This window comes from Falco cherrug, chromosome 5, assembly GCF_023634085.1.
Source record: "Falco cherrug isolate bFalChe1 chromosome 5, bFalChe1.pri, whole genome shotgun sequence".
NCBI lineage: Eukaryota > Metazoa > Chordata > Aves > Falconiformes > Falconidae > Falco > Falco cherrug.
Genome location: NC_073701.1, coordinates 45,600,588 through 46,177,303, shown reverse-complemented (window position 1 = coordinate 46,177,303; position 576,716 = coordinate 45,600,588). Strand labels below are relative to the sequence as shown.

The 576,716-nt window shown below is 38.2% G+C and overlaps 4 protein-coding genes and 1 long non-coding RNA gene across 13 annotated transcripts; 1 reads left to right on the top strand and 4 right to left on the bottom strand.

Moving 5' to 3' along the window:
- Positions 1 to 240,532: 240,532 nt before the first annotated feature.
- Positions 240,533 to 266,281, bottom strand: NEDD1 (NEDD1 gamma-tubulin ring complex targeting factor). 4 transcript variants are annotated; one of them, XM_055711835.1, is made up of 16 exons: positions 265,957 to 266,281; positions 264,712 to 264,855; positions 262,740 to 262,834; positions 261,184 to 261,300; positions 259,798 to 259,938; positions 252,209 to 252,438; positions 250,999 to 251,200; positions 249,863 to 250,049; positions 246,740 to 246,871; positions 246,486 to 246,533; positions 245,826 to 246,049; positions 244,940 to 245,096; positions 244,486 to 244,642; positions 242,823 to 242,913; positions 241,913 to 241,979; positions 240,533 to 241,212 (listed from the first exon to the last, which is right to left on the bottom strand). In XM_055711835.1, exons 1-16 carry the CDS (start codon positions 266,264 to 266,266, stop codon positions 241,208 to 241,210), a joined length of 2,307 nt encoding a protein of 768 aa, XP_055567810.1. In that variant the 5' UTR covers positions 266,267 to 266,281; the 3' UTR covers positions 240,533 to 241,207. The 4 variants fall into 4 exon arrangements, with proteins under 4 accessions (XP_055567810.1, XP_055567809.1, XP_055567811.1 ...); XM_055711834.1 differs by lacking the exon at positions 242,823 to 242,913 and having other exon boundaries at positions 265,957 to 266,279; XM_055711836.1 differs by lacking the exon at positions 242,823 to 242,913 and having other exon boundaries at positions 266,052 to 266,186.
- A 5,235-nt stretch (positions 266,282 to 271,516) lies between these two features.
- Positions 271,517 to 390,192, bottom strand: CFAP54 (cilia and flagella associated protein 54). The gene is made up of 69 exons (XM_027815404.2): positions 389,981 to 390,192; positions 384,494 to 384,599; positions 380,544 to 380,687; positions 378,247 to 378,418; positions 376,365 to 376,423; positions 374,908 to 375,051; positions 374,364 to 374,477; positions 374,167 to 374,268; positions 367,356 to 367,554; positions 366,185 to 366,280; positions 364,916 to 365,028; positions 364,630 to 364,798; positions 363,879 to 363,964; positions 361,738 to 361,872; positions 360,537 to 360,687; positions 358,666 to 358,724; positions 357,528 to 357,656; positions 356,705 to 356,852; positions 355,871 to 355,948; positions 355,668 to 355,789; positions 352,574 to 352,747; positions 349,364 to 349,456; positions 346,753 to 346,938; positions 345,587 to 345,729; positions 342,852 to 342,999; positions 341,716 to 341,871; positions 339,979 to 340,101; positions 337,045 to 337,188; positions 335,654 to 335,750; positions 332,602 to 332,691; positions 331,548 to 331,674; positions 330,543 to 330,654; positions 329,436 to 329,584; positions 327,609 to 327,839; positions 327,023 to 327,159; positions 325,144 to 325,322; positions 324,227 to 324,454; positions 323,801 to 324,024; positions 323,569 to 323,704; positions 322,745 to 322,859; positions 321,557 to 321,709; positions 320,851 to 321,048; positions 319,835 to 319,922; positions 319,209 to 319,415; positions 317,344 to 317,410; positions 314,983 to 315,165; positions 312,118 to 312,204; positions 310,968 to 311,090; positions 308,097 to 308,150; positions 306,486 to 306,702; positions 306,042 to 306,136; positions 304,246 to 304,415; positions 298,688 to 298,790; positions 297,114 to 297,252; positions 295,986 to 296,143; positions 295,612 to 295,788; positions 294,194 to 294,320; positions 292,673 to 292,828; positions 291,438 to 291,546; positions 288,803 to 288,890; positions 287,930 to 288,022; positions 287,273 to 287,414; positions 284,962 to 285,162; positions 283,509 to 283,717; positions 280,326 to 280,511; positions 278,942 to 279,048; positions 277,927 to 278,116; positions 276,515 to 276,592; positions 271,517 to 274,018 (listed from the first exon to the last, which is right to left on the bottom strand). Exons 1-69 carry the CDS (start codon positions 390,175 to 390,177, stop codon positions 273,899 to 273,901), a joined length of 9,540 nt encoding a protein of 3,179 aa, XP_027671205.2. The 5' UTR covers positions 390,178 to 390,192; the 3' UTR covers positions 271,517 to 273,898.
- Positions 390,193 to 391,238: 1,046 nt separating this feature from the next.
- LOC106631599 (uncharacterized) lies at positions 391,239 to 415,263 on the bottom strand. The gene is made up of 4 exons (XR_001335393.3): positions 415,043 to 415,263; positions 399,783 to 399,858; positions 398,586 to 398,733; positions 391,239 to 392,756 (listed from the first exon to the last, which is right to left on the bottom strand). It is a non-coding gene; the product is annotated as an uncharacterized LOC106631599 (long non-coding RNA).
- A 499-nt stretch (positions 415,264 to 415,762) lies between these two features.
- CDK17 (cyclin dependent kinase 17) lies at positions 415,763 to 512,538 on the top strand. Of its 4 annotated transcripts, none has more exons than XM_055712615.1 (18): positions 415,763 to 415,903; positions 454,139 to 454,287; positions 458,830 to 458,868; positions 468,503 to 468,667; positions 474,976 to 475,109; positions 491,556 to 491,681; positions 493,951 to 494,007; positions 496,461 to 496,575; positions 497,099 to 497,193; positions 497,997 to 498,059; positions 501,185 to 501,308; positions 502,315 to 502,435; positions 502,974 to 503,071; positions 503,397 to 503,502; positions 504,299 to 504,341; positions 505,553 to 505,643; positions 505,876 to 505,953; positions 506,394 to 508,181. In XM_055712615.1, exons 2-18 carry the CDS (start codon positions 454,170 to 454,172, stop codon positions 506,429 to 506,431), a joined length of 1,611 nt encoding a protein of 536 aa, XP_055568590.1. In that variant the 5' UTR covers positions 415,763 to 415,903; positions 454,139 to 454,169; the 3' UTR covers positions 506,432 to 508,181. The 4 variants fall into 4 exon arrangements, with proteins under 4 accessions (XP_055568590.1, XP_055568591.1, XP_014141367.1 ...); XM_014285892.3 differs by lacking the exon at positions 415,763 to 415,903 and adding an exon at positions 416,228 to 416,357 and having other exon boundaries at positions 506,394 to 512,538; XM_055712616.1 differs by lacking the exon at positions 458,830 to 458,868 and having other exon boundaries at positions 415,765 to 415,903.
- A 1,237-nt stretch (positions 512,539 to 513,775) lies between these two features.
- ELK3 (ETS transcription factor ELK3) lies at positions 513,776 to 553,442 on the bottom strand. Of its 3 annotated transcripts, XM_005446312.4 has the most exons (5): positions 553,018 to 553,191; positions 535,956 to 536,164; positions 525,018 to 525,812; positions 519,227 to 519,349; positions 513,776 to 515,401 (listed from the first exon to the last, which is right to left on the bottom strand). In XM_005446312.4, exons 2-5 carry the CDS (start codon positions 536,160 to 536,162, stop codon positions 515,303 to 515,305), a joined length of 1,224 nt encoding a protein of 407 aa, XP_005446369.1. In that variant the 5' UTR covers positions 536,163 to 536,164; positions 553,018 to 553,191; the 3' UTR covers positions 513,776 to 515,302. The 3 variants fall into 3 exon arrangements, with proteins under 3 accessions (XP_005446369.1, XP_055568593.1, XP_027671192.1); XM_055712618.1 differs by lacking the exon at positions 535,956 to 536,164 and having other exon boundaries at positions 553,018 to 553,442; XM_027815391.2 differs by lacking the exon at positions 525,018 to 525,812 and having other exon boundaries at positions 553,018 to 553,148.
- Positions 553,443 to 576,716: the final 23,274 nt, after the last annotated feature.

The following is a 576,716-nucleotide window of genomic DNA, read 5'->3' as shown; positions in this document are numbered from 1 at the left end:
TGATGCCACCTCAGTCTATCTTTGAAAGACCCTCACTTCTTCTGATTCCTTTCTTCTTGTCTCCTCAAGAGCAGCACGTGTTAACAGACAAGTAACATAAATCCTGATTCACCATACCAGATGTAGAAGGGAAGGATAGCAAGAGTGACAGCACTTCTCTGACACTATTAGTAGAATCCACTGCCTGGAGGGCCCAAGACACACCGGTAAGAACACATTGGCTTGGCTTGAGATTCAACAGTTCTAGTTCCCATGGCAAAAGGGATTCTGCCTTTTAATGGTTTTGTTCTCCCCTTGTCGATCATTTCTTCACAGTGGCATGGGCCATTTTACCTAGCTTCTTAGAAGTGATGCTGCATGACCTTGCATATTGTCCCCTCTCTCTAATCAGCCAGGATTCAAAGACCACTTAAGGAATGGAGAGACTGGCTTTAAGATGCTTAGTATAACATCCTTCTCACTCCGAGCCAACAAATATGTGGGGAAAACTGGGACTGTGACAAGACAACCAGCTTATGATGCTCTATCCAGCTCTATCATGATGCTGATTACCTAACCCTCACTTACTGGCATCAACACTCTCCTTTTTATAAGACTGCCTCCCATCTGTGGCTTTTATTTGCCATGCTGATGGTAAGATTAAACAAAATTCAAATTATTGTTAACTTGCACTGAAACAATAAGGTTAGTTAACCACTGAAGCAGATTGCTCAGAAAGGTGAGAAATTTTCAGTTACTCCTATTCAGGGTCTATTTTTAAACAATATTCTTGCAGTTCAACCACAAGTTGTTCAGTTAGGTGCAGAAATCGCACTTCTTTCCAGCTTTTACATCTATAGAACTGTGACCCAAGTGGAATGTCAGTTGGTGTAACAGGATTGCATCACAGCGGTGATCTGGTAGAGCTTCTTTCTTTTTGTCTTTCTATGTGTGACCAGAAGACTGCAGCTTTTATAAATATTAAATTTGAAAATAAAGACCTCACAGTCCTGTGTCCTAACAATGACAGAAATTGTAGCTGTCTTTGCCTTGTGAACATTGGATTACTGAAGCCTGTTCAGTACATTATTTTAACTGTAGCCAACGAAAAAATGGGAATCCACACAATAAATTCTGTTTTCTATTGGAACCACATACCCCTGTGAGCTACAAGACAGGTATTCCCTGTCCATCTTTCATTAGCTGACTTGAATGCCTCCTCCCCTTCATTTCAGAGGTGAAGCCCCTCCTCCCCACACATCTGATATCAAAGTGAAATGCCATTTTGTCTCCCTAACAAGCCAGACATCACAAGACTTGAGGGAGGACTGGATTCTCCTTTCTGTTTTACCAAGTCTAGAGGTTGCCCATGCACTCTTCAACTGTGTTCTGATCAGCAGAAATGCCCAAGCTGTACCCCTCTTCCTAAAAGAAAAATGAAAGAACAAAAAAAAATATACAAAAAACCCCACAACAAAATGTGAAAAAACAACAAAAAGCTGGCTACAGAGCATGTCCCAGACACAATCCTAGTTTAAAATGAGCTCCAGCGTCACTTCAACATGCAGCAGGCCATGTTGCTCACCAATATAGTGTACACAAAAGAATTAGGTAACTATTTTACAGATAAGGAAAAAAGGCTGGAAAGATGGATATGAGCGCCATTACTAAAATTAAATCCAATAAGCAAAGTTAGCTGGTAGCTACCAGTTTTATTACTTCCAAGTACTCCAACAGATCTTCTCCTTTCTAAATGGAAAAGGCTAAATCCTTTTTTTTTTTTTTTTTTTTTTTAAGCTCAATATAGAAACAGTCTCAAAGAAAGCACAGGAAACATTCCAGCTTCTTACATCATATTGGGGCAGCTAAGCCCGTTTTGTATTCTTCAGAATGTGTCTGAATAGACACAATCTTAAAGGTCTTTTCTGACATAAATGGTTCTATGCTTCTATGTCAGTTAAACATTTACTCCTCATCTGCTGTCTTAAAAGCCACTCTGTGACACGCATAATTTGAACCTGTCATTCTTGCTACACAGAAGAATTAATGCACTCTCAAATACTAACTCTCAAATTAATACCCTCATACAGCCAGTCCAGATGAAACAGAAGTTAGAAATGAAAAAGAAACAAAGTGACTTGCCTAAAAACTTCCTTTTATCCCTCCTCCACACATGCATGGACATACAGTCTTTTAGAAGAGATGAAAAAGAGCATACAGAGAAATATACTGTGCAAGTAAGGAATCAAAGCTTCTACTATAATGAGGAAATGGGGAAAGAATTAAGACTGTGTGTAACATTTTACAACACGCTGACATTGTTGAAGGCATATTCAAGTTGTGTAAGTTCAAAAGGAAAAGGACAATCATGGCAAAAACATTTTAAAGTTATACAATCTAACGGGGAAAAAAAGGCCAGGTAATGATAATAACAAGATTTTATTTTACACATCTGAGAGCTCATGTGCTTGGAAGAAAATATTTTGTTCCACTGGGAATTTGGCTGAGCCTTCTTCCTTCTTTCTGAAAGTACAATTTCCATTCTCATACCCAGAGAGAAAATTAACATAAAAACAGTCTCTGATTTAAACATGGTCTGATACTACTCTGGAGACTAATAAGCATATAGAAAATTCGCATCTAAGAGAAAAAGAACTTTTTTGTAGGATATTTGCAAAAGGACACTGGTAATTGTTGGAAAATGCTCCAAATTTTGGAAGAATGGTCAACCAAAGTGGCATTGGAAAGAGAAAGTACAGAAAGGTGGTGAGAGTTTTTATAAACTTCCTGTGTGATCTTCGCAGCCATTTGGATGGTCTATGCATTTCTACGTGCATACACATATGAGTATATCAAATACAGATAGAAAAAGACTTGCTATACTGTGCAAAAAACAATTTTTCAGGCAGGTCTTTCAACTAGTCTAAATGCAATTAAGCATATTTTTATCCGGTCATGCAATTTTCCTACTGAGAGTTTGTAGACTTGGGAAAGCCATTATTCAAAAATAATGTATTTTATAGTAGCTATTCCCAAATAAAATGTCCCATGATTATGACAACATAAAGATGCCATGCACAGATTGGTTAATAACCACCACAGAGGCACCACTCAGCACATATATACACGCTTTGGAAAGAATCAAACTAAATGCAAATATGTGTACTGCTTATCCTACTTCTCCAATTGTGCAGCTGATAATTGATGCCTGAAATAGGTCATTAATATACAATCTAACAAGAAAATTTACTGTCTTATGTTGAGGTTTTATTCATTTCATGACAGTTGTGTCTTAAATAGGAACTAACCCAAAGCATGTATATCATAGGTTTACACATGTGCACATACACACACAAACACACACACAATATTTACTAGAAGAGAGACTTGCAGCTGCTTTGATTTAATCATCAATGGCCAGTGTAGACGGAGGAAACAGAGTAATACATGAGGGAATTTTAGGAGAGATGTAGTGAGACTGGAGCTATGCAAGGACTAAAAGAAGACAAGAACTTTCGATTTAATATGATTGACAATGGAGCTAATAGAGTTAATTAAGAAAGGGATTTATTTACATAGCTTGAGTCTTCCTTTCTGGGCATTCCTCCTGCACAGACATGGACAACCACATGAAAAGCAGAGTATATCTAATCTCACAGAGAAGATGGTACTGACTTAGGCTATATTATGTAGGCTATATATGTAGGCTATATTATAGAACAGAGAAAAATTTAGGAAATTTAATTTAAAAATAGATGTAGTAAATACAAGTGATGAGAAAAAGAAGAATTTTTTGGTTATCAGTCTTGATTTGATGGAAGTTGGCAGATAACACACAGTTACTGCATTTGCCTTTTTGACATACATATTGGTGGCTTGTAATTTAGATGTGAAATAAACTAATGGATGAAAAGCCAGTAGGTTGAAGCTTAATCTGAGCAGAAGGGAGATAACAGTGCCTAGTAGAGACAAGCATGTGGAAAAGTTCACCTACAAAATGAGTGTGATTAAAAACATTACACAGAAATAGTTGATTAAGTAGACGTTTGCAAGTCTTTTTGAAATCGATACTGACACAAGACAGAAAAAAATATTCACTGTTGGTGATAGTACTTCTAGAGGTCAACAGTCGCCTACTAGATTAACGCTTTGGTTTTGCCTATTAAAGATAAAAGATCTTTTCTTCAGGTGCATAGCCTCACTCATATGCTATTAAAAAGAAACAGCAACTATAATAAAGCAAGACCAGCCAAAAACTCATGGCCAGCCCAAAGATCTTAAAGTAGAAAGAAAGAAAATATGATCAACAGGAGAAATCAAAATTACCCAAATTGTGTACCAAGCGTAAGGAGAAAGGGCCAGAGAGGAAAGATGATCAGGGTAAATGGTGAGGCAAGATATAGTCACAGTACAGAAAGAGAAGTTAGAGTGAAAGGAAAAATAGCAACTGGACTATAAGAGAAAAAGAGCCTGGAGAAGGGGGCACAGGGAGCCTGGAAGAGACTAGAGGAATCCACTTCTGATCAAGTCCTGATAGATGAGGTTTTAAACAGGGACCTTCCATATCAATGGATATTTGGAGCTGGAACATGACTATAAAGAAAAAGAACGTTACATCATTACATATGCTCCTTTTTTTTTTGGGGGGGTGTGTGCATTAATTGCATAATGTTATACAATTAACTTCAAAGATAGAAAATATTTAATTGATTTAAATTGTATAGATTCATTGGAGAATAAATATATTCACTTAGTTTAGCAACAAGAGACTGCGCAAGAGATATAGACCAAAACTTACTTTAAAAAAAGTTCAAGTAAGTAACTGAACTGTGCTTTCCTGTAAGCGAACTGTAAGGTGTTCCTGTAAACTTACAACAAAAGACTATTTTGGAACACAAGCAGACCAGATCTCAACAATTCAACATTTCAATTCAACAATTTCAATTCAACAATTCAAAAATTCAACATAGGATAGATATGAAAAATGTTAAAATTATTTATAAAAGCAGAAGATGCTTTTTGACTTGCAGTCCATAAACATATTTCCCAATACAGCAATAGCATGCTCCTTGCTTTGAGAAGTACCTACACACAACAAAGGGGTAGCCAACAGAGACGGTACTGGCACACTAATTGCTTTGAAGACCAGAAGCTTTGCACTCAGTTTGCAACAGCAGAAACTTTGAATCCAGTGGAAATATCAGAACAAAAATAATGAGTATGTACAGTCACTCAGTTCATTCACAGAGCAGTAACCACACAAAACAGTGCCTCATCTTTCCTTCCAAATCGACCCTGTATGACAAGAATTACAATACAGACTGCATGCTGCAATAGAAAAGACCATAAGCATTCTTCAAGTATATCAGTAGCAAGTACAAAGGCTTCTTCAAGTGCATCAGTAATGAAAGGAAGACTAAGGAAAATGTGGGCCTGCTGCTGAATGACGTGGGTGCCCTGGTGACAAAGGATACTGAGAAGACAGAGTTACTGAATGCCTTCTTTGCTTCAGTCTTTACTTCCAAGGCCAGCCCTCAGGTATCCCAGACCCTGGAGGCAAGAGAGGAAGTCTGGAGAAAGGAAGAACCTCCTCCTTGGTTGAGGAGGATCAGGTTAGAGATCATTTAACCAAACTTGGCACCCACAAATCCATGGGCCTCAATGGGATGCACCCCTAAGTGCTGAGGGAGCTGGCAGGTGTAATTGCTAAACCCCTCTCCATCATCTTTGAAAGGCCGTGGAGAACAGGAGAGGTGCCTGAGGACTGGAGGAAAGCCAGTGTCGCTCCAGCATTCAAAAGGGACAAGAAGGAGGACTTGGGAAACTACAGGCCAGTCAGCCTCACCTCCATCCCTGGCAAGGTGATGGAACAGCTCATCCTGGAGGTCATCTCTAAGCATGTGGAGGAAAAGAAGGTTATCAGGAATAGTCAGCATGGATTCACCAAGGGGAAATCATGCCTGACCAACCTAATAGCTTTCTATGATGGAATGACTGGCCGGGTCGATGAGGGGAAAGCAGCGGATGTTGTCTCCTTGATCTCAGCAAGGCTTTTGGCACTGTCTCCCATAACATCCTCACAGGTAAGCTCAGGCAGCGTGGGTTGGGTGAGTGGACAGTGAGGTGGGCTGAGATCTGGCTGAATGGCAGAGCTCAGAGGGTTGTGAACAGCAGCGCAGAGTCCAGCTGGAGGTTTGTAGTTAGCGGTGCTCCCCAGGGGTCAGTACCGGGTCTGGTCTTCTTCAACTTACTCATCAATGAACTGGATGAAGGGTCGGAATGAACCCTCCGCAAGTTTTCTGATGGTATAAACCAGGAGAAGTGGCTGATACACCAGAAGGCTGCACTGCCATTCAGCAAGGCCTGGACAGGTTGGAGAGTTGGGGGGAGAGAAACCTAATGACGTTCCAAAAAGGCAAGTGTAGGGTCCTGCACCAAGGGAGGAATAACCCCATACCCCAAGTACAGGCCAGGGCCTGACCTGCTGGGAGGCAGCTCTGGGGAGAAGGACCTGGGTGTTCTGGTGGACACCAAGCTGACCATGAGCCAGCAGTGTGCCCTGGTGGCCAAGAAGACCAATGGTATTCTGGGGTGCATTAGGAGGAGTGTAGCCAGCAGGTCAAGGGAGGTTATCTTCCCCCTCTGCTCTGTTCTGGTGAGTTTGTGTCTGGACTGTTGTGCCCACTTCTGGGCTCCCCAGTTCTAGAGAGACAGGGAACTACTGGAGAGGGCCCTGTGAAGGGCTACATGATGATCAGGGGACTGGAGCACCCCTCTTACAAAGAAAGTCTGAGAGCTGGGCCTGTTTAGCCTGGAGGAGACTGACAGGGGATCTCATCAATACATCAATGTATACCAGTATCTTATGGGTGGGTGTCTAGAGCATGGGGCCAGGCTCTTTTCAGTGGTGCCCAGTGACAGGACAAGGGGCAATGGGCACAAACTGAAACACAGCAAGTTTCTTCTGAATACGAGGAAAAACTCTTCACTTTGAGGGTGTTAGAGCACTGGAACAGGCTGCCCAGAAAGGCTGTGGAGATGCCCTCTCTGGAGACATTCAGAATCTGCCAGGATGCGATTCTGTGCAACCTGCTGTGGCAGGGGTTAGACTAGATGATCCCCTGAGGTCCCTTAGGGGGATAGGACTAGATTATGTCCTGAGGTCCCTTAGTGATATTGGACTAGATGATCTCCAGAGGTCCCTTCCGAACCTGACCATTCTGTGATTTAAGGAAGAGATGCAGAGAGACTTTCTGCATTTGCAACAGGTTGGTCTTTCTGCTGTAGAAGAAAAAAGTGAAATTCAACAGGAAAGGTTGAGTAAGGAGCAAGACACATGAGTTGAAACCAAGGATACATATAAGCAGTGCTAGAAACCATTTCTATTCTTTGATGGGCTTCCTGCTAACCAGAGCTGTAATGTCACTACATCATGTGGGGATGTAAGCCCTACGAAGGTGGTGCTGAATGAGGAGGAGCTAGAATCGCCTTTTCTTTTCTTCCTCCTTGATTCATATCTGCAGTTTGTGTGAGGTACATTTCATCCGAACCAAATCTCCTAAGATGGTTTTTAATATAATGTTTACATCCATAGCTTTCACGTCTTCTGCTTTAAAGCATTTCACTCCCAATAGACAAAAACCAATGTATTTTCCATAAGAATATAATGACCACTCACTTTTACTGCTGAAGATTTTTTTTGAGAAATAATAATGAAACAGGGAATTAGACATGACACTATTTTATTTTTTTCCTACATGATTTTTTGTCTGTCTTAGTTGAGCGTTGACTGCACACCTTGTAAGACACCGGCTAATTTTGGAATTAGAGGGCAAAGCCAAAATAAAGAGGTAATAGCATCTTACTAAACAGTATTGGATCTCTTTACTAAGCAATCTTGCGCATAAATTGTAGAATGCATAGTTTAAATATAGCAGGTGGCAGCTTTTGAGTGTCAGAAGATACTAAACACATCTTTAGTTTGCTGGATGGAAATAAGAATCCGCTATAATGCTAGGCCAACTTTTGCAGCTGCGTCATGTAGATGTCCTGAGTAGCAGCTGATCAACCAACTGAATTAAAGATTACAGAAAGGCAGAAATATCATTTCAGTTCTGTATGTTTTCAGAAACTGTTCATCTGCTATTGCTTCCACCAAAATTCTGGCCTGAACTCCTATTCTGAAGGCTAAAAGCAAATATTGCACACTCTCACTGATCTTGCTCTCAAACGATGGTTGAGTAAAGGTCAAAGTTTGGGGAAATTTTCTGCATCAAATGCTGCCTTTCTTAAGACCATTATGTGGAAGTTGCTACCTTATTCTATTTTAAAAAAAAGCTGTGGTAGATTATTTTAGACAATGGATTAATCTTTTCTTCCATTCATCTACCAGTCTACTTGAAGATCATTACCTTCCTAGAAGAGCTTACCTCTGAATCATTTATTCCAGTATTTTACCAGTGAAAGCAATCAATGGATGAAATTTTTTATTAGGTTTTCAGGCTCCATCTTAAAACTAGTTTGGATTTGTGTGTCTGCCTCTTTCCCTTTCTGTGCTCCAGAAGGTGATGCTTCTCTTTCTTGTTTACTCTTTCAGCTACACCTTGCATAACGAAGTCAAGCTTTCTTGAGATTGGTGGAGTACTTGTCAATAAATGGTCTAGTATAACACTTTATGACTCAGAATTCCTGATAAATATGATTTATTCAGGATAAAAGCTCTTTACTAGGGCAGAAATCTGGACTGAAGAGACAGTTCATTGTGGAGGATCACTCATATTTTACAGCAGTAATAGGAATGAAATGATTCTTTTATCATAGTGGTCCAAACCTGACTCACACCACTATTCTCCTCTTTTGCCTGAGTTAATTGCCAGCAGAACAATGCAGGTATCTGTGGCTGACTTATTTAGGAATATGTTCCATCTCTAAAGCCTAAACCGATGAAGTACAAGAGGGCATGACAAAAGGATTCAGGTTTAAAGCTTAGGAGCTTAGATAATTATTTGCAGAAAATATGATCAGTCAACTTACACAAAACCAAAACTATTGAACCTTTTGGAAAAGGAGCACTGTGCTCCTAAAACCAAGCAACCAGGCCAAATTCTATTTGTCATAACCACGGAATAAAAGTGTTGAAAGAGGTCTCCCATTGCAACACACAAGGAAATAGATTCCAACCAATTTAAGTTGAAAGATCTGACACCTGTAACTATAACCATAGCTACGTACACTGAATTGGGACCATTACAGATATCTTGACAACATTTATGCAAGAACTGTCCAAATATGAAAATCAGAACATTACAACTGTAACTATTATTTTGGTAAAAATAGTTAGGCATGGTACTTATAATCCTTGCTTTGCATTTTGACAAGACTTTTTGGGAAAAGTTTCTGATGGAATTACTGAGTTTCACATGGGAGCTGACCTCTGAATATTTAAGCTCTGAAGCAAAAGAATAAATGGACTGAAGACTGGGTATACACGGTACAGATGCTGATCTATATTAAGAACACATTAAGTCAATGTATATGCCCTAGATATTCTTTTACACTAACTTTAAACATAATTACAATTTTGCATCTAACGATTAAGAGGGATTAACTGCATTATCTGAATATTGAATCTGTACTGTTCTAAATAAAAATGTGAAATTATTTCTATTTCACAACATAGTTTAGTGTAATCAAGAGCCTTTCCTCAATAATTTGAAACACGAAGCCCAATACTCCTCTTATATAAAAAAATGGCATAATTTTGTTATTGTTGCAAAAGGAAAATCTGTTTTGCAAAAGATCTCTGTTACTGAGATCTGTTTAATCTTTCTGTTATTTGGTTTTGTTACACTTACTATCTAGCTTTATTAAATTTGCAAAATAGTTTGTTTATCTTCATTCTGGGAAAGTAGGTGGCTATAATTTGCAAATATGTTGGTCAAAAATAGACCAGTTAGATGTTCTTGGCTGGCACATTGTCAACACACACAATGAGTTCCTCCCTCCTCTCGCTCTCTCACACACTTCTTTCTCTCTCACATGTACACACTCAAAAATATCTCCAATAGAGTAAAATACCCACATTAATACTGGAAGCGATGGAGAAGAACCCCGGCTGACATCCCATCTGTTCCCATGAATTAAATTTAGAAATCATATGTAATATAGACATTTCTGTCTGAATATCATAAAGCCCTGACACATTCAGGCTTTCATTAAAAAGCTCTGAGATGTGACTTGAATAACAATCTGTCTTAGCTAATTAGTATTTTCAGTTTAGCATATTCACTTTCAGACGTATTGCTGTTTGCACATGGTAATTTAGGTAAACAGAGCCCATCCACAGCTGCATCAATTAACACTGCTAATCAAAACTGAATTCAGGTAATTAGGCACATTTATGCAAAAAGTGTGTAATTTGTGGGGAAAGCTAGATTCTTCAGTAATATTTCAATAAGTAGGAGTCTCTTTTTGCAAATAAGACAAAGAAATAATGGTAAATCAGCTCTAACATATATGTGATGCATACTCAGTGACAAATATCTAAATTAAATCTCACTAATTGGTCTGTATTTTCAAAAATTGGACTATATTTTTTCATATAAATGTTTTCCTCAGTGTTTCTACATGGAAGAGTGGATTCATTTCTGACTAAAGGTTTAGTGATTACTCAAACAGGACTTTAAAAGTTAATGTTTCCTCAAGCAGTTTTTGAACTGTTGAACATAATGGCCCAACTTGTTCTCATTTCCAGTCAGGCAATTTTTAATGAAAATTCCCTCACTTCATTTTCAATTTAATTTCTTTAAAGAGGGCATATTTTAGTTTACTTTAAAGAAAAGCTTCTAGAAATTTCTCCCACCACCCATTTACAAAATGTAAAGTAGTAAATACTTCAAAAACATTCTGCCTTGACCTACAAAGTTTTACCAGAAAAACTACAGCTTTCACAACCTTTCCCTCCCCTTCTCCTCACCCCAATACCAGCATTTGAAACCCTTCAAAACCTACAAAAAAACATTAAAGCAGCATAATAAACTGTATCTTCACAACAGAATTTTCATTTCTATTGAAATGGAAAGAAGAAATGTTCATTCTAACACTACACTCCAAAAGTTTGCATATGCAGCTATTCAAATTCAGCTCTGTTATGTGCTCTTTCAGAAAACAGCAGAAGTCTGATGGACAAAAAATGCAATTATCAGCTTGCAGCTAATCTTCCATGATAAAAAAAAAAATGCCTATGCAATTACTGATTTTTAACAGAAGCCTAAAATGAATCTATCTACTTTCACTTTCCCCAAAAAATAGATAAGACAAAATAATTTTACTTCCAAAGTATAATACATTTACTCAGACAAGTCAGCATGTATCTTCTGCCCTGATTTCAGGGTAACTTTGGAGGGGGCGCCAGGGGGGATATACACAATACATGTTCATTGTGTGTAGATTTTCAACATGGAATATGTAGCTTTTGCTAAAAACTTCAGTGTAATGAAAATAAAATTATTTAAAACTTTAAGGTCTAACGCTACATAGCTATTGAAATTGAAGTGTGTTTTTCAATCAGACACAGTACAGTGCATGTATAACTACTGAGAAAGTTTTCTCTATATGGAAAAATGCTTAACCCACACTGCAGTTAAAAGGGTATTGAACCTCCAATTTTCATTTAGCTATTGGCAGAGTAGAATACTGAGAGAATATTGACAGAGTTCAGTAGAAAAATAAAGCTTGTGGAAGTGATAACATTTTGAAGTATTTTCTATTCAAATAATCACACTGACTACTGTTAATGTTAGAATGGTGAACATGAGCATTTCTAAACAATTATCAGACCAGCTAAAAAAGTACATGCCATCCTTGCTGGGGGCAATGGGAAACAGTGTTACAACTTCACCTTTTTTCCATTTTTCTGTTGCATGACAGAAACACTCACCTATGTGTCACACCACACACTAAGCTGCTGTCTGATCTCTCACATGGCTTATTAGCATTGATAGACAGCAAATATCATCAAAGCAATCTTACGTGATCTGTCTGAAAAAACTCACCCTGCTTGGTAAGTGCTTCTTCAAAAGAGCAAAACAGAAGGTGTAATGACTAACAGTGTTTATTTTAGATGTTATGCTCTATAGGAAGTGAGTACAGTGACAACATCCTAGCCTCCCTCTCCCCCACCCACCTTCTTAGTAATGTTTTACCTAAAGTAGTCAGATATAGTAAGTATTCCAACAGACTTTCCAGAAATATTTTACTACGCTGCCCTGTCTCTCCTGCCTGACTACATCAGTAAGTATAAACAGACACATTTAGGAGCATCTCTTCAGTTAACACATGATGCATCACCTATTTGAAAGCTTCACATCATGCTAGAGTACTATTTCTTGCAATTTGTAAATTTTTTTTGGTGTTGAGGTTTAATAAATGTATGGCAGTATTAGCTGATAACAGACAAGTGCATAATGGATATGTCAAAAAAGAAAATATTATATGAAAGTCAGCTGGTACAATAGGAATTTCTCATATATGCATATGCAGCCCTACTCTCTTTCCTCTCCTGCATTGCTCTGCTGTAAAATATGCAAACAATGGGGACAGCTAACTACTAAAATTAAAAAAACAAACCAAAACAAAAAAAAGTTACGTGCTACACACCTACTATTGTTAACTAAAATATGTCAGATACATATGACTAAAAAGATCCAATAAAATTGGTTTCCTCAGTTTAAAGAAAAGTTTCATCCTACTCCAAGCACTCAAAAGCATTCCAGGAATATAAGCAAAACAATAGATATTCAAAGTTCATATTTATTTTGTCTATAGAGCATGCATTTCGTTATTCGTAACAAAAACTGTTGAAATGTTTAATGTCCCCAGTATTCATAGGGTTAAATAAGAACATGCAAAAATTTTAGTCTGAGAAAAGCAGTAGCAAAAGCCCAAAGCCAACAATTAGTACTCTACACCTTATAAGAGGAAAAAAAGCTCAATAATTTACAAATGTTGAAGGAAGTGCTAGTTCCGTAATTAAAAATCAGGCAGAGATCCTTTTGGCAAATGGATCTCTTTGTTAAACATCCTACCAATCCAAGCCTGAAGGTATAATTCAGTACCCTGGAGGATCCCCTCTATACTTCTGCCAGCTGTTCCATTTAGGTCATTCCACCACAAGTTTAGCTTTTATCTATTCCTCACTTTCTTTACTGGGCCCCAGAAGCAGCAGCGCATCTCTCTGAAGGCTGTTTAAAGTGTAAATGAAAAGACGAGGCAGAAGTGAGCTGCTACCTCAGGGTCCTTAATTTCTGAACTGCGATTCCTTGGACTTCCCTACCTTGACAGATGCAATATGAAGTCTTCCTTGATGAAAAGCGAGGAGGAAAACTGAATATGGAATGCAGATACTATATTCATTATAATTTTAATGCTTTGCAGCTGCGTGAAAAAACAGCAAATTTTACTAGGCAGAAAGTCCACTCAAGGCCAAATGATTGCAGTAGCCCTTCAGCCCAGTTCCTGGCATTACTGCTGCTGGCATGCAAGAACAGCCTTCAAAGAGCCATTTTATCTCTTTCAGGTGGTCAGAGAGAAGTGGACTCCAGGGGCCAGGGGGGGCCGGGGGGGCAGATGTTAGTTTGATCCAGCACGCTGTGTGCCAAGGACCATGATGAGCCCTGGGTGCAGACCTGACCCACTTGCCCCCCCTTCCTGGACCGGCAGGCAAAGGAAGGAGCCAGCGATGCTTCAAGGGCTTGTTTATGCAAACTGAACCGACCTCAAGTAACTAAACGGCTTCCAATGTGCCACTATTTTGGTGCAAGGCTTTTTAACGAATGCATTATTACTTTCCAAAAGCAACAAAGATATGAATTTAAAATGGATCCAACTATAATGGTTCTAGTCAGTGTAAAGTTAAGCCCTTAGGGAGTCACTGTAGTCCTCCAGAACTGCTTTTAGACAGTATGCTGTTTAATAACAACACACTGATCTCTTACTCAGCAAAAATTCAGTGTAATTCATTACAAAACAAACCACTGCCCTGACATCCATTTTTCTATTAAAAAGAAATAAAAGCAAGGCAGGTACTCTGTGAGGAATTTCTAAGTGTTCAACTTTTAATGAAAGTTTCATAAAACATGCAGCAAGCGTATCTCTGAGGCCTTTCCAATTTAATATTAATTAATAAAGTTTGCACACACAGATACCAACTCTAATGTGAAACAGAATTATAAAAACTATTGCAAATTAACTCTTCAGGTTTTCAAAGGCTGTTCAGTAGCATAGCCACGGTGACTCCGATGACCATCTGCATGACTAGATATGCAAATAACCAACCCCACAGGATTTAGTCAACTGCAAGGATCGTGTCCTGACCTAGCCATGCAGCATGACGTACCAGCTCCAACCTAAGGAGCCACCTGTGCACATCTAGTAGGAAGGACCGGAATCACAGCGTTTAAGCAGCGCAGCAATTCGCAGACCTGCACTTAGCCTGCTCTTGAGGAAGTGCTCTGTTAGTCAAAAAGTGCAGTTCTGCATGCTTGTAAATCTGACTTTGAAGAGTTACGGAGAAGGAAAAACAACACAAAGAACACCACACACGCAGCTTTACATCTAATTCTGCAATGGCTCGCACAGGTAAGCAACCCCGCTCTGTCGAGCTGCCTGGCAAGGCTGGGCAGGAGCCCTCACCTGTCTTACGCTGCCCGGTCATGTGCATGTCGGCCAGCTCAAGGTCTACGCTAGCAGATAAAGCATATCCACAGTGATTTTCACTGCTTACCTCGCTGACATGCTTCCATGCACTCCTGACAACATTCCTGCATGTGACGGTTCATTGCAGACAGCTGCTCCCAAGTTCAGCATTCCCGTGGCACGGCTGCTCCAGCAGTGACGAGCAGAGGGAAGGCAGGTTGCCACTGGCCAGTTCTACCAGCGCCCAGTCGTGCGCTGTCTGCAATCACATCTCACTGAGTGCAAAAGGAAAATTAAAATATTTTTTTTCTCGTACACGTGAATGACACAGCATACTGTTCTGTGTTTGCATTTAAATTGGACAGAATAATTTACCACTGGCTTTTAATTTCAGAAGGGTTAATCACCTCAGCAAAGGTCAATCAAACTTTAATCTCCAATAAAATTGCAGCAGCTTCAGTCACCTGCAGGACATTTATTATATTCTTATTTCCATGCAAAAGAATGCATCACTAATCTTCTAAGTCTTTACATTAGCACATTTGCCATTAACATTTTACTAAAATTATTAATTCCTCTGAAACTATTACAAGAGCTCATTTCTACACATCTCAGAAGATAATCCTGTTAAAAACCAGCCATATCTACTGTGACATTGCTTTAGTTGTCTGCTCTAATCCTCACAACTGTTTGATACTCCAACCAAGTTCTAACAATGCACAAAGTCTCAATTAGACAAAATATTACAGGGTTTAGTTTAGAACAACAATATACTGTTTTACTAACTTAATCTTCCCTATTGTCTGCAATCACAATACTAATCTATTTTGTCACTGTTCACAGCATTTTCTATTCAAAACAAAATATAGATTTTTAATTTTGCTTAGCAGCTCTTGAAAAGCAGTATATTTACAAGGGTAAGTTAAAACCTGGAATCCGTTACTTGCGACAGGAATAATCATGATTACAAGAATATTTTTCTGGCTGGAAAAAAAAGTATTTCCTCACAAAACAGAATTCTCTTTTGAGGCATAGCCCATTACCAAATAAAGAAAAAAAAAATTTAAGTTGGTACTTCCAATTTGGTCTACTGATAAAAAAATAATTTACCTGCTACTAAATTGACTGAGAACAGCAAAATATCTCTGAAAAATTCAAGTCAGGATTAGTTTTAAATTACCATTGCAATAATATCAGCTCAAAACTAGAATATGACTTATCTCTAAATAAAAAACTTTAAAATATAAAAAAGCGCATCCCCAAACATGTTTTTAAATAAACATCAGGTTTGTTAGCTATACAGCAATACATTCCTTGAAAAGTCTACTGTAACGATTTCAGCTGAATGCTCAGAACTAGTTTACATGCAAAGACACAGAAAAGAGCAACAGAAAACTCAAGGAGAGCTCATTACAGAACTGAAATACAATGCAAAGCATTTATTTCCCAGATTTTAGAAACTGGTAGCAAAAAGTCAAAATTACTTGGGCAGAAAAATACTAATACCACCAAAATAAAAGGGTCTCCCTTATCCTCCTACCATGGCCATATTAGCTGCTGTGAAAAAGAGAAGGAGCCATCATATGCCATCTCTCATGTCTATTTAAAATGGATTTTTTAGCCATAATAACATTTTGACATACCGTAATGTAAATAAACTGTTCTTTCCCATCCCAATATTTCCTTCTCTGTCTCTCTGTCTCTCTCTGTCTCTGTCTCTCTCCTCTTTTTGTTTTAATATATGGCACACAGACAGACACACGCCCCCGTCACTGTCAATATGCACACTCATTAGCAATATGTCAGGCTGGCATTTCCAACACATACTCCAGAGCATAACTGAACTACCACGCAGCACGCACACACACATGTAAAAATACAAATGCAGAGAAGAAGAGCTCAGTGGAATCATTTTTAACTTGGAAAACTAGGTAAATGTACAGAAGGAATAAGTGAGATTCGCAGGCAATATTTCACAAAGGTGCTGCAAAGTGGATCTCCAGCTAACGGCACCGATGCTGCTCTCATTTCACACACTCAAACACACACAAATACGTACATACAAAAGCGCATATTTTAGCAAGATATTTTAATCCTGAATTACAAACACAAGAATACAGGGTTTTCCCTGGGGTTTCTCTTGCCTTTTAGATTACATTCCAACTTGAAGCAATGAATGACAAGATACATTACAAAACATAAACCTGAGCTGAACTACGAGTTCAACTGTCAACAGCCTTTGTAGTTCCTCCAGCGGAGAAAATTAGCTGCGAAAACAACTGCATTAATATATTTTTTGCAAAAAGCATCTGGCAAGACAGCGAAGACCACTTAGAAAGGGTGAGTAGCACTGAACTACGGTTTTGATTATTTGCCTTTCGATGCACTGATGAAACGTATTCTAGATTGTTACAGCAACTGCTTTAAAATATGACAGAATAGCTTCACGTGGCACCTTGAAATGAAAGGTAGCATCAAAGGACCATCTACTTCATTTTTCAAAAGAACAAACAGGGAAGAAATGTACGGGGAAAGAAACATACCTTTAGTTATTCCAGCGAACGACTTCTCAGCATATCTATATAGTCCTGTGGCTCCACCAGTACAAAAGTCGACACTGCAGCGCTTGTGATCTCTGTGACAATGGCATCATACTGCCAGCAATTTTTTCGATTAAACTTCTCAGACATGGTAGCAACTTTGTTAATTATGATATTAGCCAGCTGGCGGGTACAATCAATCATCCACTGTAAGAAAGCCAGACAAAGAGACATCTAATCATTGCAACCAGAGCAGATAAATTTTGTTCCTTTCTTATACGTGTCACAGATTCTATCCCTCCTGACCCTCTACACAGCCATCGACTGTCAAATTTAGATTCAGCAAGCTCCCAGCTTTTCTTTATCCTTGCCTTAGATCTGAAACTCCTGGTTATCAGGAAGACAAGCGTCACCAGCTGTCTCAGAACAGGAAGGCAATCAGGTGAATAGTACTTATTATCTCTCATTGCCTTCTGAGGAGTGACAAGATTGATTTTGGACCAACACCACATCCAGATCTCAGGCACAGCTACTACGGTGTCAAGTCTAGAATGCGGTGCAAACGTAAAGCCGACCTCAACCTTTATTAATACTGCATACCAAAAGTTTGAGGGTTGCCCCTTTCTTTGTTGGTTTGGTTTAGGGTTGGGTTTTTTTTGTTTTGTTTGGCTTTGACTTTGTTTTTTTCTCACCAAGAGAACTCTTAAAGTGCACTTTTTTTATTTCACAGCTGCATTAGATACTCCCTTATACCAGGCCTCCTTCCTCCCACCTCAAAAAAAACAGGCAAGCCAACTGCACCATTACTCAGGGGACCGTGTTTCACAGTTGGATAGTCTTAATTGGGCCCACAGAAGCAGTTAGCTACCATTAAAGGCTTCTCTGTATACATCTTCCTCTCAACTAGTCTGATCGTGTATAAATCCCCACTAGTGAAGCCTACGCTTTGAGAAGGTTAAACATGCAAATACATTATAAGTCCAAAATATAAAAGCATCCTAACAAAATTTGAGCTGATAGTGAATTTCCGCATCACTCTGGGAAACAATAATATGTTTGGGCTTTTCATATACAGTAGCATTGGATAATCTTGTGCTCCTGCTGTAAGACCTTTTTTTACAACCAAATACATTGCAAAGTACTGGAAGATAGTTCATATAAAGTAGAAACAACAGTTACAATGGAATAAAAGCCACCACAATAATGCATTCTGGTACCAAAAAAATCCCAACTTGGTACATGTCAAAATGCCTGCTGACAATTCCATTTAACTAATTAGAGCAGAATACATTAGTCAATTAATACAAATATAGAAGGACATGCAAAAAATTTTATGACCACTTTTGGATTCATGGTACACTGGCTACCCTGGTACTTGGACCAAAGACTGCTTTTCCAAAACTGTATCTTTTCAGAAACGTGATCTTATGTTTACTTCACGTTAATTTAAGGCTAGTATCCAACAATACTGCGTCAGTCTTGAACAAGAAGATGCTCTGGACTTTGCAGCATGAAATTATCCCTGTTTTTAGTAAATCCATTCAAAACAATAATACTTTCTTCAAAATTTTACATACAATTCAGATAAAATTTTCACATTTTCTTAAAATCCAAAAAGAAAACGGCAGCTTGTGAGCCTAACAATCATACCCTGACCTCACTCCCTTGAAATTACAGTGTTGCCAGAACCTGCTTTGACTTTCAGAAGTCAAATTTTTCTTTTATGTAACTATCTCATCTGGAAAGTTTACAAGGCCAAATACAGGAATCGTTATTGCATTCATTAGTGGTCAAAACACAACTAATTGCTTTCTGATATTTGTTGGAAAGGATGACGGCAGGAAAATAAATCACATCCTCAAATGTAATGTCATAGCTGCAGTCATTTTGGATGACTGATGAAGTATTCACCTGGTTTCCCAGACAGATATTGAACATTGTGCCAGTTCTGTGCTGCGACTTATACCCAGTCTAAGTCTAGATCTAACTCAAGCACCTCCACACCACATTGTCACCAATGAAACAGCAGACATGCTGTTAGAAAGCTCAGTCCTAGCCCAACTAAAATGACTAATTCACTTTATTAAAATATCTACCACTGAGAGGATTTTACTCAGAAGTTAAGGAAGCCCTTCGTGCATTATTCCCTCTCTTTTCTGTTGCTGTACTCAAATCAGATCCTGCTTTCTTTAGACAGTCTCTAAATATGAAGAAGTAGTCTTGATTCTAGCAGAGCTTTAAGGCAAGAGGAAATAACTGAGTGTAGCAAATGAACAAGGGACTTGGGAAGGACACAAAAATCGGGGGCTGCCGTAACAACTGATTAGTTTTTCCAGAAAGTGAACCAAATGCATTAGATACATGACTACCCATAGCAGTATCTCCAGACAGCCACCAGCATATAAGCATATACCTGACCAGGTTTCTAAGCTGTCAGAACAGATCTGAGCTGGTGGAACTGGAAAACAGGCAGGATGGTCTCTGACAGGTCCAGACTGACAGTTAAGAGTAGCAAGAAAGAGAGACCCCACTTGGTACCCCCAGCAACACTTACATTTATTAATTTTCAATAAATACATTAGGATTTTTTCTCACTCACACTTTTTCATTACTTCAGAGTTCACTGTAGAAAAATACGGAATTAATCTCACCTACCCTCAGCTATTAGAAACAAGGCAAGCAGGCTGATCATCTATGCTCTCCTCTGTCACCACTAGGATGAACAAGAGCATGACAGGTTTCTGCCGAGCATAAATTATTAAACCAATTCCATACTTGGATACTGGTGGAACAACTCGTCCACTGGATGTACTGCTCTTTCTATTAGCTATCACGGAGACTACAAAACTGGTCTGAATTCAGTTTTAACCCTGCTTGGAGATGGAGTTTGGGCTAGTTGACCTGAGATCTATTCCAGCCTGAATTGTTCTATTACTCTATAAACTGGCTAACACAAAACCCAACATAGTATAAGTTGTCAGATGATCCAAATTACATGAATTACATGTGTAATTCTTTCAGGAGGGCAGGGCAGCTCCTCTGAGTATTTTGGTCCTCACCTTCCTCAAACCTTTTGAAAAAGCAGCCATTTTTCACTTTCTTTCCCCCTCTACTGAGACCAAAAAAAAGTTACCAAATCATCTATAACAACAAGTTCAGAGAAAAGGAAACATATCAAAAGGGATTATACAAAGAAAGTACACAAACACCTCCACGCAAGCAACTAAATGACATACCTGGTATAGGAGGAGAAAAGGAAAGTGAGTGGTAAAGGAAAGTAAACTCAGGGTCAGGTAAAAGAAAAGTTTCCTTAGCAAGGAGGGAGGTACAGCAAAGGATAGGCCATGGTTAACCTAAAGGACATTCAGTCTAAAAAAGCACGAGCCATGACCATAATAATGGTGGTCCAGGGTCAAAGGAGAGGTTTATTCTGGTAAAGACAAGAATACTCCAGGAATTCCATGATATTTGCTGCATTCTCATAACACAGAAAATTGCCACCAAAAACCCCCAACCAAAAACAACCTAGAAGGAAGTATAGGAAAGAGTAGGATCCATGACCTACAGTAAAAAAAGAAAAGAATATTATAAAACATTTTTATCAATAGTCACAACAGTATTTTACAACCCCAGACTGACATAAATCCATTTAGTTTTAGTTATGTATACCTATTCATAAGCTTGACCTTAAAAATGCCTGTCTAATAAACCTTCCATTTGTACTCTCTTATATCCTATAAATCTTCCATTCAGTAACTCATTACAAAAAATTAAGGGAAATTAAGGAATAATATATGTCAATTATACATTTAAAAATAATGGGCAATGTAATGAAAGGCATACTTTTCACATTGTAATCCAGTGGCTTTTAAATTAACTTTTTACGTTCAGTCGCCGCCAAGTAATAAGGAGCCTATACATTTGACTGTGCTAGAACACAGAAACTAGGGGAAGGAAAGGAACAACACAAGGGCATAAAGCCAAGGCAGGATGGTGCACAGATGCTGGTCAGCAGGTTTAGGGGAACACATGTGGCAGAGCCCGGGTCTGAGAAGCAACATCCCTCTGCGGTGAACATTTCCTAAAGGCAGGAGCTTCGAAGGCTCAGTGACACACTGACCCTCTTACTCACCGATTCACCCCTCACTCCAAGAAACCACATATGTAGCTACAGACAGAGAGCTTATGGTATAGTTTCTCATTCTGGCACACCATATGCATCAAAAATAGCCACAGATACTTATTTTTTTAAATTTTGTTTTTAGCAGTGCAAATCAAGTTACTCTGCATTCTAAACTGCACGTACATTCCACTGAAAAGACTGAAACCATAGAGTTCCAGAGTGCAGAACAATGCCTGCAAAGGTCATGCATAGCTTCTCACGTAGAAAGTGCCATGAAGCAGATGTGAAGAGGCCACAAGTTGTGTCAGTCCTTAGCACAAAATGAATAGAGGTGAAATATTAATGCCTTGCAAGAAAAACAATCTTGTTTACATTCTAGGAACTGACCAAGAAGGAAGAACAGGAAACAGACCATTTCTCCACGTGCATCACGATAATTGTGTCCTGTTTTATCTTGCTATAGTATTGTCAGTACACATGAACTAAAGGACTTTTGTTCTATTCTGCTCTGGCCAGCTGCAGGCAAGCCTGAAAACAGTGATTTTTTTTCCTTGCTAGTCCCTCTTTCTTGCACCAATGTACTGTTTTTCTGTTACCTACACTAGTAGTCAGACATACCTCTTTTTTAAACTGATCAGTAAGAATATATACTCTGGCTCAGATACCAGCATCCTGTCTTTGACGATGCCCGGTAGGAGGTGTCCAGGAAAACATGTAAGGGCAAGCACAAAGCAATTTTTTCTTGGCATACACTCTGAACTTCTTCCCACCTATGGCATGTAAGTTTACTTAGTATATGAAATGTCAGGATGGCTTAATGCAATACATTGGACAAGACTTCAATACAGTTCTCCTGTGTTGCAGAATGACAAAAATTAGCATCAACAGTTTACAGTTAAATAACTGAAAACATATCTGTAAAACAGGAAGGCTCACATGAATAAGAAACTAAGACTGAGCTGAAATCTACAAAAGTAATTGTATCTTATTTAAAAAAAAAATAAGGCATTCATTCATATGCAGACTACTAACAAATCTGGATTAGAGGGTTTTGTTTGCATCATTTTGTAAACATGAGACAATACAAAACTTGCATTGTCTGAATGGAAATACATTTTTCATAAATAAAGCACCTTCCCAGAGAGCCCCTCACTAGGTCATGTGAGACACCCGAGCACCACGGCTCCAGGAGCTGGCAAGAGCTCTTCCCTGAAGGCAGGGTATGCACCATTTCAGAAGAAACTCCTACAGAAATTAATTCCCAATTTTGTCGTTAAAAAGCCTTTTCTAAAGCCTGAAGCCTTCTACTATGCAGAAGTTCACACCTGCAGTAAATTGGAACTGGGACGGCAGACAGACACATAGAATGAAAGAACAACTGAATTAAGCTTATCCTGGAGACAAAGAACACAAAATATGTTGGGGAAAATATACTACCATGTTAAAGCAACACGATCTCTTTAGATTATATGGTACTGATTTCTAATGTGTCATTTTACATTTTTTCCCCAAAATAAAAGATGCACTTACAGCTGAAGTATCCTCCTAGAAGAATCCATCTTGTCTGAATAAAACTGAAAAATGTAAAACACTAATAACGTAGCAGAAACAAACTCTGGTACATGACCCATTAGAGAAGTCCTATCTGCAGTGATCCAAGCAAAGTGATGTAAGCTAAAATACCCAACTGACAGGAAATAAATAAAAAAAAACCCCAACAAAATCCAACAACCTAAACCACTAAAATCATCTGTTTATAATGCATTTTTAAATAAAAAGTGAAAGAGTTAATATAGTTACGTTTGGGTATGGATTCACCAAAGATAGGTCTCAAATTGTGAAACTGCCCAGGACGGCCATTCAGGATTTTAATAATTTTCTAGATGGACTTAATGAGCTTCTTTCAATACAATTAGTTAATTTCCTGACAGATAAGACTTCACACCTGATTAATTTCAGAGCAGTTAAAGGGCAATAGCTCTAAAGGCAAATTAGGAAAAAGAAAAAGAAAAAAACCTAGAAAGCCAAGTCAGTAATCATTTTTTTCCCCAGATTCTAAATTTCTTTCTTATATACTCTAAAACTGGACTCTGCATCAATGATCGTTATCTACTATTTTCAATATTGGAGGACAGCAAACTCTTACAGCTTATCTTATGTCAAGCAGTACCTAAAAGAAGATCTAACAGTAAGAGAAGCATAATTTTGGGGTTTGGGGGCATTTTGTTTGTTTTGGGGGGGAAGATATTTATTATACCATGCAAAAGTTATCAAATTATCTTTTTTGCAGCAGCCACAGATGTAATTGCATCATATCAGACTGAGGCCCTTTTATTTATTTTTCATTATTATTATTATTATTACTATTATTATTAATAATAATAATACATAATATAATATATAATGTTATATTAATAATATTAATAATAAAATGTTTATTTATATTAATAATATCTATTATATTTTTCATTACAGAAATTACTGTTAGGAACAGTGGTGTCTACCTATTCCAGTGAAATCAAGCCTAACACAAGTCATTTTGGGAGGCCAATTTCAAAAATGCACATTACAAAGTCTTGCAATAAGGAGTACATGACTGTGATATACATCACCAAAGTTTTTCAAAGCAGCCAAAAGGACATGGATACCGAAATCTTCCACGTGTTCAAGTCCATTCTGCATGGTGCTGTGTTTCTACTAAATAAAGCCTAACAAGTTAAAAAGGAAAAATGTTGCTGTTTCCCAAAAATGAGTGGTTTATGCTTTTTTTCACTTTCTAAACATAGTATTTGTACAAAGATATTAACAGATTCCCATGTATTGTAACTGAATGGGTCATATGTAGTTGACCAAAGAAGCATCACTGAGAGATCCGTCTCCAGTTAGATATGGAGGGTTCCCCATCATGTAAAATAAACCTCCCTGGGCTTCACCACACCAAGCAGGGAGAACGAACAACACAAAACCCACAAAAAGTTCAATGTGCACACATTTCTTATTCCCAAAGACAAAATATGACCAGTATATGGAGTAAAATAGGAAACAGGTCTGCGTATGCCACGTATGTAAGATGCTGGACTGCAGTGAAATATATCAAACCTCTTCTGAGCAGACTCCTCAAGATTTTAGCTGTTGCAAACCAAAAGCTCTTTGCTCACTTGAAAATGCTCTTGCCACTGTAGCACTAATGATCACTAGAAAAATTAAATTCCTACTCTCACTTAAAACTGAACTCTGATTTAAATATCTTTGAGACGGGAATTTAAACTCTATTGAATAAGTGCAGGAATCAAACATGCCATTATAAAAAGCTCTGTTGACAGTGCTAGTTTCAACTAAAAAGTATTATAAAAAAACTGATCCTTTGCTGGTTTCATTTGAAAAAGATTAATCCCTTGTGGGTTGTCATATTTAAATTGGGGGTGGATGTGGTGGGGTGGGTAGAAAACCCAAACCCTAACTTGCTCACCTTTAACTGAGCTAGAACATGGAATGTTCAAATGACCTTACATCAAAACTGCCTGGAGCAGAATAAACCCACCGCTAATGAGAAGTATCGCTGCTTAATGGTACCTAAGGAGCTGTCTAATTTTGAACAGGAATTTAAAAGGGATGAACTTAAATATGTGCTCCTGTGTTTGACTGTCGAGGTGCTACACCGCAAGAAAGTACTGCATTATAGCAGTTCTGCAGAATACTGCTCAATGCTGCTTCAGTTCAGGTGTCGATACTCCGCAGCAGACTACTACAAATGTATATACTGTCACATCCTATGATTCTTTGGTTTTTCCCCTATTTATCACAACCCGGTGTGGTAATCTGCAAGTTTGTAAAGAATCACATTAATTCCATTTAAGAATTCTGATTAAGGCTATAAAAAGCAAAGTGCCAATCCTAAACAAACATGGCACTCTGGGTTTTTGCCTGTGTTGTTAAATACCCATACCAACTTAATTATCATTATGTTAAAGTTGTGCAATCAAATTCATTGCATATAAAAAGGCATGCCAGAAAGAACAAAGTAAAATTGATGGATTTGAGTGAAAAAAAAAAAAAAAATAAAATGAAGCGCTAGCTAGGACTTAGGAAGATCATGCATTAAGATGAAAGATGAAACAGATGCAATACACAGCAAAGATCAAAGAGCTCCATCAATTCATTCTGAGAGTCAAAATCCAGCTGAGCATGGGAGCCCTGGCCGCATAATAAGAAAGGTTGACTAAAACATAAGGATTAAACAGATGAGCTGTCTCCAGTGAATGTATGGCATAGGAAGCCCTGCTGAGCCACTTGTAAAGACACTTTGGAATTGTACACCTGCTACTCCACAGTGAAACCTACAGGAAGCCAGGCTGGAAGGAGACAGAAATCCACTAATGGACTAAATAGCTATCTTTAAGAGAAAAAAAGCAAAGTGTCGATACACGAAAACGGCAGCTAACAGATTTGCTCTTTCCCCTCCATTTAGTTTATTTACCAAATATTTCCATCAAAAATGACTATAAAGGAATTGTTACTGCCATCCTCTTGTTCCCTTGAAATAAAAGAAAAAGCACATAGTTAAACTGTGAACACAACCATCCATATATAGCAAGGTCAGCCTAGGATTCTCAAATGAAAATATCTGCCTCAGTATTACTGGTTTGGAACCTCCTTTTGTACTCCAGCATTTACGTTAAATAGCCCAAGCTCTAATAACTTCTGTGCTGCAGGATCAAGTCTGACAGTCACTAAAATTTGTATTATTCCTAATATTGATGGCATTTTAAATAATGTTATATATAAATCTTCACTTTTCTTGACTACTCATTAGATAGAGATGGAGATATTTCAACAATCAAAAACTAAAGGTAGCAATTAATTTATTTTCTCTTATTATCATTGGTAATGAGAAACAAAACTAGGAAAAAGTTGTTAAGAACAGGTAAGAAACACTATTTAATTGAATGTATTAATTCAATTAACTCTTGTATTAAAGTAAAATACCTGTGGTGTGCATTTAGCCGTAAACACAACCCTTACACAAGGAGAAAAACATAGCACCAGCAGTCACTCCATTACTCAAAGGAGCTGAACTGCAGAGGTTTCTAAAACCTCCACAAAGGGTTCAGTGTTATACACTACACCTTGTTGCAAGGAACAGATAAAGCAAACCCTCACATCAGAAGATGGCAAACCATAACTTAAAACAATTGGGGAACAAAGCCAATTGAATGTATACACGCTCACCAGTTTCTTAAGGCGTTGCTTTCTGCTAGATGTTCAATTAATGTCAACTGCCTGCTACAGGTGGCTCTTTATTTATTTTTTAAATGAATGTTACTAACCTGCTTGTCCCAGAAATGTTATTTACAATCACATCTTTTATTCTTGTTTTAGTTGACAGGACAATCTCTTCAAGGATCTGGCCAGAGCTGATATATTTGATTTTCAGGTTATCTACTGCCTGCAGATACAAGCACTCTGATTGTTTACAATGCAGGAGTAATTGGTAACCATTAAATAACTCCAGAGACTGATTTAAGAGTCCTTCACCTACTGCATAAAAGTAGGGCTTCATCCCACAGTCCCTAATCTGGCTAAATACTTAAAGACTTCACTATGAAAACAGGATATTAAAAAATTAGCAAATGAAATGATAATGTAAGTCATCAATCACATGCAAGCATTATATTCCGTTTTAATGATTTAACATGGATTTATATTTCATACTGGAAATTAAAATAAGAAACAAGCGTTTTCAAATATCTCATTACATTTCCAAAGTTAGTTGTAAATATGAATTTGTATAGCATAGTTTTAAGCAGAATTTCTACAGTGTTTCTTTCAGCACACCAAGACAAAATGAGAACGGTAAAACAAAATTCAGCAAGTATTCCTATGAGGGATTTTATGTGTTGTTTCACTGGTAATACATTACTTCCTGATTGCATATATTCAAGCTGTGGATAATATTTAAAACAACTTTTCAAAACATCTGCCTAGCCTTGAGCAGTCAAATGGAATTACTTTGCTATAAACAAATCAGGCTAATTTTCTGTTTCAGCAAAAAGTCACAGAGCGCATCTTAACTTTTATTTTCTGACGCCATTTTAAGGCCACTGAACTTTACTGCTTCACAAAATGGTGTGGAAGCCCAACGGTGTTACGAACACTCTGACTGCTGATGGAACTCCTCTGAGCTTAGCACTTTGTACTGGAAAACAGCTAATGAAATACGTCACTAAAGGTAATTACGTACCAGACATCACCATCACGGATGCAGTCTAAATCAGGTGCTGAAGCATGCCGCGCAAGGCCACCCAGTTAGTACTGCAGGCAGCTCACCATGCCCACGTTCACCACAGAGCCCACATTCACCATGGTGTAAGGAGCAAGGTCGAGATATGCGGCAGGACACGGGGTACCCCGGTTCTTCTCTGCCACTGCAGCTCCTCTGGGGAACGCTGCACTAAGGCTTCTCCACCACTTCTACACAAAATTAATTTGGGTCTTACAGGGTTGAATGTCAGTGCCACCCCACCAGTGCAGTTCCACCTGTTCGTGGACAAAAGGGAACACTGGTGGCAAAGCATGCATGCTTGTGCAGGACTGTGGCTGCTTTGAGGACTCACAGGATACTTTCCAGCTCCGTGCAAGCCTAACCAGCCTCTCAATGCCGCTCGGACAGGGTTCTCTTTTCAAAAAGAAGAAAATTCACAGAAAACTAAGATTGCTCCTAAATCTTAACAATGCCAATCGCCTGACCTCTTGGGGCACAAACACGTTTGTTAGCGCACTGTGAATCGGTCAAGAGGAAGCCCAACATTTTACAGTTTACAGCCAACCAGTGAATGACACCAGGAGTCCTGCAAACCCCAGGTGCACGTCCTGCAAAAAATCACGTAAGATACTAAGTGGAGACTGAGACAACTGCTCTTCCAAGTAACGTGGTAGATATACTGTTACTAAACTTTACCACCCATGGGAAAATCACGATACCTTCAGACTGAATCACAACCGTTTTCACAGAGACGTTTCAAAGACATTTCTCTTGAGAGAGAGCTGCCACCTTGAAAAATTTCGACCTGTTTCCCCAGCTGTTTTGGTACTACAGCTGTCATTTAAAAGGTCATCGCCATTCTTTTTTGTAATGAAGGCATTATTCTACTTTCTCTTCCTTTAAATACCACTGGATACTTTTAGATACATTCTTGGACTAACTTTTGGACCGGAAGGATGCAGTAGGAAATTTTAGAGCAGTATGTGAACAGTTCAGAAGCTCATGACAAGTCAAATGCATAAATTGGCTCTTCTGTAATTTTAATCATTCAGCTCTATGCAAGTTCCACAGCGGGATGTGTGTACTTGTTTATTTGTTTCACTTTTTATTTGAATACTACACCCTTAGGTCCTACTATCAGTAGTTTTAAGGTTTTTTTCCAACATATATGCATATAGATTCAGCAGAAGGGAAACAATACATTACCTCATTCTTTCAAGTAAAAAAAACATAACAAATTCTTTTTAAGCTTTATAGTTCACCTGGGATTTTAAAAAATATCATCTGACCATGTAACTACGCTAAAGAAATGGAAGAAATGCTCTCGCACCTAATCCTGAAACATTCTTTGTGTTTGGACCCAAACCAGACCTGGTTTTGGCTCAACAGTAAATAAGAACTGTGATTACATACAACATTTTTTAGGGAGGCAGGACTAAAATTTTCCAAGTCATACTGACACATCACATGTGCAAGAGACACACAACTAATTAGTTTTGCATACTACTCTGGCTTGTCTCTGTAAACTTAGTTTGCTGGATTTCATTTCCTAGACTGAAAATATTCTTCATATTTCTTGGTGGAGAACGTCAGAGAATAAACTAAATGGAAAATATAGTGCCATTTTAGGGACTATAGCTACCAGTGTATTTTTTTTTCTTCACTGTTCTACCTTTCAGTTTGCTTGAAAGTCCTACAGCCACTGTACTTTAATCTTAGTTTTTCAACTATACATCAATCAGGAAAATACATTTTCCAAAATAAAAAAGTATTAAAATTGATACAAGTTTATTGAATGAGAGATTAATTTTACAGTCGTATCACACACACAAAATCCTGCCCTTATGAAAGTGTCCATAAAAAGGTTTGGTTTTGTTTAAAGAAAAGACAATGCACAAAAACACACACAAGTTGTAAATGCTATTATAGCCAGCATGAATTCTATTGTTATAATTTGCTTTAATACAATGTCAGGAATAATCTAACTGTGTCAAATTCAAATATTCAGTCTCATCTTGAAACCTCGCTGTCCATATGTCCAACTTCATTTAAAGAGTGGGTAAGGTGTGAGAACACGGGTAAAGGAGTTTGACCTACAGTTTGATTCTGCAGCAAAGGAGATAACAATATGAGATACAAATGCAAATGAACAAAAGAAAAAACCTAAAGAAATTAATTTCCTTTTCAGTTTAAAATAAATGCCCCTATACAAAACCGGACAATATTTCCTCAGTCTTTCAGGTTCAACTCCTACTGATAAAGACAGCACTGCAATATTCACTCGTACGTTACCATGCATACATAAATCCATAGAAAAAAATCTTAAAGCCTTAAAGAGTTCAGAGTCTGAGGTCTTTAAAATGGATCACTAGCATTTCTTCAAGTAATTTCAGACACCAGATGTTATAAATACATTTAAACTTGCCTCACTTCACCAATGATCATGCATTTACTGTAGTTTTCATTATATCAAAAATGCTTCAGCTTCTTCATCAACAGACGTATTCATTAATTTCTTTATTAATTTAAACGATTTTTTTCCAATTTTTTATAAGCTCCAAGGTTCTCTCAGCAATATTGGCTCCTTCTCTGTTCCATAAAATTGTAATCAATCTCTATTATTGTCATGAAAATGGTATTTGTCACTTTGCTGAGAAAAAAAATAATCAATACGTCTTTCAGGGCAGAACAGGCATTTAATACTGTGAATTGATGCCTGTTAGAGAAATTTAGCTTGCCAGCAGTTTGGGACAAGCTAATAGAAAACCAGAAAATTCACTGAAGGTTGACAGATGAATATACAGACATGCCACAAAAATTAATATTTGGGCATTTTGTATAGCCTGTCATTTCCTATGCTGGAGAGAAAATAGATTTAGACAAGCAAATCCCTAAGGAAATCCTTTCGGCTTTTAAAAGGCAAAAGCCAAAAGCATGTAAAAAAATAAATTCTTCACTGTATTATTTTTATGTTTATATATGCTTCTTGAAAAATAAGTATTCTGAAACAATCTTCCAGTTAAATAGCTTGCTTCAGACATGATACTGAATATGAAAGCACTGCTGAGTGATAAAATAGTGCAAAGTCTCTGAGGCAATACTGAACTCCTTGATTCTTCTAGAGAATACACATTACAAAAACAAATCAAAGCGTTGCTTCAAAAATTAGTACATAATCTGCACAATGGCATTGCTCAGTAAAACATTGTCATAACCTATATCTAGAAAGGAATCCAGTCATACTTTTAATGACAAATAAAATACTCTCAAAGGAGCTGCTAGAATTATTTGAACCTTATTAATAAAAAGTTACACTTTAGGAATGCAATCCTCCCTTCTGTCTACTGCCATCTGCAGAAGCTGTCAAAACACTCCTCCTTCCAATTACGCGCTTTCTGTCTTTCACTTGCTCTACGATAAGCCTGTAATCTGTTTAATTCCCTTGTTTGTCTCGTTTAATAAACAATGCCTTTAAGTTGCTTGACAAACCCAGCACCCACAACAAGCAAGCTGCAGTTTTGCATCCCTCCAGGAGAGCACCAGCACTGCTGACGACAGAGACATTACACCGTCCACAGCAGGAAGGAGCACAGGGCACCCGGTTTGGGATTTTTGATGCAAGGCTACCACTCCTTGAATTCCATTCTTCCTAAGAAATCCCCCTTATTCTGGATTGGATATAAATGGGACACCCTCTTCAGGGACCTGCAGCTCCCAGCAAGCTCTAACAGCATGAATTTTAAAACCTCAGGTATCCACCAGATCACAGAGCATCGAACGTGTCTCTAAATGCCTAAGAAGGCAACCAGGTGATTGCTCATGGTGAAGCAATCATGCTCTAGTTCCAGAGACAGAGCAAACAAGCCTAGCATGAGTGCTGTTTGTGGAAGAAGAACAGTTTTGTCATCATGTGCAAAACAGCATTCTTGGGCAAAAGGAAGGTGATGCTACAGATGCCAGTAATTTTACATAGCTTCTGAACAGTCAAACACCCGTGTTCAAACATAGGAGAACAGAAGCTACAAAATTTAACGCCTCCTTGCCTGTAAAACTCAAATAAGACCAGGCAACAGGAGCCTATAGTAAGGTGGACATTGTTGCAAACCTGTATCTACTATTGCCTTCACCATTCTGTCATGGATTTAAAAATACCTGTGTAAATTAGAAGCCCCCCCTGTCATGATGGCGCTCCTTTCTGACGGCAGTGGTGCTAACGCTGAACTACTTCGCAGCCATCAGAAATTAACTGTAGAAAGTGGAAGACTATTAATATTACTGAGGTTCTCCAAAAATAGGGAACTTAATCGAATTTTGTCCTCATTTGTAAAAGAATTTGACCTTCAGCCTGACAAAATTCAGGCTGAGTCTCTGCCACAGCAAAATTTAAGCTAAATGATAAAAGGAAAATAAATTTCTATTGAAACATTATCATCAACAATTTTTCAAGTCTAGTAGAAGGCAGACAGCAACACTATCTGCAAAAGTTTTGCATTCGTAAAAAGATGTCATACTTCATAGGAATTTGGCAATACTAACACAGGGGTCCCCAAAAGCCAACTGTATGATTTTTATATAATAACTGAGTTCCAGCTGCTACAGTACATTGTAGGATCATGCAGTAGGTGGGAATGACAAGAAGTCACTGTTGCATGACACCGTCAGCATTTATATTTATGCTTTGCATGAGTGCAAGCATTTGTAATTCACCCTTGGAAAGTTAAAGGGTTATTACAGATGATGACAGAGTGTTGGTAGAGCTAGTTCAAAGTGGGAGATGTTTTGATATACACTGTCAAGTCTGATGCCTCAGATTTGCATGTGGTGAGAAAATGAACACACGTGTTATGCCCTGGAAGTTACATATGTATTTTTGTCAGAAGTGCAAAGCACAGTTCAGTGTAAATGCAGGTTGCTACACATTTACCAACACTGGAAGCACTTGCAACATCACTGGCCCCATGTGAATGCATACACTGAATCTGTTTTCACCGTCAGTTGTGAAGATACAAGCACAGACTCAGTATTAAGCATGGATATTTTTCCACTGTGGTGGACCCTGAGGGAAATATTCCCATTGATTTTTCCTTGGGCTTTCTAAGATAATTTGTACAAGACTGATGGTGAATTTGAATAGGTTTGAAAGCACAATCCCACTGAGGAAAAGGGTAAAAGGTATTTCCCAATTAAACTCTTTCAGATTAGCTTACTGACAAAGGGACATAAATTTGAATCCACAGCACATAATAAAAATTAGATGAGCTTTTACTGAATATGGTAAATTTGCAGATTTTTTTTTTAATTTCACAGAGATTTTTCAGTCATTTCTGTATGACCAGCCAGAAGTTCTGCTGTATTCATAGAACAGACTACCAAGTAACAGCACTGGCAAAGAAACTCACCCTTTACTACTTTCCCCAGTCATCAAATGAGAATTAAACCACGAAAACACTTCTAGCACTTGTTATTAATGCAAATACCATCTGTAGGAATTATGATCTACTTTAAAGTTTTCTTCCTCATTCTCCAAATACAATCTTTATGTAATGTTTCCTCTGAAATACGAAGCCTTTTCAGGGTCTCTGTGAACATTTTTCCAATAAGACTCAATAAAATTATCATGTAAGGGCACAATCCTACATCCACTGAAATTAATAAAGAGTGTACACCAGCATTAACAGGACAGGAAGAAAGGCTAAAAAAATATTAAAATGCAGCCAAAACCAGGGACTTTCCATCTAACATCTGGCCTCATTTACCAGAAGTGCCAGTCACCACCATTAAATAAAGGACAACTTTAGAAAATGGCTCCAGCTTGATTCCCGTGCAACTACAGTGCCCATTAGCATCAGCGAATACTTCTGCTTCAGATGGAAAAGTGTTTTTCAAAAACAGCAAGTAGGTATCATCTTGATTTCACATTTTTCTATTAATCAATAAAAACTATTAATTGCTAACTACTGAATCACTACTACTTGAGTCTGGATTTTGATTTGTATTATGTAACAGAAGGCTTTACACCATACAGCTTTTCTTCTGAATCATCTCATTCCCCTCCCTTCATATCTGCAAATGAACCTAACTGATCATCAGACAAGGGTTCATACAGTATTGAACAAAAACCCGTGATGAAAATAAACAATCTTCAAATTCCTTCTCAAAAATCTTACCTTCATGTCCAAGAAAACTATGATAGGTAATTGCACAGCATGCCCTTTAAAAACTAAATGATTTAGTTTTGAGAAAAGTCTTTGAATGGATTTTTTCATACAGGATCTATTTCTGCTCTGGTTTTTGTGAAGGGCATTACCCTGCTTACACAGTAACAGCAAAGAAAAGGTGGCCACACTGACCCACAGCTATGAGCAATTAAAGGCAGCAGCGACAAGCTCTAGCAAAGACTAAGTTGTCCTGGTTCTGCTGTGCTTCCCCCTAAAAAGTGTGCTAGGACTTCTCATTCGGTGTTGTCTATTCAGTTAGGAGATTAGAAGTCAAAGAGTCCCTAAAGTTGTCTGTCTGCTGCACTTACAATGGCATACACCAGCATTTTACCTATTTTGATTTTTAAGTAAAATGCCTGCACTGACCAATTAGAAATGCAGACAGGCATCTGACAGCAGCAAAAATGGGCTATGCAACACTCCCGTCTCCTCCCTAAGCTTCTTTTCTTGTCTTCACTTAAAGCCTTCAAAAGACGTTTGCGGCCAAGTCCACGCCTGCCTTTTCCTCCTGTTCTGTCCTGCTCTGCTCCCTGCTAGCTGAAATGTAAGCCAAGGAAAGGGCCAGCCCCCACAGACACCAGCAGAAGGAGACAACCACCACCGCTGAGCAGAAGGGACAAGCTCCAGTGGGTTCACCCACTGCCTCTTTGCATCCACCAAGAGGGATCCATCAATACGACCTCAGCCCCTGCCAGAGCACAGAGGAGTGAAGGAGATGGCCACTGATGATAAGAGATACCACTGTGCACTTCCTAACCTCTCTCACTTTCCCAAGAAAGTGATTTCAAAACTTAACCCATTAAACACCAGGCTGCCAGATAAAACCACAACTTAGTAAGCTTCGACAACACTTCTCCTTTGCATATTACTGAGAAAATGTTGAAATCCTTTTTGGTGCTATGTGACAATATAAGCTGTTATAAGCCATTTTTAGTCTTCTGAATTGTATGAAAAAACACACAATATCCTTGAACTTCAGGTTTGTATTTATAAAAAAAATTAGTTTTATATGAGTATAATTAATAATTAAAAAGTGTTTAAATGCACAAGAATTTTAGCACCTGTATTTTTAATCCTGAGTGATCACAATTAAAATTCAATTGTTCAGACTTCCTGTATTTTTTAACCTAAATCTTCTGTGAATTTAAATTTGGGGGGGAAAGCAACCCACTGAAACCAAACCTGCAAATAAACCAAGTTATCAATGAATATTAATCTACATATGTTGGGTTTTTTGTTTTGTTTTGTTTTGTTTTTAATGTATATGTATACACCTACATACAAGCTATCTGGTCAGGTCAAAAAGAAGTAAATGAAACTTCTCTATTGGTGATTTCCATTGAAACAATTATACTGATTTTAACGACTGTGTAGGATAAGGGAGAATGGATCCAAGAGTCAAACATTAAAGCTGAAGGCCAATAATTTTGTTGGCTCTGCCATAGTACCTGGTGGTGTTTGACACATTGTGCAGCTGCATTGGTACATTGACTACCTACTGCGGACATCAAAGAAGCTGATGCACAAGGGAAACCCTTAATATCCAGAGACATTGGCACCGATTGCACCAAGGAAATCCTCCAACAGGTCAACTGGAAAATACTTCATAGCAGCTCAAGGCTAGTTTGTACCGTGCTTGGACAACTGTGCTGCTCGAACAGCAGCATTTCATCCTATTTAACAGTGGTGTTTTGGATGTTATCAGTGTCACCCTGATGTAAATTAAAGTTTAAGTTAACTAAGATGGAAAATTATAGTTCATGGAAGATTTAATGACAGTACATGTCTTCAGATCACCAAGAATATGCCAGAGCCATCTAATTCTAAGCCTATAAATGATTAAAATACCTTGCCATGGAATTAAGGCTAAGAATTCATACAAAAACAAAAATATACACGTAGCTTTTAAATAGACTAGTAGTTAGTCCAGAACCGTTGACATAAGTTCAGGGGAAAAAAGCAAGGCAAACAAACTGCTGTGAGCAGGTTAAACCAGGAAATACAGAAGTAAGATGACCAAAAATGCTTTAATTTTGGACCATTTATCTGTCTTAAGTAAAAGGAAAATATGTATAAAAACAGTCAACTTGCTATTAATTTCTTAACATCATGAATGCTGAAAGTTTTTAAACACAATCATATTATACTTACATGACATTTTGATTGAGCAGAATCAAGACACTTTAGATGCTGTAAATTCCTGTATTCTGCTCAGCACACTTTTTTAAAGTGGAACTTGAAATCTGAATGCATCAAGTGTTCTGTGCCTCTGCAACTGTTAAAAATTCCTAACTTGAATCCCACATTAAAAAGTTGACTGTTTTTGCTCTACAATGGCATCAATTCACAAAAAAAAAAAAAATAAAATTAAATAATGTCACGAAACACTATGAATAGAAAGCTTATCTATAATTTAAAAAATTAATTAAAATTCTACTAAAACAGGTAAATATAAGATTAAATCACAGCATTAATTTCCTTCCTCTTTCTGAACACCAATAATGCTATCCATTTCTGTATGAACTAATCAATTTGAAGAGCAGAAAGATGCTAAAAGGTATACATAGGTGTGAGAACGGAGTACTGTATTTATACAATACCTGCCTTGTGAGCCGGTTCTTACTACTATTACCCTACTAAATGTGAAAATATACTGTTTCTTTTTCTTTCTTTCTTTGTATCAAAAGTATCAAAAACTTACAATTAGATTCTTTGGTGTTCTTAAAAATTTTATCAATCTGTGTCTCAAACATCACTCAGTCGTTTCTCTCTTAGCTGCAATGTAGGCAAAAGATGTTTAATTCACAGTTTGACTCCTCACTACTTGCGAGAAGCCCACATGAGGACTTGTGCTTTTGTTTCATTAATAATAGCAAGAGACAAGGTGGTTGTCAGAAGCTCAAGGAGAGCGCTTTCCTGTGGGCTCTTCTCAGTGAGGCTCTGCTCGAACTGGGAAAGCGAGAGAAAGGAGATAAGGATCAAGAAAATGGCAGAGACCAATTAGTCAACGCAGCCTGTCAGAGCAACCCAGCACTGGGAATGAAGAAGTTGTCTCACCACACACCAAGCCACAGGACCAGCAGGTGAAAAAAATATATATTTGGGCAACATAAAGTAAAACATTTCTCACATAAAGAAAATAAAGGGAAGGAAACTACCTTTTGTATGAGGTTGTTGACAAAAACATATCAAAAGAGAAGCACTAACTAGCAAGTCAGGAACTGATTAAGACCTTGAAACTGTGATACTGGGATTATGTGGAATATGAAAAAGACAACCAAGAAAATGGGGTATTTGGAAAAATATCACTGCCAAGTACAGCATTGATCTATTTGTCCAGCCTTCCGACATAGTGATCTTATCACTTCGCTCTATCTGCCAAAATAAGCCGGAAAGGCAGTGAAAAGTGGCTGCAGCAAATTCCTGCACAGAATGCCTTCTCACAGAAAACTTGCTTAAAGAAAGGGAGAAAAACATTTTAAGACTGGAGAAATTATGGCAAGAGGTGGTGGTTGGGAAACAATGTTTAAAAAAAACCCAGAAACATAACTGTGTGTGTGTGTCTGTCTGTCTGTCTGTCTGTCTACCAAAGCAGCAGTTTTGAAAAGTAAGATGGAAAAACCCACCTCTGAACCAATGCTCCAGAGCTAAGATCCTCATAAAGCTAGGATGAAGACATACTCAGATATTTAAGAACTCTGCAAGATGAGACTTCACTTCTTGTGAAGTGTGTGTACCATTCATTAGGCAAATAACAAAATAAGGAAATATTCCCTTTTTTTTTTTTTTTTAATTTAACCATTGAGGGCAGAAAAGACAAAACTGCTTTGAGCCCACCAGTAGTAAATGCTTTCATTTAAAGAACTAACTTCTATGAAATAGTTCTTGTAAGAGACGTAATTAATTTCAAAGAGAAAAAATATACTTTGCAAAATTAAAAGACAAATAATTGGATGAGTAACTACTAGAACAATTGGCGATTCCTCTTTGCAATGATGTTTTGAAGAAACTCCCTGATTTTCCATGCCCAGTCAGATCAAAAGTCCTCTTTCTCTGAAAACTTATTAAAACTTACTGGACTTAAACCAGCCTTCCTTGATCTCTTTACAAAGCCAGTTTTAATCCTGCTTTAACTGCATGAAAGAACAGTTTCTGTTGTTACAGTGCACATAGAAATGGTACATGACTGAGAAGGCACAACACTGTTCTCCCTCTATTCGCCTGGTTCTGATCTGTAAAGTAACAAAGAGACACTGTGGCCAGAGGATAACACTGATACTAAGCTCATTTCTTAAGAAATTAAATGTAGAAGTGTATAAACGTAGAACACACAAACATCAATTATAAATAAAACCCATCTTAAAATGCTCCCTCTATGTATTCCCCTGCCTATATATATTCCCCACAGTGACATACTCTATTTCCAATTCTGCTCAATGGAAATAATTTGAACAGGGACTGACTTTGAGGTCTTCCAGATTTAGAGTAAGATTTTATTTGATTCAGTGGTTTTTAGCCTAAGTATTCTGACTCATTCAAGCATCAATAAGTTGCAGGTGATGGGGAGCAGAAATTATGTCAAAGCTGGGAAAAAAAATCAGTTTCAAAAGCCTGAAGATGTTGTTCAAATCATGATAAATACATTATGTGATAGTAACCATTTTCTATACAGTTTCAAAGGCTTGGCTTTATTTGGCACTTCAGTGATTAAAAAGTTAGCTTGTTAGGGCCCTAAACGGCTTGTACTATTTCAGAGAAGTATGGACTGAGGCAGTTAAAAAGAGAAAGAGCATCTTACATCCATGGCTGTCTCTAAAATTAATTTAAACATCAAATAGATGTAAAAAAACATACACATACATATTTAAACCACTCTTTCAAAATATCAGGACATCTGTCTTGTAGGAGTTATTGCTCTTGGTGAAAATACTCACAGCAGAACAGGGACTTCTGATAATTAGTTGAGTCAAAACAGGCCTACATATTACAAACAACAAAAAATACAATCCTTTCTTACTTCTGCCTTCTATATTTTGGGTTGTTTTTGTTCTCAAACAACAAGGCATTCCCATGGTGGTACCCTGCAAAGCTGGAATCTCTCCTGTGACTTTCAATCATAATATCACAAGCACATTAATAATGTTATTTCTGACTCAAAAATTTTACAAAAATGTAAAAGTGGTAGCTCTCATGATTAAAATAAAACTAAAAGACACAAGCAGGCTACAAGCATGCAGCAGAAGTGCTACCACCCATGATTAACCGAGTAGAAATTAGTATTCTCACATGGTGCTTCATTGTGCACTTGCAAGAAATAATACCAAATAATTCAATAAAGCAGTAATTAAAAACCTGCCTCAATTCTCCTGGTAGTGTGGCAATCATGCTCCCACAACCTCGCAGCTGAGCACGGAGAACTCAGCTGCCTGCACTGCACTGCAGAGAAACAATCCACCCACCACTGACTCCTGCTGTTTCATAGGGGATCCAATTACTGGTATCATTCTGACACTAGAGATTAGCTGATTGCCAGTTCAGTGTGCTTACAAAATCTTATGTGTCACAGGAGGCCCTTTACTTGTTTCTGTAAGACAAACAGTGTTTTTTCTAAATCTATTAAAAACCCACTAGTATATATTCTCTCTCATGTGTGGCACTTCAGCCCCATCCTGTTGGACTCAAAGCAAATTCCCCCTTTAAAATTGCTGTACAACTAATGCGTGTGGCAGTAGCAGCAAAAATACATGTTTAATTGTGCTTTTCAAAGAAGAGACTTAAAGAGAAGCAGCAGCCACATATGCCACTATTTTAGCACTCAGAGAGACCACGGATCTGTTTGAAGTCTGAGATCACGATTAAAATTTTTCCTAATGAAGAAATATTCATAGAACTTTGCACTGATCTTATTCCAAACCTAAGAGCACACTGCAACAAGCATTTGTGAAAAACAATGGCTTGATTTCTACCAGAAAGATTTCTGTTAGAAAGTTGTTTTTAATCTCCAATGATGTTAATAAAATTAATTAGGGCTGCACAATATCAGTCAGTTAAATTCTGTTATTACTCAATGACAATACATCAGTGGGGCTCCAATTCTCTTTTCCTGTTCCAGCTGTTGAACTGAAACAAAAAGACAAAATGGAAAAGCAAACTACAAGTAGGGCAAATTAGTATCTAAGCATGAAAGGTCAGATGCAAAGAAAAATAGAGAAGAAAGACAATGATGAGCAAGAAATATTTCTATTTTCTCACTGCCAACACTGGTATTCCTACAGGCAGACATTGTAATGACTCTGCTGATTATTCAAGTGTCTAGACTGTATCTACATATGAGATACCAAGAATACCCTCTTTAATGCTCTGATGAACTTTACCATCCATTCTAGAAAACAATGTCTTCATCAGCTGCGACCAGACACATTATATTACTTTGAATACCTTAGGATTTTACTGTAAATATCACCATCTCTAGAGAACAAAAGTTTAAATTGATGTGGGAAATGATGTAATGCCATGTAGACACAGAGTTAAGAGGGACTGTATTTGTTTAAGCTCCTATATAAAAAAAACAACCAGAAGGGCATTTTTCAATCTCCATTTTAATTAATTTCAACAAAACTTCCTCAGATAAAAATGGAACTTCAGCCATAAACTTCTGAGCTTCAATTTTGCCCAATGACAATACGCAAAATTTTGTTCCAGATTATTAGAAAAAGACTTCATTCATAACATATGAACAAAGAATACTGCCAAATAATACAAAGCCAGAGTTTAGATAGCATTAGATATGCTGCATTTTCACAAGTTGACTATTCTCTTAACACCCTTGGGAGAAGAAAGCTATGGAAAATTGCTGGTCAAAAGCATGTTAAAGCTTTATTTTATACCCTAACAAAAGTAAAAAAAAATATACAATCATAAAACAGTTTAGGGTAAAGAAGCTGCCTCATTTCAGAGTTTCTAACCTCATTGGGTCCCAAACACAGCATAAAAACAGAGCTGGGCTAGGCAGGGTGGGTAGGGATGTCAGAAGCCATCTCACCACCCCTCTGCCCCCAGCAAGGATCTCTAACCTGCCTCTGACAGATGTTTGCTCAACTCATTCCCAAAATTTGCAATAGAGGTGCTGCAGCATCTCAAATCAATCAGCTGCTGTCCTTCACTAACCTTACCTTTAGAAAGGTTTCCCTAATGCCTAATTTATATGTCCCTCACTACAATTTAAGTGCATTATTATTCTTGTCCTGTTCCCCATAGACAAATAGGGCAGTTTATTACTTTCCTCTTTGCCACAACCTTTCATGTATCTGAATCTAAATCTTCAATCTTTTCTTCAACAGACTAATTCTTCCAGACTGTGGGCTTTGTGAAAGTTTTCTAGAATGCTGATCCTCTTGGTTGATTTTCTTTGGACTTGTATGCAAGTCATGGACCAACGATATGCAATTTTAAACACACTAACTTCCACAGTGTTATCCTCTTTACTGCCAACATACACAAACGGCACTTGCTCACTGCACTTAACACTTGCTGAGTGCTGCTGTTTTTAAACTAAAACTGTCCCTCAGCAGTTTTTACTAACAAAACTGTCAAATGGGCAATAAAACCAAGTATCTGCCTAACTTAAAATCATTGACCAACAAAAAAAAAACAACAAAAAGCCCCCACAAACCTCATTAATTCAAATTTTGGGCTCTGTTCCGTGGTGCAACTTACCCTTGCATCATTATCCAATGCATACTGTGTCTAAAGTGTACTCTTTCATTAGCTACATTTCATTAGTAGGTTGACAGACATTTCACATGCACCCATTCCAAGTGGCTACTCAAATGCCAGGCAAAAAAATAAATATCATGTGCTCATGCACCTGAAAAAAAGTTACTTCCATTAAGCAAGAAATGTAAGTGCAATATATTATGAAGATGACTAGTTCCTTTTCAAAGAGGTGACAGTGAGCTGTAAGCAACAGGGATGTACTAAATCAGAGGGATCCCCTTGCTCCTCTTATCTCACACTGGTTAGGTGCCATCGCTCCTTTGGCTCTTGCTTTGTCAGCCAAACTTGCTAGCCAGTGTCCCCAAGGCAGAGCTGCTGGAGCATTCAATCTAAATCATCAGAATAACAGTGATGATATTACATGTTAAGCATAGGTAATTCTTTATTAACCATTAATTTTAAACGATGTTGTTGAATGATGGCACCCGTTGTTAATGAAACAATGAGCTTCTGACTAAATAACCTTCACCAATTCAAGTTCTATCACTAGCAATTAGCAAGTGATTTTTTTTTTTCACTGAAGCAATACTACTCTCTCCTGACACTTGCCCTAAGTATTTTACTATACCCTGTTGCCAGCGTGATGTGACATTAGCAGAGCGTGAGCATTCCTGCACGCTGTTCCCTACTAGTCAAAGCTATCCAGGAAAGCTGAGCATATGTACTGCAAAATAGAAATATATGTATGAGACAACACATTCGGAGTAGATTTGCCATTCTGTGGCACTAAACATTTCCAACCACTTATCAACTGTAGAGTTGCCATTTGCATTTTGTAGTCTATACTTGAAAGCATTACAGCTGCCTGTGGCAACAAAGGAAATGCAAAACTTGTTGGAAGAAAATAAATAAAATAAAACAGTTTCCTATGGGACAATTCAAAGTCTCACCTCATCATCCTGAGACATCAGGGATTCTGTGTTGCCTCTGTTTTTTATTAATAATGCAGCAACAGCCTTTCAACCGCTCTTTCTGAAGAGAAGCTTTTTCTTTGGAGGTGATATGAGTCATGTGATTACCTCACTCATCTAGAGTCAAAGGCTAAAAACAGATAGAGGTTCTCACTATCAACTAGTCTATAATTTGGCACCCAGCGAGGCAGTAATAAATGGGTGTTTATCTACTCAATGGGGAATTTCATTCTGCTCTCCACCCCCGAAGTCATTACCTGCACAATAGGAATGAGCAACAGAAATTCACAACATAATAAACTATTACAGGCTTACTGCTTAAACTGCATCTCAAAATAATTTTCTATACCGGAAGCTATAAGCAAACTGTAATCCACAACATGAGAACTTTGTTGATACGATGAAACAAGCGGCATTTGCACCTCCTAAGAGCAGAGAAATGTTTTATACTCCAGATAAACAGTTTCTGCTGTTCTTAGTATTGTCTTCCTTGGTGAAAAAACATTAAATACTCCTCATTTTCCTTTCTTAGAAGACATTTGAATAAACCAGTGTAATTGAATAAAAATTGGATAAGGGTCTTTCTGTCTAACAAAGTTGAAATACATTTTCTATCGTGTTGAGAAAAGCTTATCTGCTTGACAGGGTAAGTAATATAAAAATATTGTTCAATCAACTTGGTATAACATTTATACTTATGCTTGGAAAGCATATTGCCAGTAAGAAAAGGAATAATACTTTTAATGTAATATCCAGTTAAAAACATGCACAGTAACTTACTCTGAAAAACAAAAACTATTTTTCTAGACTTGGCAGATTAATAGGGAAAAAATGAAAATACTTGCGAATCAAAGAACACTGAAAATGGTACACAGTCAAAATTCATATTTCTAGTCCATTTTTTTTTGTGAAAAGTATTGTGGTACCATTTTAAAACTAAGGTATGAAAAGCTAGCACAGTTTCAAGTAATACTTCTCCATGGCCTTAATCTTAACAACCTAGTTTCTAACGAGTGTTATATTTCTTCGCGCATGAAAAGCATAACCTTTTTTTTCCTTTTTTTTTTTTTTTTTACATATTGTGGAGGTATTTCAGTATAGAAATCTAACATAATCTACTCCATTACTGATATCACTGAAGTAGCTGTGTAGTCATCCTGTGATCCTATGCAAGAAAGCACAGTAAGAAAAATAGGTAGTCATTAAGGGAGCAACAGAAGCCACTTGCATAAATTACTGTACAGTAATTCAAAACAATAGAAGGACAAGATATGTTTGAAGCTTATGCTTCTCTGTTCTTTAAGCCTGCCCAAAACTTGAGAAAGAGACCACAGGGTAGCTCCTGTTTAAGAGAACAAGTCAGCATTTCTATTTTCTAAAAATAATTCATTTATTTTAAGCAGCTAATTTGCTCTCTCTACTGTTTCTTACTACTTTTGGGTGACGGGACTAACTCCTTTAATGCTAAAACAGGCAATAGACCATCATAGCCCAACGTGCTTTTTTTTCTTTTAAGTCGCAGAGGAAACTGAAAGCGATAAGTATGCAATACTTTCTCCAACTGGAAGGAAAGGAGTTCCTTCTAAAAATGTGTTTTTACAAAAGCCTTATGTTTCCTTTCCTAAAACTTACCAACACGATAATTTACATATTTTAATTTATTTACTTATTTTTTGTCTATAGGAAATTAAAGACCACTGAAAGGAACAGACAGCTCCACAAAATTTACAGTTAAGATCAGGTTCTCATCCCAGAAGGTAACACCTACATGCTCAAGTTGCACAGCTCCTGCCAGTACAGATGATTTCGGTCACCATGAAATGGTTTCAGCTCACACCCTGGACTTCCAGTCCTGCCTTCAGGTTCAGAATAGTTACAATGAAATTATTTCACATTATTCAAATTATTTCTCAGGCAATAAGATGTGTTAATTAGATGTTTCTCTCCACATGCCAATGGATAGGGTTCTCCACAATTATGTTTACAGTTGTCATTCTCAGCAAAGGACTCAAACAAAATGAACACAACTTTTATCTGCAAATCTCAGTATTCCCATACCATCAACCTTTATATTCTGTCAGAGTAGAGTGCAGAAGCCTTTTTTCCCTTTTTTTGTGCACCTTTAACTAAAAGAATAGTGGATTTCAGTCTCTAGCCACAAAGCACGCACCTTTCATTGACAATACAATTGCAAAAGCTTTATCTTGCACCCGAGTGCAATCATAATAGCTTAGAAACCAAAATTCAGGGAAAATATTGGAATTGTAAAAAAAATTAAAATCTATATATTGTCAGATATGAGGCCTGACTCATGTTCTTTCAGAACTTGACTTTTTTATCATACCTTGACTTCTACCAGTCACTGACTCATGATTCATCAGAAATTAATCTATGTTCAAAATCAGCATTCTTTCTCTGTGCTCTCCAGTACTGGCTATCTGAAACTGGACCTTTACTAAGAAGCCGTCAGAAAGGCTGAGGGAGATATGGAAACGTGCAACAGAGAGTAGAAGAAAGCAGGATGAATTAAACCTAAGCATTTCTCCTTGTTGGTGACTCTGAACATTTATTCTTGCTCTAAGACTCCCAAGAAGAGCAACATGGAGCAGAAAAAATCCCTGACATTATTTTTTAATAATTATTTCAGGACATACTAATTAACTGTGCTCTGCCAGGAGAGAGGAGTAGATAACCTAAAATTTCAAGATCTTCAAATTAAGAATGTGTGTTAGAAGGCTGTGTGCACTATGGAGGGCAAGCGCTGACATTTATTTTGTATAATGGTGCATGTCTTGAGGATAATTGCCAGTGGAATATTATCCCCGCTCCACATGTCAAATATTAATGTAAAATCAATAAGGAGCCATGCTCCCAACATTTTTCACGCACCTGTGTTACCCTCTGGAGGGTGCTGCCATGCTCAGTGCCAGGCTCCCCCCGGATGCTGGCAGCGGCTCACTGCAGCCGCCCTCCCCAGCACCACCTCACTGCCGGCGGTCAGCAATGGCTCAGCAAGCCCCTGGCATCTGTAGAGCAAAAGCACAAGGTGAGATGACGATTTCTGGTAACTTTGCTGCTCTGTCAGCAAGTCTTGAGAAATAGAAAGTATAAAGGTTGTTTCCCACAATATAGGTGACATCCTCGTTTGAAATGACACAGTTGGAGTTGCTTTGTGACAAGCCTGGTGTTAAGACATGACAGAAATAAACCCACATGAACAGCCATCCTGCCAAATACACTTAGACTCACATAAAAGCTTCACTTGATAGCCCCCAAATAATTATTTTTTCCCCAAGAACATGGTTTCCTTTCAAGCTCGTTATAAATTAAGCTTTTCTTCACTTTACAGCTGAACCAGGTCTTTTATCAGGCTCTACACTTCAATTTACCTCATGGCAAGACACTGGGAAAAACTTCAGAGTTAATCAAAAGTGTCACAATTATGAGGGAAGAAAACCCCAATGCACTATTGTTCTCTGCAAACAAGCCGTAGCAGATCTCCCTCCTCGTTTCCACTCTCCTGTAACACCGCTCAGGCAGCTGTTCCTCAGCTCAACATTGCAAAACTGCTGGTCTCAAAGGAACTTCATTTTCTCAGAAAATGTGCATCCCTGTAAGTCACTGGCACCTTTCAAACCAAGATTTGAAAAGACTCATATATAAGTTAAAAGGTATTTGAGTGTGTAAGGGTGCAGTTCTAACATGTTTCTTCTAGATCAGGTATTTGTATACCAACCTACTATAATGTATACAGTTAGAAAATTACTACAGTCTATCACCCTCAATCTAAATTACACCAGCTAAGGCCATTTCCTACTCCTGGTTGTTGATGTACCGAATCATTGCTCCTAAAAATGGTGATTGTAGTGCTCAGAAATACAAGTGAATTCCCATCTGGATCTTGTTCCTGGATATGTTGCTTTATGGAATGGAGCTCAGTTATTTCTCTCCTTTTTCTCCACCTCAAGCTTCCAGAGCTCAAGGCCAACATTTTACTGAGGCACGTGGGAGAAAAAGGCAGCTAATTTCCATGGCACAGATGGAGAAAAGATCATAACCACAGCTCCTCACCTTCACTGACTGCAAAAGATGCCATGCTCAGTTATCACTGCCAGGATATTAGGTATTGTCTAATCAAACACCACCAGTGAGGGGACTATTCAGAGAAGCAGCTCCTGCCTGCCTAATTACTGAAGATGAGGAGGCAAACATTACCCCAATATTGTATGAAGCATATGTGGCAATTTCTACTGCTTCCTCAAGCAATCCACTCCACTCTCCCACTAAAACTCAAAGCCAAGAAACTTATTATCCTGGACTAACATATTTGTGTATTTTTTTTAAAAAAAAAAGATTTTCAGAAGAAAAGAGATCACTGTGGAGAGATGACAGCATGTTCAGTCTCATCTGTGGATGCATACTGGCAGCAGATCCTGTATGGGGATGCCAAATGAACTCACAAATTTGCAGGAGTCCATGTAGTTTGTTGCCTTTGCTTGCATAAAACAACAGCTTTTACAACAAAGGCCCTTACAGACTGGAACTAAGCAGGCCTAAGGTGAATTTTGAACCTACTGAATTTGTGTTGTTGGGTGATGCATAGCACGTGATGTGAAAGTCATCTAAAATACGATGGCACACACCCATTTCCTTACCATAAGAGATCTTTTCTGTTTTAATCAATGCTCACGTTTCTGAAAACAGACTGCAACTTTTCAAAGATTTGAGAGTATTTTATAAATCACTGCACAGACAAGTCATTCAACGAACCACTGAAATGCAACTTTGTTTTGGATGGATGGCAGAAGAGGGTGGGTATAAATTATTGGCCTATGACTATACAGGAATTTGGCCAAAAGTAAGAGCTTACCATTACAAAAAGAGCAATTATGTGCTTTTGTAGTTGAGAGAATCCTCGATTATAGATGCGTAGGAGAACAACCTCCACAGAAAAAAGATCTCAACAGAGCTCATACTATAGGCTTTACAGCAGTGAAGAACCAATCAATCCCTTCTTGGAATCAAACCCATGGTTGCAGACAATGTAAGTATTTCAAAAATCAATGCTTAGATATAGTTCTCCCTCAAAGGTCAATTGGTGAATGCAGGACATCCTGCTGAAACACTGGCTTACCCACATCGCTTTTGAAGAAACAGTCAGAGAATGGAATATCTCAAGCAAAAATTACTGTATAATGAAAATAGGGCATTTTTTAATACATGCAACATTTAATCAAGCTAAAACAATTACCATATATTTATATTAACCAATAGTTTCAAAGTGCTAACTCAAAACTGCCCACCTGAACCCCACATGATCATGAGCAGAGATGTTAGCCCCTTCCTATCCCTAACTATGAGGCATGGGAATTCCTCTGTGGTCAATTGCAAGTATCATTTGTCTGTGTACTGGTACCTACCTAAGTAAAAAAGAGCTATCGAAAGAAGCAATTCTGCTAGTGTTAACTGGCTATAACGTTAAACATTTTTGACATACACAAACAAAAAATTATTCCTATATCCAAATACAGCAGAAACACAAACTGCAGGAAACAACTCCTCCAGTCCTCATAGAATATGCATTAAAACGTTCAACAAAAGATATTATCTCAGCTAGTACATTTACTATTAAATTATTGATGAGCTACTTCTATTGTCATTTATACTTGAGTTACTAGAAATTAAAGCAAATACTAAATTCCTCAATACAGCATGTCTGGAAAAAACATATGTTCATAGGCTCCAGGATTCCCCATAGTCCCAAAGGGGTTTTCATAACCTCACAGGTATCTTCAAGTCCTAGAATTTGCATTCTGCTTCCCAGCTCAGCTTGCAGATGTTTAAAAATACATGCAACAAGACAATTTGCTTTTGGCTACGCACCTAAAGAGGTTCAAACATCTGAATTATTCTGTCTGAGGTCAACTACAATATATGTGCCCAATTAGGTTGAAATCCATCTGGGAAGAGTTATGAAATACCGAGATCTTTGGTGCTTGGGAACTTGTACCTCTTTCTGACCAATGCACATCCCCTCAGATCCTCTTCCAGGAAAAGGACATATTTACAGGAACCACATCTGAAATACAAGCTTACGCTTTATGAATTTGTAGACTTGTCTTTTAAATTTTGCCATGCAAACGGATACAAAAAGCGGATTATAATAGCAAAATTTTGTAACAGTCTTCATTGGTTTCTGGAATACTAGAAGACAAAGGATGTACATGCCGTCATAGGCACTTGTGTGCCAACAAGATTTGCAATGAAGATAAAACACAGGCTTCTCTGGGCTTTAACAATCTGTATATCTACACTGTTTAATACAACCAGAAAATATTTTCCAGGAGTTCAGGATCAAGGCATATATTCTGCTAAAGAGGTATACACCAAGGATAATTCCACCAAAATGTTGTTCTACTGTAAAGATATAGTACTCATTATATATTTTTTCAATTTAATTCAGCTAGTTATCAAGAGAATTAATGTTTATCACAAAATGTATGGAAATATTTTTTGCACAATTTTTTGCACAATTCAAAACTGTTTGACTAGTAACTCAAGTGACTCTTACAATTTATACTCTAAAATAATTTCACATAAATTTTTGCACAATTCAAAACTGTTTGACTAGTAACTCAAGTAACTCTTACAATTTATACTCTAAAATAATTTCACATAAATTTCTAAGTGATGGGAGATATTTTAATATCATAATTATCTCCTGAAACATTTCAACACAATTAAGGTAGAGCTAAACAGAACTCAAGTGGTTCTGCTCTTCAGGGATTCACGTTTAAGTAAATTCCCAACCCCCAATCTGAAAGCAATCTTTGCTTTCTTTTCTCCTGAAATAGATAGCACCAGTATTAAAACTACTCTTGGGAAAGGACAACTCACAACAGAATTATCGATAAATGAAAATGGTAATAAAATCAGCGTATTTTTTCTTCACTAAAAATACCAGATTACAAAACCCAAGTAGGAATTTTAAACAACTACAGTTAAATAGTTATCTGCCTTCAATACTGTTAATCTCTCTCCCACTCACCCCAGCCAATCCCTACCAGCTCCCCGGTCTTATCTTACTTCTCCTTCCAGGAACAGAACACAGAAAAATCAAAGAACAGTGGAGAATGGACTGAGATGCACTTGTAAATATTTGTTTCAATCCTGAAGAACACAACAGTATAATTCACTATGTGCCAGCCACGTTTTTTTTCAGAAATAATCAGCATAGTATCATAAACCTGGAACGTAAGCCTCAAATATGCTTTACTGGACTGATTCCAAAATGCTCGAGACTGCTATCTATCAAGAAGGTATGGAAAAAAAGAATTTGTGTTAAGTAATTTCTGGTATTTGTTTATTCCCTAACTACCTGAAATCAAAATCTAAATAGATTGTGTTCAACCAAAATCCTCTATCTGTAGCAGTATGAAATTAACAAGAAAAAAAAATCACATCATCCTTATCAGAGAGAGAGGTAGAGTCAGAATCTATTAAATCTATCTTGTCTGACACAGAATTACATATGTGATGTAAAAATCTATCTTGTCTGACACAAAATGAAGCTGGTCATGACATAAATTTAAAGGACACAAACCGTCACAAAAGTAGTAAGGAACACTGTGGCATGTGGTTTCTAGAAATATGAAATTGAAACATCAGTTGGATTCATTCTGTAAGCCGAGCGTGCAACGATAAATACATAATTCCTACCTCAGACTTGCAGAGCTGCCCAAAAAACAGAAGACTATTAAAAGATACAATGTTCCTGATCTCTATTGGTTCCTAACAAACATCTGCACATTACCTCCTTACCCAAGTCAGACTGGAGCCTGAATAATATAATCTGACAATCTACAGTGCATCCTTTAAAAAATAACAGAAATATACACTGAAACCTCCTGTTTCTGGAGAAGAAAATCTAAGGCCCCTAACCTGCAAGAAGTCATGCCAGTACCCTGAATGCTGTCCTTGACCATGGCTCAGAGCAGGCAGTTAAGGAAGAGTATATAAACTAGGACATAATCCTCCTGCTTTCTGTTAAATTGGAGATTTAAAGTGAACTTGAATGAGCAGCCTACATCTGGGCAGTTATGTTTTATAGCCACCATGGAAACTCCCCTTCATGAACCTCCCTAATTCCATTTTAACTCATTTATACCTTTGTCCTCCTTAATTTCCTCTGGCACCGAGTTCCACTACCCAGGTTCACCGTGCCAGGAAGGGTTTTAAAACTTGCTTTTCATGAGCAGTCTGAAGAAACCTTAACTAGCTCCTCTCTGGTCGTCTTCTCCTCACATATCCTGGTGGAGGGAGAGCCAACTCTGAACTAATTGTACCATGAGATAGACTTCTGTTTCATTTTTTTTTTTCCTCCCCAAATTCTTCTTTCAACCTGTTCGGCTTGTTGTGAACAGTTTTGTGTTTTGGTTTTTTTTACAGCAGTAAATCTCTTCTTCAAAGAAACTCCCTCTCTTCTCCCAACATGCTCCTGCCATAAGACTCACGACTGTTCTCACAGTCAACTCTGACACGCCATTTTGGTCTCTGGAGTCTTTCAGTACCTCTCTCCCCAAGCTGACACTTATACCTAGACGTAGCTGTATCTAAATTAGCCATAATATAAAACAACCATTCAGGAAAGCCCTCTGATCGGCTAGGTGACTCCTTTATGTTAGCATTGCCTTTAACCTGGTCAAAACTGCCACTTTATATATAGTCCCCAAGAAAGCTGGAGGGCTCAGGGACTTGCTCAGAAGTGGTAAAAAATTCCTCTGAGGTGAAGTGCATGAGCACTAGCAAAAAGAATACCATGGAGGAAAAGGAACTTGATGGAGGATGATAAAAATAAGACACAATTTCTTTAAATTGGAGAGAACTGATGCTAACTGAGCTCCTTTGCCTGAACCAATGGCCAAGGGAACACATTTGCCTGTATTTCAGCAGATTCAGAAAATCACAGTGTGACATGGAAGATATGATAGTTTTAATGAGATGACATTAAGAAGGGAAAAAAATAAAACTGAATAGTAGAAAACACCATCAGTTAGTGAGATTTGTTAAGCTAAGAAACAGTCCTTTCTGTCACTGCAAGTTGCATTTCTAAGAATGTTTAAAGATGGAAAACACATTTAAAGAGATAATTCCACATAGGGAGGAAAAAGAAGAAAAACAAAACCCCACCAACAACTGAACAGGTTGGGTTGTTTCCACTTGTACTATTAGTGATTCTTTAAGAAAAGCTCTACAAATTCCTCAGCCTGAAACAATCTCTACAGAGTTGCAAATGCTGATAGATGGCTATCATATACTCACAGGGCAGACAGCCCCTGCAGAACAGGGATAATTTGTAGGATGAATGGTATTAGGTCAAGTTACTTAAAAGCCCCCTTCTCCCTCTGTTTCTCTCCATGGGCACTATCTTGCATGAAGGCGATATTCCAGAAGAACAATGAAATTTGTAAAGCAATAGAGGGAAACCTCATAAGGATGGATTTAAAAAAACTACACAGAAGCAGAACCAAGGCTTTAAAAAATTGCTTCCTAACTCTTTCTTCCAAAAGAAACATTTGGAGAAAATTCTAATATTTGCTCCCCACACACCCCCCCACACACTCCACACTGCAACAGTAGTACTATCATAAGTTAACACTGTTAACATGTGATAGGACCTATTGCACTAGTATCTAAGAAAATTATATCAAAACTGTTATCTTTTTTTCCCTTAGTGTGACTCATGCCAGCTGGACTAGTCTAAATATTATTAAACATCATTAAATATACTACAGTTGAGCTTAAGTCATGCCAGAAGCGCTAGTTAAGAAGAAAAGAAAAAATAATGTTTTAATAAATTATGTTCAGAGGCTGTGGTGGCAGGTGCTACCCTAAGAATACCAAGACTTACATACAGTCTCAGTTATTCTCCTCAAACGGATAGGTACATCTACCAACAATGCTGGCAGCATTTCTATACTGCTGTCACTTGGTAGAAGATTTAGAAGGCAATCCAGGAAAGCCTATGATTTGCTATAAAATTAAGAAGTGCTTTGATCACTTTCCAATGGGAACTTCCACACTTACAAGACTAAATTTCATTTAGACTGTCCCTGGAAAGTGACCTGCTTTCTGTACTGCCAGCAGTATAACCCTGCTTTTCCTGGCATCTCTAAGAGATACTCAAAATAACGAGTCCTTGTCAGCACAGCGCTGAGGAAGACAGCTATTATGAATAGAGTGATTACTTTCCAGTAGCAAAAATCTACTGAAAAGTGCTTTAATATATTATGGTATCTACAACTTTGCAACACTCAATATTTTTATGAATATTCTACACTTGTACCTGTGTATATGTACAAACACTCCAAGCTATAGCAATTGATGTGGTTTGGGTTTTTTTTATGAACTAATGATGTTTACAGACTTAGAAGCTTTTCAACAGTGACAAATGCAGTATTTTAACAATTGCATGTCAAATCTACCATGCCTCTGGGAGGACAAATCAGCATGTGTTACGTCTACAAGTCTGCAAGCATAACTGTTAAGTATATTATAATCAACAGGAGGAATGCAAATTACATCAAAGGGAAAAATAAAACTCATAGTAGATAGTAACCACGGCCTTATTTTCCAGAAAAAAAATACTAAGATGCTGAAAATTGCTCATACTTAAATCACTATTAATTAAAATAAGACTTAACTACTTATTCCACTATTCCCTACTCCCTTTCCTCTCCCTGCTCCCACAAAAGACAGAAAAATCAACACGTCTGTGTAATGGAAACTTATACAACTTTCTGCAATTGACATACAGAGGTGAATTAAAATTTCTTTGGTTTACACTAAAGTGGAGCTTCAGTTTTGGTAACATTTTTTTTTTCATTTTTCTAAAGGTAACTGAATTTTCCATATGAAATTTTAGAAAAAAATGTTTACGAAATGCACAGAGAAAATAGTTCAAGTGCCTCCCTTGTGCATATGACTTTTTCCAGTAAAGTAACTTTTCTCCTTCTACCTAAGCAGCCACTTTGCTCTTTGCCCTCATTCATCCCCACAAGCAGATTTTTTTCTTTAAAATTTTGGAAGTGCCTCTTAACTGAGGCATGAAGGGCAGGAATTTATTCCTTGCCACAGAGCTGAACTTCAGCTAGATCACCCAACAGAGCTCCCAGTTAACCACTGTCTTCTGATCTTTGCCACCACTTTCTTTCTCTAGAGAGCTTTGTCAGCAGCATCACCCAACCACATGGTCACAGACATGGCCATTGGATACACCAGCGGCCTTGGGGAGCAAACCAGACCCTGAGTACAATATGGAGAGTGGGAATATTCCTGCACCCATGTGACAGGACAGAGAAGGCAGCATCCCACTGCCTCCACTCTAGGCTTCCCAGGATCCCTGAAGGCATAAGCCAGAGGGACAGGACAGGACGGCTGAGTTTGAGGAGAGGCACGCAGGTGCACAAAGACATCAGCAAGTTGGTTTCCTTGTTCTACTTTAGCATCTGCATGGACGGGAACTGCAATACAACAGTAAGTTGTGGAGTTCCCACCTCTGTTGAATGTTTTTTTTTTTTTTCCTTAATTCTCAACAGATTTTAAAAAAATTACTAGGAAGCTGAGTCATAATATTCTAAAGGTTAATACAAGCATCCAAGAGTCACATTAACATAACAACAGCAAAAATCAATCCACAATGAGATTGAATACACTAAATTCAGCCTTAATGCCAGCTACAGCCTGTTGTATCAATTCTCAATTTTATATAAAAAAATGATACAATTATAATTTCCCACCTCCTAAATCCTTCGAGGGAAAAAAATAATCTCAGCAATTTAAATAAAACAGAGGACTGACAAATAATTCCCTTTTTCACTAATACATAATAACCTTCTTCTAAGATCCTTCTTGGAAAAAAACTTCACAAATTTTTTCTGGAAGCATTATGGGTCTACAAAACTAGAACTTGCCAGTGTAGGGACAACACTGGGAAGAATGAAAAGAAACGGAAGAGATCAAAAGGAGTAACAGACTTAGATCCTGCTTGCAATATGGGTACAACATACCAAACAGTATTTTGCAGGCAGAATTCTGCCAGAGTTAATATCTAGTGTAAGTTCATGGTTTAGAAAGCCCCTTTGTGCCATCCTTGAAGTCATTGCATTCAAAAGGATAAAAACAGGAGTGGAGGAACACCTTTAAAATGCATTTCATGTTTTCTTCTAGTCCAAAATTACAATTACTACACACTTTATAAGCCTGCAGCCAGCTTTAGTAAACTGCTACTTACAGCTCATGCATGACAGCTAGCAGATGAAAGTGGTGAGTGAGAGCTCTCATTCATTGCTGCTAGCAACCCACTGCCTTTCTGATCCCTTTCTTCAGAAAGATTAGGTGGGGGGAAATAAGGTAAAGGGTTATTTTTAAAAAGTCCGTATTTTAAAATCACCATCCAGGAGCTGGTTGAGTTGAGCTCTTATTAGTTGCCTCTCATCTCCCACTTCTGTTTCCATAGAAACCTCAGCAGCATCGCCTGCCTCACTATCCTGAAGTCTTTAGATTCAGTCAGTGCCAAACCTGGCTGGTCAAGCCAGCAGAGGATAATGGCAGCACCGTCTCAGTGCCGAGGTCCACATTGCTGGCCTCCCATCACGTGAGGACCATATTATATAAAACAGAGAAGTCACCTCTAGCATACTGCACAGACTGGGGCAGAAGACTGATGCAAATCCCAGCTGCTTCCCTCTTCTCCATCACCCCTGGACATATGCATACATGGACTGGAATGAAGGATACATCTCAGACCTCATAAACTAAAGCCCACAAAGGCTGGAAAATCAGTGGAGTCGAGGGATATTGATCTACATAATCAGCACAGCAAAAGGCAGCCAGCTGCTAAGCAGGGGACTTCAATTCTTGTTCCCTTTTCCTCGTTTCTAAAGAAGTGTAGTGGACAGTGCCAGGAAATGGACTGAGAAAAAAATTATCTGACTCAGTATTCAGGGGCACATCGTAACAACACCTGTACTGTGGAAAAACATATTTGGAAAGCCTTTTGTCCATGGTATTTGTCTACTTTAATTAATTCATCTAGGAAGAAGAACACTCCTAGTGTCAGTCATTTGTTTTCTAGAGAGAAGGTACTAGCAATTAATTTGTATTTATTTATTTACTTAAATAGTCTGCAAATGAATCTTCACCAACATTTTTTTTTTTTTTTACCTGCTGCAACTTCTCCATCACCTTTATCCCAATTGGAATATACCCAAAAAAGTGACATTGTGAGATGACAGCTATGAGTCACCAGGTGACCAAAACTGACTAGTCAAATGCAAAAGAAGGTACTGCTCACTACAGACTGCCCAAGGGGGCTACTAAAAACCCCAGGATGGTGAATTCCTCTGACCAAAAGGAGCAAACATGTTCAGCAAGACAGTCCCTCAGTATGGCTTCCCCTGCCAACCCCAGTTCATCTCATTTCAGTTTGAGTAAATTGTTCTTAAAATAAATCTCACCTTCTCTCAGGCACACTCTCTTAGGGAGAAGTGGGTTATGGAAACAAAACCACAATAAAGACTGCCACCAACATGCTAACAAGGGAGCCTACAGAAACACTCAATACTGAGTAAGAGGTGGCAAAATCTGTCCTATGGAAACCCAAAGAAAGGAGGGGACTATCCTTACATTTCTGAGAACTACTGCAATAATATCTGAACAAGAATCCTCCTCTTTGTACCTATTAGGCCCTGCAGACAGTTTCTGTTCAAGAGATGTTCCCACGATGTGCCAGACGTTCTGACAATCCAGAAGCAACAGAATTGATTTTTTTTCCAATGTATTAGAGCTTCAACCTCTATATGAAACATGTACTTACTGAAAAATCAAACCATACAACAGATTTGGAGTTTTGGTGGATGTGGGTAGGCCTAGAGGTTACACAATAAACTTGATTAGCATGTGACTATATATGAATATACACCCACAATGTGTAAGTTATAGATACTCCTTATCTATTGTTCTAAATGACAAGCTAAAGCAAACTAACAAACCAAATGTGTACCATGATACAAGAATTCATTTGCATAATTAGATTTTATTATATCTAGAGATGTGAAGCATTTCTAAATATAAAGAACATATAAGGGCAAATACTAGTTTTTAAGCTAATTTCATGGATACGGAATGTGATAGACTGAATGGAAAAATGTTAGTTTTGTGCAATAACAGTTTTGAACCAATATGCTGAACACAGCAGCAATCACAAGTTATTTCTCAGGAACACCGTTACTTTCTATGGTATCAGTAGACATTCATCTACATTGGCAAAATTTTGTGTCCAAGCCACTTGAGTTTCTTCATCCAGAAAGCAATTTTCTAAAATTGTGCATGTCAACCTAACAGTAAATAATTTGTTTTCCAATAACACTTTTCAAAAGTATAGTTTGTGGGGCAATAATACTCAGTATTATGGATTATTTTTTAAATGTCTGTTGCATCTCACTGAATGTTAAGTGTGAATTTGGTTTCTTACAGAAAGAAGGTCGTGGCTTGCTCAAATCAGCTTTCCTGGTGTGGGACATTACAGTTCTCATGTGGGTTGATGCAACAACCCTACCAAGACATGCCAAGCTGATCATTTCATTTGACAGACAAACTGACAGTGCCCCAGTCACACTCACTCCCTTTCAATTTGCCATATTTCACCAGTGACAGAAACCAAGGTTAGGTCTATGGTTAAATGGAAAAATGAAGGCTGGTTCAGTGTCCAACAATTAATTCCTTTTTCAAATCTACAGTTTCCAGCTGATGGCCAAGTAAGTCTGAGAGGCCTCAGTTCTCCATTCCCAGATGCAAAGGCCCCATCACAATAACAGGAATTAAGATTTTTTAAGAAGATAAGAAGATAGTAAACAGTAACAAAAACAAGATTGCTACAAAAGTTATTTGTAGAGATCACATTGCTGCCTATACAGTATAGCTGATGTAGTAAAATTTAAAAATTCAATGCAAAAAGCTGAGAATAACACTACAAAAATGGATTCTTTCAGATCCACGTCAATGCCATCAGCAATGAATACACTGCCACCATTTTCTGATGCCACAGACTCAGAGGAAGATGACAGCTGCTATTGAAGATAAAAATGATTTTGCAGAAGTGCTTGAGGAATTACTAGCAAGAAATGAAAGAGCAAACTTCTCCTACCTCTTTAAAGGAGAGGGTTGGAACCCATGTAATCAATAACAGCAGACTGAATAAAAGCAAAAGAAGCTAAAGGAAATACTTTGATGGGCTAGAGAAAAACCCACAGAGCTAAGAGACACCTCTGGAAAATGAAACCTATCAATTTTAGTAGTGCACTTGTGATTTAATCACAGATGGCACACTGAAAGAATTGAGAATTGAATCTGGAATTTAAAAGGGTCTCCATTCTTATTCAGGTGTAAGCAAATAAAATCTTTAAGAGACCGACCTATAGACTGATCCAAATGTTTTTTTGGAAGCAATAGCATCACCAGTCTGGAGCAAGAACCACTGTATCAGATCCCTTTCAAGATGCAAGCGCAGAGAAGAAAAGCATCCTGATCAGAACGCTTTTTGACACTCAAAATCACCAAGGCAGGTGTCTTTTGCTCCAGAAAGCACAGGAGCAAGAGAGACAGCACGGTGTGCCAGAGCTGCTTTTCCACAAACACAGGTTTTTAGCTCCCGCTGAAGCTCCAGTACTGCCTGGGCCAAAAGGGCTGAGCTGCCCTCTCCAGCCTCGTGCCGCCTCACAGCTGCCTCTGGTACTGACGCCAGGGCGTGAGCAGCCATGCAGTCAGCTGGAGCAGGTGATTGATCTGTCTGAAAACTAAGCCTACCAGGAAAAGAAAAGAAAGATTAGTTTTCAGTTGATCAGCAAAGCTTTAGAAGTCATTTCTACAACAAAGAGAAGGCAGGACGGGGTCAGCTAAGCTGCTTCAAAGGCTCTTGCCCGCTCCTTCGTGCGCACACAACCACCACACAGCTGAACAGGTGACCCTGCACCAGGTGACTCACCACAGCCGCCTGCGCACGCAGCCTTCAGAGAGGTGTGCAGGGTAGGGAGGGCAGCCTACCCTGCTGTTCAAGCACAGTCATATTACTGAGCAGCTGCCCCAAAAGATCTCCAGCCAAAGAGATGATAACCACTTCTTCCTTGCATTTTGCAGAGAGAACACTATGCCAGCCCCTATTTGGGGCCTGAAAATATTTGATATAATTGGTCAACAGTATCATCAGTATGCCTGAAGGTGATGAAACTGATAGAAAGAGACAAAGCAAACTGTTCTTGCTTGGCCAGACTCTGGCAGAACCTATTGATTTATGGCAAACAATATTCAGACAACTTTGAGGGTTTATTCTGGCTGCCACTTTATTTCAGCAAAATTGATGCTATTAAAATCTGTAATTCTCAAAAACTGGAAACTGACCACTCTCTCCTCTCTCTCTCTCTGTACATACATACATATAAACACACAGAAATTAATCTTAAAGATTATGATAGAGGGTACAAAATTGTCAAACAGCAGGAGAGGTACTAAAATTAAGGTTGATGATGAATTCAGAATTAGACTTCATGATGCTGTGTTTAATTACACTACTTTTCTTCTCTTTTTGAAAGGACGCCTATCTCATTAAGTGTGCAGGAAGACTTTACTGAGTAATGCATTATTTAATCTGAATTACTCTGTTCTCAAGCATCTTCAGCCTGCAAAGTGATGTACAGGTAATAGCCAGGATAGAAAAGATGTCCAGTGGAGAGGAGGGCTGGCATACTGATGATACCTGGCTCAACCATCAGATGTTAAAAGGGTTTGCTCAGCATCAAACTTAAAAGTCCTCCTCTGCAGGTAGAATTAAAACCACATGAGACACCCAGATCTTGCTTCCACCCTCCATGAGACTTTAGTCAAGAAGATATCTCAAGAAAGAGACAAAAACGTGAAGTCTGGTAGCCAGTCAAGACACTGAGGTGTGGCAAATTATGTGGGGAAATTAAGAACAGGAATACATTAGTAGTCCTAGACCAATTAGTTACATATAAATGCATGTCTGATGATAAAAAGTGACAGTGATAGAGACAAACGCATGGTGTTTGCTTGTGTGAGAGACAGAGGACTGCCCCTAGCCTGTGCTCAGGTGGGTGACACAGTTGTTCCAGGTGAAGGGAACAGAAACCAAGGGCTTTTTCCCCGATAAACCACTGATATCTCACTTGCCACTTGTGGTCAGGGGCACGAGCAGCCTGGGTAAGCCAGACTTCATCTAGGAGCTACCTCCTTTGGTGTCCCCAACATGTGATCTGTGCCAAAGCTGCCAGCAAGTTCAAAGTAAAAAACAAAGAAACAAACAAAATATTTAGTTTATAATGCCTTTACACTGTTTTACTGGTGTGTGATCTACTGTAACCTGGTATGGTGTAAAAACAAAAGAAAACTTAGTCAAAAGTAAGCATACCTTCCAGAAATTTATTTACACACAGTTTTGGCTTCATTCAAAATTCTGAAAGTCATGGAAATCTGTTTTACATGTCATAGCTTGCTCACTGTGGGTATATGTGAGAGAACATGCATACATCTTACAAAAAAACACAAGGAAGAGGAAAAAATACCCACAAGATTTATGCACTGAGTTACAGATTATATTATGACCTATTCTTCTGCTTCTCTTCCAAAAGTGACTATTAGTTAACATTGTTAAAGGAGTCTACAGTGAATATATCCAAAATAGGTACACGCTATCAGCAAGATTACATGAAAAATCGTGCATTTTAAAGAGGAAAAAATACAGGTTTCTCCACTGCTACATCTTTATTTCAAAACCTGGACTATAAATTAGCCAATAAGGCAGCTGTTGACAAGAAAGAATGATTAACTTTATTCACAGGTGACCACTGATTAAAATAAGCTTATAAATATTTCCTATTTTCCTGCAGGAATTTGTAGTTTGATGGATTTTACTTATATTAAGTTTCATAAATAGAAAGTCTCCTACAAAAATTAAACCTGCAATACCAGTAAAGGAAACTTGTTTTATAAGGTGAAGGGACTCCCAAAAAATGCAGTGATTTTTTTTTTTTCCTCTCACTTTTGTACTCCACTGAGGTAGTGGTGATGTTTTTGCCAGTTAATCACTATTTTATATTGCACTACTGAAATGTGAAGATACAATATCTGTATTCTCTTCTTTTAATTAGAATTCTGGAGCTCTGAAGTGAGCATTTCAATTATTATACTTGCATTTAGAAGAACAAAATGTAACAAGAACAAGAATAAGGACATACTGTGTGTCGATCCTACAAACCCTTATTCCAAAAGCAATTTCTGCCTCTGTATGCAAAACCCAGTTAACTTAAATACAGGTGTGAAAAAGACCAAAGATATACACCCTTCAACAAAACTTTCATTGTTGTGCTATCAAATTTAAATTTTTCATAAGATAAAAGGACCATTTTTTCCTTACATTTGTAGAAGCAAATAGTAAACACTGAAATACAGTCCACTAGTCACAATAAATTACTTCTGATCAGTATTTTAAAATGTATTTCTAAGACATTTCTCTTTCAATATTTAAACATTTAAATAACCAAGGTCATTTCCCTTGGTAGTCCTTAAATAAAATGGTAATTAAAAAAATAATCAAAAAGTCTACTTCCAGGTGTGCAGGACTGGTTTTACAGTTTCTTATTGTATAAACCAGCCAGTATATAAACATTGGACTGTTACAAAGCACCTTTACAAGAAGAACATCCAGGTTAGTTCTGTAACTAGCATTTCAGACCATTTTTAGCAATAGCTACTAATAACTGTTACTCTTAAAAGCCCTGAAGCAGTAGCACTATTGTGAACTAACCCCAAGGAACTGCCTCTGCAAATTCTGCTATCAATCTGACGCTGAAAAGCAGCTCGGTAGTTCAAGAAACCTTTGTAAATTCCATCTCTCTGAGAATTTATTCCGGTAGCAGTTATCATCTACACAGTACACTGGGAAAATCTGTCACCACTGTAGATTCAAATTTTAAAAATTCACCTCAGGAAGACTAAAAATTGGCTCAATGGGCTCAATTAAAATACTAAACTCACTGCAGCCTATTACTGAAAATAAGCTATGAAAAAAATCAGGCTTCAGGAAATACTACTTTTACTTCCAATACACTAGCTTAAAAATGCATACAGCTGAAGAATTATTTTTGTTGCACATGTGCTTAGCTATACTGAACTCAATTACAGCAACCTATTCCTTCCATTTTTAAAGAGCAAGAGTTTGGATTTTTAACCAATATATTTATAATACTGTCAGGAACTAAAATCAACAATTGATCTGACTTTTCCCTCAATGGACTAGTATATCTATGGTAGCCAATTTAGTAGAAGCCATATTAACATCCAGCTCCATACAGTTTTATTTATTTATTACTCTAAAAAAAACCAAAACAAAAAAAAAGAAAACCAACCAAAAAACCCACAAAGAAATCAGCAGAAGATTCTGCTTCTGCTATTGGGCATTCGGTATCACATTTGCTTTAGTGTATGTACAACCTGAATGACTACCAGCAATTTTCAACGCAACAAAATGATTACTGCTCATATTATATCCCCCACTCTATATTCTCAATTACCGTTTAGAACAGCTCCTACTGAAAGAAATTCTAAATATACATGAAAGACTAAGCACCATTAAGAACCACACAAGTAGTACAAGTCTGGTAGTAACAAATAGCTGATATTCCTTGAATACAGAAAACTTGCCTAAGAAACTAGGAATTTCCTACAGCCAAGCCTGTAGTAATATACAGTTTATTAGACTGCAAATACTTTTACAGTAGTAATAACGAAGTGGCAGGCAAGCAGAAAAAATTGTATTCCTGACTTTTTAATATCTGGACAGAATAAATATATTCATAATTGATCAATTATATATTCAAGCAGGGGAACACAATGCTGGCCTTTCATTGTCAGTTGACATACAGTCTCATCACCAGACAGCACAAATGAAATGCTAATGGCAGAGAAGATGAATGCCAATTTCCTTCACTTTGCTCTAAGTTTCAGTGGCTCTCTACAATAAAAGATAGCTGTTTGTGGAGACTGGCTTGTTCCATACCATTAACTCAGAACAAAACATATTTTTAGTGGGACAGCAGTGTTTACTTGTAAGAACTGATGAATTGTACACCACCATTTATCACTTGTAGACAAAGACATTCAGGCACAATTTTGGACATAAATCAAGGTACATGCTCCTAAATAAAAAAGGGATTGCTTAAGTCCCTAAAACTGCATAGATTGAGGTCAGATTGGCCATAGCAACCAAGAATGGTACTTAGGCCTCCAGTAAGACTTAGCAACCAATAAATGAGCTCAGATCTCTTTTCATCTCCACTGGTGTGAAAGCCAAAATTAAAAAGATTAGATCACGCTGCACCCATCACAATAGACTTCACAGTGAAAAAGTCATTTCTAGCCTTTGATTCACATCCAATAAATAACATTCATCCCTTCCATAATGAACAACTTTCAAAGTAAATTGAATCTCCATAGTGCTGCTTTCCCTTGCTGCACCGTATTTACATAACAATATATCACAGGAAGCTCAGAGCGGGTCTTGCAAATGGAAGACGCGTCTTTAGGGTTGATTACACTATATTCAGCTTTAAAATGCTTACCACTTAAACATAATGCCCTGTAGATTATAATAAATAATAAACAACGCTTTACATCTTGTGATATGAAACTCTGTCATGATTTCAATATGGAAATTTCATAGTAAACAGCTCCCTCCCCCTTCCCTTTCCAGTCCTTCCATTTGAGGATATTCAGCAAATTCTACTTTCCACGAGCACTGATGATACTATCTGTCTAGCATTTCCAGGAAAAGGGATAGTACGTTATTTCATTTTTACTGCCTCTTTTCACACTGTTGTTATTCTCTTTTAGATATATATTTCCAAGTACTCCATCAATTCTTTTTAATGCTCCAAACACATTGGTAACCTATTACTCCAATGTCACACAAAGCATTAGGTATTGCTGTATTTCCTCTCCCTAGAGCAGTAGTTATTTGTAGATAGGTGAAGCTGATCACAGTTGCAGGAATCTAACACAGATCTAACACATGAAATCAGAAAACATATCCAGCAAATGTTTGCGCTGTATTGTCACAGTATGCCCTGTATTTCCCGCACTCAATTTGTTATTATTAAAAATGGCTCGTCATTCCTCTCTTACTCCAGGTTGCATAAAGTGACATTTAAAGCAAAGTGTTTGAAAGCTATATATGGAAACAAAAATTCTACACCTAATTAAAAATATGCAGAAATAATTTCAGACCTCTGCAGCAACAACTCATGTAGATTATACTATTTGAACTCAGCAGGGAACCTCATTAATTTTTAAAAGTCTCTGACCCCGGTGCAGTTAAGGGTGTAAAAATAATTACAAATTAGGGTTGAGGGAGCACTGTTTTAATATTGCATGTGTGCTATCAGCCACACAACGATTTATTGGATATGGATATTTATTATAGCTAAGCATAATTTGAACATAGCCAAAATGAAGTTTCATGGTTAATTTTAAAAACGCAAACGTTAGAAATGTTGTATTTTTAAGAACGTAACTATAGTAGCCCCCGCTTCCAAAGGAAAACCCTGCCTGCTTCCTGCAAACATTCTCGTAACACAAAGCATGGCAATTACCCATTTAAAAGCTAGTAACAGCCTGGATACGGCAGTAAACTGAAATATTTCTATAACAAGGCACATTTGCAACCTAACAATTTCTAACTTATTTAGCAGGCTATAAAATACTTGGCTGAGGGTATAAATATTCTCTCTTACCTAAAACTTGTCAGAAGAAAGGTCCTTCTCCATTGTTGTCACCTCCAGTGCCCCCTCTTGCCACCATGGAGATTGGTTCTGCTATGTTTATTGCTCTGTGCCTCAGTTACAGCCGTGACACTAATCTGCCTGCACAGACCTGCAAAGGGGTGCGTGTGAGTGTGCTTGTGTGTGCCTGCGTGCGCGTGTGAGAAAGGAGAGCCTGCTGACTTCAGGACTGGGAGCCTAAACCTCAGGCCAAGTCAAGGCTGAATGAAAATGATCAAAGCTCTGTCCCTCATCAACAGAGTAGACAAAATTTCTCGCCCCCACCCCCACCCCAATGAGAAATCGGGCTGTCATTAGGGATTCCCACTAAAAAGCCTCTAACAGAGGCAGACCTTCTCCAGATTGCTAGTGCCTGCCCAGCAGTCCATGCAGAATACAGGTAGCTATTGTTCCTGAGACAGATATGTAGCCAGCCACTCAGACTCTGACAGATCTCAACAAACCAGTGAGCCTGCCTTCAGTTTAACTCTTTATTTACTAGCGCTTTACTTTTTACAAAGATCTCCTCTTGCCCCGGAGAGGGAGGGGCAGGGAAGGGGGAAAAAAATAAATCAGTAAATTGTTCTGGTTTTGTTAAGAACATTGTTTACAATTTTCAGATACATAGGCAGTAAACCTATGCAAATTTAGGACCGCTGATTTTAATTTTGAATGCTCATCTAGTCTGGTGTTGGACAACACAGCAACAGCACACTTCAGCAGTACAACAGGATTCCAGTTCTGTAAGGTCAATAGCTCTTGCTCTGCCTTCCTCGGAATTCTCAAATTCAGGGGGAAATAAAGCAGTTACAATAGATAACATGCATCTTTGCTCAAATATTCTAGGAGAAATTTAGTGCAAATGCTTCAGCGGTTTTTCCGCCAGAAATCAGTTTTCAGCATTGACTGGAAATGAAGTTAACATCTCCGAGAGAAAACTGCTAGAGCAAGTAGGTAGTGAGCCAATTATTTGGCATCAGAAGCAGCAGATACTCATTTCATTCTTGCAGCAGTTTTGTATTTTGATAAGGAGATTTTACTTGCACAAAGAGGGGTTTTATTTATTTTATATGACATGGAGGTTAAGAATTTATTCACAAAGATATTGTCAATGAAGCTGTTAGAGAAAAATCCTGACATTTACACTCTGTATTTGACTTTAAAGGAAGTAAAGTGTTATTATATGAAAAGCTAATGATTCTGCATTCTGTATAAATATTGTATAAGTTCAGCCCAGGTGCAGACTTCAGCTTTAAAACACTTTTTTTCCCTTCCTCTCTTTAAGCCAGTTTTAACTTCATTTCAAGCAGGTTACAGTAGAACGCATATGTGTATGGGTATACTTGCCTTAGGATGGGTGGGTTGGATTGTTTTAAAGCAATTTTAAGGTGTGAAGGTAGAAGATTACCAGAGAACTTTTCACATGGCAACAAAATCAGATTTATACAATGCAAGTATGTTTGGGTTTTTTAATATTTCAGATTGCTAACCAAGTGCAAATTAGAGATATGATGTCAAAACCACTATTTTAACCTGGCAGAACCTATAAACTCAGAGAACCCTCCCTACCCATTACATAAATAATCATTTTACCAGCAACTTCAAAACAACATGCTAAAAAAACTGCATGTGTTTATTTTGAAAGTTGACATTGGTCATTTCATAGTGTTTCAAAGCAATCTTTTCCACATGTTTGAGAATTTAATTACACTCCTACAAAAATGCCAAGTGCCCAGTGCCTTTCAAAATTCTTCCAGTGCAGTGAGGAAGCAAGCAGACAAACAGGAAAGCAAATGAATGTTATTCAGCGTAAAACACCCTGTGTGGCAGAATACCTCTAGACTGCCAGATGTGCTTTAATGAACCAGGACCCCGCATTCACAAACTCTGTTTAATTCCAGAGTATCTCATTCACATCAATTGGAATATCAGTCCTTAAGGACAGAGATATCCATTGGACTGCACCTTTTATCATCGGCTTATCTAAATGCCTGGCATTATGTAGAAAAAAGAAGCTTTACGTTATAAATATTTTGATAAATTAATAGTGTTCTTAGCTAAAAAGATTAATTTATTACAAATTCTGAAGCATTCTGCACCAGTTTCTGTTTTGAGCAAACTGGTAACAAACTGTTGTCACTAAATTGAATTCAAAATTGCTGGGGAAATATATGCCAGGCAGATCCTCTGCTGCTCATGTAGAGCGTGGAGGAGAGAAGCTGTGCGAGCCCCTCACAGGTGAGGATGTGGTGGTGAAGCCATAACACCAAAGGGCTGCGGAGTACACATTACTGCCTGGACATGTCTACCCTACACAGCACACATATACCACTGCAAAATGGAGATCACCCATACTGCACCATGGAAAGAGAGGTCTGAAGCCCCGTTGAGGACCACATGACAAGCTCCTGAGCATGGTCCTATTCGATTCAACCTCTGGTTAGGCCTCGCTCAGTGTAAAACCCTGGGACATTTCACCCTGAACCAAGCCTCCCACATGTCTTCCAGTGCCAAATTATCCTGGTACATCCTCATCAGCTGCTGGCTTGGTATCTATATGAATGCACACGCCATTCAAAAACAACACAGCATTAAAAAACACAAGTTTATGGGAGAGTGATAAAGAAAACTTTCTGCAGTGAGCTCATGACAGAGTTGGGCACCTCGCAGGAAGACGGAAAAGTCGGCGCTTGCTATGAAGGTGTGACCTCCTCCTCTGAAACCCTCCCTGTTTTTACTGGAGCAATCCCCAGGCTGTGTCCATGATGGAAACAACTGTGTTCAGGTTTTGACACAAGAGTGGAGAGAAGTGTTCTGCCCCAGGACTTTCTGCACGTTCTGGAAGTTGCCTTTGAGTGGGAAGATGGCCACTCTTCCCAGCGAAGTCTACCCCAAGTCACCAGTAACAGGTGCCTTGCTATAAAGTAAAAATTATGAGATTTATGTAAAGGGTGATGTTTGTTTACACTGATCGGTGCTAATTTCTTTTTGGTTTTTGTTTTTAGCCACAAAAACCACACAAGCACACAGAGGGGCAAGGAAAAGGGGGCTGCTTAAGGGGTAGGAAAAGCAAGGCTTTTTTTCCTTTTTTTTTTTTTTTACTGGTACAGCTCATCTAATAAAAGCAAGCACATTGGATAATTAGTCTCATGTACTGTAGGATATTTGAACAGTTTGAATTAATTTGAACAGTTTGATTTGAACTGACCATAAAGAAAGCCAGGTATGTCCTGTATAACAATCCTGTGTCTGAGAAATTTGCTTGAGAACAGACTGCTGAAGTCATTTCATGCAGCTAACCCACACGGCCCCACTTTGGTGAACAAAGCCACATACTGGTATCAGATTTCCATTTTCCTTTGGAGATTGCATTTTAATGATTCTTTAGTATATATCTTCCTATGTAGAAATTATTCATACCAGATATAAAAAAAGCACAGTGTTTTAGTAATTAACTGTGTTATAGAGGTGAGATGCACATAATGTATTCAAAGTACACAACCTCAATTAACCTTTTGCCTCAGTTTGTGAAGAAATCTATCTATAAAAGTGAGCTCTCCCCATGATTGAAAATCAGTTTTACAACTTCACATTGTCTGTGGCTAGTTCCCCATGTAAAAGCACACAACACAAGGAGATCTTCATGAGCTGAAATTCAAATTTAACTCACTGTTATTCTTGATCTTAATTTCCTTAATATAAAAGCTACTGTAAAACATCATATGAGAAAGAGCTGGTATTTTTTTAAAGCAGAATATATTTATTTAAAATGTGGTAACTAGACTTTATTTATCTCATAAAATACTGAAAAACATGAGATAGCAAACATAAAGATATAAAAATATTTAGACTGGAGCCAGTGCCTGTTTTGCTAGGATGTGGGCAAGTACAGCATGTAGATTAGAAAAGCATTTACAATTAACATAAGCTCAGATAGGTTTGTACACTGTAGTATAAAATAACCAGGAATTACAGTTGATAAAGTATCCTCATCCTTCCTAAAATTTGAGAATATATACGTACGTTTTATATATATATATATATGTTTATATTATTAATAAAATAGCTTTTCTTTAAAAGGCTGTGCTAAAAAGCACAACTTTTTTCCCACCTCAGCTCTTTCACAGAAACATAATTAGGGTATTGCATTCTCCACTAGATGCTTTGTGAAAGCAAATGTCAGGGATTACGACTCAGCAAGATAATTACTAACATTCTACATAATAACATAGGAAACCAGCATCAGAGGTACATTTCATCAGTTCATGTTCCTCTTACAGATTACACTTTTGATACGTGATCTGTTGGGAAAAATGAGTAAAGTTGAAAATACCCTTTTTTTTGCTCCCCCAGTTACTTTAGAGCTAACACCAGCAGACCAAACCACTGTTCAAATAAATGCTTTCCCAAATACATACTTTGCAAAACCTCCCACCATTCAGCACTGTGCCCAAACACTTACTTAGCTAACTGGTAGCACACCAATTACAGCAACAGGGCATATTCACACATTTTTGAGTAATTAAACCACCTCTTTCAATGAAGTTTACTTTTTAAAATCAATCTTATACCCAGTTTCATATCAGGATAAGAGATAAATAGAATAAATACAAGATATTTCCTTATAAAAACAAACAACCAAAAATCCCACAAAACCCACCCCAAACCCCCAAAACACCACCACACACACCCCCCGCCCCCCCCGCCCCTGTGTGATGAACATGAACAGAATCTTTTCTCTTGGTTCCTTAAGTTTAAGTAGCCAGACTACGTTACAGATATTCCAGTTTGACAAGTCACTTGTTAGCAGGAACTTATATTTATCAATTGTTTTAAGCAGCTTAGATGGATTTGAACCTACCATTTTAAGCACTGATCCACAGGAATTGCTGGTTTCAAAGGGCCATAAGTAAAGTAGCTGGATGGAGAAAAACTAGTCAGGACTGCCCCTGTAGCTTCAACCTGCCGTGGATAGTTTTCTTCCTTGGAATCTTTTGATAAAAGTCAGAACACAACATGATTTACTAATGTAGCAAAGTCATTACACTTCAGAGCTAAAAATGTTATTGGACTTCCCTCCAGCTAGTGCTGTTTAGGGAAGCCTTTAAAAAGCAATTTAATTCCATTCCACAAAGTCAAATTTTCTCCACAGATAATTGGTTTCCATTATATGTATAAAAAGGTGCAATGAAGCCAATATGTCAAACCGTATCTTTTTTTAGGATTTATGTTTATTACTGAAAGTGACCTGCTTTTGCAAGAACTATATTGTCTCTGTTTTTCTACTGTTAACCTGAAATCTTTACTGTTAATAACATAAGCACACACTATAGTAGGATTCACCAATATACTATGAAATCTGAATATAATCAAGAATTCTTCTGGCCTCTCATATTTATAGCCCAATAATTTCATGCTGTCATCTGTCATAGATCAAATCTTCATATATAAACTTGTTAAACAAAAGTTAAAACATTCCCACTGTTTTGAGAGCTTGAAACACTTGGTTGGAAAGTACTTGCCTGGCTTGGGTCATTATCAGTATATTTTAAAACTGCCATACTAAAATAAATACTAAAGTCTGTTAATGTGTAAATATATACAATATACAATAACATGTATTACTACTGGGCATGTTTATATTCAAAGAGCCTAGGAAAAACAGTGCTCTTTAGAGCACTTGAAACATCAAACTTGCAAAGCTTATACACTAATTACAGCACAGCAACAAAACAAAGAAATCCAAAAGCTATCAAAGTTGGAAACAGAAAATCTGGCATTAAATCTTTCCATAATCAAAAACCTTCACAAAAAACACACTCGTTCAAACCCTCATCCTGTTTATAGCAGATACGTATGACTAAAAACAAGTTAAAGCAACCGAATTCAATAAAAATACTTACCAGGTACCTCATCTTGCTTAGAATTCATGTCTTTTTCTCCCTCTTTTTTTTTTTTTTTTTTTTTTTTTTTTTTTTAAATAAGACAAGGAGATTTAAATTTGCAAGCTGAATTAGTTACTGTCCTCCTGTTCCTGCAGCTCTTCAGTTGTAGGTACGGAGGAGCCTGGCTGTATTGTTTAGAGATAAAGAGAGTGGCCTGTGTGAGCCAAGATATTCTGTACTGTCTGAGGATCTCTGCAGTGGTCTTAAACTCCTCCACCGAGACAGGTATTTTTTGCTGTCTGTTGTCCAAACAGGTTCATCAGAGCTCATACAGTCACCTTCATTTTTCAGTCGTGGAGGCCCTATGTGCTGAGAGGAGAGAGGTTTCTTTCTCTCAGTATTTATTTGCTTTTGGATTGGAGGAAGAGGCTCTGAGATTTTCAATTTGAGATCAGACAGGCGCATGCAATGGGACGAAACATAGTTTTCTCAATTGTGCTCAGAATAGTAGTCCCTGAGTTCCCACAGTCAGCGTTCCCAGCTCCTTAAGCTTCACGGGGAAAAAAAGATGGACAGTTATATATATATACACACACATAGGCACACACAGACACACACACACGGACACACACATTTTAAATATATTAGTTTTCCCCCTTGCAGCACTGCAGTCTCTCTATTGTTGAATAATAACTGTATCTGAAAAGAAAGCACTTAATAAGGCTAAGGTCAGACTGCTTAGACTTGGCATTTGCTGCGATAACAAATCAGAAATGATAGCATCGTACAGATTTATGAATTTTTTGCCCCCACAGTCACAAACATCAGACGTTTACTTTATAAAGAAAGCTTTTAGATTCTTCCTGCAGTTTCCATAGTGATTTCATTTTTTCCCTTTTATCACAGATTGGCTGAAGTACTGCTACCCTTTGTGCTTTAAAAGGCTTGTGCTACCAACTGTCGATATAAAGGCACTGTAGCTAAAGCACACATGCAACACACACTGTCAAAAATAATTGAAATAGATAAATGTCGGCTAAAAAAGGTTTTGGTATTTTCTCTGCTTGTCCTGAAGAGTACAGTAGAACAGTATTTCATCTGAATAAATGTAATTAACTTGAGCCAACCATACTACTGTTCCATTTCCAATAACCTATGATACTTCTGTTAGAGCACTCATCACACAAAAAATAATCTCTTCACAAAAAGCTTGCATCATGCAAAATGCCTACACTCGTTAGATATAAACAAAAGCACTTCCATTCGGGTTTTGAATCTTTTAAAGACAATGCTTATGCCAATGATATTCTTCCTCTTTCTAAAAAGTTTATTCTTTTAGAGAACATGATGGTTTAAGGAACAATTACACTGTTTCTGGCAAAGTAAACAATGCTCTCTCCTGCTGGAAAGAAAACCACCTTTCAAAGTAAGCCTGAAGGATTAGTTTCTATTTAACCCCTTGCTAAGCAAATGAGACCGTCGTCTCCTCAACAAAACAGAACTCAGATAAGTAAACACTTCTATTCAGTTATCATGAATTTAAAAATCTAGTCTTTAGACTACAGAATGCAAGCACAGTATTTCCCTACTCCTCTTTCAATCAGCTTAATAGAAAGTAAGCGTGTGGTTAACCCTAGCCAGTTGCTCCAGTCTCATGAGAGTTTCTATTCTTTTAAGTCAGAAATGGTCTAACATTAAAAATAGTGAATTCATATCATGTGGCGATAAGTATATTACAAAAACTTTTAGAGCTGGAAATTTTCCGGAAGACTATAAAAATAATGAGATTCCTTAATTTCATACAAAATTGGCAAAGTAAATGCAAAATTCACAGGGACGAATACTTTAAAACCTTCAGTATACAGTACAGTTAAACACAATTTAATTTAGAAAAAAAGGGGGAAATCGGGCAACTTTCTTTTGGATGTATTTATGACAATGAAGTATTTCCAAACAGATTATCTACAGAAAACTACCAAACTCCCTATTTTATTGTTATCTGTTCATAAGGGGAATTATACAACTGACTTTTGCTGTTGGGATATTAAAATAAATTGTTAGGCATTCACATCCACTAAACAGGCACTAACTGTGGGCCTAAAATATGTTAATACTTACTGTCAATAAAGTTTATTGGAAGAAAGAGTTTGCAGCACAATGTAAGTGAAGGACTACATGTAAATCAATTACCAATAGTGATTTAAAATAAAAAGCAGACAGTTAATATGTTGATTACTGACATACTCCACAAGTGGTCCTGGCCAAAACAGATACAGAGAGATGCAGCAGTTTTGGAAAAGATGTAGGTGCAGCTGATGCTGCCTCGGGACAAGAGGGTGGGCTAGCCAAGCTCCCCAAGGTCCTGTTACCCCTCAGTAAGCAGCCACCAAACTGTCACTTGTAGCAAACCCAACAGAATGTGGACCTACTCTTCAATCTATTTTCCACCACAACTATCTCAAGGGTTATTTACTAAGCCAGTTAAGCACTGCATTCAAGTAATCAACATCATCTGACTTAGGATGATAAATACTGTCTTTGTGCAGATTTTTCATGCACTGATTAAAAAAAAATAGCCCATGCTAAACATTAGTGATTAGAATTCTGACTTTCTGATAGGGTTATCACTTCTCACACTCCCTTTTTTAAACTGTAGTTATTTTAAAAACCTGCATGCACACATACCTTAACACATACCTGAATCATTCTAGGAAATTCTCTATGCAATAACAGAAAAACACTGTTGTTGTTTAAAAATAACTCATCAATAAAAATAAAAAAATAAATAAAAGCAACATGAAAAGGTTTTGCCCTAGAAAAGTAAGGATGAGAAATCCATCTTTTACAATACAAAAATCATCAAAGCCAGTTTCATGCTACCTAGAAACACTAAAATCATGTTCTCACAGGACTTTCTTTCTAAATTTTACATACATAAGATGTTCAAACGGCTCCTGCAAGATTCACAGGCAGCTGACTTTCTGAGGATTGTATAAAACTGGTGAGTTTATCCACTGTCTTTCTCTAAGCCAGAACACCCTCAGGAAATTATTTTTATAAAATGAAAACACAAACTAAGTATTTTTATTTTTTTTAAACACTGGGGACTAAACAGGGCATTTGAAATGAAGAGTTGACTAACAGTCTAAGTTAAAAAAGAATTTCATGCTCCTTTACACACGGCTCTGTATCTTCTCCTTGGAGAAAACTCTTAAATACAGCAGGAATGTGCTAACTAAAGGAAGCAAATATTTGTTGCTATGCACTTTTAGTCAAATCTCTTTTAGTATAAACTATTCTTTAGGCATGCACCTGACAGGCATCCAGGACATTCACTCATTCTCTTCATCAAATAAGAAAAATAGGTCAAGCTCAGAGTGTGACAGTCCTCCCCCCCTCCGCCACACACTCTGCAGGTAGACCTCACGCAGACACTGTTTGTCTTTTAGCTTAGGCAGAAGAGGCTAATACTTTTAGATCTCACAGTTATTCATTCAAATACATAGTAAAAAAAAAATAAATCTAAGTGAATTCTCCTTCCTGAGCAGTTCTTCAGCAATGAGACTCTTCTCATCCTCCAGACTAGGGAAGAAGGGATAAGGGGAACAGACCACATAGCCAAAGAAACGGACTATATAATTACTGGTCTCCCCATATCACCCTTCAAACTGCCCCACAAAAGAAATGAAAAATACTTTTCCAGTGTCATTCCTGGACACATAGTGAGGGACCACATTTGCCTTTAAAAAAGAGAAGAAAAGTCCTTTGTTTCACTCGCCTAGTGTTTTCTTAATTTTTCTTCTGGGGAAAAGAATTATTACTTTCTCAGATTTTCCAGGATCCTCCTCCACACCAAGTGTGTTTATTCAAAGACTAAAAGAAAATCTGCAACCTACCATGAGACATAAACTACAAAATGTTTTAAAATTTACAGTCCCAGTTCAATCAGCCAAAATCTCTGCAGTCTTAAATCAGAGTATTTTAAGTTGGAAGGGACCCTTAAGGATCATCGAGCCCAACTCTCTGTGCCTCACAGAACTACCTATAACTAAATCATATGACTGAGTGTCATCCAGATGCTCCTTGAACTCGATCACGCTTAGTGCTGTGACCAGTTCCCTGTAGAGCCTGTTCTAGTTATCAACCACCCTCTCATTGAAGAACCTTTTCCTAACAACCAATCTGAACTTCCCCTGATGCATCTTCATTCCATTTCCTTGTGTCCAAATGAATCAACTCCTGACTTGCTTATCCACCAGCTCTAAAAGTCAGTAGTCTATTTTCTACCAGCCAGTGTCAAAAGCCAGTGACTTACGTAGTGTCAGGAATTCCCTATCTAAGGTATCAGTCCAGTCATTTCCCGAGACAGAATAACCAAAGCTCTCCACTATCCAGAATTTCAAATTTTTGGAAAAAAAGGGAAGCATTTTAGACTATCTTTAAGGTCATAAAGATGTTCCTCTTGTGCAATAAGTGCAATCTAAGAAGCCACTTGCTACATAACAAGAAAAGTAATTGTCAAAGTACAGGAGGTACAGCCTGAAGTGTCAGACTAGTCACTGGGAGCTAGTTCTAAGCTCCTAAAGGACAGTTAAACACTCGCTTTATTTGGGCCAGTGTTAGAGAATACATAAGTTCTTCACTGCTTTGTTTTCAGTGACATCTCAACTTGCTAAAATATGCAGATACAAAACTGTTTGCTGGAAATCTTCCTTAATGAATGAAAGCATCAGATGCATCTAGAAGAGTGCCAGCTCTGAATCAAGGACATAACAAATTGCCTATGCCAGTTCAGTAGAAAATTTGCACACAGATTTTTTCCCTTCAAATACAGGGAGAGACATAACTGTGCTACATAGAAAATGCTTAAATGTGTTTATCCATTCATCGTAAAAAGACTGTTTTCAGACATTGCAAATTTTTGCTGAAAGACAACTAACCTGAATTCCATTGCTGGAGTACCTCACAACTGCACCAGGGCACAAGTGCACCCTCTCATCACTGGAAGTCAACAACTAATCACCAAGAGATAAATCCTTTTTAAGCCATATCTACTTGCACATTACATAGGAGTGCTCATGCATGACTACTTCTGTACACGCATGCACCACAGCTGTGAATGCATCTATCTGCAGTTACTACAGTGTACGCATTAAAAACAACCGCCACCGATTTTGGCACATCAGCAAGATACACACATTAAACTCTTGTCTTAGTAACACCTGAGCATCTTCTAAAAGGGCATACAGCAATATGATTCATACCTATCATGCTATTTGGTCCTTTCCTTTTCTTCATGGCTGAGAAGAATGAAGAATTAAGATGAAGGGAGCTTTTTTTTAATGTAATTGTTTTCTACATATTGTGTATTTACACAGGCAAGGTCAAAAATGTTCCTACTGATAAAAGCAGAGATTAAAACAAGATTTACAGTGATTCTAAGCTCCTGGAAGAATCCCAGAGTCTTGACATGAGCCCCAAGAATATTGTCTCCTACAGAGATGATGATTAGCACTACCAAAGAAACTTACATTCCAGCAAAAGAATGACACTTTTAACCACATCTTCATCTTGGAGCTTTAGGCAACCTTTAGACTAGAAGAATCTATGCAAGGAACCTGCTCAGAATCTCTGACTAAAGTAAGGTTAATGTTAATTACATACCATAATAGCAAGAAGTGGCCTGAAGAAGTAGTAGAACGGTATTTAGAGAAAAAAGACAATCACACGCAACAAAAACGCACAGAGACATGGCTAACTTTGCAACAGACATAGATAAAGTATCTGTAGTTCCTGTGTCAAGAAGGCTCCTCCTAAAGTCCTCTAAACTTTGCAGAACATATACTATTCCTCATTTCTATGACGCACCTTTTAGTTGCATTGATGGAATTTTTCAACAATACCTCTGATGTAAAAAAAAATATCTTTGCAGCAGGTCTGAAACAAGAAGAGAAAACAAAGAACTGCAATGCTCATCTTCCAAGGAAAGGATCTTGGACCTACAGTCTTTCATGACTGATAGCAATCTGATTAAACATGAGAAGGTAAAAAGCCAGGCACCCTAAAACCCCAGCATTTTACTCTTTGTCCTCCCACTCCAGAAAATTAGAATCTGTTTTTACTGTGTAATTTGTTTTTACTTACGAAATGTTGAAAGAATGCCAAATGAGTGTGATTTTAAATTATGTTCTTCCTTTATACTAGAGCCCGAATAAAATAATTTAAGAAAATCTCTGAAGAAAAACATTTTATATATGTTAACACAATAACAAGCATATATTCTTCGGAAGGGGAAGACCTGTACAACATTTGCATTTCAAAGACTATCTCATTCAAGAAAACTGATAATGTGCAAAGCTCTACCAGTTTTATGCAAGTACAAGTTAGCTCTCTATTAAGATGAATCATAAATGTTTTCAATAGTTATTTTGTTAAATCCCTTATTAAGTTCAGGAGAGGCTTTGTGAAAATCTAAGGGAATCAATATTAACCTTACCCCATAAAGCTGTGAATTAAGATCCAAACTTGATCATTTTAGAATGCAATAGATCTTTTAAAATAATACTTAGCATTTATAAGCTACACTAATTAAGCTTCAACATGCCTGTGAGGCAGGCAAGTAAAACCTCATTTTACAGACAGACACATTTAGAGTAGACAGAAAGGTTATGTACATTGTCACTGATTAGAAAGAAAAATCTCTGACCCATAGTAGGAATTCTTTGAGCAAATTGTCAGCACACATCCACACTGTCAAGCTTCTCCTTAAACAACTTACATAGTTTGCATTAAATGTGAAACAAGAAAAAGTCAGACAAATACAGAAATGTGAACATATTCTCAAGCCAAAAAACACTCTGGACAAATAATACTAGAATGGCCAACAGCATGCCTTGGCTTACTTTCACTTCCTCAGAGTTCAAGGAAAGACAAAGGTGGAAGTCAAATGCGAAGACATAGATAAGTATTGATAATTATAAAAATGCTGAATTCTGTCCTGATCTATCCAAGGACTTAAGAACAATTTTCTTATTAGAGTTCTGTGATTACCTGTGAGTCAGGTATAGTAGGAAGTGTCCACAGAGGCAATCCTGGATTCCACTGAGCAGAAAATATCCCTCAGGGAACTAGTTTGCTCTTTTCTGAAGCAAAGCGGAAAGCACTTGGCGTTCTCTTGGATAGAAAGAGGGATCTATTTGTGGTGTTTGCTCCCATCTGGAAGAGTGACTTGATTACTAAGTCTTTCTAAACTCAGCTGCAGGAAGAGCTGCTCCTGTTAACTTCATCTGGATGTAGCCTGTCTAGTGCACACACTGCTGCAGAAGTGACAAGCAGGTGAATGTGCCACTTCCAATGACAGATTGGCCTCTGAGCTGAAGGATCTGAAATACACTCCATTGTGGCAATTTATGTAACACACCCACAGTGGCGCCGTGCTGGGAAAGAAAAGATTTAAATGTTAGTATGACAACTCCGCTTAAGTTCTTTTATACATAACCAGATCTCCACCTGCATGCAAAGCTAAACATAGTAAGATTAGCTAAATTCTCCAACATGTTTTGGAGGTATCATTCTGTAGAAATGCATGAACTGGTGTTTAAGAAAACATGAAAAATCATCTCTGGACTCTACCTTCAGCCACCCCCATCTCCCACCACTCAAAGTAGTCTTATGCTCAGCCTGGCAAACCAGGACTACTGGAATTGGAAACAAACAAACAAAAAAATCAATAAAAAAACCAACACACACCCCCCAAACAAAAAAACCACAAACAAACAAACAAACAAACCCACCAGGTATCTCAGGTCCAAGTTGCACAGTGTATATTCAAGTATCTCAAAACGGTGCCTTGAAAGTTGAGATTGCATTACCTGAGAAGTACAGAGACCAGACAATGTCTTGGGGTCTTCTTAAAATGAAAGAGACTTAACCTGCAAAGAATCTGTAGACATTCTATTGGTCTTCTTAGTTAAAGTAAAGTGGTATTTCTTTCAATTTATTCACACACACTTAGGATTTAGAATCAAGAAGGCATAGTCTGGGGTTTTGCTAAAGAAAATTGGATCTTTTAATAATCTACATTTTCTTCTGCTAAAGATATGGAAAGACTCATTTATTATGCCTTCTTCATTGAGTTGCTGCTGCATTTATTAAATATGTCAGGCAAAGTAGAGATGAAATGGCAAAGTTTTGCATGGGCTAATAAAGCTCAAAGCAGAAACATATGCATTTCCATACTGATTTTGATTAAACCAAATCACAGAAAGCAAGCATCATGCTAAAATTTATTTGCTGCCTCCTTAGGGCTGCTGTCACCCTTTCTTGCTTCCCTCTTACATTCGTCAGGAGAGCAAAATACCACAGATGAGGTTGTATAAAGGCCACATTGAACCAAGAGACTTGAAAGTTTACAATTCTAGCATGCTATAAGACAAATTAACATAATCTAAGACCAAGATAATTTTACTTTTCTGATATACTTTTTTTAATGACACCTGCTCTGTTTCCTCATTTGGTGGAAGGACAATCAAAGAAGGCAGAAAGGTACTGAAAACGTAATCAAAACCTTGAGGGAATTTGAAGCAACTGGCCTGCATAGGCAACATTCATAGAGTTTGTAAAATAAACACAGCGTAGTTTGTTGATACCAGAAAGTAGGGAGTTCTTCCATAGCTACACAGAGGATGCCACCTTATTTTGGTCAGAGTTAATGCAGAGTAACAGGGAGCTGGACTGCTGGAAGGAGTAAAGGAATAGCACAACAGATTCCAGCCCCTGTCTGGGTCATACTAGAACAGTATTCCCTTGATACAAGGAAGATTTGTTTTGGCTTAGACTTTGTGGTATTTCAAGGCTGGGATATGAAACATGGTTCAAGGGTAGGCTGAATCTGACAAAACCTAACTCTCAAACTGTTGCTCATGCCTCTAAACCCATAATGATTCAAAATCTTCTCTGAACATTATTCGAAGAAAGCCTAAATAAGTTTACTGCACTTCTGTGCTGGTACTTGTATATTCTGAAGAAGATTAACGCCTCAGCTTTATATTACATTTGCATTCTATGTACTCGTTCCATGGAAATAATGCATTAAATAGTTAGCATATAATTTGGGTGCATAACAGCAAAGCGTGCATCCTACTCTCAACATTGGCTTCCCACATTAAAATTGTTGCTAGACACTGAACAGATTAAATACATAAGTGAAATATACTCATTAGCCTTAAAACGATCATAACATATCTACATCGTATCTTCAAATTGCTTTTCAAAACCTGGTTTCTATTTTTATAATCAATTTCCTAACTACATTCATCATTATGAAAACAAATCATGTAAATCATACACACATTTTTGCCTCCTTGTGACAGACATTGATTGAGAAAGGAACAACTAGTTTCAACCTCCAGTAAACAGCTGGTATCCTTAGATAAGAAAATCTCTGCACATGGCCAAGCTTCCAATATTGTGAAAAAATTATGCAGTAAAAAGAAAAAGACAACAGAAGCCTCAAGTGCTTACAAGAGACAACATAATTTATAACCAATATTCATAACATAACTTAATTAGCAGGGGGTTTTTTTGGTATTCTGTCACTAAAGTGCAACCACAGCTTCCTTTGGCATCACTGGATTTGTTCCTGGGAAAATAAAACACATCACATCAGGAAATATCTGACTTTTGGTATGAGAAGATCAGAGGAGAACAGTTGAAGGATAAACTTACGCAATAATTAAGCTTTGATATATGACAGTTCAGCCTTCATGACTCATTCATAAGATCTGCATGTTCTGAAAAGTCAGAGCCAAGTTCAATCCCAATACCATTTTAGCAAGTATCTCAGGGTAGAAGTGGAGTGTCTGATTGTCATTTTAGCATAAATACTGTAAGAGCAATTCAAATATGTTTCTCTGCCTAGAAATCTTATCACTGTATTTAATAATTTTATTTAAAGACATGCCTTTCACGAAACAATGACTCATATAAAATTGGGCAAATACATTAAACAAGGGCAAATACAGACTAGAACTTGAATAGGGATAATTGTTGTTCAAAGTCACATTCTGGCTGATTCGTACGTATCATTTATAAAAGGCCAAGAAACTGGCTTGCAGTGACCATACATACATTTCTCTCTAGATAAATTCACAACAAAAATATCAATTAGTGATGAAAGAGTAAAAAGTAGGGATTTCTTTTTGAATGAAACCCTTTCCCCTTTTTGTAAAGAAAAGAAAAAAGAGATCTAGGAGATGTTAAATAACCTCCTTTAAAAAAACAAAACAAATATGTATGTATCTTTTGCCAATGTAAAAGGAAAGCTGAAGAACGTTCCACATATACTTAATCTAGACTAGGCCTTCACAATCCTTTCTAAATAAGGGACAGAGTACGATAATCTCCTTATTGGCTCGCCTCTTGCTCCAGGATGCCAGTTAAAAAGAAATCACCAAAGAAGCTGCTGTCCCTTCTATGCAGTACACCATATTCTTGGAAGGCTAGGCAGGAACAAAAAGGCATGCATGGTACTCCTTCAATTAAGCACTCAGGGCAGACAAAGTGGCCTTCGGCTCCCATAATTAAAGAAGAAAAAGGCAGTTGGCTCTCAGGCCATAAACTCTTGCTGAAAGAGCAGCTAAGATATGAAAGAAGCAGGAAGAACTAAGGATCCAGATAACAAAGCTTAGTAGAAAGAAAAAAATAAAAAGAACAAAAAAGAGGGACAAAGAAAAATAATGCATTTAAATAACTATCAAAGGGCATTTTCAACCTCCTCTTTTGTTTTTTCTTTAACTCCTTGCTCTTTTCCATCAAATTAAATTTATTTTGATTTTTAAGTAAGCATAATCCCTTTTCAGAGACTGTAGATTATTTCCTGTTTTAGAGCAACAATGTAAACTATTGAGCTTTACACATGAACAATAATAAATCACACCTCCAATATTTTTGGTCAACAACACCTGGCCATAATTCCAAACACATTTTTGTTTATACTGTATCTCATGTCATTCTGGAGGCACTCTGGGGTTTTGTGTATATTGAAGTCAGGTAGATGCTAGTTCATAATGGCTGGTTGCAAGATATGTTTTCCATACTCTTCAGGAAAAGAGCATTAGTCAGGGCCTGCTTGTGGGATAGGAACAGGGATATGGGACTTTATGAGCTTGACTATTGATAAACATCTTAGCACTAGAACTTTCCAGGAATACCCACACACATAAGGCAGCAGGAGGCAAAAATAGGTTACTACTACTATCACTGAAGAAATAAAACCCCAAACCACAATCTCCTTTTCTTTGGGTTACTTATGAAATAAGGTGATGTTTTCGCAAACTATAAATCCAAAAAGGAACAGGTGTTCTAGTGATTGCATGAAAAAATCACAAGAATTCTCTCAAAATTTTTTAAGGGGCCATGAGGAGGTGGAAAGAAGGAGGCGATTGAAGGCATATGGCATCATAATCGTTCTTTACCTATGCAATAAGCAGAGATCTTTAAACAGAAGCTTCCTTTACAGACTCCCTACAATGATACACTAGTAGACTCACTTGGTCCAACACCTCAGCTGGAAAACACCTAAAGCTTGCTGGTGCCGTTGTCCTGCACAGAGATCCAAAGGACGATACCAGACCGAAAAGCCAGCAGAGAAGAAACTTGTCCTTCATCTCCTGTGCTTTCCTACGAGAAGCATCTGCTCACACTGTCTGCCAGTCTGTTCTGCAGACCCAGTAAAAATGTACAGCTGAAGAGACAGACTTAATTTCAAATGCATTAAATCATAGCCAGACTGCTATTTGGCATAATGAGAAAGAGCTTGCCCACTCCTTTTCTGTTTATGTATAAAAATGCATTTGTATTGCCTGTCATTATTTGGACTGACTGACCTTGCGGGTTTGCATTTTTTGTTTTGTTTCTGTTCCTTTTTAATGTGCATGCTGGAGAAGAAAATACTGCACAGTGTGACACGGCGGAAGACTTGGATCGGGCGAGTTCTCTGGTTTGTTAAAATAGTATATCATCATTGTGTTGTCCACAATGGGCTGAACTGCTCTTTTACCTTGCTCCTTTCCAGCATATGTAAAAAGAACTGATTAACTGCTTTCAGCAAGTGACATTTATATGTCATTCCCATAATCATTTTAACACATGCTCCCCATGGTATTCCAGTCCTTGGAAGTATTGCATGATTGCTGTGGCACTGCAGCTGGAAGGCTGAGCAAAACTTCTTCCAGAACATTAGCTTTCTGAGGAACAGGAGCACATCACCTGTGAAGGCTACCTTCTGTCTGATATCTAACACTAGCCAATGCTACAGAGGTCCTTTTCCTGAGGTGAACACAACATATGCACAACATTGTTGAAACCAAAATGGTAATAAATACCTACAAGGACACTGGCCTCTGCATTCCTCAATGTTTAATGATCTTTACGATTGGCGATGGTTCCAGAAACCTCTCGTGTGGGAGAAAAGCTGTACCTCATGAATTAAGAAGGCCCCCACAGAGAAGGTCGTGTGTGTGCACACATGCATGCAGGCCATATCCAGGACTATATATATGTATCTATACTATACAGAGATATATACACACATACACCCTAGTGTTACACTTACAGCCAACAAAAGAGTCATGCAGCATCAGTTTGGGATGACTTGTCTATGTTTTCACTGAGACTTCCTCCTCTCAGATGGAAAAACCAAGAATTCTAAAGCACACCAGCCAAAGCAAAGGAAGGAAAGTTGTACCTAAAATGTTTACCATGAAACCAAGACAGTTATGAGTAACTCGGTGTGCAAGAAAGATGGAAACAAGCACCAGCTGCCAAAGACGTGCAAGCTGATGTAGGGTGAAAAAGAAGGATTAATGCAAGGGAATGTCAACACAAGGAGCTGTAACTTTCTGTGTGGAGTACTGAGGTTTCTTCTTTCCCCTTACTCAGCGTGCACGCAGTGGCAGATCAGGCAAGGCTGACTCTGAAAGGAGTTTCTAAATTATATTGTATTACCTGCAGAGTCTGTTGAGTAGAAAGTAGTCTGATTTGAGTTTATAATCCCTGGAGACACACATTTAAATTCAAGCCAAAGGTTATTCCCTTGGCTTTAAAGTTTTCTATTGCTACATCTGAAAGGAGAAAGTTTTGACAACTGAAATTTAGATCTTTGAGAAAAGAATAAAAAGACACTGAATAAATGTCTCTGAATATAACACTGCAGGGGTCCTCCTCACAGACTGAAAGATACCCAAATAACAGTTCTAGACCTGTCCTTTTTTAATATTTTGTCTGTTTTCTTGCTGAAAAAGGTAACCTCTTTAAAAAGGGAAATTCACCATCTTTAACTCAGTTTTAGGAAATAAAATGGATTACTTTAGTACTAATGAGCAGAACCAAAAGTAACCATCCATCTGATGAACTTGAAGGACAGAGTCCTGAGGGTACATTTTTTAAATGCTTGGCCTTCAATTAGCCAATCTTCTTTGGAATTACTTTGTTGAAATATATCCCCTTCCATGAGCAATATTAATAATGTTGCATCAGCCTGTTTGCTATGCTTTTCCCAACGGAAACAAAGGAGAAAACCATTTCTCTCTCCTTCCTTTCTTGCAACAAAACAAAAATCAACAAATGTAGGTCTCCTCCTTATTGATTAGCTACTGGTTGCCTTCACATCCATGAGGGAAGGAAGCAAGGTCTCTCAGTTATTCACTCTTCATATCTTAAACAACACAGCTTCCCAACTTCTACAGAAAACAGATGACACCAAGATTAGGTTGTTTATTGGAGTTTGTGAAGCTTAAGACAGGACAGGAAAATTTACTGTTGCAGGGAGCAGCAAAAGTTTCAAACGCTGGATGGGAGTTTCCCTCTGAAATCCAAGCAAGGTTTAGAGTTACAGTAAGTCTCGTGCAAGACTTGAGAATCTTAAGGCGTTTTCAGAAGCTGACTTTTCTCCAGCTCAGTTTTTCTTTCTCATCTAGTTTTCAGTGGCTCTGCTGATGATAGGAAGTCTCACTGTATGGGTTTCAACGGTGGCCGATACAGCTCTCTTTGGGAGAATTGCCCGCTTGTGCCCATTCCACGAGTCCTGTCCCATCCTCACACCATTTCTCGGCAGGGAAGGCACAGCCAGCCATTAAACTTTATTTTCATAGGTATGCTCTCTCTGTAGAGACAGACTACGTCAGAGCCCAGAGTGACAGGTTAAAGAGACACCCCGCAGTCTTTCCCCTGACCCGCCCTGGGCTTTAGCTGCTCTGCTCCAGTCTGGCTCAAAGAATGGTGTCACTGGGTGAGCCTGCATCAGCTGCTGGGAGAAGGGCTGTGAGAAACCTGCCGCTGCACCTCAGCTCAGGAGCTGGATTTAAGCTCCAGCCCTTGGCCCTCCCTGTGCTGTGCTGTGCGGTGCGGTGCGGTGCGGTGCGGTGCTGCGCGGTGCGGTGCGGTGCTGTGCGGTGGGTACACCTGCGCCTTGCTGGTCCTCACCCGCGGCTCCCGGCTCGCCCTCACCTCCACCAGCCCTGGTCTGGCAGGGGGGTCCTGGCCCGGGGGAGGGCCGGTCACCGCGGAGAGGAGACGCGGCAGCAGAGGGCAGCACACTCAATGCTGAGGGTCCCTCCTCAGCCCTCACCGGTGCAGAAAAATCCAGAGAAGGGCTTTAAAAAGCCTGCTACACGATCTCACTGCCCAGCTTGCACTACCCAGCGCAACTCACGAGCAGAAATACGCAGAGTATAGTTGAACTCTGTGCCAGTTTTAATTGATAAACTTCACCTCTATAATTTCTGTTACGTACATTGGCAAATAATAATTATGGGTGATTAAAAAAGACTGTTGCGTAGGGGGGTAAAGATAGGTGAGCCGTGTGTGATGGAAGGGAGGAAGGTAAGCCTGAGATGCCGAGCTGAGCGAAGCACGGGATATTGATTGACTCGGCTGCTTATTTCCTTGCTTTTTGTATTTTGCGTTGGAGGGATACGCAGACTAGCACATTTCACTTGCACTTGATGTCATTTTCAGATGCACTGTTTTATACTTTCATTTAAAAACATATACACAGTTAAAATTAAGGCTACATTAATATCATGGGCAATCAAGACTCAGGAAATGAAAACCTACTTCTACTAATTGAACTTAGCCAAGCTGTACATCCCATCTTTTAACCATTGCTATTAGTACTGCTGAGCTATTGACAGCATACAGAAGGCAATGTATAGCTTGCCAGAAAGGGAATTTCTTCCTTGCAGAGCAAAACAAATGGTAATACAATAGGCATTAGAAATTAAAAAAAAACAAAACAAAACAACCCACCAAATATTTGTGTAAAGCAGCTGAGCTAGTGCCACCATGGGAGCATTCACTTTTTCATTTCCTGACCTCAGAGTGTCAAAAAAACCTTTACCTTTATTAGAAAAACTAATCCAAAAGTTATCAGCTCTCCCAATTTTATTTGTTTCTCTTCCATGATGCAGAAAAGCATCAGCACAAATGAGACTGCTAGCCTCCAACTTCTGGCTCAAACAACACATAAACCCAGATATTTCACCAGTTTTTCTAAATAATTAAGATGGGGATTGCAAACAAAGAGAATACACCTGCCTCATCTTACCTTTATAAAATAAGAGAGTCAAATTCTTAAAGAGTTGTGTTCTTTCCAGAAGAATTTGAAGGAGAAAAGGAAGAAACTTCCGTTCTTGCTTGTTTCAGCCTCTACTATATCACTAGAAGAAAGAAATAAGTGATTTAAAAACAAGTTATAATATCAACTTCCAAGTTCCACCAGAATTTTTCTCCTTCATTACAAGAAATAGCCTATGAATCACTACACTACAGCCAATCTAGGGCAGTACAATGACTTAGTAATAGCAGTAAAAGTCAACCTACCTACCTATTTATATCACACTTATCATAATGGCATACATTTTCCTTGGAACTATAACTTACCGTGAGTGATTCCCACTTCCTATAACACATGACAAGGAAGTATTAGAGGTTACATTTAATTTTTATGTCTCTTTTAACGCGGTTTCCTAGCTGAACAGGTTTATGCAGTCAGTACTATCAGCTCTGTCAGCCTGCTTACCACCCTCATTAATCACTTTCTGAACTGTTAGTTTGGCTGAAATTTAACTTGGGGGTGGAGAGGTTAAATACACTGTTCCCATAGGTATTGTCAAAAGAGACTTCTGGTGAAAGGGAGAGACCTCCAATACACACCCCTAAAGAGGGACAGGCTGTGGTACAGATGTGTGCACCACGGAAGCCACCATGGGAAAGAGCTCAAGCACAAAACCTATGCAAAGTTTCAATCAGTGTTTGTATCTTTCCAAGGCTCTAAAGTAAAGAATCAAGATCAAATCAGTAGAGATTCCATTAGTACCAGTGCTCAAGGAACTAATTGCTGTTAGGGTGTACAAAGAAGAGAAATGGTCTTCTCACTTAAGAAACACTGTGTTTATCATATAGTGAAAAAAGGGAAGTAAATGGTAAAATGGCAGTATTGTAAACAACTTTGTATTTCTCTTGTATGTGCTGAAAGGAAGTAAATCATGCCATACTGTTGACATTGTAATGGTTTTTCATTAAACAGCAAGAAAGGATATTACCAGCCTATTCTGTCCTCCTTTCCAATTCCTGTTTGCCAAAAAAAAAAAAAAGGAGAATGAAAAAAGCAAGGGCACCATTCATACATATAAAACTTAATAATAGCCCTCTATGCATTGAATGTGGACTGCTGCTTGCATTAGCATAGACAGCTAAGGGGAGTCCATAGGTAAATGAAAATAAGTTTTTAAAAACAGTTGTCACAAAGTAAACAGATAAAACTACTTTAAAAGCATAAGAATCCCATGTTCATATAAGAAGAGAAACAGTTTCAGGTTTTATTATTTTAGTCCCTTACCTTTCTGAACAATTGCGTTAATTGTTAAAAGGAATGCTGTTGCCCCAGCACTCATGCGGTAGCAGGTGGATCTCACAGATTTTTAAGGTTACCACAGAGGTAATGAAACATTCAAAGAAGTTAACATCTAATTTTCGTGGACATTGAAAAATGGCAAATTCCAAGCAAGATTTCAGTGATTCAATCTAAAATAAAGCTTCTCACAATGTTTTTTTTCCCCCATCAGCATGGGTTCCCTCCAAAGCTGGGGGGCATGTGGGGTGTGAAGTATGCATAGGAATATCCCCACAATTTATAACTTCTTCACTTACATGCATTTGAAGGTAGGATTTTTCAAGCTTGCGTTATAACTATATATCAAGAGATCTCACATGAAGCAACTCAAACTTACAAACAAAGAACAACATTGCCTGTGAACAAAACCAGACTTGACAGAATTTAGAAGTCAGAACTTTGTAGAAAACATAGCATAGACCGAAACCAAAAAACAACCTTCTAAAAAAATTGTTAATCCCATTTGGTTAAACAGTTTTAAATGTTTCTTTGAAATACTATTCTCCTCTCTTGATGACTAATATTATTTCTATTTTAATTCGCTGAAAGAAATTTACTTAACATATGATCAACAGCATATACAGACTACACTGTTTTGCCCTCAGATAGCAAGTATTAAATGGAGCAGGCAGGCTGCAGAGCAGACACTATGCTTCCTTCACATTTATTGAAGTTCTACAGTGAAGAACAGCCCTGAAGCACACAGCAGAGTAATCTTACCCAGCATCATTTCTGAGGTGTGCTATTTCTTTGTAAAACTGCAACCATTCTCCAGGAAGCCTAATGTGGAACATTAGGCTGCTGCCACTGCTCACATCCAACTCCTGTTCATGGTTCACATCAGCAGTTCCTCAGTTAGGGTCCACATGCTGTAAGACAGGATGTACTTACAAATGAGATCACTAACCCATGGGATATTCCGACTGCTGCAGATGAATCACAACCCAGAAACATGTCACGAGCCCCTGAGAAGGAAACTTCAGGAACTGCTGTGTGGGTCATAAAAATGAGAGTAGTAGTTAGGAGGGATGTGGGCCCAATGCGCCAGCAGCAGGTGGTACACAGTTCCTTGGCTACACCAGGCAAAGAAGATGAAGAGGAAGAAAACCTGTAGAATATGGCTTATTTCCTCAGAAAGTTAACTTTTCTTAAACCATGTGTCTAAAAATTACAATACTTATGTTTGTTGCAATCCTTCCGTAACAGTCTGTAAAACAGGACATCTGTTTTTCTTCTGTCCACTTTCCCCTTCACTGGCTCAATTTAGGCAGACTGATCTGCCTTACATATATGGGACGACCGTGCTACAAACCTTGTCTTCCCTGGGAAGGAAAACCAAACCCATCAGCAGTGATACGGTTCAAAAGGCAATTCAACATATGGAGCAATAGCATCTCCAAACCACTGCCTTTTAAAATCTGACACCATCACTTTCATTACAAAAGAAACCAACATGGCATGTGTGTCATGGTGGTCTCCAGGTTGCTGCCTGATAGAACAAGGAGGCTGCAGGACCCGTCCCTCCCAGTGCCAGAGACAAACCATGTTATGAACAGCCGAGGATAGCCCTCCAGATGGCTGGGAACAGCCATAACTTGGCTTCAAAGGCTGCTGAGGTAACAGGGGCTGGGAGAAAGAAGTAAAGTCCTCCCAAAATCTACCTAGCTGGCTTTAGAAGCAAAACTGACAGTCTTCAGAGTGTTTTGAGACTGACTCACCCAAAACAGAAGGATGCAGTAGGAGTGCAATATGCTAATAGAGCATTGCTTTTATTTGTATGCAGATGCACAGAATTATAGGCATAAAGACATTGGAAAGCACCTGAGAAAATATACTTTCTCCCTATAAAATATTTACGACTGATCTAATCTTGCATTAAATGTTTCCTAATAATGGCAAACATTTGAGGCATTATAGTCAGTGAATTGCTAGGGAATGCCATGAAACTAAATACTTAAAATGTAGAAATTACCTTCAAGTCATCTCATTTGAATGAAATTATAAAAAATTAGGTTCTATTCATTAATTTATGTGGGTTTTATTATAATAAACAATGTGGTTTGGGTTTTGTAACAAAAGTATCCTAATTAGATCTTTCTTAAACAGATACAAGTTTATTAGTTAATGTATCTGGGGCAAACCATCCCAGATAATGCAGCTATTGCAGCTAATGCCATATTTTATATCTTGCCAGTTGCTAGAGGAATTATTTATATGCACAGCATGGAAGCTTATACTCATGCTTCTTTGACCGCACATGAAAATAATGGACATTCAAGCTAAGAGAGTAGAAGATTAACAATTCTAAATCTCAAACCACCCTATATTTTCAATAAGAGAAAAGACAAATAGATGGACATGGCATGATAAATAAAATATGTGCTTTGGCATTTCCTGGTTTTAGCAGACGATTTATACCTCTCAGGTGAGAAACTGCAAGGAATACTTCATTCTTGAAAACTGGCACCTAACTTAGAAAAAAAAAAATAATAATTTTGATAATTGTCTATTATTATTCTCATGCATGTTAAAACATTAGAAGCTCTTCCTTGCCTTTCCTCTCCCGAGTGTGACTTTCCTTATGACAAGAGATAAATTTGTCCGAACTCCCTTCCTTCCAAATGCCTTCTGTCAACACAGTTTAAGTTAAACAAAATCAGTGAGAGAAAGCGGGGAAGTGTTTTGTTTTAAAGTGTCATTGCCTATGTTACAAATTCACAGGTATCAAAATAAATGAAGACAACTGAGGAATTACAGATGATATCAGCCAGTAAGTGATCCCCTCTCCAACCTAAAGAAAAATCCTTAGTTCTGTGTAAAAACACTGATCTAAGTACTAAACATATTTCCACATTTCTTTATTACAAGCACTGTATCTTTTTGTCTCCTTTTAACATTGCTTTGGCCTGAATTCTGAAGAAATTAGGCTTAATGAAATCATGTTTTTTTCTAGGTACAGTGATTTTTTTTTTAACTTCTTAGCCAAATTCCACCAAATCTGGGAGCTGGACAGTGATCTCAAGTCTTAAAAGTATTAGAACTATTTTATGATTTCAGTAGCTTACTGTGGTAAGCACAGCAAGCACGCCTCGGAATACAAACCAACATCTCCACAAATGCACAGACCTGTTGAAATCCAACAGTAAGCACTGTCAAATAATCCCAAAGAGAAAGAGAATGTTTTGTGTTGAATTACTTTTATTTTTACCTTATTCTTCCTTTTAATGCAAAACAGCTTTATTGAAATTGTAACAATAAAGTAAGTTGTCAAATGGTAACTTTTCCATTGGAATTTCACCTGGGCATTCTGGAATCGCCAAGATTTCACATATTCTTATTATCACAGTTCATGATGTATTATATTAATCCCTTATTATATAACTATTATATACATAAAACTGTATTTTACATACATTAATATGTGTATATACACGTGATATATTGAATGCATATACTGAATACATGCATACATGTGAATATGTATATATACACACACACACAAATTTGTGCCAGTTGAAACCTTTCATCTTTTCTTAACAAAAATAATGTTCTGTTTGTATGTAACAGTTCAGCATTTCTAGAAACAATCAGATATTTGAAACCACTGTGAAAGGTAGCTTAGATGTAACAAAAAATAGAGCACTTTTTACAAGAAGTCACATGGAAAAGATGAGGGGTAATGGGTACAAGTTACTCCTGGGGAGATTCTGATTGGACACAAGAGGAAAATTTTTCACAATGAGAACAGTTAGCCACTGGAATAATCTCTCCAAGGGAAGTGGTGGATTCCCCAACATTGGACACTTCTAATATTCAGCTGGACAGGGTGCTGAGTCATCTGGTCTAGACCATGTTTTTCCCAGGAAAAGGATCCTTGAGGTCTCTTCAAACCTGCTATTCTATGATTGATTAGGAAAAAGTTCTTCACTGAGAGGGTGGTCAAGCAGTGGAACAAGATCCCCAGGGAAGCGGTCATGGCCCCAAGCCTGTCACTGTTCAAGAAGTATGTGGACAACACCCTTAGATATATGGTTAACTTTTAGGTTGCCCTGTGTGGTGCCAGGAGTTGGACTCAATGATCCTTGAGTCCCTTCCAACTCAGGAGATTCTATGATTCCATGATTTACTACCATGGGTTCCTGGAGAAATTGAAAACAAAAACCACATGCCAAAAGGATGTTTCTTGTGAAAATAAAACAGTAAAGTCTTTCTTAATTACAGTAAAATCTTATATTATTGAGTAATATAAAATGTAAATTTCTGTAGAATTAGGCAAACAACGTAACTAACTCCTTGGGTTCAGGGCCCATTTATGAGGAGATGTAGTTTGTGGTAAAATGGATAAAGAATAATAGTGAACATGCTAAAATAGAAGCATTTGCCTAGTGCTTAATCTCCTCTTCAGCTTACTCTGCCTTATAATTGCACAGTACAACACACTTAAATAATGATAGGAGGTATTACCACATGAATCATGAGTTACACATTTTAAACAGATTTCCAAGAGAAGCAACATTGGTAAGGAAAAAACTGTCACCATGAAAAATACGATCTTTCATTTGTCACTGAAAAAATAAAGTCAGAGAATTATAAAATTTATATTATTAAAGCAAAATGAACACATGGTATGAATACATTTACTCTTACTTGGACAATCCGTTCCTTCTTCTTTTTCTTTATATGGACAAGTTTAAAGCAATATTCCACCATGATCCCTCTGTCTCTTTTGATCACATTTTCCTAGACAGGAAAGTAGCAGAAGTAATGAACAACAAAAAAAAAAATTACAGATCTCAAATTAAAAAACATAGACATTTCAAATAAAAAAGTTATCTATTTATCACTACCAATTTGGCACTACTGTGCCAGTATGGGCTAGAATTTCAAACCTTATGGTCAATGAAGCATAAAATAGATTGTCAGAAATTCTCTCTGAAATATAAATCCACTGAAAAAAATGCTTAAAACACCTAAGATAACTTAAGAGAATCAAAATTGACTGAATATACCTCTAAAGAGTCTCTACCTCCACTTCTCAATTAATAAATGGCTTTCTCCTAGGTGACTGTTTCATAGAAGTAATAAAAACAAGCTTCCAATTTCTACATTTGAAACACTGTACATTTTTGTGGTAAGGCAAATCACTTCTTATCTCAAAATTATTTACTGTGTAATAGAAACTAACAGCAAAATAGTAAGCTTTCCTACACAGAAGTTATCTTCTCAGAAAATTCAGGAGGCCCACTGTCATGAAGCCCACGGTGTGCCAACCATAATGATGTATGAAGTAGAACATAACCACAGAAAACAAATTTTTGTCATGAAGAGGCACACTGAAATTTATTTTTTTTTCTGGCTGTAACTCAAAATGGAATTAAAAGAGGACTTTAAAAAAAATCATACTCCTTATACTCCCAGTGAAAATAATCATCCCTCTACACACATCTGAATTTTGGTCAACCTGAATTCTACTGTTCCACATTAAAGCTCATTTAAGGACAAAGCTGGCTACATCAAGTTGTGATCATTCTCTGACCAGCTTGGCTGACTGGACTAGATAACCTCCTTAGGCCTACTGTCAGGGTACCTGGACAAAAGCAAGTTAATGAAGCGCTGAGTACCCTTCTTAGCTGCTATTTTGGCTGAGATGGTTTTGGCCCCACTGACACTATTCCACAGGTGGGCTACTCTTGTTTGTGATTGTCCTTTCATCATGAAATGAGGATGCTACAGAACTAAAAAAATCCAACACTAAAATAAGAGCAAATATGTCAAGAAGAAAATGGGTAGTAATTATCCATCTAGTTCATGCTTTCCCTACTGCCAACAATGATTAAAAACATTCTTATCTTCTTATCCTGATAGTTTATTAAAAATTATCACAAGCTAATCTTTTGATATGTTAAGGGGGGGGGGATCTATATGTTTTGACTACATTTTCTCCTGTAAGAATAAATAAAATGGAATAGAATAAGAAAAAAAGATTGAAACGCCTGGAATTAATTTTTGGTAAGTCAAAATTCATAAGGAATGAAAGAGCAGCTGCATTCATGTTGAAAAATATCAGGGTCTAGGCTCAGAACACCCAACTGTGGCTTCTTTCAATACATTAACTGTTTCCAACACAGAATTCCTGAATTTTGTAAACAATCTCTCACCTTTGGTTCAGCCAGTAGAGAAGAGGGGCTGGTGCGGGAAGCACACAGACTGCAAAGAAATCACGGTGGAGTCACTGCCACAGAAAGACAGCAGTAATCCAGGGTTGAATCAACCCTGCTTCTTGGCACCAGCTCAGAGTGATGTATTATTTGCAGCTGAAAAAGGGGGATGTCTGACTGCTGTCAGAAAAAGAGCTGATGGCCAGGTAGAAGGAAGGAGAATGAAACAATTGCCCTTTCATCATGCAGCTACTAGAAGGCACTCCAACACTTCAAGCTTTTTTTGTCAAATTTTCTCCCCTTCTCCCCCACTGCATTCAGTCCCTGTAATCACATAATATTCAGAACACTTTGGTCCAAGCCATTTGGCAGATATGGAATCAGGAAAGGTTGGGTCTGGGGACTTGTTTCCTCACTGAGCCCTGCAGGCAATGATCTGGTAGCTTTTAGCATCATTTACAGTGATTCAGAGGTAGGGTTGTAGGAAGTAAGATTAGTGCTGATTTGGAAGTCTGAGAGGCAAGCTAGCAGTGAGTATCCCACGGCAGCTTTCAGCGCATATTCAGAGGCAAAGATGTCCAATAATTCTCAGCAGTAAGCCCCCGGACTGTAAATATAATAGCAATCTGAAATCTTCATGAGTTTCCATTTAGTATTCTTACATCATGAGTAGCAACACGGTATTTACCAGTGATTGATATCCAAGGAACATAATCTGTCTTACACCAGGTTATTTATACATGAAGAGTCCTGCAGCTCTGTCTGGAGATGGAGCGGATGCCCTGTGAAATGGAATGGATGCGTATGTATGCCCTGTACTCAGTGTCAAACTGTGACGTTTATTTAAAATTACTTAGGTGGTGCATCTTCATTCAATCTTATGGCCAAAGCGATAGCTTATTGACGTTAGTAAAAGAGTGTGGCCAAGAACTCCTGTCTCCTCCTCCTAGTTCAGATTCCTTCACAACTGGGATTCTTCTTGCACATAAAAACAACCACCAGTTTTTTAAACATACCTTCTTGCTTCTCACTACCATATCTGCAAACATATCAAACAGTGAACTCAGGAACACCACACACACATGGGCATGCTTAAAGTCAGCTCTTACTCTTTTGCTTGAACAAGACAAAAGCGTAGTTGCAGCTTAGTGCAATGTTCGTTATTTGTATTAAAGGAAAGTTAGGGAAGGTAATTTGTGGATTTCTGTGGCCAACAGCATTCCAAAATTACTAGCTGCATAGAGGGTAATGGGGTCCATTCTGAATATTCAAAGTTTGTTATTTAAAATGTTATGACTTTTAGATCAAGGGATGATTCCTCAGCAAATTCCTAAGTAAATTACACTAGGGGCAAGGATTAATCCTGAGTTTTCCATTCCTTTGATGAAAGCATCTAACACAGAATTCCCACACATCCCTTCTCAACATATAAAAGGGCAAGATCCACAGAGATGTTGTTGAGGGTTATGTTGTTAATGCTTATAAAAAATTCTTCAATGATGAAAATTACTCTCTAAAGTCATATTCACATATGCCATGTTATCCTTCCATTCAAAGTTCAGAAGGTTGCAGATCTAAAAGGCAGGCAAGACTTTTATTTCTGCATCACAGTTATTCCCGGGGGAATCACAGGAATAATTTAAATAAATAAATAAATAAAAGTTTTAATCTTGAAATACATCAGACTTCAGAAAAACTCCAGTCTACGTGAACTCACATTAATATATTTGGCACCTATGAAATTACCCTCAAGCTCCTTCAGGGCATGCCGCTGTATGGGATATCTTTATATGCACATCTCCAGGCAAGGACTTGATCTCACTGTGATTGATAGAGGCACCTACCACAACAGAATCATAATCAAGACCGAGCTCCTTTGGAGAAATAAAAGCAAATAATAATGACAGTAATGTTTTAATATCCTACTAAGCAATAATTACCTCTGCTTTCTGGTAACTTAACATTTTTTCCCTATCGTTTACATCCATTAAGTGTTGAGACTACCTGATAGCGCTATGACCACACTGGGCTTCTGCAGAATACCAGACATAATTGAACAGCAGCATGATGAAACAGTACACACATTCAACAAGTCCAGGTTGTTTTTTTTTTTATATAAATATTTTTGAAGTTAAAGAACTTGCCTACAAAGCAGAAAGGAGAAGCTTGAAAGAGCAAGGGACAATTTTATCATTCCAAGAAAGCAAGAAGCCCAGCATTTCAGACCACCACTGTATGCACTTCCTGAAAATGGATGCATTTGTGAATCCTGGGGGGACAACGGACTGTAAGAACCTGCGAAGATTTTTGGTTTGGAGGTATATGAAATGTGATGGTTTGGGCCAGTAGGGAATGGCAGATGAAAAGTTAGTGGAGAAAGGCTGGGTAAGGGGCTGAATTTAGAACAAGGGGTGAATTATGAGGCAGGGGGAGAAGCAGTTAAAACAGTGACATGAAAGGATTTGCACTTCTCTCAGACCTGTGCTCTTTCTGCAGTTTATGGACATGAGAGGCTGGGAGCAGGGGCAGGGGGAGCAGTATGAATGGACAGGGCAGACTTTACATGCGGTAGTAAACAGAGAGAATGCAAGAACAGTGCATCCAACCAAACATGTAAGATTATTTGTTATCCCACTCCTTCTCTGAGGTCCCTAAGACACCCACATTCCCTCTTAACCCCTGAAAAATGCAGGTAAGACACAATGTTTTATGAAGATAAACTCCAGATCTTTCAAAATAAAAACATATCAACTAAACAGATAAATATTATATGGCAAGGCATATACCTATGGTAAACAATTCCATCAATGCAATGCAATATGTAATCTCATCTGTTGATTTTAGAACAACATCTTTGTTTAGAATCTGCAATAAACAACCAAATCTTCTTTCATCAGAAAGTGCAAATTAACCAAGTTAGTTAAGAACTGTTCTAAGAACACTTAATAGCATCCAGATTCAGTGACTGATTTTCTATTTTAAGCAGGAAGAGAGGTACAGCACAAACAATCTGCAGGATAAAAGCCTGACAGCAAAAACTCCACACACACCAAAGAAAATAATGTGTCTATGACAGTTACAACAGCAGCAATTTTCATCTTCTTACGCTACTCATGCAACGCACTTTGCACTTTGCAGTCATCCTTCTTGCATAAATCTGTACGTTATAATTTTGCGTTCCAATGGATCCGTTTGTATGCTCCGTATCTGCAAATGAGCCAAATAATACAGAATGTGAGAAGTGATTTGTGCTATCAGTGACATCAGGAGTTTTGCAGCTGTAGTTATTAACAGATATATTTTCATCCAGCAGCATCAACTAAAATCAATCATTCTGATAACTAGGCATGGCTTGAGCTGTCCGCCCTGTCATTTCAAACTGATTAATCACACATACACAGACCTTTACCTTAAAGGAGCAATTGTTCACATTTAATCACAAAGATACATTCAAGCATACCATCACAGATTACTAAATTTAAGTGCAATTTATGTCTTATATTTCAGCAAATACATTTATGATAATATGTCTTCAGCATGTAGATTTATTGTTTCATTCATTTCACAAACATTAAAATCTAAGCTAATGTGTTGTACTTTGAATCATTTACCACATCGGATTTGCAGTTTCTGAAGCTTCCATTATAGACCTATCTTTATCTGCTGATTTATCCTAATAATCCAGATACAGATAAGTTATTAGTTGTTATGTCTTCTTCAGATTGTGCTTGCTAGATAGTAGCTATCATCTTCATCACAGATGAAACCTGACTTCACCTAAGCATCCTACACTCTGTTAACTGGCCCTCCTTTTGTTTCAATTTTCCTTTTTATCCTTGGAACAAAGCACAGCTCTTCCATTAAGAATTATGCAAGAGTTGTTCTTTCTCTTTCAGGTTTTGGGGTGTTTTTTGGTTTTTTTTTTTTAATTTGTAAGGTTTTCTTTTTAAAAGGAAAGGCATACACGAGACTCCTTACATAAGCATAAAACTCTACAAGTTAAAGCAGAGTGCTTCAGTGAAAACACACTGCTAAAAACAAGTTGAACTCGAGATCTGTCAAACTGGTAACATACTTGACTTTGCTAGAAACATCCTACACTCCAGATACACTTCTTGATAGGCCTAAGCAAACTAAACATTGAAGTGTCTTGGGATCCACAACTACTCAGCAAACCATATAGACAAATGTTTCACTTCTCAGTTCCGAAGCAAATGAAATAAGAATGTGCTGAAAATTGAGTGTAAGCTTAAGTGTTCTGCTGATACAAGTGGACAAAACCGTTATCTTTAGCTCTGCTGCTAAACTTGAAGTCAGACATAGCAAATTGTATTATTTGTTATGCATATTCATCAGATGACTCCTTAAGCTTTTAGATTCTTCAAAAATATAAATTCACCAACATTTCACAAATATATATATTTTTCTGAAGGCTCAGACCCATATACTAGGAATTCTTTTTATTTACTGTTTCTGTACTAGACAATACTTATGCTTTATGATATGTACTTTTCCCAAGTCTGTTGTACTTGACTCTATATATGAATCGCCTGATTAATTTTTTACATTTTACATTTAAGTAAGTACATTTTAAAATTATTTAATAAATATTTTATTCAAATCAGGCAAAAAATATTAGTTAAAATATAACAATTAATACAAACCAGATCTTTCATTCATTTGTAGCTCAGTGTGCAGGAGGCCCCCAAATGACAGGCTTCTGTTCCAACTGCTCCCAAACGGGGCTCTCAAAAATTGACAAGCTGGATAGGTTGACAAGCAACTAAACACTTGCAAGAGAACAGAAACCATTCTTCTGCCAAAGAATTTTGAAGAGAAAAGCCAAAGTGTCAGAGGCAACCAAAGAGTTGTTTATGTTTAAATAAATCGCAGAGACATACTTGCAACAGAGTGCAAGTAATTACTCCAAACTGCACAGTGCGTTTATTTCCTCAGACCTGAACTGGGATACAGAAGGATATTGCTTTCTACCACATGTCATGCACCAACAGTATATCCATTACAGCACTTCCAGAGGTTCAATCATCACTCAGTAAGGCAATCAACAGTAGCTATGCAGAATGTAATGAAAGTGTAACCACCACTAGAAACTTCAATGTAAGTGCTCTTTAAGATAAAGAAAGCTGACTTTTCGAAACGTTCCTCCTCATCACATCCTAAAGTATTTTTAAGAGCAAGAACAATTGTTAATATTATTGTACCCACCCAGTTTAGCAGCAAAACACTATCAACGTTGCAATGCACCTTTATCAGGCAGAAGACAGGTATCAGCAACCAGCACAGCAACCTGTATTTTATGCAGAGTATCTTATGGGGATGTGCTACAGCAAGGATATTTTTGATCTTTAGGCTCTGGAAAGAAGATTAAAGCAAGGATTTTTGTACATATAGCCATACACAAATTAGGAATCTAGAAAATGCAACCACAGGTCGGAACATTAGTCCACCTAGTAGGTAGCCCATCTCTATAGCTGCTACCGTCAAGAAACATGCAAAATACCTGTCATTAATAAATGAGGATAATATCTCCCAAGTCACAGGCTATGTCCACACCATTGCCTTTATAGCTACTCATTAGCCAGTTCTCTGTTGATTTTCCAGTCTCTTTTTAAATAAGTTTGTACTTTTGACCTTCTGAAATAGTAGAGATGCACCCCAGAGTTTATATTCTGTAGTTGAGGGGAAAAAAAATGCTGGCCTTTTTTTTTTCCTGTCTAAGCCTACCAGCTCGTAATTACACTGGATTCCCCTGGTTCTTATGGAAGATGATGACAGCTAGTCTCTACTTATCCCCTCTGCAGCAATCATCCTTGTATTCGCCTCTACTATAGCACTTCCCACATATGTACCTCTTCTATGCTTAAAAGTTCCAGCCTGTTCAGCCTGCCCTTCTGTAGAAAGTCATCTAGGTTCACTTTCTCGTTTTTTTTCTTAAGACCATTTGATAAAGAACTTGATAAAAAATAGTCTGAAATTCAAAGTAAATTAAAACTATGTTTCCCTCTTCAAAATTTGAAAAGCTGTTAACTGTTTCCCACTAAATCACATGTTATTCATTCGATCTATTTTCAGCACCACACCACAGCAGCTCTCTGGAAGAGTTCTTTCAAACATTTGAAATTTATCACCTTACTGTTTTACTGAATATTCTGTTGTTATAAAAAAAAAAAAAAAGGCTAACAAGAACTATCAAAAGCATCTTTTTGAAGACAAGAAATTTCAGTCTTTTTTGATTTCTTCTTTCAAAAATGTTTTCATGCTCAGGGTTTTCTGTGTTCTCTCCAACATTTTTGTGTTAAACTAGTTGATACAATATTGCACAAGGATTTCAAATGTAGTACCTTTCATTGATTTAGAAAGGCATACTAACAGGTTTTGACTTCTTTATTCCCATTCCCTATGTCTTACGCTGTATCCATGACTTTTCACCCTGTAATTGGAAAACTGACCTGCCCTGATTGATGGCAAGAAAAGCAAACAGTACAGGATATAGGATGTGACAACTTTCCCTCTCTCTACTTGAGACCTCACAGGTGGTCAGTAGCCTCTTCAGTTAGGGTTTCCTCATGTAAAAATAAGTGAGTAAGTAAATACATTTACACACACGTGAAGAGTAAAACAGAAGTGGCTAATTCTATTCATCACATACAAAAACAAGTTTTTTTTTTAATGTAATGATGCATTTTTAGCCTTTTGAAAAGAAACACTTGTTTTTATTATACAGATTTAAAGAGTTGAATGCCATAAGACACCATAGAAGCCAGGAACTTCAATGGGCCTTTTCTTTTTTCCCCAAATCATCAAAAATATCCTTCAAGAGAGAAGCCAAGCAGATATCCATTAACTGGGTAGGAAGAATTTCCTTCAACAGATTATATTACTGTCATCCAATAAAATATTTCTTATATTTTCCTATGAATAATAGTACAGGCAAAACAGGACACTAAAGAAAAAGCAGTGGCTTGATGGATTATAAATATGTCACTGACACAGCAAAAGCCCTTGACTTTCCAAGAAGGAATGAGGCAATTTGCCTGATTTTTTTGGCTGACTGATTGGATCATACTATGAGGGTTTGGGGGGTGGTTGGTTGTTTCTTAAATATGTTTTAACTGGCCATTGTATGCTCAAAATCAATTTCTGTTCCTTTATTTTTTAACTTTTAATAATAACAACAAAATCAAGATGCAAAACACTACATTACATCATCTCAGTTGGGCTGACACCTTTTGCAACTTCTAGCGTATGAATATACTTCATCTGTAAAAAACCCAAATTTTGTCTCCTCAGAAAAATTTACCAGCAATGCAGCAATATTTTGGTCAACTACAATCTTATAGGACTCAATTTGTCAAGAAAGGCTTAAATTTTAAAGGGATTTCTGTGTAGGAAAAATTTAAAGAAAAGGTTGTTCAGAAAACCTAATACATACTACTCCCCTAAATTTCTAACTTGAAAGTTCTCTCTAAGAAGCTATAAATGTGGTCAACATGATGTTCAACATAATCATGTAAATAAGGCCTGTGCAAAAGACTATAATATTATTTCAAGAACATACTTTTCTTAATGTGCCCAATGTCAGATTTTACCTCATCCGTAACTGTCATACTTATTTTTAATTCATTTCAGAAATGGAAGTACCTTTAGGAAACAAGAAAAGTTGAATTCATCAGAACCTAATCTGATCCATTAATACGGTGTAAGTAACTAACTGAGGAATATTAACTACAAACTATTGCTACTGTCCTACTCCAGTCCCATCTGGATCATGTAGACGTCATGCAATTCTTAGAGTTTAAACATGTTTTCTCCTATTTAGTGTATTTCAGGAAGTCAACATGGTAGGCATTTTCTAAAAAAAAAAAAAAAAAAAAATCCTATGGGGGGAGAAATCTAAAGTTGGGTTTTTTCTTTTTCAAATACACTGACTTTCTCTAGATTCTGTTAAAGACTTGTCACAAGAAAAGTAATAAAGAAAGAAGATGCTCTGAATTCTGTGCTCGTGTCCTCTTATGCTAACCAAGCCCCTAGACAGAAAGACATCTGAAAGGAAGGTTCTTGCTCATTTAATACAATGACTAGGTAGAGAAGAAACTAAAATAGAAGAGAAAACTTCTCAGTATCTCTAATCAACATTAATACGGGGGGGTGGGACACGACACGGACGACAACACCAGATCCAAAATGATATTTTAAAATAAGGTCACTAACATTTTGTGCATATTGTATCATTAACTGATACGAATATACACAAAAAAACCCACAACCCTACTAAGACTGTAGTATTAGAAAACTCTAAAAATCACATGGTATATTCTAAATGCTTTCAACCGTCACGTGAGACATGGATGGTGAGACAGGTCTGAAAACATATATAAACTTTTCATTTTTCTTTCTTGGTAATGTATTTGCAATTATGACATTACCTAAATTCACCTAAATTCAGCTTTGATAACGTAACAGATATCAAGACACTGTGCACACCGCAAATTGCTATATATAAGAAACAGGAGCTGAGCAGGCCTTTCCTTTTAGTTACATAGCAGTGATATGGTCTTAATTGACAGTTTTGTCACGTTGCTGAGTAAGTCCCAGTTTGTGCTGCATAAATGCACAGAAATTCAGCTGCATTTCACCACTCTCTTTCCCTACCTGCCATTTTCCTTTCTGCTCCCTTACTCTCTGTCTCTTCCTTCCAGTCTTTCACCACATGTGAGAGTTCAATGTTTTTTCTTCCGTTTGTTGACAGGAAAAAAGAGGCTATGTAGTGTCTGTGGACTACATGGTCCTGATCAAAAATCAGCAAAATGGCAACCAACATCCAGATAAGGTCCTCTAATTTCATTCTGAATATGAAGCATAATTTAAATCACAACACTGCTAATGCTGAAGTTAAAAACAAACAACACACACCACTAAAAGGTAAAAAAAAAAACCCACACAAAATAATTCAGAACATGTTATGAAATGACAGAATGAGATGTGATTTATGCTGTACATCTAGTTCTAATTTTTATAGAATAGATTTAAGATAGGACACATCAGCCATATTAATATTCAAGTCTATCCCTTTAAGTATCACACAGTCACTAATCAGAGCTGAAGGGGACTGAGCTTTTCTCACAGTATTCATTCTCATTTTAAAATGACTTAATTTTGAACTATTTCATATTCAAAACACTTTTCTTTATCTGGCATGTAACCCCTACAGTTTAAGTAGTTAAACAAACAGCAACTGATTTCATATTCTGTAAAATTGATTTCAATACAGCAGCTGATGAAAAACAGAAAGGTTCTAGTGTTTTATAGGTATTTCCAAAACTTGTCCCTCCAGAATTAAATCTTCATAGCAGCCACTTCATAAACAAGATTCATGTGTTACTTACAAACGCAGCAGAATAGATTTCACAATACACCTGGTTGTGCTATTAACATATAAGCACTTCTTAAAAAAGATTAAAATAACACTTATTGAAAAGTAAAGATTTCATCAGAGAATTAAGAGCAACTGCGGTACCCAAAACCAATTGGGGCTCCTGGCACCACAACACTCATACATGGGTTCTGTTAAGCAGCAATGTTTGCTTCACCGTTATCACCTCTCACCCACCTGAAACTCTCTTTTGCTTTTACAACAGGCTGTATCTACTGAATTTTCAAATCACCAGCATTTACCATTCCCTTGTATTTTAGCCTTTTTTTTCTTTCTTTCTGTTTTTTCTTTCTGATAATAAGATTCAGCTCATCTCGTCACACTTCAATTGCCCAAGATAATCCTTGCTTTCCCAGGCCAACACTGTTACAAAACAGAATTACTGGAATGCCAAGTGCGATTTTTTCCAAGTCCTGGACTAACAGGATTTTTCCTTTTGAGCATCGTGTAGAAATTTAAAGCATCTAAGAAGAGAGAAAAAACATTACGGCAACACAGAAAGATGCAATATGAACATCTTAGCTATTTTTAGCATCCTAAAAGCAATTGTTTAGTCTTTTGTGTCTATGGGGCCCAGCCTGAAGACACATCTTCCCATTAGCTTCAGGCAGCTTCGCACAGAGCCCACGGGACTGGTGCAAGGTCCTCCCTCTGCCTCAACTACAGCAGCACTCCGAAAGCGTGGTTGCACATATGTGCAAGAGAGAGCTCTTACCCATCAGCACTTCCTTTGTTCACACAAATGACTCAGCAATGCCATGCCGTATTCAAAACAGCGTGAGGGCACAGCATGAGAAAAGCCTGGGCTGATCCTACCAGAGAACAGAGCCTCTGAGGATGGAGATGGCCATGACAGCAGTTCACACCAAACCCCTCCCCACCCCAGCAGTGTCTAAGCAAAATCCTCCTACCCATCCCGTGCAGAAAAAGGTGAGGAAACACAGTGCTGAGCTAGGAGGGGACTGAGGGAAGTATGTTTACAGGCAATGAATGCATACAGCACTTTACTAAGAGCACTAATGGACCCTCAGAGCACCCACCAATGCACACAGTAGAAGAGCCAGCTTGTCTCTGAACTACCCTTTCAGATGCATTAAAATCTAATTGAATACATCAGCACCACCACTTTTCTCCATATTTCTGGTTCCACTTACACAAAAAGCCAAATTCTCATGGCATGAATCTCCCCCTCCCTACTTTGCCACATTACTTGTCAAATCACACACAGACTTCACTGTACCAGAAACAGGCAGTGAGATCCTTCCACATCTGGGCAAGAGACAAACAGACCCTTCTAGGACTTCCTAATTTTGCCATATGAACTATCATATTGCCATTTTGACATGAGACTCCAACTTACACATCTTCTCTCTCCAAGCCCACATATTTCACCCACCTTCCCTCCTTTTTGCTGCCCACTTGTCCAGAGATCGCAACACTCCATGAAGCCACTCACACTGTAGGACAGCAGCAACCACAGAACATACTGCAGAGGTTAAGTGAAACTTGAAGAAAATCAATATTTTCTCTCCGAGCTTTTAGAAGGAAGATTTCAGAAGGGGGGAAAACACTGATATGAATAACATCACTTATTCTTTTTGAGCATGTCTTCTACAACATTTCCACCTTAGAGTAATTTGGTCATCGCACTTCTATTTTTCACTGAAGCTACAAAAGCCTCACATTCCCATTCCCTGATCAAAGTTGCAGGCCTGCATGGATACAGTGGCTATACTCACTCTGTCCTATGAATTTGGACACAGGTAACTCTCCCTTCAAAAGCCTGCCATCAGTGCTAAGTAGAGCCTCTCTCACCCCAATGGGAATTTTCAGGGGGTATAAAGCATTTGGAGGAGAGACACACTTCCCTAACAGCTCACATGGCTGCCCGTATGAAGTACCCTCCTGTGATTCCACCCACAAAAACAATTGTGAGAGGCCAAGTTTTCCAGCAACATCTCATTTCTTCCATGCAGAAGCCCCTCTCCTGTTGAGGAAAGCCTGCTTTGTTGAGAAACAGCTTCCTCAACCTTCAGTCTCTCATGCCTTTCCTGTCTTGTCACAACTGAGAAATGTCTCCCTTTGAGTCACTTTTCCCATGCCATTTTGCTCACTTGTAGATTGTCTATTAAATTGCCAGCTCAGTCACAGAGGAGCAACTTTGTGAACAGTTGTAATAACAAAAATCACTCCAATGGCAGTGTTCCCTCCATATGCATACCAGTGGGGTTTATGTTATGCTCATAAAAAATTGTTGGAACTTTCTTGTATATTTTCCACAGAAACTGGGAAAAAGATACACATCACCTAATCCAATAATAAAGAAAAAAATATTCTCCACAAACTGTCCCTTAACCCATCTTACAGTTTGAAGGCTCTGTTACTTACGCTGCTTTATACTTATCAAGGTGGTCTAACCCTCTCTGTGCCATTGGCTGGTGCCAGATACCTCTACAAGCCACACACGGAGCCACATCACAGCAATCTCCCCTCAGCTGCATGCTGCACCAAGTAATGGGCATCAGTGCCCAAGCATGCATGAGTATCAAGAATCATTTGACAGCTGTTAGATTTCACAAAGTTTAGGTGACAGCGCTGCCTACCCACGTTCCTTACCTGTTTGAAGACCACAGCAGAGAAGCAAGGCTGGTTGGTTAACCACATTGACAGGATAAATGCACGCCCTTGAAAAAGCCACAGTAAAAAGCAAGGGATTGGGTCCCCTGTCAGACACAGAGAGCAGACATCTGCTTCAGTGCGAATGCAAAGAGGAATTCATTAAGTCAAGCATAGTCTTATTCCAAACCAAACACTATTAACATCTGAAGTGCTAAAAATTTTTAACAAATGTAAATTCTCTTCAGTCTCTTGATTTCCTGTGTTAAATAATGATAAATGTTCAAATCATGAATTTTATGATTTCTTATTATTTTATTAATTTTGTTGAAGCTCCTTGATACTTCCCGTGCGCTGCTCCCCCCTCCCGGTTCTATGCATTTCTCCCCCCTGCTGTGTGCATCTGCTGTGTCTCTCTCTCACTCGCTCTCTCCCTGCTGTGTACATCCACTATTTCTCCCCACCACTCCTATATGCATGTTTGCCATCTATCTCTCTCCCCCTCCTGCTGTGTGTATTCACTACCTCTCCCCCTCCCCCAGTACGTGCATCCATCGTGCATCTTCTTCCGTTTCTGCTGTGCACACGAGCCTTTTCTCAGCAACTCCTACAGGCATCCATGTACACCCTCCTCAGTCTGCCTGTCTTCCTTCATGTCCTCTGCTCTTTTTTTCAGCCTCCCTTTACACATCCTTTACCCCTGCTGATCTTTATCCTTTTCTTCCTTCCATCTTTTTGATATTCTGGTTCCTTCTCTCTCCTTATCTGCACCACCCTTCTCTCAGTCTCCCCTTTATACCATTTCTCTCCAGCTCTCTCTGATCTGTTCTCACAAATTGATCCTACAGAAAAAATGTTTTGCTTTCATTTGCAGGAGGTGTACAAGCCTGTGTTGCAACCCAGTCAGCACCGTGACAAATCTAATGGTAGCTGGCTTAATTTGCAGAAGAATCCTTGCTTCCTACCAAAAGGCATACAAGGTAAAGTCTCCCCAGACACTTCCCCTGTCCTTTTTAACTCATACTACTGCACTGTTGAGTTCATTTCCATGTAAAGCAAAGTAGTTAAGGTATCCCTGTGCGTGCCTGTCAGGTCTTACTGACAAAAGAAAAGGATCTGTTATGACACTGAACCTAACCTGTTGCAGTTTAGGTCATGACGAACTAAACACATGCATTAATTACTACAAAACAGCTGGATAGCTGTGAAATATTTTTGATGTTTATTACCCCTGTGAAGGACTGATCAGTAATGTGTAGAACAATACAAGACTATGGAAACTTGGTTGTCTCCCCTCTCCTTGCTGGGAGTAGAGCCGGTCATCCCAGGTCAGGAGGAACAGGGTATTACAGGCATCGGTTCTGGTCACGCAAGCTTAGTACCAGGCATCCCTAGAGACTCTGCACGCTCAGATGTCCCCAAGGTGGCCAGGCTGAGATAGATGAGTTTTACAAGACAGGGAGCATCTCCCAGGCTGGTTGACCTTTTCTGGTTGATGACTGCTTCAAGATGCTGCTCATGATTGGTGTAGCGAGTCACCAAACAAATATTATTACGGAAGTTTAATTCTACTATTTCTGCCAGTGACACAGCTTTCTCTGTAACAACTGTATAATTGTGCTTTATTTAACAGAATTACATCACTAACAACTACACAGCCACACACAAAAGGTCAACCTGTGGGCCTCCAACATCAGTCCAACTACTCTAGTTACGTCAGTTCAGGAGGCCAACACATTATCTCCAGCTGCAGAGATTTCCATTTTTCAGCTCAGTATAATCAGAGTCAACAAGGGAGGTGGTTATTATATGCACATGCCTTATTCACTGTTTAACAAACCACCTTTTCCAGATAATTACCAAATCAATTACCATAGTTATCCTGACCAAAAAAGGGATGAAAGTAGCCTTCCCTTTCTTTTTCTCCTTCCTTCCAAATAACCCCAACAGAAGAGGGATTCTGAAACTATCAGTTTTCTAGGAAGACAAGAGTTCAATTTATGCAACCATGTTCGTGCTTCCATCCTTCCTAAACTGGCTGATGAACCTTGGTAGCCCAGCATCTCTTGGGCTTTTACCTAGCCTAGTTCTCCGCTATTGTGTGTGATGTGTTGCATGATTTTTTTCATAAAGTTTTCTTCCAACACCATCTTCAAACTATTTCACTCTCTTCCACTGATCAGGAGGTAAAACTTCCCTTCTCTGTTTTTAGAAAGCTTCTAATCTCCAGGTTCATTCCAAATTTATCATATCGAGGTTACACCACCTTGTTCATGTGTTAGTCTCATCTTTTATGGTAAAAGAATCGTTCATTTCCCTGGAATGAAAAAATAATATTCTGTCTCAGAGTCTGCTAAACCAAACTTAAAAGTTTATTTCCTGACAAGTAAACAAAATTGTCAATTAGTACTTCTTAAAGACACTCCTCCATTGTGTTGAATAATGACAAATTCTTCTTTCTGTACAGAATCAAATTCTAATGCGTCCTATGATTTTTCATTTCCCTTTCCAAGTGATGTAAAATAATAGTGACTTAGCTGATCACTGAAGGACTAATCGACACAAGTCTTTCTCCCTCCTCATCAGCAAATTCACTTGAGGAAAAATTTGACTGATCACAAGACTCATCCTTCAGGAACTCCAATAGTGACACCTACACAACCCTGTACTTGCTCATTCAGCACTAACGAGTGCTGTCTCTCATTTAGCTAATCACATATTTTACTTATATGGATCCCCAGTTTCCCACTATTGACTAATACCCAGATATTAATTTCTGGATATCCCATACAGACGTTATCAACCACACCTCCTTGAAATTCCTTAATTTTAGCAAAGAAATACATCCTCTTCCCTTGGCATAATGCACCTTTAGTAAAACCCTGCAGCATTTATCCCACTTTGCATTATCTTCAAGGCTTATATATTTATATTTCCTGTAAAATATGTTCTATTGGCCTGCTGAGGCTTTGTTTAGCTTTCCCTTTTCAGAACATACATGATAGATTTGCTGTATGCCCACATCTACCTTTTTTATTGGTCCTACAATAACATGTACTAGTTCTTTTCCAGAGTCTAGGATGGAAATTATGCAATCTTTGGGGAAAAAAATAGTTAGTTTGCAATTCGGCTCTGTTGACTTCCACTTATATAAGCGGAAGTCTAGTCTACTCGCATCGCCTTTGTCACTTTTGTTTGTCATGGCCACCTCCACAGTTACGTATTTTGTTCGGGATTAAAGTCCTAGGCAGCTTGCTAATCACTCCTAGATCTCCTCGAATGCATCTTTCTCTTCAACTCCTCACAGGTGGTTACATCTGGGAGCCAGTGGCAACATGGCACAAGCAAGGGTACTGAACTCCTGAACGCCCTGCTCTTTCAACCCCCTGAAATATGACAGAATCATTTCACAAGCAAGGAACATGTTCTTGGTTATGTTATTCCCACATGTCTGCAGTATGTCAAACCTAGAAGCACTAACAAAACACTACCACAGCCTGGCATTTGAGAAGGCATATATTTATGTTACAGGCATGCATGTGTAGCCCCACACCTAAGTCTTGCTCAGGTTTTCTAGATCATCATCTACTTTAAAATAGACTGGAACTACCATGCATCCTTCCAATTCCACAGTGCCCTGTGACAAATCATGGACCACAATGACAATGATTTGCAAGGAACAGATAGTTCAGGATCATCAGGTGGTCTTGATGTTCATAGAAGAATCCCTATAAAGCTTATCTCAAAACAGACCAATAAAACCCAACCTGCACTTCAAACTCCAAGAACTATGAACAGGATGCCTTCAAAGACATGAGTTGGTGATGAAGAAGAATCTAATTATAAGAAACCTGTCAGTTCTGACCCTAAACTTGGCTAAATAGTTGGCAGTTCCTGCTCTGAAAATGCAGCCAGATCTATATTTTTTTGTCGGAGTCTTCTGTTACTGTGGTACTTTACCAGACAGATTGGAAGTACCTCCAGAGCTCCTGAGAAATTTTATTGAACCATATGTGAGTTGGTAAGACAGTCAGTAAAATATTCCCCGATACTAAATTCAATTTACTTTTCTTCCATCACAGAGAGCACTGCTAACCTTTTTCTAAATGAGGCGCAACTTTATAATAAAATGCATAATCACACCTGCTTTATATTTTGTATTAAATAAGCACATTCTGTTTTAAAAGTACATGATCAATGTCCTTGTAACAGGAGGAAATTTTGGCAGTTGCAAAGAAAAAAGGTATGACGGATTCAATGCTTATGAAATGACCTGGGATTAAGAAATAGGCTCAGCTGCTGAACACCTCTGTGAAAGTGATCAACACAAAAATGGATAACATTGCCACTGATATTTTTATCACACAGTTTGAGTGTTGACACTCCAAAGAGATAATAAAAATGGTCCAAAAGATCAAAGTTCCTGTTGCAGGCTTTCTGCACTTTCAAGGAGATGATAGTACATCAATTTATACCTGGTTCAATACTTGGAAATGTTCTTTTTCTTTATTCAAAGTACTTTAAGTCTCATCTACATGACTTTGTGCTAATGAATAGATTCTACAAAGAATCACAAAATAGGCAGGTCTAACCTATAAGTAAAAGCTTAAAAAGTGAACTAGGATATTTCTAATGAAAAGCACTTTATAAACATGAAAGAACAGTGGGAAAATATTAAGGGATATTCTTTTCCACATAAAAATGCCTGCAATATTTTTGTTACCTTCCTAAAGTTAAAAACTCCATTTGTCTTTTAAAGAATAAGTCACCCCCATATCCCAACTAGACAAAGTAATTTTATCTTGGTCATCTAGAAACAGGTCAAACCGGTTCTGAATTTCCTGCCTCTTTTGCCAAACAAACGTTCTTCATTTGAGAATAAATTTCCATGCCCTGATGGAATAAGCTGCTCACAGGAGAGTGATCTAACAAAAACGACTGAGGCTCAGGATATGAATGTAAAACTGATTGCTTGACCTGCTCTGTAACACAGCTCATATCATGCATATGCACCTGAGAAGCTATTATGATTTGCCCATCTTCTGTTTGAATGACTGCCATCCTACCTGTAATAACTTTACCAGTTAAATCACCATCTGTTTCACAGGCTTTCTAATGTTTATATCTCCCTTTTCTGTCCTAGAAAAAGAATAAAATTGTTTTCTGTATTGTATGAGAAGTATCCCTGCACTCAGCTGGAGAGGTAAGCCAATGTATCTTAACTATCTCTGTCAAACCAAGACACAGATTTTAGCATTCAGAGAAAAAGAAATTAAATCCATGATCCTGCTTCCACTATAGAAGGCAAGATAGATGAAGAAACATATTTTCCTTCCTCCTCCCATCCCATCTAGTAATGTTCCTTAAACACTAATGTAACAGGTGATAATGAATGTACAACAAACAGATCCCTGACATGTACCAATAGAAATTACACAGCATTTACAGGGATCCCATGTAGGTCCTACGTAAATACAACCGGGAAATTGGGATGCTCCCAAGTTATAAACTCCAGAAACTATAGGCACTGTCCTCCACAGAATCATCAATTGGAGGTAAGTATCTTCTATACTGCTGTTCAATTCTTTGTTATTAAAAAACAAACAAATGAACAAAAAACCCACTCCAAAATACAGCAAAACAAATTGCTCTCCTAAACCCAAACAAACACCAAACCAATCCCAAAACCTCCAAAAACTAACAAAACCACATTGACCTAGCCTTGTCTACAAAACTCAGGGAAACAAGACACATGCCCTCCATCATCACAGGAGTCCATAATCTCATCCCTTACACTTTTTACTACACAATTATAAATGCAGACAATGCCAGCATCTGCTATAGGTAGCTCAGAGACGATACTGTGCAGGTCAGAGACTTACAGAGGTCTGGTAGGAAGGGGCTCAAAGGGAATATTTGCAAAAGATGTCTCAATATGGATTTGCAGAAGTATTCTGACACAGCCAGAATTCCTATTCAGCTCCCAGGACCCTGGATTAAAAAGTCAGAGTAGAGATCATAGTGACTATATATAAACTCTTTCACACTGGACAAGATTACGATTAATCTGTTTGTCTCCCTTTATGCCTCTCCTGGACATAGTCAGAATCTTTTGGGTTTTGTTAATGCTGAAAAAAGCGTTACTCAATTAAAATGACAAATACGCATTAGAAACTGACCACTTACAAAGGAGCTTCTGCTATACTTCTGCATGCTGCTCTATTATTTAATTTTACTGACACAAAGAAAAATTACTTTCCACTAGTTGTTTGTCATAGTCTGCTCTCTTCCCTCCCCACGACAAGCAGTTCAGAGAGTTAGCGATATGGTGCCATCTATCAGGAAGCACAGAGGCAAAACAGTTGTGAAATCATTTTCCTAATGCTCATACACACTTAGTTCTCCCCTCTGTTTCTCTCTCACACACATACACATCTCTTTTGTTAGAGATATTTAAATTTGCTGAGAATTGCACCCATATCTGGGATGGATAAATTTGTCAAATACAACAACTGAGCAACAAGCCTTTCCTGTTCACACCTTGGTTCTGCCCTCTTTGATAAAGACCCTTCAGAGCATTTAGTTGATAACTTAAAGATGCAGGCTTAATGCTCATTACCGTAACACCTAACTATGCTGGCAGAAAAGTCAACAGCCCAGGAGACACTTGTCTGATCCCAAGCAGCGCGAGGCAAAACCCCAGAATGGTATTGCAACCACAAGGAGTCCTGGGAGCGCACTCCATCGTTCCCTTGCCCCAAGGCAGGGGTACCTACACCAGCCCTTTTCCCAGCCACAGGCCACCCTTACTGAAGTATCTCCAACAGCAACGTCTTCACAACCTCCCTTTGCACACACAACTATCTAGTAACAGTGACCTCTAGTTTGAGTCAACTGTAGCCATTGACCAAAAATGTTTCCGAGCAACCAAGCAAGAGTTAAAGCTTTCAAAATCGGTCTCATTGGCAGAAGTCGCAAAAGTTACTGGCGCAGAAGGGAAGGGAATAAGATGGATACTAGTTCAGAGCAAATTTTGACCAAAATGATTGAGAAAAGCAAATCTACTTAATAAATCAAAAAAAAAATCAGGGAAAAAGAAAATAGAAATTAGTATGGCTCTGAAGTTTCTCAGTCCATTGCTACAAGAAAATGGGAGTTGTTATGCTACTTAAAAAAGCTGCAGAGCATTCTCAATGGAGAGTTACCTAGGAATCTGAAACCAAAGCAAGGCTTCCACGCTGGTATTCCATGATGAAAAGCAGGGCCCTGCAAGCTTTGAGATGTTAACCTCTCTTTTTATTTTCTAATTCTTTTTTAATTGCAAGACTACTAGAAGGGAGAATATCTTGGCTTTTATCAGCTCCAAATAAAATAACTTCCAAATGTTCAAAGGGAAGCTGGAAGCTGGCACTGCTACACTGACTGCAAAAGGAAAGAATTCATGTACAAAGTCAGTGTCTTCTTGCTATTAAAGCAAGCAACAGCTGAAAAACCCTGCTGCATGAAGCATCTCTAGTCATCTTCCTTGTAGTCACCTTCAAAAGTCACCTAGGATTTTGAAGTACAGGGCACTGAAACAAATGTTCAGTGTCTTTTAAAGTGTCCAGAAATGAATGAGCTGCCAGACTCATCAATTTCTAGAAACCAAGGTGACAGAACTATCAAAGACCCTGAGAAGTAACCACTGCATTGTCTTGCCTGACCTTCTGTGATGATGTGCAGAGGAATGCAGGAGCCACAGGCCTTATTACAGGGAAAGAGAGCTTTGTTCTTGTAGCTTTCAAAACAAAGTAGAATGATCTTTCCCTATGCAGCTGAAGCAATTCTGTCACCAGTGTCATTTTTTCTGATGCCTGAGCTGCCTCCTTCAGAACCAGTTCTCTCCCTAAACACAAAGAGCCAGCGAAAAGACAGAACACAAGTAGCTGGTCTTTCATCCACAAATCCAGCAGTGATCCTTGTTAAAAGAAAGATGTACACTAAAAATAACAGTGATGGTCTGCATATGGTCATTACTGTTTATTTGCTGTCAGATACAAGTCCAGATAGGGAGGCAGCTAAACACATGGTCCAGGTTCCTTGCATGGATAAGAAGCCCGCTGCTTGGAAGGAGACAATGGAATGAACAGACATTTGGAAAAGCAGACACCCTGATAGCTGGATACCGCTTTTTCGGCACTCAAGTGCTCTGACTGATTATTCCACCTTATTTTCACAGTCTCATAGGACAGACTCTATCAGAAACCCACTCTGCCCTTTCCACTTTCCTTCCACCCGCTCCCTCACTTCAGTCTCAGCCTCCTTACTCCTCATTTGTTTGGCGGGGGTTCCCCCACCCCTCTTGTTCCTCAGACAAAAACAGACAAAGGAAGATGACCTGAGGAAAGGACCAGTCTAGACACTGAGAAAAAAAAAGAGGCCTGACATGGTCATCAGTAGATTACACAAACAAGATGACCTATAGTGACAAGTGCCCCGACTACCTGTCCTGCAACAAGACAGTTCATAAATTATTATTCTGAAAGAAAGAACTTAAAATATGACATCCAAGCACAAATATGTATGGAATAATTCAAGTACAGTTTATCTGATAATAGATTCAACAGTTTTACCTAGTTCCAAAAAAAAAAAAAAAAATCGAGCTCCTTAATAAACTCTCTACTTTATATGAAATTTTTAGAAAATGTTGTTCAGTTCTTATACCAGTCATGTCCAGCCACAACACCAAATTAATGTAATGTTTAATCGATGATCAGACTGTCTGGTGGTAGGCTTTTCCTTTAAGCCTGTGCTACAGAAAGCCTAATTTAAGCTAATTTACATTTCAAACAAGAAACAGGTAGTCAGGGAATTAGTATTGACATGTTTTGCTTCCTGAGATCAGTAAACTAAACATAATCTCCAGAAAGAACTTAAAAAAATATGTATTTTTAATGAAAAAATGGTTTGTAAAATAGACATGTAATACAAAAATAAGAATAGTTATGGTTGAAACTGCAACTTAAAAATCTGATATAGCAAGGAAAATTAGAGCTAAGATTTCAGCTGTCTTTTTAATTAAAGTATTTCACCTCTTAAAAGACATTTCAGTAGTACAAAAGAACTTGAATTGCATTCTGTTCTCAATTGTCTGACATAACCTGTCAATTTACAGTGAGATAAAATGAAATACTACAGAAATACAGTGAGATAAACACTGAAACACTAGACCATTTATTAATCAGTCTGCTTTTTGAGCTGAGTTTTTTATTGATATACTATGAAATCTAAATTTGTTTTACACAGAGAAGCATGTATAAAGTCAACAGCAAACACACTGTAATAGTAAAAACAGTTAGTGCTTTTATATACAGTATACTGCCATAGAAATTAAAGCAGCAGATGTACAGAGTAACAATAGCAAAACAGTGCAAGGTATTAAAAATTGTAAGAAAGAAAGAATCTTACAGATAGATGTACAAGATTCACAATGCTGAACTACAGTCTCGTCTCTTGTATGTACATGGTTACCTTAACCCTGTAACGAAAAATCACAGCCTCCTAAATAACATTACACATACACTATGTCTACTCCTCTTCACCTCCACCTAGATTTGTACAGATGCAGTGCTTTCTATATTGACAATTATAGCTCATATTCATTTGCTACTCTTTTTGAATACTTACATTAATATTATAGTTCATTCATTATAAGGATCATTCTACTTCATTGACAAAGGTTTTGCTATTAAAGCTTTAAGGCAGCATTGGAAGCGTGACTGCTGTTACGCTAAGATAGCGCCTCACTGTGCGTGTGCCCAGTTGAACGCTGTCCCCTACTCCTGTACTGACAACCATCTACTTCTCCCTTGGGTTTATTAGACTTGCTATGGAGGGACCCTTCCAGCTACTTCATGAGACAATCATGCTTCTGTGTTGATCACCCGGTAAAATGGGAGACAATGATCTGGTTTATGTGCTTACTTGCTTAGTTCCTTAAAGATTGCTCATTTTAAGGTTGCCGGGCTATTTTTTTGCTTTCCAAAAGAAGTTAAGCATGACAGCAGACAATGCTGAAGCCAAGGATCTCACCAAATTCTGAGTGAGCCAGTAGACCTTTACAAATCTCTTTCCCAAAATATCATGACTCCCAGGTCCTGGCTCCAAACGGACCCTACTGGCAAAACCTGCCCGTATACTACCTTTAATAGGAGTGCTGCAGGCTATTTCTCCCAGCCTGATGCACAGTGCTTGTGAGGTATCCAAGCAGCAACTTCAACTAAATTTAATTTCAGCAGGAAAGACTTCTCAAATGTAACAAAGAAGATATTACAATACCTAACCTACACTTAATCCTTTTTACCAGATTGCCCTACATTGCTTTGGGTCTGTGGCTCAGAGTAAGAAGTGACTGCATGCAATTTTCAAAGGGTTCAAAATGACTGACAACAGCATGTAACACCTTAAGTAAAAAGTGAAGGAGACGGTCCACCATCACATTATTGTGACAAACAGCAATACCCATTCCTTAAAAGGAAAGAAATCCCTTTGCTAAGCAATCCTCTTACTTTACAATGCCTCCACCCCAGTGAGGACCTTTATTCCCTGCTTTTCCTCTGGACTGCATTTCTCCTCAAAAGAAAACACCTCTTGCCACCACCTTCCCATCAGACATGGGGAGACAAGGTCGGTTTTGGCTGAGATGTGGCAGATGGCACCCTCAGAGCTGAGATGTCCCAGGATCCTCTCCCCATGGTTGCTATGGCTTGTTAAAGCAGGCAATAGCAATGTCAGTGCTCGAAGATTGCCTGTATCCATTTTTTTTTTCTGCAGCAGCAGCAGCAAAGGCATTTCAAAGGAACGGCCATTAATAGCAGATTTCCTGATTCACCCTGATTGGCTGTTAGGAGCCCAGAAGAATTGATACAACAGCCACGGAGACAGATCCAGAGAGCATCACATGTCCCCAGTCACTGACAGTCTCTGGCTTTTCCAGAAATGTCAATGCTTACAACACCCAAGAAGCAGGAAAGAAAATGCAGAAGCTCCCAAAGTATAAATAAAGGGAAGGAGCTTTTCTTTCCTCTTTTTACACCAGGTAAATACCTAGGCAAATAATACTGAGGTCATGTAGAAAATTACACTATTATACCATACGCTACAAACATTACTTGATGCTTCTTATAAAAAATAAAAATAAAAATTAGAACAGAATTAATGTATATATCTTCTTCAAAGTACAGAATTATTTATTCAGCTTTTAAATTGTATGCAAACATGTACAGGTACTTCAACTTACCAGAAGAAGAATTATAAACATACTTCTGTGGTTTAAAACTGTATTTATCACACACCTCTGACCTCTTTACTTACGATTAACATGCTAATATATATTGATCGATACTAGTTCTGTGATGACAAGCTTCACTGCTTCAAACATTTGGCTCTATGGGGAAAAAAGCCCCCCCCCCCCCCCAACAACAAAAACAAAACCTAAAAAATTCAGAAATAATTTTTATTTCTATTCTCAAATATATAAATAACCCTTCAAATTGTACTGCCTTTAGGCTTGGACGGTCAATACTGGTTTAAAGTTTTATATTCTTTCATTGTACCACAGAAAAAAACAGGACCTTTCATTCCTTCCTCTGTTCTTCCTGATACTAGATCTAACAGATCACAAAATCCCATAACTTAAACCCTTCAACACTGCATGCCTGTAGTTTTGCACTGCCTCTTAAGCAAGCCTTTGGTTATATGGCTCTCCCTACCCCTTGACTTCATCAAACAACAGTAAACCTAAATAATTCCACTGACTTCAGAGACAAATTTGGGGATTCAATGCATTTCTGGATGAGGGCTGGGGGGTGGGAGGGGAGACAGGGAAGGAGAGGGGCTACAAGGGGACCTGGGAACCATAGTACTCCATGCGGCAGTACTGCATTAGAAAGCACCGCAAACAGGAATTTAAAAGCTTTGGGGACTGTTTTTGCACACATAGAAGGAATGTGCTTTAAATAAAAGAAAAGCTGAATGCCAAAATGCCTAGAGGGTCAGACAGGCTCTTTGTGAACGGCCAGACAGAACCAAGACACTGGAAAAAGTCAAGTGCCACTGTGAATCTTGCTGTCAGTTATTAGGCAAAGAAATAATACGACCTGCACGGCAGAAAAGGCCCTGCATCAAAACGGATATAGTAGCTTAGAGTATATACAGGTATCTGTAGACGAACCATCTCTCAGCTTGTTAACGGAGGGTTATATGTCCTGGCAGGTCTCTGGAGACTGTATTGCACAGAACGAAAACATCTTTGCAGCAGTTTCAGCTAACAGGCCTTTCTGCTTCCTAATGGCTCCAAATATATCTTTTGTGATACAAGCCTCTGGCTTTTAACTAGCTGAAGTTTGGTGAGTTACTTATCTCAAAAACATCAGCACCGATTATTTGTATGTGCCCAGTTTGGGAAAGCAGTCAATACAGGCTTTCTTAATTCAGAATGGGTTTGGCAAGAAGTTACATCAAACCGCAGAAGTTCAAACTACAGAATAGAGAGCTGGATGCAGTAATCACCTGAACGGTCCAACTCCCAGCGGCAATTACCAAGGCTGTTTTAGCATACTTAGCATCCTTCATACCTCATCCGCAAATGACAAATGAAGTTAACATTATTCTAAGCAACACTATTTCACAGTCCCTCTGTAAGCAAAAGGATAATAGCTATAATAAAAAAATAAATTAAACTATAATTAAAAAAAAAACACAAAAAAAATCCCACAATAAAAAAAAACAACACAAACACACCAAACCAGCTTACTTATATATAGCTTTCTATGGGAAAGGATTTAAAAAAAACTCAAAATCAACACTTGCACTGTAACTAACTTGTTTTGTAAAAAATAATGGGAGTGTAGGTATGTCTCTGCTTGCAATCAAAAAGCCTCATGAAATTCTCTGCTGGCATTTTGGATAAAATTTTAGCAGAGTCTCCAGTCTGTCTAATTGCTATGATACTGTACGCAGTCTGCCTTAAAGCACAAAACATATGGCATCCTCAAAGGATTTGATATTGTTTTTTTTTTAAAAATGTGCAAGTCAGTTGGTCACTGCTACCCCTCTGCGGAATTACTCAAACAGCTGCTACCTTCCAACTAAGACGGAAGAAAATCTTTGTCCTTTTTGTTGCTGTTAATTTCACTGACACACTTCTGTCATATCATGAGAGTCAGTAAAATGCCTATAATGCATTGTAATGTTGCATATTTGATCCATGGTGTAAACAACACTGTGTTGAAGACTGATACCTACAAAAGGATGCTTTTCATGTTGCTTGCAAAGTAGTCTGAATCATGAAGCACATTTTTTTTAAACTGTAAGAAATTAATATTTAAACCTATTTGAATAATAATTCACTTTTGATGTTCACTTCTACAGAATCACAAATGTGACACTTGAACCCACTTACAATGCACAAAATGTATTGTCTTTAGAAATATTTTAAACTCTTTATCACCAAATAGATTATTTCTTTTAAAATTGTCCTTTATCTACCGAATAACGATTTGCTAAAATGTACTTTTAGTTTATGATTTGAAAGTAGATGTGTCTAACGATACCTTCTTCATTGTACATACAGCAGGGTTATGAATTTCATAGTTTTCTGAGTTCTTATCTTCCATGGTTCACAGATCCCATCTCTCCTTGATCATCATGGTATCTCCCCAAATTGAACCTTTTTTTTTCTTTCTGCTCTTTCAAACTGACAACTTTTTTATTCTCTATCAGAAGATTAATGAAATAATAACTAAAGTGAGAAAAAGAACACACCAGCAAAAGATACAATGATAAATGACTAAAAACCCGAATCTCACGAAGTAGAGAAAAAAAAAAAGAAATGAGAAAGGGAGACAATATAATCACAGAAACCATGTATGAACATCATATCCTCCTCCCATATGTGAGGGAAGGAAAAAAAAAAAGAGTTGCCCAAATTATTTATAAATAATTAAGTCATAGGCACATTCTTATAGGGACCATCCTTTATCTAGCAAGACAGTTGCCCAAGCTTTGTTTTCCTTATTTCTTTCCTTCTTTTGAATTTTAGTTGTAGCTCACATTTCTTAACACATATGACCTTCTCTTGTGGCAGAACACCACTAACGAAGTTTCCAGAACCAGCAGATGACAAGCATCATTTTTATAACCTAAAGACCACAATTTCATTACAGTTTACTAATAAATAATTTATACCATTATAGAAAAAGTGCATAGAGTCCCTCCTGATACTTACAAGGCTCATATTAAACCATATTTTCAAAATCTTTCTGAATTCCAACACACAGAACAACCTATTCTGAAAAAAAGACTACCATCTTACTATACGTTAAGTGCCAACAGTACGTTCTTGGCCCTGTAAGAGATGTAAGCAGGCAATAAATCACTGAAGAATACTTGCTATGTAAAAGATGCAACATGACACAATAAAGGAAGAATTCACAAAGCGTCTGATGCACAGTGTACAGCCAGTGGGAATCTTTCCATCAACTTCAAAGGCTTTTAGATAGCTCCTAACAGATACAGATCAGCAACAGTTTCAGTTTAACGTAACTACCTGCTCACCCCTCCAGCTTCAGATGTAATGGGAGAGGAAAAGAACATACAAGTTAAATGTGTAACATAATATAATCTCAGCAAACATAACTTTCAACAATTTCAGAACTAATGATTCAAACAATTTATTAGAATTTATAATAGTCCTTTCATGTTTAAGTCCTACCCAAAACTCAAAAATACAAAACACTTTAAAAATAAATAAATAAATAGATAGATAAGTAAGTATATAAATAAATAAATAAATAAAGTCATTGTGCTGTGATGCACCATTCTTCCTAGACTTTTATAGTTTCTCCAATTCCTATACTCTCATAGAAAGACATCCATCATCTTTTTTATCAAAAGTATCTTCTTTTTATCATGGCTCCCTCCCACAAAAATATTTCTATTAAGTTTTTCTTTTACTTTTATGAATGTAGGGAATTGTTAAGAATATCAGAATCTTTTCATTGGGATCTAAGTTACCTTGAGAACAGACATACATTCTTTTGCCAAAAGATGAAACAGACATTTCTCATTTCAAATTTCAGAAGTTAAAAGAGATAGCTGGATACGTGCACATGCAGATTTACATTACATGCATCGTATGGTAAGGATATATTCTTGTGTACAAAGCCCATCATCAGCTTGAAAATAAAATTACTAGTGAGGTGACACTATCATTCTCTTATGGCACAGTCAAAAAGTTACAGATAATTATTACCATTTTACAATTTTCACTGATGGAAGTCAAGAGTTTCTACGGTGCAGGGAAATTTTCTTGTCAAATCATTTGTAAGATCTATTTGAAAGAAGCGTTACTACATACCGTTCCAATCATTATTTGCACTTAAGCCTGGTAGTATAGGGAAACCAAAGACATTTAAACACTAATACTTGAGGTAGTCTGCCTGCTTGTTAAAACATGGGAGTTTAGTTAACTTTAAAAAAAAGTAACCACAGTGTATCTATGCAGCTCTTGGAATTAAAAGCTGTATAACAAACAACATTTACCAATCATTAACTTCAATGCCTTGGTAAGCTATGTGAGCTCTAAAGCAAAAAATGTCTTACACATAACACATGGTTACACCTCAAAGCCGGCACAAAAATCAAGGGGAAGAAATAAGCACACATACACACAAATGACAGTCCCATCCCCTAAGCGTTCACTTCTGCCCTGTGAAGACATTAAATTTTGGTCTGTCCTGTCAGAAGCCATGCTTTTCATTTTCCACCTGATTCTAAGCAGGGGAAGGAACCCTACTCAGAAAGTGTGCCTTCTATTTAAGACATAAAAGAAAAAAAGAAAAAAAAAAAAGTTTGAAGTATTTTGACAGCTAGTCAACCAAAAAGTCAAAACTAAAAAGCCCTGCACCCCTCCAGCAGTGGCATCAGGCTGGGATGGCGTGAGAAGAATTTCAAGACTTCAACAGACAGTTCAAAAGCTGAATCCCTGGCTCCCCCATGAGTGAGTGATAGCCCTTCCTTGCTGATGACACTGTAATGGCCCTTTCACACCTTTGTGAACTTTCTTCATTAAGTGCCAGCAACCTGCTAAGCAAATGGATGATCTACTTCAGTGACTCTCAGAGCAGAGGACAGGCACTTCTTTCAGCAAAGCCAGCTGAAGCAGTTTCACCCCCTCCACCATCCTTCTCCCCCTCCCACCCCCAAAACTCACCCCCTCTCCTGCATTGCCATCTCAGTTAAAGAAAAATGTCTTTCATTGCCATACCTCCATATATGATATTTCATAAGACAAAAGGGAACTCTGAGCGACATCTGTTTTGAATCATTACAGATTGATTTCTTAGCCCTGTCTGTATTAATAAGCGAACACCATGCAGTTAACAGAAGATTGTAGTTCGAAATACAGTTTAATGAACTTGTAAAAAAAACAACAGTAAAACCACCCTTGAATGTATGAATGATTTTAAAATGCAATATTCAGTAAGGAAGATGACAGTAGGATAGGAGTCTTAACTAGCCATCTATACGGCTGCGAGACTTGCAGCAGGGAACTTCAGCCCGCTCTGATCATGCATGGACTGCAGTCGGCAATCCTCACGTGCATGCATCGCATCACCCACAGCTTCCCAGGTTATGCACAGATAGAAGGGAAAAGCTAACACCTCCTGTTCTCACATATGGTGCTAGCATATGCTGGACAGACACCAGAATTGTAGAGCTGCAGACAAGGAAGCAAGAACCTCTGCTTCAGTCCATGGAGTGAACAGGGTCAATCCCAGCAGTTTAATACCAGCAGTATGTCAAAGTACAGTAACTGAGCTGCTGTGGTAAAATGAGGTAGATTTAAATGATCATCTGGTTGGCAGCCTGCAGATCACTGTTAGAGCAGTTACTGGTAGGATTACACAGAGCCGACAAAATAACTGGTATTTGGTCTCTTTATTAGAGCAGGCAGACAGAAGGAAAGCTGGTGTCAGTTTAGATAAAAACATATAAAACTCTTAAACCTAGATTATAATGCTGGAGTATTAGAAAATAAGGAAGTGCTTCAGATCTGTATTTCTGGGAGAGTACTAGACTACATCATGGCATTGGTACATAATATTAACAAGCAAACCACTTTCAACTTTTTTTTTTTTTTTGGTGGCTTAAAGGTTTTAACTGTTGGCTTCATTTTTTCCCCAGTAAAGCGAATGAGTTTTGGGGGTGGGAGAGGTTGAAGGACGGCAGGGAGGGAAGAAGTATTCCACTGTTCATTTACTGAAATGGCAAATTATACTTTACTGTCACATTACTGAACTCTGGATTTTTACCATGGGAGGTGAAAATCATGTAAAAAACTGCCTAATGCAGTTTAGACAACTGCCAGTTATTATTGGCTACTCTCAAAGACATGGCATGTTTGAACTCAAAGAATATACTCTCTCTATACAAGCACAGCACAGAGTTCTCTGCTCCAACCCACTGTGCGAGGAGATTTGTGCTCAAATCACAGCTGTATGCCTGGTTATCTGCAACTAGAGAAAGGCAGGGAGCAAAGTATTGTAAGTGCTGTGCCAAACCAAAGTACCTAATAAACATAGTTAGCATTGCCCTGGCCCATCTTGACATCAGCCATCTTAAGCATCTGCTGAAGAAGAGCAAGGTTTTACTATAATGATGATCAAATAGCTCACAGTCACCGACAGGGGTGGTCTGGTCCATCCTTCGTTGGTGCTCCTCAGCTCCCAGAAACACAGTGAGCACCTCTCCTTAGCCCAGTCCTCAAGTAAGGTGGTCCAGACTGTTAAAAGCAATGCATCCCCCCCGCCCCTGCACTCCCCCTCCCCACCCCCTTCTTTCCATAGGTTAGTTTTCTAACAGTGCAGTGAACTGAAGTGATTCAGCAACGATCAGATGAGCACCAGTACCAGCAATTCCTGGTAGGAGACCCAGGATGCATAGAAGCAATTCTAAGCGGCAGCAAGCCATTAGATCTCTCCAGTCACTTTGTGTAACCTCAGCCTATGTCCAAAGGATCAACGGTTACTTTGTTAACTGTGGCTGCAGAAGAGGGGAAATAGCAAGGAAGACAACTAATGGAAGTTTTTTATCCAGCCTTTCACAGCAATCAGTGAAGTATTAATCCTGTCCATCTTTTGCATAGGCAGGCACAAAAGTGCTTTTTTATAGCTACGGACTAACAGTTAAATTTAAAAGCACTACAGAGACACTTTAGTACAGAGCGCTAATTTGGCAACCTCAGAAGCAGCCAAGTAGGTTCAGATGTGAAGAAAGATTTGAGGCTGTATTACTAACTTGCTAGGAAGCTAAAAAAAAAATAAATAAAAAGGCAAGCAAAAGCAGTCTACAAGATGCCAGCAAAGCAACTGATCTAAGCTAAATTTGGAAGTCAGTTCTAGTTATAGAGAAAGCAAAGAACAATTTTATCCCAATCCACTAATAGCCTGTTCACCCAGGAGAAAGCAGAAAGGTTTGAAGCCCTGAGTCAGGGAAACCAGGGCTCCAAACACAGAACAGCTTAAAACCCAAAAGGATTAAACAGACTGGCTGTACACCTTGCTTCGAAACCCATAAGCTCTATGTTTCAGGCCTCACAAATATCATGGTCTTCACATTAGAAGCAGTGCAACTTATAGAAATCACCAGGCCACCTAGCTCAAAGCTGCAAGTAAAATAATAAATATCTTTTAAGAACAAGTAGAACAATCACAGACTTGAGAATCCTGCCAAAGATCAGCTTTCAGGGCTTTAACAACAGTTCAGGGAATACACATCGCTACAGATCTCTACAGGATGTGCAGCTTTGTGGTACCATGTCTTGAAGTGCACTTCCCATATGAATTCTAAAAAAAACGGCACCAAGTGCAGGATTCTGTGTTTACTGCCTCCTAAGGATCCATAATTTCTAAATGAAAATACAGTATTGGTAAAAATTAAGTATCAGATCCTTCAACTCATCTCAAGATCTTATGCAGAATGGCAATTCCTTTATTGCATCATTAATTAGCATTAGCAATAAAAGGAAACACATCACCAAAGATGATACTCCGGTGCAGCTGTCTAGTAATTTCATCATCTTCAAACTATCCTCTGTTTCACCAGCACAATCAAAGAGCCTCCAAAGATTTGCACAGGGATAACTTGCAGCTATGTATATAATGTCAATAAATTATATACCAAAAATTAACAAAATCCAGACTGCTTGCTTTCAGTTACCCCACACTCTTCTTAGCTTTGGACAGCCAAAGGTAGGACAAACTTTGTTGTTTGTCTTGGTAGGTCTTGCCTTTTTTCTCTTTCTTTTTTTTTTTTAATATACTAAAACATCCAGATACAATCACAATTTCATAAAATGAACACATTTGTGGGGAATAAAGTACTTCGTGGGATCTCATATCAGAGTAGAATTGCTTTTTAAAATCCAAGTTATGCCATGATCATTCATTACAAATATATATGACTTCTACTGCATAGAAGCATGGCTTCCTGGTAATGTAAAGCAGCTTGCCTTGCTGTACTCTGGTGATGCCAGATAACAAAGATTAAAAACCAAGAAAAAATTGCATAAAGGGAATACTGTGAACAGTCTGGTAGAAAAGGTAGAGACAACTGATGGGGATGGGGAGAAAAGGAAAATTTACTAACTTAATTTTCACCTTCAAACCAAAATCTACAGTAGCAGTAATAAAAACAGTCACAACTGGGTGTATTCAGATACCTTAAATAATAATAATATACTAAATAATAAAACAGTAAATCAAATTTATGTGTGATGTCAATATCATAAACTGAACAGGAATGGTGATAAAGTGGAACAGGGATAAATTCAGCATCAGCAGGCCACAGAAAAGTATGTATAAACACTGTGCATACACCTCTTCTTACTGTTTCCATCACTACACAAATACTCACCCTGTTATATGTAGCTACTCGTCCCAGCTGCTGCTGAAAAGCCACACATCATCAATCAAGCTCAACTGCTCGCACAGAATGTATTATTGGAAGGTCAATCTAATACTGGACAGCCAAGGTAATGTTGATGAGAGTAAGATTATAAAGTAAGTTTGACATTTTTACACTAAGTCAATTCTCAGTTGTGTACAGATATATTTTTTTTTACAAAATCCTCAATTTATTCTTTTTAATTCACAAAGTGATAAAATACCACTGCTTCAATCATTGCACAAAATAGCCTAGGCAGTTAAACTCACACTTTCCACAAAGTCTGTGTCCTTCTATAGGCTACACATAATCCATTCTGTGCAGAAAAGAACTTCCCATTCCCTACAGTTTGCAAGTGGAATAAATCAACTTCAAGTTTAAGCTGATAACTGTTACATAAATTAAGTATGGATCACCACAAAATTCAGCGAGTCATAACTACCATTCCTTAGCAAAAAAAAAAAAAAAAAAAAAAAGCAGTAATCTTACTACAAGACTTTTCAAATATAAAGCCACTAAAATCCACATACAAAAAGTATTATCTCTTTACTAGAGAAGCTAAACAAGCTCCAAACAACATGAAAATATCTCCGTAGGACTACCCAAACACATACTTTACCTAAGCCTTCTCCATGGCAAGCTGCTATTGCATCAGTCTTATGTTCACACTTGAACTGTTACTGTGTACCATGGGTCCATATCACCTCGCATCTCAGCTGGAAGGTCAACGAACAGTTGAGAAATGATGAAGAGCAGCTTTTTGAACCACCTCCCAGCACACGGACTAGCGTTTTTAGGCTGCTTCAGAACTTTGACAGATATCCTAACAGCCCAACTGCAGTTAAGGCTTGTTTCACTTTGCCCTGAGACAGACCACAAAAACTTCACAATCTGATGCTACATCTCAGCTGCGATGCCATAGCTAAGGAACAAGTACTGGACATTATGGCTACATGACACACAGCATATGTTCAGCGATGAGATCAGGTCCCTGGTCTGTTACATCCATCTCATAGTTCAGCTCCAGAGCAAGCATGTTCTGGGTGACTTCCAGGTCAATATAAGGCATGAGAAGGTTCGAGATCTCTATACAGGTATAGCCAAAGACTGTTCACATCCCTCCTTTCATACACAGTTTACTAGATCACTGTGTAGATGCACTAAATTAGAGAGAAGGAAAAAAATATTATGTTGAACAAACAATTATTTTTTTTTAATACTGCATACAGATTTACTCTGTTAAACTGCAGTCTGCCAAATGTGGTTGCAGTTATCTATTTACAATACTAAATAATCCCCCAATAAAACAACTTAGCTAGAGGAATATCACAGAAACCTAAAAATTACCTTCTGAGAGAAAAAAATATTTTGTTTAGAAAGAATATATATTGTACTAAGGCTAAGGCATGTCAATGTGAGCTAAAGGAAAGGAAGGACTCCTGTGATGACCCAAAAGCACTATAATTCACAGGATTAAGACAGTGGATTACTCAAATATACTCTAAAAGAAATTATCTTTATATCACATTCTCCAGTAAAGAGTACTAAAAACAAACAAATGAAGGAACATAAACAAACATAAAACATGCTTAAACCAGACAGATGCCTCAAGTAAAAGCACAAAACAGGATGATGAAAACAAAGTTTCTGTTACCAAAAGTCAAGTATTTTTAAAAGAATATCTTCTCTAGTCAGCTGAATACCAGAAACTTCTGATCGAAGAAAAAATTTATCCTGACTGCCAAGACAACCATACTGCTTTGACTCCTATGAATATAACTTGTCCTCCCTGATGGGAAAGGGGAAATGGCACCGAATTTTTGCAAGTCTCTTGGTAAAAATAGGATTCCCAGGGTTCTCAGTCTGCTTGCTGCATCACAGGGAGATGCAAAAGCTTCGGGAGACTGTTAATTAAGACCAAAGTGCTGATGTTCTTTGAAGTCCCTTCCAACCCAAACCATTGTATGATTCTATGACGTTCAGGCACTGAGAAAAGCCAAGGAAGACCATAGTCCTCATGTAGCCCACCATATACTGCAGAAAAGCATATGCTCTGGCAAAAGTTTGTTAAAATTGAAACATTTGCAGTTTTCTGAGCTAGCATCTTCCAATGAAAAATATTTTCTTCAGCTTTCAGTAGCATTTAAAAAAAATAAAAACAGCAGGACAATGATAAATTCAAAGTCATTTAACTATTCAGTGGAAGAATTAGAATAAAGCTCTGCAGTCCCTGCCATCCACAATTGTGGTCTGTTATCACAAAATCCTTACGATTTTGTGCTTCATCTGGTGTCTCATAATTTCTTAGCTTTCTGTGAGGACAGACAAAATTGGGGAGCTGGTCTTGTTTGGTGTAAGAAATGGTACAAGATGGGGAACACCTTGTTTCATGTCACTGGGTTGTTTTTCACCTGGATAAGTCACTTAATTCAGTCACTGCACTGACCACACCGGCACTTCTGCCAATACAGCTGAATGGTCGACAGTGGGAAAGCTCATCAGGGAGCAGCAACATCAATCTGATCCTGCCAGAACATTTTACAACATCAAACCACAGTGTTTTCATTAAATTAATTAATCTCGATTTAATTAACAAGTGAATTAAATAACTTGGCTTTCAGAGATGGAAATCCATGCTGTCAAAAAGATCCTAGACTCATGACAAGCTCAGATCCTAATGTGCTACATCTGCTTTTGAGAAGACACTGTAGGCAAACACTAGAAATATTTAACAAGGTCAGAATCTGTCAGTGTCATGAGGGCTTAGAAATGTTTTACATCTCTGCATCAGAAGCCCTCAGAATGCCTGATGTGAAGGAAAAACTCACATGCTACATCCTCCTGCTGTAGCCACGCTGCCTTTTAGGTCTGGGGCCAAGTGGTTATGGTTAGCTCAGGAGAGACCTGCATGTGTTCTCTTGTGCAGGGTCAACGTGCAGTCCCAAACAAGTGGAAACATGTTTTTGAAATTAAAGGTAACTATTAATATAATTTTTCTGAAAACAGAAAGAGTACAATTACTCAGTGTTACACTTAGTAGATTACCTCAGCTGAGAGGAAGTGTATATCTGTGTATCAAGTCTGTGGTTTATCTTTAATGTCTTTTATGTTTCTTTTACATTATGATTACCTTTTACTTCTTAGCAATGCTTTGCTTGGGGAACATTATAATACATCATCAAGTACCTTTCATGCTTGTGCAAGTACTCATATCCTCAGCCTTAACTTCATTAAGACAACTGTCAGCTGTTGTTTTGGGGGATGGAGTTTTTAAACCAGAATAAAATGCATCAAAATTATCTCACGTTTTAAAACTGCAAGAGTGGTGTAACTATGGTAATCACTTCTCCAGTATTCTGCATTCAATCCCACATAATATCAATAGTAAGAAATACCACTAGACAAAAGGATACAATGCTGATAGATTATGTGTTGATTTACATGAACACCAACATATTGGGAAGCATTACAAACCATTTAATCTACCATCAGAGTAGAGAACATTCAGGAATAAAAAAAGATCAATAGTGCTTCATACACAATTTGGCTTTAGAGACCAGATGTATTAGAGCTTCCATATGTCTCAGACTACTAAATGCATTTTTAATGGCAAGTTCTTGCAGAGCAAAATCTGTACCATAGCTTGGGTAGTCTGTCAAAAGGCAAGAATCATTTCATCCAGATTTGCCCTGAACTTTATTTCAATGATGCTTCTGCATATTCTGAGAGCCTCGCAGGGGTCACAGAAGGGACTGAATCATCAGAGTGCTCAATTTTCTAACAAACCATAACAAGCCTTTTTGGATATTCTACCCGTGTCAGGGGCATTAAACACAGATCATTGTTCTTATGACCCAGTATCTCAGGCCATACTGACTACGTATATTGATACTTTCTACAGATACTGATAGATCCTTAGTACTGGAGCACTACCAGACCAATTACCCATTTGTGTATCAGAACAAGCAAACACCCCTCAAACAACAGTGTTCAGGGCACTGAACTTCCTCAGGTCTTTCAAATTTAGAACACTTTTTCTTGTTCAGTACCAATTCCAAAGGCCCCAGAAAACCCCTGTGGAATCAAAACCAGCAGAGTCCTAAGTTTAATTGTACAAGCAGAAGCTCAAGATAAACAAGGCACAGAACATACACCCCTGGAAATTACTTCTGACAAGAGGAATGAAGGGCCAAGCAAGTGTTACCTGGTGCAACACAACTTGCCATTTGATACAGCCTGTTACTGGGATCTCTTCTCTGGGTTCCCCAACATGTATTGTTCTTTGAGCCAACATAATAAATCCCAAGTTTTGTAGGGTAATTAGCATGCCTTTAATAAATATTACAATGCTTCAATGATTTGAAGGCCAAACTTCTGTTTTTATAGAAATAATCTGGATGCATAGGATCTCAACTTTAATTGAAATCTGGTAGGACTCAAGAGTTAAGAAACTGCCGAGCAGCACTGAATGGGATATCACCAGCCACCTGAGCCACTATAAGCTTTTACATGCACTTAAGAGTGTTTAGTGCAAAGGCAATGCGCCTGGACAAATTACCTCAGATCTGCTGCATGCTAACAGTGCATGCACACTGTTCATTGCAGGGACCTTAAGCCACTGTAACTTCACTGCATACTTGATACCATAGAGTAATATTTCTACATGTCTAAAACCAGCAATAACTTACATCTTGAACCGATAAGTCATGTAAGAGCAATTTTAAATATGGAAGAATGTTGACAGAAGTTTCAGTGAACTTCTATTTTTGCTACCAGAAAAAAAAATTAAATTAGGATACATTAAGGGGTAATTCTGTTGTAACTTGTCAGAACAAAAAGATCCTTAAACTCATATGTTTGTAGCTCCTTATATGGTTAACTGCATGGACAAGTTTCTGGACTTCCAAGGCAACCTGGAGATTCTCAAAGTGAGAGCTGTAAAGGCAGTTGCAAGGAGGGAACAGATTTTCACCTGAATGGCCATGGCTTATCAAATAGATCAAATTCAATTGCAAGGCAAAGAAAAATCTCTCTACTTTTTAAATGCAAAACACGAGTTTTTCCCTACCTACCATCTGCAACAAAACTCCATCTAAAGTACCTTAAAAAACATTCAGCCTTTAATCATTGTTTTCCTGCTCTTAGAATCCTGTAGGGAGCAATCATTGTGTTACTGTCAATGATGGTAAATTATCAAACAAATACCCTCTAAAAAATTCCATATGCATATTTTATGCTCAGAAAAAACAAGCTTCTTCAAACTCATGAGGAAAATTTTTAAACCAACTAATAGATTTACAAGATGCTTCACACAGACTTACACTACCTACAAGATTTATTGCAAGTGATTTAACGGTATCAAGATACCTCTTTATTCTGTAATTTGCTCTATGCTGGAGAAACTTCCACCATTTTGGACCTACAAAGTTCTCCGTTCAGGCAAGGATGTGCTTGCATAGATCAGATTGAGTGATGGAGATGTCAGTTAGCCAACAATAAGTAAAAAAAATAAATTAATAATACTAATTATACTTTAGTATACTTGCCAGTTAGTTATTCTGAAATCAAAGTTCAACATCCAATCACTCTTAATCCAAACAGCATAAGGAAGAGAGATCATTTTGAGGGGTTTGGTTGTTGTTTGGTTTTTTTTTGCTTGTTTGCTGCAACTTAGGTATGATCCTCTTTTTGTACTGGCTTAAGAAAATAAAAAGTTGTTAAATATATATTACATACTGGAGAAAAAGCATAGGAAAAAATCCCAGCACACCTTCTTCAGAGCTAATTGGTGGAGGCCATTTCTAAACTGAATATTGCAAGTAAAAAATTTCATGTTAAAATCTCATTACTCTTCACTTCTCCTGACTTTAACCCTGAATTTCTGTTTTCTCTGATGAGTATGTTTATTGGAAATGAGAAAAAGTAAAATCTTGATGAACCACAGACTTTGCACCTGGCACACTCTCCCAAAGCATCACATCTGTCAGACACAGGTTACTTATTGCAGTGTTACATCAAATGTCTTACCCCAGTAACTAATTACTGCCTTTCTCCCCATTCTGTCAACCCTAGCAGATTAGTTAATTTATTATTAAAACCTTCACCCACACCGGGTCTTAAACATTTAAATACGTCAAAAGACCACTCTTCAAAATACCTTTTGTTTCCTAAGGAAACTATAAACAATGAAATAATTTTGCAGTAGCTTAGACTTGCTACAAGCACTGAAACAGATCAGAGTTGCTCTAGCATAATTAAAAAGCAAATAGTATGTAACAGTAAATTTAAAATTGGATATAAGAGATTATTTTCATTTAAGTAGCATGACAGCCACAGCACCTCAGTTGATAAAGGCCAAGGCCATATGCCGATACATGGCGTACGTATTATACTTATTTTTGCTGACTCTGACCCCAAGTATAGGGGTCTGCACCAGCTACAGAACTCCTTATAAAATTAGATACAGCTTCTAGGTAAGTAATTAATCAATTTGCAATCACCAACATTTCCTTAGAGTCTTTAGAGCTTCTTTAGGAAGCTTTCTGTGTAGTCACAAAACTCACTAGCTAAAACCAGCTCCCTGGCAATTCAGCATTACATATTTCAATTCATATCAAATCAGCTCAAGTCAGTCACCTTAGGACTGAATAAGACAGAAGTCAAAACACAAAAGAAAGGCAAAGACAATAGAAGTCTTCTGCCCTTAAGCGGGTTTACAGAACACGCTCTGCACCGAGTCCCACACTGCTAAAATCAGCAGTCAGTGGTTCCATGCTTCCTGACCATGGGCAAGCAAGTAGAGAGGCGCGCAAAGCTGAAAGGACTACAGAGCTCAGGGTTTGGGAAGACTTGAGACTTTCAAGCTCCCTCTTCTGCAGCTCCTACTTAGGAAAGCTTCAGGAATTTGGTGTTTCTTCACCCCGGCAGTGAAAGCACAGTTCAAATATGGTAAGCCATGAACTAGCCAGATCCTGGAAATTGCATTTGCACTGTATTGTAACAGCATTCCTCTACCCCTTTTGGAAGAACTTCAACTTCCCCAGACTTTGAGGTCTGAGTAGCACAATTTCACAGGTTATGTTTTGAGGTTTTTCTCTTCCTGTATTTTTCAAAAGTTTAAAAAAAAACCCAAAACATATTCAGTTCTTCTTTATAAGCCAGCAACCGGAAACTGTTTAAAACTACAGAAAAACATACCTTTATTTCAACTAGCTTGTAAGCTATATTCTCATATGAAAAAGGCACACTGAGTATCTTATATCCTACCCAAACTATATTGTTTGTTCATATTTGGAAAATGTGGCTTTTTCTTTAATAAGATTTTTGCTAATTAGCTGTTGTTATTATGTCAGAAAAAAAAAAAACAAAAACAAAAACCAAAACTAATTTCTGCCTCCGAGAGGGATGAAATGATTAAGGCACAATTAGTTATTGATGGCACACAATACTCTGACATATGGTCAATTACAAAACAGAGGTATATCACATCATTTAGTGGCCATTTGATGAAGTATGAGTAATGTTTGTATTTCATCAGTTAAACTCTGTATTGTTTATTAGGAAAAGATACACCTTGCAGAATACACATCCTGTTAGAGCACCAATAGTCATGACATAATAGGCAATGGCACACTGACTTTTATCTCATCTTGATACCTCTCCAAAGTATTACCCAAGATTCTTAGGGACCAAATTAGATCTCCTTCATACTAAAACCCCTACCCATTTAGGATTTGTAGTAGATATCTAAGTCCCCTACTCCATCCCAAAAGGCCTAAATGAGATTCACCACCTACCCTACCTTCCCTTTCCAGTCACATTTGTGTTTTCTGTATCAAACGTAAAACAGCAGAAAACATCTTGGGATGGTTTTTTGGAGGTCATTGTAAAATAATCACTTTTTTATACTCAATCAATCATCTATTATAGTGAAAAAATATTTTTCTATATTCAAAATGAGACTGTTTATGTCTACACCCATTAAAAGATTCAAATTCACTCGAAGATTAAATGAGGAGTTATACATAACAGAGATTCATTCTTTCCCCTCTACTGTCTTCCAATAACAAAAGAGCACTGGAGGTAAAAACATAAGTTATACAGGATGGAAGGAGAGCAAATAAGCTATTTACAACTTCAGGTAGAGTGCTCAGTATGTAACAACAAAATACTAGGAATTTTCATGTTAGGTTACATACCAATTGGAAGCAAAGCAGAATACCTTTTGTAAAGACAAATCATGTCGTTCCTACACTTTGTGGTTCCTGGAAAGCTCACCAAAAAAACAGACAAAGTAGAATGGATTGATATTAACTTGCATTTCCAAACAGCCTTTGACAAAGTTTCCCCTAGAAGACTTAAGGAAATTGAATAACCACTATGTGTAAAAACAAAATCACAGGCCATCATAGAACAGAAAATAGCCAAGGAACTGAAACCTATAAGCTGTTAATTTTCTTGTTCATTCATTCGTTATTTGTTTTAAACTATCATCTAAATCTACCACCTGAAATAAAACTTATAAAACATAAACACTGACAGGTGACATATGCATGAAAATTGCTTTAAAGCATTTTGCTTAAAGAGCTTTATGAAATAAAGACTTCAAAACACTTTGATATTACAAACTGAGCAAAAATGTTAGTCATAGAAAGACTTTTGCCTTCAATAAAGTATGATTATCAGAAAGCAGACAAAACAAGCATATACTATAAAGTATAAATAGCAATACCACACAAAAAAAAAAAAAAAATTAAAAAAATGGTGTGTTCCTAACTGTCAAAGACATTCACTGCAAAATGGCAGCTTTCCATGTCTGGACAGCTGAGGGCACCATCTGTACAAGCCAACTGTTAAATTTTCAAGCAGATACTTTCACATTCTATGTTGTGATACCCTCACAGGTGTGAGGACTTCCTCAAAAATATCTACAGAGCCAGTTAAAACCCCATCATGCCTGGCCTCCTGTGGTAGAACCTTGCAGCCCAATGAAAGAACCCAAGATACCCATGCACCAACACCACAAATCCTGGTGCTACAGGATCACTCAATAATATAAATTTGATCCAGATTAAATATCAGCACATAATCTAGTTTTTCCCACATTAGCAAGATCACACAATATCAAGTTTCTGTTGGCTTTGTATTAGCTCTGGTAGAAGAGATGAAACCTGATCTGGTACAAGACTTGAAAATGTACAGCTAACCTGCGACAGCTTTATTTTTTAAAACATATTTAAAACAAATGGTTTCATCACCACTGCCTATGACCCTCAATGTTATCACTTCACTGCCTCCGTACCTTCTTCTACTGTATGAAATGGTTGCCTCCTGTCTTTCAGCCCTTCAAGAGGAAGGTCTTTCTTTTTCTTCTGACATTGTAAAAGGCTAGCAAACCATCTTAGTCTATAAGTATAGTAATTCTAGTAAACAATGTAGCAATAGAAAACACAGTAATAAAAGAATCCCAAGACAATACAACACATTAAAACATAAAATTATTTTCTCTTTAAAAAGAAAACAATTATAATCTGAAAAATACATTGTCCTTCTTTGAGTAATACTAGGCAAAGTATTAAATACTCTAATCACATTAATCATCTTTGTACCATGTATCAGAGATCTGAAAATTGATCACGAAAACCAACCAGGAAACCATCCCACGGGCCTAAGCACACAGCCTCCAGGAAAAAAACTTGTTGACCCTCACTTCCTCTACAAAAACCATGGTTAAATGTCAAGACGACAGTATGCTTTGCTTATCTTCCACTGCCATAATGTATGGTAAGTTTTAACTGCAACAAAATCACTTCTGATAATCAGGCAGATGTCATTTTTCCTCACTGCCTTGAAAGGAGATAAATTTTCCTACTGAACTTATGAAGTATATGGCATTCCTTCATACTGGAGCAAAACACTTAGAGTCTGGTATACAGATTATTATTAACTTTGTACAACAACTTGGTTTCCCCCCCCTCCTACTTACATCAAGATAAGGGAGGAAACTTCAAAACAAACAGGGGCAATGTACTGGAGTTTAGGGGCAAGTAGTAACCACACAGCAAAATCTCTTGATAGTTACCTAGATTGGTAAAAGTAGAAGAGGTACTGAAAAGCTCAAGAAGTCATTAAAAAAAAATAAATAAAAAGCTACTTGACAACAGCTGCAGAAAAGAACATTTTAATCATTGCTGCATGATGTTGATGGGCTCTTAAATAAACTATAAAAATATTAAAGGAAAAAAGAAGTTAGAATTAATAAGGAATGGGTTTGACAACAATAGTCAATAAAAATACTGCCCACTTTCATTATGATTATGATACAGAATTATAGTTGTGATGATATTCACACCACAGTGCATATACTTTAAGGGCCCTCATTTCCACTTCTGAGAACTAACATCTAAGTGGTTGGAAATATAAATGTCCAAATAAAAGCAAACATCAATTACTCTGCCGTTTGAGGACAGTTTAAAAGGAAAAAAAAAAAAAAAAAAAGGAAAAGATTTTTCAGGTTATAAATGGAAAATCAACATGATATGAACAAGTGAATAAAAATGAGAATATCCAGTATCCTTAAGCTGTACAGACCTTTACACAGGACACAGCCCCCAGGACACTGCAACAGAAGGGAACAGAAAGATACCATTGCTCATTTTTCCATTATGGGAGTTCGATACCTTCCTCTGAGGGTAAACTTTAACAGAGAATGAGGACTACTGGTCTAACTCATTCAAGCAATTCCTGTTTCAGTTAATGTTTCACAAAATTTACCAATATACACCTTAAAACATTTATCACATAAATAAAACACAACACCTTACAAATGCAACATGGCCAATTTAGTGTGCTGAAAAAAGAGAGACTGACAAGTGAATTGATGACAGGGAAGAATCCAGTCACAAATTCAGTAGATATTATATAGATAATAAAAAGATACTACATAGATAGTATTTGTAACCATGCTGTGAACAGTTAAGATACAAATGTATCCATAACCCTATATGTATCCAAAAGCCTACCAAGTTTTCATAATGCAACATTTCTTTGGTATCAAACCAAATGTGAAGAAAAAATAGCTTACGAAAGCTGACACAAACTCCAGTAAATTGTGAAAGAAGAATTAAAACAACTGCTCGATAAACCGGTCTTCTAGTGAAGCATCATCCAAAACAGAAGAGTATGTCAGGCTTTGTTCTGGAGCAGGCTCTTCTATTTTATCAAAGAATGTGCAACCAACCTCGTTTAGAATAAAGACTTGTATGGGTCAGACTGAATCTATGTATGTCCTCTTATTCAAGAGGCTCTGAGAATTTAAGAGACTGACAGCAGTTAGCCTGAGTGTTTTGAAAACCTACACATTCCACTCCATCTACTTCAGTCTGGATAGGAGACATAAGACTTAGTGACACGGCTTCCAGGACCTTTCTCTGATTTAAGATGATATACATGGTATTATTTTCAGAAGTCTAGATTCCTATGCACTTCCATATTAAAAACAGGAGTCGTTTGTTTAGTTTTTTTAAATCAGTGATAAGATTTGCCTGTTTATTCAAAAGGTTATGTTCCCTGTGAACAAATTAACTGGAGTGGAGAAAAATTGCTTTCCTGTTGACTTACACAGAGAACTCTTAAAAATTTTATTGAACATATTATGTTTTCTATTTATATAAATACTGCCATTAAATTACTTTACAATTTATTTTATAGAAAAGCTTGCACATTTTGCTTATATAAACTGCAAGTGAACTAGTCTTGCCCTCAGTGTTTACCCTTCAAACTGTTGCAGCCAATTTTGAAAGGAAATGTGGTGCAGGGAGAAGAAACACAAGTGCTCTTTTCATGCAAGGAAATCCTACTTTCTTCTCTCATTTAAAAAATAATGTCTCTAAAGATAAGTTCTTCAAAGTACACATGCAAAATAGGGACATTCAACAGATTTTCCCTAATAAACTGATAGCATGTCTGTCATTAAAGCAGTCAAATGGATTTACAGAACTTAGGCAAATGCTTAAACAAGGGGAATTAATTACTACTAAAGTAACTCGCCAGCCATTAAATTTTATCAAATGCAATTTCTTCAATCAGACAGCTCTTGACAGCTGACAAAATGTTAAGCTTTAAAAATATCACCAAGCCTAGAACTATCTCCAAAGGATTTTGATTTTCTTACTAATGCCCCTGTAAAGATGGCACTAACAGCTCCATACTGATAATTTCCTTATTTTCAACACATTATTAGGGAATAAACACATAGGATATAATGCAATAATAAAAGAAAATGTGAATTAGCGTTTCAGAGTTAACAAAATGATCTGGCAAGCATTAAAATGCAGTTTATCAGATTATCACAACTCTGGCACAGTCCCCACAGTTTGTTCCTGCTGAGTAATGACAACTGTCTGAAAGGTAACAGGAGTACAACAGCTTGATAATATTACAGCACAATCGCTGTGACAATGCTCCTCCGATTGCATTTTGCTTAGCTATTCAGTCATTCAGGTAGGGTGCTTAAGTAGACTGCTGACATGTAAAAACACTGCTTCTTTGAACATTTTAAGTGAAGCATTCATCCTGCAAATGTCATTGTTATTTTGATCATAGTGTTCATAAAATGGTGAAGGGCTAATGGAAGCTCCAAGTGAACACTGTATAATCCAAAACAAACAAAAATAAAGACTCTGAAATACTATCAGCCTTCTCCTGCATTACATTAGAGCTGCAGCACAGCAGAATATCCTGTGACTTACGCAAAGCATCATGCTAAAATAACAAATTACACTAACTTTCCTCCAGCTTTACTCAGCACACAATATACTTCTCCTAAAATACGGAACACTACCTCCTCACAGAAATTTTTAGCAAGTGTCTGTCCCCATTCAAATGGGAAATTAATTTTAAAGCACCTTCCTCAAGGCAGAAGTTTTGGAAGAAAATTTTCTATTAAAAGCTTTACAAACTGTTACATCTAAGACATGAAAGTTTTCTTCTGTATAACAGTATTTTTCATCGATGCATATACACATTGATGAACCACATAGATCTAAAATTAATTGTCCTGTATCTGTAACCGCCTTATTCATAACTGCCTTACTCATAACTTTGTCTTCATTTTTTTTGAGGGTTTACAGGGAAGTTTCTCCTAGCTTAAACCCTGCCAGAGACAGCTTGACTTGTATTCCCTCATCTTTACAAAATCCCTTTGGCCCAAGACGCAGAACAAGTAATAGCCAGATTTAATATACCAAAGATCACTCCACAACAGAAAGAGAAGCTACATATCACTGAAAAGCACAAACATCTGTCACTGAGAAGGTAGGAATTAAGGCCCATTGATGAACTTGCTGACTAGTAAAAAGAATATTCGAAAACTATGTTCTCTGACTATGAAGAAATACAGGAATATTTTGTTTGTTTACAATGAGAACTATGAATGCCTATCTAGAGCCTAACAGTAAAATCAGTACATCAAGCTGAAAGAGAGATAACTTTTAGAAAAACACTCCTCAGGAACTGGGCAAAAATTCAGAATTGTTCAGCTAAAAACTAAGTTACTGCCACCGTCATTTGCAAGAGCTGTAATAGAGTTGTCTTGTGATCTCGCTCTGGGGTCCTAAGCAGGATCCAGTGTCCCCAGCCAAGGTACTGTGCAGACCTTGCGTTGCCATTGCCCCCACACCCCCAGCCCTGTGGGCACAGGCTGGGTCAGAGTCCCAGCCCCAGAGGAGTGGGAAGTCCGCAGGCGCTGCCTTCCCCAACAGCTCCTTCCACAACCAGCCCCTCAGCCCTCATCTTACCTGTTTGGAGACAGCAAAACCACCCACAGGAAGAGTTGAAAACAACGGATTATCAACCAGCATTGCTCACATTTAATCCAACAAGCTGTCAGTGAGGGGGGTTTCATTGATGACTGACTGTCAGTTGAAATAAAATGTTCTAACTTTAGTTTGGTGAACAAAATAAGCATTACAGGCCTTTTTGCTTCCTTTGTCTGAAAGATTTCCACTGACGCCCCGGATGAGGATATTTTTTCAGCCAATGCCTGGGTATACACACCTCTACTGCCTTGCAGCTGCCACCTGAGAGATGGAGGTAAACATTGCTATAAATGCCCATTGGTGTACTGAAGTTGCATTAGAAGGGTCAAACTTGTGCACAACAAAATCTGAATCAACTTTCAATTTCTTTAAAAGTGCAATAGAAAGCACTCATTTTAATACAATATTTGGAGTCTGGCTTCCCTTAGGGTACTACACTCTGATTTTGCAAGATCCACAACCAACCAAACAACATAAGTGATTACCACCTCTCTGATTTAAGTACACTGGAAGCATTGACTGGATGCTTTCCACCAGAAGCCCTCCACAAAATACTTGCTTTCCTCTGGAAAAATAAGACTTCTCCCTGTCTTACATTAAATAAAGCACTAAAGCATTTTGTTGTTGTTGTTTGTGTTAGAATGCACTGCCAACACAAAACTGTTTTTTTGTCAGTCAAGAAATCCATTGCAGTACTGAACAAAAAAAAAAAAATAAAAAAAAAAACACGAAAGCCCAGTACACTTAAGCCAGAGATTCAAGAAGAATGAAACTACCAGTTATGAATTCTGGTTGTAAAACAGAGGAGTGTTTATGTTGGTAAAAGAGGGGTGGTGGAGACTAGAATTCAGATTAAGACATGACTAGATGCATGTGAAAGTAAGCAGCTGAGAATTAAAAGTAGACCACATAGAAAAAATCAATGTAGAAACAGATCATAAAAAGTCAGTTAGTATCCCAAAGACAAGCAAGCCAGGTTAAGTATGGGAACAGATTGGTAATTACAAACTGCAAAAGAGAACATTACAATAGCAAGATGATAATGCTGCATAGATGGGAAAGTGTTAAAAAACAGTAAGTCAACAACAAAAGACAGAGAAAAACAAGATAAGCTAAAAAGAAAACATCTGCAATATGTGACAAAAACTTGTCTCCAGTTGATTTAGCATTTCTTCCTTTCTTCACTTCCAGTTTAACATTCTCTCAACCTCACAGTATCACATACATATAATCCAGTAAACAAGAAAGATAACGATCACACCTCATACAATAATCCTTACAGTTGAATTTTGGTCTTTATACTAAGTAACCAGTGGTGTTGATCACATACCTAACAACTCCCTTCACTGACAAAAAGGTACGTATGCAAGCAGTTTGACCATTCAGCCAAGCTAGTCTAATAACCCCAGGCTGCCATTGCTAACTGTGCATTCAGCACTGGCATGGCAAATTAAGCAGCTTAAAAAAAATAATAATCCCAAAGCCTAGTATCACCACCGCCATCCCTCACAAGTTTAGCTCCCTCAAACAGAAAACTCTATCAGAGAAGTAAAAAAATCTCATCTAGAATGTGAGACCAGACAACAGCATAGGAACAGGGCTAGCACCCTGCCTCAGTGCCAGGCAATTAAGTTGGATTAACTTTGCTGAGTCATGAAAGCACATTTGAAAATCCTGAGCATTTTCCTTGCCAGCTGAAGATCTATCAATAAAACAGTAATAAACAGGAAAACAATTAGAAGTTGAGTAGCTTTCTGTAAGATCTTTGTCAAAATGCACCCCTCTGGCAGACTGAAACACATTATCCATTATATGTACTAATTTGAAAGCCATTGGACTAAGCACTACATGTATTCCTGGCGAGTTTGTCACAAATGAAGTTAAACTGGGCTGTCTGCATCTCATCTCTGGCTTCATTTTCAGTACCACCAGCCTTCCCACACTAAACCATCACCTGCTACATTCTAGAGCAAGCCCGAGGTCACTAACACTCACCTGGAGCTCCTGGCAGCTGGCAACTCTGGAAACACTGGACCCTTAAAGGAGCTGTACCTCTGTTTTTTAACAGTCTTCCAAGAACTTAGTATCAGTATTCAGTAGGTCACACTTGAAATCTGGCCAACCTTGCAGCCTCCGCAGGAAGATGATGAAGTAATTCTTTATTTAAAGTGGCCAACAGACTTCCCCTTGGCTGTTTTCTCCCCTGGCCCGGAGCAGCTAACAACAAAATCTCTTCCAAGTTTCAAAAGCAATTTTATACTCAGGTTGCTGTAACATTATCACATACAGAGTCATTGGGGCATCGGGTACTTGACAGACTCTTGCAACAGGCAGTCATCATTTGCTTGTTTTATAGCTTCCTTTAGAGCTTTGGGCTCTAAGTATTCCCTAAGAACTTGGATAATGCCACAAGCGCTGTCTGCAGTGGGCTACGGGTATCCACCCAGGTGACAAACGGGATGTGACAAAAATTTCTATTCTCTTGCATAGTAGCCCACCTAATGCCAAAACTCTCATGCACTTCCTATCTGTGTTGGGCTGGGCAGGCACTGAAAAATCCAGGGTCCTAAAGAGGCTTTTGACAGACAGTGAATTTCTGGCAAATGAACACCTGAAGAACAGTACAAACGTTTTGATACTGCCCCAAAATAACTCAAAGTCCGTCTTCAGAAGTTATCAATAATGAAGAGCAAAAGCCTCCAGAACATAAAAGCTGCTAACAAAATCATCAGTGCTGGCTGTGCAGTGTTTGACAAGTACAGAAGCCAACCGGGAGCTCAGAGGAAAGAAAATGTATTCCACTACCCAACTTGCAGTCACCCAGAGCTCACCCTTTAACCTGTAAGTAAGCCTGATCCTCATCCTCCAGCCCTGCCCATGCACAGACAGTGAAAACCAGTAGGCACATTACAGAGACAAAATTGTCCTCATCACTAGAGTTGGATATAAAACCTTTATAAAAGATTCAGCATTCACTGACTAGATGGGAAAACAAAAGCCTAGTATCCTTTAAAGACAGCACATTTTATTCTTGAATTTGAGCCTGGAAGACACGTGGAAAGGAATACTATAGCAGAAGTAGCACACTTCTTTGAAACTCATTCCCGGTTTGAATACACATTCATTTCAGTAACATAAAGGAAAAGTATTTTTCATCTTCCTAGTCAATGAGAAAAAAGAGGACTGACTAATTGAAACCTTACTTGCTTTACAACTGTTAAAAAAAATACTTTTTCCCCCCTTGTTAATAAGCAAATAGTGCCAAGTCGTTCTTTGTAGTACGGTCATTCTTCTCTTTCTGTTTTTTCATTGCAGAAGTGGAAAGAAATTGGAGTGGAAAAAAAATATGGGAAAAACAAAAGTGAAATGGTAATTTTCTCCTATTATCATAAAATGATAAAGAACAGTTTGAAGAAAATCTCTGCTGTTAAAGACCACTAGGAAATGAAAAATTGCAACCAATTGTATAATGATATCAACTAATCTCTTAAGATTCATAAAGTCAGTACGTTCATCCTCTCAGTATAAATCTATTCTGCTGCTTCTTAATAACTACTATAATAAACATAATACATTTAAGTAAATTTCAGCTACAAAGCATGCTCTACTATATGTTCATTTTATGTTTTCAGGTTTCTAGAATATTCAAACTACTTCTTACCATTCCTAAATAAAGCATTTATTTCACTTAAAAATTTGGCAAAAGCAGAGATTTAGGGGGAAAAAAACTTTCACATTCTTCTTTCAGAATTAAAGCTATCAGTCATTTGCTGCTTTGTTTTTATCTTCTGCCCCCACACCCCCATCCCCTTCCCCAGCCCCAAGGCCTACTAGAGATAAAGCTCCTATTGCTCTGTATGGAAATGGAATATATTGAAAAGCAAATTGAAAATCATTTCTGTGCTACAGGAAGTGAGTTATTTCTAGATTCTAATATTTTAGCCCTAGTGTTTCATTAATATAGGGGTTTGTCTGCTTGCATTTCTAAAGGTAGGTTTTATTTCAGCTTGTCATTAAAATGAAGCACAGATCGTGTTTCTGATGCCTAAATACCATACAGTTGAGTTACAAAATGAGCTCCTGTCTGACCTGCAAGTTGCAAGCAGCTTTGGGTATCTAACATTCACCTCTTTGGGGGGAGGAGAGAAGGGGGAAGATAAGAGGTTACTTTTGTTTTTCATCATTCCTATGACAGACCTACTCTGTCAAATAATTTCAGTTTTGTGTGTGCCTCCAATATTAATTTGCAGTATTGTAGTTTACAACTTTGTTGTGTTCATTGTCATACTAAAAGACCGAAAGCAGCTGTTTCTGTATAGGAAACTAACAGAAATACAACCTTTCTAAAAACAAACCCTTTGATTTATCAATGTTCAGTAATACTGAAATACAAAGGGATACATAGACTTTACCCCAATGTTAATAACATCGACTCTATTTAAAAAAAAATAATAATCTTGACCAAGAACTAAAATTTAAGCCAAGTCTCTTCCCACAATTCTGAACAACTGAGAAGAAAGCACCATGTGAAAAACTTGCCCCAAACCTTGGAACATGTATTAACATCTTTAATTTACAGGTAAAGAAATTATGCACAGATGTTATACTCAGAAAGGAGCATGTACTTAAGTGAAAACAAACATCCAGAATTAGCATGCTCACCTATGAATAGACACACTGCAGAGCTGCACACAACCCACATCTGTGTAATTGCATCACACAGGTATCTTGGGTAACGCGGTTGTTGCTAGGATTCCTAGGGATCTCTCTTTTAATTAGCTCCTCACCAATTCAACGCAACGATTTGACTTACGATGCCTTCAGAAAGAACTCGCTTGGCCTATTTGAGTGGAGGTGGTTTTAGCTCACAGACATATTCAGAGTGGACAATTTTGCCTAGGTAGTTGCCTTATTTCTCTTTGTTTCTGCTGGATCCATGTTACAAGTCCAGAGAATGCATGCCTCCTATTTGTTACTGCAGCTGATGGAAAGATGATGATGGAGGGCAGCAGCAATGTTTTACAGCGTTTAATCAAGGCAGATTATGATTCTCCAGCACTGGCAATAGCCACATTACAATCACTGACAAGGCAAAGCAAAACACCTACTGCATGACTCAGCCTCTCAGGCTCTTGGTTTTCAAAAACTTGCAAGCCTGGTGCAAGAACATGGCTAGTTGGCTGGAATGACATCCTTGTTCAGAAACAGCAACAGCATCATGTGAGGAAGATTCCCATTCTTGGAACTGTGTGAGAAACTTGTCATGACCCGTCTTAGCAAAGACATATAACACAGGCCCAGGTCTACCTGTTACTAAGTGAGGAGATCTGTAGTTTATTCTACAGCTATCCCAAAGATACTGCTTATGCAAATGCAATTATATTGATGGCCAAATGGCCTCCTGCACCTTTCTGAAGCCATCAACTCTACATGAATGCCTACTGTTTGCCAAAACCAAAAAATAATAACACTCAAATGTTATGCATGCATTGGCAGATCAGAAACGAAAGGACACAAACATCAACAGGAGTCATGCAAAGGTGGCAGGACCAGTTTACAGAAGAAACCTAGTATGTACCTGCTTTGATACTTTTGTTGGACATGGTGCTTAGGCAGCGTGCTTGCCCAAACATTAAATGGGACCCTGCCTTGAGATATAAACATGCACATCAACATCCAAGCACAATTGCTCTTTTCCCTGTCTTTTCTGCATTGAGTACAGCATCTGCCATTCTGCACAGCGCTGGAGGTCTATGAATGATACTATGCAAACTAAATCCCTGTTTATTACTCTTCCAATAATTCCAACAGGATAAAAGATATTTCTCTCTTTACACACCTTACTTCTTGTTGCATGTCAGTTCTTTCAGATTACAGCTCATCCAACATTTTAAGATTTAAGCAAGGATTTTCATGATCTCTACATTCTCACCCTCCACAATATTAAACAAAATCTGCTGGCTTAGATACAGTATTCTTGCTACATTAGTAATATTCAGAGACATCCAGGTGTCATGTTAACTATAATTTATCGTATATCTCAAAATAGAGTTAACTTCATTATTATTTGTCAAAAGTACGCAGTCATACATACTCAGAAATGCTCCAGTTTACTATTATTTTATTACAAATTAGTCTTAATCTTATGTTTATGGGGAAGATTTTTAAATGTAGGAAAAATTTATTAGTCTAGGTTTCTACCTTGCCCTGGATTAACAAGAGACTTTCCCAACTCTTCCATTTTCCCTTTTTCTTCTGTCATTTTCTTTCTGTCTGACATTATCATTCCTTCTTTTCCAGGCTGCAACTTTAGAAAATTTCTAGTTTAGTATGTTTTTTACTTGCAGTAAGTATCAGTCCACCATTTCTGATCATTACTTTTCCCCTTCTGATCTCTGTCATTTCCTAATCTGTCATGCTAACAGTATTTTAGGAGTGCAAGTCCCTTTTTCCTTCATTAGCTAGGTACTGCTAAATTCTATTAATCTCCCAATGGTGTACATAATAAGTACACAGCAGTTGTTTTATCAGTTTAAAATCCAAACTGCATGTGGAAACTACATGAGAAGACAACAGTAAGGACAGTACATAATAACTTTTTCCCCTTAGCACCATATTCTTTCTGCTATCTGGAAACTAATTAGCTCAACATAATCGCATATTTCCCATCTAGTAAACACAGAAGTTTCATAGGAAAAAATAATTTGTATCATGAATCATTAGCCACTGCTTAATCATAGCTTTTATGTAATGAAGTGCTTTATGTTAACCTCTGATTTGCTACTCCTTTCTGAAGCAGTAAAATCACAAAAGTTATATAAAAACTTGAGGCAATTTAAAGTACTCATGTAGGTCATCGTAAGTATGTGGTGCATTTCTGTAGATATTTTTTCAAATGTAACATTGGTAAATGATCATTTCAAAGAACTTTTTTCTCATACAAAGACATACATAAGAAAAGAATGCAGTAATAAAAATAAACTCTCGGGTATCATCTAACTAACACATTAAAAATTCAATGCCCAACATGAACTTAATACTTTAGCAAAAGGTGCTTTTCTTCAAGCAAGTCAACACACCTCGTTTTTCATGCTGACATTTTGCATATGTATTTATGAAAACATTGTGTTTACAAGGAACATTAATTCAGATAGGCCACGAAATATGGTATTCTGACTCCAAAACTAGTTTTTAAAGAGAGGCTAATTAATTGGTTATCACTGAATGTTGAGACTGTGCCAAAAACCACTGCAAAAGTTGACAACACAGCTTACAGCAAAGTAGCCTGGGAATAAAAACTGGTATTTCTTTTCATGGTTCCCTGCTAATAAAAGCATTAACTTTAGAGCACATATGAAAGGAAGTGAGGACCTCCTGCTGCCTCTCCGATACAGTACTGGTGGCAAATGGGCAATTTCCATATATGTGGCAATTTACTAGTGTTACAACCCATACCCAAATGCCTTGAGGCACTGAAATGCCAGTCAGGAGAGCAGAATCAGCATTAACATACGATTATGAAAGAAACAGGAAAAGGGAGAAGGAAAAAAGAAAAAAAAAACCCAAAACCAACAAACTGAATAAATGCTTCAGTGAAAGTTGCTTTGTAGAAGTGTTTTTAGAGGCATGATCTGAAATTTCATGTTCTCAGAGGCACAATGCAATTCACTCCTTTATGAAATATTAAGCCAAGGCAGTAACCCTCCATTTCCCTATGACCATTCCTCTGAGTTCACAAATAGCTAGATTCATGTGGAATTAAGTGAGCTGTGACAAAATTAAATAATTTTGTTATGCAAGAAGATGCATGTTGTAACAGAAACCAAAAAAGTTTGCAAGACAGGGGGCTGGGCTCAGTCACTACCATGTAAGAGTTCATGAATGATTCAAAATACCCTGTGCTTGCCTTACTGAAGAAAATACCACAGGAAAGAGAGATCAGATGTCCCATCTGTTCATTATTTATCATACTGTAATACCTGGGAACTGTTTACCTTTCTCTTTAAATGCACAACACCAACTTATATGAATAAGACACCAAATCATCTGTCCCATTTAATACACACTCTTGAATTTCAAGAAATACTGTCAAGTTCAAGATCCCTTTGTTTAGGAGGCCAGATTTTTTTTATATTGCCAACTAGCAGTGTTAAAAGCGGCATCCGATATTACTATAGGTAAGACTAGGAACACTATTAAGGCTTTTAAGATGATTATCTAGACTTTTCAGTTTGTTCCCTTCATAGAGATGGTAACTTGACTACAAATAAGTGGATTCTTTTTATTAAAAACACCTAATCGAGTTCCAAACCTGTTCCCCAACTCAGAATGTAACTGAGGGGAAAAGAACCCACAGAAGAAATAGAATAAACAATAAAAGGGGCAGTAAAATCAATAGATGCAGTAATAACAACGACTTTGAAGTAATTATTTTTTTAAAGTTTATATATTTCAAGTTCATGAAACATTTCTTCTGTTCAGGAGCTAAGCAGATTAAAAGCTGCCTGAAGAAAATTTTTTGTCCCCTAAATTACATACATTAATTTTATTCTGTGGCAAAAGAAGAAATTAAAAAAAAAAAAAAGAACTGGCACATAGATCCCTTTGCATATGCATAGAGTTTTTTAGTTCACTGGTCTTTAATGATCAATTACTTTCTCATCTAAAATTATTCGGTCTAGGCCTCATACCTCTCAAACACACTTTTTCTTCATGGGACACATATCTGGAGTGGTGCTGCACAACAGCTCAAATACTCCTTGTCACTTTCTGAATAGCTAATACGTTTTACTGGTTAACAACTCTCCATCACATTTTCCTAGAACAGATACATCCACATACCCCAACGGCTGATGTACGATTCAAAAAAGAACAAACGTCTTCTGCACTTTCTAAAGCAAATGTCAGGTGGCTTCTGCTTTGAAGCCTTCTTCTTCAGTACACAAATCCAGCTTGCACATCTCTTCCAATATTCCTATTCCTTCTTAAATACTGAGCCTTTTGGATGAATCTGTGCTAAACAGAGCTGTAAGAAACATGGGCACAGGTAGACCCCATGATGAACACTAATTATAGGCACACATTCACTCAAGTCCTGGTTCATTTGCAAGGGAGACACGCTTTATGTTCAACATATGCAGTATCCAGCTCTTGAATGTTCCCAAAACTTCCACATACATTTTTCATATGCAAGAGGAGTATCTAAAACGTCTTGGCTCCCTGCCACCCCCCTACTTCCCACAGTGCATTTTTTGAGGAATCAGTTCTTACCCATTAAGTATTAGGACACAGAAAAAGCAAAAATTTGTGCTCTGAGGAATCTGGCAAATGAGCAGTAAATATTTACCAGCTGCTAAGATCAGCTGGCTGTTTTGAATTTAATCTAAGTATAATTAAATAATCAAACAAAGATATCAGGATTGCATTTAATAGTTCAACCAACATTTAACCATTCAAACATTCTTTTATTTTAAAGTTATACCAGCATTAATGACCATCAATGAAAATTCTTTATTTCACTGCTAGACAAGTATTAGTTTTTGGCTAACAACTAACATCACAACAGCTTCATAAATCATTGCCAGATATTTGTAAGAATGACATCTGAGAAGCATTTCATTTTTTAAGAAGTTCACTGTCGTAACATAAAAATGGTTTGCCAAAGCAAACTTGTCTCCAAAGAAATCATGGTTTCATTTAAATGAATATCAATTTTTCATCTAGCAAACACTTCCTTAAAAAGAACTATAGATTTTTGGCTTGCTTTCTTAACTTGGACTTTTGCCCAAAGAGTTTTCTTTATTTCTTTAGGAAAAATCATTAAAGTTTTTCTTCTTCTTTTTATTTTTTCTAAAGCGTTTGAAATCTCAATTTCAAATCTCAATTTTCAGGCTTTCAGACTGCAAGTCATGCATTACTGGTAGGAGCAGGTGGGTTTGAGCTTTTAACAAAGCACAATAATTTTCAAATTCATTCAGGCACTGGAGTTTAATAGATGCTAATAAAAGCAAAGCAATATAAGGTGCCCTAACACTTCTAACTATCAATTTATAGGCTTCTGGTGTCTTGTCGTGTCACCATTCCCTATCTTTCTTGGAGGAAGAAGATTAAAAAAAAAAAAAAAAAAGTATAGCATTCCAGATTTCCTCTGGACACAAACAGCTGGTAAAAAATAATAATAATAACAATAAAAAATTCTCACCTACCTTAGGTTAGCTTTATAAGAGATATAATCATCATTTTTACAGAAAACTGAGTCTTCTGAAATTATAAAGATTAAAATAACTTCTCACAGCTGTGGAAGATCTGAACTTAACTAGCACATTTTTAAGTAGAAATGGTACATATATTATGTCTAGGATTACAAATGTGGAATACTTCAGTATATGACAAGAAACTGAATTGCATGGAATCTAAATTCCCAGCCCTATACCCCATCACCTCTACAGTCTCACAGCACAGAATATCAATGTTTCTCCTCCACAAAGTTCAGGAAAACAGATTTTCAACACAGAAAATTTTGAACCATCCATATTTTCTACCATCTAGCATGCACTCTGTTTCTAGTTTGTTTCTTTAGGACTTCTGGTGACTCATTGACTTTCGTTTATTTACAGATTTCCTGATTAAAAGTCAAAAGATAGAAAGAAAACCCAAGTATATTTAAAATCTTCCTCCCAAAAATGTATGCACATTCACTTTCTCCTTCTAATTCCTGTTATTATTAAGTCCACTAATTCCATAGGTAAGATTGGGTGAAGCCTGGAACGGAAGAGAACAAAGCAGCATGCTCAAGTTGATATCTAGAGCCATGCTTAGTGGCTTTGTTTTGGTGTCTAATTTTTGTCACTTACTGGATATTCATTTTCTTAAGTCTTCAAGAAAATGATAATTCAATGATGGAAGTAGACTAAACATCAAGTTTGACAGTGTAAAGACAAGACCTATTCTATTAAATTAAGAAGGTAAATTTAACATGCCTTCTATCACTCTACTCAAAGAAAGCATATGGGTTACAAGACTGATGTGTGGAATGTAAGAGGGACTGTAAGCAGAAATAAAACTCAGCATGATGAACAGACTGCACATGGTCAGAAAACACGTGATGCAGATCAAACAGGATCTGTTCTAACAGACAAGTATTCAAATCCTGCTTTTCAGTTTCTAAAAAGCAAAACCAAAAAAACCAGAAATGTGCAGCTGAATGTGTGGTAAGCTATTAATAGTCTCCTAAGAATTAAGAAGCTGCTTATTGAACACACAAGTTTAGTGTCATACTAGAAAGTTGACTTTTGATATTTTTCTTGATCACATGGGTTTCTAAGCTCAGCTAAGAAAAAATGAGATGTGCCGATAGCCCAACATTGCACATAAAAGCTTACATTAGTGGTCACTAACAGAGGATGGGAAGTTGAAGTCACTCATTACCTGTTTGAACCCCAGTGCTAAGAGAGACAGGAAACTAAAAAAAGAATTAGGCTGAGAGAGAGAGAAAATTCAATGTTGTCTACTGCACATCTTGCTCAGCATTCCCAGCTGTGGTTAGGGGAGGCTGGGGACTATTGGCCTATACAGAATACAAAAAAACCCACATGGATCTTACAAGCAGTCTGGTAGCTGGGAGCGGGCTAATTAGCTCTTGGACGCCAATGATTCAGGATCCAACTCAGCTTTTAATTGCATTGTATATCCATTCCTGGAGACACTCCAAAGCCATATGGACATGGTCCTGGGCAGCCTGCTCTAGGTGGCCCTGCTTGAGCAGCAGGGTTAGACCAGGTGACCTCCAGAGGTCTCTTCCAACCTCAGCCCTTCTGTGATCCCATGACCAGGCAGTTACACTTAGGATTTAAACATGTGCCACTGTCAGAGCCCAGACCACATCCTCCTCGTGGGCTTTAAGCTAGCTAAATCCAGTTTAGCTGGCTAAGTCCGAGTTCAACTCTGTTGCTCACAAAAGTCATTGTGAAGAAAGCTAGAAGGGAGGTCCTGCCCCACCGTTCTCTTGGGAGCTGCTTTTTGGCTGGGGCTGAACCGCTGGCTCCCCTCCGTGCCTCACCGTAGCTGGGCTGTGGCTGTGTCTGCACCTGCTCGCCCACTACTCTGGTTTTAAGCCTGGCCCAGACCTGCTGGCTCAGCTTCAGACATGCCCCAACTCACTGTGGACTTGCTGGGCAATCACTGGACCATTTCTGGCCCTGACTGCTGTCTGCAGACCTAATCCTGACCCCGACTTGCACTCAGCACCCTGGCTCCTTTTTGGGGAGGTCACTGCTCCCCACCTGCCTTGTCACCACGCTCTTTTCCCAGCCCACTCCTCCTAGTGAGCAGCCGGACTTCACTGCTTCCCAATGGCCCCAGCATAAAGACAAATTATTTTAATTGGTAGGAAAAAATGAAGACAATTCAGTGGTATATTGGTACTAAATATCAAAAGGCCAGGAATCAAGAGGAAAAACAAGTCATTATTTCTATTATTTATGCTAAAACAGTTTGAGATGGGTACAAGGCAACAATATCTGGAAATGCAGTACAAATTCCTGGTGTATGGTAATACGTAATAAGGATAATACAACTTTAACTTACAATATAATAATATCTAAACACAAAAAGGACAAAAGAATGGTAGCTTTATCTGGTAATGCTACAAGGAATGCAAGATAATAGTGAATGCTACATTTAAATAAACATTTTATTTGGAGCCTGAAGGAGTCAGACTATACTCCAAAGACTACAAACACATTGCAACAAAAGTATAAAATGGTCATTTCCTAGCTAGGGGTATGGCTAGGTGCAGTCAGCTGACGTCACAGTAAGTAGCAGGGGAAGAGAAAAAAATCTGGTTAAAAATATCAGGACAACATCGTATTTTTAAAAAAGGCTCCCTTTGATCTTTAGTGCTTATAAACAAAAAAGCAAGTATATTTTTCAGTAGAGAAAGAAAAAGGGGGGAAAACATGTTCTTAAGTTCTTCCAGAGTAAACTCCATAGGTCTCTGTGAATTGAACTCCTTGGGAAAATACATGAAGTTCACTCTGCTGAAACTGATGGAGAGAAGTGGAAAATGAGATATTCCCACAAGCTTCAAAACCAAAGTATTTATTTTTACCTGCACTGTACTGAGACATGCTCAAAGTGAAGCAACCATGAGGAAAACAATAGTACTAAGATTCAGACCAGTCTTTTTTTAATGTACTATAAATTAAACAGAAAAGCCAATTAGGAAGAATGTTGGCCTCTTACTTTTATTAGAGGTGGCTTTTGTTCCATTTTCTAAGAGCCTAGAAAATTTGGTGGTTCACAAATTTCTAAGACATCACATCTTATGTGAGTTTTCCGCCCTTGTAATCTCTTGCAGACACACACTCTTTATGCCTTCTAGAATTAACACCTAAGACAGGATTACTGTGGTCCTGTCCCAGACGTCATTCATGCCATGAATTTCATTTCAAATGTCATATTTTAAATGTAGATGTTTAAAATCAGCTGTTTCAATACATAGCCAAGCATTTGAGCAACAGAGAAGCAGTTTTCAGAGTTGCTTCTCAATGCCAGTGCCCATGAAGAGCCAAGCTGGAGAGGGGAGGGCTCTGTTTGGAAGAACATTTCAGTTGAGAACAAGGTGACACATAAAAGGTGACTTTCTCTTGGCCCATCCCTGTAACCATGAATTTGCATGATGGCCTAGGCTCTGGGCTGACCCTGCTACCACCCCCAGCCTGCCCATAAGTAGCTGCCTTCAAATTCTTTTCACATCAGGGGCGTATTTCAATAAAGGAGGAAACATTAATTTTTTGGGGCTTCATGCGCCATTTCTGGGTTTTAGCAGAATATCTCTGAACTCAAAGCTCCAAAACAGATTTCTGTCAGTCAAGAAAAACAGTAAGAATGAGACAAAACTGCTTCTTCCCCCCTGTAGCTGCTCCAAGTATTCTTCAACAGACCTTTAGTGAAAGATCTCCATCATACGTTCTCAGTGGTGCATCACCTCCTGACAGTTCACTAGATGCACTGTGAAATCCTTCTCTTGTGAAGGAAGGAGGAACGTATGATGAGGAATGCAGGACAAATTAGGATGCCAAGGTACAGAAAACAGAAGCATTTAAAAAAGACATCTAAATAACTTCAAATTTGAAAGATATCATTGTAATTCAAACACTTTAAAACCTGAAATACCCTATGGTTGGTATGCAGGAGACGTATGTAATGCATACACAATATATTCAACACCTTTATTTTTACTAAATAAACAGACTTGTTCCTCTCTGTGGGGGAGCCTCCTTTCTAACTCAATTCAAGTAAGATTGAATTGGGGAAAACAAAACAGCAGTGCTTCACGTAGTCCCACTCGCAACCTAAATACAACCCGCCTTAGATGACAAAGTAAGAAGCTCCTCACAAGAGTTGAGGTTCTCGTGCTTGAGCCACCTCAATTAGTATCTCCATCAAGAATTAAACCATTACAAATAAACAAACAAACATCATCAGTAGCAGACAGTTATAATCCCCCTCTCAGTCTGAATACCAGCTGGGCTTATGCCAGAGCTAAGGAAGTCTGGAAATGGAAACTGCTGCCACCAGACACGTTTCTTTCTCCCCACCTGCAGACCGCCTTGTAGGCAAAGAAACAGCAAACACCATAGCCACAGAGGAAATGGGATGGTGTAGATGGCCACTTCGGAGTCGAAAGAGCTTAGCTGGATTATGGGTTTGGGAGGAGTTTTCACAGAATCACAGAAGGGTCAGGGTTGGAAGGGACCTCTGGAGATCATCCAGTCCAACCCCCTGCTAAAAGCAGGGTCACCTACAGCAGGTTGCACAGAATTACATCCAGGTGAGTTTTGAATGTCTCCAGAGGAGGAAACCCCACAACCTTTCTGGGCAGCCTGTTCCAGTGCTCTGTCACCCTCGAAGTATTCAGATGGAACTTCTGTCTTGCAGTTCATGCCTGTTGCGCCTTGTCCTGTCACTGGGCACCACAGAAAAGAGCCTGGCCCCATCCTCTTCACACTTGCCCTTAAGATATCTGTAGCCATTGATAAGATCCCCTCTCAGTCTTCTCCAGACTAAACAGGCCCAGCTCTCAGCCTTTCCTGATAATCTTATAAATAATCTGCTAATCATCTTCATAGCCCTCTGCTGGACTCTCTCCAGTAGTTCCCTGTCTCTCTCCCCATTTTGTTTTTTAGGGGTTTTTTGTTTGATTGCTTTTTTTTCGTTTGTTTTTGTTTGGGTTGTTGGTTTTTTTTTAATCACTGAGCATCTCTTACATTGTATGTGCTGCTCAAAGTTACTGATTCAGTCTTCTTAAGAAATCAGGCAGGTATCCCTATCCCACTCACAGATCCAAATTCATAGATTATTCTGAACTACAAACATTCTAGACACAAGGAGCCTCACTGAAAAAAAAACCAACCAACCCACAGGTCCAGTACAGTCTAGAACTGACAGCGTGCAACAGTACTGCAATCGGAAAGTTTTGCTAATCTCAGCTTTTCTAAACACACATGTCCCAGCCACCACATGCTCTTGTGTCTTCTGATCTCTGCCTGCAAAGGGCATCTTTATATCACTGAAAAAGAGAGACTTCCATTTCCCATCTGAATGGACCTGAAGACGTGTAAAGTTTCTGGATAAAACACAGGTAATTTTTTAAAGGCCAAACTATTGTACTTCTTATGAGCCATTTCAGTTTACTACTAAAGTAACTAACACACAAGTAAAATCCCAGTACAACACTTGGGATAACACAGATCATTCCCACACAGTTCTAAGCAACGTAACTCCCCCAAACTTGTGATAATAGAAGACTTCTAAATATGCATATTCCATATAATACACATTATATGAAATTCACTCATTTCAGGTCTGATCCCACTGCTATCAATGAAGGCTAAATATGGTCTTTAGCTTTGTAAATAATTACGGCCAGTAACTGTATTAAAGCAGAAAACCTGAGTGGAAAGGTTCTGCAAAGACACCTGCCTGAAAGAGTTATCACAGAAGTACAGAGTAAGCACTGCTGAACAATGCAAAACCTCAAATACACCTAAGTATTATCTCTAAACACAAATCACACATAAGGGATTAAGAATAATACCAACAGACTGGTTAAAGTTTTACTCTGAACTAATCCGAAATATTTTCTTCTGTTACTTGTATGGACACAGTCCTGTAAATTTATATCCATTAAAGAAAACTTCAGAGGGCTTATTCCAAATAGGCATATCAAGCTAGAAACAAGTTAGCACCTGGCTCGAATATGAAGGCTGAACAAGTAGTAAACAAATTACTCCATGTGCATCTATAATATAGTACAGCAGTGGGATGCACATACATTAATACTGTACATACATACTCTACAGTTGAAAACAGGGCTATCCACCACTTTTCGCTGACATCTGTGAATTCTAGCTTATGAAAATAAGTACTGCTGTTGATTCTCTCCACCACAGTTTCTCTTCTCCATCTCACCCATGGCAAAGAAAACAAAAAAGAGCAATGTACCCAAGAGAAACTAGCTTTTCTGCAAGAAATATTTTTACTACAAACTACTCTCTGGAGAGAGAGAAATTGAGAGGTCACTATAAAGTGACTTCTCAAAATGTAACCTATTCAAGAGATGCTTTTCTTGCACCTCCCTCAATTAGGCTCATAAAGAAAAATTACCTCCTATAGACTTTCTATTACAATTTACACAGTCATCTCAGATTCTCCAAGGTGATGCTGCAAAAAAAAATCTGTGCTGAATTAAAAGTTTTGGCTGATGGAACTTCTCAGGCTTTTTGGTAAAATCATACTACAGACCACAGGGTTTAATAAAAAGGAATGGCCCTTCCGATAGCTCATTAACATCTAGCTATGATTTATAAATTAGATGTAGCACATGCACTACCTCTAAATAAAACTTAAAACGCTTGCATTTACATTTACTGTGAAATGGTTAATGAAGAAAACTGGTTTCATCTTCAGCTTAGTAACTGTATGATATTTTCCAATTCTCACATTCTAGTAGAAAGCATTTATGCAATCCTAAGCAGTGCTAATAAACAATATTTGCTGCCATTTTCTAACAACAAGTGCTACCAGCTGTCACCTGGATAATGTAAATACATGCATGCAACTTAAGAGATACAGGGACCGAAAAGGAAAGAAATATGATTTTTAATTAATATTGTTGGTTTTTTAATATTTCTTTTTAAATAAAAAAAAAAAAAACAGAATAACTGTTCTTTGCCTTCCACTTCACATTGTTAAATATTCTCTGGGCTAGTCTTCAATTTTTAAACACTATAGCCCTAGTTCTCTGGGCTACTCTTCAATTTTTAAACACTGACAAAAACCTAAGAATTTTGACAAAAAATGCTCAGTTGAGAACGACTTTTCACTGCCACCTCCTTTGCTCACAGAACTTCCTGTCTGGAAACTTTTCCCCCACCCATAATTTTACAAAATCCACTTAATTACAAATTTTTTTATGGGATAATTAGACTTTAAAAACCTAAACCAGACAGATATATCTTCTATACTTCATTATTTCATATATACAAAGACATCAGCAGTGACCTCTGGGGTTGAATGCATGCATAATTTGCAGCTTCTAAAGTACACTACAAATACAGTAGTACTTGTATCTCAGGCATGCATAACTCATGCATAGATTGATCACTACTAGAAGGAAAATCTACCCTTAAGGTTCAGTAGCGAAAAATTTGAAAGCATCTTATATTTTCTAATTCTCTAGCACACAAGTTGTTGGTAGAGCATGTTAACGAGTGCCCACCAGATAAACAGAGCAATGAACCACCAAATGCTTTTATATCAAAGCTAGTTCATTATTTTGTTAACAGTCAGAACTAAAAAGAGAGAAATCTTACATGATCGCTTAATATTCCTACAGATTTATATCAACTTTCCTAGCCCCTGATTGTAACAAAACACACACCTGCATGACATTAAAAAAAGAATGTGAAAACATTTGATTTTCCCATAGTATCATCCAGTGCTTAAGTAAGTCTTCCTCCAGTATTTCCCGTGCCTATTGAAGTTGCTTGTTACAAAGTATCATCATTTCCAAAGCCTCCCTCAGATTCTGCCATCACTTTCTTTACCTGAAGTTCCTTAGGCATAAAATAAAATTCACTTAATCTACATTTTTAAAACAGAATTTATAGAATACAAGTATCACATTCTTTCTATAATTATGTGATAAAATATTCAGAATATTTTTACCACTGTTAACAAAAGCCATGTAAAAACACTAAAATAAAGTAGTTAATAATTAAATTGAATATTAACTCTGCTGCTGAGGTGTAGTTTACAAATAATTACTGATTTTTTTTAAGAGCGTGAGCTATAGCAGCATTATAAACTCCATTTGAAAATATAAATTTATGCATGTTACTATATTAATAATGATTATAATATAAAAATAAAGACAACATACGAAAGGCCTCTTGCCTAGAGACTGACCTTTTCAAGCTTATTCCAGTACTTTAGTTGCTCCTAATTACTGTTCAATATTCCATTCCCAAAAGCACACTGATAATAATAAAAGGAGGCTAACAGCTATGATGGCTGATTTAGAGGTTCAAATTCTTTACAATAGCAATGAGATGGTTTTTAAAAAGACAAAATGCCAGTCATGAGATTCTACCAGACTATTGGTAAACTACTGACAGCAGCACTACAGCAAATCAATCAACAATGCAAAAAGCTGACAAAGAAAGAAGAAAATAAAGGCTTGCACAACTTTGCAGTTTACAGGCTTTTGTTGGTAAATTGTGCTGCCTAACGACATTTTATCTTGTATTACAGGAGATTTCCAGATTTTGGTGCTGGGACAGGTCAACAAAATCCAAATAAATTTCAAATTTAGCAATACATACAAAAAATAAAATACTCTCTTCAGACACAAAAGAAGAAGGCATAAAGACAACCACATTTCAAAATAGAAATAACCGTTAAAAATGGCTTTCAAAACCAAATAACTCTGGTAGCATTTCTTCTGCCATTTTTCCAGGTTGCCATTTTTAACTACATTATTTGCATTAAACTTGCAATCTAGTTGGGAGTTAGAAATCTCTGTTAGGGCTAATTGACTTTGCTTCACATGCATAAAAACTCACTAGATTAAATTACAAGCAATCAGTGGTATTTTTCATTTGAAACAGCCCTTGGTGAGCCTCATTTATAAACAAATAAGACACAGCATTATTAATTTATTAATGGACTCAGCGTAGTATATAATGGCATCATTAATACCAAAGTCACTTCTGTTCATGTAACTAATCAGAGTTCTGGGAGGGGAAAACTTAATGTGACAAACATTTGGGAGAAAATATGGAAACAGTAAGTATGCAAAACAATTTTTTTAAAAGCCTATTGAGACCGCTGGCTGACAAACTTCCGATGAGAACAGGCTGTGCACAGTGGTCAAAAGGGAAAGGAGGAATCGGCTTGTCCACCTGAAGTACCTTGATACCACACCAGAATAAACTGACTGTCTAAACCACCAATAAGATTTAGAAAACATCGGTATTACATATTGTTGCTTATTTTTTGTTTGTTTTGTCTGGACCCTGACAAAACAGATAGGTCTTGCTGTCCCAGCCCAGCCTCATCCTACCCTGCCCATGGCCCTAGACCCCATTTCAGGTCAGTCTGGGGCTGTCAGTCCCTGCCCCAGCAACACCACAGCCGGACCAGTCCCCAGCCCTGCCTCCATCGCTACCTCCTGGATGGATCCTGGACCTGGGTCATCGCTCCCCTGGCTGATGGAGCCTGTCACCAGCACCCAGCTCTGAGTGCAGACCCCTGGAGACTGTGCCCCATGGGTGAGAGTCACTGTCAGCTCCCTGTCTCTCAGCCAGTTTTTGCTGCTCCCTGACAATTTTAACTGAAACTGAAGCAGACAAGTACATTAAAGTGGAAGACAGATGGTGGTGTACTGAAACAAAGGTTTTATGTTCACGAATAAACAGAACATCCAGTTAAGTCTGCCTATGCACACATTTAAATAGTTTAGCTTAGGATGCAGTTTTCTAAACTATATTGCTAGATTTTGTTGATTACTTGCAATCATTTTATAAGATTCTACAGAAACTTTACAGACCTTTTAAGTCTACAGTAAACACTGGCTTTCAGCACCTCCATTTTAATTCATGCAGTAGGTTTTTTTCATAGTTATGCTGACTATGTTAAAGTTATAACTAATTCCATTACATGCTGCCTCTTTTTTTTTTTTCTCCCAAACTGCGTGCTTGGGGAAGGGAACATCCTCCTGTTCTGCTATCCCTGCCAAACCTACTAGCTCCCCAACTCTCAGCCTTTAGAGGTAGCAGGAGACACCATAGCGATGCACCTCCTGCATCTCCTGCAGGTGCCTTGCACTCTCCATGTGGATTCTTAATGAATCTCAAAATTACCCAAATACCGCCTGAGCAGCCACTTGTTTGGGACCAGCTATCCTGCAGGAGCCTCACTTGAGAGCCTGGCTGATGGTAATGTATGCACCCAGAAAATATGCTATGGTTGGTAATCAGCCCTGTGTAGCAGGTGTGGAAAATAGCCTCCCCCAGACCTCTTTGATGTGCTACTTCTGATTCACCACCAGTGTTAGGAGAGCACTTGGCAGCCCGAGCCATGCTTCTTTTGGGCAGACATAAAACAGAAACACGGAGTCTGTTTTAAGACCTTGCAGCCCTTTTCTGTGGCAAAAAAAAAAAAAAAAAAAAAAAAAAAGAACAAATGAAAGAAACAGAGGTGTGCAATTTAAAGCAATAATTTATAAAATAAAAACTTTGTCCACCCAACAGCTTTCCAGGTCACGTCTTGTCTCCTGGATTGATGTGGCCCATGTCACAGGCACCGTGTCAGAGACAACCAACAGAGGGATGCAGGGCAGGGAGAGAGTGGGCAATGAAGGATTTAGAAGAGATTACAAATTAGACCATGAGAGAAAACGTAAGAGACACGATGAGGAGAAGCCAAGCACTGAAGGGCTAACAGCACAGGCAAATGGAAGAAGCTGTCAATACTGCAATGCCTTGATAAATTAGGCATTTTCAGCAGTTAAAAGTCAATTGACAGCTCTGCCACATCCTCCATCTCTGGCAAGTTTAGAAAGGAAAATGCTCCCTCCCCCTCCTTCCCACTTTTACAGGCAATTTCAGACTCCAGAAACTGTTAAATCTTTCTTCCTTGTTACAGAAGGTACAGCCCCACCAGCCCTGCTGACAGAGCTCTGCCCACCTGCCCGCACCTCACCCTCACACCTCTCCTTCAGCTTTCTCAACACCCCTGGCCCTGTTTGAATGTCTACTGGGGTTTGTGCCATCATCAAGGCCAAGGCAGCAGAGGTAAAGGCTTGTGAGCCCACTGGTCAGTTTTACTGAAAATGCTTGCAGAATGGAGACTTCAAACTCTTCCAAAACAAATTCGTCATTTTATAGCCAATATTTCAAACTCCTGGTGATTCTATGCAAAGGTATGGATAAGGCAGAAAAAGAAAAGTGCATAAAGACCGCAAATGTTTAATGCCACATTTCAGATTCTTAATTTTTCCAAGAACTGTGAAAAGTACTGTGTGCATTTATCTGCATTACTGAGGGCATGCGTTAGGTCTTTCTCAATAAGCAGCAATTGCTTCCCTCCATTAAACCAATTCTGAAAACTGAATCAGCCCACAGACGTGCTCAGCCATTGCTGTCAGCTTTCCCAGAGGAAAGAGAGAGGGGGGCAGAGAGAGGGAGGGAGGGAAAGAGAGAATAAGGAAAATTAATCAAGACAGCTGGGAATATTTTTTTTTTCCCCTGAAAGGAAAGGAGTGGAGGAAGAAGAAATACCACTTCAAGAACTTTGTTTACTTTTAAAAAGTCATTCTAAATTGATTTAGCCTAGAAAGTTCAAACCTACTTTGATATGTTGGATGATAGTAAGGGCTTGTCTCTCTGATTAGCATTGTGATACTAAAAGAATTGATTAACATTTATTCCTGTATAAATTACGACAGCAATTGATTCTTTATTCCCATCTGCAACTGATGTGAAAGCACATGCGATACACCCAGTCCAGAGAAGTAGGATAAAGCAGTGTCCCTACCAAGAAAGGGAAAGTCTGAACTAAGCTAGAAGATACCTATCAAGCAATCAACCAATAAATGTTTTCTGTGCATATCCATATATCCTTCTCTTGTCATATTTTGGAAGACGACATGTAAAGAAATGCCAAAAGCAAGAGCATAAGCTATACTTGATGCGTGAGAAGGGTTTCCTATAGTGAAAAACAGGCTGAATTCACTCCTACGCCACTGCAAATTGAAAACCACTTGGCATAAAATAATCTATCATTAAATTTCATAGAAATTATTTAAATTTACCTACCTAGGATAAATATTGTGTGAAAATTCTATACATTTCATAATGGAGAAAAAACATTTAATCACAACCAAAATGTTCTGCTTGTTGCGAGAACATACAGCCCATCTGTTGATACCACAGAAGCCACTGACAGGGAAGAGCTTGACGTGTATTCAGGACATGTGACACGCTGTCTGGGATAGCAAGATGTATGGTGGGTAATTCCAGAAGAACCATCTGTGCTTTGGTAGCCTAGGTGACTGATAGAATCGCAGAATAATTTAGGCCAGGAGGTAGCCTCCAGAAGTCATTTGGCCCCACAAACTTGTCGCTGAATCTAACTTCGAAGTTAAATCAAGTTGTTAGGGATAAGCAATATCCAGTTAAGCTTTGACCATTTCCACTGATGGATATGCCCTCTCTGGGCACTTTTTCTAGTGCTTAGTCTTTATCATATATGAAAAATTATTTCCTTCTAATATCTAATCAGTTTCATCTTGTAACCTGTACCCGTTGCTTCTCGCTCTTTGACTGCACAACCCTAAAAGAGATCTCTATAATTTTTCATTATATATCTGAAGGTAGCACTAAGATCACCCACTAAGCTTCTCTTCTCCAGACTGAAAAAATCCAGACACTTTAGTCCCTCCTAATGTACCATTTCTCCAGTGCTCACCTTGGTGACGCCACACTGGAATCTTTACAGACAACATCTTTCTTGTGCTGTGGGCCTGAAGCTGGACATGGTACGCCAGCTGCAGACTAACAAACGGCAACAGAAGATGAAAAACAAAATTATTTCCCTCACCCTGCTGCCTACATTCTTCCTATTACAACCCAACTGCAGCTGGTTTTCATGACACACGTGCACTGCTGACTTGTGTTCAGCTTGCCTGCCACAATGCTCAGGCCTTTTTCTGCAGAACTCTCTTCCATGCTGCCCTTACACAGCCTGTATTGTTGCGGAATGGCAAAATCACCACAACCCTACCACCTGCTTCACCTATGCCAAAGCCCTGAAAAAGAAAGCAGTCTGCTGCAGGGTAAGCTGGCATATGAAGGTTGAGAGCTCTGTCACAGAAAGATGAATGGATGCTCTGCCCCTGCAGTTGAAGTCTTTTCTTCCACATGTCTATCCATCTTCCTAATGAAACAAGCTAAATCCAGAATCTAGCCTGAAGTGTATCTAATCTGCTTGCTATAATGCTGCAGGAAGTTGTTCCATTTCAATGCAAAACTGAACTGCCAACAGAAGAGGATTTATTGGCTTTTGTCATGAGACAATATTTGAGAGAAATGCTCAAAAGATACTCAGCATTTCAAATTTTAAAACTTTATAAGGACTGAACACAAAATTTTATCTAACATACAGAGTAAGGAAGCATAAAAGGCTAAAGCAAAATATTTGTAATAATTGTCTGCCACAGAACAGGGTATCTGGATGGGAATTTGAGGATGAAAACCCAGCCATACCATTTTCCTCCTGTAAAAATGAAATAGATGTGTTAATCATGCTAAGGGCAGGAACTTCACAGGCCTTATCCAAACCTCCCTCCAAACTGCCTCTCCCTTTTCTATGTGTATTGCAACAGGAATACAAAGCAGAAGGTATATATATTCAGCAAATTGCATTTACCTCCCTCAAACGTCTGATAACACACTTGTTACTTCAGTTGTGATTCGCTGAGGTATTTTACCTAGCAACTTACTATCATTTCAAAGCCCTCCCAAATTCTTGAGGCTTCACTATGATCATAATACATTCCCCTTCAAACATTTCCCGATCATATAGTATTGCCCAGAGGAATACACTGACCCTTTACAATAGACGCTAATGGATACTACCATTTAAGCAGCACTTTCTTTTTGCACAATATTCACCATCAGTTGCATTAGTTTGGTACTACTAATAATAATACTCTCCTTCCCCATGTCAAAAATTAGATAAACATTCAAATACATGAGGTGCCATCCTTTTTTGATAATGGATTAAACAGTGGAGTTGCACTTTCCTTAAGGATGGCTAGATGAGAGACTATCTGGGCTATCTGGGAAAGAGTGTAGACCGTCAACATGAACGTATTCTTCAGCTGAGCAAACAGAAGACTTTTTTTACAATTCTCTGGCTGGCTAGTAGATTGAAAACAATCCAGCTATCCTGGTTTCAGCTGGGATAGATCCTTAGTAGCTGGTGCAGTGCTGTGTTTTGGATTTGGTGTGAGAATAATGTTGATGGCACACTGATGGGTTTAGTTGCTGCTGGGTGACGTTTATACTAAGACAAGGACTTTTCAGTTTCTCAGGCCCTGTCAGCGAGAGGGCTGGAGGGGCACAAGAAATTGGGAGGGGACACAGCCAGGACAGCTGACCCGAACTAGCCAAAAGGATATTCCACACCACGGGACATCATGCTGAGTATATAAACTGGGGGAAGAAGGAGGAAGGGGGGGGACATCTGACATTATGATGTTTGTCTTCCCAAGTAACCATTACGCATGATGGAGCCCAGCTTTCTTGGGCATGGCTGAAGTACTGAATGAATTCCTTGTTTTCCTTTGCTTACATGTGCGGCTTTTGCTTTACTGATTAAATTGTTCTTATCTCAACTCCTGAGTTTTACATTCCTTTCTGATTTTCCTCTCCATCTCTCTGGGTGAGGGGGGAATGAGCAAGAGGCTGTGTGATACTTGGTTACCAGCTGGGGTTAAACCACAACACCAGCAAACCCTTAAAACAGAAAAAATATTATCTGTAAAAATGTTAATATGAAAGTTTAGCTATGCTTGTAGCATAACATATAAAATGGACAGCTGAATGGTTAGTTATGACTCCCAAGCTTCCAAAATTTATAGTTAAATCCCTATATGTATTTTGGTGCTATAATACATTTCTCAATAAATGGCAACATTTAACTACTCTATATGAAAGAAGCAGTGCTAACCCCATCACCAGTGCAACTTCTCAATATACAGAGAGATTTCCGTCAAGTCTGTCTGAAAAGACAATGTGAAAACATGGGAATCAGAAAGGAAATGCAGCCAATGTCTTTCAAAATAAAATGCAGAATCACACGCAGAGTAACTAGGTTGGAAGCGATGCATGCAGATCACCCTGCTCAAAGCAGGGCCAACTATAGCAGGTTGGCCAGGGACAGGTCCACTTGGTTTTAAATGTCTCCAAATATATTATTTTTAATTATTAATTAGTAAATTTGTGCCCATCGCCTTTTGTCCTGTCACTGGGCACCACTGAGAAGACCCTGGCTCAGTCTTCTTTACTCTTTCCCATCAGGCATTTATGCACATGTGGAGTTCAGAAATCATGGCTATTATTAATTATTAATTGTGACTTATCTGCTTTACACTTGTACAAAATCAGACAACAAGCAAATTCCTCCTTCCACATACTTGTGCTTAGATACCATTTCTGAATTAACATGAAACTGAACTATATATGCATCTATAAATACAGTCTATATTACATAAACTACAGAATATAAGAAGAAAGCAAACTCTCATGCTAAACACCCTTTCCGCAATTCATAAACCATAGTAACGTAACATTCTAAGAGGACTTTTCCCAGTTTAAATTCAAAAAGTAACAAGTTATGAGGCCACCTACGGTGGCAGTCTGGGGTCTTCTGACATATTACATATTCAATATTTACAAAGTACCACTTAAAGGACAATTGCAGGGGGAAGTAATAAAGAATTGGTATATGAGGAACAGGACACAACACCCTGAAAGAGGGAAAGTCAACCATTCCTAGAATAACATACATAGCTTTTCAAAGAGTATGATCTAGAAACACATAAAAAAGCACAGACTTCATAATAGTTTTTTTCAAGTTTCTTAATATACCTGAAATTTAATCTGGTATAGGAGATACAAGTAGTCCTTGCATTCTTCCCTACCAAAAAGGAGTGTCGCTGAGCTTCAATGAGTATAAAATTACGTGTGGGCTTCCTAGGTAAGGTAAAAGGTACCATGTGTATGACAGAACTGTGAAGTACTCATTTACAGAATTTCAGTCTTTTCAGTAACTAAAATGGATGTTTCAGTAATTAAAGAACACTTTCATTTAAACTAACTTTCATATGTTATTGAAAATCTCTTTTGATTTCACTCTAAAAACCATGTTGGCTCCCTTTTTATCCTTATTCTTGGTTTCTACCCAGTAACTTGTCATATTTACGTTTTCCAGTAAAAAAATAAATTCTCTTGAGTATACTTATTGCTGCACAACACACAGTTTTTCACCTATACAAATACTCCAGATATAATACTGAAATAAGCATTTTTTTTAGTGTTTCAGATTTAGTAGATTTTTGTTTTGTTTTGGAGGGGATTGCTTGTTTGGGGAGGTGAAGGAGGGGTCATTCTGTTTTTAAAAGAGAAACCCTATTCCTAACCTAGTCCTATTCCTATATCCTGTCACAGGAATCTGTATCAATAAAAACAGCTTGGCAAAGAAAATAGTGGCCCATCACACTCTGCATTAAGGTTTGATCTACTGTACACAATTTCCTGTATTTTAAAATACATTAGAATATCAGAGAAAAAAAGGGATTTATATAAAATAAGGAAAAAAACATTTTGGTTTTTTACAAGACAAGTACTCTACACTCCTGACAGATACATCTTTCCTTGTGCCATGACATTTGTTTACGAACCTGTAAAGACTGAGGACCCATGGGATTTTTTGGGTTAATACATAAGTCATAAGTACCACAAGTTAAGAAAGAGAACTGCATCCATGCACCAAAAAAGAGAACAGTGTGATTCATATTGCATTTAGAACAAAGGGAACCGTACTCCATACTCTCAAGCAACACTGCACAGAAACTTAAACCACACTCATTTCCTGAAGAAGTTCCTGAAGTTTTGCAGAAATGTGGTTAGCAATAAAATGAGTTGGCACTGTTTCATGAGAGATTTTTCTTTTTTCAGTTCAGCTGTTAGAAAAATAAAATTCCTGTAATAAAATCCTCCAGAGGCCAGCTTTGCTAGAAGTAAAACTATCAGGCTTCCCATCCTTGCTTAGTAACTGTGCACTTAGTAACTGTAACAAATATCCATTGCTGCAAGCTGTTCTTTTCAGTGAAGTAAAAGAAAATTTTCCAACTATCTGCAAGCTATAGATCATTAAAAATGATCCCATACACACAGCCACCAGTAGCATCTAGAGTTACAGTGTTTTCCTGATTCCTTTCTGCAAGCTTCAATTATTCCTTTTAACTTTAGAGTACAAAGACATTCCACAGATAAATTTTAGGTTACATTATAATGCTTTGGAAGACCCTGCACCCATTTCTTTGAAGTTCACTGATTCTTTAAAATGACACTGACACATTTTTAATCCCAAAAGTATCAAATATTTCTGTGTTCCTTTCCTTGTAAACTCTGACTTCACACATTACACTTTCCATAAAGTTCCCGCATCTTGTACAGGCTAAAGCATTTTCTAAAAAGGGGGAAAAAATAAATCTGTGAGGGCCACCCGATGTTTTAAAAGATATAGAGAATCATTAAAAAGTAACTGCCTGGCTTCACAGAGTTTTCAGATGGAAGAAAATGCAACCTGTACTTCATATTAAAATGTAACTACAAAGCTCTAACATACAACAAAAAGTAGAAATTATCTGTTTCCTTTCAGACAAACCCTATGTTCCTAAACTCTGTGGGCCTCAAATATCAGCCAGAGCCACATGACTTCCGTAAGAGCTGAAACAGGTAAAAAAGCCTAGCTTCAGATAGGGGCTACAAAATATTTTGGAGTTGAGCAATGTCATCATATCTTAAGGGAAGAGCTGCCAACAAGTCAGCTGAGGTTCTGGTTGGATAAAAATCTTATGGTCTTCCTGCCAAGTCTTTCAGGGAAAAAGAAGTACAAAAACTGAGCAGCTCAGCAGCAGTCTCTACCCACTGGCAATGCCACTTCTAGATCTCAGCAGCAGCATCTCTTTTTATACCAAAGAACAAGAGATTTCCAGATGCATGTTTTTAAGAAATGGCCAAAACTCATTTACTTCAACCATCTAAAAGGCTCAAAAGCCAATAAACTGTTTTTTCAGAAGTATTCTGGTTTTAAGTCTGCTATCTTCCCCCAGCCTTATTTCCCATGTTATGTCCTGCTCCTTGTTTAAAACAAAACTAGACGATGACACTTTACATGCCCAAGGATTTCTCTGTTTTTCTGTTCTCTGGAGGACACTCTCTCTCTCTTCTACCTGAAGACCACTCAGCAATATTCTTCCAGCTGCACATACCATTGCTTCTCGCTCACCATATTGAGGAGGGTCCCAAATCCCCACCCTCCACTTCCTTTTCCATCCAGTCCATACCATGACTCGGTCTCCCATGCCATCTGTCATGCCACAAGCCTGGCCTCCTTTTTCATTCCCTGTGAGGGCTTATATACACCTGAACCATCCCCTCACAGAGACAAATCATTCTTTTCCTGCAGACTGAGAAGCAAATCATTATGTGAGTTAAGGTTTTAAAACCGAAAAGGTGATGCTTTTAGGCTGGAAGGTAACCATTCAAGGTAATTACTGACTGGTTTAGGTTCTACATGTATAAATAGACAATGAAGTTGATGGTGCAACTATTCATCTACTCTTCCATTCATCACCAAAATGAATAAAATTCTACCCAGAGATGCCTGAAAGATGACTTAAAATTTTCAGATTGACCAATGCTTCCAGAGTTACCATACCAGCGACTTGCACAGAGATGCCATTCAGAGAAAACACCATTTCAATCAGCCAACAAAGGAAAAACCAATCAAATGTCAAAATATTTCCAGGTTTATAATGCTGTTAATTCAAGCCTAAATATAAAATTATTATAAAATGCAAAACTTCCCCTCTAAAAGTCATTGTTTGATAATTTCCTATAATTTTAAATCACAGGTTTAATAACTGTATGTGAGAATGGATACGATCATACAAAAGACATCAAATAAATGTGAGTTAAAATTACACAACTGAACAATCAGTAATATCATCTTATTTAAATTTAAATAGGCAGGTCTAAAAAAACTAGGAGAGAAAAATACCTAACAATTTAATGGCAAAATTAACTAATGAAACATACACGTTGGAAGTTTCTGCTCATATTTATTGTTATTAATACATTAATCAAACTACAACTGAAAAGGGAGATTAAAATATGGAAAAACTCGGCCACAAAGAACTGAGGAATCAAGCATCAGGGTAGCATTTGAGGAGGTTAAATATTAAATAAATTAATTAATTAATAAACACCCAACTGCTGTCTTCCTTCTTCTGGCAACACTATTATGAAGCTATCCACCTATCAAATTGCTGGAAGAAGGGAGGGTAAAGAAACGGAAAGCAGTGTTAAGTTTGTTCTGTTATTTTTTTCCATCTAAGCATCTGCTATTGGCCTCTCCTGGAGAAGGGATACAGCATAAACCTAACAGCTTTTTTTCTGATCACCCATTACAGACATTCTCATGTCATGCTAGGGCAGAACAACTTGCTTTCTCTGAGACAATTTCCATTTTGACTGAGAACAGGAAAGAAGAGAAAGAAACCTTATTTGTAGCTGCTCTTCCGCACAGATCACAGCCTTCACACTGCCCTCAGAAGTTTCCAAGCAGAAGCTGGAACCTGCGCTGCTGTCACGGTATTAACATTACTCTCATCATAAATCCAAAACACAGCACTATACCAGCTACTAGAAAGAAAATCAGATCTATGCCAGCCAAAACCAGGACAGCTGCCACAGCTGGCTTACTGTCTGCTCACACCCCGACTTACAGAAAGAAGGGTGGACACTGCCCCATGGAGCCTTGGGACCTTTGTCACCCTGTTGTCCTACGGCAACTTCAGCATCAGCAACACCCCTGAGGCTGGGCAGAGCTCCACACTGTGCTGACTATCCAAATGCAGAGGGTAGCACAGTGACAGGATTCCTATCCCTGACTGGTCCAGCTCCCTCCTCCTTTCCAAGACCCCAGTATTTATATCAATAATAAGCATTACCTTCACGAGCACGATGGGAGAAGCTAGGATGGTGAACATGTCTCCTCCTCAGAGCTTTCTGAAAACAAAGTGTGATCAGCTCTCCTGCAAATCTACGCAGTCAGTTAAGTAAAAATGAAACAAATGTTTCTCCTAATTTGTCCTTTTATTATATTAATGTCACTTGTGGCTTTCTGGTAAAAAATGGAAGGGGGTAGATTTTTCAAGGATTTTAGTTTTTAAAAAGTCCTGAGAAAGTCAAGAAAATACATGAGATTACAAATTTTTATCAGCATTTATGTGGAAGAAAAAAACCCCAATTCTCATAACAATGCCTTAATGTCGCCTATTTAATTGATGAGGCAAATCTATCGTTAAATTTTATATAAAAATCAAGCAGTGATTTATAGAATGCACCTACTTCTGTGTGCACCTATATATACGTAGCACAAATCTTTCACTTTTAAAACCTGGCAGACCAAAAGATACAAACCAGAAACCCATCACAAGCTCAGAACAAAATAATTTCCCAGATTTGACAACAGGTGGGAGTAGCTGTGTATTCATGCTTGTGTGGCTTTGCATGCACAATAGCACAATAAAATGCACAGACTAAGCAATATTCATCCCTGGTTGTTAAAAAAAGAAATATTAATATGACAAGTTAATTTTCATAAAGGAAATAAGATAATTGTTTGGGCTGTTTAGAAATATCTGTCTGAAGTGTTAAAGTCCGTGACAGATTAATGGGCAAAATACAGGCAGGACAGCTGGGAGTTTACAGTAAATGAAGAATATAACACATCTGACAATTTTTTCTATTGCATGTAGCACACACATCCATATATACTCATTTACAAAGCCCTAGTGGTAGAATTAAACCAAACCATTTTCTAACTCCTAAATTGGCCAATTGTAAGAAGCTAGGCTGTCTGATCTATTTTAAACAAAGACTCATTAAGCAGTAGCCTCCATTTCTTTCCTTGCAAGACACCGTGAGATGCAGTTAATGATTTCAGAAAGAATCTGTAGGCTACAACTAATGATCCATTTGGGTCAAAGCTTCTATTGAACTTGTTTCTTTCCATTTACAAGAGATTACAATGTCTTGTACAAAAGATGGTTACATCTCTTGGTCAATGTCCTTTCACTGATAGTCCAGTGGATCTGCTGAGACTCCATGTCAAATGAAACTTACATGTCTTATGAAATTTGTGTATTTTGGGGCGTCCTAATCAAAGACCAACACGGTAACATTGTTTTAATTTGTTAACATAGATTAAGGTGTAATGTAATACTTCCCTGTTTGGAAAGTACTTGTAAAGAACAGATTATTCTAAAGTTGCTTTGGCTTCTGCATACACACAGGATAACTGTGGGAAGTCTCTTAAGATACTGGTTTTGAATATGTTAACCACTTCAAGGCAGACTGACATTACTCTGGTTACATAAGAACCAATGAAGAGTCATGATAAGGAGAAAAGGGGCAATTAAGATGGCATAAGCAGCTCAACTATTAAATGCATAACCACAATAGAAACAATTTCCTACAACCTTAGGTAGAGAACAGACATTCAAGTGACAATGAACTTGCATGGGTACAGAGGGGAGGCTAAGGAGAGCTCTACCAGAGCAAAGAACTGGATGAAGGGGAAGGGTTGCAACTATTTGTACTAAATGGGATACAACAGGTAAATTTTCCCATTAATTTCCAAAGCTATATGTTCATGAACATGCTTGCTCTGAGGAAAGGCTTTTGTTTTAAGAAAACACTAATTTGCCACATTTAAATGTCATCACAATGCTCATTATATACAACACTTTTTCACCAGACTTCCTTAACTGGGAACCTAGCTGGCCAGTCATCATTTCTGTCCTTTCCAATTTTCATCAAAGCTACGTGATGAACCAACACCAGAATACCTTAAAACTCAAGTTTTTATTACTCCTTGATTGATGCTACTAGCATCAGATACCACATATATATATATACACACATACACACAAGTATACATCTATATCTGCTCATGATAAATCTCATACCAATTTGGATGTCAACGTTTCAACCCAAAAGAATTTTGCAGCAGCACTGCTAACTTTTTCTCCTTAATGGAAACCAAAACCAGTCAAGGCAACAACTGTAAAAACAACAGAGATGAGTCTAGAAGCCAACTCTGAAGAGCCATCATTTGTTTTGATAGGTAGACTTCCTACCAGATTGCTATAAGAAACTTCCTGCAAAGAGATTTTTTTCAGAGGACAAAGCTCTATTGTTTTCATCTGCTTGCTCCTGCCAAAATCTGTCCTTTCAAATTTTCAAAGCTTCCTTCACCTAGTAACTCCTCAACCCAAAACAGCAGTTTGTTTCCCTCTAGAAAAATATATTAGACAACTCTGTGAAGAGTAGTTATTTACAGTATCAGATGAAATGCGTATGTGCATACCAAGGAATCTGTTCCAAGTAGGTGGCTTTCTTTCCTGAGGATGAATTAACTGATGCAGAAGAAACAGTGGCACTGGTAAAACCTCTTGTTTACTGAGTAGACAGAGTTGAGTCAAAGGATGGCAAGCCTGTTAAACCACAATAGGTAGTCTTAACTAGGAGGGAAAATTAGATGGAGGTTAAATGTTTACTTTCCATTTTTCTTCATTTTGTTATATGCCAGCTGAAAAAGAAATTCTGGCTGTAACGCATTGCCTCATTACCAGTTAGAATTACTATCTTTTCTCCAGCTCTTTTTCTACATTATCGTCCTTTCAATTTCTGATAACTACCAAATATACAGTTCTTCTAGAAAATAGCCAGGTCAGACCACTCGCTATCTTTCAAGAAATTGCAGGATTACAGACTGAGCTCCTGACAAAATTGTTGATTGCCCTTCTATTAAGATTCTCACCCAATATAAGTGATCCTGAACTTTACATCTCCACCTTCATTAGATTTCAGCATACTTGCAGTCTGCTTCCTCTTGTGGGATGCTAGTAACTATCATTACAAATAACTTTTGAAAAGGAACAGAACATATCCTAATACTCTGGAGCACTGTATCTGCATGTTGCAGGTACCTCTATTCTAAATTATCCTCCCACTCCACTATTACCTCACCTCCCACTCTCTGCAATAAAAACAAGATTTGCTTGATTTATAAAGGAAGTAAACATACTGTTTCAGTAGTTTATAATAGCGTAAAATGGACTGAGTACGGTTCAAGGATACATCCACACAACTGCTTGATCTAAAATTTAACTAGATTGTATTATTTCAGCTTTACACTTTAATTGGCTTTGAAAGCAAGCTATAGAAACTGCATTTTTAATGCAGTTTATCCAAGGATATTTTCTAACACATAAAATGACATTTGAAATAGTGAACAAAAGTCAGTCTCAGAGGACACCAAATGACCGAAGACTGCCATTATTCAGGCTCAACAGGAATCTCATTCTCTTCTTTAGATTTATATGAATAAATAAAGATCTCCAAGACTACCGTTGCCTTGTGTTACTTGTTTTATTACACATACAGCAAAAAATCAAAATATTACAAATTTCCCAGATCATTTTGTTCTCAAGACACCCATGTCCTCACACGTTTTTGCAGTTCAGACAAGTTTTGTCTCAGAAGTTCAAGAAAACCCCAATCTAACTAAAACTCAGCCTGTTAAAAATACATTTTTTCAACTAGATCAGTCCCCTGATCTGTTCACAATGAAGCCACACAATGGTTGGTGCATTAACTAGGTAGGGATATGGGATGTCTGCAGAGAAATCAGAAGAGCAGGAGAAAGTAAGGGGGGCGGGGGCGGGGGGGGAAGATGTGTTGAGAGGGAGAGAAAAAGGAATAGCACACTGCTGTGCTTTTAGTGGCAGTGCCAGCTCAGGACCATGAGGAATTCACAGAATCCATTTCAAGTCACTACTCATTTGTGGGCCTGCTACTCCAGCTGTTTAAAACAAGTTTTGGTGAAGAATTATGCTTCCAGTAAAACTAGACACTGAAACTGGATGTCCAGCATCTGCCCGTCCTTCCGTACTAAGACTTTGAATCGTAGTGTAATTTGGATTGGAAGACCCTTGTGGAGGTCACCTTGACCAAGTTCTCACTCAAAGCCAGGACAACTTTTATGCTGTTTCAGGTCACTTAGGGCCATGTTCAGTCAAGTTTTGAGTATCTCCAAAGAACAACCAAAGAGAGATTGAGACTGTGTATCTGTAATTTAAGAGAATACCTGGTGCATGCCAACTACTGCCTAACCATCTGCACCAATCCTCTGTTTTAATATTTTTATTTATGCTTACTTATTTAAAGAGTCAGTGGAAGCACCAGCTTCTACTCCATATCACATTGCTGAAGAGCCAAAAACAGAGAGGAAAATTATGAAATCACTACCTCAGCTCTCAATCACATAAGGACTTGGGGTTTCAGGAGAAAAAAAAAAACACCTTTGAAGAACAGAAATGCAGTCATTTTAAGGGAAACAGACATTTTTACAGCCTTTTGCATCACTTCACCTTAGTTATACAAACAAACAAAAAAAGATAGCACACATTCTAGCTATGGAATATGCCATAGCTTCACTGGAAAAGCAAGTTACAGGAGAAACAAATTATTATGGCCACTAAACACCACCCACTTTTGAAGCAAGCTAGACAGATACTTCTCTGAAAAATGACTCACTAGTTAAGCTCGCTGCAGACATCTCTCACCAGTCTACATAAATCTTAAGACAGAGAACTTGAGGAAGCTGACAGGGTAGCTCCAGTGACAGTAGGGGAAAGATGAAGAGTAGTGGAATGAGGTTCCTTCTGTCTCATTCGCTTCTATTTCCTTCCAGCTCCTGCCTACAAAGACAAGAAAAAAATGGAGCAGTAGCAACAGTGCCAGTACCAGCAGCAAGAAAGAATTTGGCACCTGAGACCACAAAGGCCTCAGGTGTCCCACTGATACTGATTACTTTTCTCCTACTGCTGCCCCTAAGAGACATAAGAAAAGATTTGGTTTATTTATAATGCTGTGTATGTTGAAAACACTGTTGTTGACTTGAGCTCAACATATTTATAGCTTATTAAGTAAACGGGATCATTCTAACAAAGAACAAGCCACTGGGACATATTCCAAGACAGAAAAATACATAAAAACAAATGTTTACAATCAATTTAGTTTGTTTTCAGAACTATATAGCAACTGCACAGTTATGGCAGCCTTCTTTTATTGATTTATTTCACCTTTAAGAAACTTTCAGGGAGACTAAAGCATGTCACATGTAGTTAATGGGATAAACAGCCTTTTCACCTGTACTTCAAGGCATGCAATCCCTAGCCTGCACTGCTAGGGACTGAAAGACATTATCATCTGACAGTCCCTCACTGACTTATGTAGTGGAGTACCACAGAGTGTCTTTAGTAAAATTATATTGATAACTCTTCCAGATACCTCTCCATCCCAAAGGCTACATTTCATTACCACACCCTGAGTTGGAAAAAGTGAAAAACACAAATAGTTTGAGAGGCTGACTTGGGAAAGAAATTGGTAAAAAAAAAAATATGGAGCCTCTCCGCTAGTCACACATGTAAACCTGCATTACTTCCAAACTGGATACCTAATTAAGACTATTTAATTAAGATACATCTATCACAATTTTCGTGAAAGCTCATAGTACTTGGATCAAAATGGGCTCAGACAATATGGCATAGATCACACGTGTAATAGCTTTCCTATTAGCCTCCCTCCACACCTCCCTGCTGGCATGTTTGGCAATATTACTCAATATTGGTATGTGCCTGCTGGCACATAAATACGTTGAGCATGCCTGCATACTCATGATACATGCATGCATCCTCCTCTCCGCTAACTACTCTGCCCACACTTTCCAGTCAAGTTAAAATTCCTGTTCATACACTTATTCTACTCAAAAGCCCACAATGACTCCTCTCCTGAAAACGTTATATACTGTGACCACTCCGCCTCACAACTCCTGCCCCACCTCTGCTCATTGTATGTAAGATATATCCTAATTTGTGAAATGCTGTAATAAAGCAATCTTAGGTAGAATACTGGATCCCATGATATGGGCTTTGTCAGGACTTTCTGTTGATCACGTCCAACACTACTACTGCTTTAATGAAGATAAAGCATTAATAAGAATATCATAACCATAGATTTAGCTCTCTTCTTTCCATTGGAAAGACTCAAAAACAAAAAGGGTAGTCAAAAATTATGAAAAATTAAGAACCCAGCTTGTCACCTACCAGTGGTCCTTCCAGGCTCCCTACTTTATGACAAACCAAATTGTTTATATAATATAGTAGCAAATTTGCACTACTTCCTATTTTGGTTATTCATTTTTCAGCATTGTTAGCCAATACCTTTGGCTGTGGACTGACAAAATGCACTCTGTGGCCTCTCTCCTTTCTCAACAGTAAACACCTCTATACAATATAAATGTATGTCAGCATCTCGATTTCACTTTTTTCCTATAACACATTATGGGAAAGTAGTTGTCCTCTTCCCTTTTTCACATTTTAGAGAAGCATATACAGTCTCTCCAGGTACATACAGATGACGTATCTGTAACTAATTTAAAATCCTTGGTAGTATTTTCCTGCATAACTTTGAAACAAGATCCTTACCATTTAGTGCAGTCCTACAAAGGCACCACTCTATTTCTTGTCATTTGTACTGAACCATGAAAGACTTGAAGATTCATATGAGAACAACCTAATTTTAGACCACCACCAACAAAAAAATTACTCAAATATCCGGAAGAAAACTGTAGACTTGACTGTCCCTTTTACATGAGTATCAACACAGCAAATACTGATCAATGCTCAAATGTTCAGTGAAGCAAAACGATCTGTAATGGAGTCCAGAAATTTGTTCATTTTAATAAAAAAGAACCAGTATATTAAAACAGAACATTCCTTTATGGAACAGTTTCTGCAAATAGTTTTTCAGACAACTTTTTACTGAGACAAAGAAGAAGAAAAAGCCTGCACACTAGGACAGCTGATATACTTGTGGAATTTATTAAGTTCAGCATAAATGCTAAGACTAAATGAGCTTCTTTAATTTCCATAATGAAATTGTTTTTGTAAAGTTAAAAATACTGTAATGAGGCCAAAACGGTGTGCTTTCAGAGACTCCCATGGTGAAACAAATGAGATTTTAGATTCTCTAATTGGGCATACTGCAAGCTGGGCTTGATGCTGTCCTCAGCACAGGATGTTTGTTATCCCTAACAAAAAGAGGTCTACAGCTGTCAGCATAATACCATATAGCTTTTCTGAAGCCAAGCCATCAGGAGGAAGGCTGCTGCTCTCTGACTGGGACCACCCAAAGGGAGAGATCAAGTAGAGAACAGCTCCACTCTTCCCTGATTAAGAAGTTATTCGTAAGGTAATTTGTTTACAGCTATCACAGAGAAGCTTTTGAAGCAAGGACTGAGTATTCCCAGAATCCTCCAAGAGAATTTTATTTGATTAAATAATGAATATGGATATTCCCTTATTCTTTCATTTCCACCCATCCCTTTTCCCCTTGCTTATTAGATCTCATTACCTGTCAAGGCAGACTTTCAGAGCCTGCCTGTTCCAGCAGCAAAAATAAAAATGTTAGAGGCATTGTGTTACACCTGTATTGCCAAAATCTGCTGGTTTGCTGCCATGCGCAACACCACAATGCTGACCTCCAAGCCTTTAAGAACTTAAGAGTCATTTTGAGTAAATATTATTTTCATTTTTCCCCTACACTTGTTTTCAGGTGTGAGCAATAGTGGAAAAACAAACAACAAAAAAACCCACCACCACCTAACTTAATGTTACAGCAGTAAAAACCATCCAGTTAGTCCTTTCACAACTAAACCACAATTTCATATTTGAAGCAAGAACATTAATTCTATAAAGGAAGAGAGCTGAGTACTGTTCAGGGCTGAAACAGAGGGAATGTGACTATACATACTTTAAGAAGCTAAACACAAGGATATGTAATTCTAGTTAGTTACGCAAAGAAGAAAGACTTCCCTATAAATGCACACTGATGGAAATTAGTATTCCTTTTCTCTAGACCTAAGCCATCATTGTAAAATCACACTGTTTAACCCAAGACAGAATGTTTTACAGGACTAAGAATGTCAAGCCATAATTTTAAAGTGACTGACTTACTATTTTAATTTTGCTATAACTATTTCATTCATTGTTTCATTGTCACATTCAGAATGTTTACATATTTTGATATCTAGTCTTTAATTTCTTTCCTGATTTTCTGCTCTGCTTTCACTCCTCAAGCATTTGATTGTCAGCCTGCTAAAAACAATGGGGTTTTTTTACAGAAAGGTTTTTGTAAGCTTGATAGTTACCACGTGATCCAGAATTCACCCTCTGCTGACTCATAAAAATATAGGCAGAACAGCTTTTATAATAAGAGAGCAAAACATTATGACAAACAATAAAGAAAAGTGCATTAGAAGTTCAATAGAGGTTAACAAAAGTAATACAAAAAGTAAAAAAAAAAAGGAAGGCACAGAAAAAATAGTATTACAATCAAATTTTTAAACCATCATAATCAATGATTTTTTTGCATATGGATTTTGCCTTTTTGCTTAGGTTTTGAAGATTGCAAAAGATTGTAGCAAAACTGCACAGAAAGAATGAGAAATAAAGTTCTCCATCAGCAGTCAGAATGTTGCTAGAATTGTATAAGGCATTCATTTAAAAATATATCTTAGCAGGTAAATATTTAGAAACTCTTGTGAAATTATGCTCTTCAACTTATTTCCGAGACCTCTGTGTACTGCATTAATATTTTGTAAGGCAATGTAGGGAAACGTTAGCAGAAGATAAGTGAATCATTAAGTTTTTTCATTTTAATTCAAACTTTATTCATTAAAGCCTCCCAAACAACCTCTACAGCAGATGAATCAGATTTAAATAATTATACGTTTTAATTAATTTGAACTTGGAACTTCATTTTGGATCACACAAACCTTAGAGGATACTCAGAAGATCAGCATGGGGTAAAAGCAAAATAACACATTACCAGAAGTTCAAAGAAACTATGTCTTGAGAGTCTCCTACAAAGACAAGGATGATTCCAAGGAAAAATAAAGAAATTTATGACAGTCTTTTGTACAACTGGTTTTAAGAGTATCCAAGAGTACCTATCTTTGTGTCTACTATAACACAGTAGGCTAGACAAAAATTATATACTTATTGCATATAGTTTATTAGTATGTGTAGTGAATTATTCAAAGTATAGCCTTTTAGGTTTTGAAAGAGCATAGTAAGTCTGAGCAAATCTACCTTGTATACCTACATAACATTGTAAAAGATGTTATGCTTTGTATCTACATTAGCTGAAACGACGGTTTAGATTATACAGCCTAAGGGACAAACGTCAATGTTACAAAACTGCCTCCTGAAACAGGGATAGAACAGATTGTAACTGGCAACTGGCTGTCAGTTTTCAGAAACAACAATATCAAAAGATGATATTGGAAAAAATTTAAAACATTAACATATAGGAATTTGCATCACCTCAGTTTCAACATTCTAAAACTGCTTTTTACTAGACCATTTATGTCTTAATGTTTAATTCAGATCTAACAAATCTACTAATTTATTTCAGTCAGCCCTTAATCTAAAAATCTTTCTCTTATGATTGCATTATAACAGGGAAAAATGTTTAAGTGCAAAATATCTTTGTCGCGCTGTTTTCCTTTTTACGTATTTATACTATGATGAACAAATTACACTGTCCCATCGAGGGGCACATCTGAACAAGATCTATTCTGACACAAAGCAAATAATAAGTCTCTACCCGTAATGAGTTCTGCTTTCTAATAAATTCACCCATTATTTTATTCTAGAACATTAAATGTTATAAAACCTATAATACAAAGCACACACAAAATGTACATACATATATACAAACAAACCTTGGTGTTAGACCACATTTTGGTATTTGCATTATTACACTAATAACATCACCTTTATTTAAGCTGATCAGACCAGCATTTCTTTTCTGTCAACTGAAGCAGTTAATTTACTTTCATTGACCATCCAGCAGTATAATGTACCACCTGCTTATTGTGATTCTTGCTGGCTAGACATAAAAAAAAAAAAAAAAAAAAAAAAAAAAATCCTTTTTCTCCCCCATTCTGTAATTTAACTTTGTACAAATGTAATCTTAAATTCTTCAATTCTCTGAGGCATTCTGTGAGTGAAAATGCTAGGATTTTTACAGCACCACATCTGTGCATGCACATTGTGATTAATATAAGACAAATCCTTCAGGCATATTGCAACTGATGCAGCAAAGCTGAACTTATTTGAAGCACTGCAAAATTATCTGGTTTTTCAACTGCCAATTTATTTGTTTGTAGCCAGAGAGGTATAGAAGATTAAGCACCTTTTTTCATTGCTGTATGAAAGTAGAAGCAGCACATATGGTGGTAAAAAGGCAGAAAACAGTGTTGTAATAGATTCTAATATTTTGGAAATAATTTGCTTTCCAGTTCAGTTCAATATTTTGAACAACTTAATATCCTTTAGAAAGTCTAAGTCATAACGTGATGAGGAATCCTATCTAGTCAAATTTACTTTGCTATTTTTCCCCATCTAAGACTATTTCTATTGTTCTGTAAACATTCACAACCCCACCAAATGCTAGTTCATACTTACTGCTAAAAATCAGAAAAAGGAGCCAGAAACACGTTATGTTCAGTCTGATACTTCATTTTGGGTTAAGAGACTTCAGTTTTGACAGTAGGGCCATCTGCTGTTAACTTTCCTTCTCATCATAATATCAGTCCAGTCAAAAGCAATTAAGTGTGTTTTGCCATTATAATATGTAGATAATTATGATAAATTACAGTTTTTAAAATCAGCCTCAAATTATGCATATGGTAGGTATTTTCCTTGCAGTTACTGATATAAAAAATATTCCCACATTTGCAAAATATTTCAGCTATTGATGATGCTAGTTCTGTAATGAGATATCTACAAGGAAATTTCTTAGGCACAGAGCCTGACAGTCATTAGAAATCTATTTATAGCTCAGCAAGACATTCTGCCAAGTAGATAGAGTCATAACTTTTGGCACTGCCATTATACAAAGTACTCAGAAAATAGTCTATTTTATTGTCTCACAACAATAAAAAAACATATGCAAACACACAAATAAGTAGCCAGAAGAATACTTTAGTTTTTGTTACAATGTGGAATTACAGGCTAAAAAACCTGATAAAAATATCACTTTAAGAACTACACACTAACGCTGTTTTCTGTCAAGCTCCCTTTGACATTACTCAATTGAACCCCAGGATGAGCCAGGCAAAATTAAGCAACAATTCACAGTGGAGTCAGTAAAAATTCTTCCTCAACTGTAACACTGGATTTATCTTGAGGGTACTTTTTCAAGGCAGGGGCCACACTGTCATACTTTCTCTGAAGTTTAACTGAAAAATCACCACTGTTAATATTTTAAATTTTTTATATGTTTCCTCAGCATTTCCTTGCTAGTGAATGGACTTCTTGAGAAATAATCAATCCCTACAATGCAACACCACACTTTTCATGTCCACACCAGCAACAAGTGATAATCCAGGGCTGTTTGTACATCTAATTCTCGCCAGGAATGTGCTACCCACACTGAAAGCTGGCTCATAAATCCAGAGCGCTAACTGCAACCTGCAGCCCCTGAGTCATGGCAGGCCACAGAAGAACAAGGAGGAACAGAGGAAGGCAAAACCGTATGACATGATAGCGCCAACAGCAGCAGACTAAAACCTCAGCTCTGTTAAACACATGGAGATGGTGTCTGTCTGTCAATGGCCTTACCACCATCTCCTCATTATGGTCACGCAGTGTACAAATACAAGTCAGAGACATAAAAGTCAGCAAGAGATAACTATCAGTTCAATTGACTTCAAAAACTTGGGTGTCAAAGACATGAATGGTATAAAGAGTACTTAAACCTTCCTCAGACAACGCAGCAGAGCTGTATTTCCGTGAAGCGGCAATACAGAAGGAAAACCAGTGGTCAGTATCTGCTCTGCTTAAATGTCAGCTAGCTTGCTCTTCAGCTGTGCTTGCAATAACCACGTAGGTTCAGAAACAGCAGATAACAACAAAACAATAACAGAATATCTCTATCTGTGCCTTCTGATTCTGAGCACTTCAAGACAGGAAAGGATAAGATCTCTAACTAAAAGGAATGGAGCCTTTATATAATTCTGCTCATAGAATAGATGTGTTTTCTCTCCATATCCCTCTGGTAGCTGAGTCACTGCCGTTAACAGCTGCCAGTGCGTTACCATACTTTTTTCTCCTTGGCAGGACAGGCAAATTGCTCCCTACAGAGCAGATGCCAGTCAACGTGGCAAAAGGAACTGTGCTGAGCATAATCTGTCTTCCCATAACACTAAGTTGTTTTCAGAATGTTTGGTTTCCATCAAACCGCTGCTTGGGGTGAGCTGTTGCTTCTAGATTTGTTTTCTTTCGAGCATAACATTAAGTTGTACTGAATTTCCATAATCAATTAAGAAAATGCAGTGGATATTTTTATTTCAGAACTGCTACAAAATTTAACGAACCATTCAACTGAAAAAGGTCTTGTTAAAGAAGCTATTGAAAACGTAATGTTTAGCTCATTTATGTTTACAAGATTACTTTTGCAAGGTATCACAAACTCTAAATTTTACTGCTCAATATAGTTCTGTACCAAGGATTTCAGAAGAGGATATTTGGATTGCAAGGCTTCATGTCTAACACAAGACATGGCAGGTTTGAGAGGGGAGAGCTGCTTGTAGCCTATAAATTGCAGTATATAAATACACACACATGGAAAGTCTATCCATACCTTGGCTGCTGCCTCAAAAGAAAATGTTTTGCCTTTTGTAAAAAAATCACATTTTCTGAATAAAAACAAGAACTGCATTCTCTAATTGATGAATTACCTTGAATTCATGCATGAGCCAGCCTACCCTCAGTCACTAATTCATGTGTCTGTTCACAAGCATGCAGAATGACAAAAACACTCACTGAAGCGTTTGGGAAGCAACAACGCTGATTTCTACCTCCTTAAAAATGTTATGTCGAGATCCAAAACAGCTAAACAGAAATGCAAGTAAAATTCAGCAAGAAAAGTCTCCCTTTTAAGCAGAGAAGTTCTCAGCACATTTATACCACAAATCTGCTCTCAAAAACCAAATCTTACAACAGAATATAATGAGCATCATAGCTAGAACTAATAATAAGTTAAGGGGAAACTGACTTAATATAACAAACTAAACAGACCTGGGGAGGCCATCTCAGTGGGGATGTTTCCATTTGATATAGTATCGTATGTTCATTTTTAGTGTTGCATGAATAATAATTGGCATGACTGTATTCCAACTGAGAAACACCAACCCCAAACTGAAGTTCATACAGCTGGTACCTCCAGTTTACAGACAAAATTTTCCTCTTATAGCATTCTGTATGCCAGTTGTGGGCCAAAAGGATGTCAAGGTAGGAGGCCCATCCGCAAAGCATTTCATTGTTGTCCTGTAAAATACTTACATTTGAGAAGTGAGAATGTTTCTTATTAAACCAGGTAAGATACATAGGACAACATCTGCAAAACATTATCCGCCACTGATGCCTAAGCAACCAGTTTTGGCACCTAAGGCAGAGTGAAGGTGTGCTCCTCTGAAAGTGATGCCTTGGTGCTCTATGTCAGCAGAACAAGCGCCTGGATCTTTGCGAATGCATCAAGCTATACCTGGTCTTCAGCAACCAATTCAGGAAGCGATTTTTCTGGTAAGATGGAAAGTAGATAGGATGTTTGCATGAAGTCCTGTTTGGCACTAATCTCTCCTTAAACCTAAACGGTGAGATGCAGATGAAGCAGAAAACTTGAATTATCTGGGACTAAACTTAAAAGACACCAGTCTTCACCACCTTCACTTGCATCAACTGTATTTTCAAATTTTGTCTGACTTCCATGGCACTACAACAATTTTCCACAAAGCTCTACTGCAAGCTGTAGTGTTTAATAATGCCTGGAAAACACTGATATTTTTTTGTTTAAAAAAAAATAGTTCCCCAATTTTATTCAACACTGATGTCTTCTGTATCAAATAAGGTGTGGTGCAACTCTCTACAAGCACTCAAAAGGAACTGTTAGCATTTAATAACCATTCTTATCTCTCTTTCGTAACTGCTCCCTCTCTTTTGGTCCACTGTCCCTCAAAAGTGGTTTCATCTCCCTGAAAGCACCCTTCTGCTACAGGCCTGGAAGCCAAAACCCCTGCAGCACTGTGAGGGAAGTACAAAGCAGGCTGGATAAACCTCTGGCACAACCTTTCAAAAAGATACTACATCAATCTTCCCAGAACTGTCAAAGACACCAACTAACATGGGAAAGCAATGCCCACGCACACGGAACAAGGGGGGGGCAGGGAGGGGGAAATGCAAAATTCACCTGTTTGGTGTACATAAAGAAGAGATAAACTCGACATCATTTAAATGCCACTGGACTTGTATTGTTATCATCTGTTCTCACTCTCCACTGAACCAGTTATCTGTGTTCCCAGACAGGCCCAGACAGGCACAAAGACCTTGAAGCCCTCAGTAAGATTAACAGCGCAGTAAGCACCTCGCAGGCAGCCTGACTCCCCCCCGCCCCCTCCCCCCTTTACAGATGGGCATCTGCAATCACCAGAGTTAAAACACACAAAGCATGCCCACCAAGGTGTGCGCTTTGGCACAAGACCTGTTATTTTTGCCCTCGGAGCACTGTGTATGCCTGAAATGCTTTGAGATAGAGCAGGAATCACTGCATCCCCAGGAAAACCACTGTGACTCTGTTATTGTCCCAGATCTATCAACTAACAGGATTTACAAAAAAAATCTGCCTAAAAGCACAACTTGTTCAGTATATCTTGGCTTAAGCAACAGTGAAAGTCTCTACCTTATTCTATTTTCAAACCTTCCCAAGTAACAGATGAAGGAACAAGATAATCACACACAAACAATTCTGAGGACTACAGAATTATTTTTTAATACTACAAATATGCAGAATAAAAGAGTAGAAGTAAAAGATAAGTGGTTTTCTATCCAGGTCCTCACTTGCAGTGTATGCTTATTTAATGATTGTCTTTGGACATACAGGCATACAATACAGAATCTCTAATACCTTCAAAATGCAGACTCTGTCTGCAAACCCTTCTGAAGCAGAATGTCTTCTGGAAGAGGGTATTGTCGCTACTTTTGGATGCCTGCTATCCAGTGTCAGAAAATCATAAGTCTTTAAGCAATGCAGGAATGAGCAATAAATCGGCTGACAATGCTGTCCTTTAACTCAGATTCAACACTAGCCCTCGCTGTGCCCACTTCCAGTACAAGGTAATATGCTAGCACAAGAGAAATGGAAATCCTCCGTGCTCTTTTTACAATTTTTATAACATTGATTCAGATGCTTGGCAAAAGAAGCAGAAGCAGTAAAAGTAGAAATATTCACCCAGAGTATCTGAACAGTAAAGATAAATTTCAAAACGCCTTACTCATGGTTTAAAATAAAAATCTGCTGACATCTGGTATGGATCAGCTGCCTGAATTGCTTTGATTACTCATCCACAGCCAAGTTCTTTTTTATTTATTCATTTACTCATTTATTTCATGGTTATAAAAATGTGTTTCATAATAAATATGGAGAGTGACAACACAATGCTGATTAACAAATATGATGTTCTCAATTTCTTTAACAGATTTCAGTTTTTAAAAGGAATTGTGTGTCTGCAAAAATGTCAGTCCTAAATTTTATCCATGCCTTTGCTGTCACAACTTGTTTTTGCCTTTCTTTGGATATGCTAAATTTATAGGTGTTGACAAAGTATTAAAAACTACAAGAAGAAAGTGTCTGAGTAGAGCACTTCTATGAAATTGTATTATAAAGACTCGTTCTCCTCTAGCACACAACAACCCTGAGCTGCAAATCACAGAAGGCTAAGAGACCGTCCCAGGGAAATACAAATACAGGCATATGTATATTCACTCTGCTCTAAGCACCTACTATAGGTCACCAGACTGAGCTTATCACATCTCTGGTCTGACCTAATGCAGTATATCTGCATGAACTAATTTCCCAAAAGAAGCAGGAAGGACCAAAAAGACCCAAACCCAAACCCCAAATAAATAGTTCTTAGATGGAGAAGGAGAAGACTCAGTCAATGAACTGAAAAATATTAGAAACATTAATTTGGCTTGAAAAGGATTTCAGGAAGGTACAAAACTCCTCACTCCAAAAAGAGCCAACTGGCGACAGATCAGCATGTTGAGGGTCTTACTGAGTTTTTAACATCTTCAGAGTGGAGGTACCATAACCTAACAGCCTTTTCCAATGTTGGCGACCATTTTGGGGAGGGGGATGTTCCTAATCAAACTTCCCTTGCTGCAGCTTTTGGTTGTTTTCTCGTCTTAATAAGCACCTCCAAGAAGAGTCTTGCTCCAATTCCCTTTAGACAGCTGAAGACAGCAACTAGAGCTGCCCCTCAGACTTCCCCTTCAGCCCTCGGTTCTCTACACTGAGTCAATCCACCTCTCAGCTTTTTATGTTTCAGCTCCCTTTTTATCTTGGTGTTCTGCAAAAGTGCCTTCTAGCCAGGCAGTTCTCAGTGCATAATGTTGCATGGGGTTGTTGCACCCTAACTGCATGAATTTCCATTTGCCTTTGCTGAAGGCAAGGTTCCTCTGAGCCCATTTCTCTTCAGCCTGTTGAGAGCACTCTGAATAGCAGCCCTGTGCTCCAGCAAATCAACCACTTCCCTCCAGAAGAGCAACATAGAGCAAACTTACTGAGAATGCATGTCATAGAATCATACAGATTATTAGAAAGATGTTAAGTAGCACTGGCTCCAACACTAAGCCCTACAGAACTACAAGGTCACTGCTAATGGGTGACCAGAACTTCAGACCACTGACCCTAAGCCTCTGAGCCCAGCTGTCAAGCCAGTTTTCCACCTATCTTATAATCTGCCTGATCAGTATAATTGCTATTCACCATCCTCACTTCCCTCATGATCTTAAACTCCATCACCTTATAGCTGTGTAGCTGGGGCTACCGCAGACCTTCACATTCTTTACCAAGTCCTCTTTATTATGAGCCCCAGATCCAGCAGACCATCTTCTTTGATTGATGGGGCCAGCATTTGCATTGAAAAACATCCTCGACACATTCCAGAGATCTCCTTGACTGCTTGTGCCACACCACGTTACTCCTCCCACAGGTCAGTCACTCTCAAGAAATAGTGTTTTTCAATGAAGCTCCCTCCATTCCCTAAAGAAGGCTTCATACAATTCCTTTCCTTGATCAGGCAGTGTGCAGTAGATGCTCACTGAGACGCACTCCTGTTGGACTGTCCTTTGATCTTGACTAGCACGTTATTCCTTCCAAAGCAAATGTGGCTCTGCAAATTCAAGCCATTATCTGGTGTGGAGGACAAGCCTTTCTCCCATATTACCAGCCAGTGCTTCCAAAAGAGTCTGTATTCATCCACTGCAGCACGCCATTTGTGTGAGCCATCCCACACCACATTTCTGTGACCCTAAAAAGGTACAGTGATGGTTCACAGACTTCTTGTTCCTCCTTTTTGCTTCTTACACACTGTGTGTTTCTGTACAGTTACTTGAGATGGGCCACCAGGGAAAGTGTGAAACGCTCACTTATACTTCTGCCATTTAAGTACCTCTCTGGCCCTCATTCCTCCACATCTCTATGAGCTTCAGTCTCCATTTCCTGGTAAACGGAGGTTAAATCCCTTCTCCCTACATTAGCACAAGCAGGTGCAAGTGCTAGAGAGCAACAACCTTACTACCTTCAAGCCAGGCTGCTCACTTCCCCTCACTCTTACAGTCATGAAGGGTACCTTGGACAAGATGAATCTGGCACACATTGATGCAATGCTTACTTGAATCTGCAAATGACCTGAAAGGACAGTTCTAGAAGATACTAGCAGCCATGCAGCTTAATCAAAGCTTTCCAAACAGCTGTTCAATATTAAGATCAGATGTGAAGCATTCTTCCCTGAGGATGATCCTCACATTAGAAAGACATTAATTTATGTTCATATTGTTGAAGAACAGATCAACAAAAAACACAGAACTACAATGTGTACAAGCTGCATGGCTGCTCTTATGATGAATTACTGAAATTACAGGAACACCACAACTGTAGGTGGTTTGGTTATGCAATGAGATAAGGATGTACATTAGCCTTTCACCACATGTTCCAACAATGTTTCTTTTTCTACTTCATATATGCGTGAAGCAGAATTTTCTGGAAAAGCAGTTGTTAAAAACAAGTACAGTAACCTGCTGAGTACTGAGAATGAGCTACTTTTATGTCTGAAACTTCCCACTGCTCCTAAACAGATTTGTGACTCCAAGCAGACTCATCTAATCTCATTAACAAGAAGTACTATTAGAGGAAAGACGGAAACCTTTGAATTTAATTAAAATTCAAGTACATTTTGTCTGAGTGTACATTTTTGTGTATGTTGTTACTAAAGGAAGAGTATTATAACGTTCTATCTACCCACTTGTTCACAGAAAAAGAAAAATCAGCTAATATTTTGAGAGAGTGCCATGAAAACATTCAAGGGGCCGGGGGGGGGGAATGTATCACCTACGAAAGTTTGGCAGCTCCTGCTTATAGCTTATCTTTGCATTCCATGGCCTACTCCAAAAGTTACCCAGTGGAGAAAGATGCATCTTGATACCACAACATCAAAGTGATCTTCAAATGTGTTAGGCTGGAAAATAAGAACAGCTGAGGTGCAGAGGAGCACAGAAATCCACTGATCAATCCTGGCTCCTGTTTCCATCATCATTTGTGACTAGGAGGCTGCACCAATTTAAAATTTTTAATCATACAAACATATTTTTCAGTAAACTTTTAATCTCTTAGAGGAATACTTGACAGTTGCTTTAGCTAACTACTGATCTGTGTAGACTGCCTGCATAACGTGAAACACAAAGCGTAGCCACTATAGGTTTTTTAATTATGTGCTCAGTCAATATCACCAAACCTGTGGTCCCATTTCAAAAGAAAAACTAACAAAAACATGTATTACCAAGAAAATACACAGAGGAAGAGAGGAGGCTCATGAAGGTGTTGGGGAGAGGAGCAGGGGAAAAGCTTAAAGATTATTTTTGCTACAGAAGACAAAGCAGAAAATCAGCTCTAGAAGAAATAAGCACAGAACTAAGCCAGAATGAGTTTTGACTTGTCTAAATTTTGAAATATTTCTACTGACATCACTGAAAGCACACTTATCTTTTCTATCCCACAAAGCCAGGAAGGAGAGGCATTATCCAGGGAGGTTCTCTTGACTTAAGACAGTTAATGAAAAATTCTGCCCTCATGCTCAGTATTGTACATTCTGATTTGCACAGTAACTGACAAAGACAAGACTCAAATAAATATCCACTTAGCTACAGATCCTGTACCTCTACAAAAAAACAAGCTGATGGCCAGTAAAAAAAGCAATCAGACCAGACCCAGCCATAACAATTTCAGTGTCCATAGAAGACCCCCTACTTTAGAAGCCAAATTCATCTGAAGAAGCCCGTGCAAGTGGTGGGTCTCTCCTACAGTCTGGGTATCTCATCCTATGTTTGAAGACAGGAGTTTTGAACCAATGTCCTGCAGTAAAGTCCCACTGACTTTTAGGCTCCTTTGGTGAAACAGTATCAAAGGGGAGACATTTGTCTTGCTCCTGTTTTGAATTTAATTTCATCAGCCACTTTCTGTGCTACCCTCTGGTCACTCCTGCACACCTGGTGTGGAGCAATTGCAAATTCCAAGAGGCACAGCTACCATGTATGCCCTAAGGCAGCTTCTGGAAGCGCAGCTGCCCCAGTCTGAGCACAGCCACCAGTCTCCAACAAAGGCAACCCTACTTGAGGCTGGGAGAACATGTCTCTCTGACTCACAGCTTTATCCTTAGCAAGCAGAGTGGTAACACTAACTTCATTTGAGCAGGCTGCTACTGTGGCAGAACGGGAAAGAAAGACAGGGTGTTATGAACAGCCCCGTATTTAACAACAGTGCTACTGGACCGAATAAAGAAGCACACATCCCTGAAGCCTCGTAGCGGACCCACCTGGCCCATCTCTGGAAGCATGCACTGCCCAGTCTACAGCACTCCATCAGTTTACCTACCCAATACATGTGAGGTGACTTCAGTGCCAACAACAAGCTCCTGCACTGCAGTCACACTGTACCTCGTAAGTGGTGAGATCCTGAAGTCAGGCCAACAAGGTCCCAGTGGTAGGACAGGCCTGAGTGTTACAGGAATCAGTATCCAGCCCAGAGACCATACTCCTAGAGGCCAAAATGACAAAGGCTGGAAGCCCAGCCTCATGACCATTATAGCCTGACCAGGAAAAGCAGCAGCAATGATCCATCCCTGTGATCTGTCAGAGCCCCACGCCCTTGAGATCCAGCACTCCAGATCACGTCCCAGTCAAGACCACCGACCCAGCACAGGTGATGAACCTCCCAAACATAATTCAGGCAACAATCTTTTCTGGGTCAGATCAAGAGGCCACCTAAACCAGCAGAAAACTGCTCATGCTCAGAAAAAGAAGTATATAAGAAATAAGGGTAAATATGGAATGGTCAAGTCTTGTCTTCTGGCTTCCAGTGAAGACCACTGTTTTCTTTTCACTGCAGGCACTCTTCCCATGAAATCCTACCCCAACAGAGTGTACTGGAAGCTGATAAATATCAGAACAAATGCACAATCTTCTTCTATCAGTTCCATAGTTACAAGCACCTTTATAGGAGTAACAATCTTCTAGTTCCTGAGATACAATATTGAGCCTCCCTTGTGCTGCCAACACTCACTCAGTATCACACTTGCACAAGTCACTGATTTGACAGCTTAGTGGCATTCACATATTAGACAGAGGTCTAATATGGCATTAACCTGCAGTTCCTAGTATTCCAGACAGGACACCTTGTTTCTGGGAAGTCACCAGTCATTTTTCTAATTAAGACAACTGGCATGAAAGTTTCTCACACAAACAAAGGCTGTATGCCAAGGAACAACCTCTCCATTTTCAGAAGCAGTAGGACCCTGAAAAAAAAAATACCACAAAAAAAACAAACAGTATACTGAACACAAATTTAAAACCCAACAACAACAAAAACCAGAAAAAAACAAACAAACAAACAAAGAAAAACACCCACACACAAAACCCAGGCTGTTTGTACTGTTCATGCATATGGGAACCAGAAGGAAAAAAATTCAAAAAGGACCAAACTTCATGGAGGCTTGGTCCCTCAAGTCAGGCTCCCAGAAACTTACCCAACTTTTGCTTGCGAACTTCAGACTTCAGAAACCGTGGGAGTTTTCCACTGCAGTGAAAGGCAGAGCTTTAAAAAACTACAATACTTTAATTAGACATTATGATAGCCTTTTCCCAGCTCCATCCCCTAGGATGTGTTCAAAGGGAGCTGCATTTCACACACTGAAAACATGAACAATTTTCAGCACTTGTAAACAGCAGTCTGGGTAAAGAGAAGAAAAGAGCATTAACTTTCAAGACTTTGCTTCTACAATCTGACAGAATCAGGCAAGCTGGAAAACTCTACCAACCTATCTCTGAAATACACCACAAAATTTTAATTAAAACAGTTTTGTGCTTGTATCTTTGATCTAGGATCAAAGTGATTGCCCCATATAAAGCTGAACCAAGTATTCAGGTATTTCAAATGCTGAATGACAGGCCAACTGAGGATTAAAGGTCAGGCCAATAGCCTGAAATCTGGTAAAAACAGACACTGCTAAAGAACACTCAGATATTGACAAAACACAAATAGCCTTCAGGCTTGCTGTAAGTTTACTCAAAGTGAGACAGCATGATCTATTGAAGTAGCACTCCAGGCTGGATGCCTAAAGACAGGATTGTACTCATGACTATGATATCAATTTCCTACATGATCTATTCTTTTGGATCCACCTATATTTCCCTACTGACAGGGCAGATTTATTCTGCAGTTTTACATGACTATCATGGGTCCGGTTCCCTACGGTATGTACATCATTTTATGTTGGGCTTCTTGTTATCTGTCCAAAATGCTTTTGCCTGCTAGTTTTTCATATGGCTGGAAATGAAGCTGAGGTCTCCTCAACGATCATGGTTCCTCAGAGACTATATATGAAATTGTTATTGCTCACATAATAAATTCCCTGAGTATAGCATATTGATGAAGCCAAGAATGCTCTTTCCAATGATTTATTCAGTTGTTGACTTTGTTTCCCTTCCATATAAGAGCTTTTTGATTTTTTTAATCAGAGATAAGAAAATCTCTGAAAAGTTCTTCTAGTTTAATATTAGGTTATCAGATAATTAAAGTATTAACCATAATTTATTAAGGACCACTCTGGTCTTAATTACCAGGTTTTGATTGAGATTGCCACAACCACCACAGCCTTTATCACAGGTCTGTCCGAGCAACTAACCTGAGCAAGTGAACTTCATTCAGCTACATGCGGTAACAAGCTTTTCTCAGTATGGTATCATAGGAAGTAACAGTACTTCTACTCCTTGCATCAAGCTGATACTATAGTACTACTGTAAAGACACTGCACGGATACTACTTCAAAATATGAGGGTATTAACAACAAACGTACACACATCCCAAAGGAGAAAAAAGCGGGGTGGGGCAAAAATGTGATTTGTTAAACAATCCCATCTTGAAAAACTTAAACATTTTTGTCTGGTTTCCAGAGAGGGTGGATATTCGTGCCACTGAAGCGCAGATGCTTACATAGGCAGGTAACTTCCTGTTGGCTCCTCAATACTCAAAACAGAAAGGCAGGCTTCTCCAGGAACAAATTCAGAGCAGAAACTCAGTATAAGCACTTTGTAGAAACAATTCTTTCTAGAAGTGCTGAAAACATAAAAGGAGCACAGGAGAAACTAGCTGACTGAGGCTAGGTGGTTCACACTGGAGCACAGAGAAATAGAAAATAATTTTCATTGTATCATACTATTTCTTCAAGCTGGTAGAGTTCAATGAATTAAACTTTTGAGATGACTGGACTACTGCCTTCTCATATCCTTGAGGAGTATTGCTCTCTGCAGTTCTGAATAATGGCCACAGGAAATAGATCTCATGGATATATTGATAAGAAGGTAAACAGAGGTCATATCCTCCCAGCATAGAAATTATAATGTTTATCTAGTCTTTGGCTTTTTTGCTATACAATTTAATTAAGCTTATGGCAATATCAGCATGATCTGTGGTAAAATAAAAGATGAGGCCTCATTTGCCTCACTAATTTCACTTTTGCTGTGAAGTTTCAAAGCATTAATTGGGAAAATTGAACACAGAGAGTCCTATTATATTCTATGAGAATCCTGAACGATACAAAAAATTACTATGAATTACCTTCAATATGTAAACTACTGATTAACTATATTATTTGTTATTGTGCCAGTGTAAGTAGTATCTTTTAATGTTACCAACATACACAGCTGCATTATGAAAAGGTGATAATATGAGCTTATGTCACCCAGGACTGAGGGATTCATGGGTGCTCATCATCTTATTCATGGTCCTGGATTTTTTTAGAAAGCAGATATCTTTAAGATAGAGGACTTGGGTCCTTGATTTCATTCGATGTAAATCATGAGATCATAAGCATGAATTTTGCAGGACAGATGCTTTTATGACATTTTGCTCTGTGAAAAGCAATGATATCACAATTCACCCTGAGAAGACCTGAAAGTTAGGCACAGCGTATGGTGAGAAATTCACACCAAGTGGTGGACAGAATGGAGATCTTCCCATGGAATGGAGATCAGATCTCCAGTCCCATAGATCTTCAGAACTTTCTCAAACAAAAGACTTTATGATTTCCTGGTATTATTCAGAGGGTTCAACACTGTTCAGCTGAGTTTCATTATTGAGGAAGTTGTTATGGTCGCATTCTGAGATGTTACTCTTGCTAGTTGTCTTTTGTTCTTAAAAAAAAGAAAAAAAAAAAGGAAAGAAAAAAAGAAGGAAGAAGGGAGGGAAGGAGGGAGGAAGGGAGAGAGGAAGAAAGGGAGGGAGGGAGGAAGGCAGGCAGGCAGGCAGGAAGGAAAAAAGCGTAATATTTAATTAGAGGAAAAAAACATAAACTTTGACATTGTTACATTTCTTCAGTTTCAGATTTAGTCAGTTGGTAAGCATTTGCTCAATTCTTGCCCAAAACACTTTTTCACACCAGTAAAAAATACACTTAAGATTCAGATGAGTTGTAAAACATGTAACAAACCATAATCCTGGCTATAGCAGTTGACATCTTCATATCTGTTCCTCCACCTGGTCAATGGGTACAACCATACTAATCTTGGAGAAAGATGAGGAAACCATTATGATGAAGTTCCATTAAGTCATATATGAAATAAAGAAGTTTACACGCTTCACATATCGATGCATAAAACATCTTAAGTACTCTTTCAAATGTGGATCACTTGTTACTACTTTTAACATCTGTCAGATGATACTTAATACACAGAAAGGAAACAGTATGAAAATACTGGACATATATCTCAGATCTCCTCTTTGACTCAAGACCTTTTCCCTCCTCCAAGTAATTTTTGTTTTTATAATAGTTATTTTCACTCAGAATGTTCTTAGGAATATAAATTGCTGTAATACAAGGTTGCTAACCAGTGAGATCAGATCTGCCTAATACCATATAGATAATAACATGTTATGCCTTATTTCTACTTTTAATTTTCTCTGTGGATTTGTAAGGCTGGATTCTTCTATGAGTGATATGATAGCAAACATATGCCTTAACTTAGTTTTTTTCCCCCAGGTGTTCTTCAATGCTTGTTGCGGAACAGTGAGGGATTATTAACATTTCTTAAAGGAAGGGCTAGAAGAAATGGGAAATGCAACCACAGAAGTGCCATAGTGGCCTGGAATAATTTCAGAAGGGAAACAGAATGCAGGGCACAAAATTATTGATACTATATTATGCAAGTCTCTTCAGTACAAACAAAGCATAATCAGAAGCTCATAAATACCACCACTGCCTTTTTGGATTTGCAATGTCTGGTTATTTGCAATGGAATTTTAATCAATAGAAGGAACAATTTCAGGAACAGAAGAACAAGTAAAGGACCTTAAACTTAGTATACTTTGAGCAGCTAAAATAATTAGCCTGGCATCTCGCATGTCCCTCACAATTCCATTTCCATTCGTAATCCCAACATCTACCATTGTAACAGCCCATATCTTCCTAACGTCCCCAGAGCCACGCTACTATATATCCAAGTTTATTCCTAGACTCTTCAACACAGTACTTTTATCTTGTTCCCTTTTCTCCCAAACAGCGAAGCTCCTTCTGACAATACATACTAAAAATAAAGGTGATAAGAGCAGAACTCTGCCTTCCTTCTTCACAATGGGGATATTACCATGGGTGTCTACTCCATATCAACACCAATTATCATACAACCTCTAAGAACTCAACAATTTTAAGGTCTTGCTTTAAATTGGCCAGAAGATCCATAAGCCATTAGAGCACAGAGAGAGATGGAGTAATGGCACATGCCTCATTTCCTTAAGCAGGCAGGCAACAAATTAAATAAAAGGATGCATTTTACAGAAAAAATGCTCATGTCACTGCTGTGTGCCACCTAACATTTTTAAATTTACAACATTTGTTCCCTGCTGCACATCCATTTGAAAAAGGCAAGGGAAGAATGTTAATATAAAAATACCCAGAAAGTTTTCTTAGACATAGTGATACACATCCCAACAGTATGAGACTAGTTAAATAAATAAAATCAGTAATATTTAGCTAAATAATAACAATAAAGTTACTAGTGATACGCTTTGCTGCCTTGAGAGTAACCAACATAAAAGATTTTCTTTAAAATGTTCCCTGTCATGTAAATGAGCTAAAATTCCGCTTCCTGAATAATAAAATATTTGGACCATGCTATGCTACAGCAAATCTCTATAAACAGAATATGTAGTTAACAGCAGAGATAATGGAAAACTGACACCTTATACACTTCGTTATTTTGCACTGCCTTCTGAAAGACTAGAGTAAAACACTGTTATGACACACTGCAGGAAAGACCAAGAAAAGGACTCAGCAATTAAATTTCCCAAATGAATGACATTTCTCTTCCCTTAAGAAACTTCATGACTTAGAGTGGGGTTTTTTTCTGGTTTTCCCTAGGAAAAAAACAATTGAGATAATGATAGTAATTGGTAAACAGATGAGTGTGAAATCCCAAAAGCAATCTCACATTAAAAGGCCACACTGGATATTACTGAGTAGTAACACTCTATAACATTTTTGGTTGAGTCATAGATTTTTATTTTGCTCTATTTTTTTTTTTAAAGAAAACTTCCCAGAAAACAAGAGGACACATTAAGATGATCTCAAAAGGTCATGTAATTCAGCCCCCGCCCCTGACAGGATCAATCACTTCTGCCACAGATATCCACGTAACTTCTCCAAGTCAGACTTCCAGCAGCAGAGACCCCACAGCCCTCCCCAGGCACTAGATGACGTTCCTTCCCTCACTTTCACAGATGTCCCTTGCTAACATGACCTGAGTCTCTCTCATTGCAATTTAGCTCACTGCTTCTCCTAGTTTCAACAGGCCTTGTAACCTTTTCTCTTCTATTATTAACTTCATGATTCTGCTGTTTATCCTATGTTTGTTGAAATTCAGTGCCCCAAACTTGATAACATCGGTTCAGCCAAGATCCCATTATACATAACAATGTAGTGCTGTTCAAAATTTTTTTAAATAGCAGAATAGTGTTGATTCACATTTAGTGTAGTATTCAATACAGTTATTACAACGTTTTCTTCAGTTTTGTCTAAGCAGTTGTTTCTCCACCTTATGTTTGTGCATTTAATTGTTCTGAAGTGTAGCACACTGCAACAGTCCTTACTAAATTTCACCCAACTTTTTATAGACTATTGCTCCAGTGTGTTTATCCTAATACTGTCTTACAAAGTTCTTGAGGCTTCTTCCTCATGATCACCTGAAAAGTAAGCAAGTATTCTAAGCAGACCAAATTAAACCCTCCAGAAACACCTCCAGCCCCCTATTCAATAGCAGATGCTTCACACAATTAGTATACAGTTTCCTAACTATTGGTTGATACATCTTGCAGCTGTTTCATCTAACATGTATTTCTTTTGCCTGCTTGTAAGTGCAGCATGCAAATTAAAAGTGGCCAGGTGTTTAAGGCAAGATGCATGTATCTACAGCTTCTCTGACACGTAAAAGACCTGCCACTTTTATAAAATTAAATTAGACTGGTTTGACCAGAGTTGCTCTCAATCAAGACACCCTGTTGTGTTTTATTTCAAAGTATTTGCCAAAGATTGTGAGCTCCAGCACTTTTATTGAATTTAAGTGAGGTAAATTGTCTGCAATTCTCTGATTCTCTTCTTTCACTTCCCTTCTCTTACCTTTTTCCATTTTTCTGAAAATTTACCCTCTCTCAATGTTTTCTTGAACTTGAATATTTCACCCATTTCCCTAAATGCTTAAGGATGACATTCATCGGGATCTGCCAAAACAACAGCAATCTCTCCTCCTTTCTACTCCCCTGTCATTTACAATAATAATGCTAGCTACAAAGAAAGATCACCAGTAAATCCCTTTTTCCCTTTTAATCATTACCCATAGACTTCCACACTCAGATTCAACTGCAGCCTGCACCTCAGAGCAAGCATGTACAACCTTGATAAACCAATGTCACTTCTATTAATAAGGCAATGTAAATATTCAAGCCTCTGAATCACATCACTGAATTTTTTATAGCATATAACTTTGACTACTAATAAGGATTTCAGTTCTTCCTCTTTATTTCTTGAAGGTCTTGCATGGCATTTAGAAATTTAAGATGGGCAGCAAACTGCTACTTTTTACTCTCTTCCATGAGCCCATTAATCATGTACTAAATATCAAGATATCCTGAGGTTACCAATGATAAATACTTTAACATCATTGTGCCATTTTTACAAGACTTCATTGACTCTCATATCAAGTTTTCCATAAGAGATAAAAGCCACATTCCCATCCGAACAACCACTAACTCAAAGTAATCCATAACAAGCACCATCCTTGCTCACCTACCAAACCAGATTTTAACAACAGCAACCCCAGGAACAAAAGGCCCAGCCGGACAAAGCAAGAGTGAATCTTGGCTATAAAAGCAGAGGTTATAGCATCTCCAAGAAAGGACACACACAAATCGTTATCTGTGATGCTTTCACCCTGCTTCACCCTCCCCTGACACACAACTCCACTTGTCTTTTAAGGCTCCCAGACAAACAAACTACATTCGATGTGCTCTCTCAAACGTAAGTGGACAGAAATCTTTTCCACTGAAAGTGGAACAGACTAGCAGTAGTAGTCATTTTGCAAGAGTACTGAGACCTCCAAAACTCAAAATATAATTCTAAAGTAAATCTTTCATAAGAATATAATCAATTGTGTTTCAAGTCCTACAAAAGTATGTTTGAAAAAATTAAACCATCTAGCTTCTGGTTTTGCTATTAGAAAAAGATAAAAGGAAAGAAAAGTAGAGCTTTGGTTTTTTGTTGAGGTCTTTTGACCTTGATACTTCCAAGGAGGTAGATACCAAGGAACCTTGCTCAAATTGCTTTAAATCCGACAAAAAAAAAGAGAGAGAGAGAAAAAAACGAAGTCACAGCCCTAAACTTTACTGTTACTATTGCCTTTTAGAAACACGTACAGCTTATTACAGCTGTACTTAATTATGACTTAGTGTTATTTCCCTACACTACTTCACAGTATTTTTACAGAATAAATTATAGTGAATTATTCTAAGAGATGAAACCAATGTAAATACAGACAGTGACAGGAACCTGTAAAGCAGTGAGATATGAAAGAAGTATCTTTTTAACAGGAAAAGCATATACATGTACATTTTACAAATATCCACAAAACCCACACTAACTAGAAAGATTGAGAGTATGCATATGGGCATGCACACGCATAGATCCCCATCTCATTTTCTTAGTCATGAATTAAGTTGCTGGGAATTCATAGCAATAGCCATTGTTCTCACCTGTAGGCTGTTGTGTATCTTTAGTATGTGTCCAAGTTCATCCTTTTGTAAACTTGTACTAGATCACTGTCCCCAGAGAAAATGTGTAAATATAAAATAAAACTGAAAAAAAAAAAAAAAAGGCTCCATCTTAGACTTTAGGAAAGAAGCCTCTGCACTGATTGCAGTCTCCAGTTGCATGGTATCATAAGCCCGTAACTCTGTACATGATCTAGGTTTAGCCATTCTCTTTATCTCAATTTCCAGAGGTGCTGTGAAATTCCAGAAACAACTGGATTCAGTGGAATTTGGGGTGGCCAGTGTAACAAGCACTGTTAAAACATGGATCTCCAGGAGACATATCAACTTTGAACATCCAGTACTGGCAGGGTTCAGAAGATTTGTAAGCTGACGGACACCATAAATTCAACAGAAAACTGAATTTCTTCTTGTCTTTCCCTACCTCTCCTCCTCCAATAGCAGATACTAAATTCAGTTCGCATATGAAGATACTGATTTTACCAGTTCTTTGGGAAGGGAGGAAGGGTTCCCCCTTTGTTTTCATTAGAACTTTAATATTGTAATTTAGAAAAAAAAAAAAAAAAAAAGGGCACAACAGCTCACATGATAGATGCTAAATAAGACAAAGGCAGTAACTTTTAGGAATTACTAATAGCCAGATCCTTCTCCCCTACAAAAGCAGGGCATATGCGAATTGCTTGTTTGAGGTAGTACCATCTCAGCCATACTCCTTCCTACAACTGCATCACCCAACAAGATGTACCTGTCATCTTAAACATGAGACCAGCTGAACCATAGCCCCATAGGTAGAAAGCAACCTGGACCAATTCATTAGAGTTCCCAGATGTGAAAAGCTATCAGATTGCCTCTACCCCACTGAACGGGGAAACAGAGAGAAGCGAGCTGCCTGCCTGTGGTAGTATTAACTATACAAGCATGCCCTATATAAACCTTCCAGGAAAATTCTAACACCCATCCCCAAAATTCTTTCTCAAATGCTGTTTTATGTTAACCCCCCAAAAGGCACAAAACTTAATCAGAACGTAAAATGGAAAATGCAATTGCCAGTAACACAACTTCGCTGTTAACATACTCTTCCTTTCTCTGAATCCCAAAGCCAGGTAAAAGATGAGCTTTTCGCAGATTTCTACCCTTTCAGCTTTTTCTTTTGTAACTGCCTTAGTATTGCCTCAACGCAACTACTGTATTTGGGGTTTTGTTTGGCTGTTTTTTTACAAAAGATGTTTGGCAAAGTCCAATATAATTCACAATATAAAAAAGCCATAAATATTTTAAAAAAACTAAATTATATGCAATATTCTATACTATCAGCAAGCCTCTTCCTTCTTGCTATGTAGCCTTTTATTAAAATCTAATACTAACACCAGATTAATGTGACAGCCATGAGCATACAAACCAAGTTACAAAGGAAATAAGCTTTTATTACTTTTGCAAAGATACAGCTAGCTTAAAAGTAACAGAGGGATGATGAAAATTGCTGAGGGGGGCGGGGGATAAAAGTGTTTCTGGAAAAAATATTCAAATTGTTAATCAGTTAATTGGATTGCCACGTTCACAGCTGATACAGCAATCCTCCTGACACAAAGTCTTTACTTCAGCTGTGTATTTCCCCACAAACAAACCAAGTTCAAGAGAACATAAGTAAAACTTTTCTTTAGCATTTGAGATGTTTCAGTTCCTACGATGGAGTTATACCCCAGCACACGGTACCAATACAGAAAATAACCAGGACCAATAACAAGAAATAGAACTGGATTAGTCAGATGCCAAAAATATGCATAACTGCCCCAAAATAGGTTCTGTCCTGCTGGAATTCTCCAGGAGTGTCACGACTTCAAATGCAACAGTTGCAGAGCTCCAGCTGGAAAAGTCCTTCTCAAAAAGGTGTTAGACATCAGAGTGAGTCATTCTTTAGTGAAGATTAATGATAAAAAGCTTCAGTGCCATTAGTGAAGTCAAACGTTAAACTTCTTCTAAACCATTAAACAGATGCTCCAGCCTTTATGCTAGCATGACTTTTTTCCTAATTGCCTCAATTATGCCCTACCAGGAGCCTCTTGTTCCTGCAGCTCTGCACAGGACTCGAACTTCAGCCACAACTTTTCTCATCTCCTTCCACCTCTGCAGTTCCTTCTGACGATTCCCTCACAGAGGGCAACAGCAGCTAACACCTAGGCTGCTAGTGAGGCAGGGTCCCACAAGGCTACAGAAGTGATGGCAGCAGAGGAAGGAGGAAAGTGTTTCACAGGTGGGTCTGAGCACCAGGAAAGCACAGTGGTGGGATGGGAGGTAGCGCATTGCAGAAACGGGCCAGGCACAACACCAACTATCCTGTTTGCATTTAGTCCACAACAGAAATAGCCCTGGGAAGGAACTACTTGTTGGCGTAGGTTAATGGCCTGTTAATCACAGTACAGGTCTTTAGAATGAAATGTAATTAAGCCTTTTCTCTCCTTTTCTCCCCCTTGCCCTTGAGGAGGTAACAGGCCCATGAGGCTAGGGATGAAAGCAGAGTTCTTTATTTTTAGAAGACAACTATGAATGGCTTCTAGCTGAAATGTTAGAAATCTTTGCAAGTAAAGTGACTTGATATGACTCATTTGCTAATGTCATAAGCCTGTGGCACAAAACATCTTAAAAGATAGTTTTGTCTAACTGCTTATTAAATAGAGTCAATTTTTATGTTACTATGTTTTTATTTTCCTTCTACATCTCAAATAATCTAATTTCTAAACAATTAAGCAGTTTGTTTTAATATACTCCTGCTGATTTAAACAGGAAACAATACAAGCAAAAGGGTATAATCTTTATTAGGTCAATGATCATTTCAGTAGGTTGCAGTAAATTAAAAATTTCATTACACGCAATTAAGCAACTTCATTAATATAATTACCATTTTCCTCACTCTTTTGGTTTACTATATTTAGTATATGCAAATAATTATATTGAGATATACATGCATACATGTACATACATATACTTTCCACCTACTATCCCCACATTACTTGCTGGTAGAAATTGGTAATGGGCTTCTGAAAGCCAGTTAAGAAACCTAAAAAACCAGCTTTCCGCCAATAAAAGCTGCTCATCATGGGCAACAGTGTAAGAACTACCCTCACAGCTGTGTAAGTGAAGCACACAGGAGCATATATGTAGCATACTGGCTCATTACTTACTCATTCTCTTAAATGTTTGTTTTCTAGTTACAAAGCCTGGACAAGGTTCATAACCTGGACTGAAATACCATGCCGCAGCACAATGTCAGTCCAGCAGTTGATAGAACATTCACTCGTCTGTTCTTGGAAACATGAAGTTTTACTTTGCAAAAGAGGCAGCTATGTTATGAAACTAGTTAAAAAAAAAAAAAAAAAAAAAAAAAAAACACGTCCAAAAATGTTATGATTGTCTGTCTTGCAGAAGGGAAGCAATTTCAGCCAAGTAATTGGTACATTTTCTTAGTGCATTATGTTTCTCAAAACATGTTACTGTAGGTGGAGATTAGCATCCCTTTTCTTCAAGAGGAAAATAACTTGTCTTCTACAGTGACTGGAACTGTCATTCCAAGAGCTGACAAATGTTAACAATCTCTGGATGTGTTCTTTACAAACATCTCAAAAATAAATAAATATATTGAGATCAAAGATCCAATGACCAAAGAAAGGTTTATAAATAGAAGGAAAATATCACAGTTTGAATATTCATATGCAGCCTATATATATCCATTCCAGCGTAAGGAAAACTATTTTAAAATAGTTTATTTATCACATTAACAACTACTACCAAACTTTGCCAGAGAGAGGACACAGAAATATTATTTATTAACAAAAGTTTGCTGTACCTTCCATTTTGCAGATAACATCAAAGAAGAAATGAAACTAGACAACAGTTCCTTCCCAGCCATCCATCTATTAATCTGTGTAGACATATTAGAAAAACCCTACATCTGCATTTAGAAAACTGTACAGATCTTTTTCTTACATTATATTTTTGTTGCTCTTCATCACAACCTCACTGCAATTTCTTGAAAGCTTTTCCAGTGCTTGCAACGACAAAACATGAAGCTGAACTGCATTATCCCACGTGCTGAAAGCAGGTCTACAAGGAAAGTCCAAACAAACCAATTTGCTCAAATTAATTTATTAAACCACAGTACTGTAATTTGTTTAAACTATAATGCCAACACCCCAAGACACTGCCTCTATGTATAACACAGTTAAACATTTAAAATTTTAACAATAAAACTCATCTTTCTTTAAAAAATTTATAGCAATACACTAATACACAGAACACACAAAGACATGCAAATACTTTGCATTTGCAAGAAATTGTCAGTCACAAAACAAGGTACTTTACTGAGATTTTGACTGAGAAACTGTCTTCCTCTTACCCTTTCCATAATACTTTGGAATAACAGCTATTAAAATCCAAGGGGTAAAGCTTCCCAATTTGAGATTTTTGCTAGGAGCCAACTACCAACATGTCAGAAAACATTAACTAAAATTATGACTATGCATGATGTAGGAACACCTTCAGAGAACTACAATCTGAACTATAATCAAAATAATAGAAAAAAATTAGCAGTCAATTTAGTCAAAAATAGTCTCATATTCGTATGAGTCAAAATCGAACTCACTAATATAAAATCCAAGGAAAGAAGGATCAGACTGGGAGATTCTTATTATGCTTTCAAGACTCCTTATTTCTCAATCTCCCAGTGTAAACCAAGGATATAATTTTAATATAAAACTAGCGCCCTATCAGATAAATATCAGAAATGTAAGTCAGCCTTGCAACTAGTTTAGCCCAGGACTATAACTAGCTCTTTCAAATGAACCAAGCAGCACACCACAGAATTCTCAAATGCATTTAAAATTAAATCTCCTTCTTGGCAGAGATGGACCTTCTTTGTCCTGTCCAGAGTTAGAACTGAGCATTACCTTTGAGCACATGATGATGACATGATGGGCTCTGCCCAACACACAATTCCACATAAATCCACAGACTAAACAGTGGGATTTAGCAACAGCTGATTGAAAAATAGACTGTGAGAAAAAGGGGATGGAGGACTTAAGATATAATGACTCTGGTTGTTCCTTAAAATCCCCTCATTCCACAGGTGGAAGGAACTTAAGGCAGCTAGCTCACTGTGAAGGAGCTACACCGGCCTTGCCAAAGAAGCATGTCTCGTGTATACTCCCACACTTAGCCAATCACCTAAATCCTGCAAAGTTTAAGAAACAGAATTACGCAGCAGAATCAGACTTCTAGCAGAAAGGTAAAGACATAAAAATTTTCTTCTGTTGATGAGATGAAAATGGGAGAACATCCTAGACCATTTAAGACTCTGAAAGGCTTAAATGAAAGACTAATTATCATTTACTTCAGCTTATTACATAAAAGTTCACAGAGTGGAAAAAGGAAGTAAGTTGTGATACCTTATCAATCAATGAAAGGTCATTATTTTTAAAGTAAAAGTAATTCATTAAAGGATGAATATGTATTGTAGAAAATACTTATGTAATAGAATATTCAGTATTATTCATAGAATACATCCTGTCATTATACAGGTTAAAAACATGAGAAAAATACTGTTTCTCCCGAAGACAGAATGTCACATCCATACAGCCAAAACTATTTGATAATTTTTACATCTTTCTTTAAGTAGGACTAGGATTATTCATTAGCTGACCGAAGCCTGCACTACATCACATGCACTGACTTGGTGCAGTGCCTGTTATTAGGGACTTTTTTGACCATACAGCTTCCTTGTTTGCAAATAGGAACCGTTTTTTGCATTAGTCATGGTGAGGTGCCAAATTAACTTATACTGGAACAAGGAAGATGTGGGAGTAAGCCAAAGTTAAAACTTTCTGATACTAAACAGCAGGTTGCCTGATGTCTTCAGCATTAGCATTTAAGTTCACTGCAGCTCAACCCATTTTGTATCAGAAGCGATTTATATCAAGCAGTGGGAAGGTATGTCGCCTTCTGGTTCTGTCTTACAGAATTACCATCAAGAACACAGGTTATAATAAGCAACAAATAAAAGCATAGTTAGGCAGATATTTCAAGTGCTATCAAAACTTGTAAAGGTTACCCTGGTGCTAGAAGTACTTTCTAAACATTTCACTCTTTGCAGTACTTTTTGAAATGAAACACTTTCTTTTCTCTTATGGTTGAAGCGTATAGTGTAGTGGAATTTTATATACATGCAAGCCAGTGTCAAGCTACATAATTTCCCTTGTCTTATGCCATTCTGAAGTGAAATTTACTGTTCATTCTTCCTTTTGTTCACACCTTAGGCTGAAGTCCCAAAAGGCTTAAGGCAGTGCCATCTGCAAATATTCACAAGGGTATTTGGATCATCTCCCGTTACAGCCGAAGCTTGATATGTACCACATCCTCACTTACATATTATCTTAGAATGGTTTGGCTTGGAAGGGATGTTTAAAGGTCATCTAGTCCAACTCCCCTGCCATTGGCAGGGACATCTTTGGTATTACACAGTAGGCACCATTTTTCCTTCACAATTCTTTCCCTTGAAAATAGGTACTTCTGCTTTACAAAAATTGAAATTTATGTTTGAAAGACCAAGCTTGCTTCTTTCTTTTATAAACAAGACAAATAACTATCTTACAACAAAATTTCACTACCGTTGGATGAACTTCAGTTGGATCAACAACAGTTCCAAGGATTTCCTACCAGACCTCTTCCATTTTGTCTTTGTTCTAGGGAGGCTGGAAAGTCTGTCAAATGCTAATTACAAGCAGTAAATTAAAGCTTATTTTACCATAGACAGTCTATACCTTTATCCAAGGAACTTGCACCTGATTTTAGGTAACATTAAATTTCTACCTCACGCACAGTCCTCGAAACTACTGCATTCCTACTTCCTATCACTGAATACAACTTGGAAGAAAGATGGCAAAAAACATGCTGCCATGTCCTTGCTAACCCGCTTAAGGTATAATTTATGTGAGACAATCTGAGCACTGAGCACAGACACAGTCTGCCATTTTAGACCAGACTTGGTTTCTTACTGCACCACACAAATAAAACCTTTTTTCTACGGTATATGAAAGTTTTTCAAAGACCATTCACTGGATAAGGACTTGGCTGCATGGTTGCACTCAAAGTGTTGCAGTCAATGGTTTGATGTCCAAATGTAGACCAGTGACGAGTGGCATTCCTCAGGGGCTGGTATTGTGACCAGTGCTGTTTAACATCTTTGTCTGCAACATGGACAGTGGGATTAAGTGCACCCTCAGGAGGTTTGCCAATGACACTAAGCTGTGTAGTGTGGTCCATGCGCTGGAGGGAAGGGATGCCATCCAGGGGGATCCTGACAGGCTTGAGAGGTGGGCCCATTAAGTAAAACAGGGCCAAGTGCAAGGTTTTGCACCTGGGACGGGGCAATCCCAAGCACAAATACAGGCTGGGCAGAGAATGGACTGAGAGCAGCCCTGAGGAGAAGGACTTGGGGGAGTTGGTGGACAAGAGCTCAACATGGCCCAGCAATGTGCACTTGCAGCCCAGAAAGCCAACCTGGGGTGCATCAAAAGAAGCATGGCCAGCAGGTTGAGGGAGGTGATTCTCCCTCTCCACTCCGCTCTTCTGAGACCCCACCCAGAGCACTGCATTCAGCTCTGAGGCCCCCAGCATAAGAAGGACATAGACCTGTTGAAGCGAGTCCAGAGTAGGGCCATGAAGATGATGGGAGGGCTGGAGCACCTCTCCTATTAGGACAGGCTGAGAGAGTTGGGGTTGTTCAGCCTGGAGAAGAGAAGGCTCTGGGGAGACCTTATAGCAGCCTGCCAGTATCTCAAGGGGGCCTACAAGAGAGCTGGAGAGGGACTTTTTGCAAGGGCCTGTAGAGGTAGGGCAAGCAGGAATGGCTCTACACTGAAAAAGGGTAGATTTAGATTAGATATGAGGAAGAAATTCTTTACTGTGAGGGTGGTGAGGCACTGGCACATGTTGCCGAGAGAAGCTGTGGATGCCCCATCCCTGGAAGCATTCAGGGCCAGGTTGGATGGGGCTTTGAGCAACCTGGTCTAGTGGTATGTGTCCCTGCTTATTGCAGAGGGTTAGAACTAGGTGACCTTTAATGTCTCTTCCAACCCAAGTCATTCTATGATTCTGTGATCTTAAGTATCTAGATCACAGAAGCATGAGATTAAAAATGACAACTCTCCAAACACCACCACCACCACATAATTTTTATTTAAACACAGCTTTTAAAAAATGTGTATCTCATCAGCATGACAGAAATAAGAATTTAATCTTTAAATAATGGCAATCTTACATGGAGTATCAATTTAAATAACAGTATATCAACACTTCAGCTCTGACAGTTTACATTAACTGAGCAACTCCGAAAATAATTAGGGTTTCTTCACTTAACCAATTAAAAAACAATGTAGGATCTAAAAACTACTGAATCCGGAGAGTGAGTTTGGAACAACTTACCTGTTGCATGTAAGACCTCCATAAACTTTCTTTAGAAACTACTATAAGTCCTAGTCCTGCTTTGCAATTTTTGCATTATGGTATTTACATCTTTTACCATTTTTTTCAAAAATTATTCCTGTTATAAACATTTTCTGGTTTTGAAAATGTTAGTGTTAGACTACTCAAATTGAGGAAAAAGCACCTTAAGAGTAAAGCCCAGCTAATTTAAATTCTGAAAATCACATTTTCTAACTGGGAAATAGCAACAACAAAAAAACCCCAAGTAAGTAAAGGTCCTTCCTCTCAGAATATTACTTGATTAATAGCAACTCTTATGAAACACTGATTCATACACAAAACTATTTCCAATAGCAATGAAATATTTGGCTATGTAACAGAAACATAAGGAAAAAAATTTCCACATTTTCTCTTTGTTCAAACATACAGCAGCAAACATCCTTTTTCAAACACAGCATGATCACTTAAAAGCAAGGGAATTTCACTGTGTTAAGACAGAACTTCTTTATTGGAAAATGTTTGACTACCAAGTCAAAAAAAGACCACATCCAAAAAATCCCTCCCTATTGTTCCACTGCATTCCATTCCTGTAACATCAACCCAATATTTGTGACAAATTAACTCTGCCCTGCAGGCCAGTGAATTTTTATTAACAACTTCTTATGGAGGAAAGTAAAAACAGCACAGTCAAGAGCTCTACCCATCAGACAAAGCAAGCTGTCATTCTGCTTAACTTCTACAATGAATGTCCTCAGACCCACAGAAGAGAAAAGAAACACCATTTGGCATTTAAACCTGAGGTGCCAAGATGCATTAAAGCAAAAAACAAGCCTGGATTGATTACTCCGATTTTAAAAGGTCAAGAATTGCTAAGGGTTTTTTGTTTGTTTTAATGCATATTTAGTTGATTTCAAGGCAATTGTTTTAAATTGTAAATTATAACCCAGTATAATGGGTACTGCCTTAATTAGATTTTAACTATATGCTAATCTGAAAGTGTGGGGATTTTGTTTTATGCTTTCTCAATGTCTGCTAGCAAAGACTGCATATCCCATAAAAATACCAAATCAGATCAATATAGCTAACACTTGCAATTGAGTGTATCTTTGTAACGTAAAGTGCAGGGCTTCCACAAACAATGACCATTTTAAAACATTTAAATTTCATTTGAAAATGACATTTTTGCTTCCCTCATATGACCCGTGATTTATACCAACCATTTTCCAAAAGGACATGGAGAGGGGAGCAGTGCAGAGAAGAACACAATTACAGTAAAATAAACAGACCGACTCATAAAGGCTGTGTGGTTTCAAGATGCATCACTAAAATTAAAGTCTAGCTTGGTCTTAAGATCAAACCAAAGATCTTCTAGAATTAGCATTACACAACTTATTCACCTTCAACATTTCACTCAGGCTTTGCTCATAGATTCAAACAAACCCATAACTGTCTTTTTTCTTTTACAGATTGTACTGATTGTTTCATTTTTAATCCTAACAAATTTACCACAGTGATGACCAAAGAAAAGATAGGAAGCTTATCAGTACAATCAGTGGTAAACTATCTGCAGTGCTATTTTCACTCATAATCTCATCTTTGAAAAACAAACTTTCTCAAAAGCATTTCTCCTTAAAGAAAATAAACATTCTTCAGGCAGCAATGTCAATTTAAGTCACCGGAGATATAGAAGGAATAAGGCCAGGACACCTGATGCATGTACACCGACAATCCATTAGACTAGGAGATTAGTAACATCCAAACCAGCCTCACCCTCGCTTGTGAGGTGGCAGGTCCCCAAACCAGAGGAGCATTCAGTCAGAAGGGAGCAGAGGACAGCTGCACAGCTAACAGGACACGTTGCTCCAGCACCCAGCCCCAGTGCAGGAATCAGCTGATATGCAGCCACCACCAAAAAAACTGCTTTAATTTAATTTCTCTAATGTCTTGGTAACAGGAAGAAGCAGAAATATGTGCTTAAATACGCTGTTGACATCACACAAAAGTTAAAGGCTGATCTCGCTTCCTTCAGAGCAATTACTCCAATGGAAAATAGGTACAGAGGCAGTTCTGTTCAACCTGACCTTCACAGCAGCATCGCTGTCTACCACCTCTAACCGAAACTACTACACACAGACCGTTCCTCCCCTTCCCACATCTCAATTTTCCATGCACAGCCACGAAGTTTCATCTTTAGAGTTTTAATTAATAGAAGTATTATCACATGGATTAAAATACATTTAAGGAAACTAGTTGAGACTTACTTAACTGTTCCAGGAATGTCAGAGCATGACCAACAACTTTACAGGTAAAGCTGTCACTACACAGCATATACAGCACTTATGAAAAATTACTAGTACCTCCTCACGCTTCTGAAATGACCACAGACCAAAAATCTAATAAGAAGAAAGAGTAATGCCCATACGCTTGTCCTCATTATACATCACTTCAGAAGTTCTCTTCTGGACCAAAATGCATCTGAATCTCCTTCTAGAAATTACATGCTCAGAAGTCCAGAAATTGATCCAGCAAAATGCTCAAATACTCACAATGTCCTCTAAAATCTGAGCAAAAATTCACAGGAAATCATACTCAGAAATGCAATGAGATGTGGGAAGCAAATTAATCTTGATTTGCTAAAACTGCCCACCTGGAGCCGGTAGCCACTTCTACATTTACACCGGTACTGTAAAGAGCACTGTAGTGAAAATACACGTTCCTCTTGAAGCTGCACACCTAACTTCCATCGTTAGCACAAAATGCTGCTTCTGTCCTAAGCAGCAATCTAGACGGTATATTTACAACTTTTTGTTATGACTTGGGTTATGTTTTGTTGTTTTGCATTTTTTCTTGGGGTTGTTTTGTTGTTTGTTTTTTTTAACTTGAAGGCAGTTTATTCTACTCTTACACAAGCAAATTGTTCCTTTCTATATCGCACTGACAACAATCCTGCATAATAAAACTGTGCTAACACTTCACAATGAGATTTTTCTGTTGATGCCCAGAAACACATCTGCAAGAAAGGGTTTATTCAGAACTAGGTTTGTACACTAAAATAATAAGGCTCGTTTGCCCCCTTCTTCACAGCTGCTGCTGATTACAGGCTCAAGATGAAACATATGAAGAAAGACTGGTTCTGAAAATACGGCCCTTAAATATTTCACTTTTATTTCACTGCTTACCTTTTGATCTGACACCTGACATCCGCAGTCTATAATTAACAAACATTTTTAAAAGCTTTCACATTTTAATTAAAGATACAGGCAGAAATAGCTCAGCAGAACATGGGGAAAAAAATCCCATCGTGGGGCTGGCTGTCTCCAAAACCCTGCCTGCCTCCTTCACCCAGCAGATAGACAACACTGCTGTTGGAAGGGAAATTATAATGTCCTCTGGTGATAACTAGAATTTCCCAAAGCCAAGGGAGTTAAACATATACCTGTGCCCAAAGGCGCCACACACAACGCTGCTGTGCTTTCTGCATGCTGTGGGTGCACTTGTGAAGGGACTCATTCCAGCATGCTGGAGAGTCTGGTTTCCTAAGCCCTTACCTAGCAATAAGGCAAGTAGGCACTCAGCTTTTAGGAATGAAAGGGCCTTGGGCTTTAAGCACATCACACAATGACGTTTTGGAAGCAGGTGTTGGTTTAATATACATGCTTGTCTTTAAACACAACCTTTGGATGGCAGTGCTACATTAGCAGCGACCACCATCAGTTCATTAGCATGAGATACACTGCTTAAGCTTCAACAGCATGAGAGAGTAAACAGACTGATACAAACAATTACCAATTTCTTTCTGACTAATTTAACAAAATCATTCATGTTGGAAGGGACCTCTAAAGATCACCTTGCCTAAACCTCCTGCTCAAAGCAGGGTCAACTACAGTTGGTTGCTGAGAGCTGTACCCAGTCAGATTTTTAGTATCTTCAAGGATGGAGATGCCACAGGCTCTCTCAGACTCTCCTTACATATCAGATACTCCAAAGCCCTTTGATCATCTTCATGTCCCTTTGCTGGACTCACTCCAGTAAGTCCGTATCTTGTGCTGAGAAAGATAGCATTAGATGTAGCCCTCCAGCTGTGTCTCACCAGGGCTGAGTAGAGGGGAGTAGGATGCATAAGGGTGTAATTTTAACTAGATCCACTGCTGCACAGATCCTCACATCCTTCCCACATGGCTGAGATGGAATAATCAACCTAAAAGCGAGAGCAATGCTTTCTCATACTTCTGAACTGGAGGGTTCAAATGTATACTTCTAAATGCTGTGAAAGTAAAACCACCTTCATCCTGCGTGGCAAATCTAACAGTTAAAACCTCTGGGCTTGTTACCACGTGACCCATAAAGTACAATACAATCAAAATTGCCCTTCCACTTGTCCAAGCCTATCATGCTAATGCCAAAAGCAGTACAACTGAACAAGTATACTTCTACAATATCAGAGAATTATAGAAGGAAAGAAAATCGTAATTTATATAAAACTGTTATGACCTCCAGCTTTTAGAAGTGCCAGTACAGTAACATTAGATCTACCCTTAGAGACTTATAGTAATAGCTAGCCTTCGCCATGTGAAATCTACAGGACTCCGTTTTTGTATTTGTGTATATATATAAATTACACACATACCCACACACACAATCCTAAAAAAAAAAAATCCAGTTCATTTTAGATCACAGATCTTGCAAAAACTTCTAAGCAAACATGGGAGTAAATATAGCTGAAGTTTGAAACACTTCCTCCGATGATTCATTTGATTTTGCCATGTGTCTTGTGCAATGGGTTCCATACATTAGGGCAATGAAACTGCCTTCCCCTGCGTGGGCAATACCTAGCGTGCTGTCAAGGCTACTGAAATACAAACAGGAACATTAAGACTAAAGCCAGCTTTACAATGCATAACGTTTACACATAATTTAGAAAATAAATTTCCTACCCCTTTTTTTGGAAGCTGAATTCCACCTTACCAGATTACACTCTTGGTAGCAGAAATTTATGTAAGACCCTGCATTACGAAACTAACTGACATAAAGGGCATTTTTAAAGGAGCAGCAGGGTAGTTACTAGACCAAGTCACCTGCACCTTAACATAAATACAGGTTTAGGCTACCTTTAAAAAAAAAGCTGGTCTCCTAACTCCATGTAACTTTTCACTTCCTTACGCCTAATATTTTATAACAGAATGAAAGAATTAACAAAGGCATGAACATATCTCATTTTTGTACTATGAGGAGAAATCCTTCAAAAGTAATATGGTCCCATGATCTAAAATCTTGCCGGGGCCTCCTCTATACCTTCAGAACTGTATGTAATACCATATGAATGGATGTCTAGAATATCCTCAACTTCGGAAATACTGGAGTGTCATGCATTATCATAGCCAGTAGACAATCTGTAACCTAAAAAAGCATCTGGTTAACTTCAAGTAGTTGCCCTTTTCAGCATTATAACTTTCTGTATGTCATCTGTGACTATACATATGTATGTGTGTATATATATATATTTATCAGCAAAGGCTTACAACTACAGCAGTCAGTAAGGGCAAGCTCACTCTGGCCATGCATTAGGAAGACATTTCTTAGTGGGGTACAACTGGCTTGCACACAGCATCATACATACCACAATCCCACAGATTCTCTGGCTTATTTCTAGCTGCTATTGTACACCAGGTGCCTCTGCACCAAAAGACTGTTTAGGTCCCTATTCTCACCTATTTAGGTACTTTACTCACCTTTTTGCCTTCTTTAGATTTTTCTAGATCTAGTTATAAAACACCAGTCTGTCAAAAATCCCATTTTTCTAGCAGTTATTCATGAAGTTGGGAGTTTAAAGAACAAAAAGCCCACAAAAGCCTCTATGCCTTCTTTACCACCTTCTAAAGTCCCAGTGTTATGTTCTTGGGATTCAGCACAATGTTGTATTTACACCAGGAGAAATTATTTCACGTTAAGGCAAAGATCTGCCAATGAAGTTCAGCCAAAGAAGATATTTTCATGGCCAGTTCTACCAGAATTTCCTATTCCCCTCCAACTTCTGTTTCTCGGGTCAGTACCTGTATAGAATTGACAATTTAGTTCAGGGACAAATAGGAACTGTTTTGAAAAGTGATTAATTCCTCATTAGTTATTAATTACTCCAAAACAGTCACTCAATAGACTGTCACTAGGATAACACAATCTTATTTTAATACACATACTGCTGATATTCTTCTCGTTATAGGATCTTTACGTACCAATCTGAATTTGACCTCTCCCTGCTTTGCAGAAAGGAGTAACACAAATGATGTCAAATCTTTTTGTTCAGGTATAAAACTTGCTGCTAGAGACTAAACACTGAAGTTAGAAGGCACAGCCTTATTAAATATTAATATTCTGCTAGATTTTTATATTCTGTTTCAATATATTTGTGGCCAATAACCATCCATTTTCCCTCACTTGCAGAAGCTGAGCAGGTGTGCAGGTAGCTGGTTACCAAGACAACATACTAGCAAGGGATTAGAGCAGACACTTGTATGTGTATAACGCTGAATAATGCAAACACTGTTAAGTGATACATTTTTCATTATCTGAACATCACATGATGTTTTACGCCATTTAATTTTTTTTTTGCCTGTTGAACATGCTCCTGTTAAGAACCCAATTCAAACCTCATAAGCAGATGTAATTATAGTTTCATTATAGTGAAAATACCACTTTACGCATTTCTTCCATGAGCTCAATAAGTAGTTATCCAAACATCTGTTCCATTTCCTACATCTCACATTTAGAAGAACTAAGCAGCAAGACACAGACATTTATAAAAACAAAAGGTGAAGAAATTTGTAACTTTATCAAACATATCCGCACTTCACCAAGAAGGCTGGGTACTTTGAAGAGATACATCTCTGCAGTAATTCTCACCTAGTTGCTCTAGAGACAGATACCAGTCCTTTAGCAATACCTTCAATTTTATTTTTTTAAACTGTGGAAATCACTGCAGAACATTTGACGGTGTTCTATCAATGAGCTATGAATTATAACGTTAAGCAACAACCTATCAATAAAAAAAATAAAATCATGCAAGTGGATAGAAGACCCATAAAAGCTTTTCTGTTCTTACGAGATAATTTGAAATGCACCTATTCAAAACAAAACCTTTACACAGAATAGAATATATACGACCACGTGCTAATTTTAATGGTTCATTTTTATTTTACACATGCTGCCATAGGACAGAAAACCTATGGCTTTCTCCATACTTCTCAGTAATAGCACACTTCACGTATACCAAAATATGTCACCTAGGAATGCACAAAATAATGAGAAATGGCCCTTTTTTGATCCACTATAAATCAGATCAACAAACTCATACAAGATCAAACAGCTGTGTTTTATAATTCAGCAAATCTCAATCTCCACTTTACTTATCACAATCATCCATAATATGAGAGAGAGAAATGCTGAAGTTTTCTCATGTGGATGGAAAACGTTAAGTGTTACTGTTTTTCTGTCCTCAGCAACATGAAGGAGAAAGAGGTTCAAGTACAAAGTCCTTCAAATAAGTATTTCTAGATTTGAAACTACAAGCAAAAGGTTTAAGTGTCGCTACTTTAATTTCATAGATTTCAAAATGAAGCAGATAAAACCTGATGTATTTTAATGGATACACCTACACTTTCCAAAGACAAAGAACAGAAAGGACAAGTTCATGTGCTTTTCACCCTTCTTCTATACTGCAACCACTTCCTGCTATAAGTAAACCACCTTCCCTTGCCCAAAACTAAAGCAACACTTCTGCCTCAACAAACATTTTCAGGGATGTTTCAAAAATTTTATCAACATCAAATCTGCACAAAATGCTGGAAGTTATGTGGGCTTAATCTCATACCAAAATTTTAACTGAGCTTAGTAGATGTAGAGGTACCTGGTGGATATTAAAAGCATTTTTAGTAACTGAAACTATCCCCCTTTCAAATACCTGGTTAGGTAACTCACCTGTCCCGGTGCTTCTGAAAGTCCTACTAGAAACAAAAATACTTCTGAAAAACCTGTACATTCGGCAATTAAGGGTAGAACCTCAACAGCTGAGTACTTAGAAGTGGGCTTAGACTGCTGAAATTTGTGGGGGTCAAGTAAGTGTCTACATATTTCTCAGTACTGTGGCTCTAGGGCCTTCAATATCACAGAAAGTCAACAGAAATTTGAATCCCTGAGCTTTGACATGCCTGAGCTTGAAAAACCTTACCCTAGATCTTTACAGATTCAAGATGCAAATCCTGGAAACATTTCAGCACATGTGACTGATCACTGGGAAAATCCCATTCAGTTCAATGAAGCAACCTGCATGGCCAAAATTATGCTTAAAATTAACTATTTCCAGGACTAGGGTTTTAAATTTTGCTGCAGACTGCTCAGAAAAGATGAGAGACTCAACCTGTCAACTGCTTCACTAGACAGAGCTGCAATTCTCTGACAAGCTTCCTCCAAACAGCCATCTGTCTCATGTTGCAAACATCCCTAATGTCTCATCCTACTTCATACTGAACTTAGGAGAAATACCCCTTAAAATCAAACTCCAAATCAGGCAAACAGATACTTGTAGAGTTAATGCCATCCATAAGATCACTGAAGTCACTGCAACTTTACAATAACTTTTTTTAAAAAAACTGCTCTAAGTATTTTGTCACAAACATCAACAAAGCTGAGCATTCTAATAGACAGGCTTTGTCAGAATCCCAAGGGTACCCCCAACCCAGACTGTCCCTGCCCAGCCCTCTGGAGCTCCCCTGCATCCCGCTTAGGTCCCAGGAGCCCCCTGGGGCCATCAGTCCCTGCCCCATCAATGCAACAGCAGAGCCAGTCTCCAGCTGCCTGCATCCCTGCCCTGCCAAACCACCCAGCTGAATGCTCAGCTACCCATGGTAACGAGGGATGAGAGGATTAATCAAAACACCAGATAAAATAAAATATATTGCAATTAAAAATGGTACAAGACTATGTCATACAGTCATTTTTAAAGAATTCAACTGGAGCTCTGCTGCTGTAGCTTTTCATAGAATTGTTCCTAACATGCAACAAGCGATGTAATATACAGCTGAAGTTTCTTATAAGAAGGAAGACCAGTATCTGCCTCTTTATCCAGAACTTTACACTTGTGGTGGGTTAACCCAGGCAAACAGCCTAATATCCACCTGCTTGTTCATCCTCAGTGGGATGGGGGAGAAAATAGGATGAGAAAGCTTGTGAGTGGAGATAAAGGCAGAGATGCTGCTTGTCAATTACCTTCACAGGCAAAACAGATTCAACATGGGGAAAATTTGTTCAATTTATTGCCAAGAGAAACACAGGCAAATGTTAAAGCAACTCCCTTCCCTCCCAGACTCAACTTCACTTCTCCGGATTCCACCACCCACCCCACCCCTGAGCAGTGCAGGGAGATTAGGGGGACAGGGGCATTGGTCAGTACACAGCAATTCCTCTCCACCACCCCTTCCCTCTCACACTTTTCCCCTGCCCTGGAAAGGGCTCTCCCCAAAGGCTGCTGTTCTCCAGGAAAAATTTTGTCTCCAGCCTGGGCTCCTCCTCAGGCTGCAGTATCTGCTCAGGCACCATGAAGCATCTCCTCCTCCCCCTCCCCCTTCTCCTTATTACTATTCTCTGACCTCTGTTTCCCTCTGCTGTTTGCCACGCTTTTTCCCTCCTCCTCTCTCTGTCTGGCATTTTTTGCCCCCTTTTTAAATAGGTTTTTGCAGAGGTGCAACGCACGTGGCTGATGGGCTCAGTTATGTCCTATGGTGGATCCACGGGAGCTGGCCATGTCCAGCATGGGGCACTGGCTTCTTCTCAGAGGCCACCCCTGCAGCTCCCCACCCTGAAAACCCTCCAGGGACACCCAGTGCAATATCAAACAGCATCCAGGTGCAACACCACAAGAGTTTTGAGAAAGAAACTGAGACTGAACAGTATATCCAGAGTCTTAAATTTCAGGCAGAAGTTAAACATCACAGCATCGCCCATGAGGAATTACAGGTTAGAGTGAGGCAAGAGCAGAAAACAACCCCTTGTTGCAGCAGCACAGAGCTCTGGAGATGCTAAGAGGCCGCAGAACAGAATCCACTCTCTTGAAATAGGACCAGAAAGAAAACTACTTCATTTTAGCTCTTAGGGATGGCGGGGGGACTTGGGCCACAGGGAGGGGGGGGAGTGGTTCACCATCACGATATAACCACAATTTCTCAAGTCCATTTACAGCACACTGCAAAGGGCTAAGCAATGCTGACCTCAGTGGTAGAACGGAAGAGTTTGTGCTGGAGCGATCATAGGCATCTGAATAATTATCCACTCCACTCCACACAACTCCTTTCCCTCCAACCACTTCAGAACTTTTGGTTGATGAAATCTTGTGATTCTTAACCTTTATGTTATTGTTCTCATGTCGTGACCAATTATACAGATTTTAGGTTGGTGCATTTGTCTAAGAAATTGTCATTGTACTTATCTTTATAGTTTGCTGTTGTCAAATTTTGGTCTCTTAAGCTTTCTTTGTTAAAAAACGTGTTTGTTTCAATGTACACTCAGTTCGCCTACAGCATTTCCCTCGCTGAAGGGGGCTCTCTTGCACACTTTCAAAGAGGGCCTTTCAAAGATGTAACATAAACATGCTCCTGTTCAATTTTAATTACAACAGAAAGCGATATTCCCTGTGGTCTCCGGCAGTCCAAACATTACAGAGGAGAGACTTCAACTAAAAGCTAATCAGATTTAAAAAAACTTGCAAAAAGAATTTTACTTCAAGCATCCATAATGTTCTAATATTTTATAAAATATTTTCTTGAGGTTATGTTTGTTATCTATTTAAGCAAGAATCTAATTCTACATTTTTAATAATGAACCTAAAGCATTTAAACTAATAGCTTTAAGAGATTCAATATACATATACCAATAATGGCCACCCTATTAGTCATTATCATGCACACACAGCTGCTTGTACAAACTGTGATGGCCTCCAGTAAACAAAACTGGAAGAGAAATGAAATTCTCACACAACTATAAATACAACTCAGCAGCTTCTCATTCATAAATGATACTATTTATATATTGAAGTGATATTTTCAGACAAAGGAAATTATAATCTCTTACAGTACCATTTTTCCATGTTTTGGGTGGGGGTTTTTGTTTTGTTTTTTAAATTGAAGTACTGCTGCAATCTGATCTTCTAATTTGTTACCATAGCCTGAAACTTCCAAATTGCAAAACATTAAGTTCTGCATCCTGCTGTTGATACTTCTTTAATGAAAGAGAGCAAACATTGCTGGTCATCCTCTCCAGCCTCTCAAATAGCTTTTACGTAATCAACTTCATAAGCCTATTGAATCCTGTAGAGCTAAATTGCAGGATTTCTGATAAGGTTTTTATCAAATCCAGTGCCACTCCAGAAACTGAGTATTAGTAGTGTTTACAGAACTACTCCACCATTTCCTCCCACCATTTGGGGGGGGGCATGACCAAACAACCAAAACAAAACCAAGTATGCAGGTTATAAAATCTAGTAGTTGTCTTCCATACTTTAAGTCTCTAAAGTCAGCAGGATTGCAGTCATTTCATACCTCTCTCTTCACAGCAAGAGACAGTTAAAGGCACCTGTAAAGGAAACATTTTCAGCTGAGAGCTCTTACAGGGAGAATTCTTCCTGGACTAGGATGTCATCCTGGACAAAGATGATGTGTGCTACAACAGCCTCAGTAGCAATTACTCATCACACTTTCTCTAACATGTCTGACCTAATCATCCAAAGGGACAGCTAATTTCTTTTATAGTTTTGGCTAAGCAGAGTGGCTAAAATTCAGCTCACGTGAAGCTTAGGCAATATGGCCAGAACAGAAGAAATCAAATGTAAAAAATTAGCAAGGACTTCAACTCATGTTTAAAAGGGTATGCCTCCAGTGTGTATTACATGCTGACACTGTGTTTTGATACTCAAACGGAAAACAAGTAACTTCATTCTTTCTGCATCCACAATCATCTATTCTTCATGCTCACATCTACCACAGATGTAAAACTTCCCAACAGAATACAACAATCTCCAGTTGTAGAGCAGAACAATGGAAGGCACAAATCTGGTGTGAAACAGAAAGAGTCAGAGATTAAGGGGACTGTCAATGAGCATGGAGGACCTGCAGTAATAGGGAGCTAGCTAGATTTGCTTTCTCAGGTGATCCTGAACATAGAAAGTAGATTGCACCTATAGTGAAAAAAAAAAAAAAAAAAAAAAGGAAAATCCCATCAAGTCCTGCTGGCTCCCAGCAAGCAAGCAGCAGAACGCTTGAAGCCTACCTAGCATTTCCATAATATGATCGTGGTACAGACACGCATAATCAAACATTTATTCCTTTCCCAAATACTAAGTAAACAGCTAAAAACATGTATCTTAAAGCTCTTGCTATAGGCTCACCTCTACCTGTCAGAAGACTTATTCCATTAATTGAATAGCATCCAAAAACCCCATCGTATACACACACACCAGTCTTGGTAAGACGAAACAGTCAGCTACTGCAGATGCAGCTCCAACAAATCCAACTTGCCTTTGTTTTACAGTGTGTGCAGTTTGCTCTGGGAACGCTGCTTACCCCAGCCAGTTAATTTTGGAACTGATATCCATTTCTTGAAAAAAAATTGAGGTTAGGGTACCTGAACCTTTAAGGAAAAAAAAAAGCTATGGCTTTCTGAGCAAAACTACAATCCACATGGAGTCAGCTCAAGTTCACAGGGACTCATCCCCTGCCCTGATTTGGCCCTAACAGACCTGCAAAGACACAGGTGGATCTGCACTGAATCCTTCAGCACTCCAATTCTGGGAAGACTGGCTAACTCGGCATTAGCATAGCATGAAAATCTGGACTCGTTTCAGGTCCAGTGCTCCAACCTGACAAACTTCCTAGAAACTCAAGCAGCATTTCATGGACCCAACCTGGCCCTACAACAGCTCACGAGGTCAGGCAATGTCCAGAAACAGCAGCACTACTGAGATGACTCAGGAACAGCATAGTTCAGTCTGAATCTCACAGTACTGGAGCTACCAACCCCTGCCAGAACAGAGCAGGTTCTTCACACGACCAGCTCTGCCATCATCTTTTGTAGTCTGATCAAACACTGACAGCTGGAACCTGATTGTATTCCTGTGCCAGGACACAAGATGTGGACAGCCTCCTGCCATTGCTCAGTGCTATCCCTGTATTCCTATTTTCTCAACCTTCTCTTACAGTGAACAGTAACTGCTCTGCATCTTCCTCTGTCCTACTCCAGATGAGAAGAAAGGCAATTGGTAGATGCTGCATGATGCTGAGAACACCAAACCAGGCTGGAGAGCTGACTTATGATCAGGCTAGTACAGTAAAGTCCTCCTCTTCCTCATGTCACAACTGCTTCAACTTCCAGAGTGCTGCAGTCAGGGGGATGGTTCACAGTGAACACATTTTACACATGGCAGCAGAGTAAGCTGTATTACCTTTGAGTAAAGCTACTAACTGCAGCATCCCAGTTGCAACATGTTTCTGTGCCCTTTTAAACAAGGTAGCCTTTCGTAATTTCTGTCCTTCCACAGAAACACCAGATGAAAACTAAAGCACCTTCCTGCTGCTTTGTGGTTTCAATTTGCTTGCAGAAGTTAACAAAGCATCTATTGATTGTCCACGCAGAATTAGACTGGTGCAGTTTAGATTAATTCAGAACTCACTATATAGCTAGGTCCTTGGCATGTAGCAATTACAGCTGGCTAAAATTTTTGAAAAAGCATGCTGCTTCTGCACCCACTCCAAGATCAGATCATCCTTTGTGTGTGAACTTTCTTCAGAAAGGAAAAGCTGACACTGAAAGTCTGCAAAGCCTCTAATTGCTAGAGTTCTAAAAAGAACCAGAAAGCTAGATCAATGCATTCAAATTCTTCCACAGAAACACTTTAAAATTCTGAGGTTTATTTTGTGATCTGCTCCACTGGCAATGGAGCTGCTCTGAAGTATTTTAGAAATATCGGGCCTCTTCCTGAGTAGGTCACAAAAGGCCCAATGCTAAAAGAAGTACCTAGCTTCAGATTAAAGAAAAAACATATCTATCTGCAGACCATAGTACTTTTTACAGAGGTGCACGCACTTGCTCTCATTGTCTTCTTTGTTATTTGCAAGACAACCCACATCATCCTTCTGCTCTTCCACAACCATTTTCTTTACTTCCACAAAGCAGAGACCCTCCATGATGTGTAAAGTGAATTTCTTGAAGTAAGCAGTGTCAGAGCTATTAAATCAGCCTCTGCCCCAAAGCAAGAAGGTCTTGTAAGAGAAGGGTCCAGCCCCAACTGAGTACTTACTTCAAGTGAAGGAGAAACATTAAAGAGAGATCTTTTATGTGGAAGAGGGTAACTGCTGAATTCCTTCTGCTGTCCTAAAACTCGCAAGCACCTATGTCCTTGGAGTCCATGAGCTACAGAGATGATGCCAGTATGAGACAGCCACATTTTAATTACAAAAAAAAAAAAAAAAAACCAAAAAAAACCCCAAACAAACCACCAAAAAAACCCCCACCACCCAGCACATGAAAGAAATGCGGAGTTCTTAACTGGAGTAGGGTAGATCTCATGTGAAATGTACACATAGCTCCCCAATCAAATTACTATCTCCACTCATTTTCAAAAAAACCAAACTGATGCTGAACAGTGGACCAGACACACAACACCTAATAAGAATGAATTCTCAGAGACAGAAATTACTGAGGTAGAAGCAAAATCCAAACAGCTTATTGCTGTCGAGTCTGGGTGGCAGAAAAATCTTAATCACAGAATACGAAAGAACTGGTACCCGAAATTGCTAGTCTGATTGCACAGATATTAGATAAATTCATCAAATGAGGGAGTACTACATGACTGAAGATAACCAAATATGGTGCTTAAACTTGAGAGGAAATACAAAGTGAAAAAAGTAATTTTGGCAGTACAGATACATCAGTCATCTACAGATAGCACACAAATCCTGAGGAAAGAATGGAAAACAAAAGGAGATCAAATGAATTACAGAAGACAGATCATGTCATACCAGTCCAAAATCTTTCTTTTTTATTTTATTCCCACAAAAATATTCTGAATGTAATCTGTCTGGATTTTAATAAATCATTTGCCAAAGCACTACACAAGCTAAACCGGAAAAAGTGGGAAAAGTCAGCAAAAGTGTAAGATGCATAAGTCAGATAAAGGATAAACAAGAGTAACTGTAAAGTACCAGGCAGAAAGCCCCTTAATAAGGAGCTTTCTTCAGAGTGGTCTTCAAGAACATGGAGTTGAGAATCAGAAGGGAAGAAAAGCATGACAACGAGCACAAGACAAGGTTTAACAGTGCAAGATGCAGCACGTATAAGAATTGCAGGTGCAAGTGCAGGATGATTCTAAACTGTCAGCATGGTGCCATCATAAGACCAGGGAAACGCAACCACAAAAACAGGCAAACGCAAATGATGATGCTTTCAGAACTATTTTGGAGAAGAGCCCTGAGGCTGGCCAGAGCTTTGAGGCAGATCACATTATACTGAACCTTCTAAAGAAGACCACAAGTTCTCTGCAGCAGACTTAGGTCTTCAATCTCAAGAAAGCTAGATTCTATCAGGGGAAAAAAAAAAAAACCCACAAAAAAAAAAACCCAACTAGAATACTCTAGTTGGGTAGGGAAGACAACAGAAGTAAGAAGGGGTTATACCCTGGGCTCCCCTTGCCCACTGAAGCCCTCCAAGGGCAGGTCTCTGCTTCCTGACTTGATCATTCAGGAGGGGCCTTCTGAATTGCAGCTCCTCTTGGAGGCTCTCACCCTCTGTGCTCCCTACAGCCTCCCTCTGCTTTAGCTACAGACTCCCTGCTTACAGGGAAGCTCCTCTGCCTAGGCATGACCACAGCTCCACACAAAGGAGCAGCCTCCCTCTCTCTTCTGCACATCGGGATCTTCAGCCAGGCTTCTTAAAGCCATTTAAGAAAAAATGCAAGCAGACAAACAGCAAACACTGCACGTCACAGGCAGCGACAGAATGCCATTGGCAACATCATCCAGGCATGAGGGGTGCTTTAATTATGGACAGCATTATGACCAGAAGGTCAGCCCACCACAGAAAAACCAACCCAGGCAAGTGCAGAGAACTCCTCGGATATTCACGCGAGCATCAGGGATATGTGGGAGGAAAAGCCTAAAGGAATATGGGTTCTTCAGCCTCCTCAAAATCCTGAGTGCAGCTGGCAGCACAGCCAGTACAGCACACAGCACAAACAGCAAAATCCACCCAAGAAACTTCTTGAGCATGAACCCGCTTACCCGGCACTGACCTTTACATCGTCATGATGGTGCTGCTAACAGCCCGTCAACCAGTGAGCTCCGAGGTATTCTATGTGTGTCTACAGGGGCCCACTTACAGCAACAACTCTACTGCAAAGCATGCTCAGGAGGTAAAAGCCTTGCTTCTTCATGTAAAAACACCATGATTTGTCTAAGCTAAATTGAGAAGGAACAGTCCTTCAAACCAGAGGACAAAGAGGAATACATGGGCTTTTGTTGATGTGGGCACAAAGACATTTCAACTCAAAATTACATGGGTTTGACTGCTGAAGAGTTTGGTTCTAGAGCAGCTTTTCAGTAAAAGGAACCAGGGGAAATTGTCTGACTGATGCTAGGCTGTTTCTGAGGAGAAGCTTCAACTGTAGAGGAATATATGGTGCACCTGACAGTGTTAGCAGAGCCTGAACCCAGTGATGGGGTGGTGCTGCCCACTAATTTCCAGGCCAAACCAAGCCACATCAGACCACGCCATCCCATTCTCACCTCTTCTTTTCCCTCTGCTTGTGTGTGTCATTTATGTGCTTTCTAAATTCAGATGGTAAACCCTCCAGGACCATGGCTGTGACCTGTTAGGTATACATATGGCTCCTGAAAGAAGCCCCAGCAAAGGCTCAAGGCTTTATCAAACATACGTCGAAATGATGCAACCATGGATAAAGCAGTGGAGCTTAGCAGGTCAGCAGGATCCGTGAGTGCAATTGGTGTCTGACACAGCAGTTCAGAAGGAATTTAGACCGGCTGAGCTGTTAGATCACACCGTTTGCATTTGCTGCCTCCTGTATGGAACTGGTAAAGCCCACATTACAAACTCAATCACATAAAACATTGAACAAAACTCTTTGAAAACATACAAAAAAAAAAAAAAATCCACAAGACAAGTCTTGTTTTGGATAACTTTCATCCTATTTAAATCATGTCTCAGATGCACAACTACTAATAACAGCATGTCTTCCCAAAACAACACAAGAATGGAGTAAAAGTAAAAACAGAGCTCAAGTAAAGTACACATGAACGTGTTACCAGACAAAAAGTATAAACACTCTCTCCATCTCAGTGCCAACAGACACTTATCTCTGCGTGAGAGAACTCAAAGTGCAAACGCAGTGGCAGCGCTCATGTTATGCAGGCAGGCAGGCAGAAATCAATGTGGAAAACCTGGTACCCAACCCCTGTGCCAAAGGCAGAATTTAGGGATCCCTGTGAGAGCCTTTCTCACGCTTATGTAGCTCCTTATAGAAACCAGAGAGGGATGGGATTGAGGACCTAAAGAGAGGTTCAGAGACACACCTCTGAGCAGCCACAGCATCTTCCAGTAGCAGCTCCTGTCTTTCAAGCCAACCTCCATCCCTCTCCCACCCTGGGCCACCAGGGCCCGTGTCCACATCCCTCCTGTCTCGTTCCTTCCCTCTTCCCATCTCCTGACACAGCCTGGTTTGTATTTCTTCCACATTTAAATAGCCTGCTGGAAACAGAAGATCCCTTTTCTATTTCAGGATGCAATTTAACCTCAGCCTGCAGCAACAGGGAACTGCTTAGGGAGGTCTGTGTGAGCTCCCAGTAACTCTGGGATGCTTACTCAGCGAGGATGGACTATCCACTGTTTAATTGCACAGAGATGACAGGTAAGGTTTCAGGATTTTATTACTGACACATATTTTTCAGAGACTTCTAATCTCGGCAAGAATTAAATAGAAGCAGCAAAAGAACAATTCATCTAAAAACACAGGCTTCTGCCAAACCTACCCTGCAAAGCCCATGACACTGTGGTTGAAGGACCTTTTGCAAATGCATTTTTTCACCAAATTCATTCTCAAAAAGAATCCTAAACATTTTGATAAGACAAAAAAAAAAAAAATACACCACAACACACACAAAAAACCTCAACAACCAAAAAACAGAAAAGGCAGCCTACATGAAAACTTTCAATCCCAATGCTTGAAGAGTTTACTATATCTTACCAGGAGGGAGCTTGCAGACCTCATGCAAAAAGACTATTCCCATCTTACAGTTCAATAAGCCAAATGTTCTTGATGCCTTGAGGCTCATACTAACTTCACTTCAGAAAGTTGACTACATGTAGAGCAAAAGACATTTACTCTAGCAGAAATATCAGAGACCATTCAGAATCAAGAAAACTTCACAGATAGGGCTTTCTTTTTAATTTCGGAAAAGACTAGATAAACTCAAGAAGGGTTATCTGGTACAGATGAAATTTTAGGCCAGAAAAAAAAAAATTATCAGCATCAAGAACTACTTTCAGCTTTACGGAAACCACAAACAGGAGGCTTACAGAACAGAAATACCAGCGCAACCAGCTCCAGTGGGCGCTGCAGTCAGCAAAAATGCTAACTCCATTGTATTACGGGCGGGGGGGGGGGGGGGGGGGGGGGGGGGGGGAAGGAAAAAAGAGGCACGTTGACTAAGATGTAAACATAAGCCTTAACATACCATTGTGTTCAGAAAACTGACTAACAGCATGCCAGCCTGGTACCCAACAGACTGGTTCTCTCTGTGTAGTTCAAATCACGGTAGCATGCTGAACACCACTGCCTTAACCGAACTGTGGCACTGCAAAGCCCATACATTTTAGAAACACCAAGGCAGGCAATACCAGATTATACTAAATTTCCATTTACAAAGGGACAAACGTCTCCCATTTGACCAGTTAGGAGAGTAACAGCAGAAGTAATGATAACGAGTTTCTGCAAGTGCTCCCATTTTTGATGGCATGGCTAGAGGTGAAACAGCACTAAAAGAAAGAGTTTAAGAAACCCTAACGATGACAGTGACACCTGCCCCTTACAGAAGAGGGAACCCACACAAGTCCTTATTACTGATGATGATTGTACAGTATGAAGAGCTTACCCACAATCTACCAAGTTAGCCAAAACTGGCCTCCCTTCTGGACTAATGTGTAAGATGGCTGAAAACATACCATACAGCCTGAGAGTGCTCCTCTGGTAAATTCTGAGCCTGACAGAGTTTCAACCATCTATGGCACAAGACTCAAAGCATACAACGGGGAAGAGCTGGAGTACCACTCACTGGTTTCAGGGATGTGTGGGGAGACTGCAAGTAATGTGGGGAACCAGAGGAAAATGTGAGGTACTGAGGGTAACTGGGGAGCCAGGGATGATGGGTATCAACGCGGGTGTATACGTCACGAGAGAATAACACTATAGAAAACCAGACTGTTGACTCAGATATTCACAAATTACTCTTTCTTTGTTTGTGGTGGGTATGTTCCATCCAACCCAAACTCGTCGTGGTGAGGATACAGAAAGAGGGAAGGAAGAGGCGTAACACCACACTCCTATATCCCACTCTGAAAGACTCTACATCCAGCCCCTGCTACTCACACATACAGCCAATCCCACCTTTATTCCCCTCCATGAAGCAGTTTTACATGAGTGTGAGAAAAACAAGGCTGCTGGAGGACTGAGTTGGGACTCTCACATCTAATAACTTCTCAAATATTACAGCAAATCCCTTGCTGTTCTCTCCAGACATCTTACTCCACTTACTATTTCATTTCCTGTTTGTTCCATTATAGGTTTCCTTTTATTTAATCTCATGCAACTTGGCAGAATAGCATCAAGCAATTAAAATGAGGCACAAACAGCACTCACAAAAACACTGCAGAACTCTCCAATGTTCTCTACATCATTTGAATTAATTCACGTTTCACAGATACAGGCCTATAATGCCTCTTTCAGTCTGTGCTTCACTCCCATTTGTGGATATTATAGTTAAAATATATAATTGAATCAATATTCATCAGTAAAACATCTAATTACCCATCAGGTTTATACCTTCAATGTCTCTCAATGTCAGCCCAGAGATTACATGAGTCCCAAAGCAGGAGAGTTTCAGGAGCAGGAATGCAACCATTGATCTTTGCACACAAACACACGCTAGGTTTTCGCTCACTGTAGAAATTACTAGAGAAATTGCTCCTTGAGTGTGGGACCTCACCAAAATGTAACTTTTAATTTGAAAACAAAACACATTCCCTGCTCTCACAGTTGTGAAATCACTGACATGAACCAAATGAAAACCAGTGCAGTATCATTTTCTTTACTCTAGAGAGACAGTCTGAGCAAATCTGAAAAGGTATGAACAGAGTCATTCATCTAATCAGGTTGTTTCAGAAATCTAAACCGGGGGGGGGTGGGGGGGGTGGGGGGGGGTGGCGGGCAGGACGGGAAGGGAGGAAGGTCTTAATCAATTTTGTGTCCCTGATAAGCTTCTCAGAAACATCCAGTTAAAATTGTTGATCTACATTCCAAACCGCTGAAGTGCTCACTGTCCTTTACTAAGCTGTAAAAAGTCCAAACAATCTCTCTGAACTCCCTGTTTTGAAATACGATGTATTTATTCACACAGTCCTTACAGAAGCACAGTTAAAACATGTATGAGAGGTTTAATTTCTGAAGCCACTCATCAATAAGATCATCTGTAACTCCAAATCACAAGGGGGCACCACATGCACCGCTCTAATTCAGCAGCAATTAGCACATTGTTTGGGAATGAGCTCTCAAAACAACCAGTGCATTGTATTATGAAAATAATAATTTCCCGATTTTTCTAATGAACACAGAACAGGAAACTTGAACAAATACTCTGCTGGTATAGATCCAGTACTTCAGTTGAGTTCTGTTACAAATAATTTCAGCTTTATTACTTAAAAAGCATACAAGTAAATAACAAACCATTTGAAATTAAAAATCTATAGCACTTTATGTGGATCACCACATGACTATTAAGATAACAAAATTAATCACTGGTTTTCTATCTCAGCCTTGGTGGTTTTCATGGTTTCCAGTGTTGTAGCAGTGAGACCATACTTCTCTCTGAAAACACTGCTTAGAAGTTAAAGAGTTTCCTGAGTATTTCCGTTATCACAGCCATTCCCAGACTATGAAACTCCAACGCTTTTTTACCAGCTGGTTATGTCTCTCCCCTAATTTCAGGATAACCAACTCTTCACATAATGCAGCTTTACAATCTCAAAGAGCAAAACCCAGCCATTTGTCTTCAGCCAAGCAATGAAGAAATACAGTGAACATAGTAATTTTCACTTTTAAAAAGCTATTGTTCTTCAAAATGGGGTAATATCCTAACTTGTTTCAAATGTATTGACAAGTTGTTTACCCATCTCATGCAGCTCAAGAAAACTACAGGTTCATTACTCTGCCCTGGCTCAGCCACATTTTAGGTGCTTTATTTTTCAAATAAACCACAGGTTCATCTCTGCTTGCTTTTGTAACACATTTCAAACCAAATAACCGTTAACCTTCACATATGGTCTCAAGCACACATTTGACTTTGTTTTTGTTTCCCTCTGCTTCAACACCTCCTCAGATTACTCAGCTTAATTCTCTCATACCAAACACCATTAGCATTCAGTCTTGTTTTATTTACTACCTCCGCCTGGGTTTCACCCACTTAAGATCTCCTTTATGGTTCTTCAAACCCGAAGCTGTATAGCACCAAGCACACAGTGCCTGTTTTTCCTGTACTACGAAATTCATGCTACAAGCATCACTGTGATTCAACTCCAAATGAGCATTAGAACGGTACCTGCATTAATTGTTTGTTATTTCTGACAGCCCTGGAGAGTCTTCACATTAAGAAATGGTCTCTTGAATCCATTTTAAGTTTGCTTCCCCACTGTGTGGCAACAAAAGGCTAAAATGAAAGGAAAGAAGTAAGAGGACACACACCAGACATACATTAAGAAAAGCTACAGAGAAGGCAAAGAAGATGCCACTCTGCTGCCACTCTGCTCTGTTTTAACAGAAAATGCACACAATAAAAATGCCATAAACTGAGAAGAACTTGTTCGAAGCCGGGGGGGGGCAGAGAAGTCACTGAACTCCACATCGATTGTCACAAAACACAGTGTTCGTATAGACCACTGTTAAGGGTAAAAACAGAAAGTCATTTACATTGAATGTGAAACACTGCCCATTATACTACTTCAAATTAGAAGATAAAGAAAAAAAAATATATGTATATATATATATATATATATATATATATATATGAAAAGCAAATCTTTGTCCAACAAACCCAAGGCGAGCCTTCCTTCTGGGCGGTTATTCAGTAATTACTCAGACCACCAGGTCTCACGCCTTCCTGAGGCATCAGATTCTAGCTAACATCAGAAATAGAGTATTAATCCAAACCACAGTGTTTAAGGACTTAACCCTAACAATTCAGAAACACAGAGTAAAGCAGCAGTACTTCTTTCCCATGCCGACAAACCTTGCTTTTATGAATATTTCTGACACTGTTCTTTATTGCTTTATTGCTGCCTATTAGCCAGAAATACACTGCTTTCCTCCAAGTAAACAGCACTCTACTAGATTTTCTACAAATAAAAGCAGAAGCTTAACATCAGTGCAGTGATAGAGGAAGGATAAATAAAAGCCATCATAAAGTAGCTAAGATGAGGAAAAACGTTTTAAAAATAAATATTCACAACAGCTGATAAAGAAATACGCACATACACTGCCTTAACCAACATTATTAAAATATATGAACCCTGAATCATTGCTTTTGCTTAATGTCATATGAAATGTGGGTGTTCTCTTGTTTCTGTTTTAAATGTCAATGGCCATCACTGTTAATAAACAAATGAAAGATAAAAACAGTCTGTAGGGAAGAATGGGGAAAAGGGAGAAAATGATCTTTCAATCATATGAAAATGACTCCTTCGTAACTTCACAGGCACCTTGCTCTTCCCGTGTCCCTCTAAGCATACTACTAAACAGCAATCTTCAGGACAGGTAGCAAACCTGAAAGGAGCCAAGACATGACTGCAAACCAGAGGAAGGAAGGATGTACACCTACTACACAATTTTGAGCTCTTGAATGATCTAACCAGAATTCCAGTCATAGCCTCAATGGAGGGAAACACTCCCCCAGGGACTTACGTTCCCCTTTGCCCCCACAGAAGCAATGTCTCTTCACTGGCTGGAGAAGGGGCCCAGCAAGGCTAGCAAGCCAAGTTCAGCATCCATCCACCTCTCCAAATGTCAGACACTTTCTTAAGCCAGCCACGCTAGGAAGGTAGCCAAACAAAGTCTCAAATGCTGCATTCAGTTGTCAGTGTCCCCCTCCAGCCACAGCATGTGAGAAAGCACGCAACACTGCATCTCTGACCAGTGAACCCTTCCGCACACAGATGGAGGACATACACCCACACATGTTACTCCTGACCTCTTCCATAGCATCTAGAAGCACCAACCACCAAACTTCTCATTTCACACCTATGATACTACCATGGACACAGTATCTCCAAACATCTCCTACCCAGAGTGCTGTTACAGGACAGCAACCCAAAGGGTCGCTGGTGAAGATCCTCTTTACCCAGTACGTTTCTCTCTGCTCTGCCTCTTGGCTCACCGCTGAACACAAAGCTTAGTTCGAAGTGTCTCTCGATAAAGGGGGACAAAGACCTCTGTAATACCTACACCACCTACTGAGGGGGTTTTTTTCACCCTAGGACCACAGCTGCAAGCTATTAAAACCAAGAGACTATCTCAGGAGAAGCCAGTCCCTGCTATGGCATCCACAAAGCCACACAACTCACTCCTGAGAAGGGTACGAATAACTACAGAATCCACCGTCTTCAGAAATGAACACAAATTTCCTCTCCCTTCCAGAGCTGCAGCTGTTTCACACATAAGCACAGCCTCAGAAGAAAAGTCTTGCCAAGTTGAAACAGCTACAAAACAAGAAAAAGGTGATTCAGCTCCGAGGACATGCTCTGCTGTGCTCTAATAAGCACAGAAGCCTAAAAAATGGAACTAGTGAGACAGAGGCTTTCAAACCTCACTGCTGCCTTTACTTCTATTTCCTCTCCTACTGACCAGAGGCCAATAGGACATTTTGTTATTGTTAAAAGATACAAACAAGACAGTCGAAATAGCTCAGAATCCAATCAATACCTTAAATGGTGGCCACAAATAACAATTCCGATCACAATTTCTCACCCTGTATAATTAGCTTTAAGGTCACCCGGCCTTATTCTGGATATCATCACCTCTGCAGATTTTTTTCTCTTACCACACTGACAACTCCTTTAACCCATAAAGAATAGCCTGAGCTGAATTTTCAACAAGTCAGAACAAGTATATGAATCTGTGGTAAAGCTCCAGGACTGTTAGGTACTTAAATGCACCTTTAAGCATCTAAGTCCAAAAGGTAAGCGCTAAAGTTCCCACCCAGCCCCCATAAGCACCCGATGGACCCCACACTCTCTGCTGTAAGGCACAGGAAGAACTGCTAAAATCCTGACAACACTGAGCAGCTGTCTGCCATAGTCTCCACCCAGGCTCTGGAAGGCACTAAGTAAGACTGTGCCGTGACTGGGCTCATTCACAGGACCAGAACCAACACGAAGAACAGACAGGTGGGGAGGTAGGTAGATATATGTAGATATCTGTATCTGCCACGCAGCAGCAGCCATTGAGAGAAATTAGATTCTGTGAGCAAGACTCCTCCTTTTGGAGTGGAGAGATGCTGTCCTCAAGTCCCTTCAAAATTCACATCAAAGGGAATGAGAAGATGAGACTGTACATTTCCACCCCTTTAAAAGGCAGAACTGAGCCATACAGAGCCCTAATCCCACCAGAGCACGCTGATGCAGCCCAGCCAACTCAGCATCACATCTAGCGCTTTCTCTTGGTTATCTCGCACAGATGTGGCATTAATAAGGACGGCTGTTCTCTGACAGCTGTCAGACCTCACGCTAAGCAGGGAACAGGTCTCCCATTCCTGTGACCATTTCAAGACTTGAGATAACTTTTCTGGCGAATGACAGCGAATTTGACAATTACCAAAACCTTACGACAGAGCAGACATGTGCTTAGGGTACTTGTCATGAATGAGGGGAATTTTACTTCTAGTCCCTGCTCTACCTGAATTGAAATACACAGAAATACCAACTCATGTTTCTGTTTGACCTGCCCGAGCTCCACGGCATAGCTGAAGCAGGGTACCCCACAGGGTCGAAAATCACCCGGACCTTTGACTGCAGGGTCATGTGCAGCCTCACTCTATTAAAGCTGCATAAAGCAGCAATACTGGGTTAGAGGAGGTCTGGTGCTCTGTCAGAGAGGTTAAAAATACTCACTAAAACAGTTCAAACTACTTTTTCCCTTCCTCCCTTGCTCTTAGGTGTAGGAAGTCTACTATTTTCACAGTGGAAGGAAATGAACCAAGGTAAAAGAGATCATCGGGTAGCATCCTATTTCTCCTTTCACTTCTTCCTTCCACCCTAGAAAATAACACACGTCCTGGTGAACACGTCACATATTAATAATCAAGAACAATTATCAATAATAAAATCACTAAAACTCTTTGAAATGCATTTAATACGATGATATGGCTTCACGTAGCTCTAAAATGAAATCTAAATCACTCTGCATCCTTCAGCGTAAAGTGCTGGCACGAACATTTATTTCAGAGGCTTCTTCCCACAGGGCACAGGCTGCTACGCAGCCCAGCGCCGTGACCCGCCGCCTCCCGCGGGGCACCCGCAGCGCCCCGCACCTCGGCGGGCGGCGGCTGCGCCTCACGCTCGAGTCACTTACCGGCAGCGGCGGCCACCGCTCCCCGCGCCGCGGCGCCGTCCCGCACACGCCCCCGCTCCGCGCGCGCTCGCCCGCAGCCGCGGCCAGGTGTGAGGCCGGACTCCGCGCACCGGCCCGGCCGGGGGGGCTGCGGCTGCGGCTGGGGGGGGCGGCAGGCGCCGCGCCGGATCCACCCGCGGGGCGGGAGCCGCCGCGCGGGGAGCTCGGACGCGCGTGGCGGGCGCGGGGCGGCGCGGGGCGGCCCTGCCCTCTGCGGGGCCCGGGCGGTACTGCGGGCACCGGGGCCGCGAGCGGGGCGGCGCGAGCGGCGGCGGGCGGGCTGCCGCGCCGCGGGCCTGGCGCGCGAAGGTCATCGTGCGCTGCGAGCGCGGCGCCAGGGGGTCCGCGGGCGTCCTTGGCACGGCCAGCCCCGAGGCGGCGAGGGCAGGCGGATACCGCACCCGCGGGGGCGGGACCGGGCGCGACACCAAGCGCGGCTCCGCGCCTGCCCCGCACGCGGCGGGACGGCGAGGCGCCAGCGGCGGCACGGGCGCCCCCGGCCCGGCGGGGAAGGGGCCCCGCGGGCGCGTCACGCTGGGGGACAAGCGCCGGCGCCGAGTCGTGCCCCCCGCCCCGCGCCGCAGCCGGGCTGCCTCGCGTCCCCGCGGCCGAGCGGAGGCCCCGCGCGTTGCCCCCAGCAGGTTTAACGCCGCCCCTCCCTCCGCCGCTTCCCTGTCAGCGCTCCGCTCCCCACCCCACAGGTGCCGATTTCTTTTTTTGTTTTTTCAAGCCCTCAGACGAGCCCTCAGAGGTTCGATCACTTAACATACCGCACCCCCAGGGAGGTTAATTTGGTCCCTCATGCTGAAATAGTACCAGGAGCAGGTGCCTGTACCCCTCTTGTCAGGGCTGTGCCACGGCACGATCAGGAAAACCCAGTAGGTGGCTGAGGTAAGTGTATGGACAGGAAAGTTTTGTTTATGCTTAGCCTTGGTGTGCGATGGAGTGGATGCTCATTGAAAGAAGCATTTCAAGGACCTGGAGGGCTCCTGTTATTGAATCCTCAGTGTGGTGACTCAGTGTGTGGCAAGGGCTGTAAATCCTCCGAGAGTTGTTTTCATTCCCAGGTGCTTTCAACACACGGCAACAGTGGCAAGAAATGTCTCCATTTTTTCCCTTTGCAGCTGGAGCTGGCTTCTATTAGCTGAGCCTTGTCATCCCCAGGTTAGCTTACTACTGAGCAATTTACTAGGAAGAGCAAAGACTAGAAAAGCTTCGGTGTAGAAAAATAGGAAACAGATGATCTGCTGTGTAAGGGAAACGAATAGAGGCAGTATTTTTTTAAGCATGTCAGTTGAGAGGAGCTGTTACACTAGTAGTTAGGGTCTTCTCTTCAATTGCAGATCAGCTTCAAGGTCCCCATCTTCAAAGGAGATCAGCAGGTGAACCAGGTTAATTGCTCAGTCATCAGTCTGTCTCTCCTCCCTCCTTCCTAAGGATGCTATCTGTGATCAACAAGTACAGTCAGGTTTCTCAAGGCCAGCATCGATTCCTGGGAAAGGAGGGCAAGATACACACAACACAGTAATCCGAAAGGTGGACTCTCCCCTGTAGTCATACTCTCCATCCAGAAAGGAAGCTGCTGAACTCATTGACAGCATCATAATCAACACCGAATCTCTCAGAAAGACAATTCTGTTCTGTACTGTTCCTAATAGCTCTGGTACTACGTACGCAGAGACTAAACTGATGCAAACACGCTATAGTCAGGAGCAGAGCAAATCATCTGTGAAATCCAAGGACTAGATGTGAAATATTTTCATTTCTTCACCTTGCACTGAGTAGACCTCTTGACAAAGATGATTGTAAGGGGGTGAAAAGACTTTTGTCATTTCTGCAAGTACAACAGCCTTGGTCATTGTTGGGATTGAAATACTGACAAGCTACCAATTCCTCGCTCAGTATGCAATAGCTATTCCCACGAAGTCTGCCACACAACTGCCACTTAAGTAAGGCAGAAACACAAGCCAGCTGCTTTAAACAGTGGAATAAATGCATACACTACATGTCTTGACTTGGTATTAAACACGAGGGGTCAGCATCAGTTAAGTACTTTAATTACATGACATTGGAGTGCTTTCAACTTTACAAAGAGGAAGATTTTTAAAAAGGTAGAGCAATGCTTAGCTTGTTCTGTCCAATGGTGCTCATATGTCATTGTTATAAATTCCTGTATTTCTAAAAAGCATTGCATAGCTGTCAAACCACTCGCATCACTGACCCCTCTTATATTGCACTTACAGATGGAGATACCCAACACACCAATGCCATTGTTTACCTAATAGCTGGTGTAGAAAGTAACCTCAAAAAGACCAAAATTAAACAAAATAAATAGCAACATCAGCTATGGGATGGCCAATAGCAGAAGTCATGGTATCATCATTCGAGAAGAATTGTCTGTCACAGTCAGGTTTTCTGTCACTTCAAAATAGCACAGGGCAACTCCGATACACATCGCTGAAGTGCAGTTACTTCCCTGCAACATCTCCTGTTGTTCCTGGCTTTTTCCTCTTCTCCATTCTGAAGCATCAAAGTTACTATGGAAACAAGCAAGAGCATTTACGTAGGTATTTGTGAGCCCCACCCATAAGTGCCATGTGAAGCAAGTCTCGATTAACAGTGTGACCTACATGCTGCAGGAAGCCCTGCAGCAGGTTATAGGGCCTGGCAGGATGAGGCTTTGCTGTGCACCACCCTGAAGAGGGGCTCTAGGAGTGGGGCCAAATAACCTCTGAGGGGAAGGAGACTTGGAATTGCTTTTGCGTTACTGAGAGGTGGGGAGTCAGTGGCCTTCCCACAGCCGGTGGAGCTGATAAGACATCAGACTCAGGGAAAAAATACTTTGGACACAGCAGTGACATCCCTTCCCATACCACGGGGAACACAGGAGTGGGAGCTCCAGCACCACATGCGACTCCTTTAAGGACATCACAGCATGGGAAGAATTTATGGCATAAGGACACGGGGTCCATTTAATTCAAATTAGCCTTAATTTCTAAAACTTGCTGACTTTTCTTGTCAAGAGGATAGACTTCAGTAATAAAATAACTACAGGAAAAATCTGCAGACACTTGTATAATGCTGGAAGTTTAAAACTTGAGTGGATGACAGTAAGTAGCAGACAAAAGTGCTCTATTAAAGCATTAGATAGATCTTGCACCATTTTGTTTATTCAGGTAGACTTGGATAACAAACTGCATCAGCATTTTGACTGGTAAGTTCAGTGAGGAGAGCTGGAACAGCATAAACCCAGAACTGCCTGACTTTAAAAGCTATGAAATTAAGGGGAAAGTTCCATCTATTTAGCCCAAAACTTTCAAAAAATGATGAACGGGATTTGTTTGCCCTAATTTTTGATTGGCTGCCCTAAGACCTTATGAAAATATGAAGAACTTGCTGTTAAGAAAATACAGCTCTCTCTGTAATTTGGTATTTATAAAAAATATCTCCAGCTGGACACCTCTGGGTATATTCAGCCATTCTGGTAACTAGTGCTATAGTAAAGCAACTGGGCACTAGTATATATTTATAGCACTAATTTTTTAAAATGAATTGTAAAACATTTCTTCCCTCTATTAGCTAGTAAGTGCTTTTATAAACTGTAATGACACTCGTTTGTAAAGAACATGTATAGGAAATTGTGTTCTTTTCTCATGTGTCTTTTTCTCTCTGTCACTTCTTTCCTTCTCCATTACTCGAAGGACAAGTAGGGATGAAAAGAATACATCAGAATTATTATTCTCCCAAAATAAGAGGCTGAAAAAGCATTCTCTCTCAGTAATTTCCATATAGACACCGAACTTTGTAGTGTAAGAAACTGGATGGGAACCATCACAACCTTCAATTACATGAGCCTCAGTATTTTTAGATAGAATGAAAGGACAAACAATGAATGCAAGAGAGATGCAGAGCCCAAAGCACAACCATTTTGTGCTGCAACTCGCACCTGTTAGAACTAAGGGAGAACAATGATCCGCTAGTAAGAACAACCTAAGTTTCTACAGCTAGAACAGATTTCATGTGATCCTCAGGGGTATAATGACAGTTTTAAACTCCCTCCAAAGACAGTTGCTTCAACAGCGAAGCCCGTGACTATGTGGGACAGCCAGTGATACAAAGCTGGGAAGTTGCTTCTGAGAACCACTAGTGCTAGTATGTGATGGAGACTAGATGGTTTAGGATGCTAATCGGCTGATTTTAGAGCCCCAAGATGACACTTAAAACATTCTGACATGGCAGAGCCCCAAAACGCCACTGGCATCACTGTTCATGCTGCATCAGCATTTGGATAACAGAACTGCTTCAGGATGGGCATAGTCAAAAAAAAACCAAAAAACCAAGAACAGCTGTTGCTCCACCAAACATCTCCAGATGAAAGAATGACACTTTCTAATTGAGTTTAGGTTTGAATGTTTTAAGTAGCAGTAAGGCTAAGGAGTAACTATCAGCAGTCCACACTTCCCTTTGCTTTAGTAACCACTTGTCCAAATCAAGGTGGAGAAAATAACCTGGAAGTTGCTGCAGATTTAGTGGAGGTTTCTAAGCTTGCTTCAACATCTGAGTGCCCTCTGGACCAAGAATAATTTTTATGTCACCACCCCCCTTCTCATAAGGACACTCTTGAAAATCCAGTTTTATTACGTGCACTGCTCCCCAAAAAAAAGCTTGTCAGTTTATTTTGACAATGTTAGGTATGCATTCTAACCACAGGCTAGCTTTCCACAGGAAGAAATGAAAACATCTCTCACATGAGACGCATACAAATATCTTAAGGATGGGTGTCAGGAGGATGGGGCCAGGCTCTTTGCAGTGGCACCCAGCAACAGGACAAGGGGCAATGGGCACAAACTCAAACACAGGAAGTTCCTTCTGAATACGAGGAAAAACTTCGAGGGTGACAGAGCACTGGAACAGGCTGCCCAGAGAGGTTGTGCAGTCTCCCTTTCTGGAAATACTCAAAACGTGCCTGGACGCAATCCTGCACGACCTGCTGTAGGTGAAGCTGCTTTAGTACGGGCATTGGACTACATGATCTCCAGAAGTCCTTCCAACCCTGACCCTTCTCAGAGCTAGTAACTTCAGTGAAAGTGACTATTTAGCAGAAAGCATTATTGGCAACCGATGCAGATGCAATACTAGATATGACAGATCATTGGCCATGCCTGAATACAGATTCCCCTGGCTCTTAGACCCAAACTATATCACTGGACTGCCAAAATCAGTTTTCAAACCCCACATACCTTGAAACTGCAAATAAACTTCCCCCCGCAGAAAGTTTGATATGTGCATAAGAGAGAAGGGATTAAAAAAAGAAGCATCCATAAATTCAGTGTTAGGAAGATGCAGGATCTCCCAACTCACCATGAACATAGGAGACAAGATTATTGCCCCCACCTAACACATCTACTTAAACATTATTTTTAGCTATGAACATGATCTCTCTGTCATGACTGTAACTGTTTCCAAGTTGGAAGGGGGAGCTGTACATCTGTTCTTTACTCCAAAAGCATGAGGTAGCATGAACATTTCTGTGAAAATGATTTGATGATCTACGTGAAGCCACAGAGGCAGAAGACAGATCACGGAAGAAGTTTGGGTAGATCACTACCTGTTCTTTGGATTAGGCTCTTCCCTGCTGAGGTAGAACAACTGCAGTATAGATTATTCTCTTTAATAAGTAGGTCACCAGAGCATTTTTTTTTTCTCAAAAAGGTTAAAACGAGCTTTATTTTAAACGCACAAATCAAATTGTGTACAAGGCAAAACATATTCCTATGGTGGTAGGCATACTGGGTCTCCACACAGCATGTGTATCCACTTGAGCTACAGTAATCCTGAGATATGGAAAAAAGCCCTAAGAATCTTTTTAAAAAAAAAAAAAAGAGGAAGAAATATCCCCTTTTAATCACTCTTCTTATAGTCTCCTCCATTTGGGAATTATGAAAAACATTATACAGTTCTTAGTCAAGAAAAAATATCTACAAGCCAAATACCCAAAACACTGGTCTAATTCTCTGCTGTCATCTGGGTATACTAGCAAGAGCACTTGGGGAACAAACCAAGAGATGCAAATATGCAAGGTTACTTCATTAACACTGCAAAGCATGCAGAAGAACAGTAAGATATTTTTGCTACTTCCAACAACTATTGTCTTCCCAAACTGTGTAGTCAATGTGTCAAGCTTACGCATCCTATGAACTTATGAAAAGTTCTCTATACTGTGTGTTAAGTTACTAAAAAAAAAAACCTAACTTGCTTTGCTTCCTTTCACTATGAAGTTAAATGTGATATAGAAATATTTTTAGGAGTTTATAAAAGCAGTACAACTGCAGACACTTAAAAGCCCTGTCCCTCATATTAAAGACTACTTGAACACCCTCATTTACTACAAGATTGTACTTGTCATTCACTGATGTGAAAAGAAAAAAGTTTTTTAAAAAAGTTAAAAGATAAGGAAAAGGTATAGATAGTTGAGTTTTTTTAGTTTTACAACATATAAAAATAAGTTACACTATATATTATGGCTTTCTCATTTAGTAGAAGAGTGCCATCGTGTATTTAAACACTCAAAGTTGTAACTAAACTCTCACCATGTTCTCAAACCTTCCTTGTTTGAGTTTGGTTGTGTGAAAAGAAACAACCAAGTATTAGTGGGAAAATTAAGAAACTCCCAGAACAATTTAAATAGCAAGAAGCACCTGAAGTCTTTCAGAGACATTTTTAATTTAAATTATTTTTTAAATTTAAAATTGAAGGTTTTAGTTAATTTAATCTCTTGGCACAAATAAAGGCCAAGCCAAACCTCCCATGAACTTCTGCAGATTCAGAACGTCATACTGAGCTTCATTTCAGACATGTTTACCCACAACTATGATACTATGATGCTACTGAAGTAATGATTTTTCTTTAATGTTTGTTATGTTAATCATACAACTAAGTCATAGTTAGATTTGGTATGCAGCTGTCTCAAAAAGGCTACAATAACACTAAACCAACAAAATTCAAAACTACAACACAACTGTTCAATATTAAGTGTGGTGGGGCAGGGCAGGGCGCAAAAACATGCTTGCGTCAAAGACTGGGAGACTGCATCTACACAATGCAATGTTATTAATGGCTGAGTATACTTACATTTTGAAGCCTAAAGCGGCATTCAGAGTGGACGAGCTATGACAATATTCAAATACATGTAAATAAAAAGAGTTCTAGTTTCGTAGCTGAAGTTGTAATAGATTCACTGTGCAGTTGCAGTAGCATTTGCAACAACAAAGTTTACAGCAAACAAGCACAAATGTCAGACTTACAAATACAGTAAGAAAGATCACGGCACTGAATTTGGGAGTATTTTCAAGCTCTAGTTTTACTTCGGATAGAAAAGTTGCCAACAGAATAAAGTTAACCAAATACTGTACTTTCCAGGTCCTTATAAACAGGATTCCATGTCATGCAGAAGATGAGCTCTGTCTCCCCTTTTTCTCTAAGAAAAAGTATCTGAAAGGCAAGCTACAGTAATTGTTTCTGACAGCAGTAAAATAGAGAAGCAGATAGAAAAGTAGGTATATCAAAAATTTCGTACAGAAAAGGCATCCAACCTGGTTTGGTTTTGTTTATAAAAAGGCACTTCACATGTTGCTAAAAGTGCGGATAATGTACTTATCCTCTTAGTTTTTCTGTTAGGAGGAAGTAGTTCAAGGTGGTTAGCATAAGCACACAAACTTTTTTATACAATGTTTATCTGTTACAAATTTTATAATTACATATAGTATCTTACACCCTTTATTTAAAAGAAAAGATTCATGTTCAAAATAATAGCAGATCTTCATACAATAATTCAGTGATGATGGATGATCTGTCATAAGCAACATACCACCTGTAGTGAGTTCATGCTAAATCTTTCAGAGTAGCAGCGTAAATCTTTCAGAAGTGAGTCCTCAGCCTTTTGTTTTCCTCTCGTAGTCTCTCAATTTCAGCTACTAAGCTTTCATTTACAGAGTATCTTTCAAGTAAAGCATGCATTTCATTCTAGAGAAAAGAAATAAGTCCCAATCAGTAGCTATGAAGTTAATTATTCCAGTTTTATCCTATGCATTTTCATATTGCTTTTGAAAATTAAATAACCATAGATAATACTGTTTTAAAAAAAATTTGATAAGAAAAGATTATTTTTATGCTGACATACAGTATTTTGATCATTAATACATTAGTGAATATTCTATCAAAGAATATTTTGCACTTCTCCAGGATAAGAATCTACTAATGCAGGTTCCATTCAAATGTTCAGTACCCAGAAAATGTCTTTTAACGCAGATCAAAAGAACAAAGATTCATAAAAAGGTGAAGTTAAAGAACACAGAACACAATTCAGTATGCATGCGATACCTGTAAGTAAAGCTTTCTATTTGAATTCCATCTACCTCCTCCTTACCCCAACCCTTGGTCCTTCCCAAAGGACAGCTGAATTTGTTTCCCTTTTGTCTTTTTATAACTCCTGAAATACGGAATTCATGATACCTACCCAATGCATATGTTCCCTTTATTTATCAAACATAAAACAGTTTCACAGATTCCAATTCATAGTTTCCCCCTCTTTCACATCCAGTCTTCCCTTTCTTTCTCTTAATAAGCAAAACTGATTTTCAGTTTTGAGAAAACAAGTTGGCATGCCTTGGTATTACTGAAAATGAAAACTGAACGTATTTCCCATCATGCTTTTTGTACCTACCAACTGCATATGGAATTGCTTGATCATCTCCACTTGCAAATTCACAATATCCCGATGGCATGCTTCTCTGGGGGAAGATTTGCAAAAGGACAATGCTTAGTATTATTTAGGAAACACTAATTCCCTCCAGTCCTCAGCACCCAGAACTCCACAATTCCTCACCTTAGTAATGTGGTGAAACTAAGAGTCTAAAAACCCTTAAGCCATTAAACATATTCATCTATGGCTTATTTTTCTGGAATCCTTTGTTACAACATTGACTTTCTTTTTGTACACTTAAAAAACGAGACTTAGGATCTTTTCTGTTTAGGTACAAATCTGTTTAAATATATACATGGTGATACCAAGACTGTGTTTTCACTTGCAAGCTGTGAACTTCCCTCGTTTTACCATTTTGATTACCACAGAGAAAGATATTTATCAGTAACTGAAGATACAGCTTTTCAGTACATCATTTTCAGCATTCTTTTGTGGGAGGGCCCAAAACATGAACAGTGATACATGACACATTACCCCCAAGCTCACAGAATGGTCCAGGTTACTCTACATAAGAGGTAATGGCAGTGTTGTCCATGAATTGGCAGGAGTTTGTCAATTCACGGGCAACTATTCCACACTACATGAACCAAGCTTGGAAATACCCTTGGAACGATACACTAACACAGGGGTCTTCAAACTACGGCCCACGGGCCGGATACGGCCCCCCAGGGTCCTCAATCCGGCCCCTGGTATTTACAGACCCCCCTGCCCCTCCCCCCCGCCCTGCCGGGGGTTGGGGGGGCAACCAAGCAGCCACAGGTGACTGCCTGCCTCTGCATCCACGCGCTGGCCCCCTGGTTAAAAAGTTTGAGGACCCCTGCGCTAACACAACAGTCCCAGATGCTGAGAAGGAACAAGGAGAACAACTCACAAAAAAGCGGGCAAGCTCATATGCTCTTCCTGAACAGCACATCACAGCGCAATCATCTGAGACCAAATACTGCGCTATGGGTACCACTGGCCTAAGAAAGTAAGGCACTTAAGTAGACACAGATCTTATTTCATTCTCCTTTCCTAAAACGTATAGCAAACCCAAAGGGAATATATTCTTCACTTTTATTTCAACAGGTTATTGTGCTTCAGAACTCCTATTGGAGGCAAACAGTCTTCAGGTATATGAAGCATAGAGGCCAGCTGGCAGCTTAGAAATGCAAAAATATAGGTTATCACCCAAAGACAGGAATTTCAAGAAACAAGCAGCTTTTTGGAACCAAATGAGTTATATATTCCTCCTGGTCCTTTTCTAAGGTACTTGGGTTTTCCCCATTACTTGAAGAGGAATGGATTTCGGACAAGAGCAATAAAAATTCCTTCCTCAGAGTCCAGAAGGTGAAAGGTATTTATGTCAATGAGAAGCTTGCAATGGCTCCCTTCCCTTTTACTGACCTCAGTACAATCTTTTACATTCAGTTTGAACGTATCCATGATTTACAACTCGGAAAAGGGCCAGCAGAGCCTTCCAGGCACTCCAGGAAGCATAGGTCAGAAAAACACAATCTCTGAGGCTCCAGATCTCAGATACTGGAAGCACAAGACTGACAAGCATACCTTCCAACATAGGGATGCCTGAACACAGACTTTAAAGAAAAAATATCTGCAATCCATAGACTGCATTGTAAGTCATGTGAAAGTTACAGTTTAAATCAGATGAGTGATTATTGCCTAAAAGTCCCAGGGGAGTTTTACTATACTATATTCTTATTTAAAGACATTTGATAACATTCAGTCTATTTTTATGTTGGCAGATACAGAACAGCCATAGCACATAGACCTACTATCCTAGTTTCGCATTGCTTTTTGTCATTGAGACAGCAATACTTCCCCTGCCTGGCAATCCTTTTCCCCTCCACCATCTCACTCAGTCTACTTCATCTTAAACATGAGTTGGGAAGTGATCTCCTAGATGTAAGTCTCTCAACTACTCTACCTCCTCCAAACTCCACTCTAAATCCACGGTAATTTGACTTACTTCTTTTATGACAAGTGAAATGTTAGTTGGGTGTCCACAAACAAAAAGTAACCTGACACCAACCATCACTTACAGCAGCAACGCTATTGTAATGTAAAGCTTCACCAGTAGAAATACACAGTGTTTTACCTTACACGGCCAAGCTAACAACAAATCAAAGTCAATAGAAGTCAGCTGTCGAGATCAAACTCTCCACATTGTCAAATTTAAGAGACATTTCTCCTGCTGGGAGAGGGGATGAATGGGGAAGGAAAGAAATGGGCACAAGGCTTCATGAAAGCAGTAAGGACCTCGTTATCCAGATAAATTTACCACCCAAGAAGTATTCAAACACTTATTCTGAAAACATGTTAGCAAGGCCATGCATTAACAGCTCTCAGAGACCTCAATCTATAATTCGTCATCAAATCTATAAAAAACAATTTCATACCTAGATTTCCAAAATTAGGGCTATTAATGGTGTCATGTTCTAATGCAAGCAGAAATTTTTTGAAGTAGAAGCTAAAACATCTTACCAAGAAAACAGGTCATTGAAAACAAAAATGTTCTGCATGAATACCAGTACCTGAAGTCATCCATTGTTTCTTGTATCATATTCTGAATGAAGTTTATTTGGATTGATGTCAGCGGTGCATTTGGTCTGCTACTCCCAATGGTTTCTACTATTCTTTCTGACAATGAACTTGCAACTCCAGCAGTGACAGGTGATACTATCTTTGGACCTTTACAATTGAAAATATAATTAAAGATACTAAAGAAACCACACAGCCTCTTGTACTCCATGACATTGATTTTTATTTGTCTTCAGGTTTGTCAATATTTTATCTCAAATATTATTTTAAAAAAATAGATTTAGAATGAGTCTTTTCAGAGGCAACCAGCGATGTTCTAGAAGACTAACTGGATTTACAGAAGATTCAGGATTGTACATCCTGTTTCAAGGCTAAGGCCATTTTATCAGGTTTCACATCGGTTCACAATCAACCATACCTAACACTGGGCCGAAGTGATCAACTTACTTGTTGAGGTAGTACCATTTACTGGTAGATCATATGCAGGATGGGCCTGAATATTCTTCACTAGTCTTTCATTTGTATCAGGAGCCTTTATAGCAGTGGACGGTGGTGGATGACTTGAAGTTACAGATTCTACACTTGATGAGCTTGATTTTGAAAGCTGACAATAAAAATCATAATAATGTCTAAAAAAATATGAACGCTACTTATTATCTAGTTGCATTTGAAGACTAAGTTTTCAGGAATGCACTTCCAAACATTTTTGGTTTTAGGAATCTACACAAATACATACTTTTAATTTTCTAGCAAGACATCTTAAAAATTGATCGCTAAATTATTCAAAATTGCCTCAAGTGCACACACACAGAAAGGAGCACAAAAAGTAGAGGCCTCTCATTTTCACATCAAACATTTTGTGGCAAAGTTATAAACACCATTCCTAGCAAACTCAGACTTCTCAAAAGCAATACAAAAGCAGCCAGGGTCTCCACAGAAGTATATCAAACATATCTCAATAAGGAATAAGAGGGAGATGGAGAACAGGGAAAGAAGAGGGTGGAATTGACCTAACAAACAATCATACTGGTGCAACCAGCTAACAATCATTCTTGATTTTCTAGAAAAATCAAATTACTCCTCAGGCTAGCCCAGGTTTTTTTCTTGTGAACTTTTGTAACCTAAGCTTATTTAAGAGAAGCATACATTTATCTTCCATTGCTGAAGGCCAATGCACTTAAAACTGCGCATTTTACAGATCTGTGTCAATAGCGCGACCAGAGCTGCAAAATAAGATTAGATGGGACACTACTAAGGATATTTTGCCTTCAAGTAGTAGTATTCTGTCAAGATTCTAAAAAGACCACTCATAACAAGAATTAGTATAGTATACCTGCTTTAAGCCTTCTTTAGTTTCTTGTTTTCCAAGATTCGTTTTCTTAGTGTCAGTCTCTGGATGTTCTTCCTCTTCTTTAACTGGAGATCCCACAAGTGCATGTAATGGGCTAGACCCTATCCCTTGTGCACTGCAGCCCACTGGGTTTCTTTTTACTGGAAGAGCAGTAGTGAGCTGTGGGAGAAAATCCAAACCCAAAACGTAGGACTGATAATCCAGACCTAAAATGGAAAGGGAAGGGTGAGACACACAAGTCAAACACTACCAACCCCAAACCCCACAATTAAGACACCTGCACACCCACATAAAAAAAATCCCCCAAAACTGTACCCCACAAAACCTAAATCCTTAAATCCAACTTATGCTGTCACTGTCCTTATGAAAATAATAAAACATGAAAAGCCTCTACATAGCACTGTAAATTGCATAATGGAAAATCAAAATCGCTTCAGGACCATACTCTTTGATTTCCTGTTACCACGTTGTATCTTAGCACCACAACATGTCAGACAATTTCCACAAAAGTTCATCTGTTTCAGTGTCTGCTTTCAAAGTTTGTTTATTTTCAGTGGTACAACAAAACGAGCACGGAAGAACCAGTGCAGGCCTCCAAAGGCCTACCACTGACAAAGAAAAACACACTGAAAGTATGTTTACCATCTCCTTTTCCTTCATGATCTTCATTCGCTTTATTTGCAATATCATCTACAAAATACCAGAACACAGACAAATTAAGTGTTTATTAAATGAAACCTACACCAATATTTGTATCATTGTGTCAAGTTCATGATCAAAGACAAATTAAGATACCAAGCAGGTACACCAGTCAGTAACACACAAATGTCACTATATCAATATCACACTACATGCAGATGAATGATGCTTTAAAATTTTCAGTATTAGCAACTTACCATCTCTGACTGGAGAAAACACATCTCCTATACTACTTCGACTCAAATCACCAAATTTATTCAAAACCGCACTTTTCCCATGATCTGTTTCTTTAGATGGAATCACATCCAAGCTGCAACTATGGGGGAAGCCTTAAAAGGACAATAACATTCAGTTATTAATTGACATTTTCCAGAAATAACATGTCATACAATCTTCATGGCAAGCATGATGCCTGCTAAGTCCAGCAAGAACTTTAGAACCTTCTACAGATTCCAGTTAGAGGGTCAACTTTAACTTCCTCATTTGGGCTGTCAACCAAGGTGAATAGAACTAAAAGCTAAGATACTTAGAAACAAAAATAAGATGTAGTTGGAATCCTTTCCTCTTTTTGAAAAGAACAGTTGCCGAACTAGAGAACGCACTCATTTTCAGATCAATCTACATAATGGATGCAGCAAATTTATGGTGTATCAGGTGAAATGAAAACTAGTGAATGCACCTTCCACTAAGAAGGTAACCACATTCAGATGATCAAATTTTAAATTTATCCTGCAAGAAGAGAATCTGCTTCACTGGGGCCATTAAACATTCTAAGGGATACTAGGAAACATCTATTTTTATAGCTGATGTTATGATATTTTCTGCTTATTTCTAATACTAGAAAATCAGAATGGGGTTACAGTTGCAGACAAAAGAAAGCTGTTCCTAGACCTTTCCCTACTACACCCTCAAGCCCCAGCCCTGACCCAATCAGAAATAAAAAGTTAACTTTTGTATGCATAGTAGCAGGGACAGTTGTCTGAAGATTGGAAGCAAATCTTAAGTAAAAAAAAAACCACAAAAAAACCTGAACAGTAATTATTCAAGCTACAGTTTTTAGATGGGGAATAAATTAATCGAACTGCTAAGATAACCACCTAAATAATTTTTACAGTTTAATATGTTTGAAAAACAGATCAGGACTATAAACAAGCTGCTAATTCTGCCCTTGCTGAACTGCTAACTCAAGAAGTGCCTAGATTTTGTATAGGTTAAGATCTAGGCAAAGAGCATTAGTGCCATGCAATAGGTAAATCACCTGTACATACAAAAGCTGTACTTTCTACCTACTTTAATTAAAAAAAAAAATAAGCCATTGTTCATAAAACCTGCAGCTACTACTCTGTGTGGGATTACTTGTTCAAGGGATCCAAAATATGCCTGTGTGGATGACTTCAATCAATCATGTCCATGTATTTACATAAACTGGAACTCGAGTCAGGTTTTCACTTTTAAATGGATTAATGTATCACATTTTCCACTCCTTCAGGTGTGTCAGCTGTGACACAAACAGGACTGCACTTGCTAGGTGAGCAAATAATTGGCATACCAAATGAAACTAGAGGTGCAGTATTAACCTGTGCCAGAACCTACAGAGAAGCTACATGGAAAAAGCGCAATACAAAAACCAGGGCAATACCTATTCCCAGTAATCTAAATGTAGTAAGTACCTAAACCAGAGGATGGCTGTCAAATAGAAGTTTATGGGAAGCCAGCTCAAAGTACATCCAAACTTCTCATCATATTCTGACATAATTTATATTTTCGTACTTTAAAATGCCTCTGACAAAAAGCTCCATTCAGTTTCTAAACTGTATGAACAGATGGGGGTTTTTTTTTGTTTTAAATATGCTATCAGATCACTTTACTGAATGCACCTTATTTCTCAAAAGTTAAACCCCATAATCAGTGTCTAGAAGAGTTTCCACAGAACAAATACAGGTTGAGCTCTCTCATCCATTCCAGTTTAGACACTATCTTCTGAAATCTACAGAGGTCTTACTTCTAAAGTGAACACTCAGTTTAATAAAAAATATTTGGTTTACTTTGTAAGCCTTTGTTTTCTTAAGACAATTATTTATTATGCATAGTCCTGTTTAAGGGGTAACAGCCGTTACATCTTTATTTGAAGAGAACAAATCATATATTTTACTGAAATAAAATTTTCCACACCATTCGGTAACTTTAATTAGCAACACTTCTTGCGTACATAGTAAGCATTCTACTTCACCTCATACTTTACTGCATACCCAAGGGAGGTCATTAATACACGTCTCTATGGACTACAGTGCCTTATTGCCTAATTACTGTTGCTAAATGTATTTCTCCTTATTTAAAAAGGGAGGGGAAGAGTGCTGTTGCATTAAAATGGCTTGAGGATATTTTTTTTTTTTTCAAGAATCAAACTAAGTGCTACTGATTTGACCATATTTTCAGAACTCTTGAATTAAATAAAATTTTAAGAGTACATTTCACAGAGTGGCAGAGTTTTAGAATTATGCTCAGAATTCTTATGAAGAACTCGTTAATTTCAGAAGCATAAATAGCAAGTACAGTTATACAACTAACCATACTTGCAACTATATTTAACATCTTTCCTACCATGTGATATTGGAATCGTGCCTCATATAAAAATACAGTTCAGTTCTCACTTGGATTTTTGGACTGGGTTTGTGGGTTTTTTTCTGTGTTTTGTTTGGTTGGGTTTTTTTTCAGAGGATGTCTGTTACTCCTGGTTATTAATAGAATTACAAACTATTAGCTCTGCATTCCATACAGACATTGCATCAGTAAATACATTATGGACATAAGGATAATCTACAGGAAGTCAGAACGCAAGAGATGGCCCCACAACATCACTGTAGAGTTTTTACATGCTTTTACTTCAAGTCCAGAATTTTAAACTTCACGTCTTAAGCTTGTAGTAGGAGCCAATTCACTTACCACGGTCTCATAATAAGGGAGGGAAATGGAGGGTGCAGATGTGCATGCACGTGCACATGGTTTTTCCAAATGAATGCCCTTCCCTCAGTGAAATTTTTTATACTGTAATGGTCAAACTATGAAATATTCCATCCATCTTCTACATCAGGGGTCCTCAAACTTTTTAACCAGGGGGCCGGCGCGCAGATGCAGTGGCAGGCAGTCATCTGCGGCTGCTTGGTTTCCCCCCCAACCCCCGGCAGGGCGGGGGCAGGAGGGGGGGGGCAGGGGGGTTCTGTAAATACCGGGGGCCGGATTGAGGACCCTGGGGGGCTGTAGTTTGAGGACCCCTGTTCTACATTATGTCAATTACAGTAAGAGTAGGAAGACACCACTACCTGTTTTCTCCTGAGGAATGTCTCCTCCCTTATTCTCATTTGGCAACATCAGATGAGACGAAACTGTGGCTGATGCTTGAGAGGCAACATTTTTGATGTCAGTATTTTGAATTCCTCCAAGATGGCTACCAGTTTTGACTTCTACTCTTTTGGATACAGGTTTATTTGAAGAACCCGTAAGGTTAGACTGAAGAAAAAAACCAGCACAAATTAAGAGAAGTTATTATCCCTTCAGCTAAAAGAAAGAAAGAATATTGGCTTATATTTTACTTCAAAATACTAATAAAATAAAAAAATCCAGTTGCAAAGGTTGCCTAGGAGATATATCTTTACAAATATAAAAAAAAAAAAGTATCTTAATGTAACTCCAAATAACATGGGAAACATCCGCATTATTACAGAATTACTGTGTAGGCCTGCAAAAGAATAGCAACAGAACTTAAGGTAACAATGGAGTGGACTGGCATAAGTGAGTTTTGATCCTAGGCTTAACTATAGGGAAAGTAAGAGATTACATTACTAGACACTCCAAATTGTAAAGGAATAGTCAACCACTAGCAGCAAGTGTGCTAGAAGACCAGGAAAGTCTCAGAGCAGTAAAGAATCCACTTCAAAAGTTTTTTCTCCACTGAATGGATGCGTGGGGTTTCTGGATACAGTAGAGCCTAATTAAGTCTTGGAAGAACCTCTTAAGACTACTCCGCTATCTAATCAACTTCTCTACTATTTATACATCCCTGCAAAAGACCATATATGAAGACCATGCAAAATACCTCAAGACGGGCAGCAGTGCATCCTCCTTGTAAGTGGAAGGGCAATTACAGACCTTTCTGCTATTGCCTACAAATCAATTTTAAGTGCCACGAAATTATCTGCATCAGCGGCATATTCGCACCTGGAAATTAAGACTAAAGTTCCACTCATTTCTACACTGAGGCTAGGTGCAGGGGGAATTCCACATCAAAACCCCCTGAAATTACACTTAAGACTGTGCAGTATCTAATTTCTATGTTGGTATAAACCACTTCTGTTGACATCTCTAATGCTTAGAAATGAAAATTTTTTTGACAACTTAATCTTATGCTTTGCTTTCATTAATTTGCGTATTGAGCAATAAAAAGGAAAGGTTTTTTTACCTTGGAAAAAGTGCTACTGCACTGAAGACGTATGCATTTTACACAGCCTTTGTGAGCAACAACTGTTTTCATCGGTGATGTCAGTAGTCTTAAGTCATACTGGTAGATTTTTCCCCGGGAACATCCTATCGCCAAAGTAGTACCATCAGGCATGAAGTCCATTGTTGTCAGAGGAAAATCAGCTACTATTGTTGTCAGTAACCTTCAAATAGGGAAAGGACAGGACAAAGAAGCTTTTAGAGGTCAAAAGCTACACTTTTCAAAACAGAGTAACAAAAAAAAAAAGCTTTCTTAATTCAGCCACAGGTCAGTAGTTCCACTTCTCCACTGTCAAGGAAATTCAGCAAAACATCTTACGGAACAGCGGATTAGGCTTATACTAAGTGGTCACTCTCAATAAATTAAAGACTGCATATGCCCCGGAAGACTTCAGCAGGACAGGATCAAATTGCCTTCGTAACAGCAGTTCTGACATCAACATGTATTTACTGGTATCATCACTTCCAGCAGCAATCATAGTACATACATCCTCTAGCTTCCCAAGCCTATTAACTCTAACCTTCCCACAACTCCAGGAAGAACTTCAGGTCCTGGTTTGCATCCTTCTACCACAGCCCTCCAAACCAGAGTCAGACTTGAACCTTTATTCAGCCTGCACAACCTGCACTAAGAACCAAAGTCTCATCATGAAACCACTTGCCATTCTACTCTCTTACTACACAGTCCCATCACCTATGCCCCATACTTCCTGCTTTTTCACCAGTCCTCTCCCATATATAACTCACTGTCTCAGCAGCTCTGTGGCACAGGTAGGTCTTGAATCTCTAAGTAGAAAAGGAGCCAAGCTAAGCTCAGGTGGCTGAAGGTCCTCACAGGCTGTACTGCCCCTGACAGAAGCGAACTGCTCTGTATCAAGAAGAAAAGCCCATACACAAGCACTTGGGAGTGGTCACCCACAGGAGCATCTCAATTAGCTCCCACATGCCTTGGGGTTTTTTTAATTGTTTGGGGGATTTTGTTTGTTTAATTTTTAAATAGAAGCGTGAAGTGGACTACAGGACAGGTTCTCCAGTAGCAATGTGCCAACCACTTCAACCACTCTGAATGTGGTCTGAATTAAGTATTTAATGTCATAGTCAGGCATGCTTTTTCAGTTTATAAAAACCAAGTGAGGATCCTTCAAAAATCAAAAGGTCTTTAATATACTCACTTTTTACTTGAAGTGTCATAGAGAATAATTCTTTTATCTAAACCTACAGTTGCAACCAGCAGCTTATTGACTGGAGAAAAGCAGATTTCTGAAGCTGGTGCTTTATGAGGGTTTTCAAAATTATGATATGGGTTCTGGCTATTTACATCCCACAAAGTTACATTTCCACTGTCAGAAACACTGCCCAGCAAGGATTTCTTAAAGGCTGAATATTTCAAGTGTCGAATAGGCTGTAAAACAGACATAAAAAAAAAAAAGAATTGTAATACCACTATTAAACACCATATTTAATTATTTTCTAAACACACAAACATATTAGGAAGGAATACAGATGTTGCATTAAAGTAGTTTACAAAGGCTAGCCACTCTGAAAAATCATAAGTTTAAAAAAAGTTCATTTTGCATTATAATGCAGTTTTTGTTGTTAGGGGGGCAGACTACATTTTTTTTTTTTATATCAGTATGGGGTACCATATGAGCTGATGAGCAAAATGATCAAAACAAGATCAGACCCAACACAAGAGACAAACAACTTCTGGAAAAGTTTCTCGACTTTTCCGCAAGTATCATGCTATCATACACGCTACAAAAAAACCCACACCACATCTAAATTAAAGGAGTGAAAAGCTACATTATTTCACCAATTGGTCTCTAGCCAGGAATGTTAAACTTAATTCCCCTCCGCTGATTTTACATACTTGGATGTAAGCCAATTTGAGAAGACACACAGACACCACAGTTACGCAATTATGTAGGTCCTGCAGAAGAACCAACTTCACGCCATGAGCTAGGACCACAGAAAAGGATAATATGCTTGGTTTACCACGTGCAGCCTTGCTATCACAGAACCATGTAACACGGAATTTCCCTTACCTTTCAGAAGCGTTTAAGTACTTTGTTGCCACCATACTGCTTCAGAGAATGTTTCAGACACTGCTCTAGTACTAACTTGCAGCACTCAACTTCCAGATAAGTTTTATTTATGACCCATTTTGTCACCACTGTGACAATAGTGCCCTTACATATAAATTGTCTCCCAACTCCCCAGTGCTGCTTTTCTGTTTTAATAAGCTGCCACCTCACCTTTTGGGCTTTATTTTGCTATAAACAATAAGCAAGATTCAGTCTCCCGAGACTGGGTTTTCAGTACCATCACAGTCTTTTTGCAACTCTCCCAGTTTAAACCTTTCTTGAATATGGACAAGCAAAATCTTGTATGGTCCTCAAACATTTTGCTACTGCCTTTGCAAAGGCAGTTAACACTTCCTCTGTTTTGTACCGTAAATACTCATCCTGATATAACCTAGATTACGGGGGGGGTTTTGTGATCCAGTCTGTTGTGGTTGCTCATTGCCATTTTATGACCAAGAAGCCCAAGTCCTTCTTTTACCTTAAGAATTTTCTAGGAAGAAAAGCCTCCACTGTGACCTAGGTGTGGTACTTTGATTTCTATACTGTCATAGTTGTTCCTGTGTCTATTACTTCAATCATTTATGGGTACTGACACAATCTTCTCTCTTAAGGACAAGACCTTCCAACTGTGTCTCATCATAGCTCTACTTCTCATATCCTAACCATTACTGAAAATATTAAACAAGATTAGCTACTAATAACCCAAATATTTTCTTTCAATATTATCTACTGTCTACTTTTTTATAGCCAATTTCTTATCTACCCTCAGTTCTTTTCCAACCTCCATCCTCTCTAATATTTTTTCACCAGACACTGAATCAAGTGCTTTACTCCAGTCAGGTGAGAGTCATTACATTTTATTTTTCTCAAAATGCTCTCAAAAGCTATTATATTATTCTAGTATAGACCACACTGCAATGCACTGTCCTGGATTTTATCCTATTTCACTCTTTAACTTCATTTTAACGGGCGTTATGTGTTGGTTTCATATGCCTCCAACATAATTGCTAGCACTTGTATTGCATGTCTTGCTGAAAGCCTAACTGCCCCATGAAGAATTGGCACCCTCAAATGCATATTCAGATAGGACACAAGATGACTGTTGATTACCACTATGGTTCTCTACTCATCATGGAGAATTTTTATCAACATTTTTCATTTATTTACATTAAAAAATGAAATACTGAGAGACTCAGAAGTAACAGCTTCAATTATGTACATGATCTATATGGGAAACATGTTGTCCCTTACAGTTCTCTCAATTCTTCATCTCCAAATACCTTCCTTACTGCCCTGGCATCTGTTCATGTTCCATTGTCCCTCTCCTCTGTCATCCTGCCCACCAAGACTACTCTCTCCTAGCTCCCCCCAAACCTCCTTTGCTATCCTACTAAGTCCTACATTTCCTTTTCTCATTTTTCCTTCTAATCTCAAAGGCCCAAGGCAAGTTCTCCATTTTCTTTTACACAGATACCTTCCCCCTATTACTGCTATTCCCCGCTACTCATTGAAGTTGTCGTGTTTCCTCTGAGCAGCCTAACAGTTCAATTCCAGGTTGCCAATGAAAGAGCTGTGAGGAAGCTCCTATTCACTCCTCACTTTCACTGAATTAGGTTAGCAATAAACTTCACTTGCAACAATGCAACTGCTCGATCAGACTCAAGGAACAGAGGTGCTTAAATTTGTGCACGCTTTTATGAGACAGTCAAATGTATCATATTGGCATCCCTGGCAGTATGCTACATGCCCAAGTTTCAAACTCCTGCCCAGACAGCTGGAGGCACAAAGAACCTCATTTCTGAAAGGCTGCTTGACAAGACAAAACTAAAGCATTTCTCCTCCCAGAAATGAGTCACTTAACTTGAAGTTTTTTTTAAAAAAAAGCTTTCTCTAAGAAGCACCTGTGTGAAAGAATACAGCTTTAAGCTTAGCACAGTATAGAAACAGCAGACAACCAAGCCTCATATGGGAAAGCATTAGGTATTAAGATGCAGATGGTCAAACTACATTACTTAGAGAAGTCTGAGCTAAACTTTCCTCATCTCTACATGACATCCATAATCAAAGAACAAATTAGAAACTGTTTTAGAATGAGAATAGGCTTAATGAAGTGGCATTCTGTCTTCATCTTTAAAATACTGACTCAAGTCTACATGCATTTTACAACAATAACAAAAAGCCAACATGCTATCCAGTGTTCACTGGAGTGACGTTAAAACACACATAAACTATGAAAGCTAGACAAGTTTACACAGAAAAGTATTTTCTTTTGTGACCCAGTGCAGCAAGGCAATGGGACTCCTTGTACAGGAACAGAGGAGCTATTACACTTGATTAGACATTTGAGCTATTTAGTCCTATGTTGTACACATAACTGTTCAGTACTGACATTACGAAAAAAGTAAAAGGGACCCCTCCCCACTCACCACAGGGGGCAGATCCAGGATAATCTAATGCTAGGCATAAGTGTCTTTCAGTTTTATCTCCTTTACAGTATTTCTTTTGTTGTAATTCTCAAGTTACTTTCCCAGCCTTCTCTCTTTGATTACATTTATTGCCAAAGAGGATGCTAAAATAAAGAATTTTCATGAAATCTTTCCTTTGCATGCACAGAGAAAATGTTCCTTTATGTCCCTGAATTTAACATTTTTAATACTTAACATAAAAGCATAGTTACTTCTCTTTTTCAGTCTTTCTGTTTTCAGTTCCTTTCTTTTCTCTTTACCAGATTTCTTTCCTACTTTTCATCCCTCTTTACCTCTGCCAATCCTAATTCCGTACAGATTTTTGAGCTGTCACACATACTATTCTAGATCAGATTCTATCACCTATTTTTAGTTTCAATACATGTTTATCTTAGTGACAAGAAATTAATATGTAGTAACAGTTTTTAGACCAGTCTTTAAAACAAAAAAAATGTTTATTTTCGGGTGACATGATGAAGTCACACAGAACTTGAGCACACTTGTCATCAAAAAATTTTCCTGAGGAAGCTGAACTTCACTTACTCTGTCCCCTTTTTCCTAAGTTACAGTTTAGAATCAAAAGTTTTGTTACTTGGATTTTGGACACCAGGGCCTCAAAGTCGGCCTAGCTGAAAACCACCCCAGTAGAGTTCCTTGGCCTCTGTAATGCCAGCAACAGGAATTGTAAGGCTAAAAAGGGCCCACAACTCATATGGTTTATATGGTTTAACTGCAAGATTTACTAGTTACAAGAAAAAAATTAGCTGAGGATGTGTGAGAAATTAAATGCTGGTACTTTTCTGAAAAGAAGCCAAAGAACATTTACAGATTACAATTTCATCCACAGAATCAAATGGCAAATGTGTGGGACAGGTTTCGGGGGGGGGGGGGGGGGGGGGAAAGGGGGGGGCGGGAATGTGTGTCAACTAGCAAGCCTAAGTATAGCAAGTCTAATATCTTTTAAGTGTCTTACCTGGATTGGATTTAGGGGGATATTTAAGATACTTGCTTTATTTTAAGTCAGCATAGCTGTTCACTGGCTGAAAATCAAATGTATGAACAGAAAACAGATGCCCCCTTCCCACTTCTAATGCTTTTAGTTATTAATACTAAAATAATTTCAAGATTATTAGAAATGACGCAGTTATTTGGAAAAAAGACATGTTTCGGAACTAACCTGTCAAGACAAAAAAACCCCACAAAACCACACAAGTATGAAGCAAGTTTCACTACATCTTAGCAAGTACAACTCCTGATGATTTCTGGAACTTCTGTGCACACAGAACTACCAGAAAAACATTTAGCACAACGTATTTCATCCACAAAAAGACAATTAAGTTGTCTCTGAAACATTTTACTGGTCAGCATAGCACAAAAAGCTATATGCATCTTTTTGTATTAGCTGTGATTGGAGTAGATTTTCTGTAGAAAATAAAAGTAGGAAGCTTCACAGTAAGGCAGCCAGACAAGGAACAGCGCACTTCAGAAAATGGTTGGTCCATTGCTGAGAAGGACTAGTTACACTTAGGATTGTTCACTGTTGGAAAACATGAAAAGCCCAAAACTAAACCAAATGTAGTCTAGCATCATTGATTACCTTATTTAAAGATAGTATAGTTTCTTAATGTCCTTTATACCTCAGTGAGCCTTTTAAGTGAGAAAGCAGATGTAAAGACAGTTGACAGTCTTCAGCTTTTAAAGCTGTTTCACTACACAAAGTGACCAGAACTTACCACACTCCTTTACAAATCAGCCAGCTGTTCAAACAACTAAACTAAATCCTGTTGCTAGGAGAACAGCACCAGGCAGTGAAGACTTGAACAAACATTATGTTTCAAAACAAACCTTAATTCATCCTCACAACAACAAGTGGATAAGAATCTGGTAGCCTAAATGAATACCAACAGCAAAGACAAATTATGGGATCTGCAAACAACTCTGTGCAAGAACTCAACTCTAATAAAGCACAAAGGTGTTTCTAAATCAAAATCAATTAATAGAATATAGGCCAATACTCATATGAAAGAAAATTGTTTAAGGTCACAGAAAGCACTGCAACCTTGGGCTATTCTACTACTTGCAGAGTCTACACAAAATCAGAAATTAACTGGCCAGGAAACTACATTCCACCATGCTGAATCAAACACAGACAAGCTAAACTTATAAGGTTAGTTTGACCTCACATTCCCCAATTGTAAAAAAAAATTACTAGGGAGTGGTGACCCTTACTAAACCAGACAGCTAGTGCCAGGATCAAACAGGACAATACACAGTGTATCTATTCAAGCTTACTCTTAGAAAACTGGGCCCCTCAACTATAAATCAAGTAAAGGGACTTTTTAAATTTAACAGAATTACAAAAGTCTTCAGATATTTGCTTCACTGCACAATTAAACCTGCAATTCCCTACAAGTACCAATTAAAACAAAACAAAAAAGTTATTTTCATACATAAAAGCAAAGATAATTTTCAGGATGTAAGATAGGCTGATAAACTGGGACATCTAAGTAGCCATCCCATTACACAATTACAGCTCAATTCCATTTTAAATGAAGACCACAATCAAATAACTGCCCCCTTTAGAAAATGCTACAGACCCTTCAGAAAGCGAACAGTAGCTCTGTGCTTTGCAATTACTTTTGATTTAACACTCTAAATCTCTTTGCCCATCTTAAAGGTCATTCAGCTTTGCAGTCGGCCTCTTGATTTCATCTGCCAAAACAGCTATTCACTGCATCAATTATTTCTAATCACTTTTTTGTAGAAAGAGTTGAATATATCAAACAGGTTGATGCAAATCATCCTCATAAGGATTTCTTCATTTCACAATTAACTAGCAGCATTGTCCCCACTCTGGACAGTCACCTAAGCTGTGTAATCCAGCCATGGATTTCCGTGTAGCTCCTGCCTCACATCCACATTTTTCATAAGATCGTAACAATCAAATCAGAAAAACGAACTGACTATATAGATAGATTTTTAAGATCAAACCAAGTATGAAGTACAATTTTGCTGCAATAGAAGTACGAGACTGGTGATAGATCAAAGATGCTGCAGCACCTAAGGGCAGAGATAGTTTGAATTTAGCAGAGATTTTTCAACAGAAACTACACCACAATTCCCGTGATGCTATAAAGTTGTAAGAGATTCTTCATCAAGTTATATTGCTCACGCTAGACAGGAGAAAAATTTAAACTTCATACACTATCTGCAGTCTAGGATTGAAAAAGCTGTTGCAGTAACACAGAATGAGCCAGTCACAACTTCACTGTTCCCTGTGACATTAAAGGTCAGATTTAGGACCAAAGCAACAGTTCTGTGTCCCCTGAGCAGCTACTACCTCTGTAAAAATGATTCTGAAAAATAAAAGAATGCCTAGAACACTAACACTTGTCTGTGCCCAAGACAACATTCACACTAAAAACACATACTGGAACTTCCAGTGGGACAACACAGCTCATTTACTGCTGCAGATGCCCTTATATCAAAGGAATTCCCCTAATGATACCCACTAATTCTCCACTATCTTTTGAGTCTGCAAAAAGGAGTTGCAGTGGAAAACCCTACCAAGGCCCTCAAGTAGTACACATGCTTTGTGTTTGTCTTTTGCACAGTTCTCCTTCACATTAGTTATCCAAAATCTTACCTAAACACCTAAGTAGGCAATATAAAATCTCACTGCTTTTCTCTTTGAGAGCTGTGCAATTTTAATCTCCAGATTAAATAAATTTATTATTTCCAAATGCTGGTTTATATTCACCCCTACTGTACAGATGTCTCTGTTCAGTTGTGAATCTGGTTACTTTGGGTAAGTCAGAACCCAAGCTGCACGGTCTTTGTTCTTTGCAACAATATACACTGAGTCATGCATTGAAATCCTGCTTTGGTTTGTAAGGCCAACTGTTTTTTGTTCTGTTCTAGGAGGCGCAGAAGTTTGTTCTTGAGGAACCAGAGTCTACAAATTAAGATTTGCTGTAATGTGTATGTAAAAGGTACTTAAGAAATTTGTATTTCAATGCTACCTATTATTTGAGACTAGAATACACCGCAATACACAGCAGTCTGGGTTTTTTTCCTTTCCTAAGTGTATCCTTAAAAATTTAAAGGAAACAGATTAACAAAAATTAAAAGCTCTTGACACGTACTTTCGATTTCTAAACACTGTGAATTAAAGCTTCATACCTGAAAAAAAACTTAGTAAAGATAGCATACCTGACGGCTGCCATAACCAAAGGGAGTACTTGATAAATTGGTGGTGATGCTGTGTAGGATAATTTCACCACTCAAAGATCCAGAAGCAATGTAGCAATCATTCCAATTATATGTAACACATGTGACTTCATCTTTATGATCCTGTGGGGGAGGAAGGTTATAAGGAGAGGGTTAAAGACATTCAGGATAACTGTGTTTCTTCCTGATCTGTGGTTTTGCAGAAAAACTTCAGCTTGATGTTTTTTTTCGGACCATCTGTAACATTTAAAAATATAATTTAAGAGTTATTATGGAATATTCAAAAATACAGGAGCAGAATATACTGAAAATCAGCCATAATATTTTAACCACTCCAACAGTTTTCAGAAAACTATTTCAATAAATTAGTAAAGATGATGCTAAAGATGATGCTGTGATTATATATAATATTTTAATAAGACAACCATAGAGAGATCTACCAAAGGTATCAGTAATGTTATTTTAAAAGTAAAGTCTTCCAGAAACCAGCAATATTTGAATATACTTTCTGTTGATCTGATATACTACAGCCAACTTCCCTTTCTGTTACTTCTAATATTAAAACATAAATTTGCGAAATACCTTTCCAGTATAGTCATTTGCAATAATGATATTGTGTTTACTGAATACGTAAGGAGAGATAATCAAGTACTTCTAGCCCAAAAGGCAGATAAAGATATTTAAAGCATTGTATTAGCTGTTCTGTAGTTTTGTTTCAAACTGTAACTTTAGAAGTCCAAGAAAAACAAGGAAAACCACCCAAATCAAAGCTAAAGTATTATAGCCTCTTTAACAGTGGTCCTAAATGAGGAAGAATCATCTACTCAAGGTGTCATAGAAACATACTAAACCATCCTAAGTCTTCTGCATCAGAAAAAGGTGTTAGAGAATTCATACCAGATCTGTTAAAAGACAATGACCACGTCCCAGTTTTGCATAACGTTAGTTCTACTACAGTATTCTACGAAAAAAAAAAAAAGTGTTTTCTTGTTTGATGTATCAAAAACAGCAATTATCTGAAATGCTACCCTTGGAAAAAATCCCCATCAGAGATTTATCAATTCCAATTCACAAAATAAGCCTATTCTGAAAATTTAAACATATATTTTATAAAATCATACTCTGAAGACTTTAAGTTAAGTATACTTGTTATATTAAATTTGCTATTTACAGCACAAAAAAACAGAAACTTGTGTATGTTTGTATGACACATATGTTTACTCCTATATGTGAACTTGATCCTACAAATAGGAACTCCAAGAAAGTTTTGGGGTTTGGGTGCTTATTTTGATTTTTTATTTTGTTTTTTTACAGTTGGCAGCAAAACCTGGAAGTCACAAAAGCTAGTTCTTCCTCAGGCAAACTTACCTTAAGGCTACGGTAAAGCCTTCTGGATTTCAGATCCCAGATATTAACAGTGTTATCAAGGCCTCCACTCACAATATATGAAGAACTAGAATTCAAGCTCACACATGTCTGTTTTGCCTGATGAAGAAGGGGAAAAAAGTATGTTAAAGGTAATTAAGGGATTTATTCAAATCTACTTAAAGCATATTGACGTGTGTTTTCATCTTCATTAACACACAGTCCCACTGAAGAGCAGAATTATTGGTACACTACAGTCATTTCCCATCCGAAGGCACTTAAAATCCAGTCCAGTTTGGGTATGTTAGTAATGCTTCAAGATCTAAACACTTTAATTAATAAGCTCTCAACTGCTCACACTTTTCCATTCCCATGTCAATTTTTTTTAGCACTTTTTCATTCAGTATGCATTTTCCCTTTAAATTATAGCTCCCTAAAGTGCAATCACAGACTTATATTCAGGTATTGAGTTTTAAAACGAAAATGCTAACTTTAGAAAAAAACCTCCTTAAAAGAAAATCAAAAAAGTTGTCTAAGTCACGTGTTTCACATTCCCTAAACATTACAAAGAATATTATAGCAGCAAACCTCATAATAAAGTGACTCTTTTTAAAATAATCACTGAAGTATCAGCTTTTGAAAAAAACGTCAATCTTAATAATAGACCTACATTGAAGACAAATTATTATTCAGTTCTATCACATTGAAAATTCACTTTTAAGTTCCTGAGATTTGAATGAAGAAAAAAAAAAAAAACACCAAGCCCATCTAATTTTTGACATAGTAAAATTGGAAATGATTGCACTAGTTGTAGATCAGATTTAGTGAAATCTGCAGGACAAACACTCCACCTCTGAAAGCGTTTTCTTCAGCAACCTAAAAGCCCGGTTTGAACACCTTTTCAGAAAATTTCCAGTCCAAATTAGCATTACAAAAGCTATCCAAGGACACACTAACAAGTAATTCAAGTAACCATGTCAAGAGACTCTTCTAAAATTAAGTCCATCTTTCTGAAGAGTTCATCATGCCACACTTCCATTTAACAGGAAGAAAAACCCCAACCACAACAGAAGTTCTCCTATTTCATGTATTTCCAGAAGGTAGCACACATACACTCCAAGAACAACCCTTACGTAGACTCTTAAGTTTTTCAATGTACAATTCACAGACATGCATGGCACTGACAATTCAAGCGGGGAAAAAGTTCCAACTTCAGCCCTGTTCTGTCACCTACGCATTAGATCAAACTTGAACCACCGACTGCCTTGGGCTATTACACTGCAACTCAAAAGGCAAATTCCTACAGCAGAAAGCTATCAGCATCAGATGCTAGCATAACCACATTTGTATTTTCTTACTGGTAGAACTTATTTTAAAAGCACTATTCCCCCTGACTCTATACGCATTTAACTACACACAAGGAAATGTTTTTATATATGCATTATAACTAAAATTAAGTTGATCCCAATACGCAGAACAGATGTGATACAAGCAGTACACAAGGCAGAGCAGGCAAAACAAACAAACAAACAAACAGGGAACAGCATACTCATACTTACTCCTTCAGCTATTTCAAAGAGTGGAACAGGCTTGCTTTTACAACTCCAAACAACTATTTTATCACCAGCAGCAGAAGCAGTGGCCAGGTATCTATCTTAGTCACAAGTTACGGACCATAGTTCCACTATACTGGTGATTAATAAAAGCAACTGTAAAGTTTTCCTAACTGAACAGAAGATAGATTGCCTAAACAGTCCAAAGTACTGTACCTTGAAGGGACCTAGAAATAGACACATAAGGTTATTTTCCAAGCTTTCATTAAGAAGGTCTCACATTAACTACAGCCCTTCCTTCCCAATACAAGGCACAGCAACTTTTTCAGAGAGCAGAAATACCTGGCAGATATTATTTAAGAGCTCTTTAACTGCTAAGGTAGCTTATCCGGTCTACAGTTTTGTTTCCCCACGATCCTCAAGTAAGTAAGAGCCCCATTTATCACTAGAGTTCAAAGGAATGTCTGTTGCTTTTAGCAGGCTAGGGATTTAAAGAATACTCTTGTTCACGGCAAATGTTAAATCTACCTCACCATACAGTTTCTAGAGTACAAAGAACATTTGCTAATTTGTCTCCTTCTGTACTGAGGGAAGAAAACCAAAAACCCCAAAAGAACCTTTTTATGACATCAGGTACCTCAAAGCAGTAAGAAAAGCTTTCAATATGGAACTACAGAGCAGGGAAACTGCCTCTGCACCCCCATGAACCATTTAGATCTGTGTCCTGTATTGCCAATGCCCACTGTGATTTTATATTTGTTGATTTAAGAATAGAGGTTAATTGGCTGGATTTAACACCAAAGAACTTGTAGACTGATTACTGCTTCCTATTTCTTTCATTAAAGGCACCATTTTTGCTTATAGAATTACACAGAACCAAAACTAATGCTTTATCCCTAACAAATTAACAAACATTCACAAGCATATACAGTAAGATACTTCATTGTTTCAGTATAGGGGATGAAGAGGAAACTACGTGGAAGAGAGCATAACCAGACAGTCTATAGTTAAAAGTTGACTAAATAACACGTAAGCGTATATCTATATAAGTATACAGATATAAGAACATTATATCTACGTTTCAATTTCTCTGCAAGCTCCATAGCTAATTTGTGCTCTGCTTATTATGCTCTTTTCTCATACATCCACTTATTTGCAGCCTTAGAGGACAGACATTCAGAACGTGCAGGACTTCACTGTTATATGCCAGCATCCTTTCCTTCTTTTACATCAAGATCAGACATTGCTGCCTTTTCCCATGACAGCCATACAAGCTGTTCACCTGACAGTGCACTCTTTTCATGAAATTTCTCATACATTCACCTCACACCTGGCACTTCATATCATTAGCTTATAATAGGCTTCCAAGACAGGTGGAAAGGTCTAAATGAGCCAGATCCATTTTCATACATGAATCACCACCGTCCTATGGATGTTTTCCCACACATCCAACACACTTGTGCTTCCTCTGTAAATGGTACAAACAGTGCAAAGAAAACGAGTGCCTACAGAGTACACTATCAAAGGCTACCAGAATCAATGAGATGTTGTTCCAGGAAAACAAAGTCTTTCAGTTTTCCTCTCTAGACTATGTATAGAATTTTACTACGCTACTACACTAGCAATTGCTTTATTCAACCTTGTAAGCAAACTAAGCACTGCCTTGGAAGTGAATATTATAATCAACTATTAAAGAAACAAATGAGTAAGTTTTACAGGTGGTAGGCAATTGAAGCATATCATAATCGCTAAAAAACTGTTAGCCTCCTAAAAGGGGAGAAAATTCTCCAGAAGCATTTGCTAGCATGAGTTTATTTTGTACATCACTTCATCAGAGAACCACAGATATATACAAATATTTTTATACAAGACTTCAAAACTGCATTAGGCTTGTGAGTTACAGACACTTTCATTTTCAAAAATGCACTGAAATTTTGCAGAACACCCACAAAACTGTGGCTGAAACTGTAAAGGATACTATTGCTGGCCCAACACAGCGAGCTGACTGGGTGTGGGGGTGTATGTGGGTTGAACTGCTCCACCACAGTTAGAGATATGGAATCCCATATTTTAACATCATCTCCTGCTGAAGCAAAACGTATGCTTTCTTGCATGGCTGCACCTGTTTTTGCAAAAATAAATAAATAAAAAATGAAAATGAATGTATACAAGAAGTAAAAATACACAACAGGCAACTTCACAAGTCAAAAATAAATTTCCTGGTTATCAAGAAAACAATGGTATAGATTAAATCATTTGAATTACACCATTAGCACTGTTCAGCTGAACAAATTACTGGAAGCAGCAGACACGCCACACTTTTGTTACTTGAACTCTTGCAGAAAATGTATACTTTCCTTTTCACAAAAGAAGCTATCCCCTCCATGGTATCAAGAAACTAAAACGATGCTCGGATCTCCTCCGTTTACGGCTGCCTAACAGGAAGCCGTGAGTATTTCACGGACTCACTTCCCACCAGCAGATGGAGATGCACAAGCTAGAATCAAACCGATTCTGAGAAGGCTGGGAGTTTGGGCCTGAAGGACTCACTTCACTATTCATCTCACCACCCTAAAAGGGGATACCCGAGAATCCTTGAAAATAGGGCTTTAACAGTAGAAAACAAGGGACAATGAGTCACATTTCAACGCAGCTTACATAACATTAAAAACAAAAGAGACCGCTACCGCCACCATTGTATTACTACTTGTTTTGACAGACATTCTTTTAAGAGTTAAAGCCAGGTTAACCGAATCCAGGTTTGTAAAGTTTATTCTCAGCTTTTTTACTCTGGGCAACTTTAAACAGGCGAAAAACAAGGCCTCTTAAAGGCAAACCTTTTCTTTCACCTGAAAGCATAATCACCCTTTAGCCAAAAGTTTCCGGGACGTTTCTACATAGCTTCAGGCCACTAATGCTCGCTGCCAAGAACGTTTAAGAGAGACGCGCAGCGCTGACAAAAGTCACTCAGGGAACTCAAGGTCCTCAACCCCCCTCGCTCGGCCGTTGCCCAAGGCATCGGCCCGCGGAGCCGCTCCCTCCGCCTCGCACGGGGCTTCTCCCCCCGCCCCACTCCGCTCCTCCAGCACCGGAGGCCGCGGGACGAGCCGCTCCACACACCCGCGCCCCACGGCACCGGCGTCGCCCCCGCCCAGACCTGGCCCCAGCCCCGGCCCCGCTCCCGCTCCCACCAAGGCGGGGCCCCGCTGCGGGCCGTTCCCACCTTCCGCGCTCTCCCCGCGGCGCGGCGTAGCGGGGCGGGATAGGACGGGACGGGATGTGACGGGTCGCCCGCCTCCCCCGCCGCCGCTGTCCCACCTGGAAGGGTGGGCACCGCACCGAGCCCGAGCCCCTCCGCCGCCCGGCCCGGCCCTGCGCCTCCTCAGGGATCGGACCCGCCACCAGGCGCCGGCCGCCCCGATTGGCTCGGGCCCTCCTGCTCCCGGTTCTCTACGGGGTCCGCACGCACTCCCGGCCAATGAGCGCCGCCCTCCCGCGCGCCCTCCCTCGCGTGCCGACTTTCCGCGCCGCATCCAACTTCCCAGCCCGTCCCAACAGCCCCCGCGCGCCTCCGTCCGCGCTACGGTGGCCCGGAGGGGGCGACGCGGCGGATGAGTGTGCGCGCCGTACGCGCCGCGCGGGCCGTTCCCCGCGGCCAGGGGCTTCGCCCGGCGCGGAGCGGACGGCCGGGGGCGCGCCCGCCGTGCGGCCGGGCAGAACGCCCCGCCTGAGGCCTGGCCCGAGCCCGGTGTGCGAGGGGCCGTGGCGGGGCTGGGGATCTGACCGATCACCGTGCGCGGGCGGAGGAGCCGCCCGGTGGGGTCTCTGGGGGGACGGGGCGGCCCCGGCGCGGTAGCGGGTCGCTGACCCGGCCCCAGCACCGAGCCCCTCCCTGGACGCTGCTGGAGGAGGCCGGCGCCGGGCGCGCGTGCCGCGGTGGATCCCGCTGCCTGCGCGAGGCGCGGTTGGCGCCGGGCGGGTGTCTGCCGCGGTTTGCGTGGGAGGCTCGGAGCAAGGGCTGGATTCTCAGTACCGAGTACAAAGCGTCCAGCACAGCCGGTTCTTACTCTGCACGGGGACATCTTGGTGACAGATCGTAATAAACAATGGTAATCAATACGTTCCGCACTGCGGAGTTCCCGCTCGGAGCCTGTCGGCTCAAGCCCGTTTTTAATTACGGCCTTCGTGTTTGCAACAAACCTACTCGCAACGCGCCGTTACACCCCTGGGGTTTGGTTCCAGTAACAGCAACAACCCAGAGTCGCTGCATCTGTAGCCGGAGCTGGAATACAGCTGTGACTCTGGTCGTGCCGAAGTTTACAGCAGGAGGTTTTCATTTGGTAAAATAAAAGCTACCACTTCCTCAAAGTAACATGTATTTTCGTTGCCTCTGTTTTCTAAACCTAAGTAGAAAATCATTTAGCAAGTGATTGCCGTTAAGGGTGATGTGAAAATGAGCAAAACTGTGTGACTGTAGGGATCTGGTTTCAAATGAGTCTTCATCTTGTGTACCCTCAGAACAGGTAGATCTGAAATGCCCCATTCACTTCCCTTTGCCCATGGAGTTTTGATTTTCCATATCCATTTCATTCCTAGTCTGTATAACTGAACTCAGAATCAGGAAAAAAAACCCCTTATTGTCACTGTTATACAATTGCCATTATGATTTCCCTACAGCGAGGATCATGTCTTTATTGCATCTGTTCATCCTCATTAACCCATCATTAGTCACATTTTATATCATCTAGCATCTGTCTCGACACTCCTACAAGTCTTCTACTCCCACTTCACTTTATTGTCCTAATTTGCTTGTAAACCAATTGTGTTTCACTTCTAAGGGCAATTCTCGTTATTCTCTATCTTCAATACATAGAATCAAAAGCTTTTTCTCCCCTGTAACAATAACCTCTGGTTTGGGGGTTTTTTTATGTCCTCACTGTGGAGCATAACCGTGTTTACAGACAGGTAGGTAAGTACCTGCTTTCCAAGCCCTGAAGCCTCAAAGTTGAAAAAATTAGAAATTTTTGGCTTTTTACGAAACCATGACCAGCATTTTTTGCTTCATTCTATGACACCCCTCAATTAAATCAGTTTTTCCTGCCACTAGGATCTTTGTTGGCTTTGTTTCTTATGCCAGTGACTGTGCTGTGTTTCTTCTTGGTATTTGTAAGAAACCGCTGGGACATCTTGGCATATCATGTTGGGGAAAGGACCGCAGCAAGAAGCCTGTTTCTCAAAGCAGAGCCGTGCTGCCACTGAAAAGGATGGAGGCCACCGGTGCAAAGCAGGGCATGCCAAGAAATTGTGCAGGGCTGTAAAAGAGACTTCGTGAGAAAGTCCCGTCATCTGAAACAGATAGATCTGGTTCAGAGGGAAACTGCCTTGCAGGTGGAAGGGAAATTCTCTCCACAAAGCTTTCCAAGTGAAGAGAATTGGCCCGTCTCGGGAAATCTCAGCCAAATATACAGCCTGTGACAAATGATTTTGTATACACCCCACCCCACCCCAGGAAATAAAGAACTTCCAAGTGCAGGATGAACTCCTTTCATCAAGTGTTTTGTTGTGTGCACATTCAGATTTTAAAACAGATGAAAACTTTCTTACCACTGTGAAGAAAAAAGGCTGGTACTTACATTGCAACTGACATAATGACGCAGTGTAGGGAAATCCTGTCTGGGCAGAGGCCTTGAGAAGTGGAGGCTGAGGATGCAGCAGAGGAGTACAGGCGTGGGATGAGAAGGGATGGAGCACATCCCTGGCACTGGAGACCCCACGGTTAGAAATGACTCACCGTCAGTTAATCATAGAATCACAGAACAGAATCATAGAGTCATTTAGGTTGGCAAAGACCTTTGAGATCATCAAGTCCAACCGTTATCCAGGACTGCCAAGTTCATCACTAAACCATGTACTGAAGCACCACGTCTATGCATTTTTAAAACACCTGCAGAGATGGTGATTTCACCACCTCCCCGGGCAGCCTGTTCCAATGGTTGACCTCCCTTTCAGTGAAGAAGCTAAAGACTTGCAGATCTCGTGCTGGACAAAAACAGTTTTCATGGGTAATGAAGTGAACTAAAACCAAGCACCTAACACATGTAGAACACCATATATATTGAATTTAGATATAACATGGAACTGCAAACCCATGAAGAAAAATCAATGCGTACAAGTGTGCTAAACATATAAAAATTACCCCAAAATGATCCTAGAGTGAGGGAGAAGAAAGCATCAAAATCATACTCTTCCTGGCCCACGACTCCAGATGTGATGACTTGCCCTAACAGCTCCTCACACACGCAGGCTGGCACAAAACCACTGACCTTCACACCCAGGGGAGCAGTGGAAGTGTGAGCATTACACAGATGAAGAGGGGTAAAAATAACCACAGTTTATTTAATAATTTTACCTGTATTATTACTTTTATTATTATTTAAACTTTTTCTGCATAGAAGCATTCATTCTTTTCCCATAATAATTAGACCTGGATTAATAATTATTCTTGAATCAGGCAAAGATTTCAATTACACTAACAAATTTTTGGCTTTAAACATACGTAGGTTTCCTTTTTGCTCATACGCAAGGTTTTCAATGTAGCAGCAGTGACACCGTGTTCTGAATGATGAGCCACAGAGTTCCTGGGGGATAAGGCCAGCTGGGACACCAGGGATAAAACAACCTGGATTTCTTCATGGCTACAATTGTTCTTTTAAAGCAGTTTTGAAATAGCTGGTATTTTTCTGCGTGGTAGTGGAATCATAAGAACATAACAGAGCTAATTAATATACTACACATTGTATGATAATAAAGTGTGTACATTAATTTTATAGGATAAATAGAACCTTGATTTTTACCTCTAGCTCTGCCATATTCTAGCTCTATGATGCCAGTATCCATGGGGAATGAAGCGAGGCACAAAGCGTGAGGCACAGACCTAGTTCTGCCCCCACGTTGCGGAGCAGCATGAGTGCTGCCAGGCACTTGCAGTTCTCACGCTCAGAAAACCCACAGCAGAGGCTCCTGTGCCGACCCCCGCAGGCCTCGCTGAGGAGAACACATGGCTGCCAAGAAGCAAGTAGCTTTGCCTAGGACAGAGGCATTTCTTGGTGGCTGCGGATATACTCTTTTAATTCTGGATGTCTGGCCAGGAGCTAAGGCAGCCCTGATGGTGCACTGGCTCTTTGCAGAACTTCACCCTCCACACAGCTGTCTGAGAACAGCCCAGACAGACTGTGGAGCTGGATCCATCACCTTGTGATGATTTCTTACTTAGCATATTCTGGTTTTCCACTGTGAGACACTGAGATTTTTGGTGTAATTTGCTTCAACACTTACTCTTTTTTCTTTGCGCATTAAGTAGAATCCTAAATCATGCTGACATGGAAGACAAATGAGAATAATTCTAATTATCTCTGGGGTTTCAAAGTGGAAAATTAAATTGCAGTGGTAAATATTTGACTTCAGCACTTGCCTCTGGACCCTTTCACCCACTCTATTTTAAAGATTAACCTATGCTTCATATTTTCACTTCTCTCATTTGATGATGTACTCAGTATCTTTAACTCAAAGAAAATCTTTGGCAAACATAAATGGATCTCTTTTGCTGGCTTAATTAGTTCAGCATATTAGCCTGTAATTCCAACAATTAATTCCAGTTCCATCATTATTCTTTTTTGAAATATTTCTTCTTGGATTTCACTAAAAATGGATTTGGAAACAAATTACTATCCCTTTTATGTTGTGTCTCAATTGAAAAATAACTTAAATTCCCTGCCTCTTTCATTCAAGGTTCTGAAAATATTTTCCAAATGTTGATGCAGAAAACTTCAAATCCCTCACTGATGAGGGGATTACTGTTATCTTCAGATAAAGAAACTGAGGCATAGTGAGGCTAATTATTAGGATTATTTTGTTAGATTGATGTCATCCAAAAACTGGATAAATACTTAGACTAACAAAAAAATGATCATGAATTGGAGCTGTAGTGGAATTTAAAAAACAGTCACATACAACTGAATAAATCTGTGTGAAATTATTAATTTCCACATCATAAAATTAATTCAACTGGAAATAATTTCAGGTTGCTGTGTATTTGTAGGCATGAGACAAATCCTGTGAATGCCTTGAATATACAACTCTCTGTCGAGGCAGCAATATAACTTAAAACTATATTGAAACAGTATTTGAAAAATGAAGTATTCTAAAACCCATTCAGACCTGTCAATGTTAAGCTCCCTATTCAATTTCAGTTTGAGCCCTAGCACATTTTTGATGATGCAGTTATTAATTACAGGACCAGAAGCTGGTTTTGTTCTCAGGACACTTAACGTCATTCAGTTCACAGAATGGACAATACCAAAGGCATTTTTAAAACCCACACCTCTTTTCACTGTTCTTTAGTTCCCTGTGGGATCCTTCTTGTTCCTTAACCAGGGGATGCACTAAAGGTAAAATGTCATTCATTTAGGAATCCTTTCAATTTGTCCCCACAGTGCTCTTTCTCTTTCCTTGCACTGGCCCACAACTTATCAGAGAGGGAAACACTACCCACTCCTTTCACAGATGTGGAATGGAGAATACTTCAGTTAAAATTTGAAAAGAATTGGTAAACATACCAGTGGTTCAAAACCATCAAGGTGGTAGGTAGCCCTTCGGTGGTGTCGTATGGGGCAGATCACAGGGCAGACCTTCATATTGCAGGAGGGCCCTTCCTTACACTTCAGACTGTGAAATCAAAGAAGGTGACTTTCCCTCTTCCTTTTTAATTTTGGAGACAGTGACACAGACAAGTATTCTATAGAAATTTAATTGAACATGGTGCTGACACAAATTTATTCTAGTCTCCCATATTGAAAGCTTTAGTCTGCATTCATTGGTAAGGAGAAACTCACCCAAACTACTATAATACATGAAACAAGATACTACAATACATAAACCAAGAAGCAATTTACTTTGCAATTAGCTTTATAAGTTTTTTTCTGTGCAATTACTGGAGACGTTTAGATATGAGCTTCCTTCCTTACAAACAGATTTTAACTAAAGAGTTTAATTATATGCTGGAAGAATAATGTTTTCTCCAATGTTTTCTTCTGAAACCTGCATTGAATATTTAATCTTGTGTTTATGAGTAAAATCTGCTGCTATGGATACAGTGAGGTCAGTGTTTCAATGTTATTATTTTACTGTGCTATGTTAAAGGAGATGGTAGGATAATATTTTTTTGTTTCAACAAAAATATCTTAGAAAGTTTAGCATACTTTAAATGCATATGTAAAGCATTTTATTTAATATTTCTCTTTCAAGTATAGGAATTATAACAAGGTCCAGACTGGCAGCACTGAAGAAACACCTGGTCTGTAATAGAACTTTACTTCCATTTTCACCTGATGTTATAAAGCGTTTTGAAAAGACTAATTAAGCTGCAAAAAATAGGACAAAAGTCCTATGATAATCCTCAAGGTGACTCCAAAAAGAAAAAAGTTTATACTATTTACAAAATACAAGGGAAGACTGAATAGCTTTTTCAAAAAAACCTGCAATTTTTTACATGTTCCTTGTAAAAGAAAAAATACTAATTTAAGTTTTTATTTTTCCTGCCTTTATAAGAACTGCAGAACAATAAATTATTTTAATTGAAAGAACAATGCTAAGGAATATTTCCTCCAAACTGGCTATTAGGCAGTTGAGTTAAATAACCATTCTAACTCATTTTTAAAATTGTCTTGCAAAAATACCTTACCTATCAATTACTCGGTTTTTACTTTCTTTTTATCATTGTATCATAATCCTTCTAATTTTCCTGCTACCTACAGCATTCCAGAAAAGGCTACACAAAATAAAAAATAACACAACTTTTAAAAAGCTATACATAACACAGATACATCCAGTCTTTTTTCTTTTATAGGAATAAAGAAAAACAGCAGAAACCCTCACCCCACTTCTTCATGTTGCTGATCACATTTAAGATACTCATTATGCTGCATCTTTTACCTCTCTCTGTCCCTCCCTCCAGAAAGGAAACGTCACTCAACCAGGTAACATTTCTCTAAAAAGGGCAAGCAAAGGTAAATCTGCAATTTCCAAATAGCTCAAAATATTTTATCTTTTTATCACTGGGCTACAGCACAGGAAGAGCCTGACTGAAGTGAAAGGGGCTGGTGTTCAACACAATTGTTTATTTTTCACAGAAACTGAACCCAGTGATAGGACAGGGCTCACAGGGCTCCTACCCAAACATCCTGGGTTTTTTGCTGTTTGTTGCAAACAGATTACTGTAACTAGTGAAGAAGTGCCTGGCCTTGTGATGTGAGCAAAACCAAAGGGCCATGACCACTCTCTTGTGTGGCCTTGTTCAACTAACTAATTTTTTTGTGTCAGATTCCCCATCTCTAACACTAGACAAGCACATTGACTCAGGTGGCTGTTGTTAGGACTCACTAGGGTTTCTTCAGCACTTTAAAATAATATTTGTGGTATTGACTGCATAGTAGAGGTTTTGTTTTTTAGAGTGATCTCCAAAAATGTTCTATGTAGTCTATAGAAATTTTATTTTTTTAAATGGCCTCCCCTCCCCTGAAAAATGCTGTGGAATTATGGAGACATCTGAGTGATCATTTTCATGCTGAACAGCCTGTGACGTGGTTTTAACGGAAGATAGAAAAGTCTGAAACGCTAGTTTCAAATAGCAGTGTAAGAGAACAAACTCAGTGAAGATTTTAGGCCAAAAAAAATTATCAGTCTTAGAAATAAACCCAACTTTTGATAAATGCAAAAGCAATTTAAAAATGCTGATGAGAATAAAACTTCAGGGGAAAAGCAGTTATCTATTAGCAGATGCTAGAAGGCTACAAGCCTATTCAGCTTTTCTAAATAAGAAATTATTGAAAAGCTAGAAAAACCCCAACAAAGTCACTTAATTATAGATGATTGAATATTTTTAATCCTCTTGTTAAGAAACTACTTTTAATACATTTAATTTCTAAAAATGTGTTTTAATTTTAAAACATATTAATTTTAAGTAATTAGAAATAAGCTCAAAATTAAAATTATAAAGCACGTTAGGAGCCAAGTCCTGGTGTGATTAATGAGGTTGTTTCATAAACACCAGAACTTAAGTCTAAATCTATAGCACTCAACAATTGATGAAGTTACTGCAAAAACAGAATTCAGTGAAACAGAGAAATGATCCAACTGAAGAGGCTTTCTTCAGTTATTATATATCCATTGGCAGGATCAAACATATCTTCCAAACTTGCTATTGATTGCAAAGTAACATCAAATGGGATCTGGGGAAAAAAAAAACCCACAAAACACACACACACACAAAAAAAAAAAAAAAAAAAAAAAAAAGAAAAAACAAGCAAAGGACTTTATTAAGTTTATAGGTGCCAGAAAGTACATATATACAAATAGCTCCATATTAAAGCCAGATTTCTGAGCTACAACCAATGAAGTTAGAAACACTCATTGCCTCAATATTAATTTGTGGTTAATGACATCTCTTGCAAGAAACTAGTAAAACAGGATTAAGGGGAGGACATTTGGGTGAACAGTCTTGCTCACAAAGTTTACCCTGATCATCTGTAGGTAAAATGAAAATATCAGACAAGAGCAGCAAGAATTATTAATAATTTGGAAAACTTTTCCTAAGATGAGAATCTGAAAGAATTGAGCTAATTGTAAAAGGTGAAATAGAGGGCAATGATAAACTGGTTTGTATGTCCATTGGACATAAGAGAATTGTCTAGCTGATTTATATATTAAGAAAAACTAACTAAAGGAGGATAAGCTTGCAACAGGCTATCTAGGGAGATTAATATTTAATGCAATTATTTTATTTATAAATTTACTTTTAACATTTAAGATTGGAACTTCCAAACACTACGCTTTATTATCTCCCTCAAGAACATAGCTATTGATTAAGTAGCTGTAAAAACAAGCTGGCTGATCAATTTTTGTTCTTAAAACATGAACAGTAAAATAATTTTAAATGAATAATTCAATAAAAATGCACTTTTTCCACTTGGAAATATAATTCAGTGCTGAATCAAAAGCACCGTAAGACACATAAACAGAAAAAAGAGGATCAAAGAAGAGACACTGGAAACATGATAGGAGTTAAAGTGTGACAGCTCAGAGAATGAGAAAACAAATACCACAAAGCAGAACTGACTTTATCCAATTAATTCAGAAGATGATGAGCAAAAAAAAAAAAAGTGTGCAGTGGGGGAAAATGATGTAAAACTACATATAAGCGATACATCTGCTGCCTTCTCCTGCATACTTGAAAACAGGAAATGTACTACCCTATAGTATACATAGTGCCACTCTGAGCTTTCCACCTCTAGCCAAGAAGACTGGGTAATGCACATATAGAACTTATTGGAAAGTTTGGAAGTACTGTTTAGAAATATGCTGTACATAATGAAGTGCTGGCTTCAGAGAAGAATGAAGATACTCAGCATCTTGAAAGATTAGGCTTCACTCGCTCAATCAATCTGCCAAATGTAATAGCACCTTAGTTTGAAATCTCTTATCTGAAACTTTGTCATGAAAAGCCCATAGTTTCACCTGTTGAAATATTTTAGCTTGATGTGGCATTTAGCCAGTATAAAACAGAGCAATTAACATCATATTCTTACTGGCAGGACACCACTAAATTTGCTCCCTCGCTTTCATGGTAGACCCACAAAGAGAAGCAGGCAAAGTCAAGAGGGATTCCCGAGAATTTAAAACAGGTCCAGGAGGTCCACACGATCGAAAGCTTGGCTTTACCTTCCCCTAGGTGTCTGTCAAATCTCTTTACCATGGAAGATATTCCAATGGGACTGAAAAGTATAACTTTGCAGACTGAATGTGTGTATATTTTGATGCACTGATAAAGCCAGATTGAGTGATACAAAAGCCTGGGAGTCATTTGAGAGAGGCTTTTTAAGATGGATCACTGGTGCAATATGTATAAAAGCAAAGTATGTACTCCCAGGTACCAGACTGCAGGATGCACAGGACAGCATTACAGATTCTCCCTTCTAAATAGGCTGCTAGCCAAACTGTTCCCAGGTGAGACTCAGGATTCCTTTCTGGTAGGAAGAGCTACCTGACTGGAAAAGAAGAGTACAGTGGATGCCTTATCTGTTACCATTCCGTTGTGAACAATTACGGGCAAGGTATCTGAGGTTGAGCCCTGGCCACCATGGTCCCTTCCCTAGGGATCCCCTAGGGTGGCTGAGAGCACTGAACAGCACCGCTGCCCTCTGCGGGCCAGTTCCCATAGCCTGCTCTGGGGCGCTGACTACAACTGGGTAACAAGATGAATACAGCATGGACCAAAAAAATGGCGTGCTGTCTCTCAGGATATGTCATGGGCATGACAGAAAAAGCTAAAGAAAATAGAAGGAAAGCCTGAATAATTGTAAAAACACCAGGATGGGAGGAAATTGCATTTGACAATTACATCATGGAAATTCACTGGTGTCTCTGTAAACAATGACCAGAAGATGGTGAATAACCTAGATGAACCCATTGTGAGTGAGATTCATTTTTAATACATTTCTGTATGTATAAAAAGGTGATTATAATGAACAGTGAAGATACTTATAGTTTGTAAGCATGCACACTTGAATTTTGTTTATAAAAATGAAAAAATAAAACCCAAACGGAAAGTCCAACAATGTATAAGAAAAATACGGGAAGATACTTAGTGGTATAATCCATGTTTCAGTTTAACTGAGCAATTGTTTTATTTTAGAAAACAGATTTTTACTATTAATGTGAACACATACCTCAGTTAATGGCAAGGACAGGGCTGGAACAACAGATAGCAGTGCTTTGACTTCAGATAAACACCTTTTAGCCATTTCCTAACAGTATAAAACAAGAAAAAAGCTAATGCTGTACTACCATTCTCCTCTGATAAGGTAACAGATGGCTTTGCTTTACAAAATTTTTCAGAACAATCAAATTTTAGGTTATTCTAATTGAATTCAGAACAAAATAAACCTTAGCTGATGAATATAAATTTTCTGCAACGCAAATAGTTGTGTTTGCTGTACAAACACAAGTGCCCAAACCTTGCGGTGTCTACTGAGGCAAAATTGCCCCTGGCTCAGGTATTAAATCCAGTGAGCGAGCATACTTCTGCTACGTGTTTACTGAAGACATTATAAACAAACAGTCTTGACAAGATGATATTTATACATGTATAATGCATGGCATGTTAATCTTATTAGTATTCTAAACATTGTTTTTCCAATTACTGACGTATATTAATGAAAGTTTGAGCAAAACCCTTCAGGTAATCAGAAACACCCACTAAAGGACAGCTCTGTCTACCCTCCCAAAACCACTGTGATTGGCCAAAGCATCATTTGTTCTTCAAGCTGGTCAAAATACAGCCTCAATGGCACAGTGCACAATTGTCACGGTTTCACAGCATCCATCAGACAAAATGACAGCCTCTACATCATTAATCATTTCGTATAATAGATATAAAGAGAATCCTGTCACATGATAAATGTCTCCCACTTCGAAAATAAACGTCTATTTTGCCTTGGCATTTATCAAGCAGCAGTTATGCTGTGGCAACATTCTATTCCAATGACATTATCTCAAACAGACCACATGGAAAATTCTGAAATTATCTCTTTTGTATGTTTATGTGGGGGGAGTTATTTGGTTGCAGACCATATTCAGCCTTGCTAATAAAAAAGAAAAGAGGAAGGTGGCGTAGTGAAGATGAAAACAAATTCACTGCCAGTTTTAGTCCTCTCTCAATAACATTAGAAGGTTCTTATTTCAAAATCACTGCCCATTTTGCATTGAAGATGTGTAACTGATTTTTAAAAAGCACTTCTGGGTTAATCGCCGTGCTAATTTAACACTCTGCCAAGGATTTTCAGATGTAGATTACTATAAATTAGGCATCAATTTTCAAATCTATATACCTGAAGATGTAGCCTTTATTTTCAAGTGGAAGGCTGAAGTTGCCTGCTATTTTTGTGAAGTGACAAGCAATATATGAGGAAAATAAAAAGTTAAATATAAAATGAAAAGTGAAAATATTTCAGCATTTCTTGAAAGGGCTGAGGGAAATTTAATCTTTTATGTCTGCCTTCCAAGTTACCTATAATTTATTTTCCCCAAAACAGACATCTTAAAGTCAGGCATATTTAAGAGCAGAACTGTTCTCACTTACTTCTGTTTTTTCATCAAGATGCACTTTTGCAACATTCATTTTGGGTTTTTTTGAAGGAATTATTTTCAGAGTTTCACTTCGTTCAAGAAAACTTGTAGGTTCTGAAGCTGAAGAAGAGCTTTTAGAACTTTGCATCAGCATTTCAACTTGCTGTTTCAGATTAGATAATTTCTTCCGTAAAGAAATAATTCTGAGAGAAGACAAGATTTTTCATTATTGCTGTTATAAAACAATAATATTTGCTGTTTCAAGGTTATAATTAAACTGACCTAGCTTTTATTACATATTGATTATATTCTACTTTTTCTTTCATTTCAAGACTGATCTCATAATTTTACAAAAAGAAGTTTTCCATTAGAGAAACTGGAAATATGGAATGCATTAGTTTTTTGTGTTAAAAATGGTAATAAGAGGTATTTTAAGAATACCTCTCTAAGAAAATATTTTTCTTATGCAACTAGCACAAAGTTGGCAGAGGCTGCAACTCTTCTTGGCCCGTTATTCCTTGCCCTCCACCTGCTCAGCGGTTCCAAAAATTCTTAGGCTAGATAAATGACAAGGAAGAAGTAATGAAAACCACCATAGGATGTAAAATGAAGGGCTGAGTCTGGGAATGCATCTGAGAAAAGTTCTTGCATGCTCAGAGTTGTAATATGTGATGGAGACAGTAGATGAACAAGTGAGAAAATAGGAGTAACTACTGGGACTGCTTCTTAGATGTGCTAGCGTTTATTTACATTGCCATACCAGTTTAATATAATTAGCATGTGTTACTCAGTTCTTTAAGAATCAAAACTAAAATGATAATGTACAAACAAGCATATGTTTGGATGGGTTTAACACAGTGCACAACATCTTATAGTTTTTACAGTGAAAAATCTCTGAAAAGCAAAGATGAATGCTTTTAAAGATTTACAGCTCTTTGATATTTTGTAATTTATTTTCTCTGATCCTAAATGGTTGACTGATCTTTAATACAGCATGAAATAACAGGATAAAGTCAGTGATTATTTACCTAGGCAATGGAATCCACAAATGGCCAGAAAACATAGACGTGGAACTGAAAGTCTTGATGTTGCTAATCTTGACAGGCTTTGTGTTATAAGCATAAAGCAGCAAAACCTGTAAAAGAGATGGAATGGATAAGCTATAATGCAGTATGGTAGAGTAGACCTGAGCTATTTCAGTGATACTAGATTATAACTATCAAGTACAGTGTACTGATGAAGACTTAGATAACTGAATTTCAAAAAAAGGGGGAGTGTGGTCTCATATGAATTTGTACTAAGTTTTTATAGGTTTTAAAGCAATTTAGTTATGGATATAATTTACATGGGTTTGAAAATTAATATACCCTATAGAGTCACCATCAAAATCTCAGTGTTGTCCTGTCCTGGTCAATCAATCCCATCAATCAATCAATGTCCGAAGTTCCAACTGCAGGAAGGCTGAACAGAGAGCTTTTACTGAATTTCCAAAGGCCCTATGTAATTAATTAGATTTGCTATATACCCTTGTGCGTGGCTGTCATCATACTAGGTTTAAATCCATGAAGTGCACATAACTCACAGTCTAATAAAGCTGTATCAATATAAGAGCATAAGAAAATGAAATAGAATGTTCTCATCTTTCATTGAAATAATTTCCTATTATGCTTAGTTGTTTTCAGGAGTTGCCTCTGGATCTTTAATTATCTGTAAGGTCATGCTAAAGTAAGCTGCAAAACTATATTGAAAAGTACATTATTTGCAGTAACTTCACAGGGCTTCTATCAGCTTACTAATAGAGATTAAAAGGATCTAGTGGAAATTTTTACACTGATCTGCTATGCCAAAAAGTTTGGAATCGTGGATTTCTATTGCATTAGCAGAAGTTTTACCTACATGCTGTTCCCTTGTTTAAAAATAAAATAAATTCCATGTCCTGGTCTCCTGCTTTCCTGCAACCCTCCAAGCTCTCTCATCTTTCATGTTTAGTCAGATTTCTTAAGGAAATGAGGTTTATAAAATCCTATTTTCCCTGTGTACACAAAACTTCGCTTTTCCAACAGCCTCCCACCAAACAATATTGTTTGAATATATTGGTCAGCTCTAACCAAACTTAACAGAGTGGAGGTCTTAAAGACACCAGGGACCTACAATAGGCATGAATACAACATGGCCTGGAAGCTCTATGTGATCAACAATTTCTTTGGTCCACCACCAAAAAACTGTCAGGGCATTGTTTGTCCTGCATAGCAGGTTTGTAGCACAGTAAATACATAGCTTCCTGCTGTCCAGCTTGTCAATCAGCATATGGATAATTCAATTAAAAAGCTGAGCAGTCATAACATAAATATTCATTGGAAATGAAACTTAATTTGTTCCAATACCTAAGGAACTGCTTTGGTGTAGTTATACCTTAGTCTCTGTATCATTTGAAGGCTTTGCCAGAGAAGGAAAGTACCACTGAATGTTAATTTCCTTATTTGAAGCATTTGCTGCCCTACTCTCCATCGGACTGTCTGCCTCTGTGATGACAGAAGCTGGAGAAGTTACTCTCACACGAGACATCTTTGATTTCATTCCAGTAATTTCAAGAGACATCTGAAACACAGAAGAAAATTTTAAATTGTATTTTTTCTAGTGTAACATGCAAAATCTGTTATAATCTACTGTCTAGTAGAATCAGCACGAATTTCACTCCTGCACAAATACCTGTTTTTTTAGATAAATGGGTAATTTTAAAAGGTGTCCATTTTACCAGGTTAAGGTTTTTCGAAGTACACATGATGAGACATTTCTAAAGTTAATACAAAGGACCACTGGGCTGACTTAAGAGACACCTAACAGGAACAAAGATTGTTATTTTTGACTTATCTTCCTTACAGTGTTATGTTTTTTGCTGAAAAATATTATCTGACATGCTGACCATACAAGATTTAGTGCTGAAAAAGTAATTTGTTGGCTATACATATTGATAATTAAAATAGCAACCTGAATATTAGACTAACACTGTATTTATGTTTACCTATTTTTTTCTCTTTAGCTTTGCAACTAAAAAAGCTTGATGCCTACTGAAAATTCAGTTACTTAATTTGTAAGGATTTGTCATATGTCATATTAACTAAAATATATATGAAGCATTAGTAGACTATTCATCAAAGAGTTTCTGTTTGGCTGTCATTTACCAGGGAAGTAATGGAAGAACACCGTCAACCAACATTCATTCATGAATAAAAACTTTTTTTAAAATTTTAAAACATTTGATTTAAAGGCTGAACAATGCCATAGCATTTTTACTTTTTAAAATATTACGCAGATCTGCAAAGAACAGAGAAGGCAAAACAGTGACATTTTGAGGTAATGCTGAAGCTGTTTGAAAAGGTTGTTAGTGTCTCCATCATTGGCAGTGAAAATAGCTGCCTGGGGAGTGGGTTGGGTTTTTTTTCATTTTGAATGTTCATTGCTGAGAAAAACTAGAGTATTATACTCACTCTATTTTCAGAAAATACAGCTCAAGAGGGAAGTAAATCCAGGTGAGATGGAAGATGGATGGAAGAAACATCCAGAAGATGGATGTTTCACAGTGACATAATTTACTTCATAAAGCCATTTACCATCCCACATCAAAATATAGTCAAAGTGAAGACAAAGGCAAAGCCATGCATGTTGAAGTCATGCATTCAAGCATATGGATATGCCTTCACATAGGCATAGGACAATTAACTGGGGATGATCCATGCCACATAGATTCTAAACACTAAGGCAGCAATAAAAGTGGCTATAATCCATGGTATGCCATGAGGTGTGCATAGATCATCCCCCTACTACAATAATCTTCTACATTCAGGATCTTTATTTTGGCAACGAATCACCCACTATCCTCTTAGCATGGAGCATGAACGGAATTATTTTCTTTTTCATGGAACTGCATCTTTTGTTATCTACATCATGTTGAATCTTTTGAGGAAGGACATTACAACTGCTGTTGTCAAACTGGAGGGTTGCTGAATTACATACATAAATATTTATCTATTCAACTTTCTCTGAAGCCTGAAAACAATAAACTGTTTTGGTTAAGTGTTTCCAGTCCTACATAACATCGTGAAGTGGAATAAAAAACAAGCATGCAAAATGTAACAGGGCACACAATTTTAATTATAGCCTTCTTAATGTAATTTGGATTCTTTGTTCAGCAGAGCTGAAAAAAACTTCGAGTCAAAAATAGAATTACAAAAACAAATGTAAGCAAAACAACCTTGTACATCAAAATTATTTCAAAAATTTTACCTATTTGTACTGTTAAAAATCCTAGTATCAAATTACAGTATTTTTTTTAAATAACTTATACAGCCTTCTGAATAGTTAAAGCTTCTAAAAATGTGATAAAAATCAATGAAACTTAGAATTAAAAAAAGTAAGAGCTTTATGCTTGTTAGCTGTCTACAACAGTGAAGCTAACACATGATTAATGCAGCTTGCACCTGTCACAAACATGACAGTGAGCTCTGACGCTTATTATTCTAGGACAGTGTAATACTAATTATGTCAAAAACAGAACAGACAGAGTAAAATAATGTTATATATACGATGGCTGTTATAAATGTCACATACCACATATTTACAATTTATTCAGTGTCACAGTCAGCTCTTTGTTGGGAAATGAGTAATGATACGCTGTATCATTACCGCAGAAAGTTCACCAACTCTAGATAAACTACTTTCATGAAAGTATTTTAATTCCTTTTTATAAGATAACAAGTTCTTACTCCTCAAGGCTCCCCTGACTCCATCTAATACTGAACATATTAGGTAAAAAATAAACCATAGAGAATAACCTGTCATTTTAATTTTTTAGTATTAAGTTAATTATTAACATGAGAAGTGGGATGGAGAAACTTTGAAGACAATAATTTTTACATTGACTCTTCAAAGACTTTTACCGTTCAATATTCAATACATATGCCATGGTCAGCGTAGACTCCAGAATTCTAATTCAACCTTTCTCTGAGTAATATAGACTGAGCTACCTACATTTGAATGCTCAAATAGGCTGTTCCAAGCCAGAGATCTTAAAAGACTGATTTTCTAGCCAGCTAATAATCAGTGAAAAAAATTGGCACACATGGCTTTCAACCAATTTTGAGAAAATATAAATTATATATATTTTTTAAATCATGCCTTTATTATAGACCACATTAACAATGTAGAGGCTTGTACATAGAAATGAAAAAGCAAACATCAAGACATTTTTGGTATGAAACATGAGAGATCTACAAGATTAAAAGCCTCAGTCCTACCAAATAACACAGCCAACTTTAACTAATAATAAAATCATCTTAAGTCTCATTCTGCTTACTCTTCTAGGGTTTAAATACACTGGGCATGGGATAGAGATAATTTTTGCAGGAATGAATAACACAAGGATATTTGCATTTGTTAACTATGTTCTTCACTGCTTGCACAGGATTTTAGTTTTGCATTGATCCTCCGCATAATGAATTTCATTCTTCTATAGTGCTCTCAGAAAAATCACCATTGGAACTAGCCAGAATCTGAGTATAATACATACTTTTGAAACATCAGAAATAAAATAGGTACCTTTGAAGAATCAGCTGGCCTACCAAGCGGCAATTCTAAATCATGTAGCTCTTCTGGGAAATTCTCAAGACAACACATTGAATATTCAAACAAATGTTTTTTGAGAAAGGAATGCATTTCTGCTATGCGTAGAGCAATCCCTGTGTCAAAAACAGAACTAAGGTGTCCGTCTCTTGCAGAAAATGATCCAGGTCCTGAGCTAGGGGCAGCTTTGAAAAGAAATTTTTATTACATCATCATTTGCCATAATAAAGTGAAGTTTCTACAGCCACTCAATATTCATATGTTTTGGAAATATAGTAAAATATGTAAATTGGTTCAATATCAAATAAATGCATTTCCAACAATTACATTGATTGTCCTTAAATACTACTAGGTTATGCTATTTGTATTGCAATTTTTCACTGGAGATCTGATAACGAAACAAACCCTGTGTAGACATTATAGAGTAGCATAAAATGGAAGGTACAGTTTTGAGGTTTAGGTACTTAAATTTAGATGTGTAAGCATCAGTATGTTCACTAGATGTCTAAGTACCCACTAGGATAAATGCATATTTATTCCGTGCAGTCAAAAGAAGCTATATGGACAAAAGACCATAATTTAGACAGGTAGTGGCTGATCAGCTGAGTTGCTCCCTAGGCTACATCATTGGTAACTACAGCAGAGATACATGTGCACATTTCAACACCTGCTTCTACACACCTGACTGTCCTTGTAGTTCTGTGCTGAGGTAGAATACTTTCCTTTCATTTGGCGCCACAAGACGAAAATCCAGCCCCCTCTGAAATTACTATTTTCAGAGTTGCTAGGTTTCTTTCTTGGCAATCTACAATTGTACAATCTAGATGTACAATCTAGTTCTATTCTCACTGATCAGGTCATCACTTGTATATCCAGCAGCTGGCCATCAGATATAGATACATAGTATTAGGTCCCTGAAATTAATGGATTCTTACTCTGTTTGAAAGGTCCTATCTATTACCATAAACCAGGTATGTACAAAACATCTGGGGGTTTAGTCAAAACACATTCAATAATGTTCAGCCTTCGCATTTACATTCAAATAGTTTCTCACAAATAGCACCCCAAACTGAACAATTTATTTCTGATGTGACTTAAGTCTGATGCATCTAGAACTAAAAATAAATATAGATCATGATTTTTTAAAAAATGCTTCAGATATAGTAATAGCAATTATGTTTTGAGGGATACTTTTCCAGGTATCATGAAGGCTTTTGAATAATTATGGGGGAAAAAAGGTAATAATACTTCACTTCCAAAACTTGTAAAATGACATAAATCTTCATTTCAGTGAAAATTTATTTTGCATTTATACAATTTAAAGGAACTCAAAATGACACTAATGATAGCCTTTGAATCTGAACCTGTTAGCACCCAGGAACAATATCTCACTTATGGCAGTTTTCTGGAAGGAAGAAAAAATTCATACCAAATAAAAGGTTTGTGTTGTAAAGTCTTTTTAAATAACTGTGGTAGTGAATTAAGTGAACCCATGTTATTGACTCTTTCTTGTGGCTGGCCTTGGTGGCAAGACTTTCCGTTCCTTCACTCTGGCTCTGCTTGTCTTGTGTGGCTTGTTTGTTTTCAGTAGAAGAAACTTTGGCACTTTCAGAGACAACATTGTATCCATCTGCAAATCCAAAACCAGTTTAACAGTACACATTAAGTGAATGGTTGCAATTCAAAAGCTATTTCTGCACAATTGGAATTGGCTAATCTGTAACTAAAAATGTAACTTGTGAACCTCATTATGTTTTCCGTAAAAGGAAAATTCTTTCTATTCTGCTTTAATATTACTTGAACTAGTAAAAGTAAAGAAAATATTTCTCAGATCATAGTCAGGAATCTGACTGGTCCTTGCAAGAGGCTATAAGGGGTAGAGACCAAGGTGCTCTCTCGCTCTCTGAATGTAAATATAAAGCCATTGTTTCTATACATTGTTCAATAGCAGATGTTTCCTAAATGGAAACAATACTAGGAGTCATCAGTCATAACTACAGCAGTTGAACTTCACAGTTAGATTGACCTGAACTCAGAAGAGTTAGGTACTCTGAAATATTTATCGTTAGTATCAATCCAGTCCCTTTTAGATATTAAGCATATTATCAATGCAATATGTTCTTGACAATGGATTAAAAAAAACAACACTTTTTTTTTTTTTGTGCTGCCTAAAAGTTATACTTATGCAAAAAGTACAGTTACAGTTATCACTACATGACTGCTTAAATTCAGTATTTTTTTCACTGTATTAGTACATGGTGCTCTCAAAAGCCTACACAATTCTTCTGCTGTTTCTCATTCCAAATTGAACAAACATTATGTTACAGTTAATCCTAATAGTAAACTTCCAGAAAATAATTATATGTGCTTCTACCAAATCTGAATGTCTCCATTATTCCTGATATTTCACTGTCAATTGTAAAAACAGAATTAAGTTAAAATGGACACATTGTTTACAGATGAAACTCGAACAATGTCTTTCACTAATGGTTTTACAGGAAATATTTAGCACGCTGTGCTGATAATTTCCATTTCAGTTTACCTTTATATATTTTGGCCTACTATTGCTTTTCTACATTTTCTATTCTTCTTTGTATTGCCTAACAGAACTATCAGGAGAAACACCTGCTGCATTTGCTGAAAGAAAAAATTATCTGTAATTATAAGCAAATGGAGCCAGTACAAAACAATCAGATTGATGGAAAGTCTTAGCATCCAACACTTGTTTTCATAAACCAATCAAAACACATATGTTTAAACACGGTACAGTAAGCAGACATTGCTCAACTTTGCCAGCAACTACCAGACAGAGCAATTCAATCTTTGTCAGTCACTTGGGATGACTGCAATTAAGCCACTGAACCAAAATTTTATCACTAAATTAATGGTTCCTAGTTTAAAAATAAATTCAGATATTTTGCCTTAGTGTTTATATATTATCTGGCAAACATTATCCCCAGATTCCTAGTTTCACTGAATGTTTTTTTAAATCAAAAACTTCATCAACTTCAATAATTGTAAAATAAATGCAGAAGTTGGAAACAAACCAGGCAAAGGCAAAGTTCTACCAAGCTAATGGAAGTATCTCTAAATGATAACCCATTCAACTGGAAAGACAGTAAAAATAATTTATTATACTGACTTTAACTTTTAGAATATAGTACCCGAGCAGATAACTTTGCAGGAGTTTTAGTTCGTTGGTTTTGGTGTTTGGTTTGGGGTTATTTTTTGGGGGTAGGGCAGGCAGGACAGGGAGAAACAAGCTCTTCAACACCAACATCTCTTTGCAAAATCAAAAGAAAAACTTAAAATCTCCAAGGAAAAGCTAATATACCTAAGGAAAAAGTCTCTTCTAAATCAGTGTTTGAAAAAAAAGCAGTGATGACTGATGCGGCGGGCAAGACTTACTCTAGAAGTATGGGGAAGTCCTGTGACAAAGGTCCATCTGTTTTTCTAAAAGCATGGAAATATGTGCACTTTTGTCTTTCTGAGCAACAGAATGCAAAAAATGCAGTTTTTCTTAACCTATTGAACACAGGCATGTTCACAGACACAGACCCACTAGGTCTACTTAATATTTTGTACTGCTATGCAGGATGAGGATTTTGCTTTTGCTTTCAAAATTTGACTTATAATTTTTCATAAATGAAAATTAGATATTTAATGTATTACTAGATTACATGGCATATATAGTTCACTAGTTATTTAATGTTCTAATATTACTATGAATAAAAGAATACCAGATAAGAAATCTCTGTATGAAGCAAGAATATCCATGGAAGCAAATTCTGGGATTTTCTGTTGCACTGCATCCTTCATGCCATGTTCTTTAACACTCTTCATTCCATTTAACAGCTGAGAAGCAAGCACAGCTTCACTGACCTAAAAATAATATTTATTTTATTCAGAACAAGTTCACTACAATATTTATATAATTTTAAAATCTGAGAGTAACAAGATGATGACAAAAAATTAATTACTCACCATATTATGTTTTTTAAAGTCAGGAAAATATTCTATTTCTCTCTGACATATGGTACATACTATACTTAAATAAATCATTACTGCTGACAGCTTAATTACTACATAAGTGATTTTAAATCAGATATCCTCACCTGGATGCCACTGATGTCTACCTACATGTCAAACATATGCACACACATATCAGGCAGTGTGCTGTTCTATTTGCACTGAATCAAAGTTGAGGTAAACAGAGTCAGATCTGTCCAAGAGAGATTAAATGCACGACTCGGACAGCTTCCATTTTAATCTCCCCTAATAAAACCCACGCCAGAAATTTCAGGAAACCTTAATTCCTGTCTTGCTTGCTTGTCTAAGTAGCATAAGATGAAATGAAAGAAAACCAAAAAATTACCTCTTCAGAATATTGCACCAACCTGTGTAGCTGCTTTTATTGCAATCCAGGCTTGTACTTTGTAGCCTTCTGATTTCAAAGCCTCCTCAGATGGAGAGAGTTCTCCAGAAGAGGTCTAAAATTAAACACCAGTTCATAATTAGGATTCTAAATGTATTATGGCAAAATATATTTTAAATATAGGAAAAAAAGCCCTCCTGTTTACAGAATTCAGAATTAATGTTTTCTTTGCAAGTTGTAAAAATCAGCATTGATTGTAAATCCATGGATTAATTGCTAAAATTGAAAAAATTGTCCAGAGCATACTAAAATTGGCTGCTTTTGAAAAAAAATTTCTCAGAGCAGCTCGTACTATGGTCACCACTGTATACAGTTTTGCTACAATTTTCCACTTTCTGGAATCTTAATTACCTCTTTTTTGTTATACACTATGCTTTCAGTTTGTGGCTTGTAGCCGCTTTAATGTGGCTGTCACTCATATTTGAACGGAAAAATTGAAATCTGGTGAAGTATAAATATTAGCACTTAAAAATAGAAATATCAGCACTTTGAATGTTATGTTTTCTTTGCAAGGTACAAATTAATTAGTACTTAATTAGAAATTAAAAGACTGTTGGTTTTGTTTCTTCCTATTTTATACAGAAAAATATTTTAAATGTCATCATTTAATGCAATAAGCATAAGAAATAACATCAAACAAGATAAAATCCTACTGCCGTACTGTATGATTTCTTTGTGTGATTCTTCTAGTAGGATCTTCAGTATCGGTATGATTTACAAGTCACTGTAAGTAACAGTCTGGCAAGGTACACAGTGTTCTAACAGAAATATATGTCCTGCTTTGAAGAGGCCAATAACCAAAAGATAGAAAACATACGTTTGATTTGGAAAGTACCATCTTATCTGTCTGTGACAAATCCTCATTATCTGTTGCAAAATGCAAATATAATAGTGCTATTTCAAGGTATGATCTTCTTATTAACCTATAAGAAACAACGCACAGCTCAATCAATATTACTATCAAAGTAAGCATTACAATGATACAATCTGACTCCTGCATAAGACTAGCCAGACAGCCTCACCAAATAAATCATTCATCCAGCCCTCATCATCTACTTAATGTGTCTCTTCTTTCAGAAAGCCATGTGATCCTGTTTTAGAGTCTTAGTGAGTCTAAAGCATCCCGACATTATGCATAACAAATAACAAATTGATTTAGGAGTATGTAAAATATAATTTGCATTATGTGCAATGAATATTGCATAAATAAATTTCAAACGTTCAGTAAGAACACTGTAATTCTGCAAGGGAAGTGATCTTTCTGTACAGAATTTGTATGGGTTCCACTTCCTTCTTCACATTCAGGCCCTGAAACATGGGTGGCTTAATTTGGGTATGGGTTTTCAGTAAAACTCTTCCAGAAATTGGCAAAAATACCCATAGTGACCAAAACAGTCTTTCATTTCTTCACTGGCCTCAGCTGAGGAACCTTCTCAGTTCTGAGTTCTGTACCAGAATACTCTACATCTTCAGGCAGACTGTGTTCACCAGTTCCTGTTCTCCTCCTATACTTCCTTCTCCTTTCAGTTATTTTTATAATAATATTACAAACCAGGTAAAAATAATAGAATTCATAGAATCACAGAATGGTTTAGGTTGGAAGGGACCTTTAAAGATCATCTACTCCAACCCCCCTGCAATGAGTAGGGACACTTCCAACTACATCAGGTTGCTCAAAACCCCCTCCAGCCTGACCTTGGAATGCTTCCAGGCACGGGGCATCTACCACCTCTCCAGGCAACCTGTTCCAGTGTTTCACCACCCTCATTGTAAAAAATCACATCTATTATAATAATATAGATATATCCTTATATCTAGTCTGAATCTACTCTCTTTTGCCTTAAAGCCATTGTCCCTTGTCATACTGCTACAAGCCCTATTAAAAAGTCTGTCCTCATCTTTCTTATAAGCCCCCTTCAAGTACTGAAAGACTGCAATAAGGTCTCCCTGCAGTCTTCTCTTCTCCTGGCTAAACAACCCCAACTTTCTCAGCCTTCCCTTACAGAAGAGATGTTCGAGCCCTCTGATCATTTTTGTGGCCCTCCTCTGGACCCACTCCAACAGGTCCCTGTCTTTCCTGTACTGAGGACCCCAGAGCTGGATGCAGTACTCTAGGTGGGGTCCCATCAGAGTGAAGTAGAGGGGCAGAATTACTTGTCTCAACCTGCTGAAAATCGCTATACCCGGAGACCTTCTCCAACATTTCTATTTCCTACAGGTTTAGAACAGTCTTTTTATGCAGTTTCCTCCTGGCTTTTTAGATCTCTCCAGATCTCCCCCATGAATCACTTTTGCTAAGCACAGCAACAAACTCCTGCTTATGTAGTTACTGTTCTGGATAGAATCATATTGCACAGAGTTGGTTGTTTATATAATACAATAAATTCCAGCTTTGGTATGATTTGTGTAACGCAAAATACAAAAGACAAAGAGTATTGTACAGTTCAAGACAGGGCAAACTAAGCAGGAAGATGGCAAGTTCTACACTTTGTTGGTGACAATTTAGTGAACTCTCTAGTCTTGCTAACAAAAAAGTATTTGAGATATCAATAAACAACTTTAATTAACAATCCCATAGATATCAAAGGACTTGTATAAACGTGATTGGGATGTTTAGTTCTCTAAAATAAGAAAGCCAATGTCCATTGATGTTGCTGTACATTCTTTTAGAAAGATAGCAGCAAATTAAATAAGAGTGTAGCAAACTAAACCTGCGAAACATCACCGCAGTCCATTTCTGTACTATCTTCCACCATGCTGACTGCTTGTAGAGGTTTATTACTGTGCTACTGCTTCTGTGTTCAGAGTTCTGGTTCATTAACTTAGTAACAGAATACCCAAACAAGCAAGGTAAATTGCTGCCTTTACACCCTCTGTAACCAGACTTGGCACATTATTCATTAAGACTGGTCAAGAAACTAAAAAAATCTAAAGTCCAATGTATCAGAGCTGCTTGGCAGAATTTATTGGCTGGCTTGGCGCAACTCTTCAGGCATCTTCTACGCTGATAACTAATGCCAAAGTCACTGTCCTGATATCTGTTACAAACACATTTCCTATGCTCCTTCTGCCTCTGTTCTTTGACTGTTTCTGGCTGCTAACCTTTTCAAGTTGGATTTCTATTATCTGGAAGGGGACAGACCACAACTCATCTTCTGAAATATGAATAAAACCTCTGTTTAATTGATAGCTCTTTTCCTGGTGTTGACAGAGAGAGTACAAATTTGGAATTAAACCAGAAAGCTTTAACTTTGTATACTCTGAAATATGCTTTTAAATGTTCTCAGCATTTGTTTTAAATAAGGAAATAAATATACAGTAGCTCTTCTATACTGCAATAGAAGAAAACTCTCCAAAACATAAAAGGTGCTTCATAACAGAAGTCTGACACCAAATTTCAAAAAACTGTCAAAAAACTATATTCATGTGTGATTAAAATTATTTTGAAAGGTATATAGCTTGTTCCTTACTCAAATTTTTGATCATGTTGCTGGCTGAGTTTTATAGCTTCTGAGAGGGTTTCAACAGCTTGAGATGACTTGTTATTGCCTGTTTCAGTTATCTGGCGTTCTACCTTACCTAAAAAAGAAATATAGAAAGCAGATTTGCAAGATTTGTTTGGGGTTTCTTCTGTAAGACCCAGACTGTTTTTCCCTCCAGGAAAGTTGAACAGCATAGTGCATTATCTCTTTTCTTTCTGATAAACAAACCGGAAAAGACTTTGCTTAAAATGTAGTGCACAATGCTTTTATAGTAAATCACAGAGTAGCTAAAATAACCAAACTTTGGAATCATAATGACTCCTAACATGTAGTGATCCTAACCAGAACACCATTTTACATGGAGGAGTTAATGCATAGGCCTGATCTGTCCTACGCTATGCTGCACATACAGTGTGACCTTCAGGCCTATGTTGTGCTATGCACATCCCCTAGCCACAGGATAAACTCTCAGTACCAGTGATTACATCACCTGCCCTTTCTATGAAAGTGCAGCAAGAAGTTCTTATGTGAATAGGCTTTTTGTTTGAGAATAGAAATGATGACTAGAATTGTTTTCTTTTAAGTCCTCTAATAGCTCAAAAGGCAAAAATGAGGTAACTTTTCCACAGACAGGATTCGCATGTTGTGCTACACCCTGATTGGAACACCTTCTCAGCATCTGAAGGTACATAACATGATTTCCATGATCTTCTTTTTCTTTATGCTGTTAGCTCAAATAAATGGCATTTTAAGACATACTTTATGGGATCTTGGGTGTCTTTCTGACTGGGATCCTAACCAACCAACATCTCCTGGTGCAAAACATAATGGCACTAAAATCCAAATGCATGCAAACACTGTATAATTCATTAGCTTTCTTAAATTACTTAGAAATACTTTCTGAGCCGCTCATCTTCTTTAGTTCTGACTGATGCAAAGAAGCTAATTAGCTTTCTGCACTGTCCTTAGTCTCACTGGCTACACCTTTGATCTCTGAGAACATACAGGTTGGAGAAGTTTTACTGCAGTTTTGAAATTATTGTGTAATGCATCCTGAATTATGCTGCTGTGATACTAAACATGGGAGAGAGATCTGCAGCTAGACAGGGTGAGAAATAATCCATATCTGTTCTATTTGTACAGTAAAATGTCTCCATTTTAAGAGAGGCCACAGGCATAACATTGCCTAGAAAGGCAGTCACGATGTACAGTGTTTTATTTACCTATCTGAAAAAGAAGTTCGGCTTCCATATCTAATTTTTTTGTCGCAGATGCTCTGCAAAGCTTCAGTGCTGATTCTAAATGTTTGAGAGCACCTAGCCATTGCAGTGGATCTCCTCTTGCAGGTGTACAAGCTACTTTTTCAGCTAATGTGTGTCCTAAGGGAGAAAAAAAATACAGTTCTTAGTAAATTATTTAATAGAAAACCTATTTATGCAAAAAGAATTACCTTCCTTTGAACAAAGGCTGTTATATATTTACTATTACAAACCAATTCCCAAAAATCCTAGTGATTAATGGATATAAATACAGAACTATAATGCTGTTTCACTTCTTTATGATGCCCTTGAGGTTTGCCTAGATCATCCAAAAGAAGCTAAGGCTACACAAATCAACCCTTTCACAATCTGGAAAGACTAGCAGTATGCTAGTCATAGCCAAGAGCTAAACATCTCTGAGCATTTCCAAATTCCCAAATTCCTTTTGTAGTAACCAGTTCTAAAGGCTGCATACCTCTTATACTGATATACATCTGTATTCATAGGCTTTTCCTAAAAATGTGAATTCAGAAACAGGAACTGGTCAAACACGGCCATTACTATGAGTGAGTCTGGCCATGCCTGCACTGACAAGCAGTAAAGCACAGTAAGGGTGGATCTCTAGAGCAAACCAGCCAGTGTTGAAGACCTGACAGCCACAGCAGATGCACTTCAGAGTGTTTACTTTGGACTACATCTATTCTACTCCTAAAAGCGGAATACAAAGTAGTGGTTGGAGTGCACCAACAGGCTCCTGGAGCGTATCTTCCTGACAAAGGTCCAGAACACCCTGAGGCTACTCTGCAATGCAAACCCAAGTGCAGTAAGTGATTTCTAGATTTTCTAGTCCATTATAAGTCAGATATACACCAAATTAAGTTTAACAGAAGGAATATGGAGACAATATCCCTTTCGCTAAATGTGCTGTACATCAACAAATCTCAGACGAATCTTAAAGGTTGTCTTCTGTTACTATTCAGCATATTTCCAAGCTTCTATATAAAGAAAAGTTGTTAAATCAAAGGATGACAACAATAACAGACACTATTTTATTGTGATAGGGAATTATCACTATTATTCTGTATGATTTGATATCATTACATAGTTCCTAGCGAGATGGAACTGCTTCTAGAGAGATGGAATATATACAGGAAGTTTTCACAGAATTAATGCTTCATACAGAAGCTGGAAAAGTATTGTTAACTTCCACTTAAAAATTTGAAGTTCCCATTAGTTTCATCAAGCTATAATATTAATATTTAAGCCTTTGCTGATTATAGTTCCCATAAGAACTGTACCTTGCTTACACACATTGTATGGAGCCAAACAGGCATCTATTATTGGTTTTCAAAATATGTTGTTTGTATAATGAAAACAATTGATTTACTGCATTCACTTCTATGTATCAGTTTATCTGCTGTTGCACAAAATATGAATGAAAAATACTGAAGAAACAAAAATAAAACTGATTTGCATTTTTCTTACCGATTCTCATTTTGACTTGAGCTAGCAAGTTGATATGTGGCAAGTAGATATTTTTTGTAGGTAGGACAAGGCAAGTCAACGTACTGTCTTCTATTTGCTGTTCAATGGGTTCTCCACAAACAAAAATCTATGAAAAAAAGCATGCTTTGTAAAATCAAGTTGCAGACAGCAAATTAAACAGCAGTTTGATAAAGTAAGTTAGGTATTGCAAGACCCTGGAAGTCAAACATGTCTTGTAAAAGACAACTAGAAAAGGGTTTGATACTCCCTAAACTCCTTGATTTTGGTTTGTACTTTTCTTTGCAGAGGAGTTTTGTAGCAAACAAACAATTCCAATGAACTCTTGATCAAATTTATTAATGTTAGGCTTTGGTTTCTAAAAGCAAACACCCTTCAAATCAGTCTAAGAAATAGATCTAGCATGTAACCTGAGCCCTAGAAAGAAACTGTCATTTCTACAAAGAAATCTGACATCCAACAAAGGCCAGAAAAGAAAAAGAATATCACGTGTATGGACTAGTCAAACTTTTCATTCATGGAAACAAGGTGATGGGGACATGCTGTAAAGTTTTGAGTCTCCTGAAGGGTAGCAAGTCTCACAAGAGCAAGTCTGAGTCTGAAGTGATTCATACGATTTGTTATTACCTAGAGGAACAAATATTTCAATGGATTAAACTTCTGTATTAGGAAATATAAGAAAATAATTTGATCAAAAAGCTTTTCTTTATAAACTGTTTCAAGAATGGGTAGAGACTGCAGAAGTGCATATCTATTTTTGAATCACCAAATAGGTAAATGGTTTGTGACTATACAGCCCTCTCACAGATTTCATGTCTTTGGATTATTATTTTTATTGCATATTTGATTTTTTACAAGGAAATGATTTCTTCATACTGATTGTAACAATCTGTAAATCTAAAACATCATAACAATATGCTACTCTATATAGATTCTCTAATACAAATTATTCTAAGATACAAAGCTAAATTCTTAAACGTGGATGCTCAAGAGTCAGGAGTTTTATGACATGTACATCCTCCCTGAGGTACTCAGTATGAACATATCCCTCACTTAAAATGGGAAAATTGAGTGTTCCACATCTCTTTAAAAGTCCAACTACCTATTTCTGTTTTCACATATGGATGTACATTTTTCAAGTATGCTTTCATACATTCCTTCAGTTGTATGAAAATACCAGACTACAAACATGAGTATGCCTGATGAGTATACATAAATAAGTTTTATAAGATGTAATCTAGGGATTATAAGAATTATAAGATGTAATCTAGGGAAAATTGAAGTAATCAGGTAACAGGAACAACCCTTTTTAATAAATTGTTAAAATAGTTTCCATAATAGATAATCAAGACTGTTGGAAGGATTTGCAAATGCTGTATAAATCAGCAACATATACTCACTGCTTTAATGGTAAGTTCATGTGCCAAAATAAGTAAGTTTAATGGTTCCACTGTAGAAGAGCAATGCTCTGTATCCTGCAGTGTTAGTATGTCTGCCAGCAGAAGCATACTTTTCACAAGAGTCAAAGAAGCTGGAGGGGAAATTAATGTATCCGCTTGGAGTAAACTGATGATATTCTGTTTGGACATAGACAACATAAACCAAAGTAGTTACTACTTTTGCTGTCTATGTATGAGGACAAATCACACAAAGTGAAAAAAAAAATCTATTTTAGAGGTACTATTTCAAGCTTAATTAATGCTGGCATCAGCTGTTCTGACCTCATGAAAAATGCATCAAAGAAAAGCGAACAGTTTCTCCTTTGTGCACAAACCTGCAAAAGAAGTTTAATGCCTGCCACGGGACATTTTTCTTGCAGGTCAAGAATAGCAGCTTGCATCATCATTTCAGCCTGAGTCTCAATATCTCCAAAGGCTTCTGCCTCTAGTATTACTTCTTTTATCACACTTCTGCGTTCAGCCACATCATTCTCTAAAAGAAGAGAATATATGAATAGTAAAAATACAATAGAAATAGTATAATAGAATACAATACATGGATAGTAAAAATACAATAAAGAAGTTTTATGGTATCTTCTACCATTCCTAAGAAGTCACTTCCACTCTAAAAAGTTACAGAAAATCTGACATTATAGATTCCATATTTACCATTTCATCGATTCTGTGCCAAATTTACTTTAAAAAGAAAAACCACTTAGTTTTTAAACTGCACTTGTTTTAAGTTCATCCAAATACATTCTTTGTCCATAAGCCACTAGCATAAATAATTAGTTTGTAGATCAGATATCATTCTCACCCATAAAACCTACACTACATACTAAAAAATCTGATCTTAGTTATTATTCCAAAATAGTAACAGTTTTCACAGGAATTAACCAGAAGAGATTAAATAAGAGTTTGGCTGCAGACCTAGACAGTGATTTTGATTCTTTAGTGAGCGTCAGAGTTTATAATAAATTCATAGAACTAAGAAATTAAGAACATTTTATTCATAATCAAACTGCAATAAATGTATTTTGTATTGTCTTACTTAAATGCTTTTAAAAAAAGAATCTGGAACATTTTTAGGAGATATACAGGAACATTTCAGGTACTGAGATATAAAAAGTGGAAAAAAAATCTGAGAGTTTTAAAACTAGAAGAATGTAGCAACAGTGTTTTTTAAAACAAGCATATTTAATTATTCTAGAACATTTGAAATTTTTTCACACACAAGTGATTTATCAAAAGATAATGATCATTAAATGAAAATTAATATAATGTTTTGTGTTTACATGCTTTAGGGAGAGATTGTACTCCAAAATGTATTTTCCTTATTGCATTGGATGAATTTAACACAAATAGTTGCTCAGTAATAATACAGCCCCAGACTTAATGTTAATATTTTTTATTTATGAATGAGAATTGTGTCTGAATAGGCTTACTTGCCCATTATATAATACCTTTCATATCCCCAACGCCATGTATCTGTGTTACTAGTGCAGTCACTAACATTGTACGACACCTTAGCCACAGATGTACATTCATATGATCTTGTGCTGTTATACTGTGAGGCAGTTGGACATCTTCAATGTAAGAGTCCTAATAATTTCCAAAAGCAAGAGAAATGTTACTTTCTGAGTCAACTACTTTACTGCAAACAAAGCCACAGGGCACGATCAGTCTAAAATAAATCAAATTAATACAAATGTATTACAAATAATATAATTATAACCAGAAGTTTTTCTGAAGGGTGGATACATATTCTTTTAATAACAGGAAGCCATTTATTATTTAACTTTTAATCTATAGGAAAAAAAGAATTGTAACAAATGAAAATTAAACCATTTTTTATGGGAGATTCCATAAATATATCCATATACTATGTGTGTCATGGAGAATAATTCTAAGAGTTTGGACTTTATATTACACAAAACTCTAAGACACTTACATAAAAGTGTAATTGTAAAGCAGGATCAATTTCAAGTTCTGGTACTTCACTAGTTATTAGAAATATTTTTTTTATTTATTTATAGTTTTATTTTTTCTGGTGATTAGAAACAAATGTTAATGTAATATAGTACTGGAAGTGTTTGGGAGAATTCTCAGCTCAACTCAGTCTGCCATCTTCACATAGTATAAACAGTCTTTCTATTACAAAAATTCTACAATCCATATTCTAAAGATTTGCTCCAGCAAGCAATAAATGGATGCTGCTGCACCTGTGTTTCACTTATTCAAAAATCGTTATGAATGACTTGTGTTGATGCAAATGAGGAATAAAAAAGCCAGAACTCTGTTACTGGTTACAGGGCAGTCCTAAGAAAATGTAGGCGCAAGTGCAGAAAGACAGAAGACCCTGATAGTCAACACAGACAGAGAATAATTACACTGCATGCAGGTAACTCCAGTCTTGTTATGCATGTTACAAAATCTGATGTGACTGCCCAACTGCTCTGTCCATGTAAATCAGTTTGACTTACTGTGCACTGGCGAGTGAATGTGTGGTGCATAACCAATAGGTTTTGTACATTGGCTTTCCAAAATACAGATCAGTATCCCTACATGTTTGTCAACAGAAGTCAGGTGAAATCTTACTAAATTTAGAACACAGCAACAATGTGAACTGGTTGGTCTGGCTTTTTGAAATAGGATATTCTGTGGTAGGTTTTCAAGCAAAAACCCTAAAATAGCTTAACTGAATAATAAAAGATATTCACCTCATAGCTATTTTTTCCCCTTTCTGTTTGTATGGGTTTTTTAAACAAAAGGAGACTTTCAATGCTGCCATTTGAGAGTTTACAAATAAAAACTGTAATTCCTAGCCACATACAAATTAAAATTATGATTATAGACATACTGAATATACTATAGGCAAGCAAGTATCTGAGGCAAGTCATACACAATTTTCTCTCCAGGTTAATGGTAACCACATAATATAGATGCCCGCTACATTCTAGTATTCTGAAAATCACTCGGCACTAAATACAAGACTTCATATACTAAACAATGGTTTAAAACAAATATCCACACATACCAAACACTCCCTTTCATCCTTTTCTTCTTGAGAATGTGTCACTTCCATCCTAAAAATTTTTGCATCTTGGAGAAGTCGAATTGCAGAGAAAGCCAAAGCAACACTGTGATACAGAACAATGTTATTAAAAAATACTAATTATATTTGCCATTTTATGCTTTTATTATAATAGGTACTTCAGTTTCTGAGTACATCAGATATGTCTATCAGCAGTTATCAATTTTTCTTTAGTAGAACAAAAAAATTGCACTTGGACTATATTCCAAATTTGTAGGTACTGCAGTATGAAAGAGGTAACAGCAGTAAGAGAAAAAGTTTTGCCAGTAACAGACATAACCTGATAATAATGGATAAACCAAGATATATCATATTCTGTTAGAGCAATCAAAACAGAACTCCACTATAACTTTCAGTTACATGTATCTGTCTTCAGGGATGGGCTTTTAGAAATTAGAAGCTGTAAATAACTGCAAATGACAAAATATATTAGGAGAGCTCTGCATCTCATCCACAGCGAGAGAGGTAATAAAACACCTTCCTCCTTAAAGATTTTTTAGGCTATATGTTAATCCTTCTGCTAAATCAATATGACCAAATGCTCACAGGATCTTAGTAAACACCATCAACCAAAAACTGAACCAGGTGCCATCCTGGCAAAACCTTGTTAGTAAACAAACATGGCACTGAAAAAAAACCCAATCATCAATCCTTTTCTGGAGTTCACTCCAAACAGCATCTAGAAAGATACAGACACTATTAGGACTCGTGCAGCATTCAGCTCCACATGTCAAAAACTTGCAGCTCAAAATATTGTCAGGTTTCTTAAAATATGAACTACTAGGGTTTTTTTCCTTTTTATGCTGTCTTTTTAAAGCTTTCAGATACACTGTTCAAATTTCATTACATCTATAAAAAAGTGTATCTATAACAGCACACTTTGTGAATACAATTATTTTCATGATATGAAGATGCCTGCAAAACCAACATAGTGAGGTCTTTTCACATAGGTTTTCTTGCCCAAACAACACACTATTCGACATACTGTGAGAAACTCCCAAACCCAATGTCTCATATTATTAGCTTTCCATCTCTAGTTGTATATTTTCCTTTACATCTGTAAATGTCTACTTCCCTACCTCTTCTCCAAAACATTTTTGGGGTTGCTTATTTTTTGGTTTTGTTTTTTTTGTTGGTTTGGGGGGGGGAGGTGTGTTTACAATTCTACTTATTCTTTACCTACTGAAACAAATTTTCCTAATGATGCAAAAGTACCTGAGGGCATCCCTAGCTCACCTGTGAAAAGATTTTTCAGCAGGTTATTTGTTAAAAATGTATAAGCAAAATTCTCATACCTGCTGTCTTTTTACATAGAGACAGTCTCTTCACATAGAGACTGGCTGCTGTGACACAAAAGAAAAAAAAGTAATGTATGAACAACTTAAGTCCCTTTCACACTGCTAGAACACTGTAAAGAGCTTTTAACGCAAGAGAGATTCAGACTCTGCGTGAATTTACTGCTTTTGAGAAGTTCTAGACTAATTGTTGTAAAGGCCAAGTTCTTGATTCATGCACAAAGAAGTCAGAACAAGAGCTTCACTACTCTGAAATTACTCACATTATTCTGCCAACATATAATTAACCACAGAATGGATAACCTCCAGAGATAAGAGGGTAGTTAAAGTCTTCCTGTCATTCCTGATTCTATCCTGCTGGCTCTTTCTGTGATACAGACCTGGATGGATTACACCAATTCAGCACAAATAGACCCCAAAGTAACAATGAGAACCAAAACCGTTAATATCTTGCCTTTCAGCTCTCAGAATTCAATCCTTATGAATCTCCTTCATCATCCCTTTACCTCAGTTTTATTCAACAAAATGAAAACAGAATAAATCAATTGTGAATTTGATGATAACCTTCTCTCTAACAATGGAAAAGACAAAACAGAATTTGCTTAAAAAAGCAATACAGACAGTAAGAATAATGCAATGAAATATCGCAACTGCATTTCTTTCTTTTTATTAAGAAGAGCTTTCCCTTGAAACCAGGGATCAAAGTAAAATTACAGCAAAACCTGATTTTTTCAAAACATTGTTTGATATTCTATGGTTAACAATTCTCAAATAAGTTGGAGAAGGTGCAGCACCCAAGAGTATCTACAGGCTTTTAAGAAATAGTAACCTTACATCTTGAGCACCACTGACTCCAGGTAACTGCTGTTGTCAACATTTAGCAGTTCTGAAAATGAGGCTATTTTTACCTACATGCTTAAATATAAATTTCATGAGTAAAATGTAGACCAGAAGCCCAAACATTCATATATGTATTGCTTTAAGCAGTCATGTATTCACATAAGCAAACACGTATTTAGGTAATTAGAAAGCTCACATACTTTGGGGGGTCACCATGTAAATACTCTCCTTGAGATCAACAGGATTAGTCCTATACATAAACTTATTCTGAGGCATAATTTTTTTGCAAGACAGAAGCTGTAATGTAGAAGCTTCCCTTGATGAAATTTTTGTGACCCTCTTCTGCTGTCAACAAGAGTGATGTGTCTATATATTTCCCTTGACAAAATACACATCCTTTTATCAGCTGAATCAGAAAGTGACAAGATGATCAAAATAGGAAAGTACAGCTGACTATAACGATTTCACCACTAAGTCATTTTGCCAAAGGAAAAAAATGATGAATTTCTGTAATATCATGCAAAGTTTGATTTCTAGGCTGGCAGGCAGGAAACATTCAGCTGTCTGAAGGAATGTTTCATTTGTATGTGAGGCAGATATATCAGCAGTTTCCAGGATGGCAGTGCAATAAAATTGTAAAATAGGTTAAAAAAAACCCAAGCCCTTGCTTTGTTTGTTGGTGGGGTTTTTTCCTGCTGTCTGACAACTATCAATATATAAGGCCCATTAAACACCCATCAAAAATTTGAGAGTCCCAAAAAATGATCCATAAAATGCTTGACATCCATTGGAACCCCTGATACACTAAAAAAATTTCTTCGATCTGAGACAAGTTATAAGACAAGAGAGAAACTACACTCTAGGATATAATTGCATGTCAAAAAGAAGGGTCTTGCACTGAAAATGGCTTACATACCAGAATCAGTTAAGCAAGGTGAGAAAGTGTGCTGGTTTTGGCTGGGGGAGAGTTAATTTTCTTCATAGTAGTTAGTACTGGGCTTTGTGTCTGGGATTTGTGCTGGAAAGAGTGTTGACAATATAGGAATGTTTCAGTTACTGCTGAGCAGAGCTTATGGAGAGTCAAGGCCTTTTCTGCTCCTCACACTGCCACACCAGTGAGGAAGCTGGGAGTGTACAAGAAGTTGGGAGGGGGAACAGCCAGGATAGCTGACCTGGACTGACCACCAAAGGGATATTCCATACCATACGACATCACGCTCAGCATATAAAACTGGGGGAATAAGAAGGATAGGGGAGCCATTCAGAGCGATGGTGTTTGTCTTCCCAAGTAGCCATTGCACATGAAGGAGCCCTGCTTCCCTGCGGATGGCTGAACCCCTGCTGGCCCATGGGAAGTGGTGAATGAATTCCTTGTGTTGCTTTGCTTGCGTGTACAGCTTTTGCTTTACCTATTAAACTGTCTTTACCTCAGCCCACAAGTTTTCTCTACTTTTACTCTCTCAATTCTCTCCCCCATTCCACCAGGGAGGAGTGAGTGGCTCTCTGGGGCTTAGTTACTGCCTGGGGTTAAACCACAACAGAAAGTTTGGGTCAGAACTAATACAGGTTTTACCAAGCCTAGTATCAAGCTAAACCAGGTTTATGCACAGGATATTTCATAAGTCTGCATACTGGTCCTTTGTTACTAATATGATAATTTTCTAAAATCCACATGGCTTTCAAAAGCACAATGAGGTCGTTGGCCAGTGATTTTTTTTTTACTCTTTGACAAATCTATGGTAAATTAATCTAATTCAAAAGGCACTGAAATGGATTAATAATTCATGATGAGAAACGTCCACAAGTAGCCTACAAGTTCTTACTTCACATCTTCAATAATGATTTTACTACTAAATTATTACAGTCCTAATATCTGAATTCTTGGGAAACTTCTATCTTCTAAAATAACATAAACAAAACCCGGGTAGAAAGACCATGCTACAGTGCTCTTACTGTTCTCATTTCGGTAGTCCATAGAGCACTGTGAAGCTTCTGTCCATGTTGATTTTATTTTTTTATTGCTGTACCATAGCAGCTAAAAAGGAATTGAGCTATTTTTAATGGTTAACTGATTTGGAGGTTTGTTTATTCACCTGAGACAGCTGGGAGAAAGAAGATAGTTTGCTTTTGACATAGAAGAAAACTATGTTAATTTTTTCTTAATTGGGTAGAAAGGAAAATATTGAGACTGGTTTACTTGTTGGCCTGCTGAATCACCTACTACTTCATCACTAAGAGTGTTACAGCCATCTTCACCACTATTCCAACAATAAAAATTCTGCATTTTGCTTGGTACTTACAATAATGTAAGATTTACTGTAATAATTTTTGCTGTGCTTTGTCAGATTAGAGCTAAAAAAAGTTATAAATATTGATTACATTGTACCTAATCTCAATATAGCCTGGCAAGTGACTGTACTACACCTCTATGTGCTGCATCTCTAGTTAAAAATTTGTACCCACAAAGATTTTTCAACCTAATAAAAAATTGGATAAAAAGACCTTGACACCAATAAAAGTGATGTATTGTTAAACTATTATCCTTCTTATACAAATTAATTTAAAATTATAGGTATGACGGAAGAATTCTCCTAGCTAAAAGATCAAAACAGTGTTCAGAATTTAACCTCTACAAAGAGTTAATATATTTCTGTATGTCCCATATGCTCAAAGAACAGCATAATTATAATTTCTTGAAGTTCTCCAAAACAAATCAGAACCTCAAAAAAATCACAGAATTTGGAAATTGTAATTTGGAGAAAATATCTGGTAGATCATGTAAATACAACACTATTTAAAACACTGTTGCTAAAAATATAATTCACACCTGCTCAAAATATATTCTAATATGTTAAAGGTTACATCAATACTTTCAAATCAAATTAATTTTAACATTTTAATTTTACACCAATAAGTACATCAAGAGGAGATGTTCTTTTAGGACAGTAACACAGGGCATTCTAGAACGACGTAGAATTCAGTAGTTCAGAGATAACGTTAGTGGTCTGCTGGACACTGTAACATTATAAAAAAATGCATAATCCAACATATCCAGACTTTTGCAAAAACAGTGAAGACTGCAGCTTTTTCCTTGTTTTTGTATAACACTGTATCACAGAAACACCTCACAGAGAAATCATAGTCCAATAACTGATGAACTTTTAAAAAGTAAAAAAAAGCAATAATAAAAAATGAAATGCCAGTGTGACTTACACTTGTAGATATACTACTGGGGTTGTTATGACTGGTTACTAAGATTTAGAATACTAATGCTTACATAAAGGATTCAAAGGGAAAATTACTGGGCTTTTTAAATCTTCTGTAGTCAAGGCTGTGCAACATAAGGTTGTTCATAATATTATTTACCTGAAAGCTGCTTGATGCCTTTGCTGAGAAATAGCAGCAAGCTGAAGTTTGGCCTCAATAAGAGTCTCTATATCTTCAGCAGAGCACTGAGATACCTCCCCATCACAATTGTCCTGTATGTTCTGCACAAGATGGCTAAGACTTTCTTCAGCTTCTGTCAATAAAATTCCCTAGAAAAGAAAACAGCATTGTATGATTTCAAAAAATTAATGTAAAAAATAAAAAATTTCTTACAAAGTATTTTATTCTGTCAAGTATATTTATTCTGCTTACTATCACTGCACCCTAAAACAAATCAACTTGGATACAAGATGCCTTTTCTATAAATAGCAGGAAGGTTTCATTTTGCTTTTTTCAGGTTTACAGATTCAATGTGTTGAAAGTAGAAAAACCTTAATCATGCCTGTACCATTGCAATTTATCCTTAAATACATATTATAAGGCTTAGCAATACTACTTAATAATTTTTCATTCTTCATCTCACAGTTATACTTGATAATTTCATACTATACTTCTTACTATGCTTAGTAATTTTAAGCAGTAAAATACAATATCAAAATACAACATTAAAGATGTTGCAAGAAATATTAGTCTTTTCTATCTATATTTTGACAAATCCTTGAGTGCAGTATGTGTCCTGCATATTATATGTATGTCCATATATAATTTACAGTCCAACTATAAATTACAGTCTTTCTGATAAACAAAGCTATAAGAAGATGTGAAAACCAAATGTAAAAGAAAGTTGATTTGAAATAGAATCTCAATGCTGGAGCTTCCAGCAGAACTAAAAAGCAATTCAAAGGTTTGTATTATCCAGTATCTTTTTTTGACCAGTTTCCTCAATGAATTCAGAGCTCTAATTAAAAAAACAGAATAATAGAATGGTTAAAGAAAAATCAGAAGGGTTAAGAAATATATTATGTGTCTTAAGTGACCCCCATCTAAATTAATTTAAGATTTTTATCTTATCTATATTCAAGATGCTGTTTTGAAGGTAATTTCAAGCTATACTAAATTTTCAAGTTTCTAGTGTATGGCATATACCAATAGCCACACAAAATCATCCTCCACTTCTCCAGATGTATTTTGTACATTACTTTGTTTGTAACAGCAGCCAAAATCAGATACTTCCAAAGTGGAAGACCTCTCTGAAAGAAGAATAGGGCAGCCCTCAATTTCGGTCTTTTTGTGATGTAAAACTGCCAAGCATGAATTTTACAATTAAATAAAACAAAACAAAATTGATGATGTCATAGGTCTTTTCCAACCTAAATGATTCCATGAAAAACTAAAACCAAAACAAACCAAACAAACCAACCCCTTTCAAACAAAGAAGCTAATAAACTAATATGTTTTCTCCAAAATAAAATATCAGAAAGAGGAACATGAAAACTTTGAGACATTTCACATATGGTAGAGAATGGTTTTCCATTTATTTGTAGAGCATACTACCCCATCAAAGCGTCTCTGACATGTTCTACAGCTACCAGCCTCTAAAAGGTGATGATTTTATCCATGAAATCCTATTCAGTCTTTACCCTTGTTGCTGCAACAGTCATAGTGAGATCTGATTATGAGAATATTTTCCATGAAGACTATTTGAAAAATTGTACCAAACCACCAAGATTTCATACATGGTTAGTAAAATTACAATCAGATTAGAAACAGAAATTTCTAGTCCCCTCATTCATGCCATCCTCCAATCATAACTTCTGTTACATTGAAAGCATTAGCAATGTTTTTGGAACAATCTGCAGTTTCTTAAGCCTTTTTTTGCTAAAAAACAAAATTACCTTTAGCATGGCCATATTTAAATCATCTTTACAATCAACGAGCTGCACCATTGTGCCTCTTTGTTCCTGTTGTCTTGAATTCTTATCAGCATCAACTGTCAAATACATTTCAGATGAAATTTCAGATAACAGACACAGAAACAAAGCATTCTCAGTAATTTGAAGAATATGCCCCTTTTTTCTCTGTTTATAACTGGGACTTTCAATATCAAAATAAGTGAAGAAGAATGGAATAGAACTCTAATAATTTTAGAGACATTACCTAAAAAAAACTTTAAAAATCTTAATGTTTATTTTTTCAATAATGACTCATTTTTGAAGCAACATTTAATATTAATTTTGTTTTTAATGTGACAGGTTAATTCATATGCAGTTAAAAGTGGAAAAACTATGCTTGAAACAAGCTGCAGAACAGATGCACTTTTCCACCACCTTTATGATTACCTTTTACATTTGATGCTGTAATTCTGGTTGGCTCCTTCAAGCTGCTGTTATCAACAGAATAGATGTGTTTTTCCACTTTTTCAGGTATATTATTTATTGTGGCAGAAAGGCAAATGATGAAATGCATTTTGGCTAGAGCTAATTTATTCATAATTTGTTGGTTGCACAGTGACACCATTGTTAAAGACAGACTCCAATTAAATATGTCTTCCAGTACCTACAAGAAAGTTAACAATTGGGACTATTTGAAATTACATATTTTATATTTTTCTTATTCAAGGCATATTCTACTTCTATTAATAATGATGTTTACAACAATTAACAAGAATAATATTAGTAATATGCTCTTAGTCATTATGGATGAGTTGCTGTTTTCCTTACCAAACTTAAGTCACCCCTTAGCACTGAGGCTACAGCCTCAGTGATCAGTTTTCCAGTAGAAGGTGAATCTATAAATTTTTAGGTATTACTCTGTGTGAGTTCTAGTTTTCTGCAGTGTCCATAGCATTCTTTGAGCTAAGGTGGCGACAAAAAATATGTAGGTAAATCTGTAGTTCAGAAATCTCAACTCAAAGGAAAGTCTGTTGTTACAATTCACCCTGACTAGAAAGATTAAGCAAGGAAAAGCTTCTTGTATCAAACCATTCTAGCATATTTCATATAATCTTTTTGTTACTTGTTACAGCATCCTTGCCTTATCTTGAGTTTAATATTCTCACTTTAGATTAATAAATTTAGAAGTTGAAAGTCTACACAGCATTGCAAAATCATAACAAGAGCAATGAGTCCCATATATACTGTGAAGTGTTCAAATCAAAAGTTGAAGATAAAGCACAACTTCAAAATAAATCTGAAACTAGTGAGATCAAAAGCTGTCAAGGCAGACATCTCGTTTGTCTTCTAATATCGATAGTTGTAGGAGACACACAAGCTTACTGTAAACAAAAGAGAGAAAAGTAGAGGGAAAAAGTGGGGGTTTTCTACTTTATCAGTTTGGTTTTATGGTACAGCTTCTTTTCCACATTCTGCTAACATTTACCATTACTAGCTCAACGAATCTGTGGCAAGGCAAATTAAAGAAAATTATTAAAACTGAAAAACAAAAAAGAAGTCATTGACAAACGTGATTTTAATTAAAATGAGAAATGACTGTTCATTAACTGGTTTACAGAATCACCTTTTTTTTCCCCAGAAATGGGCCTCAACCCCAATCTGAATTACATCTATGAAGACAGCTCTGATTGATAGAAATTATAAGGCTAGATGACTGATATTCTTGGTATTTTAGCAGGATAAACACCAGACCCTACATATCATGACAAAACCTGAATAGTTCTTCTAGCATGCTTTCCACAGACAAGTCACAGATTTGCACACCTTGGGTCTCCCATCTGAAAAATGGTGATAATGATACGTGCCTCTCCCTTGAGAGGTCAGCCATAAAATCTAAAACTTAGGAAATGTTAAACTGTTAAGAAGAATATGTTTTTTCTTTAATGTTTTTTACTAATAACAAGTATATTTTCTGATCCAAATAATCTCTAACTTATGCCACTGAAATAAATACTTATGTCTAGCATAACATTTTTTATTGTTTCAGAATTTTTTTACCTGTAAATTTGTAACAGTCAGGAGAGATTTTGAGGAGTCAAATTTCTGTAAGGCCTGTAAAATGGACAAACCCCCAAATAAGTAACGTGTTACAGTATGAGTATAAAATAAATCAGTTCGCAGAGCAGTGGACAACTGTAATGCATTTCCAACTATACTGTGAGGGCTCTGAAAATACCAGCAATTACTTAGCTTCTATGGGCTTCACATTTCTGAACCATAACCCAAGACCCAAAACTATTCTTATATCTCCTATGCCATTCACCAGGATTCTTCAACTTGAAGCAAGGGGACAAAAAGGCAAAAAACAAAAATCCTTTTCCAAATTCTAGGAGCTCTATAAACATCAACTATCAATTGCCTTTATGTTCTTCACATTTCTGAATACCAAACGTAACTCCAAACTTTGCACATGCCACCTCTGCTATTCACTAGAGCACAGAGATCTGTGAATGGAACTGAAACAAGAGCTACAAGTCAAGATGAACATGAGACCTCAGCCTCCTTGAGGGCTCTTAAAACAACTATTTCTTCCCTTATACATGCTTCAGTTTTCTGAACCCTAACCCTAATTCTAGTCCATAGTCAAAAACCCTTTACCTTTTCACCAGGATACAAACCAGTCTACTGAGGAAAGGAAAGGAAGGAAAAAGCAGAGGTAAAGATCATTTCCATCAATAACTGGGAGCTCTACACAGAACTGCCACTTGGGTTCTGTGTTTTTTATTAACTCTTTTATTAACTCTGTAGTCCAGATGTAGCCCTCTATCATCTCTGTCATTTCCTGGATCATGGGTCCTTCTTATTCTGAGAGCTGTGCAAAAGTCCAGCATGCACTTAGCTTTACATGCATCACACCCTAACCAGAGACCTAATGCTGAACCTTCTCTGCTGTTCAGCCACTCACCTGCGAACTCAGTTAGAAAAAAAAGACAAGTGACAAATCAGCCAGACTTTGTCCTAACTCTGTGAGCTCTTCAGACAATATACAAATTAAGGAAAGGATTTAAAAATGCATTTTAACCTGACTAGTATCAGTAAGGAGTAAATGCATTGTACTATAGCCACGAACAGGGAAGCTTCACAGAATCAACTCCAGTGAGGATGCTCATAACTCTTTACGGCTCAACCTAATAGGAATGTAGTGTAGCTTGTGCTCTAAGGAAAACCAATATATTTCAGTTTCTTCCCATGCAGTTAGTATGAAAGTGTCACAGGAAAATTAAAAAGGTCACCTTTTTTGATAAATATTTTAATTTTTATTAAGTTCATGTTTCATTTAAAAACTAGTACCACTGCGGTTTATTCTAGGAGTGCTTGTCCATATTTCTGGTTTTTTAACATCCTATCATAAATTTGACATCCTATCATAAATTTAATCATAATTATTCCCTTATTAATTAGCTTAGACATTGATTTGTTGGCTATAGCAAAAAAAGATACTGCTGCTTGGTGCTGGTTATAGCTGTTGTGAGGCTGCAATGTAAGGACAGTCAGTCCATGGGCTGGAAACTCCCTCTCAGGGTTTGGTGAGCTGGGAGAGGGGAAATTTCCCTTCAAATCAGCTCATTAAAATTAATTTGTTCTGCAGCGTCAGCTTCACCATCTATAACACAGGGTAAGGGAAGCAAATGTGAAGTCATGGAGGTGGGTTAGGAATTCCTCTTTTAGCACCAGCCTCTAACTCTGACCAGATTAGAAATACCATCCTATTGCATGTGTAGAAAGTGGCTGTCCAATCAAGTTAAATGCACATTGCTGTCAAAAGGGGTGTTCCACTACTCTTCTATCCCATGTTCAGCCCAGCTCCCTAGTGCTGGCACACATACTTTGTCATGGGGTGACACCTACCCAAAAGCATCACTCAGGTAAGGGAGACCTTAACTATATCCATCCAGCAACAATTTAGTAGATTACTTTCGTAAGTGCTTGGAAAACAAGGAAAGGCTACATAACTGTTAGGGGGGAGGCTTGCCTGGTAGCTCTGAACTGTATCTTCCTGCACAGGTACGTTCACAGGTAAGACAAAGACCAGGTCAATTGTTACCAGCTTTATGACCTTGCAGTACATTAGTGATCAAGGTAAGATCACTACTTGGCTTTAGATATGGAGAAAATCAAAGAAATTGACCTGGGGTGCCGTGACTGTTAGGGCTCTAAAGGCGCCAACAGCTCTTGCTGCCCAGCATCTCCTGGGGCTCCCTGCACTCTGCCCACAGCCCATGACCCAATGTCAGCTCCTAAGGCCATCAGTCCCTGCCCTAGCGGCGCTACAGCAGGGCTTGTCTCCAGGTCCCCACCTCCCGGACCTGCTGTGGCCCCCTAACCCGCACCCACCCACTGGGGCCAGATCCCGGCCCAGCCTCACCCAGACCCACGACCCTGTGCAGCCATCGCAGAGCTGTGTCGAAGCTCTCAGTTCTCCTCAGCAGGCCTGGTCCTGTCCCCCACCTGAAGGCTGATGTCCTGGCCCAGCCTCGGCCTGACCCCAGCCCCACAGAGGTGCCCGATGCCCGGGGCTGGGGGCCGCCCCAGCTGCCCTGCTCCGGGGCTGGGGCAGGGGAATTCTGCCATTAATGGGGCAAGGACTCTACCCATATTTGCTTTGTCTACATATGAAATCACAGATTATTTTTTCAACAGTATTATCTGCATTACTCCCTGTATAAAACAGACAGAATGTATGTTTCAAAATTTTTTTTTCCTGCTGTTCAGTGAGAGAAATTCATGTCATTCAATGCTATTTGACCTGCCTATTGAAAGAAATATAAATTTTTCAGGAACGTGTAATAATTTGCAGACATGGAGTATGTGCAGTTTCATGAAGAAATTGAGTGTTACAGTTCAGTGTTATACTTTTCTGGTATTTACCTTCATTTGTTCAATTTTTCTATATCCTGCAGGAATTTTCCATGGAATTCTCTCTCCACAGTTCAGCAAAGACAGCTCATGAAAGGCCTCTGTAAAAAATCCTATATCTGTAAGTACTTTAATCTGTGAAAAAAATAAGAAAACCTTTGATTTAAATAATTTTCAGTTATTCTTTTTGCTCAAAATAAAATGTATTCAAAGGTAATTTTCAAATAGATTTGGCTACTAGAATAATACATTGATGGAGAATGTTATTCACTGGAAAGAAATATTTTTTACATTTTAGAGTAAATAAGTGAAATCTCAAAGATCGGTCTTTCACTTTTAAAAACAAAAATAATAAAAAAACCCCAAACACCATATTCTTCAAAAACTTGCTCCTGACAAAGGAAAATAACTTAACTCATCTGGCTAGAGCTCTGAGTGTCAGTCTGAGATCAGCCCCATATCAAAATCTGTTTCATACATTTTACTCCTCTTAGCCTCACAGTACTCAGCTACTCTCCCTAACCCATATTACCATTTCCTGAAAATATCTAAAAACAATAATACCTTGACTCTAACTACAAGTTAGATTCCTTTAAAAAAAACCCAAGGTATTCAAAAACCCCAAAACAAAACCAAAAAGTGAACATCAGTGAAATAACAAAAGTCTGTTTCCAGATGTCTGAAAATCTGGTTCCACCGTGACACTGATAATAAGTCTGGCAGTGAACACTCTGAACAAAAAATAATTTACATTTCTGACTTAAGAAAAGATAGAACAGTAGAACAAGATAAGAAATACCAAGTAAAAAGTTTGGATTTCAGAGGGAAAATCTTATCATCATATCTTTAAGGAGAATGCTTGTTAAATGGAGGTAGAAAGAAATGATGGAAGTACTTAACAGTCTCTGTAGGACATTGACAGTAAAACTGCATAAATAACTCCACATCCTACTAAAATGAAGAATGTAAATAATAATTGCATTTAGAAAGTAGTCCTATTCAAAAATCTGTTGTGCGGAGAAACACTAAGCAACAGCTGAACTTTAAGGCACTATTTTTCATAGTAGCGATATATGAAGAAATATTAAGTCAACTACATAACAAAATCATGAAAAATTTACTTGATATACAATGTGCTATGATAAAAAGAAAGTTTGATTACCTTGAGGATTTTTCCTTCAATACATTTAGTTGGGTCCTTACAAATCTCAGAAACAAGGTACTGGTATAATGTAAACAATGGTAAAATCTGTAGGAAAACATTAGGTCATTTAGCTATAAATGTCACAAAGTGTACAATTATAGAAATGCACATTGCAATTGTATATCACAAATGTATAGATAATATAGAAGCACTGCTTTCACTGCCAATACCACTAGTACTTTTACACTCTATGAAGGATGAATGTGTTAAAAAGTTCTTCAGCTGGCTAGATAACCCCTTATACTTTCTTATATGTGATTCACAACATAGAAAGTAAAGTTTCCCCAAACTATTCTCTGTGTTCAAAGTGGAGTTTTTTACTATACCATCAGTGAACAAATGTGCTGGAAAGATGTTGATATAAGGGATTTCTAAAACGGCATTTTGATGCAATAATTTTTCAGTATAAGTAACAGAATAATAGAATTCTATAAGCTTTATAAAAAATACACAATGAAGTTCTGCAACTAAGTAAAATGATACCAATTGTAAAATAAACTGGATGGTGATGAGGTTTATTGACAAATTTATTCACTTTCATTTCAAACAGAAGTTTTTGTAGGGGCAACTAGCACAACAAATTTTGAAACTGAGTTCTAGTAAAGTATACAAACACTGTATTATTACACAGTATTTCAGAAAAAGTAGATTCTTTCCTAACATATATTTCTTTATTGAAAATGAAAGAATTTCCAAAATTTAATTACTGTTCAGTTTTTACATTTTTCTTCACTTTAAAATCTCCCTGAGCTTGCAAAATGTTAGCAACATTGTTACTTTTTTGTCAAATGCACTTTTAGTTTTCATAAAGTAGCTTAATACTTCTGAATTTGGATTACAAATGCTTGAGGTAAATGTTTTAATTGTACCCATATTGTTTCCAACAGATATTTGAAGTAGTTCAACAAAATTAGTCTTTTAGGTCTTATTTTTAATAAAACTTGAATCTTGATATATTTTGGTTTAAGTGTCAAATCAACTTAGTGCCCACCATGGAAAACACTCCCACACATTAAGCATTCAGTAGAAATGAAGTTCTTATCCTGCTGAAACTGCAATTGCTTTGATGATGATCTATGACCTGGATCTATATCCTGCTAGTAAAAGCGTAGAAAGAATCAAAAATGTGCACGCCCATGTGAAGCAAGCAGTTAAATTAAGTGTCTCTGCCACCAGGTAACTGTCTGCTCCTTGATCTTATTTGATCTCTCCTAGTGAGGGCAGCTAGACAATGCTTAGCAACAAAGTGAACTCCTGTAATGCAGGATGGGAAGAAGCAACAGCAGTAGGTAAGACAGACACTAGCCTGAAGTTCCAGATGAAATTAATCCAATAAACAGCTTGCTGACAAAAAGGGGTAACACCTCACTGCCTTGTCCTCTCTAAGTCCTCTTCCATCTCTACCCACTAACCCAGGCGTCCTCAAACTTTTTAACCAGGGGGCCAGCACGCGGATGCAGAGGCAGGCAGTCATCTGCAGCTGCTTGCTTTCCCTCCCCAGCCCCCGGCAGGGGGGTTCTGTAAATACCGGGGGCCGGATTGAGGACCCTGGGGGGCTGTATCCGACCCGTGGGCTGCAGTTTGAGGACCCCTGTACTAACCCTTGCTTACTCCCCTGCTGCCACCCACATGACCTTTTCCCCTCCCTACTGCCACTTGCAGGACTTTTCCATAAGAGGATTCTTAAATGGAATTTCTTATGGAACTCATTAAAGCAGAGACAACTATCTGCTGAGGTGTTCTCTGTCATGCTGAAAGCTGTTTTATTTAAGTATACAATAATCACCTGACATGAAAATCTGTTAGAGCATACAGGACCAAAGAGAGATAGAACTGCACCTTTTTGAGTACTAGTAAACAATTCAATCTATTTATTCCCATGTACAGCACTGCACCTTTGAAAGAAGTTGGATTAAAGTGGAAGTGGTCAGTCATTAAATGGAGGAAAAAAACACATGGCCAACATAAGAGAGAAGCTGTAAAAATGCTCCACACAGAGGAATAAGAGAACATGAGAAGAAGAAAGACAGAAGGGATTTTACTTACTGAATGTGGGGGAAAAAAAAAACAAACCCAAAAAAAAGTATTACTGAAAGCATTATGGACATACTGCATTTAAAGTAATTCTCAGTACAGTGCACTTCCAACTGTAGGTATAGAAAATTCCCTCTGAAACGCCTAAACTAAGTGGACCACATATTATCATCTTCCTGAATAAACAAGTACCCTATATAAACTAAAAATTGTAAGCAGCAAGCTATGCTTTGCCTCTGTCCCAGTGTCACAGAACCTAATTACATAGGTATTTTGCTGTAGAGGAATGAAGGTGGGTTAATTAACATTGATAACATACAGCTGTGGGCTGGCTTCAGGGGCAGTGAGTTGGCTGATGTGGATAAGGTGCAGCTGTGGCTGGTTCCTGCTAAGTAGTTAAATAGCTGTAAGGGGTATGGAAGAGGAGCAGTCAATGAAGAGAGACCTAGAAGAAACAGAGTGAGGAGAGAGGGTGTGCCTTGGATGAGAATAGACAAGGAGAAGGCAGCAGAGGGACTGGCCTGGAGAGTATGAAGTAAACAGCACAGATAGTAGATGGACCCTAGAAACCTTGTAGGGGATTGGTGGCCGTGCTAGGGCAAGGCATACTAACTACTTATTGAAGTTAACTTGATATGTGATGGTAAAAGATCTTGTTGCAGCAGGCTAGTTTTGAGAGTGCTGTGACATTTTGCTAGAGCTTCTGAGGTATCTTGCAAGTACACCCACACACAAAAATAAGACTTGATATCTCAAAATTGATTTCCAGAGTATAAAAATAATACTTACTATTAAATTTTGTTTTGCACAATGTAATTCAAACATAAGGAAGTTCAGGCTTGCAACTACAGTAGAGATATCAGCTCTGTAGCGATCAGAGAACAAGTCAATACCAGGAACAAGCATATTTGTTTCATATTGTGCAAAGTCACAGTCAGATGTCGGATGTGGAAGAGAAGCTCTGAACAGGGTCTGAAAGTAATAATAATAATGAACTAGTGAAAAGATGTACAGGCATTAGTGAAACACTATAAAACTCAAACCCTTGAGACTCACAATGACTTCATAAAGGAAACTCAGCCAATATGTTAAGTACCCAGTTGTTTCTAGACAAAACCATGAAAAATCTTTTTAGAGAAAATGCTTTATGTGTGAACTTGATGGAGGAAAAAAAAACAGGCTGCAAATAGTCTAAGGACAGCATTTTACAAAACAAGCAAAAGAGAAAAACTTATCTAGGTGTACAAAAATAATCATGAAAGATTCCTCAGCAACTACTCCCCTGTTAGTGAAAAATCTTCCTAAAAAGTCAATGGAATTTGTCTCAGATTCCAGGTCAAAGCATACCAAATAAATCTCTGGAAACACTAGAAAAAAACTAATAAAGCACTAGGGGTTCTTACAAAGATTTCTCAGATTAATCTTAGGATAAGCTTTTGATCAGCAGACAGAAAGAACTTAATCATTTATTCAAACATCTCCATAATCAAGGAAAATGCATAAGAAAAATACATGTTTCTGGGGATGCATTCAAACATTTCTTCGCCAGTCCAAATGTTTCATGGAAAATATCTGCCATGAGAAGAAAAATCTTTTTCTTTTCCCCACAAAGTAAGGTATTTGGATTTTACTTAGCCTTAAGTCCTTGCCCCACCACCACCTCAGCTTTGGTTTCTGGGAGAGTTGCTGATTTTAAAGCCTGTTAAAAGCTAGTCCCACCCTAGTTCCGCCTTTAACTAGGTCAGCTAGTGTAGCTTAAACCATATAACTTAAAACTGATGTGAACTTTCAGGAAGTAACTTAAATGTTCCTCCTTTAAAAAGGGAGGAGTGCTAACATTGTCTCTGATATCAGATATTCCTTCCCTATTGTTTCTCTTGTTGGAAGTAGCAATGATATGCTAGAGAAATATGAATTTACATACCCAGATCTGAGATATTAACAAGCCTAAAGCCAAAGGTGGTACCAGAGGTGGAATTTAAATAAAGTTATAAAAGCTTTCCAAATCAAGGAACAAATTATGGGCTTGAATTTCGCAAGGTACAGCGACAGTAATTGATTATATTTTTCAAGATTCACCCTGCAAGCTGCTCCCATCCCAATTAATATCACTTCAGTCGAGTCCCAATTATTTCTACCGTTATACAACTGGAACAAATGATTACTACTATTTCTCTCAAATGGAGGAATCAAAATTGTTCAGCTTTGTACTACCAGCAATTACAGTGCTAGAAGCTAGTCAAAATTCTCCTTTACCTCTGGTTCTTCAACTTGTTCTCCCTTTGCTGAACTTAACAAGGTTTTAAATGTGGTCTAGCATAGGTCACACAGTCACAATCAAGGCTGGTACAAGACATTACAAAGTGGCATGGGTTTGTTTTGGAAGAAGCCAACCAACTTCCTGATGCTGCGATGCTGCACTGATAAGCAGCTGAGTAAGCATTGATCCGAGCGCAGTATGACTGGCAGAATACTTGCAGTTCTCCTTCCTATATCACTTTTGTTACTGGTATCTTAAAACTTCCTTTTAGAAGTGAACTGAAACCCTTTTTTCCTCTATACTTGGTTTCTGAAAATTTGCAAACTTAATTTTAGTGATATAATTTTCTTTGCAAATGAAATTGAATCATTTTGACTATCCTCTATTTTAGAGCAAACTTCTAACAGAGCTGAGATTTTAGTGTTACAAACCAGTATCTTTAAATGCTAAAAGAGATTTTAAAATTTCTTCTCTTAAGTCTGTTCTCCTGGTTGAAAATTTATGACAAACTGTGAAGACTCTGTACAGATCTGACAGAGAGAACTCGGCTATCGATTCCATCCAGCTCTTCCTGAGCAGAACACTTCAAGAGAAGGAAAATATATTGGACTGCCAAATATTTCAGCCATCTTCACTTTTCAGTATTTCATTATTTCTCTGAGACAGTAGACTCTTATTGAAGTGATAATTTTTAGGCTATAATACAGGAACACTGTTAAAAAACAGAGAATAAAAACATCTCATCTAATCCGCATAAACTGTCAACTATGTCTGATCTCCAGTTTTCCTTCACAATCAAAATGAAAATATTTTAATAGAGGCTTATTAAGATTTAGATTTTAGAATAAATTTTTCAACTTCATGAATTCTAACTGAAATTTTATTCTTACCTTAAAAAGCACAGCAGAAAAACAGCAGTATTTAGTTCTTAATCTCATCTTTGATGTTGTTATATACCTAAAGTACAACACATATGAATGTGCCCATCAATATAAATTATTCAAAAAAAAAAAAATTAATCTAGCATAACAATGATATTAACACAATCTAGATGTTTTCCGTATTGGAAAAGAGCTGCCTGTTCTGTAGATAGGTGCTCAGCCATGCCATGTGAAGTAAGGAGCATTTGACCAAAGACATATCTAGACAAAGGGAGTTCTCTGGATACTCTTTAAAGTTAAAGGAGGGAAACAGGCAATCTAAGTGCAAAATTCATCTCATACAAAACTAGAAAAAGCAAGTCAAGCAACTCACGCCTTGAAGTGTATTTCTTTCCATAAAGGAAGCCTAAGATAAGTAGCTCACGTGGACTTTCACATAGTAGATGTCTAGCTAGATTAAATTAATCACACACAGTACCTTATCAGAGCTTTAAACCACCCTGTTAGCAGGGTAATTATCTGATCTACAATATTAGAAATCTTTAATACAGATTAAAGATCAAGGAAAAAATTAGGGGCTTGAATTTTGCAAGGTACAGCGACAGTAATTGATTATATTTTTCAAGACTCACCCTGCAAGCTGCTCCCATCCCAATTAATATCAGACCCACTTCAGTCGAGTCACAATTATTTCTACCGTTATACAACTATAATATATATATAGTATATATTATATTATATATATATAATATATAATATACAACAATATAATGAAAGTATTCGAATCCTTTCATCTGAGACAAAGTCACTCTAGAAAGAGCAACTCAAGGGAAAGATGTTTAACATCTTCCTTTAAACTCTGTTTGACCCAAGTCAGGTCTGAATAGAAGAGATCTGCCTGAGGGAGAAGCTGAGAGGATAGCTCCCTCCAGATCCCTGGACTTGGAGGGATTTGAAATGGGCATATTAGCAGTAAAGGAATCGTATGCAGTGCAGTAAATATGTGCCACAAGCATCTGTAAACAGCTAGGGATTCTGTCTTGCCTAATTGGACCCAAAAATGCACCACAGCTCAGAATTTGGTTTAGAATCATCTTCAACTCATCTTTTCCTCTTGGGTGCCAATTCAGAGTGTGGCAATACCATTTCATCCTGAAATAGCCATGCTAATACTTTCAAAGCTACCTTGGTTTACAGGTACTTTACAGTGTTATTAATATGACCTGTTTCTCAGGTAAGACAGTTTACTCAGATGAATCTCTGCCCTTTCATGGGTATAATGCTTCCAAGGTCATTTAGAGCTGGCTTAGATATTTCTAAACTTTACATTTTGTACTTTTTTATATGGTACAATACATTGAGGAACAGCTCAGAATTACATCCATAGTATTTTACCAGCAGTCAAGGAGTACTGGACAGAAATATTTATTGATGGTAGACTTTAATACAGTAATTCAAATTTCATTTAGTTGTAATTCACCAGAAAATGAGTACTTTAGGCAGTAAATCTGCCCTCAAGATACATTAATATTTAATACGTGCAATGACTTGGAAGATATGATATTTCAATTGAAAATCAATATGATGTAAAATCCTTGTGCTTATGACTTTTTATCATTTTGTTTTATCTCAATGATCTCTTCATATAATATACAGCTGCAATTATTATCAAAGATGAGCACTCAAGAAAAGGGAACAAACAATATTCTCCAAAAGAACAACTTTCTTCCTGAAAGGAAAAATTCCTCTGGTTTTGATGAGTCTTTTTTATAGCAACTCATTAGTATTTTCATTTAATTTCAAGTTGTCTAATGTCCTAGATGAGCAATTTTTTTAAAATATGAAAGAAATGCAAATACAGATAAAATACTTACTGAGCTATCTTAGCCACTAAGACTGCTGCGTGTAAACATCCCCAAACTCCAGCCTGAGAAAGAAATTTCTGACTAATATCGGTTGATCTTCCAACTGCAAAGCAGTCTGTAGCATTTTTTGGAAAATCTAACTCTTGCCAGTTGTTAAGAGCATCGGCAGTGTTGAGTGTTTCATCAAGGGCTTGACACCAATATTTAAAAGCAGCTCTGTAACACATAAAAAATGTTCTCATCATATTGCTGACATTTTCCAAAGTGGAAGATAAGACTCGCTTCATTTTACCTTATTGCCTGAGATACAAGTAATTCTGATTAGGTCAAAAACTGAAATACAGTTTCTACAACACAGAAAGATACCATTCCTGGTCAACAGACTTATTGAGATAGCAATAGATATTACTTCTTAAAAACACATAGAGATGCTTAATTAATTTGCTTAATTGCAATTAGCTAGCTAAGAAAAAAAAAAATCCTGAAAAAAAGTCTCAAAATATAGCTAATAGTGAGTTAGATGAAAGGTTGTGTGGACTTGAGGACAGCACAAGAACTTACAAGACAGCTGGAGGGTATATGAATGCCAATTAGAAAATGAAACAATGCCCTTTTTTAGTCCAATAACTAGGTACCTTTTGTTTCCAGCATAAAAGTGAAGATTTCCAAGTTCATGTAGAGCCTGAGCCTTGAGGTCTCTTTGGTTGTTTATTTCAAGGATTCCTGTTATTCATTTTTTTAGCAGATTAGAAAAAAAATATTGTAACACCATTAAATCAGTGAAAAAATCTTGAACAAATTTTGCATGAGAAGTAGACCTGCATCAACATGTAATTCAATGCATTCATATTTTTGAAAGATTTATTAGGCTTTTACATTTTACCTTCAAATGTACAATTTCTTATTTCTACTAACTTTAAAAACAAGAGTAGGATATATTTATGGAGCTGTTTACCTAAGCTTTTGTATTTTTGTGTTTTCAGACCTCTCAAATTTCTTCCTCTTCAAGAGATAAACTGGGAAGCAGGCCATTGGCCCTGCTAAACAGCACTGGCTGCATACAGCACAGTAGCACTGTCCTGAGCTCATTTCTGGATCCCTTAGTTCAAATAAAACAAGTTATCCCATCTGTTGACCTGCTGCACCTCACCTATTTCATCATACAGCAAAAACAGGTAGTAGTGCTCAGCTGTATTAATACTGTATTACTACATACATATTAATACATCTGTATTACTGTATTAAAGCCATATTAGAATGTAAGATGGAAGCCAAGCAACTAGGTCTTATATTCAAATGCACAGAATCCAAAAGGTCTGTTTTCTAGGGAAAAAAAACCTATCATGGAACTAAAATGAATCTGCTAAACACTACAGCAGAATTTTAATTTGGGAATAATCAGTGCACCACCACTGAAGTAATGCTTTTTCATAAGATGAGATAACTGTAGAGGTTATGAACCAACCAGTGGCTTGTTTAGGATCTAAAGCAGATTTTCTGAATCAACAGAAAGAAGGGTGTGTGTTTCTGGAAACCAGCTTTCAGACAATTATAGCTGTCTGATGGAGGAAAATAACACTGAAATAAACATATATGATAGGCAGAATGATATTACATCTTAGCTGTAAACAGAAATTTATGAAAAAATTACCAATTGTTTGTTCATAGGAAGAGATAACTACTGAAAGCTGTGACTGTGGTATCGGTTTACTCTCAACCATACTGGAGAAACTGAATTTTTCTTGAGAAAGATCACGTGGTGTTGGTAGAAGTATCAGTTCAGCTCCGACAGTAAATTCCAGCCTTCTGTTTGAAGAAGTATGACGGCCAATTGCTCTTCCAGCATTTTCTAGACCAGAAAAGTGATTTATATGATCAGTTTGGAAAAGCATTATACTATTTTCCAGCACCACAAATATTTCCACACCACATTACTCAAACATAGAATTCCTGTGGACCCTATTCTTATCTGGTTTCCTATACTATGATTCTGTCTTTGTGTCTCCCAATTAAACTCACTGGACAAAACTCACTGGTCAGTACAACCAAATGAAAATACGTGCTCTGTCAGAGAAAATAAACTCTTGAATATCTGCCAGTCAGTCCTTTGACAGAGGTTTGGCTGCAGACAATTGACACAGCTGCATGAAAAAAAATGTATCATTTCATCGCAAGAGAGAAATCATAGGGAAACAGGCTTAGAGTACAGAACTTCATCTATAACTTCATATTCTATGTTTTTTCTAATTGTCAATAATCACTAAAATTTGAATTTAAAATTATATTCCTTTCACTCTTCACTATTTTGACTGCATATACACTTTATTAAGTGAGAAAAACTACGATAAATAACTCACCTTGTGTGCTTGCAAGAAATAATGAAAGTAGTTTTCTGCTGTGTCTCAGTGCTCTGCTGTGATATTTACATTTTTGTAGAGTTTCTCTGAAACATTTCAGTGCATTATTCACATCAAGAGGTACATAAACTAGGGCTTTCGCTTGACTACAATCTAAAAAGAATTCATAATTATGGAGAATAATTTTGCATTACATAAATATATATATTTTTTGTAAATCACCTTGCAAAACATACTTTTTAATAATTTCATAACTTTAAAACTAAAGTATATTAATGTAATCACCTTTGCATCCTATTGGATTATGCATTAAAGAAAAAATATTAACCAGCAGGATCACTTCTGAGCATTTATATCTTTTCCAGTGTTACATTTTAGTTATCATGTGACATCTATATCCCCTGAATTCCATCTGCCCTGGGAATGCCTCAGCTCAGCTCTCTGCTCTGAATTCCAGTATCTGAAGTCTTGAAACAATTTTTTTACTACAACTGCTGATCCTATTTACTACAATTACTGTAATAATAGTAGTAATAATAGCAAAAGTATTTTAAAATTATAAAAAAATAGTAAAAATACTGCATAATACTATCTACTCTTCTTACATACAGTGTTATTTATTGTTTAATAACTTTCCTCAGCTGAATTCAACACAAAGCTTTGTGTGCAATACATTGACATCTGTGATATGAAGAACTGTGATTAACAAACTTCCATTAAAGACTATAACATTTTAATCCTGACTGATAAGATCAACAACTGTGGGTAAAAGAGGTGTTTTGTCAATTTATAGTTCAGTTTTTCCGTTGATTCTATCGATAACAGTGCAGGCTCACATTAACTTCAGGGTATATTGCTGAACACCCAACAATACCAATGGAAAACTGGACCAAGACCACCACGCTCACTCAACACACTGTAGGTCACCTGGCAGGTGCATGACAACTGCTTTTCTCTGCTTTCAGATACAGCCTGAATATATTTGGAAAGGTCTTGAAAACATTAATTTCCATCCAAAATATCAAGAATAATAATCTGAAGCCAAACCTGAGTTTCTATTAAAAGAAACAGATTATAGAAGCAGTGGCAGACCTATGATAAGGAGGAAAACAAAGAAATATCCTGTTTGAAAAGAAGAAAAAGATATGAGGGAAAAAGAGAACTCACAAGACTGAAATGTGTTCTGACCTGTATAATCATTTCTCATCTCAGGATAGAAAAAGCATCCAGGAAAAATCCGTTCACTAGCAGAATGGGCAACAGGCAGCTGTAATTTCTGCCCTATGTAGTTTCTGCAACTCATCTAAAAAGCAAGTTTTGTTTCATGATAATTGGCAACTATTCAGAAATATCAATGTTTGGTGCTTAAAGTATCTAAATACTCAGTCATAGAACAAAACATAAGAGGAGTGATTTACTAAGACACAAGTACCACTGTCAGTAAGAGGTGAAACATTCACAACACCTAAATATTGGATAAAATATATAACTGTTTAGTTGTTAATGAATTAAACTCATATCTTATTTGGTATTTGCCATAATCATGAGCAACTCGTTGATGTTCAGCAAATATTCCACCTTTCTTTGTCTGGATAAATGCAGCTTGCAAAGAACCTGTCAGTAGGAGCAGTGTTCCAATGCAGAAACAAAGCAATGTCTTTGCATTTAATTTTAATTAATTGCAAAGATTGCACAATATCCAAATAAATGTTTTCAGGTTAAAAGAGCAGCAAAAAGAACTAACATGAATTAGATTTAGGATCATAGTATGGAATCGGTACATTATGCATGGAAGAAATTTTCTCTGAGTCATCAAGTGCAGACCTCTGCCACTGCTGGAATCATGTCATATAAGCCTTTTCATGCACTTCAATCAATCATGTTCATTAATTTATTATAATTTAATATTTGTGAACATTATAAAAAATCATATTAAATTAATCAGTGAAGGTACTTCTCCATATTTAGTTCACATTAAGAGTCAGTGCCCAAATAAGAAATCTATGGTTCACCTTATGTGCATTATCAGACAGATATTTCATGAAATGAGATTCATGGCTTTCTGGGCCACTGAATTGCTGTATCCTTTCCAGCAGCTTCCTCTGAGCATATACCAGCAGCGGACTCACTTGCTCTGTGTACCTCTCACTGAAAAAAAGCAAAGTATAGTAATTAAGAAAAATAACAGTCTATTTAACTATATAACGTTGCTTTTTAGTTTATATTAGAGTTGGTGTAACTTACTGTGTAAATATGTTAAATTGTACAGCTATGTGCACCAGTGCTTCCCACTTCTTCATTTGATATAACAATTCTATTGTTTTAAGAATCAGATTACATATCCATTTCAAGTCAACCACATTCACATCATCCAGGGGAGACTGTGGATGGAGATTAGAACCACCATTCTCATCCATAATACCTCCTAAACAACTGGGAATGCAGAAGTCTCCTTCAGGTTCCACAGTCTACAGTGAAGAAACATTATTCTACCTGTTATTTTCAAACTTGTTTTTAGGACAAATCAACTTATAAAGATTAGAAAATACGGTAAAGTACTAAAAAATTATTACAGAGAATAACTTGAACATATCAGAATACAATGCAAGAGAAAGAAAACTACCTATGTGATAATAAAGAGTATACTGTCTTAATAGAAATAAATTTTACCTTAAGAGACCTGCTTGCTTGTAGTTCAGTTATCATATCAATGATCATGTCTGATGCCAAATAAAATGGCAACCAGATAGTGTTTCTAAGCAAACTCATAGTAATGGGAAATATATCCATATGAGAATGTGAATGGTTAGCAACCAATTGTAATTCTTGAGTATAGTTCCAAAGTTCTCGACAAGCATTTTGAAGCAATGTCCAGTGGCCACCACGGTGAGCAAGAACCTATGCATACCATTCAAAATATAATTATACTTCAGAAATACAGAAACTAAAAGCTTCATTCTTTTCTTGCAAAGCTTAAGTAAGGTTTCAAAATTACAGTCTATAGATCATCCTTAATAACAGATCATTCAGTATTTAAATTTCTATAAAGCATTACAGAACTTTGATTTGGAAGTTTACATAGAAGCACTAATTTATAATTGAATTTAATTGTTGCTTTTGGTGTGAGAATAAGAAATAAAAATTAATTCACACCACTTATGTGGATTTACTTGGGTTTAGAAGGATTTATGGGAAGAGAAGTCAGTCTGTATTTCCTTTTAATCACTGGTCCCCTTGTTTATACTACCGAGTCATTCACTAAGACCTGTAAATGGAAAGGTGAGCGTGCAAGTATTTTTAGAAAGATTTAACAAACATGAGAAGGAAAGTTACAAAGGCTAAATGAAAAATAATAATCTTTATAAACTAATACATCTTTGATAGAAGTATACATTATGATAGGTGATATCCCTGACATTTCATACATTGTACTCAGACAATTTGCAGAAGATAAGAAATCATTGCTTATTCCCCACTGAAGTTTTCCTGACATTTCTGAAGTGTGTTTTTTTTAATGTAGAAAGTAGGAAGTATTGTAAAGCAATGCTTAGTAATAAATAAAATGTTAATAAGAAAGTGTATCTTACCACTGCTCTTCTTAAATGCAAAAAGATTTCTGTAAAATGCTCTAATAAAATTGTATTTGACAGAAACTGGTTGTATTCTTTGGGTGAATGAGAGATGGATATTTCTGTATCATTTGCTGTTTGAGTTTGAGGAGTATGTGTTCCACTCAGTTTAATGCTGTGCTCAGATTTATCTGTACCTGAAGACAAAAAGTTCACTGGTTAAAAATCAGTTAACATTCTCGTAAAAATAAGGAAGATAATGTTATCAGCCAGCTAGGATTTTCCTGTGGCAGCTAAATACTTAAATGTTAGGAAATGCCAATGTTAAGGTTATCTTATTTATAAGACTATGATATTTAAAATATAAGATGCTTTTACTCAAGCGTTGGAAGAAGCAGGGATAAAAAAAAGTTTGAGCAAGATAACAATGTGTACTAAATAGTTTCCAGCCTCAAAGCCAAAATACAGCCTCATAAGAAGTTAAGTTTTAGAAAGAAATCACCATGTAGCAAGCTCCCAAGAACATTTCTGAAACCGAGGCCTTTTAAAAGGAGAAGTTAGGAAGAAGGGAAGATACCTGACAAATTATGTGGTATGTGTAGAATTGCTTCATTATTTTATTCAATACCAAATATCCTCCAAGGAAAACACAAAGATTCAAGCTTGTAGGATACAGTAGTATCTCAGCTAAGCTAATTTCAAGCTAAACGGTATTTGAACTCTATAGCAAACTGCACACTTCATGAAATTCACTCATTCATTCAGAATTGCTGCAAAGACTAGGAGGTAGTAAACAGTATTCTCACCAGTTTTCAACAAGTTTCAGTGACTTGTAAGCATCAAGAGTATAACTAAGCTTACTTTTATTATAACTAAAAGTAAGCTGTTGCAAAGAGAATGAATGACTTCAACTGCTAGTTTTTGTTACAGCTCCTTGGAAGAGGCAAAGAGGATGGCAGATTCCTACCTAAGGAAATCCTACATGAAATCATAGTCAGGTATGGCAAGAAAGTTCCCTGAAGTGCTGTTGAAAAGACCAGGCTTGTGATGTCTTCTTGAACTTATGGTGGCTAGGCAGACTCCTTTGCGTTGACTTCTATGTTATCACCAACATCTGAGGTAATCAAAGTCCTATATTTCACAGTTACTTACAAACAGGAGCCTTTTGGCTTGTGCTGAAACCTCAAAGGATGTTAGGGAAAATAGCTAGGATAATAGAACAGTCAAATGTGAAAGACAGAGAATTGAAGTAAAAGTGGTAGAAAATAAAAAATTGAACCTGAGGTAGGCTCTGCCACAGGAAAACCCTAAGGAGCAAGCAGTAGAGATGGAAACCTAAATTATTCTACTTCAGATTTGAAAGATGATAATAAACTTCAGTCCATAATTTTAAGAAAGACTTACAGAACCATCCAGGTAATTATTGACCTGTTAGGAAATCTATATGAAACTAGAGACCAATTAACAACCACAGAAACTGATTAAAATTATCATTGCATTTAAAATAATCTGCAATATTATCAATTTAATAGGTCTAGTAGCATGGCTTCTGCAAACCAAAAGCTGTATCACTAATTCATTAGAATTTATAAAATTGTTACTAAAGTATAGGATAAAGAATAACCAATTGATTAGAAGTAACATATTTATCAATACAGTAAACACTGTTCAGAGTTAGTATAAATGCCCCATTATTGACTATGACTTCTTTTATATTACATATGCCAAAAAGAAAAAATACAGATACACTTAATGAAATCCAGAAACATCTCTTTAAATTGGCATGAGTATTTTTTCAAAGGTGATGTGGAGAACTAATGGTGGAGGTCAAGACAGAATTTAAGAGAAGGTTAAAGTTGAAACTGATTCCAGTTGTACACTCATTAAAAGTTCTTACAATTTTGTTTTTCAGTCACTCCTGACTTTTTAAGGATAGGTGGTGTTGGTGTTCTCATGTTATTCTCTATGGCTTCTCTCACCACTACAGTGCCAGAATTATTTAATGAGAATATTTCAGGATCCAAAATATTGTAACTGCAGAATGGGAGAAAAAGGAAGAAAGCACAAAAAAAACCCCAGATATCATAATAAAAAAAACTTTGATATATATGCACACAAAATTAATTTTCTCAAACGTGAGTTTTGATTACTTTCCAGCAGCTTTAGGAAGCACAAATAATGAAGTATTAGGAATCAGAAATAATGAAGTATAGCCAAAAGTTATAAGGAAACAAAAAATAGCATAATATATTCTATTTCAGAGGTTTCATCTGACCAGTCAATGAGCAACCACAAATATGCATGTCACCAGTCATTTGATGGAAAGCAAAACTTGTTACATAGTAAACCAATTTGCATTTGGAAGCTGAACTGTTCATATGACAAATTGACTGATGATACTGTAATTCAGGTCTGTTTGCATTAATGGCAATAACAGAATAATCTATATTGATAGCAATCACTGATAATGCAATAAGATATACCTGTCCAGATACTGTGAACCACAAATTCCAATGTTATATTGCTCATTCAGTTTCTTTTTAAGTAAGTTGTAGTGTGCAACTGCCAGATAGATATTCATCTGAGACCTCCAGGGCATTTCTTCAAGACACATGTGATGAAACTTCTTTCGGTTTAAGTAACTACTCACAATTGGTTTCAGCAGTACCACCAAGGTGTGACGAGCTACTTTTTGCAACTTTTCCTTGTATTTCCTAAACCAAAATATATGCAGTAGCAAAAAATGAAATTGTGTTTTATTGAAGCTCTAGAAAAGAAAATCATGGGAAAGATACACAGAAATATCCCATTGCATAACCACATACTTTTATTAACTCAGAAGCACATTACACATTTCAACCAAAAGGATTTTTGCTGCAGTCAAGAAAAGCAATTGTGCTTTCCCTCTTTATGTACACTTAATACACACTAAATCCTATCTTATATTTTATGCACTTCCATAAGGTATTTGTCTTAGTACTTATAAAAAGCTTAGCTCTGTGCTTGATGTTATTTGTACCTGAATCATCCAAACAGATTATTATAGTGAATACAATGTGGTTCACACAGTCTGTTCAGGAGATGGAGGGTTTACTATTATACTGTAAATTTCAATCATCCTTTTTATTGCTGTGTTTTGGTAGCTAATCATCCTCAGTGTGAAGAAAACATTTCATTTCAAATTTGCATGCCTGGTTTTAATTTCCAGCCATAGAGTTTTTCTATGTTTCTCTGCCAGATCAAACAATTCTGAATTACCTAGCACATACAATGCTGTAGTCAAATCAAGTATCTTTTTTTCTTTTTTATAAACTTTAAACTGATTCCTTTATCGATATAAATTGTTATTCTGCCTGTTTCTCAACTTTAAAATATGGGCAGAACAGTATACCACATACAATGTTGATTACATTATGCTGCAATATTATTATGTAAGATACAAAAGAGTAGCCAAAAAAGCAAAAAGCCCAGGATAAGTTAAACAGCCCCACTGAAAGCCATGAAAATCATGGTAAGGTGTGTGTGGGGGGTTCTGTTGAAGTCAAAAATGGGATGGTTCAGATAAATATTTAGATGATAGTGTATAGAAGACTTTTCTTACTTTCTTTATTTAAAACACTTCCAGATTCAGTTATGTGATTGCTTATATTCAGATATTTCTAGTTTTTTACTTGCTAACTGCTGGAAGCATAAGTGACCAAAGTACCAGGTAATAAGTACTAAAAATTCTTTTAGGTTGGAAGGTACCATTATTACTGACTTAACCAAATATATAGAAATATTTGCCAAAAGAAGAGGTGAATGAATTTTCATTTGTTTTCATCAAGAAACAGTTTTTTGAAAGCTACAGAACAGATAATCCAAGAAGACTAGCAAAAGGATGACAAAAATCACTCTGAAACTACCTGAACATCAAGAACAAATAAACATTCTTTATTCATTTCTAACAACCAAGCTCCTCAACACAGTGTGAAAAGCATTATAGTATACAGATTAACAGCTTTTCCACCACAATGAATGCTCAAGCTAACACAACTGAAATACAGTCTTGGATTATTAATACAAAGTCTTCAAAATCATCAACAGTTTTTTTCTTAAATAAATATGAGACAGATTATGATCTCTTGAGTGGAAGCCAATTTTATACCAAACAAAACCAGTAAAAAACGTAAATGGACTGTCCACAAATTCATCCCTCTGATAGAAAAAAGTTTTACAATACACTTCAAAATACTTAATATTAAATAAACTAAATTTCAGTTAAAATACTTTTGTCCTGTATATGAATCTGACAATTTATGTTCATATACCTTTGTGCTTCTGGAGACTGCATTATGTTTGGATGTTTCATTAAATACTGTCTAAGAGTCTGTCTTTTTCGAATAGGACTCAAGGCTTCTTTTCTTGTTTTCTTCAAAGCTGATGCCTCTGGTTCCTTTAAAAGTGACGTCTCTGTATTCTTTAAAAAAATCTTCCGTTAAAATCTTAAATATACTTCAAATACTTCTTTATACCTACATTATTAATTACTTGAGGTATACAGCAGTTTGGGTTATGCAGGAACAGAACAGAACAGAAAATAAATTCTGGAACTGTTTGTCAAAATAAGACAGCAAATGAAATATTTAATATTCCAGAAAGCTTTACAGTCTTTTTGAAGGTATGTATCAAGTGACTGACACTAAGAAGTCAGTCAGGTCCCCAAATATTTTCTTTCATATACCAGTGTTTTTCATCTCAAAAATAATGATAGTTCTTTTCCTATTATTACAAAAAGTAGAACTTTGCAATACAAAAACTGAGACAGAAAACCCTTTCCCTAATCTATCTCAGATGCTAGCAGTATTGCAACATTACTAGAGGGTTATAAGGGAGAAAACTCTTCCTCCAAAACAATACAAATCCTTATTATACTTGCTTTCCAAAAAAAGAAAAAAAATATTTTAAAAGAATTCTGAACGAAAAGTCTTTATTGTGCAATTAAAATATCTGCACAAGGACTTAATAATGAACAGCTACTCATGAAAAAGTGTAAGTACAACATACTGTAAAAAATGCCTGAACTGATATCCTTTTCTTAATGTGATGGTACCCAAGGCATTTCCTACTAACTTACTGGGGTTTTTTAAAGGTAGCTGATGAAAGGCAAGCTTTCATTGATTTCACTGATGCATTACTCTGACTCATCTTAAATTCCTCACAATTGTTGGCCTTCCAGATAAATCCCAGATCAACTTTTCTTCCTGGTATCAGGAGTGCAGAGGTGAGCTGAAGACTAGAATTTGTACCTCAGATTTTTGTAATTACGCATATCTCTAGCTGAAGGTTTTATGAGACAGCTTTTAAAAATTTACTTTTGTGCTTACAGTATTGCTGCCTAGTAAAGACATACATAACTCCTTAAAAATAAAACTCACTTTCTGAAATTCCATAACTCCTATAGTGTATCTATCCATGCCTTCTGGCAGAGTGGGAGAACTTGCTTCTTCTGTTGAAATTCCATTGATAGAGAGAAGGTGGTTGTTCCTCCTGACAAAAAACATGATCTTAAAAACATCATCATCATCATCATGTTAAACTCCTTTCATAGCTAACGGGTTATCGTTAGGAACAGGTATAGCACATGCAATTCCTATTTCATTAGGAGTTTTAAATACAGCAAGTTTTCTGTCCTACTTCTCCTTCAGACAATAAGGAAGTGCTCGCTTTCAAGGTTTATTACAGAAATCTGAATTTATAGGTAACAACCCTCTCACCTTCCTAACTCCTAGTAAAACAAAACAGTTTGCTTCGTTACCCAAATTCTACTATGGAATTCTGCAAAGAACTTTTCCATGTCCAATTTTTTGGTGTTTTGTAACAGCAGTTCCTGTTCCCTATAATATACCTTCTCTTCATTGATTATTTGCATTTCAAATTTTAGAAATATTGGTGTGCATTTTTAACAAAGTTGTAGTTAAATTTCTTTGGGATCCTTTTAGGTAAGTATCTACCATTTGATTCCACTTACCTTTTAAGTACAGAAATTTTTTTAGACACTACAGTAGGCCCTGATGAGTTTGCTTTTCATTTAACCCAACATACTCTAAGTTATCCCCCAAATGGCCACATTACCAAGTGGTGTCTGTGAAAAGGAAAATCCTGGGAATGGCTAATGGTAGGCTAATGGGGTAGGAGTTTTGAACAGACAGAGCTGAGGAAGAACCCTCCTTGTGTAATGAGGTCACAATACAATATTTTCTGTAGCTATATAACCCTCTGTTCATGGAACTTCTGCAGACTAGGAGCCATCAGAACGGCTCCAGATGGGTCTGCTACCAGGTAAAATTTAGTTTGTGCTGTAACTGTGACACTGGTAAATCTAAGTAGTAGTTTTTCACTACTGCTATAATAGTAATAATATAAATGAGTAATAACTATACCTTTTCAAGTAAACTTGCACATTGCTTGCCCATTCCAGAACACATTGAAACTTCTCTTCATTCAGGATTTTGTGCAAAACTTGAACAAAGAACTCAAGAAATCGTGATTTCTTTCTGAATTTCATCACTGCAATAAAATAACAGATAATTAACACAGTTTTTGTAATTATGCTGCAACAGGTTTCTGAATTCAGCTATAATTATAGCTATGTATGTCTCAAAGCATATATCTATGTCATGTTGCATGCTGATGAAGGCAAGGTATGCTGATACTAAAATCAGATAGGTCACAATATACAATAACAGTTGTTAAATACTTCTTGTGACCAGGCATACAGAATCACAAACTCACTCTATTTACACTCCTAGAATGACAAACATTCTAAGGACTGAGAAAACAATTTTGGAACTATTTCTGTATTATGCAGTATATAGTGAAAAAATATTTTATAACAATATTCAACATGCCTGTTTTTCCACATGCTGGAAAATCCTGAAAAAAACAATAAAGCAAGTATAAATAAAGCATCCTATTCACTTGGGTTGCTCTTCTCAGTGACAGTCATATTACTGTACAAAATCACAGTTCTCATTGCAGCAGTGGAGCTGTGATGTCTAGATTTTAGGCAGCTTTTTAATTGCTTGCAAACTGCTTTTACTGTTTGGCTGTCTTTGTAATTTTTTACCATCAAGAAATAAATAAAGTATTTACCCTATCTGAAAGCTATACTAATTTTACAGGCTAGGCTCCATTGTTATTTTGAATACCAGCATTAAAAAAAAATATAAGGCAGCGGCAAAGGCCACATAACGAATCTTAAATCCTATTTCAAAAACGCAGGTGTACTCAGACTTCCATGAATTCTTTCAGTAACATAATTTAACATGGAAATGGGGTACCTCAATTTAAAAGAACATTCAACACAAACATATTCATGAACAAAATGAAGAGAAATTTTCCAAGAGCTTATTCCAAATAAGTAGTAGATGGCTTTACTGGAAACATTGTGAAGTAAAGAAGCCTTTACATTAAAATAAAAAATAATTATCCTACCTTCTCGATAAGCACTGTTTGGTGTCCAACATGAAATTACAGGGTAGAGGAACAAAGGATCTTCCTGTCCTGTAAGCTCTAATCCATGAGCTACATCAATAACCAAATCAAAAACATTATGACAGGCAGTGACAGTGTACAAATAGAACCTCTACCTGGAATCGTAACTGAAGACTAGAAAAAGCCTTTAGCACAGAGTTTTCTTTTAGATCTCTCACTGTCAACCAGAAAGAAATTCAAAAGCTTGCTCTTTTCTTCTAACTTAAGTAGCTGTGCCACTTAAAACATGAAGAGCTTATGGATGTGACTGATGAACTACCAGCTGCTAGAGTAATGAGCAGGATGTCTGGAGTTCATCAGAGGTCTAACAAAGGTCCATAAAAATTATCTGTGGAGGAGGATGTGCAGTAAGGACATGTCCAAAAATGTATTTAAAGCTATACAGCATGAACAAAACACATGATGCTACTGGTGACTAATGCTTAAATACACGCTCGGCATATGGATAGCATAAGTAGACAAAGGAAATTTTTTCTCTTCACCCAAATATTTATATAAATATATGCATACAAATGTATTTATAATCTATAAGTAATATATTAGATATAGGTGTAAATAATACACACAATATATAAATATAACTAGTATATATAATACATAGGAGAACAACAACTTGCATTCAGGCTTCTGAGAGTTAAACACAACGGCGTTACCAGTTGATGAGCAGCAGAACAATGTGACGTGCTAGTTGCTATTTTGCCTTAATAAAGAAACATGACCCACAAATTTTGTGCTTAAGCAAGTTTTGTGGTTGAGAAAGATCAATGCAGCTAGTCCATGAAAAAAGCAAGGTTAAAAATGCACTCTGGAACAACCAGCTGCGATAGTGGATCAATAGCAACATCCTCCAGAGGCAGCAGTCAGTTGAAATCTGTTGAATGCAAATAATGTCCAATTAAATAGGACAGCCACCAGGACAAGGCGGGGGGGGGGGGGGGGATGTATTTTCTTTTTCGGACGAGTCACACCCTTTATTAGTACTCTCTCATCTTTGACAAGTTAAAAAATGTATTGCTTCAAATAAGCATTTTCACAAAGAATAATACCTCCCAAAAATTTTTTACGGGAAAACATCTGAAATTTCAGAGTTCAAATTGTACTGTGTATGAAATATTTTGGTTTTCTCAGTTTCTTATGAAAGGGGCAGATTCAGCTCTTCCATTTTTCTCATACAATATCATCAATGGAATGCTAAGTGTTGATCTACTTTCAAGGATTTGCTATGACAATATTTTTTTTCCAAAATATTTTTAACAGCATGCCCTACAGGTGTGCACATTGTCCTAAACCCCTTATACATATTTGTAAGGACAGCTGTAAGACTTATTATTTATTTTGTATGGCTCAACAAAAGATTTCCCTTCACTTTGTATCCTGAAACTTATTGATGAATATGCTATTTCAGCAACAGAGCAGACTTCAGACATCAAGTATTTGCCAATTACTGAAAATGTGTTTTTCTCTAACTGGTGAACCCATTAATTTAACTTTCTATTAAGTAAGAATGGAACATCATTTTATTAAGTAATCAATTTAATTTTCAATTAACTTACAGAATTCATTCATTCTGTAACTTGTTCTGCAGGAATGTAGGCATCAGTGTCAGCAGCAAAAAACGAAGTATTAGTACACAGACCAATGGAATTTTTGCATCACTTTTTATCCTATTTATTACAGAAATGCTTTCTCTTTTAAGACAAATGCATATACAGAGATGATGGACAATAACTAGAACATGAGTCAGAAGCATGCCCTTGCAGCAAAGACCAATTCAAACTGGTTTGTATTAGAAACAGCATAGCCAGCAGGTTAAGGGAAGTGACTATTCCTCTCTATTTGGCACTTGTGAGACCACATCTAGGTTACTGTGTTTGGTTTTGGACACTGACATACTGGAGTAAGTACAGTGAAGGACCACCAAGATGGTAAGGAGCTAGAGCGCCTGACAAAGCAAGAAGAGGCTGAGAGAATTGGTTTTTTTCAGTCTTGAGAAGGCTAAGAGGAGTCCACACCTACCTAATAGGATGAATACAGAATGTGGAGACTGTCCTCACTGATAGCACAAGAGGCAATAGACACAAGCTGGAAATCAGAAATTTCCAAAGAGATATAAAGAAAAACTTTTAAACCGTAAGGGTTGTAACTGTTGGAACAGGTTGCCCATAGCAAAAAGTTTCTTCAGAGAGATTCAAAACTTGACTGGAAAAGTCCTAGAGCAACCTGATCTAACTGTACCTGTTTGAGCAGGTGGCTGAAATAAATGCCTTCCAGAAATGCCTTCCAAACTAAATTATTCTACGATTCTATCCAGGGTCCAAGGATTACAAGATGCCGTGTAAATATAATGGAAATATAATGGAAAAAAACATCAGGAGTGGTTCTGTGTTTTAAGTTCTAATCTAATTTCCTTTATAAATCCTACTTATTAATTCATCTAACTTTGGCAGAAACATTAGCCTGAAAATTCTTGTGCTTAATCCAGACTCTAAGATATTTTAGAGTTGATGTATCCATTCCTGAGTTCCAAGGTAGTTAAATGCTAGTATACATGGAATTCCTACACAAAAAGGACAATTTCTGTTAACTTCATTCAGGAAGCCTTTTCTGCACTAAAATTTCCTGCAGTGGTCATTACTACCAGCACTGGTAGAATAGTAAGACAAGTGATAAATGGACACTGGTCTTTGCCACTGCATTTTGTGATTTAGGAACCAAATTTACACAGATTGGGAGAACTTATATATTCATAGAATAGCGCAAAATACTGTTCCTTTCTAAGAAGGAATCAGTATTTTCATGGAAATGATAAAAAAGATTAATAAAAGTCATTATACACATCACTACAGTATAAATAAGATCACTGACATTATTATTTTAGTTGATTTATCATGGGAGGTATGTGAAATAAAAGTACTTCTTAGGTAATTAATAATAAATAAACCATAGAAAATTCCATAGAAAAAGATAAAAAGTGTTTTAATAGTATACCCACCTGGTTTTGTCAGTCTGAGGAGATTTGATTCAAGAGCACTTAGATTTTCCGTTGCTTTTGCCACTGCAGCTAAATGGGATGTCTTTGCAGAAGTGGTCTGAAATATCCAATAGATAGTTACGAAAACTTAGCTTTTACCTAAAACCAGCAGGTCAATAGTGGCCTATGGGTTAGATCCCAAGTCTTCTAAATCTATCTGATAATTTCATCAATATTGTCTTATTTTTCTTTTCAAGAGAAATAGAATTGATGTTCATACATTTTTTAGTACAGCATCAAAAACCTGGCCATGGTTCAGTCTTGACTGATCTCCAAGGGAGTGAGTGGAGTTGCTCTGCCACCAATAAATTTTTAGGGAAGTCCCACATGCTCCTACAACAACGTATTTGAACAGAATGTTTGACAAAATATGTTGTTTTCCACAAAAATTATCTTTCATAGATTATTTATTGCCTACAGAAATCAAAATATTCCTCTGGAAAGAAAGGTGGATTTTTTTCACTTCAGCGGAAATAAAATTTTCAGTCAGCCCTACTTTGCTCAAGATGCTATATTGTTCCTATGATCTTATATTTCTTTCTCTTTTTTGGCATGAACCTGGGAGCAGTTAACACAAACTCAGCAATGAACAATGGAGGAAATTTTGTCCTGGATCCTATCAGTGTCCTACAAATTTTCTTACAGAAACCTTTCCCTGTAAGCTGACTGACGTTTTGTCCCTCTAATATATCTCAGTTTCACGCTCACAGTGCTTCCTTTCTCTGTCGTTATTCCTACTTTCTTAATTCTTTTTCGAATTTCCTCTCCAGTAAAATCTTTTCTAAAATCATTGAAAGAAAAAAGACAGAAAGGTATGGAGAACCAACACTTTACTAATTCTAAGTTGCAGGAAATCCTCAGCAGAAAACCTGCTGCACCTCTTTGCAATTGAGGTTGACAGTTCTTCCATTGAGAAATATTTTTCAGTACCAATTTATTCTCTTATGACTCAGTGTCAAGCAGATGCTACACAAAATGAAAGGCTAAGTTTCTACATTATTAAGGATATTTTTTCTCTTCTTTACTAATATATTGAATTATCTTTTCAGTCTAATAAAGCATTCCTCGAAACTATATATGAAGATCAGTTAAGGATGCTTGTATAAGTATCTGCAGGATTCTCATAGCTCTGAACTGCTAACCCCTCTCCAGTTCAACAAGATGAGACCCTGTACCCACAGCAATCTGCAACTGGTCTTAACAAAGACGGCTACTGTACTTTGGGAACTCTTATTCTACAAAGACACTCTTAGCCCATACCATCACTTGTAAAACAAGCAGTTAAATGTAGTCTTCAAAATAATACAATACAGTATTCAGAGAAAAGAAAAAGTAAAAATCAAAGCAATTACTTTAACTCCTTTATTAGTGTGTGTTTCTTCAGTTTTCATAGCTCCTGACAGGCAGGGTGAGGTGGTTGTTGAGGAATTCAACAGTTTTTTCCCATAGTTAACAATAATTACTGCTAGTTCATATTCTTTCCATGAACGTAGTACCTATTAAAGAATCATTTGTTATATATTTTTTACATAATGTAATGTTTCATTTTTGTCTACTTATAAGTGTCAAAATGCATGAATATTATAAATAGAAATTAATTACTCAATACTTAAATTTCTTTTCATTTAAAAACAGGACTATAAAACTGTAAAATAATTGGAAATTAAGATATCTTATCTACGTGTTCTACTTCTGCTTAACCTATCCCTCAGAGAACAGAAAGATTTAACCAGAAATATCTGCTGCTGTGATTGACAGTCTCCCTGTTCTCAGGCAGTACTGCTATCAAAGAATATAAAGGGTAACTAAATGATCCTCATTTACGTCTCTGGTATCGAGTGCCCATTTGAAAATCCCAACTGTATTAGTGAAAGGAATGGTGAAATTTATAAAATGAACAGTGTAGGAAATGCTTTTAGATGGCTTTATCTTCTTTAGATAGAACTCTAAAGGACGAAGTGTTTCTACTGTATGCAAGGTAACTTAACTTTAGGTTGTTTGTCTTTGGGATACAAAGTGTATAGATTACTTTAGGATAAATACAGTGCATGGCCTGACTGTAACTCCACAGAAAACCATATATGATGGATTAATCAGAAGCATTTGCAATTCACTCATTCTGTTTGCTATTCTCTTGAAATGGTGTCTCTAAGGAAAAAAAACAAAATCAGCAGTACAAACAGACAGTCATTTAACTGAGGAATCTAGCAACAAACACTGTATGAAGGTGTTAACATTCTGTTAGGCTGTCCTGGTTTCAGCTGGGATAGAGTTAATTTTCTTCTTAGTAGTTAGTACAGTGCTCTGTTTTGGCTCTTATGTGAGAACAATGTTGATAGGACACTGATGTTTTTAGTCTTTGCTGGGTGATATTTATACTAAATCAAGGACTCTTCAGTTCCTTGGGCCCTGCCAGCCAGAGGGCTGAGGGGGCACGGGAAATTGGGAGGGGACACAGCCAGGACAGGTGACCCAAGCTAGCCAAAGAGGTATTCCACACCATATGACGTCATGCTGAGTATATGAACTGGGGGAAGAAAGAGAAAGGGGGGGACATTTGGCATTAAGTCGTTTGTCTTCCCAAGTAACTGTTATGCATGATGGAGCCCGGCCTTCCTGGGGATGGCCAAACCCCTGCCTGCCCTTGGGAAGTGGTGAATGAATTCCTTGCTTTGCTTTGCTTGTGTGTGCAGCTTTTGCTTTACCCTTTTTCCCCACCTTTCCATTTTGTTAATATTATTATTGTTACTATTATTGTTATTGTTCTTACCTCTTTATTCTGTTTAAATTATTAAATTGTTCTTATCTCAACCCTTGACTTTTACATTCCTTTCCGATTCTCCTCCCCATGCCTCTGAGTGAGGGGGAGTGAGCAACTGGCTGCATGGGGCTTGGTTGCTGGCCGGGGTTAAACCACGAAATAGGCTTTATTGGCCTTGATAGCCTCCACCTAGGCCCTCCCCCCATGGAGCCAGGAGCTCCCTTTTCAGCTCAGTCCTGAGCCTATGGTCCCTGCCAGTTCCTACATGGCAGGAATGCTGGTCTCCAGCATGCTCCAAGCCATGCTTGGGCCTGGCCATGGATTCACTGGTCTGGACACCTGACCCATGGATGGGCTCCTCAGCTTGACCTCAGACTGCTTCCATCACAATGGACCAGTCTGCTGGGCTGTGTCTTACCCTAGCCACCCTCACCAGACCTGATCCTGACCTGCAGATCGACTTCCCAGCTTCAGCTCAGACCTGCCTCAGCACTATAAACTCACCCAATGATCTTAACTCCTGGTTGAACCTGACTGCCATGTGCTGCCTTGCCAGCCATGACATTGCCCTCAGCTTCTGGTTCCCCAGCCCTCACCATGCCCTGACACTGCCCTCACAGCCATGAAATCATTGATTGATACAAAGAAAATGATGACACTAAGGCTTAAAATACTCATCTTTCTAGAAAGAATGAAACCCGGGTCTTCTTGAAGTACGCTTTTAAGGATACTTGACACTGATCTGGTCTTGTGAGGTAAGCACAGAGATCTAGCTCCTATGAAGACTCAGATGAGAGATCACCAACACAGGGGAATCCCTCAAAGAATCAGCCACAGCTCAGCTTCAATAACAAGCTCTTAGCTGAGGTGTACTCAAAGCTAGAGGAAAGCTGACTTTTCCACATCATACATGTTTCATGGCAAGTACTTTAACTCTAGCATGTCTCTATACCTGAGGAATAAACTCCTACTGGTACCATGTTTCTTCTTATCTCACTAAACAGATTGAGAATCTGAATCATAAATGTGATCTACAAATATGTATTATGGTTAAAAATCATGGCGCTTACGTTCTTGCCAGCCTGTTGGACTAAATGGTATAGTCTCTTGTATCTGAATAGTAAATAAGCCAGATATGCTAATCTGATTAAAACCACAAATATGGCCTATTTGCAGTAAATAAACTTTTAAATTTATATATTACATATAGGCTTGATTGAAAACAGTGCTACCTTAAATGTAAAAATAAACACTGTAATATAAAATACAGATTTCATGTCACGGACCAATAGTTACAGTGTATTTTCTGAACAAATGAAAATTCTCAATTCTATTAAAAAGTCAAAATGTCATTATTATATGAAATGCACTGATACAAAGATACTAATACACATTTCTACACCTTTACCATTTTAGAGCACCAGTTCTCTAAGATACCACTTTGAAGGCCAGCTTACCAACTTTTTTCTAAATAACAAGAGCTATATTTTAAACTAAGCTGTAAGGACAATAATCCACACCCTACCTTTGCTGCATAAAATGAAGTACAAGCTATCATATGCTGAATGCTCTCATAACATCCTGCCTGTCTCCTCTGCAAAATGGCACTTGGAATTTCTTGAAGAACAGCCAAACACTTAATAAGGATCTGTAAATACAAGGGTTAAAAGATTGTTTGGAGTCTGCAACACACTTACAAGCTTGTACCTCTGTAAAGCCTGGTGAACTTTAAAAATGCTTTGAAATCTAATGGATAACAAAAGCCAATAATAAAATTTCCATTTAATTTAACGGTGTCAAGATTTCAACCACTTTGATTTCAAGCCCTTTAGAATAAATCACATGTTCTCATAAAATCACAGATATTAAATTACAGATACATAATGGATATTTTTGCTGATTTAATTAACATGAAATCAAAGAATGCTTAATTCAGTGAGATGACATACTCCTAGTAGAGGACTGCTTAAAAATATATCAAACTGGTCAGCATTTTAAATGAAAGAAAAATGTTTCCAGTACGCTCTAAAAATAGAAGACTTTTTTCCCCCCATTTTTGTCTATCAGGCATGAAAAGAACATGTGACTAAATTATTTTTCCCTTTAATTAGGAAACCTGAAACAGAAGCCATTTCCAGTGGCTAGCTGTGCCTTTAGTAGGTCATTACAGTCAATGACTTCTTAAGCAAGAGGCTATCCCTCTATGTAAATAGGTGGGGTTGTTTTTCTAAACACTCCTAAAAGCTTCTCGGGGCCCTGAGTGCCCCAACAGTCATTCCGTGAGCAGTCCCACATGGGGCCTCCCCTCACACCTTCTGCCCAGGGGCCCGGGAGTCCCAGTTGAGCTCAGACACAAGCCTTCAGTCCCTGCTCGAGCTATGGTATTGGCATGCTGGTCTTCAGTTCTGTCTCCTGGATGGACCCTGGACCTGTGTTGTAGCCTTGTCTCCAGTCTCTGGCTCTATCTAACTCCTGCAGCTCCTGAGTTTTTCTCCTGGATGGACCCTGGGCCAGCCCAATAACCTCAGCTTCTCTGGACTCTCAGTGGATCCCCTTACCAACACCCTGCTTTGTCTGCTGTTTTGTGATGCTGCTAGTCTGTGTCTTGTCAGCACTGCAGTCACCTTCCTCGTAGCGCAAACACGCTCTTACTGCTGTTCCCTGACAAAACTACCCAATTATGGGGAAAAAAGTTGCATGTTTCTACTGCATCCTTGCTACATCTACAAAACACCTCCACTGCTTCAGAAATGGAAGGAAAGGATTCAGGTACTCTGTTTTCAAAGAGAAAGTACTTGCTTCTGGAAAAAAGAGCACATGCCTGAAAACTAAAGACTGCATTATCAAAACAATTAGCCTTCTTTTTTTAAGAAGAAAAGAAAACTCTATATGAAGCTAACATTCCAAAAAAAGCCATAGGCAAATGCTTTTCTTTCCTCAGAATTGCTGTCTGCAAATAGCATTCAAGTAAAGTTACGTCACAGATTCTACTAGAGTTTTATAATATCAACACATCATCCTGAAGAAACAATTGCTATTCTGCAGTTACTTAAGCATATCTGAGAGCAGAATCTGTGCAGCTTACACTGAACATATGTGTTGGGAACACATAAAACCATTAAAGGCTTTTCTTTCAGCAGCCACTAAAAACCCAACATCTAGATATTTAGCTCTCCCACCGTACACTCCATTATAAATTTAATTTGAATCACAGTAACTGCAGGAATTGGATGCCAGCTGCTTTGTCTTAAAATTCTCTCACCTGAACTACCGGCACTGAAGAAATCTTGTGATAAATAATTGGAGCAAGGAGGCCATAACATTGTACTACAGACTGCAGGGTGTAACTCGCATCATTTAACCAATTGCTAAGTTCAATTGCCACAGTCATTCTTTCACATTCTGCTAATCTAGCAACCTGTAAAAAAGAAACACATTTTGATTCAAATACAAATTCTGTTGTTTTAAATCATTTGAGAGTGAAAAAAGACAGATGTTATTGCAGTTTAAAAAGCAGTGTAAGCGGCAAGTAAAAGTTTAAAAATGAATCTACATTGATACCTGTTAGAAGTATACAAACAAATGCAAAATTATTCACGATTCTAAAGGAAACAATTGTTCTTGACCTAATTGTGCCCTCTGAATTTGCCCATATAATTTACAAAGCCTGGTTAACAACCTCAGCCTGTGTGGAGTGGAAATTTCACATGCTAAGCTCTCAGAGGAAGTAAGGGGAGGATAACAATTCCTTCCTTCCCTTCCAGTTATCTGCTGAAGTCCTTGCATGTATGAGCAGATCCAGTAAAGTCACCGAGTAATTGACTGCTCACATTTTTATGAGACAAATACTTCAGCAAAGAGTGGAATAGGAATGTAATAATATGGGAGGCAAATCTTGACTATTCAATGTAAAAGAAAGTCCTTTGTGTCATTAACATGCCATTATACTATAAAAAAGTCTGAAATAAGATAAAAACTTAGTATATTAAAACCATGAAGCCCTGTTAGAACTTCAGTATTAATGAAAATATCTGTATTAAATAGCAGAAATATTTAAAACCAAAAATCCAAGGTGCAATTTAGTAGAACAAAAATAACAATGATTGAACTTCTTTCTTAAATTACAGTCCACCACCACTGAAGTCAAGGAAAATCCTTCCTCAGTTAGAATTGGTGGACTTTGGATTAGGCAAAAACTGATTCAGAAACATCTTTCCACCAGGATGCAAATTACCAACAGCAACTAAAATACTTCAGAAAGGAAGACCAGATGACTCACAGAAAATGAAGTATTCTGTAAACAGGCTTAGTACATTGCAACATTTATCTTGTGATGATGAAATAAAGCTGATCAAAAAGTAAAATCAAATCCAGTATATTATTTTAAGCCACACATACTTGGTCCTTATAAAGTATCTTGTTGGAACAGACGGAATCACAGAAGAGTGCTCCTTCCATGACATTAATGTCACAGACAGCAAATATATTCCTTAGAAAGAGGTGCAAGGTAATAGGAGAAGTCCGAGACAGAGCTTCAAAACGTAACCTACAAAACAAAAAAGCACAGTAAAAGCATGTTAATGATGATTCAGATATCACATGCCTGAAATTGCATTATATTAAAATGCATTCTTTAATTTTAAAATTACAGAAAAAAAGGATTACTGTAGCTACTTCTGGAAAGAAGATTTATATGCAAAACTGAAAAAAAGCATTTAAAGTTTCTAACAAAAAAATAAATAAAAGGGATAAGACTTCTTTTCAAATTGTTATCCACCTTCTACTATCCTAAAAGAGCTTTTCCTTAGTTGTTTCATCCAATCCAGTGAAATTTACGTTGAACATTTTTAAAACTTGGGATGATAAAGCTTATCTATTTTAATGACTCCTTTTACACATTATTTTTCTGTATTCTGACAATGACGCATGCAGTTGTGAAGTCCATTACTAAGTGTTAGTAACAGACTCCTTTTCATCACTGATGTCTTGTATTACAAGTTTCAAAAGAATCTCTCTTCTGCTTGCTTTTTTGTTGGACTTTTTTTGCCTTCCCTGGGGGTAGGGGGCATTTGTCTTTGGTGGGTGGGGTTTTTTTAAATTATTATTTTATTGTTGTTACAGGAAAAATCCTATTATTTTGAAGTATAATAAATAAATTCCTCCTCCTCGATTGTATTTCCTAAAAGAGACTGAAACTCAAGAAGGAAGATCAAATAGACACATTCACATACTTGACATTACCAAGATACCAGCAGCGCTTCTGGCTGGAAACAGGTTTCCTTTCCTTCCAGCTCCCTCTACTGTACCGTTAAGTCCTATGCACTTTCAAGCTAGTCCATCTAATTTCTTAACTACCGATCAGTAAAACTGAAACCTCTTTATTTCAGGTCTGATACTGCAGCTTTGATAATCTTCCATATTAAATGCGGGGGGGGGGGGAGGGGGGGGCGCGGAATTAGGCTTGGACATCACTGTCAAAAAAGCAAAAACCCTGAAACTGCTTTGCACAGCTATTTAAAATTTTCTGTCTTCGTTTGATGTATCTGAAAGTAGCTTAATTCACATCATGTTATTTCTGCAGCTGTATGTATCGAGGTGGGGGGGGTGGGGGGGTGGGGGAGGGGGAGGGGGAGTGGAAGGAGAAGAACTGATCAGGAAAAAATATTAGTGAAAAACAATTGCCAAAAAAACCCACAATGACCAGACTTGCATTCCTGCTTTGTTGCCTAGGCCAGTGATAGATTTAAAACATCCACATCATCATGAAATAGGATGTCTAGTGATTATCTGTGTGCATCAATGCAGTCCACAGGCTGCCTGTAAATCCCAAATGCTCTTATGGCACCTAACATCAAGACCTTTGGTAAATTTGTATGCCTAGTATCAGACACATGGTGGCACCTGAAGGACATACAAGAGACACACCAGTAGTCTGGCTGAGCCTCAAATAACAAGTATGCTTAGACACATTACTCTCTCCTACAGGATTCAAAGCACACACAAGGCTACATTATCTGCTTGCACCCAAACAGCACTGCCATGAAAAAAACACTGGCTCTGACGCAAGTGTATCAAAACAATCTGGAGAAAACGCTAGCTACGTTATGTCTTAGAATAGCTGATTACTGGTCATTCTGTCTGTAAAGTGGAAATGGAAGCATTCTGACAAAACTTTTAGGAAATCCCCCTAATATCTATTTCTTGAAACAAAGATCTTTATTTATTTCTTCTTTAATTCTTGAAACATTCAGGAACTATTAACACAACAGGCAATAAGGTTGCTTCTTGTCACCACGGTTTCAAGACTAAGCCAGTCTGTCAGACTGAAATGGAGATGAAAGAACTAGTCTAAAGAGAATTCCACACAAGTGAAGATGATGATTTGCATTCAGTTTTATTGGATGTTAATTCATTATCAAATTGTAAGCAGTTGACTAACATTTAAAACTATATTTTTATTACAGTATTTCATGTCCATTATTTCATACACATCTCTTTCTTTTATCTGGGAATTAATTAAGATTTCAATTGGTTTTGCATTTGGTTCTATTTAATTTCAGTGAATGTAACTGCAAAATTTTTAGCTGGGCTTTGTCATCATGAAAAACCTATAATATTATGGTTGAATATTTGAAATTTACTTACAAATTAATTAATTTTAAATATATCTCCTAAAGCACTTTAGTATATTCAAAGATTATTGGCAGATTATCTAGCCTCCACAAAACAAAATTAGCAAGAATTTACCCCTTTTGGGTGGTGTTCTTGACAACATTTTCACAATTTCTGAACTTTACTGCTCCCTTAATCGAAAGTCAAGAACCCAGTGCATATTACATATTTTGCATGTGAAAATGCATCACACTGAATTAATAGCCACTTCATAAATGTTTTCCAATTATCTTAAGAAAACAATCATTATAAAGAATTAGGTATGTAAATGTTAGCAGTTCCATATATAATAAAAATCCTCTGCTAATTATAAAACACTACATTTTTATAACACATTTCACACCTTTTTTTTCCAGAATGTTTTTCATATCACAAGTCTGAACAAAATTTCACAACCTGGTACTCTTCAAAATAAAATGTGCACATCTATAATTAACTGTTACTTTGTTTTTGCCAGTTACCTGTTTTCAGATATAGTCAAATTACTGCTTGCAGAAATAACAGCTGCATTGGCAGGCAGTGGAGAAGAATTTGAAACAAAATAATCCCACATTGGTGAAAATGCTTCTCTGGCTAATGTATAGTTGCCAGTCTGATAGGCCACCTACAAAAAAACCCAAAAAAAACCAACAACAAAAAATTTACCAGGTTTCCATGTTCATCAAATAACCAAGACAAACATGATTATGGTACAAAGAAAAGTTTTAAAACTCCCCCCCAACATGTATATTTACAATTTCTGTAAGAATATTCTAACATATTTGAATAAAACAAATGTAGTAGCAATCTGATTCTACTAGTATTAGTTTGCCTTCAGAATTAGCATCAGAGAAGGCAGAAGAGTTTCTTGACTGTTAACCAAGGATCTAGCAGCCCTTTGTGGAATAATTTACAGGTATCGTACTGCAGTTTTTGAAGGCATATTGTTTCATCTAGGTTCATTTTACTAATACTGCAGAATGCCCTACTGCTCTGGATAACAAGATATAGATGGAGCCACACACAAATAGGTATAAATTCATGTGGATATCCCTTACTCTGGAATATTTTAGAAAATTTTCTAACTGTTGCCCATTATCTAATTTACAGGACTAGACAATTTGACTTTTTTCCATGCCACAATCTGTTTTAAATTTTCTTTTTAAGAATACCAAAAATTATGATAAAGGTCTGACAGAGCCTTTGTAGTTTTCCACAAGACACTACGAAAATAATTTCAATATAAAAATGGTTGGATTTGATACCTGTCAAGTTCAATCACATTTTTCATCCCATACTGTAATGACTAATAAGATGATTTCCAGCACTTGGTTTCAATCAGAAAAATGAAATAATAAATTATAAAACAGAAGAAAGAACCTAAATGCAGACTGAAAAACAGGAACAGGAATAAAAAAAAACTAGCTAAGAGACATCTTTTCCCTTAAACTGGAATTTCCAGTAATTTTGAATTAAGAATTGAGTTACTCAAATATACCATTTGTTATGTTACAATTGTGATTTGTGCTTGTCAAGCTTTTGGCAAGAAAATCTTGAGGTTTTACCAGAAGTTTTAGAGCTACCAGTGAAAACAAATAATTACAAGCAAATTAAATTATGTGTTTATTATTCAAGACTCTAATCCTACCTCAGTGAGATAGGCTCGAACAGTAGTAGCAGAAAGAGGTGGATAAGCAAGGATTGGCTTAGTTGTTTCCCCAATGGCATCACCAATAAGTTTTCCATCAGAAGAATATGCTGCGACTGCAAATACGTATTTCTCATTGGGATCTAAGCCTTGTATTTCCAAGAGGCTTTTCCCATCAGCTGGTATCTATCAATAAAAATATTTTCCACTTACACCCACTATACATATCAAAAACAAATCTCAAACTCTAAACTTTTACTGTTCAATAAATTATTTAATGGTGTTGGATACAATCAAAGTACAACCTAGATTAACAGACACGTCATGTTTCCACATGGTATTAGGTTCTTGAAGACAATGAGAAAACAATGAAATGACAGGGGAAAAAATGTATCAGCTTTCTCTGGAATGCAGTTGAGTATACAGAGCACATAACCTAAGAGTACAGTTAAGTACCAGGACCTGGAGTTTCTCTAAGACATTTTTGTCCATTTCTATATTCACACCATGAGTGCACGTGCTTGCAGTCATTGAGCTGGAAACATTCTAGCCCTGAGTTGTGCTTCCTGAGAAAGAGCATATGGCTCTCCTCCACACATGCCACATGCATGTATTAGATATGGGCAGAGGATGTCTCGGGTCCTCTCAGCATCATTAAAAGGACTTTGAAGTTTGTGAAACAAACAACATATTTTCAAGATCTTCTCTTCATTTTTCCTTCAAGTAATTGTCCACCTGCACTTTAACATTGCGACTCGCTCCTAAGAGGCTTTTCCACCTTCCTCTCCATAACCAGGACAACTTATATAAAGGAAAGTTTTATGGTCTTGAAGCAACGAACAACTGACACAGTGACTGAAGCACAACATGAGAAATGAGACCATCCAAATGTAGCATCAACACAGTGCTCTTATACAAATACTGTCTGGCCTTCATTAGGAGACCTCTGAACAACAGAAATCCCATCAAATGCTGGGGGTGAATCCTGAACCATTGGACCAGAAATTAGTGTAAGACAGTCTGTAGTATCCCTTTAGAGCAAGCTTTTCTCATGTTGCAAGTTGATAGATCATTACACCACCAAAAATTCTAAACCTTTTCGATGAAGCAGGTAGATAGTGACTTTGTCTGCAGATCAGCATTTCGCAAAAGCATATCCTAAAGCAACAAGAAGTTCCACTGCTAAGGCATATGGGTTAACCTCAGGTCTGTGCACCTCTAGTGCCTGCCAGAGCTAAGACAGTCAGTGGCTTGGATGGATTGCAGCAAGTTCAAAGAAAGAACAGCTAGCAGTGAAGTAAAAGTCTCAAATGAAATACTTAATTCACCTGGAGCAGTACAGAATACTGAAACTAGCTCACTGGACATCGCAGGAAGCTTGATTCTCTGGATTTGATAACAATAATATAGACAATAACATCAAAACCTCTATTGCCAGTAGCTACACACACCTTCTCTTTTTATACACTTTCCTTTTTGGGGAGGGTATAGGGCAACAGGCACAAAGGGAAAGATTTCCCCTCCATCACCAAATACAAGTCTGTAAACGTTAGTATAGAGCTTGGTCACAAAACCAGGAAAGCTTGAAACATTAGGCAAAAGAGGTCGAGATCATTCTTCTGCAACACCGCAAAACAGAGACCTGCCCTGCAAAGAACAGAACTCTTCAAGAAGATTTCCAGATATAAAAATGATCACTCAGGTCTGAGACAACAGTCAAATTTGCTGAAGCAAATATGATGTGCTGAAGCTTTTTTGTCCCATTCTTTGAACTCAAAATTAAGAGTATTTGGATGATGGATCACGGTCGTCATTCAGGTGGACAATGCAACAGCATGCAAAAGCAAGTGTAAACCAGAACTCTCTCAGTCTATGCAAGAACATCAAAGTGTAATCTAAAGGAAAAAAACTACACTAACACAAAACAAAAAATGCAAAACAAATTAAGAAAATAAACATCAAATTGCAATGAAGAAGTAATGTAAAAGAGCACTGACAGTCAGATGATCAGTCATAAGTAATCAAAGTTTTGTGGGATGATTTGTCACACCACATGTTCACAGCACCAAAGGGAAAGAGCATGAACCTAGAAGTTCAATCATGTCTGAACACAAAGGTTATTGAAGAAGTTATATCATCATGTTGCCAGAATTAAGTAAGCCAAGGCCTTGTTAAGAAGAAATAGCCAATAGAAGTTATACAATTAAGAAAAATTTTTTACCTGTTTAGAATTTCTCTTTTTTTGAATCCCTGGAAACAGAAGTGTCTAGGGTACGCTCTATAAATACATTATATACTTTATCTTCCTTCTGTATTTCTTAGATGTTACTCAAAAAACAGAGTTATAACAGATGGGACAAAGACTTGTCTAATATGAAGGTTTTGTATCATTTAATTCACTATCCTGAACAGGTTCCTAGAACTTTTTTTTTTGTTTTGGTATCCCTTCAGCCTAGCAAAATTTCAATTGCTTAAAATAGAAATCAAAAGGTTTGTCAAAGGATTGGCCAGTTACCTGATTAAAAAAAGATGTTAGATGTATACATTTAGAAAGCTGGGTTTTTTTTAAAAGAAGAGAGAATGATCTAAAGGAGTTTTACCTCTGTCTTACCTCTTCTCCTGCATTTGGAAGTTTATTGTGTTTTAACCTTACTTTCATATTACTTCCTCCTGCTACAGAGCCCAAAATACTGTACCATGAAACCTTTGAAGAAAATGAGAACAAAATTAGTTGATATATAACAGTATTTCTAACTTTTGCCTAATGTAGAATTAACTAGTTTTGTGAAAACAGTCTCTGTGGAAAAAAAAAACAAAACAACAAACCAACCTTAGTTATAAAAATGTATAGTCTAACTGCACTAGAAACATTAATTAATTGATTTAGCTGGAGAACTAGATATACTAAAATAGCAATAAAAGCAAATGATTCTTCATTATTCTATCTCCTACATTGACTTACCCTGTACCTCAAACTTATCCCAAAACATAAACTCTATAGGCCATCCTGTAGATTTAAAGTCATCTCAATCTATTATGTGATCCTTGCCAACAGTACCCTTCTAAAGCTGACATGTTCTGATTCAGTACACTACTTGAGGAAAGATCCTTAAAATCAGGCAACAAAAACACAAATATGAAGTAATGCAGTAATATCTTCTAAACAAGCCATGTTCTTATTTTCTATTTAAATCCATTTATTTGTTTAATACTCTCAAGCTGCTGATAATCTCATTGAGCATATTATCTATACTTCTTAATATATTTAACCAAGGAGGAACATGAGTATGCAGTCCTGAATCAGTGCTTGGTTGTGTCCAGTGAGATCAAACATGGGAACTAATTTTGATTTCATCTCTGTAGAACTGGGCAGATGATTTCAGTAAGTTATGCATCTGATGAAGTTCTAAAAACTGTACTATTTACTTTCAGTAGACATTTAAATAGACCTGAGGTTTTGCAGGTGAGGTCATTTTTTAACATTAAACAAATGTTAATTTTTCTTCTATAATACACATGATTTGCCTTGCAATGAGTTCTGACTGTTTTTCAGAAAGAGATACTGAAATAGAGGTGGTTATTTTCAGGAAATGAGCAACTTTAAGATCGGGAAGTTTTAGAGATTGACTTCTAGTACAAGAACTATATACGTCTAATTAAATCCTTAGTATCCATTTCCAGTTAGTAAGTTCTTCGATAAAAATGCCTTTCACATCTGCTCAACAGAGTATCTGGGCTTAAATTATAAGACTAATAATCATGTTGCGCCATCTAGTGGCCCACTGTTTTACATTCACTCCCCTGTATCGAACAAAAAGAAGTGTTAACAGATGAGCTACCAGACTTTAAAGAGTTATTTTTTTTATTTTATGTTCATTAGGAATAAAAAGGAAAAACTTTTCCAAATTCATTTCTTTGAAATTAACTAATCGACGTGAAATAAAACTGCAAGTTATAAAACAATTGTTCACAGAAAAATTCTTACCACTATTAGTAAGATTTGAGTTCCTACTGGTTTTATACACATTGTTAATTTGAAGAAGTTTGCTAAATCATTATGAAAATTTGTCTCTTTAGAAAACTGTGGCTAGTGAGTTTTTCACACTTCAACCTGTTTGAACCCTTTCTGGACTATGAAGGAGAATAAGGTGATTTGGAACAGTCAGCAAGGATTTACCCAGGGCAAAACATGGCTCATCATCATGATTGGCCTCTGTGACAAAATTACTTGATTTGCAGAGGAGGGGAGAGGAGTAGATGTCATTTATCTTGACCTTAGAAAGGCTTTTTTTTTTTCAGCACTGTCTCCCAGTAGTCTTACATCCAAGTTAGGATGATACAGTATGGGGGTGTGAACAGATAAACGGGTAAAACAATGGTTGGAAGGTCAGGCTCAGAGACTAGTTGTTAATGGTTCATACTCTACCTGGAGGGTGGTAACAAGTGGACTACTGTAGGGGACTATCCTGTTCAATATCTTTAGCAATAACCCGAGGGAAAAAGTGAGCACTAGATTTGAAGATGATGCCAAATTGAGGGAAAAAATCGATATCGCTGAGGGCAGGATTGCTATTCAGAGGCACCCAGAGAGCCCAGAGGAATGCACGACAGGAACCTCATGAAATTTAACAAGGACAGGACAAATGCAAAGTTTTACACCTGGGAAGGAAGAATCCCTTGCAAGGATATAGGCTGGGGACTGATGGGCTGGGAAACAGCACTTAAATGATCTGGGGGACATGTTAGACAGCAAGCTGAGCATAAGCCAGTGGTGTGCCACGGCAGCAAAGCAGCCTGAAAGCATCTTGAACTGTACTGACAGACATACAGTTAGGAGACTGAGGAATGTGATTATCCCCCTCTGCTCAGCACTCATTAGACTACATCTAGATACCACGGCCAGTTTCACTCCTGTCCCCATCATTCTAACAAGAAACGTTGAACAACCAGAGCAACCAGAGTCATTACAGCAAAGGACCACCATGATGGAGCACTAGCACTTTGAGAAAAGGCTGAGCAAGAAGGGCTTATTCTTCCTGGAGAAGAGGTAGCTTCAGGGGACCTACCAGGAGCCCTTGAGTGCCTGCAAGCAAGTGGTGAAGAAGATGTAGCCAGGCTTTTCCCAGTAGTGCATGGTAAGGGTACAAAAAACAATAGACCTAAATTGAAGCAAGAAAGATTCCAACTGTACATAAGGATAAATGTTTTCTCCATGAACAGGTTGTCCAGAGAAGCTGTTCAGTCTCTGCCCTTGGAGGTTTTTAGAGGTGACTGGATAATGCCCTAAGCAACCTGGTCTAATCTCACAGCCAACCCTACTTTGAGCAGAAGGTGGGACTAGAGACCTCTCCTAAACCCCTTTATGATCTGAATAGTTCTGTGATTCTACATGTCCAACAGAAGGCCGCTTTTTCCACCTGAATTATGGCACTTCAGCACTTCATTAACAGAGACTTACTTCAGTGTGGTACTTTCTTGCATCACATGATGCAACAGCTTCACATGTCTTTAGAAGGTAACTAGGAGTATGTCAGACTAAAAGTGAAAGAATGAGATTTTGACAAGTAGAATAAGTGTTATATGACAGAAGCACCAAGGAACATGATGCATGAGATTAAGAAATTTTCATGCAAATGTGAAGATCAAAACAGTGAGTCACAACTGACTCACAGAGCATGGGGGGAACAACACAAGTCAGAATCACATAATCTTCTCAAGAACAACAAAACAAACTGTGATGGTATTAGCACTGTTGAAACAACTTTTTCTCTCTCATGTATTGTTTAGTTATTTCTTATGCAGTCATCATGAAAAACATTACCTGAACATCTGAAGAGAATGGGGCTGGTTTAAAAGTCATGGAGCAATGTGATCTAGAAAGTAATAGTGGAGGAGGAGGAGTTCTGCTTTTTTTCTTGCTGTTCATAGTTTCTTTGAGACTATGATACAACGCTCTTTGTTCAGCTTCAACTTGCTCAATTAAAGTTAGTGCTTCCTATGATTTAAATTAAAACAAAAGGAGAAAACTTTTAAAACATAACAATCAGATAGATTTAACACTTTTAAACAGTTTTCAAAATGATCATTAAAAAATCCACTGCTATGTAGAAAACATTTCTAGATTTTCATATCATCTTACATCCTAAATCAGGTTGAATGGTACTTTGTGTAAGCCTTACATATACTGATTAATTTCACAATGTACAATAAAGAGAATGCAGGGTTGCATATGAAAGAGGCAGGGCTGATGCATATCCAGTTTTGGAAGAACCTATAGGAAAAAAGAAAGTGACCACAAATAATGTTAATTAGCAATTAGTGTCAACCAGTGATTAGCTCCAACAAGAAACAAAAAAGATACCAGCTCTTATTTAGGAGAGAGCTGGAGACCTAAGCCCTGGACTTTCTGAAGGAGCTGTGGAAGTGATTAGACTGATTTTCTGTACTCCAGAAATTGAGGAAATAAATACAGTCCAGAAATAAAGAAAATGGAGGAGAGTGCAGGCCCAGAAAAGTAGGGCTAAGACACTTCCCTTGGTTAGCTGAAGAAAGCTGAGAGCTGACTAACAGTCTAATAAATGTCTTCCAAAAATGTGGAGGCCTCCTGCACATAGTGATTATGTGGACATTTGGTTGGAGATCAGGGTACGTTTTTTTCTTACTGGACAGAATGGCAAATTGATAGGTTTCTTTACTTTGTTTGCATTGTCAGGATAAGGGAAACTTAACTTGGAAATTTAATACTAAGAACTTAGTACTTTTAAATCTTTATTTGTGGGAGCTGTGCAGTGCAAACCAAAATGAAAAAAGACAGCTCCCAGAGATGAAGAGATCAAGGATGCCTTGGAGAAATTACATTCTTCGGGGAGAAGATAGATCACACATTTCTACAACCAGGGTTTTTATTTTAAGCCTTTTAGTACCATACACTGGACCAAGGATTTAGGCTGAACTGAGTCTGAAAAATAAACTGAGAAAGAAAATCTGAAGTTATTGGTTATTCAGTGACAATCCTATAATCTTGCACCTTAATAATTCCTTGTTTCTGTCCTCATACATTTATAAGGCTATAAGAACAACCATACCAGGTCAGACCACAGATTGAATAAGCCTTGTACCTCATGTCCAAAAATGACCAAAAAACCAGCCATAGATTTACAGTGAAATGGGGAGTTAAGATTTAATAGAGCCTTAATCACATCACATAGCTAATCATTTGCACAGCCCCTCACTTCACTCAACTTCCTGCCCCTTTACATTAAGGTTGTATCCACCCTAGTAATAAATGTTTAAGGAAGGATATAAGTAAAAAAGCAAGATATGGACTGACTCTTTCCCTCACACAACCATTCAGCTTTTGCAATTGATAATTAAGAAACTTCACTGCTTCTTCAAAAATTTTACTTCTTTATGGTAAGCTGTACTGTGATATGTATATGATGTGATGGGTACACAGTAGCTAAAGCAGTTAAGCAGTGTGACACATTTGAGTATACACATGACTCAGAAGCTGCCTTGTGGTTTACTGCATGAGAAAAGGTTATTTCTATGTTTTCCAAACAAATAAACCACTTTCCTATTTTGCAGTGTAATAAAAAACAGATTTATCTCATATTGTGCTGAGTACAGTAGAAAAGACTGGAAGGTATGAGCAGTTCTATATAGACGTCTTGGATGGTCTACGATACAAAAGGCAAAATCCTCTACAGAGAAGCATGAAAATAAAGGTATGGTTTTGCTATTCATGAAGTGAGCACCATCCACCACAAGGAGGAAAATTAATTGAGCATATAATTACATATTTCATCATAGCACAAATATCAAAGAAAATCATGCAAACTTTGTCCAGGCAAAGTTAATTCTGGCATTTTCTGGCAACTGGCTCCAAATATATTATATTTTTTTACCTACATGTTTCTCAGTGAAAAGTGCACAGAAGTAAAATATACTGAAGTTCACTACAAGGCCTTTGCAAATGTTTGTTTGCGATAACCACATATTTCTTGGGAATTGCTTGTAAAGCCTCACTGGTGACTAGTTACAAATTTCATATCATATCACTACATCTTCTATTCATAAATTCCATATATTTTACAAATATATGAGAGAGACTTTTAGTGTATATCTATCTGGTTTTTGCATTCTTCTGACATAAAAGATATGTGTGTTAATTATCCTGCTCCCAAATTTGTAGTACTTAAAAGAAAAACACTATCTAGCAACTTCTTGTTTAAAATACTTTTTCATATATTATATAGTAGAACTTGCAGATTCTGTTATCTGTTGTACAGGCTATAAATAAATTTTATGCCCCACTGATGAGAAGGCAATTTTCATGGAGAGATGCTGGTACAAAGCTCAACGGAAAGACTTCCACTGATTTCAAAAGACTTCGAAATGACCCCATGAAGAATTGACTTTCAGCCTCAGTAAATTCCAAAATCTCCAACTTCTAAACTGTTTATTTAACATTAATAAAATAAAGTCCATGTCATCATCACTGAAGTAATCTAAGACAGCTTATAGATCTTGGAAAAAGAAGGATGTTGAAGGTTGCAATGGGGAGAAGGAAACCTGCCTGATATTTTGGCAGGGTATAGGTTCATAATTGCAAAGTCTAGGTGGTTAAGTGTAGAAAGAAAGATGGTATCTTCTTTCATGTTTCCTGCAATCTGCATGTGTGCACAGAATTTGGGGATGTGCTCTTTCCTTACTTTAAGTCACTTCATTCTTTCACCATAATGAAACTTCTCAGGGAAATTTTGACAACAGAAGTTAAAAACACCCATTGTCCCTCGAGTTCCTTCCATTTTTCTTCTTTTTATAAGAAGGAGTAATCAAAGTCATAATAATACAGGACATGAAAAACTGTAATAATGATAAAGAATTTCTACTATAAGATATTATTTTATTACCTCCAGTAGCTGCCTTTGGGAAGAAGTGGTTAACTCTTTAGGGAACTTCTGTGCAGCCTTTTGCATCAAAAATATTGCTTTGGATAGCTTATTCTTTTTTATTTTTCCCATTATAAATGCCTCTGTAAAACAGATATTTTAAGACATTTATAAAACAGCAGCAGTAATTTATTATACTTCTAAAATCTTATAATAAGCCTTACCTGTTAAATAACAGAAATCTTTAATATTCTTCACATGAGACTTGCTAGACTTAAGACTTTCATCATCCTTTTGAGCACCTATGTGGGAAGGAAATCTTGAGTTACTCATTCTAATAGTGGTACTGAGAAAATTTCAGTAAGGGGGGTTAATATGTAGTTTTGTAGTAAAGTTCTGCTCCATCTCATGTTCTTTTGTTTGGTTCATGCCACAAAGAATATTCCACCCTCATGCTTTAACATCTTTAGTAGCTATACTAACATCACAGGAAAAGAGTAATCTTGTTTGATTTTAGGGAGCAGTGCACAGGGGAACTCTGCAGTGTCAAACTCATACTAGCTTTTACTTTAAAAAAAAAAAAACAAGAATGGGAGACCAAGTAGAGTTTTTCCAGACAGCATTTGGCAAGTGCGGGATATCTGCGGACTGTAGAAATCTGGATTACAAAGAGCACTGAATAAAATACTCATCATTCTCTAGAAAGAAAATTAGAATTACAGGGGAAAAAAATACTGTAGAGCATCCCCCAGTTCTCCCTTACTGATACTGTTAATATTATAAACACCCCCAAAAAAAACTGTCTAGGAATCCAATCCAGTACTTGTTAGCAAAGTTTAACTTACATCGGTTGAGTAGACGTTAGAGATTCATATCATGCAGTAAATCTAAATTCTGCAAATTCAGTACATTATTTCAATCTGTAGGTGGCATACAAACTGCCCAACATCAGCTCCTCTTCAGAAAGTAGGTACTCCTTTATTTCTTAGTATTACATCATATGTTAACAGAGAACTCTAATCAAGATATGAAGATCATTTAGCTTTACTGAAACCTACCTTTTATCATTTTAAGAAGTTTCACAGCTACTCGATGCTGGGCCTGAATAAGCTCCAAATGTAAATCCATTAAAAAAACATCACCTGTTCCTGTGTTATCATTACCACATCCCAAAAGGGAATTCAAATCCTGATCATTTGAGTCCACCTAATAAATAGGAAATGGCAATTAAGCAAACACAAACTTTTATGACTTAGCTTACTGCATTTATCTTGATATTGATACTATTATTTCAGTAAATTGACAAAACACTGAAATTTCTCATATCTATGTAATATGCAGTCATTCAAGAAAACATGAAAAGGAGAATGACTAGACAGAGAAAGCACAGAAAATGGACAGAGAAAACTAGACAAATCCTGAGAATCCATAGGAAACTAAATTAATAATAAATACGCAACTGCAGAAAAATATGTTCTATTGTGTTGCCAGTCCACAAAAAAAAGATCATATTGGTGTAGAATGATAATATTTAGAAAATCTGATCTCCCTTCAACAGGAAAAAATGTTAATAATAAACTGTTGCAAGCAATGAATATGAAAAGGATTTCTGCTTTTATTTTATAGGAGAAAGTTATAAATTATAATTATTTCCAGAAGAAAATAGCAAAGAAATCCTAAAGAGTTACTGAAAGAGAGAAATGCTGTTTCTGCTACACAAAGATTTATTTCTTCTGTTCTCCTCTTACATGAGGCAGGAAGATGAGGCGCATTTGATAATGCTAAGATTTCTAAGTATGAAGAAAATATGAGGTTTGTGTCATCAAAATCCAATATATTATTTATAAATTTTGATGCAGTGTAGCTTTTTGTAAACTTTACCATTGTACAGCAGTTGTCAAATATCGACTTTCCATCTGGTAGAAGGGTCATTAAGCGAGATGTGTTCATTCCATTAATTGCTTTTTCAAGACTTTCATAAGCAACTTGTAATTGTTCTGTAGGACTTTTCTGAAATGAAAACACATAGAAACATGCTTTATTAAATAACAGCATTAAAAGCTATAATATGGACTATCAAAAGTAAAGTGCTATTATTTTCAGCTGTTGCAGTTTAAACTCTGTCAAATAGTCTTTACATAGGCACTGCTCCCCATGCTTTCATATTGACATACTAATGTCAATGTTTTCAATTTCAAGTAATTTTAATTAATTTAGGACTGATATTCCCTCAGCTGTCAAAGAAACATTTTACTAACTCAAAGAGTTAGCTTACAGCAGAATGAAACTGCAGTTAGAAAATTAAGTTGATGAACACAGCATTTTTCACACTTTTCAAATGTTCCATTAAATGCTGTTAAGAAAATACTGATTTTTTTGAAAACACCACCCTTAAGTAGTTTGTCATTGAATCAAAGTTTCACCATGGGGGTAAGTATTAAGACATATCATTGACAAAATTCCTGAATCCTCAGACTAATGTTTGCCTTCTTAATGTGCTTTATTAAGTAATTTTGAACTATTTTGTTGGACACTTCTGCAAAGTGCTAAGCACTGAACACACTGAACAAAGCAAAGAAACTCAGGATCTTCCATCTATTCCACATTACCCTTATAGAAACAAACAAGCAAAACCACAACTCAAAATATTTTCCTAAATTAAGCAAGGACTGAAGTTTGTATGACCTTTAAAAAATGCATTATTAAACCATTTAAAGCTGGTACTACACATCAGCATAAAAAAGTGTACGGCAGAAATCAGTATGTTCATACTGTAAAAAAATTTTCAAATAAAACTTCTTCCATATCACAGATTACTAAAAAAGACTATAGAAAAATTTTCAGATTTTATTTCATTTGGAAAAATATCTTTGCTTTTCTCCTCTGCTCTAGCACGATTGTATGAAACATTTCAGCTTTATAAAACTAAATACAAAATTGTATTAAAAGCTTCAAGGAGAAACAACTGTTCTTATGCTATTCAAAAACACTGTATTAATGAAAATTAATTAGATGTTACCATCAGTATTTCAGGCATATCACAGGTTTCATCTTGCAAGAGAGAGGCACTTCTTTTTCCTTTTTTATAGGAGGAAAATCAGAAAGTGAAAATGAAATATACTCAGAAAATTTTAGTACCATTTGATTAGCTCTGCTACTTCCTCAAGAGTCTGGACATAACTCAGTTCTTCAGTACTTGACTATGAGATAATTACATTGCTTCTTGAAAAGCTTTTAGGGGTTTAAACACAATAGCTACATATGTACAATTATACTAATTCAGTATATGCTTATCCAATAATGTAATATTTTTAAATGTATCCTATATTTCATAGCAGCATTATATCTAAGCCAGTGAAACCTGGACCCATTTCATAGTTCCTTAACATTGTTGTAGCATTCATATAAATTTTCCATTTTAAAATCAATTCACATATATGTGTTATCTTATTCACAGCAGTTTGCACGCTAATTTAACTTACAAGAGGATTTTTAAATAAATGAGGTCATATTCTTGTGATACATACTATTTCAATTTAATATTTCTTGAAAGGGGATTATCACTTTTTAAAGTTCATTTGGATTGTTTAAATTGTCTTCATTTATCAAGAATGCATCCAGAATTTTGTTTTCCTTTCCAAAACAAGAGGAAGCAGATTCTTTGTTCTTGGTTACCACCCCCTAGCCTGTCAAAATTGTATTTCTTTGCTGAAATAGATTCATTTTTTGCCCTTTCAGAGGGACAACCTTCCAGTCACTCCTGTACTCCTTATGCCACTTTAGCCTCTTTATTTCTGCTTTTTCACTGTCTCTATCTCATAAATAAGAAAATCTATATTCACTAAGCATTCAGTAAAGACGCTTCTCAGCATAAATGTGTGCTTGACTGGCTATTTATTAGCCTGTGTTCACCAATGGTTCCTATCTATTCAGCCTTTTTTCCTCCAAAAAGATACATTTAAACTGAATGAAAAAGAATAGCAGTGATGCTACAATGAGGATTCATCTATTTTCCATCGGAACAGTATGATTTTCAAAACATCACAGAAAACAATACCTTCTCTACCTTTATAATGAATAGTAGTGTTCCAAGATTTTCTTACTTTGAAGAGAGTAAAAGGTATTGTCATTCTCTTCTGTTCATAGATATGCTGTAAAAGGGTCCTTAAAATCTACTCTTTAATTACTGCAAAACATTTATGAGAACTATGATTCATATTCCAAGATACTACATCCACAACAACAGAGAACTTCTTTTAAAAATATGTCTAAATATTCCTATTTTACAGCATTAGTCAGCTTTTGGAAGGAAATTTGTTTAATGTGATGGTGGTTGCATTATATCCCAATGATGTCAGCCAAGTTAAGTTAAATTTCAAAGACAATAGAATTCCTACACAAAAATCAAGACTTGTGTAGACTAGAGATCCAAATTAATGACCCAAATAAAGCAAAAGCTTCAGTATGACCTCAGTATTTCCCTCTTCTGTTTGGCCTGCCACTAGTCAACCAGCACCTGCATGCTCCAAATGAGCCACAGTACATACTGCCTTCTGCCTAGCCAATATTCAGAGAACATACAAGTGATCTGAGGCTGCCCCAAAGAGGTGAAGAGACATGTAGAAGACTTCTGGGGAGGGTGAGTCATAAGAGATATGATTTAAAATGGGGTCACTTTGGTAGAACTGGAAATGTAAGGAAGTAAGGCATAAATCCTTTGAAAACCAGGTTTCATTAGCTCCAATTATGGATGAAATTGTGTCTACAAAAAACTATTCTACTCTCTATGAAGTCCTTACAATAATTTTTTAATATGTATATTTGTCAAAGTTTTCAACTCAGAAAAGTTCCAATCTTGAAAGAAAACTAAATTTGTGTTGAAAGCTTTACCTGTTTTTTTCATAGATTTACTTGTAGAATCAGCTATGTTTTCCAATATTGCAGTTAGATGTAAGGTTATCTCTGCAAGCATTACAACATTAGTGTCTGCTATGTTGCTTTTCTGAATTACTTCATTTATTATCCAGAGTACTTGAACCCACTAAAAATGAGGGAAGGAAAAAGAAAAAGAATGAAGACAGAGTTAAAAGAAATTTTTGCAAGATATTTATGTATTGCAGAGGTAGATAGGAGTTTGCAGTCAAAATTGTTTAAAAAGATTCACAAACATGGACACAACTCCCTTCCTGGAATTGGCTTCTTTTTTTGAATGCCACCAGCCTAAGATGCTGAATTTATGCTGCTCCAAAGCTCCTATTTCTTCAGATAGCAGACTTTTTTTATTTTAGAATAGTATTATTTTTTATTATTTTAGAAAGGTTTATGATTGTTCTACGGGCACAACTTTCATATCTTGTCATAGTGCGGTAAGCCTTCCAGCAGATTTGGTCATTTGCCTCTCATTTATCCCCATATCTTCCCACTTAAACAGTGTAAGATGTGTGAATGCTGCTGTTGTACACACAAGGAAAGTAACTGCAAAGTAACCTTCTGGTGAATCTCTGAACAATTTTACTATAGGGATCACAATACAAAATTAACTCCTCCAGAACTGCTTGGTTAGCATCAACTGGCAGCCCAGAGAAACTAGCGTAAATTACCCTTCGGAAGACTGCATTCACCAAGAGCCTCTCAGCCTCAGGGAAAGTTCAAGGTAAGGCTGTGGCTCCATCCAGTAAGCCAAATACTATTGAACCCCATCTCCCTTCTGTTAAGCTTTTTTCAAGGTTTTTGCCACTTTGTTCAACTAATCTAGGGAACTTTCTTGAAATATATTGATATTTTCCACCACAACACACCAAATGCTTCTATTACATCATGCCCGAATACTTTCACTATTTTAGCTTCTTTCCACTATGGCCCACTGGCAGGGAATGCGTTACTTTACAGAGAAAAGCTAAGAGGTATTTTGATACTGGCATATGGGAGCACAGTGTGTTCAAAGTGTATCTACAATTCATATTTTCAGTGAAGACTTATCTGCATTTTACCATATGAAAAAGTACTTAGACTGGACACTAAAATTTTATCTTGGCTTTAGTAAAGCAGGCTACATTCATATTAAAATAAATACATTATAATAAAGGAGTACTTGGTAAGCTTTGTATTTGTGGACATATTTTAAGTAGTCACTTCCACTCATTTGGATTTGCTGCAGTCCCGTTTTACACTTCTGCCACAAAAACATTATCACATCAACAAGTATTTCTTCGTCAGGTTGGATATTCTGGGAAGAAAAAGAAGATATAATTGTAGAAACAGGTATGTATATACTCTCAAAACAGTCAGTACATAAACAGTTTTGAAATTTCTCAAAATAAGTAAATAAACCATTATCATATTTAAATGTCTTTTAAGGGATAACAACATTTTGAAAACTTAGGAAATATTTTTTAAAACATAATTTCTGGTAGACCACCCAAGCTTTTCTTCTCCCAACAATACAAGTGGTTTAAGAGGTATCATTTTTTTTCTTTTTCTTTTTTTTTTTTTATTTTCAAGCTCTTAAAAGTAACACAGATGAGGAAAGCAGTGAGATGAAAATTACATCGGAGAGACAAGCAAATTAACTATCTGCAAATTGTTACAACAGTCAATACATTCTGGGGAAACTAAGTAATGCAATTTAACAGCTTTATTTTTTTATTGAAGTATTTAAATATTTGCAGAAGATCTAAATTAGTAGGTTACATTTTGCATTGACAGAGTACTTCCATGGATTATTGGTGCATCTCAGATAAGGGAGTAGTGAAAAACAGCTTAAACAACTAGAAAAAATGTTGGAGTGCAATATCTAACAACTGAAAGAAATGTTAAAACACATCTATAGCTAGTGAAGAAAAAAAATCAAAACTCTATTAAATAAAATTCTTAATTAACACATTTTAAAAGTCCATAGAGTCCATCTGCGCTGTGTTAAACACATTCTGAACAGTGATTAAGGTTTAGTACACATCTTTATTGTCATTTATACCAGAGTTAGATGAGTACCTCAGGTGCAATGAAACTCAGGCCTGCTATATCCACACTATCTGTCCATTCATACAGGTACGAGTGTAAGATTTCAGGGATATGATATTGATATTGATATTGAGAAGAGAGGGGAGAAAAGGACTGAAAAAGAAGTAAATCAAGATTACTTTTGCCACTTGTTTGGTGGCAACAAACTGTTAGATTGGCTCAGCTGTATCAGGTAACTTCACCATCAGTGAATTCTCTGTTAATCAGAGGAGAATTTGTCTTTCTTCCCTGGACAGATTAGGTACCAAGGAGATTTGTGGGAAAGTGTAAAAGAACCAGAAGAGTTTAAATCCAGGTAACCTGTCTCTATGATAGAGTGGTCATGTAAAAAACCTGACAAATCATGCTCTCTAAAGGTATAACTTATCTCACAGGCAAAGTATATTGACTGAAAATATTACACTAAATCTAGAAACGTGTGTCTCCAGTTAACCTCAAATTGGAGCAATATTAAAATTGTAACTAAGATAAATTTTGCAGTTAAGACATATGCCATGTTATCAGAACAGGTTTTTTCTAAGGAAGATTTTTCATTAGTCTTTTGGATCACAAACTGTTTTAATGTAAGTGCTAGTGGAGACATTGCACTGTATTTTTTTTCCCTTCACAGTAGCACATTAATGGAAATCTCTGAGCAAGTAAACTAAAAGTGGTTACTCTGGGAATAAACAATCAGATACGTAACTAGATTATTCTGTAGTAGAAACTTCAGACCAAAAAGTTCCACTCTCTGGTTTCTTTGCTGCTGCTGCTGCTTGTTTGTTTGCCGTAAGCATTTATGTTAAATTGCAGACATACCTCTGCTATTATCATTCCTTAAAGTAACTGCTCCCATATCTATAAATATTGCAGATGTGTTTTCTACAGCTGAGTATATTTGCCAACCTATATCTAATATACTTGAAGAAATTTGATCTCTGCTTGATTAGCCGAAACATGCAATTAGCCCTATCATCTTCCAAATAGATTCAGTATCTATTAAACATTTTAAAGTAGCCTGATTACATAGCATCAACTAAAAAAAAAAAATGAAACAAATATTTAAAACAAAAATCACAAAGTTATGACATTTCATAAGTAGGGGTTTTTTTCATTTTTTTATATTCTTGCTGTTAGTTAATCATGCAACTGATTCCTTTGGTATTAAATTATATGCATTCATTACAGATTAAGTGATTCATTGAGAAGAAATGTCTTTAATTCTCTTATTACCTGCATAGATGTGGAGACACAGGAAAACACTGTTGTTGCCAAAATGATAAGTTCATGAGAAGGCTCTCCACCCTTTAAGGAACCCTCTACACTCAACATTTATCAAAAGGAAGAAAAGGAAAGGCAATAGGTTACTTCTAGTTACAAAGAAAAGGAAAGGCAATAGGTTACTTCTAGTTACAAACCTGTGTTTGAAAACAAGTGAGAGAATTGACTTACCAGTTTATGCCAGCAGATAATATGGTCCAAGAAACAGTAAATACAAAGGGGACAGGTATTCCCAATTTTATTCCCTTCTGTGGAAAGTAAGCACTTTTATTTTTGAAAACAGAAAATTTTCAAGATATTTGCAGTTTTTTGGAATGTCATAGAATTAAACTGCAGTTGCTTTAAGAAGTTTTTCTTGCTTCAAAGTCAAGAAATTCTATGTAAGTGAAGTATAAGAACAGACAAAAGAAGTTAAACATGTCTGTTCTGCTTTTGTCCTGAAAATCTCTCTATAGGCATTCATCCATTTTACATCTGCATATAAATAAGTTTAACATGCATCATGCATTTTCACACACAAGGGAAATGGTATAAAGTCATGTTTTGGCAAACAAAAATTCAGTAGGTGGCTGTTTCTCAATTGCTAGTTTTTGTCATAGAATACTACATGCACCGTGTTACATAGCTTTTTAAATAATAAACAAAATTTCTTGCTGCAAAAATATTTCAAATGTAAACACAGCCATAACTGAACAACACTCACTTCCAAATGTTTGCTTCATTTCAGAACCATGAGGCATCCTAGCTTCTTTGGTATTATTTTCACTAATAGAAAAATCATGTTTAAATTTTCTTGGAAATAGTAAAGGTTGCATCAGTGTAAGAAGTTTGAGTTCCATTTCAGCTTTCTTCCATGTTGGGTCATCTTGAGCCTAATTAAAAGAAGAAAACAATACAAATTTGTCTTAAAAAATATGTACTTTGAATACTCTTCCTTACCTTCATAGGAAAAGACTACATAAAGAATGTCTAAATAGCATCTGGATTACCTGAAGAAAATTAACAACAAATCCAATAGCAGAATCAAACACATCCCACTCTTCATAACTGAAAGCTAATTTTATGAATTTCACAGCAGCATCTCCAGACACTCCCTTTTCTCCTGCAATGATGACAAAAATACTTTATCAGTTTTTTATATATATATATTTTTTTTTATATATGTATATTTATATATATATATTCAGATATTTAATTGAAGTTTAATTTAATTTCATAATTTGGGTATTGATAAATACAAAGATAAAGCTCCACATGTTTTTGAAGAGTCAGCACAATCTTGACATATGCTTTGATAGTTCTACAATATACAATAGATTTCTTATTTTGCTGTAATGTCTATGCTTACGTACTACTTTAATGATGTATCTGCAATGTCCTGTTACATTCCAAAAAGGCTCTACTATTACTGATAATAATGTACTTATGTAGAGACTTTCAAGGATCTAGTCCTTTGTGTTGCAGAAAGAGCTTAAATCTGAGTATCACCCCATAATGACCCTTCTTATCAGAAATTTAGTTTAAAAAAATGCATAGAAACATGAAATTTTTTTCTGCCAGATAGGTGAGCATTTCTCATTACTGTATCAAAAAATGTGTATGTACACATAGGAAGTCTATATTTTCACTCTTCAAGTTTATTCAAACCACAGTAGGGCAGAAAGGGGATCTCCCAGTCCTTGGAACTCTAAGCAAGTGTCTTAGTTAATATATTTAGCAGTGTTCTGCAGTCCAAAGAATATGCCATAATCATTGTATCACCTGGGTACGTGGTCACTCACCTAAAAGATGTTAGCAATATTAACTTAGTAATAGACAGCTATTATTTTCCAAAGTAGCACAATGATTGGTCCAAGGACTCAACAAGCTTACGACAGTCCTTATGTTCCTGCATCCCACTTCACTTCCATAAGAATGTACCAGGACATTATTGCAGTATTTGGCTTTTGAATAATTGTTTAGAGACATTAACATATCTAGATCAACTGCTATGTGAACAGTATGTGATTACATTGTCTCTATATTACTACATGCTATTTAGATAATACTTGTGTTAAGAAAATCATGATTGTATCTGTACATAATCCCTTTTGAATATCTTAACATTACATGTATAAACAAGCATATCTCATGCAACGAGGACAGAATTTTGCAGTCCCTTTATGCATAGAACTGCTACTAATATGAAAATTAATTCTGCTCACCAAGTATTTTCATCACTGGGTACAGAATCCTTTGAAAATTTGAAGCTAGTTTACCTGTCAGTATCAACTGCAGAAGGGTTGATGATGCATTAATTATACCAAAATGATCAGTGCAATGACTTCCTTGAATACTAGTACTGCTCACTCCACCTTTTAATATAGACAATTCATTAAATCAGTTTATATTGTATTTTACTTGTATTGCAATTAGCCCATAATCATATCAAGAAAATACGATTCTGAAGTGTATTTAGTTTATATATATTCTTTTACTAACAAAATACCTGTATATCTATATTCAACCCACAGCCCAGCAAAAAAAGGTTTGGAAGGAATCATCAAGTCCAGTGTTTCCCTCAAGTTTTTAAATTTAGCTTTGAGTGACTTAAAAAAGAAGTTACATAAAAGATCATGGTATGTTGACCTTGCCTGGCTTCCAGACCCCTACCCACCTGCTCTCTCATTGCACCTCCTCAACAGGACACAGGGAGAAAAGAGGATGGAAAAGCTTATGAGTTGAGATAAAGACAGTTTAATAAGAAAAGCAAAAGTTGTGTCTGCAAGCAAAGCAAAAAATGAATTTATTCACTCTTTCCCATAGGCAGGCAGATATCCAGCCACATCCTGGAAAGGAGGGCCTCAGGATATGTAGCAATTGCTTGGGAAGACAAACACTATAACCACTACTGTCCCCCTGCCCTCTCCCTTAGCCCCCAGTTTTATTGCTGAGCATGATGTCATATGGTATGGAATAGCCTTTGGTGAGTTCTGGTCAGCTGTCCCAGCTATGCCCTCTCCCAACCTCCTGCCCGTCCCCAGCCTACTGGCCTTTGATGGCAGGAGGGTTGGTGAGACAGCCTTGGTGCTGTGCAAGCACTGCTCAGCAATACCCAAAATAATGGTGTGTTATCAACACTGTTTTAGCCACAAATGCAAGGTGCAGCACCATACGGGCTGCTATGAAGAAAGTAAATTCCACTGTATTCAGAAAAGCCATATGTCTATTACTGTAGATTTTTACTGGTACAACAGACCACAGACATCAACCCAGATTTTTATTTTAAAAGTTATGAAGATAAGAAAGTTTACCTGCTTCTATAGGTGCTATTGTTATAAATGAAATATATGCCTTCAGGCAAGTTCTTTCTTTTATACAAACAAAAGATAAAATATAATGGAGGTCTGGCCTCCTCACCAACACTCTTTTGCTTCTTTGTGCTCTTACCTGAGAGGATTTCCAAGCCTGCAAAAAGAAGCTCTGAAACAACATCACGAATTTCCACTTCATCAGGACCAGGTAGAACAGGGTGCAACACACGCCTGCTACTATCAGACAGAGCTTCCAGGATGGCCAGGAATTGAGCTGCCACACCATCAAACATTTCTGTCAGCAGCCGTTCAGTAATAGTGCGAGGCCATGGCAACTAAGTAAGAAAAGATAATGTAAGCCTTGTAATATCTAATCTGAGTTACAATACAGCAAGATTTCTTTCAAAACAGTTCTCCATCACAAAGTAAGTACATGTTTAAAACAGAAAATAATATACTGTAATATATATTGTTGTTATGAATTTCATGCTTCAAAGACACAGTAAAACCTCATGCGCAGGTACAGGACTCAAGTGCCATAATTTCATAGCAACCACACTGCTGCGTGGTATTTCACTTAGAAAACAATACAATAGAAATTATAAGTGAGAGTATTAAGGCCATGTAGTTTAAAGCCACCCAGATCTCTCCTTATAATAATACAAACTTGACCATAAAGACCTAAGTCCTACCCACTTTGCAGAAAATCAGAGAAAGATTAGGGTGCTCAGCACTGCAGTGAAAGTGAAATACTATTATAGTCTCTCAGTTGCACATTTCAAACAGCATAACATAAAATTACAAGGCAGAACACACTAAAATGTATTTGCAGTATTAACTACTAAGAAATCACATATCTGTGTAAGAAAATATTCTAAAATTTTATTTCAATGTTTTGTTTACATGGTTATCAAACCACTACCAGACATAAAGTAAATCAGAGATACGCTACTTTAAAATGTTGCTCATAATCCATCAACATTTCAGTTCTATTTATTTGGAACTTTCCTAAATAAAACCACCAGATCTGTTCCTAGGCACATTTAACTAGACAAAAATGTGGGAATTTCTTTCTTGCTTTGCTGGATCCACATCCTTTATTTTAGCTTCCAAATTACAGACCAGCTCAGATGTGTTCCTGATGGAAAAAGACTGATCTGTTCAATATCTGACAGCATGTAAAGTATTAAGGTTAATGAGTTATTTTTGTTTTCAAATAACTTACATAATGAGCCAGCCTCATCAATACTATAACTATCTGTCAAGAGGAACTATTTCTGCTGCAAGTATAGTAAAAGTAAACAAAAAAGATAGTTAATATCGGATACTGATGGAGCAACTAATCCTAGAAACCATTTGTCCTGGTTTTGGCTGGGATAGAGTTAATTTTCTTTTCAGTAGCTAGTAAATACTATGTTTTGGATTTAGTATGAGAATATTGTTGGTAACACACTGATGTTTTCAGTTGTTGCTACCTAATATTTATACTTAAGTTAAAGACTTCTCAGTTTCTCAGACCCCCAACATTGAGGAGGCTGTAGGGGCACAAGAAATTGGGAGGGGACACAGCCAGGGCAGTTGACCTGAACTAGCCAAAGGGATATTCCATACCATAGAACATCATGCTGACTATATAAACTGGGGGAGTTGGTTGGGGCCTTGTGATCACTGCTCGGGGACTGGATGGGCATTGGTCAGTGGGTAGTACGCAATTGTATTGTGCATCATTTGTGGGGGTTTTTTTCCTTTTGGATTTTATTCCTCTTTCCTTCTCTCTCTTTTCCATTACAATTGTTGTTGTTATATTTAATTTTATTTCAATTATTCATTTATTCTTATCTCTACCCACGAGTTTTACCTTTTTCCCAATTCTCATCTCCATCCCACCAGGGGACAGGAAATTGTGAGTGAGCAGCTGTGTGGTACTAGGTTGCCAGCTGGGGTTAAATCACAACACCATTTTGAGGCCCATGAAGGTCAACAAAACCATCCGAAGTAGTTACCATGGATTCAAGAAGGGGAAGTCATGCTTGATCAACTTGATACACTTCTATGTTGAAATGACTTGCCTGGTAGAGCAGTGGCGAACAGTGGATGTTGTCTACCTATATTTCAGTAAAGGCTTTGACAATGCCTCCCACAACCCTCAGCAAATTTGCAGGCGACACAAAACTGGGAGAAGTGGCTGATATGCCAGAGGGTCATGCTGCCATCCAGAGATGCCTCAACAGGTTGATAGGAACCTCATGACATTCAACAAAGAAAAGTGCAAAGTCCTGCACCTGGGAAGGAACAAACCCATGCACCAGTACATGCTGGGGGACCACCCAGCTGGAAAGCAGCTTGTCAAAAAAGGACTTGGGGGTCCTGGTGGACACCAAGTTGAACATGAGCCAGCAATGAACCCTTGCAGCAAAGAAGGTTGACAGTACCCTGGGCTGCGTTACGCAAAGTATTGCTAGCAGGTCAAGGGAGAGGAACCTTCCCCTCTACTGGTGAGGTCACACCTGAAGTACTGTGTCCATTCTGGGCTCGCCAGTGAGACACATAATATACAGGAGAAAGTCCAAAGAAGGGCCTCGAAGATGTTTAAAGAACTAGAGCATCTACCCTATGAGGAAAGGCTAAGAGAACTGGAACTGTTCAGACTGGAGAAAAGAATGCTCAGTGGGGATCTCATCAGTGTATATGAATACCTGAATGGAGGGCGCAAAGACAACAGAGCCAGGCTCTTTTCAGTGGTGCCCAGTGACAGGACCAGAGGCAATGAGCACAAAATGAAACATCTGAGGTTCCCTCTAAACATCAGGAAACACTTTTTCACTTTGGGGGTGACTGAGTACTGATATAGGTTGCCTAAAGAAGTTGTGGAGTCTCTATACTTGAAGATACTCAAAAGCTGACTGGACATAGTCCTGGGAAACCAGCTCAAAGTGGCCCCGCTTGAGCAGAGGGGTTGGACCAGAAGACCTCCAGTGAACCCTTCCAATCTCAACCATTTTGTGATTGTGATGCACATTCTCCTAACAAAATAACTCAAAACCAAATTTTCAACATTTTTTTTAAATAAATATCATAATAATGTTAGCAGACTAAAAAAATATCAAAGCAAACTACACATTTATTTTAATGTTTTGTGTCATTGTATTCAATATATCTTTTTCCACACACTGTGGATTTGTTTTTATGAGCCAAGTCGGAATCAGATCTATGCAAGCAGAAAGCAATATACATCACATATATTCCAGGATAGGATAAGCACAAATTGCAGGTTTTGTTTAAATACCTTCATTAAAATGCAGAGCAGAATAGGCATGTAATTTACTACTACTATTTTTGCATAAGCATTGTCTTTTCATGTTCAGAAAACAAATATTGCACTGGTGTAAAAGAACCTCAGAGTGAAAGCTAACAAACTAAATAATTAGACTAGCTTGTTTCCCTTTTCTGAGGTAATTTAAGTACAAAACCATATTCCACTGCGCACATACTAGATTAGAAGGAAGAGCTTTAATTCCTTGATAATCCAAGCATAATGTACTCTGTAACATGCTGGACTGAGCTCTAAATATAACTATTCTACCTGTTATAGAACCTGTACAATGTAGTATAATTTAAAAAGGAAATTGTTTTGAAAGTCAAAACATTAGGCAAAAATAAATTTCCCATATTTTTGCATTTACTTGACACTTAATAAACCTACAAAATATTCTGAAATAATTATTTAAACAGTGCTTTCAGATTTTAAGTCATTCAACAAATCTTGTAAAAAACTACAAAAGGCATGCAGAAACAAATATGAACATTCAATATAATCCCTGCTTAAATAAGGTAATGAAAACTGTTATGACACATTTTAGAAGCAAAATATTTTAGTGGGGGAGTTATGAACAGTGTAATTTCTAACAATTTGTTGTTAACTTCAGGCATTCGGTTTCGTCAGACAGTCAAACATACTGCCAAACAAAATTAGCTACTGAAGATTTTTCAAGCTTCTGGAGATCAGATATATGAGATTCCTGCTATGTGACAAACAAAGGTTCCTACTAACCTGACAGGTGTCTGATGAGCAGATGCCCTATTTGAAAGCATGTTGAGTTCCTAATATCCTAATGGTTCAGCCAGACTTTCAGATGACCATCATTCAGAACTTCAGAAGTCTTCCAGAATCAACTGACCTTGAGAAAGTTGACCAGTACCCTTATATGTGCAAACCACACATACTTGAACATGCTGAAGTCCGGGCCCTATCTTGGATATTTCCAGTAAGTAAGTTTTGAAACAGGTCAATTGTGCTGTCCACACAGCTGTTCAATATTAATTACAATTCATACTTGAAACTGAAGTAAGTTTACTTCATTCTGAAAATGAATACTGAAACTTCAAAAGGCTTTGATAAGTAACTTAATGTAACAGAAGTGTTCAATACAATCAGATCATATCTGTAACATTTTGGTATAACTTCATTATAATTTTACTATTAACCAGAAGTAGTTCAAATGAAAAATCTTAGTTGCTTCTGTTAAGTCTTTCTAATACAGCCAATTTTCTTTAAAAAAACCCTAACATACTAGGGAGTAACAGCAAAGAAATAATTAAATAAAAATTGACCAATATTAATTTTTTTTTAAGACAGAAAAAACATCATTGTTCTTTTGATTCAGCTTTACTGTACCTAGTGCAGTACATGTTTTTACATACAGCTTATCCCAAAGTATTTTATGAACAAATTAGATAATTATGAACAAAAAAATCCAGATTAAAACTATTAATTCAGGTCTGAATGTTTGAATCTGTTCTAGCATTAGATAAACTGTGGCAAAGGTGATGTCATTTTGTAGTATCTTGTTCCTTTTGTCTCTCTAAAAATGCAAAGGTTCCTCAATTTTGCTGTTGTATTATGAGGTACATATGTAATGGATCTATACCTACATCCTAAGAATTAAAGGATGATGGAATTTCAGTCCAAGGAGACCTTGAGAAACTTGAGGAAGTAGTTCTACTGGGAGAAGTGCCAAGCTCTGCATCTGGGGAGTAATACATCTCTACAGATTGGAAACCAGCTTCTGGAGTAGCAGCATTGCCAAAAAAGACCTGGTTGTTAAACTTAAGCCAGCAGTGTCCTCTTGTCACAAAGAAGGCAAACTTCAGACTGGGATACACTAGGGGAAGTGTACAACACACTGAAAGGTTATTTTCTTCCGTTACTTAGAACTCATGGGGCTCTACAGTTTTGGGCTCCTTTGTGTAAGAAGGATGCTAAGAAACAGGACAGGGTCCCATGGAGGTCTACCAAGATATTTAGGGGCATAAACCACAAAAGAATCGGCTGAGGAAGCCTGGCAACAGGAGGCTAATGGGTGACCTAATAGCTGCCTACAACTACTTGAAGAGTGATAAAATTAAGCAGACCAAGCTCTTCTGAGTAGAAACAGACAGTGTAACAAGGAGTAATGACCACAGTTTCAACTTTGGGGGACTGGACTAGATTACTTCAGATGATTCTGAAAGCATCAGGGGTGACTTGCAGACTGGACACTAGAAAAAGTATGTTAACTAGGAAAGTAGGGCAGTACTGGAAGAGGTTCTCTAGATTGACTAGGGAATCTTATTCATTGAAGGTTTTGAAGACAAAGCCACATCTAATTTGAGATATCATGGGCAAAAGTCATATTTCAAGTCAGAGGCTGGACTAAATGACTTTCAGGAGTCCCATTCAACCAACATCCTTACTCCTGTGATACTGTTCTTCATAATGCAGTATTTGCAAAAGAAAATAATTTACTTAATAAAATCAAACTATCTACAGTTATACCACCATCAGCTAAGAACATTCCACAGAATAATGGTTTTTATCACAAGAGGGTGTCACAATGCAAAGAGGTCACAATCTTTTGCTTACATGGGTGCAAAGCATCCCAATGAGTAGGCAATATTACTCCAGTAAAAGAACGTGGTTTGGGGAGCTTGCTGATTAGTACTTTCAGTCACTCTCCTCTGCCAGCTTCCTACGGAATACTGCAATAATTAAATTTATTTAAATCACAGTTGCAAACAGTAAGAAAACAGAACAACCACCTGTCCATCATAAAGGGAATAACCACTCAGACAAAAGCATCCTCAATCAACATGAGAACTTTCTGTTCTATCTGTGCAGTCCTGTATCTAGGAAAGGTCTCGAATTTGAAAGACCTGCCAACTCATGACTAAAAATGGGTGATACAGTTTAAGTAAGATGCATAAACATTATGAACCCACACAGTAGCATAATGGCATAAAGATAAAATTAACTGCTAAAGTTTGATATATTGAAGTCTGCATGCTGACCAAAAAAGGGACAATGCACTCACACAAAAAAGCATTTTCTCTGCTTATTTATAATCCTTATCCCAATGGATAACTCGTTTTTGACACTGCCTGAAAACAGCACAAGGAAAGTGTGAAACTTGAGGAAATTCATTACTTCCTTAGAAGTCTACTTTGTACCCTGAATGTCTTTCTCTAATTCATGAAGTGGCCTTCAAAAATACTTTCTCAAGACTTAAGAGAGTTCTCCATTCTAAGTATAAATAAATTTAAAAACACATAGCTTTTTTTCAAAGTACCCCTTTTTCTTCACAGTAATTTAACACATCAGGGCAAACTCAGAACTCCCATACACTTGGTATGAATGTGAACAAGATTTCTTGTATTTTTATTGCTAACATAATTGCTAAAGGAAAAAATGCTGGAAAACAATCACTATTTTCCAAAGTAGTAATTACTACATCTTGACTCTTGTCAACTTTGTTCTGAATTTTAATAATAAATTATGTTAACTATGAAACCGAAAGAGTAAAACTTTCTCTTTGTGAATAGCACCATGTGTATTAAGCAGAATTATATCACATATTCATCCCATGCAAATAGTAAACAAATAGAAGGATTACACAAAATGTTTGACTTACGTTTTGTGCTTCTTTCAGGCTAAGTCTTAACTTAGGTCGAAAGTAGCGTTTTGGCTTTCTTCTGGACTCATATACTGCTCTCTTGAAAATCATTACTGACATCTGACACAAAGAAAAAAGTAAGTAAATAACTGTGTTGTGTTCTGTTCATAGATTGTAACTATTCTACCTGTTTATAATGAATTGTAGAATGATACCTTTAGAGTGGCTTCTCTAAAAATCTTTTTTGTCTCTGAGTTTTCCAGTGAAGAACTGATGCTTTCTAATTGCTTCAGTTCATCAATTTTAATCAGACCATGGCGAGCAAATATCTGTCCGAAGCATTAAAAAAATAGTTATACTCTGTTTTCATATTCTGTATGTTGGTACTTAATTTTAGAATTATATCATTCTTGAATTCAGACAACTACAAAGAGCTGCAATGCAAAGACAGGTCATGAACAATAACTGAAAAGGAGATGAAAACCTTTGCAAAATACCTTCTGTATATGTGAATGGGAGCTAGACACTACTTAATGCTGGAAGTCTATGACTGTGATTATATTACAAAGTATTATTACATTTAACTTCTAATTGATTACGCATTTACATGTGGAAACACACCTCCACTTTGTAGTTGAATTTTGGAATACGGACAGAACTCTAAATACATATGAACTGATAATAAGCAGGAATATTTAAATAAATATTTATTTCCCATTTGATCATATCTGAAATGCTATGTATGATAAATCGGGATACCTCTCCATGAATGCTGGCTTGACAATCAAAATAACACTGAGAAACCGCCGTATATAGGGTGGATCTCCACGTCAAATAATGTACAGATAAGAGTGGAATGGATGATTCCATACATATACTGGCCCACAGTAAATATTCCAGGACCTGTATTGAAGAAATCCAGTTTCAAACTGAATGCATTTTAACCTACATAAATACACTTGCTATTACTAAACAACACATACAAAGACTTATCCTCACCTGTAATGTGTTTTATTGGCTGTGAAGCATTTCTTCTGCATATTATTGGTTTTTTCCCATCTGAAACTGTTGTCAAGTATTATATTTTAGCCTCCAAACTACCTTAACCATTCCAGTTCACTACAGCCTTGCCACCAGACAAAGGTCCTGCCCTTCCCTCTCATCTGCTCTTATCATGAGAGATAGCCCTCTCCTTTGTGTCATCTCTAGTGACCATTTTTTTTTCTGTTAGTTTTCAGCTAGATCAGCAAGGTTATTCGGAATGCAATGGAGTCTGCATTCCTTGGTGACAGGCTGAGCCTGAATTATTTTACAACCATGGAACTACACTATCAGCTCTTAACATGAGGGCCATCATAGTCATTGCAGCAGTCTAATTTTAAGAAGTCCTACTAAACTGATAGAACAATATCTTCCCCTTGTATTTTCTTTGGGTCAGGTGTTTCCTGAGGTACCCAAAATATGCACAACCTTAATCCTAAATTAAGTCAATATACAGATTTTCTGTTTGTCCGAATTTAAAGACTCTAAAATATACCTACAATAAATTCCTCTGTTTTCTGTACAGTAAAAACTTGAATATGTTAAAGAAGGTGCTAAATCACTTCTGATTTCAGTAAGAGATGTTCAAAGAGAAAAAAACTCTCTCCTGCTCGATGAAAGATTAATATAACCAGCAGACAAGAAAATATACTGGATTAAGGCTGAGTCAGACTCTCTTCCAGTTTTAGGAGAAAAAAGTAAAGCCAAGAAAAAATATGCATTCATAGTTAAAAAAAAAAAAGGGCAAGGGGTAAAGGCCAGGTCTATTTTTGTCAAGTATTTACAACTGAAAACCTTGCCACCAGGTGTCAGTACATTTCCACATCTTAAGAAACAAACGACCAATTCCTGGGACTTGATACAGTTGTCAAAAAAAAAAAAAAAATATGCATCGAGAACCCTCTGAAACAGTCCAACATACCTCATCTCAAACACCAGCAAGACATTATGCTGGGCTCCATTCCACAACTAAGGAAAAGGCAGAATCATGAAGGCATGAGGGCTTAGAAATCAGCTATTTTGCAATCTAGACATTTTATTCCCTTGTGACAAAAGTGCTACTTTTGGCAATGACAATGTTATAGAAAAGTCAAGAGTATAGTGTTATGCAAAATACAGGTGTATTTTCAAATCTTCTGTAAATTTTTAAAATGCTTCTATTTATTTGGCCATACCTTAGCAGACTGACCTAGCATCATCAAACGTCTGCATATGGTGTAAATATGAAGAGTACCTGAAAAAAGAAAAAATAGAAAATAGGCAAATTCTATAATCCTACATTAAATTTGTTAAACTAACCAACTGAAACTTTTTCTTAATAACTGGGTTGTTACTTCCAGAGACTGAAAAATAAACTAATTATTTTTCTATAACTACTTTTAAATTAGAGAAGGTGGAGCCATTAAATTCTTGGGCATTATTAGCTTCAAAAATACTAATACAATGAAGTAGTATAATAGAAGAATGAAATCTTAAAAATATACTACATAAAATTTTTATTAAGTAACAGACAGAGAGAAAAATCTTAGTTTTATCCCCAAATGCCAGGCTCTTAAAAAAAAAATATTACCTCTCCTCACAGATCTTACCTTACATAATTGTTTTAATCTGTCATGGCACTGTCCTGGCAGACAACGCCACTACTATGTGACAGTAAGTATGATAATTTAAATGAAGAAAATTGTGACTAGAGTTTTCAAGAGCATCAAAATTACTTACAAATAAAATCCTGTCAAAAAAAATCTTAATTTAGGCTATGTCACAAAATTGCATTTCAAAAATCAGCCCTAGAAGTATAAAAGATATTGCAGTTCTTGGAGGGAAAAAACCCAACTATTCTTCTGTCTGTATGAATATTCAGAATGGGACACCTATGGCAGTGGGAGGCATCACAATGTCAACTGTCATAGCTAGAAGGGTATTATTATCCCAATAAGCATGGAGCAAGCATTAAGAAGATTTCCTTTTAACAGTCAAATCTCTAATAAGGCACAAAATCTATTGCCAGAAATTGCAGAAAAATGGTCAGGAACTGGGGAAAATCTGAGTTATTGCCAACTTCTAATTAGATTAGATTAGATTAGATTATTAGCTAGGCTTGGTACAGAGACCTGTCCCACACAGAGGTAGTGGGACTTAAGAATGCCAGGTGAGTATATTTTAATTTTAATTCTTCTCCCACAGAAACAGTCAAACAAAAAACAGACCTCAAAAGTAGAGACTGATGGCAACGGCAGTCCCAGCAAAACAAAATTATAAGAATTTTGACCAATTAAAGCTCAGAGAAAGTACGTTTTCCAAAATTAAATTAAAACCACATTATTGTCTCAATTTATATTGCAACAGCTGACCATAGTAGAGCAAAGTAATAACAGCCTTTTTACTTTTGAGTAAATAGCATTGCCTTTCAAACCAAAAGTATATTATTGCTCTTCTTGAAATAAAAATCTTGATACACCAGTCTCTGTGTACCTACTTCACAGAAGTTTCATTTTTTCCTCTTTGGTTTTTTGTTGGGTTGGGGGTTTTTTGGTATGTAGCACACTAAAATCATATACAGAGATTCAAATTCTTAAATGTCATATGGTATTTTTTGGAATAGTGTCATTATTAACTCTATCATTTAAAAAATGGAAAGACATAATTCAGACAACCATCTTCTACTCTTAGATCTGCAATCCCCTTTCAAAAAAAAAAAAAAAACCCAAAACTAACCCAAACTCATGAACACAAACATCTTATTGATTAAAAATTTTTTGAGGCTTTTTTTCAATCAGGGTTCACTTTAAAATGCTGTTAGATTTCATTTTGTTAGTACACTCTAACCACAGGTACGATAAAAAAGCTATTACTTCTACAACAGCCCACTTGAAAAAGGAACACTAGAAACTTCAGTTTAATAAATCCATATTTTAGAAAAAAAAATAAGAAAACCTTACTGTGATTGAAGACTAACTAGAGTTTTATTCATTATCTTGGTTTGACCTTAAAGAATATGTATAGTTTCCCTCAAAAGGTTTGCTTAGCAAAGAAATGTAAATGGAAAGCCTGAGGTACCATTGTAGATAAGCCAACACAAATTCTCCTGAGGTAGAGCCACTTGCATAGTGAGTCGTAATGAGGACAAGACATTGAAACAAGTCTTCAGGGACTCTTGATTCTGCAGATGTCTGTCACTGCTGCAAACCATCTGATAAATGCAAACATTTCTCTCTTGCAAAGCATGGAACTAAAACACATAGAAATATACATAAAATTAATATATAGAGAGATAAAATAGATGCATATGTCAGTTTCACATCAGCAAAGTACAACAAAATGATGTATATGAAAAGATCAAGCATACCAGAAAACAAATCAGCATGATGTTGAAATGAGCATTAGAATTTGGAGAAAGTCCTAAAGCTTTAAGGTTGCTGTACCATTAGCCTGAGTGAGTTTCCACTGTGTCCTAGGATGAAAATGCACCCAGTGCACTAGGGCTGCCTAAAGGGGTGTAGGGAGAAGGGATGAACTGAAGAGGCATTAAACTGATACTCAAAGAATCTGGCTTCAATTCTTGGCTTCTCTGTAGATGTCCCTGGAAACTAAGGCAAGTCTTAACTTTTCTACAGCTCTCCATCTGTATCACAGACACATTATTCCTTACTCTCATCCATTATTTTTCTCCTCTACAGATGCATTGTTCCTTCTCTTCCTTGTAACGCCTAACATGATGTGATCTCAGTCTTGTCTGGAGTACAGAATCATCTGAACAAACCAACATGTGAGAAAATGAGCTAAGTAGGACATGACCAGTCAGTACTTATCAACCTCTAAGAAGCCTGCTAACCTGATAATATTTGAAATTATATTAATTTTTTTGCAGTTAATTCACTGAAACTGGAAGATTCAAGCCCTGGAACTCTATTTCTACTATTTCCTTAGTGTTACACTACAAAACAATAGCCAGCCACAGAATTCTGGCAAAAAAAATTGACATACAAAGCCTTTAGACGTAATCATTTGACACACTAGCATTATCCATTTCCAATTGGAGAGATCATTGTCAAATTAGATTCCATACCTGAAAATGTAGGTATATCTATCTCAGTGTCTAAAGGCCAAGTGGTAGAACAGGTATTTTAGTATAGACACATGACAACATATAACACCAGGATTGGTTCAAAGTTTAGGCAGACATACAGAAAACAGGAGAAGCCATCTCTGGAACTTCAGATTTATTTACAAACCATTTTTTAAAAACCAAAATAAAATTAATTAACATAGTCTTTGATCATAATCTCTCTAGGAAGCTGAACTATGTTTGAAAGACAAAACAAAACAAAAATAAAGTGTATCTCTTCTATCATGACATCTGCTTCTAGCTTTTAAGTAAACTCTCTGCTTTTTTTTCTCCTCACTAAACACCTATTTACAATCTAACTCTGACTAGAGGAATATGAATTTGATTAGCTCAATACACAGGAGATGCCTACAGTTTCCTTTTGTTGTTCTTGATCACAAAATAACTTGAATTAGTTTATTTTGAAGTATCTACCATGTACTGAAAATAGAGCTTCTCAGCAGAGAACTGCTTAAGATAAAATCTAATACATTTTTAGCATTCCCCTTACACCTACTGAAATACTTTCTTCCATGGATAACAAATGATAAATTAAAAGCCCCTACCTCAATAAGCAATTAACACAAAAGAATGCCAACATACCCTTGACATCACTTAGCTTCCCAGAGCTTAGAGCACTCACAAAACTGTTCAGCATTCTGCCTCTTATGTTCATAGTGAGCAAATAAGCTATTGATAGTAATCCATGCTGCTTTTTTACTGTCATGAGCCTTTTTTCACATGTAGTAGTTTTGCACATTTATGGTACAAATTGCTGTAGAATGTTTTAATTCTCTTGCACTCTGCCCAGTTCTTAGATCACACCATACAGAAATTTCTACAACTGCAGGACAGTTATCGAATTTTGTCCATATCCTGATTCTGACAGTTGTTAATAGCAACTATTTCAGAGCAAAAACTGCTGCAGACAGTTACAGAATAACCCATTCAGAGAAAATTGCCTTTTTAACATTCAGTTGATAGTTGGCTTATGCCAGAAAAGCGTAAACACTTACATTCTCTTGAAAATGTCCACCAACTCCAAATGATCATAGCATACATATGACTTAAACCTCAATACAATTTATATTGACAAACTGTTAAATATTAGTTAATATTATTATTTAATTCATATGAAGAACATTTATGGAGGATAAAATAGGCTACTTATTTTGAATCTGTGTATGTCTTTGAAAAAAAAAAAACAACCAAACAACCAAACAAAAAACAAAAAAAAACCCCAACCTACCGTAAGTACTGCATTTTTGTCTCTGAAACCATTTGGAAAAAAGATGGATGTAAATTGATGCACATCATCTATATCATCAAGGTTTATAGAAACAAACTGCTGAAGGTATCTTCCATAGCACTGTAGAAGCGCCAACTTATATTCCTGAAGAATAAATAATATGTTCTTTTTATAATTTGTATATTACATTTCAATTTCTATAAAACATGATTTTTTTTACTATCTTTTTGAAAAAAAGTATCAATGTGAAAGAGCAGCTGGAAGTGAAACAGTAAAGTTTAATACAAACATTCACCAATGTAATTTTTAATGTGAACACTCAGCATAAGAAAGGTTGAGGTACTTAAAAGAGGAGCTTGTGGTTTGGGAGCTTCTCTTTATTTTAATCTGAAATATGACATATCAGAGAACAGCTGTGAAGTATGATCCTGGGCTAATGTAATAAACTCAAAGGGTTCCTGGAATGTCCCAGCTTTGCAACAGTAATGATAATGATACTACACTTCTGAGAAAAGTACTTCATAATGCAGAACTTTATAAACAATATACAGACATCATCACTTCTCTCTCCCTTGTTTCCCTGATGTCAAAACCTTTCTTTGTAAAAAGCAGAGAGGAAGAAAAGACAAAGAATAAGATGCATTAAAAAAGAATGAAACAAGTGACAACTGAAGTTTCTGTATGGCCAAGAAGTCAGCACTAGCAGACCAGAAATTGCCCCTGGGCCTGTAAGAATGGTTAACAAACAGGATGTTGAGCTTTATTCATTCAAAATAGAGCTCCCCAGCAGCATGTTGAACCACTGTAACATCATGCTGAGACTATAGTTCAGCTCTGACTCAGATGTGGAAGTGTCATTTACTGAATCACCTCCACCACTTCCTGCAGTAAATATTATCTAGAGGTTTCTCTACCTCTCATGACACCAGTCATGACAAATTCTGGGGAAAAAGTAACTAATTTTTATTTGCAAAAATGATCCTTTAATGTTTAATCACAGAAAATTCAGAAGTATTTCCTTGCACTCACTGTTTTCAATATAAAATCCTACCACCACAGTAACACTTACCTTGAATTTTTAATCATCTGAGGAGTCTAACTCACATGGCCATATTGTCCTCTTCACTGTGTGAAAGCAGTAGCCATACACAGAAACTTTTACTTTTTACTTTTACTTTCACTGAGTGCTGTGGGCACTCAGACCCGTGTGTAATCTAATACCAGATTCAGGCTATAGTAACTCCTAGAATCCAAAGTCATGGACCAGAATACCATTAAGCTAGTTGCTGATGTATAACAAAAAGGTAGCTTCTCCCTCAAACAGTTTCAAATACCTGAATATGGCCAGAGATAACAGGCAGATACAGGCAGAGAGGGAGGGGGAAAAAATGAGTCAGTACTGATCAGTACGATGACTAATGGGTTAACCGATATGACACAATGAATTTAGGTGTGTCCTAAAAGATACATAGCAGATGTATAATAGGAAGGAATCTAAACTGAGAAGGCATTAAAAAAATAACATGAGGACAGAAAGTCGGTGCTTACCCGCTGACTACTCATATTCAATAATTCATTTTTAAAGACTACACATCACTAAGTATTATACAACATAAAGGCAGATTGAAATTTAAAATAGTTGTCAGCGGTTTTCAACTAGGAGTCATGAGGGGTATTTATGGAATAGGCTTTACCTCACCTATCACAGCACTTGGTGTTAAGAACATTCATCCTTTCAGTAAAATTTGTAACTAACTTTCATCTCACTTTTTTTCTTCTTCTTTCTTCCAGGGAAATAAAAGGATAGAATGAAAACTAAATTTGTAAAGTCAAAGAACTGCACTTTAAAATGGGAGTTCCAAAGAGAACTCATTTCAAATATTTAGGCTGGCCAGCAAAACTACTTTTTCAACAACATTGACAACTTTACTATAAAAAAAAATCACGTTACACTAGAGGATTGAAGTTGCAAGCGGAAGTCTTTACTCGGAATTCTAGACTACTTTTAGGCAATCTAGGGCCAGGTCATTAAGCATCTTGAATATAAGGACCAAATTACTACATCTGAGTTGTGCTATAAGCCAGTGTAAAGTACAGAAAGCAGGGTTTGAAGCATTTGAAATAACCTTATTGAGTACTCTGTGAGAGAAGCAGCTTCCAAGCACTAAAAGCTTCATGTAATATTCCAGAAATTCCTAGGGCCCAGAAGCTATGAAAACTTGAAGAAAACATGAACATGAAGAAAACATGAATGGAATTGCCCAGGCAATGAAGGGGCTATTAATTAATGCAGTTATTCAAACTTCCTTAAGAATTTGTGAGCATTCCTAAACCTATACCATGAGCCCTACCTTCAATTAAAATTACTCCACAGTTATGGACTGTTGTATATGCCTTCCTCAACCTACCAGTGAGTGCTGAGAGCTGCTGAAGTTCAGCTTCAGTTTGCTGTTCTTGACTCAGGAGGCAGGCCACTTCTGGGGAATTCTTTAGGGCAGATGCAGTGAAGGATATATAACACTTCATAACATCTGCATGATACTCATACCTTTGCCATAGTCTGCCGAAAAGCTCCCCTAGTAGCCACATATATATGTGCTTTCCATAAATGGCATTTATCCTTGCTGGATTCCATAAATGAAGGACATAATAGCAGAAGAAGTTTCACTGGGTATGTTCCTCCAAAAGACAGCCCCTCAAACTGTATTGACAGATTTCCAATTATGCTTTCTTCTTTACTGGGAAAAAGGTTTTAAGCTAGGAAAGTATTATTGACAAAATAAATATCTTCCAATATGTTTATGGCAAAAAGTAGAAAAATCCAGGGATGGATCATTACAAACATAAAATCACATTAAGCAGATAGCATCTATTTAGGAGCTGTCCCTTACTCTAGATTATGCTAATTGTCTACAAACTTTAGGTGTATTCCCCCAAGCAACTTTTCAAGTGCTGGACCTTTAAAATAAATTAACCTATAATTCTGTAACGCTTCAGTATTTCTGCTTCATAACTGTATCACTCAGGACCACACATACTTCTTCAATCCTAAAAAGAATGACTTGCAACTAGATTTCAACTCTGCATCTCTGAGCTGCTTCTGAGTGTTGTTTAGTAATTATCCTTGAAAACTCCAGTTTTTAGAACATGATCTTCTGACACAAATATCACTGAAGTGGTAAGTGGCACACATTTGAGGGCTTCTTTCCCAGCAGACATAAAGGACAAATATTATATAAGAATATAACATAAGACCAGCCTTACAGAGTCAGACCAATAGTTACTAGCCCAGTATCCCATCTCCAACAGTAGCCAGTAACAGATGATCAGGTAAGAGTATAAAAAGAGAGTCACGTAGTGTAACATACCTCAAATACTCTCAAAGTCTTCAACAATCTAGCTCCTGAATCTCTTTTAGTTGCAATTTACCCTTTCTGAGGAGACCAAAACTGCACACAGAATTCAAGATGCAGGACCATTGTTGATAGATATAGTTGTATAATGTGTAATTGCACTCCCAGTTTTGTTCTCTGTTCCTCTCCTGACAATTCTTTACATTCACATTTGGTTAACTGAGCACTGAGTTGACATTTCAGTGGAACAAACCAGCACTGCTCTATCATTGTTATTTGTGTTTAAGCAGCATCTACAGGTGTAGTCAGATACTGTACTCTGCTGTGTTGACATATCAAACAAATATTAAAGAAATATTTTGGGGTATTCAAAAAGGCAATGGGTGCATAGAAAATACAGATATAGTAAATATAAAAAAATCAGGGCAACTTTACAATAATAAGCAAGAGACACAAACCAACAACTCTCACTGGAATTACTTTGTAAAAGTTTTTGCTAGTTTCTAAAGTTTACAGTAAAATATTAAAAATTAAAGCAGCATAGAAACATAATGAAACAGACTGTGACTGAGCCTTTTCTGTTTTCATATGACTTACTTTGATCTGAACAAGGGAATCACCAACTTTCAGAAGTTTTTCATTGTAATACCACTCTGGCAGTCGAGGCTTATATTTGATCCAGATATTAAACAAAGTATTTGCTCTAAAAAAGATACAGGAGAAAAGGTTTCAGATTAAACTGACAGTAGACCTGTCATAACAAGTAAACAAATAAAGAAAACTTCTAATTGTGAAAACTCCTTTCTTCCAAATCTATTTGAACCTCTACGTATTTCAAAACAAGTGATCATTAAAACTAGTTTTAACAAGCAGCCAAGGACATTTCTGGGTTTCATTTCTGTCACCAGTTTTTATCACACATTTAAAATGGAATTAATTTTCTCCTGTGTAAATTCTTACTAAGATGTCTTCATATTAATCCCCTTGCGTTGTTCAAACATGGTCACAGGTGGAAAATCTGTCCCACCTTTCAGCTAGTATTTGAGAGGTTCTGTTTGAAGAAACAATTTGATAATTTAAAGAAACTCAGTGAATTACAGCTCACAGCAATTATTGGGCTGGAAACTACAGATGCGAAGAGCAGGAAAAAAAGATCCCAAAATAACATTGCATGTCAGGTAGCAGCAAACTTGGGAACTGGTAGCCATGGAATAAACCACAGAGTTATGGTATATGGAGCTATAGAGCTCATGGTATGTAGAGCTATACCATGAATCACAAAAGAAGAAAGTCATTAGAAAACCTCTAGCATAAACTGCATTTGGTATGAAATGTTCAGAAATTTTAGATCATAAAGGGTAGGATTCAGAGAGAAGCAGATGACACATTTATTAAAATAGGTTTTCTGGCAATCATTGCAATGCTCTTCTCTTGCATCTGCCTGTTATTTTAGCCACAGTTGTCATCAAGGATGATTTTGAGTAACAAATTACTTATTTGGCTGAACCAGCAAGCCTCCCATAAACAGTAACTGGCTCTAAGCAGCTTGCTTCCTCTACAGCAGAACTGACTATATCATGCCAGGTTTATAGTCCCTACTGACTGCTGTTTGATGGGCTAGTGCCTTCATGTGTACAACCTTCCCACCCTAGACTTCCTTAAGAAAGCTATGTTCAAACTAGAAAACAACAATTGATCAGACAGACAGACTTATAATCACAGGGATTTTTCAGAAAAGAAACCTGTTACCAAACTATTAAGAGTATTGATTGTGTTCACAGTGCCAGGTATCTCTTAACAAATCACTTGTACAGAAACCTCAGCAAAGAGTGCCTTGTGAAACCACCACAGCTTAATTATTCATAGGCAGCAATTTACAAGGAAGGAAAACAACTGAAGAGAATGGAAATAATGTTTGAAAATAACCTTCTGGCTGAATTCTCACATGTAAACCTGATGCTTACTGGTATGAGGTAGCTGGAACACTGTCTTTTAAGACAGTGATGGTAGACTAGAATGCAAGACACTTTCTTAAACTGTTTTCTGACATTCAGGAACTTGGAATCCATTCCCATGGTCTCCCAGACAGCTCTTCATTTCAGCTTATAACAAGACTCCAAATAAAAAAGTCACAGTAAGTAACATCATTTTTTCCGCACAGAAAGCTGCAAGACACCTTCACATTTCAAGGTGAAACAGATGGCTGTATGAGAAACCTGTCAAAATGACCTTTATACCACAGAATTACAACAAATAATCGTTTTCTTTCTTAAAGTATCATCTCAGCGCAATTCTGTTTTTGAAAGTAAGCAGCAAAGAAATAAGGAGGACATTCTAGAGGCGTGTCCCAAAGGAAAAATGCACCAACAGCACAAACTAGCTTACAAAAAGCAGCAATCTGAGTAAACGTTCTAAGGCATGGGTTTTTTAAAGGAAACTATAGCCCCACCTAATGAAGAGCACCTTCCAAACGGGGAATGAGTTCCTCCATAAGTATAAGAATGGTCCATAATACGTAAACAATTAACAGCCTGCGTGGCTACTGACTTCTTACATGGAGAGAAGTATCCCTCTACAGTTAGTAGGGATAAATCTGCTAAGAGGCTCCAAAGTGAAGGAATCTGTCAGGTATATGAGCAGAGTTCCCCTGGCCTATCAAAGGAAGAAACTTAGGATAAGACTTCCAGAGTCAAATAGTTTTGATGGATACTACTGGGAGGGGAGAGAGAAAGAAAAGGAAGAAAGACAAAGAAGAAGAAGAATAGGAAGAAGAATTAGAAGAAGAATTAGAAGAAGAAGAAGAATTAGAAGAAGAAGAAGAATAGAAAGAAGAAGAAGGAGGTCATTAATCAGGTTGTAAGGCTGTAAAGTAACTGATAGTAAGAATGACTGTGAATAAAGCTCTGGAAGGTGAGACTAATAAACTTCTTTAAGATGGATCAACTGAAAAGTCCCTAGTGAAGGTCATCTTCACCTTTTGTTTTGAATGCTCATATTAACACATGAGCTTCTTTGATATACTAAACAAGTAACAAGTCTGTAATAAACTAGTTTAGTAACATAGTGACAAATCTGACTCGACTTTCAGCTTCGATGGGAAGATCAAGGTAAATCGTACCTGCTACAATGCCCTGACTAACTACTAATGAATTCATGACACAGGAATGTTTCTTTGATACAGACAAAGCAGGAGAGTGAGGCACTTCCCAAACAGCTCATCAGCCTTTGCTTTAAACAGGCTATAGGACACCTGAATAACAAGTTAAGCAAGTGGTTTCTTTAAAAAATACTGGGCTGTTGAAGCTCAGAGATTAAGTTTCTTTATTTCCAATCATTCTATGAATTAAAAAAAAAAAAAAAATCCCTAAGGTTAACCCCATAATAGTGTGCACAGGGTAAGGCCCACATGACTACACTTCTGGGCCAAAAGTCTTTACTACAGGTAGTAAAGGATTCTCTCACACTGATGAAAAGATGCCTTGTTAAATAAGGGTGGCTACACCACATAACACAAGATAAAATCAATAGTTCAAGATAATCCTTGGATAGCCCCACTGCCAAGAGAAATGGGTAAAACAAATTCTCATTTAGGTGAGGAAAAAAATGGTTTTGATTGCTACTTCTTTTGATTGAAAAGATTCATGATTCCAGTACAGGGCAAGTCCTCAGTAATTTTTGTTTCTAATTTCTAGTGTTCTAGGTGTGTTCTAAGTGCCTAAATCACAGCCTTACTGTTGACTTATCAACACCAAGGGCTGGCAGCATTGGAGAAATTAACCTGACAATTTTACTTTTCTAAACTGAACATACTTGCCATGTGGAAGCTGGGTTTCTTGCTTGTTGAATAGCAAGAACACTTTAATCTCAACCCATGTCAGGAAAAGTAGTTTGATAAATGGCACAGCAACAAGTCTTTAGAGCATTTAGGAAAGCATCTGTAATAACCATTACCTTCAGAAATTCTTAGGCACAACTAGACTAAGGCTGGTTCTGCAAGTAGCACATGCTCCAATTTTGAGTTATCAATGAGCCAAGAGAGAAAAGAAACAGCTCTGAAATTTCACAATCATAAATAAATACTCATAACTTTGCTAGCTGCCTGAATATATACTAAGAATCAGAATTCCAGTCTTCTGTCTCTGTACTGCCCCTATACAAATGAATAATGCCAGAAGATGCAGAGCTACTGGGAGCTTCATGTTACTCAACATACTCAATGCCCTGGAATTTCTGTACGTATCATCACTACCAGTAACTTCTGGGATCAAAACTCAGATAGCATTAGTTCTCCTTTCCATGATGAACGCTGCAGAATTCTTTGGATGAGAAAATACTCTTATGCCAACTGAGTTATGTGTGGACATAGGTCACATCTACAAAATATCAGTCTGAGTAAGACAGAGACTACTCAGGTCAAAAAATTCCAGAGGGTAAAGTAAAGAAAGACTTGGAGACACTTCACAAAAACTGATAGCTTGGCATGACATTGCAATCAGATCAGATTCAGCATGCCCAACTCGCAACCAGAAGATACAATGAATGTGTTCATTATCAGGTGTTTTGGTGGTGTCGGAAGCAGCTGAGTGGTGTTCCCTCTTCTACGGGGCCTAGAGGGAATAACTTTCAAAATAAGAATACAGATCAGCTAAAACAACAACAAAAAAAAAAAAGGTCTGAAGCTACAGAAAGTCTTAAAAACAGCAAAGCACTGAAATCAGCTGCTGAAGCAATATAAAAAGCCAATACACTGAGATTCAAAACACTAGAGGCAAAAGTCTGGAGACTGATGCCTGCATGATAGATCTAGGCCTAGATCTGATGATGAACATGCAACATAAACAAACTGGAAATCTAGATAGCTTAGAAAAGGAAAGATCTCCAGCGTAGACAAGTGCCAGGCTGCAGAATCTGAGAACATCCTGAAAACATATACAGCTCCTTTAGAGGAGAGTTGTTTGTGGACTAAAGTACCAAGTGAAATACTTACGGGTAGAAGCTGCACCTAAGTGATAAGCTAACCACTCTATAATCTAACTCCTGTGCTGTTTTTTGAATGAACTTTTGATTACCTGGGAAACTTTCAATTTTTCTGTTAGAATTGTATATTTAGAATAGAACTCTGCTCAGATAACAACTACATAAAATCAACCTTTTACCTTAAAAGAAGCAGTTGAACTTTTATCTCATAATGTACCTAAATGCAGCAGGAAGAACTACATGAGAAATGCACAGTCTATAAAAGACATGTGCATGCACTATGAATCATACACTGACTCCAGTTGCTCTATCTTAACTGCATTACAAAATATAGATTTATGCATACCCACAGATATGCATGTAAGCGAGCAAACAAATATGCACCATTACACTTGCCATATGCTCTGCCCGCATCTGTGCGTATAAAAATATACCAATGTAGACACAGACATATGCACAAAAAGAGCTGTGTCGCGTTATCCTCATGTGGCCCCACTGCGAGCGCATCTTTTGAAGGCGTGTAAGTGCCCACAAGTATTCACCCTCACACCACTGGCAGGCTGCCAGTTGCTCCAGCACTGTGAAGGGATTTTCCTACCAGAAAGCTCAGGCAGCTTTGATACAGTCAGCAGTGGTGCTGCCAACTTCCACACCACCTCGTGCTTTTCCCCTAGAGCATTAACTTCTAGGAAGTGCTGAAAAAGGAGGTGTTCAGATTTCTGAGGGTTTTCGATTAAAAAAAAATAATAACGCGAGCAGTTTTCCAGTGTTCTGGCACACTGCTGGAAATGCTGACCCAGGTGAACAAGCTCCTGGCTAGCTCCCAGGTCGGGGCAGCGGGAGGGAAGGGGCTCCCCGGCCCGTGGGGTGAGGAGTGAGCCCGGAAGGAACGAAGGGGTGAGGAGAGGGGGGCGGCGGTGCCCGGGGGCCGGGCCGGGCGCCGGGGTGAGGCGCCGCGGGGAAGGGGCAGGAGGAGGCGAGCAAAGAGTGCGGGGAGCGGTCGAGGTGGGGGGGGGAGTTGAGGCAAGGAGCAGGCGGGAACGGCAAGTGGCTCCCGGAGCGGGTGGCGACGCGGGGACGACAGGAGGGCGGCAGCGCAGCCCCTACCCGCGGCGGTGCATGTCGTGGCGCTGCGGCTTGGCCTCCCCCGCGCCTCCCAGCCGCCGCAGGAAGCCCAGGACGTCCCGCAGCTCGGCTTCGAAGCTGTCCACCACCGGGTTGCCTGGCGCCACGGCCCCGAAGAAAGCGGCCGGCAGGGGCTGCGGGACCGAGGCGGGAAGCGGCGGCCCGGCGGCCTCCGCCATGCTCCGCTCAGGCCGCGGCGGTAACGCGTCGGCGTCGCCAGGCAACGACCTCGGGCAAACGGCCCCGCCGGGCGCGCAGGGGCGGTGGAGGCGCCACGGGCCCGGCTGCGGCACTGCCCGCCGAACTCCCCGCTCCCGGAGGGGCGGCGAGGGGCTGAAATCTGCCTGCGTGCCCAGGGGAAGGGGTCTTCGCCTCGGGGGTCGGGCTGTAGCCCTCGGGGGGCGAGCGAGGGGCCTGGCACAGCCGGAGGGTGCGAGCCGCGAGCCCTCGCACGAGCGGGCGAGCGCCCTTCTGTCTCCCGAGGCTGCCGCGCGCTGCCGGGGGGGCGGCGATGCCTGACGGGCACCCTGCGCAAAGGGCGCTGCAGTATCGAGGTGGTTTGCTGTGCGAAAGATGCCGGAGGAAGGCTGGACAAGGCCAGGGGGTACCTTATGGGGTGGGTTTTCAACAACGTATTTCACCATGAATGTCGTTTTGAATTTACTGATTGCATCCCTGAGCCTGCCTAGTGCACGACTGCAGGGAAAAAGAACGCGTGCTAACCTTCTAAAGGGCTACAGCTGCCTATTAAAAAAAAGTGGCAAACTAGGAAACAACCGGGCCGTATTTATCAATGTTATAGGAGGCAACCATTGCAACCTGTGTGTTTTCGAGTTCTTCGTGAGCATTGTGGTAAAGGGGTTTAGGAGGGATGTGAGGAAAACCGGCTGTGTTACCATGTTCATCATCATGATGAGTATAAAGGACAGCTTAACTGAAACATGACAGTGAAAGCTTAGAAATGTAGTGAGTGAGCAATGAATCCTGGCAGCCCGGGCCAGTTGGGGGCAATTTCTTGGCACTGAATACCTGAAAAAGTGCATCCAAGTAATTCACAGCTGATAGTAAAGAACTGTCCTTTGAAAGACTAGACCTGCAGCATCAGTGTGCTGAATGGTGGGAATCAGAAAGTACTGCATTAGCCAGGCCAGAGAGATGATGTGGGAATCGTTTAGACACTATGAGGAATATGCAAAAATTTTAATTAATTTATGACTAACCTGTCTGACTCATTTTACACACAGATTTTATATTGTTACCTGCTGGGAGTTGTGTGCATCCATCGCCCAACAGGTACTGTGTATGGGAAGGCGTTAGCAGGAATCAGGCGATTCATATGCACAGAGTTAATTCCAGGGATAATGGCTAGGCATTTAGGTGGCAGCAAATGGCTTAACACAAGAGGGAGTGGGTTCCTCAGATGTCTGTTTGGAGGCAGGAGAAAACGAAGGCTGCAATGAAGAGACATGGCACAAAGGTGCTGATGCTGGGATTTAGAAACTGGGTATAGGGACGAATTTTACAAGACAACTGAAATACAAGAATCTATGTGGAATCTATCACGGGAAGCTCTTTGGCTAGTGTGGCAAAGCACAGCAAAATATTTAAATGTAGCAGTAATTGCTCTCCGTGATAGATTCCAGATGACTAATAAACACTGGTCTCTTGTGAAAAGCAGCTCGTACCACTGTGACTACCGGTGGTGGCATCCTTTCAAAGGCCCCGTGAAGATCTGAGCTAGTTTGCCTCACTAGATGGTGCTGCATCCCAAAGGGCTGGTCTTCACATTCCCGGGAGGCGGAGATGTGCTTAGAAGCTTCAAGGGGAACTTGAGGGACTGGAAACGAGACTACTGAGTAAAACTTTGTATATCTCTAATATTTGGCTAGCAGATGGTGGACTGAATGTAACGTTTGCAGTTTGAATTAGTGTTTCAGCCATAGAAACAGTCAAAGAAAACAGTAAGAGGAAGGGTGTATTGCCATTTCCCAAAGGGGAGGGTTACAAAACTATGACAGCAAAGATAAAGCTTTAGCCACTGTTAACCAGTCAGGTCGTGAAAACAGTTCAGTCTAAAATGCCTGGGTCAGAGCTCAACAGGGTCCAAGTATGCACTCCCTGCTAGGTGGAGGTTTAGTGCAAGGAGGGCAGTTCTGACCCTCTCGGCACACAGGGCAGAAAGCCATGGAGAACAGCAAGGAACTACACTGCAGCAAGCATTATGTTGTGTGTGTGATGTCAATTTTGGATGCTTAAAATATTGATTTCTACTTTATTGTTCTGGAGAAGACTCAAATTTACACTCCAGACAGTCTCCATCTAATACGTAACGGGTCCAAAAGGCAAAAAGGCTTATAGTTAAAAGAACAGAACTTTTTAACTTCAGAAAGGTATCAGTGTGCATAATCTGACATTTACAGAGAAAAGCTTGGTGTATACAAAACAGCAAGAAAGTGACAGCTATTGAAGTTGCAACTATGATAGGAGAATTTCATAAAAAAATGGGAGTTTACCTGTCAGTACCTGTGTGACTTGGAAAGTTTATAGTAATTCTTTCAAATACATATGTTCCTACACCCTAAAAAAAAAGTGATTTGTTGATTGGAAGGCTAGTGATTTATTCATCGTTGGTCGCTGAACATTTAGATAGTGTTATGGTTCAATCCCAGCCAGCAACTAAGTACCACGCAGCTGCTCGCTCACTCCTTCTCCTTCCCCCTGCAGTGGGATGGAGAGGAGAATTAAAAAAAGGTAAAACCTGTGGATTGAGATAAGAACAGTTTAATAATTGAAATAAAGTAATAATAATAACAACAACAACAATAACACTAATAATTGTAATGAAGAGGAGAGGGAGAGTGGAATAAAACCCAAGGGAAAAACCCCAAGTGATGCACAATAGAGCTGCTCACCACCTGCTGACTGCTGCCCAGCCAATCCCTGAGCAGCGATCAGCAGCTCCCAGGCAACTGCCCCCAGTTTATATACTGAGCATGGTGTTCTGTGGTATGGAATATCCCTTTGGCTAGATCGGGTCAGCTGTCCTGGCTATGCTCCCCCCTGGCTTCTTGTGCACCTGCTCACTGGCAGAGCATGGAAAACTAGAAGATCCTTCATTTGGAGTAAGCGCTACTTAGCAACAGCTAAAACATCAGTGTTATCAACATTATTCCCATACTAAATCAAAAGCACAGCACTGTTAACATGTCACAGCTGCTAAGAAGAAAATTAACTCTATCCCAGCTGAAACCAGGACAGATTGTAATGTGAAGTACAATAAAACTAGGGAGAAAGTAGGTGAGATTACGGAGAGTTGGCACAGACAGGATCTCAAGAAATGGAATTTAGGTAAATCCATTGACCCAAGCAAAGAGGTCATAATAACCTGTGGTTTAATATCACCCGGTCAGATAGGAGGAAGCTGCCTCAGAAATAGAAGACTCGTAAAGAGTCGATGTAGTAAAAATCCATATAGGAAGTATCTGCTTTCATGGCTATTGGGCCAAAAGTATGCTTGAGTCAGAAAGGGGAAAAACTTTGCTGCTAACTCATCAAGCTGCCTGCTTACTTCTTGTGTGTCAGTTCCACTTGTGTGAGCAGCAGTGGTTACTAAGACCAAACAAAGGGTGGAAACACTGTATAATCACAGCAGTGTTGGGCAGGAAGAGTGTCCAGTGGTGTTGCGTACAGGGGCTGAGGTAACATCTGCCGAGCCCTATTTAGTACATCAGTCAAAGTTTGTTTCCTATGAGTAATTCTGAGATGCATGTTCAGATCCCTTCCCAGGATATTTGTAGCAAATGTGCACCTGAATTATGGTGCCTGTAGATTTTGCTGTTTGATATTCAGAGACAAGAGGCAGTCATGGATGCTGTATTACCAGACTTCTGCAGGGTAACTTGACTGCCCACAGAGATGAAAGAGCTAAATTTATGTCATGTCTTCTTTGACACTTTTAGGAAAAAAAGTCTGAGTTGTGATTCTGGGCCATCAGGTAGTCTTCAGGCTGATAGGCTAATGAAGACATGGGACTTTAAAATAATGTTTAACATATTTATGGACTACCATATTCAAAACTGGGATCTACGTTTACTCTACTTGTGGTAGGCCTGCCTGGTTTTAAGTGCCTTTAAGAATTCACAGTTCTCTCCCTTTGAGTGGGAGTGCATTGCTGGATTTAAGAAATAGAAGTAAATTCAGAGAAAGAAGTGCTGGCAGGTATATGCTTATTCTTATGAAGAAATGAAGTTTGTGAGTTAGGCAAGGAAAACAAGGTCAAGGAAACAAAATGTCTTCACCGTTTGCTGTTCACATGGGGGAATCAGATATGATACAGAAGAATAGCTCTAAGTTGCCTGATAAAGGTCCTTAAAAAGCCATTCTTTGAGAGAGCTGGAAGAGGTGAACCAAGTTACTGAACGTCAGGAGTACACTTTGTGTGACCAACTTGTCCAATGGGAGGAGAAAAAGGAAGAACTTTTACTAAGCCTACAAGAGGCCAACCGCTTGCTGGAATCAACATACCTTTCAAATAACTAACTGTACAGGAAGCGGAGAGGTGCAGCAGACCTCTATTGCTATCACAATCTGTGGCAGCTGTCTATCCCTACAGCTGATGAGACAGATATGGGAGTACAGGGCTTTTATGGTTAGTTGTGAGGGATTATACTGTTTCTTCCCATCCTTCTGTCCTTTGTGTTTTAGGGCTGTTTGTTAGAGCTGCTTGTGGCTTATTGATAGCATCTTTAGACTCAGATGCCTTACTTACACCTACCTTTACATTCGAACAGAATTTGTGGATTCCTAACCTTATCTAAGGGCTACCTGCAGCCCTTCCATGGAAAAGTTAGTAAGGAGATGAGGGTTACACTGTCACATTTTGATATCATTTGTAGTTTTTGCTGTACCATGAAGAAACATGTCCTGAATTAGGAAGGTACATACCTGACTGCAGGGGTAGGGAAATGTGAAAAGATGGTGGAAATTACTTATTTAGGACACAATACAGATAGATTTTCAAACAGAGCAGCATATTGAATCCTTTACTGAGATGGTGACACATATTTGTAAAGTATTCCAGCACTGTTCCGGTCACTGGGCAGTATACAAAAATTGTCAAACATGGAATGGTCTCTGAACTCTGGAACATACATTAACAAAGTAGCTGAAGCTTGTGAATCTTTTGACAAGCAATTGATGGTCTTTTAAGATACATCGACAGCGTGTCTGGGACAGTTTTAATGTAAATGAATGCTAAGAGAAGGAAAATACCAAGTTTTTACTTGAAAACAGTTCTTGGCTTCCTTTCTGATCTAGTGTGTCAGTGTAGTAAGAGGAAGGGAAAGAAGTGATCAACACAAGAAAGAACTGCAGTGACTGAGAACTGTGAAACTGCCAGGTTCTTACAGAGCCGCGTTTGAGTTTGGGGTGACAGTTGTCACTGTGTTTTGGTTGTATCATATGAAAAGTTTCAGTGCCAAATTCTAAAGATGAAGTGTAAGTTTTGAAGGTTAAAATATAGAAGTAATATTTTTTTTTTATGTGAGTGGGAATGCTCACAAAAAGGTCTTAGGTTTTTGGCTTTTTTTTTCATTAGGGAAATATTCTTTGGCATATAGACGAATTCCAGTTGATCTGCAGAAAATGTGTTATATGGGAGAAGTGATCTTGTTCAGTTAATGCACACACAACGCGTGCAAACACCCCCACACACCCACACACACACACCCCAGCACCTGCCCCTTCAAGAAAGCATAGCAATGTGCAATATTTTTGTGAACAATCTTGAAGATTTGACTCACCCACTCAGGCTGTATTGTTCTACCTTGAGTGGGTTAACCAGTCTTTGGGGAGGGAGATGCAGCAGGTTTTTTATATAGCTGCATTATATGAGTTTGTAAGAGGTTTAAGTTGAAACACAACAGATTCTGAGATCTGCTTTATGGACTTGAGGTAGCAGTTGGTCACATCAAAGTCCATTTGTGACTTTTCAAAAGATGGAACTATTGCTTCAATGAGATAGTTTGCCTAAAATTCCTGTTATTTTCTTTCTTTGATTAAGACATGGTTTATGCCAATTTACAAGTACATTCTACTGGAGCAGACAACAATTGATACAGCTTATTTTGGAAAGACTTCCAAGGACTTGCATATATTTCTTCTAAGGAAGTACTAATTTTGGTTCACTAGACTGATCATGGAGGTAAACTTCTTGTCTCAGTCAAAGATCTTGTCTTAAATCTCAAGAAGCTGTAGGCGTTCTTCTAATGAAGAAGCTATGCCTAGTATGCTACAGTACTAGCAAAGAAGTCTTGTGCAAAAGCCCAAAGCCCTGTACATCTCTTCCAAACGTGAGAAGGTTAAAGTCTGAACAAGATTTTTGGTGATGTGCGTGAAAGCTGCAGCTTAGAAACACACTAAAAACGCAGAACATTTAGCTGTATGTGTAAAAACCTAGAGAGAGGCCTGAGCTAAAGACAACATCCAATTTATTGAGCAGAGAGACTGGCAAGATGGTTATACTTTCTACAGAATGTGAGAAAAGAAGCAGAGATGGAACACAGAAATTAATTCTATTTTAGCTGCATTCAGCTTAAGCTGATTGCTAGGCATCTAGTAGTTAAGATTTTATTTTGGAAAAAAAGTAGTGACATGTTTTGTTTAAAACCATCATGCATTTTCTTCATTTAATAAAGATTCTCAAGACAAACCTTAAATGAGAGGAAGTATAGCCTATTCCAAGAAAGAAATTAGTTCTGAAAACCTTCCCAAATCTCTCTTGAAGCCAAATATGACAGTGCATTTTTATTCATATTCTCCTGATGCACATTTGCTGTTATAATTCTGAGCTGCTACAAATGCTGTAGATAGAAATCATCTTGGGGAAATAACACTATTGTTTGTATGTATAACTCCAAAACAGCTAAATGCATCCTTATCGTAACACTTTCTCTGTTGTGCATTTGGTCTGGGAGCACTCACAGGATCAAAATAGACTTCTAGGAATTAATCATTGGGAGCAAACAAAGAGAGACCTAAAATAACCTGGTGATGACCTCCAATATTTTTAGATCAATGCATTTCTGTTCAGGCCATTTCTTATTGCATTACAGTATGAATTTTGAAACTTCTTGGCATCATTACTTCCATTTTCCATTCTTAGCTTCTCACTCTTGTAAGAATATTTCACTCCAAGGTCAAAATTGCTGATTGACTTTTGTTCAAGCAGCTGACAGAAATTGTTTTGAGCAACAGCCTGACCTTGGACTGGGAGATTTAGCAGCTTGGAAGTCAGCAGTAGAAAATTATGCAATGTGGAAGTAGTTATTTGCTGGCTATTAAGCCTTGCTTATTCAAGGAAATAGAAAAAATATCTTTGTCTTCACAAAATTATTTGGATATTTCATATCTTTCACAATACCTTTTTATTATTTTATGTAACTACATTTTCTAGATTATTCTTTCTAATAATGTATACCATTCTGAGCTTTTGGTATATATTATTTCTAGTAATGATATATGTAAATATGTCATTGTGAGCTTTTATCTCAGTACTTCAGAATTTTAGAAAATTAATGTTTAAGAACAAGTAATTGTTTTGCATTCTACATATATGTGGGAAGGTTACTCATCTGGTTTCTAAAATAGTGCAACATGGCCATGCTGGCTTTATTACAGTTTAAGTAAAAATTATAATAATTTCTTTTTAGAGCAATTGATGCTGTTACCTGATTGTATTTTATGAAATAAAAACTGTCCAGAAACCGGATTATATGTTTATCAGTACATCTATAGATATGCAGATACTGGATCATGAAATCCCTAGTAGGGCTGTAGGAAAAGCTACAATATCAAAAAGTATAATGACACTAAAGAAAATAGTTGCTAGAAGGAAGATTAAAATCCCAGAGTTGCAACCAGCTGCGAACAAGAATGAGTAGAAGTGCAGGTGTTCTCTGCAGCAATTCTAACATCTTTTGGTGGTAAACCACTGATTGCCACTGATACGTAAACCTACAGAAATTAAGCTGGAGAGCAGAAGTAGACTGTTACAGGTAATATAGTTGAAGTAAGCCTTCCTATAGCCTTTTTCCCCTTAACATTTTAAAGGGCAGACCATTATATTCAATATTAGTTTCAAAAGGAATAGTAGTATGCAAATACTTAATGGGAGTGGAGTGCCTTTATTAAATTAAAAAAAATTTCTCTTCCTGATGTTTGGTCCTGCATCTCATAATCAGCATGGCAAGTGATTTCTAGTTTTGACTGCAGTAGGTTTGAAATAGCTGATAGTTTCATATCTCTTTCTTCCTTTTCTGAGCCACCCTTGTTTGCTATGTATTCTTATTATTAATGCCTAGGATTTTTTTCTGGTTTGATTTTATTCAGATTGTCTTTTTGCTAAAATTTTGGCTAGGGCTTATATTTAACAGCATTTATTCTATTTTTAAAATACTTTAGAATGTTATAATAAAATGATATTAAATGTCTATAGAGTAACTTGGAAACACTGTTTTATCAATCAGAATGAGACAATTTAATCCTTATTGCTCAGACTGAAAGACCCTCCACAAAATTGCAAACATACCTCTCTTAATAGGCAGACTAAGTGAAGTTTATTAGCTGTACAGTTGAACTTCTCTATAATGCAGAGAGAACTACGATGGTATAGTATTCCAGGACTGAGCTGGATTCATATGAAACTTCAGGCTGAGAGCTCTCTCTTTTGAGATGAACTAAAAGGAATGCAGAGAAAAAGGAGCAGTAAAAGACACAAACCTATAAAAAATACAAAAACTATTGTTTTTGGAATAAAGACCTTGGTGATTTGCAATACAATAAAGTTTAGCTTGTGTGCCTTAACATACACTTTCATCTAGCATCAAAGTGTAACAAAGAAAAAAAATAAAAAAGAACTGGCAAATAATCTCTAGTATATAGTCTGTTGGGAATCTCCATTTAAGAAACAGTAACATGATTTTTGGAAAGTTATGTGAGTGGAGAATCCTTCAATCATCTTATAATTTGAGATCTTATACATGCCATTTTCCAGGTCTGTTTTTAATATCCCTATTATAGGTTTTTAGAGAAGAAAGGCGATAGGTCTTAATTCTTGCAGTTTTATCATTCTGTTGAAGTCTTAAACCACCAGGCTGACAACTCTTACAGTATCCATTTTCTAATGAACAAGAGACTTTTACTTCTCATTTTCCAAAGATTACTCTGAAGCCATGCAATTAGCCCCTTACAAATATATCAACAGTATCATCTATTCCCTTAGCATAGCAATTTGTATTGCCATTTTATAGAACATAAAAGGCAATTATATACCATATATATATATATATACACACACACAAAACTACATGTATTTCCGGTCAACATACTATCAGCCTGCTCTTTACATTTTTTCTTTTAATTCAAGAAATACTCTAAATAGAATTGTAATCTTTACTCTTTTTTCCCTCAGAATTTCAAATTAGAAAGATCAAACTATTGCCTTTTCTCTATGTGATGGCACTACAGGAAAAATAGAAATTGTTATCAGCACTTTACCTTGTTTAACTGATGCAATAATAAAAAGTATGTAGACCTTGGCCACTCAAACATAGATGAAACTTTGGTAGCAAGTTTTGAAAATTTTGCTAAAATGCGTTCAAGTGGAAACATGGCTCTTCATGTATTAGGTATGGCTATATTAAAATGTCTATTTTTTTACTCAGTGGACCTACTTTGTATACTCTGGCATATCTATTACGTTTAGAGACAAAAGCATGGTATTTACCTTTGTAGAATCAAAGTAAGACAGATGTTACTCCTTCTTCTGTATTGTTAGCAATAGAGATGCTTAATAAATTACCCTGAAAGGAAAAAAATTTCTTATGTTGTACCTGTAGAATTCCATTATAAGACTGACAGAATGATTCCTTAGAGAAGGCAGACAGAGCTTCACTGAAATAAAGCATTATACATCCATCTGAATTAGCAAAAAGGTAACTTAAATATAATTTAGTCATCAGAAACATAATCACTATGTATCAAACATGAATAAAAAAAAACCCAATTAATTGGTAGATCTGAGATTATGGTTCATCTACTTTAAAAATTTGGTTGTGATCAAGAGTGCATCTTTGAAGCGGCCCCACCTCCTGCACTTGTTTCATGTTACGGAGTGACCTTGAGTGCATGGGTTGAACTCTCTCTGAATTGGAACTACTCTGAAACATGCACTCCATGAGCGCACCTGAAATTCTCTAACTGGTCCTGGAAATTCAGTCTCTAGGAGCAGACTAGAACAAGTTCAAAGTAAAAACCCCAAATGTGTATTATGCACAGATCTGCTCCAATTGCACTGCTTCCCTTGTGAATATAGCTAGAGCCTACTTTGCTAATTAGGAAACAAATATTTTTGAAGCAATATGAAAATCAGTTATGCCATTTCTGGAGAGTTGCTTTTAAAAATATTTGTACTTGAACAGAAAGCCTTCCAAGACACCACTGCTACCTCTACTTTTCTTTGCAGAGAGGAGAGAGAAATTGCTTACAAATGTTATGCCACAAGTCAAACAAGTCTTACTTGTCACAGAACTATATCTTCTGTCTTAAAAAGCTAATGAGAAGATTTGCAGTGTCTACTCTGTGCCAGCTAACAAGCTAACATAGAAGACAAAACTGCAGTGATTATAAATACCGAAAAAAACATGCCAGGGCATTGCACATGGTATCACATCTGTAACAAATAGGGCCTATGCCTCTGGTTTGTAGTTTGTTTCATGATTTAGTTAAGAAAAAAGAACCACATACTAAGGTCTGCTACAAAAAGTGTCCTCCAGCTCTGGAATTATAACATCCTTTTCTTTAGCTCTTTGGTTTATTTCCTTAAAATAGCAAACTCAATGCATCATGTACTTTCCTAGGAGCCTCCATTTTTTCCATGCTACTCTTCATAGGCCATCTGCATGTAAATACTTCCCTAACCCAGAGACCACTTGTCTGTTAAGCTCAGTTAGTAGGCAGCAGATCAGTTACAGACCAGAAGATTCAGTGTGATGGCTATTCACACTGTTTTGCTACAATCATTTCAAGGCCTGATAGAATGGAGAGCCTGCCCTTATCTATGCTGCAGATGTACATGGTTCCTCCGGAGAACCCATAATAACTTCCTCAAAACACATACTGAGAAGCATGTTTGGGAATAACGGCTATCCTACTGTAATACTGCTCCTGTTCTTTCAGCTAGCCCAGCAATACCTACCTAGCCCTCACTCAGCCACATGCGCACTCCAAAGAATGTGCTTCTCCTCTGTGACTTTTCAGCACCTGTATGATCTTCACAAGTTCACAAGACCCTGATACTTCAGGGACAGTGAAAACTGCTGTGTTTTCAGGGAAGTGTGAAGAAAAAGAAATGAGTTGACCAGGGCCAAAATTCCAAATCGCAATTTCAGTGAGAGGTCAGATGACTGTTGCCAGTCTTATGTGACATTAGATGCAGCATCTGAGCCAATGTGAAACAGGCTTAGCCACTTGGCATAGTGCTGTGCTGTGTGGAAATACCAAAACAATGTAATTACAGCAGAAGGACGTACCAGAACAGTCTGTCTCTGAAGTTAGTGTATCTGGGATCATGTTGTCTATTTCTGATAGGGTGTTACTTTGCATAGTGTGGGTGCACATTTAATGGCCAGTATTCATAGCACCACAAGTGCACAAAGTGAACGATCTGGGAACATAAAAATATGGAGATGACAAGATGGGAGAGACTGGTGCTAGTGGGATGCAGTAAGAGACTGCAATTTGCCTTGGAAAGCTCAAGGGCTGTAACATGTGGCATCTGGCATACAGGGAGAGGGAAGTGCAGTAGATGATAGTACAACTTCTGTCGTAGCTGTACAGGATGGAAAAGAGCATATGAGTAGGATTTTCTTCTGGGGGGAGAAGAGGAGAAAGCCCAGAAAGAATATAGGAATCCACAGAAAAGTACTGGGCAAGGAGGCAAAGACAGAACAAAGTGATGAGAGAAGTCACAGGGAATAGCAGAGGAAAGGAAAGGAAAATGGGCTGCAGCACCCTAAATGCCTATGATGTTTAAGAGTAGGGTCTCAGGAAGAGAGACTTCCCATAAGAGAAAAGAAATCATGCCTTGAACACTGATGGAAGTCGGTCTCTCAAGGATAGCCCCAGAAGCTGCTCAGGAGAACAGTGAGAGACAGTCTGGACAGAAGAGGGAAATACATGAAAAAGAAAAAATACCTTCTTCAGACTTCTTCCTGAAAGAGATACTTTAATTTTCATAGATATGTTTGTTGTGGTTTGAGTTTTTAGGCAAGAAACAAGATTACATTAGCTGTGGCAGACCCTAGGCCTCAGTTTCTCAGATCTAAAATCGGGCAAATTTCCCTTTGATAACAGCAACACTGACTAGGATCTTGCTCCAGCTCCCTGCGTGATAGTGACGCTGGCTTCCTTCACACATTAAAAGCTGGGTTACAGGCTCATTTCCTAGGGAAAAGGGCCTTAATTTGTTATCACAAAGAATATGGTGTCAGTAGCACCCTGAAGTGTTTCTTTTATTGTCTGGAAAAGCTTTTGTACCATTTAAAAAAAAATATGAAGATTTTTAGTGGAGGCAAAGGTGGGGGTTAATGTTACTGTTCCTACGATTTCTATTGTCTAAGGTGTTTTTCAGAGAAGCAGCTGGAGTACAAGGCAGAGAGTGGGAGTGCTGAATGGGAAGGTGAGAGGGTCGGGCAGATCTCCACAGAGCGGGTGGAACTGCCTGAAGCCTCTGACTTAGATTTTCTGAGTCAGAGAATTCAGGGTTGATGGTGGCAATTATGTATGCTGGGTACAGCAGAGATCTGTGATAATGAGATAATGGTCTTCCTTACGAGAAGAGAAAGGCAGTAGCTGAGAGCAAGAGGAGAAAGTAAGAAGAAAGGAAAAACATGAAGTGGGAGTAGGTCAAGGCATATATTTTAGCAATGGTGCTGGAATTTCAGGTCTTTAAACCTCTTCAACAGGTGATACTTCCTCTCTGGGGCTCTGTAGCTATTAATATGGAAGAGGCACATTAAAATGTAGAGAGACAGTCTGGCACTTAGTCTCTGAGAAGTTTGCAGACAGGAACCTGTGGGAAACTTGCTCAAGAAAAAGTGTTTTGCCCTGAGGGTACAAGTGGTGGAGCATTTCTTCAGGGTTATTCCTAAGCAAAGGGAGCTAGGGAGGTTCAGGCCAAGATAATCTTCTCTTCATTAGTGAGCTGTAAGAGGTCCCAGTGTGTTTTGGAAGGCTTGAAGAAATTGCTGTTTCTAAGTGTCATGTGATGACTTTTCAGGTTCACCCTGTTGTAGCCTGAATGATTTGATAACGCCTTGTCTACACTACACTTCTCTTACAGTCTATGGATGTCTCTGTACTTTATTAATTTTGTTAGTAGTATGTTTGTTACCCAGCTTCGGTCTGGTGACTTAATTTTATGTCCTTCCTTTATTTAATTTGATTTTATTTTACTTCATTTTTTCTTTTTAATTTTGCCATTTAGTGTGATTACTGCATTTTAATAATTACTGCAGCATTTTGAAAGTAAACAGTTGATCGCTAGTTAGGCTGAATCCAATTCCTTTAAAATTGGGCACTTACCCAATGACAGGTCACATGTGAAGTTAAAGAATTAGCAACAGTAGCCTGAAGCTATTCTACACTGTACTAGTAAGCAGATAAATTTGTTAGATTTAAATACTAATAGTTGCTTGGGCATCATTATTATATATTAAAGTATTCATCGTTTTTTTCCTGTTCTATGCATGTCTGTTGCACCTCTATTATTACCTAATTTAGTATGTTTCTATCATTTCCTTTGACTATTACTTTCAATAGAGAATACCTGAAGAGTGGACACAATTTGATTACTGAATAATGCAAACCACAAGAGAGATTTACAGAGAGAAAAAAGAAAATACAAGCTAATAGCTAGTTCAACCCTCATTAAATACAAAATGTAACATTTATGACAAGGTTTCCAAATTCCTTAAGCATCCTACATAGCCTACGGCCTTTGTTTCAACCCTAGAGCTGTGCAGCCCCTCCATTTAAAGCGCACAGTAACTGTTCAGAGGAAAGGAGATTTTTGCATTTGCAGATGCATATGCATTCAGTAAAATAGTTTCCAGCAATTGGTGAGTAAAATTCAAGTTCTTCAGATCATTTCTACCTCAGTGGGACCTGCAGAGCTTAGAAACACACCGATTGCTGAATCCCCTCCTAAAACTCCCTCTGATGTCGGAGACATTTTTTCTTTGTCTCAACTCTATTTATCCTGGTCAGCACCTCAGCCATCTTCTCTTAGTAGTTACTTGACATCCATCATTAGTGCACACTATCAGGATGTTCTAATGCAAAGCACTAAAAATCATCATGGTGAATGCTTGTATCACTCCAGAAGACATGATTTTAAAGACTGGACCTGTTAGAAAATAAGAATGCTGCTTCACTGTATGTGAAAGAGAGTTATATTAGTATGAGGAGAATCAAGCTCTGCAATCAAGCTACTTCCTGATATCCATCTCTTCAAAGCACATGTCACATGGGTATTATTTTAACAGGATAAATTGAAGCAAAGCAAGTATCTTAATTTTACTTCTCTGGGTTTTGAGGGAAATAGGAAATACAAAAGGGAATTAATACATCCAGCACTCTTGGGTAATAATTATTATAGGAGTTTGAAGAACAGTCACACAGAGAAGAATATATGCAGAGTCATAGACTGCAGTGACCTCCCACACAGCAAAGTTCTTTAGAATTACTGAAATTATAAACAAAGTTAAAGCTCTTCATTCCCAAACAGCCGCCTTGATGTCACTTGTTTCCACATTCCGGCTTCTGTCGCTGCATCCCACACTCTCTCTGTTGCTAAGTGCTTTAGGCTTCTGCAATATGTTCCTGCAGCTCCTTGTTTCTCTCAGATCTCCAAATGTGCTATCATCTGAGAGCAGAATGTCTAGGTTTATCTGACATGGTACAAAAAAAAGATTAAATCGTACAAATTACAGCTTCCTAAAGAACATGAGAATTTTCTATTCAAAAAAAGTCTTTGTAATCCTGCAGGCCCTTTCATAACATTTTGTTAGAACATTATTTTCAATTCACAGTAGGATATGTGAGGGATGGGGGCACATTATGGCTCTGGCGAACAGCTATAACTAAATCTTAACTGTAAGTGACAATAGCAGCACAGAGCACAGAGTACTTGCTTAGAAGCTTACATCAGTGCTGTCAGTAAGCTATGCAAATAAACTCATAAATAAATGGAAATCATAGGAAAAGTGAAAAAAAAAAAGACAATACAACAGTTAAGAATCTATATACTTTTGTAATTATACTGGTAAGTATTGACTGTTACATCTAATCATCATTCTGGCTTAAACATTGTTTGGTTTCTTCTACCCTTATAGCAGGCATGCAGTAACTTCCGTTTAGGAGAGAATGATATTGTCACAGTTATTCATACAGCTATGTCTGGGTTTGGTTTTGGTTTTTTTCTTGGTGGGTAGGCATCTTACCGAGTGCAGTTTTCAGGCCATGTGCCTTTACCCATCCTGGGGTACAATTCCACCGCTCTCTCTATATCCCCAGCTACAGTATGAGCATGTCTACTACTGTGATTGCCGGAAGATTTTGCTATATCTCTTCCATTCAAGTTAAGATGAGCAACGTTAATAGTGATTAAAGAGCTGTCTTAAAAGCTAACACATATAATAAAACATGGTGCATATCCCACCTATCAGATACAAGAAACATTCTAGGTACATGTTTATGTTAGATTTGCCATATCCCACAGCCAGCTCAAGGTACAGGCAAAGTAGGCAGTATTGTCATGAGAAAGTAATTCAGCACATTAGGAGTAGAACAAAACAGTTAATACTAGGGCACCTCATTTTTCCGTAATATGTGTTTTGGAGGTTTATTCTAGATTATATTTAGCTTGGTCCCTGGAGCTACACCTCCGCTACACATTTGTTTCAAAGCTTTCTGAGGAAAAGGAGTGTTAGGTATGTGCTAGAGGACCTTGTGGCGATGCAGCTCACACACTATTTTGGAACCTACTGTCCCCATTAGCATTAGGGTGCATGTGGAGCAGATTTGCAACAGAGCTTCTGTTTTCATTTCCTCCTTCAGGAATTTAGTTTGTATGCTAAAACCACTCTGAGAACTGAAACACCACATGGTAAATGGAGACAATGACAGGATTCTCCTCCAAATTGCACTATTGCTTTGAAACAAATTGCTAATGTAGACACAGTCTTTGACAGTTACTGAGGGCAGCCATCTACCCATTCTGCTAAGGCCTAGGAGAGATCAGCTGCTTTAGGCTGAATCTCTTCCCTCTGTGCAGACCACCTTTCAATATCACTGCAGACTTTCCTGCTCTCCTGTCAGTGCTCTGTCTTCTTCCTTTTCCCACATCTATTTTAACCTCCCGGAAAAGGCCCCTGGCCTGCCCCATTACCATCTGCGTCAAATGTAAAGAAAGCAAACTATGGCTGCTGAAAGATGATGCAGGCTGTAGAGCAAGGACTGACAACTGCATGAGACCTGAGCATGGAGATGCCACAGCCAAAGAGAACTGAGGGAAGAGTGTCTCTAAGGTGGGGTGGGCGTACACAGGTTGTGAGGGGGGTGTAAAAGACCCCACGGCTTCTAAAGCTCTGCCGTGTTTTTTTACACCTTGGTCGCTGCCTCGGTCATCCTCACTCAGCCTCCTAAAATACCACTGGCAGTTCATAGTACCCCTCAAACAAACAAACAAACAAAAAAGACCCCTCCCAGTGTCCCCATTTCTTATTCTGAATAATATTTGCTCACCTACTAGTGCTGCAAATTTTGATTAAGTACACAAATACAGAATTTTTAAAACCATGTTTCAGCAGATGCTCTTTCTCCACCTCATTCTCTTCACACAGAAGGAAAGAGAGTTTCTGCTTATCTGCCTAGTTTCTCCTGGTTCCTAGGCCTCCTTTTGCTGCCAGACATGTTCTTTTAATAACTGCATGCTCAGACAAGAGAAATCTTGACTCCGTCTCCATTCCCTCAGTTAGTTTGGGCCTGAAACCAAAGCTGATAACCGCTCTTTCCCTTAATCAAAACCCGGGATAGGATGTTCTGTTGCTTGACACCTTAAAAAGCCTCTGCAGAGGGCTGGGGCCAGGACACCCTCTACTCTACAGTAGCGCTAAATCACCTGAGCTATTTTGAATTGGAGAAGAATACCAGCCGAGGCAGACATCACTCTCAGCTGGGATGTGGCAATAAACAACTTAAAAGCAGCGTAAAAATCAGCTGAAAAGCATGCTTCGTCCCTTTCTAACTGGAGAAAATAATGGCATGGCCCTCCTGTACCCAATCTGAGGCCTAGGCCAAACACATAAGGTACACATAGCCCCTGCACCACTCTACTTCCTGCTTCTTTTCCCCTGAAGCATGGATTAAACTGGGGAAATTTTACAGTGTAGTCATATGCTTAACTTGCTAATAACCAGCACAGTGTAAATATTGACATGGTGCTGCAGAGAAGCTCAAACATCATCGCAGTCGTTCCCTTGGATCACTTCAGCATGGTGAGGAACAGAGGGCAACATCAGGTGCCAGAGGACAAACAGGTGCCCTACAGCAACCACAGGGGAGCAAAAAGGAGGGAGGCAAAACAGTAAGAGAGCTGGTAAAGCTAGGGTCAGCTGGAGTCATCCAGATAAACTCTGATGTGGTGGAAAAGTAGCACCCAACAGAGCAAGTACAGGTCTGCATGAGGTGACACCAGCAATAAGATTTTTCAAGATTTTTCTGTGTAGAAACACTGGGGGAAAAAATCAGGGGCAGTAGCCAAAACAGTTTTGAATTCAGCTGACAATGGCCAAAAGCAAAATGTGTTTGTCGTTCATTGGCTAGCATCCTATTAAAACAAAACCAAAAATAAAACCCCAGCTGTAATGGGCAACAGTCTGACATCTTTGCTCATATGCTCCTATGAAGGCCATGGAATAATGCAGGTAGAAGTGACCTGTATCTCATGTGTAAGGAGGTCAATCTAGGAAGCATCAAGGCAGGTTGTATTGCAATGCTGTGCCTGCTGCAATTGCAGAAAGGCAACTCTCATATTCCCTTTAGCAACCACAAATGTCTCTTTAAGGGCAGTATATACAGAGGCATGTATTCCCCAAACTTTATTCTTGGTATGTTACCAAGATACGACTGTTTCTATGGAGAGCTTATTGGTGGGCAAAATAAACTGTTTTGATGAAATTAAAAAAAGGTAAATTAATTTTTAAAACAAAGTATTGCATGAGAATGCTAACGGTGTGAAATCACACCAATATAGAATTTCAAGTACATAGTTCCCTCCTCTTTTTTATTATTTTTCTTTTTAATTTCTAGTAGATATAAATTAATATCTGTCCTGCAAAATACTTAACTAACTGTAACTGCCACCTATGTAGTGGCTACAAAATCTCCAATTGAATATTTGTTTTGAAAAGCTAAGTAGAATTGTACAGTAATATATTGTGACTTGTAAGTATCTACGTGAACACGAATATGCCACATTGTGAAGTGAACAAAAGAGCTCTGAAATAAGAACAGTAAAGGCAACGAAAGAGAGGACATCTAAGTATGTTAAATAAAGCTCAGCATTTAATTTTAACATGCTTCTGTGGTAACAGCTAGACTCTACAGATGACAAGTAATAGATATGTGGGGGTTTGTGGCATTCCTGCTTCTTTTTTGTTTATAGCTTTCATTATTTTATACTGTTCTGAAAACAGACCTTAAAAAATGTCATGCTTGGGTTACTTAAGAGAACAGTTTAGTTGATCAATCAATGATTTGGCAAAGTAACTAACAAGAAGCTACACAAAAAGAAAACAGTGAGGAAATCCACAATTAAACCAACTGGAATTTATGAGTGACCTCTTCTTTTTTTTATCTTTACATCTGTAGGAATTATTAATCTCATCTGAAGATGCATTTTGATATTTTCAGTGTCAGAAGTATTCCATATGTTACATATTAGTTTAATCGGTTATCTTTTTGTTGTTGTTGTTGTTCTTCGTAAGAAAGCCAGCCCAGGATCAAAATTCAACCTTAAATCCATGTGCAGAAATGTAGTTTCTCACTGGTATCCAAAAAGAAGCTTTTCTTTCCATAAGCAGATAGAAGCCACCATCTATACTCTTCTAGTTTTATGCCACATTTTTTTCTCTCTCACTTGGTTGCCATCTTCCAAATCTAGCACCAACATATTAACATACACACGGCTGCCTAAAGCAGGAGAATTCCTAGGACAGCAGAAATTAAAGAGAAGCCTGACTGATCTGGCTGAGCTCATTTTAAAAGAAATTACAGATCACATAGCTTTGTCCCTCCCATGTGCCAGCAGGTACCAACCTTGTAGGAGGTGTGGCAGAAGAAACTATAGGGATCTGACTCACCTGCCTCTGTGTCCTCACTGGTGGTTAAAGCTAATTGCCACACTACACAGGGAAACAGGTATGGTTCCTGTCTTCTCTCCCTCAGGGTGTAACAACTTTCAGGAGAAGGGTAGGGCAACTAGCTGGGGCAGTAATGCATTAAAAAGTAATGTCTTAATTCTACCTATCTACCCTGCATAGTTAGTGTTAGTAAGATTATGAGACAGTAAAAGCCTTTGGCCTAGACTAGGTAAAGCCCTGCATCTACTTACCTCCTAATTTCCTGCATTCTTTTCCCATATCTTCTCTCTTGCATGCTCTTTCATCCATTCCAGCTCTCCTCCTGTCCCCCTTCTACCTTAGTTCTTGTTTTGCGTAAGACTATCTCCCACTGACATCTCAAAAGCTACCATTATACATTTGAAAGCAGTCCTGACAGCCAGCTGCCAGTGCACAAAAAACTCGAAAATGTAGTTGACGTGAGCATGCACAGGGATCTCCAGAATATGTAAGGAATTCTCTCCACATTGACAGTACGTTGTATATCCTTGACTGGCGGTGCACAGAACAATGTGTGCAGTACTCAGTCCTTCCTACAGTAGCCTGTTTCCCTCAACCCACTTCATTCTGTCCCCAGATTTCCTGTACTTCATTTTATCTCCAACATCCACTACATAAGCGATTTTCATGTGCCCTTTCTCATACTCTTCATATTCTCTATGTCAGTTTTTAGCTCCAGTCCTGCTTCTTTTATTCCCATGTCTCTCCATACCTTCCTGTCCAGCCTTTTAAGGTCAGACAGGATCACTGGAACAGATACCACCTTTGCTAGAACAAACTTCCTTTTTTATGTCACAGGATTACAGGAAAGTAACCAGCTGTCATGACTGGAAGAAATTTCACTTAAGTCCTAAAACGCTGGAGAGAGCAACCATTACAATAAGGAAAAAAGCATAAGTTTGACATCTATAATATTGTAACTGCAGGAGTCTCTGTGTATTTTGTGCTTTATTTTCAAATCCACCAAGTACTTTGAACTGGCAATGGTACAAATGTTCTGAGACTCACTGATAGCATTTCTAATCAATTTGGTGAGTAATGATTGCAAATTTCTATGAAGCAGTTTACTTACAATGAATAAGAGAAGGAGATGCTTGCTATTCTGAGACACTGAATGTACATGAAAGAAACAGAGAAGAACAGGAGCTTCTTCCCTGCTATTTCAGATTTTTTTTCATAAAGGAGAAGTGTATTCCTGAATGGTACTTGAACAGGAGAAGCAGCAGAGGTGTGCACACACAACTAACCAGCCTCCATTACCTGCAGATTTTCATTGTTTCACTCAAATTCTCTTCAATGGTTTTAGTCACCAAAACGAAATGTAAACAAAATATCAAAAAAATCTTTCTTTCACTAGGCTAGAGTTTCATAGTGACCTATCTTCTACTGCAGAAACTTCATTTATAGACAATCTACAGAAAATACCTCACCGTTTCCTATCTGAGTATGATAATTGTACTGGGTTGAGGTAGGTCTCATATCTTTGGTTTTGAAAAGCAGGATGTCCTGCCTTTCAGAGCAGTAGCAGAGAAATAAAGGAGTGTGTAGCCATTTGTTTGCAAACCTGGACAGAAATATACAGAAATAGCACAGTCCCTCTCTGTGCTATTAAATTCCATCTAAAAGGATTAACCTGACTCTTGCTGAAGTCAATGGAAAGACTTAATTTATATTAGTTGGAGTAATCTCCAACTAGAGAAAAAAATCAAGAAAAATAAAACAATGAAACTAGATTTTCCACTAAAACCATGCTTCATATCCCAAAAATACGCACAACTGGTAGACGCTTTCAATGTCCAAATCCCAGAAATGCCAGATATAAATAAAACCATCAAATCAGATATTGTAAAGACATTATTATCTACATGAATGATACATAACCAAAATTTAGTGATACAATGTGTAAGGAAATGAGAAATAATATTTAAATAGCATTTTGATTGGATGTTGTGAAGTTACATATGGGAACCGAAAAGTTAAGCAACATAAAGGAATAATAATAATAAAACAGTGACAATGGTATGTCATATGTTTATGTCATCTGATATACAATAAATATTTATATGCTATAAAATGACAAAATTAAGAGATAAGGGATAAGCACAGGATGACACAGACCTTCCAGTAATGGTAATTTCTCCAGCAATTTATCAGTAACCAATCACCAGGATAGCTACACAAATGCAAATCTCAAGTGTAGATAATAAACACCCCACTATTTGCACTTTGGGAACTCTTTCCTGCTTGCCAAACAAGCAAGGTTTACAAGAAAAAACAGTAGCTTTCCCTGTTTCTATCTGAAATATACAATGCAACTTAGCCAATGACTAGTTATCAGTTACTTAAATCATGGTAGAGATAGCTGCAGTTCTTGTTAGCAGTACGTAGCTCTTTGTTTCTTGCAAGGGTGACCTTCTTGTCACTACTTCCTGCTCCCATTCATTCACAGAGGAAGGGGTTTGGTCTTCCAGTGACGTTAGAGAATCTCTTTTTTTTTTTAGTCTAGCGGCCTGTATGTATTACTTTGTGCTAAATCCAAGTAACCTGGAAAATACTTCATATGAATACCAGCTTGGTATAAGAAAGCAAGAAGCTGTATCAATTTATTTTAAATGGACTGGAGTTTTGTGTAGGTGGGAGAAAATCATTACAGAAAGGAGTGCTACACAGAGTAATATATAAATAGCTCGTGCTGTGAGCAGAACAATAGCTCTCAGAGCACAGATACAATTAGTTAGAGGATACTGCATTCTTCAGAAATTTTTGGCATCCAATAGAAAAAAAACAATTGCATTTAAAAACAAAATACTGTATTTGAAAATCATTTCCCCTTTTAATTACCTGCCAAGACTTTCAGTCTTTCCCTTGCAAATGAACACATCCCTTGTAGTTGAGCACAATGCTTTCCCACACTGCTGGCTGGTTGTGAGATCACTGACTTCTGCTGCTGTGACACAGAATCCTGAACTTGGCTCTTGGGAGTAAAGTAACTGCTTTCTACATACACTGTGTTAAAAATATATATTTCTGTAATGCTTCCATCTACCCTTATGTGAACATGACTGATTTAACTCCTATACTTTTACTGTCACAAAATAACTATGTCCTTCTGTTCAATAAATGCAGACGCAAAGCCAGTGTATTTATATTCAAAGCAGGAAATCTTGGTCTCCTGACAACACTGTATACCTACTGCTGGATTTATATTCTAATGGCTGACATAGATTTCATCAGATTGTCCAGTGGCAATAATTCATTCCATGTAACCTGGGTGTACTTTGTTCTTGCTGGCTTAGAGAGCAGATCTATTGCACTCACCAGCCAATCCATCTTGAAACTAGTTTAAAATATTAATAATCATAGTTAGCTAGATGGAAATATGATTGATTGCTACATATTCCACTAATAAACCAAATCAATAGCTATAGTTATAAAACCAGACTCATGGGATAAATTAATCAAAATCAGTGCCTATGTTTCAAACTTAGGTCTGTCACTCTCTCGCTTCTGTACTGTCTTTTGCCCAGATGTGAAAATCTTTCTCTGAGGGCACCAAGTGGTGGTAGATACAAAGGCCGAATGGGTATCACGTTACACTCTCACAGACTTCCCTCTTAACAACGTATTATGCTCCCCATTACAAGTAGAAAACCTTAAAATACTCTCATTGCACTGTAATCAGTGTTGGCCCCTTATTTCTTTGGTGACTCATCCTAACTGCTCGGGTTTTAGCTTCTTCTTTTGTTTGTCATAATTACACTTCCTGCCATAACAGAAGTATCAATGGCGGACATGAATACATATAATGTAAAACAAGCATATTTTACTGATATTTTTAATATTTGAGAACAAAAATGGCTTCATAAACTTCCAACCCACCTTCTCCCCATAATTTATGGAACATAACTTACTTGGACGTGCTGCAATAAATGCACTCACTGCTGCGCTATCTCAAGAGCTTGTTTTACTAATCACGTATATAATAACAAACTTGCACAAAATAATTTATAATGCTATTACTTACCCAAAATAGCCTTCAAATTGAGTAGGATAAAACACATCATCTTGTTAGCATTCCAAGATCAGGAGAACTGGTAGGTCTAGCAAGAACTGGTAGGTCCTGAGTTTTAAAGAAGATCCATAAGGGATATCTTTGCATTACCAGGAAGTTCAAAGCTTGAATGGCTGCTTTCCCTGTGTCATTAAAAATCCCACAAGTTTTGCAAAGGTAACTATTCTACATCTTGAAAACATTCAAAAAGTAATTATGTTTTGTCTCTATAAACAGCAATTTTGTTTGAGTCATATTTACTTCTTTTTATCCTAAACTGATCTCACCAAAAGTCTACATCAGCATGAGCAAAGTGAATTTCTGTGCATGGAAGAAGTGGTTTTATACTTGCTCTCCTTTTTTAGGCAAGAACAAGTGACTCCTGTTTACTGGGAAACATATTCATCTGTATTCTGGTTTCCTTGTGCTGCTAGAAGGGTGCAATGGAGCTGGAAGCAGGGAAATTTTCAGCTGGCACTGCTCCTGCAAAGGCAGCTTCCACTCGGCCCTACTGTGGAAGACTGGCTAGAATAAACTGCACATGGAGTTCCTCAAAATGTTTGCTGCTGCTGCAGATTAAAATACATACCGGTCTCAACCTAGACAGAGCATAGTGCAGACCGGCTGGCAGAACGATGGAGCTCTGGCTTCCCTCAGCATATATAGGAATGTGGCAAAGAAAAAACTCAAAAGACCTATGAGTTAGTTCCTCTTACGGAGCCTGAGATGTGGCCTGGCCTATTCAGTCAGTAACCCTGGCCTGCACTACGTCTGGAGACGCGTTTTGTGAACGGGCCCTGTGGTCGTGACACAGAACTTCAGCTGACAGAGTAAGCAGGCAGGCAGCAAGGACAGGCACATGTCCAAAAGCAAAAAAATCCCCAACCCCAATTTGCCAGATTCTGCCCTTAAGTGTACTTAAGACCCAGTACTTCACGTTCAAAGCCATGTCACTGAAGTAACTTGGCCTTCCTATTGTATTTTGTTCTTTGTGTGGTGGAAACCTGAAAATAACAGCTAATACAGAATTACTGGCTCACAAAACTAGTTTTTACTTTTTAGGTCTTGTTCAGTAACACACAAAATTTAAGAAATGTAGGGGTGGAAAGGGCTGATAAGTGAGGGAAAACAAGCCGGAGGACTCCGAGAGGAAGGTTCTGCACAGGAAGGAAGCATCAGAGTGATCACATGGAAGACAAGAGGAATGGTTCGGGGACCGTGAATGTAGGAGACAAAGGAAAGGAAAGGAAATTCAAGGATAAATGTGGAAAGGATGAGTGAGAAATCGATCTACAAAGCCACATGTTTTCCCTTAACTTCAGTTACTGACTTGCCAGCGGCGGGGGGAGCAGGGGGAGGATGCCAGCCGCCTCAGAGCTGAGCTGAATCACCCCACAAGCCCAAGAAGAAACACCGCCAAGAACCGGAGAAGACGAAGCAGCGAGCAAGCGCCCCTTCCCACACTGCCCTCACCGAAACGACTCGAGGAGACTCCTCGGGCGGCCGGACGCGGGCACGGCCTGGAGCCGGTCTCCGGTGCCTCTGCCGCCTCTGCCGGGCACATCCGCGTCCTCCCGCGGGAGGAGGCGGCTGCGCAGGGCCGCTGAGGACAGAGCCGCAGCGCCCCGCTCGGCTCGGCGCCTACGCAGCGGGGAAGGCCGCCCAAGGAAGGGCTGCGGCGGGAGCGCCCCCCTAGTTGCCCGGGGCATTCCCCGCGGCGCGGGCCCCGCCCTCCGCCCTCCCTCCGCCGGGCCGCCCCGCTCCCCGCGCACCCCCGGCTCAGCCGGCGCCGGGCCGCCGCAGCCGCTAGGTGTCGCCGGCGCCCGGGCCTCCCCCGCGGCCCCTCCTGCGCTCCGGCTGCCGGCGGGGCTGTCTCAGTGCGAGCCTCCGAGCTGCGAGCGGGCGGAGGCGTCTGCCCGCCGCGGAGACGCGCAGCCCGGCTCGGCTCGCCCCTTCGCCGCGCACCCCGCGGCCCGACTCAGCTGACGCGAGGCCATCCGGGCCGCTCTCGGCACCCAGCGGCCGGCCGGGCGGCTCCCGAGCACGGCCTGCGGCCCCTCTCCGGCGGCGGTGGCGGGGAGCCGCGGCAAGGCGAAGGCTGCTGCGGCGGCGGCGGCGGGAGCAGCCATGTTGGAGCGGGGAATAAAGTGACTTTCCTCGGGGAGGGAGCGCGGCCGACGGCCCGGCGGAGGCGGCGGCTGCTCTCAGGGCAGCGAGGGGAGGGGGTGGGGGGCTTGGCTCCCGGTGGCCGGATACTGCTCCTGGGCGGAGGAGGAGGGGAAGGAGAAGGGGGAGAGGAACCGCCCCCGGACCCACGGAGCTCCGGCGTTGCTGGTGAGTTGTGGCTCCTCATTGTCTCCCGGCCCCGGGGTGCGGGTCCGGCTCACAGGGCTGGGGCCTGGCCCGCGGGGGCTGTCGGCCTGCGTGTGCGTGGGACGTCGCGGGGGGGGCGCGGTGAAAACGCGGCCCCGGAGGAGGAGGGAAGGTGATGGGAGCTGAGGCGGGGGCGGGGGGGCGCCCCACGAGAGGGCCGAGGGGCTGCTTGTGGAGCCCGCGGCCGCCGGGGCCGGCAGGGCCGCTTTGCGCCCCCGGGCAGGGCAGGGCCGGGCCGGGCCGGGCCGGGGAGGGCTGCGGGGGATTTCCGCTGCCCGGTGGCGCCTGGGAGCGGCCCCGCGGCGCCGGGGGGCAGCTCCGGGGGGCTGAGCACCGTCCACGGGGGGAGCCGAGCGGAGCCGGGCTTGAGGGGTGAGCCGAGGCGTGCAGCCGGTGAATGCCGCGGGATTTTTTGGTGAGCCTGTGTTCGTAACCGTCCTTTCCCCGCCGCCTCCTCCCCTTCAAGCGAGGCTGCTTTCTCCTGACAGCTCTTCTCGCAGCCTCCGCACGTATGACACATTCGCTCCTATTGCAGGTCTCCCCACACACGCACCTAAAACGTGTAGGTTTCTGTGCGTGCTATAAGAGATTTTGTGCCCTGGGCTTTGAGTTCGTAGATGACAGGATACGTGAACATTTGCTGACCCTGAACTTCTGTGAACTCCGCTTCTCCCTCCCCTTCCTCTCAGATAAGTAATGGCTTGAACCCAATGAGAGCAAAATGGTTCTTCTCTCGCAGGGACGGGGGAAATCAGGTGGCGTTAGTTGTATTTTATATTTCATGGGGATTTGTTACGCCCACCAGTTCCAGTACCGTGTTCATAGGAGTGGATTAGCTGCTGCGTTGGAAGAATGCTGACCTTGATCCCTTTGTCTCTCCTGCCACAGTTTTGGGAGCCGGCTGGAGTTGCTTTAAACTCGTAGCTGTCTTGGGCACTTCGGTAGTGGTGGTTGTTGTGAGGGAAACAGGGCTGAGGTCTGTCATAATCCAGACGCAATAATTGAAAAAGCATCTGTTTCTTTTTTTAAAAAAATATTTGATGAATTTATGTGTGGGTTTTTTTCCTTTTTGTAATTTGACAGAAGATCAATAGCAACTTTCTTGTAGCTATCTCGGCATAGATAGGAGGAGAGGAAGCCCGGTTTGAAAGTCTTCCATTCCTCCCCCCTCGCCTCCTTTTTTAATTGTATGAATTGAACTGGAAGCTAGATGACCAAAGGTTAAATACATGGAAGATGTGGGACAGAAGAAAACATTTGTGGGATTAGACTTGGTGCCAAATTCAGGTTTATTTTCTTGTTAGAATTGGGTAAAAGTGAAGTAGGTGATTGGGTGTTTCATGTGCTTAAGATATTAAAGAAATTGCTATATTGCTTTGTTGCAGTAATTCTGTATCCTCATACACAGCTTTTGTTATTCATATCTGCACTTCAGTAAGTGATGTGAGAGACTTGTTTTAAATAATTAACACAGAAGTAACAGATATGAAAACATAAAATAGTATGTTTGAAATGCATAGTGAAAAATTTCCTTAAAAATTTATACTTGAAAGAGCAAACTGAATTTACTTCTCTAGTATAGAGAAACCATTATAATGTTAACTTGGAGTTAAAAGGTCCACTTAAATTTGAAAGATGAAAGCATCTTTTTTTTCATGGTGTTATTTAAATACTCCTTTGACAATAATGAGTCTGGCTTACAAAAATTCTTAGGAGGGATAACGCAGTGAAGTTCATACCTTGTATTTGCATATTGTGTGGTGTAGCCCAGTGTTTACCCGGGATGGAGCTCTACACAAATCAGTAGGTGGGGTCTGCCTGCATCCATACTGAAGAGTTTGCAAATTGGAGCCTGTGTTGTCTAAAGCAAATTATAGTTTGAAAGTGGCTAGGCATTTATTTTAAGCTTGACTAAGGATGTAGTGCTTTAATTGATCTTTTTAATATGTAAAATGCCACTAAGGTGTAGTGAAATACTTGATATATAATTAGAGCAACTGAAAACCAGGACAGGGCTCTGTTTCTCCCCTGAATCGCTCTGGCTTAAATTTCTGCCTGACACTGCAGTGTGAAAGTATGATGCAGCTTATGACATGGATACTAAGATGTTCTGTATGCCTGTGTTATTGTTACAACGTGGAGCTCTTACAGTAAAAATAAGCAGAGTTTTTTAATGGCTTACTAAAATAAAAAGTCTTCAAATGCCTTAAATGACTGCCTGCTGCAAGAAGAAAAAAAAAATGTTTCACTGGTCTTAGTAAGTTTTGATTCAGTACGGTATATTTGAGTAATTGCACCTAAAAAGTACAATCAGGAGAGGCTTTGCTGGAGACTGATTCAATATCTGTGTTAAAACCTTTTTAGGCATTTGCTTTTTACCCTCTTTTCACATTTAATGGGAGCTGTTGATATTTGATGTCCTGATCAGCTTTTATTTGTTGGCCAAGAAAGCCAATCAGCTGTATTTTAAAAAGGCATGTATACTAATTGTGTCCTTATTGAATGCTTTATCTGGTGCAGTGTGAATATGGACAAGATCACATCTAAAAATCAAGCTCAATAATAAAGCTTTTCTAGCATAAACTCACTGCATGTTGCTTACAGCCCTTAAATTACAGGTATCTTAAACACTTAGATGTGTGCTTTTTAATGCTTGGGTTTTTTTAATTATTTTTACACCAAGCTGTGAATGTGTATCTGCAGAGGCATGTGGACTCCACTGTAATCTGTAGCACTTCAGAATTTGATATAAAACATTACTCCACAACTTTAGCATGTAAAAATGCTTTTAAAATGCCGAAAGTTTACTTGACAGTTAACGCTTCAAGTGTAAAGAACAAACTAAACCAGTGTATTGCTAGTGATTGTTGTCTTTTTTGCAATGCATATAATTGTAGCAATGACTTTTTCCTTCTGAGTGTGAGAACTGGAAAATTTTTTTTGTGCCTATTCACATACTGATGTACAGGCTACCTTGCATATTAGAAGTAAAAGCATTTTATTTTTAAATATTTTCATTGCTAGACAACAGTTTTCATTTGGTTTTGAAAAAAAAACTTAAAAGTCTAAGACTAGGGGGCTTTTTATTAAACTTACTAAATGTTATATATCCTACTATGTATACGTGGTAATGTTTTTCCCCATGAAGTGGGGAAGAACAGATACAGCCAGAAGTACTAGATTCCTAGAAATGCCCACTAATTGTGTGGGATGTTTTCTTTTTCCTGTGTATTTTGTTGAAGAGTCGTGATATGCTTTTAACAACTTTTCTCTCAAGAGTTAATGCTTGTTTAGACAAATGACTATTTATAATTCTGTATTGAATACAAATCCATACATGCGCACTGTTACCTAACCTGATGGATTAGCAATTCTAGAGTTGTTGGTTTCCTGAACTCCTTTTAGTGGCGATGTCATCTCCAGAGTTCAGAAGAACTGGCTAGTTGAAGTGTCTACAAAGAACGGTTTAACCATCAAGCATTTAACAACTGTTGTTGATAGTACAAGGAATAAAGAAAACTGGAACTTGAGCTAGTTTGCCAATGCGGAGCACAAGAACATGAAAAAAAGAAGAGTTCTCCGTTAGTTCTGTGATCCAGTTATATGGAAAACAATAACCTTAGTGAATGCATAGATTAGGTAATTTGCATCAGGCCAGCTTTTCATACATCAGTCCTTGGATAATAAGGCTTTTGCCACTTCCTTGGAGATCGTTATACCCCTCTATCTGACTGTATTATGCCATAGGCACACTGATACTTGGAACTCATTGTAACTGTGCCTTACTAGCATATTTGGGCTTTTGTGGTCTGGTGCCTGTTTTTAAAGGATTAGAAATTTCATTCAGTAGGGGACATCAGGTTGTCGGGTATGCATGAATGTTAGAGGGGAAAAAAATGTGAATGGCATCATCAGAAAATGCAGCAAAAGAAGAAATACCTATCAAATCATGTTTTAATTTTTCATGTTGTGAGGCAGAATTAGGCATAATTTTTAAAAAAGGGAAAATACCAACTTTATAACATTTTAAAATAAACAATTGAAGGCTTCTCTGAATTTCAGGACAATGTTCTGCTTGCTCATTTCTGTAATACCTTGAAAGTACACAGTCAGTTGAAGAACAGTTTTATCCTAGGTTTTGATTATGACTTTTTTTCCCTTAATTTTTTTATTTATCTTCTCTGGTACAACTAGTTGCACATATATTATGAACAAGGCAGTGTTATTCCAGAACAAAGAAACAACATGTCTTTCATTTACACTCCTAGCTACAGTTTTGCTTGTCTTTGTATTTTAGGTTGGACTGGCAAGGTATCATGCATAAGTGAATGTTATTCTGTGCCCTCTAATCATACTTCATTTAATTATGATCTGTACCTCATAATTGTACTACTTTCTCTGTCTGCTGCTGTTTTCAAGGCTTGGTAGAGTTGCACGATGGTCTCTGATTTTTAACATTGCATTTTGTCAGCTTCACTAAGGGTACTTGCATGTTTTCAGTTAGTGTTAAAGTTTGTGACTTTTTTTTCCGTGTTCAGTGGATAAGCACATTTTGCAGCCATGTAGCTGTGCTGATACACCTATTTCGTAGTGAACTGCACTAACCTGTGTGGTCTTTCAGAAATGTTTCTGTCCAAGTATTTCTGCCTGCCTACTCTTCCCTTACTGATTGGGAAGTATTGACTTGTTTGCATGTTGTTCAGGTATGTGCAAGATGTTAAAGGTAACATTTGATGAGGTTTACAGTAATGGTTGCTAATTGGTGCTCACTAAAATAAAGATCTTTGGGAAATATGGGTTACTAAGAGTTATCAAAGAATATTAGTTACCTGCAAACCCACTGTCTTGTAGTTGAGAGAAAAGTTTTTAGGTCAAAAAGTTTGCAGTGGCCTATAGGAGTAAAGAAGCCAGTTTACAAAAATGTAAAAAAATTGAAGTTACGTGAATATGATAGATAAGCCGAAGACTGTGATGCGGAAAACTCATGCTGTCACCAACTATGACGATAAGGCAAGGCGTGTTTTGGGAGGAAAGTGAATTCTAACAGAGCCATCAGCTTGCTACAAATGCTAAAGAAAATGTTAGCATTTGATGATCTTCAGAAGAGGTGCATTAAATACTGCTGTATTCAGAAGTAAACCAGTGATAGTCACATGGGATGCTCTGAGACACTTCCTAAGAGAACCTGAGGGTGTTAAACAGCTGCCACTGAAGTTGTGTGTTAAGTAGAAGTTGATCGGATGCTTTCTGGAGTGTTAATGCTGATCATGTTTTCAGTATGTCTCAGAACTCTGAGAGATTATGTAATTTCAGCACAACTTAAGGTTTCTTTTAGTGGTTTTAAAAGTAATATGCATAGTAATGGATATTGACAGACAGGAGGTTAAGTAAAGGAAGTAACTTGTTCAGCGTGTATTTATAGAAGACTGATCTTGTGAAATTAACTTCTGGTTCTCCTGATAAGATTAAAAACTGTGATACAATATTGTTGATGTGGCAGACAGGCTTCTCTGAAACCTTTTACTTGCCTGTTATGTGACATTTTGATTAAGGAACTAAAATGATAAGATCAAGTGTCTACATATGAAATGGTTTAAAACTTGGCAGATAATGTGAATCAAGTGGGTAACTATAAATAGTTGTTGTTATATAACTGTATGATGAGGGCTTCTCATCATCAAAGTACGTTCATGAAGGAGCACTGGGAAACCTGCTCAGTGCCTGCTGTCTGGCATTGCCACTAATGAAGTGAAAGCCAGTGAAAATTGCTGATTGTTTTTGTAGCTTGCAGAAAATTGGGAAAACAATGGATACTGCAGAATGGGTCATTAGTGCAGCGTGGATGCTTAGAAAAATGGCAGTTTCCTAATTGTTTGCTTGATGTTACTTGATGTGGCATTTTATATCAGGCTTTAAAAGATTGAATACAGTGTATTAACTTTTAACATAAATTATTTTGTAATTAAAACAAAGTACAAGCAACTATTAATACTAATTTTTAGTTTGGGAATTTATTTTGTAAAGCTTTGGAATAGTTTTGCATGTATAATACAGAAAAGATATTTAGTGTTGAACTGGATTCAGTATGTGGGCTTTAGGGAAAGCTTTTAGTTTTGAAAGATATTAAATACAATTAATAATTCATTAATAACATACAAGAGGAAGAGAATCAGTCATGAAATAATGGAATACATTTTATTTCCACTGCTTTTCTTTACATCTTGAAGCAAAATTTAATTTCTAAATATATAATTCATAAACATTGTATAGTCAAAAAAAGTTGTGGCCATATATATGTTCACCTGGGGAAAATTAAAAGCCATTTTTTCGGTCTATCCCAAATTTATTGCCAGAGCAGCTTCCTCTGTTTGTTCTCTCTTTATCAAGATCTGGTTCTTATAAACAGCGGCAGAGTATTTATGTATGCAAGAGGCTTGTTTCCTTCTTAAGCACTATTCAGTCTTAAAGCTCTGTCATAAATATCTTACTAAATTGTTTAAGTGTCTACTTATAAAACGTGAAACTACTTCATGGTTCACCTTATTTATGTTTGCTCTGAAAACTAAATATAAAACTTAAGTCTCTCTGTATGACTGTGGGAGACGATGCTTGGGCAGGTGCTGCCTATGAGAAATTTTGCTGCTCCACAGCCAATTTAAACTGGCGTAACTTCGGCACTGTTGCTTAAAGCCGTGGTGGTTTTCCCCTTTGCTGGCTGCTGCTGTCATCCCCATGCCCCTGCACCAGCAGGTGTCTTGTGACCATTTGCCTGTGTCAGGGAACCGATGGAAGTTATAATAGGCATTTGGGTTCAACTTTACTTTTGTTTTTACATGCAAATAATAGTCACTTTCTGCAGAGTCAATGGAAAAACAACAGCTTGTAATTATTTTTTTTTTTTTTAATATCCTGAGCAGATGGGAGGGGAGCTTTCCTGTTGTACAGAGAGGAAAGGAGGTCCTCAACTGCTAAATATAGCAAACATATATTCTGTACTAAAGTCTTTTAAAAATGATGTGTAAAAAAGCAGCCCAGAAACTTAATTTGGTACTGAATAAGAAGGCACAGCGGGGAAATAATTACTGATAAATCTTATAAAATACATACTTAATTTTAAATATGGGTACATCTTTGAGGTGGGATTTATGAACGGAAAGAAGATTTTTGGTGTGGAAATTGTTAATGTTGGAGAAAAGAAATCTGCAGAAATGGAAAATATTTTTTTCTTGAAAATAATATTTAAAAACTGAACTACATAAGCTGAAATTGAGCTATGTTTAAGAGTTAAAAAAATTCGGAATAGGCAACAATAAAAAAAAATAGTAACTATAGCAGTCATACTTTAAAGGGGCCCAGTAGGGAGGTTGTGCAGGGTACTTGTTTTTTTCTGAAGAACTGATAACCTCAGGAGAGACAGGATTAAATCTTTGGCTTCATTGAAGCTACAGTTTGGATTAAATCACAGAAATTTACACTGAGCATTCCTGAGAATAATGTCCTGTGTGATACTGAGATAAAGCAATTTCAGACGCAATTCCAAAAGTTTAAGATTCTCCATAGTATTTCATTACCTTTGTCAATATGATTCAGTAGGTTATGACGAAGAAGCAAAATATTTTAAAGCTTATGCTATTTACCTTCAGGATTAAACAAGATAAACAGCTTACAGTGTTCCTGTTTTGCACAAGTCACAGTATTTTTAAACCTGCTGCTTGTAATTCTGGGTTGTTTATCAGGGACTGCAGTTAACCTGAATGTTTTATTGTGGCTTGTTTCTGACACTTCTCAGTATAATTCTTAAAATCAAAATGCTTGATCCATAAGCCAAAAAAAAAGGTTTAAAAGGTATTTAGGCAGGAGAAGGCCTTTCATTATTAGCATACACTTTTTTTTTTTTTTTTTTCTGGACAGCACAGCAGAAGCAAAATAATGGTGTATAGTAATTAGTTTGCTCAATTGGTATATGCATTTCTTCTCAAATTATGCAAATTTAGTATTTTAGGAGCAATACGAAGGAGATCAGGAGTTCTGAACGTATGGATTTGATATGCTTTGGTAGTAAGCTCAGTTACTGCATTTTAAAATGTGTTTGGGTTTAGTTTATGGATAAGATATAAAGCATTGAGTGTTGTTAACAGTGTTCTGAACCTGCTTCCTTTAAAATGGGCTTTTTTTTTGGTGGTTGTACATCGTAGGAGGTTTACTGGTATTTGTGAGTATTTCTGGTAATGGAAGAGGTAGATGTTAGTTGAAGGATTTTAGTCCTAAGTTGTTTGTCATTGTTAAAAGTTATTTTGGGGATCAATGGATGGCCAGTGATGATTTGCACCTGTAGCTGCGTCTTAACAAAATACCTATATCAGGGGTCCTCAAACTACAGCCCGCGGGCTGGATACGGCCCCCCAGGGTCCTCAGTCCGGCCCCCGGTATTTACAGACACCCCCGCCCCCCCCCCGCCGGGGGTTGAGGGGGGGAAACCAAGCAGCCGCAGGTGACTGCCTGCCACTGCATCCGTGCGCCGGCCCCCTGGTTAAAAAGTTTGAGGACCCCTGGTCTATATCCTTTATAATCATCTGGTTCTAGGAGTGGGTAGATAAAACCTGGATATTTTTTTTTCTCGGCAAATAATTTGTTCAAATTTTAAATATAAATTGGCCAGATCGATTGATTTGGGTTTTGCCCTGCCCCCCCGCCTTTTTTTTTTTTTTAATGCTCCTCTCTATAATCACTAGAGAGAAATGGGTTCAGAGGGTAATCCAAAGATCTCAATATAGAGCTACCTCTCTTTCCATGTTTACCTTGGAGGGAGATCATCAAGTCATTGTTTTTGTATTACAGCATTACAGTTTGAGCGGAATTAAGTGCTTGCTATAGAATAATTTTTTTCTATATAGAATAATTTTTGCTGTATCAGTAAACTGAATAGGTTTCCACTACTGTCTGGAAAGTACTGGAGGGAAGAGAGGGCAGGAATTACATGGTTGATGGTGAAGAAGGGAGGGTGGCTGGGTGATGCAGCCAAGCATTTTCTTACAGGTGGTGGAAACTGTTAATTGACCCCAGACCTGATACGAAACTGTGTCCTAAGTGCCTCAGGTGCCTAAAGATGAATAGTGTGATCCCCCCCACCCACAATTTATGCAATTGGGTCTTTAATATGTAAGCAAGAAAATACGCAGATTTTTCTTTATTCTTCACTATTTCTTGCAGGTGCTTATCATGAATTAAAATTCCAGTCATGTGAGTAGTAGCAATAGTACGTTTTAATATTGAAATAGGTTGCAGAATGCTCTGTTTTTATTTTCTGTCTCATGGCATTTCAGAAAACAGGGTTGCAAGGACAAACAAAAATTACCTGTTTTATTGTATTATGAGAACCTAGTTCTTACAGTATATATGCTCCATGATAAAGTAAGCCTATTGAATTGTAGTACATAGGGCATGTACTACACCTGCAGTTCATGTTCATTACTGAGTTTTTAATGACATTACACAACATTAAGTTAGTTGTAAATTTATGTCTTTACATGATTGGATTGTCATATTTGCTCTTGGTAACTGAAATTGTATCTTAATTCAGAGGGGGTTTTTTGGTTTTGCTTGGAAGATAGGATGTACAATCTCTATTTTACTTGCATATTGATAATTATTTCCTTGGGTTGGTTGACATTTTTTGCCAAGTTTTACGCTAGTTTAGATAATCTGTTGAAGAAGTTATTTTAGGATATAACTGCAGCAGTTTTTATGCAGTGACTTTGGCCAGTTTTCATGGAAAGTAGTGCATAAGTAGCTAAAGAAGTATGTAGGGATGTATTATGTCAGTTTTTGATCACTTAACTTGAGGCTTCTTTAAGGTACTGGTCTTCAGGGTGTGAGTGCTGAGGACATTTTGAAAATCAGCCTTAATAGGGTTTACTGCAGAGACCTGTTAACAGAAATAATACTCTGGCAGTTTCTAAAAACCTGGTGGTATAGGTTCTGGTAAACATTCATAAGAAACGACTGGAAGTGGGGATGGTCTAGCTATAAAATACTGGCAATCCAACTTTATACTAACACAAAAGGGTAGATTTCTCCTTTTCTGTGGCTAGGTAGTATCTTGCTCTCAGTCTTTTTGTATCAGTGTAAATTAATCTATCCTGGACTATTTAACCTACATTAATGCTTTATGCCTCAGTCTTGTTAATTGCACTGGACCCTTTCCAGTCCTACAGAGCTAACACATATGTAACCCCACTGCTTCCAAACAGGCCTGAAACACAGACTTGGAAGGCAGTCCTGTTGACTGTCTTCTACAGGAAATAGTCTCTTAACTACATCGAGTATACAGAGCTTCCAGTATTAGACTATTGGGGGGAAAAAAAAAGTCTTTTGTCACTTAAGGAGGAAAAAAACCCCTTCAAACCTCTGATAAAGCACAGGAAGTGAAATTGTTGACAGAGAAAATTCCTTTTCTGTATAGTCACTTTTATGAGAAGAGCCACACCCCAAAGGTAATATATTTAACTGTTAGTGGATCCTAGTGACATAATGGAATATTTTTCCATTGTGTTCAGAGGTTTAAAAGGGATAAAGAAATGTATGTGGGTTAATGCCCTTTCAAAATTTTGTGGTAGTTGCCACGTTATTTGTGTTATGTTCTAATTTAAAAATATTTGTCTCTGTATGATTATAAGAGGCTTTGCAAAAATAACATGTTACATTTTGTGCAAAAGTGGGAGACAATTGTGATGGTCTTTTCATCTTGTTTAACTCCTGACAAAGCTCCTTCCGCAGTGTGCAGAAGCCTTACTTTTTTCTGCTAGGTAGTAGTATTTCAGTTGGATTGAGTTACCATGGCTCTTTTGTCACGAAGTCTAGGAAGCTTTATGATGGAGTCTGAAATACAAAGAAGCTGCACTCTGGTTTACAGCATAGAGGTGAACATTTGTTTTTAGTAATACCCGTTTATCCTCCTTGGATGGGTTGCTTTGCTGTATTTTTGAACCAAACCTTAGGGATAGGTGTGGTTTTGTTCGGTAGCAGAGGGGATGAATTCAGGTGTCAGAACTGAGGGAAGGCGTGCATAGCTAGGACCAAAGGAAAGCTTCACAGGTAGAGCATGATGGAGTTCGAGCATGCTGCATCTGGAATCGGATATTACTGGCGTGTCTTCTTGTGAAATACTGGGAATCTGGTGGTTTTTCTATTTGTTTTTTAATCCAGAGGAAGGCCTAGGGGTTGTCTTAGGGCTTTGCTGTGTGTGCTATCAACAATATTTTGATCTAAGAAGTCAGACATCTGTGTTTATCTAGTAAAACAGCGTATGTAAATCTGTTCTTAGATCCCTGTACTGCAGGTTTTGTTTGAGAGATGCTGGGTACAGTATTATTCATGAAACATGCTGATTATGTGTTCTAAGGATAATTAGATGTTTTGAACTTCCATAGGCCATAGGGTGTATCCAGGTATCCATTTTTTTTAATTTCAGTCACGAAATGCTGTAAACTGAATAATATAATGTTGCTCTCAAAAAAAAAATTGCTCTCAAACCCATGCTCTGCAGCATCAAAAGTCTTATGACAGAGGAAATTGAATTGAGGCTGAGAAATATTTTGTGTGTCCTAACGCTTTGTTTTGTAGTGATACTAGTTTAATTGTGTCTGCGGTTCTGACACAATTTTTCATTGACCAGCCATCCAGCAGAATACTGTTCACTTCAGTACCTCTGTACCCATGAATGTAGTGCTGGTCTCAGAGTTACAATTATGCTATGAAATGCCTTGCACTACTCTTTTTTTTTTTTTCTTTTCTTTTTTTTTTTTTTTTTTTTTTAATACCTTGAAGCTTTAAGTGTATGAAACAAATACTGGGACTTTATTAATAAGGTTTAAACTTCCTAAAGGCAAAAAGTGGCTTTTCTCCTTAATTTCCAGTATAGTTTTGTTACCTTTTTTTGTCTATCAGTATTTTGGGAAGTTCTGTGTTTCCTAGAAAATGTCAGTAGGGAGCATCGGAAGAGGCATGCTGTGTTGTTGTTGAACATTTTTGTATGCATAAATCTTTGCAGCTTATCCGTTTTTTGTCCTTGTCTGTTTTAGTAATTTGGATGCTACTAGAAATTATTAATAGTTGCATTTTAGATTCATGTTTTTAAATGAATTTTAGATTAATTTTTTTTAAAAGCTCTTAGAATAATCTTCGTCTGCCTTGCTCATCAGATGGCAAAGCTGATGTTTTTGGTGTTGCTTCACCCATCTAGCATCACTGAGTGGTAAAGTTAGTTATCGAACCTTATTCTCAGCCCAGGCTTTCCTTGCTCTTTTCTCTTTCCTTCATATGTGGTGCAGAAATCTATTTACTCAAATAATTACATGTTAAGAACTTCTGTTGCTGTAATAACAATTGAAACGTGGCTTCTGATCTGTAACTTTTTGATTTATTTTAAATGATTAATTTTAAAAGGATTTTAAAAGGATTTTTCAGTATGCAATAATGCAATATTTAGGGCTATTCATTTTTCTACAGTGTAACACTATATAATACGGACTTCAGGTTTTTTTGCAGATACTGTTTGGAGCTCTGCTGGTGTGAATGCTTTTATTAGTATTGTTGAAGGCTGGAATCTTCATCTGAAAATTATGTATTTTAAACCAAGTTTAGCATAGATTATATATATTTCTTCCAGTTTACATAATTTCCTAGGATGAGAAAGCTATGTTTGAAAACAATAGAAGATTGCCCTGTAGAATGATTTAATTCTGTGTCGTTTAGATACTAGAGACAGCATATCTATTACATTGAATTTTTTTAAAATGTTGATTTTTGTTTTAGAAGTGGTGTGCAATCTAATTCCAAATTCAAACAAAAAGAGAAAATGTGACCTATATTAAATGTTAGTTAAATTCGTAGAAAATAGAAAAGCAGCTGGTGGACAGAAGATCATTATGACCTTGTAGAAAATAGGTGTTTAGGATTATGATAAGCATTAGTAGGCTTTCTGTACTGTATGCCATTGTATATTTTGTTTGAGAGATCTGGAAGTAACTTTATTAAATATGACCTATTTTTAGATGCAGTTTGTCTTTTGGACTATTGAAAACCCTGCTTATGATGTATTTGGGACCATTTTTACTTGAAAGATGCAGCAGAAATTTTAGGTATTTCTTTAGTGAAACATTCGTGTATATTGGGAGGAGGAGATTAAAATTGCAATTTTATGGCTGGGTGAAATTTGTATATAGCAAATGAGATGTAAATGCAACCACATTTTCTTCACACATGCAAGAGCATGTTCTGTAAGCAATTTTTGCAGTTACTTTTGTTGCACACTTCATGATTAACATGCCTCATGTACATAAACTATAAATGCACGTCTGGCATATCAGAATATGATTTATACTATGTAAATCATAAATGCTTTATTCAGTATTTTCACTGCTCATTACACAGAATTTTCTAGCAGCACTTGAGAGAGTAAATTAATTCTCTTAAGACATAAGTGCTGTCATCGGCAGTATCTGTGTTTACATTCTTGACTGCATGGGCAGTACCTGGACCACTTTTTTAAATAATCCACTGTGTGAATAAAGATTGTTCAAGTCTTTGTCATGCTGAAGTAGAAACTTAATACAAGCACTAAATCAATTAAAAATAGGGTTCTTGTTGGTAGTGAAACTGTCTCAGATTTAGACATCTTGTCTCAAAACAGCAGTATTAATAATGTAGTAGGGTTAAAAGAGAAAGTTGCTCTTTAACAGCTCTTTGTAATTATTCAAAGTTAGTTGTTCATTTTAAAGGGGGAAGTGAACTTTCTTTGTATGAAATGGTATACAATGCTAAAATTAACCTGATCTGTAGTATGTGGTATACTGTTTAACAAAATGATGCAATGTAATTTAGGATCGTTTAATGAAAATAGCAATGTCTTCAGTGTTTTTATTTATACAATCAGATCAACACAAATAACCTGGATTAAAAACAAAGTTTGAGGCTTTTTTACAAAAGGTGGTCCTGCTCTAGGACTGGCATTCCTGTCCTGGGTGTGTGGGTGTATGTAAGGCTGACAGGGATTAGGGCAATCCAGGGACTGGGCTCTTTGTAGCCTGGCTGTGACAGGGACAGTGACATGGTCAACCATCTCTCCCCTTCTTGTGGCTCTGGTGGGTGCATTCTTTAATGATAAAACTAGCTTGCTACCTCAAAGCTCAGAAAAGCATCTTGAATCTTTGTATTAATCCTCTTCTTTCAAAGAGCAGTATTTGGTAAATTCCTGTGTTCCTGTCTGTAGTGTCACTAACGTGGTCATTTGGTCTTCCTAGTCAGCAGACATAGACTCTATAAAAACTTTGTGTTATTACCAAGATAAAGGTTTCTGTTTCTAGGGTCTAGATTAGGTTGAGAATATGATGAGCTACAGAGGAATAAACATACAGGGTGAATATTTCATCTGTTTGTGCTGTATCTGTTTTAAGGAGAAAAAGAAGTTGCAGTTTAAGAGTAGAAAAAGCTTTGACGTGAATATTTATTTACTGTCACCTCCAAAAGTCATTACCGACTAGATTATATACCAATGTGGGCATGATTCTTCCATGGTAAGGTATTTCCTTAGTTAAATCTACCTGTACATATAAATGCTAGTAAATCTGTGTGTTCTTCGACATTTATTTTCAGTTCATAAAGTTGTAAGGCACAAACAAGAGCTTTGCTTTGATACTCTAAAAAGGGTTCTTGAACTGAAGATTTGTGTCTGACATTATTCCCTGCTATTCTACAGATGCAGTGGAAAAACTGATTGTAAGCCAGCTCTGGTGGCACTGGTGAATGTCTTTATATGCAAAATCTGGATAGATTTGTGTTTGTTGAGTACCAAGCTGTTCTGAAGCTGTACACAAGGTTGAAAACAAAAGTAGACTTTTGAAAAAGTAAACTGGAAATGGCCATGCATAATTCTAACTCCACTTGCTTTAGCCTTGTCCCCGTGCTGTGTTTTCCATGCAATATGGTTGTCATGAGCCTGAGGTAAAAAGATGGCTTTTTCCATCGCCTGGTGCTCCAAGGCACCTTTCCTGCTCTGCAGACTTCACCAAAGGAGGATTCCCACAATATGGCTGCAAATGGTGGGAAACACGCAGCACTTTCCTCTCTGGGTGGTAGCTTAATTTAATGCTGTTTAGTGGAGTTTGTGATTAGTCATCTCTCTCCTGTGTCAGTTATTTGCTATGAAGCTATCTGCTCTATGTGCACTTCGACCTAAGCATTAATGTGTTGAACTGCTATTCTTTCAAACGTGTACATTCCAAAAAATTGCACGTTTTCCAATTTGTCCTCCAAGATGCTCTGCAAAATACATGTAGTGTTTACATAATGGAGGGAGATGGTTACATCTTTCAGTTGACTTGGTGACTAAATTAGGTAATTCTTACAGAGGATACTTTGACACTGGACATAAATTAAGTGATCACGTGAAACCTGTTCATTACAAGCCTAATTAATATGAAATATTTATTCTATACTTACTCCTCATATCCTCATCGTGTTTTACTAAATGTCAGTTAGGATAGTACATAATTAAAACATTTTGAACAATTTCTCAAGTATCATAATAAATTGTGAAACAAATTGTCAGTCCTCTGAGTCATAACAAAACAAACTGCTTATTGGGATGTCTTAAGGAAATACATTAAATAAGAATTTTTGCTGACGGTTTGCAAAACGCGAACTGCAGTGGAAATGAAGGTCACAAGTTGTTTATTGAGCAGTAGATGGAATAATAGTTTTGATAGTAGCAGAAAGACACCAGTACTTATTCCTGCTTTTAGTTTATTTTGAAGAATGAGTGTTTGAGTATGAGGGGTTCAGTGTGTTACTTAGAACTGGATTTACTTTTACTATACCTGAGAATGAAAAGTTTAGCAAGGCTTCTTACTAGTATGAAAGGCAGTATCTGTGTTTTGATTCTTTGCCTCCCTTATTTTTTTTGATGTTCAGTTTGCTCTGTATTACTGTGAAGCAAATATATTAATGTGTATTTTAAAGAGCTGATATGAGATGTAGAGTATTATTTCAAGTGTTAAGAAGTCATCAGATTTGGCTTAAAAAGTGTACTTGGCCTTTGCTTATACCAACTGCATTGGGACGCTACATTTATGTAACTTAATTTAATAGTTCTTAAGAGTCCAGTTTTGTTTTTCTCTCAAAAGCTGTGTTCCTTCTACCAAATAAGAGTTTAGTTTGACCTACTATATTTTGGTATCTTATGTCATCTTGCTGGGATACACATGAGCCTTTAAAAGGTTAATTTTCTTTATATTAGATTTTGGATCACCTAGAAGTCTCTTCTGCTGGGCTTTCTTAGTTGTCTCTTACACTGTCATGTTTGAATGGTAAGCAAGAGCTAACCTAGTCTGGAAAAAAGCAGGATGCTTGGTTTATGTAATGCAGTTGTAATAGATTTGTGCAACGTGCAGAGTGTGTGTAGGAAGAATAGGCTTAAAAAGCTTTGGTCCCAACCTTTCTTTGCTTTGTGAATCAGATTTGAATGTTTAACATATAAGTTCAATGATACATATATATTCAAAAAACAAATATTTTTTTTTAACTCTAGATGTGTATTTCTTTAATGGCATGATGGAGATTTTCACTGTGAAGTCTTGTTAGAGTGATCAAGAAGTGTGGAAGATGGATGCGGGAAAAAGGACAGCTTGCATAGATCAGTCAGTCTCATCCCTAGGGCATCCTGACTCGTGTGTGTGTCTTGACAGTCAGCATGTGAACTCTTAAATTATTTTTTTCCTCTGATGTCTAATATAGGACAAGTAGTAAATTTCTAGCAGGTTGTCAGGTAGTTTTATGCTTAATTACTTCAGCTCAGAAGTTAAATGTGCAAATATGTTCATTTGTTCCCTGTTGAAGGCATGGCTTTAACAGGTGTAGTATAAATGTTATCTGCATGAGTTCTGCTCTTTTCATGAATCTAAGATCAGCTATGTGTGGAGGCATGCAAACTGCATATAGTTATGTTTGCATGTTCAGTATTTGTTATTTTTCCCTAGTCCCTAACACTTCATGAAGTTCTTCAAGCTTATTTCAGATACAGACTGATTCTTGGGAAGGTAGTTGATCTGCACCTACAGAATTTGTTGCATGTGGGAAGCATATGATCTCTGATTAGAATTCATAGAAGCATGTCATGGGAAATTAGGTGTTGGGAAAAGAAGTACCTCCATGCTTGGTTTGTGTCGGATTTGCTTTGGTAATCTTGGAATGCCTTTGCTTTTTTGCTGTCAAAATGTCATTATTTGGATCTTTCCCAATGTTTTTATTCAAGTGATAGGAAACAGAAGGGAAGTACTAATTGGTATGAGTCTGGAAAACATGCTCTGAATACATGTACAAGTGTTTGTGCTTTCTTACCCAGATTTTGAGCACGAGAGGTGTGATGGCAGAAGCATCGGTTTGGGAATGCAGTTAGAGCTCTTGGGGAGTCCAAAATGTTTTTTCATCCTATTGCCACCAAAGGAAAGTGTGGGTATTCCTCTCCTTATTGAGGTTCTCTTAAATTCTTGCTTTATAATGAAGAGCTTGTCTTGCTAGTTCATTAGTAATTGCTACCTCCTACCATCTCTTTTGTCAGCTGGGGGTAGGATTGCCTCCTACACCCAGGGGGGAAAAAAGAAAATTAGATAGTGATAGAGGCTAAAATTAAAGAAGTTTGAGAATAAATAGGCCAGGTTAATCTCTAATTCTGAAGACAGCAAAATTCTTTCTTTAGATTTTAGATGAAAAGAAATCATCCTTTTCTAAAGTGGTATCTTTAGGGGGCCAGGCAACACTAATGTTACTGGCAGAGAATTTTTCCACATGGGTCATCTGCTTGGACTTGGGCTAGCTAGCATGTATTGATGTTACGTAGTTGATAGAGGCATTTCAGAGTGGGAAGCTACCTGCAATTCAGAAGCAGTTGGCACGTGATACCCTGGTTGCCTCACAGCAAGAGGCCAAGGCACTTTTAAAACTTAGTAAAAACCTAAACTCTGAAAGCTTATAATTCTCTTTGTGGTTCGGCGTGCTGTGAGGACAGCATAGGTAGCAACACTTTTCAAACGGAAGTGGAGGAAAGAGGAAATAAGTTTGTCACAACTGTAATGTGGTGGCTTGTGTGTCGTCTTCATGATTTCAGCCACTGTCAGCGTTGCAGTCGCAGCAGAGGCGGTATCTGGGCTGGCTACAAAGTAATCGGTTTGCATACTATTACTGACAGCAGCAGTTTGTTGGAATTAGTTGCGAAAAATGCTATAAAACTTTCTGTGAAGCCTTCCAGTCACCTCCCTCCGTGACTTGAAGTTTTTTTTATTCCCTGCAGGTTAAAAACCTTTCCTTTTCAGTTTTCCGTGTTCCATTTAACTCCAACATTCGGCAGCTCGAGCAAATGCTTTTTCAGCAATTAATCTGTTCCTCCGTCTGTGATTGGGAGTTAACAGTGAATGTTATTTCTCCCTCACCCCATGAATTTGCTATACAATTTAAAAATATATTCTAAATAAGTAGAATAAAAATAGTCCGTGTCGTGCTGAACTTGAGGTGTTTGTTGAGGCTGTGTGAAGCAAGAGCTTGTTTGGAAACCATGTGTTTTGTTGGATTGTCATCACCTGTTGAGCGTTTTCAAAACTAAAGTAAAAGTGTCAGTACTAAAATATGCAATAACAGAATGTTTTATGGGAAATAATATTTGACAGTCCTTGTAATATTCCCTTCTCTGAACTGTTGTCATGATAGTAGGTTGGTTTTTTTTTCTTGTGGGGGTAGACAGCTTATAACTTCCTTATGTGATGTGTTCAAAGAAATGTATAAGTTTAAGTGGTCACGATCTCTGTTTGAATCATCAGTAAGAGTTATGCTATAAAACAGGTTGTGTAGCATTGCTGACACTTTATTCCACTGAACGAGAAAATTACTTGCAACTTCTTGCCTTTAGACCAAGCCTTCTTTTTTTCTATATCTGGAAGGTCAGGTAATTGGTTTTCAGGAAGTCACTTTTGCCTTTCTTCTTCTTCCTTTCTTTAATAGCTTGATTATTTTGCCTGTTCTTTAGACAGCAGGTGTCCACAAGCACAATAACTGTTTGCATTAATTGGCTTTCATACTGTCTAATGGCAAGAATGAGATATAAGTTCATATAGAAAAGACAAATAATACTCATGAAAAACAGAGAGGGAGGAAAAAGAAATGTATTTTCAAGTGTGAAGAGTATGAAGTTGATTGGTTTAGATTCAGATGACTCCTAAGATTTTTAAGGTTAGGGTGTAATGTTAATATATTTGTGTTGATTCTCCAGTCAATATGATAGATAAGTGTTGATTCTTGGAGATCAGTACTTGGGGCAAATATTTTGATGGTTGATGAAGAAATTGACTCAGTATTTCAGATTTGCTATTGATGTGCAAATTACGGAGTTTAGCCAGAAAAGCTAAAGCAAATGTGATCTTTATTTTTCAAAGGACATGATTGTGTATATCTTTGTTGTGGTCACTGTTCATTTCATCAGCTTTTCTTTGCAATAACTTACTTGACTCAAGTTTGGGAACTTCAGAAAAATGATCTGATTTCTTACATATTTCTTACCTATCCTGAAAAGGATAGGATTTCCTATGGAATTCACTCATCATCTCTCAACATTAAAAATAGATCTGTGAAATTCTTGATTTTTTTTTTTTTTTGCAATATCTCATTGTAAACATGCAATGCTGGATATTTTCATTTCTAATAAAAGCTGTAGCTAAAGTTTAAACAAACTTTAGCCTAGCTTAAAAGTGGAAATTTTAAAAATCAATGCTAGAAGAGGGGAAAAAACCAGTACTAAAAGTATTTGTCAAGATTTTAGCCTTATAGGAGGTCAATTCTCGTGCTTTCAGTAGAAGTCTTAGTCACAAATTAGTATTTTTGTTCTGTAGTTTTCAAGTCTTCATTATAGCTTCGCTTACTTGGCTGTATCTTATTTCTTCACATGCAGAAAGGTTACCTTCGGCAGCGCAGAACTTAATGTCTTGCATATCTACTGCAGTCAGGAATAAGCTGTGACACAGAAGGAAGAGTGAACTAAAGAGCAGAAATTCACATTAATGTACACTTACATAAGGAGAATATTTTTAAACTATGCTGGCCTAGTGGTGTGGATTTTGTAAAGGCACTTTCATATGGTCCTGTAAATGCAAGCAGTTAAAAACCAAGATGGTCTTATCTTGAGCATGAAACTTTTGATTCTATAGAGATCATGGAGGGTTAAGAGACTAAATCCATTGTCAGTGCTCTTTCTTACTTTGCTTGAAAGGTTTGAGGGTTATTTACTGGGGGTTTTTGTTGTTTATACTTCAGAGCCGCATTCAACTTGCGTGCAGTTTGCAAGAGCTTTCACATTTTCCTTTATTAATGCTTTCATAACAAAAAAAAAAAGGGGGGGGTGGGGAGGAGAGAGAAAGATGGACACACACAAAAAAATCCCACTACCTTTAAGGCATATTCTAGATTCTGAAAATGCTTTTCTGAACGATGTCCACCATAATGGAATCTGGATCAGGCCAGAAGCAACTATAAGATGCATTTACTTCCTTCCATTGTTAGAATAGCAAGATGTGAGCTTCTAAATCTGACTTCAATATTTGATTATACTATTACATAAGATAAAATAATCATAGATTAGATAATGGACAAGAGGATGGAAAAACTAATTCTAAAACCACATTCGTATGTTATGCTTTGTTGTCAGGCTTTTAGTTGAATATGTAGCAAGGTAAACTGTAGGGGAAATTGCCAGGAAAAACAGGTATGTTTTTGTAGTATTGACTTCCCGACCACTTTATATTGTTCCTTGTTTGATTTTGATGCATAACTGTTCTGCACATGTTTCATGTTTCAACTCTTTGAAGACTTTTTATCCCAGCACTGAATCTCAATTTGTCTGTTGCATGACTTAAATGATCTCTCCAGAGAACTCAATATTACTAAGTACATTTGTCCAGAGCAAATCCTTCACTGAAGATTAGTATATAGGTGTATTGTTCACATGATTCTCTTTCCAGATGGAAGTTATGATTTTTTTTGTCATGTTAATATTTTTCTTAATTGTATCCATTTGGGGCAAAATGGTGAGACTGTTTACTTTCAGGGATGAAAGCATCAACTAGCTGGTCAATGGAAGTGTCTGTATGGCTATATATTTTTTTCATTCTATTAGATATCTGTTGTTTAGCCTCTTACACATAGTCAAATACTGCAAACATTTTAAGTAACTGTGCCTTCAGTAATAATATGTTTATTCCCAAGTAGTCTTTTTTTTATCTCTTGCTGTTCAGTGAAGTTAAAACAGTTTTTAAAAAATGTGAAGCATTTAGAAAACCAGAAAAATCAACACTAGTCACCATATAGCCATTAACTATGGTCCTGTACTATAACTGTATAATTAAAAACTTTAGTGTATTGCTTTTCATAGTAAAGAAGAGTCTTTTTTGCTTCCAAGAAATCAGCTCAGTCTTTAATATTTAGCCTTGAGGACTGTTATTTTACAGCTGTTAGTGTATTTATCTTATTTTAAGGATATAAAAAAGTTCAAACTAGTTGCAGGTTAGTAGTTTATTGTATTGGAAATTTTAGTTGTAATTTCTTCAAAGCCAGATATGAACATACAAAATTCAGAGATGCTTCAATGCAAAGTATCAAATCTTCCTGTCAGATTGGCTGAGTCACATATTTTGCTCAAATTTTAAAGCTATTTCAAATTTAAGAAACTGCTATGCAGGGTACAAGACAATTAGAAATAACAGAACACTTTACTATTTTTACTTGAATAGCTTCAGCTGCATGACATTTAAATTGGCTATCTAGGCTAAGGGGCTGAACATGGATGGCAGAGTAATGGCTGGCTAGCGATGTACTTCATAGCTGAAAGGACCGCTCTAATTTTATAGGCAAGGATATAAACTTTTAAAAACAGTTTAGAAAAACTGATTATTTTTTTCCAGAGCAAGCTCATTAAGAGAGGTAGAATACATGATATTAAAACTGAGTAACTTTTAAGTGGTTTGCCTTTGCTTTTTAAAATGTATCAGATTTAATAAAAATAGTAAATTTTTTTGCAGCACACATTGAAAATGTTAGCTAGACCATGCAACTAAGAAATTTGCGTATGGCTCTGTTTCTTATTATGTGTAAGAATCATTTGTTTTTATGCTAACATCCTCACATAAATCCCAGCATGTGTCTTCTGCTGTTTCTGAAAAGGAAATAAATTGTTGTTGGTTTACTTGAAGGGAATGAGTTACAATTAATTCTGTTAAAGAGCCATTTGGAATATTACCTTATTTCTGAATAAAACTCAATTCCTTTCTGGGTTTTGAGGACTTTTATTAAAACTTTTCGTAGATTTGGTTCTTCAGTTTCTCATGGCCAGACTTCCGGTTTCATCACACTTTTGTCTTCTGCCTTCTTTGAGGGTGGGATGAATGAATAGAGTACCAAAATAGAGCTTGCATAGTTTATGTCTCTGAGGAATTAGATCAATTTCTGTTGTATAAGTAGGCATCGTTCCTTTGGCTAAATGCTCAAATAATCTTTAGATAGTAACACTACATCAACTTATGGCTTCCTGTGTATGGTAAATGAAGCCAGCAACCTTTGAAGCTTTGGAGATCTTGTGTCTCATTCCCTTTTAAAGATTAAAACCTGTCATAGGCACTTAAGGGTTCACTAACTGGATGTGGCAAGTTATTAACATATTTGTGGTAGAGCAAAAGTGATGATAAATCTTCAACATGTCTTGCATTAATTTTATAAGAAGACTTCACAACTACAAACTAACCCAAACATTGTCCTTTACTTGTGTCCTTCTTGGGGGTCATTTCTAAAGGAACAATTCGAGACTAGATACTTTATAGGTACCTGACTAATTTTGCGAAGTCATGTAAAAACCAGTAATCATGGCATTGAGTAAGGAGGAGAATGGTATCTTGACTGAATGCTTCAGTTCTTGCTCCTATGCAAGACAAAGCCTTAGTTTCAAGATGGTACTGTGGAAAAATTGGTGTAGTTCTTAAACTTCTTCCTTGAAAACACTTAAGAACTAGGAAGGTGAAAGTTTGGAAAACAGAAAATTTCCAATTTTACTATAAACCTTCCTGAGCTCATGTAAATTTTGGAAAACTTCTATTCATAAATGAAACTTAAAGCAAGCCATTCAGTCTCTGAGGTGTTTTCATGTTGGCCTAATGGTTTTCCTGGAAGTGGATGGGAGTTTTAACATCTTCAGTGGGAATCAGGTCAATGATAGAAATTAAAAAAAGAATAATTACTAAATCAAGTAAAGATGGAAAAGATTTCTTTAAACAAAATGCAAAGTAGAAATGTTAATCTGTAATTGTACTGCTTGTAACACTTGTTTCTGTGATGCCTGGACTAGGGCACTGTAGGGTTTTTTGGTTGCTGCTTTACTCTGGAAATCTGTTTGTACAACTAGTTTTATGTGGGCTCCTGTACCTCAGATTACAGCTTCACCTCTAGCAAAAACGGATTTGTTCATTACTCTCACTGCAGGATCACCCATCAGTGCAAACTTGATTCACGTCAAGTGTAAACAAATAATAATGCTCCTGTTGACTTGATCAGAACATGCAACAATGCTGCTTTTCAGCTTTGTGGTGGCTGTGGTGTGACAGCTGATCCTCTGTTCAGTGTAAGTTTGGAACAGAATTGCACTTATAATGTGTTTTAAACAGATTTGTACAGAGAAGCTGGAGAGCTCTGGTGCTTTGCATTGTGTGAGTGTGGGTTTTTGATCCAGTAATCAGGCAGCCTAATACCTGGTTTACTGTCTTGAGATGTAGCTAAGTTTCTTGTCATAATTTTCCCTTTTTATTGGTGACAGAACATGCTGCATACAGCTTACTCCAGTCCTTCCCCTTGCTTCTTTTCAGTACCTTGTGAGTGTCCTGTCTGCTTTCTTTCTCCTCTTTTGTCATTTCATAGTGTGCATATGTCTGTCATTCATTACCCATTGCGCTTCCTTGCTCAAGCTTCATTCTCCAGTGGTTCTAGTATAGAAATATCAATGTATTTGTAGCTTTAAAAATGGCTTTGTTGTAACTTTTAAAATTGTAGATTCCAGAGTAACTTCCCTAACAAGAGCAAGCTTGTATGTACTGCTTCCGTTGTTTGCTCAGTCTTTTTGTAGTAGTCATTTAAATATTGGTGGGATGCTAACAATGAAAATAGCCAATACTTCTTCTTTTTCCCTAGGACTGTATGGTGATAGAACATAATTTTTCTTCAGTAGCTCATATGCTGTAGTGTAATTGAAGGCTGATAAGCTGAGCAGACAATTGAAGTAGCTTTTATATAAATCATAATGTGGACAGCAGAGTACAGGTTGAGCTGTTAAACAGTAATCATCACAATGAGGTTAGGCCTGTGTTTTGATCTTTATAACCTGTGCAATTCTTGTATGTTTACTTGGCTGCTTGCCACCCTCAAAGACTTCTGTATGAGATTTTGCTAGCAGTTTCTCTTACATCTGTTTGGTTTCAGTAACAATATGCCAAGATTATATATATTTTTAGTTGTTACTTCTCTACAAATTGAAATGGATCTTTTTTAGCAACCGCTCTAATTCAACAAAGTCAATCTTGATTCTTAGAAACCACCTTTTGCTTTCATTAACTTGAGTATGGTTTATTTTTTGTGTAAAGCAAAAATGAATGTGCTTCTACTGCAATTTTAGACAGAAGGCACTTCATGCCTACCACATTTGCTGCCATCGTCAAGTTTCTCCTACAGCTTTTTTTCTCAATAAAGTTAATGAATTCAGAAGGGAAATATTTCATAATCACATAACAGTTTGTATCTGTTTTTTCTTTCTTTGTGGTTAATAATTACATTTTGGACTCTGCTTCCAACAGCAGAGATAGCTAAGTTGTGAAGAACCAAAGCTGTACTGGTTTCTGAAACAATTTTGTAAACTTTCATCATCTTACGATGTTATGACATTGTTTTAGTTCTGTGGTGAGTTCTGTTATCTACCTTTAGGTTTTCATAATTCAGTTGATGTCCTGAGCTCTTCATCATGTTTATGCATGCAACCAGGTAAAGGAAGGAGGAGAGTGTCAACATGTAGTCCTCCTTTGACATGGAATCTTGACAGTTTATGGTCACCATAGCATTATAATGAAAGGAGAACCTGAACTGCTGAGGCAGTGAAGATTATCTAGAAGAGCTAGGAAATTGTCAGATTACGTCAGAAGTGCTTGTTTAAATATCCTGGTAAAAATTCCTTTAAAAAATGTTCCTTATGATATCTGGTAGGAACATACTTGGATCAGATACTGATACTGGAGGAATGATGTTGTCTCACTGACTGTGGGGAATAGAAGCTATGAATGTCCCAAAAGGCTGTTAGAGCAGTGAGGTGGTCTCTGTTGTTTGACAATTAAAAAAACCCACTTGAGCCCATGAGATAATTTCATTCAACTGATGCCTGCCTGTAGTATTTTTTTGAAGTGAAATACCTCAGATTTGCTCTCAATTCCAGTAAATTTAGTCAAAGGGTATGGCTTTTTCCAGTGACTCGTTCTGATGGAAGAAATGGTAGTGCCTACAGGATTACTGTTAGAGATAGCACCTCTATTACATGCACCATGTTGGTAAGAAGATGATGCGGGTTTGTTATCGTATATAAATATACAGTATGCCTTTAAGTGGGATACCAGCTAGACTGCAATCCAACAGTTTTTTTCATGTGATTAAAATCAGAAATGGCAGAAATGAGAATGCTTCTGAAGAGTTCAGCTGCAGGAAGCATGCACAGTTCAGTAGACATAAATAAATAACTTTGCTGTTTCTCTGTTGTATGGTTGCTGTAACCAGGCCTTCATTAAAACTACAGTTTCTTTGTTACTAGCAAAGTTTACTTACTGTTACTGAGCACAAACATGGAGTTCTCTGATTGTGTATGTGTATTTTCTCTCTATATGAAGTAAACCTATAGTTTACTACGTTAATTAGTAATAGTGGAAGCATCTGCCATTCTCATTTACCATTCAGCTTGATGAGAGGTTTCATTCTCAAGTCTTGTTATAAAGGTGTACTAAAAATAGAATCCAGGGAGATAAAAAATTAAAGCTCACTTCATGGCAACAGTCTAGCAGATTTTTATTCTGAAGTTTTCACCACAGTGTAAGAGTGAAATAATTCTATAAAGAGAATCTTAAAGATTTTTGTAAAAAAGTTATTTGATAAAAAAAACCCCCAAACTTCTTTAAAAGCAAATGTTTGGTTTTCATAATAAAAACAATTTAACAGCTAGTTTTGTTTACTTCAAAGATAGATCTGTTTTGCAGGTGTTGTGCCAAAACTGCATTCAGGATGTATAACTTAAATTTCAGTGTGATAGTACTTGATTGTTTTGTGCTTTTACAAATTACTAATGAGTCATAGATGACTAGTCCATTTGAAGACGTTCTCTTGGGCTCCCTTTTATTGAACTGAAGTGTGTTTTAAAGAAAGCAAAGCTATAGATCTAAATTACAAGTACTACAAGTGAAAACTAGAAGCTTTTTGGGTGGTTTAATTTAATAGATCCTAGTTATCAAAAGGAAATAAACTGCAGCAGCAGGATTCTTCTGGTTACTCTTCAGCGTACTTGGATATGTTGAAAGGTAGCATACTTGGGTGGTAAAACAGACAGAAACTTCCTTTAGAATGTAGATAAGTTTATTTTAAAGAATATTTTGGCAAAAAGATACTGTTTTCCGTGGTTGTTGAACTTCTTAGTTCAAGAACAGCTCAATTACCTGACAAAGAAACAGTAGTTTGATGAAGGGACACTATATCCTCAAATTTTCAAGAAATAGGTTTCATCAATCAGTCAAAACACAACCTTTTACTCTTTGAGGAGACAGATGACATCAGTTGGGACTTTGCTGCCTTTCAACTTTTGAGATACATACTAGAGCAGGGTTTTCCATAGGAGATAAGAAACAAAGATCCAAATAGCTAGTGAGAAAAAAAATAATCAAAATTAATTACTAAGAGAACATCTGTCACCCTTAAACTTTGCATACTAATTTTGAATGTTAATGCAGCATTAACCTGAATTCTAATATGTGTATCTTCATCTCAGCACACAGATTCCAGAAAGAAAAAAACATTATGGAAACCAAGTTACTGAAAGAATGTAATGCGAGAGGAAGGAAGGAGTTAGAGGAGCTTGGACAGCTCTTTTGCTGTAGAGGGGTAAGGGTCCCACATGTCCTTGAGCAATTCAGTTTGGCCTGTAGCAATAGGACAAGGGATAAGGGTTTTTAAACTAAAAGAAGGTAGACTGAGTAGCTTTAAGGAAGATTTTTTTTGTTTTGTTTTACATTGAGGATGTTGAAACCCTGGAACAGGTTGCCCAGAGATGTTGTAGGGTTGTAGATGCCCCAGCCCTGAAAACATCCAAGGTCAGGTTTGACAGGGCATTCAGCAACCTGATGTAGTCAAAGATGTCCCTGTTCATTGCAGGTAGAGTTGGGTTGGACTTGGATGACCTGTAAAGTCCCCTTCCAACCCAATCCATTCTACTATTCCATTATTTGAACTCAGCTGGACTATTTTGAGGGTTATCTTACCTGGTACACTACATATATAGTAACAGTTAGGGCTTTTTTTTTTTTTGGGGGGGGGGGGGGGGGGGGCTTTTTTTTTTTTTTTTTCCTCTCTCTCCCCTGGAGTTTTACAGCAAAACTGCTTCAGTACTTCCTTAAGTGAAAAACTTATTTTCAACACAGATCTATATTAGGCTGTGATATTAAATGTTGCTGAAGTACGATTCTTTAGGGAATGTTGACTGTCTGTAGAGGCATTGATTTCAGTTCACCTTTTCATAAAATATTTTCTGTTTGTGAGAGAAATCTTCCAGTTTGGCAGCCTTATCCAGGTCACTGGCAGCAGTAGCAATATCAGCCTCTGCAACAGGATGAAGATCCAGAATGGGAATTGGTTTGCTGTGGAAGGGGTTGGCCCACTGTTACACTGGTAGTCCTTTGCAGGATGAGCCTGCACAGGTGTTATGCTCTAACAGCAGAAGAATGATAGCGTTTGTGATTCAGAGGAAATTATTTTGCAAAGAAACATAAAATTTCACTTCTTTCTTCTGTCAGAGAAACAAAAGACAGCAAATGGGTCTGCCCAGCACAAATACATGTTGGGGGAACAGTGCTCTGCACATACTGTGTGATTTTGCTGCTGCTTTACAGAGATTTCATAATAAAATACGCAGGCATCCTTAGTCTGCCTTTAAGCTGTAGCTTGCAGGATCCTAGAGAAATTCTGCTTTGCCGTGTGTGTGCCTGCTTTTGTTGAAAGTATCAGTGTTGCCTGCCTGGTAACGGTCACAGTTATTTTACCTTTTCTAATTCTATTTAAAAAAATAATAATCTTGAGACTATTTGCCTTTAAGATTTTGTTTGCTAATTATTCATTTCTGGTTTAATGTTATTGAGTGACATTAATAGTCATTACTTTCCCAGGTTTCCTATATACCAATGCTGTCTTACTGATCTGTCACTCACAGACATATAGTTTTCCAATTATCTGGTTGCCATTTGTCTCCTCTTCACTGACTCTAGCTGACATTTGTCACTGTCTCAATTCTGTATCACCTGTTGTTGTTTTTTCTTAATCTTCCACTGATCTCTCTTCAAGGTCCAGAAAACTTGCTTGGATACCTTCAGGTAGAGAAGTGGTAATACTAAGAGAAGTTAGTGTAAAGTTTGAGTAGTGTCCTTTGATGTGCTAGGCAGTTTGCCCAGTCTGGGAGGGGAGTGGTCTCAGACTGATTAGCTGGAGTCGCCCAAATTACATATTTACAATTTAGTTGTTCTGCTTAGTTTTTTGGGAATTCTGCAGAATTCGGGAACCCTTGTCTGAATAGTCTCAGTTACCTGGAGGAAGAGCAATATGGAAGATTGTAAAAGACACACAGGGAAGAATTACCTGCACAGGCAACGAAAAGGAACATCCAGGGATACAGAAAGATCTCAGTCTCCAAATACGTTAGTCTGTATGCAGGGTTCTTGTTTTTGAGCCAACAGTGGCAGTTCCGACAGCTTGATGCATGGCAGTTGCTATATTTTGTATGTTTAAATGAAGATGTACTTTTTTTTTAAAAAAAAAAAAAAATAATATTTTTTTCTCCTGCTCCTTGAAAGTACCCCGAAAAATACGTTTTGTGAGGCTTGGCAGGATGACTTAATTTGGGAGTGGGATGTTGCTGCAGAAGTACAGGGACAGAAAAAGAATGATATGCTTATGGTTATTTTGCGGCAGGAGTTGTGATGACCTGAACCTGTTGCAGAGAATGAAAGCACTTGGCTGAATTGTTTTATCTGATATCCAGTTGTTCTTGTTTTCCCATGTCATCTTTCCTTAACAGCATTTGTTGTTGTCCTTTATTTTGTTCACAGACTGCATTCATTTCAGATACCATTTTTTGTTTAGCTAGACTAAATAAGCTTAAGGCAAAAATCTGCAGGTTTTCAGGCTACTCTTCTGCTGCGCAACAGTTATATCACAGTGGCTCCAGTGAGGACAGTCTTGCATTTGATGTGCAGCAGTGATCAGTGCTCTACTTCTGTGGAGGTATTAGATTGGCTTAAGCAGGCTTAGGCTTTGTCTTGTAGGGCATATTGCCACCACCTTTTTGTTGCTAACATAAGTATTTGCAAAGCCACTTGGCAAACATATGTCAAAACTCTTACTTCTTTCCCAGGTTGTCAGCTATCTAATCATTTGCATTAGGTATAGTCTCTTTGTGATGTGTTTAGTATCCTTGGCAATGGATGCTGAAATGATCCATGTGTGCATATCCAGTTGACGATTAAATGGCAACGTTAACACTTCAGACAGATGTAGCAACATTTGTCTAAATGTTCTAACAGAACAAATTGGTCCCATGCTAGGACATCTTGACTGATATGTAAAAATTGATACAGCAGAAAAAAATGCAGTTTACATAATTGTATGGAGATTTTCTGCCTATGTGGAATCTCTGAAGTTGTATCAGTTACAGGATTGGAAAAGGGAAGAAAAGACAATAATTAGTGACTTTTTTAAAAATACTGAATGAGAGTGATTTGTAAGTTTAGGTAAAAGACATTCATTAATTCAAACACATTTTTGAAACACAGTTCAAACTCTGTTTGTTGCAAGAACAGCTTTATTTTATGCCCCTTTGGAATTACCTTTAAAATATCTCAGCAGAGATAGTACGCGTACTCAGCCTGACTTTAAGAAACTTGTTTAGGCTGTTTTTCTGTCAGTAGTTTCTTAGCTGTAGCCAAGGTATTCCATCTCTCTGTTGCAGAAATAGAATTGTACCACAGCTTATTCTTGTCAGAAATCCCTAGAAAAATACAGAAGAGACTGATAAATATTATGCATTAAGTCTACAAAGAGTCTGTTTTATCGGGTTTTTTTCATCTTATGCTTTTCAGTGTAACAGATTTTAAATGTGGCCAGTTATTCTTAGCAAAGATATACATATATGTTGTCAGTACTGTAGAAAGTGATCCTATACCATGCTGCTTGTAGTGTCTCTTATTTGCGAATTGAAAATTCTTCCTGAGTTCCTGTATTGTGCTTTCTTCCAAAAAGTGAACAAAACAAACCCCTCAATTACTGTGAAACAGCTTTGATTCTCTTGCTTTTTTTTTGTCTTCTGCATGTGCATAGAAGTGTAAGAGAAATGCATTCAAAGCTGTCTGTTTTTTAAATCATTCCTGACTCTTTAATGTTACTCGTATGCACAGATGTGTATGCTTACAATAATAATGGAAGCGTTTGGTATTACTTTTGCCTTGTAGGTTTTAATGTAAGGCCTTTCTCTGTGCATTACTCAGTGGGGTTTTTCTTGTGTTCACACTATACAGAACGTGTATTGAGGTTCAGCAAGTAATGTGCCCAAAAATTTGACATTTGGAGGAAGAACAGTGAGCTGTAAATTTACCAATATACAGTGATTGCACCAATTAACCACAGAAAATTATTTTTTTATGGTCTTCATTCTGCTGCAGTTTTAATCATTACAAGACTTTTTTCCTGGGTTGAACTCTTATAGCTCTGACATGATGGTTAATTTCAGGCAAGCCATGATAAGGTTTCCTCAACAGCTTCCCTAGTGCAGTTAATTTCTGTTTTAAGAGAAGAAGGCCAAAAGAAGGGTTTTTAAATTTTGTTTAGAAACTTGTGCCGCTGTTCTTTGTTTATCCAGATCAGAAGAGTCTTTATTTTTTCTCTTGGTTTATATTGCTATGGTATATTTGTTGTGTCTCTTGGTGCTTGATTCAAGAATATCAAAGTAAGTTGAAAGCTTTTCATTGCTTTAGGTCTTGAGTTGTAAATATAACATTTTTGCAAGCACAAGAAGAAGCAAATGTTGAAAACTCTGGTCATGGAAGTTCAGGTGCCCACAGGACAGGTGGTACTGAGCTGATAGCTACTGGAGGTTGGAGAGAAGGTTCTTCAGTATCAATTTCTTTGATTTGGTTTCTGAATCATGGCAGGGGAAGCAAGCTTTAGTTTTTCAAAGTCCGTGCTTTTTATTGACCAGATTGCTCAGGCTTGCAAAAGATTGCAGATGCTTCAGTCTTAGAACGAACATTGTCTTCTTGAGCGTAGAAGAGGTTTTCTGCTAAGTTTTCTTCCAAAGACTGGCTCATTTGCAAAACTAAGGAAGTTTGGTCCTAGAAGTGATGACTGCAACATTGCATATCTGTCACTAAAATAATCTCAGTTTAGGGAGCAGCAAGCTTTGTGTGCACAACGTACTACTTTTTTTTTTTTAGATGTTTTTTCTGAAAGCTGTAGTAAGGCTTTGTGCTTATTAATCAAAGCTCATAAAATTACAGACATTGCTTTTTGTTTCTAGTGCTTATTATGTCTTTTGAGATGGAAAGTTCCATGGCTTATTGGTAGTATACTTACTACATTCATGTAACCTTCTGATTTTTGCCTTGCCCTTCAAGACAAAAAAGGCTTTCAGTTTATGAGTTTGACAGCAAATGCAAGAAACTTTGCCAGTCAGCTCATTTGTTGGCTTAAATGTCAGCCAATTTAACCAGACTTACACTGTGTTTTTTCAGTTGGCTGCTGAGAGAACAGAACCTTTGATAATTAATGTGAAACTATTCGTCAGTACAATCTATGTAATCTAGGGAGATCTATCAAATAGAATGTGTCTCTTGGTTTTTCTGTTTGATATTGCTTGTATCTATATGGGGTAGAATATGTGTGTACATTTTAAGAGTGTAAACTTGCTATGATTACCTAAGTAAAACTTTGAGTCCGAAAGAAGGAAGATAAGCATAGGATATGAAAAAAGTACTGCAAGATTTGACCCTTTTGGCAGATTTGTTGGTTTTCTTTCTTTCAAGTTCTGTACCAGTAATACGGTTAAATATTCCTGTGGTAATGAGCAATATATTTTTTTACTTAAAAGACAATTTAAAAAGAACCACCATCTTTTGATTTCTGTCCTTTGTTACTCTTTAAAGGCAAAGGGATTGGAGGGGTGAAGATAAGAAAAAGTATTCACAATCTAAATTAAATTAGGACAGGCTAATTGCCACATATTTCCTCTGTTTTGCAGAGGTTCTTCCAGTTGATCTAGTTCAGGAGCTGAATATAGGTGCTCTTATTTCACTTCAGGAGGAGCCTCTTTGCCTGTATTAACTAGTTAAACTAGCCTTGGATAGGAAGTTAACGTTTGTGAATACCTTTCTGCCTCCAGTTGTCAGTAATTGGTTATGAATCTATAAATACATAAAAAGGGGCTTCACCTCAAAAGTTTAATTCCATGTTGAATACTGTTTTATTCATAAGGAAAAGTCTGTGAGGGTCCTTTTGCCCTTTTTTGGCTGGGACGTCAAACTAGGCTGTGATATTTGACTTCACAATTATTTTTCTTTCATTGGTAACAAAGGCCTTGTTTGTCAGGTGTCACTTATATCTGTACAGTGTCAGTTCTTTGACCTAATGCAGCATAAAAGGTAATAACTTTTTAAGTAGTTCTGTTCCTGACACTAGAGTCTAGTTGACCAGGGTCATGTTTGTAAAGACTGAGTGTGAAAAACTGCAGTAGAAAATTTTTTCACTGATATGAGTAAATGTGAGTTGAGACAAATACAAAGAACAGATGCAATGAGTAAGGTGCTATGTTTGTAATCCATTCTTGTGGAGTAGAATTGTAATTGTAAGGAAGTGCATCTGTATTAGATATGAATCTTACGAGTGCTCAAACTGGTGGTTTATGATCTTAGGTAAAATGTCTATATATTTCTCATTAATTAATAGTTTGCTCTGTGTTTGATGTACAACATATGTGATCCATAGCTTTTTTTCTCCTTAATTCAGGTAGATTGAGAACAGCTTAATAAACACTATGGAAAGTTGGTTTTCTTTTTAGATTAAGGGGACAATATCCTTGACAGGTGTTTCCTGTTTCTGTTTTTAATTAATATGGTTTGCAGTAATCTAAGCTTTTCAGACCTCTCTTTCTGACACAAGCTTGGATTATCATGTTCAGAAATACTTTCAAGTCAGATGCGTATAAGGTTATTAATGCAGCCAAACAAATAAGTGGTGCATAGTTTATTACACGCTTGAAAATATTTTAACAGATCTGTAACTGGTGTAATTAAAATGCTAGTGGAAAGTTAAATTAGTATCTGTTCAGACTTGAATTATACAGTGAATGATACCATGAACTTTGAGAATCATTAACAACTGTAATGCTGAGGACCATATGAAAGAGAATTTCATGGTTCTTGTATTTCTTGTTTCTAATTGTGTGGACTGCTTGTATTTTTCAGTCAATAATACTTCATTTTTCCATCTTAGATCCTAAAAATGTAAACCTCTTGACAGAATCTTCAGATCTCTTCAAAGCTTTGCCACAGTATACCCTTTTGCAAGTTTTTTTACTCATCTTCACAGAGTTTGGTCAACTGCTGTGTAAATGTAGCTGTTTGGTTGTAGCGATTTTATGAACTCAGGTGGAGTGTCCTCTGTGTGTTTGCACCTCCTCCTGTCGTAGGAGTTCATATGGAGTGCTGTTACCTGCTTTCTTTGATGTCTTATGCCTGTGGCTTTAGTTTGTTAACCCATCTGTAAGGGCCATGCTGTGCCCATGTGCTGCTGTTAATGTAGGGTTTCTGTTCCTGTCCTTAGCTCCTGCTTCAGCTGTCCTCTTCAGATAATGAGTTTTTCAGAACAAGAACTGCCTTTAGATGTTTGGAAAACACCTACCATGTTGTAAAGCAGCTCATAAAAACAGTCAAATAGCAACTTCAGTATGTATCTAAGTGGAAAAGTAATTTTAAAACTCTTAATCTCTCTGTAGATGCGTCTTAATGCAATATAACTTCTGGAAACCGAAGAGTCAGCACTTGATCTGATCCAAAGCTTATTGAAGTTGAAGCACAGGTTCCCTTTGATCTCAGAGGGCTTCGTATCAGCAAAATCTTAGTGAGCTTTTGGTATTTGTGACCCTCCTGAAATAAGCTGGCTAAAATTTAAGCTGTCAAATAACTTCACTGCTTTTGAAAATTTTAGGTGAATTTGTTTTAACTTACAAGGATTAAGTACACAGCATATGATGATTGTGTATAAAGACCTTATGCATTCCTTTTTTTCACATTCAGGGTACCAAGGGTCTGGGAGCTTGGAGGGAGTGGTGGGTCTTTTTTGAGAATTCTGTTCATTTGCATTATAAGGCCTGTGATTTTTGGTGAACAGATCAGTGCAGAATCTAGTTGAGTTATTGCTTTGAAATCAGTATGCTTCAATGTCTACTTGTTTATATATCCAGGGTGTTGTGAACATCTGTGTTTGCTAAATGAGAATTGCTGTAGTACAAGTGTTGTGGAAAGGATTGGTCTGATATAGAGAAAGGGAGCCAGAACCCACTTGTTTGAATCTCATCTTACCTGGATGATTTGAAAACTGTGGAGTTTGTTTTCAGAACTGTATTATAGAGATCACTTTTAAAGGACATTATGAGTGAAGTGGGAGTTTAAGACTATTGAAGCAAACTTAAGCTAATGACAATGCATGTTGGAAAATAATCTCCTGCAGGTTTTAAAGAGAAAAGCATATACGCAAGGTAAATTTCAGCTTTGTTTTCAAAGATTAACTTGTGTTGCTTTTAAAGACGAAAGTACCAACTTTTCAGTTAGACTGGAGATTGATTGTAAGAAGTAGCAGTTCCTTTAATACATTGTCGTTTCCTTCATTTTGTATCAGTATAAGGATTGAACAAGTATTTCTCTGCCAGCTTTTCTGAGTTTATCAGATTGCTTGTCCTCATTCTGTCTGCAGAAGACTAGAATTTCCATTAGTTGTGTTCAAATGTATGCATCTATCTTCCATGACATCTAACATACTTGATTTGGGTATGACTTATTCAGAGTAGATAAATTTATAGAATAAAATATTCAGGCCCTGGGCTTTTTTCTAAAACTCAAAAATAAAAACAACAGTGTATTCTTCTCACAATTATTACGAACTTGGGGGAACATCAGGAGTCTTACTGCATCTAATCATAGTCACTAGATGTGTATTACCAACAAAGTAATTCCATTTTGCTTTTAAATTAGATTTACTGTTAAATACAAAAAGAGGTATGTATGTTTGAGGACTGGTGAAAATGAATATCAGATGATTTCCCTTCAATTTTGTTAAACTGAACTAAAATTTACTTTTCTGTGAAATTGCTGTAATTTCAGAGAACCAGTTCTAGTTTTGCATAGTATATATCATATTTTCAAAGCTCTGTTCACTGAGATCTTCTCAAAGTACCAAGAGTTAGCAGGTTCTTCAACTTTGGCCAGAAGTGATGATAAAGAAGTAGAAAAGGTAGGATGTTTCCAAGTGCTAGGTAGTGGTCACTCCTTCTTTTCTTTTTCTTTTCTTTTTTTTTTTTAAATATATGCATTCTTCACGCATCTGAATTAGCAAGAATACTGATGCTTTAAGAGAGGAAAATTTGGGTTTGTATCAGTGAGCAACTTTTCCTTTAAAAAAAACTGCATTACATTTCAATAGAAAGAAGCATTCGCTCACAGCTTCAGATTTAGAAAGTCTCTTGGATTTTCTAACCTATATGTCTGTTAATTTCTGTGTAATATTCTGCAGCATTAGACCTTCTTTTTGATTAAAAAATTGTGTAGGCTTAAGTATTTGCAAGATCAAAACCCAGGAACAGCCTGTTTCTATATGAAGGCATCTGTTTTTTCAGTTGCTGCCCAAGTGGAAAATTGGAAAGAAATTGTTGTGCTCTCAGGTAGCTTTAGGGCATTGCATAGCTAAAAATTGCATATGTCCTTTTTGAAAATAATGTATGTAGGAAGATGCAGGTTTTGGAGCACACTGTAGGAGAATTGGGTTAAACCACATATAAAGGATGTGTCCTTCCGATTTTTTAAAAAACCCTAAATTTTTAACATAGGCCATTGTTTTGGAAAAGTTAAAATAAAGGTAGAAATAAAGCAGTTTCAAGTAAGATCTTTAAAGCAGGTCCTGAACAGGAAAAGTAAATGTTCCCATTGGAGAATGTTCTCTGAACACAGTTTCTTAACAATAAGAATATCCTGCTTTTGAGAGAGTGCGCAAAATTATTCATGCTAAGGCGTGGCTCTATTGCATATACAGTAACACATTAAGAGGGCAGATTAGAAACTGCTGGCTTAACTGTATCTCTAGCAGTTATATTTTTATTTCCTACATACTTGTACCTGGTGTCTGACTAGTTCTGCTTATAGTAGCTGGGGTTGTCTAAGGTGTTACCCTGTTTTGTAACCCACCCCTTTCCCCTTGGATGCAGCTGCTGCTTTGCAGTGATTGTACTATTCACCTCAAAGTTTGGGGTCAGATCCCAGAGGTGTTCTTTTATCTATCCTTATGTCTTACTTACTGTCCTGTGCAAACTGGTCTTGTGATGGTTTATAGTCTATGTATGCATTCCTCTGCCACAAACAACCACTTCCAACTTGTTGCACCAACTTGTTCTCCTTTTTATTACGTAGCATCTAAACAAAGAGTAAGCTGTACAGTTGAAACATATATACTCAAAGGGACAATGTAAAAAAAAATCATATTCACAATTTGATATTAAATGTAGATCTTTAACATACTACTTCTTGCTTTTCTTTGCTTAAAGGAGGACATTGAGGAAAATGTGATTTTGTGTGTGTGTGTGTGAATTATGCATTCTTGAGTGCAAAGAGGATGATGCAGGAAAAATATATGAGCAGCTCGGATTTAAAAGTATGCTGTGCTTGTGTTTGACACTGCCTATATGATTCTTGGAGGCTATGAGCAGATGAATAAGTCATTGTGAAGTAACATCTACAGTGAATTGTCCATATGGAGTAACGAAGGACAGAATTGTGCTTCTTGTTGTGTAAGGGCAAACATATGGCGCACTGCAAAGTTCACTTACCAGCTTAGACTTGTGGCAGCATGTTTATTGGCGTGGACCTTTGTTGTTAATGCTTGTTTGCTTACCGCTTTCCATGGAGAAAGTGCCTCCTGCTTTGTTCCCAGTTTTTAGTCTTACTGCCTGACTGTAGAGAAACATCCTTTTTAGCTGCTGTTATCAGCCCCTGTTTCCCTAGGTGGGATCGGGTTTGAGAATTGCTTTTGTGTTTAAGGCTTTTGGTGTTGTCCCCTTCCTCCTTTTGTGAAAAGGGCAAAATACGGAGAGAAGTTCAGTAATTTCTCATCCATAAACAAACAGTGAAAGAGGGGTCCCAGCCGCCACACCACCAAACCAGTGGGTTTGGTGAAAGAGGCTGCAGAGGAGGCAACAGAATGTACACTCATCACGTTATCAGATGACTGTTTTATTATTGGATTGTAAAATTAGTGATCAAATTAGCTGTTTTGGGTTTGGGGTTTTTTTGGAAAACAAAGATTTTCTTTTTCCCTAGCAGAAATAAAAATTGCAAAAATGTATGAGCACCTACCTCTCCAGACATTCTTCTTCAGTCCAGTAATCTTGTTTTAAGGACAGCTTGCATATTGACTAAATTTGCTGTAAGCCTTCCTGCATTTTTATGTGAGGTAATTAAATTTCATTTTCTGATTAACTGATTTTTGTCCCACTTTTTGCTCTTTAATCTTTTTTTTTTTTAGGCTTCCTTAAGCCAGACTTAATATCGATAGAATGAAAAAGTTTAAAAGGAGACTTTCCTTAACCTTGCGTGGAAGCCAGACCATTGATGAATCACTGTCTGAGCTAGCAGAACAAATGACAATTGAAGAAAACAGCAGCAAAGATAACGGTAAGCATATCTTTCACTTTCAGAAAATTTAAGTATTTTGTCGGCTCCCAGTCCAGTGAGCATTGTTGGGTTTTATTCCACTTTTCACAATTGCATGGACTTCCTCACTAACCTTTTGTTTTGATTTATTTTACATTTGGCTACCCTAGTTCTTTCAACAGGTTCAGATGTTGATAAAAATTGGTTTGCTTTGATATGGAACTGTTATGAAGCTATTTGTCAAAAGTTACCTAAATCAATATTTAAATGTGGTGTGCTGCAAGGATGGTAGATGCTCGTTCAGTAAACCAACCCATTAGTTTATTAATTTAGTGGGTCTCACATCAACTTCATATGGCTTCAAATTCAGCTTTTTTCTCAAAAATCATTATTTGGTAATATAATTGACAATAATTACTTATTAGAAATAAAACTGTTTACTTTATCCTTAGTGATGTAGTGCACTAGTCTGAGAATTCTGTCACCTCTTCATGTCTTTGAATAGTACTTCAGCAGTATGAAGGTGACTGGAAACATTCAGGATAACCAGCTTGCCTGTATATTCTTATGCAAGTCTTTGGCTGATCCCATAAATACATTGGCTGCTGTAAAGTCCACATTAATGATAGATACTGCTTTTGAATGCAATCTGTGGTAATAATGACTGGAAGAGATTTTGTTGCTTTGTTCTGTTTCCTGGGCTGTGGCATTTAAGTCTTATTTCATGTTCAGTGCTGATTAGTGTTACTTCTTGCTCTGCTGATATCTAAGGTTTTGTCAAGTATCAAGGGATCTGAATATTTTTTTTCTTCCCCCCACTTCAGACCAATAAATGATCCTGAATTTTCCCACTGGAAACTGACAGGGCTGGGAAGTTTGAGCAGAAGTAGAGGAATTGGAATTTGCCCTACAGACTTCAAAAACCCTATCCAAGATTTATTGCATACCAAGCTTTTGAAAGCTGAATTCACCTTTGGCAAAACAAAGCTATTAATATTTTTCTTTTTTACCCTTAATTTCTGGTATATTCATTGCTATTGTCCTGTCTTCATCATGGGCTTTACCCAGTAGTTTAGAAAACAATGTTTATTACAACTTTTTATGTGTTGATACAACAGGTCTACCCTGAAACAGTAATTGCAGTATTTTTGCACTGATACTTGGAGACATTGAGCAGTTGTCACACGTGGTTTCACTTGTATTAGCCTTTGTTACTGATGCATATTGTGTTTGGACCTGTATATACTTCTGACAAATTGATTTCATTATGCAAAAAAATGCTAAGAATATTACTTTCACACTGGGAAATGAGCATGAAAAATCATCACCAGCATCAGTGAATGTAGTGAACTAGGTTGCTGAATAGATTCAGTTGAAAATTGGATCCTGGAAGAATAAAAAATTTTTACTTTAAATTGGACCATGTTCTGGGTGCCAGCTCAAGGGACAGAGGACACAATAGCTTGTTTACAGAAGCATAAGCTTATGCTATCTTAAACCATGTATGAATCTATTTGCAGTTTGTAATATTTATCTGAGAATTATCGCAAATAGCAATACTTACATGTCTTCTGCATGCTTGTTGCCAAACTTTGTCAAACTTCTCAGTAGATACTTAAAGTGATAAAGATACAAGTCAAGAAAATGTTTTTAATTAAAAATTCATTATTAAGCTTTTAATGCTCCTTTTATTTTGTTTTTCACGTTATTTCGTTGGCCAAAAGGAAGCTTATATGCTAACACTGTGTGATACAATACTTGCTATGTTTGCAGCTGCAAAATTCAGTTGATTCCTGAGTAAAATCTTTGGATACATAGAGGCATTGTTGATCCTCTTGAAAGAAGAAGAATAGTAAACTGTACTTTTGGTATGCGTGATCTTTAACTCACAATTTTATGTCATTTAAGAGTTTTATTGACATTTGCTTCCTTTTTCTGATACTTCTAGAATGCTGGTACTAGTATCTGTCCTATCTTTGATCTTGCAGAGATGAACAGGATACTACTATGTGGGGTTTTGTTTTCCTTTATTTTTCTTTTCTTTTCCTTTCCAACCCTACTTTTCTTAGAAAGTAGGGTTGGAAAATGCTTCTTACACTAGCTAGTCCTGCTTTTCTAAAGGAAGCTCTAACTTTCTCATAGATCAAGATACTTTGGAAGGAATAGTTTTCAGAGAGACTGTAGGAATTGGGGTTTGGGCAACAACAATTGCTGGAAAAAACAGTCAGGAAATGAGTTCTCCCTTTTGATGAAATACAAGTTTGGTAGAGAACATAGCTTGGAAAAAAATCCTTCAGTGGATGTTATTTTGAAAAGTTGCTCACAAAGGAGTGCTAAAATGAGAAAAGTTTGCTTTTGCACCTTACAAAACCAGAGTGCTAAGAAGCCTGTACTAACTGTCAATATCCAGCTGGGACACATGAGAGGATGTAGTTTCTATGAAGTGATAGCTGCATTAAGACCTTGAGAGTGCATCTTGTACTGCGATGGTGTGATCTCAGAAGGCAGGAGTAACCATCTCTGTAGTTTTGCTTTTAAGAAGAATAAATAGCTCCTTTACCCTGTGGAACAAAGAAAAACAAATGTGCCCAGTTTGCAGGCTTTGGATCTGTTCTTAAAGGAACTTAAAAAGCAGTCTAGTAAATCAAAGGCAAGCCAGTATCTTGATCTACAGAGAATCAAAGTCAGGGATACAAAGTCTTCAGAAACTGGTTCTTCATGTGTGGTTTATTTTCAAGCATTATTGCTTCATGAACTTGAGAAATGAGGGTTGAAGGACATTGCAGCTGTTCTTCTCACGCCACAAGGCAATGATAGACCCTGAACACTGAAGGCCTTCACAGCAGAATTTGCTTCCATTGTTGTTGTCCCATTTTGTTCTTTATTATTTTTCTCTTCCTAGCAAATCACCCATCTTGTCTCCCGTCATTCCATTCTGATGGCTGTGTTCATTGAAGGGTATAATTTTATACTCACTAGCTTTTTTCCTTCCTGGAAAAATGGCTGTGTTACTGGACCATAGAGGTTGTAGAGGCTGCATCCATAGAAGACCACATCTATGCTGATCTGGGATCCATGCGCATCTCTACCTGATTTTTTACATAATATCCTGCAAAATCTTTTATTATGAAGTTCCAGTCCAGCACTGTGATTCCAGATTCCAACATGCACATAGTACCAGGGACTTTTCCTCATGGTCACCCTTTTGCAATAACCTGTCTTGTTCAACCCCCTGCCAAATGTTTACTCTCCCAGAACAACTGCCTCTGATTTCAAATAACTACTGCTCCAGTCCAGAGGCCCGCTTTGTCATAAGGTCCAGCTTCGATGGGTTGTTTGAAGACTTTTAAAGAACAGTACTCCTAATGTGGAAAAAGCTGTCCTATTTGTAGTTCACAGGCATAAAAATACATACGTAACTTTTGATTTCTTCAGAGTGCATTGATACCACTGAATCGGCTAACCTTTTGTGTGCTATCTCATTTCATACGCAGCCTCCTTCATTGTGTGATGTCAGTACAATCTCAGTGTGCAACACTCATCCAGCAGCAAAAAAATGGGATTAGCAAGGATCAACCCATATTGTTCAGTGCAGTAGCAGAGAGAGCTATTGCACTGAATGTAGAATAACCAACAGTTTTGGTTTGGGTTTTCTTTGGAACACCATCAAATTATTTAGTGACCAGAAACCTATATGTAATTAAATCAGCTTTACAAATTATGTTCATCGTAATTGGCTTCTGGGTGAGGCAGCATCGCCAAAGCAGATGCATAAACCATAAATAGAGGGACCAGTGAAATGCCTGGTATACAGCTGAAGCCTTATGAAATGGGGACTGTATGAAGTATACTTTGGGCTAGTCTTTTATCTAAGTACAGAACCTTTTCATGGTCTCTAATGTTTTGACATGCAAAACTAATTAATTGGATTTTTTTGTTTATTTATCATTCTATCTTGATTGAAGCACACTAACAATGTGCTGTCTTGCTGTTTTAATTCTAGGTTCTACCTTAATACATGTATTCAGACTAATACTAAAAATACTAAATGATAATTTGTAGCAGTTGACCACTAAATTTGCTCCTGAAATTTTTTCCTTGCCAGTGACATACTAATGAAATTTGGCTAGAAGTAAAATCCAAATCATGCATATTTAAAGCCCGATTAACTGTAAAATTTATGCAAATACTTTAACTACATATGAATATGCTCTCTAATGAAAGCAAAAAATGTGGCTGTATTGTGTAATATTATAAAATACATTATTGCAAACAGCAAGCATGCTTTTAAGAATAATTACAAGTTATGTTCAAAAATACATCCATCTCTCTTGCATTAATATATAAGTAACTTGGAAAGCCATTCTGTATTGTCAGTTTCTGTTTTTACATATAGATATATATGCACATACATACTAAATTAAAGCAAGTGAGATTCTTATAGAAATGGCTTCATTAATTTCTAGAATAATACTGATCTCCATTTGGTCTTTTTTAGCTCAGTGATGTGATCATAGGATCCCGTCTCACAAACACTTGCATAATTTTTTTGTAATTTTACAGGTGTGAGTAATAATGGAAGAATCAGCTACAGTAAAGTGCGTAAGTGTTTTTTAGGTTTAAGGCCTTAATGACTAGCTAATACTCTGATAAGAGGAATGAATGTTTATAAAAATTGACAAATTGCAATACTGTCTCAGAACATCCACGTGTCTTTCTAGTTGTCATTTCATATCACTTTCAGTACAACTAAGAAACTCCCATTCCATCTGCTATGTGTGATTCCTTGAGTATGGAAGGAAAACTGTGTTACAATATATTTTTAAGACAGTGTTCTTGAACTGGAAATATGAACAAAGAAATACTTACTGGTAATAAATAAATATAATTTCTTTGTTGATACTGGAAGAAAGTATCAATATAAAACAAAGGGGGGGGGGGGGGGGGGAGAATCCCCAGATGTGCTAGTGCTCATTCTAGTGCTACAGATTACTGCAAATAACTGGCAGCTGTCACAGCTAAATATTGAACCTTGTACTGTCCCTTATACAGTACCGATGTACCCTTTTGTGCTGTGGCATACATAAATTTTTATTATTATTGTTTGATGTGGTTTCTCCATCCCATGTAAACTGCACAGCATAGTGTTCTTTCTTCCCTTCTGATTTAATTTGTTCTTCCCACAAAACCTGGAGGTTCTATTCATGTATAGAAGTGCTTATAAAATTCAGTGCCTGAAAGCATGCCGCAGAGGCCCATAGTCTTGGGCAGGGGTGTCCACTCGTAAGTGTTTTCCTTCACAGGCTGAACACAGGTTTGGCAGGAGAACATGATGTCTAGATGCAGAAGTGGACTGTGAATACACCAGATTTCTGCTAGTGTAGACTCACTGATAGATACATAGAGATTTGTTCTCAACTGGAATTCAGATGGTCTTGTTAAGTGCATAAAAGTAAAATACATGTAACTATGTTTGGTTGGCAGTGTGGCCTTGCAGATGCTTGTGTTGGGACCTACAGGGTAGTTGTGTATGGGGATGCAAGGATGGAGGCTACAGATCCTTGTGGATTGGCTACAGTGCTGACTCACATTGATTTAAAATATACCTGAAACAGTGTTCTGAAGGATTTGGTGTAGTGTGATGCCTTCTGGAGTTAACGCTTTTTAAAGGGAAGATTAGTAATTGATGGTGTGTCATGCATATATGATTGGAGGTATGGGACTACCAGGCTTATGTTCCAATATGTGTTCTGATGACCAAAAGTACTATCTTGAGAATTAGCTTTTAAACAGTATGAAATACATAAATCTAAAAGGCAGGTTTTTGACTTTGAGTATATTTCATTTGATTGTGATCTTTGCCTTGGTACCTAGACTGAAGGTAAAACCTCATTGTCTGTGAGCTCAACTCTGAAGGGCTTTTTGTAGTGTTTTTTAGATGCCTTGATCTCATTTTTTGCCATGTGTATTATCTCTGGGTTTTGTAGTTTAAACAGGCTCCTTGGAAAAATTTGTCCTTTTTGTCCCAAATAATTATAATAATTAAAAAAAAATTACAGGACATTACAGGGCCATTTTAATTATTGAGGTATTACTTCATTTCTGGGAGAAACTTGAAGATGGTGTTTCTTTAGGTTTCTGTTGGCTTATTTCTTTAAACATGCTACCAATATTTTTGTCCTTTGTTTTCCAAGATGAAGAAGGTTTGCTCTGGACATGACTCCTATATTCAAATGGATTAATGCTGAGCAATGGGAGGAATCCCTTGAGGTTCTGCAAGTTTTTAATATTGTAATACTTAAGAATTTGAAGGTTTAATCTTATTACTTAATGAATAAATACAGTTTTAAGTGGTATTGAGTCGTTGCTGTATTTTTAGAGTGACAGTGTTTTCCTGGAGTCCAAGGGAACAACCCCATAAAATAATGTATAAATATACAGTATTGTATACAGTGCTCCTCATGAAGCTCCCTGAGTACAGATACAGCAAAAGTATAGCTGCTTTGGGTTGTTTAAATATTTCTTCTATGGGAGCCATCACCTGTGATTTTACTGAGTGGGTCTGACAGCCTTACAGCGGTGTAATTAAATACTGTACAGTGCAGCATACCAGCTCTAAAATTTCAAAAATTCACCTGCTTACATTCTAAAATTTCTAAAGAAATAAAGGGCTTCTTGACAACAGCTTCCTCAGGAAAGAAGTTTGTTCAAAATATTTTGTATTGCAAGTCCAAAAAAAATCGGTCTTTATTGCCAACAGACATGTAAAAATTGAGTAATCGTTAATAGAGCATACATTCAGATTAGTTAAATGAATGTGTGGTAGATGATGCCAAAATATGATTAAGCTATACAACAGTAGCATTTGAGACAGTCAATGTAAATAATTTTAAAAGGTTATTGTGATGAATCACAAGCTTCATGAATGCAAGGCTGTTTAGAGAATGAATATTTAGTTTCATGTGTGTAGAGTTCTGACACTTCCCCATTCTCTATCAAAATGGAAAAGAAAAAAAATTTGAAACAAAAAGCCCAAGCAACCTTGGAAGGTGTCTGGAGCAAGGATGAGGTCAAAGTGGGTGGAAAAGAAAAAACTGCGTAGAGTTCTGCCCTGTAAAAAATAGTAGCTGATTCTGAGGGCGTTTAGTGAGATTTTGTTATAGTTGAGCTGGTCCAGTGTCGAGCTGCAGTTAAAAGTGGTGAATGAGGTTCTGCCTCCACCCTTATGTCAGCATCCATATGCTCTGCATGCCCTGTGATGATCTAGTTCAAATACCTAAATCAAAATTACATTTCTCTTTTGCAGGGGAAGGACCTAAACCACTTTTTTGGTAGCAGCAGTGAATTGTGTCAGGCTTGCTGTTGCACGAAAAGTTCATCCTTACTTAGAGTATGGAGCATGCCTGGGTTCAGTCTCCATTATATACCCAAATCAGAGATCATAAATGTTGTCTCTGATATCTGTTTTATTTTGATTAGAAAAAACTCCTCTTGTGTACTTTATATAAAATTAAAACGTGTATTTATGTATTTGTATGGTTTCCATGTCCAGAATGGATAGTAGTTACTGCAAGAAAATGTATTGTTCAGAGTTATTCAGCTCTATCAGAGATGCTTGATTTAAGAGAAAATGTCACCATGTATGACAGGTGATTTTGATTCTTTATTAAAGCTAGCTGAAGCAAATACCATTCCAAAATTTAGACAGTAAAATATGAAAGCCAGCTTGGTCTTTTTGTCACATTATAGGGATACTCACGGGACATAAGGAAAAGAGGTAGTTGAATGTGTGATATTACGTATTCATGAAATGTGTTTTAAAATGCATTTACATTCCTAATGAAAACACTTTATTTCTTTAATCCACCAGCTGACTGATGTGTGACAGTATGTCAGTTGCTGAGGCCTTGCGTAGAAATGCCAGGCAATTCTGCAGGCTCTCTGGAGCTCAGATTAAGTAAATCTAGCACAGGAGAGAAGGTGATATTATGGCTCTTTGTTAAGATAGATGGACAAAGGAAAGGAATATTGGGGATTTACTGAAAAATTGCTTACCTTGGGAATAATTTCAGGTCAGGGTTTGTGGTTAATTTAAATGGCACTTAGAGGAGACATCTTTATAACATCATAAAATAGTTGGTTTTAACTAATTCATCAGACAGACTTCTTGGTTATATAGGCTATTGTTCTACTTGACTCGGCAGTTCTCATAATTAGGAAATAAAAAAATCAGTTCCACTTAGGTTCAAGCATAAATTTCTGTCACTTCACAATTGAAAGATTTCAGCACCTCCTTTGAGTTACTTTCAGTTCTTATATATTAGTTAGCATTGGTGTTGGCATTATTTCCAAATTTAGCAAAGCAGTGGTACCTTACTGGGTACTGTATTTTCTTAAAATATATGTGTGCGTTCTAAAACAGATCAGCAACATGGTCTAGCAACTCTTACAACATTGGTAAGCCAGGCTGGTTGTATTGTAAACAGTATTTTCTTTGAATAATGCTGTTGTATTTATTTTGCATTATGCCAATAATAACGGACGTTTGAATGACAGGATGAGAGAAATACAAGAAAATTATCTACATGAAATAAACTGGCAGCTCAGCATTTGCCAAACTTGAAAATCAAGTAACACAACAGTGCATAGTCACTATACGTTGCCCAATTTTAAATCTCACTGAAGATGCATACGTAAGCAAGAGAACATGAACATGGCATTAAAAGAAAAAGTGTATGTTTGTGTGTATGTGTTACATAGATATAAAAAATAGTGGGACACATTTAAGAAGTGTTCAGGGGCATTGAAAAGAAAACTGGAGTGTTCATCCTGTACACTGGTAGAGTATTTATAAATATTCTCATTCAGAATGTTTGAGTTGACTTTTTTTAACATTTAAAGACTAGCTTTGCGTGATAGTTTAGTAGATTGCATAGGATCCGTAAGAATTGAAATGGCAGTGCTTGAGAGATGACTCAAAAATGAAGTGATTTTGTAGTCTATTAAAGAGAATATAGTAACAACTGACCAAATACAATTAAAAAAGAACCTCTGAGAAGTCTCTTTTTCAGCTTGCTTTCCATATTTACAAGTTTTACCAGTTTGACATTAGAGATTGTTGAGCAGGGTGAGGACAGAGAACTAGAGATAAATAGTTAACAAGGCCCTTACTGAAGCGGTTGGGCCAGCATGAGCCAACACAAGAGAACTTCCCAGATGCTGCAGAAGTCTTGTGCCATAAGGGTGGCTGGAGTTCTGCCTGTCTGTTCTCCAGTCTCTCAGGATGACATTTGAGGGCAAGTCTCAGATTAGAGCCCAAAATATAACACCATTTCCCCAGAGTACTATACCGGTTTCTAGTTCAGAGACTTCCTGAACAAGGCAAGTCTCTGTGCAGTTCGCAACGCTGAGCAGATTTCTCGTTCAGTCTCCCCTTGAGTCTTGCAAGCTTCTGATAGTTGTAACATCCTGTGGTGAGGAGTTTCTATAGACTGCATGGTGTGAAGAACCACTTCCATGTGCACCCTGCCACGGCTGGCTTTTTCAGTGACCCTCACTCTTGTGCTGGAGGAGGTAGGTGATGCATGCAGTTGCTCCTAGGTGCCCTATTCGTCCCTCCTACAAGTCTGTGGGTCGTATCGTACTTCTGCAGTTTTAATCTATTTAAGAGAAGATGACCAGAACTGTGCCTGGTACTCAAAATGCAGTAGATCCATATGCTTTCATAGTGATTTTCTGGTGGTTTTCTACTCCCCTCTTGATTTCTATAATTCATTTTGTCTGTGGCTGAATATTAAACCAATAGCACCATGAAATACCTACTGTACTACTGGAATCATCTCCATGTCAGCTAAGCCTTTGAGTGGTTACTGAATTATATTTACCAAGTACAGCGACACTAACATAAGTGTTAGTGAGTTTTGTATAGGGAAACATTTTTTTAAAGACAAACCAAACCTATAATCACAGAAATAAAATTACAAGAAGCAGTTCATATACACATGTAGTAAAGGCATTTAACTTTTACAGTCTGACTCATCTTACTCAAGACCAAATAGTTGCACTAAATTCACACCTTAAAAACTGCAGCGTTACCCTTTAAATCTAGTGATTCAGGGCATTAATAATCCTGAAAAAAAATGAATTCTTTAAGTCAGTTAAATGAAACTAACTTTGGAAGAAGTACTTAAGGACCTTCAGACAGAGGGAGTTAAATACTTTTTTCAAAAGCACTTTCTTTAAATCTTGTGTCGTAAATGCACAAAAATAAAGTCTTGTAAATTCATTTGCAGCAAGAGTTTGCTTGATCATTTTCAGTATTTGTTCCAGCTCTTAGCTGTTATTGTCACATTGCAGGGAGGAGGCAGCACACAATGCAAATTCATGTGAATGTTTCTTTAAAAGTTTCTAGTGTAGGACAATGTAAACTTAACTGTATAGAACAAAAATACTTTTCCAGACTGTAAGCCTATATGTTATACCATCATAAAATGCCATATGATTGCTCCTTTTTGTAAATTAACATGTACTAGGATTTTAAAAAACATTTGTAAGCAAGTACTATTAATACTTCTCTTACTCAGAAGTATACTCGTAACCTGAGAGTTTTTGTAACCTTCATTTCATTGTCTGACAGTAGTTAGGCCTGTCCTACTACACGACCTAAATTATTGTTGCTAAATTTTATAATGGGCTCCATAATTTAGAACAGCACTTACGACAGTGCAGAAAGGTAATAGGTGCCTATGATAGCAAAAGTTATTTCTGTAAAATCGAATTGTATTATGTCAACCATTTGTCTTTCATTTTTATATAAATATGCTGTTTACTTATTAATGTGCTCTGTGATTATCCTTATATTTGAGCTGAACTTTTCATGTGTTGGGATATTTTAGGAATTTTGTTTTAAACTGTAAAATATGTGCAAATCAACCTGTACCACAAGGAAAAGAAATCTTTTAAACAATGATCTCTGTTCCTGACACCGTCATGTTAGTGATTAACATAAAAATTAATCTCTTATTTAGTTACGCAGTGTATTCCTAAAAGTTCGCCTTTTTTAAATGCTACACAGTTCATGGAGATTAATTTTAGCATGAGTAGACAAAAGCCATAACATATGTCAACTGTGCTCAGTGAATGCACCAACAGTCCACATGTGTGTATACACTTCAGTGTGGGTGGTGGTACTGGAGTCCTCAGCGACTGCGAACGTGAAGAGGCGGTTGTGGGTGGCTGGGGTGGCTGAGGCGTGTGCTGTCACACTCACAGAGTTTTGCTTTCAGCTCTGTGGCCCTGCCCCTTTCCTGTGCTGCTTCTGGTGCTTCTCTGACCACTGTTGAGATGCATGCTGGCATCTTCACTTTCTTATTAGGATGAGAAAAATAATGTTTACTTTGATGTAGAATTTGCTTTTTAGTGTGTGAGACAATAATCTTGCCATGGTAGATGCATTTTCAGTTACCAAGCGTCAGTCTGTCCGAGCACTTTGCTCAGGATTTAAGTTACCCTCCAGAGTTGTAAGGCTATTGACACTAGTGGTGGAGTTAAAATACTTGAGTGATTTTTAGCAGTACGTTTCCATACTCACAAAAAACCCCAACCCTGACAACTTCTTCCAAGATTCATTATTAGAGCTTCAAAACAAAATGAAAAACTGAGGGACTTTGGCTTTGCTTGATGTAGCAGGGCTCGGTCAAAGGGAGCAAGTTTTTACTTCCCCGGGTTTCCCAGAAAAAAGCATCTCTTCAAGTTGGCTCTCCTTTTTAATAAATTAGTTTTAGAAACAGTTAAAATTATGCAAAGTTACATGCTTAATATATATTATTTAGTGCTTATATAAGGAATATAAATGAAGTAATAATTTAAAAATTATGCAAACTAGCCACCAACACCTACCAGGCATCATAGTAATAACTGGTAACTCTCAAAAGAACAAATTATGTACTCATTGGATATTTCAATTTTCAGTGTTAACATTCATTTGTTCAGCGCTGTGTGTAAACTCAGTGTGAGGTTTTTAGTCTAGAAAATAGATCAAATTGAAATTAAAGATCAATAAGAAAGTTGAAAAGCAGAAAGCAGATTTTAATATATAAAAAGCAAAACCAGTAAGTTGTGCTGTACGTGAACCTGTTTCCTGTCATGTGGAAGTAGCAATAGATCCCATTTAAAAATTGATGAGGAATTTTCTGCCTGCTGCCCTAGGGTATAAATCTGCTGTTGGAGACACACAAGGAAGCTGATACCATTCTTAAATCAAACGGGATGATGCAATCTGTTAGAAACAGAGATAAGTATTTGGGACAGAAATGTGCAGATTTTTGAAGGTGAAGACATTGATCATACTTCATGAACATTTACATGGATGTATGGTGTATTTTTCTTTGTGTTCACCCACTTTGAAGCTGTGGTTATGAAGGATGCTAATTGAAAGATGCAGGCAGGTTCTTAACGGTGCTGATGTGTGCTTTCACATTCTGTTTTTTTCCTGAAGCATTTTTTTGCCTTTATTTTTTTCCTGCAGCATCTGAGTTAGTGGTGGGGGATTTTTGTCTTACTGTGTTTTTCATGTTTATATATGCAAAAATTCCTTGCATAAATTTTTTTTTAAATCGCTGGCCTGTCCCTGGGTAGCTCGCTCTGTATATTTCTGTCTCTTTGCTTCAGACCAATCATCATAATATATCCAAAAGGGTTTTTGGTAATGTGGGGAGGGAGCGTGTTCCCTTTAGGATCTTGTTTTCCTTAGGTTATTAGGTATTTGTTGCTGTTCTTTTCCTTACCCCTTGACATTCTGCTTTCCATAAAATAAATTCTCCCTAGCTATATATTCTTCTTATCTTATTTTGGAAGGGAAAGTGAACTTTTTGGGGTCCCTGCATTTGCGAATAGTAAGTAGAGCTGGTGAAATAGCATCCCAGACTGCTCCCTGTCCCAGTCGGTGTGAGTGAAGTTCTAAGCAGATCCTGGCTGTGTTACACCCTGGGAGCAGTGGCTCCAGAAATGCCTCAGGAGGTGCTACTCTGTTCAGTAGCACTTGTGTGGCAGTTGTTCAGTGCATGGCTGCTGCCTTTTCTGTCTTCCAAATAATACCAAACAATACATATCTGTAATGATGATAAGAATCAAATGATGGAATAATAAAATTACTTTAATCTAATGTGTTCTTTGGGCATATCTTCTGGTGGTTTTCCTAGTACAGGGACAGTACTTCCATGTAGCTGCTGGGTGACTCTGACCCCTGAGGTTTTTTTCTGTAGTAAGAGTATTACTGCTTTAGTTTCTTGTATGAATGACTTCATCAGTGGTTCTGATGTCTGGTTTTGTGACAGTGAATATAAGCTGACGTTTATTCTGCTTCTTGTTGGAGTAAAAAATCCTGTGTTTTTTGAGTTAAACTGCTTCTAGTACCATGGCAATTCTCAAGTGCTAGTCCATGTGTGCAGAGCCAGTTGCTAAGAGACACGAACACTCAATTTCTCTGTAATTTGCATATAAGATTGTAAAATTTCTAATGTTACATCCTTTTTAGGAAGTGTTTATCAATAATAAAACCATGACTGTAATTTTTTAAAAAATATTGTCTGAGTACAGTGAACTGTTTTAAACACAATCCAATGAAAAACCAAAATAACTCATTGAATACTTAATTATTCTGATATCCTTTAATAACCCTAATTATGGCATGACAGCTCTGGTGGGTAAAGACAGGTATGTTTCCTGTAAGGACTTCCAGTAGAGAGGTCTTGCTACTAGTGACCCACAAGAATTTTGAGAGGGAGAGTATTTCTAAAGGCTTGTGGTTGTATTTGCTCATCATGTGAGCTGATCTAACAGCTGGTCTGTTTAAATTATAGTAAAGATGAAACATTGTGTGATATAGACAGTTCATTAATTAGAAGAGAATTATGCTGATATTGAAAGTTATGTTCTGGTTTTATTCACATTGTTAGACTGTATTTTCTGATCTAGCAGCAGAGTGACAGAATTTAATAAAATTAAATTTGGATATTACTTAATGCCATGTTTTGTATTAATCTGTTAATAGAGAAGTGGCAGTATTATGATGGTCTACTGTTGGAATCTTACCAGAGTGGTGATTTCCTGTCTAGTAACTGGTTTTTTTTCTTTTTTTCCTTTTTTTTTTCTTTTTTTTTTTTTTTCCCCTTCTGGCATGTTCCTGACGCTCCTACTTGCTTTTGGGAATGAATATTTTGATCCCTGTGAATTGTAGAGCCTATTGTGAAGAATGGCAGGCCTCCAACGTCTCACAGCATGCACTCATTTCTCCACCAATACACAGGATCTTTCAAGAAGCCCCCTTTACGGAGACCCCATAGCGTCATAGGGGGCAGCCTCGGCTCTTTCATGGCAATGCCCAGAAATGGGAGCAGATTAGGTAATTTACTACATTGTTTGTTTAAGTTCATTTTTATGTGAAGATTGTCTGTATTGATTCTTAGCAAGAGATGTGGTTATTCTAATGCTTTAATAAATCTCTGGGAATGCAGTAATCTTTTCCTGCTGTTGTTAGAGAAACCTGTTTTTAAGGTAGTGAATGTCTTAAATGAAAAAAGGTTTTCAGGAGGAATGCAATTACAAGAACACACAGAAGTCACCCGTGAATTTCTGACAAGTTGCAAAGCTACAAAAGTTACAAAATATTCTTTGTTAATACTTTGCAAGAAACCTGTATGTCCATCTCAGTTAAGCATTGGTGAGAACTACCATAAATTGAACATGATAAAAACAGAGGATAATCGTCCTGTTTGTGGAAATTAAAAAGAACTGCTATATTACTTAGACTTCTGATTATCATGAGAAAAAAATCTCCTTTTTTCAGTGATAAATTAAGGCAACTTAACTATAATTAGCTTTTTATTGTGGTTCTGTGGGGAAAAAAAATTACAATTTTTTTTTCTTTTCCTTCAAGTAATCTGTCATGTTGTTGCCTGCAGTCACCATTAAAGTTTTACCCTGCTTTTATGTTATTTTAAATTATGCTTAATCAATTGATAGTAGAAAATGAAAGTCACAGTTTAATTAGATTTTTATGAATTTTTCGATCTGCTGCTCTCCTTTACAAGTGTGTGATAAACTGCTTTCCTTCAGGATTAAGCTATAAGTCTTCAAGATAGTAGTCAAACCACTTAAATCCTCCTCTGCTGTAATATCACTCGTCATGTTCAGAACCTTGCCTTTTTATTGTTTCTGCTACCATTCAAACTGAAAAAATAATTGTCCTCTTGAATGGACTTTAGCAGCTGTTATCACAGAAGAAGACAGGTTAGTGTGCACAGTTTGACTACGGTAGCAATTTCTGATTTCCCTCAAGTCCTATATACTTTTTTTTTCTTTTTTACCTAGCCAGGCTTTGCTTAAGTTGCCAATAATCTAACAGGAAGACAAAAGTAATTGTGCACTTGAATCTCAGTTTAGGGATATTTAGTCTTTTATGGATTATTTGACAAATCAGATGTATATAAACTGTACAGGAGCAGCAGAGATGTATACTCTTGTATAAACATTCTAAAGCACTTTAAAAATGTAAATTTACCAATAACTAACTTCTCTTCAAAATTTAACTGACCTTCAAATCGGCTTTGCAAAACAAAAATTGGTATACAGTTTTCGGTTTCTTTTAGTGATTTTCAAGTTTTCCCAAAACATTATTTTTCACCTGAAAAAAATACTAACAGGTAAGTATTGCAGAAGAATGCCATTAGTTTTATTTTTCGCAGGTGATCAAGTTTATGGGTGGTCAAGTGTTTAAATAGCACTCACAATTTTAATGTGTAGTCTGTAGGAAGTGTTTTAATAACATGTTTTAAATAGCAACAGATTCTTGTAGAATTTGTAATTCTGTTGAAGACGTATGGAATAGATCCTACTGACTGTACATGTGAATATGTTGAATACCTCTTTTTGCTTTGGATGCAGTGATGCTATTAATTATGCTGGTGGGTTTTTTACTCCTCATTTGATAAAAACTTAAGCTACTTGTACATACTATCCAGTGGTAGAAAATACACAAGTACAAGCATAATTACTAATGTTCTTTAGGCCCCTTCACATCTTCCCTCCTTTTGTGCCTGCCATATGAGAATGGTTGTTACTCAGCAGGATGCTGAGGTTTTCTCTGTTGGGGTAATGACATCAGAAATTAAATGTTCAAATAAGCTACACTACATGAGACTTTTTATTTTCTCTGCTTTCTTCATTCATCCTCTTTCTTTCCACTTTTTCCTGTATTCTAGTGGTGGAAAAATGCTATCAGAGATATATCCTTGTAATACCACAAAATGCTGGCAGTTAAAGGATGATTATGTGGTTAAAAACCAGGTTAAAATCAGACCTCTTAAAGGTCTTTTGCTTTTGAATGAGATTACTAATATAAAATTTGGTTGAGAAGCCTCGGAGGGTTTTGGAGATTTGTTTGCTTTCTGAATGCTGAACATGAGTTCCTACTGTTGTGGTAACATGTAAAATCCCCAAATACTTCTAAAATAGTTTCTACTTGGAAACATCTCTGTTAGCTTTAGGTTTTAAAAAATGTTTTGTAAAGACAAAAATTCTGAACTGATCTCTAAAAAGTGTGCCTTTGTTTACTTTTTTGTAGTAATTTTTAATTTAGTATTCAGTTATCGTGATGATTTTAAATAACATAGATGATTCTCATGCCAAATTGTGAATCAGCCATGCCACTGATGCAAACAGAGGTCAAGCTGAGTTTTTTTTAGCTCACGTGTATCTATACAGCTTCTAAAGTCTTGCCAGAAGCATTTAACTGCTGCAGTCCATGATGGAGCCAGAGCTAATAAACCCTTTTTGGACCTGACCTGGCTGAATGTAGGGCCAACTTAGTTGTCCTTGTTCCAGATTTGTGTTACTGGAAACACTGGAGAAGCATTTGGAATGTGAAAAGCCAACTGAAGCTGGCCCACCTGATGAACCCCAGTAGCAGCCAGGGCAGAATTCATCCCTGCTTCTGGCAGTGGTGTTGGTATAGTTGTGGAGAAGTTTTGTTTCTTTGTCATAAATATTGGAATATTGAAAGCTGTATGGAAGCATCATTCCTTTCGCAGTTTGGTAATGTTGACGGCAAAGGCTATTTCTCACTATAGCCTTCCTCAGCTCGAATTGTTATTTATGAAACTAATCATAAAATGTAGCCACTTCAGAGAAAAGTAAGCTTTGGAAAAGTGCACCTTGGAAAGAATCCAATATGCAAGTCACATGATTATTTTTGTAATAATTTGAAATAAGATGGAAAGATCGTGCAGTCTGACTCACTACTGACTAATCAGTGGATGTTATTTTAGCTCACTTGGAGGAGTTCTCATTTGCTGCACTGTAGGTCCCCTGTATGAATTTCTTCTGTGGTGCATTCCTCACAGCTGAACTAAGGACAGCTTTTTCTTTTAAATGTACTTCCATAGTTTTCCTTTTGTATTGTAGTCATCTACAGCTTTTCATTACATGGTCATACCAGATATTTAATTAGATATGTAGAGTACGTTCAAATAAACATCTGTGTAAGAGAACAGCTGGGGTATTCAGTGAAAGCAATTCAATAAATTATTGAACCATTAAAATCTCTGAAGACCATGCAAGCTGACTTTGGTGCAGGTGAACATACCCGTAGAAAAGTGTAGAGAAATTAAGGAAATATTTGCATGATTTTCATCATTGCTTAATCAAATATTATCATCATGCATCTGTGTAAAATGATTAAAATTACTAGGTTAATGCCCTTTTCCTGGGTTTGTGCTACTAAAATAATGAACATCAGGGTCTACTAATGCCTTTTAATTGAATAAAATAAAAGGACACATTTATATTAGATGATAACACAGTCAGTGTTTTTTTAAAACCTTAGCAGTATCTCTGTTTAGAATACAATTAAAACATCTGCAAACCCTTGTAGATAGGAGCATTTGGGTATTTAGCCCATCAGAAATTCAGGCATGTGTTTAATGGTAGATTTTTGGATGCTACAGTCAGTATCCTGCTTAAACCCATTTGGTTATGGGTGCATAGCTTGTCCAGAATTGCCAGAATTAGTCATATCACAGTAGTATTCAAAATAGACAGACCATCATCTTATTTAAGTCCGAAACGCTAAATTTTTAGATCTGGGTGGTATAGACCCGCTTCGTCTTCACATTCCTGATTATAAAGAGCACAATCTCCTTGTGCCTCAAATGTGTGGGCTTGTGTTACTAGTTTCTTAGTTGTGTATTATTGCATAGGTGGTCGTCTTAGTAGAAGAATTACCTTTGTCAAGTCGAATATTCTTTGTAGTTTTGAGTGTTGCATTTCGAAGTGTCATTTTTTTATAGTAATTTCATAATATGTACGCTTTTGTGAATTGAACACAATAAGTATGATGGTATCAATCACATGATTAATGTCACTTTTTAAAGAAGAAATTGGGTAATTGCTTCATGGCCTAAAATACGATCATTTCATCAGTTTTATTTTTGAGGTTGCCCAGATAACTCTCTTGTCTAGCTTCAATAAAGAAAATAGACTCTGGGGCCCAATCAATGGGCTTATACTAAACCATGAGGATAAATAGATTGGGGAGCAATTGTCAGTAGCTGTTACACTTAATTTTACAAACAGAATCTCAAGAGCTGTAATAGCTAAAAATGGATTACATAATCTCTCAGAAAAATATTTTAAAAGAGAATCTTTATGAAATAACTGATACGGTGAATGTGCTGTTTACCAGATACAACAATGCTGGCAGAACAGCTTCGCTGCAAACAGTGTTTTCAGTATAATGGTTTTATATGACTAAAAATAACTTCTACAGTTCGATAGAGATTTTTAAAAAGACAGCTATCAAGTCACTACAGCGAATAAGAGTTTTCTTAGAGACTTGGCAAAAAAAGAGTCAACGTTCTGTCTGCTTGGCTTAAGGTTAAGGCTGATCTTTAGGGACCACTTCCTGAAAATCTTTTTCTCTGGTTCAGACTACTGTGCCTGTAGAAGCATCGAAGAGTATTTACCTCATTTAAACCAGAAGATTGCTGCTTACTATGCCAGGCGTGCAGCTTATTTTTTTCTTGTTCAGTCCGAATCTGAGCATGATTTGCAGGGAAAATTTTGGTGCAATGTGGATTTTTAATGGAAATCCAATATAGATCTGCATTTCTGCTGGAAGATTTGCTTTGTGCATGAGATACCTGCTTAGTTTGTGTGTTTGATTACAGTACTTTGAATTAAAATACATGATGCTAATACCTTATGAGTTAATATTTTTATATCCATTCTGGTTTCCGTAAAAGGAAATTATTTGTACTGAGGAAGAATTGGATCCTTTGAAGTCTACGTGATTCTATGTGAGCTGAACTAGACAAACATTTTAGAAGATGTGCTGATAACCAAACATTGGCCTAAAGGCTTTGTTTTTCTAGAAAGTCCAGCTTTCTTGCTTGTTGATAAAATTTGTATGTTCTCTTTTGTTTTTTATTTTATTGCTGTAATGCTGTGCAAATGTTAAATACTTTCAGGTGTGTTGGTAGTAAGGCTGAATTGAGCTCTGTATGTTTTGCTAATATTAACATTTTTAATGGGTAGAGTTCTGGGAGTTTTAGTTGTTCCTCGGGTTCTCTTTTGCCCTGTACAAGATAATGCTTAGTACCAAAGATCAGGAGGGCAGGGAAACTGGTGTCTTTTGAAGCACCTCCTTTATATGTATAAATATTCAATCTCTCCAGTAATTTGGAGTTCAAATATTTAGAGGTAATGATGAAGCATTACTTGCAGTGAATTGCTTGTATGACCAGTTTCCTGTTGTGTGTCCTTTTGCAAGTCACTTGGCTCTTTATGCTATTAATGACACCACCTTGATCACTTCATTTATTATGGTGGTCGTGTTCCAAAGTCTGGAAGATCCTGTGGTGCTTAAAAGTAATGTATATACATAAGATCCATAAACTCTTGTGTGTGGATGAAGCTAAAGGATTGTGTTAAAGTACCAGTTTCAGCTGACATGAAGATCTTGCAGCATCATATAACTCAGGCTGCCTGTTGCCAAATTCTTCCACAAGGTCACAAATTTCATTTAATTGCTCTAAATACCAGGTCTTCTGTTGAATCCACTTGTATGTTGTAGGTCTCTATTTAAATGGTCAGAATATATCCTCTTCTTCCACATGTGCACACTGCTGGTTTTTATATCTGAAGTTTCCATATTTGGCATTTGTGAAAATAATACCTATATCTTTCAGGGTTCTTTTAAGCTTTCTGAAGATAACATTTAGGTTGCTAACATCAGGTAGTCTGATTTGAAAATGTTAAATATTTTCAGTAATGTTTTTAGCCTAGAGCGGCTAAAAGAGGAGAGGTAGTGAGGGATTTTGGGAACTGAAGCAGTGAAGGGAAGGTGGTTTATAGGAATTAAAATTAGGGTTGGACTGCCTGTCTTTTGTGTTGGGAAACTAAGTTCTGTTGCAAACCAAATAAGAAAAATAATGATAAGTATGTATATGTACGTATATGTGTATGTATAAAGTAACCCTGTTCATTTTGTGATTCCTGAGCCATAAAAAGTGTATCAAAACTACCCTGACTGTGATGAGTCTTCGACTCCACCATATAACCCAATACATAGTAATGAAACAGTTGTTATCCATCTGTACGAAAGAGATATTTGGTGGAATACTGATGAACTGTTTTCATTTCTTTGGATTAAAGATATTGTTCATGAAAATCTGAAAATGGGGTCAGATGGTGAAAGTGACCAAGCTTCTGGAACGTCATCAGATGAAGTTCAGTCTCCCACAGGTGTTTGTCTCAGAAACCGGATACATAGACGAATCTCAATGGAGGTAATTTACTTTTCACATAAGGATCATCTAAGTTGACCGGAGTTGGAGGGCCCTTTAATTGATTGTTATAATTGATTGCCTTCTCAATTGACTGTAACTGTTCTGGCATATATTTCATGCAGAGAGCATTATTTTATTATTACTTAAATTCTGTCTTCCTTTGTTACACAGAAATCAGATCGTTATCTTGCCTTGCTTATGAGCTGTTAATTTTGAAAATCTATATACGTTTTGAAACTTGATTTTGTGGGAAGAATTTAAGTGTAGCCTTTGAGTATCTTTCTGCCACATTCTGTGCAATTCACTGAGTATATTCAAGAAGATACACTGTTTAGACACTTTTTAACTTAAGACTGTTTTCTAATCTTTATAACTAATGCTACAGCACTGATGGCCCGGACTGCTTCAGCCTTTCCCTCTCTTCCTGTTTTTTAAAGAACGGAACTTTACAGGATGGTAAACAAAAGGAGGAAAAGTACCATATGAATAACTGTGCACATAATTTCCTTTATTTATGAGTCTTATTATGAATACTTGCCACCCTTGTGCTTGCTTTGCTGTCATTTCCTTTGGCGAAGAAAACCAGAATGCTTCCCTGTGTGAGTGTATAAAAATTACAGTTATAATGATGCCTTTGTTACAGAAGCGTGTAAAATTTTAGTGTTGCTGCTTTATAGCATACATACCAATATGCGTAGTTTGTAGGATTTTAAATCTTCATTCAAAGCCTGATATCAAATACAGGGTTGGGGAAACAGATCTGGTTAAGTTACAGTAGGGTGTACATGCCAAAAATATTTTATTTGTGAGGCGTTCCGTTATGCTTGGAATTCCAAGACTCCAAGCATGTAATACTGATATGATTTCAGGAACTTTCGAATTAGCTGTATTATTTCTATCATTTCTTGCACCTGGGGGGTTTTGTCTTCAAATTCTTAAATGTGTATGTTAATCTCAGGTTTGGTCTAAAGACTGTTAAACCATTTACTTGAGAGAACTAAGGTAGGTCTATTGATTTATGCAGGATGATTAAATTAAGAGGGAAAAAAAGTCACTGTGAGTACTTGCACATCACAATGTATGCAGGAGAAAATAAATATCAAGGAAATAACTTAAAAGTGTTATTTACCTTTTGTTTATTGTCTGTTTGCATTTTGAAATGTGCATTTAGAAGGAAAGAAATAAGAAAATTACTGATATATAATCAATAAACTGAAATTGAAATGCGTCAAGTCTTGCAGAGACAAAACTGACTTTTGAATTTAAAGAATGCTGTCATTGAGAGTTTTTTGGTTGACTTAAGTTTATTTTTTAGAAGTGCTTTGTAGCAGAGTAGGTGGGGTTTTTACCTAGTTGTGCATTCCAGAGGAAAAAAAATATTAACAATCTTTGTGCCTCTGGTTAAAATACCTTTCTCATCATAATCTTTCAGCTGACTCTTTCATTGCCTAAGTGAAAAAGGCCTTAAGTGATTACATCATCTGCCTGTCTTTGCCGCCTCCTGTTTTTCCCATGGGTCATTTTCTGTCAGTTATGACAGATGAATAGAATTTTCAAATGCTAATTTTCTATTAATTTCTGTGAAAAAACTCAGCTTCGAGAGAGATTGCTAATGTGTCCACTGCTAGGAAAGATGCAGCCTTTATTAAACACCAGAGTATCCACATAAGAGTTAAACATCAAGATGTACATCCATAGAAAACCAAGTTTTACTGGTTTTGCTGTCTGTGGAATGGGATCACTTGCTTCCTTGGCCTTTGAGGCAACCAAGTAAAGGTTTCCTCTTGTACCACATCTTGCCTGCAAGCCTTAGGAAATTTGTGCCATGGAGCTGGCTCGTTCAATAGTAGTAATTTGATTATTATAAAGTGGAAGAAACAATCTTTGTTGTGAATTAAATTTCTGTTATTTCAGTTCTGTTTTGCTGGTTTGTGGGGATCTGTCATCTCTAGACATCACTGGGTAGCCTTGAAGCCATGTTCCCTTTATAGTCATTGAGGGTGAGTTATAACTGTATGCTCTACATACAGGTTGGAGTAAATTAATAAGTGTGTGATAGTATGTTTTTGCTGTAGTCTGCTGAACTCATTAGTCATACTTGAAATCCTTGATAGAATGTGTTTGATTGAATATACAAAGTTGGATAAACTCAATAAAGCAGTACTGCTTGTTCTTCTGCATTAAGATGAATGTACCTGCTACACTACGACTATATCCTTTTTTGTGTTTAGTTTGGCCAATATTCATTGGATTTGTAATATTCTAGTACATAATTTCTCAGTTAATATTTGTTTCTCTGCTGAATTGACAGAAGTTCCAATTTGTTTTGAAGGTAAATAATCAGGTAAAACTGAAATCTTGGAACGGTCCTTTTTACTTGTAAGAATTTTGCATATATACACAAATTTTTCATGCTCAGCTTGAATTTGCTGTAGAATTTTGAAAATTAGCATCCCATCAGAAAAAAACCCAACCAGTTTTTTTAAAATGCTTGCTAAAAACATGCATACCGTAATCAAAGTGCTAATTACTGAATATTAGTATTCCTGAGCTGTTTTGTGCATTACAGTACATATTTTGATTCTTAGTGTCCATCTCCACTGCAGTGAATCATATAAAAAGGTTGCTTTCTCTGTAATTTTTAAGTAATTTAGAGCTATAGATAAAATTATAACATGGTCAAAGAGCAGATTCTCTTGTCCAGAGTATATGAAAGATTTTATTGGGAAAGAAAACTTGGATCTTTCTAGAATTTTCATATATAGATATGCTGGAAGATAGAGAAGTGCAAAATAGACAGTGGACATGCAACTGGAAAGTGTTTGTTGTAGCAGAATCTCCATAGTAATAGAACATTGAAATTTCATCACCTTAAGTTGATCTGGTTTAGACAGGAAATCATCAGACTGCGATGTAAGCTAAATGTGAAGCATTTTAGGTACAAAGTGATGATACTGCAATGAGAAAGAATCCTGCTCCACATTGGAAAATCAGGTGGGGTGAAAACTTTACATCCACAGTAGCAGCCACGGAGATACCAGCATTCAATCCGTCACAGACACACACAGACACCCCCACCCCCACCCCCCAAATGACATAGAATTTAGGCCAGCATGACTGTTACAGACAGGGAGATGATATGCATTGGCCTCTGAATTTGACAGCACTGCAGTTGTGGGGTTAGATTATTTTTTTAAAATGAATGTTCATTGTTATCATGTGCTTTGAAAACAAAGAGAACATACCAGAATCTTGTTGTGTTGCCTAGATAAAGTTTATGCTGCCTGTAATCCACAGGCTACCAATGGTACATAAAGCAGCTGCTTCCCCACCCCCCTTTCCTTCCCCTCATTCAGGAACTGTACTGACAGTAGGTGTAAGCATCTATTGTGTGAGGAATTTGGCTTCAAACAGCTGTTAGGTTTTAATTAAAATGTCTACTAATCTCATGCTAATGTTGATGATTACTTAGAAATTAGTAGAACTATTTATCAAAACAGATGTATAGAATAAATTCTTTCAAGTGCCAGAAGTAACACAACCTAAGAATGAATACATGTGGGTATGTATTTTAAGTGTAGGTGCTTCTATCACGTAACAAGAAGCACTTCTCTGGATTATGGAGTTACAGTTTAAAGCATTTCCACTTTGATTTGCTGGAAAAGAAGACATGGGCAGTAATGCATTAATATAAATTCATGTTTCAAGCCGTAAGTGTTCACTGGGGATCCAGTGCCCATGCACTAGATAGTGAATGCTTCATTAAGAACTGTGGTGGGTAAAAAATAGGGAGATACAGTCTGTGCAAATTGAAACATCTGTTTCCCTTTCCCAGAAGTCCAAGGTCTGTAAGCTGTCTTTGCATGTGAACTGGCAAAGGGCCATAACCCACTGTTCACCAGCCTGTTTCACAGATACTTTATCCTGAGAAACAGTTCTTACCCATCAGACTGTCACATCAGTGGCAGGAGTGTGTTCCAGATCGGGCTGCTCCTGCCATACTGCTATAGGGTATGATTCTTCCCGGGAGGATTAGCTGCAGGATTAGTGGTTTTAGTTGAACAGAAAGAAATGCAAAGTGATCCTGTAGTCAAGTGTGTGTTCTATCGGTCACGTTCTGAAAGAAAGAACAGAGATGAAAAATAAGTTTTTGGTGAGCTCCACGCTTTGCCAGAGGTGTGACTAGTTCAGGGGTCTTGACGCAGCCTGAGTGACTTGATCTGCTCCTCTTAGGTTCAGCTGGGAAGTGTACCTTCTCCAGTGAAAAACCTGTAAAATTAATTGATGTTTCAGCTGACACTGCTAAGGTTTTCTGTTTGTAGATTCAGATTAGAATGTGGTTTGTAGGTCCCCATTCACATGTGCGCTCTTGGCTCTGTTCAGTTGTTTAAGATCTTGAACAGCAGACTGGATGGCAATACAGTATTTTTTCTCTTGTCATTAGTTTTGGAAGCAGGAAGCACTGTATCAAAGACAGCCTGAGCATTCAGCTCTGCATCTCTTGCCATTCAAGATCCCCAGTATCCTTGCCCTTGGGTCCCCAGTAGGCATTACTACATGCCTTCTCTGAGGAGAGGTGGTTCCTTCCCCTTTCCCTCTGTCCTTGGCAGCTGTATAACTCTTCCTGCCTTATTTACTGGGTTTTGTCAAATTTCCTTCTCTGCACCTGAGAAATGTGTAGCTTTTCTTCTGATTTTCTCTTCTGTGAATCCAAACATGTGGCTGTTTGTCAGAAGATTTCAGTACTAGACAGAAAAAAACTGAGGCTGAATAAAATCAAGACTTTTTGATTTTCAGTGGTTGCTGTATTATTATTATTATTCAGTCATGCTTGGCAGCTGTCTCAACCTTTTGCAAGGCTACGCTAAAAAAATATGCTATTATTTTTGTAAATTCCTGCTTTCAAGTTCACATGAAGCTTGATATTTTCAAAATCCCTCTTCTAAAAGACAAGTGCATGTTCTAAATTACTAGTACAGTTTTGACAAAACAAATGGACCTCCTTTTGATATATTTGATTAGTAAACTTCCAACTACAGAAGAAAACTGCAATTAGAAAAGTAGTTTCCACTTGGATAACAGACAGGCTCTGATCTGCCTTTTACTACATTTTCTAGGGGTAATTGTCTGTTACCACCAGTTGATGCTTTTTTGCCCTTCTGTTAGGAACCTTTGTAATCTTGATGCTAAAGCTCTTGTATTCCACTTGGAAATGCTGCTTCCCTTAGAAAAATTACTGCAGTAGCCAATGCCTGTTCTATAAGGATGCAATACCTGCTTTTTTATTTCTGCTTTTTCATAACTTGGTTTCTCTTTTAAGCTCTATTTAAGAGTAGTCTGCTATTATATTGGATGTGTTCAGCCATCTACAAAACATATCTCTATTAATCACTGAAACGCAGCAGATGAGAAGTCAGTATTGGGGTGCAGTTTCATGCCCTGGACTCCAGCCTCACTGTGCTGTCCAGGAAGGTCAGGTTTCTAGTTTCCATTTTAAGGAGGTTGGTTTATTTTGAATTAGCCAGTTTCTTCATGGGACTTTCCCTTTGGTACTTACAGCTTTCTGTTGATGTGAATGGTTTGTGTTGGCAATTAACATCACACAGAACTCTTTTAAGGGTCCAAGTTTGCATTTTTGCAGTGGTATGGTCTGGTTTGTTTCTCATGGTATTTTTTCTGGTTGCTCTCCACCTCATTTTTGTAAGCTGATAAACTTATGCTACCTTTCTCTCTTGGGCAGTTTCTCTTAGTACTGTGTTACAGAAAGTGATGAAAATATGCAGAAATCTATGTTTAAAAATTAGGAAGATGAGGCTCTATTAGTGTCTTTTACTGCTCAGCACCTACTACTGAGTGAAACGGCTGTCAGACCCTGGATGTCAGCAGGGTTTATGTTAAGGCTAATACTGCGGAGTAGTATCTTGTGATAATTTAGCCAGGCAAATAAAATCAGATGTGATCTTTTGATGGTTATTACTATTTGTCTTATTCCTCCTTATACTCTCTGAGTTCACTTCTTTATGAGTTCTGTGAGATGCAATAAAATAATAACAAAACAAAGAATTTTTAAGGATTTATGGCCTAATTTTTCCACAGTTTTGCTATGTGTTTATACACTTGATAAAAATGAAGTAATCCTTGCTCCTTTGTCAGATTTTTCAGAACTGGTTTCATGTCACACATGATTTGTTTTGGTTTAGTTTCATTGGTTTTGAGTAGAAGCTCCTAGAATGTAGTTTCTGAATACTGTATTTGAGCTGAACAGTTTCCGCCTTTCACCTTAAAAACTGCTGGAGTAAGTGAATAGTAAAGCTGGAGTAAGTAAGTAAATAAAAAACAGCTTGTGGGTTTGTTTTTTTTAAAGAATGAAATTGCAGTTTTTATTCAGCTAGTCTGTAAGCAGCATGTCCATTAAATTCTTGTTAAAAGTATTTTGAAGACAAAATAGTTCAGAATTAATATTTTTGACTCCTTATATGAAAAAAGTCCTGTTGACCTATAGTTCTAATTTTGTGGGTTTGAAAATACCAGTTGTTAAAATATTACTGACAAGATAATTAGAAGATTTCATAATTTTTTTTATTGTGCTAAAGAAAATAAAAGTTATCTGCTTGTAATTCTGGTTTCTGTGCTTTTAAAAAAATTACTCTATATTTTTGAGTGGCCGTAGCTATTGTACATATGGGCAATAACTTGCTTGATGGTAGTAGAATATGCTGGGAAAACATGACTCTGTGTCCCAAAATAGAGATTAAACCTTAACCTTAGAATCTTAATATTATCAGTGTTTCACTTAATACATTTTGTCCTTGTCTTTTCCTAGCATCTCCACATCAAATCTGACAAACATTATGTTGGGGAGGGGCAGAAATCATGCAATATCTGTGGTCATTGGTATTTCTTCTGGGTCTGAAATAGCCTGTGGAATCAATTTCATGCTAAAATCCCTAAAGTACTTGGTGTATTTGATTTGATTAGCATATTGGAGAAAAACCTCTTGATTTAATTGATTAATATTTTCGGTCATTTATGTCCCAAATATACAAAACCACTTGATTTAGTGCTCAAAATTGATGCTTTTTTAAATTGTGTTGCATTTCAATAGACTGACTGAAAACCAGCATGTATTTATGGAGTGAGAGGTAGCAGTGATCCTTTGTAGGTGGATTTTAAGTTTATATTTTCAATACTGCTTCCAACAGAAGAAAATGTTCTTTGATGACCCTTTGCTCAAATTAAACAGTATATAATTGATTAATTGGGATGTAATGTTTTCAGTAAAGTAACAACAACATTGAAGTATAAAGGAAAGATGTAGTATTCAGTATACCATTCTGCAGAAGGTAGAAAAAAAATGTACTTTCTGCATCACAATGAAATGTTACACCTGTCAGTTGAGTGTGGGAATGCTGATGGTTTTATGTACCTATAAGGAAAACTGGTATAGGTAACTCATCCCAGCTGTTAAAATAGTCTTTTTGGTTACAGTAATTGAGGCTTATTTATAAAGGTATTAAAATAGCATGCTGCAAGCATGCTATAGGTTTCTTTTGATGGAAGTTGTATGCTGGTGTTTTGCTTCTACAGGAGGTCTACAGGGCTGTAACCAGAGTTCTCCATAAATATATTCTCTGATTTGGGCTTGGGTTTCTTCTGTTTGCTTTTGGCTCTAGCGGTCTTGTTTTATGTCATAATTCTGTAGAGGATCCAGTTGGCTTCAACTGTGCTCTGTCATTTGACAAAAACGTGCTGAAATTTGGTAAGGCAACCTTCAGAAAAAACTCCACATGGTCTTTGATACTAAAATGGTACAGAAGGTACATATGCATCTAAGATTGTCTATTAGAATGTTTGAATTCTCATTGGCCATAAGCAGATGTTTTCCAATTGATTTGTTTGCTTTGTGTGTCAGGAAGTAGGACATAATATATACATTTTTATTTAAAATATACAAGGAAAGAATACTCTTAAGAAGTGGAATATTTTTTTTACAGTAAGCATGTCATGAAGTTGGAACTGTGTTGCATAGAGGGTTATATGATGTAGCATTTTAGATCTGACAGCATTCTCCAGTGAACAAAAGCACTGTGACTTATTAGTGAGCAGCTTGTGGTTGCAGCTGACAAGTCTCACTGGTGCTCGCTGAAACTGGTGAGAAGGCTAATTCAGACTGATGCTTTCACAAGAGAGCAAATGGTTTTCATTTGATCTGTAGTGGATTGTTTGGGCTGGCAACTGATGTCTGTAGACTTAGAAGAACAATTATTTTTCTTTGTGAGGCTGTAACAAAATTTTATGGATGGAATTCAACAATATTAACTCTTAAAAGATAATATAAAATTTCAGGGAGAGGGGGAGCGCTTGTTGTCTGCTGCTATATAGTAAGTACATACCTTAAGTAATGGTTGGTCTGGAAATGTAACTCATCAATAAACTGAAGAACCAAAACAGCTGGGCAGTACAATGTGTGTCATCCACTGACTACCTGCTCCTGACAGAGCCAGCTTCCCTCTCCTCTTGGCTCCTAAACTTGCATCAGCAGATAATTACTTGCTTTGTTTTGAAGGAGTATTTTTCTGCCAGTTGACTTTCTTGTACCACATCACTGTGTTGTTAACTTAGAGCCCATTCTCCTCCAAAAAGCAATGGGAACATCTGGCCACAGGCAATGAAAGACGGGAGGTAGTCAGCTGTTAGATGAGCTAAATGAAACATTCAAGGAATAGTGAACTGAGGCTGATGCTGTCATCAGAATGAGGCTGATGCGGTCCTGGTTTTCCCTTCCAGTTTTTCTGGATGATTCGTTTGGTATTACAGGATTGCCCTTTTTTTTTTTCTTTGTCTCCTACTGCTCCGCTGGCAGAAGCCCAAATCTTTCTTCTCTTCCTGCAGTTGAGTGCAGTAGCAGCCTGAAACAGCCTAGCAGTTGAAAGTTCAATGGCATTTGTAGCCCAATAGATTCAAGACAGATTTATTGTTACTGCAGCAAAAAAAATTGGCACCTTTGTTAAAGGATAAAAATAAAAGTAATCTCAGTTTTTCTGCTTTTTGTAGCATAGTGAGAACTGTACTCAGGGAGACCTTGAAATCCTTCTCTGGGGCAGTTGTCTGGTTACTTATTTTTAATTATTGTTTGACAATAATTAAAAATATTCTGTTTTGTGAAAATAGTAGTGTTTATTGTCTAAATGTGCTATGTAAGTCAAAGATGTAATGACTTGAGTCATTAGAAGACAGACTAAAAAGTGTGAATATTTCAAATTGCATCTTTTTAGAGCAGTATTAACATGTAGAGTTCAAACATCCTATATCCTGATTTAGAATAATCTTTATTTCATTTCAGTTAAATTTACGGAAGTGTGTAGTAAGTCTTGTAAAAAAATAAATGGTGAGTTAAAGAAAAATGGTTGTTCATTTTTAATACCTGATTTGAAGTGTGAAAAGTTAACAGTGTTGCTTTCATGGTTCATTCTGTGGAAAAATATACTTTTTTGACAGGTTTTGAGAAGTGAAAATTGATCTGTTGGCCAGGAATGAGACTTTCTAAAGTATCATGCTATGGCAGTAAAGAATATTATATGGGCCAAGTCAAGCAATTGGCAAGAGGAATAGCTGGTGAGTTTGTATCGTGGAGTATAAGAGATGAGAAAAGGGCAGGAAACAAAGAATAGAGTTGTTTGAGAGTCAGCTCTGAAAAACAGAATGTGGTAACAAAATTCTAGTATTAAACTCTTGTGAATGGTTTACTGTGGGTGGCAAGTCAAGAAGCTGATGCTTGCAACAGTATTTTGGGCCATCTAAAAGGGGACCAGAAGTAAAGAAATAAAAAATGTTGGGATTTTTGTTTTTTTACTTCCAAGTATGTGTGAAAAACAGGAGGTGTTTTTTTTTTATTTGGAAGAAATATTTGTTTACATGTAATGTTAAATTACGCAGCTCACAGGACCTGCAGGATTAAAATTGAAACACCTGCCTCCTTTTCTTGTGCCCAAGCATAAGTAGTCAGTGGTAGACAGAACATCCACATCAAGTTACAGCAACGCGCTTGGATGCTAACCAGATGGAAGAAAAGGCTCGACAAAGCAAGGCTTTTCACAGAACATTTGCTGTAGCTAGCATTAGAAATAGATGGTAAAGATAATCATGCTTTGGGGTAGTTTATCTGTACAGAAAACAAAGTGATATTAGTGTCACAAGTGCTTACATGTTTATCTGCTATCAAGCAGAGCAGGACAAATGTGATTCTTATTTCAGGCACGTTATAAAAATAGTATGTATTTCTCTGCCAGTAATACCAGTAGTAAAGCAACACTGAGAATAAGCATTGCACGTGAGGGTAGAAAATGTGCTTTTCAATTGTAGAAGGAGGGGGGAAATGCCGCAAGCATTTTGGTTACACTAGCAAAGCAAATGGTGCCTGAATATGTTCTCCAGAATATTTTCTGGAACTGGATCAAAAAATAGCTCATTAAGCCACATATGGTTAACTGTAGGCATTTGAGCATTTAACAGTACTGCATTTACTGAACACTAATGTATTTTGTTGCAAGTTCACTAGGGATAACCATAAAAGAATCGAACTAGAAAATGTAACAAATTGACAAGAACTTTTTCATAAATTAAGTTTAATTTGGAAAAATAAATCTTAAGTGACATACAAGAAAATACTATCATTTTAATTTTCTAAAAAAGATAATTTGTTTTACCTGCAGTACTTTGTCCATGAAGGCTAAGGTTTTGCATTCCAGTAAACCTTTGCTTGTTAAAAGTTACAAAGGAGTGCACCCAGGTTCCTTCTGCATAGTTGAGGGTCTGTGTACACCACTTACACACCTGTAATGTTTAGAAAAGGATATATAACATAGGGAGTTACTCTAATTTACTATCTATAAAAATGAATCAAAAATTTGAAAGGTTCATAAAGGGATGCAAAATTAGTGTTAAAAATGAACATGTAACTGGAGTATTGACTCAAAATCTTACCTGTCAAAAATTAAAGAGCATAGGGAAAATTATCAATCCTGTCATGAATTTGACGTGCTTCCTTATTACTACTATTCTTTAAACAGCACTGTAGCAGGATTGTGTAACAGCCCACATTTTTAACAGCCTTCTAAAAAATTCCATTATAAAAGATTTCTTGGGTTTAGTAATTTTCATTGATTTAAGGTGTGTTTTTCTGTTTTCTGAGAAATGCTAACATGTCATTAGATTCAGTTGGACATTGAAATTATTGTGGACAAAGTCCTCTGTTCAGAATGTGTCTTTTTCATTGTTTCACAGAATTCCACAGAAGTATGAGAGAATTAGAAATTCTTAAAAATCACTGTTTCCTACTGTTGCTTGCTCTCCTGCCTGACATCATGCCAAAGTAGCAGTAAGCCATGGGGTTCCCAAGAGCAGGCTTTGCTACTACTAAAGCAGCAATAGCAAGATTGCAGTGGGATGGACGCAGTAGCAGCATGAGGGAGCAGAGCTGGCAGTTGCCATGTGGGCTTCGTATGCGAAGGCCAGCCTCTCCGTAAAGGCTGTTGGCACCAGTGGGGGAATGGATTGCTTCCCCTGGACTCGACAGCTGACCCAAACTGGCCAAAGGGCTATTCTGTACCATGTGATGATGTGCTTGGCAATAAAAGCTGGGGAGGAGGAGGAGGAAGGGGGGACAACTGTGGCTGTGGCGTTTGTCTTCCACTTCCTGAGCCGCTGCTGGGCACGCTAACGCCCAGCTTTCTGGGAGGCAGCTGGACACCTGCCTGCAGATGGGAAGGTGCAGATCAGTTCCTTTTTTCACTTTGCTTGGGCATGCAGCTTTTGCTTTCCCTATTAAGCTGTCATTAGCCCCACTCACAAGTCTCTTCACCATCCTTTCACCTTCTCTGCATCCCATGGGAGCAGGGAGCAAGTGCTCAGCTGGATGCAGCTTGGCTGTTGGCCGGGGTCAGCCCACAGTGGAGGGATAAGTCTCTTGCTATTGTTGGCTGAACGGGTGGGCTAAGTGTCAGCAAACTGCCTGGTCTCGAACACTGAAGCTCAAAACCGGTTGGTGTATGGTAGGGTTCCTGCTTTTCTTTTTAAGATAAACTCAGTTAAATTAACTGGGTTTTTCAACTGTGTCAAACTGATGTAATTTTAGTTTCCAGTTTTTCTGTTTAGCCACTAGGAAATGTTGTGCTTATTTCTCTCATGCATGTCTAATGAATCCCCTTTTGTGTTGCTGTATAGTATTTAATTATGATTGCTTTCTTTTCCCAAGAGGTGGTTGCTTCAATTATTGCAAAAACTGTGAGGAATTAAAGTGTTACAAGCAAAAAAACCCCATAATAATGTCTGTCTTTCAGGTATTTGGATTTGCACTGTAAACTATTTTCTTTAATTTTGCCTATTTTAGACAGGTAAAGAATATGTATGTGACTTTATATATGATCTTTCAAATATTGTTGTCATGAAGGGTTTCTAACTGGTAGGTAACAATTTTAATATATGGTTTTAAAAAAGAAGTCTTGACTTGGCTGACATTTCAACAGAGCCAGTATGCATGAGTATTGCAAGTAAGTAGTAGTGTAGATTATCAGGAGGAAAAAAATCTATAAAGTACCTGCTGCAGTTTCCATTAAATCATTATGGTTTTCTCTCAGAAAAGAAACTTTCTTCAACTCTAACAAGTTAAGGAGAATGGATAGTGTTTTTATTTATTTACAACATGACAAAACTTTAGGCTTCCAGCATTAAATACTGATTTGGGGGGGACGGGGATGAGTGATTACTGCCTTGTTTTGTCCCTTATGTTACAAAGGTAAGTAGAGAAATTGTGTTAAAAAAAGTTACTATGATTGTGAAAAAATTTTTTTCCTACTTTTCCCCTCAGGTTGTGGTATGGGTGTTTTTTTTTTGGTTGGTGGTTTATTTTCAGACAGACTTTGGGGGCGGGTGGGGATGAGGGTGGGTTTTGTATACTTAAAATAGACTGTTGTTTGTGGAGGTTTTCCCAAACTGGAATAGATTTTGACCTTACATCAGTAAGTACTTACATTCAAACAGTATCTGTATTACGCACTGTGGAGCACTGTGTAGTACCAAATGTAAGTTTATAGCTTAAGCTCAGTTTGGAACTGAGGATATCACATGGATCTCTGAAGTCAGTCATGGGGAGTTTTGAAGTTGCCTATTGCAAAAATGGCAATAGGCAGAGTGTTTGAGAACGAAAGAAGGGGAATTCTGTAATAGAATTACAACTAGCTCCCATTATGTTTTCTGGTACCTAAAATACTGTTACTTCCCGTTTTTATGGTAGCTGAACTCCAGAGTAATGAATTCTTGGTAGGTGTAAAACATCTTAGACTTGTTTTGTTTCCCTTCCTCTGCATTTGAAAAGGAATGTGATTATTGATGGCAGGTGCTGTGCACAGTTAATGGCGTAGTTTTCAAATTGCCATCACAGCTTAAAGGCTGCTTTTCCTTCTTTCTTCCTACATACCCATCAACTCTGTATGCTTAGAAATGTTTCTTTGAGGCAGTGGAGCTAGGTGTGGGCTATGCCAAGGATGAGTGCTGTGGGAGGAGAGAAATTACAGATGGAGAGCTTTGGGGTGCAATTGACTTGGTATTTCGTGAGGCCTTTGAATTGTGGTCCCTATAGTATCCCTATAAACAGACTGTTAAAAGTACTTACTGTCAAACAAGCACTATGGGACAGTAAGAAGACAGCACTACAGCAGATTTCTATGCCATAAAGTTAATAGATAGGAGTAAGAGAAAGCTATTTTGCCACAGCGTATATAGGGTGTATATATGATATATCTATGATGATGATATCTGCTGTGTTCAGGAAATTATATTGAAAAACTCAGTTCAGTGCTCTTTTCTTCTGCTGTCTTGCAATTTGTCAAATATCTGCCTTATTTTATGTTCTTGAGCAACGGGAGAAAATCAGGATATTGCCCCACCTTTGACTTGGGATTGCAGTGGAACGGTGGAGTAGAGACTGGTGCTGGTCCTTCTCCTGCCAGCCTTGTCTCATTCCAGCAGTTGCACAGTTTCCGGCTGCAGTGAGATGACAAAGCTGCTTTCTTTAAGGCAACATGAAGCTCCTTCCTTTGTGCTCATCAGTTTTGATGAGCTACTTGAATTTTCTGAAGTATGCAATAAATTATAGGGTGATTTTGTAAAATTTTTTTCATAATTGGAAGCCATCTTCAGTAGGGGAGAGACATTTATCTTTTCAGATGATTTTAGCTTCACTGAATTTTAGTTGCCTATTACAAAAATGGCATTAGCAGAGCCTGTCAAAAATTAGGAAGATTCCTTAGCAGACAGTACTGTTTTACTGTAGGATTACTGCTAGCTCCTATTGTAATTAATTAACTCCTCCACTCTCCCAAAAACCGCACAGGTAGTTTAAAAATTGCCAGTGTTTTGAAAATTTGAAATTCCAAAGCTGAAAATTAGTAAAGAAATTAGAAGCTACCAAAACTGGGGCATCCTTTTGTTTTCTTTTAATTTAACTTCAAAATGTTGGTCAAAGCTGCCATTCTGTGAACAGTACTTTTTTGTTTAAAGACAATTTAAAAATTCTGTGTAAAATAGTACAGGCACTGATTTTTCCAGTTATGCAAGGAAGCAGATGTTGGGTAGCAAAGTAGAAGCTAACAGACTTTGTGCTCTATACCTGAGGAGGTGTGAGGAGTGAAAGGGTCAGCTACCAGAAGTTAAACTTTGTTGGTATCTCTCCAAAACTTTCTGCCTGTATCTAATGGCGATAGTGAATAGCATAGGTAGATCAATCATCTGGGGTATTATTAGCACTCCGGTGCTACTTGAAATGCAACTAATTTCCAAATTCCATTCATTTTTTAAATACACATATTCGTAACTGATATTTTTTGCTTAGCTGTTGCTCTGGGTACGTGTACGGATCATGCTTTGTTCAAATATATTATCAACACTGAAAGCTTGGCAAGTTGTCCACAAAGATCTCAAGTCCTGAAAAGTCTGATGATCCAGTTCTTTGGCAGCCTAAGCCAATTTAACTGCTGGCTTCCCAGGCTTGCCCTGCTACCTTTCTTGCCCTGTGTTCAGGCTGTGAGACTGAACTGTTTGGAGCACAAAGCTGGCAGGAAGCTATGCACCTCTCCTGAGATAGTTTCTCGATGATTTAGCATGCTGAAATAGTTCAAAGCTGCTGCAAAGACATGAGTAGAAACACATGGCCAAGCCTGAGGGGAACCGAATAGGGATGTAGCTGCCAGTGTTTAGGTGAGCTTGTGATTCCCAGAAGTCAAAGCTGGAGGTGATAGGTAAGATAGAACAGGGTAACATCAAAAAGCTTACTGCTCTCAGGTCAGTATTGATTAAATCTGAGGACCATCAGCGGAAATCTGGAGTTGCCCTCTTCTGCTGGAGAGAAGTGTGAAAACAGTGGCAGTCCCAGAGATGTCCTATTAACTTCAGAGTAGAATCTGTGGGGGTGGATTGTATAGTTTGATGCAGAGTGTGATTTTCTTTACTTGGATAAACTACCTTCACTGAAAAACAATTCCTGCTGTTTTGAAAATTACTTCCTGTTTTCTGTGAGTTTGGATATGATGCCCTTTTATCTCTGTGGTGGTGAGTGGTCGCTTTAAGGGAATATTTGAGATTTCATTTTCTGGCATGTTTGAGATTAAAGCCAAACTGAAGATTAAAAAATTGTAAGAATGTGCAGTGCCACCCAAAAACTCTATGTTCCCCACCCCCCCCCCGTTTGCTGAAGGGCAAAGTAATTTTGTTTCCTTCTGTCTTAGAAATAATGTTGTTGATTTTGGAAAAATTTACTGGTGAAAAACAGAATCTGGTGTAGAGAAAACTGTTTTTATATGATGACACTTTGGTTTTCTAAAGATCCTATAGTAAAAGCTTTGCTATAGAAAAATGTATTAACATTTGTAATAGTTGGCTCTAATAATGAAGTGATTCTGTTTTGTAAGACTGGAAAAATTGAAATGGAAGCAAATTTATAACTTTCAGGAGTCAGAGAAAGAAGTGGTGGTATTTTTTTTGAATCGTGGAGATCTCTTGTTATTCTAGTGTAATTACTATATGAAAAGAAATTAGCAGCCTCTGAATTCTCAGTTTCTGGTATTCCAGGTATGTATAAGTACTCAAGTAAACTCAGTACATTTATCCACGATGTATTTAATTACATTTTGGCATTTCATTCCTCTTGTTAGAGCAATTAGTTTGTAAAGCACTGATTATTTTTTTAACCTATTATCTAAGGAATTTGAAGTATTATTAGAAGAAAGTCTTTTTTTAAAACAATTTCTGTGATACTACTTATTTTTCATTCATATAATTATTTGTTTTAAATCATAACACTCTAAAAACAGTAACACTACAGGTATTAAAAGATGTTTTAGGAAATTCTGAATTATACTTGACCCTTCTCTTTATAAACATTACTTATTGCAGGATTTGAACAAGCGCTTGTCCCTGCCTGCTGACATCAGGATACCTGATGGCTATCTTGAAAAGCTGCAGATTAACAGCCCGCCGTTTGACCAGCCAATGAGTCGACGATCTCGCAGAGCGTCACTAGTAAGTGTAATGTACCTGCCTTACTAAACTAACCGCCCAGGTCTTCAGATGCCATTTAATGTAGATGTCTGTATATCATAGGCATGATTCAGCTTCATTTACACCGTGGCTTTCATGTCCTGAACTTCAGTGTGCACATGTCAAAATGCATTGAAGAATTTCGCCCCTTCTTTCATTTTTCTTCTGCAAACTTGGCCCTGTCGTTTCACAGTGAAGGTCTTGACCCACTGAAATTAGTCGCTAAACTCAGCTCCCAAAGTGCATACTTAAGTCCTTTTGCATTTTAGAGCAGGGATTATCTGTTTGAGAAAGTAGGCCACATAGTCTTAGGTCAAATTTACATCAAGTGATATAGTAGGAAGGCTCTAAAGCAGTGTAGTATGAAGGCAGTCCTACTCACTGTTCTTTTTGGATTTGATAACAAATTTTCTTTCTCAAAATGGCTGTTGAGATGATAGTTTGGGGTTTTTTGTTTTTAAAGCATACGTGAATTTTTAAGACAATGAATGAATAAATTATACATACCTTTTTAGATTATTGGGTTATTTTAAAAAATAAGTCTTTTCCTTGGAGATAACAGAATGAGGATTCCTATACTTTAATTAGAAAATAAATGCTAGGAATCTTGGATACTGATACAAGATGTGCACATCCCTGAAATAGTCCAAAAAATATTATTGTCATATTTTTGTAAAAATTGCTACATTTCAATCATCATTTGATCTATCAGCTTTCTTAATGTTCACTGAGGTCTTAAATAATTGCTAGACCATTACTGATTTCCTGAGCAAATTAATTGGCAAGAAATTCTTTACAGAGGAAAACTGGATAGTGTTGTAAAATCCACATTGTTCTTTTTTTTTCTCTTGATTTGATGGCTTATTTGCTGAAAAAATTAATACGAAAGTAGGTGTAGTGAATTAGCTTTATTAACTGTGAAATACCTTTATTTTATTCTTTGTGAATTAATGATGTCTCTAACAAAGCAATGGTTGAGTTTTATCATGTGTTTTTCTCCTGGAAAAAAAACAATTTAGTGCACTACACTAAAGCTCTGATCTGCATGTCACCTTTTACAAGAACAATATTAAAAGAAGAAAAGATTGGATCGAAGCTCTGGAAATAATAATGTAGAGAGCTTAAATATTTGCACCAGAATTTTGTAGCTCATTAACCACTTAGTTACTGATGTAGCATTGAGCTGAGGAATAAACTTCCTCAAACCTTTTCAGATGCTTACGAAGTACCTTTAAAGTAGTACCTTTTCAGTGGAGCATAGTATTTGGGGGCTGAGATTTTCCTGTATACCTAAATCCCCTCTCTCCTCTTTACCTTCTAAAAGACAGACGGAAAAACAGTGCCCTCTAATGAATATGGTGTGTGTATGGAATCAGCTTCCTGTCACAAGGTTGTTTTGTTTTGCCTTTTAAAAATGGTTTCAGGGCTTAAAAGTCCAAAATGAAACATGCCAGCAGTGCTGTGGTATGCAGGCATGCATTTGCTGCATTGTCCTTTCATGATTTCAGACTAACCTGTCAAAAAAAGAAATTCAAGGACTCATTATTCTGAGATTGTCACTGAAAGCTTGCTAGCAGACTGTTAATTACAATTACTAATATTGTGCTCTGCTTCAAAGGCATGTCTCTTTTCAAGGCTTAGTGGGAATCAAAGGAAAAGGGATATAAAAATTATTAAGTGAGGACATGTTAGACTTCAGTGTTTTCCTTTGAAATACAAGATAAAATAGCTTTTATGGTAACTATTTTGTATATACATTTACAGTATTGCATGCACAGTAGCATAAATGTAACTTCTATGCACCAGCCATTATAAGTGAGAAAGCATAAATATGGTGCATCAGTGTTTCTGTGTAAGTCAAGATACAGATTATATTGCAGAAAAAAATCCAATAGTTCAGTTATTCTGAAGGAAAAATGAAATCGATCTTAGTTTGAGGAATGGAAAAATGAGTTTTCCTTACAAGTGGTAGGCAACCAAAGTGTCCCTGTCTTAAGTAGGAGGTAGGGTGAAGTGCGGTTTTGATCTTAGCACAACTGGGATACACAGTAGCCTGGCTGACGTTAGGCTTGGATGCTGGGATGCATTTATATCAGAATATGCTAAATTGCTTTTAAAATAGCATAATTGTGTGGTGTTTGGTCAATACTATCAGGTATTTTTCTGAAACAAAGTTTACCTTGCTGATTGAATCCTGTCTACATAAATTATTCAGTTTTAGTAATCAATTTTCCATTTCTTTTTGTTGCAGTCAGAAATTGGATTTGGAAAAATGGAAACCTATATCAAGTTAGAAAAGCTTGGAGAGGTATGTATAACTTTCTTTTGGAATCATTACTGCTTTGATGACGAAGTCTTATGTAAAATTTTACATAAGTATTGACTGATAATGGATATTTTGGGGGATATAGAGATTGAATTTGTATTTTCAGTAAACCAAACATATTCAATGTGTAACAATGTCACCACCACACAAATGTTCTATACATAAATAATAAAAAAAAAATGGGTGGGCAAGAAAACCATTACTGAGCTGGGGAAGAGCAAGACTCCTTTAGCAAATGATCTGTGACTTTATCTGTGTACAGATAGACAAAATTAATCTGGCAGTAATAAAACTAGTGAAGTCTGGTGTCCTTCTGCCATGAGCTGGGTGTTAGGGAGCACTCACACTGGACAAGAAGTCAGCCCTCACAGGAAGCAGGCAGTAGCTGTGCATGCTCTGGGCGAGATGCCTGCGCCTGTGCTGGGCAGCCACAGGTGCTCTCAAGTGAAGTACCTAACACTGAGTTTGCCTTTCCATCTGGGAGGGCAGCGGTATGGCTTTCTACTTCCACTCAGCCTCTGGCTTCCAGAGAAATAGTAGAATCCAGGAAGGGCCAGATATCAAGTCCTGTCCAATTTGATTGAGGTTGGGCAATGGGATCAAAAATGGATGGGGAGCACTGGAATGGGATGCATTGAATGTTGCAGAAGAAAGCGGGGCTGGTCAGCATCTCTGCTGTGAAAATTGCAGCCAGTCCTCCATCTGCAATGTTTTCACTTCTAAACGCATTAATTTTTTATTTTGCCTTTAGTACTGTTAGGCGGCTCACTAGACCTGACATAATGTTGTGTGTCTTTTGGAGGAATGTTAACCTGGTAGCTGTCAGGTCATAGCTGGGCCATGTACATTGTCTCACTTGCTTACAAAATGTAGTGGACAACACCAGGTATGTAGAATCATAGAATTGTTTAGGTTGGAAAAGACCTTTAAGATCGAGTCCAACCTTTAACCTGGCACTGCCATGTCCGTCACTAAACCATGTCCCTAAGTGCCACATCTACATGTTATTTGAACACCTCCAGGGACCGTGACTTAGCCACCTCCCTGGGCAGCCTGTTCCAATGCTTGACAACCCCTTCAGTGAAGGAATTTTCCCTAATATCCAACCTAACCTTCCCTGGTGCAACTTGAGGCCAATTCTTCTTGTCCCATTGCTGCTTACTTGGGGGAAGAGACCGACCCCCACCTGCCTACAACCTCCCTTCAGGTGGTTGTTGAGAGCGATAAGGTCCCCCCTGAGCCTCCTTTTCTCCAGCCTAAACAACCCCAGTTCCCTCAGCCGCTCCTCACGGGCCTCGTTCTCTAGACCCTTCCCCAGCTCCGTTGCCTGTCTCTGGACACGCTCCAGCACCTCAGTGTCCTTCTTGCAGTGAGGGGCCCAAAACTGAACACTGGATTTGAGGTGCGGCCTCACCAGTGCCCAGTACCGGGGGACAATCACTGCCCTGGTCCTGCTGGCCACGCTGCTTCTGATACAAGCCGGGATGCTGTTGGCCTTCTTGGCCACCTGGGCACACTGCCAGCTCATGTCCAGCCGGCTGCCAACGAGCACCCCCAGGTCCTTTTCCCCAGGCAGCTTTCCAGCCGCTCTGCCCCAAGCCTGTAGCGCTGTGTGGGGTTGGTGTGACCCAAGTGCAGGACACATCATTTAGCCTTGTTGAACCTCTTACAACTGGTATTGACCTGTCAATCCACCCTGTCCAGATCCCTCTGCAGAGCCTTACTGTACAGTAACCTAGGGCAGTTTCTGTAACTTTGTTGCTTCTTCTCTGTATTTGCTGGGTTTAGTTGTCCGTACTTGCTGTTTTGTCCTTGCGTAACATGTCTTGAGAGTTTTGAATCTCTTGCTGTCTAAGCAAAAAAACAAAAAAAACAAACAAAAAAAAGGCTTCATATTTACTGTTCGTTATGTCAACCACAATGAAATTTTGACAAGTGTCTGTCCCCATCTTGCCCCCCCCCCCCAAAAAAAATAATGTAAAATATGTAATAAAGACAAGAAGCTATTGTAAAAGTAATGAAAGAGTATGTCTGCAGCCTTGACAAACATAACTGCTGCATGGTGTAGAGATACCTGAGCTAGTTTTAATCAAATAGCAACTTTAAAGAGGGCAAATGATCCCAGCAGTGAACTTAGTGAGCTTAATGCTACCTGATCTGACTTCTTTAGTAGCTATATGATGGTAGCTTTGGTAGCTTTCCATGTAATTTTCAAAGCTGTTAAGCATACTCATCCCTTGTGTCTTCTGTGTGTTCAGACCTGTGCTCACAAAATTTTTTTGTAGTTTTACATCTAGCAAAAGGCAACAACGTAGAAACTATTAATGTCCAAAATGAAACCTATTGGAACCTCAGACATAAGTCTATATTTTTTCAACTGATCTTTCAGTGAAGGAACAACTTGTAAAAAGTTCCCTTATTTTTCCATTTTGTAGGGTACTTACGCAACAGTTTATAAGGGGAGAAGTAAATTGACAGAGAATCTGGTAGCTCTAAAAGAAATCCGCCTGGAACATGAAGAGGGAGCACCATGCACAGCCATAAGAGAAGGTGATAACTATTTTTTTTACTGTTTAGAATTTCAGATACTGCTGGATTTATTTTGGATTTTTGACCAAAGTACTCTTGCTACTTGGAAATACATAGACTACATGGGAGATTAATGAAATTGGTGTTGGTTTAGATGAGGAAAATTTTAGTCTAGACATACTAAGAGTTCATGCTTAAGTTTATTTACTCTATGGGGAGTGGTCAAATGCAGTGTTATAAATGGCTGATTTTATACTGAATTAGACTATTACTGGTGAGTAACTTTCAGGGATTCAGAATACATTGTACCAAATGCTACTTCTGCCTGAAATGTGTAATTTAGGAAATGTTTACAGTTCATTATTCAAATGTCTCTTTGGTATTTTGATCAAATACCTTTCTTATTAACTTAATCTATATGAGTATTATGTTATTAAAAATAGCTTTTTAATTTGAAAAAAAAGTTTATTTATATGAACTTGCTAGAAATGCATTTACTGCTTGTGTTTTGCATTTATTTTATACTTAAAATTCTCTTTTGCAGTGTCATTATTAAAAGATCTGAAGCATGCAAATATTGTTACATTGCACGATATTGTGCACACAGATAAGTCTCTGACTCTTGTTTTTGAATATCTGGTAAGTACTTAAACAACTATCAAGCCTTACATTCATTTTATTGTTTTTAATTAACACAGACATAAGAAAATTCTGTGCTCTTTTTAAAAATACTGGGACCGTTACAGTTCTCTCCTGCATCTAGAATCATTCAGCTGAAAATGAGAAAAGTGTATTTAGTTCTTAAATTGCTGTAAATTAGTAAATACTGTTCTGATCATTTCAGAGTTTCATTAATAGCAGTTAGTGGTGATCTGCCTGAGCAAACTGTGTACTGTTATTCAAATTTTTCTGTTATGATGCAGCTCTCACAAATTAGCTAAGGAAAAGAGTATACTTTGATGTAAATAACACATTCCATCTTTTCATAACAGTTTTTCAAACAAGTATCCACAATTATGCATCTCACTTGCTCACCTCTTGCACTGTACGCTTTTCACTTTCTCACTGAAGCTTTACTTAATGATCTTTGCATATAATATGCTGAAATGTGTAAGTGTAATAAGAGGGATGAAGTAAAACTCTTTATTTCCAATGTAATTGAATATAGCAGTTTCATAAAATACTGTGCCACACACAAGGTGGAGGAGAAGGCAGTAACAAATAATGTTGCCTGAGATGATGCAGCTTGCTGGGAAGCATGGGCATTTATGTCCTCTGGAAAGGCAGAGTTTTCTTCATGTTCAGGCTTTTGAGTTTATCACTGAACAGCTTTTGCAGAAAGCTCAGTTTTCTGATGAATTATTTCAGTTCTAACAATAAATAATATTCATGTAATCTGTTGTCCACAATTTTACTGAATAATGGTAATGGTGTTTTGACAGGACAAGGATCTGAAGCAGTACATGGATGACTGTGGTAACATTATGAGTATGCACAATGTAAAGGTGAGTATTTTCAGTGACAGTGACCAGCTTCCACCTTCCTCTGTTCTAAGAAATTGGAAGAACTTAATAATCAGGAGCTATATGGTTTAGGGCTTTTTTTTTTTTTTTAAATTAAAAAAAAGAACCCAAAATAAAATTAAGAAACAACTTACTTTTTGACCTTTGGACCTGGCTTAACTATATTTGACATCACATGGAGTCTTTGTTTTTGATGGCTTTTAAGTGTTTCAAGTACCGAAAACATGACATTACGTAACTTTGTTTTCATTATCTTTAAAGTTATGTATTTAAAATAAAAAAATTTCTAATAAGTAATACATTCATAACTCTTTTGACCTCTTCTTGTCATTCCATTATTTTATACTTACTTATTAAGTTAAGTTTGTAGTTTCATTTATCCTCAAATAAAATTTCTGTATGCACACTGAGGGAAATGTAGCCTCAATCATGAATGTGGGTTTGGATGCCACTGCCTACCGTATAAGTAAGAAATTAGACGTACATATTTAAGAATGAGTGATGTTCATCTTTCCATTAGTAATAACAAGGAAATTATTTTCTTGTAAGGTTTCATTGTCTGTTCCTTTTTAACTATGGCTGTGGCCAGGTCAAGTGACTCAGTTTCCAATCTGGCCTGCTGAAACTAACTGAGGTCCAAGTGTTACCTCTCTCATAACAAGCAGGTTTTGATTCGGAAAACTGGAATAACTCTTCATATTCTTTAATACTTAGGGCTTTACAAACAAGCTTCCAAACAGAGGACAGTACTGTCTTGAAAGGGTTAATCTTATCACCCTGCTGTGTTGCAACCTGTGGTGGACTGTACCTTCAAAACCTCTTCATTAAGCCATATATAGTTCATTTAAGGGATGTTATCTATACAGTAGATGTTTCAGAAACTCTTCCACACCTCTAAAAAAAAATTAACTGTAAGCTGTGATCCTAAAGAACAAAGCCATGAATGTGCATGCATGGTAGGAAAATTGTCGTCTTACACAGTAGCACGTGGCACAAATACAGTATACAGCACAGCGTACTAAATACTGTGATGTGATGGGCTTTGTGTGCATTCCAGTAGAGTTGTCATCCTATTTTTGGCTTAGTTGCATGTTGAGAAATCTGTTCTTAGTGGAATTGCATACGGGATTCGGTCTAGATTACTGTTTGGTTAGCTTTCTCTTTTATTCTGTTGTCACATCACAGTACGTATCTCTACAGGAAGACATCTGCCCTTAACCTACTCTGTTGCTTCCTTTGAGTGTCTGCAAAGGGCAAATCTTTAATTTCCGTCTACTTCAGAGAAACAACAAAAACCATAATTAAGCTTGTGTTTTTAATTAACTACAAGTTAATAGGTAGTGCTTTAAGCTTAAAAAATATAATAAAGAAAAGCTCTTAGTGGGAAGCTGACTCCTATAATAAGTGCAGTTAGAGAACAGCCAGGATCTGCTTGTGGTAATCTGAGCTAAGCAGAGGAACTTTTTCCTTGTTTGCCTATGGTTTAAGCTGTGCCTGAAGAGCAGACTTACTTGGTCAGTACCTTTGGCACTGGGAAAACAGAACAGCTGCTGAACTGTGGTAGCTGTAGGTGCTTACTGTACAATAACTGTGGCGGTTTGGGTCATTATTAACATTTGAGAGACCTCCCTGTCATCGCTTCCCTTGCATTCCTTTGCTAATTTTAGGGGGTTTGAGTCTTAACAAAATGAAGTTGTATGATAGAGCGATGTGTGTGATCTCTGCAGCTATTACAGTTTCAGACAAAATTCTGAGCTAATATATGTCTTCCTGTGCATTTCCAAAAGGATCCTTGCCAACTGCGGTGAAGATCCACAATTTCTATAGAATAATCTGCTTTGCCTTCTTGACTAATCCTTGCAGTCCCAGAGTACAATAGAGATGGCTATCAATTTCCACAGTAGTCCTGTTAGTATCACTTGGGACTGACTACCCCTGCAGCAGTATGGCCATGAGTAGATGGAATGAAACTTGGTACTACTCATTCTACTTTTCAAAAAAAGAAAGAAAGAAACAAATTGATCCCAATTCCTTTTTTCTAGAACAGATAAATCCCACATAAGCAGACTGAGAACAGATGGATGTAACTACACCTGCTGTGTATTTGTCCGGTTTATGAAAAAGAATTTGGTGATGTCACCTGGTAGAAAAATAAACTGTTGTGTTAGAAAATGGTCATACAAAACCATTCTGATGTTTCTTCTCAAAAGTCCTGTTTCATGCCGAGTTTGTCACATCGGTAAACATTGCTTTCTGTAATGTCTGTATTTTTTCATCGTATATTTGATCTGGCTGAGGACTGTTGTGTGGTAAATGCCAGCAATGGCTACCTAAAAGTCCCATGCTCAAGATCAGACCCTTTATACATATAGAAACTGCTAAATAGTAGTTCTTAACACAATTACGCAGTAAATTTGCTCTGCTACCCTCTGCTAACCTTTCCTCATCCCTTGCTACTTTTATGTCTATATATGTGCAGCATTAATATGCATGACTGAAGTTGCTTGCTTGGCTTGCTGTTCCAAAGGACTAAAATAAACCTGTGTGTGTCAAGGTGAGGGGATGAATGTAAATGCCAGAGGCAGTTGCACTGTTTTAGTAATCCTCATTTCCCCATTTCTCCGTGTTTTGTGAGCTTGTGAATCCAAGTGTACTTTTCCAATAGCATGCCAAAATATTCTTTACGTAGTTTAGCACAATTGGATAGAAAGGATGCTGAGCTGCATTTTCAGAAAGGATTCTGTGGTGTAAGGGAACTTGAGTATACTCAAGAGACAGTTACCTTTAAAAACATCAGTGTGGAGAAGAGCATTGGTAAATGCTTGCTTAAAAGCAAACAGCCCTGTGGTTCTCTTCAGTTAAGCAGAACAAATTGCTCTTAAAATATTGTTGTAAAGTATCATGTTAAAGCAGTGCATAAAGGGATTTTAAATCTGTAAACGATAATGAAGATGTTCAGAATGTGTTTACGAAAAAGTAACTTTTTGACAAATTATTTTTGTCCTGCTTACAATACAGACTTACCTGTACCCAAATGAGCTGTTACAGTCATGTAATCTGTAGGTTAACATTTTTAGTCTAATTTATATAAATGTTCTCTTTTGTAGCTATTTTTATACCAGATTCTTCGTGGTTTGGCATACTGTCATAGGAGAAAGGTATTACATCGTGATCTGAAGCCACAAAATCTACTAATTAATGAGAAAGGAGAACTGAAGCTTGCAGACTTTGGTATGGCCTGAAATTATTCTGTAACATAGTTTCTTCACTCAGCAAAAGAGAGGCATCTTTCTCTTTAAAGGAAAGATGAGAACATCACATCTGTAGTGAATTTTTGTGTTCTCAGATGGAAAATGAAAGTCAGCCTTTTACAGGATGTTAGTAATATAAGTAGTATGTGTATGGGTAATACTGTCGCTTGACTTGTGGTTTGAAAGTAGTCATACACCTTCCTTTGAAATTGTCACTTAGTCAGATCCTTAAGGTGGAGCTCAAGTTGCTTTTCCTAAGACTCCAGTCACTCCAGAGCAGAATAACCATGATGGGAAAGAGGAAGCATCTGTCCATGTGCTAAATTATCAGGTGTTACTCCACTGCTGACACACCAAGTTCCTTTGGGATTTCAGTGGAGAAGGGCATTCAGAGTTTCCTGTAATCTTCTGTGTCAAGAAGGTCCTTTGAAAGTTGTGCTACCACTGGGTTTTCCCCTTGTGTGTGAATGAAAGTTGCTCAGAATATTGCATCTAACAAGATAGACCTACCTTTCATTGAAGACATTACTGACAAACTGACAATGTTAGGATGAAAAACCCCTGCTGATCCAACACCGATTTGGTCTGTTCCGCAGTTTCATTATTCGTTTGTTGCCTTCTGCCTTTTGCAACGTAATTCTCAAATGAAAGTAGTGCAGAAGGGCTTTCATGGGGGGAGGCATCACATTGATCTAATGCTTTGTCATTTTAATGAAATTTATAGGATTACTCTGCATCTTGGTCTGTTTACCTGTCTTCCGTGCTTAAAATTACTGAACATGAGATTGCTGTAAATACCAAGAGGCAAATGACAAGTTGCAGAAATGTGTTTATTAGGACTTTTTAATAAACATTAGGGGAAGGTATTTAGCAAGTATAATAAGGTTTATTTAGCACTTTAAAATTCTTTGTCAATTTTATGAAAAAAGAAGAAAAAAACCACTTCAACAAGCTGCACGTGACTTTTTATTTCCCTTTTTATTAAGGATTGGCTAGAGCAAAATCTGTTCCTACAAAGACCTATTCCAATGAAGTTGTCACATTATGGTACAGACCACCTGATGTTCTCCTTGGATCTTCAGAGTATTCGACTCAAATTGACATGTGGTTTGTATAGCTTCGTCTAATTTAAATTTTTGTTCCCAGTCAAGTTGAAAAAATGTCATCTTTATTGTTATGTAGTAGCATTCACATACTAATCCTTTGAATTTTTGAAGGCTACGGTTGAGTTAGATTTTTAGACAAAGGGTTGGCAGACAGGGAAAATGCTATTATTTCTGTCTGAAAATGTAGAGTACCTTTTTAATGCTTAGAGTAAGCAGACATTAGGCCCACAGTGTTAGGGAAAAAAAACCCAAATATTCTCCTAATGACATGTATTTTACTATGAACTTTAATACAATTGATAAACTTGACATCTGAAGGAAGAGGATATAATATAGCTATGACACGGGTTTTGTTTAGTCTTTGACAGTTCTTTTGTTGCTAAATGTCTTTCAAAACAATATTTTTAATACTAGCGTGTGGCTAACGGCTAATTTAGTAATTTGTTTTAATTGAGGAGAAATCACAGAAGTCTTTAAGAGCTGAAAGCTTAAATTAATGAATTGTTTCTGATATATCTTTTTCTCTTGTTTTTATGAAGGGGTGTCGGATGCATATTTTTTGAAATGGCATCAGGAAGGCCTCTTTTTCCTGGTTCGACTGTTGAAGATGAACTGCATTTAATTTTCAGGCTTCTGGGTAAAGGGATATTTTTAGCAGTAATGTTAATGCTATATGTTTGTTCTTCTAAACACTTTTCCACAAGAATTGTAGATCTTTATCCATAAAAAATGATATTTTTATATTGCATTGTAATTAAGGTGAATGAGTGTACTCTTGAAAAATGATTGAGCTGAGTGCACAGCTGAGTTCATACAGCATAGACTCATTGACTGATTTGACTAATTTTTTTTTTCTTTCTTTATTTCCTGTTTAAATTACAGGATTAAATGCTTACTTACGTCAAAGTTGTTTCTTTACATTTTTTAAAGATTAATTTGTTGCCTTTTTTTTTTAAATGCAGGAACCCCATGTCAAGAAACGTGGCCAGGCATTTCTTCCAGTGATGAATTTAGAAACTACAACTTTCCTAAGTATAAACCACAACCCCTCATCAACCATGCACCAAGGTACTTTGTGTTTTAATCATAGAAAATATGCATCCTTGTGGCTTTGCGTATTTGTAAATGTGAACGCGTTTCCCAAATACTGTCTGCTACTGAATGCTGGGAAGCTACACGTCAGCTGTGTTATTGTGGGCAGATAGCAATGCAAAGCATAATCCTGATACTTTGTGATTACTTTGTCTAATACCATTCAAGGTACCACCACTCTTTAATGACCTATAGAACTATAAATACCGATTAATGATGCCTGCATAGTAGGAGTATTCACACAGCGTTTCCTAAATAACCTGTATTCTCTTCTGTTGTATAATAGGCCCGTTGTTAAAAGATTTCTTTGAGCAGTCTCTTAGAATAACTCAAAAACCATTATGAGGAACTTGAAGGGTCTGCACAGTTAATATAAATAAACTCTATAACAACAACTACAACATTTCTTATCAACTCTGAAGAAAAAAAAATCTTAGCATTGTGTCCTTCTAGTAAATGAATAGGTAGGCTTTAAAAAAAAAAAAAAAAGTTTTTCTGCTGAAATAAATGATCCAGGTCAAGCTAGTAAATCACAATCAAAAGCTCAGGATTTGTCTGTCCTCAGTGTTTTTCAGATAGTCCTGTTCTGAGATACTAGCAGTTGTCTGTGTACAGATTAGAATGCTGAAAAGTTGTTTAGGTGAAAGCATTTCCATGTTTAAATTTAATTTTCAGGTTTCATATTGTTTAATAAAATCAGTTCCTTCGCAGTTTTACTTTTGTAAATGTAGTTCAATAACTTTTAATTTTTTTAAAATATTTTTATTTTTAGGCTAGACACAGAAGGAATTGAATTGATAGCGAAGTTCCTTCAAGTAAGTTGTGTTTTGTTGCTTTACTTTATAAAAAGTGCAGGTTGAGAGTTTTAATGTATTATTTACAAAAGGTATTAGAAGCATAGTATCTGTTAGATCTGTCTCAAAGTGGAATATGCAGCTGAGTCTGTAGTGAATGACAGATTTGGGAAGGACGACCGTTTGGGGAAGCCTGTGTATTAAGAATTAAAAACCTGATGTTCAGATTGGTTTTTTAGTAGTTTGTTTTTTGCCAAAAGTGATTTCTTCTCTTACTACTTTTTGTAAAAATAAAATTGATTCTATGTTAACAATTCCCTGAAAAAACTAAATCTCTTGTGAAACATGCTGTTAAAACAGAACTTTTAATTACAAATACTAAATTATTGTAACGATGAACTTAGCTTACTACTAGAGAAGCAGTTATTAAGGTGAAATATTACTCTTTGATCTTGCAAACTATATTCAAAAGCCGAAGTTGTATGTGGGTTTAATCTTTTAATCTGTATTAAAAATGAGCCAGAAACAAGATGGAAGGCCAACTCTCAAGTCTTTGAGTAGATGCAGAAGCACTGTAACTTCATAGTGTTAAAAATTCTTAATACATAAGGTGGAGTGCAGTTACTCTGCTTTGCAGCCTATAATTTAAATTCTACGTCATATCTTCATCTATTTACACATTGTGTCAGAACAGTACTTGCAGTCCTTGTTCGGACTGTTCCTGTTTGTATACAGCTTTTTCAGTGTCTACGCCTTTGTCCAAATGTGCACGTATGCCAAGCAGGAGGCATTTGAACACAAATTGAAGACCATGTTGCCTAATGTTCCACTTTATGCAAAACGCTGCAGCATAGTCCATCGAATTAGAAAACTTTGGTGACCTTATGTAATAGCATTTCATTGCAATTTAATATTAGAACATAATGGAGACAGAAATCTGTTATCTAATCATTGTTATATCTTTAAAATCAAGTATATTTTTGACTTGCATCCATTTACAGCAGTTATTTTGACTATTCTAGCAATCTTGTTATATGTTGATAATACTGATTGAGGTAACACGTTAGTTTTTCATGTGTGAAATAAAAGTAATGGGAACAAATTTGTCCTAGTGAGTTGGTGGGAGATACTGAGCAAGTAGAACACTTACTTCTCCCTTTGATGAAATCACTTCATACAAACAAGGTTTTTTTAATGACAACCAACACACTTGTATCCTTTTATGTTAATAGTATGAATCGAAGAAGAGAATTTCAGCAGAGGAGGCCATGAAACATGCATACTTCAGAAGTCTTGGAACAAGAATACACACTTTGCCTGAAAGTAAGAGAAGTAATAAAGTAGCAGAGTAATGTTAAGATAATACATTAAAGCTAAGTACATTGCTTAAGGAAAAACTCTAAAACCTAATCTATTCAAGAGTCTGGTATATATTGTCTTAAATATGTGGGAATATGAAATATTTTTTAATCTAAACTATATCATTAAGAATAGAACTTTGTTCAGTGAAGCATAGTTGTTTGGATATGAATTTAGTTTCTTTTTGACATTCCAGGTGTTTCAATATTCAGTCTAAAAGAGATTCAATTGCAAAAAGACCCTGGCTTTCGAAATTCCACTTACCCAGAGACAGGTATGGAAAGCTTAATATCTTCTCATATCTGCAAACAGAATGCTGTGTCAGAGGCATTTGGAACTGAAAAATACTTGGTTAAATTGGTCTGTGTGAATGTACTCAAACAAATACCAAGAATTATTTGCTCAGATTCCTGTAGAGACAATAAGCTAAATGCATAGAAGGAGGTGAGTTTGACCAGGGATGGGCAGAGGGACTGTTAATACTGAGAGCATCTTGGAGTTTCAAACGATTACTGTGTGGGTGTTGAATGGTGGCAAAGTAAAAAAAAAATAAAAAAATAAAATTGCAGTAAGTGCAGTTAAAAGAAGACACTGATATGATTTCAGGACAAAGGATATTCTTTCAAAATAGAAAGACAGAAGATACAAATAGCAACTGAATACCTTGTTGAGCAAATGCTTTGGTTTCTTACCGTGGTCCATGTTCTGTTGTAGGACATGGGAAGAACAGAAGGCAGAGCATGCTTTTTTAAAGTGGGCGATACAGAGTCAAGCCCAAGCCTATCCTGTCAATCAAGGACTGGGATCTGAAGGCAGTGCTCTCTGTTGGTGGACTTGGAATCACAGTTTGTCTACACTGTCCTCTTCACAGTGGAGTCTTTTTATTTCCAACCTGCAGATTATGTTTTTATATTTGTTGTCACAGTGTGACAATTTTTTGTACAGTTGGTTTTAAGGTCTCCTCTGCCACTAGAGCCAGTAGGTTACAGCTGTTGATGTAACTGTAGCTGCAATTTTTGTGCAGGACTGAGAAAAACAGTGCATTATTTATTGCGGAATCATTGCTGCTAAATAACTACTGTCTGTATAGTAACACAACAGTTCCATGCCTGAAGAAGTTGCAATGGCTTTATAATATGTGAATGCATCTGTTTCTCTTCATAAAATGTTCTACTGCTGCGGGGTTTTTTTGTATTTCTTAAACTGCAGTGTTTCCTGGAATGTAAACATAGCTTTGCTTGGCTATAGGTGAACCATCTTTAATGCTCTAAGTTCATGGCACTTAATTCCTTATTTAACATTGGAAGTATGTGTTGCAATAGTTGAATAATTATAATGTTTTTGAAAAGCACATGGTGTGAAAGTTGATTCAAACAAGTGAACAGACACTATTATTTGCTCTCAGATCCTACATTAGTTATTGATAAATTAGAGCGTGGAGGCTGGATGATAAATTTTGTCAGGCTTACTCCAGTGTAAGATATTTGCACGTTGTTGTGCATATGGGGCCTGCAGAAGCAATGACTTTTTTACCTTGTTTTTAACATAGAAGTACAAAGAGTAAAAAGATTATTCATGTACATTGGACCCTGGCTTACTTTTGAAATTTAGAATTTTGTTAGAGGAACAGGACAACTAATTACAAGAAAATGGGAATAATGTCACGCTTTTCCCACCTTGTTGCTCTCCCATTTGTGTATTATTCACTTGAAATCAACTGGAAAGATGCAAGTTTGTACTTGATAAGAACTCACTATACCACAGAGCTTTTACAGTGGGAACTTAGAGAGTTTTTTCAGATCTTAGATGTTATCTGTTTACCAGAGACAGTAAACATGTTACTACTATGCTTATGCATCTCAGTGAGTATCATAAGTACACCCTTGGTGATGGTTACAGTATTTTTAAGCATTTGTGTTCACCTTTATGAACTTATTTGTTTAGTGCATCTTAAAGAAACTGTAAATCTTATTGGTATATTTTGAAATGGTCATGTAAATCTTTGGCTGGTATATCATGAAAATAGTCATAGGTAACTTAATTTTTCCTGACATTCACTGTAAAACGTTCAGGGGTCCTACCATTTCTGTTCAGGAAATCTTGTAGTTTTATTGTTATTTAACAGTATTAAGTGAATTTTTGTATATTTCATTTTAACTTTATTTGTGAATAGTGATTGTGGCATGTTTGGGGGTGTTTTATTAATATTTCATTGATACTGGTAAATTTTAATTGGGATTTTTTTTTTATTTTATTTTCTGGAAGAGAGAAATTCATGTGTAATGGTGACTATTGGACCACTACTGCTTTTCAGCCTTTGTAAACCGGTTTTACGTTAAATCTTGTAGACCTAACAAACTGCTGTTATTTCTAACTGACCGACCTGTATTAATATTGTACTTTTGAAAGTATAAATATTATGTGGAATTCTTTGGGTTTTGTTTTGAAATTTATAATAACAAAGGCCCTGTGTTGTTAAAAATACAGACTAAGTGAACTTGCGGTTCTTGGGGCTTTGTTGGAAACGTTTAGCTAGATCTGTGTGTTGTGGGAGTCATCGGTTTTAACTTTGGCTGCTTATTCATTCATGCAGTGCAGAAGTAGTGGCAGTGGAAAGTAATGTGACTCATCCATGACTGAGGCCATTCAGGTTCTTATCATAAACATGGTCCACAGTCTAATTTTAGGCAAGCAAGTCCTGCATGTTACACGGTATCAGAAGCGTTGCCTGGGTCTAGGAGCGTAATACGGGTCTCAGATACATGCGTGGGTCTCCCACTGATACCAGTGGGAGCGTTATGTGTGTGTCAGAGGCAGATTTGGCACTGATGAAAAACCTTTGTCCTGAAATAGTTGTTATATATTTTTTTATAGTTGCTATGGATCTGATCTAGATTTTATACTGATTAACTTTGTAGGAAATACGTTGTAGACGTGATGGTGTTGAAGCAGGAAGTATCAGGAAAACATCTCCTTTTTTTACAAAAGTAGTGAAGATTCAGAGTAAACGTTCACTGTGGATAAATGTGGGATTAAGCATTTCTAGAACAGTAATGTTTTATAGGTCATAAAAGAACAAGTAATAACGTGACACTAATGAGTAAAGGACTTAAAGGTTTAACTGGTAAAATGAAGTTCATTAATAAATTTAGAAAGGGATCAGCTGCGGCTAACAAAAGGACGTTTCCATTTTAAGTAGGAATTCAGGTTTTTTGTTACAGATGAAAAGATCTTCCATAAAACTAAAGCATTCTGCTTATAAGAGATTTTTTTCCTAAGGGCCTATAAGTGAATCGGTTGTCTTCATTAGGAGGTAGTTTTTAAAGGATGTATTTCTTAAGAAACTTGGCATCTGTGGTAAAGCCAGTTTGTGGGGGTTTTTTGTCTATAATCGAAATTCCTGTGTCAGCAGAGACAGTTCTGTGGCAGCTGCCTGTCTGGGGCAGTAGTCAGCGAGTCTGAAGTTGCTGGGCATTTCTCTGACGTCCTTTTCATGCAGTTCAGTGTTCTGCCTCCTGTCTGGCAGCATCAGGTGCTACGGACTTTGTTTCACTGTCCCCAGGAACTGTAGGGAGCGTTGGCCTTTCGGGGAGAAGACCTCAACCGTGATGAAAAACAAGCAGATAGTCGCTAAAAATGGGTGACGCTTGAGATCCGGTATGACGACCTTTGCTTGAAGATGAGTGATCAGTTAATGAGAAATGGCCTGCAAGTTATTGCTGATTTTAAGTAGTTAGTTTTAGAAGATACCTGGTGTATTCCATCTACCCCAGGGTAGGAATGCCAAGGTGCGTGTGTAGGTGTGTGTAGGAATAAGGTGGTCTTGAAGACAGGGAAGAGGCAGGTGGTGAGGTTGCATGCACATGCAGGTGAAGGATGAAGGGGAGAGAGGGTGGGTGGAGGATGGGGATGGACAGGACAGAGTAGGAGATTGAAGAGGCAAACCAGCTGCTCAGCAATGCTCTAGTGGAACATGCATCTCAACACAGCTGTGTTATTTTTGTGCTGCTTTACCACAGCATTAAGTAGCCAGAGTGTATCCCTGAATTGGGCAATAAAACTTAAAATAAACAATTATTAAAGAATCAACATGCTTTGTATTTGCTAATCATTTGAAAAACTGCAAGGTAGCATTCTTTGGGCTGCCTGCTCATTGTTCACGCATGAGTTTTTCAATGGAATAAAGGTACGTTGTTCCTGTTTTGCAATGTTAAGATTGAATTAAGGTTAAGTATCCATGCAGTTACTGAGGACAAAATATACGAAAGGTATGTTGTAAATATCCCCAAGTCAAGTATTAAAAACCCAGGAAACACCCGGAGTTAAGGTCAGACTTGAAAGAAATCCAGACAAGTATGGAAATACACGGCTATAGCATATAATGACACTGAAGAAAAATGAGATTTTACCTTGTCTGTGACAACATTTTATCTGGTCACTAATGGGCAGAGTTGAAACAATTCAGGCACCGCGTTAGCATGTTTTGAAACTTTTTTTTCCCCCCGTAGTAAAGTTTGGCTTGGAAACAAATGCAATGTATCTATGAAACTTCTTAATTTTGTGGAGGAACTTGAGTGCTTACAGGGTGTTTTTTTTTCTCCTTTTTCCATTTCAGAGACTGGGCTGTTAGATTCAATGCTGCTGTTTGGCCGGTGTCCCAGTCAGCATCATCCATGTATCTCACTGACATCCATATCAGACCAATTTAAGAGACTGACAAGATAACAAGTACAGATTGTAAAACATGAAGGAAGTACTGTGCAAGTGCTTAGCTAATCGGTACATTGTAAAGTAAGCTCTGGCCGTACAGGTGGGGTGGTTTTGAAAAGTAAAAGCCAAGTAGATACATAGGCTTTAATTCATACCATACAGTCTTTTCATCTGTGGAGTTCAGTTGCACAGAAATCATCACACTCTTCTTCCAGGCTGCAGTGGATATTTGTGTTGTCAGAACTGGGATTAGAGTTTAGCTATCCTAGATTTTTTTTAATCTTTTGTGCATGAATTTTAGTGGGCTGTACAGTCCCTTTCTCATTTAACTGAAAGAAAAAGATTGATGTCGGTGGAAAAACACGTGCGTTACAATTTTCCATTATTTTCACATGCTTTCCAAAGATCCCTTAACTCATTTAAGTTCTGTAATTTTTGAGCCAACTTAAACTGTGAATGCACATGTATGCATATACTTCCCATGGTAAGTAACTGCTGTGTTTATTGTCCTGGCTGCATCCTCCAGAATCATTTAAGAAGCAGGCCTGCCTAAACAGGTTGCTTTTACAGTCCTCCTAATGAAATACGAGTCTCGTTCAGCTCAGATGCCGTATCTTGAAACACATTTTTCCCCAGAGAGCTACGAAGTTCCTTCATTTGATGCAGTGGGATCTTGCTCATGGATTTGCCATCGCTCTGGGTTGCAAACCAGGGAGGATGCTCTTCCCTGTCCCCTCCCCAACAGGCTCTTGCAGAGCACCTCTCTCCAGGCCCTGCATGGCAGGGTCAGCACTGCCTGCTCCTCCTCCCTCACACCCTGAGCTTGTTTTTTCAATGACTCTTTTCCAGGAGGAAATGTAATTTCCTTAATTTGCAGGAGGCGGCAGCTGACCTGGAGCCATGTTAGCAATAATTCAGGTGATGTTTGTCCGTTTGCATTTCTTGCAGAATAAACACAAACTGATGGGAATCTTTTAAGACAAAAATATTAATGTATCCTAGAGCCCTCTCTTATAGGATGCTTCTCTACAAATACCACCCCACCCAAGGCAGGCCGTGATGCCGATTGTCCCGAGTCCCTGCCCTGAGGTTCATTCTTCTTTCTTCATTATTTAAATTTGTACCTCTCCTCACTAATGCTGTCAGTCTCTTTGCCTCAAGAAATAGGTTTGTACTCCACCTGTGTAGGCAGAGCACTCACGTATTGATTGGTAAGAGCAGTTACAGTTTGGGGCTAAAACGGATTTCTGAAGTTGTACTTTTCTGACAGCTTCGTAGAGTTACGCTTAAACATGAGTGACCGGTGTTTGTTTATCCTACGGGATAAACAGGCAGTCTCAAGATCAGAAGGGAACAGCGACGCCTTTACATAAAAGACTACCTGGACTTACTATGCCTTTTCTAAACTCGTTTGGTGGTCGCGGTGGCTTCTGAAGATGCTTCCTGTAGGCACAAGATCACGCAGCCTCTTAATGCAGAAACTTGTTCTGTTAAAATTAAATGCTGTAGAGTGTTTTAAAGGACCATCTCCCCTTTAAGCAGTCATCTTGTTGACAGTTCATTACTTCTTTGGTAGGTATTTCCAGATTGGCAGGTACCTGTCTCATGAGACTAGTTTTACTCAGACAAAACAAATTGTTCTTTGTTGACATAATGGACACATGTCATATCTGACTTTTTCTGTAGTTTGTTATCACCCATCACAGTTTTCCTCACCTTGAAAGTTTTCTTTAGAACTGAAGCCACTTACCTGTGCCAGGGCAGATGTGTGCAGTCTCTTGGCAAAGCTACCCAGTAGCTGTGGCCTTACTGGCGGATACTTGCCTTTCTGAAAAAAACAATGTGAAGGTAAGCCAAGAATAGCCTAAGCATGCACCCAGCCTGTATAATATTGAAAACTTTTTGTGTATTGCTGAAGTGTGAATAAAGTGTAAATCATTCCATAAAATCCCTCAAGTATAATCAAATTGCATTTACTACCATGAATACTGAAAACAGTAAATCCCGTTTTGTTCCCCAGGATTGTTGGCTTGGAACTCTCTGTGCCACAGAAATACTGACACTTTGACAGTATTTATTTTATAAACATTTATTTGGTTTTTCTCTAGAGTTAAAAAGGTATCTGTTAATAAAATTCAGTAGAAAATTACCAATAGAGTATTTTCTTCGAGGCATAAGGCATAACAATCTAGTGGTTTAGGTAAGTGTTACACTTGAGAGGCTGGACTTCATTTGTATAAGTTATTGCTGGTACGAAGAATTTTTGTTCCACATTATTGACCAATTCGGAAGGCACGTTTCATTTTGACAACCTGGGTTTTTTTAATTGAAAAGTCAGCTAGAAAAAGAAGACGTGTTCTACTGCTGGTTTTATTCTCTCAAAGATGAGAATACAGCACTACTTTCCTGGGTGTCTTCCCTGAAGTTTTATTGGATTCTCTCAGATCCTTTACAGTAATCTGTTAAAATAGATTTTTGTTCCCAAACTGCTATTTTCTGCTGTCTTTAAAAAAAAAGCAAAGTCACTGAAGGGGCGAGAGGGTGGGAGGGGAGGTGTCGGTGTGTCAAGGTGTGTTGAGCCTTTTGAAAAGAAAAAAAATTGCCTTATGAATAGTAAAAACTTGGAAGAATCTGGATGCTTTAAAGAATCTCTTCTCTCTCGCTCCCTCCCTCCTCATGTTTGTCTGTTCTGTTGCAGCGTGGTAATCAATAGTTATTAAGTCGAAGACCGAATTTTCATGAGTATTTTGTCTTCACTTTTTAAACTCGTAGTGAGAAACACCTCATCTCTATGCCTTGTTCTCCCATGAGCTATACTGGCGTGTACGAGGTGAGACTACTGAAGCAGGTGTTCATGCTTTTTCGAAAATGAGATGAGATTTGGGTCTAGAGCGTGAATAATTGCATCTTGGCAACTTCCCTACTGAAAAATATTCCATGTACCTGGGAGGAACCTATTGACAGAGAAATGTTTGATCTGTAAGCCCTTGTGATTTATCTCCACTAGACTAGTCAATCCCATCAGTTACATGCTGTCTTTTCTTCCAACCTATTCTGATTTTACTTGATATAAAATTTCCCTTCAGTCGTAAATCTTGTATAGGTTCATCTTTGCGTTTTGAGTGCGTGGAATGGTACCTCTTGGAGCTCTTAAAACACAAATGACTTCCCATGCGCTTTGTTCTTTTTCCTTATGTACTGCATCTAATTGCTGTGTTTATCAGCACTGGTACTTCACACTGGTACAGCAGTTTTTTATCCCATTAATTACTGGGAGTGAAACTGAGGAGTCATTTTTGGTTGTGCAACCCAGGAGCCTGAGGAAAATTCCTGCTGTCTTTTGTCAGACTACCTCTGCCCCAAAAATGGCTTTTCAACATCAGAACTGCATTAATAAAATGTTTATTTAGCACCTTTCAGGTTGAAGGATCCAAAAGCACTTTACAATTAACTACACACATCATCACTGAAATGCATCCAAGCAGAAAATCGGCAGACAACTCACTGCATAAATTTCAAGAGTGGACTTTTAGCCAGCTGCTTGGCAGAGAAAGCGAAGTAGAAGCTCTAATGACCTGTAGCAAACAGGATTCTGATTTTGATTTGGTTTTTGAAGGTCTCATCTGAAAAACCTACATGGTAAAGCTGCATTCAGCCCAATTTAGCCACCTCAGAAAACTGAAGATTTGCATCAGCCCTGCCAAGATTAGAATCTGTGGTGCCAGCAAGTCTAGCCTAATCCTAACCTGACATTTAGATGACTAAACCATCACCTCAAGGTGGAGGACATGCCCAGTAAATTCAAGTTGCAAGTATATAGTAACACAGTGCTGGGTTTTTTAATCCAGAATTCAGATGTTTATACATAAACATCCCACATGTACAGTATACCTCTTCACAAGCACCAGGCATTAATTTACAGTCCTGTAACTTTTCCAGCTTTGGGGGAAGGGGAAATACGACCTTCTGAGCTTTAGTAACAAGAATCAGCTTTCCAGGGGAATTATAGAAGGCACTTGGCACGACTGAACAAAGCACCTGGTAATTCTCTATCGGGAATGATCCTCATTCCCTGGGAAAACAGAGATTACCTGCAGTCCTTCCAGCTGTTATGTTGACCTTAAGAAGTACAGGCCGAATAAATTCTGAGTAACGTCTCCTTTTTTCTACAGGAGTGTTCTCAAATGCTGGAAATCTCATTAATATTCACAGCCCAGGTCCTCCCTGTTGCATCTCAACAGAAGAACTTGGGCATAGATGTGTAAATGTGGCTTTGTTACTCCTAAATGCATCTTCTGACTGTAACGTTGATTACGTTTTCCACTTCAGCAAAGAAAAATTATAAGGCTATTTTTATACAATTTGAAAGCACTTAATACAAAGTTACATGAATACACTGCGACATACGGCCTATCCATGGAGAATACTGAAATACTACCATAGGGCTGTTCAATACTAGTTTTTTCTTTCAACTTTTTATCTTAATACTAGAAAATATATAAATCATTTACATGACAATTATGCAAAAGAAGGCACAGCCGGTTATAGTTTACACAAGCACAACGCGTAATATGCAGGAAAAGGGATTAGAAAGAAGCTTCACATCCTTATTAGATACATTGTTGCAATCCATTAAGAAAAGTACTTCATCAACAACAGAAGTGTTCAACACTTGAGAGCTATGATATAAAAAAATTATAATTCATTTAATGCAAAACAGATTTATATATACTTTTATATATAAACACTGTTTAAAAATGCTAACATAATAAAAGTAGATTATCCATGTAATGAAAAGTGCAAACCAAAGTAATAGAGGGTTTCACAATGTCCTTCTCATGACACAGGAAAAACTAGCCCATAGGAATGAAGTGTTACATCCACCAATAAGTCCTTGGTGCGATAAGGCAACATCAGGATTTCTGAGCATTTGGAGAAAGCAGTACTGGAGAAGAGGCTCCGTCCAGACTGGGAAGTGGCACTGGTATGTGACCATTTAGCAGAGTTGGAAACTGTAAGAGGCCAAAAGGTAAAAATTACTCTTTATCTCAAATCATTCAGCCCAGAAGCAGATGGATATAGCATTAGCAGCTGACTCCAGATGGTTTCAAGACTTGTGATTTCTATATAGTAAGATACACACCAAAGGCCTGCATCAGCCATTAGGGATGTAAAACAGAGGATGAAACCTGAATAATTTGTAATGTACAGGGATGTATAAATCTATTATTGGCTACATTTTATAGAGAGGTTCACGTAACAACATGTTTATCTCACCCAGGGAAAGTGAATCCTATAGAGAAATTTTTGCCATCCGTTCTGCTTCCAAAAGTGTTTTTCAGTCTACAAATTATTAATTAAAATACATCCTTTTCATCTGTCCTTCACAAAAGCTAAGCAGGAAAGAGCTTTGCAAAACTGAAAGTAGAGATGTAGTTTTACGGTAGAAAAAGTACAATTGTGAATACAAAGCATGGGGAAAATTACTCTCAAGTATTTACAGTTTCCCCTCTGTATTCACTGAAAAAACATACATCAGCTATGCCGGATCGTTCAGTATGTGAAGCAGAATATATTGTCACTTAGTATTAACCTGCTGCTGAACTATTGTGCAAAAAATACTTACTCAATACATAAATTGCATATTCCTAGTTCATGACGGCATCCTGTCTGTAACTTGCCTGCAGTGACGTGTAGTGACTAGTCCTTAACATCTGACCAGAGAAAAAAGGCAAAGTGGGTGGAATAAACTTGCTGCAGCATGAGGTGGGAATTATCCCAGTGGTAGATACCGATCTAGCCTCCAGGCCCAGTTCCAGGAGCGGTGCTGGGCTTTTGTGGGCTTGAGAGAGACAGAGCTCCTAACTTCACGTGTCTGGCGTATTTTTTCCCCTTATCAGATCAGTTCTTCAACAGCCGGCTGTGGTGTAATCAGCCTCTGCACGTGCGTGCATATAATCTGCTTGTAACCAGTTTACTCTTCCACGGAGGTGTTAGTTAATGGTACCTGTCTTCAACACGCAGCTGAAAACCATGCCAGGCAGCGCAGGCTCAGCGGTGTGCTGCGGGGGCTGGCACCGCACTCCTGGCGTGGCCAGGACTGGCTGATGGCTCTTGTTTTAACCAAACCAAACCTCGGGAAATGTGTCCATCACTTCTGCCAAGATTAATTAAAGCACAGAACTTGATTACAAGCTCTTGCTTTTCCAGTCTAGATCTCTAAAGCGAGACACATAAATTATAAAGTGTTTCATGTGATTTCTAACATAGAGTTGTGTGATCTTTGGTGTCTGTTGAGGCAGGTGGCATGCTGGCACTATGGCCTGAGATGCAAACAATGCTAATGTCACCATTTCTTCCTTCCCCTGGTCTCCACCCCAACCCAGCTCTCTTGTTCTCCGTCCTGTTGTCTCTGTAGCCCCTGGGGCTAGGACAATGCTCTGTATTTGTATGCCTCCATGCAGTGGGGATCTGGAACTTGACTACACCCTCTCAGTGCTACCCTCTACACAGTAGTAACAAAGAAAATACGCTTAATTTAGTTAACACTAAATTCAAGCTAACCTGATAGTCCTTACATTTGGCTGCATTTTTTTTTAATTAACCAGTTCTGTGCAAGTCTCTTGCTGTTATGTGATTTCAAACTAAATGGATGAAACGTCAAAATCAGTTTTAATTACACTGCAGTGTGGCTTCAAAGGGAAGACTTCCCAGGTAGGTCAGTATATCAAGGTAAATTGTGTGGAAGGAGACCGCAGATTTCAGTGATGCTCTACACAGGGTGTATAGACATAGATGTATGGGAGTTGCTTTCACCTCATGAACATGGAAGGAGAGGTTTTACCAGTTAATAAGCATCTGTGTGCTCTGTGAGGGAATATGCACGTAGTTGTGTCCAGCACTGCCAGAACAGGCTCCTCCTGCTTCATTAAAAGAGGGACCGTACTTTCCCATAGGCTTGTTCTGGGCTTAGGGGGACCGTGACCATGGATGGCTCCTGTCCTAGTCCTTGTATTTATACAAAGACCAGTACTAAAGAACTGTAGGCAACGCCAGGCATAGTGCTACTGTGACAAGCAGCACACGCCTGGAAGAAAAAGAAATAGGGGAACCTGGTCTGTCCTCCATGGGTGCTAGCAGGCAGGGGTGCAGGGGCAGGCAGGCAGCTGCAGAGCTGCCCTAGCCTTGAGCTGCTGGCAGGATTCCGACTCCAACAACAACAACCAAGTGTTCTTTAAACTCCCAGTGCAAAGGACCAGGTGAAAGCAGAAGCAATTCGTGAAGCAGCTCCAGCACTTTCCTCCGTTCCCTGACCAGCTGCACGGAGCATGGGCTGGCTTGTGCAGGCAGCCAGGGGACAGCTCTGCCCCGACGCCCACGTGGGCCAGCCTGGCAGGTCTTGGTGGGGCTGGCAAGACTTCAGCTGTGGTTGTCATTTAACAGCCTATCTGCTGTTAAAATAAAGCTTCATGCTCTACAAACTTGTCCTTGTAGCCTTTGCCTGAATCAAGCATCGTTTAGAAGGCCCTTTGGGTCTCTCAGAAGAGAGTGAGCCAAGACCACTCTCCACGTTCAGTTCCCGCAGGGGGTGGCCAGCGTATGTCCGTACAAGCCCATTCCAGGCCATGGCACAGACACTTCCCTCTCAAACGAAATGTCTGGCTGTTTTTAACCACATGTGCAAAACCAAGATCCAATAGGGACAAATGAGTTTATCCAAAACACAAATAAGCAGCCCTAGGGCTCCACGCTCAGCTGTCCCACTGGAGGTGGAAAGACTTACTATGCCAGTGAGGACCATACCCGAGCAGAGCACTTGAGCTAAAGCCCAGCCCTGGAGTTGGGCTGTCAGTCTCCCTGAAGGTTCAGAAACTAACACGGGGTCCCCGTCTACTAGCAGCAGCCCCCTCTTCTGTTAGTGTTGGCCCTCCACAGCAGCTGGGGAGTTCATTCCAGGGGTGTCCCTGCATTCTTCAGCTGCTCAAATGGCCATCGGCTTCTTGTGCTTCTTGCCAGTCAGCTGATCAGCAAAGTGTCTTCTGTGACTGCCTGAATCAGCTGCTTTGCAACAGCTACAGCTGGAGCTGCTAATACACCATCCCCACCATCCTGTTCCTAAGCCTCAAGCAAATGCTGCAGCAGAGTGCTGTGGCCAGTGTGGTTTACTTAAAAACTTTTGTATTTACCATGTCTCTATAAAATTAATATAAAATCTATTAAAAGAGTTTTACTCTTTCAGTACCCGTGAGTGAGAGGGGACAACGCTGCCTTTCTCCTGTTACATACAGAGAGGCGCTCAGAGGTATGAATTAACTTATGGTTGAGGACAAATAATTTGCAGAACTGGAAATAGAGCCTTCAGGTTCAGAGTGCCCTTATAGTAAATACAACTGTGCCCTGTCTTCCTGAGTGAGAAGGAGCTCATTGAGCCAGAAGGATAAACCTACACCCACCTTACTGAGCGAGACCCCAACTGGTCTTGGTTTTCCCAGGGTCCACGATGCACTACTCGCCTGGCTGGTCCCTGACTGGTCTGCGCTCTCTTCCTGAAGCTCTGAGAGCTCAGCTACCGACTGTTACTGGGGTCCAGCATTTATTTCTGTTTCCTTCATGTAGTATGTGTGTGCTCGCTGCAGTAGACTGCCCTGTAGGTTCTGACTGTGCTACCAAGGGTTTAAAGAGGGTACAAGTAAGGCCTCTCTTTAAAAGTGCCTCTTAACTCCCATATTCGCTTAAACTATTTGAAAAGCTCTGGACCACTGTGAGCAGGTGTTCCCCTGATGTCTCCTCCACATGTGCGCTTTCAGAAATGAAACCTGTGCATTGGAAAGACCTACCTGGAACAGAGTGTTTGGTCCCTGCAGCCTGGCAGGACTCAGAGGAGCAACAGGACTGAGGCTACTCCAGAAATGAATGCTAGACAGCAGTGGGCTTGGGGTCAGCAATAATCCATTTGGGGTCTGCAAAACAAAAAAACACCCCGTGATGCGTGCCTTGGGAGTTACAGCTCCACACAGTAGTCACAGCCCCTAAAGTCTTAACACTTCACCTGCTGGCTCTTTTTCCCAGTCAATTCAGACGCATGCCCAGTCTACTGGCCAGCAGCAATTGCCCGTCCAGCCCTGCATCGGTCAGCACTGGATACCTGCCCATTTAATATTCCTTCGTATGCAAACCGATTTCATTGCTGTTGCAGTTTGCTTAAGGAGAAGCACAGTTACTGTTTATTTGAACCACGCTCATGCAACTGTATAAAATACCACGTGTACCCAAATGTCTGCAAGCAAAGCCTAGTCTCCTTCGGAATGATTTTTTACCTTTTGAAGGGCAGCGACTGCTTGAACTGACTGCAGCTTTTGAAGCATTAATACAATTGCATGTGGAGCCAAAAGAGCCACTGCCGGCCTTTGAATTTTACTCCTCTGATGACGCCTGTTCAAAATGGAAGAAGTTTCAAGAAACTGGCAGCGTGTAGGCTGACGCAGCAAGAGGCAGGTGTATGGGTTGGGCGCCCAGAGAGACGCAAAGAGCACAGCAAATTGTTGGAAAAGAACCAAAATGGCAAGAACTAAGAATCCATGGCTCTTCCCAACTTGGAGGTGGCTCCTTCCAGTGCCATGGTACGCGAGGACTTCTGGGAATGCTCTCAGCACTTCTACAGCACAACTGGAGGGGAGGCAGAGTTAAAGCACATGCAAATCTCCATTCAAAGGAAGAATCACATGAATTATTCTGTATCCAGAGTAATTTTATCTTTCCAAAAAAGAACATGAAAGCGATGTAACAGTTTTGAACAAAGTATTTGGCATAATGAGATAATCTCAGCAGTAATCTTGATGCCAATTACTAAAATCAAGTCTTATTTAGCAAAGCATTTAATGGAATTTGAGTGCACACTTAGCATGTAAGTACATGTTTCCCTGTGTAGGACAAGTGCCTTGGTGCTCAGCTGAACTAGGGCATCAGTTTGTCCAGGCTTTAAAATATGTAAACAGAAGACAGAAGGTAAGGAGCGTCTCCCCCTAGTAACGAGCACGTCATGCATTCTGGTACCTGCTAGCTTCCCACCAGGCCAGAAACATACAACTCGCACATACGTCAACTGGAACCAGGAGTCTCACGCAACAACTGCTTACACCACGGGCTGTCACATCCCGTTGCCAGGACTCTGCGGTGAGCAGGCTCAGAAAGGCAGGTACCACAGAGCATGTGGATTTTCAAATACGACAGGCATATGATTTGCAAAGCAGTGCCTGAGGGATCAGCTGTGGTGTTCCAGGCTCTGTGCAAACACACAGGAATACAGACCTGCTCTGACATGCTTCTACTAGAGTTCATGACAGGGTCACACAGTTCAACACCAGCAGAAGAGATGGGAGAGACAAGAAGCAGCAAAGATTAAGGTCCTCCCAGTGATTCTGTCCCAAGGTGTCTGAAAGGCTGTTTAATACAAAGAGCTTGGATGCTCTTGAAGGGGGTGATTTCTCTTAAGGAATCTCAAAAAAAGCAGGGTTCATGGGGAAATGGGAAGGGAAAGGACACTGCCATCTCCCTTGTGCTGAAGAAGGGGGATCAGAAACACCAAACCCCCCAGAAGAAACCACAGTTATGTCCCAAGGTGTAATAAACATATGGTATTGCTGGAAAGCAAGAGGTGTTCATGCAGTGGAACAGCAGGTATGGTGGCCACAGGCGTACCAGTGAGGCCAGGGCCTGGATCTATCTGGATGACAACAAAAGGGGCAAAGAGTGCGTTAAGGCCTGGCAAGGAGGAAACTTCTGTCTTGATTCCATCAGGTGACACAGCTCTGTCAAGATACTAGAAAAAATACTTGACAACTAGACACTTGGGAATGGCTCCCTCACAAACACCGTCCTCCCAGGACCTTGCTTTCCCTTTGCAGGACCCTGACCTGCTTTCGCAGGGCAGGAAAACAGCAGTACCAGCGAGAGCACCTTCCCTGTGCCGCATTACAAACTGATGCTCCACGGGCAGGCAGCTATTGACAGGGATTTATGGGACTGACAACATACCGAATTAGGTCAGGATAAATACTCGGAGATCTACTTACTACTAGCCTTAAAACCAACGATGTAAGCAGCAAGACCCAACAACATTCAACTAAGGACACAGTATTGTGCTAACTGCACTAAGAGGTCCAGTGAGCTACGCCTCAGCTCTTTATTTTTTCTCTAAGAAGCAGCAGGTACCCAGAACTGAAAATGCGGTTCTTGAGAGAGTCTTTTCAAAATAATGAAGAAAACTTGGAGGTGTTTATTCCTACCCAGATACCGCCACAGCAGATCTTTGGAGAGAGAGATTTGAAACTGAGCTGTCCTCCATTCAACTCTGGAAGCGTGTTAACACGCCTAACAACAGCGCTAACCAAAAGCTCATGTCCTCTGATGATCAGAGCACTCATGTCTGCGAGTTCTGCCAGAGCCAAGAGCCAGCCAAAGCAAGCCTCCAAATCTGTTAATATTTAATGCAAAAAGAGCACAGGGCCTCCCAGGCTTGTTCTCAGTATCGCCACCAGCCAAGCAACAAAACCACCAGAGGAAACGTAAGTGTAAACAACACCACAGCACAGGCTATCCTTGAATTACACGCGGAAACTCATGTGTCACTTCATTTTCTGCCCTCACGCAGCTGTACATCTGGTATTAGATGCAGAACCCAGTGGGAAGTTCCTACTTTGAAAAAAATGTCATTATAATCTAAGCATAGGAACAGTTTAAACAGAAGTAACTCACTGCACAGAGAAGATTATCTTAAGCAACGATGCTTAGGGCTCCTGACTTCTCTGACAAAGAATGCGTGTAAGTACCATCTGTCTTGTCACTTCTAGCTGTCAGGTAACGGGCAAGTGCTGTCACACGTACGTTGCTTCCCAGGTCATTAGGCACGTGCCGGAGCCTGGGTGGTGTATGTGGAATACAGACCATGCACATGCTAGCTGCAAGCACACTACTTTGTCTGTAAGGAAGCAGCATGTTGTAAGCGTTACAAATGCTAAAATAGAGGCCTGAAGGAAAAGAGTGAGTCAAATTATGTATCCACATTGGCCAAGGGAGAGCCAACAAAAATAACAAGCATAAGGAATCTGTGAAATAAGCAACTACTGAACAAAATCTAAATATCTCTCTTTGAAGCTAATCAAGTGGAAAGCTGACATTTCTCCACCAAAGTATGGTACTGTATGTACTGACATCTTCAAACCCATTTTTCTGTTCTGAAATTGGTTGTGCATATCACGTGCCCTTTCACAGGGCTCCAGGCAAGGGTATTCCTTGTGATTGGCAGGTACAATGGAAAGCCATCCGAAACACCCTCTCAGGCAGCAGGTCCTTCTCCAAACCTACAAGACTCCTTGAGCAGCAAGTGGTGTCTGACATCCTGCTCTGCACCTGCCCCATGCCAGCAGGCATCTACCCCTGGGATCTGATAAATTAGGGTTCGTTTGAGATACGATGCATGCTCTTCCTAGGACGATGGGATGAACTGCAGATTTCCAGCCTAAAACATGGCTGTAGTTATTCTGCACCGTGGTATTACAGCTATCTGAACACAGCTGTTATATAGTTTTTATTTTATATTCACTAAGTCAACTACTTAGGATGCAGGGCACTTCTTATCCACACTAGAAATAGAAGGCTAAAAGAGAGGGAAAAAGCTATGTTGCTGTATACCCAGAAGTTTAAACAAATGGACCCAGGAAGTACCCTACACAGCTGCCGTCTGCCTCTTCCATGATACGACAACCTGTCAAAAAAGATTTGTAACGGCACTAAGTTGGGTAACGGTCATCACAGCCTTAGCTAGCCATCCTGCTAAAGGGCCACAATCATCTACCTAATTCTTTCCTATGTCTTTCAGGGGCAGTAAGTACCTCAGTTTATAGATAAATGGGAAATTTAAACGTTCAAAGAAATAATTGCAAAATAAGACAAGAAATTTCTGCTCACACTGAGTTTTGGAGCAGCAGTAGATTAAAGAGTTTGTAGTAACTTCTCCTGCCATTGTCTCTGGCTGGCATCTGATACGATTTATTTGTCAGACTTAGTCCCTGTGAACAAAGTTACTTACTATGGTTATACCACCGTTACAGGTGGTATAACCATACCGTGGTGTGGTTATACCACACCAGATTATGTGGTTAAGATTTCCAGATTTATTAACATAGTTATCATTAACATATAAGTTATAACATATATATTAACATATAATATGTTAATATTATTATCTAGAAATCTGGTTAAGATTTCCAGATTTAATATTAACAGATTACAGGTGGTATAACCATACCGTGACAGGAGTCTGTCAACGCACCTCAAGTTTGGTTTGCCACACTTCTGGCCTTCCTGCCAAACATAACTTCACTCAAAGGCTTTACAGTGTCAAAAATGGCAGATAATGGCCCACAAAATCCTCTTTTCTTTGCAACACAACTTCGTATCTCGGTGGCTTACAGGTGTGCCTGATGTGCAATGGCTTTGCACAAACTTGCCGTGCAGCCAGCTGAAAAGCTTAGTAAGAGCAAGCGCTGTGCTGGCGGTGAGCACCGGCCGCTGCTCCCAGCCCTGGCAGGCCCCCCCCCCCCGCGCCGGCACACCGTGCTGCCCGCAGCCAGCTCCGGGATCTCTAACATCTGGCTGCACGGCTGGCATCACCTGTGCAAAGCCTCTTTGAACAGGGAAGAGGTAAAAGGACTCTGGATACAGTGTGACCCTATGACAGCCAGAAGTAAATCAGCATTTATTTATTTACTGGCATTTATTTATTTACTGATCAGTTTGTTTCACATAGTGCTAGTATTTGCATCAACTTTTATTTTGCAGGCGGGAGGGGATGTTAGGGGTGTTCCCCAGTGGGATAATTTTACTCTTGGACTTTTTTGTCTAATTCTGTAGCGGTAGCATAAGACAAAACTCACTGCTAAACACAGCAGGTCATTAGCTGCACGATTTTTCGTCTTTTCCTCTGAACTGCTAGATTTTGTTCATAGACTTGCTTGAAAATGAGAACTCACCATTGACATTACCACAAATACGGGATTAAAAAGAACAAAATAACCTACTGGTTCAGTAGGTGTGTGCTGAAAGGAAGCTCAGGCAAGTACTCTGTGGATCTGTACGTAAAACTTGGGAAATCAAAACTGGCTTAAGAGCCTGTCTTTGAAACCACTTAATTTGCTCCAGATTCAAAAACTGATAAAAAGGTCACACTGAATGGATGCAACATCTAATACAAAAATCTAACCAAGAACCCCACAATGCACACGCTCAAGGAGTGACCTACAAAACCCCTGTGTTTTTCTTGTTGACTTTTTCCTCTTTGTTTTGTAGACCTGGAGGCTGGTTTGAACCGATAAGCAATTCACTCGTATTAACTAATGGCTGCCCATCTCATTATCCTTCCGGGCAGTCCGTGAACTGTGATGGCTTTTTCCATACTCATGCAGGAACCCCAGCAGGAACCTACTTTCCACCCTTTGTTCAGGCCTCTGCTACTTCCCCGTATGCTGTTCTTTTTCATCAGAGGATGACAGGCCCATAGGGCTAACACCCTCGGCCACACGGAGGGAATACCTGGCTAACACAAGAGCACAGGAGACAGGCAGATCTCACCTGTGCAGTGAAGAAAGCTGGAGTCAGGGATCCCGAAGGAAGCGCAGGGCTGTTGAGCGCGATGGAACCAATGTCGGTGCTGGAGAGAACCATAGGTGGGGCGGAGATTTCCAAGCCTTTGGGTTTTTTAGCCTTTGGGGGAAGAGATGGAGATTTTGCCTTGGAGCCCGAGGAGAGGTTCAGAGGCTCAAGGGAATCTGAGTCGTAGCAACTGGACTCAAGGAAGAGGCTCCTGTGTTCTGCAGGGAGGGGCGAGGTGGGAGACAGGGACGGCGACCGGGAGGAAGATGATGATGGAGATGAAATGCTGGCACTGTTGGGTAGCATTAAGGAAGATATTTTAGCTGATACTGACGAGCTGAGAAAAGCAGAGGCAGCTGCTGTTTCGGAAGTGGAAGGCAACGACACCATGGGCCTCATAACTTGTTTGTCTGTTTTGTTTGTCACAAACCTTATAACAGTCCGAACTTCTTCAACTGGCGTGTTTCCCTCTGACTTCTCCTCCAGTTTTTCTGTTTTGATTGGCTTGTAAGGGTCTGGCTGGTTCTGCAGAGAGTTGATAGTGAAAGAGGAGTACAGGCCAGAGTGGATATATTCATTACGGCTTGTGCTTTTCAGTGCTGACAAGCTGTGCTTGTGCTGATCCCTGCTCTCGGAAGGCATCTTACAGTCGCTGTCCTGCAGCAAAAGGCTCTCTCTGCTGATTTCCACAGCATGTGGATCCATTTTTAAAATCTCAGGAAAGGAGACAAACTTGTACACAAATTTTTGTCCGATCACTTTCTTGATGATGTTCTGCAAATACAAAAGCAGATGCTAGAGAGATCAGCATTTTAGAGGCACTGCCTACAGCAAACATAAGGGGGTTCACGAGGGTTCTCAAGCTGAGCAGGCCATTTCAGTGGGGCTTCTAACGCTGCTCATCCTTGTCTCACTCCCATACCTCTGCTCAGCCAAGGAGACCACTCCCTGCCTCTCATGGTGCCTAACAAAAATCACCATTACTAGATGATAAAGACCTACTGGTGGGCTGTTTTCCTCCTCCTTCCTCTGAGGTAGCTCAGGAATATTTTCTTTCCACTAAGAACAAGCCTCCACCTTGCAGAGTCAAGCCACGCCACCATTTGCATTTCACAACGAAGGCAAACTCCTTCATTTCTGCTTCCCAAAACCAACACAACTATCCCAAGTATGAAATACTCTTAGAATGTCCACAAGGGACAAAACCACCTCAGCCTCCCTGCTCCAGTCATTTACCTTCTCTTCCTGACTGTGTGCAGAAGGACTGACCTAGGCTGACGGTGAATGTCCTTTCAACAATCATGAACTACAACTGTGACAAATTTAACCGTTTGCACGGTTTGGAAAAGTAGTGTCCTGCTGTATCCCCATGCTATCTCCAGGTTTGCATTAGGCTCAGGATGCTCACCGGGGCAGGCAGAAATTTTCCATCCATCTAAACCACTGAACTGAAAATGACTATTGAAAAAAAAAAATCCCAAACCTCTCAAAGATTTGCAGTACTATTTATTTTTGTCATCATATTCGCCACACTGAAAGTGTCCCCTTTATAGAACGAACCGATTCCCTTTGAAATCTTTCGTGAGGGTCCTGTTTCCAGTGCTAACCCTTCCTGCAGACCCGGGTAAGCTGCCTGCTCTAATACAATGCGCAGTATCCCCAAGGATGCCATGTAAGCGCCTCTGCAGAGGCACTTTATGGTACCAGGTACTGGCCTGGCCTGGGCTAGGAAAAGGACTGGAATATTTACCACCCTAAGGAACACGCTGTGGAAGATAAGAAGCAGTATTTCCTGAGCTTTCCAGTGATTTCTCTCTCCTTGAAGCTCCTGGTGGACAGTTTGTCTGTAAGTCACCTCTGAAAAACCCTTTCCAAGAAGCTTCCCTTCAGTGCAGCACATCTGCTGCACCTCCAGCTGATATTCTGCAAACAGACATTTGCTTTGCTGTACAGATGGAGATGTAAATATTTACAATTTTCCTAAAAATCTAGTTTGTTTTTCATTCTGCCACAGATTCTGAGACCGGTAGAGGAAACATTTGTTAAAATGACTGAAAAGGGTGGGGGTGGGGGGGAAGGCAAGAAAAAGGAACGCAAACATCATCCCTATTTATATATGGACAGTACTTAGTGCTAGGTGCCTGCAGTGCCCACACTACGTCATTTTTGTCACAAAAGCAAGATTCATTTTGGGGAAAGAAAAAAAAAAAAGTCTGTACTTGGGTATCAGAACCTCTTCTGTCTTTCAGCTGAACTCCTGCATTCTGTAATTCATCTATCTGAGTATCCTGGCATTTCATTCAGGTACCCTCTTGAATACAAAATTAATCCTTCAAAAAGCCCTGGGATGTAGCTTTGCTTCACAGGTCAGGAGCTGCGGCACAAACGGAGAAAGTTGTTTCCCAAGCTGATAACAGGGATCTGCAGCAAGGAAAATTAACTTCAGGAAGCTCAGGCTAAAGGCACAAAACTGCCCTCTTCCATGCCAAACTGTATGCACATCTACCTACCTGGAGGGTCCTGCAATGCCTATTTTTGCTCTCCAAAAATGTTCAAGACATACAGTTAGCCAACAGGATCACAGTTTGCATAAGCTTTAATTGCCATGGCTTTGGGCTTGACCCAGATTGTGTGTGTGTGTGTGTGCTAATTAGGTGAAATGTTTTTCTGCGCTGACTTGACTTTTTCTGCACTGTCAATATTACATTCTTCTTGAAAAAGGCAAAACCTCTAAACTACTCACAAAACCAAACATCACTACTTGATGTTTTTTTCTTCTTTAATCTACATTTTTTAATTTAAAATATACCTTCCCTCTGCTTCTGGCAGCTTTGAGTTGTTGTTACATCAAGCACTGGCCAGTGAGATCTTATGTGGAAAATGTGACTCCCAGCAGAGGAAGATTAGATGTATTTAAAGGTGGCACTTTTACACTGGCGCAGGTTTGAAATAGAGGAGCATTGCTATAAAAAGCAACCGAACGGGCTGGTGAGTTTACACTTCCTCTGCTATTATTACATATAGTTATATTTTAAGGTCTCTCAGCACAGCTCCTCTGACTCTGTAAGCCTGCAGCAAAAGCCCACTTAACGATGGCTGGAGATTAAAAGGATTCAAGTGCAGATCCCTGAAGCACTTCACAGGCTTCTCTTAAATGTGGAGCCTGAGGAAATCTCCACCTGCATGTAGGAGAAAACAAGGACGCAAATTAAGTGCCTCCAAAACGCCAGTGGCTTTTCTAATTTTTTTGACAAATAATTGAAGTGAAGGTAAAAAGCAGCTTACTCTTACCATCACCTCAGTGATGTATCAGAATCGTTCTGAGCTGTGGGCAACGGTTCAAACCACAGAAGACAGTGATAGGCATCATGGCAAGCAGGGGTTTTCCACCCTCAGTCTGAGATAAAAAGGAAATCTTCTTTGCCAGGGACTGCACTTGCAGGGAGACCAGACCACTCACTTGGTAGCAGGACAGCAAGTACCTGTGCACATTTAGCCGTTTGGTTTTTTTTTCTGTTGTTTGAATTTTCTAGGTAAATTCCCTCATGAGCAGGCTTGCAAGGAGTGCTGGTGGCCGCGGCCAGGGCTGCAGGGAGCTCTGGGGCTGTGCTGCCGCGGAAGGCTCCGGAAGGGCCAGTGCAGCTGCTGGGGAGGAGAACGGGGCACCCAGGCCAGGAGGAGGGGCTCCAGCCCAACAGCTTAAAAAAACAACAACAAAAAAAATCTTACCAAGAGACAGCACTCTGTGACATTTAAAAACAGAGAGCAGGGAGCTGGGAATGCCCCTCTTCTGCTGGTTTCTTGACTGTTCCTCACTTGAACACTTCACGCTTCCCCATCTGTAGGACAGCCACCACCGCACACGTGAGGCGCGCGCCCCGCTGCAGAGCGCTTCGAAAGCTGCTGATAGGAACCGGGCCCAGCACTGCCCCGTGCCTGCTCCGGCACATCAGCTCCGTTGGGCTCAGGCTTATTCACACCACATCACTCGCTGCGGGAGCACCTCCACAGCCAGCCTCACCCAAGTGCTCTGAATCACCAGCCCTTCCCCACAGACCAGCTGGCCGAGCCAGGCGGCAAAGGCTCGCTGGCCCGGTTCCCCTCCAGCTTAAACCAGGCTATAACGTGGCTGGGAGTTTTTTGTGTCAGCTATGCATATGCGCTACTACTTTTGGAAGCCAACCCAAAATACACAGGAGCTGTTTGACATCTCAACAGCATGTGACCTCTGGGTTTCTTTCCGGTTCTTTATTCCCTCCCAGAAGTCTTCCCGTGCGTTGGCGCAACTCAGACTTCATTTCTTCTGTCTTGTGTTTTATTCGCATCACCTCTGACCCTTACTCCCTGTTTGAGCCATTTAGAGCTAAGGTTTAGCTATACTATCGGTGTGACACATGGATTTTAGTGGCTTGGCTCAAACCTGTTAGCTAGCCAGTTTGGTGGCTGCAGGAGCCACTCGGGAGACTGAGCTGGGAAACGGGACCCAGTTTCTAGCTGAACTAGACTACTGAGGGGCCTCAGGGGCAAGAAGATGAGACTGGGACTTTTTTCCTCCTCCCAGAAGTGACCTGTAATCAGGCTGACCCAGACGTCAGAATTTACAGCAGAACAGGATAAACCCTGTAGGTACCAAACGCCCCTGCTTGGGAAAGAAGGACCAGAGCTGTAGCTGCTGCACCTAACTCCCATTTGGACATGTTGCAAGTTCCCTGGCTCCAAGAGTACTAAGGGATGCAACATGTGTAGGGACACTTAGGCTATGTCCTCACAGGACTCCATGAGGAGGGAGCCAGGCTGCCTCCAGCTACTGGGAACCTTACCCAGGGAGAGGGCTGCTCACACCCCAGTGTCTGAAGTACATAAACTGGCAGCAAGTACCTGTGGCTGCACGGCTGGCTCCAAAAACCAGGGCACATGCCCACATCAGCGTGTGCAGGCAGGCAGATTCTGTTAACATCATACTTTATGCGCTTATGCTTATTATACCGTGTGTGCAGAAGCTAGATTTTGTCGATTTTTTGATGGAGGCACAGGTACTGTACACCTGTACTGACCTTTGGAAGCACAAGGCTCATTTAGCTGGATTTCAGCCTTTCCTCATCACCTCCATCTGGAAGACAAAGGCTATTCCTCTGGCTGGCACCTCTTCCCAGGTTCTCTGCTCTCTCTGCTGCAGTTTGCTGGGCATCTCTTTCCTCTCAGATCAAACACAAACTATTTGTCACTCCTTTCACGGGGGTTCTTGGGTTTTCTCCTGTACCCATCCCCTCTTACTGAATATCAAATTGTTTAGTCCCATCTTCCCATAAGGACAGCACTCAATAACCACTTCCATGCGACTTCAGACTTGCACTTTCTTGACTTCCGTACATGACTCTGGAAAGAAGCTCCTTCCAATTCTCTATAAAGCTATATTCTAATGGTCCTTCAAGTATTTCCTTGTAACATCTTACCTGTACCGCTACAAAACATATAGATGGTACTCTAGCACCATCATACTGCTATTGTTTCATTGTAATACTCTATTTCCCCTGAGGTAACTCAAGAGAAGACCTTCCAAAAAGTAAAATAATAGTTTTCATTATCATTTCATATCCTTAAGTTCTGTAACAAGGCCAAGCAAGAGACCCTCTTCCCAAAAGAACTCTTGCATGCTGCCACCTACACTTCAGCATTAAAAATAGGAACTAGTAACCAGGCTACTGGGTCTGACGTGTTACGGGAGGGGAGGGAATGCCATGGGCATATCTGAATCCTAACAGCACCTAAAAAGCTCTGTCCCCTGCTCTCCAACAAGCACAAAGAAGCCCATATTATGTATATACTATACGTGATACTGCCAACCCATCTAAACAACGGGCAGCCATTAACTGAAACTTAAATGATTTATTCTGTCTTTAGAAGACAGACTGAACAGCACTCACTAACTAAAGCCTGGGGCCACATGCTCTTCAGAGAGGATGCAAAAATATTGAAGAGCTGCTCGCTGCAACAGTATGTAACTGTAATTAAAGGTGCAGCACAACTAAGGCAAACATTAAGGTTACACAGGGAACTGTGATTCTTGCATTTCCTAACTTCTGAGGGCTTGTTACTGTTACACCCTATTAATGTCAGTATCTTCATGTAACTTCCTGGATTTGCCCTCCTTCCCTCAAAAACAACCCAAAAAACTCACGAGAAAACTCACTAGCTTCCCTCTTGTGGTGTCATCTTGAAATATTCATGGAGACCTTTAGTAGTCCTGAAACCCCTGGAGACTTCCAAAACGTATCTGTCATTACATTACAGTTACCAGAAAAACAAAGTAACTGGGCAACTTCAACAAAAAGAAACCAACTAATCCTACTTACCAAGGTATTTTAGTTCTACACATCAAGCTAAAGTGCCCTGCGTGGGAATAGATGTGAAAGGTTTCCTTGCCTGAAAACGTTACAGGAGATTGCTAACCAGCAGCAGCGTGTGACATGATGAACACGCTGCTCAAGCTGTAGGTAGAGAGAGTGCAGGATGCCTTTCCTCAGCACTGTCATCTGTTCTGCTGCTCTGTTGAGGTAACAAGGGAAATGCATTAAATAAAGAGAGGGGAGGGGAATTTGGGTAACAAACGAAACAGGAGATGGAAAGCCTTCAGATTATCTACAAACCTTTAGCAACCAGAATCACGGTAGTAAACGACAATCAAGACTTGCCACACTCTGCATTTCCTGGGGTGCTTTATATGTGAATTTAACATAAATCTAGCCATCAGCCTCAACAGCGCGTCATGCTCGCTTTCAAAGCCAGCCTAAGGAACTTGTCCTAATTGTGTTATTTTTCTTCAGTACTGCAATTAATTTACTTTTAAGTTCAAATGAATCAGATGATGAATTTTAACAAGCCAGCATTCCCCCCCAAGCAAAATGGCAGGGCTCATAAACCTCCATTTATCCAGTGATCAGTTTTTATTTCTCCACGGTGAGTAATTTCAAAGGCAAACCGTGAAGCAGCAGCTGTGTCAGCCGTATGCAGTGGCAGTGGAGGGCAGCCCAAGAAAGGAATGCCCATCCCGTGTGCCACCATCACTTATAAAAAAAAAATCACTGCCCCTCGCCTTAGACTCACATATGCTGCCAGATCATTTGGGTTACAGCAGAGAAGCCCCTGCTGATAATTCCACAACCCAAAGTCCTGTGCAGAGTGCTGCCTCTTGCCTTTCCTGCTGCCATCCCCAGCCTGCAGCACAGTGTTTATCCCGTCTGTTCAGTGTGCACCCACTGGCCCCAGCACACGCAGCTGCCAACACATCCATCACTGCCAAGAGCCACAGAGGGGACAAGGATCTCAGGAGACTCCTTAAGGTTACCTCAGGGTCTAGACTGCTTTATCGCACAAACTAGCGAATGGTCAGGGGAGAGGAGTGCAAAAGGCTGAGAGAGGCTCCCTCACCTTCCCAGCCCTTCCCCTTTTGTTTTGCAGAAGGGGAAGAAGAATGCCAAGAAGCCTTTCCTTCCCTCGACTTCTTCCCATTCTGTGCTATGCAACGTAGACTGAACTGAAGGCAGGGGATGCGTTTAGGATTGAACCCAGTGTTGAGCACTCCCTGCCAGCCCACAAACCTGCCCTGCCAGATTCATTATCCGCTACCTTATGTCAGTATCTCTCATGCTTCAAAACCAGCAGCAAGTTCCCCTGCCCCTCTGCACTCTCCTAATAATCTGCCTTTCTCCACTGCCTGGGAACCAACAGGACACAACACACCGTACCTACACGGAGAGTGAGAAGCTCCCACTGTTTTCTGCTAAAGGAGTTACTCCTTCAATTTAAAGAGCAATAGCTGCGGTTTTGGTTTGGCGTTCAAACCCTGATCACAATACATGGGGAAGAAAGAGCTTATCCTTCTTTCCATCTAGGACCTATAACCTCCACTAGACTGCAGAACTCCTGGAAAAATGGCCAAAATCCTTGTGCCACACCTAGATAAAATCTGCAGACCGAAAAGCCCTCAGCCAGAGCCCTGGTGAAGAAACTGCACGACCACTCCTCTGCCAGATGCTGCATGAGCAGAGACAAAACAGATGACAAAGACGTGTATGCTGGTTGGGGGGCAACTGAAAACAGTACAAGGGTAAAAAAAAAATAGTTAAGGAATAAAAGAAGAACCAAAGCCTCAAATAAGGAGCCATTATATTCCACTGATTTTAAGAAATCAGAGGGATCTCAAACAACAAGTGCTAGAAATACCTCGTGCCTTGTTTCTAAGCAATGTCCGTCTGTTCAGTCAGACTGTATTTAGGCTCTGCCTGAATCTGCTGTTCATTCACCAGCAGGCACTCTGTCTCCACCGATCCCAGGCAAGTTTATAATCCGAGGGGTTGGAGTCATACAAAGAAGCGAGCTTCCCCATGCTGAGCAGAAGCCTTTTTAGCACTTAGTGAAGGGGTATTCATCACACCAACTGCTTGGCACTGCACTGTCCTCTCCGAATCCTTTTGTGCCTTCTCAGTCAAGCCATCTTTGAAACATGTTAAATGGAAAAATCTGACTTCTAGTGGACAAAATACTGAAAACGTTTAATTGCAGAACTTACAGCTCTAAATCTGAAACTAAAAAATTCTTAGAGAAGGAGTCCTTCCACGTTCCAGTATGAGTAATGAAAAGTCCGATCACCAAATTGTGCACAGTTAATTTGCAGTCAACATGGTTTTTTTCGCTGCTGTGTTAGGCTGGCCGCATAGCACCCAACCCCACTGCGCCCTTCAAGAATTAGCGCACTGCAAGTAACACAGGACAACAGTACTCTGAGCTCAGTTCAGCAACAATATCTTGTTTCCTCCACCTTGCGCAGACAGCAAACATGCCATAACCGTGCTGAACACTGGTGTTACTTGCTGTATGATCTCATCTCACTGCCTTTTCTGAAAATCAAGACAAGAACAGACCACTAAGCATGGCTATGAAGTTTTTCTTGTTAATATACAAAATCTGTAGCAGTCTTTCTTTCTAATATTTCATCTTCAAGAATATGGGAAATAGTAAAACCTATTATTTTAGACATATTATAAAAAAATATCCATTTAAGGGGAACTAATCCTGAAAAGATTTAATATTAATTAGTAAAACCAATATAATGTTCAACCAAAACAGGCTGGAGAAACAATTTGGAAACTCCTTGAATTTGTTGGAGTTTAAAACTGAGAAAGGTGAATATGCAAGATATTTTAGCACCTCTGTATTTGTGTTCTACAATGTTTTCCTTCTAGTATCTTGACACACCTGAGAGATTTGCTTCAAATATCTTTCTGTTACAGTAATCTAATACATATCCTCATTACTCCCTGCTCTCATTTTTGCATTCTCTGTTGTACTGTTGCCGCCTCACTTCACACTGAAAAGTAAGACCAAGGACTAAATGTCAAAGTGAAAGAACGTTTCACAAGAGTGACAGTGATCTTATGAACCCCCACTATACCACAGAAATTTTATTTTCAGAGATGCTAGCTACCAGCAACCTCTACTGGCCTCTTCTAGATTGTGGGCACGCTCATGATGTCTGAAAATCAGAAGCAAATTGATTGATGTAGTAAATAATACCAGATTACGATGTTCAATATGTTATCATTCCAAATTTCAGTTTTAAATAAAGAGGTTGAAAGTGGAGCTCTCAACAACCAACAGCTCTGCACTAAGTGTATGCCTACACTATCTGCCTGTAATCAGCTTCTGAAAGGGTGCAAATAACAACAGCCTGCCAGTTATAAGGTTGCTGCCCAAACTGTGCTGACTCCTTGGGTCTTATTAGTTCTATCAAACCTCAAAAGATGTATCCAAGAAGGAGGGACAAAATTCAGTAGGTCTGGCACGGGCAGAAAAATTAGATGAAGAAACCCTTACCAAAGCATGTGTTCCACTATTTTGACTTGAGATATCCAGAAGATAAGTTCCCAAATGGGAATAAATTTAACATTGTACAGTAAATACAGCCTTCACCTGAGATGAGCTCAGCATGAGCCTACTACCTTGGCAAACAGACCCAAACACACACCTGCTCTGACATCCACCAACTGATCAGCCACTTTTCCCTCTGTTTGCTGCTCTTACTCTGCACTTTCATCCAGTAAGACAATCACATTAGTGCTCTCTCATATATATCACTGCTAGTTAAATGACAGCAACATATAATCTAGACCACTCTTGAAGCTAACACAGATTTTGTCCTAAAATGACATAGTGGAATATTTCCAAACTCTTAGAAACACTGAGCATTAACAAAGGAATAGTTACAGTGAGATCCTGCTGAGGTAATACTGCACCACTGTAACTGCAGAAGTGTTTCAGCATTGTATTTCCAGCTAATAAATTAGGACCCAACTCAACCGCAGAAAAGTTGCACCAGAAAGCTCAGGCAAGACTAGCTAAAACACTGACCAACAGGATCTATGCTCCAAAATACGTGTCCCATAAGAACTGCGGAAACTCAAGCCCGCCCTCTATGCCATTGGGTTCTTTGTCTTTTCCTTGTTCTGACATGGGTAAAGCTGCCATTCTGCCTGCTGCATCGCAGTATCACTGCTTTCTACCATCTCCCTGCATTCCAGAAGATCCTACGCAGGCTGTAATAATCAAACAGTTCTCCATTATCAACAGCTTTTATTGTTGCCAAAAGCTACAGAAAATGCTGGGTAGCCAAACTCACAAACACATGAAAGCATCAGTAAGTGTAAACCTAGGTCAAAACCTCCCCTCCTCAGGAAATGGGATGTACAGTGTCTTCCTGTGAGTCTTTTAGCTGCCCTCTTACCTCCACTGCGATTGCCTTCAATATCGTCTACTGTAAAAACTAGTTAGAGGAACTTCTCAATAGCTTCCACACAGAGATGAAATATTACATGGCAGTGTTTCCGTTTTCTTAGTCTGCATGAGAATAACAAAATTTACCTTGTCATAATAGTATCTGAGCGCTCGGCTCAGCTTGTCATAATTCATATTAGTTTTGTTTTTTCTGAGTCCCCACAGCTTAGCCACTTCTTCTGCCTTGAGTAGCTTGAATTCGCCATCATTAGACGTCCAGCAAATCAGGTGCTCATGTTTCTGGTCTAGCAGCAACTGCAAAAGGAACTGCCACAGTGTGATTGCACTCTCCATACCTACAAGGGACAAAGGAGACCAACAGTGTGAAAAACATTTGGGAGCAGGTGTTCTACCCAATGCTCATTTCAGTTATAAGTTCTGTGTAGGAGTCATTCTACGTAACAGAGTAAAGGAAGCTTACTATACCATTTACAACCAAACATCCACAAGACCTACGAGTCTTGCACTCCCGTTTCAGTATTTTTTCCACTGCTATTTTCTGAAGGGACACATATTTAGAGTAAGTATTTAGAAAAGCATTGCTCACATAGTTCACATGGTACAGGGTCACCTCCAGTTGGTGTCTTCAATTCAATGAATGCAACCACCTTTCAAAGGGACATATGGGGGGGGGGGGGGAAGGACTTGATGGAACTATCCACTGAAATGAGCTGGGAAACTGCTGTTTACTGTCATGATAAGCCTACTGAACTTATTTGGGTATGTAACTGTGAAGAAGGGAAGGAAAAGGGAAAAACCAGAGCAGCTGTCTTTGGCTGACCAGAAACTACACTCTTTCTCCTTCCCACCACACACCACCTGCCTTCCCAGTGCCATACGGCCTTTGTCTATCCGATGTCATATGGCCTTTGTCTATTTTGTTTTTTCCAGGCCCTGAAATGGCTCTTGCTACTTCTGTTTGCCAATTCAAATAGCTCAAATGGTACTATGTATTTTGCAGAAATGCTGAAAGTTCAGTACGCTTAAGCACAGTAAAGTGAGTGATGTTTACCCTGAACCTTTCTCTAACAGGGATCTTTCCGTTCATTATCATATGCACAGCTGAGAACTAGGAATATTTTAACAGTGCCCACATCTCACTTCTAAGGTTGTTTGAATATTTTTTCCTCTGCGAACTGCTTGTACTACTAGTAGAGCCCTCCCTAGAATTAACCTTTTTTTCAGGTATTGCAACAGAAGCATAAATTTAAAGAATTACTATTTTCCAACTCAGCACAGGCATATACACCACTTAAAATTTCAGAGTGCTGCAACGGAAGACAATTTATTATTGTAGCGAAGATGCAGCTAAAACTGACCTTTTAAACTACAGAAATACAAAATGAGATTTTGCCTCACTTTCAACGTTGCTAGCCTTAGCATGTTAACATAACAGGGTATCAAATCATGTTTTCTTAGCCTTTCCTGATTAATTTGGAAAGTTGATGGACCCGATGATGTTAAAGGTCTTTTCCAACCTAAACGATTCTACGACTATATTATGTCTAACTAATGCCAGTATTACTGGTTTAACCAACTATGATGCTAACAGGGCTAATTATGACCTGACTTACCTTTGTACATACGACAACGTATATTTTTTGTCTTTACCTAAACAAGCTCATGATTTTTAACTTTCTTTCTCATTTTGTTTCCTAACACATTGCTGTTTGTGTCCCAACAGATTAGCTGGCCGGCAGACGCCAGGCTCGCTGCCTGCCGTTCCCTTCGGTGTGCTGGCCACACGAGGGCGCAAGTCCCCAACTATCCACCGGGTGGACCCGCTCAGCGGGCGGCTGCGGGGGCATCTGCCTTCCCAAGCCTGCCCCAGCACTAAGGAAATAACGTTGCATAAGCTTCACTCGTATAAACGAAAATAAATTGCATAAGCTTCACTAGTGTAAACGCAAGTTAAAGATGCTAGAGAACGTTGTCAATAGTTTTACAGAAAAACACAATTTGGAGCTCTATTTTGGTCCAAATAGTTTCTAGGTACACTGGCCAAACATGTGTTTGCAGAATTAAAAGCGCTTTTCTTATCCCTGCATTTCTCTAATGAACTGAGAATCCGGTCTGAATGACAAGGACAAAAATGCCCCTCCCTGACACCCAGCTATGTACCACAGTAACTGCAGAGCACCTTCAAGAGACGGCACAGGCTCCCAGGACTGATCCGTATCTCTAAAACAGACCTGCCTATACAGATGATCTGGCACTTTCAAAGGTTTGCATTTTTAAATCACTTTATACAAATCCTTTTCCACATAGTGTAAGGCAAGAAGAAAAACGTACAGCTAGGATTAAATATACCTGAAGGTTTTATACTTGCTTTACAATCTTTAAAAAGTTCCTTTAAACTATACCATCTGTGCAAATCTTAACATCTTTAACAGATTATCTAGAACATCATAGCTAACAAAGTATCCCTATTAATCTGGTATCATATATACACACTTTTAAATTAATATTTACAAATTTTGCCACTTACTTCACTAAATGTGTAGGTATATACAGCCATATTACTTCTAAATCGTATTAGTTTCTGAACATCAAGTATTATACAGTGATACTTTGCATAATTTCAGCCTCTATCACACAACTCTTCTGAACAAGAAATCACAAACAGAACTTCCTTTGCTTTAGAAAATTAGAAGAAACTTACATCTTTCGACAAAATTGTATTAAAATGTGCACAGGTGTCCCATGCTACAAAGACCTGTCAGTTGAACTTCAGCTGAGGAAATTAAAGATGGAAGAGAGTTATACTAGCATCAAAACAAAATCCACCACCATGCCATCAGCCAAAACACTACAACACCTCAGAGATACAGCTCTCTCATCCAGACTTTAAATTACGTCTTCCTTCAGATCATCAGCAACCATGCCTCTTCAGAGGGTTTAGGTGGAACTGAACTCACAGCGAAGCACGTTTTGCTGTGGTCTGCTCCATCCCCATTCACCTCTACCCAAGAACAGGGTAACCTACAGCTAATGGTGCACTACACTTTCCATTATGAACCCGGTTTCTGACGCTTACCATTTGTAAAATGTAAACAGTTTTGGATTCCATTTTATGTACCGAGTGTGGGTCTCATGGTGACTCAGCCATAGGTATAATGTAAAACCCATGAAGAGTGCAAGCCCGGGTAAGAATATCCTACAGGAGTACCTGCTCTGTACTATCTGTCCCCGTGCCTAAGGAGAGGCGAGTTCCATCAGGTTATTACATAAAAGGTTACTGCCACCTTTTTCAAAGTGGCTCAGTTCTTGGTGATCAGTTCTTCAGCCAGCTGAGATAGACACATAGTCTCTGGGGGCACTTCAGGTGCTGGATACAGGGCAGATGGCTGTGGTGGGGTTAGATTTAGGCAGCTCCTCACCACCCTGCTTACCTTACCATCAACTCTCCAAATGCATAGCTCTGAACAGGCTTTGTAAAGGACCTGCGCACCTCACAATTCAACATCGATGTGCTTAACTGGTACACGCATAAATCTTCTACTGGATATGACCCAAGTCTGCCCATACAGAAATGAGATTAAAACAGCTCAATGCTGCATTGTACTTCTTCCTTCCATCTGCCGCAGAGTTCCTGTATAAAGCTTCCCATATTGCTTGTATAGCAACTGTAATGTATATGATTCCTACATGAGGCAAATCAGGCAAATTACATTTTCAGCTGATCATTAACTGTATGGTCCTTTTCTTCTAAGCACCCAACCGGAGGCACTCAGGTCTGAGTTGCACCGAATACTCACAGCTGTAACTACCTCTAATAGAAGCTTCATGCTCAGCATACATGGTGATGTAAAATCCTAAATACCTTGAATTCAGTGAACTGGTGTTAATATCTGCATCTCATTTACATTCTCTAAAATGTGATTTGCAGAACAGTCAAAATCTAAGATCCTGTGGTGACAGAATTTTTTAACTGATGCAAAATATTTCATTTCCAGCCAGGTCAACAGAAGTATTAACCTGCCTTTCACTACAGGCACCATTTTAGGGTTCCACAAAGTATTAAGTGTCCACACAGTGTACTAAGCCTTAACTTGTGCCTCACTTGAGTGGTGGAGCAAAAGAATCACAAGACAGATATATTACAAGACATGTAATTTAATCAAAAATGTGTGAGCTATATTAAAAGTTATTACAAATTATGATTGGGAGGAGTCAGAAACCTTCAGAAAACATTGTATTTCATTTATGTATTTTCTAACTGGTTTGCAGTTTTACTGACTTAGAGGAAATTCAGTGTCTTGTCTTAGTTTGACAGGAACAGGTCTTAGGATGTGGTCACTTCCGACAGGGCATATATTTCACATTTCATTCAATTCTTTATTAATATTAAATAGTAACAATAAATATTCTTGTTACTTCTGTGCTCAGTACAGGATTTGAATGCTGGGCAATAAATAATACATGGAACCACATACTGAATTACATGGATTAGGATAAAAATAGTTTTTAAAAAAATCACTTATTTAGATAGTGACATCCATCTACGGTACAGAACAAGACAGGCAACCTATGTAAGAAACATATATTCTGTGTCATGGAAAGCCTAATTAAAATTCATATAGACAAGAGAGTCTAATTTTTCATCCATTAACTTTAACACAGGTCGTTTTGCCATCTTAGCATTTTCCAAATATTTATACAATGCATTTGACATTCAAAGATATTTTCTAAGCCCTGAAACAAAATGTGTTAGGTTGACCTGACCTAAATAGCCTAGTAATTTTACTTTGTGATCAGTTCCACTATCACCAACGCAAATAATCACTAGCATAGCTAGAAGGAATTGTACTTGGAAATGCTGTCTTAGCCAGCAAAAGCATATTTCAGGACCAAGTTTTCGCTGTGACAGGTAACCACACTAACACGCTCTACACTACCAATTTATATTCTTTCAAATGTGCCCCCCGGCCATCCCCTCCCAATACAAAACCTACCAACTGCATGATCAGTGTGATACAATGTGATCTCCTCACATCAAATTTAAAGTTCAGGACTGATGCAGGAAGGAGGCAACTCAGAATCTCTCCGCTGATAATACTGCCCCTATTCTTTTCAACCAAAATAAGGGACGAACGGAAATGCCTCAACTTAGAGCAGCAGCAAAGTCAACACTGTAAGCTCTCCCTGAAGAGAATAATAGAAAAGGACAGAGATATCCACAGGGCAAAGAATCCCATCTAAGATATTATTTTCCTGTACAGGGGATGCCTAAATTCCTCACTTCGGTGAAGGGCCCACATGCCAAACACTAGCTCTCCCCGTAGTGTACAGAGACTGACTGCTACCAGCATGAGCAAGCCTTATAAAAGGATTATGCAACTCATGCTACCAACAGTACATAAAAATGCAGGTGCTGGTGAGCTGCAGTACCATTTTTTTTTTGCCCAAGACAATACATACAAAATTCTACGTAACAAAATGTCAGGAAAGTGGCATTAAGGTCCAAAAAAACCCTAGTCATTAACCTGCTGGGCAATGTAAAATAAGTAAGTAAACCATCTTAAATCCAGGCAGTAGAAAACCGGGAGGCTCAGAGACAAAGAAGGCTAGCTAAATAAAAAGCTCAGTATCAGAAAGGTTTATGACATGAACTGTAAGATAAGCAGGATAGTCTTTGGGGCATTAAGTTTTGTAGGACTGTTCCATAGGAAAACCTAGAAGAAAAAAGCTTTCCAGCAGAAAGCTGGAAAGCAACTCTGTAGCATTCAGGACCTCTACAGAGGTCCTTAGCTTCCATGCAACTATGTTATAGATGCGTTCTTATCTTCCGTTCTCCCACATACTCCAGGTTTCCTACCGGGATTCTTTCTCCCCACTCCATGTCAGCTCCCCTCGAGCCTTTCTAAAACAAAAAGATATACTGCTGATCCTGGACAACTGACATGAACAAGTTCTGAAGGCTAAAACTAGGAATCCCCCAAGGCATTCGGATCAAAACCAGCCCCTTGTTGCTTCAGAGGGTCCGCAGAGGAACATCTGGGATGCTGAGCTATAAACCAGGTCGTGGGACTTGGGGCAGAGGAGGGACAGCTGAGCGGGATAGACTGGCTGGGGAGCCCGGAGGCTGAAAAAAATCAGCTGGAGATCAATTAAATCAGGAAGACATAAAAGGTGTTAGCCAGCATTATGCACTGTAGGTAGTCACACAGAGATGGTGATCAGACACGTACATGAAAAGGATTAAGAGGCAGAGGCAGAGCAGGGAAATTAATTTCCCTTACTGTATGAAGAAACTGCTGATTCCTTCTGTTGCCAAAGCAGCTGCAAAAGATTGAGCTCCTTTTTGTATGCCCCACCACAGCAGTCACACACCTCCACTTACATTTCCCTTACAGGCAAGTGTGTGCTTTTGCAAGCACACAGCATTTCTCTGTAACAGATGCCTTTTTTTTTTTTCCCCCCTCCTTTTTGACGTCTCTGGAAAACGTGTGTATATTTTTTGTACATCAACTTACTGCTTTTGTATCCTAATTCTGGCCAACAGCACGTTTCTCTGAGCAGCGTGACATGGGGCATTGTTAGCTTCTCATTCACTTAAGCATTCGGCTTCCTTTATTTCTGCAGGTTGCAGCCAGGAAACTGGAAAATGGACCACAGGAAACCTGGCCTCCTACATCTGTCCCAGTTTGTAATAGCAGCTCTGGTTTTATTTTTCTAAGTGTCTCAGGTTCATTTTAACCCTTGAGATGACTGCTGCAATAACATGTAAAAGAACATGACTGTTTTGTCATTATTTTTTTAACCACCGTTCCTCAATACTAGAAATTGAGATTTTGCTAAACCATAGTAATTTTTGAAGTATGTTAATACTTATAAACAATTGTGAGAGTTTAAAAAAACTTTTGTTGGAAATTACCAAAACAATTCCATTCCATAATGACAAGTATCAAAGAGTATATTTAGAGAAAAATATGGAGTAAGGCAGTCTCTAGCTGTTTCAGCTACATACATTTTTAACATAGTTCTAAAGTGAATGTCCATATGGAAAGCTGAACAGCTTACAAATCCTCTAGGCCAATTTTTCCTCTTTTAAATTTTAGTTTCTATTAAAAAAATTGAAGAACGCTTGTTTTGCATTTGATTACAGAGGCAAAAGGGTGCTGATCAAGAAAAGAAACTTTCCTAGAATAATCAAAAAAATCAGTCAGCCATAACATTTTTCACTAAAAATTCATCTGTATAACAGTGAGTATATCATGAGAGGTTAAAGACAACTGCCAAATATGCCCAAATGTTTGCTCGGAAACATCTGAAAGAACAAGGCGAAAGTCTGAGTCAGTCCTCACACTTTATTTCTCAACAGAGATGCTTCAAGGATGATAAATAGGATGTGGTTGGTAAAAAGTTGGTGATTCCACCAGAAAGGAGGAAAAACAAATACAAATTTGTTTACTCAAAGTTTTCAAGGACTCATCAAAGGAGATCTTACTGCAAATTTAATTGACCTTTAAAAAATAAGCTTGCAGCTAAGTGTGTAAATATACCTGTTTCAACTTGATGCAGAACTTTCTCTCTTGAAGGTAATAAATCAAACTAATGGTGCAATCCATAGCCAGGGCACTTTAGGGAACTGTGTGTATGATACAGAATGCTGGTAATTTTTCCACATCCAGCAACCAGGACATTTCCTGCCAGAGCATCCTCCGAGTTCTTCCATTGTGTTGAAACTGCAAAAACTTTCTAAATCAGGACTTCCTCCTATTATATTTTAGAGGCGTCTTTCTGGGAAATGCAGATTCAAGTGAAAAAAAAAAAAAAAAAGAAGAAAAAAAAAAAAAAAAGTAATTCCTGCAGCACCACCCAGTGGAAACATTAGAAAAAGTTACAGAGTGCCCCAACACGCAAGTTCCGATTTGCTGCAAAACTGCAGTAATATTGCCACACAAACTCAGGCTGGTTTACGGATGTGCCAAAAAAGCACAGAAGGTTTTGCTGGCCGATGTACTTACCAGTCACATGAGGTATGCCTACTCTGCCTAATAGTCTTCTCTTAACTTGGTGTTCTAACTTAAAAGATTATTTACAGTAATAATTTACAAGGTCTCCTTCTCAAGCAAGAATACCCACTGTTCTGGCCCAGCACATTTAGAAAAATAAACAGGCTCATGTGGTTAAAAGCAACACAAAAGAGACAGCAGCAAGATCTAGCAAAATATCATAGGCTAACATCAAGTTCCACTGGAGAAAAGAAAGCACTCGCACACATATCCAGTAATGCCTCCAGTAGGTACACCTGGTAATACAATGTTTACAGTTTTTTGATTTTTTTAACTAAGTCAAAGAAAGGCGGGGGCAGATGTCCAAAGGAAGAAGGCTCTGCAACCTCCAAATTAATACAACAAAGGACTGGTCGCCTGCCAAGCAGAGGTGTGATGACACCGCCTCTAGAGCACGAGTGTTTTCAGATTCTCCGTAAGGATGCAGTTCAAGAAACACTTTTAATCTGACTGGAATAAAAGCCCTTAGCAGGAGGGAATATGGCTAGTTGTCTCCCCGTGAAAGGCTTAAAAACATAACGTGCTCAACTATTTCTAAAGCTAGCTGTAAACAAAACTACATAAACCCATAATGGCTCCAACCATTCACCTTGGGACATAAAATGAATGCAGACTCCTCACACTGCTTTCTGCTCATGTGGTGCACATCTGTGGCACGCTGGCAATGCACTACAATGCAATCTGAGGGACTTCGCCTTTCAAAGCCAGCCCTATATGTTTATTTTTCCCATATGACTTTCTCTTACATTTTTTGTCGGCATCAGTAGCACACAGATCATGATTATTTGACTGCCCTATATAAAACTTCTGATAGTCCCTTTGATAAATTCAGAGAAGATATGCATGAAAACAAAAAAAAATAGCTAAAGAGGGCACAAGATACAGCCTCCAGGAACAGTGGTTATTCTGAAAGTTTACATGACATACCTAGTGATGATTACTCCCAAATGTAAATGCTTTTTCCTTACCTCCACTCCCTTCTTAAACTGAAGTATTAAATTTTCCAATTTTGTGACAACAGAACAAATGCTTTGTAACTTATGCTAGTGCCTCTAATATTTCAAATGGTGTATTAATACTACTAAACTGTCTCAAATGTTGGTTTTAAAACATTTCATATTCAGATTTTTTACCTGATCTTCCCTTCTCAACCGATTTTTCCTAGACTAGAAACTTAGATAAACCACCACGTCTTTTTAAGACCATGAGCAGAGAGGAACGTGGCCAGAAGCACAGGAAATGTAGTCCTGGGAGTTCTGTTCAGGCAAACTGAGGTGGCTGGCAATTTCCACAAAACCTGAAGCAAGATCATCACAGCTTACACTGGCAGTCAGAGCTCACCTTCCCATGCACACTGAATTTTCAGAATTTGCTCTATTAGCAAAATGAGCCATCAAACTATTAAAAAATATACAGGCTTACCTGTATATTGCCACATTGCAAGGGGAGTCAATTATAGCATTATACTGAAAATGGCACAACACAACTCAGCAGATGGTAACCTACATACACATAGAGGTATTTTACCTGGATAATTTCTTCCCAAAACTTTAGTGCTATTGCAATAGTTCTTGGAGCATGAGCCAGGGTGTAAGTTCCTTAGTCATAAAAAATGAGCAACTAGTCAAGGTCTATATTTTTCACTTTAAATGCTATTATTTCTGTGTGCAATGGTCTCATAGTAAAAACCTAAATTAAGAATCACTCTTACAAGTCAAAATCTCAAAGATCTGCTATTCTCCTTTCTAATCAAAGTTCTAATATGCATGTTTATCATGCGCCAAGCTAAACTGAAACCCAATTAAAAGATTCTTATCTTCTGGCATTATTCACTTGCCTACTACACCAACAAGAACCTGAAGGTCACACCCACACATTTCCCCTAACATCATTCATTAAATGCTGGAATACCCAACAGAATATATAAAAAAATACATGAGATTTTCAGCCAACAGAAGATCTGATTGTTACTTTACTGTACTGTCTGTGTCCTCTGTACTTAAACTAATTCCCATGGCAGCTGCAAACTATGACGGAGAAACAAACGGGACACTATTTCGAGGATTACTGGTATACAAAGTGCCTAGATTGCCCATGTTTAGAATTGATATCAATACACCAACTAGTTTGTTAGTGTCTGATGCTCAGGATACATAACAGCCACTATTTTGATTTGTATGCTGAACCCTGGATAAGATTCCACGTTTAAATAAAATTTAAAGCCTCTTCCGCCTCTCCTCAACTTGGATGAGATTGTACAGTCAGTTTTATTGTACCCTAGTTCCAGGGAAACAATCCAGCCTTGGTACTGTGCAGTTTTGGAAGTATTTGCATCACAACGCTTCAGTACTGAAGCGGCAGTACTGAAGGAGAGCTGCAGTCATACTTCCTATACCAGTCCTATTCCACGCTCGCAGTTTGCTAAACTAACCACACACGCCAGTTGCTGTGAGTCACCAGACTTCACAGAGGTCTGTATCTAGAATCTAAACCCACATTCCCATCTCAGCTGTATTAGTATAACATGGAAGATATTCTCTGAAGGTAGTCAACTTTCTCCAGATTTAGCTAACAGAGTTGCAAAAGGAATTTGTTCTTACTTTCCAAATGCTTTTAAAAGATTATTTCTTCTCATGATTTACTGTTAATTGCTGGGAACAAATAATAGTGGTACTTGAGTCTATAAACTTTTTGTTTGTACCATATTGTGACTTGATACAACAGAGGCCACTCAACATTACCACAATATAAACATTTGAAAACAATAACACTCATTAGCATCTTTCCCAAAAAGCTTAAACTGAAATACATCTGATCAATTTTCTTCGTATCAAAAACCAAAACAAAAGAAGAAATATACAGAGAGGCAGTAAAGAGGTGGTATCACCACAATAGAGGCAAATGGATGCGTAATAGAAATCTGTTTTCCAGATGAACTGTCAGCTGTTTTGCAAAATGAGGATGGGAAACTTATAGGAGGGCATTTGATTAAAACCATTTAGATAGAATATAATCTTTTTTGTACAACTGTGAAAACATATTTTACACAAACGTCTTTGCTTGTTCACTAGTATTTTCAGAGAAAGACCTGTCTTGTAAAATTGTATTAACAGGACTTAATAGGTTAGTGCTTAGAAACCTTCTACCACATTTGAATGATTGGTAAGAACCATAAAAATTACAACCAAATGATTCATTACATAATTTAGTGACAGTTAAAACTAAAAGACAACATGTAAGACGTAAGTTTTCCTCTCCCAGTACCTCAAATTATCTTCAAGTTAGGATCCACAAAATCAAAAAAATTGTATACTTTAAAGCTGAATAAACTAAGACAGTGTTGTTTGCGTGAAAGCCAAAATACCTTAACATACAGTAACTGGTATTTGCAAGGAGTATCCAAAGTATATTCTGAATCTTCAAATACCGAGTAGTAAGTTGGCAAGCAGCAACACAGATGTGATTGAAATGACTGAAATGGGTCTGAGGAAAGCCAGAGAATGGGCAGTATCCCTCACACACGCAATACATCCTGACACTGCAAAATTTAGAGAAAAGCTATGGGAAGACTAGGAGGACACTCGCACAGGGCAAGCAAGAGTTACTCCAACGCCTTAGTTACATTCAAGGCCTAGGCTAGCATTTAAATGTTTGCAACATGCAGTTAATCTCAGTGCATTAACAGAAGTGCTGACACACTCAAAAATAAATACATGTCTAAGTGCTTTAAAAGATCAAAACAAAGTAAGTTTGTGGTTTCCTACAGAAATCCTTCTCCTGAAGACCCTGAGCTGTATCTAACTGCTCAGATGTAGACAGAGCACATGGCATAGTCTTTAGAAACTTTTCTTCACACAGCTGATTGATATTTGTCTTAGTTCATAGGTGTATCCATTTCATAGGTGTCATCATACAGGCGAGCAGTTTTCAACATGTGGCCCTTGACACAGAAGTCTATGGGTTCCTCCTAAAGGAGGGGCAAAAGTACCACCGTCCTACTACAGTTGGCTCAACTGCAACATAGGCATCTGCACAACTGCTCAAAAATAATTATGGCTCCACAGATACGAAAAGGACAAACACCACTGCTTTAGTCACAGCAATGCTACTTGAGCAAATCAGACGTGATGTTGGTAACTAACTCCATCAGAGTAAAAAAGTCTAATTTTCAGCTGAGTCGTATCTGCTTAGGTCATGGCAAAAGTTGTCCTCCAACGTTCTTAACTGTAATATAACTATAAAATAATTACTTAAATATTTAGTGTTTCAGTACACTCTGAGATACCAGCCATGAATTACACTGATTAAGCAGATCAACAGTTCCAGGGTACTTTTTGGTACTGCAAAAACTACCACAGTATTCATACAAAATTAAAAATGCAAAATGACTATACAGTTATTAAATGGCATTGAATTAGCTGGCAGTTAGTGCCTTAGTGATATTTTCACAATGCTTATGGCAGGTATTTTCTTTAGTCTTTGCTTTTAGAAAAGCAGCAAGTCTCCTTCAAAGATCTTTTGAATTAATATCCACTCTTAACAGCAAACAATTAAGAATTTGAATTCTGACACAATTACTGAGTTAAGGAAAGCTTTAAGGACAAAGACGCATTTTCTTTTTGTGAAGCGCACAGATGAGACATACTTTGTGCTTCATCTGCTTTGTTTCCATACATGCAGCCCTGTATTTTGCGGTGCAGTGAGCTAGACTTCCTGTGCCTACACCTTGACATTCTCCTCCAAATCATGACTAATTCTTTAATCATTCATTTTTCAACAAAATACTTCAACATGAGAACACACATATTCAGTCTTTCAAGAGCTTTCAACAGCCTCCAGAATATTAGTTGATTCATTTAGCAAGCCACTGACAAAAGTATCTGTCTAATGATTCGAGACTGTGAGATTCCCTGCTGTGGTGAACACCAAGGAGAAAGCCACGTGAATCAACCCAGGGATGCACAGCACAACAGGATTTTCAAAGGCCTGTGAGTGACAGCCTGCTGCATGAACCCTTGGGTGCGGTTATAAAGACACACCGCAGCTCAAAACCAACAGTGCTCTTTGCAACGGGCTCAGGCTGACAGTGTCCTATAATCAGTGTCACGGCTCTAGATGGATTCAAGCAGCAGCATCCAGGCATGCTGCACATCGGAGCCACCACAAGAAAACTGGTAAACGGTTTGAATGGCACAAATGAGTCCAACCTGCCATATCTCTGTGGGAAGTCCTAGCTAGTTTATCTTTGCTATCCTAGATTATTTAGTACTATGACCGACAACTGCTCACAGAGATAACAGTAACTACATGAGCATACGAATTTTATACCAGGTCACCAAGATACACTAGTCAAAGTAAGTTTTTATAAATACATGCTTCACAAATAACTGTGTGTTGGTTCTCCCGCCCTTATCCCACTCTCCCTTACCTTCAGTAGCCAAACGTCTGTTTATTTTGGCATCCATTTCTTTCTTCTGAAGCAACATGTTGTCATGTGATTGCATTCCCAAAGCTAAAATCTGTATTTTCTGTACAGCTGATAGACCTCCACATCCGTATTAGGTATACCTATCTTCCTACATGTAATCTTAGGAACCTCAGAGCAAGCAACAAGCTCCAAGCACCTTAGTGAACCTTCAAGATTACTTTCATTCTGTGCCAAGTCCTCCAGAACAGATGTTTAAACCAAGGTAAATTTCAACTTCAGTTATATTAAGTCACTTGACCAGTAATACCTTCCCATAAGAATACCTCTATCATAAGTATGCCTCCATCCCAAGAAGGGCATTACAGCAAGAAGGTAAATTTTATGTAACTGGACTTCATGCACAGCAAAGGGGAATACTTCAGCCTTTGGAGTGAGATACTTTTCATGATTTAAGTTTAACGAAATAACATTAAGTAACAGGAGCAAAGAACCACTGTGAATCAGTAAGCAGTAAGAACTGCAAATGAATAAAATATTTTTGTTTCTACACATAAAAGCATCCATGTTCACAGTGGTTTATAAAAGCAGTCATGAGGAAGACTGTAGCTGAGTTTCTCGCCCTGTGCTTATTTCAGCTGTTGCATCTAGCTGGAGTTGGTGACATCAGAAAGGATATAAACCTGTAGGTTTCTTCTTTTTAGGAACAACTCATAGACGGGATTTGGAAAATCAACATACAAGCAATGATGACAATATCTCCTCTCTTAGGAGATACTATGTATTCTTCTCACACACCTTCATACTTTGTAAATTAAAACAGGTAAAGAATAAAATCATACTTACAGTGAAAACACCTTTATTATTTGAGTGAAAACCATCACGCACTATTTGATATTTGGATTTTTCTTTCTGTTCCAAACAGAACTGTTGTATTTTTGACACATATATAGATTACTTCTTACTCACTTTTTCAAATATACAGAACACAACTAGTACACTACTACTACATCTGTTTTTCTATGAGGACATCAAGATGCTTTTATTTATGCTGAGTGAAAACAATGTATGAAATTTATACAGTGTAGATAAACTACATATATATTTATCTGTATATGTGTGTGCTTCATCTACGCTGATTCATTAAATGGCACACTGAAATTCCTTCAATATTTAATGCAATAAGTGGGCAATTTAATGTTCGTATTTCAAAGAGAAATAATAAGAGCTAGGGAACGCTCTTCAGTACGAGTTTTGGTATTGTACACCACACTAACTGTTCCATAACATATTCAACAGATTTTTGAACATTATGCCCAGTAATGCAGTTAGAATTTTACCAAGGAAATAAAACTCCTGAACTCCAAAAGCTCTTACTACCTGATGACTGCATTTGACTGAAACAGAGATTAGGCATTTTTTGTTTTACACACTACTCCAAAAATTCTTCTCTGCTCAACTAGGAAATCAAGAGGCATCAGTGTATGGAGACTGTACCACTAATCCAGTAATAAAAGTCCTCTGTAAAATGATGTTAATAAAGAACTTTTCTAAGCAGCTTGGACATAGGAAGTACAGGAAACACTGAAGACCCTCTAAGGTAAACACATAGTATATTGCAATTAGTTCTCCAACCAAGTACTACTTTTTTGCACAATATTTGCTAGTTTAGTGCTATCAAATGATGACTCACATAAGTAGCTAAGTGTTATTTCCTATTACATGCAATTTTATTCACATTTTTTGATATTTCCTCAAGTCAAAACTCACTTGCAAGCAAGACTCCATTTTCTTTGTTTGCTCCAGACCTTTTTTTTTTTTTTTGCACAAAGTTGTTAACTTCTAACTTATGGGGCATGGCAAAAATCTTTCTAATTCTGAACATAGACTTCTTTCAGGACCACTATGAAAATAAATCATCATCATTAAATAATTACACAAACCACTAAGACAAAAGCGGCATGTACAAAATCTCTTGAAAATTAGATATGTAAAGCACCAGTATGGGAGGGTTATGTGAGTGAATGTACACGACCATCACCTCAGTATCTTGGCACAAGAGCCTTCTAATAGTGCAGTTACACACAACTGTCACAGATGCATAGCACATACCGGTTGTAACACAGGCTTCTGTGTACCTCATCTCTGCACTTCACCCTATCAAACTATCTATGCATAAATTACATTTAATCTGAAATAACTGAAAAGTCTGTATGAGCAAAATACGAGATGAACCATGACCTTCTGCTTGAAATTAAACAAAACCATTGGCTTTTGGAGTCCTCATGACCAAAAAGATGCTGCATGGTGTAAACTTGTCTTAGCACTACACCCCTAAGTAAATAAAGATGTAACTTGTCTCCCTTTCAACTGCAATGTTAGAAAGGCTGACAGGGCTTCACAAAACCCTCCTGTGTTAGCGAACGGAAACTCCTAATGAGATTAGTTGGTGTGTGTGCAGACATTACTTAGCCATGACTAAATGGGCTCTCTTCCTGCAGCCAGTGGAAAATTCAGGGAACTTTTTCCCCCTGCAGCATCAGAGTCCCTCTAACCTTCAGCAAAGCCAGATCCAAAAACAACTCTCCACTTTCTCTCCCTTTCTCTCTCTCTCCTTCCCCCCACCCCCACCCCTTCCCTTACAAACATTTTTAGTGTTTTTTCGGCTGGTCGTGGAAACTATCCACGTCGGCCAAGGGGTCTTGGGGCAGGGGGTGGCTAAGTAAAGCGGGGAGGGGGAGGGCCAGGGAGAAGGCAGAGGACTACAAAGGAAACTCTAAAAAGGAGCAAATACATAAACCTGAGAGGGAGAAAACCACAGAGTTTCTTTGTGAGCTGCAGTGACTCATTTTCAAGATGTTGTCTGCTGCCAGTTTCAAACCGGAAGCGCATGGCAATTAGTCTTGCTGTTTCCAGACAAGCCAGAAACTCTCCCGACACTTTTTTTTTTTTTCCTTTCTTTTTTAAAGCCCCTTCTGCAGTTTCTGCAAGAGCCTTCCCGCCCCCGCCCCCGCCTCCCCCCCGGCCCCGCTCGGCCTCGCAGCGGCGCTGGGGACCCCTCGGCGACCCCCGCCGCCGTGACAGGCACCCGGGCGGCCCCCGCCGCCCCGAACGCCGTTATCGTGATGCTGCTCCTACGGGGCAGGCCCCCGCGGCCCCGGCAGCCGGACACAGGCGGGGAAGGGGGGGGTGGGATACGACCCGGCACCGCCGAGGGGGCTGCGGGGTGGAAGGGGTCCCAGGGCTCCCCCCGACCGCTCCGCCCTGTCAGGCAGCGCCCCCCTCCCGGCCCGGTCTCCCCTCACGCCCCAGCCCCTGCCCCCGCGCCCGCCCGCGCCGCGCACACGCTCCGTCCCCTCACCTACACCCGCGGCTCCCGGGGGCGGCAGGGCCCCCGGGGCAGCCCTCGACCGGTGCGAGGAGTCCCCTGAGGCGGCGGGAGCCCGCGCCCTCCAGCCGCCGCCCCCTGCCCTCGTTGCCGTCCGCGCTGCCCGGGCCCCACCTGGGCAGGACCCCCGGGCCCCCCGGCCCCGCGTGGGGCTCCGAGCCCCCCTCCCCGCGCTCCTCACCTCCAGCCCGCCGTTTGCCCCGCGGCGTCCCCCGCGCTGCCCCACCTGCCAGGGGGGCGCCGGCCTCCTCTCCCCCTCCCCGAAGACCCCCGAAACTTTGCAGGAGTCGGGGCAGGCGCCGCGGCACTTGTACCTACCCAGCGGCTGAGGGACTTTTCCGCTCTCTCCTGGTAGTTTAGAGGGAGCTGGGTAAAATCCCCTGGTTCTCCATGCTGACAGTCTTCTGCAAACGCTCTGTTGCTCTTGTAATGAGATCCTGATTTCCCCCCCCCCCCCCCTTTTTTTTTTCGGCCGGAGTGTGTGTGTGTGTGTGTGTGTGTGTGTGCGCGCCCGTGTGAGAGCGAGCAGGAAGTCAGAGCAGTCAGACAGAGCCGGCTCACTTCCTTTCCTGCATTATTCCCCAGGCGGTTTGCAGTCTGTGTAAACAGGCTTTTCCTCCCCTCTCCCCTCGCTCTGGCCACTGATGTGCAGCATGGCTGTAATACAAGACACACACATAGTAAAACGGGTAACGGTAACTCCAGCGGCTCGCAGGGAGCTCCAGCGGCTCCCCCGACCTCCACCTCTTCCTGTGCTACACCCCTGGGGAGGAGCTTCCCACCAGCCCGGCGCTGGGCCCACCGGCGGCACACGGCTACCAGCCGGCCGCAGCGCCTTGGCAGGACCGTGCCCGCTTGTCCCCGGCTGCCGGTCGGGAGCTGCTTGCGAGGCGCCCGGGAGCGGCGCTCCGTCCTGCATGGCGAGGGGCCTGGGCGAGGCGCTGGCCCTGGGAGCGGCGGCCGCCTGGCCCCGCCGGGCTGGGGGCTCAGCCTTGGGTGCCCGCGGGCTGGCGGTGCGCCCTTGCTGCCCGAGCGTGCTGGGGCGCCTTCTCAAGCTGGACCTCGCATAGACAGCAAAATACGGGAGCGGCGCGACATGGCACAAGGATATAAATTATGGGAAATGGCATTTTAAAAGTCAGTGGGCGCTCCTGTTGTCAAACCCGAGCTGGGTCTTCCAGCTCAACATCATGCCTCAGGCAGGCCAGCGGTAGTTTGCTGACTGGGATTTAGGCTTTGACCCTGAAGCTGTAGACCTTTGATCTGAACTGTTGGTTTGGATTTATTACAAGGGGCAGATTTCCCGTGTTTGCAGTTTACAGCCTCTATGTCTTTCCTTGTGTCTCATACATCTGCATTGTACTATTTCTAACTTTATTTGGAAATTCTCCGACTGAGTGACATTATCTTCTGTCTGCCCAGCACATCGGTGATGTTCAGTGCATAACACCTTATAATCAATACTGCACTGCTACTTCTTTTAGCAGTTACAAGAGGTTTATCATTCCAGCACAGTAGCTGCAGTTCTAGAGTGTTCTTGATGTGCAAGATAGCATAGAAAGAAAGTGTGATTACTTTTTATCACTCTGCTGGGTTGTTGCTGATTGCAGTGTGGCAATCTAGCTGCAGTTCTAGAGTGTTCTTGATGTGCAAGATAGCATAGAAAGAAAGTGTGATTACTTTTTATCACTCTGCTGGGTTGTTGCTGATTGCAGTGTGGCAGTGTCCTTCCCCCCTCCCTCCCCAGACCTTTGTTTCCATGACAATGCTCAAGTAATAACCATCTGTGGGGGTCACGATGGCTGTATCAACTCAAAATGAATTCAGGAGAGAAGGATAACAACACAATAGCCAAGGGCTATTGTGAACAATGTGCCCACTTACCAGTGCTGGTCAAGGTCTGACTCAAGCTAAGAGTGAAAGAAACTAACTTCTGTAGTCGGTATGCAAATATGACTACGAGTCAATTACCTTGCTCCATAAATAGTGGACAGCCCAGGGCCCGCCGACCTCTCCTGCATGGCAGCAGACTGCATGACAGCATCTCCCCTTGAGTAGGGACGCCTCTCAGGGTTACTCCTTGAGGCAACAGACTCAGTAATTGATTAAGAGCATCCTAAACTTTGAAATCTTAGCTAAGTGGTATAAAGGATGGATTGCACATACATAATCCTTTAGATATAAGCCATTGTCCAAGTCTGAAGCGAAGCTTGGATCTGGCTGCATCCAAACTCCCCTCTGAGAAGGAGTTTAGAACTCAGGGGAGTCTGTTCCGAACCTCATGACTCAACAGGAGGGTCTACTCAACAGTTTGTCTGACCCTGTCCTCTATGCAAGTAAACAATCAAGTGTAGCTTGCCATTGAATCTTGTTAAACTACTGTCACATTTACTATCAAACTCTGTTAAATCTCTGTTTTATACCGATAAACATATTGGCACTTCTGCCTTACGAGTGAAGCGCATCACTCCATTCGCGACACACAGTTGGCCACTAAGCATTAGTCAATAGCATCCAAAAGGCTGGTGGTGAGCAAACTGTGAGTCTCCTGTGGAAGTCCTTCAAGTTTTTTTCTTCTTGTCTTCGAATGTGCCATGGGGGAGTAGGAGTAACACAGTACTGGCACACTGAATTATGTAAATTTGTTATTTTCTTTAAATTATTCCCCTGTAGAAGTCATTCTGAATTTTAGAATACAGATATGAGGTCTGCTAAATCCTCATTTTGTGTTTCCCAAATAAAGAAGCATTAAAATGTTTAACTTGAGATAGTATATTTCCTAGATTAAAATGCGCAGTGGATGAAGTCCTCACTGTGTTTAAGTCATTAGGATGCAGGGATCAATCTTTGTTTGGAAACTACAACTGAAGACCCAGGTCTGCAAAACCAGGGCAGCCAGAGAAGCTTTTATGGTACCAATATGCAATGCTGGACTGACAGCTGGGGGAACCAGCATTCATCTTACACGTCTATCTTTCATTCGTTTTGCGAACAAGAGGCAAAGCAGAGACACTTCGGAGTTGCCTTGTCTGGTTGTTGGTGTGAAGATCTGAGAGAGCAAAATCTCTAAATCAATATAACACTTCTTCTACAAAAAGTAAGTAACACTATGTCTTTAAAAAAATGTTTAAAAATTTAAATGTTTATTTATTATGCTTTGACTTGCTTGACAGCACAAGAGTGGTTTTTTACAGTGCCAGTCCTTTTTTTGTCTTGATAGTGAGGTAGGAACCTAAATAAAGCTGCCATGATGGAGACTGGATGACCACTGGATGAAGGCTCTTCATATTACCTTACGGATGCTGGAGAAGGAAGTGCAGAACTTGTTTACTGGAATAAAGCCATCAGGAGATGCTGGAAATGAGGAATTCAAGAAATCTCTGCTGGAATTGGAAGAAAATGGGAGCTTTTGGCCAGGGCTACTGATTCTAGCACTGTGAATGTCATGGGGAAATTTTTTTGGGAACTGCACCTATGTGCTTGATAAAAGCACTGTGCTTTACAGAATGGTTGCTGAAACTCTCTTATCTGTGATATCTGCCTGGCTAAATTAATCTAGACTTATAGTTATCCTTAAGGATTATCTGCTGCAAAAATACAAGGTGATGAATTAGGAAAACTGCAGGTTTGTATTGTGTAAGAAACCTTTTCTTTTGCAAAAGCAATTCCACTCAGAAAATCTGTTTGTTAATGTAGTCACAAAAATGGTGGTTACTTTTTTAGTAGACTCAACACTAGTCAAATTCTGTGTCTCGATTCATGTCCATTCATCAACACATATGATCATGACAGCTGTTAATTATAAAGCCTTAGTCCTGTCCTCAAGATGTGAAGATTTGGAGGTTTACTTTTGGAAATGGTTCCTTGCTCAAAGCTGGTCCAGACAACAGCTGTCACACTTGTAAAGGACTAAGTGTAACTAGAGGTAGTTCCTACTCAACCAGTAAGGCAGGCTATCACTGCTGAAAGTCCTAATCTGATGGGTTCAGGTGATCCTTGAACACATACATGCTCCCAGGATGTCTCTGTGTCCTTTTTATATAGGCATGGTGCAGTTTGTAGAAGAGTCTGTATTTATAAACCTGTCCTGTTCAAAAAATTGCCCTAAAGCATTCCTAAGTATAGTGACTATAATTCTGCTTCATTTTTATTAGATTACATCAATTAAGAAACCAGGCTTTATCTGTCCTTTCAGATTGTTTCTACCATATTTTTAAACTGTTCATAAATCTCATGTGCTGCTGTAATTAACCAATCTAAAAGAGGGAAACAAAAAAACAAAGGTAGATTTGCTGTGTTCCAGATCTCTATTTAAGCTTTTCAGGCTGAGGCTCCTATCCACGTTGGTCCAGGCTTTAATGTAATTTCACTCCAAGCCTTGAGTCCCACTGTAATTAAATTATTAAGTTAAATTAAATAATTGCAATGTCAGTTTGCGGTACACAATTTCCCTTAAATATACACAGACACTTATAATTGTGTAATAATCAAGAACAAAGTTGAAAGCAGTTGGACATAATTGTTTCATTTAATATTTTAATTGCAACTATATTTAATGAATGTATACATTGTTTCACCCTCTCTAAACATTTTGTATTTCTAGATTACAGGATCTGTAGTGAAGAGGCTTCAAATTTGTGTCTGCCTTTATGATAACACAAAAGGTTCTGTGGGATAATCATAATGATTCTTCTCTCTTATTTTGTAATAATTCTAGCTTGAATAACCACCTGCCAGGTTACAGGGGGATTTCCAGGGGATTTTGGAAATTGGGTATATAGAAACTAATTACCTGAGTTGTAATGACAGCCTAATTTATGTAGGATTCTTGGTTGCCCTTCACAACATACTACTTAAATGCCTTGCAAATGCTGCATCAATATTGATGAAATGTTCCTCTAGCAGGTTTGGCTTTTCTCTTTCACACTTTCCTGTAGCTGGACAAACACGGGCTTCAGAGCCAACAACTTCATTATCGCAAAAAGTCCCAGAGGATCCCTTATTGCTCACAAAGTGGTCAGGTCCTCAGTTTTATCTCATCTTACAGGCAGCTTCACTGGCAAGAAAAGTGCTGTCTGCAATACTGTACAGTGCTGCCTCCAGGGTGTAACACTGACTCTAAACCCGTGGAAACTCAAGACTAGACTACACGTTTTCCCCCAGCAAGCATTATTTCTTCCCGGGCTTTTTGCTGAGCTATCTAGAGTAAAACTGTGAGCTTTGGGAAAGGTTTTCAGTGGCAGACATCAACAGAACTGTGTTCACTGTTGGGAAACCTCTTGTTTGAAGTTGTATCAGATTAGTGGGAAAAACAATTGCATGTCATCATCAAAAGGTTCAAAACCTCATACCATATTTTGTGGAACAAAGAAATTCTTCGGGTTTTAACCTAAAATTTTTCCTGTCAGAGGCAGAAGGGCTGAGTGCTTCTTCACACCATTATACGAGTATACTGTGCAGATGGCAGGACCTACGCAAGAAAGCAGGAGCTGCTTCCATCCTCACAGGGACTTCCTTTTCCCTCGGGGAGTATGTTCCAGTCCCTCGTGACAGAGGCTGTGAATGAGAATTACTGCTGGGTAGCAATTAGAAATCTGCCTTCAGCCTTAAGGGAATGATGTTTTGGAGTCCCCAAGGTTTTCCTCTTCTCCCCTACCCACCCCCGGAAGGCTGTGGTGCTTGATCAGGAAGGAGTGTTTGGGGGAAATTACTGTTTTTACACTCCTCTTCCTCTGGCACATTTTTGCTTTCCTGAATATTTTGCTTTCCCTGTATGTTGTTGTAGAATAAAGCACATGACCCAACATGTTTCAAGTAAAAGCATCACTTGCGTGTGCAATTTCATTAGGTTTGCCTTCTTAGTGAAAGATTTATAAGGAATCACCTCCTGTGTGCAGTGCAATTGCCTATGATTTTCTGTCATTTAAGGAATGTCAGGTCGATGATGTGTGTTGAAGGAGCCTACAGCACCTAAAAGAGCAACCCCTGAAACTGAGGAAGAGGATTCCAAGAAGCTTTGAATAACCATGAGGTCTAATCTAACTGCAAAGGTTAACTGTTTCAGAGGTCACCGCGCTTCTCTTAAATCTTTTAATCTGTTCTACAGCAACTTCTTTTCCAGGCTAATTAATTAAAGGTCTGAGCTAGAACTTTGCTTGCATTTTATTGATCCCTTCCCCCCATCTCCCATCTGTCTATTTTAATCTAACCCAATCTCTAAATATAACTTAACCAAGGTATTTCTACTGCCAAATACCACCATAGCATTTGAATATAATTAAACTGCTTTTACTGTTTGCAAATGCTTTTGGTCAAATGGAGTGCAACTCACTGCCACTTCTCTTCAGACCACACTAATTCTGAGATCTTTAGATGACGAATGAAATTGTGCAGATTCTATCTTCAACATGTGACCTTATAGCTTGTATGTTTCCCAGTGTGACACACACTTTGAGACAAATTTCTACTTAACAGTTTTCACTTAATTGCAAATGACATATTTTTTCTCTTCTGTATACTGTGCCTTTGATTATGATGTTTCAATGATTGTATTATCATGTTTGTAGTTAAAAAGTTAATTAAGAATGTTCTTGGTCATATGCATTTTCTAATAAAATAATGTTTCTTAAAGCCCTCCCTGTTCTCATACTTCATAGTCATAATTATAAACCTCATATAAAAGACACTTTGGAAAAGCAAATAAATCTTCAAAATACCTTTGGGTTTTTAAAGTCAAAACTAACCCCTTAACCAGTCATTGGTGCAGACCATAAAGTACATGGGTGATGTGTTTCTTGCGGGACATAACTGCTATTAGCATAATTGTAGCTGCTTTTTGCTTGCTAGAAGATCCTTTTTCTAAGCCACATAATCCAAAAAAGTTAAAAAATGAATACCTTTACCTTACATGTGCATGTGTACTCATTTTTCTTGAGGAATGGTAATGGAGAGACAATTCAAAACTTGTAAGTTAGGACCCTGATATGAATGATCCAGAGGTGCCTGCTTCTGTCTGCTGACTATGCAGGGATCCCAGGAAGCCTCCCCAGCCAACTCAGCCACCCATATTAGGCGCTTAGAGTTTGAAGACAGAGATATCCCTGAGATTCATATTCTGCCTTCAGTATAGCTGGTGTGGAATCTCTTTATTCAGAACTTTTTTGCTATACATTTGAACTACAACTATGAAAAGCTTTCAGTGTAGAAATGCTCACATCTAAGTCATTTAAAGGTGACAGCGTTTAGATCCTTCTAAAACCTCCAGTAATGTAGGCTTGCAAGGCAAACGAACTTGTTCTTCCAAAAATTTCCAGTTCATACATCTTTCATATACTATACACATTTGCTCTGTATTAGATCAGGAATGCTGTCTTGCCTGTGCCTTAAATATACACATTGAAAAGCTGATACCCATTTGCCCATCTGATACTCTTTTATCACATACTGGTGATAGTTAACAACTCTAAGAAGATTGCTAGTGTGCAGCTAAAACTACAGTTACATGAGTATCGCCTTGGCTGCTGTTGTATGCTCTTGACTGGATGTTACCAAGAGATGCCACTTTTACATGGAAAGCTTTTTTGATACAACCTGCAGGCTACTTCCAGACTTAGCAAAAGACCATACTTACTAAACCAGTTCTTAAGAGTCAGCCATGTGCTCTTATGTTGTGCTCAACACAAAATAAGTTCAAGCAACCACAAACCTATAGGAACAGCTAATATGGCTGTGTATCCCACCACTGGTACCATCCAGTGAAGGATGGCTGCTCCAGATGAGAGGACTGGTCTTTAGCTTTAACCCTCTGATGCACATTTCAGCTGCATGCAATACCAGGTTTAAGCACATTCTTAAGCTTTGCTGAAACAAGATCTTAAATCCTTGTGTAAAAGGTGTTAAGGTTATGGTGAGTTTCTTTTGACTTCAGTGGGTTTCAGTCGGGCAGTTATTGTGGAAGTGGTCTTCAGGGAGACTTTGGTTAAATACCAGGTCTCTTCAAAATCCTACACAGATTGTAGCATAAACTTAGTCCTACACTTGCTTGTTCTGTTAAAAGGAGGATGCTATGCCAAATAGATTATTGCTTACATTACTCCATAGCTTGCATAATTCATTACAAATGGCTTTGAAATATTATTGCGAGAGAAACTGCAAAAATACATACTTATAGAAATGTGTAGTGAAATATGCTGTAATGTAAGTGTTTTAAAACATTTAAAGAGAAAAAGGAAATGTTATAAATTGTTGGTAAATTTTTTGGATGCTGTTTATGTTTGAACTTTTCGCTGTTTTCCTGTAAAAACTTCCGTATCCTCTTCCTGTGTCCCTACGAAGTTTTGTACAGTGCAGAACAAGAAATGCTACAGGGATTGTGCTCCACCTTTCTCCTTCCTGCTGGGATATCCTTTCTGTAGAGAAATGTAAAGTATGTAATATTCAAGTAAAAATGTTATATTATTCTTTATCTCAGTCATTTTATGCTATCTACAACATATCAAGCTGAGACTACATTGGTTGCAGGACTACATGGCTATTTTCACATTTTTATGACATATGAGTTTCTCAGCCAAAGGTAGCTAAAATCTATTACAAAGTTTCTTGTTTTCCAGAGTCTTATCAAGGGTTCATGTCTAAGCCAAACAAGACAAGGGTGGGTTGGGTTTTTCTCTTCATTGTTTCAACTGAATTAACAGGAAGGGGGGAGTGCTTTACCTGTCTGACACTAGAGCAATATTCATTAGCTCCCACTTTCGACTTCTCTGTCTGTCCAGACGCTGTCTGCATCCTTGTGGGAATTGTATGGGAATTTCTTAACTCCAAGTAATAAATAAGGAAATTAGTAATGGCCTTTGATCTGAGTTCCAGTCTTAATTTGTTCTACAAGTCAATAGTTACAATAAAATAAAGGATCAGGACTTTAAAAGCTTAGTTAACATAAATGGACCGTGTTCCTGAGCAGCCAGTGTAGGCTTTTACCATTGTGCTGTTCCTCTGTATGTCTGTTTTATAACCCTACACATATATAAATGCACTTGTATATATGTATATTTCTCATTTAGATCATTTAGCAGTTCTTCCCTAGCAATAGCAATAAGGCATGATGGTGGTCAGGATAGAAGAGAATTATTCTGTAGTTTGGTAGACAAGGAAGATCAGAAAGCAAACTGAGTATTTGTTTCAAATGAAGTTAATGTATGTAAAATAATAAACGATCCACAGGGCTGCCAAATTAAAATATTGCAAAAAGACAGTGTTTAAAAAATATCCAGAGATTTAAAAGATTTGTTAAAATACATAGCAAATAGGAAGTAGATGTTTTAAAGTTTACCTTTAAAATAATACAGAACAAAATCCTACCTCTGCATGAATGAGATCTGCTGAGTGAAAGGTTTCTTACAGTTATCAGTCTTTTATTTTCCCCTCCACCTTTTCTGATAATGTATATATTTTATTGGGTTGTTTATCTTTCTTTTTGTGCTAAATAGTACAGGCAAACAGAATAAGGGGAAATGTTTTGACTTGTAGGAAATCAATAGCATGAAGAACAAAAATAGGATGTAGCCAGCAAAATTTATTATTTAAAATTTGTGCCTTTAATGATTACCAAACTGATTAAGAATTATATATCAATCTAACCTTTATTTTATTTAACATCCTTATTTATATTATAATGTTCTTGCCTGACCTTCGTTTCTATTAAAAATATTTATTTAATAATAAGTAATTTAGCACAAAGCTAATATGTGGTAAGGGATGGTCCCTAAAAAACACCCCTGTGTTCAAAACTGATACAACGACAGTGTAAATTGACGAGTGGGTCTTTTTCCTAAGCAAATCACGAGATTGCAGTTAACAGAGGGAGCTATACTTTTGCATGTGGCAAACATTTATGATTGTGTTAGAGCATTCTGCTTTTGTGGTTAATGGCTTTGAGTCCAAATCCTGTTCTGCTTAGGCTCCCTCATGTCTAAATTAGTAGAACTGTACTGAAATCAGTGTTACTCTGATTTTTCACTGGCTAATTATGAACAATTTCAGACCCTTGTTGGTGTTTCAGAAATAAATATTGGCTTCCCAATCCCAAAAAGACAGAAATAACTTTAGCCCAATTTTTAAAAGAAATTACTTTTTTGTGATGACACACCATATAAGTGCAGGTAAAAGAACCTATGCCTGTGCGACTGTAGGTTTACACCTTTTGATGTTTTCGCATGGTGTCTGCCACTTCTCCCGGACAGCAGGTAACCCAGCTTTCGATTTCAGCCAGATCGACAGAAGTGGTCTCAAAGGTCCAACCAACATTAAGTTCCATGAAAATTCTGTGAAAATTAGCTCTTGGAAAGCAGACCCTGTTAATGCTACATCAGGAGGAAGTGTAACTGAACTCAACAAGACACGGACACCAGTAAGCCCACATGATGATATGCTATAAATGCCTTAATCATGTGATTAGAGTCAATTGGAGTTTGCACTTATTAGGCACCAAAAACCCCAGTCAAAGTATGTCAAGCCACATGAAGCCAGACTTCATTACCTCTTCCTTTCTGGAACAACTTTGTTTTTTCCACAGCTCCACAGAGATATAAATTCTCTTCTTGTTCAACACGCACAAGAGGCTACTAGGAAAGACTGGACTGTCTTGGGGGCCAGTGTTATGCCAGTTAAACATAGATTACTTAACAGTCTTCAACCTGCTTCTCCTTCATAAGGTCTTTCTTCTTTGGTCTTTTTGGTTCTCTCGATAATCTTGATTTGCCTACCAGAGCCTCACGAAACCACATTTCAGAAGGTATAGAAAATTCTGTTCTGGTCTCTGGATTAACCTCAAAAGCAGTGGAAACCATTCAATACCTTCCCCCAGAGGATCCAGGAGTCTTCTTTCCTTGAGGGCATCAGTGTAAAATTGCACATGTGCTAGTGATCTTAACAAGAACAACTTTTATTAAAAACAAGTTGAAAACTCAATGAAAACAAAATAAATGTGTCTTTTACCCTAATTTATTAGTTACATTTCAGAACATCTATATTAGATAAGACAGTTCCAGCTGAATTTTACACTGGAAAACAATATAAACAAGTAGCTTGGTGAACAGCTTGCTTCAGTCTCCAGAGGGTTCCCACAGACGTTTTTGAACTGGTGGCTTTCTGAACTAGTTTCCCCAATTACCTACATGTATAAGGCTGTAAACTCATTGCTTCCTCTAGGACACGTGGAAACCCTTATGTATCTGAACCAGCATTAGTAAAAGTGAAGTTATGAGTCGCATAGATGGTTGGTTTCCTGTGATGATTACATTAGCACACTTTTATCACTAAGTTATTGCTTGGTGGTGTCACAAGGGGAATATTGGGCTCCATGGAATTGGACAGGGATGCTCTAGTGAACGACTTTTTACTGAAGGTAAAATACAGCCTCTTGAAAGTTTAGCAACTATTTCAGAGCCTGCATTTTCAGGGTTTTTTTTGTTTGTTTAAACCTCACTACAAGAAGTTCTAAACAAGTATTTCTTCAGCCCATAAAAAGTTTCATAATTTGATTAAATTTTTAAAAAATCTATGTGTGTTTTTCTATGAAGATTTTACTGAGGTAAAGATGCAGCAAAAAGATGAGTGCTCTGTGTAATTCTGAGAACAGTAAAGCCAGAATCATGACTTGTGTCTCCCATGGGAGGTAACCAAGTTGGGCATTTACCATGATGCTGAAAGGGTTTCCTTCCCCTTCCCTGTACTTCCCCAATTAGCATGGTCTGCAAGACCTCCATGCACTTAAGGGCCACATCAGTAAATCATGGCCATAAGTCATATTTAAAGCAGGGCTGCATCTGCCCCTGCAGGTTCCACAGTCTCTCCCAGAAACAAAACCCTTCCTTTGGGGCCTGACACTTTCCTCAGTTGAGCAGAACAGCTGTCAAGGGAGTTTGTTTGTGAAGAAGCAAAAAATGAGTCACAGGCTAAAGATTAATTTAATAATCTAGAAACAGATGCCCTTGAGGATGTGTGCTATAGTAGAGGAAACAGCAACTCCTGTGATGCCTGTCTTTCTCCCAGCAAGAATCACCTCTGTCTTGCCTCGCTGCAGCTTTGCCAGATTCTTTTTTGCCAGTTTAGAGACCTCTAGGCACAGAAAATATGGAATTATAGTATTTCCATCCTTTTTAATGAGTTCTTCTGCTCACAAAACTACTTAATTTCCATGGACCTCTATCCAAACAGAGTTGGTGCCTTTTTTTCCAAGATACATGTTTCATCACCTCTCTTCATAGTTCTGTGTAGCTGTTGAGTCAAACAGGAAACTGAGATGTTCTGAGTCTCGTGGCAAGGGTGCCAGAAAACGATGAGTAGTTATTGATCATGGTCCTTTCCTTCAGGAATGGAGAACTTAGCTGTTTCAAGATCTTTGCTGAACTGTAAGAATATTTTACATCTTTGAGGGAATACTATCTTGCAATGATTTGCAGATGACTGTATTGTCACCCTTCTCAGGTCTGGAGAAAAAGAGAGGTCATCTACCTAAAAAATACATATTTGTACTTACATGGGGAGGAGGTGAAGCCCCCGGTGTTGAAGCTAGGGCCTCTGGCATTATCTGCTAACCTTTTATGTTGAATTGCTTAGAAAGGGGAGGGCAACCTCTGCTGGCAAGATATCAATCACCCTGTCACTCTATAACAGGTGTATGCTATTTGAGTGACTTCAAGCAAGACTTACACTGAGTCACCTGTCTGGAGATGACAAGGAATCATCCGTTTGTGAGGTAAGAACGAGATTCTTCCAGGGTATAGAAGAGAAAATATCAAAGATCAAAAGGACATTAAACCCCACTTAATTTAGTATCTCTGGCTTCCTTGTATGCAGCATGAAAATGGTCTACTCTGAAAAGCTGTAAAGCAAACAGCACATTCTGTAAAAGAGAAGAGGAGAGGAGAGGGAGAAGAAAGAGAGTTTAAACTGTGTTCAGCTATATCTAACAGCTTACACAATATATACCAATATCCTAAATCAGGAGTTATACCCTCATATGTAGCTGTTTGTGGGCTTGTATATCCAATAGAAATTCTATGTATTCGCTAACATTAATGCCTGTGTTCAGGATTGCTCTGTACTGATTGCACTACTATATGAGATTACAGTAAATTACTGGGTCCAACATAAGGGGCTGCAGAGAAATATTGGTCTGTTAGATATGAACTGAAGAAACTTCAGGAGTGGCTGATTTGGGCTGTCATCTTGCCTCAGTAGTTTCAGAAAGGCCTTGCACTGATGTCCTAGTTAAAGAACTCACTTTTTTTGGTCAATGACATCAATGGAATCTCTGGGGAAAAAAGAAAATATCAAAACTGTTGTCACATTTTCTTTCCAGTATTTTAACAGTTGACATCTTGTATATTGTAAGCCAAATGCATCAAAGAATTAGAATCTGTACCTGTGTGTGTAACTTCTTACATGTCTTAAAATCATGAAGAAAAAAATCAGGTAACAACCAAACCCCTGGTTTTAGTCAGATACATACTTAGGATTTTTTGAGCGAGCCTGTATTTTGAACATCAAAGTTCACTGAGAATGAGGATTGATTTGCTAGTGGGAATAAGGATTGTAGCTGTGTATGTTAAGTGTTCAACAGATAAGGATGAAGCCTCTACCCTCACATTTTTTTCTATGTGGGTTTTCAGGTGCAGCTTTTATTATGCTCTTCCTCAAAAAAGTGAGAAAAAAATCAATTTATGTTATGTATGCTAAATTGATTAACTTATAGATCTCATTGGTATGAATTTTATGCTTAGCAGATCAGTTGTATTTTTTTAAAACCTTTCAGCCTGGAAACAACCCACACACTGCAGTGGAGTGTATGTGATCTTAGTATCTGGAAACTTCAAAGTAGCCTTAGTCTCTGATTTATAAAAAATAAACAAACATCCTTTTAAGTAGCGTGATCAGCTGCAGAAATGTTATACTACAGCCTCATTAGGTTCAGAATGTAGCAAAGTAATTCTTGATGAAGATAACATCATCTTTTGAAGTGTCATCTCTCCAATTTTTTTTCCAGCTATGATGCAGAGACTTCCTTTTGCTAGCTAGGATTATTTTATTTGCTCTCCTCAAGTCATGTCAGCATTTACTTGGATTCTGCAGATCCTCACTCACTTTGTTCTTTTCATCGATCTTTTTCAGGCCTGTGATGCTGTATTTTCACCTTATTTTTAACTTTTTCAAATATGTTGTTCCTGTGTTTTGAGGATATCAATGAATCTGGCTGTGCAAAAAAAAAAAAAAAGGTTTTATAGGTCTAGGTTTTATTTTTATATGCACATTTATATTTTTTTCACATCTGTTTCTTTTTTGCAAGTATTCTAAAGGAATCGCTTTGCTTACTTTTTATTTTTCTTTTATAAAAGAACTCAAATTATGTTCCTATTTATTTCAAATATTTTTGTGGTAGCTATCTGCAAAATAAAATTTATCTTCAGCTCATTCTTGTTTCAAAATAAGAAAACCCTATGGTTTTAGGAGGCAGACAGGAAGTTATGCCCCTTTGACCCGAAGAACTAAGAGGAAGGTTGGGAGGAAGATGATAAAGAAAAAGCAAAGGAGGGTGTGATTTGTATACACTGGTCATAGTTCTTCAAAGTTTCAAATTATCCCAGTAGGAGGTATTTGGGGAGCAACCCCAGGCAGAATGTGGAAACACGTTATAGTCCACCACGCTGTATTGACTTCTCTCTGACAATCCTATATTGTATTCTCCTGTTCCCTGGAACTTTAACTTGGATATAGCTATTCCATCACATTTCATAAAAGACTGGATTTCTGTGTTCCTTGGAACAGGTTCTGTGTGAAATTAGTGTTTCTGAGCACAAAATGCTCCTGAACAGTTAAGTTGATCTAGGAAATGCACACTACTATGGAAGTGGAAGCCTCATCTACACAGATACTTGGGATCATGATTTCTTTTCTGCACCTTCCTCTTCTTCACTCTTTCTCATTTCTTTTTTTTTCCTTTTACTTATATACTTCTGTGTCTTGCAGCTTTTTCTCTTTTCCCCTAGTATTTATGTTTATCCTTTTTACACCTCCCAGCCCTCTTGATAATCTTCCAGTGCCTGTTGTAAAGGAAAAAGGGGCAAAACTTATCTTTTTCCATTCTGCAGATGAAAATCCAGAGGATGCAGGCAGAGAGATGCAGAGAGAGAGAAGGAAAGAGTGCTGTTGCTATGGGAGTCTTCTCTGCTTCCTCTCTTCTGCAAGAGCTTATCTTTGGAGAGCCCTGCAGGATCTCGGGGACTCAGGACAGGAAAGGGCTCTGAAACTCTTGCCTGAAACAGAAAACAGGTAACTTAATCCTTCTGTTATCCCACAGGAACCTGAGGATGAATGGGTGTGCCCTGTAAGCATGACAGCAAGGCAAGGAATTAGAAACAGTCCTGTGGAGGAGGAGGCTAGAAGAGAAGAATGGGCAGAGATGTCAGGACGGTGCTTTATACATCTCCTTGGCATGCAGAAGGACAGGGACAGCAAGGAATGGCACTGACCCTCTCCTGCATTGGCCAGGAGGTACAGCTGGACAGTTAGGTAAGTTACTCCCACCACCAAGCGGGAGGAAGTCTCACCGCCGGCATGTCCCAGTGCTCCTCCTGGCCTGGGGCAGCTGAGTGCAGACTCCTCCTGAGACCGCAGAGCAGGCAGAAGGGCCCAGCTAGTAAGGCAAAGTGACAAATGTGTACATGCCTTCCTCATAAACTTAGCAAAGTTTTCTAAGTCTATGTCAAGACATTTTACGCCTTGCCACAGATTTTTCTTGGTGAGTAAAACACCTTGTACAAGCAAATCATTAGCTGCTGCAAAGAGCTAAACTTGTCTTTAATTAAAACTCTTCCAAGCATCTCAGATGTTTGAATTCATGACCTCTATATTTATTTAACTAAACTTAAATACATCTGTTGGATTGAATTGTTATTGGAGCTTATGCTTTCAGACACTTACACCAGACAAATATGAGCTTAATATCACAGTCTGAAGACTGTGATGAAATTGTGGTAGAGAAGAATTTGGTCCAGTCTCTTCAGAATCAGGAATATATAGGCAGGTGTAATAATCCTACTTCACAACTGCATGGGTAGATGCACATTAGTTTCTCATAAATTCAATTACTTCATCCTTGTTGATCATCTTTGATAGCTTTTATACATACTTTTCCACTTAATATCTTCCCAATACATTTGAAAATGAATAAAATTTAAAGTTGCTGGTAAGTTGAATTGCATGTTTCCACTTAAATCTGCGTTGCTTGTTGGGTTCTTTTGTTGTTGTTTTTTTTTTTAGAAATGTTTCAGTATTTTGCCTACTGTGTTTGGAGTGTACCTGTACTTAAAGTTCTTTCATTTCCTTTGTCTAGCACAAGATGCTGTTATTCCACAAAGACCCAGGGAGAGTAAAAAAAAAAGAGAGAGAGAAAAAATGTTAATTTAGGGAGTAAATCTGCTCAGTGTTTTATCCCAGCATCCTGTCCTCCTGCTGCTTTTTATATGACCTTTTGCACCACACAGAATTCATTACCATTGCAAAAACCATGGTTTTGTTTCTTACAAAATTTCAAGAAACCCATTCCCTGTTTTAAAGTGGAAGGGATTTACAAATGGAAAAACCATACCTTCTTCCAAATCCTTTTCATTCAGTAGCAACTCCACAAGTTTGCTAATTAGATCCACTAAACAAAAACACCCCAGCAATAACACCATGCAGAAGGAAAGGAGAAAACATCGTTATGCTCCTTTATTTACCATTTCACTGCAGGACAGCACAGGAACCCTAACCAGGTCAAGACTGCATTGTGTCAGGTGCTGTACACAATAAATAGCAGTTCCTGCTTCAGGAAATGTGAAATTTGTACATATATTTATAGCGAGGTTTGTGGCCCCATGGTAACTCACTTCATGATTACCCCTACAAACGCTAGTGTAGGCACCCAGAAATGTTTGTTGCAGGACACAAACACCTGTGGTTTTCCACTGGCTGAAGCCCAGTATAGTTTCACCTCCACAGAAGAGTAATAGCACCTTAGTGTAAATGGAGTGGAATAAGACTCAAACCACTTCGTGTTCTTTAAATGAAAGACACTTTATGCATATATATGTTTACTGAAAGGCCTTTCAAAGAGGCATAATTACGCAGGCATCTCTGTGTAATTCGCTTGGGTCAATGCTAATATTAGAAAGTACTTATTCTGTGGGTCAGACATATTGCTGCAGTGTGCAGTCCCTGGCCTGCGTGTCTGCAGTAAATCATTCCACAGAAGAACTAAATTAACCTGTATCTGCCTCAGCTTTTTTAATTGCAGGCCACAAACACTGATAGGACCTAAAATGTTTGTTCAGTCTAGACAGAGTGGAGAAACAGAAGGCACACATTGAATTTGCTCTTTTGGGGGTGCCTTCTGCTCCTGTTAAGGAGGCAAAGTCTACACGTGACACCAGAAATGCCAGACTACATATAAAAGCAACAAGCGCTATAAATTGTTTTTTAAAAATAATTTAGATTAATATGAAATAATCTGGTTTGCGGGTGTACTTTTAGACTTTTGGAGTGCATTTAACATCTCTGGAAAGTGCTTGGGTCGAATGTCCATCCACAAATAGGAGCAGCAGGTGGCATGCTGCCACCTTCCTGGTCCCATCCTAGAGGGGACCCGTCCTTTGTTCACTGAAATAAGCTGAGGAGCCACAAAGGCTGGCGTGGGAGACACGCCAAGCCATGCCATCTCAGGCATCCCTTCCCCACAAGGGTGGGCATGCAGGAGCAGCCACCCGGCCAGCCGGCAGGGGTGAACCTGCGACCTGAACTGGCAGCTGATGACCATGTCAGCTGATGACCATGTCGATGCTGCGAGGTCTCTTCCTGCACACAGGCGGCTGCAGGGAGGGACACGAGCCTGCTCTTCCAGAGCCAGGGGTGAGGAGGTGAGGCCCTGCGGACTGTGGTGTGAGCAGGGCTGCTGCAGCTGCTGCCTTCCCTCCACCAGCAAGCTGGGTGCCCCGTTTCACTGGAGTTAACATTAAAAATGGCAGCCAAGGCCAAGTGCTGGGGTATTTGCAGTCTGAAAGTCCCACAGTGCTGTAGAGTGCTTGGCTTTGGTGGCAGGAGGGGGGCACGCTGGGCTGTGGGTCAGCCTCACACTCCTCAGCCAGCCCACGGCTGCTGTTTGAGGTCTCCATCTTGAGCCATAGTGCAGGCCTCTGAGCCAGGTGGCTTGCACTCATGCTTGTACTGTCCGCCTGCAGCTGGTGCATTTGTCACACCGCTCAGCTCTTCTCTGTGGAAATGGCGCCTTCCACTGAAAAGAAGAAGTCACTTTCTAGCTCTGATGGGGACAGAGAAAAGCCCAATGCAACTAAAAGGCTCAGGAGCCAGAAGGCATATAAAAACAACTCCAATTGCCATTGTTTTCTTGGCTTTTTTCTAAGAAACCTTTAGCCCCAAAACAACTAATTCATGATGTCTCCAAAGGTGGGGGGGGCCGTGCTGTGGCTGTATCACATGGGGCACGGTGGCCTTTACCTTCCCTGGGCTGAAATGCAGCGGCCATCACTCTGCACCACACAGCGGGGCAGTGGGCAGAGGTGCCAGCGGTGGGAAGCGTGCTGCCTTGTCAGGGCTGAGGGGTGCTTGGAGCAGAGGTTGCTCATGGTTTTGCCTGGCATCCATCTTGGACACACGCTGTGGGCATGGAGACACTTCTCTGGCCGATTGTCCCTTTTCCTGTGATTTCCACCCAGGAGTCCCTGAAGACTTTTCCTAAGAGACCTCAAAGCAGTTGTTTAAGGCCAGTGCAAGCAACTGTGGGAAAGCACCCCGATGGGAGAGCTCCACCCAAACCAGGACCCCCGAAACAGTGTCCTCGCAGCCCTGATGCTCCCACCACCCATGCCAGCCACCAGCACTGGCCATGGTGCCGCTAGACACCGGGGGGGGCCCCTCACACCACAGTGGAGCTGGAAACCAAAGGCAGGAATTCCTGACTGGGCTGACCTGAATCCAGATATCTGAGATTAAGAATGAAAAAAAGAAATAAATAAAAAAGCAGTTAACTCCTTTCAACTGAGTTAATAATTGATGCATTTTCCAGACTTGCCTCTTGTCTGTCTGGGAGCAGGAAGCAATGCCCCTGAGAAACTTCTGAGACACCATTTTCACCTGTTGCCTTGGCCCATGAGGGTCACAGAAACAGCCTACTGCCCGGGATGCCCAGGGTTCCTCTGCCTGTGAAAACACAAGCACCCAACACCCCCACGTCCCTCCTCAGAGCGCAGGATTGATAGGCATCAGTCTGGAAAAGGCTTTAAAGGGTTACCCGGCTGCGAGAGGGAAGGGTGGGGAGCGGAAGGCACAGGGGAACCGAGGTTCTCTTACAATCATCAGATCAAGTCACAGGGTGGAGGAGGATTTTCCAGATCCTCTGACCTTAAGGTTGGGGAGTGAAAGGAAGAGGAAGCACATTTGCACAGATCCTCTGTCAGAGCTTCCTTAGGGAGGGGCTTGGCCCTTCTGGCCCTTTGCTACATACAGGGCCACGCACACACATACACACAGCTAAATAAACATGGGAATGAAGTTCAAAGGAGACCCACAGGAGAAAACCTAATCTATGGGAACCTGTTATTAATACTTGTGTTCACCAGCCCCTCACAACTTAAACATTAAGTGTTTGACCAGCCATAAAAGAAAACATTTGCTGGGTACCAGCAATACCTTGCAGTCCTATTGTACTTTCTAAGATTTTTCAGTCACCTTATGAGCTATGAAGCCTGATGATGCCTTTGGGTAGGCGCTTTAGAAGACTCTGTAAAGTAGGGAAACTGAGGCATAAAACATAAATTAGTTGGTGGAGTGAGCCATTTGGGAACCCTGTGGCAGAGCTGGGCAGGGGGCAGAGATCCCATGGCTCCCCATCATTTACTTTGCGCTTGATTCAAAGCCCATTGAAAACACCAGGAGTTTTTTATTGACTTTAATAGTCTTTGGCTTAACCTGCTCTGCCACAAAGACATCATTATTAGTATTTTATAGCACATCTGTCCTGCAGAACAGATGTTTGAATCCCCGGCATAGGTTTCTGAGATGGTAAGACATAGAAATAGGCATGAAAGAATCTCATTTCCCTTCTTACTTTTTTCTCAAAAAGCAATCATCAAAAGTAGCAATTCAAAGGTTCATTAGCAATACAACCAAATATCTCCTGGTTTTCTCCTTCTCCCTTGTTTTTCCACTTGGCCTTTTTTCTTTTTCTTTTTTCCTTTTTCTTTTTCTTTTCCTTTTCCTTTTTCTTTTCCTTTTCCCTACTCATTTTGTTTTCAAGCTACAGGAAATGTTAGTATGGGCCATTTTAGATTAGACACAGCATTCAGTGGGTAAGACCCTTCCTACAGTAGATTTTGAAGAACAATTAGGACATTATAACTTTGAAGAGGCACTCAGACCTGCAAAACTGCTCAGTAGCTTATATTTTCTGATCCTGGATAATTAATCTGCTGCATAACTTTAAAAATAATAACCTAGCATGCAAGGAATTCATCTCCTCACAGTAGCAGAACAATGGCCTCAGCCAAAGTGTCACATTTGTAAGTGCTCTTTTCAACAAGCATTTTTTTCTGTTCCATACATTATAATTGTGTGTGTGAGTGTCTGCAGCTGTGTAGCCTCCCGGCAGGTGAAAGAGCTGAAGGCAACTGAAACTTTTTCTTGAGTCACTAAGTTAATTTGGTGAGGGTAGCAGCCATGTTAGCATCTCCATTGGTAGCTGGATCTTCATCTCAAGTGGGAATTCAGTTCAGGTTCCTCAACTGTTGGTCTCAGCATTTGCCCATTGTTGGTTTCTCAGTCTTTTTTTAACATATCTGAGTCATTCTGCTGCATTTTCTTTTCTATCCACCTGTACTCCTAGATCTCTTCCTTTTGTTGCTCCTATGATGCTGATACACAGAGATGATATAGCTCTTCAAGTGACTGTGTATTTTAAACTTTTGACATGAGGTGGTGTTTACATAGCGCTCTGTTCATCACAGCATGGAAGAAACAGATCCTTTAAACAGTGATTTACAAAACCTTCAATCTGACATTTTCATATCAGAGAACCACTGCTTCTGACAAATGAGCCAATACAGCTGAACATTGGTATGCTCCATCTTTTTAATGTTTCTTTGCTTCCAGTCAGCCACTTTGGTTTAGTCTACATATCTCCTCTTACTTCTGAGTACTTTACTCCCATGAAAGAGATAATGAGATTGGGTATTACCTTCTGGAGATCTAAATTTTATTCCAACAAGGTAACAAAGATAGCAATAGGCCACTTCTGATTAGATTTTTTCTCTGCCCATTGGAAAAAAAAAACCCCACGATTTGCACAGATAAAAGGACTGAGACAGAACAAGAGCATTAAATACCTTATCCTTCAGAGACAACTAAAATCTCTTGCCTTTTTGGTTTACAATTGCCTGTGAAAGGGCTTTGCCATCCAGAGGTCTGCCAGTAGCAAAACCCAGGCTCCAGCACATTTTGCTCACTGCTGCATTTCTACCAGCTAGATCATGGTGCAGAGGCAAAACTTGTATGCTGGTGAAGGACCGCTTCCAAGTCATCTCCACCCAGCTCCATTCTGTGGAAAGTCTCCAGGATGTTCAGTATAGGTCTTCTTCAAGAGGATGGAGGGTGAAGAGAAATGGCAGAAATTGGCCATCTTAGACTGAACTTGATGTGTGAGCACTGGTACTCACTCAATTGTTCTGGAACATGCAGCACAAAAATACAGCTTCATCTCCCAATTCTTGATACTATCTGTCCTCACTGATGCCATCTTGATAAATATTGTGCATATGACCTAAGTATTTATTGAGTTTTGACCTATTTAGACTCCTGGATGCTTCTAAATAACTCTAATATTCAAGACAGCTAAAACTTCATCTTCGCTTTGTAGCTGCTGAGAAAATTGCAACCCTGTAATGACCTGCAAGCTGGACTTACGAACACAGTGTCAGAGCATCTTTAGCATCAGCAATTCATCTAGTACCTGTAGTTTGTTGTAGGTGTATCTGTACTTGTACATTGGGAAAAAGCTCCCTTCAGTACAAATTCTGCTTGCCTGGTTCTCTGCTTGCTGACTGAGGCAGTACAGCCACATCACACTGATGCTTGTCTCGGCACCAGTCACCAACAAACACAGGGTCCATTTTCCAGTCCTCCAGATAGGAAAGTCCTTTGTAAGAGGTCACTCCTTTCTGTCTCTGACAGCACCTTGCTTTAACATCTGCATCTGGAGCAGCAGTGATGTTATTAGTAATAGGAGGAAGTTGACAGGACTAGATTAAATCATACCCCTTACTCACATAAGAGACAGGAATGACTGCAGGCTTTGTGGGTGGAAACCAAAGGGAAATTGCATTTCTTCAACTCAGCATTCCTCTAGTAGCATTTTGGGCATACACCAGGGAGTCTCAAGCAGTAATATCTCACTATTCTAAAGCATAGTCCTATGGGTGAGGGGAGAAGGACAGACAGACTCTTTCTGAGGCTGCTATTCCTCCTGCCTAATGCTGGGGAGACTGTCCTGGACCTGGTGTCACGGGCTCTCCCATCAGCAGTCTCTGCGATGACACTGGTGACTGCTTCCTCCCCCCTCTCCGGAGCCACCTGGAACAGGTCATGGCTGGATGGGGTTCCCACAGGAGGACTTGGTGATGTGAACAACCTGCTGTGAAAGCTGAAAACCAGCACAAAGCTAAAAGGAGCTTGGTGTTTCCTCCCTGATGTCAGGAAGAAAAGCTTCCAACTTTTCAGTCACATGTTTTTTCTCTGCCTTGTGTGGACAGAGGAGTCGTATTTGTCTTGTTTCAAGGCTCCCAAGAGAGGCCAAAACTAAGCTGCAGCAGATTTTTACATTTCAGCAAGGACATATTGTGGTCTTTGAAGGAAAAGAAAAAACAGTGCTGCTGTTTACAGCTCGAGCCGCAACTGGAGCAACATGGGAATGTCTTTTTCATAAACCAGTCTGTCTTTACTTACTAACTGGACCAGCGTTCTCACATGAAATCAGACTGCTTTTGTGTGTTATGCTCTGTGAAGCTTGCACAACTATCCCATCTTGCCACCTGCAACAAGCACTCTACCAGCTCTGGTCATGGTTCCTTTGCATGAGGTCCTCAACTTTCTGCCATTTTATGAGGCTTTAATACCAAGCAGGCAGAAATTTGAGGCAAGATCCCAGATCACGTTTTGGAAATATTTTGTTTGCATCTCCAGGGTCTGTCTACTGCTAGTTGAGCGTTTTGAACTACAAAAAGTGGTGGACGTTGTTTAGAGGGCTTATGTTCTTCAACAATTTGCAAAAATTATTATGGTGTTGAATTAATTTATGCAATGTTTTCTGCCTGAATACCATATAAACACCCTTACAAGGGTTAAGGGGCAATCTTCTAACAGTGAGGCCAAAATCTAATAGTATGGTCAAGTCTTCTAATAGTCCCAGCTCTGATATAGTCATGAACAATCAGTTATAGCTATCAAACATCTGGAAATCTGACATAAGCAAGAAAAAGCCTTAAAATTTGTTAGGGCATAATTCCTGAGCAGAAGACAGAAGTGTCTGGGAAGATCCATCTGTATAAATCCTCAATCTTCCTAACCTTTCTGCTCTTCTAAAAAAATACTGTGAGCCAGACTTTGCTAAAATTTTCATTTTCAAGTTTCCAGTCTTGGAGTGGAGCACCTAATTAGCTGAAACTACTCAGGAGAGGGTTGAAGGCATTTAAAGCTGCTCCTGAGGAAGCAGCAGCGCCTGGCACCCTTGGCCAGCTCGAGGCGTGCGTCAGAAGTGCAGAGGTGGCACTCAGGCCAGCACTGCTGCTCAGGCACACTGCAGAGCAGGCTTGCGCCTAGGCAGGAGAAGGTAGCAATAGCCCTGCATTGGGAGTGTGCTGGCAGGCTGCCTCCCTCCCCTGCTGCTGGAAAGGTAGATGTGATTAAGCCAACTGTCC

What these genes read in the sequence shown, in the direction of transcription:
- NEDD1 (XM_055711834.1), bottom strand. Translation starts at nt 266,266, where the DNA reads ATGCGGCGCGGAAAGTCGGCACGCGAGGGAGGGCGCGCGGGAGGGCGG. An exon ending in TATGACACTTCAAGTAAAAA is followed by an intron (nt 251,201 to 252,208) that starts GTGAGTATATTA and finishes CCCTATTTGAAG; the next exon opens with GTTACTGACAACAATAGTAG. An exon ending in CATTCCTCAGGAGAAAACAG is followed by an intron (nt 246,872 to 249,862) that starts GTAGTGGTGTCT and finishes TGTCCTTTTAAG; the next exon opens with GCTTCCCCCATAGTTGCAGC.
- ELK3 (XM_005446312.4), bottom strand. Translation starts at nt 536,162, where the DNA reads ATGGAGAGTGCAATCACACTGTGGCAGTTCCTTTTGCAGTTGCTGCTA. An exon ending in TCAGATACTATTATGACAAG is followed by an intron (nt 525,813 to 535,955) that starts GTAAATTTTGTT and finishes TTGTATTTGCAG; the next exon opens with AACATCATCAAGAAAGTGAT. An exon ending in GACCAAACACTCTGTTCCAG is followed by an intron (nt 515,402 to 519,226) that starts GTAGGTCTTTCC and finishes GGCCTCTTACAG; the next exon opens with TTTCCAACTCTGCTAAATGG.
- CDK17 (XM_014285892.3), top strand. Translation starts at nt 454,170, where the DNA reads ATGAAAAAGTTTAAAAGGAGACTTTCCTTAACCTTGCGTGGAAGCCAG. An exon ending in AAACAGCAGCAAAGATAACG is followed by an intron (nt 454,288 to 458,829) that starts GTAAGCATATCT and finishes GTAATTTTACAG; the next exon opens with GTGTGAGTAATAATGGAAGA. An exon ending in TTTAATTTTCAGGCTTCTGG is followed by an intron (nt 503,072 to 503,396) that starts GTAAAGGGATAT and finishes TTTTAAATGCAG; the next exon opens with GAACCCCATGTCAAGAAACG.
- CFAP54 (XM_027815404.2), bottom strand. Translation starts at nt 390,177, where the DNA reads ATGGCGGAGGCCGCCGGGCCGCCGCTTCCCGCCTCGGTCCCGCAGCCC. An exon ending in AAACAGTGCTTATCGAGAAG is followed by an intron (nt 331,675 to 332,601) that starts GTAGGATAATTA and finishes ATTTTATTGCAG; the next exon opens with TGATGAAATTCAGAAAGAAA. An exon ending in TAAATATGGCCATGCTAAAG is followed by an intron (nt 304,416 to 306,041) that starts GTAATTTTGTTT and finishes TTTCTTTTCTAG; the next exon opens with GGAATTTTATTGACAGAAGC.